The sequence below is a fragment of the Taudactylus pleione genome, unplaced genomic scaffold, assembly GCF_031769625.1.
Source record: "Taudactylus pleione unplaced genomic scaffold, aTauple2 ptg000041l, whole genome shotgun sequence".
In the NCBI taxonomy this organism is placed as follows: domain Eukaryota; kingdom Metazoa; phylum Chordata; class Amphibia; order Anura; family Myobatrachidae; genus Taudactylus; species Taudactylus pleione.
The window spans coordinates 31,678,696-32,255,411 of record NW_028284443.1 but is presented as its reverse complement, the minus strand read 5'-3'; the positions used below and the strand labels follow the sequence as shown (position 1 = coordinate 32,255,411).

The following is a 576,716-nucleotide window of genomic DNA, read 5'->3' as shown; positions in this document are numbered from 1 at the left end:
GAATGACGCTCAAGAAAGAATTCCCAAGAAAGACACAACGTAATACTTAAACCTCAAGTCTGAAATGTTGCATTTGCTGCTCTGTTTCGCTTGTTCACAATATATCTCATATGGTTAAGTGGATAGTGGGCACAACGGCAGTTTGAAGGCCACTAACTAACTTTGTTTTTTTTTATGTCCCTGTACAGATCGGGAAATGCCTTTATAGAAGATTTGCAAAGCATCATTTAAGTCAATTGTTTATTTATTTTTGGACAGCATGCTTCCTGGTCCCCTTGTGAGCTGTGAGGTGGTCAAAATTGACTGGAAACGAGTGGAAATAAATGTTATTTAGGTTATTAGTACTGTAGGAACAAAAAAGGCCCATTTTATGTGATTTTAGCAGTTTTTTGATTTTTTAAGAAAAAAATCCAGATCCAAAACCAATACCAAAACACGAAAACAAAACACGTAGGTGAGGTTTTGGCAAAACCAATCTAGATCCAAAACCAGGGGAGATCCAGATCTAAAACCAAAACCAAAACACGGGGGGCGGCGCACATCTCTACTCTTTATACACCAGAGCCACCACATGCCCCTTTAAATACATTACTCCTCCCCCTCATGCCTCTTATATGCATTACTCCTCCCCGCCATACCTCTTTATACACCAGACCCCCCTCATGCCTCTTATATGCATTACCTCTGCCCGCAATGCCTCTTTATACAACAGAGCCACCACAGGCCCCTTTATATGCATTACTCCTCCCCCTCATGCCTCTTAAATGCATTTCTCCTCCCCACCATACCTCTTTATACACCAGAGCCCCCACAAGCCTCTTATATGCATTACTCCTCCCCACAATGCCTCTTTAAACACCAGAGCCCCCTCATGCTCCTTGTAATGCATTACCTCTCCTCATAGGCATGCGAAGTCTAAGGGCAAGGGGCGAACCCTCCCTCCCCCAGATATAGACTACCCTGCTACCGCCCAGGACATGTTAGCATGCACACTATATAAATCAATAACCAACTGGGAAAATACTCAATGATAGCATTAATGATTTTAAGGTAACACAATTGTTTTCTGTCTCTATAAAGCTGGAGAAACTAAATAATGGCCCAGATATTTTTGGTTTTACTTTCTGTTTTTTTTTAGGTTTTAACAATTCAAATAACTTTTATGGAATTATTATTATTATTATCATCATCTGCTTACCTGCCGTTAACAATCAAGAGTGAGTATTCACTATCCAGACTGTCTGCAACCTCAACTCGGCTCGACAGGTCCCCAATGGGCAGGATATATTAAAAGGGATAATGCAGAAAAACCCCTGAAAATTTATTTTCAGGGGTTTTACCGCATTCCCCATATGTACAAAGCCGTGCTTCATCCCAATAGGTAACGGGCTTTACCCAATAGAAGCCTATGGGCTTCTTATCTGGATGCTCCCCCTTGGGAGGAATCCGATCGGATCCCTCCCATCACCCCCGCGTCCTTAGTCCCTCTGTCCAGAGTCATCGCAAAGGACAACTCTTGTCAGGAGAGCTGTCCTTTGCGATATTCTATGTACATGAATACCTAATAATCTATATACCTGAATCTCGCTATTTAGCGTTGTAAGTCGCACAAGAAATAATTGCTTTCCAGACTTTGAGTGTGGTCCCAAAGCACAGAAAGTTATTATTCACATAAAAGCATTTAGTTACATGCATTGATCTAAAATACAATTAGCGCAAAAGATTATACAAGGTACAGTCAATACATACGCAGGCGCTCTGGATCCAGATTTCCCGGCATCAAAGGTGAAGCCTCCGTCAAAAGAAAGAATATGATGACTAACTACTGGACATGGAGCGCCTGAATATATACCGCATAGAGAGTGGGCAACACAATACAAAGGGTTGACATAATCCCATTGGTTCTTCTTCTAGGTTCTTCTGTAACGATGCAGTTCATAGGTCAGTTTGTACAATGGTAGTTCAGCCCTCCAACGGCTCTTTGTGTATCTTTTCCCGCCGAAGAACAAGTCTAAACTGACTAATAAACATCACATTGCAGAGTACATTTCAATACCTAACTCTCTATGATTCATAACTTGCAGACGCATGTTGCGATCTCCTTGCCGATGGAACCGGAGATCTGCAAATAAACAGTGGTTTAGAATGGCACCAAACATGGTCTGCTTATCATGTACTAAACCCTAGATATCAAATACCTACATTTCACAACATAATTGATAACGAGTAAAACCTCTACTATTAACCTTAATGCTAGGGAACCTTACAGTGTAAGTGGGCACTGTGTAAGTGTGGGGATATTGAGTAAAGACGCTAGTATGCATTGTGCGTCTACGTGTTTGTGGAGTACATTATGAAACATGCTTTGTGGGGTTGCTCATATTATATGTATTAATAAATGTATGTATTTGTATAATGAGGACTTTTTATGTAGGGCAGTGGCAGATGCACAACGCTAATAATCATAATATAGCGCCGTACACGAAGGTATCGTGTAGGCGATGCAAAATGGCATCGTGCGGACAACGCAAAATGGCGTTGTGAAGATATTATTGCTACAATTTAGGTCTTAGCCAAGCATCCGGCTTTGACAGTCCACCCTTTGATAGCAAACAATATGCTATCACACTCTGATCTTAAAGTTTATTCAGGCTTACACTATGAAATATTATTTAATTTTATGTTATGGGATAGCACAATGTGGTCATTAAACCATCAATAATGTGTCTCTGAGAGGGACATAAAACTATCCTTAGATGCACACCGCAGATCTTAGAAGATCATGGGAAAGATGTGGGGATGCACCTAACCTATAAATGAAGTCTTGAAGGGGATAGGGACTTACATTATTTAGGATGTTTAAAATAACATTTAATAGTACATTTCATGCATGGCTAAATCTATACATCATCTGATGGTACATTCTAGTTCAGGATTGTAATGCAGTTCTTCATTTACCTTAGTATTCATACTATCATTACTAACCACCATCATAATTTCATTCTCTCGGTTTACCTTAGCATTATATTTTCCACATTTCAACACAGCAGGAACACATCTGACACATAAGCCAATTACTAAGATGACAACCAATATGAGGATCAGGAGTTTACCTACACTAGCAACCATTTCTTGGACCCACTCTCCAAGACCGGAGAGCCATTTTACAGGGTTCAACCAAGAGAACCACTTTTCTACCTTTTCCTCTACTTCAGCCATTGAAGCATTATGGCTCTTTCGAAATTCCCATTTTAGCTGCAGAATTTCGTCCATCTTCCGGTCTATCACCTCCTTGGGGTCACTAGTATTATTTGTTATGTACGTGCAACACTTTACACCAAATTGGGTGGCTAAGGTCACACAGCAACCTCCAGTGGCAGCTGTTAAATAATTTAACACTAGTCTATGTTGCACAAGTTCTTTCTTATAGGCCTGTAACTCTTTACCTGTATATCTGAATGTGTCATCATACATCTCAGTGATATTATCTATTAATCTAGCAAGATCTTGGATGTATCTAAAATTGAAAGTACCCCGAGCGATCCTGGTGGGATCCAATGCTACTAGAACTTGAAAGCCAGTTGTTTCACTAATCAACTGTGTGGCTGTATGTACATCACCAGGTATCATATTTATTTTGTCTCTGTGTTCATACTGTGTGTGAAGATATGGTGATAGTGTGTTTTTATGAATACCAAGCATTTCACCATGTGTAAGGGTCATAACCTCTGGGAGTACCCTTCCCAGGTAACATAAACCTTCTGAACTCGGAGAGAGCCACTTATACGCTTTCCTTCCACATATAAAATACACATCATCGAGGAGAATGTAAGGGATAGAATGCATCATAATCATTAAACACATTTCCCTAGCAAATGTTTCTCTCTCAGGTTCTCCCATCTGACTAACACACGTTTCTGGTTGTATAACCCTGGCACAGTACCATTTCTTTGGTGTCACTACGTGTATACCGATACCGGAAGTGTCTCCCACCTAGTCTAATTGTGCGTAAAAGTTCAAAATTTATAGGTTCATTATCAGCTCTTAGTGAGAAGGTCATCCTCTGGTTATTCAGTCACCTCCCAACTTCCTGGTTTGTTTAAGTTGGTGATGTTTAAACACAAAAGTGATATATCTACGTGGTACTGGTGGAGTTTGAATTGAGGTGGTTTGGACATAAGAAATTTTCCATCCAGCGATATTTAATGGAAATGGCACTAACCCTACATTATGTTGTCCCTGAGGCACATGAGAGCACACCCAAAAGTCAGTCTGGTTTAAAATTTTGCCCACCATGGTATGATAATCCTCTAAAGGATACCCACCCCAATACTGGTTATACTTAGTTGTTAACTAGGGACCCACAAAACTCACAAATACAATATTCCTCAGACGATAAACATTCACACTGTCTCCGAGTTTCCAGGCTAACAGATCTCTTAGCAATTACTGTACTGAGTTTGGTCAGATACTCCCCCGATTGGTTTAGCACCTTCTCCCAACTCCACTCCATCGATATCACTATCAGCTCCCCTCTCCGTCATCTGTCCTTCATCACAGAAACCAGAAATCCCGAAACAAACTAGGATGATGAAAACTCTGGAAGAAGACAAAAACATAACCCCAGCACACCACTCCATTGCTGATACAGTGATCTACAAATGTCTTTAGCTCAGGTGTCTCACTGCAACTTTTAACTCTCCCAGAACAAGCTCGCAATTGACAGGTCTACGTTATCTGCCTCTGCCTTGTATCTCCACTGGTTGGTTGACCTTTTTGCAGTGAGTGGAATGGACCCAGGTATCTCTCTCTGCCACTTTCAAGGAAGTTGTACTTGTCAGCAACACTTGATATGGACCTTCCCACCAATCTGTCAGACAACCTGAACGTAAGAAATTTCTGATCATAACAAATTCTCCAGGTTCAACATTATGACAGCTTGTTTCTGGCATGTCAGGTGACAACAATTTCAGTTTCTGCTGCTGCTGCTTCAACTGTTTACTCATTGTTATAAGATACTTTACAGTAACCTCGTTGTTACTTTTCAAATCTTCCTGTGGACTTACAATCAAATGAGGTTGTCTACCAAACAGTACTGCAAAGGGGGGCAGATCGAGAGGGGGTCTGGGAGTTGTCCTGATGCTATGAAGGACTAGCGGTAAGGCTTCTGGCCATCCTAGTCCAGTTTCTGCCATGATCTTACTCAGTTTATTTTTAATAGTACCGTTCATCCTCTCCAACTTGGAGCTGGCTTGCCGTCGGTAAGGGGTGTGAAGTCTACTATTAATACCCATCAACTTACACATGTTCTGGAAGACATCTCCTGTGAAATGAGTACCCCTATCACTTTCAATAATTATAGGGATACTGTACCTGCATTCAAATTCCTGAACAATCTTTTTAGCAGTAAATGCAACAGTATTAGTGGCAGCTGGATATGCCTCAACCCAATTAGAAAACACATCTGTGCAAACTAATACATTTTTGATATTCCTGCAGGGTGGTAATTGGATGAAATCAATTTGTATTACCTGAAAAGGTCCATCTGTCGGAGGGATGTGAGATGGCTCGGTTGGTATTGTTTTTCCAAATGTTCTTCCTGAAGCATGTTAAGCAGGACATTGCCCTCTTTTCGGCTTGGAAAGAGAAACCTGGTGCACACCAATATGCCCTGACCAACTTGCACATACCTTGCTTTCCCAGGTGAGTCAGACCATGCACTGCCTCAGCCAAGCTTGGGTAGTATGCCTTGGGTGCCACCGGATTACCATGTCCATCTCTCCAGAGTCCAGAGGACTCTTGCCCACATCCCTTAGGTCTCCAGACTGCCTTTTCCTGAATGGAACACAAATTTTGCATCTCAATTAACTTTTGAGTATCAATAGTTTGAAAAACCATAATTTGATTAATTGGTATGTTCACTCTTAAACCTGCTGCCCATTTGGTGGCTTCATCTGCCCTGTTATTGCCCAGTGACACCAGATCGTCCTCACATGTATGGGCTTTACACTTAATGACGGCCACTGCCATTTGGATCACTGTCAATAGTCCTTTTACATGTTTTGAATGTGCGACTGGTGTGCCTGCTGCTGTCATAAAATTTCTTAGATGCAATAGAGCACCAAAATCATGTACAAACTCCAAAGGCATACCTGGAGTCAGTGTAGATATTAGCAGATTTGCCTTTTGCTAATTCACACGCTCTTCTTAGTGCCACTAGCTCCGCCACTTGGGCTGAGTGAGGTGGACCAAGTGGTTTGGCTTCTATAATGTCTTTGTCATTTACAACAGCATAACCTGTACATAAATCTCCAGTGTCAGTCTGTCTATGACAACTCCCATCCATGTAGAATGTCACATCTACATTTTCTAAAGGTGTATCACGTATGTCAGGCCTAGCTGTAAAGGTTTTATTCAAATACTCCATACAATCATGTGCATCAGTATACCTGCAGAACTCACCTTCCACCAGCGACTCACCTCTCTCTACCCTTTGTGCATTCTGAGACACATATGGTAAATACATTGCTGGGTTTAACGTATTGCACCGCTTGATAGTGAGGTTTGCAGGTGCTATCAGGGCTAGTTCCCATTTTGTGAACCTAGCTGATGAAACATGTCTGGTTTGGGCAGAATTCAGCAACGCAGATACAGCATGGGGTGTATAAACAATCATATCATGGCCTAATACTACATCCTCTCTCTTACTGACTAATAGAGCAGTTGCTGCTATACTTCTTAAACACGTTGGGAGTGATCTTGCCACAGAGTCCAATTTTGCACTGTAGTATGCTAAGGGTCTGTTGGCATCACCATGTCTTTGTGTGAGGACACCTGCTGCGCAACCGTCAGCTTCCATACAATACAAATCAAAAGGTTTTTCATAATCAGGTATTCCCAATGCAGGTGCTCTTGTCAAACTGTCCTTAAGGTTAATGAAAGTCTGCTCTGTTTCCTCTGTGTGTACGACACGATCGGGTTTTGAGGAAGAGACTAGGGCCCTCATTCAGAGCCGTACGCTCTGAGCAGAGCGCACGCTCTGAATGAGGGCCGCTCTCCATAACTATGGAGCGTCCTCATGGACGCTCATATAGCTGTGGGTCACCACCCACAGCCTATACGAGCGTGCAGTTTGATGGCCACGATGGTCATGACCATCGCCACTGCGAGCCGGAGCCTGCAGTTGAGGTTTTCAACCGCAAGGCCCGGAGTGATTTTGGCTCTATCAGAGCCAAAATCACTCCCACTGACATCACTAGTGATGTCAGTGGGCCGGCTTCTGACGGTAGGCATTCCCTTGGGAACGCCCCCATCAGGGAGGCACGCCCAACAAAGGGGGCGTGCTGTCAATCAACATCGACAGCATGCCCCCTTTGTTCAGACACAACGAGCGAAGGAAAGTCCTTCGCTCATCGCGTCTGGTGCATGTGCACGACGGAGCTCCCGCCGTCGTGCGCATGCGCAGTGCACAACATCGACCCACTTGCGAGCGGACAGCCGCTCGCGAGTGGGTCTGAATCAGGCCCTAAGTCCTGTAATGGTAAAGCCAAAATAGATCCACATTCTGCAGTATCCACCATTCCCAAGAAGGTACGGATTTGCTGTTAGTTTTGCGGCAGTGTCATGGTCTGTATGGCCTGGATTCTGTCAGTAGTCAGATTCCATAATCCCTGGGTTAGGCAGTGTCCCAAGTATTTAACCCTGGTCTGGCATGGCTGTAATTTGTCCTTAGCAACCTTGTGTCCTGTCTGTGAGAGATGAAGCAACAGTAGTTTAGTATAATTTAAACATGACATAAACAAATCAGAACACAACAATAAATCATCTACATATTGTATTAGAACAGATCCATTGGCAGGTTGAAAAGATTGTAAACAGTCGTGTAAGGCCTGGGAGAAGATACTGCGGCTGTCTATGAAACCCTGGGGCATTCGTGTCCATGTGTATTGTACTTCCCTGTATGTAAATGCAAATAGGTACTGACAGTCAGGATGAAGAGGGAAAGAGAAGAAAGCAGAACAGTAGTCAATTACAGTAAAATGGGTTGCGGATGGTGGGATTTTCATGAGGAAGACAGCTGGGTTTGGCACTACGGGGAATTGGCTCTCAACTACCTTATTAACCCCTCTAAGGTCCTGTAGCTTTAAACAATCATTAAACTTTATACTTTTCTTTAGAGATTTCACTAAACATATACTATCTCTAACATTATTCAGTACCTCTGAATCAAAGCTACCAATCTTAGGAAAAGGTTTTCTATATTCCTTGGTCATGTTGACCCATATGCTACAGTAGGCCATAGCGTAGCGTACGCACCATACTTTTTAAACATGATATACCTGGCCGATCCAGCCGGTCCTTCCACCAGCAGCACATCATCGACCATTACCAGAGATTGCTTCGCACCCATGAGAAAACACTTAGGAATTTCTAGAGATTTTCGATTGGTGAACAACTTTCAGTGAGCTATGTTCACGCACTCCCTTACGTTATACACAACCGGCCCGCAGGGCGTTACAGTCAGCTTGCACAACGAGGAGCAGAATAATCACCTATTGTAAATTATTCTACCTGCGGCGAATTCAAACCAAGCTTCAGCCGCTCACTTCATCCTGTTATGCACCACTCTCCCGATAAGCAATATGGTCCGTGTGCATAAACGAGGAGTAAAATAACCGCCTAGCTGATTATTTTACTTGTTGGGAATTCATCTCAAGCTTCACCACTTGCTTCCTGCTTTGAGTTTACTCCCAGCTGGTAGCATCTAGGAGTTCCAATAACTCCTAACCTTGCCAGTAGTTTCATTCCCACACCAACCCACTTCACAATCACAGTTTATATAACCATGTGGTTTGATCGCATTGCCCAAAGAACCTAACTGATCAATGGACTTTGCAATTAATGGGTGTCGGACCAAGAAACCCCTTAGTTTCTCGATAACCACAATGTACCTGCTTTGTACACTGGCCCAGTAGCTTGTACGGCCCCGTCAGGAACCTACTGAGCTTCAACCTAGGCTTAACAGACAGTAGCCTCCACTTTACAATTAGGCTTAATAGACAGTAGCCTCCACTTTACAATCACACGTTTCAATTACATACATCTTTTCTGCACAGAAAAAAAATTAAACCTTTTCCCCAAATATAGTAGAGTAAATCATAACTTTACCAAGCAATCACGCTATGAATACAATGACCGTTTGAACATGTGGCAGCAATACAGGAAATGTGTGTACGCTCTTGTGCGACTTACACTTTTAACACAAAACTTTATCAACGAAAGAAAACAAACTTTTCTTTCCTTGTCCCTGGATTCAAATCAGCGCTCCTTGAACTCACACAATAACGAATATCGGTCTCTCAACATCAAGTGGCACCAGGTTTTCGGACACAGTGTGTGCATATGGCGCCGTCCACCCTTTGGTGAGAGATCGATAACCGTGTGTTACCGTGTAAATTGTGGTAGCGTGACCTCACTTCTACGAGCCCCCAACTATGAATACCTAATGATCTATAAACCTGAATCTCGCTATTTAGCGTTGTAAGTCGCACAAGAAATAATTGCTTTCCAGACTTTGAGTGTGGTTCCAAAGCACAAAAATATATTATTCACATAAAAGCATTTAGCTACACGCCTTGATCTAAAATACAATTAGCGCAAAAGATTATACAATCACAAGGTACAGTCGATACATACGCAGGCGCTCTAAATCCAGATTTCCCGGCATCAAAGGTGAAGCCTCCGTCAAAAGAAAGAATATGATGACTAACTACTGGACATAGAGCGCCTGAATATATACCGCATAGAGAGTGGGCAACACAATAGAAAGGGTTGGCATAATCCCATTGGTTCTTCTTCTAGGTTCTTCTGTTACGATGTAGTTTATAGGTCAGTTTGTATGGCGGTAGTTCAGCCCTCCAACGGCTCTTTGTGTATCTTTTCCCGCCGAAGAACAAGTCTAAACTGGCTAATAAACATCACATTGCAGAGTACATTTCAATACCTAACTCTCTATGATTCATAACTTGCAGACGCATGTTGCGATCTCCTTGCCGATGGAACCGGAGATCTGCAAATAAACAGTGGTTTAGAATGGCACCAAACATGGTCTGCTTATCATGTACTAAACCCTAGATATCAAATACCTACATTTCACAACATAATTGATAACGAGTAAAACCTCTAATATTAACCTTAATGCTAGGGAACCTTACAGTGTAAGTGGGCACTGTGTAAGTGTGGGGATATTGAGTAAAGACGCTAGTATGCGTTGTGCATCTACGTGTTTGTGGAGTACATTATGAAACGTGCTTTGTGGGGTTGCTCATATTGTGTGTATTAATGAATGTACGTATTTGTATAATAAGGACTTTTTATGTAGGGCAGTGGTAGATGCACAACGCTAATAATCATAATAATAGCTCCATACACGGAGGGATCGTGTAGGCGACGCAAAATGGCATCATGAGGACAACGCAAAATGGTGTTGTGAAGATATTATTGTTACAATTTAGGTCTTAGCCAACCATCCGGCTTCGACAGTACATACCGCGGTAATCAACTGTGGTATGTACCCGAAGACAGGCAGGATGCAGGGCCGGTGCAAGGCTTCTACACACCCTAGACAAAACCTGCCTGCGCCCCCCCCCTCCCTTTCCAGTAGTCATTTAGCCCCTCAGGTGAACATGACTTTGCACAGGTGGAGTTCCGGATAAGTTGTGCATACATGCACATTACATACATACAGTATATATATATATATATATATATATGCAGTGTTGCAGCGGCACTCTGGGTGACTTATAAGTAATACACGGAAATGTACAGCTTGATATTAATGTTTCAGAAAATCTCTCTCTCTCTATATATACTGTATATATATATGGAAACGAAATAAATTAAACATCCACTTACCACAAAACTGTCTTTCAGAAGAGGATGCCTGCTGCAGTCTGCGGAGCGGACCTTTTCTTACCATCTACTGATGGTGCTGCTAATTGCAGCCACTTCCTTTGCCTCCTTGTGCTCCTCTTAGGTGGCTGCGGCTGCAGGGAAGGAAGCAGGATCGGCGCAGCGTTGTATGTAATGGCGCTGCAGCTTCATCAGGCTCAGTCATTAGTATGATAAGAGTAGCCAGGAGAGGGGTCACTCACTGGGGTAGAGGAGTTATCCAGGCTGGCGGCGGCACACTGTGGGCCTGATTCAGAGCCGAAAGCTCTGACCAGAGCGCTCGCTCTGAATCAGGGCCCTCCTACCTGTTCTTGGAGTGGCCTCATGGACGCTCGCATAGCTGTGGGTTACCACCCACAGCTATAGCAAGCGTCCATGATGATGGTCGCGATGGTCAAGACCATCGGGCTTGCGACGAGACCCTGCGATAGGGTCTCGCTGCCGCAAGCCCTGGAGTGATTTTGGCTCTATCAGAGCCAAAATCACTCCCACTGACATCACTACTGATGTCAGTGGGGCCGGACTCAGACTGTAGGCGTTCCCATGGGAACGCCTCCGTCTGGCAGCCACGCCCCCGGCACGTCCACCAAAGGGGGCGTGCTGTCACTCACCATCGACAGCACGCCCCCTTTGGTGCGAGACCCCGAGCGACGGCTTCCTCGTGGCACGCCGGGTCTCGCGATGCGCACGACGGAGCTCCCTCCGTCGTGCGCATGCGCACTTCGGCACCATCGACCCGCTTGTGAGCGGGTCAGAATCAGGCCCTGTAGTCCAGCTTTAAGCCCTCTATACCTTGGGGCCCAGGAGGGGGGTACACTTTGCACTCCTCTGTCACCGGGCCTGGTCCTCGGGTAGACTGGAGGTGGAGCGGCAGAGTGGGCCAGCCAGTGACACAGTGACATCACTGGCGCTGGACCCAGCTGATGCAGTTTATCTGTATGTGTGGGTTTTTTTCCCCTTCTCCAGGGGGGGGAGCGGATGTAGTAGGGCACCCGCCACTGGAGTAGGCAGGTGTCATCGGGTCTCTCTGCTTGCAAGAGTGGCTTTCAGGAGAGGGAAGACCATGCCCCCTCTCCAAGACAGCCTCAACGGGCTGCCCCTCTGGTCCTGACACCCTTAGGCAGCTGCCCAATGGAAGCGCCGGCCCTGGCGGGCTGTACCGCATCACGAATGTGATGCTTAGTACATCCTGCCCCATATCTTTTCTCGACTTTCGGGGCGGGGCTGCTGGGACTTGTAATTTTACATTATACTAGGGCCATAGCAGAACGCGCAGCTGTGTATGTACATCAAAGATGGTTATGTTGCTGTTTGCTGGGGGCAGACACAGGCCTCAGCACATCACTGAGCAACCATAGGGGCAACAGTAGCAGCAATGGTGAGCTACATTTACAATTCCGGACAATTAATATCCAGGATTAGGGTACCCCTGGTCTCCACTGATTACCGGACTGTCTGGAGCATTCCCGGATGGGTGTTAACCCTAATGCTGGACTGTTTTTGTGTGCCTTCGCCACTTCACCAAAAGAGCTGTGGGCCTGATTCAGAGGTGGGCGCAGTGCCAATGTTTGCGCTGTTGTCCAATGTTTTTTGTTCTGCACATGTGTCCGAGTTACACCGGCATCCGTCCCGATGGTTAGTGCCGGGTGACAGAACAAATTTTGTTGCAGATAGAGGCAATTACGGGGAGTTCCTGGGAGGTAACAGGGGGGTGGCTAGAGGCGGGCGTATCGCAGCCAGCGTATGCTTCTTTTTTCGCATTTATTCTGGCACTGGCGGCCATGCTTCAGCCAGGGCCGAAACTAGGATATCCGTCACCCGGTGCAAGGCAGCAATTTTGCGCCCCCTCCCTTCCTGTACCTGGCATTTGTCCTTGCTCCTCCATAAGGCAGTACACTACTCAGACGTCCCTGGTATAGTGACTTACATTATTCCACACACCATAATGCCCATTACACATTATGCCACCCACTGTAATGCCTATTACCAAAGTGCCACCTACATATTTGCCTGACACCATTTTATATCCCACAGTAAGGCTTCTAATTACTATAAAATTACCTGCTCATTGCCAGGGGATTTATGCTCGTTGCCAGAGGTTAAATGCTCGTTGCCATGGGGTTACATGCTTGTTGCCATGGGGTTACATGCTTGTTGCCATGGGGTTACATGCTCGTTGCCAGGGGGTTACATGCTCGTTGCCATGGGGTTACATGCTCATTGCCATGGGGTTACATGCTCAATGCCATGGGGTTTTATGCTCGTTGCCATGGGGTTTTATGCTCGTTGCCAGGAGTTTTCATGCTCGTTGCCAGGGGATTTATGCAATTTAACAGTTGGGTTATCTTATATTTCCAAATCCTTGGTCTATATATAGGGTATGCCTTTGTGTGATCTAGGTAAGGAAAAAGATAAATACTAGCTTAGGGTAGTAGTATTCATAGGTGGATTGGCCATAGACTTTACCGGGAACTTTCCCAGTAAACTGACGGCTCAGGGGGCTGCTGGCTGCAGACTTTGTTTTTTAATATATATATTAGTTTTCCTCAGCCTCAATGAATCAGCTCCAGGACTCATCTGGGCTGGCTCCAGCTTACTAAAACACTTCTGTGTACTGGCCCCTCCCCAGGGACCAGCCTCCTTACTATAAGGGCAGCTTGTTCCTCTTTCTCCTTCTACCCCATCATCCCTTGGAGAACCGCTCCTTCTGCAATGGAATCAAATGAAACGGAGTACTGAACAGACATTTCTCTGAGCATCATCAAAAGCCAGAATCCAGGCAAGGCCCCCTGGAGAAGGTCCAGAAGTTGTTCTCCATGAATCGTGCTCGAGGTAAGGGCTACCGACGGTTAGGGGTGTAGCGTGGACAAAGCATGTTGAGCTCCTATTCCCCGAGTCTGCTGCGGTGGAGCGCACTGAGTCTGGCTGCAGTTCTATTGTTATTTTTCTCCAAAGCATTAAAAAGAATGCTGGGATCACCCGTGACGAAAACAAATGGCACAAAATTGCCTCAAACCCCTCTGTTACCAAAGGGGAGCAGCTCTTACAGTACACAGGCTGCTCCCCATGACCTCTTCCCAGAGTCCTCCTCCTCCGCTGACCTGGAAGTTGACCTGGTGAGTACCTCTCTTGTCTTGCTTCTCCCTGCTGCATTCATTAATGTGCTGCTTGGAATGTTTTCTGTGATCTGTCCATCTTCATTTCCCTGTCTCTTTCTATCTTCCTCTGTCTCCTCTTGCTTTCCACTCTGTTGTATTACACTGTATTTGCTCCAGAATTGTTTCCATTGCTACCTTAACTCTGCTCCCTCTCCCAACACTGCCTAAGTACTGCTCCCTCTTCAAAAACTGCAGACACTGCTCAACCCATCGAAAACTGACTGACACTTCTCACCCATCCAAAAACTGCCCCAATAGTTATTATCTGTCCAAAAACTAACACAGGGCCTGATTCAGAGCTGGACGCTCTTTAAGAGCGCTCGCTCTGAATCAAGGCGTCTTTTTTTATTTTTGGACCCGGCCTCCTGGCCGCTCGCTAAGCTGTGGGTGACCACCCACAGCTTTTGCAAGCGGCCAGGTGATGGTCGCGACCATCGGGACTTGCAACGAACCCTTGTGGTAGGGTCTCGTTCCCGCAAGCCCCAGTGAGCTTCCTCTAAATAGAGCAGGAAGCTCATATCTGACATCACTAGTGATGTCAGTGGTGCCTCCCACAAACGGCAGGCGTTCCTTCGGGAACGGCTCCGTTTGTGTAGCCACCCCCCCTGCCCACCTCCAAAACATGGCGAGCTGTCAATCACAGTCGACAGCCATCCCGTTTTGGTGCAAAACCCGTAGCGACGGAGGCAGCGCATGCGCAGGGGGCAAACATCGACCCACTTACGAGCGCATAGCGCATGCGAGCAGGTCTGAATCAGCCCCACTGTTCACCCCTTCAAAAACTACCCCATGTCAGGAACTGTTCTTACCCTTGGGGTCATGCCACTCTGTCCTGGCAGTGTTCCCTGCCTGGAGGCTCTCAGAGTGCACTGTCGATGGTTTCCCAGCGTGGTGGTCTGAAGGGTCTCGTGGTGGCTTCAAGGGCATTCCCACTGGCTCCGGACACTCGTTGCCACCATGTTAGTCCCGGCTAGCTAAGTGCGTTGTTAACTGGCTTCCAGCGTGGTAGTGGTTTCTGGGTGCTGCCATGTTGGTTCCGGTCGGCTGACCGCTAATCTCCCATGGCTGCCAGGATGGTGTCCACCTGACCACATCAGCCAATCTCAATGAGAACCAGGGTATAAAGATCTCCACTTTGTGCTATAGTCCGGTCCCAGTCCAGCTCCAGTTTGTGCTACAGCTCAGTCCCAGTCCGGCTCCAGTTTGTGCTACAGTCCAGTCCCAGTCTGACTCCCTACCCTCGGGGACGTGCCCCTCTGTCCTGGCAGGGGTCCCAGCGTGGAGGCTCTCAGAGTGCACTGTTGATGGATTCCCAGCGTAGTGCTGGTCTCAGGAGCCTGGAACTTCAGCAAATCAGTCCTGGCCAGCTGAATGCATTTTTGATGGACTCCCAGTGTGGTAGTGGTCTCTGGGCACCACCATGTTGGTTCCGGTCAGCTGACTGGACACCATCCTGGCTGCCATGGGAGATTAGCACCTCTAGTTTGTGCTACAGTCTGGTCCCAATCCAGCTCCAGCTGGTGTTATACTCCAGTCCCAACCCGGCTCCAGTTTGTGCTACAGTCCGGTCCTAATCTGGCTCCAGTTTGTGCTAAATCTGGTCCCAATCCGGCCCCATCTTGTGCTCCAGTCCGGTCCAAATCCAGTTCCAGTTGTGTTCAACTCTGGTTCCCATAGCCAGCTGCACTGTTTTGCCAAGTCCTCAGTGCAGATTCTATAGGTTTGTACAGTCACCATTACCAATCTCTCCAAACAATTATCAGCTACACCACTCATGAGAAAGTGTTACATACGTCCTTCTCATCTTCAGGCCTCCCAAATTACTAGAGAGCGAGCGTCTGGGTCTCTCCCAGATAATCCTGAATTGCCAATCCTGACACCCCAATAGTGCTCACCCCCTCCAAATACTGCCCTGACACTGCAGGCCCTTTTGAAAACTTCCCTGACACTGCTCACCCCTCCAAAAAACTGTATCAGTAGTGTTCACCCAATCGAAAAATGCCCTGAAACTGCTCACCACTCCAAAAACTGCCCTGACACTGCTCACCCCTCCGAAAACTCCCCTGACACTACTCACCACTCCAGAAACTCTCCTGACATTGCTCACCCTTCTGAAAACTTCCCTGACACTGTTCATTCCTCCAAAAACTGCTTAACACCCCCTTCAAATAGTGCCCTGACACTGCTCACCCCCCCGTAAACTTCCCTGACACTGCACATCCCTCCAAAAACTGCATCAGTAGTATTCACCCCTCTGAAAACTGATCTGACACTGCTCACCACTCCAAAAACTGCCCTGACACTGCTCACCAACTAAAAAGTGCCTGTCATGACCAGGGTTTCACGGTATGGAGGTTGCGGTCCTTGCCGGTGGGGGCGTTGTGACACGTTCCTTCCAGTGAGGGAGCTGGCACGTGGAGACTGGCATTGTGTGTGTGGGGGGGTCTGCCAGCATTGGGCCATCACAATGATGAGCTAAATTGCATTATCTAGCGCCGTCTCAGCATCACAGGTACATGGGAGCGGCCATCTTGCCTCAGGTCATGTGACATAGTGGGCCTATCCTGATGCGTCAGGTGATCTCTCCAACCACTCACGCTCTGCTGCTGGGTACTTAAGGGGGTTTGGAGCTCCCTGTAGTTGCCAGTGCAACCGTGTGTTTCAGCATCAGCTATGGGAGAGTTCCTGTGCTCCTAACCTTAGTCTTGTGCTCCACTGCTTGCCCTTGCTCCTTGTTGGTCCCTGGCTCCCTGCAGACTTGCACCATGCTACCCTGCCTTGCTTCCTGCTGTGGATCAAGTCCTTCTCCTTCTACCTACCCACTCCTCCCTGAACCTGAAGTTCCCAAACCTACCCATGCCTTCCTGAACCTGTAGTTCCCTATTACCTACTCCAGCCTGCACCTGAGTTTTCAGCAACTTTTACAGCATTTCCGGATTACCCTGTTTAGCCATCGTCTCAGCATTATCTGATTTCCCTTTCAGCTATTATCTCAGTATTCCCGTATTCACCTATCTGCTAATACCACTGAGTTACTGGAGTTTTCCTTCAGCTCCACAGTTACCTCAGTTAATCAAGACTTTATTTTAGTTCTGTCACTGATCTGGACATTCATTCATTGCATCACTATTGTTCCATCGGTCACAGATGTTAATCTGTATTATTATTGTTCATGTCTACCAACATGAACAATAATAAACAACCCACCTTTCAGTTTAAAACTGTTCCGGTGTCTGCTCCTAATTCCACACCAGGTCCACAACAAACACAGATCCTAACACTGCCCTGACACAGCAAACTTTCTGCAAGTGCCAGAGCTGCTCCTGCTCCTATGTGCAGTAAAGGGGCTGCAGGGTGACGCTGCCAGGGCACAGCCTCCTCCTGCTGTGGTACCATGCCACCTCAAGCACCGGCTCTCCGCTGCACACACCTACACCGAGTGACTGACTGATTTATTTATTTTTTAAATAAGACAAACCCTTATATTATTAAGCAGTGGAGATATTTACAATTTATTACAAGTTTATGGTATGGGGGGGTGTAAAAGATTGCAGATTTGTGGATGTATTATTTGTTATATTTTATTTTTTGTGCTTGTCTTTTTTGATTAATACTACTGTATTTTATGTATGTGAGAGCTGTTGGGAAAACAAAATCAGTGTGCCTGTGAGCCTGACTCAGTGGTGGACTCTATGTATGCACGGCTGCGATTTCTTACGGATTTACATCTGCAAAAATATGCAGTCACCGTCTCTAATGCCAGCGATCCTATAAGCAACTGCGATCACAGTTAGGAGATTTCACAGTAACAAATATAAATTGCTCAACAGCACAAGCATCGACATAGCGTCCACATTTGAATCAGGCCCATTGATGCTGGTAGATCACCGCTAAGTAAGTGAGCAAAAAGTAGATCCCAGGTCACAAAAGTTCTGCCACCCCTGTCCTAGAGGGAGGGGGCAGAAATAAAAAGTGTTGCACTATGTTGAGAGTAGAAATGGCAGCAAGGGATAAAAGTTAGGAGAGCTGCTAAGCTTGAATGAGATGTGTTTTGACATTAGCATACCAACTACCTGACCATGCAGTGACACAGATTACTCACTTACACTCCGTGGGCTCCTTAACCTTACAGCTTGATTACAGCTGCCAGGTAATCTGATTGCACCACTGCTCGGGCTGCCCAACAGCCCTGGGGAAGTCCCCTTATCTAGGCTGAATTGCCACTAAGCTGACAGAGACACGCTATTTTCTAGCCCTTTTTGGTGAACCAGTCTCTCTATCACTGACTCCTCTAATCCACTCATGCAAACCCTAACTCCACTAGAAAGTACAGATTATGACATGTCTGCAGTCAATCCAGTGATCCACAGTTACTGGCAACTTGCTACATATGTACCAATAACCTTGAGAGGCGTCCATCAGCCACAAGCCCCATCCTGGTGAGTGGGCAACTTGTTTGCAAGTTTGTAACTAGTGGTGACCCGGCACTCTAGAAATAACATTCTCTCCTCTCTTTTCCCGCACTTAAGATAGATCCACCACATTTTGGCATGCTCTATATCCCACCAGTCAGCTAATGAGTGCAGCAGGCATGCTCAACCCATCCACACAGTCAACATTTGCCACTCTGGTTAAAATTAGAAATGTATTATATCTCTCCTAATGTTGGGCCTCTTTATTGATAACTTAGTTAGCCATACATATTGGAATTTACCGGTCCTCGATCTATATAAGTTTTTCTTGTCTCCACATTCCCAACTGGAGGAGGCTCTTAATAACCACTGTACCACTTAGGCACCTTCCATAAGAAACAAATACTAGGCCAAATAGAAGCCCTTTTGCAGAACATCTAGATCACTGAGTCCTCCTGTAAAGAACTGATATCCCATAACACTCTAGCAGAATATAATAAATGTATGTTTGATAAGATTTAATTATCATATAGAAAATGCTGTTGCTGACACTTTTGTTGGGACAGCAAAAATATTATCTTAGAGCTCTTACAACTTATTCAACATCAGTGGTCTCTCCCCTATCATCCATCCTCTGAAATGATCAATTCCCTACAGGTGTAGATCTTGGAGTTTATAAACATTGCCTGAATACAGAAGTGTTTCAGGTTGGTCAGCTGGAGTGTGCCAAGGAAGTGCGTCCTATTTGTGACATCTGTGAAATCTTCTGAATGTGGAGATATCTACAGGCCCATCACTTCTTAAAACAAACAATATGCATAGTGAGCTCTCTGTTGGTAGATTACTTCGTTTGAATAATTGTGGTTGAGCACTGGCACCCCAACACACTCTGGGCCTCATTCAGACCCGGTCGCAAGCACCGATGTGCTCGCAACCGGGTCGATGAGTAGCCCTGCGCATGCGCAGCGGCCGCACTGCGCATGCGCAAGCCCCGGAGCGAGAGAGAAACTCTCTCGCTCTGGAGCTCGCTACAAAAGGGGCGGCTGCCGATGTTGATCGACAGCTCGCCCCGTTTTGTAGGCGGGCCGGGGGGGTGGTTTCCAAAACAAAGGCGATCCTTAATGAACGCCTACCATTTTGTGGGCGGCCGCACTGACATCACCATCGCAACCAACAACCTGGTCGGTCGCTAAGCTGTGGGTGGTAACCTACAGCTTACCTAACGACCCGGAGGCCGCACTTCAAAAATTAAGCGGCCGCCCTCATTCAGAACGAGCGCTCGCTTCGTGTGAGTGCCTCTGAATGAGGGCCTCTGTCTCACAGCTATACAAAGTTATCCTTACAGATCCATGGTCCACTTTGATCACCATACATGAAAACTTGGAAAACAAATATTGGCCACAAATTGGGGGTGAGGCAATGGAAGAAAATCTTCCATCTGGTTCATGCCATCTCACCAAGCAAGGTTAGTGGAGATTGATTTTAAGCTACTCTCATAGTGGTACAGATACCCAGACATTCTGTACAAAATGTGTTTCTGTGTGTACCTAGCATATGTTGGAAATGCTCCACAGGCCCTGGAACTTGCATATTCCATACTCTGCCAGTTACTTAGACCCTTCTGGGCTGCACCCAACTGATGAGATTTTCAGCAAGTAGGTTCTAACTGACCCAAAAGTTTGAGTTTTCCATCTATTGAATGTACCTATTTCACAATGCAAGACATCCCTATTGAAGCATTTGACTAATACCACAAAGATGGTTAACAACACTATCCTTTTTGCTCATTCTCTCCTGCAGCCATGTAAGATTTGATTTCTAAAGTCAATTATTATATGGATATGAAAGACATTGTCTTACCTGCTGGGGCATCTACGAGTTTGCCCGAGACACGTGGTTCCATTAGATTGACTTTAAAGTTTATGATTGCTTCAATGCTCATCTTGCTTCACATTCTCTGTATACATTTGACTCTCTCCTAAGTAATGAACAACTGGACCCAAGTCCTATGGCCTGTGTCTTTGCAACCTCAATATCATACTATATATTCCATTTAACTATATAGTCATTCATTCATTAATATTTTTAGACTCTCTGCTTCCTCCACTAGCCAATCTTTCCTTCTATTTGTTTTTCTTGTATTCTACATAATTCTTATAAGCTCACTTAATCAATATGTTTCTAAAATATACTAGTTTTAGGTATCCATATTATTGACCTAGTCATTCACTCTATTATCCATTGTGATCATTTTTATTTGCAAGTGGCCAGTTACGCTATATATACTCATTTGCTGACCTGCATACTGGGGATTTGCACTTTGTTTAAAAACTGATTATACCGCATGATGTATATTTTGATACTCTGTTAAAACAGAGCTGGAAGTAGTCTCACAATTTAACCACCAGTGATTGATTACCTGCCGTATAGTGTTCATATATGTTAAAATATTTTTTGGAGGTTACCGTACTTCCCTGTCTTGCACCACCCCTGATGAAGTCAACAATGACGAAACACATTGGGTGTTTAAAATCTGTGTCCACAATACCTTAAAGCCACATTTGGTGCAAGCTTGCAACTAGTCTAGGACAGTACAAATAGCAGCAACATTCCATAAAGCACAAAAATTGGTATCAGATCTACAGCTATTTGGTGCATATATAATAATTATGATTTGTTTTGAGAAAAGTTTTTATATGGAAACATTGTTTAAATACATTTTATTATATTTTTATTATATGTCAAAATGTGTCACTATAGGATACATTTGAATTAATGATATATCAATATTCATGAGACTAAACATCATAGTAAGTTAGACCACATATGTGACAAACTAAGAGGCAGCCATCACACCGTGTCTACCAAAGTGCCCTATTGCTCCAAATTAGAATTTTACATTGTCAGCTAGAACTCTTGCTGGTGGGTACATATATATATATATATATATACTAGCTGATGTAACCGGTTTCACCTGGGTAGACCTTAGATATTTACTCTTTTCATTTCCATCTCACTACTCCAATAACACCATAATCCTTCACCTCTATAGTAATGCATCACTGCTATAGTAAGACATTACCCTACTTCGCCTGTGTACTAACACGTCCACTTCCTCACTTTTGTAGTAACAAATTATCCTTGCTCACCTCTGTAGTAACACACTCCCCTCCCTTGCCCATGTTGTAACACATTCTCCTTTTTTTCCTTCACCCCGTAGTAACACATATGACATTCCCCTCCCTTACTTGTGTAGTAACACATTCCCTTCCCTCACCTTTATAGTAACACATTTCCCTCACTGCTGCTGTAACCAGTGGCGGTTCCAGAAGTGGAGCTGCAGCGCAGTCCAAAATTCAAATAGGAGAGCCACACCAACTGCCAGTGAGTACTGGCTGGCGATGTTTGGCAGCGTTTGGAAGGACAGTTGGTGTGGCTCCCCTATTTGAATTTTTGACTGCACTGCAGTCCCACCTCTGGAGCCGCCACTGGTTATAACACATTTTCCTCTCTCATCTCTGTAGTAACACATTTCCTTCCCTCACTATTCATATAGGGGAGCCACACCAACTGCCATTCATGTCTGGCAGCACTTGGGATGACAGTGGGTGTTTGAATATTCAACTGTGCTACAGCCATGATGAGACAGTCAGGCAGGACATTGCACAGGGGGAGGAAATATTTTATCCCTTTTCACCCCCTTATTAGTCGAATTTAGAAAAATCCCTTCTTAGTGGGCACCTACGACACAGAAGGAATATACTCCCCGATTTTAATGTTTCTAGGTACAGGGGTATGGGCTGGCCATTCGTGAGTCAGTCAGTGAAGGACATTTGATTATATATATATATATATATATATATATATATATATAGTATTAGATGCTTACATAATGCCTATTGCCATAAAGTTTAATGCTGTCCCACATGCTCTTGGACACTGTTTACCAGTATGCCTGTTTCTGTCATGTGAATTTTCTTTTCTCTGCACAGTTACAAATAAATATGGGTAAATATGGGCAGCACAGTTGGTGTAGTGGTTGGCATTATTACGTCACACACTGAGGTCTTGTCTGATTGCCACCAAGACCCCATCTGTCTGGAGTTTGTATTTGCTTGAGCTTCCCTCAGGTACTCCAGTTTTCTCCCACAAACTAAAAAAATTCAGTGCTGACAAAACTTAATCCAGGTGTGTGTGTGTGTGTGTGTGTGTGTGTGTGTGTGTGTGTGTGTGTGTGTGTGTGTGTGTGATTCCAATTTACAGAGATCAAAAGGGACATAGCCCTCAGTAAAAAGAGAATTGTCTGATATGGACTTGGCTTAAGCAAATATTAGAAAATTATATTTATCTTTGACATTATCCCAACCTTAAATAAAAGTATTACATTTATTTGTGTTTATTGCTAAAATAAATTTGACTATTGTGAACATTAAAGCCCAGCTCATAGAGCTAAATCAGTGGTCCTCAAACTGGGTGCCGTGACATCCTGGGGTGCCTAGGGACACTTGCAGGGGTGCCACAGGTTGGTGGTCCAGAACCAAATCAAATTATGGTCAATGTGATAGGCAACACCCAATGCTGGATGGCTGCCAATCATAAAATATGTGGACAAACAGAGCACAACCCTGTCCGCCATAAGATAACTGACCTTAAGGGTGACAGGTAAGCACAATTAATTAAAACGTTTTTGCTAAATTTCTCAATAAAATATTTTGTCCTAGGGGTGCCGTGAACAAAATGCTGATACTTTTGGGTGCCGTGATTCAAGAAAGTTTGGGAACCACTGGGCTAATCATTGGTCCTGCATCCTGACTGGGAAGGGGAATTACATTAATTGTTTCTACATTCATGGCAAGATGAAGAGAAATATAATTTTAATCTATTTGTTAAGGGAAAGTATGTTGCTTAAGACTACATTAAAGTGAGGGATAGTGTAATGCATAACTGATAAGTGAAACAGAATTTTGTGGTAGACTATAATGTTATTTACGAAACTCATTGACCTATAAATGTGAGTTTGATATATATAACTTCTGAATTTACATTCCTGATTTCTGCAACTCCACCACAGTCTGCTGTTTGTCAAAAAATTTTTAGCAATAGGTTTGTCAAGCCTGGCCTCATTATTAGTCAACGATAGCCTGAGGCTATACCTCAGGGATTTTTCAGTTCCAAACGTAAGAGCCCTCGTGCCTGAAAATTGGGTTGCTATGCTTTGGTTCACTGGCCCTCATGTTTATTTAAGCAATAAATGTGTGTGTCATACTCGTGGTAAGCAGTATTTTTTGTATTTTTACTTCTCAGCCACAAGCTATTGTTTACTTATTTATGCATCTGCAAATCTTTCTTTCATTAGTAACTTAAAAACAATTATACTTCATCAATGTAATTTTATTGTATGCACATTTGTTTAAACCAATGAATCAATGTTTATCTTCAACTAAACAAATAAGAGTTGTGTCACAAGCACTTCAATTTCTATATAAGTAGAGCATTTTTTAATTTGTTGCAAAATAAAAAGAAATTGGTGCACCAAACATGTTTACCAAGCGATTGCTTACAGGGTCAGACATGTTGTGCAGATGGAGTGTGTGATCTACCACAACAGCAACGACCAGAAACACATCCTGTAGGGAATCTGTATGATTTACCACCGGCCGCATGGTTCAAATCCCGACAGCAGAAGCCCGGCAAGGGTGAAGATCCTGAAGTTACAATGGTATTAACTAGCCTTTTTTTACCCCCTAATCCTAACCCTTATTTAGGGGTGCCTAACCCTAATCTCCCCCCAAGTGTCTAACCCTAACCCCCTTCTAAGTGCCTAAACCTAACCCCCCCTTCCCCGCAGCCTAAACCCAAGTCTCCTGTGGTGGTGCCTAACCCTAACCTCCCCCTGGGGGTGCCTAACCCTAACCAAACCTGGGGGTGCCTAAGCCTAACACCCCCTTCCCCTAGCCTAACCCTAACCTCCCGGGGGCTGTCTAACCCTAAGTCCCCCCCAGGAGCCCCTAACCTAACCCTCTCCCCCCGCGGCTGTCCGCGCCCGGCTTACCTTTGATCGGTAAGATGGGTGTCAGGCTCCTGGCATAGGGCTAATGACAGGCGTCGGGATATCGACGCCTGTCATTTGTACCTTGCCAGGAGTAGACAGTCTGGAAGCTTCCTGACTGCATCCCTCCTGTAGTATGTTTGTAGTGTGCAAATAACAAATTTCTGGAAGTGAAAAAATAATCACTAAGTTTAAAAGGCTAATTAAATACATCCTTACTAATTGTCTTGTTTTAGATTAGATTTCCAACACTACTTCATTCATCATATGCTTTTGATTTGAATAATTCTATCCTTATTTAATACTTCTACAATTCATATGTATGGCCGGATTAAGGCTTGTGGGGGCCCCAGGACAACTAAGATGTGGGGGGCCCTTCCAAGCCACATGGAGCCTACGCCCCCCCTCCACCCAATATCTCCACATGGAGCCTTCTCCCCAAAGCCACATGAAGCCTACTCCCTTCCCCTATAAAGCCTGATTTCCGCTCCCTCACACGGAGCCTACCCCACCCCCACCAAGAAAGGCGGAGCATACTGCTCCATCACCGCAGCTGATGGCTCACCTGATGTCCCGGCCGGCACAGCTGCTCCTGAGTCCCCTCCTCAGCGTCTAAGACATGTGACACATGATGCTGATGAGGGAAGTCGGAAGCCACTCTGTGCTGCATGCAACAGCACAGCAACAGGCCCGTGGCTGCTGAGCCTCCACCCGGGAACAAGTGCTGCTAAACACCTATTCTCGGCAGGGTCACATCAACCTTGTGTGGAGGCCCTTTGTGTGCGGTGGCCCGGGCGACTGCCCCGGTCGCCCCCCCTTAATCCAGCCCATATGAATCGTATGTCTTTAGTGTGCTAGACATTAACACTTACACAATTCTATAGTTGTCTAAAAAAAATTCACAGACTCATCCTATTGGTTTCTGTATTATAAGCCAGTCACACCAAGAAACTGGAAAAGGACCAGCAACCTGCATTTCTCTTGCAGTAAAGCCCGCACTCTGGGGCTCAGTATCATGTCAGACACTGCCTCTGTCTCAGATAGCGCCAATCCTAGCCAACAGTATAAGATCCCCAGTTTTCCAGCTTAGAAGTGACAGTTTTTTACCCCAAAAAAGCTTTTCTGCATCATCAGAGCGCTCCACGCTCACCTTACTGGCCAGCGCCATTCCTCAATGCTTCCTTGGCTTTATTTCTACAGTCATGTCATCACTGTTGTCGCAGAGGTGGACTTCCCTATATAAACACCACTCTGGCTGCAGATAGTTACCAGTACCAGAGTATTAGGCTCACTAGCTAGCTCCTGTTTCTTGATGCTATTATTGCATATGCTCCTGTGCATGTCCCGGCTAGTACTCATGTCAGCATTATACCCCTGTGTTATATGAGACCGTTATAGGAAAATTCTCCAAAGATGTCTCCTGTCTTGAAACTTCACCCTTCTATCTCTCCCCCCTCCTTTGTCTGCTCTGTTAACTGCTGAACCAGTAAATACCAGTTCTCTCTCACACACACACACACACACACACACACACACACACTTGATCAAAGAAAAGAGATTGCTCCCCCGTTTCCTGGGTCAAGTTACAGCCAGAATCTTATATGTGATGAACAAAGGCTCTGAGGACACATGTGCTAAGACTGCAAGCTGAACAACATCTAAGCCAGACCTGTGATCTTAAAGGACCAATAAGTATATATATACACATATATATATATATATATATATATATATATATATATAGTGGCAGTATCACCAGAGGTGGCACTGGTGAGCAGCAGATTCTGTATGGGGCAGGGGAGATCCACCCACACAGACTAGAAAAGCCTTGTGAATAGAGCTCAGGTGTGGGCTGATGTGAAGGCAGGTCAGTCAGGCTGCTGTGGGATTGTGGTGGCAGAGAGCCCAGTGAAGCTGAGCGAGCCATTGGGGGCCAGGAGGCCTGTGTCTGGACCTTGCAGGAGGCAAGGGGGGACCACAAACTCTCAGACTGAGTGACATTGAGGCAGCTAAGCTGCAGGCTGAGGAAGCCAGGGCCTCTGTATACCTGGAAGATACAGGGAAGGCACAGAGACTGTGTTTGTAAGCTGAGGAAGCTATTCCAGGCCAGGAGACCAGGTCCAGTCCTGCATGTGGCAGGAAGGACCACAATCTCAGAGACTATGTTGGCAGACTAGCTGCTCCCTTATAGAGAGGGTTGAAGAAGTCAGCTAGTGCCCTAAACAAGGGCTAGGTTTGTTTGTTATTTTCTGTTTCCTGATTTCATATGCTGGAAGTAAAGCATCACTTCGTTTATTTCACCTGAAAGCTGTGTGTGGACCCTCATTAAGCACCTAAACATTGCACCCATTCACCCTCTGCCGAGCTAATTAACCTCAAGACATCACAATATGGTGGAGAACGCGGGTAAAAAGATTCTATGCACACAGGTCTACACAACAAGAGCTGCGCAAAAAGTGGATTACAGCAGCTAAGGAGGCTCACTGCACCTGCATGGTGGAAGGCTCGTCAAGGTGGTGAGTGAAGAGAAAAGTTAAAGTCTGTTAAACAGAAAAGTTGTCTGCAAGTGTGCACTCTTCCTTTGGAGAGGAAGAAGAATTGTTCGCAAATGTGCAAGAGGTCATGACATTTGTTACAGCAGTGTTAACAGACAAAACTGTTTATTTTTCTGAAAGCACACAAAAGTGTTTCTCTGTCTCGTTAAGACAAGGTGTGTTTAATTATCTGGTCTAGACATTTCTTTTGCAAAGAACAGAGCAAGTGCTGTGTTGATTGTTGGACATTGTAGTTCCACAGAAAAGAAAACAGGTGCTGTGTTATATTATGCTGTACAAGTGAAAAGTGCAAGTATATACTGTGTCTGTGAAGAGAGCAGAGGTTCCTATTGAAAGGGTAATTGAGACTGCTTGATACATGCTGGTAATTGTAGTGCCACATGAAGAAAAAATGTTTTGCTGAGTTAAAAATACTTGGAAAGACAAAGTGTGATACAGTGAAAACAAAAACAAGTTGTTTCTGTGTAGTTTTGGGGCCAAGAATCATGGGAAACAAAAATAAATATTCTAAAAAGTTTCATTCTCAATCTAGAGAGATGGAAAACCTGGGCTGGAGTTTACAGTCTGAATGTGAAGAAAGTCGGTTACATGAAAGGGATTTAAAGCTGTTAGAAATTCTCTGTGGTGAATCCTTTCAAGTTGATGGGGTAAACAGTGTTATTCTGTTGAAAGAGATATTTACAAAGCAGAATAAAGATGTCAGTGTGTGTGGTCAGTGTATATTGCAAGGTCCATCCAGAAAGGACTATATCAGCCTGGAGGAATTTGAGAGTATGCGTAAAGCTTTGAATGAAGGTAATTTGTATTATGCTGGGAAGGTTGATGACTTAATGGAACAATTGGTTGATGAAAGAAATGTTCATGAACATGCTGAAAAGAAATTACTGAGTGAATTGTCCACTTTGAAAATGGCATTTGAGCATCAAGAAATAAAAAAATGTGAAGTTCTTAAAGAGACCGACCTCAAATGGGCAGCTATGTCTGAACGCCTTGAGGAAGCTCAACTTTTCAAAAGTGTTACAAAGTATGAGAATGATGTGCTCCTAGCAAAGAATGACCTATTAGAGCGAGATGTTGTGGAATTGCAGCAAAAGTGTGTGGTACTTCAGCAGGAAGTAGAAGAATTGGAAGAAGGTATCCAGAAATATCGAAGTGATACGGAGCGCACGCAAGTGAAAGTGGCAGGTCTGGCTCTGCTGTTGAGGGAGAATGACTCTTTGATTGTGTCCACACAAGTAAAGCTTAAGACTTGTGAATTGGAGAAGAGTTCTTTGGCTTTAGAGTTTTGTGAAGTGAAAGAGAAGCATCTCCAGATGCTGCAGACTCGCGCTCAGTGGGAAACTGACCGTGAAGGAAAAAAGATGGAGATGGTCCGTCTTAAAGTCAGCTGTAAGGAGCAAGTACAAACTCTCCAATCCAATTTAGCTGCAGCTAGAGCAGTTTCAGAATGTCTGACGGAAAGAAATGTGTTCCTGGAGGAAAGTCTGCATAAAGCCGCCAAGCAAAGTGAATATTTAGAGAGAGAGCTTAACCTTGCCCATGGCAGGGTTTGGAAAAGCAAGAACAGAGTGAGAACCTGGAGAAGTGTTTACTAAGTACACAGAACCAGTTGCAAAGATTCCAAGTGGAGAGGAGTACCAAAGAACTAGAGTTGCAGAGTGAATTGGACATGGCAGAGTCTGAAATAATTGTTCAAAAGTTGAGACTTGCTGAACATGAAGTTGTGGAGCGCAGTCTGCGGCAATCTGAGAACAAGTTGGAAAGCGCCATGGCGAAAATTGCCCAGCTGGAAAAGCAGCTGTCTACGGCTCAAATAAAGTTCCACACGGTAGTGGGAAAATCAGAAGAGGAAAAGAAGTTAAATAACATTCTGAAGTTGGCTTCTGGACCTAAAATGGCGTCCGATGTCTTTGCTGAACCCAGTGTGGCAGAAGTACATAACCACAAGCAGCAATTGGTTCAAGTTGATCCTGAAAAGGCTGGCATGCAGAGTGATATGCTACCGGTGCTGAGTGTCTTGTGTGATGAGCAACGGACAAACAATGAATTGCGGGAACTAAGTAAGATGTTCCAGAATGATGTCTTTCAGCAGCAATGGGACCATAGAGATGTCCTCATTAAAGATATCAGTGTACAAGAAGGGACAGAAGTATCGGAGTTGGGAAATTCCCTAAAGGTCCGTCTTGAAAAGTGGATGAGATTCCTTGCAGTGACTTTCAGCTTGCAGTGATAGCTGAGGGTATGAAGTCCTCCAAAAGGGACACAGGTCCAGATTGCAAAACTGTGTCCAAAGTTGATAATAAAGAATTGACATATACAGATGGTGATCGCATGACCTGTGAAGCAAAGGTACAGGATGTACAGAAGTCTATGGAGATAGTGATGGCTTCAAAGGATGAGACTCTCTTGTTGCCGAGTGTTCAGTGTGGTGAGAAGGTGACTCAATCACACAGTTTTGCAGGGCAAAGCAGAACCTTGGAGAAAGTTAATTCTGGGAGTCTCGTAAAGAATCATACTCATGTATGTGAAACAATGCCTTCATACAAGCAGGATGTAATTTGCAGTGCTGCTGGATTTGTCTATGAGGAAGTGGAGTGGTCTCACATGATAAAGCTTGAAGCAAGTAGACCAGCTAAAATGAATTGGAAAATAAAGACCTCTGTGGAGAGTGAACTTCAACCTGTGCTGGTGGAACATGTTGAAATTGTTCATTAAATTTTCAAGGCTCAAAAATTGGGAGCACAAGAAAATCCAAGAGATCTATGCCTTAATGAAGTGGCAGATAACCATCAAAGTCGTGAGGTAAATTATGTGGATCAATGGAGTAAATATTCAAGTATCCTACGTGGACACGGGAGTCCGGAATCTGAGGGTGACTGTGCCAGTACATTGTCGGTTGACATAAAGCCAAGGTCCAGAAGTTGTGATGCTGGTGACTCTCAGGATAATGTTAGCTCCTCTTCTTCCAAGGGGCCATCGGTGAAATTTGCCAGTAGCAAATACAGGGCTTTAAGGCTGAAGGTTAAAGATGCGCCTTTAATAGGTTTAAGTGGCAAGAGTAAAAATGAAGTATGTAGCTTTGGAAAAAATTACTTCAAGTTCTTAATGTCTATTGCAGTACCCAAGGGTGAGCCTCAAGTACTGCATAAAGAAAGCAAGTACCACCATTGGTACCATAAAGTTAGGAAAAAAGTAAGGAGAAAAATTACCTTTGGAACTTGGAGGATGCAACCCCCAGAGATCGCAAGAGTCTGTAGGACCATGGATTCAGTGGATTTCCCTCATGAGGAGAGTGAAGAGGGACTTCGCAATGAGAATACCTCATCCCATGTAGCTGAACCCAGGGGTTTCAAGCTTTGGAGGGGGATATATGGCAGTATCACCAGAGGTGGCACTTGTGAGCAGCAGATTATGTGTGGGGCAGGGGAGATCCACCCACACAGACTAGAAAAGCATTGTGGGAAGATGCCTAATGACTGCCCTGTGGATAGAGCTCAGGTGTGGGCTGATGTGAAGGCAGACCAGTCAGGCTGCTGTGGGATTGTGGCAGCAGAGAGCCCAGTGAAGCTGAGCGAGCCATTGGGGGCCAGTTACATTGAGGCAGCTAAGCTGCAGGCTGAGGAAGCCAGGGCCTCTGTATACCTGGAGGATACAGGGAAGGCACAGAGACTGTGTTTGTAAGCTGAGGAAGTTATACCAGGCCAGGAGACCAGGTCCAGTCCTGCATGTGGCAGGAAGGACCACAATCTTAGAGATTATGTTTCAGACTAGCTGCTCCCTTATAGAGAGGGTTGAAGAAGTGAGCTAGTGCCCTAAACAAGGGCTAGGATTGTTTGTTATTTTCTGTTTCCTGATTTCATATGCTGGAAGTAAAGCATCACCTCATTTATTTCACCTATGAGCTGTGTGTGGACCCTCATTAAGCACCTAAATACTGCACCCATTCACCCTCTGCAGAGCTAATTAACCCCAAGACATCACTATATATATATATATGTGTGTGTGTGTGTGTGTGTGTGTGTGTGTGTGTGTGTGTGTGTGTGTGTGTGTGTGTGTGTAAACTGTATTTTGTGTGTAATTTAATATATATTGCTTAGTTGTTAATTGTAGCAGGGTTATGTATGTACTGTGTAATCCTACTTTGATAAACTAATATTATACAGAGAACTCTATGGTTGTTTTATGTTATTTATTGTGATGATAGGACTTATATAGTGGGGACTAAGATTTATAAGACAAAGAACAGAATAAGGAATTAAAGGGAATAAAAGTATCCCTTAATATTGGCAAGCCAGTCCTATTGTTTTAATTGTAATTTTATACTAGGACACAGCGGTGAATGTGTTAATCTGTAGGCCAAATATTTGGTAGAAAAACCAGGGATAGGTAACAAGTACACAGAAGGAAGTGTTAGTAGTGTGTTATTATTGCAAGTCTTTTCTAGAAATTTGGACAGATAACAAACTTTCGTCTGAATACTAAACAAAAAAATACAATTAATTACAGCGAACCTAGAAATATTTAAAAATTCCTGGATACTTGGTTATTTCTTTGTCTTCACAAATTTAAAGAGGTTTCTGCACGCAGCATGTTAAGTCTTGGTGACTTAAGGGGATCAGCTTTACTACGGTGAGAAATAACACAGATCACAGACAGACAATGAGCTCTGCAAATTAACAGGTAAGTATGGATTTTATTACTTTTGGCAAATTGAGCTAAAACAGTACATTTAACCCTGTAATTACCAACAAATACACCTCAGCTGAGATGCTATGGAACACACTGCTAGAGCAGGTTTTTACACAAGATACTTTATGTATAAATAAGCGCAGTGTGTTCAATAAAGAAAACAAACGTTTGCAGATGTTAGCCAAACTGGTACATGCATTTGAGGATACAATTTGGAGACCAGAACATGCTGAGATGTTGGCGAATAACAAAAATATAGATGCAAATTCTCATTGCCGATGCTATGTTGAAAAAGTGAAAAAGGTGTGTACCCTAGAATCACAATTACAAGAGAAAGATTTGAGCAATATTGATAGAGGAAGGGAAATTTGTATGCTCGAATCTCAATTGTTGCAAAAAGAGAGATATTATGTGTATGTTGATAAAGAATTAGCAATACTATATACAGATATGAATGAATTCAAAGATAAAGCAGCATCCAATGAAGCTTTTTTATTTCAGAGTTAAAGAATAATTTAAGCAACAAAACTAAAAGGATAACAAATATGCACATAACTATAAATTATTTATCTAATATGGTGTCTAGAAAACAAGTCTGTGTAACTGAAAATGGAGGCGGTGAGATGGGAAACATGGAATATACTATGCCCATACTTACCCCTGAGGGTGTAACACCCCCAGTGGGTGACCCCAGGTACCCTGTAACATACATTAAATAATTCTCCATCACCCATTGGGAGTGGATCTAATGTTCATGCACATGTTGATGACCCTGTTTTTGGACTCAGCAATTGATGGCAAATGGTACAGTCTGCTCCTATTCTCCAATCAGGTCAGAGTAACGGAACTGGATTGCACACTCCCTATAGAAATTATAGCATGGAGAAGCCACAATTCCTGTTAAAAATTTGTAAGGAATTCCCAAAGTACGACCTCAGCATAGACCCCTTTACCACTTGTGATATTTTTGAGGGACACTGTGAAAAATTTAACGTTGCCCCAGAATATCGCATGGAGTTGTTTAAATTATGGTTACCCAACCAGAGGTATGCCGTAACTGGGAAGATTACTCCCAAAAATTGTATATTTCATGATAAAGAGAGACTTTCTGCTCTCATGAAATTGGCAACAGGTCATTGGGAAGTAATCCCAGATATTCTATCTAACTTTAAACCCACCATACATGATGAGCCTTTGTCTCTATGTGGTAGGTTTGAAGCCATGTATTGAAGGGTGACAAAAGATCACAGTACGGAAGCCCCACAAGGCATGATACACATGTTTGTGGAAAGATTTACGTACATTGGCACAGCAATTCGCTTAAGTGCGGAAAAAGAATCAACGCTTGCAGATGCAGCGATGGTTATAGAAGAAAACATCAAGATTTATTGAAAAACAAAAGATCACTGAAAATCAGGGACCATGTTGTGGTAAACGGCAAATCACAAGATGGCCGATACGCAACTTATGGTAACACATACAGGCAAACACATCTTACTCCTACAGCTCCACCTCAGGAGAAATGGGGTAAGGTTTGTTGCCATGCATGTTTAAAGTGTGGACATATACAACATAATTGTCCACAAGGAGCACACAGAGAGTATGTAAACAACCTGGGCAATAACAATGGATTCAAAAAGAAGCCTTATTATAACAGACAGGTAGTAGACCCAACTTATGTTAACCCACATACTCAAACACAGATGCAGCCCATAGACCAGATGGCAAACATGCATTGCACTGGTGGGTACGCACACAGGACAAGTAGAAGAACTGACCCATGTGCAACCACATACATCGGGACCTTTACAAAAACAAACCCAGAAATGCCTAGAGCATGTGAATAACTGCACAATACAAAAGACAATATTAGCAGTTCGCATATCAGATGTCCCTACTGGAAGTCTGGTGCAACTAGATTAATGGTTAAGGGTCCCTAAGGATCTGACTCCAATATGTGGTCTCATATTGGATTCCTCAGGGAGACCCCTTATAATGGCCAGAATAAAAAACAAATTATTGAAATTCATGCTTAACACTGGAGCAGAAATTTCAATCACCAATCTCGAACATGATTTACATCCAGGCAGCCCTCAGTGTGTGGTGATTAGATTTGATCACCAACAAAGGGGGATGAGAGCCCATAGAATTGACGAAGTCACTTTAGAAATCAGCAATGACCTCACATTAAAAATCTCAATGTGGTATTACTCTGGTTCTGATAACATCATTGGAACTGATGTAATGACACAGCATGGGTGGATCTTAGATTTAGTGAATTGCATGTTATGGAGAGACCCGAGAAACTCAAAGGTCTGTGCGATAAAGCAACATTACCTAGGACCACCCATAAATGCAATTGATGACACTGCTAATATGGTAGCACACAAATGGCCAGAGATCTCTCACAATAGAGACCTTGAACCAATTGTGTACCAATACCCAGAACTATGAGCCCAAGGGAAAAATGACTGTGGAAAGATGGTTGGTGTCCAAGTGGACATACAAGCTCCAGATCCACCACTGCAACGTCAATATCGTTTTCCCCCTGAAGCTATGGAATCAGTCATAGAAGCTGTGACTGATTTAGAGTCAAGGGGGGTGGTCATAAAGGGGAATTCCAAGTGCAATAATCCTTTATGGCCTGTTAAAAGCAAAGAGACAAATACCTGGAGACTTACCATTGATCTCAGAGTTTTGAATAAGTATACCCCAATGTCTGCACAAGTTATTGCAGAAACACCAGACATAATGACAAGACTAAATGGCAAAAGCCAAATATTTTCTACCATTGATGTAGCCAATGGTTTCTTATCAATATCATTGACAGAAGACTGCCGTTACAAATTTGTATTCACGGTGCAAGACACACAATACATATTTTGTGCAATCACCAGGGATTACACAGTAGCCCCACATATTTTCTTCAGGCACTAGCAAAAGCGTTGAGTGTGTTTTCACGACCAGATTGCCTGTTGCAATATGTGGATGATTTACTCCTCCATACAGAAACTATGGAGGAACACTTAACTTTTCTACAGGAATTGTTAGGCCTCCTTTTCCATGCAGGGCTCAAATTGAGTCCTCATAAGGCAAACCTGGCTAGGTCAAAGGTCATATTCCTAGGAGTTCAGATTTCTCATTGGACAAAAGGTATAATGGCTGCCCGTATTGAAGCAATGGTCAAGTGTCCCAGGCCTGGCACTCTACGAGACTTACGCAAGTTCTTGGGGGTTGCAAATTTCATGAGGGAGTTCATAGAGGATTTTTGCAACAAAAGCAAAGCCCCTTTATGAACTGCTAAAAGGTGAGGAACCTTTATTAAAAGGCTGGGCAGAAACACAAGAAATGGCATTTTCTATCCTGAAAATAGATCTTTCCTCTGCTGCAGTGCTAGACACTACACACCCAGAAGGTGAAATGGCCATTCACCCCCATGCTGGCCCAGAGTCTATATCAGTGGTCCTGCTACAACAAGTAGGATCTGTGAGTAGACCACTAGGGTATTTCTCAAGACTCCTTTCACCAGGTGAAAGAGGTTTTGATGAGTGTGCAAAGCAATTTGCAGCCATTGATTATGCTGTCAAAGTGACTGAGCATATTGTAGGGTTCAGGCAGCTCAATGTGCAACCACCACACTCTCCATTAACCCTCCTACTCCGGGACATGCTTCCTAGTGTCTCTCAACAGAGGTTTGGGAGGTGGATAACGGACCTCAGTGGACGTAAGGGTACTTTGATCTAATTACAGCGCAGCCTCTTTCTCTACAATAACCCTGGGTTATGGACTAGACTATTTATATTACTGGCATATATACCTTTTTTATTATTATATATAGCTCTGTATTATATTGATTTTATTTATTGAATTTTTTATGCATCACATTGATATATTATGAATAAAAACAATTTTTATCTGAAACCTAGTCCACACACATATTCTTAACCTTGAAGGGAACTGAAAGCCCATATCTTGTAAGCTGGTTTACACATGCGTCAAAGTTACTATTACTGCTGGAGGCGAGTATTGCCAGGGCAGCTGAATAATGCTTAGCTTTCTCAGCAATATGTTTTTGATAAATGTGGATGATTGATAACACATTTTTAACACTGCAGTAAATGGCAATTAAAAATTACAGATATCTCTGCGATTAATGAAACATTCATACTGTAAATAGGCCTCACAGTTGTTAATACAATTGTGTAACAATTTCCTGTATGGTATCCTCATTTCTCAAAACTTGTGCAGAAATTGCTGTAGTAAGTCCAAACTTTATGCTCGTTGTATCTTTTCGGATGTGATGAGAATTACACATAACATTGATTATTTGGGAGCTGCATTAGAGGATTATGTGGGGTTTGAGCTGAACAAGCAGCAATCTCTCCATCTGGCTGGGTGACTCAGCAAGGAAACATCAAGCTGACAGAAGAACTGAAGAATACAAAACAGGCTACAGAAAACCAGGTTCCCACAGAACTCACAAAACAGCACTTAAAGCTTAATTCACTAACCTGTTTTCATATTGTGTGGTATGGAAGTTGGCAGGTCAGTACATTTTATGTGCTGGTGGCTCTAATAAGGTTAGTTTTTATGTACAATCAATAATATTCAGACAGGGAAGGGAAGTTTAAAGTACTGTAAACTGAAGAGTATCTTTAACCTGCAACTTCATAGTGACAATATACTCTTAAAAATCACAGTTTCAATACCCCCTTGCTGGTCAATTTTAGATATAGTCCACATTATATTTTTGATATTCCTAGCCTTTGTAAAAGCATCTATGTAAAGACAATGACAAGTATAAAAAGATAAACAAACCTTTATGCAAAAAGTCTATAGGTGTTAGTAAGATTTAAATCTCAATCATGGATGGAAATCCCTAGGGCTCATCCTATGAGATGGGGAAATAATGCAGCACATAAATCAGTACATCTATGCTGACCGCTAGGGTTAGTAACCATCCTGGCCAGACACTGTCCCGATTTTGTCTGAGTTCCGTGTCACGTGCAAAGTATCTCCAGGATGCCTAAAGTCCCAGTTTTCCACAGTGTGTGAAAGGAAATGTAACATCCAAATTGTGGCATTATAAATAGAAAAACAGAAGCTGAAAGCAACGTTGTTTTTGGTGTCATTTGGATACACAGTTTGAAAGTGTAAATAGTGTAACCCCTTTTGACGGTGATTATCTTTGTTATATGTAATAAACATGGATTTTAGTGTTGTAAATCATGTATAGATGTATTTTATTGTTAATGCAGTATTAATAACTAACAGGGACCATATAAAATACTTTTTTATTTAGGTAGGAGGAGAGAGGACTGAACTTTAATATTTAACACTGAAGCAGTGCCCAGAGAACCTGAGGGGCACTACACATGTAACTGACAGCAGCTATCGAGTTCTACAGCTTCCCAGAAGCCCCACATGGCAGGATTTAGGTGAAAGTAAGAGGGTTAATGAAAGAGTGTGCGTTATGCGGTTAACTGTGGGGTGATTGGCAGGTTTCCATGGCTACCCAAGAGGTGCTATAAATAGCACTGAGGCAAGGAGAGTGACTAGTGGACTGAGGTAACTGACTGGACAGGTAGAGTCCTGCTGGCACCCCTATATCTGGTGAGGGGAAAGCGAGAGCAGTTCCTAAAGTGACATGAGTAAAGGGACAGCCTCCAGCGATGGTGACACCCACATCTAAAACAGAGTTATGTGAGGGAAAGGATCCAATGTCACAGAGTAGGAGACTTTTTAATACTTTTTAGGAGGAGACAGAGTTGATGGGCAGAGTTGATAGTGCATTGTACTGAGGAAGGCTCACTTGCTGCCAAGATCTTTACAGTATTTTTTCCATAGGGGCAGCAAACAACTACAGCTGCCCCTATCTACTGACACAGCCTATAGTAGAGGGTGAGGAGAGGGCTAGGCATCTTAAGCCTGTCACTCATAGAACCAACAGCCAGATACCTGTGAGCACTATACTAAGCTTATACTTAAGGCTACCTGACTCTATCACCTAACAGAGACAACATTCACCACTCGTCAACTAGCCTACACAGTAGGCAGGTTTATTGCTGTTATCCAAAACTAGTATAAGACAGTGTAATAGCCACCAGGACCCTAACTACTTATTTATCAGGGGATTATTAGTTTATTATCAACACCCAGGTTAGTTAAGGAGTATGTGCACCAACGAAAGCATGGCCATGGGTAGACGGTAGTAAGAACTATTTACATTGTAATACCAGATATAACTAAGTATTGTGGATAGGTAGCCTAGCCTAGTTTGAGTGCTGTGAGTGAATGTGTGCATCTGTGGGACATATAACAAACCTCATCTCAAGCATATGCTAAGTTTAAATACTGCAAGCAATTGAATGTTTTGGATTTCTGCAGAGCCATACCTAAATTAGAGAAGCTCCCGTATGGGCACTAATTAGTAAAAGATGATCTCACTCTGAGCTCAGAGGTATACAGTGTAACCAGACAGAAATCCTGACTATAGTTTAAACTTACATATATTTTTCTAAAGGGAAAGTGTTCCTAAAGTGCTGCTAATTAGGTAGGAATTTATTATTTGTGTATCTGTAAAGTGTACTTTGTTAATATTTTTGCTAAATTAATAATTGTTACTAACTGGATGTGATAGTTCCTTTTTTTGATATTTTCTGACTAAGGAAACACAGAAAGAGAGATCCAGTCAAATAAAATAATCTGTACTACTAAGTGTGTTTTTCTCAGTAGCAGTGTGCCCAACTACTGCTACTGAGAAAGCCAGAAGACAGAGAGAACCCCAAACGATTTACTATTTACTTACCTGTTGGAGTGTTCCCAAGTCCACTTAAACGATAGGGTTACAGTGGGAAGAATGAGGGGTGAATCACAAGACTTGGGTGGAAGCACCATTGCTAGAACGGCTGAGAAAGAAGAAAGCATCAAGAGAGTTCATAGCCCACACAATACTGGTGAGCACTCAGGGGCTACAATAATATACATCACAAACAAGATTGAGCCAAAGTCATGCTCGGTAGTTGGTAAAATACCCATAGCACCATTGTTACAGTGTAGTTGGTGTATATTTCAAAAGGGAGCCTAGTTGTTACTAAAAACCGCTGTACGTCAGTTATTATCATATTGTATCTTATTGTTATCCATAGTCTGATAAAGCAACAATATCTCATAGGGATGTGGTCAATATCCCAACTGCTGGGATTCCAGTGGGCAGAATGCTGACGCCGGAATCCCAACACTAGTCAGAATTCCGGCGCTGGCATCCCGACCGCCGGGATCCTGAAGGTAAGTAGCGGGGTTGGGGGGAGGGTTAGCGTTCGGGTTAATGGTTAAAGTTAGACACTAGGGGGAGCGGTAGGTTTTGGCACTAAGGGGGGAGGGTTAGGTTTAGGGTGTGGGGAGGGGGAGGTTAGGTTTAGGTACTAAGGGGGAAGGTTTGGGTCAGGCACCGGTGAGGGAGGGTTAGGGTAGGGACAGGAGGAGGGTTAGGAAACTAACCAACAAAGTGTCGGTATTCTAACCCTGTCGGGATGCCGGCATTGAGATTCTGACTGCCAGATCCCGAACGCCGGCATCCTGTATATATTCCATCTCATATACCACCAATATTATAATACTTGTAAAACAGTGGGGAGTTGCATTTGTGAGAGTGTGCTCAGGTTGGGATACAATAATGTTAGCAGGGTGGGTACCATAGGCAGCACTGAATACAGGTGCAAATGCAGGATTTCTACAGGGGGTTTTTTTACGAATACTTGATTTAGGAATAAAGCAATAAAAAGCTTCTGTAGCAAGTCTAATAAAACCCTTTTTTCTGCGTAAATTATATATATGTACAGTACATAACAAGTACAGCTGAAGCTCTAAAAGTTGCTATTTCACCCAGCATTATCTAATATGATTGAGAGTAAAAGTATATTTAAATAGGTTTCAGGTACAAAGTAGAAAAGGGAGGGGGATTTAACCCCCTATTGTTTCTCAGCACACTGAATTATACTTGCAACAATAGATGAACACTATATGGTAATAGAATTTCAGAGATATTGGTTGCATGCATTTGCAAATACATGGGAAGCTGCTAGGCCTCGTCACGGCTTCTCTGTTACTAGCAGTCCCTAACACTAAAAGGCTCACGTCTGGGGCCCAGAGCACCCAAAAATAACGTCCAGCCCAAATTGGAAAATGAGTGACAGTGCAGTGTAAAGTATAGATGTGTGCAAGTAATTATTAAGTGTTGAAAAAGAGGGTTAAAATATATGTGAAAAATTACATGAATAATAAACAAACATAAAAGGTGATGTGAAAAGTAACTATGTGTATTAAGTGGTGATGCCCTGAGGAGGCCCAGCCAGAACAGCCTCGGGGGCCCTACGCCCAAACGCTCACCCCAAATGTAATGTATGCTAATTAAAGCCTCATAATAAAGGCACATATATATTTTGGCAAATGTAAGGCCTTATGATAAAGGCACATACATAAATGCATCCAAATTGAAAGCCAGCTTACCTGGGAGTCACCCCTAGGAACTCCAACTAGCACTACTAGAACCAGCATGCCCTGCTAATGCTGGCTCATTCATGCATCTCCTGACCACAAACAAATGTCAGCTGCTCAATCAATCTGGTAGTACTTTTTTCAGGTTTCAGGTACATTTGATACTGCAGTAAATTTGCAGCAAGATATATTTACCATAGAGACAGGAGTTCATGCTACGTCCACTACTATAGGAGCGATTCAATTCAGCGCAATGTTGAATAGCTCCGGTAATGAGCACCCGGAGCTATTCAATTTACCATGCTATAAAATTCTGATTAGAGGATTTCTACTTGCACCCTCCTGAGGTGAGAGCAGAAATCTGACTAAACTAGAACTGTGATGCTGTTTTCTTGCTTAGTGCATGCACTAACAGCTTCATGGCCGGCATGAGTCAGAGAAAGATGGTTACCACAACTAAACACTAAACACCCGGCTTAAGGCGCTGTTACTGGCATCTCCTGGCTAAGTACAGGGCATAATGGACACAATTGAATAGCTCTGGAAACTCCTGCCCGATGCTATTTATGTTGCGCTGAATTGACTCTCTCCCCATGTAGTCTATGCCGTTTAGTGGACTGAAGGTGACATGCAATTGTTTTACGTTTTCATGCTCACTCTTTTTCTTTAATCTGTTTGATACCATTAACTTATAAATTTACAAGCACAATCAATATTAGTACTTACTAAATTAAATTTGCAAATAATTTTCTTTAAAAAAATACTCACATGCCCATGTTTGGTGGTGGACTGCTACCCTGCACCATAAAAACAAAATAGCATTTCTGACAGGAAGAACAGACTGACAGGCATGACAGACTCACAGATAAGATTGGGTAACAGACTGACAGGACAGAAGACACTCTGAGGCTGGACTGGTTAGCAGTCTGACAGGACAGATATACAGACACACAGGACACACATACAGACTGCCAGAATAGAAAGACTCAGAGGTAGGACTGGGAAATAGACTGAAAAGACAAACAGACAGGCAAGTCAGAGAGATATACTCATAGATAGTGCTCACCATTGGCGTAACTACCATAGGTACAGGGGGTGCGGCAGCTATGGGGCATGGGTCACCACGGTGCCAGGCCAGTGCGTCCTTCAGCAGCAGTGCCAGTGTGCTGCGCAAGGCAGGCATATCTGCCCTTCCGGTCGGCTCCATCTCCGTCTCTCCTCACTGACTGATACTGTAAGGAGGCTTGGTTGTGATCCAGGAATGTCCCAGCAGGCTCAGCACATGTCCTCTCCCGGTCGGCTCTATCTCTTCTCACTGACTGATACTGTAAGGAGGCTTGGCTGTGATCCAGGAATGTCCCAGCAGGCTCAGCAAGGCTCCTCCCAGCATCAGTCAAGTGAGAAGAGATAGAGCCGACCGGGAGAGGACATGTGTCTACCCTGCGCAGCACACTGCTGAAAGAGGACACAACCACGATGCAGAGGTAAGTCACGCGGAGCAAGTGGGGGGGGGGAACCTAGGGGGTCTGAGAACATTTTGCTATGGGGCTCCCCAGGTCTAGTTATGCCCCTGTTGCTCACCTACTTTCCCTTGCTTATCAGGCAGCTAGAGACTCCCCTCCTCCCTGAACAGTGTGCTGGACACCTTTTAATGATATAGAGGAGACACTCAGCACATGATTGGTCTGTTCTGCTCCACCACTCCCCTTCGCTCACAGCCTAATGCACCTGTAGCTTCAGTATGACAAATAAACTGTACATTCATTTTCAATACCCAGGTGGCGAAGAGCTTCTGAGCACCAGAAAACCTCCTAAGAGTGCTCCTAGAATTATTTCTATAAGGCGCACTATATCTGCAGTTTTCTTAAAATTCCACTACTTTTTTTTTCCATTCTTTAACCTATTTACAGTCTATTTAGTAAATATATATGGTTTCTAAAGGCTCTGCTGTTCAGGACCAATGATTGCTGAGGAAACTTTAACACAAGCGACAGAAGAGTGTTCCCTCAAAAGTATGAGCAGAATTTTGAAAAACTTTTGATTATGATTAATCGTGAGTGAAGTAACATATTTGTAGGTGGCCATAAAATAGTATACATGGCTTTGTTTGGAATATACATGTGTGTCTTTATAAAATATACTTTGAAAGGATATGTACATGTATGGGACAAAATAATAGAACATATAATTCCTAGTTATGACCGCGTTACTGAACAGCAAATAACCACCAAGTCAAACAGCCTTGTTCCCAAGAGTATTTTTATTGCGAACTAGTAGGTTTTTAAAGTAAACTTTTAAACTTATAATTCATTAGTTGTTTGCATTTTTTTATTTTAAATAAAAATTTAAAAATGTTGTTTGCATATGTAATCAGCCAATCAGCCACTGTGCTGTGGAATCTCCACGTTTGCAAAGATTAAATATATTGCCTTAAAAATTGGCTTTCAATGACCCTCTACATGTGAACCACTAAAAAGGTTATGTATAAAATAACATTCAAATAACATTGTTTATACTGTAAGTCTGAAGGGAAGCTGTGAAAAAGAAGACCAAGGAGCAATCTAGGAAATTTAAAGATAAAGTTATAGACATGTACAAGATTGAAAAAAGGTACAAAATAATATCCAAGTACTTGGATATCCTAGTAAGCAGTGCTGGATCAATTGTGAGGAAATGCAAGCTACACCATTGCATAACGGTGGGTTTTGTTCTGATCGAAATGAAATAGTACACACATGTGACCAATATGAGTGAGTACAAATGAACATGCTTTATTTACAAGTAACAAACAATTAACAAACAACATACAAAGTATACTGTATACTCAACTTATGTCTATGTATTCCGATGACACTGGTAAATCATCATCTTCAGCATAAGATGTACTTCATCTTATCTTCTCTCTGGGAGCCCATCGTTTCCAACGCCCAGATAATCAATATACATTGCAGGCACCTCTACTGCAGACTTAGAGATCTGTGCATGAGCTAAAGGGTCCTTTGTGTACCTCTGGTTTATATACTTTAGTCTGGGGTGTTGGCTTTCCGGATATTAAGCCCATATTAATTAGATACAGTGCTAGGTATCAAGCACTCATTGGTCCAGCATAGCATTGACCAAACTTATCTCTCTTGCACATGCTCTGTAAGCACTAAGATATATACTACCAGACAAAGACATACAGTAGTGACGGATCCTAGTATGGCTGGAGATGAATTGTTTCAAAGCTCCTTTGTGTGTAGAGTCTGGACATCACTGCTAATTACCCATAATGCTTAGCATCTCTACACATCTTACAATGGTCATTCCAATGGAATATAGCTAACTGATAAGAACATAGAAGCTATGAATGGCTCATTATACTTCTAGTTACAATAGAAATGACAGGTAGAGCTAGGCCTCAATTTATATCTTCTTTGACCCCAAAAGGTTATATCTAACAATTCTATGCAAAGACTGCAATTGTATTAAGACAATCACATTTCAAACCTCAAAGAGGCCTAGCAAGGGTATATGTGTGTTACAACTTACAACTTATATGCCTATGTAGAAATTAACTATTTAACCCACTGATTACATTCCACCCTAATTTGTACATATCAAATATAAGGAACATGATCCCCATTGCATAATCTAAACCTCCATTGTACTTTCACTACTTATCCTAACACACTATGTAACAACATATAATATAACAAAGTTAGTACTATGATTACATATAACAAATAATATAAAATCACTAAAGCAACATTTCCATTCCGGACTTGACCACTTTGGCTGTATTGCAGAATCTGTCAATAAGCATCACTGAACTCTTGTTTCATTTCTAACTCTCTACATTATATTCCTTTATATCATGTGAATATTCTAATAACACAGTGAATAATACATATGATTATATCAAATATATCAGTTACTTATAAGATAATTAATATCAGTAAAGTAAAATAAAATTCAGTTCAGTTCAATGGAATCTTGAAAAAGTCTTGAGAATATTGGTGAGTGTGTGGATCCAACCAATATAAGGCACAAGTTCAGTCTTGCACAATACACATAGATGTATGTAATGGTTGTGCTGTCAGATCTTATAACTCTGTTGTCTTCCTGGACTCTCTCTCCTGTATAAGAAATCACTCTCAGGCCATCATCATATCAGACACGCCTCCAGCAATGTTCTCTCACCTTCTGCTCCAACCAGCAACTTGTTGGCTTAGACAAAGAAACAGTGTGAGATAAACCATAACAACAACACAAAATAAGCATTTACTTATCCTGCTGCAATTATCTCTTAACCTGTCTCTATTCTCTTCCTACTAAACATTTCTTCACAACAACCTTATCATAAATGTTTGTGTCTGTGCACCAGATATCGTACTTAAAAAGTTCAACCTTTTACCACCCTCCGGTTATCATAATATATATGCTGTATACAGCCTGCTCTAAAAACCCAACATTGTATATATATGAACATTCCTGTTTCCTAAACAACACATTCACTCATTCAATCATACTGATGTCAGTTTTGTGAATGGTATGAAGCATAGAAAACCCAATATACTACATGTTGTTTCTGTAAAATGGGTGTCTTTGTCTGCTTGAATCTTCTCAGACATCCCATAATATCAAGAAATCAGTCTGTGTCACATGTTCAGGAAAGTCTCTTATCTTATATCACTCTGCTTGAGACAACTTCACTCCTGAATGACAGTGTTCTGTAGCTGTTCAGTACAACACTTGTCCTCCATCTTCTTGGTGGCAAACGATGAATTCAAATTGCCAGACTTGTGCAGTCATTTCACAGTACATGAGGCCTTTATCAGTAGCAAGCAAGGTAGGCCACATTTCCAGCTGTTGGCAAACATAACAGGTTTTTGCAGTGTCTCTGAGCATGGTTTGGATATAAGGCTTTGATTTGAGCTTGCTCGGATGCAGCTTCAGCTCCATCATGGCTTAACAATTCTAGCACCATCAGTGCTGTCTTTGCGGTGAATTGCACACCATATTCTGTGCTCAGATCAGTTGTGCACACACCATTGAAGCTGTAGGTGTATGTATCAGCATGTCCCACTTCGATCTTCAAGCTTTGGACAGCAGCAGTCCATATAGACTTTGTGTCAAATGTCCATTTCTCAGTGTGAAGACTTACAGGGCATCCAGTCTTGTCAGTGACTTGGAAAACAGTCATAGATGCAACAAGTTCTCTAGCCCCTTCTTCTGTCTGTCTGCTGTCAGCTTGTAAAGATAGCTGCTTTGCTTCAGCAATGGGCAACAAAAGTCCTGTGTGTGTGCAGGTAGCACCATAGTCCATGAACCAATAATGCTCTCTGTCTTGGAAATCTTCCCACCACTGTGGAGCTGTGATCATAAAGAAATCCAGTATGGACAGTTCAAACATTGGTTTAAATTTCACTCGGCCAGCCAGTAATGCTTTGATCTCCTCAATTAGCATCAGAGTTTCTGCCGTTGTCGTTAACAACTGTGTGTCTGTCAGCTGCTTCAAAACATTTGGCTGGTAAGGCTTTGTATGAAAATACACTGGGATGCGAATTTCATTACCAAACACAAAGTCTGCAACTTTGTCACTAAACAAACCCACAGTCAGTGTGTCTGTACTGCATGTATGCCCCTTGTGGTTAGTCAGTGTGTACCCACCAACCCCTCCTTCACAATGAGCAAGTAAACCATGAACATCATTTGCAATGGATGTTTCAACGGAAAACACATCTTGCTCACTTTTTGCATTTTTAAATTCAACAATGACACATTGATCATGCCATGTAAATTTAATGTTGTCATGGGGGAAGTCTTCAGTCTCAGGGGCATGGTCTATAACTGAAATTCTACCTAACTCCCACCCTCTGGCTTTGGACAATGTCCATGTCTCATTGGGCAAGGCAAAAGGCATCATCACCACCCCTTCACTTAGCAACACCCCTCTGAATGGCCACGCAAACACATCCTTTTCTGCATTCATATCACAATGGATGGCAAGCTGGACAGTCCTGGACAATTCAGACATACCATCATTCACCTCAACAGTATCACTAACCAAAGGCATGTTATCAGAAACCTCATCTGCATTCAATTTTGACTCTGATTTCTGGACATATTCTTTGCATTCCTGGATTTCAACATTTTGTTTGCATTTTATGAAATCAGAAATTTTCCTCACACAATCACTGCTCTGATCAAATACATTTACTGTAGTGTGAATACATTGTTTAATTTCTGTTTCAAGTTCTTTCTGCGTAACTTCACACACTTCTCTTTGTATCTCAAACACACAAATTTCTACGCAAGATGTGTGTAATAAATCACCAGTTGACATTTTAACTCTTGTGTGTGGTGATTCTCCCCCCCCCCTATGGAATTTGTCAAAGGCATACTGGCAGAATCCTCAGAAATGGCATTTCATCTGATTCAAAATCAGTTGCTTTTAAAAATCTCACATCACTACATTGTAAAGGCGTCCCTAAACATGTTGGATTAATCCGAGATTTTTTAACACATTTTTGAAATTTCTTCAACTTATTCTGTAATCTACCTTTGGCATTTTTCACATGTTTTAAAAGTTTGCAAAACATTTTTTCTCAATTTCCTTGTTTTTTAAAAAGAAAAAGACAAAACAACATACAATGTGATTTAAGCTAAATCACAATCTTCTTTCTCATAGGAATGAGACAGAGGACATACACAATGCAATATACAAGTCAGCAGAGAAAAAGCAAAACATCATTTTGCACTTTTTTTTTTACAGAATCAGTCAATTGGTCACAAATTATTTAACCCTTCCGATCCCACTTCTTGACACCAAGGCCCTCATTCAGAGCCACTCGCTAGCGGCAGTACGCTCGTTCCCAGCGATTTTCGCACATCTGCGCATGCGTACGGTTTTTAGTACGCATGCGCGAACCGGTCAGTGCGGCCGAAAATCATTTGTACGCAATATAGCGAGTGCCTGCTATTTTGAGTGACAGAATGAGGCGTATGTGGGTGGTAACAGGGGAAGGTGCTTGAAAATGGGGAGTGGAGATCCGTTCGCAGGCGTGCTTAAAGGTCAAAACGGGCGTTTTATGGGTGTGCATAATTAATACAGCAGCGTCAATGACCACGTCACTTGTTTTTTTTTAACTCAGAACTGCTCGCAAAATAGCGGTTGAAAAAACCAACCACAAGAATAGCGAGCAGTTCTTATCCTGTTCAATGTACCCGATTAATCTAATAAATAGCGGACATGACGTATGGTGCGAGCGGCCAGGGGGCGTTTTTATCAAATAAACGAGCGTATATTTTGCTCGCTCGTTCAGACTTAGAGGTGTGAACAGACTGCAATGTGAGAACGGATCATTTGCATAGCCACCCCTTGTTTTTGAACGAACGCAAATAGCGAACGGCTCTGAATGAGGGCCCAAGTGCATAACGGTGGGTTTCGTTCTGATCGAAATGAAATAGTACACACATGTGACCAATATACTGTATACTCAACTTTTGTCTATGTATTCCGATGACACCGGTAAATCATCATTTTCATCATAAGATGTACTTCATCTTATCTTCTCTCTGGGGAGCCCATCGTTTCCAACGCCCAGATAATCAATATACATTGCAGGCACCTCTACTGCAGACTTAGAGATCTGTGCATGAGCTAAAGGGTCCTTTGTGTACCTCTGGTTTATATACCTTAGTCTGGGGTGTTCGCTTTCCGGATATTAAGCCCATATTAATTACATACAGTGTTAGGTATCAAGCACTCATTGGTCCAGCATAGTATTGACCAAACTTATCTCTCTTGCACATGCTCTGTAAGCACTAAGATATATACTACCAGACAAAGACATACAGTAGTGACGGATCCTAGTATGGCTGGAGATGAACTGTTTCAAAACTCCTTTGTGTGTAGAGTCTGGACATCACTGCTAATTACCCATAATGCTTACCATCTCTACACATCTTACGATGGTCATTCCAATGGAATGTAGCTAACTGATAAGAACATAGAAGCTATGAATGGCTCATTATACTTCTAGTTGCAATAGAAATGACAGGTAGAGCTAGGCCTCAATTTATATCTTCTTTGACCACAAAAGGTTATATCTAACAATTCTATGCAAAGACTGCAATTGTATTAAGACAATCTCATTTCAAACCTCAAAGAGGCCTAGCAAGGGTATATGTGTGTTACAACTTATTTGCCTATGTAGAAATTAACTATTTAACCCACTGATTACAACCATATAGGTGCTATCTAAACAAGGCTGTCCCTGGTAGCCACAGAGAGGCCAACTATCACTTTGAAGGAGCTACAGATTTCGGTTGAGACTGGAGTGAAGGTGTACTAGTCAACCATATCAAGAGCTCTGCATACAACTGGACAGAGGGTGGCTAGAAAGAAACCATTACTGAAGGAAATCCACATCAAAGCATGTTTGGAAAATGTGGGATAAGGTTTTGTGGTGAGATGAGACAAATATAGAGTTTTTTGGCGCTAATTCAAAACGCTATGTGTGGTGCATACCTAACACTCCCCCTATCTGAAACACCATCCCAACAGTGAAGTATTGGGGTGGCAGCATTATGTTGTGGGGATGCTTTTCCTCAGCTGGGACTGGGTGTGGTGCATTATACAATGAGATATTGCAAGGCAACCTGCTTCAGTCTGCTAGATAACTAAAGCTTGGGATAAAGTTTATCTGTCAGCAGGAAAATGATCCCTAGCACAAGACAAAAGCAAAACACAAGCACAGTTGAACATCAAAAAGGTGTGTTTAAAATGACCAAATCAAATTCCTGATCTCACTCCAATTGAGAACGTGAGGCACTATTTGAAAATTGCAGTCCACTGGATTCATTGCATATTACAGTACTTGGGTTTTGTTGTAGGTTTCTCTATGGCAGAGACCACGCATGTGCATAACACCGGTGTTTTGAGATTGCATTGGCTGTAGCCCCTAGAAGCCAGGTACGGTTGCCTGGAAGGCAGACGAGTGGCTTCTCACTGGAAGCACATCTATGCTAATCACTGCCTGGACTGGCAGTCACAGGGGGAGAAAACACTAATTAAATAAATTGAATAACACCAATTATTCAATTAAAATATTGTCTAACTCATGATCCTGGCTGTCATGGATCATGTAAAATGACAGATGATTCATAATGATGTAAGAGAAGGTTTAGGAAGGGCTACTTTATCAAGAAAAGAATAAAAGTTGTAACTTTCATTAGAAAGAGCTTATCATAATCATGTAATGACTGGAAAATAGCAGAAACATTTTTTCTACTCTGTGTAAAAATCCAAATGACATTAGAGGCTTCTCACAACCCCCTACCGCACCCCACTGGAGTAGAAATGTTTCTGGAAAATCCCACTCTTCTAAAGCTGGAGAAACCTGTCCTGTTCAATGTCTTAATACGTCATCCTCCACATGAGTATGTTGTTGTCCTTAAAAATACATAGCTTACAATATCAATACCTGAACATAATTATTGCATTTTTCTACAGTAGAGCTCCCAATGCAGTCAAAAATGCTGGTCCAATTACTACACAGCAGATAATACTGAAAGAGCCATGGGAGACATATTTGATCTTAATTCTTCTGAGGTCAGCTCTTGTGTTGTTTTTAATTAATTGTCCTGTTCAATGCTATTAGCATGTGTGGAAGCAATCACCTAAGGCTGAATGAGTAGGGCTCGTTTGCTTTCTGTATTATACTTGAATAAAGATGGCATATTACTGCCTTTGATTTCATAGTTTTACCCTAGTAATACACGTTTCTACACTCTAAATGAAAGTTAAGAATTAATAAAGCAAAGTTTCTATTGGGTTCTGTATTGATTCTTTAGCACCATTGAGTAACATCTTCTGTTTGCATTATTTTCCTGAGTAATCATATATAACTAACAATGGAATGGATGTTGTACAGTAGTTGTACAGTAGTTATTTCTAAATGTTGGATGAATCTTGGATAAAGCCCCCAATATGTAATCCACACAGGGTTATAGCGATGACTGGCTCTTATCCGTTTTTCTAATCAAGATTTACAGGAATAACATAAGAAAAATATCCTTTTATTAGAATTTGCATTACAAAATGTCATCAATATTCAAATATTTAGAAATACCATTAATAATAAAAATAATTAGCCAAATATTACGAGCAACATTAATGACTAGAGTGTGGTAATTTCTGTGTATAATCCTTTTAAATATTTCATATAATTGTCATATGGAATTCAATACATACAAACAATGTCAATGTGAAGGCATGTTAGTCATACAAAATATAATAGACAGTGGGTGCATTCAGATCCATTAGATAGGATTGTCAGCCGAGAGAAATGGATATTGAAAAGAATACAGTAAGGGGTATATTTACTAAAGTGCGGGTTTATAGAAGTGGAGTTGTTGCCCATAGCAACCAATCAATTTCTAGCTATTATCTTCTAAAAGGTGCTAAATAAATGTTAAATAGAATCTGATTGGTTGCTATGGGCAACATCTCCACTTCTAAAAACCAGCACAGTACAAAACCCTTAAGTTTGGTAACAGTGATGGCACTAAATTCTATTACACCCATGAAGAATCCACATCCATTTTCCATAGACTCCTTTCCAGATTGTTGAGCTCCTGGTCATTCATCACATCCCATCTGGACGTTCCAAATTATTATTATTAATTATTATTATTATTATTATTATTATTATGACATTTTATATATAGGGCACCACAAGTGGTCTGCAGTGCCGTACATACGTCAATAGTAGGACAGTACAGGGTACACAGAAGAGTACAATACAGTAATCAAAACATAAACAGAGCACAAGTAACAATTAGCACCATAATTCTACATACACAATACAGCTGGGAAGGTGAAGGCTGTCATTGAAGTGCTAGAGAAGAGGGCTGTGAGACAGTAGGGAGGTGGACCCTGCTCCTAGGAGCTTACAATCTAGGGGAGAGGGAAGACAGACAGATGACATGAGGCATGAGTGTGCATGAGTGTGTAGATGGTGACCTGAGGGCAGGAAGTAGACAAGGTTGAGATGACTGAGGCAGGATGATGGGGAGAGCGACCTGGTGACGTGGTTATCTTCATTTATCAAAAAGGCTTTGTAATTAAGAGGCCTGATAACTATTAGCACTATACATTGGCTGGAATATGGACTCAGTATACTAATCAACTACCCAATCAACTACAATATAGCTACATTTAATTTAGTAAAGATTTACACTTTCACTGGAAGGTATCTCTTAAGTACAAGATATGGCAGATTTGAAAAATATTTGGTGTTCACTGTATTATGCATGTATTTGTATTTATTCTATTTTGTTACATGTCCTAGATGGGGTAACAAAAATGGGCAGTATTCCAGTATTTATGAGGCTATCTAACCATTTAAAGTGGAGGCATCCTAAGGGAAGTATTGCTGGTATGTAATTAGAATATAGCATACAAATTGGAAATACGGTCTATAAAGACAAGTATTTATTTATTTATCTGTTTATAAGGCACTTAGGTGTAGTACCTTTATTTGTAATTTATATCATATGTTTTAGGGAAGAAGGATACCTTCCCTTTAAGATATTTGACTAAAGCAGCCTTTTGGGTGCAGGTGATTAAGCACCCCATAGCTATATAACAGCTCTACTTCTAACTGCTCTGTACCTTTTTATTACTTTTGTTTCTTAACTGTAAAATCCTCAGTCTTACAGCATCAAATAAGATCTTCTAAGTCTTAGAAATATTTTCTCTTCCTGAACTATTTTCAGCTTCTAGCAGCAGACAATATACCACTAAATCCAGGTCACCCCACATCTCCCATGCACTTTACTCTGATTTATCACACTGTAGAAAACCATAAAAGCTTAAACATACCACCTATTTCACATCATTTTCAAAATCATTTAAATGTGTCCTATAAAATGCATGCTCTGTTGGTAACAAACTAAACTACATCTGTGACCTCTTTCTTTCAAATGACCTCTTCCCTTTGGCAACAATAGAAATTTGATTTGCCTGAGGAAGCAGACAGAGCTCTGTGAAACGCGTAACAGTTAAAGTGAAGAGAGATTTTGAACTTTGGATCTCACTTTTCAATTCATATTTCTAATTGGTATAATTTTTACTTATTTTTATAACTAAAGTATTTTTAAAAACCTAACTAGCTAATATTTTTTCCAAAAATGTCCCCCAAAAAATGTTGCTTTTTTTAAATCAAATCATTTAAATATTAGTTATATAAACCTGATTCTGTATTGGTTTTTTTTTTAACAAATACGCAGATTAGTTAATAATATTATACTGAATCAATCTTATATAGTTATTGTTTACGTATTTTGATAATTCAAAAACATTGACAATTTTGGGGTGATTTTTGGTAAAACAATGTTTTATACATTAAAAACACTTTACTGTATTGATATATACAGTATATGTGTTAATACAAATGACAGTTTCAACCACTGCACTGTGGGGGTTTTTTTGCCCCTGAGGAAAATCATGCAGCAATGTTTGAAACATTTGTTGGGAATAGTGATTGGACAAATTTCACTTTGTATTGAATAAAGTACTTCACCTACCTTTCATACAGTAACTGCCGATACCTTATTTATTTATTCCAAAAGAGGTGAATGTGTATTATTTAATTTTCTATGGACTGTTCTCCACTACAATTGACTTGTTAATAGTGCTGCTTTCTCATACCCTTATTTTCACACACACACACACGCATATATATGTGTGTGTGTGTGTATATATATATATATATAGATGTATATACAGTGCTTAAAGTGGTCCTAAAGACACGGTGGAATTCACCCCCCTTCCTATCCTCGGCTCTTTTTTTAATAAATATCAGCACGTAACACACAAACACGATGTGGGGCTGTGTCAAATTTCACTAAATTACGTCAATTACTTCAAAAGTTATAAGAAAAACATTGGGGCCAATAGCGAGTTAAACACTCTGTACTAGGGAATCCTGATGGTAACCACCTTAGTTATGGAGGATATTATGGAAATTAGTTACTGAGGATATTATGGAGATAATGAGTCCATAATTTGAGGGTATTTGTCATAAAGAGTTCTGCTAAATATGGTGGAACAACCACACTGTGACAGGAGTCTGAAACATGGGCATAAATCTCCTCTACCAAGAAGTATAGAGCACCACAGATCACACATTGCATGTCCATAGGAATCAAAGAGTATTGTGGCGATTATGTCATGTCCAATGCAAGCGGCGTATCAATTGATCTTGTTATATGTTGGTTGTGACGATAATATTCTTGACTGTAATATTTTTGAACTTCGCACTCTGGGCAACCTGTAAGGGTCCCACCATGTCAACGTCCTTAAGGACGGCCACTAGGCATGTTTGGTGTAAACAAAGCTTGGAGAAGTGAATAATTAAATAACACAGCAGTCGGTGACTGAGGTCCCCGTAAGGAACGCTGATATACTGTTTGTGGTTGCAAATAACTGACAGTTTGCAGATAACCCAGCAGTAAAATGTTCCAGGTCACCCAGCAGATGCACATGGATAGTTCACCAAATGTCACATTTTCCAAAGCACAATGGTGATGCTTAGTAAATGGTGGGCAGACGTTTTGCCACATAACTCCGAAACGAAGCAACCAATTTCAACTCCAATATTTTTCTGAAAATCTACGGACCAAGACCTGTAATTTGGTATATGATGCCCTGCTCAGACAACAACATCATAGAAATATGTCACTCATAAAAGTCATCTTTCTGCTATTAATATATAGATTAACCAGTTGAGTGTACTGTGGATAGTAAGTAGGTATCTAAGTGAGTGGTAGACTTGCAGTGAATGTAGTTAAATATAAGGATTCCAAAATATGATTCCCCCCAGCCACTGTATACAGACAAAAATAGGTATGGGGTCATTAGAACCAAAAGTCTCCATCCCCATTGTCATGCTATTACTTGCATTAAAGCATGTTAGTAAAAACATGCTGTTTAATGATAGTTAATGCAGCAATTGTACATTTTACATTAGATGTGTTTTTTAAGCTATTAGAAATGTCATAATATTTACAAATGTCATTGTATCATCATATCTGTGTAATTATGATGGTAACAAATGTGTTCAGCTGTAACTATCACCTAAAGTTTCTAAATTTAGGCTGAAAAAAACAAGGGATATTATTATGTTTATTCATGATAATATGACTACAGGTTTGAATACTGAATTCCGTTAACAAGGGTTTAATAAGCTTCCTTTATCCAGGCAATGATGCCTCAGGATTTTATTATGGGAACACTCATTATTATATACAGTATCTATTTATATAGTTTCACTGAATGCATTGGGTTCAGTCTAGAAAACATAACACATCCAAAGAAATCCTTTATTTTGGTCTGCCAAACACTGAGAGAACAGATAAATAATAATATATAGGTAAGGCAAAATTATACCTTACATGACTGGTTAAGGTGAGTGTATATTCATAGTAGGGGTGTGCACCGGCCACTTTTCGTGTTTTGTGTTTTGGTTTTGGATCTGGATCTTTCTTCGTGTTTTGGATCTGGATTGGTTTTGCCAAAACCACCCTTCCGTGTTTTGGGTTCTGGGTTTTGTGTTTTGGATCTGTATTTTTTTGAAAAAAAGCATAAAAACAGCTAAAATCACAGAATTTGTAGGTTTTTCTGCTCCTATGCTATTATTAACCTCAATAACCTTAATTTCCACTCATTTCCAGTCTATTCTGAACACCTCACACCTCACAATAGTGTTTTTATGTCCAAAAGGTTGCACCGAGGTAGCTGGATGACTATGCTAAGCGACACGAGTGGGCGGCACAAACACGTGACCCATCTAGGCGTGAAACTGCAGTGGCAGACAGGATGGCAGTTTGAAAAACTAGGCCCCAAACTGTACATAATGCAAAGAAAAAAAAGAGGTGCAAGATGGAATTGTCCTTGGGCCCTCCCACCCACCCTTATGTTGTATAAACAGGACATGCACACTTTAACAAACCAATCATTTCAGCGCCAGGGTCTGCCACACAACTGTGGCTGAAATGATTGGTTCGTTTGGGCCCCCACAAAACAAGCTGGCAATTAATCTGTCCCTGCACAAACTGGCGCTACGGAGGCAAGATGTCATCCTCATCCTCCTCATCCTCACAGAGTACTAATACGTCCCCGCTGGAACCACAGGTCCCTCTGTACGTTCTGGAGGCTGGTCTCCCTGGAAGAGTTGATAATTCATTTTATGAACATCATCTTCTCCACATTTTGTGGAAGCAACCTCCTACGCCTTTCGCTGACAAGGTTCCCGGCTGCACTAAACACTCTTTCGGAGTACACACTGGAGGGGGGGCAACTCAGGTAAAATAGAGCCAGTTTGTACAGGGACCTCCAAATTGTTTCTTTTTCCTGCCAGTACAGGTACGGACTGTCTGACATGCCTACTTGGATGTTGTCACCTATGTAATCCTTTAAAAGACAGACGCACGCTTGTCGCTGCTGCTTTGAGGATGCAAGTGCGGCTACAGCCCACACAATTCACAAAGACAGAAAAAAAAAAAGAATATTTTTATTGTTTGTGGAGCGCACTTTGAGGGTTACACCACCCTTTAACAGACAGACGCATGCTTGTCGCTGCTGCTTTAAGGATGCAGGTGCGGCTACAGCCCACACAATTCACAAAGACAGAAAAAAGAAGAAGAATATTTTTATTGTTTGTGTAGCACACTTTGAGGGTGTCACCACCATTTAACAGACAGACGCACGCTTGTCGCTGCTGCTTTGAGGATGCAAGTGCGGCTACATCGCACACAAGTCACAAACACATTAAAAAAATAGTTTTTTATTTTTTGGAGCACTTTGAGAGTTACACCACCCTTTAACAGACAGTCGCACGCTTGTCGCTGCTGCTTTGAGGATGCAAGTGCGGCTACAGCCCACACAATTCACAAAGACAGAAAAAAAAAGAACAATATTTTTATTGTTTGTGAAGCACACTTTGAGGGTGTCACCACCCTTTAACAGACAGATGCACACTTGTCGCTGCTGCTTTAAGGATGCAGGTGCGGTTACAGCCCACACATTTCACAAAGACCGAAAAAAAAAGAACAATATTTTTATTGTTTGTGTAGCACACTTTGAGGGTGTCACCACCCTTTAACAGACAGACGCACGCTTGTCGCTGCTGCTTTGAGGATGCAGGTGGAATCTAGACAGGATTTGGAACCGGGGACACACTACCTCCATCAATTGTCTAAATCCCACTGCACTAATGGCGGATACCGGACACACGTCTAACACCAACATAGCAGTCAAGGCCTCAGTTATACGTTTTGCTTCAGGATGACTGCTGTCGTACTTCATCCTCATCGCTAGGGACTGTTGGAGGGTCAATTGTTTAGTAAAAGTAGTGATGTTCCTACTTCCTCTCTGGGATGATGAACAACTCCCAGCAGCAGCAATAGCACTAGGAGGAAGTGGTTCTTGATCTTTCCCTATTTTATTTTTATCGGAGAAAGTTTGGTCCTCCATTTATGTTATATTGATATATACGTGCGGCTAAAGCGCACACAAACACAGAAAATATTTTTTTATTTTTGCTGGAGAGTAGTGCACTTTGTGGGTTACACCACCCTTTAAGAAATGAGCCAGCCGGCTTTTTACTTATGGGACACAGGCGCACGCTTGGCGCTGCTCCTTTGTTGATGCACGCGCAGCCACAGTGCACACAAGTCACAAACACAGAAAATATATATTTTTTTGGTTTGGAGTGTACTTTTGGGGTTACAGCACCCTTTAACGGTCAAGCCAGCCGGCCCTTTACTTATGACACAGGCGCACGCTTGGCACTACTTTGTTGATGCACATGCGGCTACTGCGCACACAATTCACAAACACAGAAAATATTTTTTTTTTTAGTTTGGAGTGTACTTTGGGGGTTACAGCACCCTTTAACAGTCAAGCCAGCCGGCCCTTTACTTATGACACAGGCGCACGCTTGGCACTACTTTGTTGATGCACGTGCGGCTACTGCGCACACAATTCACAAACACAGAAAATAATTTTTTTTTTTGGTTTGGACTGGAGTGTACTTTGGGGGTTACAGCACCCTTTAACGGTCAAGCCAGCAGGCCCTTTACTTATGACACAGGCGCACGCTTGGCACTACTTTGTTGATGCACGTGCGGCTACTGCGCACACAATTCACAAACACAGAAAATCATTTTTTTTTTGTTTTGGACTGGAGTGTACTTTGGGGGTTACAGCACCCTTTAATGGTCAAGCCAGCCGGCCCTTTACTTATGACACAGGCGCACGCTTGGCACTACTTTGTTGATGCACGTGCGGCTACTGCGCACACAATTCACAAACACAGAAAATATATATTTTTTGGTTTGGACTGGAGTGTACTTTGGGGGTTACAGCACCCTTTAATGGTCAAGCCAGCCGGCCCTTTACTTATGACACAGGCGCACGCTTGGCACTACTTTGTTGATGCACGTGCGGCTACTGCGCACACAATTCACAAACACAGAAAATATATATTTTTTGGTTTGGACTGGAGTGTACTTTGGGGGTTACAGCACCCTTTAACGGTCAAGCCAGCCGGCCCTTTACTTATGACACAGGCGCACGCTTGGCACTACTTTGTTGATGCACGTGCGGCTACTGCGCACACAATTCACAAACACAGAAAATATTTTTTTTTTTGGTTTGGACTGGAGTGTACTTTGGGGGTTACAGCACCCTTTAACGGTCAAGCCAGCCGGCCCTTTACTTATGACACAGGCGCACGCTTGGCACTACTTTGTTGATGCACGTGCGGCTACTGCGCACACAATTCACAAACACAGAAAATAATTTTTATTTTGGTTTGGACTGGAGTGTACTTTGGGGGTTACAGCACCCTTTAACGGTCAAGCCAGCCGGCCCTTTACTTATGACACAGGCACACGCTTGGCACTACTTTGTTGATGCACGTGCGGCTACTGCGCACACAATTCACAAACACACAAAAAATATTATTTTTTAGCACTTGGGGGGAGCACCCCTGATGGACAGAGCACCCCCTGGACAACACTACAGCACCCCTTTAGGACTGGGACACTGCACAGGACTTTGGAGTGGACACAGCCCCTATGGAGAACTGACTGCACAACACAGTCCAGCCAGCCCCTATGGACTTTGAAGTAGTGGACACAGCCCCTATTAACAACAGCAGCACAGCACAACACAGCCAGGCCCTATGGACTTTGAAGTAGTGGACAACAGCAGCACAGTGCAGCACAGCACAGCACAACACTACTCTGCACTACACTACACAGCCCAGCCAGCCCTAACTCCCACCCTCCCTCTTCACTGTCCACAGCCAAGTGAGAAAATGGCGCCGACGCGGGTACCTTATATAGGTTCCAAAACCCGCGAGACTCGGAAGGCGGGATGATGACGTTTTGCCTCGATTTCAGATCCCAGTCAGGCGGGAGAAGTTGAGCCTGACTCGGATCTGCCTCGGATCGGGGGGGCTCGGGGGGGGTTCGGATTTCAGAAATCCGAACCCGCTCACCCCTAATTCACAGTCATTATCAGTAATATTAACATAATTAGTAATTGTTTGGTTTTAAAATATAAAGTGGTATAAAAAGGAAAATCAGAGTATATAAAGAAGTATAAACTTACAGGGATATATGATTTACAAGTGAAAATAAAGTAAGATGGGTAAGGCAATGCTTGAATGGTGAAAAGGGGATAGCTAAAACATAGTATATGTATCACAATTTAAAAAAAAACATACATACAAAACTAAACTTCCCAGGGGTATGCAGTTGGGATGCCGACGGTCTAAATGCCGGCAGTCGGCATCCTTACTGTCTAATCCCGGCAAGGGTCTAATGATAGTCGTCGAAATCCCGACTCCTGTCATTTTACCTACGCCGGGAGCCCGACGCCCAGGATCAAGATCGAAGGTAAGCCGGGTGCCGGGTGCGGTGGGGGAGGGTTAGGTTAGGGGCTCCCGGGGGGGACTTAGGGTTAGGCACCCCTCCCCGGGAGAGTTAGGGTTAGGCTAGGGGAAGGGGGGGTTAGGTTTAGGCACTTAGTTGGGGGTTAGGGTTAGGCACTTGTGGGGGAGGTTAGGGTTAGGCAGCCCTAAGGGAGGGTTAGTGTTAGGGGGGGTTAGGTTAGTACTTACCTTAGCCAGAGCCGGATTTAGACCTCATTGGCCCCTCTCAGCACAGACCCTTTTCTCCTCTCAGCGCAGACCTCCTTCACCTCCCAGCACAGATCCCCCTCACCTCCCAGCACAGACCCTTCCTCACCTCTCAGCACAGACCCTTCCTCACCTCTCAGCACAGACCCCCCCTCACCTCTCAGCACAGACCCCCGTCATCTCTCAGCACAGACACCCTCACCTCTCAGCACAGACCCCCCTCACCTCTCAGTACAGACCCCCCTCATCTCTCAGCACAGACACCCTCTCCTCTCAGTACAGACCCCCCCTCACCTCTCAGAACAGACCCCCCCTTCACACAGATATCACCTCCACTGACAACACAGACTCCTCTGCCCTCAAAGCACAGACCACTTTAACAAAGACCCCCCCTTCCTTTCTCAGCACTGATCCCCTCCCCTCACAGCTAGACTGCTTTCCATTCCCTCACAGCACCTTTCACCCCCGCAAACTTACCTGCCGGGGACATTTGTATTAGCGCCGCTGACCTCCATGGCTCCTCGAGTGGCTCTTCCTCTGCATCGGTCAGTGTAAATTGCGGTGTGACGTGATGACGTCACATCGCATTACAGAGCAGTGCCTCCTGATAGCGCAGGGAGAGGGGATAGACAGCAGTAACGTGACTCACCGGCGCTCTATACCCTGCCTAATGATAGAGCCGGCCTGGCCTGCAACCAGGGCCGGCAACAGAAATTTTGGGCCCCATTACACTGATATTTCTGGGGCCCCCCTCAACCCACAAATCCCTCCTGCATCTATATCAACGTAGTGTACATATATATATATTAGGGGTGAGCGGGTTCGGATTTCTGAAATCCGAACCCCCCCGAGCCCCCCCGATCCGAGTCCGATCCGAGTCAGGCTCGACTTTTCCCGCCTGACTCGGATCTGAAATCGAGGCAAAACGTCATCATCCCGCCTTCCGAGTCTCGCGGGTTTTGGATCCTATATAAGGTACCCGCGTCGGCGCCATTTTCTCACTCGGCTGTGGACAGTGAAGAGGGAGGGTGGGAGTTAGGGCTGTGTAGTGTAGTGTAGTGTAGTGCTGCTGTTGTCCACTACTTCAAAGTCCATAGGGGCTGGCTGTGTTGTGCTGCTGTTGTTAATAGGGGCTGTGTCCACTACTTCAAAGTCCATAGGGGCTGGCTGGACTGTGTTGTGCAGTCAGTTCTCCATAGGGGCTGTGTCCACTCCAAAGTCCTGTGCAGTGTCCCAGTCCTAAAGGAGTGCTGTAGTGTTGTCCAGGGGGTGCTCTGTCCATCAGGGGTGCTCCCCCCAAGTGCTAAAAAAATAATATATTTTCTGTGTTTGTGAATTGTGTGCGCAGTAGCCGCACGTGCATCAACAAAGTAGTGCCAAGCGTGCGCCTGTGTCATAAGTAAAGGGCCGGCTGGCTTGACCGTTAAAGGGTGCTGTAACCCCCGAAAGTACACTCCAGTCCAAACCAAAAAAAAATTATTTTCTGTGTTTGTGAATTGTGTGCGCAGTAGCCGCACGTGCATCAACAAAGTAGTGCCAAGCGTGCGCCTGTGTCATAAGTAAAGGGCCGGCTGGCTTGACTGTTAAGGGTGCTGTAACCCCCGAAAGTACACTCCAGTCCAAACCAAAAAAAAAATTATTTTCTGTGTTTGTGAATTGTGTGCGCAGTAGCCGCACGTGCATCAACAAAGTAGTGCCAAGCGTGCGCCTGTGTCATAAGTAAAGGGCCGGCTGGCTTGACCGTTAAGGGTGCTGTAACCCCCGAAAGTACACTCCAGTCCAAACCAAAAAAAAAATTATTTTCTGTGTTTGTGAATTGTGTGCGCAGTAGCCGCACGTGCATCAACAAAGTAGTGCCAAGCGTGCACCTGTGTCATAAGTAAAGGGCCGGCTGGCTTGACCGTTAAGGGTGCTGTAACCCCCGAAAGTACACTCCAGTCCAAACCAAAAAAAAAATTATTTTCTGTGTTTGTGAATTGTGTGCGCAGTAGCCGCACGTGCATCAACAAAGTAGTGCCAAGCGTGCGCCTGTGTCATAAATAAAGGGCCGGCTGGCTGGACCGTTAAAGGGTGCTGTAACCCCCGAAAGTACACTCCAGTCCAAACCAAAAAAAAATTATTTTCTGTGTTTGTGAATTGTGTGCGCAGTAGCCGCACGTGCATCAACAAAGTAGTGCCAAGAGTGCGCCTGTGTCATAAGTAAAGGGCCGGCTGGCTTGACCGTTAAAGGGTGCTGTAACCCCCGAAAGTACACTCCAGTCCAAACCAAAAAAAAATTATTTTCTGTGTTTGTGAATTGTGTGCGCAGTAGCCGCACGTGCATCAACAAAGTAGTGCCAAGCGTGCGCCTGTGTCATAAGTAAAGGGCCGGCTGGCTTGACCGTTAAAGGGTGCTGTAACCCCTGAAAGTACACTCCAGTCCAAACCAAAAAAAAATTATTTTCTGTGTTTGTGAATTGTGTGCGCAGTAGCCGCACGTGCATCAACAAAGTAGTGCCAAGCGTGCACCTGTGTCATAAGTAAAGGGCCGGCTGGCTTGACCGTTAAGGGTGCTGTAACTCCCGAAAGTACACTCCAGTCCAAACCAAAAAAAAAATTATTTTCTGTGTTTGTGAATTGTGTGCGCAGTAGCCGCACGTGCATCAACAAAGTAGTACCAAGCGTGCGCCTGTGTCATAAGTAAAGGGCCGGCTGGCTTGACCGTTAAGGGTGCTGTAACCCCCGAAAGTACACTCCAGTCCAAACCAAAAAAAAAATTATTTTCTGTGTTTGTGAATTGTGTGCGCAGTAGCCGCACGTGCATCAACAAAGTAGTGCCAAGCGTGCGCCTGTGTCATAAGTAAAGGGCCGGCTGGCTTGACCGTTAAGGGTGCTGTAACCCCCGAAAGTACACTCCAGTCCAAACCTAAAAAAAAATTATTTTCTGTGTTTGTGAATTGTGTGCGCAGTAGCCGCACGTGCATCAACAAAGTAGTGCCAAGCGTGCGCCTGTGTCATAAGTAAAGGGCCGGCTGGCTTGACCGTTAAAGGGTGCTGTAACCCCCGAAAGTACACTCCAGTCCAAACCAAAAAAAAATTATTTTCTGTGTTTGTGAATTGTGTGCGCAGTAGCCGCACGTGCATCAACAAAGTAGTGCCAAGCGTGCGCCTGTGTCATAAGTAAAGGGCCGGCTGGCTTGACCGTTAAAGGGTGCTGTAACCCACAAAGTACACTCCAGTCCGAACCAAAAAAAAATTTATTTTCTGTGTTTAGCCGCACGTATATATCAAATCGATATAACATAAATGGAGGACCAAACTTTCTCCGATAAAAATAAAATAGAGAAAGATCAAGAACCACTTCCTCCTAGTGCTGAAGCTGCTGCCACTAGTCATGACATAGACGATAACATGCCATCAACGTCGTCTGCCAAGGCCGATGCCCAATGTCATAGTAGAGGGCACATACAATCCCAAATGGCAAAGTTCAGGAAAATGACCTTGAAAAAGACATTTAAATCAGCTGAAGAGAAACGTAAACTTGCCAATATGCCATTTACGACACGGAGTGGCAAGGAACGGCTAAGGTCGATCCCTAGTATGTTCATGACTAGTGGTTCAGCTTCACATGACGATGGAAGCACTCCTCCCACTAAAAAAATCAAAAGAGTTAAGCTGGCAAAAGCACAGCGAAGAACTGTGCTTTCTAAGAAGATATCACAAATCCCCAAAGAGAGTCCAAGTGTGGTGGTGGTTGCGATGCCTGACCTTCCCAGCACTGGACGGGAAGAGGTGGCTCTTTCCACCATTTGCACGCCCCCTGCAAGTGCTGAAAGGAGCACCCACAGTCCACTTGCTGATATGCAAATTGAAGATGTCACTGTTGAAGTACAACAGGATGAGGATACTGGTGTAGCTGGCGCTGAGGAGGAAGTTGGCGAGGAGGATTCTGATGGTGATGTGGTTTGTTTAAATCAGGCTCCGGGGGAGACAGTTGTTGTCCGTGGGATGAAAAAGCCCATCACGGTCATGCCTGGGCAGAAGACCAAACATTCCACCTCTTTGGTCTGGCAATATTTCTATCCAAATCCGGACAACAACTGTCTTGCCATATGTACCATATGTAAAGGTGAAATAAGTAGGGGTAGGGACGTCAACCACCTAGGAACATCCTCCCTTATACGGCACCTGCAGCGCGTTCATAAAAAGTTACTGTCAAGTTCAGAAACTTTGGCTCAGACCGTAAGCAGTCCAGGGACACCTAAATCCCGTTGTCCTGTTGTATCCAAGCGCCTGCAAACCACACCGTCAACTCCCTCCTCGTCAATTTCCTCCTTAGTCAGGATCGGAAGTAGTCCTGCAGGCCATATCACTGGCATGACTGACTCTCCTATCCGGGATTCCTCCGGAGGATCCTGCATTGCTACGCCTACTGCTGCCGCTGCTGCTGTTGCTGCTGCTGCTGGGAGTCGTTCATCATCCCAGAGAGGAAGTAGGAACACCACTACTTTTACTAAACAATTGACCCTCCAACAGTCCTTAGCGAGGAGGATGAAGTACGACAGCAGTCATCCTGAAGCAAAACGTATAACTGAGGCCTTGACTGCTATGTTGGTGTTAGACGTGCGTCCGGTATCCGCCATTAGTGCAGTGGGATTTAGACAATTGATGGAGGTAGTGTGTCCCCGGTTCCAAATCCCGTCTAGATTCCACTTCACTAGGCAGGCGATACCGAGACTGTACAGAAACGTCAGAAAAAGTGTCCTCAGTGTCCTGAAAAATGCCGTTGTACACAATGTCCACTTAACCACGGACATGTGGACAAGTGGAACAGGGCAGACTAAGGACTATATGACTGTGACAGCCCACTGGGTAGATGTATCACCTTACGCAGCAACAGCAGCAGCGTCACCAGTAGCAGCATCTCAGAAACGCCAGCTCGTTACAAGGCAGGCTACGCTGTGTATCACCGGTTTCAGTAAGAGGCACACCGCCGACAACCTCTTAGAGAAACTGAGGGAAATCATCGCCCAGTGGCTTACCCCACTTAGACTCTCCTGGGGATTTGTGATATCTGACAACGCCACCAATATTGTGCGGGCATTACATCTGGGCAAATTCCAGCACGTCCCATGTTTTGCTCACACAATAAACTTGGTGGTGCAGAATTTTCTGAAAAGCGACAGGGGCGTGCAGGAGACGCTTTGGGTGGCCCGAAAAATTTCTGGCCACTTTCGCCATTCAGCGACTGCGTGCCGAAGACTGGAGCGCCAGCAAACACTCTTGAACCTGCCCCGCCATCACCTGAAGCAAGAGGTTGTGACGCGGTGGAACTCAACCCTCTATATGCTTCAGAGGATGGAGGAGCAGCAAAAGGCCATACAAGCCTATACATCCACCTATGACATAGGCAAAGGAGGGGGTATGCACCTGACTCAAGCGCAGTGGAGAATGATTTCCGTGTTGTGCAAGGTTCTTCAGCCCTTCGAACTTGCCACACGTGAAGTCAGTTCAGACACTGCCAGCTTGAGTCAGGTCATTCCCCTCATCAGGCTTTTGCAGAAGCAGCTGGAGAAAGTGAAGGAGGAGCTAAGACGGAGCGATTCCGCTCGGCATGTGGGACTTGTGGATGAAGCCCTTCATTCGCTTTGCCAGGATTCCAGGGTGGTCAATCTGTTGAAATCAGACCACTACATTTTGGCCACCGTGCTCGATCCTAGGTTTAAAGCCTATGTGGTGTCTCTCTTTCCGGCCGACACAAGCCTGCAGAGGTGCAAAGACCTGCTGGTGAACACACTGTCAGCTGAAGCGGAACGTGACACGTCAACGGCTCCTTCTTCATTTTCTCCCGCAACTGGGGCTGCCAGGAAAAAACTTAGGTATCCTAAGCAACCCGCTGGCGGTGATGCAGGGCAGGCAGGACCAAGTTTGGACATCTGGTCCGGACTGAAGGACCTGGCAACAATTTCTGACATGTCTACTGTCACTGCATATGATACTGTCACCATTGACAGAATGGTGGAGGATTACATCGGTGACAGCATCCAAGTAGGCATGTCAGACAGTCCATACCTGTACTGGCAGGAAAAAGAGGCAATTTGGAGGCCCCTGTACAAACTGGCTCTATTTTACCTGAGTTGCCCCCCCTCCAGTGTGTACTCCGAAAGAGTGTTTAGTGCAGCCGGGAACCTTGTCAGCGAAAGGCGTAGGAGGTTGCTTCCACAGAATGTGGAGAAGATGATGTTCATCAAAATGAATTATCAGCTCTTCCAGGGAGACCAGCCTCCAGAAGGTACAGAGGGACCTGTGGTGGTGGATTCAAGTGGGGACGAGTTAATACTTTGTGAGGATGAGGATGTACACACTGAAGAGGGTGAGGAATCGGTGGATGAGGAGGATGAGGATGACATCTTGCCTCCGTAGAGCCAGTTTGTGCAGGGACACATTAATTGCCAGCTTGTTTTGTGGGGGCCCAAACGAACCAATCATTTCAGCCACAGTTGTGTGGCAGACCCTGGCGCTGAAATGATTGATTTGTTAAAGTGTGCATGTCCTGTTTATACAACATAAGGGTGGGTGGGAGGGCCCAAGGACAATTCCATCTTGCACCTCTTTTTTTCTTTGCATTATGTACAGTTTGGGGCCTAGTTTTTCTAACTGCCATCCTGCCTGCCACTGCAGTGTCACTCCTAGATGGGTCACGTGTTTGTGCCGCCCACTCGTGTCGCTTAGCATAGTCATCCAGCTACCTCGGTGCAACCTTTTGGACATAAAAACACTATTGTGAGGTGTGAGGTGTTCAGAATAGACTGGAAATGAGTGGAAATTAAGGTTATTGAGGTTAATAATAGCATAGGAGCAGAAAAACCTACAAATTCTGTGATTTTAGCTGTTTTTATGCTTTTTTTCAAAAAAATACAGATCCAAAACACAAAACCCAGAACCCAAAACACGGAAGGGTGGTTTTGGCAAAACCAATCCAGATCCAAAACACGAAGAAAGATCCAGATCCAAAACCAAAACACAAAACACGAAAAGTGGCCGGTGCACACCCCTAATATATATATATATATATATACACACACACATATATATATATATATATATACACACACACACATATATATATATATATATATATATATACATCCTGTCATTTATGTCACACTCACCCCCACAAACAGCTGCTGGAACAGTGGAGGTGCAGAGCTGTGCCTGTGTGCTGTGCGTGTGCCCGGCGTAGGTCGGCTCCATCTCCTCCCTCCTTCCCTGCTGCAGCTGCTCCTCGGAGGATCACGTGTCACGTCACGCAGCATCACACCAGGGACAGAGGCAAGAGGGTCAAAGGGAAAGGGCCGCGCAGCGTCATGCACATTGACGTCATGAAGCGAGCGGCACTGGCGGCGCTGTCAATGCGCTGAGCACTACGGACATGGTAACGGGGCCACCTTAATTTAATTTTTGGGGGGGAGGTGGTGGGAGGGAGCGGTCACTCTATACATTTACTATTAACCGCGGACCCACGCAGATGCCATTAGTTCCCCTGAGCCGACCAAACCTCGGGGGCCCCTCGAAACCTTGGGGCCCAGCACAGGTGTACCCCTTGTACCCTCCTGTCGCCGGGCCTGCCTGCAACTCCGCCTCCTCCCCCTCGCCCTTTCCCTTCTTCCTCCCCCGTGCTGCTGTGTACAGATTGCCCATGTGTGCGTCCTCTTCCCGGATGGTGCGCTCAAAACCAACAGCGCAGCCAAAAGGTACTTCTCCAGGGCCAGATTTCAGGGGAGCCCAGCCACGGGCCCCTTGGGTCCCGCCGGGCCCTAGGCGGCCGCCTCGGATGGGCAGCAGTAAATCCGGCCCTGACCTTAGCTGCTGTCGGGGTCTTCACTGGTGTCTGTCTTCCGGCGTCGGGATTTGAACCACATCATACCGATCCCTTCCCAGGTGAATAACATTTTAGAGGACAAAAGGGACACGTGAGACATTCCAGAAATGCTGAAGTATAAAAATGTATTTTAAAAAACAGTAGAGTAAACAGCACATTCCGAGAATATATCGAACAAGAAATAAATGAGTTAGTGTTGAAGATATACTGTACTTTTTACAGAAAGAGTGATAGAGCATTAGAACAGTTTAGCAGTGGATTCATTAAAAATACATGGAATCATAAAGCTTTTGTAAGAATTTATATCAAAGAAAGCTCTCCCCCTTCCTAATTAAAACCCCCAATTAGTTCAAGATTTTCAACTGTGACCATCTCTTTGGTGTGTAGTCCTGAATCATTTATTGATTTTTTTTATGCCTGTAGTGAATTGGCCAAGCAATTAATTTAACTGACTGGGCTAGTGTGACCTTTACCCAAAACAGCTCATATTTCCACAAATAAAGTAGGTACAGGTACTGCTGATGCAGTCACTTCACTCTGCGCAAATCGCAGGGATGGGCTCCTTCCAGAACCCCTGTTCCTGCATGTGATATTTAATACAATCAGGCGGCATTATCGCATAATGCATTGGTGCTAATTTCACGCCCAGGTCGCACTGAGTATGTGATTCTTGATAAATGAGTCCCTAAAGGTGGGTACACACCTGAGAGATATATCTGCAGATGATGGTCGTTCATACACACTGAACGGCCATCATCTGCTTGTGCCCCAGGGTCCCGGCGGCCGGGACCCAGCGGTTGGTGGGCTGGTCAGGGACGTGTCCCGTCCCCCCCCCTCACGCCTGCCGCTGTGTGTCTGCAGACATATCTGTCCATCGGCCGTGCAGCACTGCCAATGCGAAATGTCGGTGAACGCCGACGTTCACCGACATATTGTGGGTACATACTGGCCGACGGGCAGCAGATACATCGGCCGATCAATTGATCGCCCAATATATCTGTCAATGTGTACCCAGCTTAAGTCTTTAAGCAGAAAATCTAATAGCTACTTTTGCTTTGTTTATTTATGTGATCGTTTCACCAACACATCAGAGTTTACATATTTCAAAAATAGTAATTCCACTTAAACTGTAGATAGTAAGAAAATGCTCACAGAGGTCTCACATATGTTATCACTGTCCTTGTAAAATATAGCCTAAAAGCCAAGTATTTTAGAGTATGACTATAGCATTTTAAATTAGTATAATCCTTTTGGCATTTGTGACATTTATACAATGGAATAATACTTTGAGTTATAATTTTCTTGACATCAGGTTAATGCAGAATTTCTGATCTGGCCTGCTGATGAAGAGATCATATTGTCCTAATCTAGTATAGGCTTCTTATTTATTATTTCAGGATATTGAGAGTGCCTTCCAATAAATCACAGGACCTGTTCTTGTTAATTAGATTGTGTAAAATGGATATTGATGTGCCTGTGTTCCAAGAATTGCTTATGTATACATTCATGCTATTAGTATTCCACATATATACTGTATGCTGGTGCCACAGCTAGTTCTCATCCTGCACAACAAAACCATGCATAAAATGTTGTTAGTTGTATATGATTTCCTGCTCTTGGAGGTTTTGCCTTTTGACATAATGTCCTTTTTTTACTTAATATAATGATGACTGAGAAAACATATGCAAATTTGAACTTTTACAGGAAACGGCCACTTAGCCTGCTCATTTTTAAAATACCAGTGAGTGCTGAAATCATTAGCGATATAGGACAATTATTTTACAGCAGTGATTTATGATGCTTGAAAAAAACAAATACAATTTCATTTTAAATAGACATTTTGTCTTTGGGCTTCAGCATTAACTGTAAGTATTTGTGCTAGTCATCCAAAACTTTAAGAACAACTAGTTTGTAATACTGGCCATAATAGATCAATATGATTACATTTCATTATAATTTTTTTTAAAACAATGATAATTCATGCTTTTAGATGATAAAATTAATATTAAATGTTTAGACTAAATTAAACTTTTTATAAAATGCCTAAGATCCAGAAAAGCACACACTAGTAAACTGTCAAGCAGCGATGGTGCCAAGACTGTATTGGGCGATGGTGCCAGTTACATTGTATCACTTTTATTGTGATACAAGAAATGAAGTATTGGAGGGCAGGTATATTTCTCAAAGATGAGAAAAAAAAATGAATATTAATAACTTATCTCAACCACATAAAGACTCTGCCATTAGGCGACCTGAAAAACTGAACAACTAGCATTCAGTCCTTCAGGTCGCCTAGGTGCGGTGCCCTGGTTTTGGTCGCATCGTTCAGAAAGTCACCTAATGGATAATCCCCTTTAGGCTAGGCAATTCCCAAGTATCACCCTTGTTGTTGGAAATGAAGTTGATGCAATAGGTTGAAAGGAAAAAATGGCATTCATACGATAGTGAATTGTTATACACAGAGTAATTTATTAATCAAGGTACTGTAGGAACAGTATCATACATACAAAACAATAAAAAAAAAATTCTAATCTGAATTACAATAGTAGCACAGACATCCATCTTAATACAATGTGTGGAAAATTAAGTTTATTTATTTTCGATAGTGTTCAGATTCCTGGATAAGTAAATAGATAAATAGCCACACCCAATGCATTTTGTCCTTGGCAGAGTAGTACATGCCTTCTTCAGTACTGAGCACATAAGTGTTGTTTTCATAATCATTCTGAAAGGCTTTATCAAAAGTAGACAAGCACTGTATGATTGGAAATAGTGCTACTGAATCTATAGGTAGCATAGATTGCACTAGGGAATGGTGGAGGGAGGGGGTGGGTTTGCCGGCAGGGCAGACTTGTAGGCAGCATGGTAGGCCCTGGGCAAAGCAATTCACCTACCCGCCAGTTTACGGAAATAATAATGTAAGCGGTCAATAAAATAAACATTTAGATTTATTGGTACTTTCAACAAAAGGAATGTTTAAACATAAAAAACATGATGTAAAGCAAGGATTACGGACCTCCCTCTTCTCTTATCAAGCATGCAGTGCAGTTCCTGTTCTGCACTGCAGCTGTGATTAAAGTATGGGGGGCCTCCGGTGCCCCTCTTAATCTGACTCTGTGGCTGCAGTCTGGGAGGCAGGTAGAGTATGCTGCCTGCCCTGATTGTAATTCACAATCTGCGTGGCCGGGGGATCATCTTTTTGTGCCTGCCCCTTAGTTGCCCTATGTACAGAGCGAGCGTCCTCAAGCTCCATGTATATGCCTCTGGCCCAGCCTGCCCTTGCTCGAAGGCATCTAGAATCATGTAGCCCTAGGCCCTGGGAAACTGACTCCACGTGAGTCTGTTTCACGTAATTATCTGTAGCAGAGAGGGGACACAGTGCATATATATTTGTGTATGATGTCAGAGCAATGATACAACAGATACCACCCAATTAACATTTTATATTTTGTCTCATGCACTTCAACTGGAGGAGGAAGTGTTGACAACATGAAAGATCTTATCCCAAACCACTTTTGACCCTCTCACAGCTAGATCTCTATCCCACAATGCCATATAGGAAGGGCTGTCAGTAAAAAGGGCTATATGGGGATTTGTAATTGCCAGAAAACGTGTGATTAGGACTCAGGAGCCATCTTATGTATACATGTAGAATAATGCCTCCTATGTAACTCAGAAAATTACAGATTTGGAGGGATCCCCAATAGTCCATATCCCTCAGGGAATGTTCAACATGTAGTTTTGCAAAGGACTTAAAGGTTTTAGTTTTAGCAACCAGGTGTTCCACTCTGTTCTAACCCACAGTTGTCCAAGTATATATCACAAGACTCAAGGTACCAGGCACAAATAGGGGGTTGTAAAGAAAGGGAGTAAGCTGCTTCCTCTCTGGAGTTTACATCTAAATAGCACAGAATGTCAAAATCTAGGTTTCCTACCTCCCTCACACAAAATGACGAATAACATTATAGAGGTCGGCTTGGAAACAAGAGGAGACCCTTACAGACAGCACCTGCAAGAGATAGAGTATGCGAGGGTGAACATTTCTTTTTATAACGTTTATTCTACCCATCCATGAGAATTTCTGTAGGGACCAGACCACAAGCTCCATACAGATATTACTCAACAGCAGGACATGGTTAAGAGGAAAAGTTGGTTAATGTGATGGGTCAACAGAATTCCCAAATATTTAATGTGGGAAGAGTGCCATTTGAAGGGAAAAGACAACTGTGAGGAGACAACTACTCTATATGAGACAGCAATATTTAAGGTCGTAGACATGGTGTAGTTAATCTTAAAAAGGAATAAAAGGCTAAAACAGTCAAATTCTTACATCAAATTGAGAAAGAAAGTGGTGGGGTTAGTGAATAAAGCCAATAAGCTATCCGCAAAAGAGTGCATGGTGGTACTCCTTCTATCCAACTTGGACCCCAGAGATATTCAGGTTCAGTCTAATCACTCTCGCCAAGGCCACCATGCATAGGACAAAGATCAAAGGTAAAAGCATATAGCCTTGGTGAGTTCAATTTAATATATTTATGCAGTCTGAATGAATGCCATTTACTTTCGCATGGGCTGATGAGGTCCAATAGCGAGCTAAAATTCTATAGAGACAGCAATTACCTAGGCCCATTGGCTCCAGAACCCCTTTCATGAAACAGCAGTCTTTGCAATCGGAAGCTTTCTCAGCATCAGTAAAGGGGAGTATCATGGGAACTGAGGTCAGGACACATGATAAATTAAATCAATGACCTTCCTGGAGTTATCCCTTTGCCTCTCATCCAGGCACAAAGTCCACCTGGTCAGAGTGAACCAATGCCAGGAGATAGACTTAAGGCAGTTAGCCATGGGCTTAGCGAATAATTTTTATATCCAAATTAAGCAGGGAAATGGGGAATCTTTTTAAGTTTAATGATGGCAACTCTATTTAAACAAGGTTTAGGAGCCCCATTCTTATGTTCCAAGGTGCTGATCGAGTGTAAGGTGCAAATTCAGTTTATGTGACACCTAAAAAAAGCAAGTGAAATATCAGTGTATTTTCGCCCATGTGTCCAGTTTTAACAAGATGAGTACCTATCTGTGATTGCTGCAAAGGTAGCCTCTTTATGAGAGGAACACTTTATGTTTAGCAAATGCCTTTCCTATGTGGCATCATTGTAAAAGCTAAAACATCTCTAATACAATAGAAACACCCCCACCCCTATCATGCATCAGGCAATAATTTAATTCCCTAAACACGCTCACAAAACTCACAGAGTTATAATCTGTGTTCAGACAAAAAAAGGAAGCACCTATCAGTGTCAGTATGGCATTTGCAAGCAGCCAATCAGTTGGGTAGATATGGCAACCTTCATCATTGTCATCTGGTATTTGTCCCTTCTCTTGTCCACCTGCAAATGATCCAGCTTTTCATGGCATTTTCCATCTCTTTGCAGGTCCATCTGTGTTCACAATTGCTTGAACATGTCCTTACTGTACTTGGCCTCCTACAGAATGCCCTTGTACTGCCATGATCGATCTATCCAAGTGCAAGCTGCTGGAGACTGGTGTAAGTGGCAAACATTCAGAAATTGTTATGGGCACTTATGTATTCACACACTGTTCTGGGCATGTGCAGGGCAAATTTAGCAATTTGTGCTTAGACATCTTTTATAGTACTCACCATGCATCAGCCCCCAAGTCTTCAGCCAGACACAAATATTATTATACTGGTTAGCAAGCAGACAGCTTAGGAATTTGATCATTTACTTTGATGGCCAGTCAATAACTAAATTGGGTTTTAACTACAGTTATTTTCTCTATTAGAAAATTGTGCAACCAAAAGAAGAAACAGTCCATAATAAATATTGCGCAATTCTATATGTATTAATGAATGTAACGACAGCTACATTACCACTAAAGGGCATGCAAAGCTGTCATTTTTGTCTTGACCTTTCTTGGAAGAAACTGATAAATGTGCGTATGAATCGCAGCAAATAATAGTCTTCATTAGGTAAAAAAAATCAATGATCCTCACCCTTGTATTGTATTAACAGTGACATTAGTTTTAGAATAACTCACTCTATCTACAAGGCTATTGGAACAGTAATTGGCCTATGGATAGAAAGCAAATATTTGATTAAACTCTTCTTTGTTAATGCTTGTGAACATTTCCAGTAATGTGTTACGTTATAAACAATACAATAAGTGGCACATGCCAATCTGTGTGTGCCCTTTTACTTTACGTTAATTGAACACATAATGCATAGACAGCTGTATTAACATGATTATATACCAGAAAAAAAACAGTGTTCACCATGAAGATACTGCAACAGTGCCTAGAGCCAGCCCAAGGCATAGACAATCTAGGCAAATGCCTAGGGAATTTGGATAGCATAGGGGCATGCATTCCAAGCTTAGGGCCAGCTTATCTTGACAGAGGCGGGACTGGCGGTTGGCATCAGCGGTTCTGCTCTTGCTGCCCGACTGCATTTGGAGCTCTTAGCTTAGCTCCGATTGGACAGCAGCTCATACAGCCGGCAGCAGCTGGAGCGGGAAACAGAGACGGTGTGGGCAATGGACAATAATAAAAATGGCTGCTGGAGAAGGGCTGCTGCGCATGCTTAGACGCAGTAGCTCCTCCTCCCACGGGCCGTTGCGGAGTCCAGATGGCTGAGCCTATCTGCAGGGTAGACAGACAGAGCCGAGCTGAGCATAGAGTGAGGAGCGCAAGCATGGCAGCTTCAATATCAGTAGAGTCCAGGCAGGCTGAAGTGACGATGAGTTTTATTGGCCAGGTGAGTGCTGTGCAGGAGGTAACAGGAGGCTGGGGAGTAATAATGTGTGACATAATGTGTAAGGGGCATTACTGTGTGGCATTATGTGTATGAAGACATTACTAATGTGTGGCATAATATGTAAGGGCCATTACTGTGTGGCATTGAGTATAAGTGCGCTACCACTGTGCACCATTATGTGTACAAGGTGCACTACTGTGTGGTGTAAAGTGTATAAAGGGCACTACTGTGTGGTATCCTCCTTCGGCGCGAGCTGTCTCTATTTAAAATATCAGGAGTGGGGGCATTAAAGCTTTTCCTGAAACAGGGCACCAAAATGTCTAGTTTCAGCTCTGTGGATGAGGATTGCTAAGGGTGAGGAGTGATAGGTGTTGCTGGCTGCTGCTGTGATCTGTGCTGTTGGGTGATGGGTCAGAGGTAGAACTAGCGGCGGTGCTAGGGGTCACCAGCGAAAAGCTTGCCTAGGGCATCAAATTGGTTAGGGTCATCTCTGACAGTGCCCCAGTGATCAGTACTTATCAACGTTCTCATTTCTCTTGTAGTACTCTGCTCTATGTAACCCAACCATTGAAGCTGGTAAGTGGACATTCTGGCTCACATCAGTGCTATGCTTTGCATGCATTTTTCTAGCCCAGTGTTAGTCCCAAGAATGAAAGGGAACAGGGTAATCAAACAACAAACAACGTGCACAGTGCAATGTTTAACCATATCCTTTGTACTGCATGCATTTGGGACAAAGAGTTAGGCAGGGTAGACACTTTTACCTGGAATCATGTTCACATATTCATACCTGCCTATTTAAGTATTACATACCTTCAGCCCGCCCTTCCAAATCTGGTGGAAACAGAACCTCATAGGAGAAGAAAGTGAGAAAGAGGTTCAGCCTCCTTCATCAGTCAGCTCTGCCAGATGGACCATGACTCCTTGTTTTGCTCATGCTCTATTTATTTCCTATATTGATTATATTTCGATCATCATGGTTCTGATGCAGAGTTGAAAGTAAGCCTGTATGTGTGCATACTGTACCGTGTTCCAAAACTGAGTGTAGGCAAGCATGGACGATACAGAGTTGTATGCATTTTGAGTGCATCTACACTTATGACTAAAAAGGGGTAACTGGGCTGTAAAAGGGCATATGCAAAGCTCAGTGAGGGCGCATCGATGGAACTGCGGGCTATGCAGAGATGGACGTAAGCAAAAATACGTCTGTTTGTAGGCATATGTTTTGCACCTAGTATATTTTGCACCTAGTATAGGGTAAGTAAAAGTGTGAAGGCACTAAAGATGAAGACTGGTAACAACTCTGCATCAGGCCCCACATACTGTATACCAGTGGCGTTCCTACCTTATATTGCACCTAACGCGGGCAGGGATGGGGAGCCTGTATTCAGTGCGGCGCAGCTGCGCCAGCAAATAAGGGGGCGTGGCTTTGCAGGTGGGTGTGGCCTTGGGGGTGGGGGCATGGCCTCGTGGCCTGAACCCCCCGTTTTTTGTAAAACTGAGGGTGCCGGAGGTGCAGACTGCCCCCGGGGACCAGTCTGTGTGAAGTGCCGGCTCCCTCACTGTGCTAGAAGCCGAGTGCTGCACGTAATGCAGCACCCGGCTCCTGTCACTGAGGGGGAGACAGCACTTTGGTGCCACCCCTCAGCTGGTGACACAACCGGGTGCGGACCGCACCCCCCGCACCTCCTTGTGATGCCAGTGCTGTATACACCTGCCTCTAGTTGTAGGGAAAACATTAATGTATTTCTAAATGTGCAGAGAAATACAGTAATATTTGCATTTTTAATTTAATGAACTCTATCCATGTTATATTCTCTATAAGGGTTAACAAAAATGTATTTTAAAGCATTAATATTTCTTAGCAAATGCATGATACAGCATCACCCCAGTACTGAACATGCCAGGAGTGTGGCCATCATGTAAGAGCAGGGCCGGTGCTAGGTTTATTGACACCCAGGAGTGCTTTTGGCTCTATCAGAGCCAAAAGCACTCCCACTGACATCACTAGTGATGTCAGTGGAGCCGGCTCCAGACGGAAGGCGTTCCCATGGGAACGCCTCAGTCTGGGCAGCAACGCCCCCGCTACGCCCACCAAAGGGGGTGTGCTGTCAGTCACCATCGACAGCACGCCCCCTTTGGTGCGAGACCCATAGTGACAGCTTGGCTGTCGCTCTGCGGGTCTCACGCATGCGCATGACGGAGCTCCCTCCATCATGCGCATGCGCATTAGGGCACCATCGACCCGCTTGCGAGCGCTCAGCGCTCGCGAGCGGGTCTGAATTAGGTCCTCTGACCGTGTGTATGCACCATTAGGGTGCCCCCGAGGTTGGATCAGCCACCTGTGCTTGGTGCAACAGCGATGTAGTATATGGTATATCAGGGGCTGTCTGGCAACTGTCAGCCTGGAAGAACAAACAAGTGGGTCCGGCTTTTCAGTATCCAGTATAAATGTTATATAATATGAGATATGGTAAGAACTTACCTTTGTTATCTCTATTTCTACGAAGTCCATAGGGTTCCACAGGTGACCAGAGCAAAGCCCATCTGCAGCACAGGTGCGAGAGGACGGGAGTCCTGTGGAACCCTATGGACTTCGTAGAAATAGAGATAACAAAGGTAAGTTCTTACCATATCTCATATTTTCTACTTCAGGGTCCATAGGGTATCCACAGGATACCTTGGGGATGTCCCAAAGCAGTATCCTTTAAGGGTGGGGACGCTCCTGTGCTGAAAGGAGAATCCGCCGCCTGAAGGAAGCATCCTGAGAGGCGAAGGTGTCAAACCTGTAATACTTCACGAAGGTATGGACAGAGGACCACGCTGCAGCCTTGCAGATCTGGACTGCAGAGGCACCACGTCGAGCTGCCCACGAAGGACCCACAGACCTAGTGGATTGAGCCTTCACAGAAGGAGGAACCGGCAGGCCTTCATGAAGATAAACTTCAGAAATAGCCATACGGATCCAGGCTGCCAAAGTTTGCTTTGAAGCAGGCCAACCCTTTTTACGGAAGCCATAGAGGACAAACAAGGCATCCGACTTCCTAAACGAAGAAGTGCGGTCAACATAAGTCCTCAAGGCCCGCACAACATCCAAAGTGGCCTCCCTCACTGAAAGGCCAGGTGAGTTAAAAGCCGGAACAACTATTTCCTCGTTAACATGAAACTGGGAAACAACTTGGGAAGAAATTCAGGACGAGTGCGTAACACTGCCCTGTTCCCATGAAAAATCAAGAAAGGGGGTCTAGAAGAAAGAGCCCCTAAATCAGAAACACGTCTGGCCGAAGCTATGGCCAGAAGGAAAACAGTCTTAGCTGTTAGCCATTTAAGATCCACTGAGCCCAGTTGTCCAAATGGCGGTCCTTGGAGAGCCCTCAGGACCACAGTCAAGTCCCAAGGCGCAACAGGTGGAACAAAAGGCAGCTGAATTCGCAGAACGCCCTGCATAAAGGTGCACACATCAGGGATTGTAGCAATCCTACGGTGAAACCAGACAGACAGGGCCGAAACCTGTACCTTCAAAGAAGCAAGGCGAAGCCCATGGTCTAGTCCCGCTTGTAGGAAGGCGAGTATCCGAGACAGACGAAACTCCCGTGGTGCATAACCTCTCGGTCGACACCACTGGAAGAACGTATGCCACACGCGATGGTATATCCTAGCGGAAGACGGTTTCCGAGCTCTTAACATGGTACGCACTACAGAGCTGGAAAAAACCCCTGGACCTTAACATGGCTGTCTCAACAGCCACGCCGTCAAAGACAGCCGAGTCAGGTCCGGGTGAAGACAAGGACCCTGCAACAGAAGGTCCGGTCGTAGCGGCAACCGCAGAGGACTGTCCACGGACAGACCCTGAAGGTCTGAGAACCAGTGCCGTCTGGGCCACGCGGGAGCTATCAACAGGAGTGTCCCTCCTTCCTGTTTGAATTTCCGGATTACCCGTGGAAGAAGGGAAACCGGAGGAAACAGGTAAGCGAACCGGAACGTCCACCGGACGGACAGAGCATCCACCAGAGACGCCTTTTCGTCTCTTGTGCGAGACCCGTACACCGGCAACTTGTTGTTGTGCCGGGACGCCATGAGGTCGATCTCTGGAAGACCCCACTTGTCCACCAGAAGTTGAAAAACGTCCGGGTGCAGGGACCATTCCCGCGGATAAACGTCCTGGCGACTGAGAAAGTCCGCCTCCCAATTTAGCACTCCCGGGATGAAGACAGCTGATATAGCCGGAAGATTGCGCTCCGCCCATACCAGGATCCGAGACACCTCTACAAGAGCCGCCCGACTTCGGGTTCCTCCTTGCCGGTTTATGTAGGCCACGGTGGTAGCGTTGTCCGACTGGACCTGCACTGGGCGACCCTGGAGAACCCGATGTGCCTGCTGGAGAGCATTGAAAACCGCTCGGAGTTCCAAGATGTTTATTGGAAGCTCTGCTTCTGTCGGAGTCCACCTGCCCTGGAACAAGTGTGGACCCGAAACTGCTCCCCAGCCCCGAAGACTGGCGTCCGTTGTCAACAGGACCCAATTCGGTACCCAGAACCGACGTCCCTTGTTGAGATGGGTCGTCTGCAACCACCAGGCAAGGGACAGGCAAACCTCCGGGGTGAGCACTATCGTCTGGGATTTAAGAGACTGAGGCAGCCCGTTCCACTTGGACAGGATCAGGTGCTGCAGAGGTCTGGAGTGAAACTGGGCATATTCCACAATGTCGAACACCGACACCATGGAGCCCAGTAACCTCATCGCCGAGTGTAGAGACACTCGGCGGCTGTGCAGACAACTTCGCACCCTCGACTGTAAGGCAGAGATCTTTTCCCCGTCACAAAGATCCTTTGCTGTCCCGAGTCCAATAAGGCTCCGAGGTGCAGAATCCGCTGAGACGGGATTAGAGTGGACTTCTGCCAGTTTATTAACCAGCCGTGCCGTTGCAGTAGCGCAATGGTCAGGTCCAAGTGGCGCAGAAGGATCCTGCCACTAATAGAAGGTCGTCCAAGTACGGCAACATGCGGACCCCCTGCAGCCACAGGGAAGCCGCCATGACCGCCATCACCTTGGTGAAAACCCGTGGTGCTGTCGCCAGGCCAAAAGGTAACGCCCAGAACTGAAAGTGGTCGCTGCGGATTGCAAACCTGAGGAACCGCTGATGGCGCAAGAGAATATGGACATGCTGGTAAGCGTCCTGTATGTCCAATGACACCATGTAATCCCCAGGTTCCAGCGCCAGAATGATGGACCGTAGGGTCTCCATCCGAAACTTCAGCACCCGCAAAGACTTGTTGAGAGCCCTGAGGTTGAGAATCGGACGATACGACCCATTGGGTTTCTGCACCAAAAAGAGATTGGAATAGAAACCCTGGCCCCTCTGGGAGAATGGAACAGGCACTATAACTCCAGCCTGGAGCATAGTGTGCAAGACCTTCCGCAGCTCCGTGGCCTTGTTCCGGTCTGATGGTAGACCCATGGTGAAAAATCGAGCCGGGGGTCTGTGCCGGAAGGAGAGGGCATACCCGTGGGTGACCACCTTGAGAACCCAAGTGTCTGTCGTGGTGACCGACCAACACCGGGCAAACTGCAGCAGGCGGCCTCCCACTTTGGGTTCCCCCAAAGGGAGGCCCGGACCGTCAGGCTGCAGGCTTGTCATCTGGCTTAGGGGCCGGACGTCTGGTACTCCAGGTCTGCTTCCGGAGCTTGGCCGATTTCTTGGGGCCAGCCTGTTGGGGAAAAGACTGTGGTTTGGGCCTGACCTGGGCCCTATAAGACCGAAAGGACGATGGTCCTGAACCAGAAGGGACAGCGGCCGACGGGAGACATGCCGATTTGGCTGCCGCCAGCGTGGCCACAATCTTGTCCAGATCTGGACCGAAGAGAACTTCTCCGTTAAAGGGCAACGCCTCCAAACCCTTTTTGGAATCAAAGGTGCGACGAGCAGCCACCACTGCTGAAGAAATTCGAGACGCCAGGGTACTAATGTCTAAGGCCGCCTCGTTGATATAAGTGGCCGAATCACGGAGATTACCAATCAACTCCGCCTGCTCAGCCGGACAGTCGGAATCGAAGGATGCCTCCAATGAATCTGCCCAGCGCTCCATAGCTCTGGCAACCCAGCAAATGGCCATAGCCGGCCGCGCTGCCCCCCCCGCAAGGGAATAAGCGGACTTCAGGCAGATCTCCACCTTGCGGTCCGTAGCATCCTTAAGGGAGGACATGGATGGCATTGCTAATGTGGCACTACGGACAAGACGTGTCACATGAGAATCCACCTGTGGAGGGGATTCCCACTTAGCAAAATAATTATCCGCGAACGGATAAGCCACCGCCAGACGCCTCTGCGGCTGGTATCGCTTGCCAGGCTGTTTCCACGCCTCCTCTAAATGGTCCACCAACTGACCCGAAAGAGGAAAGACTGTGGCGTCACCCTTCACATCCTTAAAAAAGGCATACTTGGATTTAGCCGCTGGGGGAACTTCATCCTCAATCACCAAGGCTGTGTGGACTGCCCGAATAAGTCCAGGAATATACACCTTGGACCTAGCGTCCGCTTCCTTAGTACGGAGAGGTTCCTGATCTTAAGGATCCAGAATCTCCCCATCATCAGACGTCCCTTCGTCATCCTCATAAGGAGCCGACAGAGACGCCACCGGCCGTTTATGTGGCCGCATCACAGTGCTGTACATAACTCGTCAGGGAGTTAACCCACGCCGGCTCCTGAGAAACCGGGAGAGGGGAAATAGGGAGACTGCGGGGTACCACCAATTGTCTTGGGAAACCCTGCATGGGTGACGACACCACTGATTGCTGGGACAAACCCATCTGCGTAAACGCGGGCTGCGGAGCTAACTGGCCCACTAAGGTTGTAAGCGCCTGAGCGAAACGGCTCCTGTACCGGTGCTGTAACCGTAATAGGCCGCGCCAACGACAAACACTGCCAGCAGAGGCCCTCCGCGCTACCCTCCCCCTCCGCTAAAGGTACTTTACACGTAGTACACTGCAGCCAAAGAGGAAAGTCACTTTCAGACATGATGGTAGAAAGTATGTGACCCCTCTCACCAATTTTTTTAAAAAGGCGAGAGACCACCCTGCAGCACCGCACCGCAAGGGCTTTAGCAGAAAGAACAGGGACAGTAATAAGGCTGACAGTCAGAAATGGAAAGTACAGGCAGCAGCGCTAGCACAGTCACATACAATGCAAAGAAACTCAATTCCTGCACTAACAGCGCTGATAAATCAACTACACAGACACAGAGTCTGGTAGGACACAGCGCTGCATACACAGACCTGACCACAGCGGAGTCGAGGTATGCACCGGGACCCAGACCACGATGCCTCCGTCCAGACTTCCAGCAGTGTTCACCATGCGTTCTTGAAGATGGCCGCCGAGGAGCAGAGAGGAGGCTGGCCTGGGGGAGGAGCGCTGCCACAGGGCCAGTCGGCGTGTTGCCTAGAGGGCTGTGTGCAGCGGGGGAGGCACCGGCTGTGAGACAGGGAAGGCGCGCTCCCCTGGCATGCATTTAACCCCCAGGACGCCGCAGCGCTACCGCTCTGCTGCGGTCCGCTGTCCCAGGGGGGTAGTGGAAGCACAGGTTATATACCTGGCTCCACGCTGCAGCCAGTCCCCAGGGAGCCCCCTGCCTGGGGTCTCTGGACCATGTAACAGCGGGGACCCACCGCGGGACCCCGCTGCTTACCTTGCTGTCCCCCTTGATTCCGACCATGGTCCTGAACATCTGGGGTCACCACTAGCTGTGACCCCAGATGCCTACCAGCATCTCCGGATCGGTACTGGCATTCTGGTACCGGCGGGGGTGTAGGGAAGACAGCATGGACGTCAGGACTGACTGTCCATGCTGTACATCCAGATGTGCAGCCACAGCTGCATGAAGAAAACTTCAGGGGCTCTTCTTAGCCCCCACTCCAACAGGTGCACCCGACTCCGGCCGGGCACCAAACTAAACTGAGATGCCTTGGCTCGGGGGCGGGGTATAGGAGGGGGACCCTAGTGCATCCTGGGAGGCTGAAAGCTTAACTCTATGGTGCCCGATGACTGACGTCACACCTATACCCCAAGGTATCCTGTGGATACCCTATGGACCCTGAAGTAGAAAAATTTGTTTTATTATTTATTATTCATATGTGCTCTCCATCCACATCCCAGACTGTGCCCCCAGTTTCCCATCTCACACTGTGCTCCCCTTCCTCATCCCACACTGACTGTAATCTCTTCACTGTGCTCCCCATCTACATTGTGCTTTCAGCTCCAGTCCAATTCTTCCATACACATTACTTCACTACTGCGCTGCTCTACCTCTCCTCCTAATCCCACAGGTGAAAGTAACCCCACCACCATCGGCGGCTACGTCCCCCCTGACCTTGAACTTACCTTACTTCCATTGAACGTCGCCGGCTGGAAATGGAAAGGTGCCCCTGGCTGGGGCGGTACTGAAGACTAAGCACTGGGATGAGGGGCGGGGCTGAGTACTGAAGATGAAAGTGGGGCTGCCGCCTGATGACTCCTCAGATCTCTCGGCCAGTGAACCGAGCAGTCTGAAGCAGACAGTTCAATTCATTTCAGACTCCTGAAATCACTGGCTGAGAGATCCGTGGAGTCATCACTGAGCAGCTCCACCACCACCCCAGTGCTCAGCCTTCCAAGTCACGGGTCGGCGGCAGTCAGATAAATGCAGGGACGGCCAATTCGGGGTATCCAGCATGTGGCTGCAGGAAATGAGCGCCCCCTCAGGGCTTAAATTGTATTGGTCCAAGGGGCAAATAGCAGCCTTCCCCCAGCCAAACCCACCATGTATATCTGATAATAATAATCTTCCTCCTCTCCTCTGTATGCTCCGTGCAATGGTGCAATGTATCTGAGTGCTCAGTCTCAGTAGCACCGAGGCCCCCTGTGACCTCTGGGCCCGGTACAACTGTGCCCCTAGTCCCCCCCGTCGCCGGGCCTGGTCATACCTAAAGGAGATATGGTTTTAAAATGGTAAATCCAATGCGTTTCTTTTTGTTTAGTCTATCGCCTCCTCTGATGTCTTTAAAGAATCTCTTCAGGATTGCCAAGAGCTATTCACTTGGAGACCCACATTCAACCCACGAGCAGCCGAAAGGCAGCAGTTAATGTTCATTTAATAACCCCCTCCGAGGGTGACACCAAGTTGCAGCCCGCACCCCCATAGCGGCGCCAATGTATATTTATATATTTATTAGGAATTTCGGGAAAAAATGTTTATTCTATTTTTTTCTTGATTTTTTTATCCGTTATTATTTGTGTAGGATTTTCTTAAACTATGGGGAGTTTTGCACATTCCACAGCAATAACATTGTTCAGAGCCTAAACATTGGATTAGTTGCTCATTTCAGTGCTACGTGCAAGCAGCATAATATTTCTTCTCTGCAACAATCTATATTTACTTGATTATTTACTGTAGTTTTGGAAGCTGCACTGCTGTTGATTTATAAAAAAAATATATATCAATACCACGAAATTCAATTTATGTGACATGAACTATTACTGCTAGAGAACGTCTTCAGTGCCAAAGCCTTTAAACAAAATATTAGGATGCATTGGCTGCCATGCCAAATTGCATGCTGCTGCAACTAAAGTACTTTTTATGTTAAGGTTTAATTTGAATAGTGTGTTGTAAAGACCTATGTAATTAACTAGACAACCAAATTAATCATAATGTTTAATTAAGGAACACAGCAGCACCGTATTATTTTCTCTAATTGTTATTAAACATTACTGAAAGTCATTATGTCAGATATGTAAAGTGTACCTTTCATGCAGTTTTGAAAAATATAACATTAACAGTTTAGACAGAAGAAAAGCCTAATTGCAAGGTACATTTATTAACACATAACGGGGTAGATGTATGAAAGCGGCACGTTAAGTGCCGCTATAACGCTTCCTGCTTCGCCTCTTTACCGAGGCGCAGCAGGAAGCACTACCGATGAGATGTAAGAACATCTCAACGGCCGGAGAGGGGGAGCGTTAACTCCCCCCTCCGGTGCTACCCGCTAGAGACCACAGCGCATCAGTCTAGTGCTGATGCACTGTGTCTCTGTCCCGGCCGGCTCCACTGAGCATGCGCGGGATCTCGCAAGCATCGCAAGATCCCCGCGTGCAGCCCTGGAGCCGGCAGCAGCCCCAACAAGGACAGCGCTGTCCCTGCTGTGGGGATAGGCTAGCGCCAGGCTGTAGCTGTCGATAACGACAGCTACAGCCGACCGAACGGTCATGCGGTATGACCGTTCGTACATGGCCCTGCCGCTCGGCGCTGCTATTTTGTAGATAGCAGCACCGATAATGACAGGGGCGCATAGCCCAGACCCCCGATCATACATCGGGTTGAAGCGGTATCAGCGCACATAACGTGCGCTGATACCGCTTCTAGGCTTCGTACATCTACCCCATGGTTTTTAAATAAAATGAGCTCATGTCTTGTGCTTCTATTGATTTTGCCTTAGGTATTCAAATTATCCATTGGTGTGTGCTGTCTTTGGGCTGGATATCCTGTGACACTAATTATATGAAAGCTGCTAGTTTTTCTGCAATTAGATGAGGTTACAGAAACATTATCAGGAACACTGTGACAATGCTTCAGCCAGTATTATTATTTTTACATGTTACTTATAGGGCGCCACAAGTGTTCCGCAGCGCTGCACAGAGAGCAAAACAATAAGACAATACAGGGTAAAACAGTACAAATAGCACTACAAATCTCGACACAACCATTGATGCAATGTGTGCATTTGAAAAGTACAGCGGCAGCCAAAACCTGAAGTTATCAGCTTGGCCGCAAATGACAGCTCTAGTTCTCCTGAAAAAACAGCCCAAGGAGGATGTGTAGCAGGTGTGCAAGAGATCTTGGAGATGAGAACAGGAGGAAGAAGACACTGCTCATGGAGCTTATAGTCTAAAGCAGGGGTAGCCAACCCGGTCCTTGAGAGCTGCTAACAGATCATATTTTCCAGATCACCCAGCAGGTGCACAGGTGTAGTCATTACTCACACATTTTGAAAGATCCATGTCACGATTGGTGCTTGAGAGTTAAGCTGGCCACACACTAGACCAACTTACATCCAACCAGCCAACTTGTTGATTGGTTGGAATGAAAATCTGGTAATGTATGGGAGTAACTGATGATCAGCAATTTGCACCTAAATGCAAGAAAACAGATGAAAATGGTCATTCAGACAAGTTTGTTAAATGTTTGATCTAAACTATTTTTCAAACAACATGTTTCGTCCATTTTACGGCGTTTGGGAGTAAATTGCTGATTGTCATTTGCTTTCATTCCTTACCAGATTTTCATTCCAACCAATCAACTAGTTGGCTGGTTGGACAGATAATCTTTAGATGTGTGGCCAGCTTTACCTGACTCAGGTGTTGAACTGGATTCAGGGGAGACCGGCTTGACTGGAAACATGGATGATGTAAATAGCTCTATTTGGATATGAATGGTATGGCAGTGAGAACTGCCTTGATGATAAATGACAGGAACAGGAAACTTGTAACGTTGGAGTGGAACCAGTAGAAAACTTGGAGGAACCGGACTGGGACCGGCAGGAAGGCTTGCTGAGCTGGACAGGTATCAGTAGGTAGTCTTGCAGAATTGGACTGAGAACCAGTAGATAGACTTGCTGAATTGGACTGTGAACCAGTAGGATTTCCAGATGCACCAATAATCCTATTAGCAGGATTGCTGGTTGAACTGGTCTGGGAACCAGCAGGATTTCCGGATGCACCAGGTATAGCTATTAGCAGGATTGCTGAATGAACTGGTCTGGGAACCAGCACGATTTCTGGATACACCAGGTATAGCTGTTAGCAGGATTACTAGATGAACTGGTCTGGGAACCAGCAGGATTTCTAGATATGCCAGGTACTGCTGCCAGCAGGATTACTAGATAAACTGGTCTGGGAACCAGCAGGATTTCCGGATGCACCAGGGGTTGCTGCCAGCAGGAGTCTGGAATACACTTGTACACAGAGAGACAGATATAGCACAATCTGTACACCATGGGAAGTAACAAGATGTTCAGGCCCAGAATGCTATCAGAGGAGGATGTTTATACCCTGGGTCTCGCAGGAATTGGTGGATACAGTCAGGTGGTCTGGCAGTAGCATTCTGAATGGTGGAGGGCACAACATGCAGAGGGAGCAAACATATCTGCAGTACTGAGAGTCAGAACTACACCTGCGATTCCAATCAAGACTATCAATGTTCACAGACAGGAAAGGACCCAGGTGTATAATCAATGTGGAAAGGAGAGCACAGTCCAAATGCGTACTCAGAAGTGTTGCAACCAGCATGATTAGAGCAGATCTCCCAGGCAAATCACATACACGGGACAGTTAGCAGGGGTAAGTCACAAGGGAAAAAGGTGATGAACTAGCCAGGATCATGACAATCCACAGGTGGAGCTAATTATTTCACTTGTGATTCTGTGAGGAGACCTGGAAAAGATGCACTATTGGTAGTTCTCAAGAACCAGGGTTGGCTTCCCCTGGTCTAAAGGGAAGGGGGAGACAAACAGAAGACATAAGGAGTGAGTCGGTGTAAGGGGAGTTAAGCGGTAGACCACATGGTGACATGATTAAGTGCTAGTAAGTGGGATGCTCACATAGGGAATAGAGGTTGTGTCCTCAACTCAACATTACACCAAACCATAAACTTAATTAAATTAAAAAGAGAGTCTTAAAATCGAGAAAGGTTTGATCACATTTGTATTAATATTGAAGGCAAGTCTAATTACTTTTAAAAGTTTTCTTTATTTTAACTACATTTACATCTACATCAGCCTCACCATCAACAGTGTTCCTTTATTCCTGTACAGAAAGCTAAATATGCTCCTTTATATATTTTATCTGACTGGATTGTTTGCTCAGCTGGAAGGTATGCCCTAGATAATGGGTGCCCATAGCCCTACCCTGCTTTTTACCTTGTGTGGAGAGTGGCATCTTTACCACTTGAGAGTGCGGCACTGGGCTGTGACATCATACCCCAGCTCCATCCTCCCAGCTCATTTACCAACATTGAGAAGCAGCTGCAGCAACAACAGTTGTTGGATGCTCCTTGTAAGTAAAAATGAAGACACTGAGGGCCTGATTCAGAGCCGCTCGCTCTGACAGAGCGCTCGCTCTGAATCAGGGCCGGAGTTTGTTTGTTTTTGGATCGGCCTCTTGGCCGCTCGCATAGCTGTGGGTGACCATCCACAGCTATTGCATGCGGCCATGATGATGGTCGCGATGGTCAGGACCATCGCGACTATCGGGCTTGCGATGAGACCCTTGTGGTAGGGTCTCGTGGCCGCAAGCCCCAGAGAGATTTCGGCTCTAACAGAGCCGGAATCTCTCCACTGACATCACTTGTGATGTCAGTGGGGCCGCCCCCAAACGGCAGGCGTTCTCATGGGAACGCCTCTGTTTGGTCAGCCACCCCCCCGGCCCGCCCACCAAAGGGGGCGAGCTGTCACTCAACTTCGACAGCTCGCCCCCTTTGGTGCGAGACCTGGAGTGACGGATTGCCCGTAACTAGCCGGGTCTCGCACATGCGCACGCCGGAGCCGGCTCCGTCATGCGCATGCGCTGTGGGCCACCATCGACCCGGTTGCGAGCGCTCAGCGCTTGCGACCGGGTCTGAATCAGGCCCTGAATTCAATCAGTGTTTTCAGGTGCCTCCTAAACCCTGGCAACCTAAGTTCGCCTAGTGATAGCTCCTGTTCTAACTGTGAGAATGACATGCAAGAAACTTGACAAGCAAAAATGTCTAAGCTTACAGAGATTAACCCCTGCTGCATCTGTAACTAAAAAGTCCAATAGCTCATTGCCAACAGTTATTTATACTCCCTTAAGAGAGACTAAATACCCTTAGCCACCTTGCTTACATCCTTGGTTTCATGCGCAGTGTTGTTCTGTCTCTACTCTCAATGGAGTCCTAATTTCATGCAGACATGTAAAAAGTAGAATTTAAAATAAACTATATTTTATATAAATCTACAAATCAATTCCCATTACGATGATACCTTAACACGGCTAAACTCAGCAAATCTCCAAGAAATCCACATTCTTATTCTGCACAGAGCATACATACAGGGGCGCCGAGAGGGGGGGGAGCGGGTACAAATTCCCTGGGCCCATGCTTGCTGGAGGGGCCTGGGGTCTCCTATTCAGCGTGACCCGTTAGGCTGAGTTTGCCCTAATTTTAAAAATGGGACTTTAGGACCTAATAAAAGGATATTTTACCCCTTCTCACAATTTTAGTCACTCTTGTAAAAAAATAATGAAGTCAAACAAAAGATCTTGCAACTTCTTTTATTTTGACAGACGTCAGCAAAGGTGTAGAAAAAAAATCTATAGAAAGTGGGAATATTATATTCTAAAGATAGATTTGGCTACTCAAAATCATATCTCCAAATTTTTGAGACTACCGATTGTTTTTTACATAGGAAATTGTCAATCGAAGCTTAATTAAATTTATTCTTCACTCCATAGTCACCTTCACCCTTGCATTTTTTTTTTCTGTTGTATCTTCCTGACTATGGGCCTGATTCAGAGCCGAACGCTCTGACCAGAGCGCACGCTCTGAATCAGGGCCCTCCTCCATGAAAATGGAGCGGCCTCCTGGCCGCTCGCATAGCTGTGGGTGACCACCCACAGCATATGCGAACGTCCATGATGATGGTCGCAATGGCCTTGACCATCGCGACCATCGGGCTTGCGACGGAGACCCTGCGGTAGGGTCTCGCTGCCGCAAGCCCTGGAGTGATTTTGGCTCTATCAGAGCCAAAATCACTCCCACTGACTCCCACTCAATCAACATCGACAGCACACCCCCTTTGGAGCGAGACCCGGAGCGATGGAGAGCCCGTCGCTCCCCGGGTCTCGCGCATGCGCACGACGGAGCTCCCTCCATCGTGCGCATGTGCAGTGGGGGAACATCGACCTGCTTGCGAGCGTCCTGCACTCGTGAGCGGGTCTGAATGACCCCCAATGGCAGGTAGAATCCCTGATTGTTGCTGGTTCAATTAATCGCAAACTTGATATTCCATTCACTGCATCCTATTATGGTGCTTTACCCGACATGTTTTGATATCTTCCAACCTTCTCTCTCCTTTTGTGTTTTCCATTGTCTCCCCCCTCCCAAGTTTTCATCCTTTGTTCATATTTAAAATATAGTACAGTTTGAGTCTCCCATACCCAAATTCCTTGGGACCAGGGGTAATTTGGATATCGGAATATTCTGTATTTTGGAATATTTGCATACTATAATGAAATATCTTGGGAATGGGACCCAAATCTAAACACAGAATGCATTTATGTTTCATATACACCTTTTACAGTACATACAGCCTGTAGGTCAATTTATACAATATTTTCAATAATTTTGCGACTCAAAGTTTGTGTACATACATGTAATTAATTTTGTTTCATATACACCTTATACACACAGGCTGAAGGTGGTTTTATACAATATTTTTAATAATTTTGTGCTTAAAACAAAGTTTGTGTACATTGAACCATCAAAAAACAAAGGTTTTACTATCTCCAGTCATGCTAAAAAAATTCTGTATTTCGGAATATTTGGATATGGGAGACTCAACCTGTAATGAGTATGCCACTGCTCTTGTTTCTCATAATATTCATATGTTTACACCCAGGGATTTATGTAATTCATTTGCTGTTCACAGAACCCCGCATTGGTTTGCTATGGTGGCTTGTACTTATTGAAAGTCTACATCCCTATATATCTTTCTCCTTGTGTCAACCAGACTCACGGACAGAGCCTTAACTAGACTTTTTAGTGCCCTGTGCCAGAGAGAGCATTGGCGCCCCTTCCCCCATTTTTTAAATTGGGACAAAAGATAGTGCACCTGAAAAAGGGTCATGGCTTCATGTGGAAGGGCCAAGGAAGAGATAGGGGAGGCCAGGAGATGCTGGGGATAAAAGAAGAGGAAGCTACAAGTGAGAATGATCATAAACAGGAAAATTGACAGGCCCAAACAGCTCCCCCTGCGGTGCCCTGTGCCATGGCACAGGTGGTACTACCCTAGTTATGGCCCTGCTCATGGATGCCATATTCTTACAATGTATCTCATGGTTTGTTGAACTTGGTATCTCCATTTATTGTACTATGATGAAAATTCAATAAAAAATATATTTAAAATAAAAAAAGACTACAAATCAAAATCATTCTGTAATAAATTCAGACCTTTGTTGTTACCAAAATACACCGTACCAAAATGTTATTTTTCAGATAATCAACCTTAATTTATTTAAGTGCAGTGACATGCGGTGCGGTCAATGGCTTTGGAGACACACATGGAGATGGGTCTGAGTGCTGGGTGCCTGTTTCACCCCTACTCACTGTAACTCTCCCCTCACTACACTGAGCTTCAGTGAATCTCCTTCCTGCATTACGGTCTTCTCTTGCTGTTGCTGACTGAGTTCCGATTTCTAAGCACTGCAGTGCACTTCCTTGTCAAATGACACATCCAAGGTGTCCATTAGTGCTCAAGGACACCCCATACTCAGAGGCATGCCTCTATTAGCTCTCTTTCTGTGCAGCTTAATGCCTGTGGTGTGGCCCCACCTCCAGCTCTGCAAGCAGTGTCTGACTATACAAAAGCGAAGCTGAGCTGTTAATGACTCATCTCTTGTCTCCATGCAGTCCCAGGCAGCTCCACAAAGCTGATGAATGTTAACTATAAAAATGATTACAATAAACAAATAAGTTGTTTATAAGTTATAAATATCTTCTTTGTATTATTGTAATCATTTTTATATCAAATCTCAGGAGTATGCCAGGGGAGGCTCCGTCTCCTCACCTACCCTGACTGCACATCCCTGTTTAAGTGAAAGGTTATCAAAGTTTATCAGTCAACACTGGAGATCATTTACACAGCACAAAGTGGTTGCTACATAGCACAAATGCACATTTGAGCTGACATAGTTTTTTATGTTAGTTTCTCCTAGATATCTACCCAGGGGCATAAGTTTACTGAACAAGATGAGTACATTTGCCAGAGAGCAGCAAATTGCAAAAAAACTCTCAAAGACGCAGAGTGAGTAAGGAAACAATATTTCAGTTTGTTGAGTGAAACTAATGTAAATAGATTAATCGTTGGAAAATCCTTTGCAAAATGACTTGACTATTACACTAGTCCATAGCCAGCAGAGTTAATTTCCATCCAATAGTTCAACTTGAACCTGCATTTGTATCCACTCTCCAGTAATTAATATAAGCCACATGAGTTTAAACCAATCATTTTGTTATGAGAAAAACTTACTAAATCCATTTTAATTGAAAGTTGACATACTAAAGATGTATTAGGTTGGATTTTGACGTTGAATGTCTTCTTCACACTTCTAATTTGGGTGGCATCAACCATGGAGTAGGCATGCACCTTGGATTTTGCTGCATGGTAGGTGCATAAGTGTAATTTCTAGGGGGTAGATTTATTGTGCTGTGGTTTGTCAAAGCCACTGATCTTCGTCGGCTTTGAGTGATGGTTTTAAAACGTCATTAGAAATACATGCTAAACCAGGCTTGTTTAGCATTTATTTCTACTGCCTCTTTAAATCCATCAGTCACAGCCTCCGGTGATCAGCGGCTTTGACAAACTACAGCATAGTAAATTTTCCCCTATGTGTCTTGTGATGCCCTATGGGTACAGTTTTAAATTACCTCTACCATCGGAACATAACTACTGACATTTAGGGGTAAATTTACAAAGATTTGAGTTTGGTCGCGATTGCAATTTCGCAAATTTACTAAAGGAAAACTCTGGTGAGTTTGGGAGAGATTTCTCATGTTTCACTGTAAAACTCGGTTGAGATTGCAAACTCGAATAAACTCACCATTGGCCAAACTCGGAAGTACTTTTCATGAAAAAGATGCAACTCGTGAATTTACCAAGAATCGAGAGTACAATCTCGGTTGAGATTGTATCAAACTCGCTGATAAATTGAAGTTTCAAACACTCCTCCACCTGAGCTGTGAGTTTGGCAGAAACATACACAGTGTGATTTGTGTATGTTTATGCCTTGAATCACTATTGTAATTGTTAATGTAAAAAAAAAATGACGTAGGGTCCCCCACAAAAAGACGTAACCATCCCCAGACTGCTCAGCCAGTCCTGGTTCCTAAAATTATGGGGAAAAAAACATGTAGGGTTCCTCCGTAATTTAGGAACCAGCACCTGGCTGCAGGGCCAGTCCTGGTTTAAAATATAGGGAGAAAAAAAATGCATAGGCGTCTCTCTATATTTAAAACCAGCACCGGACCCAAACCAACCGTGGTGTAATGCCACAGCCTTGTGATCCTACCACCATCCTACTTACCTGTTGCCAGCTGTTCACTGTTACGGTTCTCGCACAGTTGTGTAAGACCTCTAGAGCCAGGGAGAGGATCTTCTACCAATAACAGCCACCCACTGTTCCCTTGATTTATTTACAAACCGGTACTTAGGTGGCCACCTGGATTTACGCCTCCAGCAGTGGAGGCTTACATAACCGGCAAGAGACCGCAGGACTGCTGACTAGGACAAGACAGGACAGTGATGTGGCAGTCCTTCCACAACTGGCTAACTGGAATGATGCTGCAGGCAATGGTATTGAAAAAGGCGTAATGGACAGGATACACCAGCAGCGACAGATAATGGGTCTCAGGAATGTCCAGGGACAATGGTGCAGTTGGGTAGCCATATGAAGAATGGTGGTAGCACGGGAGCTACTTGGTGCAGCTGGGAAGCAGTATGGAGAATGGTGGTAGTACGGGAGCTACTTGGTGCCGTTGGGAAGCCGTATGGAGAATGCTGGTAGCACGGGACCTACTTTGTGCAGCTGGGAAGCCGTATGGAGAATGGTGGTAGCACGGGAGCTACTTGGTGCGGTTGGGAAGCCGTATGGAGAATGGTGGTAGCACGGGAGCTACTTGGTGTGGCTGGGAAGCCGAGATGAGATGCAGGCTATGATGCGGCCTTGCGGGCCGTGGTGCAGCTATGACAGCCGAGATGAGATGCAGGCTATGATGTGTCTGGAGCAATATGGCAGACAGGTGAACTCTGGCATGACAGGAACACAGGCAGGAAGCAGACTGAAACGGCTTGGCTGGACTCTGGAATGAAAGTGCCACAGGCAGCAGCAGTGTAAATTTCACAGGCTAATAGCAAACAGACGGATAGGTGCTGGAAACTGGAACTGTGGAACTTGGGGAGACCGGCAAAAGTTCAGACTTCAGAGAGACATGCATACACTGGTTGTCAGACAGTATAAACGGCATGGAGTGAAAGGCTGGCTGAAACTTAAAGGAAGCAGGGTCCAATCAGAACCAATTCCTGGAGAGAGCACTTCCTAATCAAAGGCATGTGTCCACCTGAGCTCTGCACACAGACAACTAGTAATTAGTGAGCACATGATACAAAACACACAGACAGACATGAATGACAGGTTATGATTTAAACACAGACAAGACAGGATTTCCAGCTACCTGCAAAAAAGCCAGAAAAAGGACAGGACATGATGCAGTATCCCAGTAACAACTATGACTAGGAACTGCCACCAAGATGATTTGCTAATCGCAAATCCTAACATTCATGTCCACTTCTCTTATAGAGCTGCTGCTGATTGGCTGTGGCACCTGACTGACTGACCAGCCCAAGTGGAAACTGTCAGGAGCCGGAGCCAATCAGCGGCCGCTCTACAGTTAGCGCCCGCTGATTGGCAGCCGGCTCCTGACAGTTCACACTGAGCAGTCATGAGCCAGTTAGCGGTGTATGTGGTCAAGTGTCTGGTCCGGGTCACTTGGTTTGATTTTTTGTTAAGACCCGGGGATGCTATGGAGACCGGCGCCAGGTAGTAGGTGAGCATGGGATCTTTATTCCAGGTACTCCGATTGGATTCTACATGGAGAAGTGGACGTGAACAGCTGGCAGCAGGTAAGTATGTGTGAGTGGGATAGGTTTATGTATTAAGGTGTAGGTGTATGTATTAAAGTGTGTGTACTGTGGTTATTTAACTATTTATTTTACAGTGGGGGCATGGGTGCTGGCCGCCTGCTGGAACATGTAGTTCCAAAAGTGCCAAAGGGCCGGCATGCTGGCACCTGTAGTTCCACTGTAAAATACAATAGTTTTAAACTATTTCCTCCATTATTACCCACCATACCCACAGCCCAGGGGTGGAGGGAAGAACCCCGGGCTTCAGACTAAGCCTGGGGTTTCAGCAGAGGGGGAACCCTGGTTTGGCCTGCCCGGCTTGGGGTGTGAATGCTTTGACTGGGGAGACCCGGTGATAGGGTCTCCTGGCTGTGGCATTACACCCCGGGCTGTTTGGGTCTGGTGCTGGTTTTAAATATAGGCAGACACTTACACATTTTGTCCCCCTATATTTAAAACCAGGCCTGGCCCTGCAGCCAGGTGCTAGCTCCTAAATGACGGGGGAACCCTACACGTTTTTTTCCTCGTAATTTTAGGAATGAGGACTGGCTGAGCAGCCAGGGGCTGGTTATGCTTTTAGGGAGGGGGGACCCTACATCATTTTTTTTTAAGTTTTAACCCTTGTTTTACAGGTACAACACACAAACAACCCTCACATATCTCACTGATATGTGCAGGCTGCTTGTTCGGGAGAGTAAAGGCCCCCATACATCAGCAATTGATTGCAGCAATTGTGCAATTTGCAATCGATTGTGTATAAAAAAAATTCCCTTTTTCAATCGATTGTGGCAATTCTGCAATCTGCAATCGATTGAAAAAGGGAAAGATTTTTAAACACAATCGATTGCAAATTGCACAATTGCTGCAATCAATTGCTGATGTATGGGGGCCTTTAGGCAGAGAGAAGACACTGCAATCTTGAGTGAGTACTCTCCTTCAAAATTTGCTACTCGGGGGGAGATATCTCAATCTGCTTCACCAATGGCCAACTCACTTCTTAGTAAATTTGTGAGTTTCAGCGATGCTAATTAAGTTTTAAAAAAAGACAACTCGATCAGACTCGAATCTTAGTAAATTTACCCCTTAGAATAAACAGTGATCTGTACTATTTTATGCTCACAAGACTTGGGGCATATTTAACAATCCTGTGAATTGTTCATTGTTAATTATCATTTCTTATCACCACGCATCGCAGCTATAAGAAATTATGGCCCTGATTCAGACCCGGACGCAAGTGGCCAGACGCACGTACGGCGTACGAGCCGAAAAATGCAAATACAAGCGCTCGCTCGTAATTTCGTACGCAGCTATTCTTCCGCCCCATAGTCTACCAATCCCTCCTCTAGCTAACGAGCGAGCCAAATTGCGACCGTACATCTACAATTGTGCATGCAGGGAACGCTTGCACCAGTCCAAACCGGAAGTGGGCCTGTCAGTTTTTGATTACCTGCTCGTTCATTCTGCATACATCCTTTAATCGTATCATGCCAATCAACAGATCAATTAGCTTAATTGCTCTTCACCTTTTTTTTTCTTTTCATTTTCAATAAACTTTACTCTTGTCCTTGTTTGTTTTTTCATGCAGAATACGTACGGTTTAAACAATGGTTTCCTTTATCCAAAATACCTGTTTTGGTCTTTTTTCATATTGTTTTCTGTGTTTTGTCTTATGCATATTTTACTTGTTTAATTTTTTGGTTTAAATTAGCTAACGCATGTCACTGCATTAAGCCAATCATAACTCTCATTATATTTTTTAGCCTGTCGAACACATGACTCATACATTAACCAATAGAATGTTTCCTGTTAATTTTCCAAATACATTAGCCAATCAAAATTATTATCTTGTCTTTATTAAAACTGTTTTTTCATAAATCCACCATTGCCATCATGAGAGCCTCTGCGTTCACCAGGCGGGAGCTTCTCGTCCTGACGGAGGTAATGGACCGGCGGATAACCAGCCAGCCTCCCCCCATCAGCAACAGAGAAAAGCGATCCGCCTATGCGGAGGTTCGCCGCCGCCTGCGCTCCTTCGGCTCACGCCGACAGATTGGCCAGCTGGAGCGCAGGTGGCCTGATCTCCAACGGACGCCACGCTTGCTGGCATGTTTTCGCCAGCGTATAGCAGAAAGTAAGTTTTTTTTATTTCGCTTTCCATTTTTATTTTGCGGTCCTATCTGCGTGTGCATGTTTTAATTCTTGCCCTGTTTGTTTATTTACTACATATCTGCGTGTGCATGTTTTAATTCTTGCCCTGTTCGTTTATTTTCGGCCCTATCTGCGTGTGCATGTTTTCATTCTTGCCCTGTTTGTTTATTTACTACATATCTGCGTGTGCATGTTTTCATTCTTGCCCTGTTTGTTTATTTGCGGCCCTATCTGCGTGTGCATGTTTTCATTCTTGCCCTGTTTGTTTATTTACTACATATCTGCATGTGCATGTTTTCATTCTTGCCCTGTTTGTTTATTTACTACATATCTGCGTGTGCATGTTTTCAATCTTGCCCTGTTTGTTTATTTACTACATATCTGCGTGTGCATGTTTTCATTCTTGCCCTGTTTGTTTATTTACTACATATCTGCGTGTGCATGTTTCCATTCTTGCCCTGTTTGTTTATTTAATACATATCGGCGAGTGCCAGTTGTTGTTTTTTTCTTTTTTTTTTTTCAATAAATTAATTTTTGTGGATGTTTTCAAGGTAAAAAATTAATCATAACTTAAATTGTTATCCATCATTAAGGGGCAGAGCGCAGTCTAAGCCGGCATCGGCAGCGACGCCGTCGGCCTCGTCCACTATCCCCAACTCCCAGCCAATCCTCCTCTCCCCACCCTACCCCTAATTCACCCTCAAACCCAGCCGGGCCAGACCCGGACGCCCATCCCTCTCCGATACTTCCCATCCCTCAAAATTCCCCCTCCCCTCAAACCCCCTCTCTCTTTTCATCACCCTCTCCTCCAACCACCCCTCTCTTTTACACCCCCTCCCCCCCTTCAGAAATCACCCCTCCTCCAACCAACCTGCATTTGCCGACCTCCGAGGAGGACGATGGTGGTGCTACAGGTCCAGGCTTCATTGGCAACAGTATGTTTCCCTTTTTTTTTTTTTTTTTGGAGGGGGGATGTTATCCTTTGCCTGTGCATTTTTCAAATTTGACTTATTTATAATGTTTGTTCTATATATCTTGATTTTAAAATGTCTATGATGTTTGGCCCTTACACATATCACACATGTCCAAACACTCGTACTTGTATCTCTTGTTTACGGTACCCACAAAAGTAGTTTTTCAGCGTACTTCTCATTTATTCCTTTTTTTTTTTTTTCTGAGTCATTATTTGGAATTTACTTTGGCCAAGAATGTTGGCTTTGAATTGTAATGTTTTGCAAAATTGACACTTTTTCTAAAGTTGTATTTCCTTTGGAAGTTGTTGGTCAAACAAATTTCGGGTTTTTTGTATTAAGCACCTCAATTTTTTAACCCACAGAGGACCAGAGGCGGCTAACGGAGGCAGCAGCATGTGTGCAGAGGCTGAGGGGCCATGTTATAGGCATGCTGGTGGTCCTCGATCACATGGCGGAGATCCTACGACCTTAATGTTTTTGTTTTTGCCAAATTTGGCCATGTTTTATAAAAAATAAAAAAAAGTTTTCGTTTAAAGGCTCATTCCTTCTCTGTAAATATTATATTGTTTAACCTTACATAAGTCGACTAGTGCAGAAAGTATTTTAAAGTAATGTAACTTAGATTCTAGAAAGCTGAATTATGTAAGCTGGCACATTCAACACCTAACCATACTAATAGGTTTGTCGTTTTTTTGGAATTTTTTTTTTGGGGGGTAAGGTAAATATTAAATGAAACCTGTTTAGGCCGAGATTAGAAAACATACTGATTCCACATAATACCTTTGGGTGTTTGTTTTGAGCCACTAAGCATGGTAAAATACTGCAAAATTAAAAACTTTACAGGATTAGCCCTTAAGCAAGCTTGCCTTTTTTGAACACGGTTACACTTGCATGTAATTTAGAAAGGAAATCTTTTTTTTAACGTAACCAACATTTATTTACTCAAAATTAAGAAACACAAAGTGATTAAGGACAATAAATACACACAGTGAAAACACTCATCAAAAATTAGCCTACACACAAAATATATAAAAACCAAACAATCAAGAACTGTTTGACGAAGTAGCATGCCAACATGATTCCACAAATGAGTGGAGGACAATTTTGGTCCAGAAGTTAAATCCAATGTGTCCACATGAAGTCATTTTTGACGATCAGGTAGTAGTCATGGTTTTCCCGAAAAATATTATGGAATAAAACACACAAACAAAACAAAATTTTTAATTTGTTAATTACATTATTACATGTCTACATTGTGTCATCTCACTTCATTTTGGTCAATAATTACCTGAAAAAACGTGCAACAACATCACGTATGGCCCCCCCCACATACAGACCTCCGACCAACCTCGGGGGGGCCATCATCAGGCAAGGCATCCTCTGGCTGCATTTGGACACCACTCCTTATGGCGATGTTGTGAAATATCACACACAGGACCACAATTTTCGAAACCATATCCGGCAAATACATGAGCTCGCCACCAGAGCGGTGGAGGCATCTGAATCGGCCTTTTAAAAGGCCGATACAGCGCTCCACCACTTGCCTGGTGGCTGTAAGTGCGGAATTATACTCACTTTCTGGCCCTGGTGTGGGAGCCACATAAGGAGTGAGCAGCCAGGGCATGCAAGGGTAACCACTGTCTCCTGTGAACAAGAAATTACAACATCAGGATCACTGTGTATCAAGCTTTGCATTGCTTTCTAAAAAAGGTCTACACTTACCCAGAAGCCACGCATCACCAGCTTGTAGGTTGTTTAATTTATGCCAAATCCCTGATTGACGGATGACGAATGAGTCATGTGCACTCCCGGGTAATTTTGCATTCAGGGCCAGGATCTGGAGGGAGGCATCACATACCACCATTACATTCAGTGAGTGATAGTGTTTCCTGTTTCGAAAAATGGCCTCCAGCCGTCCTGGAGGCTGAAGTGGTATGTGAGTACCATCCACAACCCCTATGATGTGTGGGAAGCCAGCTATTTGGTAAAAATTTGCCTTCGCCACACTAAGGGAACCCATATCCAAAGGCATTTGAATAAAATGATGGAGGTGCTTGAAAAGGGCCCCCATCACTGCCCTCAGGATCCTTGAAAAGGAGGATTGGGAGATTCCCGCAACTATTCCCACCGTGGTTTGAAAGGATCCTGAGGCACAGAAATGTAACACCGCCATAAATTGCGAAAGTGGTGGTATTGCTGTAGGACTGTCAATTTGCAGCTCAAGATCACTCTCTATTAATGAGAGAGTGTCTATGATGATTTTGGGCGGAAGACGGTAGCGCCTTAACACCTCATCATCGGGCATTCCAAAAAGGGTGACACGTGTTCTATATATCTGGGGCCGAGCATGCCTACGATGCCTACGCCTGGGACGAGATTGAGGTTGGTCGGCTTCCGGCAGCATGGCCACAATAATACGACCAACATCAACCTGAAATGGTAAGAATTGTAGTTAAGGTATGTTGCCCTCCCAAAAAAACAAAAAATACTTATCTTTACGATACAATCCAAAGATGCTTACATGCCGGGGTATTGTCATGATTTCAAAAACCTACATTTCAAAAGACCATAGTAAGTTTATATTTTGTGGTGGCCATTTTGTATTCTTTTTTTAGGCAAATGCACAAAAATAAAGGGGGTAAACACACATTTCGAAAAATAGGAAACCGAGATTGAGAGAACTTCCACAATTTGCCCAAAACAAAAAAAACCAGAAGTTTAATGCAAAATGGTTCGCATTTTTACAAGGGGAATCAAGCCTACAAAAGTGCGCTAAATGGTTCGCATTTTTACAAGGGGAATCAAGCCTACAAAAGTGCGCTAAATGGTTCGCATTTTTACAAGGGGAATCAAGCCTACAAAAGTGCGCTAAATGGTTCGCATTTTTACAAGGGGAATCAAGCCTACAAAAGTGCGCTAAATGGTTCGCATTTTTACAAGGGGAATCAAGCCTACAAAAGTGCGCTAAATGGTTCGCATTTTTACAAGGGGAATCAAGCCTACAAAAGTGCGCTAAATGGTTCGCATTTTTACCAACCCCCAAAACCCCCCCAAAAACCGTAAAGACCACAAAATATGCGAAGAACAATACATGAACATTTAACAAACAAGTTAAAATCTAAACTTACCAACACACGATAAAGAAGTCACAGAACAAAAAGGTCGTTGGGGCACAGCCAAAAGAAACCAACAAAAATCAAAAACACAAAATAGTAATTTTTAGGCAAAGCCAAAAGAAAAGGAGAACCATATTTTACCAAAGGATGAGGGGAAAAAACTTACACAGAAAAAACACCACAAATAAAAAAAACCACACCAAAAAATGCGAACGGAAAGTAAACCAAAAAAAGCCTCTAACACAATCCAAAAATCCGCCAAACACAACTCCCTCCAACAAACCACTCCGAACAACGTAACCTCCAACAAACAACAACCGCCACCTCGACTCGAGGCGCCAAAAGCCATAAATAGTGTTTCTTTTCCCGCTTAAATTAAGGACGGATCATAGGAACGCACAATCAATGATGCGGTTGAATAATAAGGACGCATGTATAAATACGTCACGGAAAAAAACAAACGGTCTGGTGTAGTTCTTGGTTTGGCATGAAAAATGGCTACAGACCAGCCAAACAATGAGCAAGAGGCGGCCGGTAAGTATTTCTCACATTTCTAATCAAGGCTGATTTGGAAACAGAATATAGTGAAAGATTGACATCTCCATTCAAATTAATTTAATGTAAATAGGTGTTGAGGATGACATGGAAGAGGCTGCTGGGCCCAGTATTCCGGACAAAGCTGGCAAAAAGAAAAGGCAGCCACAATTCACAAGAAAGGAGATGGAGGTTTTGGTTCAGAAGTGTGTGGACATCCTGCCACAGGCAGACAGGAATATGGGTGTAAGCCAGAAGTGGAGAATGTGGGAGGAGATAGCCAGTGCTGTCAATAGGGTGGGTGATTATGTCCGTCTAGCCCGGGATGTCAAACGCCGGTAAGTAAAAACTTAAATTAGAAAATAAAAACAGGGAAAAATAATGGAGGAATAATGCCTACTTTTTCACCCACAGATGGCAAGACTTTAAATATCGCCTGAAGCAAAAACTGGCTGACAGGGCTAGGCATGCAAGGGGGACAGGTGGGGGTCCCACCCCTGTGTCATTGGAGCTGAATGATTTGGAAGAGTTGGCACAGGGGTGTGTGCAGGATGTGGAGGTGTTTGGCGTGTCCAACGTGGATACGGACATGCCAGACTTTGCGGCTCCTCATGTTGTCCCAGGTAAATGTTGTGATGTAACCAACTCTGAAATGTTATTGTGACAATATGTAGTTTCTAATGTGACTCTTTTTTCACACAGAGACACAGGCGGATGAGTCTGCTCCAGAGGGGAGCCTTGGCCGCAGAATTTCGGCTGGCTCTGCAGGGGAGGAACCAGTACATCCGGCTGAGGACCCTGCCGAAGCCAGTCCAGGGCAATCACCCTCGCAGGCAGTGGCACTCCTCACAGAACTCATTTTTAAATCGGATAACCATACGGAGATTCTGCAGAGGATGGACGCCAGTCTGCTACGGGTGGCTGAGGCCCTGGAGAAAAATGCTGCGGCCAACGTGACCATTGGTCAGGCCCTGGCTGAAAATACCAGGGCCAACATCCGAATTGCCAATGCCCTGGAGCAGTTCGTTCGCCAGCACATGGTGGAGCCGACCTCCCTTCCTGCCGGAACATCAGGATCCTCCACCTCTGGCACAACAACAGCCATTCCTCCAAATATGCCTAGCCCTGTGCCTAGTCCAGAGGCCACAACATCTGCCTCTGGACAGGCCAGCCAGAGGACATCCCGGACCCGGTCTGGCGCCCACCCTACCCCAGCCAAACGGGGAAAAAACAATGACAGCACTGGCTAATTTGCCCACACTCCTTCTGTGCTTGCCCCATATTCCTTTCTGGCCAAAACTTCCCTCTCCTTTCTTGTGAATTGTTTTTAATTTGTTTGTTTAAGTTGCCCAAACCTTTTAATATGTTTGTCCTAATTATTTGTTATTTGCGTCTAACACTGGCCAAAAAGTGTTTTGGCAAAATGGCCCCGAAAACGTTTAAAATGTGTGTGTAAAATTAAAAATATGAAAAATGAGCTACATTGTATTGTGACATTATTTTATAAATGGTTTACAGTTAATCCTGGCCCACAAGCCAAAAACGACCTCCAAAAAAAGAAAAAAAGGGTTTAAAAAAAAAGGGCTCTTTAAGGAACACTTTAAAATTAAAAAAAGGATGCAAATTCTCCTGGCCAAAGCAAAATGGTAAAATACACACAAACATGATGACATTATTGTTACAATAGCACAAAACCAAAATTACAATACAAAAAACATTCCTACAAATGTACGCTAATTGATTGTGTAATCCTGAAATTAGCAGCTGTGATTTCCACCTGCGTACAGTTTTGTGCTAACCAAAAAAACTCTTTTCAAAACACATTACAAGCTGGTTTGCAATTCAAAGTTGATTGTTTTTCTGACAAGCCGCGATTAATCGATGAAACATCGTGGAGGCCCGGACCGGAGGACAAGGCCATCGCCATTGTGGTCGAGTAATCCACACCCCAAGCTGTGCGAGCAGTTTGAACGGAAAGAGGATCAGCCAGTGACGTATGACTTGGTACGAACACATTTGACGTTCGCATATGAAAATTTATGTACGCCCAAAAAACGCCTCGCCACGCCTGCGTTTTTCCATCTCCATCCCCGTCAACGCCCAAAAACGGCCTGTTCTGTCAATCACATTTGACATGTCACTTCCTGTTCGCAATTTGACAAACGAGACAAAAAAAGCTCGCAATCTGCCTTACGCACATGCGCAGTGGAACACCGGAGCAAGCGTGGTTTCCTAACATCGGAACGCAACGAGCGTACTGATGCTAACGAACGGCTCTGAATGAGGGTCTATATTTACAATGTCTGTTGCTGGGACACAGGCTCCTATAGTATATGAGCCCGTCCCAGTGATGAGGAAGTAAAGTGGTCAATTACACAATCAGTTTAGGTCTGTGTCAGGCTGCCCATGGCCGAGTAAAGGCTAATGGGGAGGAAACTGAAGGATCCCTCTCCAAAGCATTAAGCAATACAGTAGCCAAAAGAATTGAAATGCAAAACATTTTGGGTCCTAATAAATTGGCCACTATCTCAGTCCGAACTGTGACAGTGTCCACCTATTTCTGGGATCAGGATTGTTCAGTTGGGGGGAAAGTATCCAACTTTCCCCCTACATTGGAACAATTCATTCCAACTAGATATCAAAAACACAACTACAGTAGTTGGACTGTCCATTCCAGTCCATTTGACAGCATGTGGGAGCAGTCACCCGATTATTGTATCCCTAGTCAGCTGTACATGCAGCCCTATCTGGGGATAGCGTGAGCGATACCATGCTGCTGAATGCAACTTGGCCCCGCTCCCTTCCCCCCGCCGTCCTTGGCCAGGCCTGCCACAACCGATGTCACTGCCTACACACAACGTCTACTGTGTATGCGGCATTACTCTTAACAGTTGATAATAGATCAATAAAATTAGTTAAGCGCCTTACCCACTGGCATTATATTTGTGCAAGCATCCATGTGACCAAAATGTGCAAGTACAGGATACAAGCAGTATGGAGGTTTATTTAAAAAAATAAATAAAAATCTGGTAATGTGCCTCCCCATATTCTGGGTGTGTGCATCTCCAAATTCTGGGTGTGTACCTCTCCATATTCTGGGAGTGTGCCTCTCCAAATTCTGAGAGAGTGCTTCTCCACTTTCTGGGAGCATCTTTCCACATTCTGGGAGTAAGCCTTTCCACATTCTAGGTGTGTGCCTCTCCACATTCTTGGAGTGTGCCTTTCCAAATTACGGGTTTGTGCCTCTCCGTGTTCTGGGAGTGATCCTCTTCACATTCTGGTAGTGTGCCTCTCCACATTCTGGGTTTGTGCCTCTTCACATTCTGGGAGTGTGCTTCTTCACATTCTGGGAGTGTGCCTCTTCACATTCTGGGAGTGTGCCTCTCCACATTTTGGGTTTGTGCCTCTCCACATTTTGGGTGTGTGCCTCTCCACATTCTAGGAGTGTGCTTCTTCATATTCTGGGAGTGTGCCTCTTCACATCCTGGGAGTGAGCCTCTCCACGTTCTGGGTGTGTACCTCTCCACATTCTGGGAGTGAGTCTCTTTACATTCTGGGAGTGTGCCTCTCCACATTCTGGAAGTGAGCCTCTTCACATTCTGGGAGTGAGCCTTTCCAAATTCTGGGTGTGTACCTCTCCATGTTCTGGGAGTTTGCCTTTCCAAATTACGGGTTTGTGCCTCTCCGCGTATACTGGGAGTGATCTTCTCCACATTCTGGGTTTGTGCCTCTCCACATTCTGGGTTTGTGCCTCTCCATGTTCTGGGAGTGTGCCTCTTCATATTCTGGGAGTGTGCCTCTTCACATTCTGGGAGTGTGCTTCTTCACATTCTGGGAGTGATCCTATTCACATTCTGGGTTTGTGCCTCTTCACATTCTGGGAGTGATCCTATTCACATTCTGGGTTTGTGCCTCCCCATATTCTGGGTGTGTGCATCTCCAAATTCTGGGTGTGTAACTCTCCATATTCTGGGAGTGTGCCTCTCCAAATTCTGAGAGAGTGCTTCTCCACTTTCTGGGAGCGTCTTTCCACATTCTAGGTGTGTGCCTCTCCACATTCTTGGAGTGTGCCTTTCCAAATTACGGGTTTGTGCCTCTCCGTGTTCTGGGAGTGATCCTCTCCACATTCTGGGAGTGTGCCTCTCCACATTCTGGGTTTATGCCTCTTCACATTCTGGGAGTGTGCTTTTCCAAATTCTGGGTTTGTGCCTCTCTACGTTCTGGGAGTGTGCCTCTTCACATTCTGGGAGTGTGCCTCTTCACATTCTGGGAGTGTGCCTCTTCACATTCTGGGAGTGTGCCTCTCCACATTTTGGGTTTGTGCCTCTCCACATTTTGGGTTTGTGTCTCTCCACATTCTGGGAGTGTGCCTCTTCACATTCTGGGAGTGTGCCTCTTCACATTTTGGGAGTGAGCCTCTGCACGTCCTGGGAGTGTGTCTCTCCACATTTTGGGTGTGTGCCTCTCCACGTTCTGGGAGTGTGCCTCTCCACGTTCTGGGAGTGAGTCTCTCCACATTCTGGAAGTGAGCCTCTTTACATTCTGGGAGTGTGCCTTTCCAAATTCTTGGTGTGTACCTCTCTGTGTTCTGGGAGTGAGCCTCTTCACATACCAGGAGTGTGCCTCTTCACATTTTGGATTTGTGTCTCTCCACATTTTGGGTGTGTGCCTCTCCACATTCTGGGAGTGTGCCTCTTCACATTCTGGGACTGTGCCTCTTCACATTCTGGGAGTGTGCATCTCCACATTCTGGGAGTTTGTCTCTCCACATTTTGGGTTTGTGCCTCTCCACATTTTGGGTTTGTGCCTCTCCACATTTTGGGTTTGTGCATCTCCACATTTTGGGTGTGTGCCTCTTCACATTCTGGGAGTGAGACTTTCCAAATTCTGGATGTGTACCTCTCCATGTTCTGGTAGTGTGCCTTTCCAAATTACGGGTTTGTGCCTCTCCGCATTCTGGGAGTGATCCTATTCACATTCTGGGTTTGTGCCTCTTCACATTCTGGGTTTGTGCCTCTCTACATTCTGGGTTTGTGCCTCTCCACATTCTGGGAGTGTGCTTCTCCACATTATGGAAGTGAGCCTCTTCACATTCTGGGAGTGATCCTATTCACATTCTGGGTTTGTGCCTCTTCACATTCTGGGAGTGATCCTATTCACATTCTGGGAGTGTGCCTCTCCACATTCTGGGTTTGTGCCTCTTCACATTCTGGGTTTGTGCCTCTCCACATTTTGGGTGTGTGCCTCTCCACATTCTGAGAGTGTGCCTCTTCACATTCTGGGAGTGTACCTCTTCACATTCTGGGAGTGTGCCTCTCCACATTCTCGGAGTGTGCCTCTTCACATTCTAGGAGTGTGCCTCTCCACATTTTGGGTTTGTGCCTCTCCACGTTCTAGGTGTGAACCTCTGAACATTCTGGGAGTGAGTCTCTCCACATTCTGGGAGTGTGCCTTTCCAAATTCTGGGTGTGTACCTATCCGTGTTCTGGGAGTGAGCCTCTTCACATACCAGGAGTGTTCCATTCCACATTCTGGGAGTGTGCCTCTCCATATTCTGGGAGTGTGCCTCTCCACATTGTGGGAGTGAGCCTCTTCACATTCTGGGAGTGTGCCTCTCCACATTTTGGGTTTGTGCCTCTCCACATTTTGCGTTTGTCCCTCTTCACATTCTGGGTGTGTACCTCTCCACGTTCTAGGAGTGTCTCTTCACATTCTGGGAGTGTGCCTCTCCACATTCTGGAAGTGAGACTTTCCAAATTCTGGGTGTGTAACTCTCCATGTCCTGGGAGTTTGCCTTTCCAAATTACGGGTTTGTGCCTCTCCGCATGTTCTGGGAGTGATCTTCTCCACATTCTGGGTTTGTGCCACTCCACATTCTGGGTTTGTGCCACTCCACATTCTGGGTTTGTGCCTCTCCGTGTTCTGGGAGTGATCCTCTCCACATTCTGGGAGTGTGCCTCTCCACATTCTGGGTTTGTGCCTCTTCACATTCTGGGAGTGTGCTTTTCCAAATTCTGGGTTTGTGCCTCTCTACGTTCTGGGAGTGTGCCTCTTCACATTCTGGGAGTGTGCCTCTTCACATTCTGGGAGTGTGCCTCTTCACATTCTGGGAGTGTGCCTCTCCACATTTTGGGTTTGTGTCTCTCCACATTTTGGGTTTGTGTCTCTCCACATTCTGGGAGTGTGCCTCTTCACATTCTGGGAGTGTGCCTCTTCACATTTTGGGAGTGAGCCTCTGCACGTCCTGGGAGTGTGTCTCTCCACATTTTGGGTGTGTGCCTCTCCACGTTCTGGGAGTGTGCCTCTCCACATTCTGGGAGTGAGTCTCTCCACATTCTGGAAGTGAGCCTCTTTACATTCTGGGAGTGTGCCTTTCCAAATTCTTGGTGTGTACCTCTCTGTGTTCTGGGAGTGAGCCTCTTCACATACCAGGAGTGTGCCTCTTCACATTTTGGATTTGTGCCTCTCCACATTTTGGGTGTGTGCCTCTCCACATTCTGGGAGTGTGCCTCTTCACATTCTGGGACTGTGCCTCTTCACATTCTGGGAGTGTGCATCTCCACATTCTGGGAGTTTGTCTCTCCACATTTTGGGTTTGTGCCTCTCCACATTTTGGGTTTGTGCCTCTCCACATTTTGGGTTTGTGCATCTCCACATTTTGGGTGTGTGCCTCTTCACATTCTGGGAGTGAGACTTTCCAAATTCTGGATGTGTACCTCTCCATGTTCTGGTAGTGTGCCTTTCCAAATTACGGGTTTGTGCCTCTCCGCATTCTGGGAGTGATCCTATTCACATTCTGGGTTTGTGCCTCTTCACATTCTGGGTTTGTGCCTCTCTACATTCTGGGTTTGTGCCTCTCCACATTCTGGGAGTGTGCTTCTCCACATTATGGAAGTGAGCCTCTTCACATTCTGGGAGTGATCCTATTCACATTCTGGGTTTGTGCCTCTTCACATTCTGGGAGTGATCCTATTCACATTCTGGGAGTGTGCCTCTCCACATTCTGGGTTTGTGCCTCTTCACATTCTGGGTTTGTGCCTCTCCACATTCTGGGTTTGTGCCTCTTCACATTCTGGGTTTGTGCCTCTCCACATTTTGGGTGTGTGCCTCTCCACATTCTGAGTGTGCCTCTTCACATTCTGGGAGTGTACCTCTTCACATTCTGGGAGTGTGCCTCTCCACATTTTGGGTTTGTGCCTCTCCACGTTCTAGGTGTGAACCTCTGAACATTCTGGGAGTGAGTCTCTCCACATTCTGGGAGTGTGCCTTTCCAAATTCTGGGTGTGTACCTATCCGTGTTCTGGGAGTGAGCCTCTTCACATACCAGGAGTGTTCCATTCCACATTCTGGGAGTGTGCCTCTCCATATTCTGGGAGTGTGCCTCTCCACATTGTGGGAGTGAGCCTCTTCACATTCTGGGAGTGTGCCTCTCCACATTTTGGGTTTGTGCCTCTCCACATTTTGCGTTTGTCCCTCTTCACATTCTGGGTGTGTACCTCTCCACGTTCTAGGAGTGTCTCTTCACATTCTGGGAGTGTGCCTCTCCACATTCTGGAAGTGAGACTTTCCAAATTCTGGGTGTGTAACTCTCCATGTCCTGGGAGTTTGCCTTTCCAAATTACGGGTTTGTGCCTCTCCGCATGTTCTGGGAGTGATCTTCTCCACATTCTGGGTTTGTGCCACTCCACATTCTGGGTTTGTGCCACTCCACATTCTGGGTTTGTGCCTCTCCATGTTCTGGGAGTGTGTCTCTTCACATTCTGGGAGTGTGCCTCTCCATGTTCTGGGAGTGTGCCTCTTCACATTCTGGGAGTGTGAATCTTCACATTCTGGGAGTGTGCCTCTTCACACTCTGGAAGTGATCCTATTCACATGCTGGGTTTGTGCCTCTTCACATTCTGGGAATGATCCTATTCACATTCTTGGTTTGTGCCTCTCCAAATTCTGGGTGTGTACCTCTCCGTGTTCTGGGAGTGAGCTTCTTCACATACCAGGAGTGTGCTTCTCCACATTCTGGGAGTGTGCCTCTCCACATTCTGGGAGTGAGCCTCTTCACATTCAGGGAGTGTGCCTCTCTACATTTTGGGTTTGTGCCTCTCCACATTTTGGGTGTGTGCCTCTCCACATTCTGGGAGTGTGCCTCTTCACATTCTGGGAGTGAGACTTTCCAAATTCTGGGTGTGTACCTCTCCATGTTCTGGTAGTGTGCCTTTCCAAATTACGGGTTTGTGCCTCTCCGCATTCTGGGAGTGATCCTATTCACATTCTGGGTTTGTGTCTCTTCACATTCTGGGTTTGTGCCTCTCTACATTCTGGGTTTGTGCCTCTCCACATTCTGGGAGTGAGACTTTCCAAATTCTGGGTGTGTAACTCTCCATGTCCTGGGAGTTTGCCTTTCCAAATTACGGGTTTGTGCCTCTCCGCATGTTCTGGGAGTGATCTTCTCCACATTCTGGGTTTGTGCCACTCCACATTCTGGGTTTGTGCCACTCCACATTCTGGGTTTGTGCCTCTCCATGTTCTGGGAGTGTGTCTCTTCACATTCTGGGAGTGTGCCTCTCCATGTTCTGGGAGTGTGCCTCTTCACATTCTGGGAGTGTGAATCTTCACATTCTGGGAGTGTGCCTCTTCACACTCTGGAAGTGATCCTATTCACATGCTGGGTTTGTGCCTCTTCACATTCTGGGAATGATCCTATTCACATTCTTGGTTTGTGCCTCTCCAAATTCTGGGTGTGTACCTCTCCGTGTTCTGGGAGTGAGCTTCTTCACATACCAGGAGTGTGCTTCTCCACATTCTGGGAGTGTGCCTCTCCACATTCTGGGAGTGAGCCTCTTCACATTCAGGGAGTGTGCCTCTCTACATTTTGGGTTTGTGCCTCTCCACATTTTGGGTGTGTGCCTCTCCACATTCTGGGAGTGTGCCTCTTCACATTCTGGGAGTGAGACTTTCCAAATTCTGGGTGTGTACCTCTCCATGTTCTGGTAGTGTGCCTTTCCAAATTACGGGTTTGTGCCTCTCCGCATTCTGGGAGTGATCCTATTCACATTCTGGGTTTGTGTCTCTTCACATTCTGGGTTTGTGCCTCTCTACATTCTGGGTTTGTGCCTCTCCACATTCTGGGAGTGTGCCTCTCCACATTATGGAAGTGAGCCTCTTCACATTCTTGGAGTGATCCTATTCACATTCTGGGTTTGTGCCTCTTCACATTCTGGGAGTGATCCTATTCACATTCTGGGAGTGTGCCTCTCCACATTCTGGGTTTGTGCCTCTTCACATTCTGGGTTTGTGCCTCTCCACATTTTGGGTTTGTGCCTCTTCACATTCTGGGAATGATCCTATTCACATTCTTGGTTTGTGCCTCTCCAAATTCTGGGTGTGTACCTCTCCGTGTTCTGGGAGTGAGCCTCTTCACATACCAGGAGTGTGCTTCTCCACATCCTGGGAGTGTGCCTCTCCACATTCTGGGAGTGAGCCTCTTCACATTCTGGGAGTGTGCCTCTCTACATTTTGGGTTTGTGCCTCTCCACATTTTGGGTGTGCGCCTCTCCACATTCTGGGAGTGTGCCTCTCCACATTATGGGAGTGAGACTTTCCAAATTCTGGGTGTGTACCTCTCCATGTTCTGGCAGTGTGCCTTTCCAAATTACGGGTTTGTGCCTCTCCGCATTCTGGGAGTGATCCTATTCACATTCTGGGTTTGTGCCTCTTCACATTCTGGGTTTGTGCCTCTCTACATTCTGGGTTTGTGCCTCTCCACATTCTGGGAGTGTGCTTCTCCACATTATGGAAGTGAGCCTCTTCACATTCTGGGAGTGATCCTATTCACATTCTGGGTTTGTGCCTCTTCACATTCTGGGAGTGATCCTATTCACATTCTGGGAGTGTGCCTCTCCACATTCTGGGTTTGTGCCTCTTCACATTCTGGGTTTGTGCCTCTCCACATTTTGGGTGTGTGCCTCTCCACATTCTGAGAGTGTGCCTCTTCACATTCTGGGAGTGTACCTCTTCACATTCTGGGAGTGTGCCTCTCCACATTCTCGGAGTGTGCCTCTTCACATTCTAGGAGTGTGCCTCTCCACATTTTGGGTTTGTGCCTCTCCACGTTCTAGGTGTGAACCTCTGAACATTCTGGGAGTGAGTTTCTCCACATTCTGGGAGTGTGCCTTTCCAAATTCTGGGTGTGTACCTATCCGTGTTCTGGGAGTGAGCCTCTTCACATACCAGGAGTGTTCCATTCCACATTCTGGGAGTGTGCCTCTCCATATTCTGGGAGTGTGCCTCTCCACATTGTGGGAGTGAGCCTCTTCACATTCTGGGAGTGTGCCTCTCCACATTTTGGGTTTGTGCCTCTCCACATTTTGCGTTTGTCCCTCTTCACATTCTGGGTGTGTACCTCTCCACGTTCTAGGAGTGTCTCTTCACATTCTGGGAGTGTGCCTCTCCACATTCTGGAAGTGAGACTTTCCAAATTCTGGGTGTGTAACTCTCCATGTCCTGGGAGTTTGCCTTTCCAAATTACGGGTTTGTGCCTCTCCGCATGTTCTGGGAGTGATCTTCTCCACATTCTGGGTTTGTGCCACTCCACATTCTGGGTTTGTGCCACTCCACATTCTGGGTTTGTGCCTCTCCATGTTCTGGGAGTGTGTCTCTTCACATTCTGGGAGTGTGCCTCTCCATGTTCTGGGTGTGTGCCTCTTCACATTCTGGGAGTGTGAATCTTCACATTCTGGGAGTGTGCCTCTTCACACTCTGGGAGTGATCCTATTCACATGCTGGGTTTGTGCCTCTTCACATTCTGGGAGTGAGCTTCTTCACATACCAGGAGTGTGCTTCTCCACATTCTGGGAGTGTGCCTCTCCACATTCTGGGAGTGAGCCTCTTCACATTCTGGGAGTGTGCCTCTCTACATTTTGGGTTTGTGCCTCTCCACATTTTGGGTGTGTGCCTCTCCACATTCTGGGAGTGTGCCTCTTCACATTCTGGGAGTGAGACTTTCCAAATTCTGGGTGTGTACCTTTCCATGTTCTGGTAGTGTGCCTTTCCAAATTACGGGTTTGTGCCTCTCCGCATTCTGGGAGTGATCCTATTCACATTCTGGGTTTGTGTCTCTTCACATTCTGGGTTTGTGCCTCTCTACATTCTGGGTTTGTGCCTCTCCACATTCTGGGAGTGTGCCTCTCCACATTTGGAAGTGAGCCTCTTCACATTCTTGGAGTGATCCTATTCACATTCTGGGTTTGTGCCTCTTCACATTCTGGGAGTGATCCTATTCACATTCTGGGAGTGTGCCTCTCCACATTCTGGGTTTGTGCCTCTTCACATTCTGGGTTTGTGCCTCTCCACATTTTGGGTTTGTGCCTCTTCACATTCTGGGAATGATCCTATTCACATTCTTGGTTTGTGCCTCTCCAAATTCTGGGTGTGTACCTCTCCGTGTTCTGGGAGTGAGCCTCTTCACATACCAGGAGTGTGCTTCTCCACATTCTGGGAGTGTGCCTCTCCACATTCTGGGAGTGAGCCTCTTCACATTCTGGGAGTGTGCCTCTCTACATTTTGGGTTTGTGCCTCTCCACATTTTGGGTGTGTGCCTCTCCACATTCTGGGAGTGTGCCTCTCCACATTATGGGAGTGAGACTTTCCAAATTCTGGGTGTGTACCTCTCCATGTTCTGGCAGTGTGCCTTTCCAAATTACGGGTTTGTGCCTCTCCGCATTCTGGGAGGGATCCTATTCACATTCTGGGTTTGTGCCTCTTCACATTCTGGGTTTGTGCCTCTCTACATTCTGGGTTTGTGCCTCTCCACATTCTGGGAGTGTGCTTCTCCACATTATGGAAGTGAGCCTCTTCACATTCTGGGAGTGATCCTATTCACATTCTGGGTTTGTGCCTCTTCACATTCTGGGAGTGATCCTATTCACATTCTGGGAGTGTGCCTCTCCACATTCTGGGTTTGTGCCTCTTCACATTCTGGGTTTGTGCCTCCACATTTTGGGTGTGTGCCTCTCCACATTCTGGGAGTGTGCCTCTTCACATTCTGGGAGTGTACCTCTTCACATTCTGGGAGTGTGCCTCTCCACATTCTCTGAGTGTGCCTCTTCACATTCTAGGAGTGTGCCTCTCCACATTTTGGGTTTGTACCTCTCCACATTTTGGGTGTGTGCCTCTCCACATTCTGGGAGTGTGCCTCTCCACATTCTGGGAGTGTGCCTCTTGACATTCTGGGAGTGTGCCTCTTGACATTCTGGGAGTGTGCCTCTCCACATTCTGGAAGTGTGCCTCTTTACATTCTGGGAGTGTGCCTCTCCACATTTTGGGTTTGTGCCTCTCCACCTTTTGGGTGTGTGCCTCTCCAAACTCTGGGAGTGAGCCTCTCCACGTTCTAGGTGTGTACCTCTCCACATTCTGGGAGTGAGTCTCTCCACATTCTGGGAGTGTGCCTTTCCAAATTCTGTGTGTGTACCTATCCGTGTTCTGGGAGTGAGCCTCTTCACATACCAGGAGTGTTCCATTCCACATTCTGGGAGTGTGCCTCTCCATATTCTGGGAGTGTGCCTCTCCACATTGTGGGAGTGAGCCTCTTCACATTCTGGGAGTGTGCCTCTCCACATTTTGGGTTTGTGCCTCTCCACATTTTGCGTTTGTCCCTCTTCACATTCTGGGTGTGTACCTCTCCACGTTCTAGGAGAGTCTCTTCACATTCTGGGAGTGTGCCTCTCCACATTCTGGAAGTGAGACTTTCCAAATTCTGGGTGTGTAACTCTCCATGTCCTGGGAGTTTGCCTTTCCAAATTACGGGTTTGTGCCTCTCCGCATGTTCTGGGAGTGATCTTCTCCACATTCTGGGTTTGTGCCACTCCATATTCTGGGTTTGTGCCTCTCCACATTCTGGGTTTGTGCCTCTCCATGTTCTGGGAGTGTGTCTCTTCACATTCTGGGAGTGTGCCTCTTCCCACTCTGGGAGTGATCCTATTCACATTCTGGGTTTGTGCCTCTTCACATTCTGGGAATGATCCTATTCACATTCTTGGTTTGTGCCTCTCCAAATTCTGGGTGTGTACCTCTCCGTGTTCTGGGAGTGAGCCTCTTCACATACCAGGAGTGTGCCTCTCCACATTCTGGGAGTGAGCCTCTTCACATTCTGGGAGTGTGCCTCTCTACATTTTGGGTTTGTGCCTCTCCACATTTTGGGTATGTCCCTCTCCACATTCTGGGTGTGTACCTCTCAACGTTCTGGGAGTGAGTCTCTTCACATTCTGGGAGTGTGCCTCTTCACATTCTGGGAGTGTGCCTTTCCACATTTTGGGTTTGTGCCTCTCCACATTTTGGGTTTGTGCCTCTCCACATTCTGGGAGTGTGCCTCTTCACATTCTGGGAGTGTGCCTCTTCACATTCTGGGAGTGAGCCTCTTCACATTCTGGGAGTGAGCCTCTTCACATTCTGGGAGTGTGCCTCTTCACATTCTGGGAGTGAGCCTCTTCACATTCTGGGAGTGAGCCTCTTCACATTCTGGGAGTGAGCCTCTTGACATTCTGGGAGTGAGCCTCTTCACATTCTCGGAGTGAGCCTCTCCACGTTCTGGGAGTGTGTCTCTCCACGTTTGGGTTTGTCCCTCTCCACATTTTGGGTGTGCCTCTCCACATTCTGGGAGTGAGCCTCTCCACGTTCTGGGAGTGTGTCTCTCCACATTTTGGGTTTGTGCCTCTCCACATTTTGGGTGTGTGCCTCTCCACATTCTGGGAGTGAGCCTCTCCACGTTCTAGGTGTGTACCTCTCCACGTTGTGTTAGTGAGTCTCTCCACATTCTGGAAGTGAGCCTCTTTACATTCTGGGAGTGTGCCTTTCCAAATTCTGGGTGTGTACCTCTCCGTTTTCTGGGAGTGAGCCTCTTCACATACCAGGAGTGTGCCTCTTCACATTTTGGGTTTGTGCCTTTCCAAATTACGGGTTTGTGCCTCTCCGTGTTCTGGGAGTGATCCTCTCCACATTCTGGGAGTGTGCCTCTCCACATTCTGGGTTTGTGCCTCTCCACATTCTTGGAGTGTGCCTTTCCAAATTACGGGTTTGTGCCTCTCCGTGTTCTGGGAGTGATCCTCTCCACATTCTGGGAGTGTGCCTCTCCACATTCTGGGTTTGTGCCTCTTCACATTCTGGGAGTATGCTTTTCCAAATTCTGGGTTTGTGCCTCTCTACGTTCTGGGAGTGTGCCTCTTCACATTCTGGCAGTGTGCCTCTTCACATTCTGGGAGTGTGCCTCTTCACATTCTGGGAGTGTGCCTCTCCACATTTTGGGTGTGTCCCTCTCCACAGTCTGGGTGTGTGCCTCTCTACGTTCTGGGAGTGTGCCTCTTCACATTCTGGCAGTGTGCCTCTTCACATTCTGGGAGTGTGCCTCTTCACATTCTGGGAGTGTGCCTCTCCACATTTTGGGTTTGTGCCTCTCCACATTTTGGGTTTGTGTCTCTCCACATTCTGGGAGTGTGCCTCTTCACATTCTGGGAGTGTGCCTCTTCACATTTTGGGAGTGAGCCTCTGCACGTCCTGGGAGTGTGTCTCTCCACATTTTGGGTGTGTGCCTCTCCACGTTCTGGGAGTGTGCCTCTCCACGTTCTGGGAGTGAGTCTCTCCACATTCTGGAAGTGAGCCTCTTTACATTCTGGGAGTGTGCCTTTCCAAATTCTTGGTGTGTACCTCTCTGTGTTCTGGGAGTGAGCCTCTTCACATTTTGGATTTGTGCCTCTCCACATTTTGGGTGTGTGCCTCTCCACATTCTGGGAGTGTGCCTCTTCACATTCTGGGACTGTGCCTCTTCACATTCTGGGAGTGTGCCTCTTCACATTCTGGGAGTTTGTCTCTCCACATTTTGGGTTTGTGCCTCTCCACATTTTGGGTTTGTGCCTCTCCACATTTTGGGTTTGTGCATCTCCACATTTTGGGTGTGTGCCTCTCCACATTCTGGGAGTGTGCCTCTTCACATTCTGGGAGTGAGACTTTCCAAATTCTGGATGTGTACCTCTCCATGTTCTGGTAGTGTGCCTTTCCAAATTACGGGTTTGTGCCTCTCCGCATTCTGGGAGTGATCCTATTCACATTCTGGGTTTGTGCCTCTTCACATTCTGGGTTTGTGCCTCTCTACATTCTGGGTTTGTGCCTCTCCACATTCTGGGAGTGTGCTTCTCCACATTATGGAAGTGAGCCTCTTCACATTCTGGGAGTGATCCTATTCACATTCTGGGTTTGTGCCTCTTCACATTCTGGGAGTGATCCTATTCACATTCTGGGAGTGTGCCTCTCCACATTCTGGGTTTGTGCCTCTTCACATTCTGGGTTTGTGCCTCTCCACATTTTGGGTGTGTGCCTCTCAACATTCTGAGAGTGTGCCTCTCCACATTTTGGGTTTGTGCCTCTCCACGTTTTGGGTGTGTGCCTCTCCAAACTCTGGGAGTGAGCCTCTCCACGTTCTAGGTGTGAACCTCTGAACATTCTGGGAGTGAGTCTCTCCACATTCTGGGAGTGTGCCTTTCCAAATTCTGGGTGTGTACCTATCCGTGTTCTGGGAGTGAGCCTCTTCACATACCAGGAGTGTTCCATTCCACATTCTGGGAGTGTGCCTCTCCATATTCTGGGAGTGTGCCTCTCCACATTGTGGGAGTGAGCCTCTTCACATTCTGGGAGTGTGCCTGTCCACATTTTGGGTTTGTGCCTCTCCACATTTTGCGTTTGTCCCTCTTCACATTCTGGGTGTGTACCTCTCCATGTTCTAGGAGTGTCTCTTCACATTCTGGGAGTGTGCCTCTCCACATTCTGCAAGTGAGACTTTCCAAATTCTGGGTGTGTAACTCTCCATGTCCTGGGAGTTTGCCTTTCCAAATTACGGGTTTGTGCCTCTCCGCATGTTCTGGGAGTGATCTTCTCCACATTCTGGGTTTGTGCCACTCGACATTCTGGGTTTGTGCCTCTCCACATTATGGGTTTGTGCCTCTCCATTTTCTGGGAGTGTGTCTCTTCACATTCTGGGAGTGTGCCTCTTCACATTCTGGGAGTGTGCCTCTTCACATTCTGGGAGTGTGAATCTTCACATTCTGGGAGTGTGCCTCTTCACACTCTGGGAGTGATCCTATTCACATGCTGGGTTTGTGCCTCTTCACATTCTGGGAATGATCCTATTCACATTCTTGGTTTGTGCCTCTCCAAATTCTGGGTGAGTACCTCTCCGTGTTCTGGGAGTGAGCTTCTTCACATACCAGGCGTGTGCTTCTCCACATTCTGGGAGTGTGCCTCTCCACATTCTGGGAGTGAGCCTCTTCACATTCTGGGAGTGTGCCTCTCTACATTTTGGGTTTGTGCCTCTCCACATTTTGGGTGTGTGCCTCTCCACATTCTGGGAGTGTGCCTCTTCACATTCTGGGAGTGAGACTTTCCAAATTCTGGGTGTGTACCTCTCCATGTTCTGGTAGTGTGCCTTTCCAAATTACGGGTTTGTGCCTCTCCGCATTCTGGGAGTGATACTATTCACATTCTGGGTTTGTGTCTCTTCACATTCTGGGTTTGTGCCTCTCCACATTCTGGGAGTGTGCCTCTCCACATTATGGAAGTGAGCCTCTTCACATTCTTGGAGTGATCCTATTCACATTCTGGGTTTGTGCCTCTTCACATTCTGGGAGTGATCCTATTCACATTCTGGGAGTGTGCCTCTCCACATTCTGGGTTTGTGCCTCTTCACATTCTGGGTTTGTGCCTCTCCACATTTTGGGTTTGTGCCTCTTCACATTCTGGGAATGATCCTATTCACATTCTTGGTTTGTGCCTCTCCAAATTCTGGGTGTGTACCTCTCCGTGTTCTGGGAGTGAGCCTCTTCACATACCAGGAGTGTGCTTCTCCACATTCTGGGAGTGTGCCTCTCCACATTCTGGGAGTGAGCCTCTTCACATTCTGGGAGTGTGCCTCTCTACATTTTGGGTTTGTGCCTCTCCACATTTTGGGTGTGTGCCTCTCCACATTCTGGGAGTGTGCCTCTCCACATTCTGGGAGTGAGACTTTCCAAATTCTGGGTGTGTACCTCTCCATGTTCTGGCAGTGTGCCTTTCCAAATTACGGGTTTGTGCCTCTCCGCATTCTGGGAGTGATCCTATTCACATTCTGGGTTTGTGCCTCTTCACATTCTGGGTTTGTGCCTCTCTACATTCTGGGTTTGTGCCTCTCCACATTCTGGGAGTGTGCTTCTCCACATTATGGAAGTGAGCCTCTTCACATTCTGGGAGTGATCCTATTCACATTCTGGGTTTGTGCCTCTTCACATTCTGGGAGTGATCCTATTCACATTCTGGGAGTGTGCCTCTCCACATTCTGGGTTTGTGCCTCTTCACATTCTGGGTTTGTGCCTCCACATTTTGGGTGTGTGCCTCACCACATTCTGGGAGTGTGCCTCTTCACATTCTGGGAGTGTACCTCTTCACATTCTGGGAGTGTGCCTCTCCACATTCTCGGAGTGTGCCTCTTCACATTCTAGGAGTGTGCCTCTCCACATTTTGGGTTTGTACCTCTCCACATTTTGGGTGTGTGCCTCTCCACATTCTGGGAGTGTGCCTCTCCACATTCTGGGAGTGTGCCTCTTGACATTCTGGGAGTGTGCCTCTCCACGTTCTGGAAGTGTGCCTCTTTACATTCTGGGAGTGTGCTTCTCCACATTTTGGGTTTGTGCCTCTCCACCTTTTGGGTGTGTGCCTCTCCAAACTCTGGGAGTGAGCCTCTCCACGTTCTAGGTGTGTACCTCTCCACATTCTGGGAGTGAGTCTCTCCTCATTCTGGGAGTGTGCCTTTCCAAATTCTGTGTGTGTACCTATCCGTGTTCTGGGAGTGAGCCTCTTCACATACCAGGAGTGTTCCATTCCACATTCTGGGAGTGTGCCTCTCCATATTCTGGGAGTGTGCCTCTCCACATTGTGGGAGTGAGCCTCTTCACATTCTGGGAGTGTGCCTCTCCACATTTTGGGTTTGTGCCTCTCCACATTTTGCGTTTGTCCCTCTTCACATTCTGGGTGTGTACCTCTCCACGTTCTAGGAGTGTCTCTTCACATTCTGGGAGTGTGCCTCTCCACATTCTGGAAGTGAGACTTTCCAAATTCTGGGTGTGTAACTCTCCATGTCCTGGGAGTTTGCCTTTCCAAATTACGGGTTTGTGCCTCTCCGCATGTTCTGGGAGTGATCTTCTCCACATTCTGGGTTTGTGCCACTCCACATTCTGGGTTTGTGCCTCTCCACATTCTGGGTTTGTGCCTCTCCATGTTCTGGGAGTGTGTCTCTTCACATTCTGGGAGTGTGAATCTTCACATTCTGGGAGTGCGCCTCTTCACACTCTGGGAGTGATCCTATTCACATTCTGGGTTTGTGCCTCTTCACATTCTGGGAATGATCCTATTCACATTCTTGGTTTGTGCCTCTCCAAATTCTGGGTGTGTACCTCTCCGTGTTCTGGGAGTGAGCCTCTTCACATACCAGGAGTGTGCCTCTCCACATTCTGGGAGTGAGCCTCTTCACATTCTGGGAGTGTGCCTCTCTACATTTTGGGTTTGTGCCTCTCCACATTTTGGGTATGTCCCTCTCCACATTCTGGGTGTGTACCTCTCAACGTTCTGGGAGTGAGTCTCTTCACATTCTGGGAGTGTGCCTCTTCACATTCTGGGAGTGTGCCTTTCCACATTTTGGGTTTGTGCCTCTCCACATTTTGGGTTTGTGCCTCTCCACATTCTGGGAGTGTGCCTCTTCACATTCTGGGAGTGTGCCTCTTCACATTCTGGGAGTGAGCCTCTTCACATTCTGGGAGTGAGCCTCTTCACATTCTGGGAGTGTGCCTCTTCACATTCTGGGAGTGAGCCTCTTCACATTCTGGGAGTGAGCCTCTTCACATTCTGGGAGTGAGCCTCTTGACATTCTGGGAGTGAGCCTCTTCACATTCTCGGAGTGAGCCTCTCCACGTTCTGGGAGTGTGTCTCTCCACATTTTGGGTTTGTCCCTCTCCACATTTTGGGTGTGCCTCTCCACATTCTGGGAGTGAGCCTCTCCACGTTCTGGGAGTGTGTCTCTCCACATTTTGGGTTTGTGCCTCTCCACATTTTGGGTGTGTGCCTCTCCACATTCTGGGAGTGAGCCTCTCCACGTTCTAGGTGTGTACCTCTCCACGTTGTGTTAGTGAGTCTCTCCACATTCTGGAAGTGAGCCTCTTTACATTCTGGGAGTGTGCCTTTCCAAATTCTGGGTGTGTACCTCTCCGTTTTCTGGGAGTGAGCCTCTTCACATACCAGGAGTGTGCCTCTTCACATTTTGGGTTTGTGCCTCTCCACATTTTGGGTTTGTGCCTCTCCACATTCTGGGAGTGTGCCTCTTCACATTCTGGGAGTGAGCCTCTTCACATTCTGGGAGTGAGCCTCTTCACATTCTTGGAGTGTGCCTCTCCACATTTTGGGTTTGTGCCTCTCCACATTCTGGGAGTGAGCCTCCCCATGTTCTAAGTGTGTGCCTCTCCACATTCTGGGTTTGTGCCTCTCCACATTTTGGGTGTGTGCCTCTCCACGTTCTGGAAGTGTGCCTCTCCACATTTTGGGTTTGTGCCTCTCCACATTTTGGGTGTGTGCCTCTCCACATTCTGGGAGTGTGCCTCTCCATGTTCTAGGTGTGTACCTCTCCACGTTCTGGGAGTGAGTATCTCCACATTCTGGAAGTGAGCCTCTTCACATTCTGGGAGTGTGCCTTTCCAAATTCTGGGTGTGTACCTCTCCGTGTTCTGGGAGTGAGCCTCTTCACATACCAGGAGTGTGCCTCTCCACATTGTTGGAGTGTGCCTCTCCACATTCTGGGAGTGAGCCTCTTCACATTCTGGGAGTGTGCCTCTCTACATTTTGGGTTTGTGCCTCTCCACATTTTGGGTATGTCCCTCTCCACATTCTGGGTGTGTACCTCTCAACGTTCTGGGAGTGAGTCTCTTCACATTCTGGGAGTGTGCCTCTTCACATTCTGGGAGTGTGCCTTTCCACATTTTGGGTTTGTGCCTCTCCACATTTTGGGTTTGTGCCTCTCCACATTCTGGGAGTGTGCCTCTTCACATTCTGGGAGTGAGCCTCTTCACATTCTGGGAGTGAGCCTCTTCACATTCTGGGAGTGTGCCTCTTCACATTCTGGGAGTGAGCCTCTTCACATTCTGGGAGTGAGCCTCTTCACATTCTGGGAGTGAGCCTCTTGACATTCTGGGAGTGAGCCTCTTCACATTCTCGGAGTGAGCCTCTCCACGTTCTGGGAGTGTGTCTCTCCACGTTTTGGGTTTGTCCCTCTCCACATTTTGGGTGTGCCTCTCCACATTCTGGGAGTGAGCCTCTCCACGTTCTGGGAGTGTGTCTCTCCACATTTTGGGTTTGTGCCTCTCCACATTTTGGGTGTGTGCCTCTCCACATTCTGGGAGTGAGCCTCTCCACGTTCTAGGTGTGTACCTCTCCACGTTGTGTTAGTGAGTCTCTCCACATTCTGGAAGTGAGCCTCTTTACATTCTGGGAGTGTGCCTTTCCAAATTCTGGGTGTGTACCTCTCCGTTTTCTGGGAGTGAGCCTCTTCACATACCAGGAGTGTGCCTCTTCACATTTTGGGTTTGTGCCTTTCCAAATTACGGGTTTGTGCCTCTCCGTGTTCTGGGAGTGATCCTCTCCACATTCTGGGAGTGTGCCTCTCCACATTCTGGGTTTGTGCCTCTCCACATTCTTGGAGTGTGCCTTTCCAAATTACGGGTTTGTGCCTCTCCGTGTTCTGGGAGTGATCCTCTCCACATTCTGGGAGTGTGCCTCTCCACATTCTGGGTTTGTGCCTCTTCACATTCTGGGAGTATGCTTTTCCAAATTCTGGGTTTGTGCCTCTCTACGTTCTGGGAGTGTGCCTCTTCACATTCTGGCAGTGTGCCTCTTCACATTCTGGGAGTGTGCCTCTTCACATTCTGGGAGTGTGCCTCTCCACATTTTGGGTTTGTGCCTCTCCACATTTTGGGTTTGTGTCTCTCCACATTCTGGGAGTGTGCCTCTTCACATTCTGGGAGTGTGCCTCTTCACATTTTGGGAGTGAGCCTCTGCACGTCCTGGGAGTGTGTCTCTCCACATTTTGGGTGTGTGCCTCTCCACGTTCTGGGAGTGTGCCTCTCCACGTTCTGGGAGTGAGTCTCTCCACATTCTGGAAGTGAGCCTCTTTACATTCTGGGAGTGTGCCTTTCCAAATTCTTGGTGTGTACCTCTCTGTGTTCTGGGAGTGAGCCTCTTCACATTTTGGATTTGTGCCTCTCCACATTTTGGGTGTGTGCCTCTCCACATTCTGGGAGTGTGCCTCTTCACATTCTGGGACTGTGCCTCTTCACATTCTGGGAGTGTGCCTCTTCACATTCTGGGAGTTTGTCTCTCCACATTTTGGGTTTGTGCCTCTCCACATTTTGGGTTTGTGCCTCTCCACATTTTGGGTTTGTGCATCTCCACATTTTGGGTGTGTGCCTCTCCACATTCTGGGAGTGTGCCTCTTCACATTCTGGGAGTGAGACTTTCCAAATTCTGGATGTGTACCTCTCCATGTTCTGGTAGTGTGCCTTTCCAAATTACGGGTTTGTGCCTCTCCGCATTCTGGGAGTGATCCTATCCACATTCTGGGTTTGTGCCTCTTCACATTCTGGGTTTGTGCCTCTCTACATTCTGGGTTTGTGCCTCTCCACATTCTGGGAGTGTGCTTCTCCACATTATGGAAGTGAGCCTCTTCACATTCTGGGAGTGATCCTATTCACATTCTGGGTTTGTGCCTCTTCACATTCTGGGAGTGATCCTATTCACATTCTGGGAGTGTGCCTCTCCACATTCTGGGTTTGTGCCTCTTCACATTCTGGGTTTGTGCCTCTCCACATTTTGGGTGTGTGCCTCTCAACATTCTGAGAGTGTGCCTCTCCACATTTTGGGTTTGTGCCTCTCCATGTTTTGGGTGTGTGCCTCTCCAAACTCTGGGAGTGAGCCTCTCCACGTTCTAGGTGTGAACCTCTGAACATTCTGGGAGTGAGTCTCTCCACATTCTGGGAGTGTGCCTTTCCAAATTCTGGGTGTGTACCTATCCGTGTTCTGGGAGTGAGCCTCTTCACATACCAGGAGTGTTCCATTCCACATTCTGGGAGTGTGCCTCTCCATATTCTGGGAGTGTGCCTCTCCACATTGTGGGAGTGAGCCTCTTCACATTCTGGGAGTGTGCCTGTCCACATTTTGGGTTTGTGCCTCTCCACATTTTGCGTTTGTCCCTCTTCACATTCTGGGTGTGTACCTCTCCACGTTCTAGGAGTGTCTCTTCACATTCTGGGAGTGTGCCTCTCCACATTCTGCAAGTGAGACTTTCCAAATTCTGGGTGTGTAACTCTCCATGTCCTGGGAGTTTGCCTTTCCAAATTACGGGTTTGTGCCTCTCCGCATGTTCTGGGAGTGATCTTCTCCACATTCTGGGTTTGTGCCACTCCACATTCTGGGTTTGTGCCTCTCCACATTCTGGGTTTGTGCCTCTCCATTTTCTGGGAGTGTGTCTCTTCACATTCTGGGAGTGTGCCTCTTCACATTCTGGGAGTGTGCCTCTTCACATTCTGGGAGTGTGAATCTTCACATTCTGGGAGTGTGCCTCTTCACACTCTGGGAGTGATCCTATTCACATGCTGGGTTTGTGCCTCTTCACATTCTGGGAATGATCCTATTCACATTCTTGGTTTGTGCCTCTCCAAATTCTGGGTGTGTACCTCTCCGTGTTCTGGGAGTGAGCTTCTTCACATACCAGGAGTGTGCTTCTCCACATTCTGGGAGTGTGCCTCTCCACATTCTGGGAGTGAGCCTCTTCACATTCTGGGAGTGTGCCTCTCTACATTTTGGGTTTGTGCCTCTCCACATTTTGGGTGTGTGCCTCTCCACATTCTGGGAGTGTGCCTCTTCACATTCTGGGAGTGAGACTTTCCAAATTCTGGGTGTGTACCTCTCCATGTTCTGGTAGTGTGCCTTTCCAAATTACGGGTTTGTGCAGCTCCGCATTCTGGGAGTGATCCTATTCACATTCTGGGTTTGTGTCTCTTCACATTCTGGGTTTGTGCCTCTCCACATTCTGGGAGTGTGCCTCTCCACATTATGGAAGTGAGCCTCTTCACATTCTTGGAGTGATCCTATTCACATTCTGGGTTTGTGCCTCTTCACATTCTGGGAGTGATCCTATTCACATTCTGGGAGTGTGCCTCTCCACATTCTGGGTTTGTGCCTCTTCACATTCTGGGTTTGTGCCTCTCCACATTTTGGGTTTGTGCCTCTTCACATTCTGGGAATGATCCTATTCACATTCTTGGTTTGTGCCTCTCCAAATTCTGGGTGTGTACCTCTCCGTGTTCTGGGAGTGAGCCTCTTCACATACCAGGAGTGTGCTTCTCCACATTCTGGGAGTGTGCCTCTCCACATTCTGGGAGTGAGCCTCTTCACATTCTGGGAGTGTGCCTCTCTACATTTTGGGTTTGTGCCTCTCCACATTTTGGGTGTGTGCCTCTCCACATTCTGGGAGTGTGCCTCTCCACATTCTGGGAGTGAGACTTTCCAAATTCTGGGTGTGTACCTCTCCATGTTCTGGCAGTGTGCCTTTCCAAATTACGGGTTTGTGCCTCTCCGCATTCTGGGAGTGATCCTATTCACATTCTGGGTTTGTGCCTCTTCACATTCTGGGTTTGTGCCTCTCTACATTCTGGGTTTGTGCCTCTCCACATTCTGGGAGTGTGCTTCTCCACATTATGGAAGTGAGCCTCTTCACATTCTGGGAGTGATCCTATTCACATTCTGGGTTTGTGCCTCTTCACATTCTGGGAGTGATCCTATTCACATTCTGGGAGTGTGCCTCTCCACATTCTGGGTTTGTGCCTCTTCACATTCTGGGTTTGTGCCTCCACATTTTGGGTGTGTGACTCTCCACATTCTGGGAGTGTGCCTCTTCACATTCTGGGAGTGTACCTCTTCACATTCTGGGAGTGTGCCTCTCCACATTCTCGGAGTGTGCCTCTTCACATTCTAGGAGTGTGCCTCTCCACATTTTGGGTTTGTACCTCTCCACATTTTGGGTGTGTGCCTCTCCACATTCTGGGAGTGTGCCTCTCTACATTCTTGGAGTGTGCCTCTTGACATTCTGGGAGTGTGCCTCTCCACGTTCTGGAAGTGTGCCTCTTTACATTCTGGGAGTGTGCTTCTCCACATTTTGGGTTTGTGCCTCTCCACCTTTTGGGTGTGTGCCTCTCCAAACTCTGGGAGTGAGCCTCTCCACGTTCTAGGTGTGTACCTCTCCACATTCTGGGAGTGAGTCTCTCCACATTCTGGGAGTGTGCCTTTCCAAATTCTGTGTGTGTACCTATCCGTGTTCTGGGAGTGAGCCTCTTCACATACCAGGAGTGTTCCATTCCACATTCTGGGAGTGTGCCTCTCCATATTCTGGGAGTGTGCCTCTCCACATTGTGGGAGTGAGCCTCTTCACATTCTGGGAGTGTGCCTCTCCACATTTTGGGTTTGTGCCTCTCCACATTTTGCGTTTGTCCCTCTTCACATTCTGGGTGTGTACCTCTCCACGTTCTAGGAGTGTCTCTTCACATTCTGGGAGTGTGCCTCTCCACATTCTGGAAGTGAGACTTTCCAAATTCTGGGTGTGTAACTCTCCATGTCCTGGGAGTTTGCCTTTCCAAATTACGGGTTTGTGCCTCTCCGCATGTTCTGGGAGTGATCTTCTCCACATTCTGGGTTTGTGCCACTCCACATTCTGGGTTTGTGCCTCTCCACATTCTGGGTTTGTGCCTCTCCATGTTCTGGGAGTGTGTCTCTTCACATTCTGGGAGTGTGAATCTTCACATTCTGGGAGTGCGCCTCTTCACACTCTGGGAGTGATCCTATTCACATTCTGGGTTTGTGCCTCTTCACATTCTGGGAATGATCCTATTCACATTCTTGGTTTGTGCCTCTCCAAATTCTGGGTGTGTACCTCTCCGTGTTCTGGGAGTGAGCCTCTTCACATACCAGGAGTGTGCCTCTCCACATTCTGGGAGTGAGCCTCTTCACATTCTGGGAGTGTGCCTCTCTACATTTTGGGTTTGTGCCTCTCCACATTTTGGGTATGTCCCTCTCCACATTCTGGGTGTGTACCTCTCAACGTTCTGGGAGTGAGTCTCTTCACATTCTGGGAGTGTGCCTCTTCACATTCTGGGAGTGTGCCTTTCCACATTTTGGGTTTGTGCCTCTCCACATTTTGGGTTTGTGCCTCTCCACATTCTGGGAGTGTGCCTCTTCACATTCTGGGAGTATGCCTCTTCACATTCTGGGAGTGAGCCTCTTCACATTCTGGGAGTGAGCCTCTTCACATTCTGGGAGTGTGCCTCTTCACATTCTGGGAGTGAGCCTCTTCACATTCTGGGAGTGAGCCTCTTCACATTCTGGGAGTGAGCCTCTTCACATTCTGGGAGTGAGCCTCTTCACATTCTCGGAGTGAGCCTCTCCACGTTCTGGGAGTGTGTCTCTCCACATTTTGGGTTTGTCCCTCTCCACATTTTGGGTGTGCCTCTCCACATTCTGGGAGTGAGCCTCTCCACGTTCTGGGAGTGTGTCTCTCCACATTTTGGGTTTGTGCCTCTCCACATTTTGGGTGTGTGCCTCTCCACATTCTGGGAGTGAGCCTCTCCACGTTCTAGGTGTGTACCTCTCCACGTTGTGTTAGTGAGTCTCTCCACATTCTGGAAGTGAGCCTCTTTACATTCTGGGAGTGTGCCTTTCCAAATTCTGGGTGTGTACCTCTCCGTTTTCTGGGAGTGAGCCTCTTCACATACCAGGAGTGTGCCTCTTCACATTTTGGGTTTGTGCCTCTCCACATTTTGGGTTTGTGCCTCTCCACATTCTGGGAGTGTGCCTCTTCACATTCTGGGAGTGAGCCTCTTCACATTCTGGGAGTGAGCCTCTTCACATTCTTGGAGTGTGCCTCTCCACATTTTGGGTTTGTGCCTCTCCACATTCTGGGAGTGAGCCTCCCCATGTTCTAAGTGTGTGCCTCTCCACATTCTGGGTTTGTGCCTCTCCACATTTTGGGTGTGTGCCTCTCCACGTTCTGGAAGTGTGCCTCTCCACATTTTGGGTTTGTGCCTCTCCACATTTTGGGTGTGTGCCTCTCCACATTCTGGGAGTGAGCCTCTCCACGTTCTAGGTGTGTACCTCTCCACGTTCTGGGAGTGAGTATCTCCACATTCTGGAAGTGAGCCTCTTCACATTCTGGGAGTGTGCCTTTCCAAATTCTGGGTGTGTACCTCTCCGTTTTCTGGGAGTGAGCCTCTTCACATACCAGGAGTGTGCCTCTTCACATTTTGGGTTTGTGCCTCTCCACATTTTGGGTTTGTGCCTCTCCACATTCTGGGAGTGTGCCTCTTCACATTCTGGGAGTGAGCCTCTTCACATTCTGGGAGTGAGCCTCTTCACATTCTTGGAGTGTGCCTCTCCACATTTTGGGTTTGTGCCTCTCCACATTCTGGGAGTGAGCCTCCCCATGTTCTAAGTGTGTGCCTCTCCACATTCTGGGTTTGTGCCTCTCCACATTTTGGGTGTGTGCCTCTCCACGTTCTGGAAGTGTGCCTCTCCACATTTTGGGTTTGTGCCTCTCCACATTTTGGGTGTGTGCCTCTCCACATTCTGGGAGTGAGCCTCTCCATGTTCTAGGTGTGTACCTCTCCACGTTCTGGGAGTGAGTATCTCCACATTCTGGAAGTGAGCCTCTTCACATTCTGGGAGTGTGCCTTTCCAAATTCTGGGTGTGTACCTCTCCGTGTTCTGGGAGTGAGCCTCTTCACATACCAGGAGTGTGCCTCTCCACATTGTTGGAGTGTGCCTCTCCACATTCTGGGAGTGAGCCTCTTCACATTCTGGGAGTGTGCCTCTCTACATTTTGGGTTTGTCCCTCTCCACATTTTGGGTATGTCCCTCTCCACATTCTGGGTGTGTACCTCTCCACGTTCTGGGAGTGTGCCTCTTCACATTCTGGGAGTGTGCCTCTTCACATTCTGGGAGTGAGCCTCTTCACATTCTGGGAGTGTGCCTCTCCACATTTTTTGTTTGTGCCTCTCCACATTCTGGGAGTGATCCTCCGCATGTTCTGGGTGTGTGCCTCACCACATTCTGGGTTTGTGCCTCTCCACATTTTGGGTGTGTGCCTCTCCACGTTCTGGAAGTGTGCCTCTTTACATTCAGGGAGTGTGCCTCTCCACATTTTGGGTTTGTGCCTCTCCACATTCTGGAAGTGAGCCTCTTCACATTCTGGGAGTGTGCCTTTCCAAATTCTGGGTGTGTACCTCTCCGTGTTCTGGGATTGAGCCTCTTCACATACCAGGAGTGTGCCTCTCCACATTGTTGGAGTGTGCCTCTCCACATTCTGGGAGTGAGCCTCTTCACATTCTGGGAGTGTGCCTCTCTACATTTTGGGTTTGTGCCTCTCCACATTTTGGGTATGTCCCTCTCCACATTCTGGGTGTGTACCTCTCATCGTTCTGGGAGTGAGTCTCTTCACATTCTGGGAGTGATCCTCTTCACATTCTGGGAGTGAGACTTTCCAAATTCTGGGTGTGTACCTCTCCATGTTCTGGTAGTGTGCCTTTCCAAATTACGGGTTTGTGCCTCTCCGCATTCTGGGAGTGATCCTATTCACATTCTGGGTTTGTGCCTCTTCGCATTCTGGGTTTGTGCCTCTCTACATTCTGGGTTTGTGCCTCTCCACATTCTGGGAGTGTGCTTCTCCACATTATGGAAGTGAGCCTCTTCACATTCTGGGAGTGATCCTATTCACATTCTGGGTTTGTGCCTCCTCACATTCTGGGAGTGATCCTATTCACATTCTGGGAGTGTGCCTCTCCACATTCTGGGTTTGTGCCTCTTCACATTCTTGGAGTGTGCCTCTTCACATTCTGGGAGTGTGCCTCTTCAAATTCTGGGAGTGTGCATCTCCACATTTTGGGTGTGTCCCTCTCCACAGTCTGGGTGTGTGCCTTTCCAAAAAACATTACATTTTAATACAAACTTTAATTGAATACAAGACTCCAGAGTACTCTTACTGACTAAAGAAAATAACGCTATGTTCTTCTTCCTTTATACATTGACTCATTGCAGTACTAATGAAAAATAAAAATATTTTCTTCTTTGCTGTTCTATTAAAAATAAAAGATCTTATTTTCTTTTTTGGTTCATTCAGGTCTAAAACAAAAACTAAAAAGCTCCAAATGGGGCTACAGTATACAGTGTATGCTCCAGCCACTGCCAATGTTTAGCAGAGGCTACTGGAGTGTTGGACCATTGCAGAGCCCCAAGCAAAATTTCCTTTTGCCTCCCCTGATAACAACGCAATGAGAACATAGTATTACGAAAAACGCAGTTTGGGATCTATTAGATAATTAAAAGGAACACTGAACCCTACAACTGAGCTACAGTATTCAGATGTGAATAATGAAGGTAAAATACAATAACCATTGTTTATGTGACATTTGACTGCAGCTCTGATAAAAAGTAAAGAATAACTTTCCCACTCTAATACAGACAGTAGCAAATGCTCCACCATCTTTAGGATAATGTCCTGATGGGATCTGATACAAGTCAAAGTTGATATTGCCACAAATGTATTCAAATATGGTGTCTCTGGTATTGCTTCATAGCTCCTCCCTCTGGACACGGGCTGTCCAACCTTCTGCTCTAATATTGTTGCATTTCAGTATTGTACTGACTCACTCAGGTGCTATTGCTGTCCTTTTTCTCTATACTGACCTCCTTCTGGACATGCATAAGTGTGATTTGCTGTTCCATCAGGTGCCTTATCCCTCTGCCCTTTCATCACTATTTTGCTTACTTGTTCAGCTTTCCTAAATTGTTTGAGGAGAAAAAATAATTGAGAGCAGAATCTGCTACAGCAAAATATTGAATTACAGTGACACATTCTGACCGATGTGTTTTATGACCTTTGACACCATTTTAAGAGTGTTGAAGCTTTGGGATAAATTTCAAATTACTGAGAGATTGTTGTAATCTCCATTTCTTCCAACTGCCTGCTTTCTATTGTCCTGGTTTTCCCCAGACACTTTAATACAAATGTCAACACAAGAATATACACAGAACAGAATTGCTTAGAATTTCTACAGTGTAACCTTTTTATGTTGAGAGCATATCACCTATTTACTGTTTAATAGTAATCGATACAAGTACCCATATAGAATATATTTGTTTCTAGATATTCTGATAATTGTGAATTATCTGACTTCTTTCCCTATTTAATAGTTTTTAACATTGATGGTAAGCTAAGTTACAGTGGGTCTATTCTGAGCTGCAAGCAAAAGTGAACACAGCGGCGTCTATTGGCGGTCGTCCATCTGTAAGTTTATCCAAATGGCTTACAATCAAACCCCTTCCCTTGTGTACATTCATGCGTCAGAATGTGCAAGAACTGAGACGCCGTCTTTTAGTGCCTGTGCATACAGATTGGTGTATCCTAATACGCCACCATCGGTCACTCCATCAAAAATTGCACCATCTCCATAGCAGGTACAGTTTCTCTATCTGACCATTGCTTCCTATGCTTGCAGTTGTGCGGCTGTACGGCTGTGAATGCAGCCTCTTGCACTGACACGCCAATGACACTCCCATAGCCCACCCAGTGAATGGACCAATTTTGCATGCACTAGTTGCCACCTCCCATTCACCACCCATGAAGGGTTGGGTACGGGATGCTGGCATTCAGGATTCCAGTGGTCCATGGGTTAAGGATCCCGCAAGAAGTAATGGTCTTCACTGCAAGACACCCATATGCAGGGCCGGATTTACCACAAGGCAGTATAGGCGCATGCCTAGGGCCATTTTGGTCTCTATTCACCACCACAATGGTATTGAAATGAAACAAACAAGGTGTGCTTTAACTGCAGACTTTCAGTTTTAATTTGAGGGTAATTACATCCAAATCGGGTGAACGGTGTAGGAATTACAATGGTTTCAATATGTGCCTCCCACTTTTTAAAGGGCCAAAAGTAATGGGACAAACTAAACAATCCTAAATCTAACTTTCACTCTTTTTAATACTTTGTTGCAAATCCTTTGCAGGCAATTACAGCCTGAAGCCTGGAACTCATAGACTGCTTTCAGGCAGGGGGCGGGTGTGAGCAGAGACGCCAGTGCTGATGGAGAGTTGGGACGGGCACAGTGATGCATTATGGCTGTGTCCATCACCTTTAGCCCCACCCCCAGCATGGAGGGACAGTGGAAAATGACGGCACCTCTCCATTGAAGACCCACAACTGGCCACACACACTAAAGTAAGTGTAATTGCACAGTACTGTGCTACTTCTTCCCTTTGTCCTTTCTGTCTCAGCACTTCTTCCGCTGCCTGGCTCTCTTTCCTTCACATTATATGCCTGTCCTCCTCCCCCAGTCATATGTGTGTATGTCTCCATGTCCCCCCCCCACAGCAGAGTGTGTGTCTCCATGTCCCCCTGCCCCCACAGCAGTGTGTGTGTCTCCATGTCCCCCTGTCCCCACAGCAGTGTGTGTCTCCATGTCCCCCTGCCCCCACAGCAGTGTGTGTGTCTCCATGACCCCTCCCCCCACAGCAGAGTGTGTGTCTCCATGTCCCCCTCCCCCCACAGCAGTGTGTGTGTCTCCGTGACCCCTCCCCCCACAGCAGTGTGTGTGTCTACATGTCCCCCTCTCCCGCATCAGCAGTGTATTGCTGGCCATACACGGGACGATTGATCACACGATTTGGGCAGTTTCTACAGGATGGACAGACCAATCATTTCAAAATAGTTGTATTTTGAGTCTTCTGCGACCCCGATGCGCGTCCCCGCCGTAGTCTAGTTGGATCGCAGATCAGATGGTTTTGCAGAGAGATCTCAACTGATCGTGTAGGAATTGACACACATTGGGGGAGATGTATGAAGCCCAGAAGCGGTATCAGCGCATCTTATGTGCGCTGATACCGCTTCTCCCCGATGTATGATCGGGGGTCTGGGCGGTAAATGACAGGGGCACTACACGCCCCTGTCATTATCGGCGCTGCTATCTACAACATAGCAGCGCCGAACGGCAGGGCTATGTACGAACGGTCATAACGCATGACCGTTCGGCCGTCTGTAGCTGTTGTTATCGACAGCTACAGCCTGGCGCTAGCCTATCCCCACAGCAGGGACAGCGCTGTCCCTGCTGCGGCGGCTGCCGGCTCCAGGGCTCCACGCATGGATCTCGCGATACTTGCGAGATCCCGCGCATGCTCAGTGGAGCCGGCCGGGACAGAGACACAGCGTATCAGCACTAGGCTGATGCGTTGCTGTCTCTAGCGGTTAGCGCCGGAGGGGGGAGTTAACGCTCCCCCTCTCCGGCTGATGAGATGTTCATACATCTCATCGGTAGTGCTTCCTGCTTCGCCTCAGTAAAGAAGCGAAGCGGGAAGCGTTATAGCGGCACGGTAAGTGCCGCTATAATACATCTACCCCATTATGTGATGTGATTGATCAAATCGTATGGTCTTATGTGAAATAGTTGCATTTTAAATACAAATCATCCTGTATCTGAAGTGCCAAAGTCAAATAATTGGTTATGGTCGTTTGTAATTATTATCTGACGATCTAGTCGTCTGTGGGCTGATAAAGAGTAGATTGGATGCTACTCTGCATCGGCGAAATCCGATTCGCATAAATGCGTATATGTATATCTATATTTATGCAAGGTTTAGTCAGTAATGAGAAACAGGTTCTGTACACAAGTCTGTGACTAGTAATTAAAAATACACAGAGATACTGTGAGTGTTTGCATATATATTGAGAAGCTCCGCATACAGATACAATATGTTTGTGGCAATTGAAGTGTAACACAGAGAGCCTGATTCAGACCCGCTCGCGAGCACTGAGCGCTCGCAAGCGGGTCGATGTTGGCCAAGTGCGCATGAGGGAGCCGGCTCCGTCGTGCGCATGCGCGAGACCCGCCCAGCGACGGGCAAGCCGTCGCTATGGGTCTCGCTACAAAGGGGGCGTGCTGTCGATGTTGAGTGACAGTACGCCCCCTTTGGTGGGCGTGCCGGGGGCGTTGCTGCCCAGATGGAGGCGTTCCCATGGGAACGCCTACCGTCTGGGGCAGGCCCGACTGACATCACAAATGATGTCAGTGGGAGTGCTTTTGGCTCTGATAGAGCCAAAAGCACTCCAGGGCTTGCGGAAGACGAGACCCTACCACAAGGGTCTCGTCGCAAGCCAGATGGTCGCGATGGTCTTGGCCATCTCGACCTTCTTTTTGGCCGCTCGCTATAGCTGTGGGTGGTCACCCACAGCTATGCGAGCGGCCAGGAGGCCGCTCTAAAAAAAGAGAGGGAGGGCACTGATTCAGGGTCATTCGATGGTGAGTGACAGCACGCCCCCTTTGGTGGGTGTGGCTGCCAGACGGCGGCGTTCCCATGGGAATGCCTACCATCTGGGTTCGGCCCCACTGACATCACTAGATGTCAGTGGGAGTGATTTTGGCTCTGATAGAGCCAAAAGCACTCCAGGGCTTGCGGCAACGAGACCCTACCACAGCGTCTCGTCGCAAGCCCGATGGTCGCGATGATCTTGACCATCGCGACCATCATCATGGACGCTCGCATAAGCTGTGGGTGGTAACCCACAGCTATGCGAGCGTCCAAGAGGCCGCTCCAATTTTAGGTAGGAGGGCCCTGAATCAGGCCCTCAGAGTGAGCGCTCAGAAAGAGCGTCCGGCTCTGAATCAGGCCCAGAGACTGATATGCTCAGAGGAAGTGTTCTGAATGTAGAGTTAGAAACAATTGTTAAAAGTTTGACTATCATTAGCAATTGCATGTCTGTTCAAAGCTAATATGGTTAAGAAGAACTGACAATTATATTCTAAATAAGCATAGGAAAGCCTTTGTTGAGTTATCAGACTTCTTGACTCCGGGCCAAGGCTTGCAATGCCACCTGTGAGCAGAACAAACTTCATTCTATATGACCTTTTGGAATTAGATCCAGACGGATATAATATCAAAAATACCAGTTACTGGATAAAGATATATATATATATATATATATATATATATATATATACACATATATTAATCCATGACACTTATACAGATGCAAATTAGCGAATAAAATATACTCACATACAGCACATATTTGCATGATACACGACACATACACGCAGCGCACATTTGCGCTGCGTTCAGACGCACAACGCACACTGATGAATTCCTGTAAATATCTCGCATTCATTTATGCAGGCGCACATATAAAATGTTCCCTAGCATTGAGCGTAATATTAGAGGTTTTGTTAGCTAATCATTATGGTGTAAAGTGTGCATATATGATATGTAAGGTATAGCACTTAGTAGACATGTCATGTTTGGTATCATACTGACACCCTGTTTAATTCCAGATATCTGAATCTATCGGCGAAGGAGTCGCATCTTGCGTTCGGTGGTTATGGATTATAGGGAATTATTGGTTAGAATATGTACTTTGTATGTAATGTTATCTCGTCTGGAGAGATGGACCATATCCCTATTGTCACCATATGAACTGTCCTATGACCTGCATCGTACCAGAATGATAAGAATCAAGAACCAATGAAATCACGTATGCTTGTCTCTATTGTTGGCGTAACACTCTGGAAGGTATATAGGCTTGTGCTTTTGGGTCTAGATCTCAGTCATACCCATTTGATGACCGCAGACGTCAGGATTGATGACTGGGACCTGGATCCGGGGCGCATGCGTATGTATTGGCTGTACCTTTTGTATTTAATTGTCTTTGCGCTAATTGTGATAGATCAAAGTGTAACTTACTTTTTGTTGCAATAAGAACTTTTTGTGCTTTGGAACCACAATGAAAGTCTGGAAAGGAATTATTTCTCTCTAGCGATTTAGGGATATTCATAGAAGGGAAGAATTTTCAAGGGAAATTGTACAACTGATCTGACCAACTTTTGAATCTCACCGTGTATGGCCACCTTTAGTCTCCATGTCCCCCTTCCCCCCACCAGCAGTGTGTGTGTCTCCATGTGCTCCCCCCAGTCAGCAGTGTGTATGACTCCATGTGCTCCCCCTCCCTCCTGCAGTGTCTATGTCTCCATGTTCCCCTCTCCCCCACCCACCAGCAGTGTTTGTCTCCATGTCCCCCTAACCCCCCACCAGCAGTGTATATGTCCTCTTTGTGCTCCCCCTAGTCAGCAGTGTGTATGTCTCCATTTTCCCCACCCCAGTCACCAGTGTGTACATTTCGATGCCCCCCCAGACACCAGTGTCTAATTTTTCATGTCTCCTTTTCCCCCCAGTCACAACTGTGTATGTCTCCATGGGTGGGATGCATAACGCAGTGCATTCGGGATACGATGCATCCCGCCACTCTTCGTATGCAAGCCGGCATTGGTTACGCATGTACGCATGAAGGAAAACGCAAAAGACCACTCTCTCGGACAGGGGCAGATCTAGACTCTTGCCTTAGGGGGGGCGGTGTGTGTGTGTATAATTTATATATATATATATACACATATATACACGGGATTTACTCAGCAAAGTATAGCGCAGCATACATTAGCGTACAGTGTGCCCCCTTACACTGTCACTTTGCCAGCACAGCCTCTTGTGCGTCCCTGTACACAGCCAGTGAGTATCATTATCAGCAGAGCAGTGCGCAGCGTACGGAGCGTGGGAGTGAAATGGCGCCGATTCCCGGTCTCGGCGCCTTATGTAGAGGCGAACTCTCACAAGAATCCGGCTCGGGTGGACTCGTATCCCCGCTGTTCGGAGCGGTTCAGATTCCACAGAATCCAAACCGCTCATCCCTAGTTATAACATCGTTATAGGGGCCTACAGAATTAATGCAGTGCGGCGGCATACGCAATCATACCGTAAGCTGTACACAGGAAGCGGCCAAATTCCTGCGGCAGGTCAGGTCAACCACTATTATGCTAGTGGGTCTGATGGTTCTCGAATGTTACCGATGTTTACGCTACTTTGTGTGCTGATCAGGCTGTGAGTAAAGGTAGATGGGTGGCATAGTATGGGGCTTGGCGTCTGCATCCTGTCTTGCGGTCTCCATGCGTATGCATTGATTAGCATATTCTCGCAGTGGACGGATGTGTCCGTATGCATCCATGCGTTCCTTGCTGAATCAGGCCCTCAGTCACCCTCAGTAAACCTATAATGGTGGTGTCTATATCGAAAACCCTGCCGGGAATAAAATATACCAGTTTTCTCCAGTGAAGCTTCCCCTTATTAACAGCGCAAGTATTATGGTGGTACTTGTATTGCCACAATACCTGTTCTTTCAGCAAATTAAAATAAACTAAAAAAAAATGCTTTATTTTGCAGAATATCTTTAGTTTATGTACATTTTTTATTTATTTATTTTTTAATGTAGGGACGGGTGGGGCTGTCCCAGACAAGTAACTTGCCTAGGGCCCTATGAAGTGTAAATACGGCACTACCCGTATGTCGATATGCCCAGACAAACCCTGCTAAGCAGCAGCTGACAGTACATGAACTAGATGACATTGATCAACATACTGTATGCAGCAATAGTCCCAAGTTAGAATACAAACTGGTCAGTAATAGACCATATTAGTAAGAGTGATTAGAGCTGCAAACAGACAGCGGATACAAAGATGGTCCAGAATAAGACAGGTGTCACTGCGCTGACTGCTCCCAGGAGAGAACCACTTGGAGGGTAAAGATATCAGAGATACACAACATCTGGTCAAGCCGCTCAGTCTTTAGAAGACAAACCGTGAAGGACAAAGCTAGAGTTGATGGATTAGAGAATGTAGAATTGTGATGGACAGAACTGTAGTTGATAAACATGCAATCACACATGACATTTTGAAGCACCAACAAAGAAGTGCAGATACAAACTTTGCTCTTGCACAGCTTGATAGTGTTAGAGGAGTGCTCTGCGCTGCCTCTGTTTACTGCCGAAGCCCCCGGGCACAAGAACCCGGAGTGGCAGATGCTCCAACCAGTGTCTTCTACACAAGTGTCGCTATAATGTGCATCTTTCTCTCCTGTCCCTGAGTATCTCCACACTGTGAAGACCCTATTAATCCACTGTGCCACCACTGCAGTATATATTAGCATATATCCCACTGCCACCACTGCAATACAGTGAAAGTGTATTACCTCCTTGTCTGCAACACATCTTTATCCAGCTACTGGGAATCCCAGTCTGGGATTCATTTCCAAACCCCAGGTACCATTACCTTACTTTTGTGACAGAACCTGTTTGTGATATTTCAGTGTGTTGGTTGATTAGGAATGACGGGTGGCAGCATTGTTAGGGCAATTTGAAAACAAAGCATAGGGTTGTTGTGTGATCACATTATATAGGCGCATACTCCACTTGGTTATTAAGGCCATGTACAAGTGGTAATGTGTGTCGAGGAGAGATCATGTTATAGGAGAGTGGTATATTTGGCTTACACCAACACTTGGGCTCACTGCATTGTGCCGGATAATGATTTGTGCTTGTGCTTATTTAGTTCGGCATTATGGATGAATGAGTTAATTATTTATAATTTCTGTGACAATGACATTTCCCAAGCTGAAAACCATGTGGTTGTTTCCAGTCATCTCATTATTATTTACAACTAACATTCCACTCCATATTTGTTTATTTTACATCGGTTCCTAGAAATCTTTGGAAAGTAATTGTGTGATTTATAGTTGTTATACTTAAACCAAGATATAAACGATACCTAGGGTGAATCAGTCTGTGAATGAACACTGGTAATGTCTACATCTATCCTGATTTGTTGTAAAGGCGGGTATCCAGTAATAGATATACAAACAAGAGCACGATTACGACATTCCAGTCGTGCTCTCATTTGTATATCTAGTGATGTGCCTAGACTGAACGTTCACTCGTTCAGTCCCGGCACATCCCTCATCTCTGCACATGCTGAACCTGACGAGATCATCAGGTTGACCAGCATGTACGGGCGATGTCGGGTGTTGGAAGCGACCAGTGGGCACACGCATCGCTGGTCGCTTCCGACCAAAACATGCCCGATGCATGCGCGATATACAAGCGATTGCAAGATAACAACGTCGTTATCGTTAATATCTCCTAACGGATACCCCCCTTAACATTCTAACTGTTCCTTCAGTCTTAAAAAAAAAAAAAATATTTAAAAGTAATAATAATAATTAATAATGATATAATTCCATACACTCACTTAAAAATACACATTAGGCTAACACACAATATAACTCTCTAAATAACTCATATGGAGGCCAAACAAACATATTTCCGATTTCTAATCTCTGCTCAAGCCTCTAACCCCAAGCAACTTTTTAATACATTTAAACTGCTTCTTTCCCCTCCCTCACCCAAGCCTCCTGCACAAGATCTTGCCTCCTATTTCAAGGACAAGATTGATAAGATCCGAAATGAAATGGTATGCTCTTCCTCAGCTAATGACCTGCTCAATTCCCTACCTGAACCCTCTGGCACATTCTCTTTGTTTGACCCCACAAATGAAGATGAAGTATCTACACTCTTCTCATCCTCCTACTCACAAATCAGTAAAGCTCTGTCTCCAGTGCTCATCCCAACCCTAACTAAAATCTGTAATCTCTCTCTCTCTACTGGCAACTTTCCATCACTGTTCAAACATGCAATGATTACTCCCATTCGGAAAAAACAAAATTCTGACCCTAACACTCTCTCAAATTACCATCCTATCTCCCAGCTCCCATGCCTCTCCAAGCTACTTGAGAGACTTATCTACACCCGCCTCACACACTTTCTTAACTCACACAACTTATTGGACCCACTTCAGTCTGGCTTTCATTCCCAACACTCCACAGAGACAGCACTGACTAAGGTAGTAAATGATCTGGTCACTGCCAAGGCTAAAGGTCATTACTCACTCCTAATTCTTCTAGATCTCTCTGCTGCTTTTGACACTGTTGACCACTCTCTCCTCAAACAAACACTACAATCCCTAGGTCTTAAGGACAAAGCTCTTTCTTGATTCTCTTCCTACATATCTGATCACTCTTTTACTGTACGTTTTTCTGATTCTGCCTCCTCTTCGCTATCTCTATCAGTTGGAGTACCGCAAGGCTCTGTCTTAGGTCCTCTGCTATTCTCAATCTATACCACCTCTCTTGGCAAACTAATCCGCTCTTTTGGATTTCAGTACCATCTGTATGCGGATGATACTCAAATCTACCTATCCTCCCCAGATTTATCACCATCTGTATTGGTCCGTGTCACTGAATGTCTTTCTGCCATTTCATCTTGGATGTCATCTCACCACCTGAAACTTAATATTTCTAAAACAGAATTAACTATATTTCCACCAGCCAATAACCGTTACCAACCTGATCTCTCAATCTCTGTTGATAACTCGACAATCCACCCTGCCCCACAAGCTCGCTGCTTAGGCATCATACTTGACTCTGAACTGTCCTTTGTTTCCCACATTCAATCTGTCTCAGAATCATGTTACATACATCTAAAAACCATATCCAAAATTTGACCATATCTCACATAACACACTGCTAAAACTCTAATCCATGCACTCATTATTTCCCGCATTGACTATTGCAATAGTCTCCTTACTGGCCTTCCCAAAAACAGTCTATCGCCATTACAATCCATTATGAATGCAGCTGCAAGGCTTATCTTCCTTGCCAAATGTTCATCGTCTGCTGCACCACTCTGTCAGTCCCTCCATTGGCTGCCGATTTTCTACCGTATTCAATATAAAATACTTTTACTTACACATAAGGCTATTAACCAAACCACACCAACATACATCTCTTCACTCATTTAAAAATATCTCCCAACCCGACCTATCCGCTCAGCACAAGATCTCTGTCTCTCATCCCCACGCATTACTTGCTCCCACTCACGGTTAAAGGACTTTCTTCGGGCTGCACCCACTCTATGGAATGCCTTACCACGCACAATAAGACTTTCCTCTAGTCTCCAATCCTTCAAGCGTTCCCTGAAAACTCACCTCTTCAGGCAAGCTTATCAGATTCCAGAACCGCCCACATGACCCTCATAGCTTCCATATCTAATTACATGCCCTTTCGCAGTCCACACATAACCTCACACATTGTCTTTCTTTCACATCCTCTTGATATTTGGCCAACATTCCTGTGTGACTGGATCATGCAGCCAACCAAGAAACTTTCCATTCTGGCTGGACCAAAATTGCAATATATAGCACCTACAGTCAGGTGCATAAATATTGGGACATTGACAGAGTTTTCATATTTTGGCCTCTATTCACCACCACAATGGCTTTGAAATGAAACAAACAATATGTGCTTTAACTGCAGAATTTCAGATTTAATTTGAGGGTAATTACATCCAAATCAGGTGAACGGTGTAGGAATTACAACGGTTTCTATATGTGCCTCCCACTTTTTACAAAGAAGAACACAAACTGGTACCTGCTTATATAAATTCACAGAAATATTAAATGTGTAGAAGTTCAAATTGTGCCAAAACACTAAAACGGTATATAGGTATTTAATACACTGTGTGATAACTTGGGGTAATTAGCTTGGTAGATTGGTGTCAGTGGTGCAGTGATTAGGCGCAGAATTAGAGTCCACACATGGCATTCCAGTAAAATAAACGAAAATGGTGCTTTACTTCCAGCATTGAAATCAGGAAATAGAAAATAACAAACAACCTAGCCCTTGTTTAGGGCACTAGCTCACTTCTTGAACCCTATCAAGGTGCAGCTAGTCTGCCAATAAAGTCTCTGCCTGCTTCTCTGCAGGTCTAGCTTGGCTGCCACAGCTATACAAACACAGACAGTCTTGGTGGCCTTCCCTGTGTCCTCCAGGTATAGGCCCTGGCTTCCTCAGCCTGCAGCCCAGCTGCTTCAATGTCACACAGTCTGAGAGGTTTATGGTCCCCCCCTGCCTCTTGCAAGGTTCAGACACAGGCCTCCTGGCCCCCAATGGCTTGCTCAGCTTCACTGGGCTCTCTGGCTGCCACAGTCCCACATAGACTGTCTCCAACAGCAGCCTGATTGGTCTGCCTTCTCATCAGCCCACACCTGAGCTCTCTCCACAAGGCAGCACTTACACATCTTCCCACAATGCTTTTGTACTCAGTGTGGACGGATCTCTCCTGCCACACACAGAGCCTGCTGCTCACCAGCCCCATCTCTGGTGATACTGCCACAACTGTTATAAAAAAGTATTGCAAACCCAGTGTTTCATTAAGGTTTTCATTGACAATAGTGCCTCATTTATAGATCCACCTACAATGTTAAAACTCTGTTTGTTATGTTTCCCTGCCACCAGGGGTCGCCAGTGCGCCTGCTATGTGATCAGCAGTACTGGTCCTCACCAGGGGGTGCTGCTCTCTGGACTCTTTTTTGCACTCAGGTGTTCAGGTAAATTATGATTTATCAGTATGGATCACACCTGAGACCTGACTATTTAGATTGCCTCAGCCCAGCACTCTTTGCTGGGTCATTAATGTTACACAGACTGCATTTACGGATCATGTTTGCTCTGATCTGCCATGTTTGGAACCTGCCTTTGATTTTCATTTATGTTTATGCAAATATTTCTGTGCACTCCCAAGCTCTGGACTTTGTTTTAACTACTCTGAGCTTCTGTGCCTGTGCTCTTAGTTTATGTATTTATCCAGGACATAATTTGTGTCTACCGTTATTAGCACTCTAGATCTGAGAACCTGCCTGCTTTATTATTTATTAATCTGGGACTTTATTTGTGTCTGCATTTCCAAGTTTTACCGTGTCCAGTGTATTCATACTAGTGCTTACTTAGGACTCACCTTATTTACCTTGTGCCTGCATTTCCCAGTTTGGCGTTGTCCAGTATATTTGTATTCTCAAACTTATCTGCACTCCCTTGCCATCTGTTATTACCCTCAATAAACATCATTCTGTATTCACTATTACATTCAGTGGCTTGTGGTTCAACTGCACTCCAGAGGGTTCATAACACTCCAATTACAATGGTTTTTTAGCTTCATTACCTCCCTTAGGGGTCTATTCATCATCACTTAATTAAGATAGGCGTTGAAATACTGACGCCTATTTTAATCCCTAGGGGGGAGGTTAGGGTTAAGCACCACTGGGGGGGTTAGTGTTAGGCAGTAAGGGGGGAGGGTTAGGTCCAAAGGAGGGAGACTTAGGTTTAGGCGCTAAAGAGGAGGGTTAGGTGTGGGGTGGGGAGGGTTAGACTATAAGAATGGAGGGTTAGGGGGAGAAGGGGGGAGGGTAAGTATACTTACTCGACCCCTGTCAGGATACTGACCATCGGGATGCTGCTGTCAGTATATTGACAGGAGGCATCCCGACAGCCGGCATTACATACCGATTTCCCTACAGATCGCGGAACATCAATGGTCACTGGTCGGCATTTCCGACCGGCAGATCGTTGTTTCTGATCCGATCTAAGGATCGGACAAACGTCGCCTATTGTATTGGGGCATTAGGACACATGGGCAAGACAAGAGATAGAGAACAAGCCTGGTACTACATGTAAATGGATAGCGATTAGTGAATTTTTCTTTGTGCAGTGGGACGAAAGGTATCCCCCACTGTTAAGTACCTACAAGTGAGGCACCCCAAACATCTAAAGCAGCCTGCTTTTTCAGATAAAAAAACTGGGTGGATTATTTTTTCTTTTATCCAATTTTTAACAGCTGATCTTTAATGTTTTTATCCCTTGTGTAACTGGGCATACGCTTGGTGTCAAGTAAGGATCAATCCCCTTGTACCACTGTTATCCTGGTGTCACTGCCAAATACAGTGTGAATCCAATGCTGCAGTGATGATACATAATAATTATGCAGTGTAATGGTGCATACACACGATCAGATTTTTCCTTCAGATATGAACGATAACGATTTAAAAATCGTTCAGTCGTTCATATCTAAAGGAAAATCGTTCATATCTGACATGCCTGAACGATGGACGATCAACGATGCGCGTTCCCGTTTGTCAGATAACGATTTCTGATATCTGATGGGTTTGCAGTCAGACTTGGACGATTCCATTCATTTTAATGCAGTCAAAAATCGTTCAATCGTTCAAAACTTTGGTAAAATCGTTCAAATCGTTTAATCGTTCATCTGACAAATCTGACAAGTCTGACCGTGTGTACGCTCCATTACTCTGCAGCTCTAGATGTAGGAGAGCACAGGTGAATCTGCATCTGCAGCAGGATTTGTCATTAGAACAGCCGTGCACAAGCCTGGAGTTGGCACTGTAGATCAACGACTTTTTTTTTTCTCTTTCTTTCATTAAACCCCTTTTTCTGTATTACTATACAGTATATCTGCAAAATCAATAAAAAATTATTTTAAAAAAAGAGAGTGCTACAGTACTTGTAGTGTATATGTGGCAAATCTCAGCGGCAGGGAGATCCATGTATGTACCCTGTGCCAGCAGCTAAACTCGCCAGCAGAATTTGTGGGGCAGATAGCTACATGTGTAAGGTGTCTGATTGCCATGTGAGAGGTGATAGGTTTGAGTCCTGGATATGAATATGAAAGAACCAAGATGGCCCAAGACATGGTTATGCAGTAGGGGAATTGTCCTACACATGCAAAGGGAATATCCTAACACAATTGATACAGGTATGTGCATTTATGGGGGGAATTCAATTCAACTCGATGTTGAATAGCTGCGGGAGCTCCCGCAGCTATTCAATACACCGCGCTTTTTGGACGCGCTAAGGATTTCTTCTCGCACCCCCCTGGGGATGCGAGGAGAAATCCAACCACAGTTGCCAGGCGGCAGCTATTTTTCGCGCGCCCGAAACTTTGGTCAGAGAATGCCGGTTAACGTGCCTTAACACCCTTGGTAAGGCGCGATAACCAGCAATTCTCCGACCACACAGTGCACTGAATTGAATAGCTCCAGGAGCTCGTTCCCGGCGCAATTCAATTCGCGTTGAATTGAATCGCCACCTATATTAGTGAAAATATCAATGTATATAAAAATGTTTAAAAAAAGATAAATAATACTAAACAAATAATAACTTATAATAATATGAGATATGGTAAGAACTTACCCTTGTTATCTCTATTTCTACGAAGTCCATAGGGTTCCACAGGATACCTTGGGTATAGGTGTGACATCAGTCGCAGGGCACCAAAGAGTTAAGCTTTCAGCCTCCCAGGATGCACTAGGTCCCCCTCCTATACCCCGCCCCCGGGCCAAGGCACCTCAGTTAGTTACCAAGCCATAGGCCGGAGGAGGAGAAGGAAGAGAGAGAACAAAGATCTGGACACATACAAGAATCACATTCTCACCAGAGGGAGACGGAAAACCGGTGACCAGAGCAAAGCCCATCTGCAGCACAGGTGCGACAGGGCGGGAGTCCTGTGGAACCCTATGGACTTCGTAGAAATAGAGATAACAAGGGTAAGTTCTTACCATATCTCATATTTTCTACTTCAGGGTCCATAGGGTATCCACAGGATACCTTGGGGATGTCCCAAAGCAGTATCCTTTAAGGGTGGGGACGCTCCTGTGCAGAAAGGAGAATCCGCCGCCCGAAGGAAGCATCCTGAGAGGCGAAGGTGTCAAACCTGTAGTACCTCACGAAGGTATGGACAGAAGACCACGTAGCAGCCTTGCAGATCTGAACTGCCGAGGCACCACGTCGAGCTGCCCACGAAGGACCCACAGACCTAGTGGAATGAGCCTTCAGAGAAGGAGGGACCGGTAGGCCTTCATGAAGATAAGCTTCAGAAATAGCCATACGGATCCAGGCTGCCAAAGTTTGCTTTGAAGCAGGCCAACCCTTTTTACGGAAGCCATAGAGGACAAACAAAGCGTCCGACTTCCTAAACGAAGAAGTGCGGTCAACATAAGTCCTTAAGGCCCGCACAACATCCAAAGAGGCCTCACCCACGGAAAGACCCGGTGAGTTAAAGGCCGGAACAACTATTTCCTCGTTAACATGAAACTGGGAAACAACCTTGGGAAGAAACTCGGGCCGAGTGCGGAGTACTGCCCTGTTCCCATAAAAAACCAAGAAAGGGGGTCTACAAGAAAGAGCCCCTAACTCAGAAACACGTCTGGCCGAAGCAATGGCCAGAAGGAAAACAGTCTTAGCTGTTAGCCATTTAAGATCCACTGAGCCCAGTGGTTCAAACGGCAGTCCTTGGAGAGCCCTCAGGACCACAGCCAAATCCCAAGGCGCCACAGGTGGAACAAAGGGCGGCTGAATGCGGAGAACACCCTGCATAAAGGTGCGCACATCAGGGATTGTAGCAATCCTACGGTGAAACCAGACAGATAGGGCCGAAACCTGTACCTTCAAAGAAGCAAGGCGAAGCCCATGATCTAGTCCCGCTTGCAGGAAGGCGAGAATCCGAGACAGACGAAACTCCCGCGGTGCATAACCTCTCGGTCGACACCACTGGAAGAACGTATGCGACACACGATGGTATATCCTAGCGGAAGACGGTTTCCGAGCTCGTAACATGGTACGCACCACAGAGCTGGAAAGCCCCCGGGACCTCAGCATGGCCGTCTCAACAGCCACGCCGTCAAAGACAGCCGAGTCAGGTCCGGGTGAAGGCAAGGACCCTGAGACAGAAGGTCCGGTCGTAGCGGCAACCGCAGAGGACTGTCCACGGACAGACCCTGAAGGTCTGAGAACCAGTGCCGTCTGGGCCACGCGGGAGCTATCAACAGGAGCGTCCCTCCTTCCTGTTTGAATTTCTGGATTACCCGTGGAAGAAGGGAGACCGGAGGGAACAGGTAAGCGAACCGGAACGTCCACCGGACGGACAGAGCATCCACCAGGGACGCCCCTTCATCTCTTGTGCGAGACCCGTACACCGGCAACTTGTTGTTGTGCCGGGACGCCATGAGGTCGATTTCTGGAAGACCCCACCTGTCCACCAGTAGTTGAAAAACGTCCGGGTGCAGGGACCATTCCCCCGGATGAACGTCCTGGCGACTTAGAAAGTCCGCCTCCCAATTTAGCACTCCCGGGATGAAGACCGCTGATATGGCCGGAAGATTGCGCTCCGCCCAAACCAGGATCCGAGAGACCTCTACGAGAGCCGCCCGACTGCGAGTTCCTCCTTGCCTGTTTATGTAGGCCACGGTGGTAGCGTTGTCCGACTGGACCTGCACCGGGCGACTCTGGAGAAACCGCTGTGCCTGCTGGAGAGCATTGAAGACCGCACAGAGTTCCAAGATATTTATTGGAAGCTCCGCTTCTGTCGGCGTCCACCTGCCCTGGAACAAGTGTGGACCCGAAACTGCTCCCCAGCCCCGAAGACTGGCGTCCGTTGTCAACAGGACCCAATTTGGAACCCAGAACGGACGTCCCTTGTTGAGGTGGGTCGTCTGTAACCACCACGCAAGGGACAGGCGAACCTCCTGGGTGAGCACAATCGTCTGGGACTTCAGAGACTGAGTCAGCCCGTTCCACTTGGACAGGATCAGGTGCTGCAGAGGTCTGGAGTGAAACTGGGCGTATTCCACCATGTCGAACACCGACACCATAGAGCCCAGTAACCTCATCGCCGAGTGTAAGGACACCCGGCGGCTGTGCAGGCAACTGCGCACCCTTGACTGTAAAGCAGAGATCTTGTCCTCCGTCACGAAGATCCTTTGCTGTCCCGAGTCCAATAAGGCTCCAAGATGCAGAATCCTCCGAGACGGGATTAGAGTGGACTTCTGCCAATTGATTAGCCAGCCGTGCCGTTGCAGCAGTGCAATGGTCAGGTCCAAGTGGCGTAACAGGAGCTCTGGAGATCCTGCCACCAATAACAGGTCGTCCAAATACGGTAACATGCGGACTCCCTGCAGCCGCAGAGAAGCCGCCATGACCGCCATCACCTTGGTGAAAACACGTGGTGCTGTTGCCAGGCCAAAAGGTAACGCCCGAAACTGGAAGTGGTCGCTGCGGATTGCAAACCTGAGGAACTGTTGATGGCGCAAAAGAATAGGGACATGCAGGTAAGCGTCCTGTATGTCCAATGACACCAAGTAGTCCCCAGGTTCCAGCGCCAGAATGATGGACCGTAGGGCTCCATCGGAAACTTCGGGACCCGCAAAGACTTGTTGAGTGCTTTGAGGTTGAGAATCGGACGATATGACCCATTGGGTTTCTGTACCAAAAATAGATTTGAATAGAAACCCTGGCCCCTCTGGGAGAATGGAACAGGCACTATAACTCCAGCCTGGAGCATAGTGTGCAATACCTTCCGCAGCTCCGTAGCCTTGTTCCGGTCTGATGGGAGACCCGTGGTGAAGAAGCGAGCCGGGGGTCTGTGCCGGAAGGAGAGGGCGTATCCGTGGGAAACCACCTCCAGAACCCAAGTGTCTGTCGTAGTGGTCGACCAACACTGGGTGAACTGTAGCAGGCGGCCTCCCACCCTGGGATCCCCCAAAGGGAGGCCCGGACCGTCAGGCCGCAGGCTTGTCATCTGGCTTGGGGGCCGGACGTCTGGTACTCCATGCCTGCTTCCGGGGCTTGACCGATTTCTTAGGGCCAGCCTGTCGAGGAAACGACTGTGGTTTGGGCCTGCCCTGGGCCCTAGATGACCGAAAGGACGATGGTCCCGAACCAGAAGGAGCAGCGGCCGACGGGAGACAAGCAGATTTGGCTGCCGCCAGCGTGGCCACAATCTTATCCAGATCCGGACCGAAGAGAACTTCTCCGGTAAACGGCAACGCTTCCAGACCTTTCTTGGAATCTGCGTCCGCCTTCCAGGATCGCAGCCACAAGGTGCGACGAGCAGCTACCGCTGCTGAAGAAATTCTAGACACCAGAGTACTAATGTCTAGAGCCGCCTCGTTGATGTAGGTGGCCGAATCACGGAGATTGCCAATCAACTCCGCCTGTTCGGCCGGACAGTCGGATTCAAAAGAAGCCTCTAATGAATCCGCCCAGCGCTCCATCGCTCTGGCAACCCAGCAAATGGCCATAGCCGGCCGTGCTGCCCCCCCTGCAAGGGAATAAGCGGACTTCAGGCAGATTTCTACCTTGCGGTACGTAGCATCCTTAAGGGAGGACATGGATGGCATCGGCAATGTGGCACTACGGACAAGACGGGTCACGTGAGAATCCACCTGTGGAGGGGATTCCCACTTAGCAAAATAATTATCCGCGAACAGATAAGCCACCGCCAGGCGTCTCTGCGGCTGGTATCTTTTGCCAGGTTGTTTCCACGCCTCCTCTAAATGGTCCACCAACTGACTCGAAAGAGGAAAGACTGTGGCATCGCCCTTCACATCTTTGAAAAAGGCATACTTAGATTTAGCCGCTGGGGGAACTTCGTCCTCAATCACCAAGGCTGTGCGGACCGCCCGAATAAGTCCAGGAATATATACTTTGGACTTAGCATCAGCGTCCTTAGTATGGAGAGGTTCCTGATCGTAAGGATCCAGAATCTCCCCATCATCAGACGTCCCTTCGTCATCCTCATAAGGAGCGGACAGAGACGCCACCGGCCTTTTATGAGGCCGCATCACAGACTCCCCTTGCAACACATCCGACAAGTGCTGTACAGAACTCGTCAGGGAGTTAACCCACGCTGGCTCCTGAGAACCCGGGAGCGGGGAAATAGGGAGACTGTGGGGTACCACCAATTGTCGTGGGAACCCCTGCATGGGTGACGACACCACAGACTGCTGGGACAAACCCATCGGAGTAAACGCGGGCTGCGGAGCTAACTGGCCCACTAAAGCTGTTAACGCCTGAGCGAAACAAGCCCAGGGCGGCTCCTGTACCGGTGCTGTAACCGTAATAGGCCGCGCCATGGACAAACACTGCCGGCAAAGGCCCTCCGCGCTACCCTCCCCCTCCGCTAACGGTACTTTGCACGTGGTACACTGTAGCCGGAGGGGAAAATCACTTTCAGACATGATGGCACCACGTATGTGACCTCTCTCACCAATTAAGTATTAAATAGGCGAGAGACCACCCTGCAGCACCGCACCGCAAGGGCTTTAGCAGAAGAACAGGGACAGTAATAAAGCTGACAGTTTAGAGAAGAAAAGTTACAGGCAGCGCTAGCACAGTCACATACAATGCAGAGAAATAACAATTCCTGCACTAACAGCGCTGATTACTCAACTACACAGACACAGGGCCTGGTAGGACACAGCGCTGCATACACAGACCTGAGCCACAGCGGAGGAGAGGTATGCGGGGGGACCCAGACCACGATGCTTCCGTCCAGCGCTTCCAGCAGCGTTCACCATGCGTTCTGGAGAAGATGGCCGCCGAGGAGCAGAGAGGAGGCTGGCCTGGGGGAGGAGCGCTGCCACAGGACCAGTCGGCAGCATGCAGAGAGGGCTGTGTGCAGCGGGGGAGGCGCCGGCTGTGAGACAGGGAAGGCGCGCTCCCCTGGCATGCATTTAACCCCTGGGACGCCGCAGCGCTACCGCTCTGCTGCGGTCCGCTGTCCCAGGGGGTAGTGGAAGCGCAGGTTGGTCGCCTGGCTCCACGCTGCAGCCAGTCCCCAGGGAGCCCCCTGCCTGGGGACTTAGGACCATGTGATCAGCGGGGACCCACCGCGGGACCCCGCTGCTTACCTCTGTCCCCCTTGAATCCGGCCATGGTCCGGAGCATCTGGGGTCACCGCTAGCTGTGACCCCAGACGCCCACCAGCATCCCCGGATCAGTACCGGCGTTCTGGTACCGGCGGGGTGTAGGGAAGACAGCATGGACGTCAGGACTGACTGTCCATGCTGTTCATCCAGATGTGCAGCCACAGCTGCATGAAGAAAAAGCTTCAGGGGCTCTTCTAGCCCCCACTCCAACAGGTGCACCCGACTCCGGCCGGGCACCAAACTAAACTGAGGTGCCTTGGCCCGGGGGCGGGGTATAGGAGGGGGACCTAGTGCATCCTGGGAGGCTGAAAGCTTAACTCTTTGGTGCCCTGCGACTGACGTCACACCTATACCCAAGGTATCCTGTGGATACCCTATGGACCCTGAAGTAGAAAAATCCATATACTATGTTCCCTTACGCTCTCAGTGTAGAAAAACATAACAATGATGACATCATATTATGCTTTGCAATACATAAGTGTTTTTGTCTACTCTCTAGTCTTTATGAATGAAATAATTTATCTGTACATCTGTTGCCTTTTTCCCCATCCTGCCATTGTAGGCTTCATAGTTCCCATTTCACCTCTATTTTGAATTCTGCATTTGAAGACGTGTTTTGATATGCAGCAGATTGCTTTGGACATTAAAGGGATTGTTCATTCCTGATCTGGCATGCAGTTCACATGTCAGCTGCACCACCATTTCAGTCTCATTGATTTGACGGATTACTGTGTATTATTTCTAGACGTGTGTATTATTCTGATCAGAATGTTTTATGAGCAGGGCAAAAGGACCTTATTTCCCATAATTTATTGTATTTTCTTCCACGATGCTACTTTGAGACTTTTTGGTCAATTGTGTGTATTTGATCCACTATTGCAAATGTTTATGTTCATTAATAATTTATTAGATTGTTTTTGGAGATTTCTCATCAATAACTGATTTTAAATTAAACGAGTAATAGAATTTGACAATGTGCAAAGTAAGCAGATAAAATAAAGGATGATAAATCAAACATCAACACATAAAATCCACCAAAACACACAGGGCATTTTAGAACACAATAAGAACTTACATAAAACAAGAGTTCTAATCCAGTACAGAACGAACAGTAATGAAAGAAACATATCATTACCATTTATGTAAAATAAAGGAGTGAGGGGTTAGAAAAGAGGAGCAGGGGAGCAATTTGGCCAAGACAAAGCAACCATTACACCTAAATGGTAGAGCCATACTGTGAAACATGAGAGGTGTTCAACAGAAGCCAGCTGCAGACATGGAGTTTTCCTCATCAAAAGTCAACTGTGGAGAGGGAGGCGGAACAATGACCATAGAAAATACTGTCCATTCACCGCAACCATACCACAACAAAGTTATAACATCTATCTGCTGCATTCACATTTTCAACATGTATGGAGAAGGCCCACAGAGAGAGAGAACTGTTTGAAAATATTTGGGGTTAGTGGGCATTTGTACCATTGTGTTAAAAGCTTGGGATGAGTCTCCACCACTGAGGTGTTCACGTAGCATCCATGTGCTGCTTTGTACACGGCGGTTGTTAAGTGTGCCGCAGCGTGACAGCCCGCCGCCGGTCACATTATAGGACGGACCGGGCAGCGCTGCCGCTGAGCTCCTCAGGAAGGCTTAGACGTGCCCGGACTATGCGTAGCCGCGGCGGCGTGACATCACAGGTCACGCACGCCGCGTTTCCTGTCTGCGAGGCCAGTCACCCATCCCTTAGAGGACCTGCGGAGAGTGGAGGAGGAGCCGAGAAGACGGGGACGTGAAGAAGCAGGTAAGGTTAGTGAATGGGGTGGGGGACAAACAGTAATGGACACTAATGGGTATGAGAGGAGAATAACGGACACCGATGAGGAGGAGGGGGGGATACATCAGAGCAGACACCGATGAGGAAGAGGGGGGGGAGACATCAGAGCAGACACCGTTGGGGAGGAGGAGCATAACAACACAGATGTAGAGAAGGGGATGGGCACAACAACACCGATGAGGAGAGGGGAGCACAAACACACAGATGGGGAGGAGGGGGACACAATAGCACAGAAGAGGAAGGGGGATACCACAACAGATGGAAAGAAGGGGGGGGGGCAATAACAATGATGATGGGGCAGCACAATCACACAGATGGGGAGAAAGGGGGACAATAACAGATGGGGAGGAGGTGGGGAGCAAAATAACACAGACAGGGAAGTGAAATCAGTGACCCCTTCCCCTTCACAGAGTGTAATTCTGAAAATAGGGGTGCTCGGACCCTAGATACACCCCTGGGGCCAATGTACGTGCGTTTTATTTCTCTCGGGCCAATGTATGTGTGTTTTATTCCTGTGGAGGCCAATGTAGAGAGTTTTATTCCTGAGGAGGCCAATGTAGTGTGTATTATTCCTGTGGAGGCCAATGTAGAGAGTTTTATTCCTGTGGAGGCCAATGTAGAGAGTTTTATTTCTGTGGAGGCCAATGTAATGTGTTTTATTCCTGTGGAGGCCAATGTAGACCGTTTTATTCCTGTGGAGGCCAATGTAGAGAGTTTTATTCCTGTGGAGGCCAATGTAGAGAGTTTTATTCCTGTGGAGGCCAATGTATGTGTTTTTTTATGTTGGAGCCAATATGTATATTTGTATAGGTTGCACACACTGTATTGCTGGATAGTGTGCCTTGGCAATTTTAAAATCTTCGTAGTGTGCCTCAAGTTGAAAAAGGTTGAAAATCACTGCTTTAGTCCATGGGATGTGGCCTATCTCAGTACCAAGGTTTTCATTACACTGTACTGAAAAGCAGGGTTGGGATCCATATAACCCTTCAAAGAGGATTTTATATATGCCTGAAATTGTATGTATCAGGGGGCTTGTTGTATAAACATTGTTTAGGCTAGCTCATTCACTAATTCTCCAGGACCAATTTACAGACTGAAAAGGTAAATTTCTCCTTCCCCCTACTGAAAGCAAAGCATTCTACCATTAACCACCAGCTGAACTCCCACTCAGGTCCACAGGCTAAAGATCGCTGGCTGGAGCCAAGGAGGGAATTCCAATTTGAGAAAAATTGGGGTGAGTTTATTGCAGAGACACCTTTCCCCTGCTTAAGTTTCTTCCAACAGCTGAGTGTTAGACCAATTGTAGGGTAAAAGTTCCTTTGCATTTATTGGAACCAAGCAAAAAGTAAAGTGGTCACCCACTTGCTCCCTTTTTACATCTATGAATTTAGAAAAACAAAAAATAATGGCATTCTATTTAAGCCATTTGAAAACATGTGGCAGCAGATACCTTTAAAAGTTATTTCAAGGAAACTACTGTTCTATCAGCAAATCTTTGCAGAAGATATTACATAATGTATTCCAAAAACAACTGTGTATTCAGAAGAAACTGGCAAAAGATGGTTAATAAGGAAAAAACAAATACCAATTCTTAAAGTAAAGAAGAGACCACCAGAAGCCCCAACCTCAGCTGGAACGTGCGTTTCAAATGCACAATCAATATGGCATATTTAAGGCAAAAAGTCCTATTGCCAGGGAAATAAGGGCGATACACCTTATTCAAATTGCTCTTTATATCACAGACCATATTGCTGGCTGCCAAGCTGTGATGTAATGAATTGGGAGAATGTGATAAATTGTATTCATTCATGTCAGATGAAATTTCCACCAGCTAATTAGAACTGTTATAAGCAACATTAATATATATGCTTATTTGCCTGGAAGCCATCTGTCAAAATGCCGGCGTCTAAATCCCGAATTAAAGACAGGCGTTGAAAAGCCGACGTCCGTCTAGATCCCGAATCTCAAAGATGGCTTCCCGAATGAAGGTAAGCCGGACACTGTTAGCTCGTAGCCGTGAGGGGGAGGGTTAGGTTTAGGCACCCCCAGGGGGACTTAGGGTTAGGCACCCCCTGGGGAGGGTTAGGCTTGGGGGAGGGGGGGGTTAGGGTTGGGCACCCCCATGGGGAGGTCAGGTTTAGGCACCCCCTGGGGAGGGTTAGGATTAGGGTGCAGGGAGGGGGGTTAGGCACCATCGGGGGGGAGGGATAGGCACCCCCCAGGGAGGTTAGGGTTAGGCACCACCAAGGGAGGGTTAGGGGGGGAGAAGCGTAGGGTTACATACGTACATGCCCCTGTCGGGATCTCTAACGATCGGGCTTCCGGCGTCGGTATTTCATACCCATTACGATCTTTTGAACCATTAGTAAATTTTCGTAGCTGCGTTCTGTACAAAATCTCAGCTGTGAACACATTAGCGTCCATCTCTGAATCAGACCCAGAGTTCCTTTGTAAATAATAGTCCTATTGGATATATACATTTGGGATCCATGCTCTATTTACATTTGCTAGACCACAGAAGTATAATTGCATTCTGATGTGTACTGACCTCATGTACTCACCTTGCCATCATGCTAAATAGTAATAGCTAAAGTAGCATACTCTGCGTAACTTACATCGTTTCCTGCTACATATTCCCCTACAGTAACACAGTAGTTGTTCGGCATACGATAAGATCAATTTCAACAAATGAACCATAAATCTGCTGGAATTCCCTCGGTTCTACTTAGTTTGCTAAATGGATTTTATGCACCAAATCATACATTTTGCTCTATATTCCCAAATATTCTTAACTGAAAGTGGAAGATTTATACTGTATCCCTTTCATCAAAATATATAGGAAATAACACTTAAAAAATCTTACCCATAGAAGTGCAAAAGTGTCAACAAAGGCATTCTAGAGTTGAGAAAAGATTGTGACACTCTTAGAAATATTGCTTACTGTGCAGACAGAATAGCTCTAGTAATAGATTCACTAGATGACTAATTGCTGGCCGGGGCAACTATACCCAATATTTTGGAAGACATATAATACACTTTTATTTTTCAGCTATGAAACAAATTGGGGACATGTCAAGGACATTCACCAAAGTACAACAGCACAAATCTAAAAGTTCCTTTCATTATATATATTTGTTTGGGCAGAAATACTAGAAAATGACCTAGTTTTTATTTCCCTTACGTAAAATATGCTACAGAACCTCTTTTAAAAATATAGTAGTCTAGTGTTTGCCATAATAATAAATGATGATTACTAGTCTTTGTAGTAAAGCTTGATACAGTATGTTTACACAAATTGGACCTTCTCTGTAGTGAGGCGGTCCTGTCACCAGTGGATATTCATCACCTCCATGTCCTCTTTACCTAACTACATTTGGCCTAGTTACCTTATTTTCTTTATTGCAATTGGTTGAAGCAGCAATTCATGATATAACAAGGAATGGCAATGACTGACAACAAAGTGGCTCCCATGTGTCCCAGTTTTCCTAGGGCTGTTCTAAATTTTGACACAGGAAATAGTTAATCTGGAATACTTATTTTCCTGGAAATCAAATCTGTGATACACCAAGTTTAAAAATGTAAAAAGTGAAGGGGTTCTCTATCCATTTTTGTAAATGTAATATGTGTGATGAAGAGGCTCAAAAAAAGATATGCTTATAATACTGGGTGACTATCATTGCATTTCGGTCTTGTAGCCCCCTCAATTTGTACGGAGACACCCCTTTATTTGCACAAATACACCATTTCCTGAAAGACAACCCTCATATTAGCAAAGAGACACTCCTACTTTTACTAAGATATGCGCACATTTGCACAGAAATGACCCGGCTTTACACAAATAGCCTATGTATGCCCCCCTTTGAAGACAGTGTCGATGTTGGACGCAAGCGGCCAATGTTTTCAGTCTCCGCATGTGTCTTGAGTTGCACTGCACATGCGTCCCAATGGTTACCGTCGGGGGTTGCAGAACAAATTTAGATGCAGAGAGAGGGGCAATTTCAGTGGGCGTTCCTGAGTGGTAACGGGGGGAGGGGTGGGGGGGCTAGCTAAACACAGGTATGTCGCGGTCACCGACTGCCTATTTTTCCCACAGGCAGCCATGTTCAGATGCATGGTCTGTGCCTTCATAGAGCTCGTGCTATGTTTGATGGTGTGACCAATGTGCAACCAATGGTGCGTCTTAATACGCTAAGCGGCAGACTAGCGCCGTAGCCGTGGACATTTCTATTTGAATTCTCCCAGCTGCGGTTTTATCATATCATAATTATACACATAAACCAAAACACTGCTCCAAGTGTATAAATCCACCAAGAGCAGCAATATATTACCAAAAAAAACTTTACACTCACAAAAAACACAACCAGCACTGACTGGGCTAGGCCAGGATGAGTTGATTACACTATAACTGGTAAAGCTATTGTGGTATATTTACTAAAGTGCAGGTTTTTAGAAGTGGAGATGTTGCCCATAGCAACCAATCAGATTCTACATATCATTTATCTAGCACCTTCTAGAAGAGAATAGCTATGGGCAACAACTCCACTTCTAAAAACCTGTACTTTAGCAAATATACCCCATAGTGTTGGGTCCCTCTGTCATAGTGCTAACCAGCACCAGCCTGTTCAGCACAGAGTTGAATTGGACTAGGGGATTAGCATTGGAGCTTTTCACAATCCCCCATGCCAAGGGCAATGCATTAAGTAAGTAATGCATACATTTACTATAAACAATACAAGTTCCAGCAAGCTCTGGCAGGCATTAACTAATACCCCTTTTACATCGGGTCGAGGTGCAGTGTGAACGCTACTCCAAACAAATTCCATGGTCAAACAACCTGCCACTTCAAGCCTGCAATCGAGCAGGGTTGAACACGGAAACAAGCCGGGTTTATGTGCAGTGTGAACAGGCCCTACCCAGGTTATCCAACCTGGGACTCAGCAAACACCACTGATTGGTTGTTCCTGGGTCTCACTTGATGATGTCAGCAGACAGACACATAGGCAGCACACTGCAGACAATAGCAGAGGCAGCATTCTGGTAGTCTGAAAGGGATTAATACTAGAGATGTACGCCGACCCCCGTGTTTTGGTTGTGGATCTGGATCTCCCCTGGTTTTGGATCTGAATCTGGTTTTGGATTTTTTTCCTTGGTGTTTTGTTTTTAGGTTTTGGATTTGTAGTTTTTCCAAAAAATGATATAAACAGCTAAAACCACATAATTTGGGCCTGTTTTTGTTCCTACAGTATTATTAACCTTAATAACAATAATTTTCAGGCATTTCTAGGCATTTTTAACCACCTCACAGCTCACAATATTGATTTCACTATTTTTCACCAATATAGGCCAAAGGCTGCAGCGAGCTGGCTGGCTATAGTAAGCAACAGAGCAGCAGTACAAACGCACGGCAGTTTAAAAAAAATATAGGACATCTATGATACATTACCACACAGCAGTGGCAGACAGGATGGCAGTTTAATAAACTATAATAATGTCAGTCGGCAATGCCCCAAAATGTAAAGGAAAGAGGTGCAAGATGGAATTGTCCCTCCCACCCACTCGTATGTGGGATATTAAAAAGGACATGCACAGTTTAACAAACCAAGCACTTTAGCCACTAGGACTGACACTTTCGTGGCTGAACTCCTTGGTTTGTTTGGGCCCCCACGAAACATTTTTTGGAAGGACTACCTTCAATTATTAAGTAGGAGGTTGATGATGAGGGTGTTGGTGGTGGAGATTGCATGTTCTGGTCCAAACTGCTGGTAGCTGATACTGGACTGCTTGTTATTAATTTACAAAAGATAAATTTATTAAACAAATTGTATGAACTCGCTGCAAATGACGTAACAGGGAGGAGGTGCGTATATGGTTAACGTCCCTTCCTCTGCTAACTTTGGCTTTACAAATGGAACAGATATCTTCACAACTGTCAGAATTTAGATTAAAATAATTCCACACCCAAGATGTTGCTTTTCTGGCTTTTTATCATTAGCAAGAACTGCTGCCACTGGTGGCTGATTTACGCAAACCACATCCTTATCATCAAAATCCACATTAGCGTCAGATAGGACACAAATGTCCCCCCCATCCTCCTTTTGCACTTCCTCCACACTATCATCCTCATTTTTTATTATTTCACCATCTAATACTAGCACCGCCGTCATGGCGTCAGTGATCCGCTGTGAAACTGGGTGACAGCTGTTATACTTACTTCCTCTATCAAAGGACTATTTTATAGTCAATTGTTTTTTTCAAATTACTTCCGATCACGAATGAGGATGTTGATGATGATGCAGATGTTTGGGTTTGGAGATCGAAGGCGCTTGGATCCCACAGAGAGGGAGCAGGTAGGTGACACTGGACTTGTTACATTTTGAGTTTTGGAACTTGGCGATATACACTTTGATATTTGATGAATGCGCTCCAAGTGACGTAACAAGGAGGAGGCTCCTAGGTGGTTTAGGTTCCTCCCTCTACTCACTCTTGCTTGCAATAGTTACATATAACTTTACAACTGTTGTCCGGATTGGGGTGGAAATAATTCCACACGTGAGAAGTGGATTTTTTTGTCTTTTGCACCGGCATGACAACAATGGGCTTTGGCTTTTTCAATCCATGGGCAACAGCTGTTGCCTTACTTACACAAAGGACATCCTCATCACCAACATCCTCATCACCAACATCCTCATCACCAACATGTTCATCATCAACATCCTCATCATCCTTAGCACCTTCAACTACCAAAATATCCTCCTCCTCCATGTGCAATTCCACAGAAGCATCCTCACTGACTACGTCTGCAAGATGTTGACTGCCCTTCCCCACATTTACAGAGGGCACACAAATGTTGGAACTTGGAGGATCCTCCAGTACACTAGTATTTAGGTCTGCTCACACATGGCAACAGCGGACACACTTGCACTCTCCTCGGGGATTTGTGATTTCGATTTCTCAGGGCACACAGTTGTTTTATCTGAAGGGCTATCAGAACCAGAACCAGCAGTCTTCATAAAGAAAGGCCAAGGCCTTATCCTTTCCTTGCCACTATGTGTAGTGAATGGCATATTGCCAATTTTTTGTTTATCTAAAGTCAAATTTCCTTTCAATTTTTTTTTCTTAACTTCAGTAAAAGTAGCTTTACCATCTCGATGGCGTGTCTTAAGCCCTGGGGCATGGACCTTCATAGAGGATGAGGAAGTTGATGGCCTTGCACTACTGGCGGCAGCTACAACATGTGGTTCTTGGCCTTGCTCTCCTGTCATGTGACAGCCCTCCACATTTTCTGCGTTCTTGAAGCAGTGTCACAAGCACCAAGAGTGTAGCCAAGGTGCAGTCGTGCGCGCACAGTAAAAAAAATTTACAAAAAAATACACTGGGTTTTTTTTTTTTTCCAGCTCCAGAACTTGGGCTCAGAGCACAGATTGATGACGACTGGAGTCGGGCAGCACTAGGTTGCATTGCCAACTTGCTAGATCTTGTGCTGCTAAGCCTAACATGCACAGACACACAGACATTTGAAAAAAAATACAATATGTTTTTCTTTTTTTCCAGCTCCAGAACTTGGGCCCAGAGCACAGATTGATGACGACTGGAGTCGGGCAGCACTAGGTTGCGTTGCCGACTTGCTAGACCTTGTGAGGTTAAGCCTAACACGCACACAGACAAATATATATTACACAAAAAAATATATATTTTTATTTTTTGGGGGGTCCAGAACTTGGGCCCAGATGGACACAGCAGACAGCACAGCAGACAGCACCAGCCCAGATGGACTCAGCAGTAACACCAGCCCTGATGGATCAGCAACAGCCCAGATGGATACAGCATACAGCACAACAACACCAGCCCAGGACACAGGAGACAGAACAGCACATCGCCTCTCCCTAGCCCTGCACTACCCACCCTCCCTGTTCAGTCTCCACAGCCAGAGTGAAATGACGCCCGCCGCGTCTCTTATATATAGAGACGAAAGCTTGCGAGCTGCGAGATTTCATCTCTATGGTTTTGCCTCGATTTGAGAGATCCAAGTAAGGCGAGAACATCCGAGCCGGCTTGGATCCGATTCGTATCTACAAAATTCGGGAGAGTTCGGATCTCTGAAAACCGAACTGGCTCATCTCTAATTAATACCACTACTGTCATTACAGTGATGGCTAATTGGAGTGATGAAGAAGTGAACTGTACACTATGCTGCTAGAAGCTGCATCATGCTCTCACTGGCTGAATCAAATATCAGTAAAGCACAAGCACTCATGAACTCAGGGCTACACAGTAGTAATCCATCAGCTATGATTCCTGCAATGCTGTGAGCAGTCTCACCCCTCCCTTGTGTTCCCTTTTGTGATGTTATCTTTGTGAGCCTGATAAAGTACATTTTTAATTACATCCATAGGGTTTTACAGGGCTGACCCAGGTTAAGTGTGAACAGGGCCATCCCTGGAATAACCCTGGTCGAAGGTGCAGTGTGAAAGAAGTCTGACCCGGGTCGCAGCTGGGTTGGACCCATGTTCAAAATCGCGGGTCACAGCCAGGTTTGCGATGTGAAAGGGGTATTAGTGAAGGGTCATTTCAATGTAGAAGGAGAAAACCAACTACTGTCTATAGAGCAACAATACCTAAACTAACAGGAGTCAAGTTGGATGAGAGGTGCCCATGCCACTAGTTACTGTGTGGTCTGTGACCATTGCAAACCTGAATCTATGTCACTATTACAGAAACCTCCTTCTGGGATCATCCTGCTATGAAGCAAACATGCTGGGGTTGCTGTGTATGAACTTCCCCAACATTTTCATTGTATCCCTATCTGTTCAGTCTTATAGTGGCTTCAGACTGTTACTGAGCTGGTCATTGTTGCGTATTATATCTTTGCTGTTTAGTACGTGCATTTTGAATAACTATTCATGTATGATAGATACAGGCCAAAGAAATACACAGACATTAGCTTACATAACCCAACCAATATTTTAATTTGAACTTAAATTGCACACATGTGTGATACCCCACCATCAAGAGGTAGCAAGCAGTGGTGCCTCAGCTTTCCCCCAACCCTCCACTGCAGTCTAAGAGGATCCGTGTGCACCTGAGGATGGGGCTCATCTCTATGGTCACTGGGCCCGACACGAGGTATTATATCTGATACTGTGCATCTGCATCACACTACAGTGCATGTGCTTACACAGGAAGATAATTCACAGCAGCCTCGGCTGCTGCTCAGGAGGACAGGAGCAGGTCACATGATCAGTGTCAGGTGGCAGGGAAGTGACAGTTGTAAGCGAGTAGCAGTTGGTCGGGGAGTTTCTGAGGCAGCGGTCATGGAGAATGAACCAGCGCCACAGATGGAATTTATCTGGGCAGAGCTGATGACTTGCAGTTGGAGTGAGGTCTGCTGCCAGGTACAAGGTGCCTGGTAGCTGATGCTGAATAGCTGGGTGGCGTTCATGGGGATAGAGGAGCGCATAGAGGACTCACAGAGGTGACAGACTAGGGGGTAAATTTACTAAAGTGAGAGTTTTTAGAAGTGAGTTTTAAAAGTAATGTTGCCCATAGCAACCAATTAGATTCTAGCTATTATCTTCTAGAAGGTGCTTGTTAAATGTTAAGTAGAATCTGATTGGTTGCTATGGGCAACTTCTCTTAAAACGCTCTTCTAGAAACTCTCACTTTAGTAAATTTACCCCCAGGACTCCACAGTGGGGCAGCGGATCTCTGCAGCCTATGACAGCCGGAGGCAGAGCTGCACTGCTGCCAATAGCCAGAGACCAGGAATTCCCTATCAGTATGTATATTATCACTCTATGAGCAAGGGACCAGTTACCTGTTGAATATAAAAACAAACTCAGCTGTCCGGCTATTCACTTACTACACAACTACATCAGAGTTTCATACGAGTGCAGGAAAAGGAACATACTGCTATATTGTCACTGTAGATTGATTCTTGTGACTTCTCTGCTATCCCCTTTGAGCTGAGAAAAGGCCTTTAATTAAACTGGTTGTTCATATCAAGCATCAGTTAAATCCAAAATAGCTGTAAATCCCTCAAATCCCTTAAAATACAAATACTGTAGCAGCATGTATTGACAGACAGAGGCACCAACTGATATAAGGAGACAATTTTATTCCTCTTGACTCAGTTGCTCAATTAATTTGCCTGCATCTGTAGACCACTGGCTACTAACCTAACAAGTAGACTAATGCTGGCCATACACTAGTACAACCAGCATAAGATGAGATTCATCTTACGATTTCCCTTGAAGTCCCTGGCAGTGACACACAATGTACATACAATCTCACTATACGATCGATCGTGTGCCTCACTGATCATCAGGAAAATGTCACTGAAATGACGGCGGTCGGACGCACGATGCATCGCATGCGCAAATAAACGGCATGATCTGCATACGATTACGATAAATAATATGGGCTGCACATCTGGTCATACGATACGTTTTAAGAGCGGCGGGAGCGCGCATCAGATCATATCCTACCTAAAAACGACACGATTTCCACACGATTCATCGTGCGACGCGTCGATAATTGGGCAATCGGCTCGAAATCGCACTAGTGTATGGCCAGCATAAGCTATAGCTAATATTCCCATTAAGGGGATCCAGTGAGGTGAACCCAGGTTCCAATTCCATAATTATAAGTGCAGTATATTTTGCATGGCTATGCTAATTTATTAACAGTGATAATATATTTGTTTGTTTATATTTAATGTATTCATAGAGTATTACTAATGTAAACCTTCCAGGGTATAGTGAGCTTAGGGCTTTAGGCCATGTGTAAGAGCAAGTGTGGGCCAAGGTTTAGTCTGATAGGTGGAGGTTTTAGAGGTAATCAGAGTAATTACTGTATATGGTGCCAATTCAACAAAAGGGAAAGAACATTTAAATTCCCTGGTCTTTTGTACTAGATTAATAGAGAGTGGCACCCATTAATAAATAGTGTAGTTAAGGGAAGGAAATCTAAAACTTATCTAAGGTCCTACTAAGGGCTCTATTTATCAACATTATTTTTACTAAAATAATGTGAAAAAGGGTGTTTTCACACCCTTTTCACATTATTTTAGTATCACCTATAGTTATTACAGGGCAATTGGAGTAGAATTCGTAAAATTCTACTCCAACCCCTAAGTATCACTTATTTTTAGTAAAGCAGATCGCATTTCCCATAATTGTAATGGGAAATGTGATCTGACCAGTTACTAAAAATAAAATGTGAAAAAATACCGGGGAAAGCCCTGTGACGCCCTCCAGGTGGCGTTATCCAGGGTCTCCCCCGGTTACCGGCCTCCTGCCCTGCTCTAATGGGGAGAGCAGAGCCGGGAGTCGGTCCCAGTAATCAGCTGTGTGGTCTAAACAGACCGCAAGCTGATTACTGTAATAAAAAGAAAAAAAAAAATAGTAAACATTTTTTTTTACTTACCTGACTCCTGGGACTGGTGATCGGGCCTCCGGTGATGACTCCCCTCTAGTCAGCTGGTCTCCCAGAGTGCACTGCTGCCCGGTCATCAGGTGATCAGGCCCCAGTGCAGTATGGGAGATCACCTGACCGAAGGAATGGAGAACATCACCGGAGGCCTGGAGCATGCAGGTAAGTGCTATTAAGGGGGAGGGTGGGTCGCTGGGGGGTCCGTGATCGCGGGGGCGGGGCTTAGCACCGGGGGGGGCTTAGCGCGGGGGGGTAGCAGCGACAACCGGTCAGCGCATGCGCGGGCACTTAATCACGGTATTTTTTGCGAAAATACCGTGAATAAGGCTCTGAAGGGGATTTGCAGGGACAGAGCTTTATCGCAAGCTCGGATTTGTAGTAAATCCCTGTGATATTGCCTGAATTCGCAATGCGAATTCACTCGGTAATATCGCACTACAATACGCATTCAATATGCGGATTGTAGTAAATAGAACCCAATGAGAAAAATAGAAAGTAGGGAAAGGATTTTAACCCACAAAACCAGCAAGGGATTACTTACTCATTCACTTAAAAACTAATTGGTTAGTACAGCTACTGTTAAAATACCTTGTTGTGAAATGTAGATGAAATATAGTACAGATTTACTTACCTGTATTATATGTGTTTAAAAACTGTGCATTGGAGTAACCTCTGTGATCATCTCTGTCATGAGACATAGAGACATATACAGAAGAGGAGTTCCCTAAAAAAGAAACTGTTATACCTTTTATTGGTGTGTATTATATATGTGAATGTTTAATGTTTTAGGCCCTCATTCAGAGCCGTACGCTCTGAGCAGAGCGCACTCTCTGAATGAGGGCCGCCCTCCATAAAAATGGAGCGTCCTCCTGGACGCTCGTATAGCTGTGGGTCACCACCCACAGCCTATACGAGCGTGCAGTTTGATGGCCGCGATGGTCGTGACCATCGAAACTGCGAGCCGGAGCCTGCGGTTGAGGTTTTCAACCGCAAGCTCCGGAGTGATTTTGGCTCTATCAGAGCCAAAATCACTCCCACTGACATCACTAGTGATGTCAGTGGGCCGGCTTCTGACGGGAGGCGTTCCCGTGGGAACGCCCCCGTCAGGGAGGCACGCCCCCGGCACGCCCACCAAAGGGGGCATGCTGTCAATCAACATCGACAGCACGCCCCCTTTGATCAGACACAACGAGCGAAGGACTTTCCTTCGCTCGTCGCGTCTGGCGCATGCGCACGACGGAGCTCCCTCCGTCGTGCGCATGCTCAGTGCAGAACATCGACCCACTTGCGAGCGGACAGCCGCTCGCGAGTGGGTCTGAATCAGGGCCTTCGTTAATATATTCTGGAAAGCCATTTATGTGACTTTTTCGACCCAAAAGTATCTACACAGTAATTTTCTTGAATAAAAGAAGTTACATAAAGGAAAGGTTGATTATTAGCTTCCTGAACGTATACCGATTATTAGTGTCTGGACTAATACTCCTTACCTTTCGGGTGCAATAGAAGATAAAGAGATCTGAAATAGCGTGGAGGAATTCTGTCCAACTCGCTAAAGTACGTGAACAATTCATATCACACCACCTGTTGGGGTATTGCACATGTAACCCCATGTCACTGTACACGTAGTGCAAGGTGCATGCGTATATGTATGTAGTGCACCTACTCTCCGTTACATTACGCTGCCCAGGCTATCCGATGAGTGTGGACGCTAAGAGTTAAAGGGCTCCTGCTCATGTAGGTTTTTTGCAGCCAAGTCCCATGGGAACGCCTACCGTCTGAAGCCGGCCCCACTGACATCACTAGTGATATCAGTGGGAGTGATTTTGGCTCTGATAGAGCCAAAATCACTCCAGGGCTTGTGGCAGGGAGACCCTACCGCAGGGTCTCCGTCGCAAGTCCGATGCTCGCGATGGTCAAGACCATCGCGACCATCTTTTTTTGGACGCTCGTATATGCTGTGGGTGGTCACCCACAGCTATACGAGCGTCCAGGAGGACGCTCCATTTTAATGGAGGAGGGCCCTGATTCAGAGCGAGCGCTCTGGTCAGAGCGTCCGGCTCTGAATCAAGCCCTGTGTCTTCATGAAGATAAAAGTGATAGGTAAATGGCTATGATGAAATGTAATAATGCATTTAATAAAGTGATTGTCAACTTTGTTAAGATTTACTTGATAAATACCACATTAAACACTTCTAAAAGTACAGGGTCTAGAGCCATGTGAAATATTATTTATGAATAAATTGGGTCCATATTTACTTTGTACATTGGAATTGTCTTCATACAAAGAAGGACAGCAAAAACAATGCCCTCTAGGTAATGACATTTGTATTGTTCCCTAAATTGTGTGTACTTCAAAAAGGATATTATAAAAATACTCCAAAACTGGAAATGACAAAAAAAACATTGCATAATGTTAGTCTCTGAATCTACTGTGTAGTTTGTAGACAAAATGACTAATGTTTAGCTCCTATGTAGATAATTACAATTATTTATATTTATTGTGGCCCTAAAAGAAGACACCACAAGCACTAGGGCAGGAAACGCTATGTGCTGGAGCCAGCTCTCCATTACATTTATGCAATAACTTGGTCCAAAATATCTATTACACAAATTGCCATTTGAAAGGTGCAGACTGTACTTTATCACCATTAGCATAACATGGAAACAATGACAAATATAGAGGACTATGATAAAGTGGAGTCAACTGAAAAGTGACCTGTTCTACAAATTACGTGGAAGAGAAATTCATTGTGAGCAAGGCTTTCATAAATGCTTAGTACTTTTCAGTAGTCTAACAAACTAATTTATTACAATTGCATGCCTACTAGAGAAGTATTGTATTAAACTCGACAATATGTTTGTCCCTAACTATTTCATTTATCAGAATGGTTCAATCTTTAACTTGCAGTGATCTAATAAATTCTTATATTGAATTGCTATATAATTTATCTGATAAGAAACATTTAATTGTATATTTGGACTAAACTGCCTATTTAAAGAATATGGACAGGTGTTCTAGTCAGCAAAGCTCTTATGAGTGACACATGGCATTTCTAGCTATTAGATCTGCAAGCAGATACCAGTGAGTTTAGAAAGTACTAAAATTAGGCTGCCAAGTACTGTATATGCCAATTATACAGAGCATTATGTGCCAAGAACGGAAGTAAGGACCAACTTGTTCTAATTACTTTTATGATTACAATATTTTATTCATTTTCCGATAGTCTCAGCTCTTTAAAGTGAAGTTCATTTGTACTTGTTTAGTCATTGGGAAAAGTTACTGTAAATGGAGCAACAAGCAGTTGTTTGTTAACAAATATGTTTTAGTGATTTTTAATGATAATACAATCATTGATAAAATATACAAGTAATATACAAGCAATACAACACACACATCCTGTATCACATAAAAGATACAATTTAAAATAGAAAGCAAAGATTAGCAGAGTAGAACTAAAACAAGTCATATATTAAAGGTAGGGGAAACATATTGAGACAAGAGACAAAGGCACCTGACCCTATGATATTGGGGGTAATACATAGAACCATGTGAATTGGAGCAGCGTATATATACGATCCTCACATTACGTGCTCTCTCCATTTTCAGGTCCTTCAGACTAAGAAATGGATTCCAACAAAAGTGAAAGATAGACAGGAACAGACGACTATTAAGGGACGACACTTTTGGGGGCATAACCAATTAAACAATGCGGCTAATTGGCAGCCCAGACCTATTCAGTTAGGTCCTGCATCCCTGCGAGTAACGCTAATTTTTCCTTGTAGTCTATGGAGCTACACGGAATAAAAATCTGACTTAGGTACAACTGATGCAGCAGTTTATAAAGTTGTTCAGGTTGTTAATAGAAGTTGTTTGAATCTCATCTTGAAAAAAATCAGACTTACCATGAAAGGGAAATAAGCGCTTCCCTGAACTGATGCCGGGTACACAGTACACGATATGTCGGGCACATTGTCTAGTGTGTACCCTCAATGTCACTGAAGATGCATGCTCCCATGCTTTGTCAGCGACATCGCCTGTCGGACCTGCATGCAGGTCTGACAGACGACATAGCTAGCAGGTCCATGCTGCCAAATGCTGCATGGCCTCCGCTCTCGCTCCGTCGCTCCTGGCATCAGCAAGTGTGTACGCACAAGCCGATGCCGGAACCCTGCCAGGACGCATCACTAACGAGGTCGGTACACACTAGACATCGTCTAGTGTGTGCCGGCCTTTACAGATTCTAGCTAAGATGGATAAGACATCAAGAAATGTGCTGCCAATCTGAATTCATAGTTTTAAATGATGAAGTGAGAGGCTGATTTAAGTTAGGCTAGAGAAAGACCAGGCTCTGTAAACCCATATGGTATGATTGAGTTACATGGTAGTCTTGGACCAAATCTGATACAGTTTTCATGTGTCTGTCGGTTTTTGGAGGGGGGCGGGAGTTGTGTCAACATTGATGTGCAGAATATTTCCTACGATAAAACATACAGTCAGGTCCATAAATATTGGGACATTGACAGAATTTTCATATTTTGGCCTCTATTCACCACCACAATGGCTTTGAAATGAAACAAACAAGATGTGATTTAACTGCAGACTTTCAGATTTTATTTGAGGGTAATTACATCCAAATCAGGTGAACGGTGTAGAAATTACAACGGTTTCTATATGTGCCTCCCACTTTTTAAGGGGCCAAAAGTAATGGGACAAACTAAACAATCCTAAATCTAACTTTCACTTTTTAATACTTTGTTGCAAATTCTTTGCAGGCAATTGCAGCCTGAAATCTGGAACGCATAGACATCACCAGATGCTGGGTTTCATCCTTGGTGATGCTCTGCCAGGCCTCTACTGCAAATGTTTTCAGTTCCTGCTTGTTCGTGGGGCATTTTCCCTTCAGTTTTGTCTTCATCAAGTGAAATGCATGCTCAATTGGATTCAGGTCAGGGGATTGACTTGGCCATTGCATAACATTCCACTTTTTAGCCTTAACAAACTCTTTGGTTGCTTTTGCAGTATGCTTCGGGTCATTGTCCATCTGCACTGTGAAGCACCGTCCAATGAGTTCTGAAGCATTTGACTGAATATGAGCATATAATATTGCCCGAAACACTTCAGAATTCATTCTGCTGCTTTTGTCAGCAGTCACATCATCAATAAATACAAGGAAACCAGTTCCATTGGCAGCCATACATGCCCACGCCATGACACTACCACCACCATGCTTCAATGATGAGGTGGAATGTTTTGGATCATGAGCAGTTCCTTTCCTTCTCCATACTCTTCTCTTCCCATCACTCTGGTACAAGTTGATCTTTGTCTCATCTGTCCATAGGATGTTGTTCCAGAACTGTAATGGCTTTTTTAGATGTTGTTTGGCACGCTCTAATCTGGTCTTCCTGTTTTTGTGGCTCTCCAATGGTTTGCATCTTGTGGTGAACCCTCTATATTCACTCTTGTGAAGTCTTCTCTTGATTGTTGACTTTGACACATATACATCTACCTCCTGGAGAGTGTTCTTGATTTGGCCAACTGTTGTGAAGGGGTTTTTCTTCAACAGGGAAATAATTCTTCTGTCATCCACCACAGTTGTTTTCCGTGGTCTTCCGGGTCTTTTGGTGTTGCTGAGCTCTCCGGTGCATTCTTTCTTTTTAAGAATGTTCCAAACAGTTGATTTGGCCACACCTAATGTTTTTGCTATCTCTCTGATGGGTTTGTTTTGATTTTTCAGCCTAATGATGGCTTGCTTCACTGATAGTGACAGCTCTTTGGATCTCATATTGAGAGTTGACAGCAACTGATTCCAAATGCAAATGTCACACCTAGAATCAACTCCAGACCTTTTACCTGCTTAATTGATAATGAAATAACGAGGGAATAGCCCACACCTGTCCATGAAATAGCTTTTGAGTTGATAGTCCCATTACTTTTGGCTCCTTAAAAAGTGGGAGGCACATATTGAAACTGTTGTAATTCCTACACCGTTCACCTGATTTGGATGTAATTACCCTCAAATTAAATCTGAAAGTCTGCAGTTAAAGCACATCTTGTTTGTTTCATTTCAAAACCATTGTGGTGGTGAATAGAGGCCAAAATCTGAAAATTCTGTCAATGTCCCAATATTTATGGACCTGACTGTATGTATTCCCATTGTTAGACGGTGTTTCACTTAAAAAGTATTACAATGACATTTAATGCTCAGTTAATTTCATGATACTGCCTTGCTTTCTACAGACTGCAATGCTTGTCCAGTAATGGTCAATTTGGTTCGTTTGTAATGTAGTGCGTATAGGTGTTAAATTAGCTACTAAAATAGTGAGGTAAACTTAATGGTGGCGTTTATGGATCAACATCAAGACTACTATAAAATTAAATAGATAGTTTAATGACAAAAGTATTAAAACCACATATGTATGTTATCACATATAGTATAAAAAATGTGCTATAGCAGTAATAGAATATTCAGCATAATATCATAAAGATGTAATCAGCTGTAATTGCCTATTCATGATTATATCATCAAAGAAAGAAATATAAAAGAATAGAAATGCCTTAATGTTGGTCTGAAAACGCTTATAATTTAACCGTCTAAAGAGAAATTTTACACTACAGTATACATTAGTTCTGCAAGCCATGTGAGATGATCAAAGTATCTTAAGAATACTAAGACCTCCCTAAAGTAATGCAGGATGCTTCTAATCATTTAAAGGATGTGGATTAGTTTCTTACCATAAAAAAGTATGATTCCAAAATGATTACAGAAAAAATATCTTGTCTGAGCAAAAATTAGCGATTTAATCCCTATTTTCAGGCATGATGCTCATCGCTGATTATAAGACAATGTACAAGGCAACTTACACCTAATCGAATCCCCCCCTCCCACACACCTGCCAAGTGTGTCCAGTATCTGCAGGCTGTGTGTATAACATAATATGTACTTTCCCATGCCTTGGGGATAATGGGAACATAGAAATAATCTACACAAACACAAAACACACATATTATCACAATCTAATAACTAATAATGACAGTAACATAATGTATTAATATAGAACACCACTAGCACAAACCTCATAATCTTCCGATACTTATCCATTGCTTGTCCTGGGGGAGATAGAGATTTTCCATGGCTACAAATTCCAAGAAACAGATGCATTTACTAGAACTTTGTAGACCCCATAGTCTACAATAGGCCAAGAATGCATCTAGAGAAACACCTCTCTCCACAGTGCTCCACTGGAGTGGACATGCCTAGTGCTGCTCAGGAGGTGTGCTTACATGCGGCCTATCATTTTATTAAATGTTATCATAACATACATCATATTAGGTAAAGGTGGACTTACAAAACGTATAATTAAAGATGTATAATTAAAAACTGAGAGTGATATTTTACTAAATCAAATGCCTATACATATGTCTTCTTGCATAAACAGATGGATGAAGGGAGGCATGGGAGATTCAGCGAAGAGTTAGGAAATAGAGGGGAGGAAAGAGATGAAGAAAAAGGAATTCAACTGATAAAAACTAGAGATGTGCGCCGACCCCCGTGTTTTGGTTTTGGATCTGGATCTCCCCTGGTTTTGGATCTGAATCTGGTTTTGGATATTTTTCCTTGGTGTTTTGTTTTTCGGTTTTGGATCTGGATTTTTTCTTAAAATATCATAAAAACAGCTAAAATCACATAAAATGGGCCTGTTTTTGTTCCTACAGTATTATTAACCGCAATAACATTTATTTCCAGTCATTTCCAATCAATTTTGACCACCTCACAATATTATTTTTTTCATCTAGTTAAGGCCAAAAGGTTGAATCCAGCTAGCTGGCTGCCTAAGCTAAGCGACACAATGGGCGGCACTAACATGTGACAGTTCAGCTTCCAAGTTCCAAAACGGATACAGTGTGTTATACAGTGTGGGTTGGATACACCAATAGTGCACTTACTGTGACAGCAGTGTCGGCAGAGCGGAGTTGCTGACTGTGTCCTCAATGCAGAAGTGCCGGCAGTGTTGGCAGAGTGGGGGCCCTGGCAGTGTCCTCAGTGCAGGAGTGCTGACAGTGTCGGCTGTGGAGGGATGCCCTCGGTGTGGGAGTAGCAGCAGTGCGGGGTCGCTGATGGAGTCCTCAATACGTGGGCAGTAGTGCAGGGGTGCTGGCAGAGTCCTTAGTACAAGGTGCCGGTGGTTTCAGCAAAGCAGGTGTGCCAGCGCTGTCCTCAGTGCATGTGTGCTGACAGTGTCCTTAGTGCAGGAGTCCCGGTGGTGTCCTCAATGTGGGACTGCCGGCAGTGTGGGGTCGCTGACGGTGTCCATAGTGCGGGGGTGCTGACAGTGTACAGGGTGCCGGTGGTGTCGGCAAAGCAGGGGTGCCAGCGGTGTCCTCAGTGCATGTGTGCTGACAGTGTCGGCAGTGCAGGGGTGCCAGTCGTGTCCTCAGTGTGGGAGTGTGGGGTCGCTGACGGTGTCCTCAGTACGCGGGGCAGCAGTGCAAGGGTGCCAGCAGTGTCCTCAGTGCAGGGTGCCAGCAGTGTCCTCAGTGCAGGGTGCCAGCGGTGTCGGCAGAGCGAGGGTGCCAGCGATGTCCTCAGTGTGGGGGTCCTGATGGTGTCTGCAGTGCATGGCTGCTAGTGGTGTCCAGCAGTGTCGGTAGCAGGGTTGTTGGCAGCGGGGAATGCTGTCAGTGGGAGTCGGAGTCGGAAGCAGGGGGTGCCAGCGGTGTTGGTAGCGGGGGGTGCCAGCAGTGTCAGGCAGTGGGGGATGGGCAGCATCTTTCGCTTCCTGTGCCCACATTCAATGGGCTTCATGCTGATTGGCTGAGAACCATGACAGACGGCTTTCTCAGCCAATCAGCGTTAAGCCTGCTCAAAACAAAACCTTGCGATTCGACAGCTGATCGCGAGGTTTTGCCTCGGGAGAAGGACCTGGGGCAGGCAGGGAGATCATAGCTTGGCTCGGATCGCCCCGGATCCCCGAAATTCGGGTAGGTTCGGTTCTCTGAGAACTGAACCCGCTCATTCCTAATAAAAACAGCACAGTATTGGAAACACTCTCTAGTAAGATGGTTATCAGTTGTTCCTTCTATTAGTAATGATGTGTGCAAACACACCAATAAAAATCCTTTTAATAGCATAGTTAATTTTCTTTTACAACTTAATAATAAAAAAGTTGCAAAAAAATAGTGAGTGTTTTGATCAAAGTAAACAGGATTGCTCACTGTTCTGAAGGTGCAGGAATTAGTTGAAAGAATATGTCAGGATCCTGGGTTATGATGCAAGTCCCTTGCGCCCTGTCTGATGTAAAATGAATTGCATCCTGATGCTGCTGTGTTGAGGCAGGATCTGCCAGCAAGGCAATGTTCAATGTGGCCATATTATGCTTTGTCCTTCACCTGACAGACTGGTAAGCTGTGCAAGTCCCGTGTGCTATGTCCGTATGAATTACTATATATTGCATCTAGATTCTCTTGCATGAAGTCAAGGTCTTTCGGCAAGTCAATATTAATGTGACAGGATATTTTCAATCTATCGTGTTTGGTTGCTCTAACAGGCGACTTCCTCAGTGACTGTATACCTGATCACCCCCCTGTTTCTGCCTCTACTGTGAGCTGGGTTCAGTTGAGTCTCCGGGCCCATAGCAACAGGACCTCCTGCATCCACTATAGTTAGTCTGTATGGTCTCCCCTATCTCTTTACTTCCTGTGGCTGTTCTGAGCCAGAAGCAGTCTCATTTATAGATATATATGTATGCAGACTCTCCTGTTTTGGTTCTAAATCATTGTCGTGTTTTGTTTTTTGGCAAAACCACACTCAAGTGTTTTGCTTTAGGATTACTTTAAAATTTGCTAATACCATTTAACTATGAACTTTTTTGTTCCTATAGTATTATTAACATCAAAAACATTAATTTCCAGTTATTTCCAGTCAATTTTGACCTCCTCACAACATCTGAAATCATGAGGGATGGATTTAAATGCAATCCAAAACACAAGAGATCCGACTTTTAGATACAAATTCTGATTTGCAAGAAGACCCGAGTCGGGACTGTCATACTTGTAACCACTAAGGGGCCTATTCATCATCACTATTTTTACAAAAGCAGGTGAAAATTAACATTTTCACCTGCAATTGTAAAAATTAAGTATTTAGGCCATTCATCACGAAGGTAAAGCAGGATATCACAGATATCTCCTGCTTACCTTCGTCTGGCGGAATGGCCCACTGTCCCCATACACTAGTATGGAGACAGAATTCATCAAGCTCCGAAAATATAATATTTTCGGAGCTTGAGTGCAGGAGCATTCGCGATCTTCAGACACCTGCTTCACTATGTGAAGGAGTCCGGCTCCTTCCATCAGACATCGGGGCTCTTGTGCACATGCGTGGGCTGTAGGTCGTGCAGGTGCACTCCCCTCACTGTCTATGGGACAGCTTTCACTGCGGCGGATCAATGATGAATTGCTCCGGAATCCGCAGCAAGTTAGGATGTTAATTATCGGGAACCCGATAATTAACCTCATGAATAGGCCCCTAGGTGATCCAAACCGGGATTCAGCACAACTTGGAACTCCAAAGTTTGTGTGTGTACGGTTTTCACCAAAACTGAACTGCTCATCTTTATTTATTGTAAGAGTATTTACCCATTAACTAGCTGTGATGCAAGTATTACCTAGCTTTATTTTATATTTTATGTCTCCCTCCATCACTCCACCCCCTTTCTTACTTTCCTCCCCCCATCTCTCTTTGCCCTCCTTATACTTTCCTTCACCCTTCTCTCTCTCAAGGGTGGTGGAAAAATTATATGGAACCTTTAACACCAAAATTAACACATATCTATTAGTTTATATTTCCCCCTTTGGTAATATTGTCATTACATTCCAAAGTGATATAATTTCTAGCAGCAGTGTGTGTGTATGTATATATATATATATCTGCGGGATGGGAGGGTTATGGTAAGACTGTGGGACGAGTGGGGTGGGAGGGTGGGTTAGGATAAGGGTTATAATACTTGCAGAAATGTATCAGTACTTTTTTATGTAAAAATGGCAGTCAGAAGAATGTAAAATATGGCAAAAACTTACAAAAAGTTTCCTATAGGATTTCACACTTTTTTACTAAATACACCCCATAATCATGAATAGCCAATTACTGCTAATTGCATCATGACATTATTCTGAATATTATAATGCTCTTGTACTACATTTTTCTATGTGATAATAGGTATGTAGTCAGGAAGCCGACGGTCGAAATGCCGACCGCTGGCTTCCCGACTGTCATATCCCGACAAGGGACTAATGATAGGTGTCAAAATCCTGACACCTATCATTATCCCTATGTCGGGATCCTGACACTCAGCATACCGAATGAAGGTAAGCCAGGCAGCGGGTGTGGACAGCAGCGGGCGGGGGAGGGTTCGGTTAGGGGCTCTTGGGGTGGACTTAGGGTTATGCACCCCCCCTGGGAGGGTCAGGCTAGGGCAAGGGGGGGGTTAGGCACCCTCGGGGGGAGGTTACGGTTAGGCACACCCCTGGGAGGGTTAGGTTTAGGGAGCCGGGAGGGGGGGTTAGGTTTAGGCACTTACGGGGGGAGGTTAGGGTTAGGCATTGGGGGGGAGGTTAAGGTTAGGCACCCCTAAAGGAGAGTTAGGGTTAGGGGGAGGAGAGGGTTAGACATAGTACAAATACTTACCCTGTAGAGATCTTCTAGTGCTGGTCTTCCGGCATCGGGGTGAACTATTCCATGATAATAGTATTTACAATTTATATATATGTCTAATTATATATATTTTAACTAATAATAATAATAAATGCATCAAGAAGTTTCCGTTTTTAATCTTTTGTATAATTTCTACTAAAATTGTGAACACTTAAAACTACATTATATTTTCTTTACTTTTCTTTATATGCTACTGGCCAAATCATGTGATTGTTTCATGCGGTATTAATCATATAATGGATTGTTTGTCTTTCTTACTCACTGCTTAAGTGGTTCATGCTGAGAAATCTTGGCTATTGCTATAACAATAACTGTTTGAAATTCTGCAAGTGTCATTTTTCTAAATAATACTGTTTTTTTACATTTTAGATTGTAATACAGAAAATAATTGTTTCAACTAGTTTGAAATCATGATAAAAAGTGGAACATGTGTTCTATTTTTTTGCAATATAATGAATGCAGTCCACACACAGACCCTCATTCAGAGGCGCTCCCAAAATGCGAATGTGGGCGGCCGCTTGTGTTTTCAAGTGCGGCCTCCTGGTCGCTAGCTAAACTGTGGGTTACCACCCACAGCTTTAGCGACCGACCAGGTTGATGGTCGCGATGGTCAAGACCATCGCGACCATTGGGGTTTGCGACGAGACCCTAAAGTTGGGTCTCGGCAACCGCAAGCCCCAGGGAACTTCCTGCTCTGATCGCGCAGGAAACTCCCCACTGACAGCACTGCTGATGTCAGTGCGGCCGCCCACAAAACGGCATGCGTTCCAAGGAACGCCTCAGTTTGTGAAACCACCCCCCCCTCCCCGCCTACTGAACAGGGCGAGCTGTCGATCAACACCGACAGCCGCCCCATTGGTAGCGAGCCCCGGAGCGAGAGAATTTCTCTCTCGCTCCAGGGCTTGCGCACGCGCAGTGCGGCCGCTGCGCGTGCGCAGGGCCTAAACATCGACCCGCTTGCGAGCGGGGGTGAATGAGGTCCACAATGCCATATTATTATTGTCCTTTATTTATAAAGTAACATTTTACGCAGCAATTTACAGAGAATGTTTAGTAATTTACTGTACATCAGTCCTTGTCCCAGTGGAGATTACAGTATAAATTCTATTAGGAATATGGGTGGCTGGCGCTATCGGCCTGATTCAGACCCACTCGCGAGCGCTGAGCGCTCGCAAGCGGGTCGATGGTGGCCCACTGTGCATGCGCGAGACCCGGATAGCGACGGGCAAACCGTCGCTCCGGGTCTTGTACCAAAGGGAGCGTGCTGTCGAAGTTGAGTGACAGCACCCCCCCTTTGGTGGGCGGGCCGGGGGCGTGGCTGCCCAGACGGAGGCATCACAAGTGATGTCAGTGGGAGTGCTTTCGGCTCTGGTAGAGCCGAAAGCACTCTAGGGCTTGCGGCAACGAGACCCTACCACAAGGGTCTCGTCGCAAGCCAGATGGTTGCGATGGTCTTGACCATCGCGACCATCTTCCTTGCTGCTCGCTATAGCTGTGGGTGGTCACCCACAGTTATACGAGCTGCCAGGAGGCCGGTCTAAAATCAAGAAGGACTTCCCTTATTCAGTGCGAGCGCTCTGTCAGAGCGTCCGGCTCTGACTCAGGGCCTATGTTCCTTGTAACGTCTTAGTTGTGGACTGCGGATGCAGCCAGGGAACAGGAGCTATCAACAAGGTTCCAAATGGAAAGATTGTGAAATGGAGTAGTTCCGGCGCTTATGAGGCCACAGATGTGTATTTCTTTGCCAATATTTTAATTCCAAGATATGCGAAAAAATAAAAAATTATAGAATATAGTGTAATACTGTGATGGTATTTTCTTATCTTAAAATTTTGATGTATACTCACCCTTTAAAGGTGATTCTTTAAAGGTGTCATTGGACACAATTGACACCGTGGTCCTACAACGTTGGACCTTCTGTCAAGATCCTCAGTAGCTCACAGTCGTTATATGCAGAGAAAAACATAACAAGCTACCATAGTGTGGATCGGTATGCCCAAATCAAGTTTGTATTATAAATGCTCACCTTGAGTATTATATGCCTTGGACATTCATTTTAACATCCCGATGTCCGTCTGTATTACGCTCCCCGTTTTTTGGATTATGGCCCTGCTCCAGCTGCTGCAACCTCTGTGACTCACAGAGGCTGCAGCAGCTGGAGCAGGGCCATAATCCAATTATTTATAATACAAACTTGATTTGGGTATACCGATCCACACTATGGAAGCTTGTTACATTTATCTCTCCATATTACGACTGTGAGCTATTGAGGATCACGACAGAAGGTCCAACATTGCATAGTGCAACCACAGAAGAACCACGGTGTCAATTGTGTCCAATGCACAAGAATCACCTTTGAAAGGGTGAGTATACATCGAAGATATAAGAAAATACCATCACAGTATCTGATTCAGAGCCGCTCACTGGATGCGATCGCTCGCCCCCAGCGTATGCAAATTCGACAAAGTGACGGCATGGCAAGATCACTTTGTGTATGCTGACGCCCATTAGCATTTGTAGAGATACCCTCTAGCGCACGTCATCTCCAGGAAGTGTATTAAAACATTGGTACATCGAGGACCATCGGAAGGGCTCGCAGCGCTTGTGATTGCCTTACCTTACCACAAGCACTGCGAGGATTTCTGTGTAAAACAAAGGCTGGTGAAGTGTACTATGACGCTGGCTGTTAATTATGCACGCCTTAGAAACGGCGTTGCAACACTCAGGCACACCTGCGTTCGCACCTCCATTCCCACGTTATTAGTGTCCTGCCCCTGTTACCACCCACAAACGGCCTCTCCTGTCACTCATTACACTGGGCTGTCTTTGCTTGGCGAGCGATCGGATTCTGATCGCTCTGAGTAGTTTGCGCACACGCAGTACGAAGCGTGCGCATGCGCGGTCGCTTAACATAGGGCGCGTATGAGCGAGCGGCTGCTTGCGGCCGGGTCTGAATGAGCTCCTATATTCTATAATTTTTTCACATATCTTGGAGTTAAAATATCGGCAAGGAAATACACATCTGTGGCCCCAGAAGCGCCGGAACTACTCCATATCACAGTATAAATTCTATACCACACAAACACACACTAAGGGGTATATTTACTAAAGTGAGAGTTTTTAGGAGTGGAGATGTTGCCTATAGCAACCAATCAGATTCAAGTATGGGCAACATCTCCACTTCTAAAAACTCTCAGTTTAGTAAATATATCCCTAACATTAAGCTACCAGTATATTTTTGGACTGTGGGAGGAAACTGTAGCACATGGATTATATTTGTTATTATGGGTTGTTATTATGGGTTGGGTACGAGATCCCAACGGTCAGGATGCCAACGGTCATAATACTTACACATTTCTGTGAGTATTATAACTCTTATCCTAACCCTCTCTCTAACCATAACCCACTCGTCTAGCAGCCTAACCCTAAACCTCCCATCTTGCAGCCTAAATATAAACTACCGTTCAAAAGTTTGGGGTCACCCAGACAATTTAGTGTTTTACATGAAAAACGACTTTTATTTATCAAATGAGTTGCAAAATGAATAGAACATATAGTCAAGACATTGGCAAGGTTAGAAATAATGATTTTTATTTGAAATAATAATTTTGTCCTTCAAACTTTGCTTCCGTCAAAGAATGCTCTTTTTGCAGCAATTACAGCATTGCAGACCTTTGGCATTCTAGCTGTTAATTTGATGACGTAATCTTAAGAAATTTCACCCCACGCTTCCTGAAGCACCTCCCACAAGTTTTATTGGCTTGATGGGCACTTCTTGCGTACCATATGGTCAAGCTGCTCCCTCAACAGCTCAATGGGGATGAAATCTGGTGACTGCGCTGGCAACTCCATTAGAGACAGAATACCAGCTGCCTGCTTCTTCCCTAAATAGTTTTTGCATAATTTGGAGGTGTGCTTTGGGTCATTGTCCTGTTGGAGGAGGAAATTGGCTCCAATCAAGCGCTGGCCACAGGGTATGGCATGGCGTGGAGTGATAGCCTTCCTTATTCAAAATCCCTTTTACCTTGTACAAATCTCCCACTTTACCAGCACCAAAGCAGCCCCAGACCATCACATTACCTCCACCATGCTTGACAGATGGCGTTAGGTACTCTTTGTCAGGGCTCAGCTGGGGATCGGCTCTCGCTTACCGTTCCGCCGGCTTCCCCTGACATCCCAGGTGGTCGGGCAGCTGGTGCGGTGGCGGGGGAGAAGCTGAGCATTCTCCCCGCATGCAGTGGCTTCCGGGTGGGCTGGTGTCTGGCATCGCAATTCCGGACATGGGCGCCGCCATGACAGTCGGCCCATGTGACAGTATCTCCTTCCCAGGATAGGTGAGTGATCAGCTGACGCGGTGCATCTATCAAAGGGTTCCCCTGGGTATATAACTGTTCCACAGGTTACAGGAAGTTGCCTGAACAACGGTTGTCTCCTAGCGTGCCTTAATTGAGTTCCTGGTCCAGGTTCCTAACCTTCGTTACAGCATCAGTGTATACCATCTCTACCTGTGTGCCTCCCGTCTCTGGTGAATATCCGTGAAGCAGTGTATACCATCTCTACCTGTGTGCCTCCCGTCTCTGGTGAATATCCGTGCAGCAGTGTATACCATCTCTACCTGTGTGCCTTCCGTCTCTGGTGATTTCTCGAGTAACCGTGAATCCTTCTCCAATTGAATATCTTCTTGCTAGTGGTCTACGTGTCAAGGGGTTGTTACTATACTGTTAGGATATTGTTTTGTGCCTACCCAGGCATATCCCCTCTGGGCCACGGGTGTTGTGTCTCTATTCCCTCGGGGCTTGGGTACCTGGTCAATGGACCGTGACCTGCTCACGGGGTGCAGTGAAGCCCAAATCCCGCTTGGAGGGGTCACTGGCGAACACCATCCTGTGGGTTAGATTCCGCACCTTTGCCCAGGTCTCGCCAACACTCAAGACCTGTGGATGAGGAGAACATATATCCAGGCCCCTCGTCTCCACTTCCTCCCGCAACCTAGGCCCACCACGTCTCATATTCCAGTCTCAGACGTGACAGTTTGTTCAGGCCCAATGGAGGCTGCAGGGTCCCAAGGTACTGGGTCACTACAAGAGTTGACCTCTCGGATGGACAACCAAGAGGCGGCCCAACAAGAAGTGGCTCAGTATTTACAGGAGCTCTCGAGGCAACTGGTTTCTATTCAAACCACGTTGGCTTCTATTCTTCTGGCTCCTCCGGCTGCAGCTCCTGCACCTTCTCCATCGGCTCCTCCTCTGGTGGCTCCTATTCCCAAACCCCGACTTCAGTTGGCAACTCCTCGGTGCAGAGTATTCATCAATCAATGTGAGATCCAATTTGAATGCCTTCCCCAGAATTTTCCCATGTCTCGGGCGAAAGTGGCATACGTGATATCACTGTTAACAGGGGCAGCTTTAGACTGGGTCTCCCCTCTATGGGAACTGGCCGACCCCATTGTATCTACTTATGAAGAATTTGTCTTAGCATTTAAGAGAATTTTTGATGAGCCAGGCCGCTCTGCGTCAGCATCTTCTGATCTACTCCGTGTGCATCAGGGTACGCGATCCGTTGGACAGTATGTTGTTCAGTTTCAGACCCTGGCATCTGAATTAAAATGGAATGAGGAGGCCCTTAAGGCGTCCTTCCTTCATGGACTCTCTGAGAGGATGAAGGATGAACTTGCCTCCAGGGATTTGCCAGAATCCTTCGCTGACGTTATCTCTCTCTGCATCAAAATTGACCTTCGTCACCGAGAGCAATGGGCTAGTAGGGGAAGAGGTGAACGTTTACCAGCTCGTTCTTCTGCTGCAAATCCGCCTATGCCCACCTCAGCTAGTGAGGAGGAACCGATGCAGGTCAACAGGACCAAACTCACCCCGGCAGAACGCAATAGATGCTTCCAGAAAATATTGTGTATTTATTGCGCTGCACCTAACCACATTCTGAAGAATTGTCCTCTGCTTGCGGGAAATGCGAGACCCTGACTGAAGTAGGGAGCATTCTCAAGCAATCCCAATTATCAGATAGTCTTCTAGTAGTGTCGCTTTCCCATAAGTCCAGGACAAGAAGGATCCAAGCCTTAATTGATTCGGGAGCCGCTGGTAATTTTATCTCAGAAAAGTTGATTCACACTTTAGGTGTCCCAGTCGTCCCCCTACGTAATAAGTTGTTACTTTCTGGTTTAGATGGTAAAACTCTGGTGGGGCTCCCCATTTCTTCGCTCTCTTATCCTGTGGCTGTCCGAGTTGGTTGCTTGCACCAGGAAATGCTGGAATTTTTTGTATTACCTGAATCCTCCTATGAGCTAGTATTAGGATTGCCCTGGTTGAAAAAGCACAATCCTGTCTTCGACTGGGATAAAATGCAAATCCTATCCTGGGGTTCACATTGTTTTCAAATTGTTTGACCAAGGTCATTCCAGTATGTAACCAAGCAACAGTTTCTAATACTGCGGAGAAGTTCCTCTGCCCTGAGTCTCCAAGATACCCCTCCCAGCCTGGTTTGCCTGAGGCCTATTAAGAGTTTGCTGACATATTCTGTGAACAAGCAGCAGATGAACTTCCTCCGCATCGACCATGGGATTGCACTATTGATTTACTTCTGGGAAAAGTCCTCCATGTGGTTTACCCCTTGTCCGTTCCAGAGACCGCTGCCATGGAAGAATACATTAAGGAAAACTTCGCTAAAGGGTTTATTCGGCCATCTTCTTCTCCTGCAGGGGGAGGTTTCTTTTTTGTAGGGAAGAAAGATGGAGGACTCCGTCCTTGCATAGATTACCGAGGATTAAACCAAATCACCATAAAAAAAATCGGTACCCCTTACCTCTAATTTTCGAACTTTTTGACAAAGTCCAAGGGGCTCAAGTCTTCACCAAGCTGGATCTACGAGGCGCATATAACTTGATTCGAATTAAGGCTGGGGACGAGTGGAAGACCGCGTTCAATCCCAGAGACGGGCACTTCTAGCACCTTGTAATGCCCTTCGGTCTTTGCAATGCACCAGCTATATTTCAAGGTTATGTCAATGAGGTCTTCCGGGATATTCTTCATAAATTTGTTGTGATTTATCTCGATGATATCTTAATTTTTACCAGAGATTTACAGATCCATCGTCTTCATGTACGGGAGGTATTGTCCCGCCTTCGTGTTCATCACCTCTTTGGAAAACTGTCCAAATGTATATTTGATCAAACTTCGGTACCTTTTTTGGGTCATATAATCTCCGGGAAGTGTCTTCAGATGGACCCTGAAAAGCAATTTCTGAGTGGCCCCTGCCTACTTCTTTAAAAGCCACTCAGCGGTTCTTAGGATTCGCAAACTATTATAGGAGATTTATCCCACACTTTTCTACGCTGGTGGCACCCATTACCTCCCTCACGAGAAAAGGAGCCAATCCATCTAATTGGTCTGTTCCAGCAGTACAAGCCTTTCAAAAATTAAAAACTGCCTTTTCTAGAGCCCCAATCCTTTGCCAGCCTCATATAGACAAACCATTCATTGTAGAGGTGGACGCATCCTCTTCTGGAGTAGGGGCGGTATTATCTCAGATTGCTGAAGACGGGAAGACCCATCCCTGTGGATTCTTCTCCCGTAAATTTTCTCCTGCAGAAAGGAATTATATTATAGGCGCCTAAGAACTTTTAGCTATGCGTTTATCCTTGGAGGGATGGCGGTATCTTCTTGAAGGGGCTATCTTCAAACTGCACATCGGTTAAACGCCAGGCAGGCACAATGGTCACTTTTTTTTTCTAGGTTTAATTTAAAGCTTCAGTTTCGTCCAGGTGTGTTGAACAAAAAAGCTGATGCATTATCACGTTCTTTTATGACCAAGTTGGAGGAGGAGGAGTGCTCTCAAGTTCGCTCCATTTTGGACCCAATTGTGTTTGCTCCTACTCAAGTAGTGTCTCTACCACCTGGAAAAAATGTTGTACCCCCTAATTTACTCCAAAAAACTATTGGTTTGGGCTCATGCATCCTTGTTCGCAGGTCACACCGGAATCACCAAGACCTATCAGTTCCTACTTCGATCCTACTGGTGGCCTAACATGAAGAAGGATGTCAGGGAAATTTTTCTTACTTGTATTAAATGCGCCCAACATAAGACACCTCATAGGAAGATGGTTGGTCCTCTACGTCCTTTATCAATTACAGCTGCTCCATGGACCCACATCTCAATGGATTTTATTTCTGAATTACCTCGGTGCAAGGGGCATAACACGGTATGGGTGGTCGTGGATCGCTTTTCTAAAATGGCACACTTTATTCCACTGGTTGGTCTTCCTTCAGCCCCTCAATTAGCAAGAATTTTTATTCGAGATATCTTCAGATTGCACGGTCTTCCAAAGGAAATAGTCTCTGATCGAGGTGTTCAATTTATAGCCAAATATTGTTTTGTGCCTACGAAGGCATATCCCCTCTGGGCCACGGGTGTTGTGTCTCTATTCCCTCGGGGCTTGGGTACCTGGTAAAAGGACCATGACCTGCTCACGGGGTGCAGCGCAGCCCAAATCCCGCTTGGAGGGGTCACTGGCGAACAACATCCTGTGGGTTAGATTCCGCACCTTTGCCCAGGTCTCGCCAACACTCAAGACCTGTGGATGAGGAGAACATATAACCAGGCCCCTCGTCTCTCAGCTTCCTCCCGCAACCTAGGCCCACCATGTCTCATATTCCAGTCTCAGACGTGACACTCTTCCAGCATCTTTTCATTTGTCTACGTCTCACAAATGTTCTTCTGTGTGATCCAAACACCTCAAACTTCGATTCGTCTGTGCATAACACTTTTTTCCAATCTTCCTCTGTCCAATGTTTGTGTTCTTTTGCCAATATTAATCTTTTCCTTTTATTGGCCAGTCTCAGATATGGCTTTTTCTTGGCCACTCTGCCTAGAAGGCCAGCATCGCGGAGTCTCCTCTTCACTGTAGACGTTGACACTGACGTTTTGCGGGTACCATTTAATGAAGCTGCCAGTTGAGGACTTGTGAGGCGTCTATTTCTCAAACTAGAGACTCTAATGTACTTGTCTTCTTGCACAGTTGTGCATCGGGGCCTCCCACTTCTCTTTCTACTCTGGTTAGAGCCTGTTTATACTGTTCTCTGAAGGGAGTAGTACACACCGTTGTAGAAAATATTCAGTTTCTTGGCAATTTCTCATGGAATAGCCTTCATTTCTAAGAACAAGAATAGACTGTCAAGTTTCACATGAAAGTTCTCTTTTTCTGGCCATTTGGAGAGTATAATTGAACCCACAAATGTGATGCTCCCAGATACTCAACTAGCTCAAAGGAAGGCCAGTTTTATAGCTTCTCTAATGAGCAAACCCGTTTTCAGCTGTGCTAACATAATTGCACAAGGGTTTTCAAGGGTTTTCTAATCATCCATTAATCTTCTAAAGCACTTAGCAAACACAATGTACCATTAGAACACTGGAGTGAAGGTTGCTGGAAATGGGCCTCTATACACCTATGTAGATATTCCTTTAAAAACCAGACGTTTGCAGCTAGTATAGTCATTTACCACATTAACAATGTATAGAGTGTATTTCTGATTAATTTAATGTTATCTTCATTGAAAAAAACTGTGCTTTTCTTTTAAAGATAAGGACATTTCTAAGTTACCCCAAACTGTTGAACGGTAGTGTATACACAATACTGTGCAAAAGTTTTAGGTAGGTTGGAAAAATGCTGCAAAGTAAGAATGCTTTAAAGAATAGAAGTGTTAATAGTTTATTTGTATTAATTAACAAAATGCAAAGTGAATGAATAGAAGAGAAATCTAAATCAAATCAATATTTGGTGTGACCGCCCTTTGCCTTCAAAACAGCTTCAGTTCTTCTAGGTACACTAGGATTGTCGGATTATAGTCAGGTGAATAAATAGTCAGGTGTATAGTCACATTATAACCGTGGTATAAACACTGGCCCTGATTCAGAGCCGGACGCTCTGACCAGAGCGCTCGCTCTGAATCAGGGCCCACCTCCATTAAAATGGAGCGTCCTCCTGGACGCTCGTATAGCTGTGGGTCACCACCCACAGCATATACGAGCGTCCAACAAGATGGTCGCGATGGTCTTGACCATCGCGGCCATCGGACTTGCGAGTGAAACCCTGTGGTCTGGTTTCTCAACCGCAAGGCCAGGAGTGATTTTGGCTCTATCAGAGCCAAAATCACTCCCACTGACATCACTGGCGTTCCCATAGGAACGCCTCCCGTCTGGCAGGCACGCCCCCGGAACGCCCACCAAAGGGGGCGTGCTGTCAATCAACATCGACAGCACGCCCCCTTTGGAGCGAGACCCGGAGCGATGGAAAGTCCTTCACTCGCCGGGTCTCGCGCATGCGCAGTGGGGACCATCGACCCACTTGCGAGCGTACTGCCACTCGCGAGTGGGTCTGAATGACCCCCACTGTCTCTCCTGCACCAGATTCTGTTAGAATATGTGCCTCAATTAGGTTCCTCTGTAGAGCAGTGACTTTAAGTCAGGTTCCGTTACATAATGTGAGTGGAGTCAAGTTCCACAGAAGCATAATCGGAACATCAAGTTTCAGTGCAATGCTTTGTGCTGGAAGTCCAGCTGCACTTGTAGATCCCAAATCTGTTGCTACTTAACCTACAGTAACGCTGAAAGGTTTCAAGTAACATGAGCAGTGACTCTATGATATGTAGTATTTGTCTTGGTGCGCCATATACTGGATTTACATGTATACTGCAACTGCACAAGTCAAGATAAGATGCCTGATTAGTGCTTAATATATAGTTGGATTTTCCGGCAAAATAGATCTTGAGATATATATAGTACATACACATATAGTAATTTTGTACTGGAGGAGCCTGTGCAAAATTCTGATAACAATTTTTTTGTCTCCATAGTTCACAAACAGTCCTTAAAAGTATATTTGTCCCAAATAAATTATATTTATATACATCTAGTCATTTTTGGTTTGAGGAGCCTGCACACCGCACTCGCCATGAGTCAAGCACCTGTTTTTCGTTTATTGCTCCTCTCCCTGATGTCACATTGAGATAATATACATACCTCAGTTTCTTTCTAGGTGACTTTCCAGGTGACTAAGCTATACAATATTGAAAATGCAATCCAAATTCATCCCGTTGTTTTTGCGGTGAGAATGCATGGATTGATGTGTAGTGTACCGACTCGATATAGCAGCCCGGCTCCAATGGCAGTCAATTTGTCGGCAAGTGACATAAAGAGTATAAATCAATTGTCCAAAGGCCTTTGGACAATTGATTGTTTAGGGACACTAAACATCACGCTGGTGCACTCTCACGCTACGGCTGACAGAGAGCATTGCAGTTGCAAGTGCTCGGCAGCACTGTCAGTTCCGTGAATACCCTGTAGAAGTAATCCTGCATATTTTTCTGTTCTTAAGTCTACGGTGGTGAAAGAAGTACACATTCAAAAACTCTGCAATATAGAAGCTTTGAACTTTAAGCCCTAATTTTACTGGTAAAACAAACTCCTCTTGCTAAATAGGAATCCCACCCAGGCTTGGACTGGGCTGCCGGGGGATCGGGTAATTCCCCGGTGGGCCCCACTGCTTTATGTCTCCACCCCCCGTCACAGCCGCTGACACTGTAATGTAGCAATTTGCATGCAGGCAGGCTATAGATAGACGAAGGTGGCAGCTGATGGTCTGACATGGAGCTCTCCACTAGTGTATGGTGGCTTCTCATGTGGCGGGCGGCCATGTATTGGGCGGCCGGAAAAGTACACTCGGGGTACATAGTTACAGCCTTAAGTGGGGTGAATATGTTGTGGACAATGGAGGAGGTACCCCTTTAGAGCTGAGGCCTGGCGGCAGACGTCTCCATTGTCTCCCATAGTTCTGCCCCTGACTGCAAGGCACTACGAATGTGAGATAGCAGTAGTGGGCGGCAGTGGGTGTCTCTATGCTGGCTGTGCAACGGCATTGCAATAGCATTCATTGGCATATTTTCACAGTGGTCTGTGTACGTAATCGCAGCTGCTATTGCAATAGCGATCCGTAGTTCATCAGGCCCACAGTCTCATTGGATACACAGATTAGATGATTTAGCACTTTGTGGACTCAGTGAGTCCTTAGGTTTACATTGTTTTCTGTAATTATTTATTTACATTGATTTTTTGCATTTATTTTGTACCTGTATGTACAGTTTTGCGCTTCATCTTCAATTTGTTTCTCTACTATTTGGCAGCGGCAATCTGAGTGCTCTAATAACATATTTTATATGAGATTTAGATAATAGATGTGCAATGAATATAGCGGATTGTTTTTACCCTAATCTCTATAATCCTGTTCAGTGTTATATACAGTTATGGTCACTTTAAGTTATACTTCCGGGACATTGCCATGGTACTAATGATAGAAAATGATAACTATGACCCCTATTTTTTCTTTGTTTTAGTTTGCTTTGTAATGATTTATTTTTTAATTCTGTAAATTAAGAGGGGGTGATTTTTAAACTTAAACTTTAGTTTCTCTAGAAAAGGTAGACTTTGCCTGAACGGATCAAGGTGGGGGCCCCAAGCCAGTATCTTGCCTTGGGCCCCGTGAGGTCTTAGGGGCCTGATTCAGTTTAGGACGGAATTTTGAAGCTACACGCAAACAACTTTGCAATTCCGTCCTTGCAATTATGGTAATGCAGCAGGAGGCATCACGCCTACTGCTGCATTACTTGTCAGAGCTGTGTTGTACAACACAGCATCGAATAATCTGTGAGAACTACGGCCGGCTAAGTGACCCATGGGGTCATGCAAGCCAGCTGCCGGAGATAAGATAGAGAGGCCAGGAATCTCGGTCAGATGACAGAGATCCTGGCCTCTCCCCTCCCCCCCAACAACGGCGACATGCCTCTGTTATAGGAAACAGACGTTGCCGCCACCCCCTCCCCGCCCACAAACAGCAGCAGACTGTCAATCACTGACTGCCTGCTGTCAGACTGCGTGCGATCACTCAGGACCTTTACTGCACATGCACAGTACGGGTCGGGCACCTGCACAGATTCTGCGTTCAGCAGTGCACTAGCATGCCCTTGATCCAGCATTGGGGGAGCATATTAGTGAACCATCTCCTACTTTTTTTTTTTTATATTGCTGCCTGGCAAAAACAGTCTGGCCAAAAGGGGGAAGCTCCGACAGTCACCATTCAGTGGCAGGCTGTCTGTCATTCCACATGCAGAGTGTGTCTGGTCTCGTGAGATGTGCTAATCCTAATCTGGCAAGGCTAGTAGTGATAACCTCATTTAAGGGGTGTGAAGTCCTGGGTCCCCGCAGTCAGATCACCAGTTATGCGACTGATGCCTGGGTCTCCTGGTGTGTGATCCCCATCAGCCACACACAGCTGTATCAGCTCCACACTGTCATGACCAGAGTTTGTCGGCATGAAGATCGACGGGTATTACCTGTGAGGTCACTATGGCGGGGGGCGTCTGGCGGTGGCGCTGGTGTTTTTAGAGGGGCGTTGGCTGTGCGTGGTTCTTTGCGGGCATGTTGTCACTTTGGGCTGGTGAGGCCTGGTGGTGCTTCCGTTCCGCTCCGGCATGGGCACTGCCATCTTGTCTCCGGTCACGTGACCTAATCGCCCAATCCTGGTTTGTCACATGCTCTCTTTGGCCAGTCACGGCACAGCACTTGGTATTTAGGGAGGTTCAGAGCCTCACTTCATTGCCAGTGCAACGTGTTCCTCAGCATAGCTGAGAGAGAGTTCACTGTGCTCATCACCTGTTCCTGTGAAACGCTACCTGCCTGCCTGCTTGTCTGCTCCCCGCTGGACTACCCTGCATCCTCCATTACCTTCCCCTTGCCTGAGTACCTGAGTCTGCTGTTCACCCTGCACCTTGCCTCCACTGACACTCTGCTGGATGATTCTTCCTCAGCCTGCATTCTTCATTTCAACCACTACACCTGATTTTCCCTGCCTGTCATTACCTGGACATTTTCTCTATTAGCCAGTCATCACCTGGACAGTTCCCATTGTCTGCCACTACCTGGTCATTTTCTATTAAACAGCCACTACCTGGACATTTTCTATTAACCAGTCACTACCAGGACATTTTCCATTGCCGGTCACTAACTAGACTTTCTCCCATTACTTCACCTCTGCTCCCAAGTGCACTTAGTGCTATATCTGGACTTTAGTTTTTGTCATAGTCATGTCTACCAAACCACTCATTAAAAGTTCCACATTTTCATTTAAACCTGCTTCAGTGTCTGCTCCTATCACCACCCCGGGCCCACAACAAAACCAGAACCTCGCAGTTTGCACTGGCCCCATGGACCCGGCCACCGAACAGGAGTCTGGAGTAGATTTATTCCGGTGCATTGCTGGCCGTTTGGAAAACCTGGAAACCATGCAGCACCAAATGGCTCAGTTTTTACAGGAAATGTCTAAAAGACAGGATAATCTGGAAACCTCCTTATCCTCCACTGGGGTAACAGTCCCTATGCTCTCTCCTGCACCTGGGAATACTGGTAACAGGACATCTCCTCGCTTACACCTTCCTATGCCCAGCAAATTTGACGGCAACCTTAAACTCTGCCGGGGGTTTCTGAATCAGTGCGATATACATTTCACCTTACAACCTGATAACTTTACCACTGCAAAAACTAAAGTGGCCTACATAGTGTCTCTCTTGTCCGGCTCAGCCTTGGATTGGGCTTCCCCACTCTGGGAGCATTCAGATTCTCTGCTGGATAACTATACAGCCTTTGTGTCATCATTCAGGAGGATCTTTGATGAGCCCAGACGTACTGTATCAGCTTCATCTGGTATTATGACTCTGAGACAAGGAAATCGTCCCATTAGCCAGTATGACGTACAATTTCAGATTTTAGCTTCAGAGCTCAAATGGAATGAGGAAGCCCTTACTGCAGCCTTCTGGCATTGACTGTCTGACCAACTAAAGGATGATTTAGTCACCTGTGAGCTTCCTACCCATCTTATCGATATGATTTCACTCTGTATCAAGATCGACCTACACTTCAGAGAATGTCAGGCTGAAAGCACAGAACCGGCTGACAAAGGTCATCTACCCCTACCTAACCCACCCGTCCATCCCCTCCTATGGAAGAAGAGCCTATGCAGGTGAACCATACCCATCTCTCCAAAGAGGAACGTCAGAGAAGGATATCGAAAAACCTCTGCCTATACTTTGGAGATTCGGGTCACCTGGTGGCCTCCTGTTCCCGTAAATTGGGAAATGCCCGATCCTAACTGCTACTGAGGACTGCAAGTTAGGAGTAATGAGCCCGTCCTCAAACTCTAAAGATTTTCTATTAATCTTAGCCCTAGATCTCAAGCCTAAACCTTTCCTCGCTTCTGCTCTATTGGATTTGGGAGCAACCGCAAATTACATGACTTCCAGTTTAATTAACAAATTTCAGATCCCATGTAAATCCCTCAATCATGCGATTTCCTGACAGGTATAGATGGTCGTCCTCTGGCTAACGGAATCGTCACCCACGAAACTCAACCAATACTAGTCCGTATTGGAGCACTCCATTCCGAGTCTCTGAAATTCCTGTTGATACCCGAGGCCTCCCTTAAAATTATTTTAGGACTGCCTTGGTTACACCAGCACAATCCCAAAATAGACTGGTGTTCTATGCAAATCTTCTCAAGGGGGGTTGATTGCCAGAAATCCTGTCTTCCCAAGATTCGACCTGTAAGGAAAACAGTTTCATTAGTTTCTCCAGCTATCCCTAGAGAGTACCAGGAGTACACTGATGTATTTTCTGAGCAACAGGCTAATATCTTACCTCCTCACAGAGAATGGGATTGTCCAATTGATTTATTGCCCGAAAAGATGCCACCCCGGGGCTGCACCTATCCTCTTTCCTTGCCTGAGACCAAAGCAATGTCTGAATACATCCAGGAGAATTTACAGAAAGGATTTATTCGCCCCTCCACCTCTCCTGCCGGAGTGGGGTTCTTTTTTGTGGCCAAAAAGGATGGTTGTCTAAGACCTTGTATTGATTATCGGGGCCTCAACAACACAACGGTCAAAAATCGATATCCGCTTCCGCTAATCACTGAGCTATTCAATAGAGTCAAGGGATCCACCATATTCTCTAAATTAGATCTGAGAGGGGCCTATAACCTCAGTCGTATTCGCACAGGTGATGAGTGGAAGACCACTTTTAATACCAGAGATGGACATTTTGAATATCTCGTGATGCCTTTCGGATTGTGCAATGCCCCTGCTGTCTTTCAGGGTTTTGTTAATGAAATTTTCCGGGACTTACTTTACGTATCAGTTGTTATCTATTTGGACGATATATATTAATTTTTTCATCTTCGGTAGAAGAACATCACAAGCATTTGAAGGAAGTACTGTTCAGTCTGAGGAGGAATCGCCTCTATTTTAAATTGGAGAAATGCGTTTTTGATGTACCCAGTGTGCCATTCCTTGGCTACGTCATTTCTGGCTCACATCTAGAAATGGACCCTAAAAAGGTGCAGGCAATCTTGGACTGGTCTCGACCTCAATCCCTGAAAGCCAACCAGAAACTACTTGGATTCGCCAACTACTAGACGTTTTATCAAGGGATTTTCTTCTTTGATGGGTCTAATTACAGCCATGACCCATAAAGGTGCTAATTCGGCCCTATGGTCACCAGAAGCAGAGACTGCCTTCCAACTTCTGAAACAAGCGTTTATTTCAGCTCCAGTTCTAAGTCAACTAGATCTGGATAGGCCCTTCCTGTTGGAGGTAGATGCATCGTCTGAAGCTGTGGGAGCAGTTCTGTCCCAGTGGTATGAAGACAACCGAATCCATCCTTGTGGCTTTTTCTCCAAGAAGTTTACTCCCGCCAAAACAAACTATGCTATAGGGGAACAAGAACTCCTGGCAGTAAAGCTGGCGTTAAAAGAGTGGAGATACCTGCTGGAAGGGGCCAAATTTCCCTTTACCGTCTTCACAGACCATAGGAATCTCCTCTTCCTTAAGAATATCCAGTGTGTGAGCCCCCATCTAGTCAGATGGGCAATCATCTTTGCTCGATTCCAGTTTACCCTGACTTTCCGAGCTGGAGCTCTAAACCAGAAAGCAGATGCTCTGTCCAGGTCCCTCATCTGTAGCGACAATTCGGAGTTCATATGTAGTGCCCCGGTACTGGAATCAAGAGTGTTTGCCAGCATACAATTACAACCTCCTACTGAGAAAACCTTCGTGGCCCCGGAGTTAAGGAAGCAGCTCCTCACTTGGGCTCATTCCTCTCGTTTTGCAGGTCACTCAGGTACTCGGAAGACTCTGGAACTTCTAAGAAGGGTCTACTGGTGGCCATCTATGAAGTCTGATGTGATGGAGTTCATTTCTTCATGTACCTCTTGTGCTCAGCATAAATCTTCACGTCAGGCCCCAGCTGGTGAGTTGTTACCCCTGCCTATTCTATCACGTCCTTGGACACATCTCTCCATGGATTTCGTTAGAGATTTACCAAATTCTCAGGGTTACACCACCATCTGGGTTGTGTGTAGACCGATTCTCGAAAATGGTCCATTACGTACCTTTAAAGAAGCTGACAACTGCTCCTGATTTGGCTCACTTGTTCGTCCAACATATATTTTGTCTCCATGGACTTCCTGCCAGAATAGTCTCAGATCGTGATGCTCAATTTGTGGCAAAATTCTGGAGAGCGCTATGTTCTGTTCTGCAAATTAAACTAAACGTCTCCACAGCCTATCATCCACAAAACAACGGATCTACAGAGAGGGTTAATAAGGACCATGAGACCTTCGTAAGGATCTTCATGACATCTTCTCAAGACAACTGGTCAGATTTACTGCCCTGGGCTGAATTTGTGCATAACGCCTCTTACCACTCATCTACAAATCAAACTCCATTCCAAGTAGTCTATGGTCTTCATCCTCGGGTTCCCCAGTTTCAAAGCCTGCCTGTTTTTGATGTGCCTGCCGTGGAAGACACTATACGGAGATTTGTATCTATATGGACTCAAGTACGTACTGACTTGGAGAAGGCATCCTCTCGTTACAAATTTCAGGTAGACAGGAAACGTAGGAAGGTACCACACATGCAAATTGGAGACCAAGTCTGGCTATCCACTCGGAATCTACGTCTCAGAGTGCCTTCGATGAAATTCGCCCCACGTTTCATCGGGCCCTTCTCAATTTTTGAAGTGATCGATCCTGTGGCTTATCGCTTTCAGTTACCTCCTTACCTAAAAGTCCCCAATTCTTTTCATATTTCCCTGGTCAAACCCTTGATCCTGAACAAATTTCGTAAAGTTCTTCCTGTTCCTCCTCGGATTCAGACTGAAAGAGGTGTGGAATTTGAAGTCTCTCATGGCTCTGGACTCTCGTATCCGCAGGTGGCGACTTCAATATCTTCCGGATTGGAAGGGTTACGGCCCGGAAGAACGCTGTTGGACCGATGCCCGAGATATCCGCCCTGGTCAGGAGATTCCATACTGCTCATCCGGAAAAGCCTGGTGAGTGTCCTGGGGCCACCCATAAGGGGGGGGTACTGTCACGACCACAGTTTCTCGGCATGTTGGTCGACGGGTATTACCTGTGAGGTCACTATGGCGGGGGCGTCTGGCGGTGGCGCTGGTGTTTGGCGAGGGGCGTTGGCTGTGCGTGGTTTTGTGCGGACATGTTGTCACTTTGGGCTGGTGAGGCCTGGTGGTGCTTCCGTTCTGCTCCGGCATGGGCGCCGCCATCTTGCCTCCGGTCACGTGACCTAATCGCCCAATCCTGGTTTGTCACATGCTCTCTTTGGCCAGTCTCGGCACAGCACTTGATATTTAGGGAGGTTCAGAGCCTCACTTCATTGCCAGTGCAATGTGTTTCTCAGCATAGCTGAGAGAGAGTTCCCTGTGCTTACCACCTGTTTCCTGTGATATGCTACCTGCCTGCCTGCTTGTCTGCTCCAAGCCCGCTGGAATACCCTGCATCCTCCATTACCTTCCTCTTGCCTGAGTACCTGAGTCTGCTGTTCACCCTGCACCTTGCCTCCACTGACACTCTGCTGGATGATTCTTCCTCAGCCTGCATTCTTCATTTCAACAACTACACCTGATTTTCCCTGCCTGTCATTACCTGGACATTTTCTCTTTTAGCCAATCATCACCTGGACAGTTCCCATTGTCTCCCACTACCTGGACATGTTCTATTAACCAGCCACTACCTGGACATTTTCTATTAACCAGTCACTACCTGGACATTTTCCATTGCCGGACACTAACTGGACTTTCTCCCATTACTTCACCTCTGCTCCCAAGTGCACTCAGTGCTATATCTGGACTTCAGTTTTTCGTCATATTCATGTCTACCAAACCACTCATTAAAAGTTCCACATTTTCATGTAAACTTGCTTCAGTGTCTGCTCCTATCACCACCTCAGGCCACAACAAGACCAGAACCTCACACACACATTACACCCACTCCCCCAGCTCTGCTGCTGCCACTGTCAACGCACAGGAGCAGAACTGCATGAGAGGATCCTTCAAGACTGACAGAGCCTTTTTGAGGCCACTGGCCCATCTCAGATAGCAACACTTATGACATTATGGGGTGGTAAGCAATGAATAATTTATCACACACAATTAGCTGTGTGAGTGTGAACATGTGAATGGAGGGCATGTGCTGGACCCTCCCTCGCTGCTTTGGGCTGGCTCTAGTGGTGGATGAATTAAGTAATGCAACTATGCCGGGACACTTGCACGGTTGTGAACTTCGCTCCCATAACCTTTGGATACATCTGGCCAATTCACTGTCTAACACTTTATTAATGTCAGAGCCTGCCCACGAGAAAGGTCCTGTTAGTGAGAAGAGAAGTCATGTAAACACATACGATTTAAGGGCCCCATCCAATTAGCCGCAAAAAATCAGAAAGGTTTCACCTGTCCGACTTTCCGCCTCATTCGCCTGTTTTAGAGGAGAAATCTTTCTGTGAGTGTCCCCGCTATTCACCTAATCCAATTCCAAATCAGGCGAAAACGGAATGTGGTGAATGCGGAACAGGCAAAAAGTAATGAAATAATTGGGGAAATCAGTCTGTGCCCTAACATAAGAAATCAATATAGATGTGTACTACTAATAGCCCGAATATAACGATTTTGGGTACTTAAGTTGTGTAAATACTTGCTATTAGCGTCTTTGTAAAAGTGGTGAATGGCATAAAGCAGTATTTTTTGTGGAAAATAAGTAGTCCAGCCAAATTTGAGGTTCTTGAAAATGGGTGTCTCAAGTGAACTTTTTAAAAACATGAAAAATCTACCTGCTGCATGCACCTGCATTTCCAAAAACACCTGAGCCATCCTTGCAGCCCCTCAAGAAGCCTACTTCGCTAGTTTTTATGTTTTCCTCCCAGTTTTTACTTTTTCGCCCCCAAAATGGATTTTCTTAGGGTTTTTGGAGTGTTCTTAGGGTTTTTTTTGCTTGATTTGTCCTTTGGGGGCTGTCCCAAGGATTCAGAGTCATTTCCTCACGTTTGCACTTCTTTTCACTTGCTATTCATTCTAGATACTTTTTCGCCTATTACATTGCATTGAGTTTCCGCTTAGGCAAAACTGTCCTGGAATTGGATATGGAGACACTTTGAAAGCAGACGAAAAGTCCATATCTCCAAACGGCACTTTTCGTGGCTAAGATACAGGGCACATCTGCATATTCTCCGTGAACGTTCCCAAAAACGGCCTAGCGGGAGCACCTCACTAATCTACTAAAGGTGGTACATATTATTATTGGTAGACTAAATAGGGCACAGATTATTATAAAACTATGCCGTTTCCTTTGTGGGATTGCCACGCCCCTCTAGTTGATGACCACACCTGCCCAATGGCTGGTCACGCCCCTGCGGGCCACTTCAATTGCATTCCCCTGGTGGGCCCTTCATGCCCCAGTACGACACTGATCCCACCCATAGACTCTCTGATCAATACAGAAACTTGACCCCAAACCCACCTTTCTATTGGTTAATATCAGCAGTTCTTTGTATGGTTGTATGGTTATACATGTGTATGTATGTATGTGTGTATATATATATATATATATATATATATATATATATATTTCTCCTAGGTACGGCACTCCAGGCAATCAGTTCGACTCCATACAGCGTCTGATAGGTCAACGTTTCAATAACATTTTCATCAGGACATAAAATAAAAACATGATCAGGACATAAAATAAAAAAATTATTAACCCAAGGCAGTGCTGCAGGTTTCACCTTATTATTTTGTCTTTTTAACAAGTCATCTCTATTCATACCCATAACTTGCTGTTTAGTTAGGTCTAGGTCAGTTGGAGAGTAGCCCCTCTCAATGAACTTCACTATCATAGAGTCCATTTGGCTCTCTGCAAGGATACGATCAGATGTAATGCATCTAATGCGTAATAATTGAGAATATGGGAGACCTCGTACCAATGGACCTGATTCAGACCTGCTCACTAAGGCGCGATCGCTCGCTCTGAGCGATTTTTACCCATCTGCGCATGCGTATAATTCGCAGTGCCAGTCTTTGCGATCTGATTTTGGTTGCTCGTAAGCCACTATCAGGTCGCTACTTTGAGTGACAGTGCAGTTTGTGGGTGGTAACAGGGGAAGGTGCTTGTGAACGGGGGCAGGCCAGCAAAATGCTGTTTAAAGGGCGTGCATAATTAGCAAAGTAGCGTCATTGTACACGACACCTGCATGTATTTTAGCCCACACTGATCGCTGTGCTTGCAGCGGGTTAAGGCAACCTCAAGGGCTGCGCTCAGCTACGGTGGCTCACGATGGTCCTGATTTATCCTACATTTCCTGGAGATGACGTGTGTTGCGAGGGCAAGGGGGCGTCTTTAGACACTTGCGAGCGCACTTTGCCGTAGCTCACTAAAACATAGTGGGCGTCCTTACGCGATGCAGTGCAAGCGCTTCATTTAAATAACCGGATCCTTTTTGCCAGCTAGCGACCGCAACTTGCGAGCGGGTCTGAATGAGCTCCAATGTGCGGGGATGACAACTAGAATTATGCAACAAGTTATTCCTATCTGTATCCTTAGTAAATAGGCTGGTCGCTAACTTCTCCTCATTGATGGAAATGGATACATCAAGATAACTGATTTGGGTATTACTCATACAATACTTCAATTTCATAGGACTAGTACTGGCATTATGTTTAGAATTAATATCTATCATATCTTCTTTAGAACCTCTCCAAAAAATTGAGAGATCGTCTGTATACCAAGTATAGAATGCCACTCGTCCCGCTATTTCTGCATTAGAGAATATTTTTGTTTTTCGTTGAGGAGGAAATTTTTTTCTCTGATGCAGAAATAGCGTCAATTTCATAGGACTAGTAATGACATTAAGCTTAGCAATAATATATATCAGATCTTTATTAGGACCTCTCCTAGTTAGTTATTTGTTATGTTTTCTTTATTTTGTTTGAAAGGGGCTTATACCGTGGAACGAAAGACGGTGGTTGCCTGGATACAACCAGTCATGATGGCATGGGTGGGACTGCACACTTCTTAGAGGGGTAAGTTGTACATCATTCTTTTGTATATTACTTTTGGTGTGGGCTTGAGAAAGGGGGGTCACAAGTCTCCATGTGCTGTTCCTGCCATGGATGTATGGAATCGGCATGATTTACCGCCGGACGCAAGTCCGGCGATTGGAATCCCGACAGCGGCTGCCCAACATGGGTGAAAATCCCAATCGTCCCTAAGGTAAGTATAGACTAACTATATTCCCTCCCCTAACCCTCCCTTAGGAGTGCCTAACCCTAACCTTCCCCCCAGTGCCTAACCCTAATCCCCCCTCTAAGTGCCTAAACCTAATCCCCCCTTCCCCGCCGCCTAACCCTAAGTCCCCCCTGGGGTTGCCTAACCCTTCCTCCCCCTAGCCTAACCCTAACCTCCCGGGGGGGTGCCTAACCCTAAGTCCCCCGGGGAGACCTAAACCTAACCCTCCCCCCCCCCCGCTGCTGTCTGCGCCCGGCATCCCTTCGATCAGGATGCCGGGAGCCAATCTCCCGGGGCGGTAAAATGACAGGCGTCTAGCTAAAGACGCCTGTCATTTTTACCCCCGCCAGGATAAAGCAGTCGGGAAGCCGGCTGTCGGAATTAGGTCCGCCGGCTTCCCGACTGCATACCGGATGTATGTTTACTATGACATGAGCACCGGAGCACATTGTCTATATTGTGGAGTGCCGACAGAACAGCAACTTATATATATATATATATATATATATATATACTGTAAATATATAAACATCCATCATGTGTCCTAATGATGGGGAGTGTCCCCGAAACGTTGTATTAAAGCGCCAGCTTTTTCCTTGCTGTCCTGGAGTGCTGCTTGTTTACTTGGAGTTTAAATACAGTCTACCACTAATTCCAGAGGGTAGTTTTCTATGTAGTATAGACATCACCAGCCTGTACACAGTGGGCCTATTGGCCGTGAAGAAACTAATTATGGAGAGCACTGTGTACACAGGCCCTGATGTGGGTCTGATACTGGATCTATTAGAGATGATCCTTACTAGGAACTTCTTCCTGCATAACAATAAATTGTTTCTCCAGCTCATTGGCATAGCAATGGGGTCCAATGTGGCCCCATCCTACGCTAATGCCAAAATGTTTTTGGCTGAGGAGGAAATATTTTTTCAAGAAGACTATGTATCTGGTAGGATTTTCTTCTATGCCAGGTACATAGACGATATTTTCCTTATATGGACAGCATCTGAGCAGGAGTTTATGTGTTTCATTGAGAAACACAATCAGTCCAGGAGTCCTATCAAATTCACATTCAACATTGACCAATTGAATGTGAATTATTTGGATGTACATTTGAGATTAGAGAAAGGTAGCATCTGATTACTCAACTGTTTAGCAAAAGTACCGACAGAAACACGATTCTACATCATGGCAGCTTTCATCCAGGTTCATTGAAGTATGGGTTACCATTCTCACAGTTTCTGCGGGCCCGGAGAATCTGTGAGGAGGAAACTGCCATAAAGCACATTGATTTGATGTTCAAGAAAATTCGGGAACTTGGCTATCCCGCTACTTTAATTCAAGCTAAAAATAAGGCTCTAGCATTATCACAGGGTGAACTATTGAAATCTAAAGTCACTACTGTAAATAATGAGTGCAAATTTCCCTGGGTTAATCTCTACCATTCCTTTAGCAAAGAGGTTAGCAGTACGGCAAGGAGATTATGGCCGATTGTGGGTTCGGCCCCTGATTAAATTTACATGATGCACGTATCATGCCTTGCTATACTAGAGGTCGCAATTTGTGTAACTGGGTAGTCAAGTCAGATGTCAGTAAGTTAGAATTGGACAGTCGTGAAGGTTTTTTACATCCTAAATTAGGATGTTTTAAATGTCTAAATTGCTTGACATGTCGCTCCTTGACGACGGGTCAGAGTTTTCGTCACCCTTACAGTGGTGGGAGGTTAGAACTTTACGCGAACGTATGGCATTACATCGTTCAGCCATACGGGCTGCCATCTCTACAGGCAGTAGTGAACAGCCGGTGGCACACCATTTTGCTACAAAAGGGCATAGCTTGTCCACATTACGATACATAATCATAGATCATATTCCTCCTCCACCCCGAGGTGGGGATAGATCACGTACATTATTACAACGAGAATCCAAATGGATTTTTAGATTAGATGCTTTGACGCCCAGGGGACTCAATGAGAGCCTGGGTTTGCACTGTTATTTATAATATGACATGTTTGTTCATTTTGTGTATTCCATAATGTTTATTTATTTGAATGTATACATTGTATATTACATGCTAAATCTTTATCAATTACTATTATTGGATATTGGTATAGAGTTTGTATGGTCTTATCTACAGAAGATATTTGTTTTTATTATGTAGGTGGATTCATCCATTTAGTGGTTGATTAATATGTTTGATCAAGATCATAAAGGTATTGTTCTATAGTTATGATTGCAATTTCTATGCTGCCCTGTATGATTATTTATGTGTGATGGCTTTTATGTGATTTTATAATAGTGTTATTAATTGAATTGTGTCATCTACCCTTCTCACTTATGGTGTTTTAGATATTAGCGTTCCCGCTAGACTGGTTTAGCGGGGCGCGGCGCCCTGCCCTCCTTCTGGAGGGCAAAAAGCACCCTGCCCTCCAGGAGGAGGGCAATTAGCGCCCTGCCCTCACAGCCTGCGGGTGCCGTTCTCACCCGCGGGACGCAGTGTCCTGCGGGTGGAGAAACAAGCGGTGACCTGGTCACCGCCGGAGAATAGACGCCGGGCGCATGCACCCGGCATCTATTCTCCCTTTCTGCAGCGCTTGGGGGCTGCCCGGCATGTACGTAAGCGCCGGGCACGCCCCCAAGTATGACGAAAAGGGGACGCGTCTTATAGACACGCCCCTTTTTCATGACCACGCCCCCTTTTCGGGCGCGCACAAGGTTGCCCTCTCTAGCTCCAGCGCCCTGCCTGCCGCCGGAGCTAGAGTGAGCACTAGATATGATGATGGATATAAGCAGCCACGCGATTATAGTGTCTGTTTGATGTAAATTTAATATGTTGTTTGTCGATTTGTGTCTAGTTTAGTGCCTGCGGTGTGCGTTGCCCGGGTTACCGGGACACGGTCTATGGACGTCCAAATGTGATTTCGCAATATTCAGACTTTTTTTTACAGCCATTGGTACAGAAACGGCTTACTTTTTTGAAGGACACTACAGCATTTCTATACAAGTTACAGGATATAACACCTTTACCTTCTCGTCAATTATTATGCACCATTGACGTTATTAGTCTATACACTAGTATTCCACACCATCTGGGAATTGCGGCTGTTAAGAGATTTATAACAGACAACGATGATTACGCGGGCCCCAATATAGAGTTCTTTATGCAACTTCTGCAATTGACATTGTTGCGCAATTATTTCTTATTTGATGGCAATTTCTTTATACAACAATCCGGCTGCACCATGGGATCTTGCGTAGCTCCCAGCTATGCGAACATTTTTATGTTTGAAGTAGAGACAATTCTTCTTTATTGATCCCAATATTTCTAAACAAATTACAGGTTATTGTAGGTACAATGATGACATCTTTCTTTGCTGGACGGGTACTCTGGATGACTTTGTTAGTTTAATGGACGACATTAATTTGATTGATTCACCTATCAAATTTACCTACACTTGTAGTTTTGATTCTGTACATTTCCTAGATGTGTTGGTGTCAGTCACGGATTTGTTACAGATATGTACTACCATCTTCTTCAAACCTACAGATAGAAACACGATCCTTCAATGTGGGAGTTATCATCCTCCCTCTCTCAAAAAGGGTCTCCCGTATTCACAACTGTTGCGCATATGGCGCATTTGAAGCGAGACAACTGATGCCCTTCAACAAATAGATCTGATGATTCTAAAATTCCTCAAACGTGGATATCATTACAAAATGTTACAGAAAGCTAAAGAAAAATTATTTGCTATCACCGGCAAACTGTGAAAGATTATCAACCCAATAGGGTAGTTTAGACACAGGAATATTCTTCAGTTAGTCATGTATTGATGAAGTCAGCTAAAACTGTATGGTCCATCATAGCCAAAGATACCACTTTGCCATCTCTACACAATTCCAATATTCTACCATCATATCGTCGAGGCAGAAATATCAAAGATATAGTGGTTCAGAATGACATATCTCATCATATAGAAGCCAGACCATCACATTTCCTTACCTGCAAGGCTGGCGATTATCGCTCCTAGGTCTGGTAAACAGTTTGATATAAAATATCCTGTTACCTGTTCCAGCAGGTATGTGGTCTATTTTATCAGATGCCCATGTGGTCTATTTTATCAGATGCCCATGTGGTCTATTATACGTGGGTAAGACCACCAGACACATCAAGGAGCGTATAGTGCTCCACAGATCGAGTATACGTGCGGCCTTGGATGGTAAGGGCACTGAATTACCTGTGGCCCTACACTTTCGGGAATACCATCATAATCTGTCCACTATCCGATATAAAATGATCGATTGGATCCCCCCCGAATGCCAGAGGAGGAGATCGGGGACGGGTCCTCCTTCAGAGAGAGGCAAAATGGATCCACACTTTACAAACTATATATCCATTGGGACTGAATGAAGGAACATCATTTACGTGCTTTTTGTAGTATTTGATCCATCTAGTGTGTATTTATTCTATTTAACAGTCACTAGTATTCATGACTTCTTTAGCGCAGCTAGCTCATCACTTTCCAGCCCTCCCCATTATTAGCAGGTGCTATAGCACTTTTTGTAGCATTTTTCGTGACAGTCTTACAGCTTTAGAGTTAACCTATTATAATGAGTTCTATTCCATAGTGATATTGATATATCTTTCAATATTTTATTTTACACTTATGCTGCTGTTCCCTGCATTGATGATATAGCTATTTTTTTGATGCAGACAGATTGTTGTGTACATCGTTGTTTATATGTTGTACAAATGTCCTATGAGTCACTAAGTGTCCCTTTGTATCTCCATGTGCTTTGCAGTCTCTGTTGTTTATGTATCACCATGGTGATGGTGCAAGGAGGTAAGCCACGCCCCCTGGAGACGTCTGGAACATGGGTGCATGGTCGCACCAGTGACATCATCAGGTCTCCTCTCGGGTGTTGCGGCTGGTTTGCAGTCACGAGGGTATTTTCCACAGGTATTTATTCTTTCTTTTTTCATATATTGCTAAGTCTTGATAAAAGGGTTACATCCCTGAAAAGTCGATTATCATTTTGACTAGTGTCATGGTCTTTTTTTGAACTGTTTCAAGCCTCTCGAGTGCCGTCCATTTCTCTGCTGCATATATATATGTATATATATATGTGTATGTGTGTATGTGTATATATATATATATATATATATATGCGTATGTATATATATATATATGTGTGTGTTATTTATATATATATATATATATATATATATATACTTGCAATAGTCAGGCACTCCTTTGTAAATGTCCAAACAACCACCTGGGTGCTCCTGCTTTATAATACAAAGTATCCTTGTGGTAGTGCTCCATAAAAAGTGCAACACCATGCACCTGGAGTGACCTGCATGGTGTTGCACTTTTTACGTATGAATACATATATATACCAAAAAATATGGGATGGCACTCAGTGAGACTCCAATAGCATACAAATAAATACAGCACTACAGTGCTTCCTTGTCAACGTTTCAGTGCTACAGCACTTTTATCATGACATGTGTGTGTGTGTGTATGTGTATATATATATATATATATATATATATATATAGATGCCTATTTGTGCAGTTTTATAATAAGATATTTATGTTTAGGTTATATGTATTCATTTGTTTTATCTATTGTTATATAAAATTTAGATAAATTATGAAAGTGGCGTCTTGAAGTTTACTTTTTCTGCCATTCCAAGACTATATATACATGTTTTATAATATGAGCACAACACCATTTTTGTTTTCATTAAAACATAGCCCATATTCATATCTGTTACATTTTGTACATGTTTTAGGGGCTATTCATCAACACTAAAATAACGGTTTTAAGGACATTTTCCTTAATTACTGGTTTTTTAGTATTCATTAACACACTTAACACAGGAGATATCACTGATCTCTCCTGGTTAAGGCCGCCTGCATTCATTTCCAGAAATTAGGCTATTCATCAAATTCAGAAAATTATGTATTTTCGGAATTTGATGGTGTTATTATACGCCACTCTCAGGTGGCATATAGCGGGTTACACTTACCTGATTTCAGCTGGGCAGGTCCTCCTCTGGCTCGCTCCGTCGCTCCCTGGTCCCTGCTCCGGCTCAAACTGCTGCTCTGACTGTGTTCTCCCAGTGGAACACAGTAAAGATAAAAAAACAAAAAAAACAATAAAAACTTTTCAGCAAGTCTGGCGGGAGGTAGGAATCCGCGGCTGCAGCCTTTCGGGGTCCAGGCGGTCCGGTAGGTGGAGGAGGGGAGCGGATGGGGGAGGCAGACGGACACAGAGTTACCGCAGCTGTAATCAGTGCTGCGCATGTGCCACTCTTGTAACGTAACGGCGCATGTGCAGCACTGATTACAGCTACGGTAAGTTAGAGTAGAGAGGGAAAAGTATCTATTTCCTGAAAAGCTGTCATCGCAAAAATGACAGCTTTTCGGGTTAGATACTGATGGAGAGGAGGAATGATGAATTCCTCCGGTAATTAGGTAGAACTCCATGCAAGTTCTAAACCTAATTACCTCCATCGATATTTTAATAATGATGAATAGGCCCCTTAGTATTTTTATCTTCCGACATTCCTATTACTAACAACACGCCCATAAGTAGCTATCCAGAGTTGCTTTATTATACATTTACTATGTAAAAAATAATTATACTCACGCTGATATCTATTTCACTAGTGATTATTTTCCTTATTCACTAGTAATAAAGATTGCAAAACAGGTTTTGTTACTTGTAACCTCTTGAAACTCAGGTTACAAATTCATATTGTATGTGTACATACTTTACATTATTTTGTACTGCAGGATATAAAACCTACCTACCATTTACTTTCAGTACACACTGGGCCTGATTCAGACCCGCTCGCAAGCGGGTCGATGGTGGCCCAGTGCGCACGCGCAGCGTGTGGACTGCGCGGGACCCGGAGCGAGCGCAAAAAGCACTTGCTCCGGGACTCACTACAAAAGGGGCGGCTGTCGATGTTGATCGACAGCTCTCCCCATTTTGTAGGCGGGGCGGGGGGGTGGCTTCACAAATGGAGGCTCTCTGGGGCTTGCAGACACAAGACCCTACCACAAGGGTCTCGTCGCAAGCCCGATGGTCATGACCATCGCGACCATCATCATGGCCGCTCGCTATAGCTGTTGGTGGTGACCCATAGCTATGCGAGCGGCCAGGAGGCCGCTCCTAAAAAACCAGCGCCCGCCCTGATTCAGAGCGAGCGCTCACTTTTTGCGAGCACCTCTGAATCATGCCCACTGTTCACATATGCATTTACTCTGACTACACATGCACAGGTGACAATAAATCACTGATGACCACCTACCACCTTCCCAGTAAACACATTACATGCTCTCTCTAGTGCACCTTATTTCTGCCGAGGGCCATTTTAATATATATAACATTATTTGCGGGCACGGTGCAGGCCACGCGCTCTCCGTGTGATGTCACACTGGTCAGGGTCACAATCGCCAGTGATTAAAGCAATGCCCGGAGCATCCGGAGGATGCTCCGGGGAGCTGTAAGGGCAGCGGCGTGACCATCTGAAGCATCCTAAGGACGCTCCAGGCAGCACTGCTGCACATATTCTGGCTGCAATGTGCCATTCTAGGCATCCTGCTAGCTAGATGAGGCTAGCAGAAACAAGCTCCGAGGCCCAGACAAAATGATCACGCGGGCCTTATATGGCCCCCAGGCCTGAGGTTCCCCATCCCTGCTCTAGTGGGACTGCATTGTAAATGGTTGGATACCTGTTATCAATGTAAATGCAATGAAAAGTATAAACCCTCAAATCTATAGTACTAAGACCAGAGGTGGCTCCTACCTCTTTCCGTCATGGGTGCTGTCCCTGCAGCCAGGGGCGTAGGGAGGACGGTTCCAGTGGAGCACAAGCTCCAGGCACCGAAGGTGTCCAGAGGCGCTGCGCGCTACTGTGTTCCCAGCAGCTGTCTAAGCTGACAGCCTGCTGGGTGCCAGCATTGAACTGTGAGTGCCGGCCTCTGAAGTGATCGGAGGCTAAGGAAACCTCTGATCGCCTCAGAGGCCAGTGTACCCAGTGATGCAGTGCGCGGGTGATGTCATGACATCACCCGCGCGCTGAGGAGCCTGCACGGCTGCCCCTGCTGTAACTAGTTAGATCCAGTCAGGGCGGCAACAACAGCATGGACGACGGCTGCGATGGATCAGGTAAGTACTGGTGGGGGGGCAGAACTACAGGGGCACTACTGGGGGCACCGCATATGGGCACCTATACCGGGGGCACTGCATAAGGGCACCACTACATGGGGCAATGCATATGGGCACCACTACAGAGGGGAACTGCATATGGGCACTACTACATGGGGCACTACTTTAAGGGGCACTGCATGTGGGCACCACAACAGGGGGCATTGCATATGGGCACCAGTACAGGGGGGAACTGCATATGGGCACTACTACAGGGGGCTTGCTAGTAGCACTACAGGGGGCTTACTAGTGGCACTACAGGGGGCTTACAACTGGGGGCTTAACGGGGCTTACTACTGGGAGCATTGCAGGGGGGGCACTACAGGGGGCATACTATTGGCACTACAGGGGGCTTACGACTGGGGGCACTACAGGGGGCATAGTACTGGGGGCATCATGTGGGGGAACTACAGCGGAATTACTACTGGGGCATCATGGGAGTACTGGGAGCATCATATGGGGGCACTACAGGGGCCTTGCTATTGGGGGCACAACAGGGGCCTTACTATTGGGAGCACTACAATTGGGGGCACTACAGGGGCCCTTACTACTGGGGCACTACAGGAGAACTTACTACTGGGGGCACTGCATAGGGGGACCACTACTGGAGGTACTGCATAGGGGGACTATTACTGGGGGGCACTACATATTTGGCCTTTACTGAGGGCCAGGGCCGATGGCCAAATGGGCCGGTCCGGTCAGTGACGCCGAGCAGCCTTCCCCTCCAGCTCAATCACTGTTCCTCGTTCACTAGCGGCCCGCCCCTCCTCTCACTCACAGTGGTGCGGCCTGCGTGACGTCCCGGCGGCTCCTTTTGCGGAATGACATTTGAAACGTCATGCTGTTGCCGCCGCTGAGGAGCCACGAACGGCGCTAAGAAAAGCTGGGGCCAGGAGTGGACAGGATGCGATAAGACATAGAAGGTGAGTGGGGCTGGCAGAGACTGGGCGATCAGGCACCAGTGGGAGTTGCTACCATACATACAGGGGAGGGGGGGGGAACGAGTGAGGTTGACACAGGACTGGGAGCTGGTGCTATAGGGATGGGGGAGGGGGATAATCTGCTGGGAAGGAGACACAGGACAGGGAGCTGCTGCTATAGGGAAGGGGGGGATCATCTGCTGGGAAGGAGACACAGGACAGGGAGCTGCTGCTATAGGGAAGGGGGGATCATCTGCTGGGAGAGGAGACAGGACAGGGAGCTGCTGCTATAGGGGGGGAATCATCTGCTGGGAGAGGAGACAGGACAGGGAGCTGCTATGGGGGGAGAATCATCTGCTGGGAGAGGAGACAGGACAGGGAGCTGCTATGGGGGGGGGATCATCTGCTGGGCGAGGAGACAGGACGGGGAGCTGCTGCTATAGGGGGGGATCATCTGCTGGGAGAGGAGACAGGACGGGGACCTGCTGCTATAGGAGGGGAATCATCTGCTGGGAGAGGAGACACAGAACAGAGAGCTGCTGCTATATGGGGGGGGGGATCATCTGCTGGGAGAGGAGACACAGGACAGGGAGCTGCTGCTATAGGGGTGGGGGATCATCTGCTGGGAGAGGAGACACAGGACAGGGAGCTGCTGCTATAGGGGGGGGAATCATCTGCTGGGAGAGGAGACACAGGACAGGGAGCTGCTGATATATGGGGGGGATCATCTGCTGGGAGAGGAGACACAGGACAGGGAGCTGCTGCTATAGGTGGGGGGGGGTCATCTGCTGGGAGAGGAGACAGGACAGGGAGCTGCTGCTATAGGTGGGGGGGGGTCATCTGCTGGGAGAGGAGACACAGGACAGAGAGCTGCTGCTATAGGAGGGGAATCAACTGCTGGGAGAGGAGACACAGGACAGAGAGCTGCTGCTATATGGGGGGGGATCATCTGCTGGGAGAGGAGACAAAGGACAGGGAGCTGCTGCTATAGGGGGGGGCATCATCTGCTGGGAGAGGAGACAGGGAGCTGCTGCTATATGGGGGGGATCATCTGCTGGGAGAGGAGACAGGACAGGGAGCTGCTGCTATAGGGGGGGGGAATCATCTGCTGGGAGAGGAGACAGGGCAGGGTGCTGCTGCTATAGGGGGGGGATCATCTGCTGGGAGAGGAGACAGGACAGGGAGCTGCTGCTCTAGGGATGGGAGGGGTATCTTGTGGGAGAGGAGACACAGGACAGGGAGCTGGTGTTATTGGATGGGGGGAGGATCATCTTGTGGGAGAGGAGCCACAGGACAGGGAGCTGGTGCTATAGGATGGGGGTCATCTGGTCGGAGAGGAGACACAGGACGGAGCTGCTGTTATAAGGATGGGGTTAGGTCTAGAACGAGATACTTCACAGGACCTTTGACATCACAACAATGTGACCGGTGACCAAAGGGGGAGAGGCAAGATTTAGAACAGGGGCCTAAAGTGTTTGCTCGTCACACTTTGGGCACGGTTTATATTTCCTCTCTATGCACATGTGTCTAGTAACACTGGTAGCGGTCCGGCCCTGTCATAACGGTCACGTGGTTGTGACATCAGAGGTCCTTTCTTCAAGTTGGATCTAGCAACAACCGACGAGGGAGGGGGTATAATATGGTGGGAGAGGAGACACAGGGCAGGGAGCTGCTGCTATAGGGATGGGGTGGTTGGATTCTGGTGGGAGAGGAGACATAGGGACAGGGAGCTGCTGCTAGATGGATGGGGGGGTTTACTCTGGTGGGAATGGAGAGACACAGGGAGATGCTGCTAGAAGGACACATTGGGGGGGTCGAAGATGCTGGTCAGCGTCTGTGTCCTTGTCTGGAGTCCCTGCTTCTCGACCCCCCCGGTCAACCTCGTATTCCACCTTGATCACCCCGGGCAATGGACGCTTCACTGTGGCATCACAAGGACTAACAGCATCTAGAGGGGTGAGTAGCGGGACACCGCTCCGGCTCCACACCGAAGTTCTCCAAGTACTGACTCATACTATTCTGCCCATCACCGTTCTATTTACATTAAACATACTGGGGTGGACTATAATCTACAGCGACTCCAGTGCTATATTTAAATTTTAATTTGCTTTTGTTTCCTACTCTGAACATGTATCCTACAGTTTATTGTTTTTAGTCACGACCATTGAACACTCCCTATTTACCCCTGACCTGATCTGATATGTAGTTTCAGTTTATCAGGTCAGGTTTGTAAATGTGTCTTGAGATTTGATTGCATAAAAGTTTCATCATTATACAATTTTGTAATAACCCTTTTTTTTTGGTCAATTACGGAGCTGACACAACAGGCCATCTAGCTGCGTAGCATACTTCTTGTACATATAGAGTAGGGAGGGCACCCTTCTTTGTAGATGCAGCACACCCCACCTATTACATCAATCCCATGTGCGCAGTGTTATTACTCATTGTTTTCCAAAATGTGTTTTAAGGGGCATTCCTGTGTCTGGCATAATGTGTTTTAAGGGGCATTCCTGTGTGTGGCATAAGGTGTTTTAAGGGGTATTCCTGTGTCTGGCATAATGTGTTTTAAGGAGTACTACTGTGTGGCATAACGTGAAAGGGCTCTGTGTGGCATAATGTGAATAAGGGACACTACTGTGTGGTGTAATTTCAATTGGAGGTACTATTGTGTGGTCATGCCCTTTCCCAGCGAGACTAAACCTGTATTTTTCGGAGCGCGTCTACGGCGCGCACTCTCCCTGCTCCAATTGTGGATAGCAGCACCAATGTTCTTTATGTACACAGGGCACCAAAATGTGTAGTTACGGCTTTGGTGGCACACGTGTCATCCTCTGTATTCAGCACCCCTGCACTAAAAATTCCTACCGTGATACTATCTAATCTTATACAATTGCTAAGCTAGGGCTTGGTCAACTGGGAAAATGCCTTACCTGATCCTTGTGTGTAACCTACACCAAATGAAGTGCCAGCTTTACCTAACAGAACAAACCAAATACCAAATGTCTGACTATGGCACATGTTTGAATCCCGTGCAGAATGTCTCCTGTTGTGTGTATTTTATACAGAGAATAATGTATACTTATATGGTGTTCTAATATTAATTATATTTGTAACAGCATAGAATAAGAAGTGGGAGGAGTCAGGAATAGTAAGGGGAGGAGTCTGTCAGGAGCCATGTGTTCATGCGAGGTGGGCCTGTGTGCTTTAAATGCCAGGGCCTATTTTTAGTCCCAGTCCGGCCCTGCTGAGGGCACTGCATAGGTGGACCACTGCTGGGGGAACGGTATAAAAGGAACTGCACAGGGGGGTGGCAGCATATGGGGGTGGTAAATTTTAATTTGGGGGGGCACCAACATTTATCTTGCCTCCGGGCACCTGGGATAAAGTTACGCCACTGGGCACTGTATATGGGAACCACAACAGGGGGCTTTGCATATGGGCACCACTACAAGGGGCATTGCATATGGGCACCACTACAAGGGGCATTGCATATGGGCACTACTACAGAGGGCAATGCATATGGGCACCACTACAGAGGCCACTGCATATGGGCACCATAACAGAGTTATTGAATATGGGCACTACTACAGGGGGCACTGCATATGGGCACCACTACAGGGGGCTGCCCATAATCTTTATTTTAATTTCTCTTTACTTTAATCCCATATGGACCCGCCTCTTCCCTGGAACACTTCAGGGCGGCGCCATAGCATGCACGTGCTCCGGGCGCTCTGGCTACACGCTACTCCTCTGTCTGCAGCAGTCTGGTCAGCAGCCCGAGAGGCTTCTGCTTTAGTCAAGCCTGTCCGGTATATTGTATAGGGCCCACGACTGGAGTATGTGCAGAAGCACTGGCTTCTAGGGTTTGCATCTGCTGCTGTTGCCCATAGAAACCAGGTAGGGCTGACGGAAAGGCAGGGAGTGACTTCACAGTGGAAGTGCTTTCCCTGCAAATCACTGTCCAGACTGGCAGTCCCAGGGGGGAAACACCTCCCACTGGGACAGATGTATGAAGCTCTGGAAAGTGATAAAGTGGAGAGTGATAATTGGCCACTCAGCTCCCAACTGTCATGTTAAAGGCTGTGTTTGAAAAATGACAGTTGGGAGCCGATTGGTTGGTAATTTATTACTCTCCACTTTATCACTTCCCAGAGCTTCATACATCTGCCCCATTGTCACTGCCTGTCTGGCTGTGCTTAGTAGATAGCGCATCTAACAGGAAGCCAGTGCCAGGGAACACACACTGAGGTGAGGGTTGTAGTGGCCCGCAGGTGTAGTGCGGAAATAACCAGTGGGCCACACTGCTGGAGGGCCCCATCCCTATCTCTTGGGGTCAGTAACTTGGTGGAGTAGGATCATGGATAAACTTGGGTGCTTGGTTTGTTTCTATGGAAACTACACCAAGATTAGCCCTCCTGCCAATTAAAGTTGGTGGTCCTGGCGCAATTCTGTCCCCTCCATTCTAAAGGGGCCCTGTTTATTGCATGTACTGATTAATAGATGGCCAAGTCCCTTTGCGGTGGCTGGCCTTACGCCTTATGCTTGGTCCCCTACCACTGCATTCCTTGGTGGGCCCTTCATGCCCCAGTCTGACACTGACTAGGGAGGTGGATCTTACGGGGTGGACGGTGGTTATAAATAGGTCTGTTTATACAGGTATGTGAACTCTTCTGTAAATGTCTAAATTCTGTGCTACTGTTCCCTATGTTATATTGATAATAATAATAATGTCAGATATTGGGCTCATCTACATCTATATCTTTAGCGGCCCCTTTCCTTACATATTCTAGACTCTACTAAAATAGTTGTTTTACCTTTCATACCCTATGTTAATATTCATAGGCTGACCATACACCATCAGTTGCACATCGCCCTAGCAGCAAATACTCAATGGTGAAGGAGCCCTGGCAGGTAATTACTAATAAATAGGTCCAAACTTTTGCCCACAAGGCACAAGCTATGTCGAGAATGAAAATGAAAACATAAACTTGTACAAATGGAAATAACTGCACTGTGTACTTGTTACATGTTACAGCATGAAAGAGATCAGATTAAAATAGAAAGTCTCCAAGCATTTGGTTTCCATAGGAACATTAGAATGATAAAAAAATAAGTATTTATAAATAATATGCGTTCAATTTCCTGAAATCAGGCGACTATTAAATGTTATCATGTATTATCTATCTATAAAATCGCTAGTTTGTATATATGTTCGCGATAAACTCGAACTACTGAACCGATTTGGTCAGCTTTTCACTGAAATGTTCCTTGAGACCCTCCGAGCAACGATTTTACATATATTACTGTGCAAAATTTTTTAGGTAGGTGTGAAAAAAATGCTGCAAAGTAAGAATGCTTTAAAAAATAGAAGTTTTAATAGTTTATTTTTATCAATTAACAAAATGCAAAGTGAATGAACAGAGGAGAAATTTAAATCAAATCAATATTTGGTGTGACCGCCCTTTACCTTTAAAACAGCATAAATTCTTCTACGTACACTTGCACAAAGTCAAGGATTTTGTAGGATTATAGTCAGGTGTATGATTACACCCCTGACTAAAACTTTTGCACACTATTGTGTGTGTGTATATATATAATTTTTAGAGATGAGCGGTAGACACTTTGATAAAGACTCCAGCAGGGAGTTGAAACGCGTTGGTGATTCTGAAGGTCCAGGCTGTATATTGGTGTTGGGGACAAGGGGAATACTTACCTAATCATCTTCTGATCCTGGTACACAAGGTTCAGACTTTGGAGAGCGTGGATCTTGATCATGCGAGTATAGGTGTATTTCTGATGCACCCATTTTTTTGGGGATACCTTGCTTTACTTACATGTGGTGGATTTATATGATGGATGTCAGACATCTATGATATACTTTTTAATATTAATTTTTATGTATTGTTTTCATTAAAAATTAGCGATATTTCACTATTGGGGACCCCTGTCTCTCCTTTTTTGTCCACATGTGAATATTGGAAAATTGGAGAAGAGAGGGCCTGATATCGGTTGAAATATAAGAAGGACTAACAGAGCCTCATTCATTTCAGAATATATAGAAGATTGGAAGAACATTTTTTGAACCCAGTGGGGTGGACTTCTTCATTGTATATCCTATTGTGAAGTAATTTATTGTTCTATACAGTATTGTGTTTTTTTTTTACTCAGATATTTGCGCTACGTGAATTTTTTTCTGTATTTCCTGTATTTTGGGGTGTCTCTAGGGACCCCCCTGTCACTATTTAGCTGCATTTAAGTGAAGCGCAGGCTCCTAAAACATTTTTTTAGACTCTGTGTATACAAGCACTGTGACTCCTTGGGCAATAGCCCTCTGTGTATACAAGCACTGTAACTCCTTGGGGAGTAGCCCTCTGTGTATACAAGCACTGTGACTCCTTGGGTAATAGCCATCTGTGTATACGAGCACTGTGACTCCTTGGGCAATAGCCCTCTGTGTATACAAGCACTGTAACACCTATCCGCAATAGCCCTCTGTGTGTATTAGCACCGTGATTCCTTGGGCAGTAGCCTTCTGTGTATTCAAACACTGTGACTCCTTGGGCAATAGCCCTCTGTGTATATAAGCACCGTGATTCCTTGGGCAATAGCCCTCTGTGTATTCAAACACTGTGACTCCTTGGGCAATAGCCCGCTGTGTGTATAAGTGACACAGCGCTGCCGAATCCAGGTCCCTCTTACCTGGTTCAACGGCGCTTGGGTCCGGGCTGGCGTGGGACAGTGGGCGGGAGATCCCCGGAGGCCGCTGTCAGCAGTTCTCCTTTCCCGGCGGCTGTGTGCAGGCGGCCGCGGCTTCAATAGGTGCGCACGCGCTGCTCTGCTAAAAGATTTAAGGAGACAGGAAGTGCTGATTGGGGTTTAAATTGAACTCTGACCTATATAAGGAAGTTCCTGGGAGCACTCCAGATCCATGTTGATATCTGGTTCTGACCTTGGCTTCTCCCTGTGACCCGTTTACGCCGCCTCCTGGTACCGTCTCGTCCATTTATTTCTGATCCGGCTCGTCAACTACACTAAAGTCTTCTGCATTCCAACCAAGTTCGCCAGCACCTGTATAGGGAAACCTAACCTGAGGGCTGAGACCTGTAAGTCGGATGAAGCCAAGTCCATACCTTCTTGCGAGGGTCCTTGGTGAAAACCGCCGGCACATTAGACTCCGCACCTCAGGAATAGGTCTAGCCAATTCCCTGAATGTGAGTAGCATCCACAATCCGTCCGAGAGTTTGTGACAATAAGCACCATGACTCCTTGGGCAATAGCCCGCTGTGTGTATAAGCACCGTGAGCCCGCTGCGTGTGTAAGCACCATGACTCCTTGGGCAATAGCCCTCTGTGTGTATAAGCACTGTGACTCCTTGGGCCTTAGTCCTCTGTGTGTATACAAGTACTGTGACTCCTTGGGCCTTAGTCCTCTGTGTGTATACAAGCACTATGACTCCTTGGGCCTTAGCCCTCTGTGTGTATAAGCACTGTGACTCCTTGGGCCTTAGTCCTCTGTGTGTATACAAGTACTGTGACTCCTTGGGCCTTAGTCCTCTGTGTGTATACAAGCACTATGACTCCTTGGGCCGTACCCCACTGTGTAAACAAACACTGTGACTCCTTGGGCTATAGCCCACTGCATGTTCATAGTGTTCACAAAAGTGGTAGTCCCTGTTGCTGAAGTGCTTGGTTTGTTAAAAAGTGCATGTCCTTTTTAATAAGCAACATAAGAGTGGGTGCGAGGGCCCAAGGACATTCCATCTTGCACTACCTTTCATTTCTGCCACTGTGTGCTTTAAACTGTGGTGTCTGTGCCATTGCTCTGTTGCTTAGTAAGCAGTCAGCTCACTGCAACCTTTGGCCAATAATGGTGAAAACAATATTGTAAGCAGTGAGGTGGTCTAAATTGACTGTAAATTACTGGAAATTAATGTTATTGAAGTTAATAATACTCTAGGAACAAAAAAAAGCCCAAATTATGTGATTTTAGCTTTTTTTTACAATTTTTGTAAAAAATCGAAATCCAAAACCATACACGGCAGGTTTGGCAAATCCAAATCCAAAGCCGAACGACCAATCAGAGCCAAATCCAAATATATATTTATATATATATATATATATATATATATATATATATATATATATAAGAAGGACACAAAAACTGTGAATTGTCGGTAATAAATTTGCTAGCAAAGAGTTTGTCATTTGTGCTGCCGGTACATTTTGATGACTTTAAATGGTCTATTTCAAGTACAAGATGTCACGTAAATTGAGATTTAAAGAAAAATGTAAGGACAGTCTTGATACCTCCATTCAGGCCTTTAAAACAAGAAGTGGTTATGATTTACCCTCTCAAAACCGAAGCATTAAGACATTTTCACGTTTAATTGATCAAAGTTTACATGAATCCATAAAGATGCAGAAGAGGATAAAATATAATCTGACTCCACTTAAAAGGGTTACATTAAATAATCTGAGAAGGAACACCCTAGTGACAATTAGACCTGCAGATAAGGGCATCGCGGTAGTGCTTCTCAATACCTGTGACTATGACAGGGAGGTGCATAGACAGTTATCAGAGTCAACATACCTCAGATTATGAATAAATTGGCTATTTAAGAATTGGATACGCTCTTTGATCTAGCTCTTGGGAATAATTGGATTGACCAATCAAGTAATGATTTATTGAGGAATGACTTTCTGATTTGTCCTATACTGTATCTGCTGCCCAAGATACAGTACATTAAACTCTTATTAACCCCCCAGACAGGATGATTATTTTGTCCCAAAATTCACTCTGTGCTCCAGTGGCACAATACTTAGCTAGCTTTTTGCAGCCATATGTTAGAGGGATAGGCAGTTATGTGAAGGACAGTGAGACTGAGTGTGTCTTGCTCGATACTGGTCTATTAATTGGCACTGAGTGGCCGTGAAATAGATCAGCCGGCAGCCCGGCACTTTTAAGGAGAAGAAACATTCATTGGCTACATTAAGCAATAAAAATGTTGATCACATCTCTGAACTACCTAGAGGTGGTAGCAGCAAGAAAATGTTACTACAACAAGAAGCAAAATGGATCCACCAGATGAACTGTGTGGCTCCGCTGGGGTTAAATGAAAACTTGTCTCTATCATGCTTTTTATAATGATGCACTTTCGAGACAGCGATAGGCACTTGTGATATGTTATGTTAAGTTATGTGCAGTTACTTTAAATGCAAATTTTTTTTAGTCCTGTGTCAGGCATATTATTGGTCATTACTAATTATCATTACTGATTTAGCTAGAGAGATTGTACTTGTTCATGCTACATTATTTAGATGTCTACAGCTAGATTACAGTACATCAGTATGTCTATTTTAGTCTAATTATATGTCTGAGAATCAGCTGGAGCAGACGGCATCTTATGATACCTTGTTTTAGCTTGTTTATATATTTATTATATTTTTCTTATGATATGATCGTTAGGTCTATTTTCTCATTGAGCTGTGAATAGATGACGTTTGCTCCGATATCTACTTCATGGATAGGCTTATTGCTGCTGCTTTTATCGGCAGGTCGGTGATGGGTTTGTCACTATGGTTACCGGACGCCAGTTGGGTTTGTGAGAGACGTCAGCGGCTGTGTCACGGTAATGTGACATCTCCCCCGGCGTGCAGCGTATGGATGGGGTAGTGTCTAAATCCCCTTCAATTAGAGGACCCTGACGTCATCAGCCAGTGTCCAGCATCATTCCCTACCATCCAAGTGGGCATAGAGGGGGAATATAACCATGTAGCGAGTCACCGAGCCCGAAGCGTGGCGAGCACACAAGGTTTTTTTTAAGTGGGGACAACTTGTTTAGCTGGCCTTCATGGGCATGAACTGCACTTCCGCCCTCACTCACGTCACTTCCAGGTCCCTAGCAAGAAGGGGAAATATGGATGGCGTGCACATGGGTGAGTACTTATACATGCTTTTCTCACTTGTATGTTTTAATCCCTGTGGAAAATATCCAATTTAGGAGATTTACATGTTGGAATAAATGTTTCATTAAATGCTTTGTGGAGCCCTGTGAGTGCCGCCCACAGCCTGGATATATTGTGGTGAGATTGGTTTACCGGGGGAGGGCACCCAGGCAAGTAATACTTTTTCTACACGGTAGAGTGCTGGTCTTACATTTGGATATATATATATATATATATATATACTGTATATAACTGGCATTTCTGTCACTTTGATTAGTAACATAAATATGTGGATTACATGGCAGGTGGAACTTCAGTACTAGGAGTACAGTGACAGTTGTCATGATCAGAACTAGAGAATCTGGTCTATAAAATGCTCACTTCATTATGCATTTGGCTTCAAAATTCTGCATGTTCTGCTGGGTGACTTTGTTTGCAATTGTTCCCAGTCCTTCCCAAATATACTACAAAGCAGAATAAATTGATAGTTCTTGACATAAATTCTACATATTGCAAATGTACAAATTTCTCTGAATGATGAAGCTCAAGAGTATCACTGCAACCTGCACAATGGCCTGTTTTAATGTAGAACTTGATTTAATTTGAATTAACCAAAATTTAGCTTATTTCAAATTAATATCCATAAGGTTTGTATTATCTAATAAATGCTAATATCGTATCACATACTGTATGTGGGCAGTTTGCTATCCCTTCTTACTGCTCTTTAACACTATACATACACATTAAAGGGGACAATGCCAGATATCAGAAACTGTATGTCTGATAGTTGTCACCTACAGTATGCTACTTCAAGGCTGCCACGCTGGGAACCCTGCCCTGGTTTTTTTGCACACTGGCATCAATAAAACCTTGCTCAGACTCTGTAGTATGTCATTTTTAAAGTAAATAAGGTGTGTGCACTAAGTTTCCAGATGCCCAAACGTATTATATTTACAAACATAGTGCACATTACATTTAGTATTCGCCAGAGGAGTCTATGCAAAGTTATATGCGCTCAAACCACTTGGTGGAGCAGCTGGACCAGTCCATAGCAGATATGTCTTCTACATGCTGGCTGAAGGTCTCCTCTGCAGCTTCCGGTGACTCAAAACGACCCCCAAGCATCTTACACTTGATTTGTGGGAACACGAATAAGTCGCAGGAAGCCAGGTCTGGACTGTACAGCGGATGACCAAGCTCCTGGGTGCCTTCATAGGTCAGAAAATCAACCACTTACCTGGACTTGTGGGCAGGTGCGTTGTTGTGGTGGAGAAGGGTACCACAATTGTGAGTTCTTGGACGGTGCCTGGAAATGGCTTCCAGCACTTGCGGCAGGCATTGGTTGACATACCAGTCCCCACTGATTATGCGCTACTGCACGATTGTTACAGTATCTACATGACCAGTCTTGGCCACAAAAACAGCTAACATATGCTTGGCCATGCTGCACTCACGTTGGAAGTTCTGTGGTGGTGCACCTCAATTGGGGTCCACTGGGCCGACTGTTTTCTTTACCACTAATGATCTCCTAGACAGAGTTTGAGCGACCGCCATCAAACCTGGCCAGCATTTTGCTGCTCCAAGTCATCCAAGCTTCGTCTGCTCTCGAGTCAGCTGATTGGGCACCCAGCGTGCAGAAACCTTGCTCATGCAAAGCTTTTCGTGGAGTATCAAGCTAATGGATCCCAATGTGATGCCTATCTCCTTCTCTCACCGTTCCATAGTCACACTGGCGTCCGCCTCAACTATGATCCACACATCAGCAACGTTGTCCTTGGTTGGCTGCAGCGCTCCTCATCTTCCAGGGACCATCTCCTGTGCTGAAATACTGCAGACAACTCAAACACAGTGGTCTGGGGCAGTGCTTCCTCTCCAAAAGCAGATCTCAGTCGGTCAAAAATATCCTGCTGTCGCAGACCACTCTTGTAGTCGTTGAAGATCATGGCTCTCCAGTGGCCTCTGTTGAGGTCCATAACGAGTTTCTTGAAGGAAGTGAACAAGCTGACATCGGTGTGCAGTGCTGCTTATGTACGATTCTTGAGTCACAGATTACAGTTCACAACCAGACAGTCAGATTGTGTCTTCTCTACCTATGCACTGCACATCCAGAAACTTATTGCACACCCCTTGTAGTCACTAATACTGGGATGTAAGATGCTTCATGTAAAAGAACAAGAAAACACAATCACAATTATATCTGCAAAAAATGAGGATCTCCTAAGTATTTATAATGATGGGAGAGAAATGTCTCCTTTGCTCACAGAACTTGCCGTCAGTGAGATACTGCAGAAAGCCTACCAATAGCTGATAAGTGTGCCAGGAAACCAGGTACCTATGGGAACAAGATACCTCAGATTGCCTTTATGATTTAATAGATGAAAGTTTACACTATCAAATGTAAAGATATGAATTAAAACAATGTTAAAGTGTTAAAAGGTAGATGAAAATGGGAATAATGGGTCAATATGGGAGATGTGATATACTGTACCTAGTAAAATAAAACTGGGTTAGGAAAGAAAATATGTATTAGAAAAAGGAAAACATTAGTATCAGTCCCTACCATAGAGTTAATGAATGGAGCGTGTAAACAATGACTAGTGAGAAGTCATATGTGAATGGGGGTTGAGAAGGACATTCCCAATAAAATCATTGTAGGTTATAAATAGTATGTATATTTAGAAATAGTTCTAAAGGCAAATGTAATATTCCATATTGTAAAAGCTGTGCACTCCCCATATACACATCACAGCGATGACAGTTCTTTTCTTACCTTTGCAATTCCGCAAATAGTACTAAAGCATAAAGTGCAGGTTCAAATACAGCATTAATAGCAATGTTTTCCCCCTGCAGGCAAACACAACTCATCTTAGGGATGCCCAGCTCTACCCATCAATCCAAGTAAATGCCCACCTCCTGTCAATCATTAGAGGACACAACCTGTAAGCACCCTGCTAGGCAGAGAAATGCTGTGCGCAGTGTGCTCTGATCAGCTGCTGCAAGGACCAATTGTTCATACCCTGATAGGAAAGGGACATGTCAGCCTGTCCCTGCTCCCCTCCTCCAAATCCCTGGAGTAGCAATTAGAGTGCCCTGTTTCAGCATCTCTCCTACATCCATTGTCTGTGAGAGACCCGAGCTGAGGCTTGCCACAACTGCCCAGCTCTTCGCTATTGAATATTTTGTGCTGGTCCTGCTCCGGATTAAAGTCGTGGTGAGGGTGCACTGCACTTATTGGGTTAAACCAGTGTTCCTCCTCTCTGCTGGGTCTGCCTGTTTAGGAATGATGCGAGCTTTAGGGAATCCAAGTTGCTGGCTCATCTGCTGGCTCTCTGTCTTATGTTAGGAGGAAGCATCTTCATTGGGATCACAGGAGCATTCTGAAAGCAGAAAGGGAGATGGACTGATTGTATTCCCACCAACATGGAGTTAATAGTGGGCATAATCTGCGTTATTGTCTGCCTCAAGCCAGGTAAGAGAACCATCTATTTAATGTTGGATAAACAGTGAACACATTATATAGATAGATATAGATAGATGTGTGTATGACTGGTAAAATTGTATACAATTAAATTGAATTGTTTGAGTAATAACAAAACTTAAGTTTTAAACATCCCTGTGAAAGTAGGTTACATGACTGGTCTGTGCTTGTGGGTTTTTTTTTTTCTATAAAAAGCTACAGCTGCTCCTAGCAGGTACTGAGAGCTGAGGTAGCACAGGAGACAGTACGAGATGTACAAGCAATGTATCTCCATCAGTGTATGTGTGTAATTGGTGCCTTTTGCTTTCTCATGTCAGTTTCAGGGTTTGGTGTTGACCCCTCCCTGCAGATTGACATCCTAGATGAGCTCCAGCTGGGGGAGGCCACTCCTGGAGTGCAGCAGGTTCCAGGACTTCACAACAGAAGCAAAGCCTTCCTCTTCCAAGGTATTCCCCCTGATCAGGACCGCTGTGCACACGTAACCATCCACCTAATGTAGATCAGCTTGCCTGTGTGCACGCCTTTGGTTGCCCTTTGTCTGTCCGGACAATGTACAGTATGTTAATGCCTTATTAATGACCATTAGCAGGAGACGGGGACCTCCCTTTTCTCCCTGCTATCTTTCCATCCGTGCATTAGCCTTAGTGCGTGGAAACTTGTATTTTTTAGTATACAGTGCGGTGCTTGTAGAGGCAATAATCATTCACGTTATTATAAATAAATAGACATTAGCAATACTATACATCTGACTTCAGCCTTATCTAACCTGTGCCAGGGCATGCTGCGTAAAGGTAATAGGTAAATATAGCTTTGGGATTTAAGAAACCTTATTAATGAAGGAAAATGATCTCCTCTTGGATATGGCTCGGTGGGTAATAGCTGTGTTGCTCTGCAGGTTGGCTCAAATTATTAACCCTTAGCATACTGGATAGTCTCAGCAATGCTATTACTGCATTAGGTATTACACTGCCCTGCAAGGACAGCTTTATATTCAACAACTGATTTCTGCTAAGTTTCCAATTAGACGATATGTGATTCTCTGCTGAGCACATCATCCACCCTAACTACTAGCTTTCCCCACTCATGTGTCAGGGCTCTTCTGCAACCGCTGGCTTTTTTACTGATTGATGGCCCCTTAATTAATGTACAGCAGGACCGAGGCTGGCAGATGGCTGATTTGAGTCTTGGGAAGCAATGAATAATAAGGCACAGTACCCTGATCAGGGAGATTAATGCTGCTGGGAACCTGCCGTCTTATGGTAAAAGGAATTGGTTTGTGAAAGTTGCCTGCTTCTATTTCATGTGCAGCTATGGTGATTTATTATTTAAGAGAATGTAGTTAACACAAACATTTCTTTTGTTAATGTTTTGTAATATGTTTCATTTTACCAGGCACCAGAACAAATACCACCCACCCCAGATTAAATAATAATAATATTAATAATAATAATAATAATGTGATTTTGGCAACCCCCCAATCGCCAGCACAGGTGTGTTTCATTTAGCTGTGGCTGTGGCTCCGGTGCGACTCAAACCTATTTGCAAAGATGGAGAATAGATGTGTACAGTATTAATGAGGCTCTACTGTCTCCCTGAGTTCTGCATGTAAGCTACTGTACAGTGTTCTATGTTAAGGTTTGTAGTTGTACATACCTAATGCTCAAATCATTACAGCCCTCTAGTACTGTATGTATTGTAGCAATTTAAATAGGTTACAAGGATTTTCCTATAATAGACATTACTCATGTCTATTTAATTAAATATGTGGCCTCCAAATGGAAAAAGTGTGATCTACTCGTATTATCTGTTGGCTAAGGCATATAAATAAGTGATGTTGGTATTTCCAATTTGGTATTGAAGGAAATACAGTTGTGAAACATTTGTATCTTTGAAAACAGGCCTATTATATGGAAAAAATGCATCCAGCTAAGCATAAAATATATTTAGGGGTATATTTACTAATGTGTGGATTTTTAGAAGTGGAGATGTTGCCCATAGCAACCAATCAAATTCTACTCGACATTTATCTAGCACCTTCTAGAATAGGGGTGGTCAATAAGTGCCCCCCTCCCCTTCTGTTGTAGAACTACACATCCCAGCATGCCCTGACGCAGTTTTGCTATTTGGCCTTGCTAAAACTGTTGTACAGCATGCTGGGGTGTGTAGTTCAACAACAGCTGGAGAGTCACTTATTGCTCACCCATGTTCTAAGATAACAGCTAGAATCTGGTTGCAAAACATTTACTTTAGTAAATACTTCCTCGATGAGACTAAGGGGTATAAGAGACCATTTGCAAATACAACTGACCTAAACTTCCTTTCAGGCAGTGACCTTCACCTTAACAACCTAATCTTAATAAACAAAAACAAAAAGTGGGGGAAAGGGCAGGAGTCCATCTTGTTGTTTCCTATGACAGCAGGATTTGTGCCCACTAGGTAAGATTTACAGTTTGGGGTAAAAAGTACAGTCTACTGATTTATTGTTTTTATTTCCCCAGTTAAAAATCGGGATGACTGCACCTTTCTAAAAGGAAAGTCAATATCTTGTATTGCTGGTTTAGTTCATTAAAAGCTTGGGAAGCAGCCAGTATAGCAGGCTGATTTCTTAGAGCAGGACTATACGTACACTGATCAGCAATAAAATTAAAACACCTACCTAATATTATGTATGTCGCCCTCGTGTCACCAAAACAGCTCTGACCTGTTGATGCATGGACTCCACAAGACCCCTGAAGGTGTCCTGTGGTATCTGGCACAAAGACATTAGCAGCAGATCCTTTAAATTCTATTAGTAGCGAGGTGGGGCCTCCTTGCTGTGGACTTAATTTTCCAGGACATCCCGCAGATGCTCGATCGGATTGAGATGTTGGGCATCTGGAGGCCAATTAAACACCAACTGTCATGTTCCTCAAACCGTTCCTGAAATTTTTTTACAGTGTGGCAGGACGCATTATCCTGTTGAAAGAGGCCACTGCCATCAGGACATTCCTTTGCTATTAAGGGGTGTACTTGGTCTGCAACTATGTTTCTGAAGGTTGTATGTGTCAACAAATGTGTAACATCCACATAAATGTCAGGTACTAAGTTTTTCCAGCAGAACATTGCCCAGAGCATCACAATGCCTCCACCAGCTTGCCTTCTTTCCATAGTGTACCTTGGTGCCATCTGTTCCCATGGGCGTAACTACCATAGGTGCAGCTGCTATGGGGCCCAGAGCTCAGGGGGGCCCATCTTCCTTGTCAAAGTTACATCTGTTATATACATTTCTGCCAGTGGGTGGTGCATTACAAATTTTTGCTATGGGACCTTCAAATTCCTTGTTATGCCCCTGTCTGTTCCCCAGGTATACAACACACACGCACCCAGCCGTCCACATGATTAAAATTAAAACCTGATTCATCAAACAAGGTCAACTTCTCCCATTGCTCAATGGTCCAGTTCTGACACTCACATGCCCATTGTGGCACTATCGTCTGTAGACAGGTCAGCATGGGCACTGTGACTGGTCTGTGATTACGCAGCCCCATATGCAGCAGCATGCAATGCACTGTGTGTTCTGACACCTTTCTATAATAGCCAGCATTAACTGTTTCTGCAATTTGTAGCTCTTTTGTGGGATAGGACCAGTTGGACTAGCCTTTGCTCCCCAAGCGCATCATTGAGCCTTTGGCACCCATGACCTTGTTGCTGGTTCACTGGTTGTCTTTTCTTGTACCACTATTGGTAGGTACTAACCACTGCATACCAGGAACACCCTATTAGACCTTTTGGAGATGCTCTGACACAGTTGTCTAGCCATCACAATTTGGCCCTTGTTAGAGTCGCTCAGATCCTTATTCTTGCCCATTTTTAATGAATCCAACACATCAACTTCAAAAAGTGAGTGTTCATTTGCTGCCAAATATATCCACCTCTTGACAGGTGCCATTGTAACAAGGTAAACAATGTTATTAACTTCAGCTGTCAGTGGTACAGTATTAATGTTTATGGTTGATCCGTGTGTGTGTGCATATTCATGTTCTGGCAATACTGTGAAACAGTGTATAATAGAAATATACAATGAATTAGTCATACAGACCAAGGGTATACTGAAATACTGCTGTGCAGGGTTTGTTGATTGACTACTGTTTTCTCTTTGTATAAGTGATATAAAGTGTTCCTTTGACAACTCATTCATTTGTTCTCAGCATAGAATGCTAACCAGTGTGATTTCCTATCCTGTAGGAAGACATTTGTTTACCGTGCTATGATGTTTGTCATTAATATCGTGGTCACATTATTGATTTCCTAGCCAAGTTGCCTCAGGACATTTTTCTATATTAACACCAGGCTGTGTTATAGTAATAATCCTGAATAGGGTAAATCATAGTCATGTTTTATGTGTGCACCATAAAAATGATCAGGCATAAGGAGGTGCCAACATGGTCATATTTCCTGCTATCTAAGGTACAATTGGAATAAGTAATACAGATCTTTCCCCAAAGTGGCTATACTGCCCCAAATCCACCTTCCCACACCAATGTTTTTATGTTCATATACAACAACAGATCAATTAAAACGTTTTATTGAATTAAATTGATTCTAACAGTGCACAATATTAGAAGGGTTGTGGCTTGATGAAACCTGGCAGATCCTAATACATTTTTCCTTACCATAATCATTTTTTATTGAATAAATGTATATGGGGGACGGGTACAGAGATAACAAATAAGGAAAGGGGGGGGGGATACAGAAACAAATCCATGTATCAAAGGATGCATAAAAAGAAAGACAATTACAAGAATAAAGGTGGAGACATTAAAACTTAAAACAACAGGAAGAGCTGATGGTGCATACATGGAAAAGGGTGAACCTTAATAACTAATGAAATATACTAATCACAGTAATAGTGTAGATAACCAAAGGGATTTAGGGAGATTCCATGTTCATATACAACAGATCAATGAAAACTTTTTATGAATTAAATTGATTCTAACTGTTCACAATATTATAAGGGTTGTGGCTTGATGAAACCTGGGAGATACTAATACATTAAAGTCATAAACTATTGGGGTCATAAGCCAGGGCCTTATCAGTAGATGAGCAGTTCGGTTTTGCTGAAAACCGAACACAACCAAACTTTGGGAATTTGAGTCGAACCAAGTCCCGGCTCAGATCACTTTGGGCTCTGAACTCTGTTCTACAAGATCTAAAACTCGGATCTTGCATATTTCAAATTGCATTTTAGTCCCCTCCCTCGTGATTTCATGTGCTGTGTAGTGGTCTAAAATTACTGGAAATAAATGGTATTGATGTTATCAATACAATAACAACAAAATAGGTCCAAATTACATGATTTTACCTATTTTTATTTTTAAAGAAAATCAATACCGAACCAAAACACTTGAGGGTGGTTTTGCCAAAACAATGATTTAAAACCGAAACACAGGTGTGTGCGCATATTTCTACTTATCAGTGTTGAGTTTATATGTTCTTCCCTGTATTTGCATGGGTTTAATTCGGGTATTCTGGATTCCTCTTACATTCCAAAAACATAATAGTAGGTTTACTGGTTACTGACTTAAATTTACCCTTGCATGTGTATTGTGTGTCAAGGAATTTAGAATGTGAATTCTAATGGGGCAGTGACTGATCTGAATGGCAAATATTACCTGTACTGTGCTGCATAACTGATGGTGCTATAAAAATAAAACTTAACAATATTTTCATATCCTACGCCCAATGGTAATTCCCTTTCCAGTATTCGGCGACCGCCATTCAACTCATCCTCATTCCTTTAACCCATCATTTTCTTCCCCTTCCTCTGTGCTCATGAGAATGCATAATAAAGAAATAATGACCTATTGCATGTTTTTTTTTTTTTAATTGACCAATTTTGCTTTATTGTGTTTATAATACATTGAAATATTGTTGGCTATTTGTCATAGCTTTAGTATATTATTTTTTGGTTTTGACCCTTCTTGGCTAGTATATGAAATATCGGTACTTCCACGCGGCCCCCTGCTGGAGGCGCTGGTTACACGCCTCCAGCAGGGAAGATACGTAAGTAGCGTAAACATGAGGAAATACCATTCGCCCCCTTGCGGGCTCACTTTGCTCGCCACGCTGCGGGTACTGTGGCTCGCTTCGCTCACCACATGGATATATTCCCCCTCCATGCCCACTTGGATGGTAGGGAATGACATTGGACACTGGCTGCTCCGTACGCTACTTACGTATCTTCCATGACTAGTGAAGATACGTAAGTATCGTAACCAGCGCCTCCAGCAGGGGGCCGCAAAGATGAGGAAGTACCGAAATATCTTATGTAATGTAATCCTGATTAAAATGCACCTTTTTTATGAATTGTATTCTAATGTATTCAGTGCAGCCCATAAAGTGGTAATACTCCTTTCACAAGATTAGCATCTGTGATGCAGCCTCTCTGCTAATCTACACTGGTAGCGTCTGGACTTCATGATGTCGTCCCTGCTTAAAGGAGCAGGGAGTTAGCACAGGGTAATGGGCGGGGCCGTCAGACAGTGGGGCTAATTGGTGATTTTATCAGCATCCCAATAAGATTTAACCAGTAGCACTTGGTGCTTCAAGAGCCGTACGTCCTATGTTGCAGCCGATCAGCCTATTGGTTGATCAGGCATTGTTTGTGTACACTCCCAAGCATTTTATTGGGTGGGTTAACTTCCAATATTTCCACTGTTTTGGCTTTCTCATTCTCTATGATAGAGAGTGCAGACTGCATCTAATCAGAATAGAGAACAAATTTCTTTTAGCAATTTATATGGCTGCTATTTGAAGGTAGAAAGTGACAAGTTGAAGGTGAAGCACTAAAAGAGCAACACTTCTTATAATACAGATGAATATGTATATTCTTTTCACCAAATAGCTGCTTTGTCAAACTCTATATTCTATAGCAGGGATGGGGAACCTCCTGCCCAGGGGCCGTATCAGGCACTCGGAATCATTTGGTCTGGTCCTCTGAGCTTTTTTCTGCTAGCCTCATCTAGCTAGCCTAGAATGGCACACTGCAACTAGAATCTATGCAGCAGTGCCGCCTGACGCGTCGGACTTCTGGCACCCTCTGCCCTTAAAGCTACTGAGGATGCTTTGGGCATTGCTGTAATCATCAGCGATTGTGGCCACGCCCCCATGTGACATTACGTGGATGGGGCATGGCCTGCACAGGGCCCTCGAATAAATGTTATGTATATCAAAATGGCCCTCGGCAGAAAAGAGGTTCCCCACTCCTGTTCTAGAGTGAGTAGGAGTTTGTGTCCAATCAGTCTAAGATAAGAACAATACATTTTCACACTTATGACAGCAGTATTTAAATAGGCATACTAAATGATTGTCATTTTTTTAAAATGGTAGCATCAGAGGTTGACAAAATAAGTAAATTAAATAGGTATTTACTTACTCTAAGAAAAAATACACAGAAATATCATCAGTTCAGTGTCATAAATATGTAACTCTGATTAGTTTTGCGGGGTACTCCCTGTACTTATTCCTGACGATGCTAATATAGCTGTGCAGTGCCTTTATCTTGGCATGACATCGTAATTGAAAACTTGTTAGATCCAAAACAAGCTGATTGGACAGAACTGTGGACTATATTTATTTAGCGTCACCAAACCATGATGCAAATAGCTTAATTCTTTATTTGAAATATAAAAATGTTGTATTTTTGCTGGCGAGTCCACTTTTAAATGCTCATGGATGGTATAATGGGTCGCATTACTGCCTCATAGCAAGGCCCTAACTGTGTGGAGTTTGTATTTTCTCCCCATGCTTTCCTCCGGCTGCACGAGTTTCTTCCCACAATCCAAAAATATAATGGTAGGTTAAATGTCTAGTGACAAAAACTATGCCTAGTGTATAATACCTACAACTCACCATCCCCTGTGTCTCACAGCCTCACTCTCCTACCCATGTCTTACTGCCTTAGCCCCACCCGCACCCCCCCCTCTCCCCCACCATGCTCTATGAGTCTCTTTCTGTCTGTGCCCAGCTGAATGTTGCAGAGGCACGGGCAAGGGAGACACATTAACTGGACTACTGAGATTCCTGAAGGGCCGGGGCCCCCTCGGAATCTCAGGGCCTGATACAAATGATGCCATCTAACAAGTATTTTCGTATCGATTAGCGATTTCATAATGGGAAAGGTGACACAAAGTAAGGAAAAATAATACTGACAACTGAAGCTTATGTTATCAACTACCCTTATTTGGGAACTGGAGTACTCGCTACAATTGTTTTTATACTTTTTTTTTTTTTATCTTCTTAAATTTATTTCTTTTTTTCTCTTTTAACTCATCATATCCTCATCACAACTTAGAGGTAATTATCTCCTTTTTGAGAAGAAACTCCATTAATCTTCAGTGTATGATCGATCAAACAGAATTAACCTTTTCTTTAGTCAGTGCTAAACTACAGTAGGTTTTTGGAAAGATACTTTTTAACAAGTTTGTTATACTTTTGTTCAAGAACATTTTCTGCACAAATAATACTTGGGAGCCAGATCCTCATTATTTTCTTTATCGTTTATTGTTTAGATTTTAGTGATTTATATATGGATTTTTGGTGTTTGTTTTTTTTTTTATTTTTTTTATTAAATATTCACTTGGGCTTTATTGAATCTGGACATGATTTATACCTAATATACTAAAATACATAGCTCATTTTTATTATGACTCAGCGCCTCAGTTTAATCTTGTTTTTAATATACAAAATTGTGTTTGAACATGGAAATCCTAACATGGACACTAAATTGCTATGTTTTTTTTTTTTTTCATAAGCATGTCATATATTTGGCTGGATTAAATGCTGCAAAACTAAACATACAGTATACTAGCTTTCATAAGAGAAGGAGTTGGGTCTGCCTATTAGATTGACGATGGTACAGTTATTCCATCTACTGGTTACTTATACAATGCAATAGTAGGTGAAACAGCTGCATTTTGACTTCATTACAGCACTGTTAGTTATCGTAACCATATCATAACAGTGACCTCCTGTTGCTGTACTACCAGATGTCAGTCATTCTGTCACCAGATTGTGTATCTGACATTTATTAATAATGCAGAGATTGCACATAGTGTACCTATGCAACCTTATGATAGAAAGCCACTAAAAAAGCACAGTAACAGTCTAGTAAGTGAATATATGAATAAAAAACCAACACAAGGGTAAAACAAAAACAAAAAAAAGGAGAGGAAGCAAACATGACTGACTTCAAGACCCAAATTCAGTTGCCAGCAAAAAGCCGCGATCGGCTGAAAAGTTTCGCCAACGACGTCATTTCGCCAGGCGGATAATTTCCTTCCAATTCAATTGCAAAGACTGCACCTTGTAACCAGCGGAAAAGATTTGCAAATGAAAGCAGGCAAGAGACAGTGCAGAATTGGGGTTTGGGGTGCAAAGTTGCGGCAACACCCCTGCAGCCTTGGATAGTCCGCCAAAGGTGAACTGTGTCAAAAAAAGTAATTTTGTTTTGGGGGCAAAACAACAAAGTTGGGGGACAAACTTAAAAACTAGCGAAATAGACTCCAGGGGGTCCCCCAAGTATGCCCAAGCTGTTTTTTCGATTGCAGGTGTTTGCTGAAGGTATGTTTTTTAAAAATGCACTTTAGCAATTTTTAACCATGCTTGCACCCATTTTCATGTACCCCAAATTTGCTGGGACTACTTATTTTTGCAAAAAAAAATGCTAAATGCTGTTCTTCACCACTTGTGCAAAGACGCTAAATAGAAGCTATTGAGACCATTCAAGTACCCCATATACCTTCAGCAGGGCTATTCGGGGGGTATCCATAGTGATACCCCATGTCAGTGCATCTTTTGGGGGGTGTCAGGCTGTTTTCCCCAAATCTGACAGCACTTTCCACCTGTTTGAGTTTCGCCAGGATGCGTTCTCGCGTCCTTTGCAATTGAATAGGGCGAATAGCGGAGACGCATGCGATACTTTTCCGGAGCCCAAACCAGCGATGTAGGCGGCAAGTACACCAGCCGAAAAGTCCGGGACTTTTCGCCGGCAATTGAATAAAGGCCCAAGAGTGATCAGAATTATATTCTATGGAAACAATAGATGAAATACTGTTCAACTCAATCTACATATACATCAAGGCTCAGAAGTGGGAATAATTTAGTAATTCTAAACACGATTATGTAAGTGAACAAGGAAATTAAACATTATTCACAGGCATGGACAGAACAGTGTTACCCTAATAAACTGTTTCATTATTATGAGATATTAATATAAGCAGAATAAAAATTCCCTTGTTTGTAGTTTCACTTACAGATGTTATAAAAGTCTGGCTATCTTTACAGAGCTGTAAACAAGTACAATGCCTGCTCAGTCTACTGTAACAGTTTCACAGTGGGTGCATACATTGTACCTCACATGCTCAGAAGTGACCCCCACTCGTTAGTGCAACATTGCCAGGCTCTACACAAATCTCACTAAGGGGCCCATTTATCAAAATGTATTTTTGAGGTAAAATCCCCGAAAACACACGTTTTTGGGGATTTACCTCAAATACTAAGTATCCCCCGGATGTATTAAGGAGGGACCACAGCAGGTATCTCTGATACCTGCTGTGATCCCTCCATTACCGCCTCCCCCATAGGTTTCTATGGAAGAAGTGATTCTGCCAAATTTACCAATATCCGGAATGTGATGCATTCCCGTTATTGGCCCCCTCAGCTATCGCCATCTGAAGAGGGCGTTAGCTGCTCTAGCTTATGGGCTACACTGCGCACTATTAGGCGGCTGAGGGATTCACCGGGAACCCCCCCACGGCTATGGCGGATGTTAATGTGCAGTCCACGGGACTGCGCATGCGCACCACCCCCTGTAGTGACCGGCAGCTCTCCGGAGACAACGCAGGGACGGGGCTCCTTTTTGCAATGCGATCATGAGCGTTACTGACATGCCCTGATCGCGTTGCAAAAGTGATCCTTCATAAATGGGCCTATAAGGGTCCTGGCAGTGCACTGATACGTCCCTCTGTAAATGAGAAAAACATTCCCCTTTAAGAAACCAGAACTCTGAGATACAGCACCACTTCAGTTTTTAGCATTTTATAGTAAAGGCTGGTGCAGCAATTCAATAATTTTGTTTCTCCAGCACTAGGCATGCTGAGTGTAAATCCCAATGAGCCGGCATCAATCACTCTGCTGCTGGATTGCATCTTTTAACTAGAGCAACCTATGCACTGAAAGCAGAATCAATGTCAAGAAAAACATTAAGAATTCCCTTTTCTATACAGTGGGAATCATTGGTGTCCATTAAACAGTGCGGTGCTAATGACTGATCTATATTATAAATGCAAATATTGATGGGATCATGATATAAATAACAATGACATAGAAGGTAAGGAAAATAAGGTCCTACCCAAATGAGCTTAGTGTCGAGGATACTTGATTCATAATGCAACAATATAGCTGTTGTGGCTGGTGGTGAGGAACTGTATGTGTGTATGTAGCTACTGTGAGGCAGAAGTATTATCTGCCACCAATATTAAAGCCACATTCGGCATCTGCCAATTCTGGCCTTGATTCAGAGCCGGACGCTCTGACAGAGCGCTCGCTCTGAATCAGGGCCATCCCTCCTACTTTTTGGAGCGGCCGCTCGCATAGCTGTGGGTGACCACCCACAGCTTTAGCGAGCGGCCAAAATGATGGTTGTTATGGTCAATACCATCGCGACCATCGGGCTTGCGACGAGACCCTTGCGGTAGGGTCTCGCTGCCGCAAGCCCTGGAGTGCTTTTGGCTCTATTAGAGCCAAAAGCACTCCCACTGACATCAGTAGTGATGTCAGTGGGGCCGGCCCCAGACGGTAGGCATTCCCATGGGAACGCCTCCGTCTGGGCAGCCACGCCCACCAAAGGGGGCGTGCTGTCAATCACCTTCGACAACACGCCCCTTTTGGTGCGAGACCCTTAACGACGGCTTGACCGTCGTTATTCGGGTCTCGGCATGCGCATGACGGAGCCTCCTCCGTCGTGCGCATGCGCACTTGGGCAACATCGACACGCTTGCGAGCGGGTCTGAATCAGGCCCTCTGTGTAGCTAGTGGTGATGTGGTTGGACACTGAAGGGCTGATTTATCATTGGCCACATTTTAGACCCAATAAACATAATTTCTTGTATCATTTCCCGGCAGTAAGAAATTATATACCAGGGAAATGTATCTATTACATGCAGGGTACTGGGCTGTGATTGTCACTAGCTCTGGCAGAGTTGCCGCATATGTGTGGCCTTCTGACCACTCGTGAAAGCAACCATTACCAGAGAGGGGTCTGAAGGATCCATCTGCAAAAGAAAGTGTGGTGATGTAGGTTACAATGGCTAATACCATCAAAAGATGGCATGAATTTGTCTATATCACAATCCACAAAGACTTCTCTGGTGGCTGCTGTGCCAATCAACAATAGAGGGATGTCACGACCTGGGTTTCGCGGCGTAGAGGTTTGCGTTCCTTACCTGTGAGGGCACTGTGGCACGGTCCTTCTAGCAGGGGAGCTGGCATGTGGAGACTGGCATTGGGTGTACGCAATGCCAGCGTTGGGCAGTCCTGGCAAGGGTATGTCTAGTGGCGTTTCCGCGTCACGGCTGTCTGGGTGCCACCATGTTGTCTTTGGCCATGTGACATAGCAGGCTAATTGTCTGTGGGTCACCTGCTCTCTCTGGCCTATCACGTTCTGTTACTGGGTACTTAAGGGTGTTCAGGGCGCCCTGCCAGTGCAACGTGTTCACAGGGTCAGCTGTGAGAGAGTTCTCTGTGCTCCTGAACCTTAGTCTTGTGCTGCGGTGCTTGCCCTAGCTCCTTGTCCTGCATAGCCTGCACTGCTCTGCCTTGCCTTGCACTCCACTAGTGATCAGCCCTGCACCTTCCACAAGACCCACTCCTGGATGAACCTTTTCTCCTCAGTTAACCCATTACTGCGCAGCTATTTTCACAGCATTGCCGGATTTCCCTTTCAGCCATCATCACAGCATTACCGGATATCCCCAGCCACTATTCTGCATACCAGAATTTTCATTTCACTCTGACAGTCTATCTGGATTCACCTCATTCATCTCTGTCACTGATCTGGACATTCATTTATTCCCACTCACTACAGTTCCCTCCTGCCACATATATTAGTTTGTTTATTACTGGACTTTAGTTAATCTTATTGTTCATGTCTACCAACATTCACATTAAACAAGCTATCTTTCAGTTTAAACCTGTTACGGTGTTTTCTCCTGGTACCACCCTGGATCCACAACAAACACAGACTTTAACAAGGGATATCTAATGCAGATATCTATTATCATTTCAGGGTGATACTTAAAACAATTTGGAAATCCTCCAAAAACTGCAGTTTTTCTGAGAATTTTCTGCAAAATGTGTTCTTCATTTAGCGGATCTCTTCCTAAATCCTAATATGTTGGCTGGAAATGAGGATAGTAATGGCTGACGTAGGTGGCAATGTTATAATGTGCTGTTTCCTGTCAGGGGAAGGGAGGGTGATTAATAACAGGCTGTTATTTCTAATTACTGAAACCTCCACTCTAAACAGAATATCTTAAACTATTGAATATTGAAGACAAAATATCAATTAAAGCTTAATTAACCAACATAGCCTAAGTCTCCTTAATCTCATTATATGAATTGGCTCATATGAATACATTGTTAAGCATGTTATATGGATTCTTCATAGACCTGGTTTTGTGAAGAAAGCTGTGAAATGAGATTGTAGGGAGGTCTGATAGTTTGCATAGCTAGAGCTTTCAAAATGTATAGAGGTTCTGCAATATAAGTTCACAGCTCCAAACAATATAAAGTAGAGACGTGCCATTTATTAATGATCGCATTTGTAATGTGATCTGGGCATGATATTACCGCCCATGATTGCATTGCAAGAGTCGATCATAGCACCAGAATATACTGTATCATCCGGCACCCGCAGGGACAGGGGTTCTGAAAGGGAGGTGCGCGTGTGCAAATGCGCGGCCACCCTCTCCCGGCTAATTATGCAATCTGTAACCCATAGGCTACAGCAGTTAATGCCATCTTCAGATGGCATTAGCTGCGGATGCCAATTTCCGAAATGCATCGCATTTCGGAAGTTGGTAAATTTGGCAGCATCGCATCCCCCATAGAAACCTATGGGGAATGCGGCTGGCGGCAGCAATGGAGGGATCACAGGAGGTATCTGAGATATCTGGGGGAAACTTTGGGGATTAAACCACAAATATACAATGATAAATGGGCCTCCAAGAACTGATAACATAGGATAATGGAATTTGTAAACCAATAAGCCATTGAATAATAAATGTCATCTGCAACTGTTTGTAACAAGTTTTCTCCAAGGAAGAAAGTTTTCCTTCAGAAAAGTTGGTAGGGCCTCAGGCAGGCTACATTGCTCTTCCCAAGCAAGACGCTGCAATGAAATGTAGTTAAACAAACACCTATGATAAAATTTAGAGCCCATCCAGATCTGCTCTTTCTAGGACATTGTTATCATTGATACTTCATCAAGCCATGTTTCATATGTCACTTTCATTTGTAGGGGTCTCCTTGTGACTACTTATAGGCAAAACAAGGACCATTATGTAATTAAACTTCACATAACAGAGAGCAAATCAGGTTTAAATCCAGGTGTAAAATCTACCCTAAAATATAAAAACCAAGCCCATTAAAATATTGAGTGGTAAACAGTAGACCACTCATGCGCAGTAGCACTGTGGGGGGGGGTCCAATAGAGGAGTGAAGTGACAGCTGATAATCGAACGTACATGTCAGTTGATACTTGATGTTCATCTTACGACCATTATGTGGATGTGAGAAAAAACTCCCTGTGTTCTTGCTCCTACAGGTCGTACAATTTAAACACCGGAAGCAGCCTGTCTTTGTGGTGCATAACCAACAGTCATTGTCTTCATTAAATGACATGTTAGGACGCATCAACATGTTTCTTAAATTTGGTCCTCTCCGATATGCAATTATAGTTTTTTTAGGGAGGAATTTACCCTAAATGGGGTCAGTTGTTACTAGATCCCAATTCTACGGCCTCTCCTGATTGGCTGCTGTTTAGTGATGTCAGGCTGGCTTGCAGCCGCCTGCTTGTATCTTTCTCCCTACCATGTACCTGGATGCTGGTGCAGCACCGCTGCTACCCGGGCCCCCCTCTCTCTCCCTTCCTTTCGGGCCTGAGACTCGAGGCCCGGCAGTCCCCCCCTGATGGTGGCCCTGAGTCTATGTACTAATAATCGCGATACTGCTGCTATGTATTCAACTCGCAGGGGATATTTTAATTTTTAATGAAAATATCCCCGCTATGTACAAAGCAGTAACCGCTGTCCCTGTGAGTTATCTCCCCGACATTTAAGAAAGACTTCTCTGGGGGAGGCTGACACTGCGCAAGCGCACAGTGTCAGCTTCCGGACCCGGCCGGGGGCTGCGGGGGAGAGATCGAAAAATCTCTCTTGTCCCTGGAGCCTCCATAGGCTTATACTAGTGTACACCATCTTCACTTTTTGGAATTTAGTACATAGGGGGTTAGATTGTAGTACCCATTGATGATAATGGGCGCTGCGATCTGCAGCGCTAATTAGCACTTTGCTGGAGATTTCTGTGAAATCTTCTGCATTGTGCTTTTTAATACATAGGAGCAATACATAAAATTATGTAGGAACTGCAGTTTTTGCTTAATTTTATGTAAAAAATAACTTGATACATAGGCCCCTAAATCCTTATAAAAATTACCAATAAATCATTGGAATTTTAAACCAGCTAAATATATGCAGAATATGTCAGAAGTATAGACAACCTGAAGACAGAACGTGTATGTCATTCACAGTACAAAATGGAATAATATTTGCATACATGCATGTCATTACTAAGGCAATCTAAGGTCTCAATGTACTGGTATTTTGAAATGTGTCACATCACCTAATGCCAGGATGATTTTTTTTTTTTTTTCTTTTTAGTAACTACTTTGCTCCTGCGTTTTATTCTTGTTGATATTTATTTAGTGTTAATTGAAAACATATGTTTTATATAAATGTATGTATTATTTTAAAAAATTAGGAGAAGGTTGAATAAAAGTAGTCTTGGTAAGATATCCCCCAGCACCTGTTTGCCAAGAGTACAGAAAAGTAGAACACAATACTGCTGTACCAGCACTTGTATATGACGGAGTTGGATGCATTGTTGGCCACCGATTCTATCCATGGTGTGAAGGTGTAGTAAAAAATACTACTTATTAAAGGAGCCCCATTTTTATAGCATTTCCACTTCTAAGGCATCCATGGATTTTAGCTTTTTGCTTCAAACAACTGTCTCAGGATTCATCTGCTGTTAGTGTCCCAAGCAAGCATGGATGCTAATGCTCCAATGTCTGTGGCAGCTGCTATTTCACACTGCCAAGAGGATGCTTAATGGTGACTTGCACACAGGGCCACTATCACGGGAGGACTGCAGGGTCTGGAGTCCCAAGCCTGGACAGAGAGGGGGTTTTGCCCAGGGATGGACTTACCGGCGGTGCAGCAAGGGCCTATTGAGAGTAATGGACCCGCTGGGATCCCAGCGCATACCAGGTCACTGAAGATCTGCACTGGTGTGCAGCTGTCACTGACTGCTTTCAGAGCTATACTTCCTGGTGGCTGGCCTTTCCCCCGGACCAACCACCTTACCATGAGCTCAGAACAGCCCAAATCAGCATATGCCTGAGTTGTGATCTGCACACACTTTCCTTATCAGCGTGCACTGAGACAGAGGAATATGTGTGTGTATTCAGAGACAGACAGAGGGTGGTGTGTGTGTGTGTGGGGGTGGGGGGTGGTTGCTGACAGGCAGAGGGGAATGTGTGTGTGTGGGACGGGAGCCACTGATTGGCAGAGGGGAATGTGTGTGGGGGGGCACTGACACACAGAATGGAATGTGTGGGTGTCACTGAGAAGGGAATATGGAGGTTATCGCTGAGAGAGGGGGGGAATATGGAGGGTATCGCTGAGAGAGAGAGATGGGAATGTGGGGGGGGATTGTTGAGAGAGAGGGGAATGTATGGGGTTGTCACTGAGATGGGGGAATGTGGGGTGGATTGCGGCTCCCCCCGGTACAATAAAGTTATTTTTCTTACTGAGACAAGACACACGTGACTTGGTGACATCACGTGCGCCGCACCACTGACAGAGGAATCAGCAACAGTGCGAAGAGGAGTAGACACAGGAGAAGGTAAGTCTGTGGGCTATAATGGGCTGGTTGCAGGGGCAGTCTGGGCAGACAGAAGGGTTGCTGGTTGGGGAGACACTGTGGGGTTGTAGTTGCAGAAACACGAGAAGGGTAGCCTTGCCTATTTTGTAAGTCCCAGGCCCCATGATTTGTGATGGCAGCCCTGCGTGTGCAGCATCATTGTTACGATCCTCTAGCAATTGCTAGGACCGAGATGGAGGAGTTGGAGATACGTGGCACATCGAAGAACAAACACAAGAAGTATAGTTAAATCATGGCAGTTTACTAAATAAATGATATGATTGACAAGTGAAAACACAACATGTCAATGGTGCAATAAGGGGCTGAAACCATAGGACAGTCAATAGAATATACTGTAGGTTTACAGTCCAAACTAAAGTTGTTAAATTGCCAGGAGGCCTAGTAGACAGCAATGCTTGAAATGTGGTGAAGAAGCAGGATTGCTGAATGGCCTGGAGGACCTAGCAGACAGCGATGCTTGAAACCTGGTATAGAAGCAGGATTGCAGTATGGCCTGGATGGCCTAAGAGACAGCGATCCTTGAATCCTGGTGTAGAAGCAGGATTGCTGTATGGCCAGGGCCTAGTAGACAGTGGTGCTTGAAACGTGGTGTTGAAGCAGGATTGCTGTATGGCCTGGAGGGCCTAGTAGACAGCGGTGGTTGAAACGTGGTGTTGAAGCAGGATTGCTCTTTGGCCTGAAAGGCCTAGTAGACAGCGGTGCTTGAAACGTGATGTTGAAGCAGGATTGCTGTATGGCCTGAATGGCCTAGTAGACAGCCTAGCTAGAAACGTGGTTTAGAAGCAGGATAGCTGTATGGCCTGGAGGGCTCAGCAGACAGCGATGCTTGAACCGTGGTATAGAAGCAGGATAGCTGTATGGCCTGGAGGCTCTGTACACAGCGATGCTTGAACCGTGGTATAGAAGCAGGATAGCTGTATGGCCTGGAGGGCCCTGGAGACAGCGTTGCTTGGACCCAGGGTACTTGGGTCACTTAAAAGCCGGTGAGCAGAATACACGCAGCATGTAGAAAATATAGCTGGAAGTCTGGATGCACAGAGAGCAGCTTGCATAACCAAAAGTTCCACATGAAAACTCTATAGCCGACAGGGCGGCGACAGTCCAGGAAGTTCAAATAGGATCAGCTGCCAATCAGGCAACACTAGGAGGAAACATGTGAAATCCTCTGACGTCTGGGTCTCCTAGCAACCGGCAACCTAGAAGCATGGTCAGGAGCAGGAGGAATACTGGCAGGAGACAAGTCCTAGACTGGACTTGTAACAATCATATTGTGAAGAAACTAGACAATGGGGAGTATGGCTTAACCATCCCAGAGTATCTCTGGAGGATGCACATAATTGATAGAAGCAAGGTTGACATGGGCTTAGTGGCAAATGAAGAGGTCCATGTCTTTACTTGGATGAATACTGCTCCATGTGGCATTTGTGCCAGTAGCAGAAGATAAATCGTCAGGGCCAAATGCAGGTACATGCAACTTTCTTCTAATACCTCTGCCATCTCTTAGGGATCATGCTCCATCTTTGCAGCCCAACCAGCACAGCAGGAACTTGATCATTTATTACAGAAAGAATATTTAAAATAGTATCACAGTCATAGAGTTTAAAAAATAACAAACTGGAATAAAATCAGGATTAAAAAAATGAACAAAAGATGTGGCGGATTGTTCAGGTTTTAGAAATAAGGCTCTAGATCCAGGGAAGGGCGTGCCCATGCAGAACAGCCTATAAGTGCGTATATGTCCTTTAGCAGACATCTTTTGCACCTACTATTGCGCAAATGATGATAATGATGATAATGACTGGTAGTATGCCCAGTGTTTATGGTACCACTGCATATGCATCTCAAAATGCATACAGCTCTGAATTTTTTCAGTGCACTTTTCTTTTGAGTAATGTGTGCACATTTTGCTACTACAGTATTTCTACATTAGCACCGTAGTGTGAGCCTGCTTAATTTTGGTAAAAATATCAACTTTTAATTAAAGCTGCTACATTTTCACATGAAGCATAGTAGTAACTATCTACTTTCTTTGATGTTATTGCGTTAGATAAATGCTTAAAATTTGTAAATATGCCCTTACATAATGTCAAAGCCTAAATTATCAGTGGCTGTACCTAGGACCATGGGGAATGCTGGTAAGTGGGTGTAGTCCAGAGTGCAGAAGGTGTATAGTAGGGATGGCCATCAGTAGGTTGAAACCATCGTCTGTGAACCATTGATTGTTTCATCCACCAATGATCATTCCTGTTTTAATACTGGCCAGGCGTAGCGAGCCAATCAGGGAGTGGGGACGGGGTTCGCTGGTCGTGTTTGTGGGCGAAGCTAAGCTCCATGTCCCGGCACATGGAGGGGGGGAAAAAAAACATTGGCTTTGTGCCATCGATGGTGGTGAACCATTGGATCACCAGCATCAATGGCAAAGCAATCGGTGGTTAACCATCGATGTTAACCATTTATGGTCAATGGCCAACCCTAATGTATAGTTTTGTAATGGCTGAATAAAGAAGTACTACAGTTATTACTGGCGTTCCAGGGTTCTCTATATAGAAACACCAGCAAAACATGGTGTCAGAAGCGCTTAACATGGACTGTTAGTGCACAGAGGGCCTGATTCAGAGTTGGGAATAGAATGAGATATATCTCTCAACTGTGAACATGAACAAACCATATTGCAATGCCAGGGGTGTAAATACATAATTTTTTTGACATGTGGGGTAAATACTGACTGATTTTGCATGTAGCCCACAAATACTGCACAGCTTTATTATTACTCTACAATTTAGATGTCAGTTTGGAAGCACTCCTTCCAAATCTAAATCTCTCTGCACATTTTAAATCTACCCCACCTGCAGTGCAGCATGGTTTCACCAAGATGATCAGTTGAGAGAGATATATCTCTCTATTCCCAAGTCTGAATCAGGCCCAGAGTGTGCAGGGATCCTGCAGACGTATGCAAAGCTGTGATACCCAGTAAGTGTTCTATTGTCACATTAAACTGTGAGTAAAAATAGATAAGCTGTCTCCTCCAACATGCATGCAAATGTCTGGTAACTTGCCTAAAAACTTAATAGATGTAAACAAAGGTTTAATCTATACCTCACTGCAAGTGGTGTAGATAATGAGGGAGATAAAACATTTTCCTTCTTGTTATAGGAGAGGAAGTGCTGGTCATTTATAATACTTTTCAATTTGCTGAAGGGCAGAATATGGTTATCCAAAAGTTTGAATAGTACTTTATACCAAGAAACAATATGACATATGAAAAAAATTTTTTTACTGTGACCAGAGGAACGTTGATGGGTTTGATCAGTATGTCACAGAAGCTACTGCAGCCACTCAGCAAAACCGTCACTGATTACAGATAGTATTGTATGTGGAATACCTGACAATTGACTCAGAGGGAGATTGCTGAGAGAGCAAGATTTAACACTAGATGATAAAATTCATCCAACCAATGTGAAAGTTTCAGGCTATACTGGTGAGAATATTTCAGTAAAGGGTACCTGCCTTGTGATAGTTAAATATAGAGGGAAACCATTTAAAACATCTCTACTGATTGTGGACAAAGATGTGCAACCAATTTTAGGATTCAGTTCCTGTGAGAAGCTTAACTTGATAAAGAAAGTTTTAATGGTGACATCACAAATAGAAGATGAGTGCAGATCAATGGTTGCAGAATACAGTGATATGTTTAAAGGATTAAGGGCCTGATTCAGACCCACTCGCGAGCGGCTGTCCACTCGCAAGTGGGTCGATGTTCTGCACTGAGCATGCGCACGACGGAGGGAGCTCTGTCGTGCGCATGCGCCAGACGCGACGAGCGAAGGAAAGTCCTTCGCTCGTTGTGTCTGATCAAAGGGGGCGTGCTGTCAATGTTGATTGACAGCACGCCCCCTTTGATGGGCGTGCCGGGGGCGTTCCCACGGGAACGCCTCCCGTCAGAAGCCGGCCCACTGACATCACTAGTGATGTCAGTGGGAGTGATTTTGGCTCTGATAGAGCCAAAATCACTCCGGAGCTAGCGGTTGAAAACCTCAACCGCAGGCTCCGGCTCGCAGTTTCGATGGTCGCGATGGTCACGACCATCGCGGCCATCAAACTGCACGCTTGTATAGGCTGTGGGGGTGACCCACAGCTATACGAGCGTCCAGGAGGACGCTCCATTTTTATGGAGGGCGGCCCTCATTCAGAGCGTGCGCTCTGCTCAGAGCGTACGGCTCTGAATGAGGGCCTAAGTTGTCTACCTAGTGAGCATATAAAAACATAAATACACAAGTTCCATCAATGTTACACCCTTATAGAAAAGACACACTATACATATATCTGCAGATCGAGTGATCTGCAGATATATCTACAGATGATGGTTGTTCGTACACCCTGAACAACCATCTGAGCCTGCCTGCAGGTCCCGGCGACCAGGGGGTGTGTCCCGGTGGGCGGGGGGCGCGTCCTGCCCCCCCCCCCCTCACGACTGCCGCTGTGTGTGTACGGGTGGTCTGCCGACCGCCCTTACGCTCCTGCCGATGGACAGATATGTCTGCAGACATATCTGTCCATCGGCTGCGCAGCACAGCCAATGCGATATATCGATGAAAGCCAACGTTCACCGACATATCGCGGGTGGACACTACCCGACGGGCAGCAGATACATTGGCCGATCAATTGATCGGCCAATATATCTGTCAGTGTTTACCCAGCTTAAGAAACTGCATGGAAGCCTTGGGTGTGATAGAGATGGTAGATGAATCTAAAGAATGAGTGAGATCATTAGTAATTGTGGAAAAGAAAAATGGACAACGCAGAATATATCTAGATCCAAGAGATTTAAACAAAGCCATTAAATGGGAACAGTTTAAACTACCAACCAGAGGTGAGATCATTTTGCAATATGCGGGACCAAAATGATTTCGTAAATTGGACTCCTCTTCAGGATTCTGGCAAATGAAGCCAGCTAAAAGCTGTGTACATTTAATACATCAGAATGTTAATACAGATTCCTTTAAACACTATATGGGATTTTGTCTGCTCCAGAAGTATACGACAAAAAAATACACATGATTTTTCTACGTATTCAAGATATGAAACAATATTGGATGACCTTTTATTATCTGGGGTTCTACAAAGGAAGAACATGATTCCAGATTGAGACTGAGATTCAGTTCAAGGTGTGAAGTATGATACTAGGAAATAGCAGTCAAAGTGAATATTACTTCCTAACAAAAAAGATTATGGGACCTATTCATCAACACTTAATTTTCACAAAAGCAAGTGAAAATGCCGCTAGGAACCCGATAATAATCATCATCAATAGGCCCCAATGTCAGAAGATTCCTGGAGATTATTACTTAGGAAAGTTTATTTGTCAGAACAATCAGATCCTTTTAGGTGGTTATTTGACAAAGAAAATTAGTGGTCAAAAGAACAAGTTGGCAGACATTGAAACGTACCATTACACAGCAACCAGTACAAAGATGTTTTGATCCTGCAAAAAGAAGGGTTTTAGCAGATTCTATGTCATTTGGCTAGCATTGTATTGTTGCAAGAATACTAGGAAACATGGCAACCTGTATCTAAGTACTGTATCTTGAGCACTGTAAGTGCTGAAATAAGAGCTCCTAGCAATTACTTATGCATGTGAGAGATTTAATCAATTTGTGTATGGTCAAGCATTTAACTTTGGTACCATCATTACATTGTTCCATGCCTGTCGCATGAGAATTCAACAAATGCTTTATGTATCAGAGGCCCTGGACTGGTGTACAACTATTTGGGTTCTGCATGACAAATGCAACTGTTAACCCCAGGAGACAGCATCCTTCCCTCATCTTTCCACACATGTTACATTTTATGGGAATTATTTTCTCTCTTTTTAGGTATATATTTAATTGATCATCCAGTTGGTATTTAATGACCATTGATATGAACTCTGATCCCTCCCACTGTGTCAGTGTTCTCACTTCCATGGCAGTACACACATCTACAGGCTCCAAATGCTTTCTTTTATTTACCAAACTTATATGTCACAAACCTCACATACCACCTCATCTTGAAAAAAATGACACTCCTGAAAATCAACCCATAACAACATCACAATATTATGCATAACCAAATATGTTTAACAGTATAGAATATAGGAAAATTGCACAGAGAGATGCACATGTGACAATATAGAGGAGAAATAGTGAGAACATCTGTCAGTACCAAAAGTCATAGATACCACCAATACTCAGCAGGCCACTGATTGCTGGCCTTCCTGATTAGAATCCTTCACAGAACCTAGCTGGGCTCAGGCTAAATATGATATAACACCTCTCTCAGGTGTTACCACTAACCTCCAACAGTGATGACTTATACAGGGAATCACACATCAGCCAGCCACTATAGGATCGTGCTCAGTGCACTTCTCCAGTGCCTTTAGAATCAATTGTGTTCTACATAGGTGCTCTCGCTCCATAACTATACTTTGTAGTCAGGATCGAATAAAAGCTTGTGGGGGGCCCGGAGCAAGTAAGTTATACCCCCTTCCCCCACAGTGCCCCCCCTGCCAGATCCCACAGAGTACCCAACCAATATGTGTTGGTGTCCCCCTGTATGGTATACAGTGCCCCCCACCCAGTTCCCATGATTACTCACCTCCCGTGGCCAGCTACTCTTAAATGCTTCCGGCACTGACAGCTCTGTGCTCTGCAAAAAAAAACTTCAACACACTCTGAGCACCCGTAACCATGACCTGCTCCTCAAAACAAATGCAAGATAATTACACAAACCCTCCATAAAGTTTAAAAACAAAGCATGTGCCGCAGCCAGGGTCAGGCTGGCACCGCAACAATTCCAAAAATTGAAGATGTACCCCAAAGAATAGGAGCTGAAATTTAAAACAGTGGGAGAAAAGAGCAAGAATAGAGCGCCCAGAGACATACATGCAAACACGGAGGGGCAGAAGAGCGAAAGGGGGGGAAAAAGGAGTAAGACTGAGGGCAGTGTACAGAGAGAGGAGGCAAGAGAGAGTGTGTAGCAGCAGAGAAAGAAAAGGGAATAGAAAGATGGGGGGGGAGAGACAGAAGGGGAATGAAGTGGGGAGAGCGCTGAAAAGAGGGAAGAGAGCAAAAACAAAGCAGGGTCAGGTACAATACCTAGTTCTCTTTCAAGTAATTGACATCAATACAATAAACTTGACATTGTAGCTTTCCAATGCAAATTAGGCTTCAAATACTGTAGAGGGTATGGAAAGATTAATGATGGCTATAATTGAAGAAGATGATAAACCTTTTCATGCCAGTCAGTTTGCTCAAAAAAAAAGTACACAAAAACAAACCATATACTTAAATAGCAGGTTTGGATATACAGATGTATCGTCATACACCTAGCCTCAATACGCCATATGCGTGACTTAGCCGCTCCTGGAGGTGTAGCGTACCATCTTGTTCTTTAAATTTAGCATCTTATTTGCATCACAGATGCAGCAAAAGCCACTTAAAGTGTTCTGGAGACACTATGCTGTGACTTTAACCTCACAGGAATTAGCTTTAGACATGTACCAAGTTGCAGATGATTCACAACGGAACTTGGGGAAAAAGCTGCGTAGTAGCACATCATGCACAGATTCAGACTCTTTCGCACACTGATGTACAAATTTTGCAGATTTTGAGTGAAAAAGATTCTTGGCTGAGTTGCCTGAAACCTGATGTGCCAAAGGCGGCTGTTTGGCATAAATGAAGCCACTGTGAATGAGGACACATCTGAATTTACAGTACTGGAAGAAATAAGAATGCATTGAGCAATAAGTGAAGATTAGAATAGTAATAGAGAACACCAGGAGTTATAATATCGCACAGTGGGATTTGTTTCGGATGTTTCCTCCAGTACAATCACGGGAGAATAGCCATCATATTGTCTGTAAGTCCTTTTTGAAATAAATCTACAGTATAGAGATGAAACATTTATTGATGATTGGTTATTTTACATCCTAGCACTGTGATTGGCTATTATTTTTTTATGTTCTATGCACAGTGATTGGCTTAAATCTCCAAGGGGGCATAAATTATTCAGCAAATTGTGATTGAAATGGGAACTATTTGCACATCTCAACACAAGCTCCCTTGTAATATCTAAACTATATTATTTTAAAATGGAAAAAAGTCAACCTGATTGTAATGATTTTTTTCACAGCATATGTCACTCATCATTATGCTTTTAGAAAAGAAGCAAAAAACATATGAGATGTAAGGTTATGAATTAAATTAATAGAAAAATGATCATTGAATCTAATGTAAGGAAATTTCAGGCTTACAAATAGATTCCTTCCTTCCTCATGAGTGAATTTAGTCTACATTCATTTTGTAATCCCCCTTGGTTTCTCTTTACAGCAAAAGTCTGTACCTATAACCTCTGCTTGCGAGAACAGACATAGCTAAGAGCCAACAACATGAGTTGAGGCAATGCATAATGTCCTGAAACTAAATGTCTAGCTACAGTACTCCATTTGTTTTTGAATGGAAAGTTTAACATTATTTACACATGGGATTTAGTTTTACTCACATGGAACCACTGTCAAGGATATGGGTATAATGCATTTACTTTAAGAAAGCAATTCTGACCTTCAGAGTTCTCCCTGTAGTTCAAAGTAGAAACTGTTAGAACATAACTTCTACACACTTGGATTTGAGAATCTGAATGTAATCTAAAGAAGTTAGACCACAGTTCTTATGAGTGAGTCTGACTAAAGCCTCACCTCACTATCCACTTCCTCTGCTTGTGGGCTATTGCTTATCCCAGTGGTTCCCAAACTTTTTAAAATCACGGCGCCCTAGAGTATCAGCAATGTTTTCACGGCACCCTTAAGCCAAACGTTTTTATTGAGAAATTCAGAAAAAAATGGAGTGAAGTAAATTGTGCTTACCTGTCATCCTTAGGTTCAGTTATGTGGTGATGGACAGGTTTGTGCATCTGTTTGTCCACATATTTACATTACATTGACCATAAATAATTTGATTTAGTGCTGGACCACCAACCTGAGGCACCCTTGGAAGTGTTCCGAGGCACCCCAGGGTGCCACAGCATACAGTTTGGGAAATAGGTTACTGCCTCTCACAAGATTAGCACACTTCTCCATCTCTCACATCTATAAGGTATCTAGTAAAAGATGTTTTCTTTTTTTTTTTCAACAATAGATTTTATTGAATTTTTCAAAACCATAAAAGGGATACAGAAAAAAAAATCAAGGAGCATATTTCTAATTCTTGGTCTCCAGGTACTTTTTGCGATATGTAGCCCATATGCTACAAAGGCTAATGCCATCTTCATCGCATTCATGCATTGCATTCCGGAGTTTGGTAAATTTTGCTAAAAAGTAGCCATCATAGAAACCTTAAGAAGTGGAGTAAGGGCAGTTCACTGTCTCCTTCTGGTAACTTTGTTTAATTTAGGAATAAAGCAAACTGAGGAGGCAGTGTGTTTCCAAAACTGGGCAATGGCAGGTTTTGTAGATATAAGTCTATGGCCCTTATGATGCCAAGGTATAAAATCTGGAAATAAATGTAGGGAGGCTATAGCAGGAGAAAGAGACATCCATAGACCGTCAACTGTAAAATGAGTCTCTCTACTTCCAACCAAAGGGGCAAAATAATCAGACAGCTCTAAAACACATGAAAGATATCTACAACTAGGTCACGCTAATGCCAACACAACCAAGGCTGTGAGGGCCAAACTTTGTGCAGTCTATCAGAAGTCAAATACAAATGATGGAATAATTGAATGTACATTTTAATATGATATATTTTGAAGTTTGAAAATTGAATTAAACAAATGGGCTCAGTCACCTGGGTCTAAGCATCTATCCAAGTCCCGTTCCCATTTCAAATGAGCTGGTATCTTATCGGGTTGACATTCCAATATTAAGGAATTCTAATGAGAGATACCACCTCCTATGATCTGCAGAGGTGATACTGGACATAAGTGGAGGGATAGCTTGTGGGGTAGTAGATAAATGGGAGAAGGTATGGATCCAATGCCTAAAATGAAGGAATTTATAAAACACACCCAAAGGTAAAGAATAGTGTGATTGTAATTGGGCAAAGGACATAAGTACATTATAAAAATATAAATGGATTAAAGTGTAAAGGGTGTTTTACACAAATCATCATATTTTTTAGTGATTTCCTTAGAAATTTGCAATTCACCAAATCACGTTATTTACTGTTTTATAAATCCTTCAAAATCACTATACTTGTCAAATTACAGTAATCATTGATTTCTAAGTATACAGCTGGGATAATCCAGTAATGGGTGGTTTAGTAAATCAAAGTCGAAATCTGTGTTTAGACGCTCAAGATTATCTGAAAACCTGCAAAGTATGGAGATACAGTAAGCATGGATAAATAAATACATTTGTCTAAGATGTTTTTAAAAAAGTGCCCCAACTTAAATTATTATTGTTGGTGTTAATTATTAATGATTGTTGTTAATGCTATTAATCATAATACTCTGTCAAGGAAATAAATATCTATCTGTGGGATAGTAAGGATCACCAGACACTGAAAAATTCCTTCACACACAATGTTCAATTTAATATAATGAATTGATTATACTTATCAAACCTATCATAATACTGTACTGTAGTTTGGTGGAAGTGGGAATAATTCCCCTTATAAAATGTGTATGTGCCAGTATTACATATTGATGCCAAAATCGCAATGTGAACTTTTTGTGTGTCCAATTGCAGATTTATCACTTGTTGGCATCTACAATTGGAAATATTGCTCTCTGGTCAGTCGACATATATTTATATTAATTTCATAATGGTTTTGATATGCAAATAGAGTTATCAGATCAGTCATGTGAATCTGCATACATGCAAATTAAATATTCTGTCTGCTTTCATTTTGGCCTATGCAGAATTCATGTGAATTAGTTGCAATGCCGCATATGTATAATTCATGTGCTGTCCATATTTACATGGCCAATTTGCTAACCCTGAATGCAAGGTCTAATGAAAAGTCACTTGGCCAACATGAATAGTTTAATACACACACAATATTTTTATAATTGTATTCAAACTACTGCTTATGGTACAGTAAGAAACCTCGGCAGAACAGTGATTCCTAAATGTCAGTAATCCCAGAAACAAAATTGTGGCAGGTGCATCAATTACTAAAGCAAAATGATGGATTATATGTCCGTGGAGCACAGATCGCAATGTGCTTTCAGCAGACTGCTGCAGTCAGAGACATGATTGGTGGTCGGCTGATGCTCTTTTATTTGTATCCTTAGTTTTCTTTCTTTTTTTTTATTTAAATAAACTGCTAATTAGAACACCTGTGCACTGCAGTCAACAAGAGTTTCGTGCGGTTCATCCATAAGCAAGGGATATATATTTCAATATGCATGTGTAGATGCCAATGGCTAGTAAGCAAAATCGATAGGTTGGTACCAGTGTAACGCTCACTTCAGACAGCTGGATAGATGCACATGTAGGGAAAATGATCAAATTGTTACAGCTCATTATAATGTCCCCTGCAGGGAAGTGAAGTTATTAGGCAGCACACCCACAATATAAGTGTTATTACTTGCTGTATTCTCTTCACATTAGATAAAATTGCACATGCTAATCTCTCTCTCTGAGCTGGTTCAAAGACATTTTTCTTTTCACCCTAATTTTAGAGGGTCAATTATCTTTAGCATGGAGAGCAGCTGAGTCATTTATCTGTCAGGGTAGCAGGATATTTTTCTAACCTGGTACTTGTGATATTTATGAATGAATGATGATGTGGCGATGGTAGTGCTATGAAGCGTGATTACCATTCATTCTAGAAATGACTTGGTGAATGTAACAGAAAATGTAAGTTAATGTAGGTTGTAGCGAGAGTAGGGAATTACAATCTCTTAAACCAGAGAATGTGGGGAAAAATCTCTTCTCCTTCTGCAATGTAAATCTGCTGTCATCCAGGCTATGAGTGAGGGTATGTATGTACTGCCAGCATTTCTGTCTACTATACCTACCTCATTAAGAAGATTAGATCACAGACATATAGGCAAATGCCTAGTGCGCCATAGCTATAGGGGTACCATCAGGCACAAGTTCTGGTAAATGTTTATATACATGTCTATAGCCAGAAATGGAATGTTAAATGACGACACTTTCCCCTTGTAGCTTATAACCTTATCTATCTATGTTTAAAGCAGTAAACTAATGTTTTTAACGATTAAGCTTGTGAGTCTTTCCATGTATTCTTGCTTTTTAGTTAGTACTTTGCTTATGTGGGTGGTAGCATTGCCATTCCTCAGGTGATAGCATGCCTATTTAGCAGTACTGTCAAAATACTTCTGATATTGTCCTATTAGGATGGTCAAACAGCTTTATTTGCATTTTTAATGGGGAATAGTTTTTTCTTACCAAGTGGGATTGAAATGCTCACTTAGTATTGCTGGGTTTTTATTGATAAATTGCGCCAATCAGAATTATCTTTTAATTCTAATTGATAATAAATTGGCTCCAAAAGCTAACCTCATTGACTATTCTTGTGATTCTGTGCCCAAAATAAGCATAATGCCAGATCATGAACCATTTGAAATTAATCATTATTTGACAAATATTTCTAAATGCACGCAGTAGATGACAGCTATAGGGCTGTGTGTGTGGTTTACTTACAACCACAATAATAAGACCCCATGTAGTGTGGAGGTGATTTAGTTGGCTGGACTTATAACTTGTGTGTGGCCAAATTGAAAAGTAATTGTGTTCCTCTGATTAGGCAGAGACCACAATCCAATTTTTGCTCATTTGATACTGTACAGCCTCTTGATGGATTATGTAAGTAGAGGCATCCTATTGATCTCTAGATACCATAGCTTCTCTTTATTTTCTTTTATTCTAATCATTCTATTTCCATATTATTATTATTATTATTATTATATTTTTTTAATTATTATTTATTTATTTTTTCTTTTTTTCTTTCATTCATTCTCTTCGCTACCCAGGTAACTTCTTTAAAGGGAACATGGTAATTTATTTTTTTTATATTAAAACAGAACTGTAATTTATTTAATTTTATTCTGACCAAATTTAGGGTCCTATTCATCATCACCTAAATGGTTCCTTACACATGAGGAAATGCTAGTTTCCGCATATTTTATGTAATGGTCAGATAGGGCCACCTAATATTCAGCAAACACTGGAAACAAAGTTTTCTGAGTTTTCTTGCAAGAACAGTTCGCCAATTTCAGATAGTGCTGGTTCTCGGGGCCCTGCTCCTTCTTATGGGAAGGTGGTCCGGGGTTGCGATGAGAGATCCGAGCAGATTCTTCCGCCTCCTTCTCACTGCATACCCAGCAGCTTTGCGCATGTGTGACGTAAGAAATGCTTACTAATCGCAGGGATAGCTGCTTTTCGGAGCAGTTGTTCCCGCACTGGATTAATGCTGAGTTGCTCTGGTGATAACCACCACGGCGAGTCTGATACTTAATCATTGGGGACCATCCGGCCCCCGATGATGCATAGGCCCCTAAATAATAATGAATACAAACCTAGATCCTCACCTTTTTTAATGTATGTTATTAGTCTTTTTGCACTATTCATCAGAGAGTACCATGTTTTGAGTTGAGCGGGGAGAGAATCAGAATGGTCAGAGTATGTCAGGAGATGAGTGTGCTGATCTTGTAGATGGCAGTGATTTCTCCGCTCCTGTGACTCTGTAACAGAAGACAGAGATGGCTGTGACATAGGGTCGGACTGACCCACAAGGGTACACGGGAAACCCCAGGTGGGCCCCACTGCCTGGGGGCCCAACCCTTCCTCTAGTGATCAGGTTCCAGACTGTGCACTTGAGTTATACATATGTTACATTATACTGCACAGGACTAAGGTGTGTTTTCTACAATGCATTGCTGTTACTAATCTGGTACATTTTCTTGCATGTACTAGCAGTATTTACTAAAGGGGTCCAAACCATGCACACTCTCTAATGGTTAGCCAAGCCTCTGTGGAGGCTGGCCACACCCCATCTGGAGGCTGGCCACACCCCTAAATATGGGCCCCTATCACTGCATTCCCACGGTGGGCCCTTCATTTCTCAGTCCGACACTGCTGTGACCGAATGTGAAGTCCCTGAATGAGTATTGGCTATTGAGGATCCTATATAGTGGAAAGAGCTCTGTTCACTAGCCAATCCATAGCAGCACAGTACCAGTTAGAGGCCAGCTCATATTGCCATCAGACAATGGATCGACTCTGCGCACTCGATCTTTGTGGGTGGTTCAGGTAGTGCTGCAGTAAGCTACAGGTCGCCCTGACCTGGGGGCATAGTATAGGTAAAAAGTAACCATAAGGTTTACTGACTGCGCTCTTCCTTTGGTGGATTGTTTTTTATCGTTATACAGGAAACTAATGTGTGAGATGCTGGATGTCTTTATACCTGCGTTAATCAGACATTGATATGAGACTTATTATTAGCTGGAAAGCCTTTAATGTTGTATGGATTTGCATCAACAACATAAATGTAGTATTTATAGAACATCAGTGGGACCTATGCGATAAGCTTAATTCTTATACAGTGTAAGCAAATGGTCAATGTTACAGTCACTGAAATGCTGATTGTGCTGTGACACGTAGCCTAGTGTCTTAGCGTATAATCAGTGTCGTGGGTAGGGGGGGTTTGCTTAAACACCTGTGAGGTGCCAATGTCTCTTCCTGCATGCAGTAATTTAAAAATAGTACCTTAAGTTCTCGTTGGAGAGCGGCGATCGACCCAAAGGTCCCCAGCACCAGGACGAAAAAGTGCAAATACAACTCCAAGAGAGACAGGACGCCACTCTCCAACGAGAACTTAAGCTCATCGCATAGGACCCACTGGTGTTCTATAAATACTACATTTATGTTGTTAATGCACATCGATATTACATTAAAGGCTTTCCAGCCAATAAGATTTTGTGGTGTGTTGGTGAAACCGGGCGCTCCTGTTGAGGGTAAGCGGGCCGTGAATGGTAATGGGTTTTCCCTAGTGAAAACCAAAGTCTGAATTGTGTGTCTAAAGGTAGGTATTACCATGTATTTAGGCGCTCCTCAACATAAATGCTGTGATGGAGTTGACCGTATAGATGACATAGGTCAGTGTAGACATAAAATAAAATTTATTCATGAATACAAGGTGATGCATGGAATATAAATGCATACAGTAAAAACATGCTGTAGATTCAAAAGGGATGAGAATTCACAGAATCAGTTGTTAAATACTGGGTGAGGCAGAAAAACGGTATCTGCCATGGACATTAGACATATGCAATAGATGAATTATATATATTGTGGATGAATAAAGGCATGAAACATAAAACAAATGACAGATCTGGTGAGTTCTGATTGCAGCAGGAAATGTGATTCCTTTGTTTTAAAATAAGCACTATCATGCAATGTACAAATAAATGGTAATAATTGTATACTTGGTAGTAGGCAAAAAAGTACAGGATATCATACCCGGTGGGTGATGGGGAGCCAGCGGGTGTTGAATTGCAGGGTGCCCGTGTTGCCCTGCAAGGCTCCTTATGCTTTACCCAAACGGAAATCTTATCCTGTGGAAAAAGTCCAGAGTCCTTGGAAGTGATTACAGGTGTAGCTATCCGACGCGTTTCGAGATACTGGGTCTCTTCTTCATCCACACTATATATAATTCACCTATTGCATATGTCTAATGTCCATGGCAGATACCGTTTTTCTGCCTCACCCAGTATTTAACAACTGATTCTGTGAATTCTCATCCCTTTTGAATCTACAGCACGTTTTTACTGTATGCATTTATATTCCATGCATCACCTTGTATTCATGAATAAATTATATTTTATGTCTACACTGACCTATGTCATCTATACGGTCAACTCCGTCACAGCATTTATGTTGAGGAGCGCCTAAATACATGGTAATACCTACCTTTAGACACACTTTCCAGCCAATAAGTCTCATATCAATGTCTGATTAACGCAGGTATAAAGACATCCAGCATCTCACACATTAGTTTCCTGTATAAGGACAAAAACCAATCCACCAAGGGAAGAGCGCAGTCAGTAAACCTTATGGTTACTTTTTACCTATCATATTGCCATCAGTCTCTCCCAGTGGCGCCTCCAGAGGTGGGGCTACAGCACAGTCCAAAATTCAAATAGGGGAACCACACCAACTGCCAGTGAGTCCTGGCCAGCAATGTTTAGCAGCATTTGGAAGGGCAGTTGGTGTGGCTCCCTATAGGAATTTTGGACAGTGCTGCAGCCCCACCTCTAGAACCGCCACTGGCCTCTCCGCTGACGTGAATACTTTGACGCCAGTGAGAATATTGGAGGAGCTTCCAGCTTTAGACGCACAAATCCATAAGGTACAGATGTATCCTCATTCTTCTAGTCTCAGTGAGCCAGGTGGCACGAGACGCCTGGCATGAGTGAGTTGCCAGGTCCCGTGCTCTGCACAAGCAGAGTCACATGGGACCTGGTGTGCTGAGAGGGGCTGTTTGCTGTGACTGCAGCAACAGTGTATGAGGACACATCTATCATTTAAAAACAGTGAACAGACTTATACTGCACAGGTTTTGAGATCTCATGAGGGTAAGGGGGTGCATAATATAAAGTGGGGTACTATTGTGCATTCTATACACTGGGGCTTTGCTATGTATCAGGCGTAAAATGAACAAGGCACTTCTATAGATCATAAAATGTTCTAGAGCATTACAATGAGGCATAATATTATAATGTATAATGTTTTGTTTTTCATAGTAACATTTTTTGGTTATTATGTGAATGCCATTGAAAGTGGATATTATACTACGAGGTAATGACTATTACGGAAGAAACAGATGGATGTGAATAAGATGAAGAGACTCGAGGATATTATTGTATTAAAATGATAGAGGGCAGTAAGCACACCCACTGGGCAGCACTAGGCATGCACACTCCGGTAGAGTACTGCCGAGAGAGGTGTCTCTGTAGGGCAGGCCTGGCCAACCTGTGGGTTTCCAGCTGTTGTGAAACTACAAGTCCCAGCATGCTTTACAGGCAGATTGGTGGGAGGGTATGCTAGGACTTGTAGTTTTGCAACAGCTGGAGAGCCACAGGTTAGCTAAGCCTACTGTAGAGCATTAGGGGCCCCTTCAAAATTTTGCAATGGTCTACCGAGTTCTAGTTACATTGCTGATACAGCATAATGATATGAGACTCCTATTAAACTGGTGCAAGAAGATTATCCTGTTCAAACGATTTTCTATATAACATGAATACATACATCTAATTTGTTTTTATTTAATTTCTTACTCCTTTGCACATACTGATATTTCATCATATTGGATTTAAGTTCCTAATAATTAGATTCTTCTAAATGCAGATACATTTTCATGACTATGCAGTTTAACTTGCAAGGAAAAGAAAATAACAATGTTTATTTAAATCAAGATTAATTGAACACTGGAGAAAGGAGAATAAAACAACCAAGGAAAACAAATAAGACTGTAATAGCCTCATGGCCTGATATTTCTGTAAAATGTGTAATTTGTGTTGCAAGTTGTCAGATAGTCGGAGTAAAATTAAAAGCCAAATTAGAACTTGATTTGCATTTTTTTTCGTATTAAATGCTTTATAAATAGTAGGGATGTGCACTGACCCCCGTGTTTTGGTTTTGAATCTGTATCTCCTTCGTGTTTTGGATAGTACATTATCCAATTTTGCTTGTATTTTGCGAGAAGAGTTCCAGAGTGATTATATGAGAAAACGCAACATTTTAAAAATGTGAAAATGTTTTTTTCACGGGGTTGTTAAAAATAAATAACTAAAACAACAGTGCTAATGTTATAGCTGTTACAATAACTGAATCTTGCATAAAATTCATACTCTAACGAAATGAAAAATAATACATTTATTGAACTAATATATTACATTTCATATTCAATTTGAACAATTAATATGGTCTTTCCTCTTGGAAACAAGTTAAACAACATACTAGAAACCTGTCAAATAATTGAATAATACTAATTGAATAACCACTATAAATAACTAATATATTGGGCTAAAAATAGGGTGAAAATGACAACAATGAGCTGCACTTATAACTCACTATATAGATATTAAGAATATCTCTGAGTAAATTAATTATAATACATTATTAAAGAAATGTTATTGTACATATAATATACACCAGCAATAATACAATATTAAGCATCAAACTGTTCAAAGCGTACAATAATACTTATAATAGGCTTTACTCTGAGTATTATTATATCAAATGCAGGAGAAAGGGGACCATTATAGCCAATGTTAAAAGCAGAGGTTCCCAGTTGCAGTCCTCAAGGCTCCCCAACAGTTCAGGTTTTAGAGATATCCATGGTGGTGCACAGGTGGTGAAACCAAATTGACTAAGGTACTAATTAAATCACCTGTGCTCAACCATGGATATCTCTAAAACCTGAACTGTTGGGGAACCTTGAGGGCCGCGTTTGGGAACCTCTGGTTTTTAAAGTATATCAATCCAATTGGAACAGGTGTCACACTTGCGGGACCAAGTAGGAAATAGAAAATTAAAAACCCCACAAAGTATAATTGCAGTTCCTCCAGCTGTCCAGGATCAGGAGGTAACATCCACCTCTTTCCTCCAAATGAATCTCACCTCCACGCTACAGTAACCCTTATCTCATCTACATCTCTCCCACAAACTCTGTCCCCCTCTCCTGTGCCCTCTAGAATGCCAGATCTGTCTGTAACAAGCTGTTCCCCACCTATAACCTTTTCATCTCCAACTCCCTCCATCTCCTAGCAATCACCAAAACCTGGATTTCCTCCTGTGACACCACTTCTCCTGCAGCTCTCTCCTCTGGTTTCTTCATGTTCTCTTGCACACCCCAGCCAGGAGGTCGCCATGGTGGTGGTGTTGGGGTCCTTCTATCATCTCGTTACTCCTTCCAGCTCATACCCTCTGAACCATCCCTCTAATTCTCTACATTTGAGGTTCATGATATTTTAATTTCCAACTAGTTCACCTTCAAGTAACTGTCATTTATCTTTCCCCCATCCCTACCTCCAAATTCCTTGACAACTTTGATGAGTGGAAGTGGTGGAGACAGAAAACAGACTTTTCCACCCTCATCTTAGGTGACTTCAATATCCCTATCAATGTTCCCACAGACTCCTCTGCATCTAAACTTCCTACCCTTACATCATCATTTGGTCTCTTCTAATGGACCTCCTCACCCTCCCCCTCCCCCTGTGAGTGGACACTCACTTGATCTGATCTTCACTCACCTTTGTGATACATATTTCTGATTACACTAATTACCGATTCCTCCTCTCTGGCCATTGCCTTCTCTCTTTTAACTTATACCTTTCTCCTTCTCAACCTCTGCCTCCCAAGTCTACTGTAACTAAATGTAACATTGAGGCTATCTGACTCACTTCTCTCCGCTATTCTCTCTCCTGCCCTGAACAAGCTACTTCCTTATACAATCCCTTCTGCTCTTGACTCTGTTGCTTCGGCAATAACTACTCACCCAGATCCACACCTCAACCTTGGCATTCCAAATGCATCAGATACCTGAAATGTTCATGAACTGCCGAGCGACAGTGGAGGAAATCACGCTCTAAGACAGACTTCCTCCATTTTAAATTCATACTCTCTTCTTACAGTGCTGCCCTTTCTCTCTCTAAACAATCATATTTCAAGAACCTCATCTCCTCTACTCCCAATCCTCAAACCACTGGTGTCTCTTTACCACTTTCAACTCCCCCCTTTGCCCGGCTCCTCCTTGTTTCCCCTCCTCACGCTCTGCTTTTGACTTTGCCACCTACTTTACATCTAAAATTTACTCCATAATGTATGTCAGGACATAGCATCCCATCAGACCATCAGCACCACCCTCTCCCCATTCATCTTACCAACTCTGGAGAGGAAATCATGGCCCTCATCTGGTCTCCCCCTTTCACCTCCCCATTGACCCTATACCCTCAAGCCTCCTCTGCTACCTCTCTCCTTCTGCCTGTTCCCATCTTGTTCACAGCCTCATTCTCTCCATTTTCATCAGGCACTGTCCCTTCTGCGTTCAAGCTTGCACATGTCTCCCTCACTCTTAAAAACCTACCCTTGATTCTAACACACTGTCCAACTTTCGACCCATCTCTCTCTTCCATTTTGCCTCCAAACTCCTTGAGCATATTGTTTACAACCTTCTTACTGCCTTTGTTTCCTCCTACTCCGTTTGACCAATTTCAGTCTTGCTTCCGTCCTCTCTACTCCTCTGAAATTGCTCTCAAGAAATTCAGCAATGACCTCCTTGCTGCCAAATCCAAGGACCACTACTCTATGCTCATTCTGCTCAACATATCTGCTGCTTTTATGTGTACTCATCAGCTCTTTTGGAACACAACATCTCTATGATGAGGATACTCAGATCTACCTTTCCTCCCCAGACCTCTCCCCCTTTCTTCTCACCCGTATCTCCAACTGAGATGAAGCTGATCATCTTTTCACCTTCCCGCATAACCTCACTGCCCACAATTTCATTATCTATTCACAGCACAGCCATCTCCTCTAGTCCCAAACCACACATTCAGTACCTTTCACAGTCCTATCATTTTCTTCTAAAAAATATTTCAAGAATCAGACCCTTTCTCACCCTGGATGCTACTAAGACCCTCATCCACTTACTAGTCATCTCCATATTGGACAACTGTAACCCCCTCCTATCTGGCCTCACTGACTCCCACCTTCCTCCAATCCTGAATGCTGCTGGTTGGCACATCTTCCTCTTCAAACATTCTACATCTGCCTCCCCTCTCCTACAAGTTCTACACTAGCTCCCCCTCACCTTTAGGTCCCAATTCAAGCTTCTCACAAAGCCTTCACTCAATCCTCTCTCATTTACATCTCTAACCTCATCTCCCTTCACACAACTGCCTGCCCACTTTGCTCCACAAATGCATGCCGTCTCTTCTGCCAACTGATTACTTCATCCAACTCCCGTCTCCCAAGATTTTGCCTATGCTGCTCCCCATACCTCTGGAATTTTCTGCCTGTATTAGATTCTACACCTCTCTACTAATCTTCAAACGGCTCGACCCACTGCTTCATCAAAGCCTTCCAGCTCTTCTAACCTACTACTCCATGCTCCTTGCTCACGGTCCACCCCATCTGTGTCACCCTTGACTGTCTGCCCCTCCCCTATAGAATAAACAAAAGGAAAAGAGAAAAGGACTCTTTGTGGGGGCACACTATAGGTACCGAGATGAGGCTAATATAGCCGGATAAAAATTAACTTTTAATGAAAATGTGTTAAAAAGGAGCAATTATAACAAATTAGTGACATACAACAGAAAACATGTAGTAAACTGGAGACTGTAGTCTCTCAGTATAAACATACAACTACACAACACAAAACCTATAATATATTGGAGACTGTCGTCTCTTAAACATTAATTAGTGGAGATATATTCCTCCTGGAATTAACAAAAAGCCAGGCGAGATAACTGAGAATTCAATAGAAATAAATGTAATGCTGATTCAGCAATATGATACAACGCCAGTAAAACACAGACCAGGCATTTAGAAATGATACATGTGGTACATCTGTTTCATATTCATTAATCGGTACTAATGCCTACATGCACTTGATCAATTAGCAGAAAGACCTGGGTCCCTGACATTTATCAATTAGCAGAAAGACTGTATATTAGACAACCCAGTGCTGATGTCAGAATTACCAATAAAGTGATTGGCCAGAGAATCAAGAGGTAACTGATGTAACACATATAATACAGTACCATCTAATGACATAGTGGCCATTTAACATATCGCCAGCATCACATTGGAAAACACATGTATGACAATTATTGGTCTAAGATATGTACACACTGCTGCAGTCAAAATGTCAAAAAGGTAAACTGATAGGGTTCGTGGCCGTCTGCCCTGATGCGCCTGGCAGTGCAGGGGGTGTACGCCACTTACCTGATCAGTCTGCAGTCCATTGATGCAGTCTGTGCTAGTGTCAGTTGCATGTACTCGATTAATGAATATGAAACAGATGTACCACATGTATCATTTCTAAATGCCTGGTCTGTGTTTTACTGGCGTTGTATCATATTGCTGAATCAGCATTACATTTATTTCTATTGAATTCTCAGTTATCTCGCCTGGCTTTTTGTTAATTCCAGGAGGAATATATCTCCACTAATTAATGTTTAAGAGACGACAGTCTCCAATATATTATAGGTTTTGTGTTGTGTAGTTGTATGTTTATACTGAGAGACTACAGTCTCCAGTTTACTACATGTTTTCTGTTGTATGTCACTAATTTGTTATAATTGCTCCTTTTTAACACATTTTCATTAAAAGTTAATTTTTATCCGGCTATATTAGCCTCATCTCGGTACCTATAGTGTGCCCCCACAAAGAGTCCTTTTCTCTTTTCCTTTTGTTTATATATCATATACTGACTCTGGGGAGCACCAGGGACTAACCTATATTGATCTTTTAGACTGAGGTCTTATGATCATCTGTTAGGGAATATATTAAATGAGAATAAAATATATATTTGTTCCTTAATAGGTAAATATCGAGAACAAAATCATAAATTACTAACCACTCCTTCCAGTGCGGTTTTCCTTTCCTTGTTCTAGCCTCCCCTATAGAATGTAAGCTTTCACAGGCAGGGCCCTCTTCCCTCATGTGCTTCTCCTACCCTTACTTATACTATAATTTACTCCTAACTCCCCACACGGCACCTGACACTTGGTTGCTGATGCCCTGCTACTTATTTAAGTATCATGATCATTGTTACAGCAATGTTTATAAACCATGTCCTTGTGCTCATATGCTTATGTATTTATGATGCGCTGCAGAACCCTTGAGACACCATATAAATAAAAGATGATGATATACTCAATATATTTTATACATTTTTTTTTTTTTTTGCACCAGAGACATTTTTGTTCTGTAAAACTAGGGAACCTAACATATTTGTCTATTACACATATCACAAAATAATATGTATAACACTTCCAACCAAATATCTCTTCATTGCTTGGTCATTTTCCATTACTTGCCTGTCAATTGTTACAATTGCTTGTTTATCTTGTACGATTAGAAACAAATCTATTTCTATGAGACATACTGGTTTCTGCTCTCATTACAAAGTAACACATTAACATTTGCTTATATATCACTACAACAGTAATTACTAAATAAAATGCCAGTCACGCTCATGAGTTTTCTTGAAAAGTTGGGATAAACATTAAAAATTTTATTGAAGTCTATAATCTCAGACTAGCCTGATGGAGAAAATTTGTTTACTGACATTAATTACATTTAATTTTTAATATCTTTATAAAGAGATGCATGAGAATGACTGTTCTTACACATGTGATTACTGAATGCATGTATGTGAAAGTTATCATCACTGAGTATTTTCTCCTACAGGGGTATACTCATCATCACTTAATACAAAAGCAGGTAAAGATGTAAATTTTCACCTACTTTTGTATAAATTAAGGATCGGGGCTATTCATTATAATGATAGAAAGTGATTTTGTTTGAAGTAATTAAGCCTGCAGCATGAATATATGTAATTATTTCCTATTCTTTCTAATACCTCTGGTCACCTCTAATACCTCTGATCACACTGCTTATCTCTCCAATCCTGCAAGAAGGTGTTCAGACAGCAGGAACACCTGAAGTACAAAAGGAGTTTTGATGTTTTTTGTAATGTTTTGTCTTCAGATCCTTAGCAGACTTTCCCCAGCAGTTTCTCCCTTTAATCCCCCAAAGCCTGCCCCTCTGTACTGTTCTCCCAACTTCCTGTTGACCCTATTTCTAACCCCTCACCAATAACAACTATCCCATTGTTAAAACAAGGGTGGGGAGACCACCCTCTATATTTATTGTCATATATAGTTTACATTTCATCTACAGTATTACTGCTGACAAAGATAGAGGTCTACTGGAAAGTCTTGTGATTATATGAAGTTTGAACCATTAAAAAAACCTTACCTATATTACTGTCTGAAATATTCCTATGTTTGCCTATATGTTCCCATATATTTTTCCTATATTTTACAATTAAAAGTGTGTATTCCAATATATTTCCACAATAGATACTTGACTGTCCTGGTAAGAAAAAAAAACAAAAAACCAAGAGCTGCTGAGCAAAAAGAGATAAAGGGTGGTGCCAAATTGTGCCCTGTCTCTGAAGCCTGAGGAGAAAAGGTGGGTTTAAATTCCATCCCCAAATAAATGGAATTAAAAAAGAAAGTATCTATGGTGCTGAGAAAGGGTATAAAGTAGCAGTTGAAGCATAATGATGAATGGCCTGTGTCACACATGTAGAATCTCTGCTTTTTGTCTTTTCACCCATATCACATGCTTTTTGATGCATTGTGTCTTCTTAGTATGTACTAAGGGGCTAATTCAGCATTGCACTGCTCAACGCAGATATCACAATTACTGACAATCTGCGAATGTGCAGAACAAGTCCTGCGTGATTGTATGCCTCTGCCTGATTGATAGGCAGAGACGTTTAAGGGGCAGGGATAGCCACCATTCCCGGAAACTGAGGCGTGTCAGCCCAGTTTTACAGGAGTGGCAACGGATGCAGTTTGCTGGCCTGGCAAGCCGGCCAGCCTGAGTAAGCTGAGGCTTACTCAGCTGGTCGGCGGCCCGGCTGATAGTCGCGATGGTGCACTTGCGTGCAGCTTTGCCATTCCATCCTAAATTGAATCACCCCTAATAATTGCGATATAGTAGCAGATTAAGAAGCACATTTGGCATGATTTGAGGATAAGTGTATTTGGACTCATCTGTTGTCATCGTACTGGTACAAACTCGCTGCTTTCCTTATCTCCAGTCTCCACACTTATTCATCTTGTCTCAGGTCTGCTTTCTTCCCACAATATTGTAAGCTTCCCACTCTTTATTATCATTTTTGCAAATATTTAGTGTTTCTTGTATGTCTACAGATGGACCCATTACATTGTGGTAGATCGCGCAACAAATGTGCACAAGCATCGCGCCATGCGATGCCCTGTGCCTGCATACGCTATGGTATGCTCTGGCATGCACTGTGATCGCACCATGCATTTCTATGGAAGCGCGGGCACAAACGTAGTGCACGTATCTGCTCGTGGGTACGCTATGTATGGTGCCAGCGGCAAGCATGTAGCTGGGTATATCTGTATGTGTATATTTTACCCACTGATACTGTGGTATCTAAACAATGACTGACCGTAGCAATAATATGGTAATGCTAATATATAGTACCAAGAACACCATTCTGCAGGGAATTTTTGAGACCCATTAATAAACACAGTTCTAACTCTCTATTTACCCAACAACTCTGTATACAAACTCTTTTAAATGAAATGTCCAAACAAGGTTTGAGTAAGTGGAATCTTAAATTGTGTGTCATCTTTAATTTTGCCATATCTGTTTTCCTATAAAGCATTCCTGTGAGGCATGTCAAGGCTTATTGATTAATTTAATACTGCTTATTGCAGGACATTCTGTCCTTCATAATTATATCTGTACCATATGTTGTGTTAAGAATTCTGTTAGAAGGCAAACTTTTTGTTTTATTTTCTCATAAAATGTTCTCAGTGTGAATGAACATTTTTAAAATATATTGTCAGTTTTGTTTCTTCAGTTGACAGTATATGAATACTTCATATGAAAGTATTAGGCCATAAAACTACCAGGACACATTTTATCTCTAGATAAAGGAAAGAATGGGAGTGTGTTATATTAACAATATATCAATAATTTAGCTTTGTCATGTTCAAAACAAGGTAAGATAGTTGTATCTAGTATTTCGAATAGATCATTTATATGTTCATATTAATAAGAGTTCGTATCTTGCTGTGTGCTTGAAATGGTGCAACTGTAAAGACTGCAACTATTTATTTATTTAGTTCTCCTCCTCTCACTGCTGGTGACCAGGTGCCATTTGTTAGGCTTATAAGGGCGTTTGGAATAACAGTTTGTGATTACAAATGGGTCATGAACATCAGATGGTCTTACCCAAGACCACCAATCTTTTGGGCAATAGCCTTTCCAGTCAACTAAGTATAACTGTTTAATATAAGAAATGTTGGGGTCCAGGTTGCGACTGACTTACAATTTTTTTTTTGGCCAATATTGATTTGGAAGAGTTGCTAGATAAAATGAAACTATTAACGTCAAAAGGTTTTAGTTCAAAGTCATGGTAGACAAGGGTAGTTCAAGTCTAAGAAAAAAAATTACTCCTAATTTTATAAGGGTCAATGAACTGTGTAGAGAATTTCATAGAGGGCATCATTGATGCCTATTTTCCATCTTTTCTTGATGAGTGGTTTGGCCTTTGCTCTCATAGACTTTAGAGCAGCATTGCAAAAATCTTTGACAGTGGATCCGCATTGGGAACTCTGGTAGAAAATGGAAACATTGATCTTTTAATGTTAGATGAGTTCAACAAACAATGAAGAGGAGATTTGTCAGTGGATTCATGAATATGTTTGTGAGCAAACACCATTTAAGAAGGCAAATAACTTCAGTCACCCTCATTGACAGAAATAATTAAACCACAAATAGAATTCCGAAATATATATTGCATGTTTTAGTCTACCCACTGGATTGAGGCTGGTAGGCCAAAGAGAAATGTCATATGCCTATCTTCTGATTGCGTCTCTGGAATATGCTTTTGATAGTGCAGAAACACGTCATAGGATCTGGTCCCTGTGTATATAAAATAGCTATCACTTGACGTTTCCAAGAGTTTTTCTGTGTGCTCTGCAAACTCTGCAGGTAACTGTCTATGGCAATTATTGTGAATGCACCCAATACCACTGGAGCCACTGATGCCTTTGTGGGACTGGCGAGACTTATGCCGGGTTCTCCATTGTTCTGATTTACTCCTCACAATTACTTGCTATTCAGTTTATTCTGTCAGATTTCATTTTTGGGGTAGTCTTTCAAAACACTGCCATATGGATTGAACCATATTAGTGACTGAGATCTGATATCCATGGTCTTGTGCTTATTATTTTCTGTTATATGAATCTGCATATACTTATTTTTGGTCTTGTGTATTCATTTTCTGTAACTATATATTTCTTAGCTGTGCATTTATAATAATTTTAATTGATTACATTTATATACCTTATACACTTGAGAGTAGAGAATAAGTGCAAACTGATTTTCTATTAATTATCTTAACTTCATGCAGAATGTTCCCATGACCAAAAACTGATCTTCGCAGAGCAAAAGTTTTCAACAAGGAGAGACGCAGTTGAAGTCCTTCTTAAAGGAACTAAATTAGCTATTTTCTAAATCCTGTCAACTTCTGTATGAATCTGAAATGAATAGACTGCTAGCCTTGTATAAACAATCCCCCTTTTTTACATGCTCACTCAGATTGACGCTTTTAGAGAGCAACTAAACACTATACTATCACGTAGATCTGCAAATATATTGAAACAATTACGTCAACAGCAGCCCTGATGGTCTTACTCTGCAGTATTATACAGAATTTTCAGAATCCTTTGTGCCTTTTTTGAAAGATTTCTGTAACAAAATCCTTGATGGTGCTTCCTTCAACCTGGTGACCACATTGGCTGACATTGTATTCATACCGAAGCCAGGGCGCAACCCAGAGCTATTCACAAATTGTAGACCCATGTAGATATCATAATATATGCTAAGATCTTGGTGAATTAGCCGGGTCCTCTTCTTCTGAACTTAATTAATTTGGATCCAGTTGACTTCATGCCTGGTCATCAAGCTCTAGACAACATCCAGAGGACTACTGACCTCATGCACTTTATGCATAATAAAAAAACTACCAGCCATGGTTTGGGGTTTAGATACTGAAAAAGAGCTTGACCAAATACAGTGGCCTTTTCATATAAAAAAAATATATATAAACATATAGAATACATATATAAAAACACACACAAAAATAAGGTAAATTATTCTCCACAATGAGAAACATTAATTATAATCCAAAATAAAAAATGCATATAAAAAGTGTTCAAATAGAAAAAACTGACTGTAGGTACTAATAGGGCACCTGGAGGATATATGTACATCTATAGACTCCAAGGTGGAGTGAGTCTCTCCAAAATAATTATATTACTAGGACTGGTGTGTACTCTCCTTCCTGGCCAGCTAGTAGTGGCATAATGGTCATATCTGGATGTGTACAAATCTCTTTACCATAACCTGTGCAGACTCGTCTGGGAAGTGGGTGTCACGACAGTAACTGGAGTGCTGTTTTTTCTTATGTGCAAATATGGCGATAGGTAGTAAGTAGCCACTGTGAAGTACTCTGGCTGGAAAGGGCACAACGGCAGAGTTGCATGTTTCTTACAGCAGTTTACAACAGACAAGTTGTTGGTATCGTCATATACACCGCTACTACAGGTCCTGTTGTTCACCCTGCTTGGCAGGGCTCCCTAATGCTAGCTTTCACAAACTATCGCCTGGCCGCTTGCTGGCGTCAGGAACCTTGGTAACAATACCTACTCCAGCTAAATAAGGAAGCTGGAACAGCTGAAGCAAAGCCCATCCCGGCTCCCAAGAAAACCCAGACTACGGACTAAACCCAGGTTGTACTCCTGAAACAACAATGAGTTCTCCCAGGCCCCGGGGCACATTTTAGCTGTTTGAACTGTGACACCTGAGTCTCTCTGCCACACCACATATTATAATGCCATCAGTAAATAGGGTTAAGAAAATTCCAGGACCCTTGATGATGGATTGTCACTTAAGCCAAATGGCTAGAAAATGTCTTTTTGTATAAATATATTGAATTGGATAGGATACCAAAAAGTTTACAGATAAATAAACACCTATCTATTAATGATGACCCTGAGTTAATTAAGGACTGGGAAGTAGCTTTGAAATGCTGTTCTGTTTCTCTATTAAAAGCTTTAGTTGGCTACAGAGAAAGGAAAATGGATAAGTTAAATCGAGAACTAGAACAGGCTCAGAAGAATCTCTTGGTTTTTAAAGATGACCCAGAATTTAAAAGACGCGAGTCTGAATTGGGTCAAAAAGTTTCTAGTTTTGAAAGGGAACTAGTAATAAAGAAAAAAAGAAAATTGCTAAGAGATGATAAGGATTGTTATATACAGGACAATAGAAACCCCAAGAGGCCTCTTTCCCAATCACGATCTACTTATTCTCAGAGGGTAAAATCACCACATATATCAGTGGAACAAATTAGGGAAAATGAGATAGAGGATGTCCCCGAATCACCTTCTGATTCACATAAATTAGTCAGAAACGAAAGAAATTACAATTTATCTCCTAAGAACAATCTTGGGGGCTAGGCCTAAGAATAGAAATATTCAGCCACAACGAAAACGGGATTTTCTCAATCGAGAAAAGGACTGGAGGATATCGTCATATCACAATCTGTACCTACCCCTCCAGGTGAAAACACCAAAAAGAACAAGAGATATAGGGGAAAGAGAGGATTGGGTAGAAGGAGATCTCAGACGCCCAAGGTTCCACTAAATAGGTCAGGTATTTTTAACTTGTCAAACAGATCCCTAAATGAATCTGAAACACAGCTTCTCTCTAAGGGTTTAAACTTTGCCCCTAGTGCAAATCCCAACCTTTTTAATCTTTTTTCAGAGCTTAATCGCTATGTAAGGTCACTATGCAGACAACGATACTTCTACTCTAAAACTAAAGAGGATAGATTGGAGGAGTGTGTTGATTCAATAATCCTAGATGTAGATGACCTGGAATGCCTCTCCATGTTGGAAGCATTACAAGTAGAAGGTGAAACTAATGAACAGGAGATTAAAATTTATGATACTCAAGGCCTACATATGGATTTGCATAAAAAAATCTAATTTTTTTCCTCTTAATCATAAAAGTCCAAACATTCAGTTGTGTTACAAAAATACATTAAAGGAATTTCAGATGTTGTGCAATTCAAACCCTAAAAAAGATTTGGGGAAGAGAAATGTGTCCTATGGAGAGAGGATGGCCCTCAGGAATCTTCAGGATGACTACTCAATCGTGATTAAATCTGCCGATAAGGGCGGTGGAGTCGTCATCCTGAATAAGCAGGATTATGTTAAGGAGGCTTTGAGACTGCTCCGGGATGTATCCTTCTATCAAACCTTGGATAGTGATCCAACATTGCTGTATCAGAAGGAGCTTAAGATACTACTAGAAAGTGCACGAGATAGAAATATCATCAACAAGGAGGAATTTCACTTTTTATTTGTATATCACCATATCACACCAGTTTTTTATTATTTACCTAAAATCCACAAATCTTTAGTTACACCACCAGGGTGTCCTATTATTTCTGGTATTGATTCACTCACTTCTAATTTGTCTTGTTTTGTTGATCACTTTCTGCAGGGTCACGTTGCCGCTCAGAGGTCACACATCCGGGATACTATCACCTGGCATCAGGGTTATGGTTTTTTCACCCTGGATGTCCAGGCACTTTATACTAATATTCCTCATGAGGCAGGAATTTCTGCAGTTGAAAAGATACTGAATAATGATGTTAATACCTCTGAGGGGCAACGTGACTTTCTGTTGAATTGTATACGATGTATTTTGACATGTAATAATTTTATTTTGACTCCACCCATTACTTACAAATTCACGGAACGGGCATGGGCACCAGATTCGCTCCCGGCTTCGCCAATATATACATGGGCGCCTTTGAAGATCTATATATATGGGTAGGACCAGCGGGAGCGAGTCTGGTGTTCTGTGGCCGGTACATAGATAACCTTTTCTTTATTTGGGATGGGGATTTTGATTCAGCTATTCACTGATTCCTTGAATAATAACACGATGAATTTAAAATTTACTTCACGTTTTAGACACTTATCGATTCATTTTTTGGACGTCACATTATCAGTTGTTGATGATAGGATTATCTCGACTCTTTATACAAAAAATGTAGACTGCAGCTCTTATTTGCATTATACTAGTGGACATCATCGCCCGTGGGTCCAAAATATCCCAAAAAGTCAAATGGGTAGGATCAGGCGCAATTGTACCAGAGATATCGATTTTGAAGTACATGCAAATAAATTAAAGGAAAATTTCCTGGATAGGGGTTATCCCCTGGGATTGGTAGAGGGTGCAAAAATTCATGCCGAAACAATTCATAAAAACAAATTTATACAGAACACTGATCTTCATATAAATAATATGACTAATTCTGACTAGAACAAAACGGAAAAAAGAACTGAATTCACTAATGGATCAAGAGAAGTTAAAGTCACTTCTTTATTATTTATCTCCCAATTCAATAACGAATCCAGTCGTATTAGTTCTATAATTAATAGAAATGATAAAATTCTACATTTTGATCCAATATTGTCTAACATCATTGCACCTAAGCCGAGTATAGTTTTTAAAAAAAAAACATAAACCTGAAAAGCTTCCTAGGTCCAAGTAGTTTTAACAGCAATATGATTACATATGGGAAAGCGGATTCTTGGATACCCAAGAAACCACAGGGTTGTTATACTTGCAATCACATGAGATGTCTAACTTGTAGACATATTGTCAATAAAAGTAAACAAGTATTATCCATTAAGACAGGTGCTATATTTGATATCAATTCCTTTATTAGTTGCGAGTCGGTTTATGTTATATATGTTTTAAATTGTAGTTGTCATCTTCAATATGTGGGTCATACTACACGGACTCTGAAAGAACGGTTCCGTGAACATAGATTGAATATTCTAAAAGGCAAAGAGACACATAGGGCCAAATGTAATAGGGTGTCAGTTTTAGTAACAGTACAAACTCGCACTTTCTCGCACTTTTAAAAAGTGCGAGTTTGTACTGAAACTCGCAAATTCAATAGCCTGCAAACTTTTCAGCTAGAGGGTACTGCATTTGCGAGTTTAGGACTATGTAAACTGACACCTTTTAATGCGAGTAACATTAAAAGGTGCGAGTTTTAGAGAAGCCATCACAGATCAGTGAGATCCGTGATGGCTACTGTGTGTGTTTTAAAAAAAAAACGTGCACCCCCTCCCCAAAAGCATAACCAGCCCCGGGCTTTATAAAGCCTGTTCTGGTTCTAAAAATACATTGTATCATTGGTGTAACCACAAGATTAACCTCTATTAATCTTGCGGCTACGATGTAGTGGTTCCCACCATAGACTTCAATGGGGATTTCACACCATAGAAGTCTATGGGAGACACAGGCTGGCCGCATTCAGCTAATCAGGGAGCTGTTCCGACGAAGATGCTCCTTGATTGGCTGGCGGCCTCTTCAATGACGGGGCACACGTGTGCCCCGGTCATTTACGCGGAGCAAAGGTATGTGTACACACATACCTTTGCTCAGTCCGCATGGATCGTTTTTTTTGCGTTTTTTTATTTTAACCCCTGGATTGCCTACTTGGACAAGTGGACGTGATCGACGCATAGGAGAGGTGAGTATGGATTTTTTTTTTTCAGGTACCCCTATGGATTACTTCGGATACTAGGTGAGTATGTGTGAGTGTGCATGTATGTTTAATTAAAATTTTACTTTCACTGTGTATGTTTGTTTATTTACGTATTTCTTTAGTTGTGGAACTACAAGTGCCAGCGGGCCCGTAATGCCCCGCATGCTGGTATTTGTGGTTCTCCAAATACAAGCATGCAGGGGAGGCTTGCTGGTACTTGTGGTTCTACAACTAAAGACAATATGGAAACTTCATTTTTACACTAACACTATCAACCCGGCACCCATGGCCATAGGGTGCCGGGGATAGCCCCGGGCTATCAGTCTAGGCCTGGGGTGCCCTGGAGAGGGGTACCCTTTTATTGGGGGGGTACCCAACTCCCCAGGGACTGACTAGCGGTCAGGGATAATGCTTTGGCCGGGGAAACCGGTCAAAGGTTTTCCCTGGCTGTGGCATTATCCCCCCGCTAGAAAGAGTTCGGTGCTGGTTCTGGAATTTTCAGGGGACCCCTACTCGTTTTGTCCCCTGATTTTCCAGAACCAGGACCAGCTCAACAAAGCCCTGTGCTGGTTCTTAATATACAGGAGCCCCCTACGCATTTTGGTCCCTGTATTTTTAGAACCAGAACAGGCTTTATAAAGGCCGGGGCTAGTTATGCTTTTGGGGAGGGGGTGCACATAATTTTTTTTTTATTTAAAAACATTTTACATAAGTACACACAGAAACATGTACATATCTCATGGATATGTGCATGTTTCTGTGTTAATCTGACCTGCTCAGGATGTACTCGCTAGCCTGAAGCAGGTCTATTATTTGGGGACTTTTGGTAATCTTTTTTTTGCGAGTCTGAAACAGACACTCTATTACATTGGGCGAGTTGATTGTTTTCAATGTGAAAACATTTGGATGCGAGTTTGAGAATGGGGAGTTTTAGTAACTCTGAAAAATGCGAGTTTTAGTGAACAGACACCCTATTACATTGGAGAGTTGTGAAAAATAGCGGGTTTAGCACCAAACTCGCAATTTACCAAAACAGACACCCTATTACATTTGGCCCATAGTGTCTCTAGACATTTTACCGAGGTGCACCAAAATAATCCTGATTGTCTCAGAGTCATGGGGGTTGAGTTAATTAAGAAAACTGCAAGGAGGATGACAGATACAAATTTTATGTGAAGCTGAATCCAAATGGATCTTCAGACTCCAAACCTTGGGCCTGATTCAGACCCACTCGCGAACGGCTGTCCGCTCGCAAGTGGGTCGATGTTCTGCACTGAGCATGCGCACGACGGAGGGAGCTCCGTCGTGCATATGCGCCAGACGCGACGAGCGAAGGATTTTCCTTCGCTCGTAGTGTCTCTTCAAAGGGGGCGTGCTGTCGATGTTGACTGACAGCACGCCCCCTTTGGTGGGCGTGCCGGGGGCGTGCCTCCCTGACGGGGGCGTTCCCACGGGAACGCCTCCCGTCAGAAGCCGGCCCACTGACATCACTAGTGATGTCAGTGGGAGTGATTTTGCCTCTGATAGAGCCAAAATCACTCCAAGCCTTGTGGTTGAAAAACTCAACCACAGGCTATTGTACGCAGTTTCGATGGTCGCGATGGTCACGACCATCGCGGCCATCAAACTGCACGCTCGTATAGGCTGTGGGTGGTGACCCACAGCTATACGAGCGTCCAGGAGGACGCTCCATAGTTATGGAGGACGGCCCTCATTCAGAGCGTGCGCTCTGCTCAGAGCGTACGGCTCTGAATGAGGGCCTTTATCCCCAGATGGTCTTAATGAAGCACTGGAGTTCTATGATTAAGACATTGATTGGGATGTGGCGTTGCCGGTCCATATGGACTGTGCGGTCAGTGGACGGGTCGCCACACTCCCTATTTCATTAGCCTATTGGAATCTCCACTTCTGACCCGTTGCTCCCTTATTTCTATTCTTGGTCTCTCCGCCTTCTTTCTCTTCTACGTAGTTTGATATGCTCTTTTACATTAATTCATGATGGTAATGGGTTATTACAATTGTCGCAAATATACGTGATTATCACATCACTTAGTGATGCGTGTTTATGTATGACCTTTAAGACTTTCATATCTCCCAGTCATGTAGTTTATGGGGTCCTACATTCCTTTGGCGGGATATTGATGTGTATGTATACGTGTGGGTGCGCATTCAGAATAACACTTTTTTGTATGTGTTTGTATGTATGTACATGTATGTATGTGTGTATGTATAATATGTACATGTGCATATATATGTGTTTATGTGTATGAATGTTTGTAATATCTTTATTTGATCTAATTTTATTATCATTATATATTAGTAGATTATCCTTATATTATTTTTTATTTCTGTCATCTGTTCTAGTTTTATTTTAATATTTATGCTAATTAATTGTGTTGGTGAGAGAGAAAGTAGTGTGTATGTGTGTAATAAATATATATATATAATATAAATATATATATATATAAAGTCATTTATTAATTCATTTCTCTCTCTATAGTTTTTAATTTAATTAATTTATTTAATAAATAAATTGGTCTGATAAGTATTACCCTTATCATCTTGTGTTTATTCTTTAAATTAAACTATATTTGTTGATTGTATATTTGTTTTACGGTGATCCATATTGCTCTGTCATGTTTTCTTTTGGGACATTAGGTTTACAACCTTTGATTAGGTGTTCATGTATATGTGTATACATACGTGTGTTTATGTATACATATGTTTATCATGTGTGTATGTATGTATATGTGTTCTCTTTTATTATTGATATTTCATTGGTAATGGAATATATTTGGAATTCATATGGATATGAACTATGTAGTATATACTGAATTAGTTTGTGTTATACTGTTAAAGATATACTTTTCCTTTGTGTATATGTGTGTATATATATGTGAGTTGAATACCAATATATATAGTTTTGCTGAAATAAACTGTTAAGGGTTAAAAACAATTACCCTATTATCCAATGATTGCCATCTAGATACTATATATATGATTAATGGAACATACGAGAGCATTTCAGCTTGAAAAAGGATACAGGAGTATCCGAAACGCGTTGTTGTCTCTATACCAATCACTGGAACTTCTCCCTATCTTTCGCTGCCGATTACCGCTATTGGGTCTAACAGACGGGAGGTATTATCTTTTACCGCTGGCCTGCGGCTTCATTATCAGCTCCCAATGCTGGCTTCAATAGACGGGAGGTTACACCTGCTCACCGTCAGCCGACGTCTCTGTTAACAGCTTCTGCTGCTCATTCCAACCGAAGAGATGGAAGGTCTTATCCCTTACTACGAACCGGCGGCTCCGCTGTCAGTTTCACTGCTGGCTTCAACAGACGGGAGGCTACCTCCGTCAGCCGGCGTCTCTGCTAACAGCTTCCACTTCCCGCTCCATAAGAAAAGAGACACCAGTTTAACTGTTGGTCAGCGTCTCCAGTACACGTGGTCTTCAGACGGAGAATAACACCGACCAGAGAGGAACATTGCCCCGTTACATTATTGCTGGTTGTCAGCTGCTGGCTCCCCATATTGAGCCGTATAAGGATCATTAGTCTCACCATTAGAGACTGTGTTGCCTCATCCACAGGTATACTATCGACTTTGCTATATTTTACCTACATTATTACAACTGCTGTTGTGAAATAAACTAAAAAGATTCAGCACCTCCAATGAAATATATGGTATCAACTTTATTATCAGCTTCACAGTAAAGCTGATTACACTATACGTGACTTTGATACAATCGTTTTGGAATTATCACTGTGGTGGGCTCACATTATTGAAGTCCATTTATCAATAGGGAGAGCTGCCTAACACATACTAGGCTTTTCAGTGTCACATTTGGATTTCCAGTTACTTATTGATTGTCAGAGCCCTGTCTATAGGCTCTCCAGTCATTCAATTGTTATTGTTTTTTCACAGGTGCTATAGGGGACTCATTATTGGAGCCTGATCAACTCCTTCATTTGTTTCCTCTCCCTGTGCATTTTACAATTGGTTTTTATTTACTTATTTATATGTAACATGTATTAGTAGAGTCCAATGTTGTGTCCTTTCACATTATTTGTTCATGCATGGTACTTTTCATTGTACTGTGTTTGTTTTAGGTAATTAAATGCTTTATTGATAGATCACGCAGTTTGTGTTGTTCCTTTGTCCCTGCAGTAATATTAGAGCGCAGTATCCATTTTTCTTAAATGTTGAGAAGAGCAATAATATAAAAAAATCTCCAGGTATACCCGAAAGTAAGTCCGCCTAATGCATTTCACTGAGTCTGTCAGCTTCTTCAGGCACAGAACGAAAAGAAAGAAAAAAGTATTCCTATAGTGGGGCACTCACAGAGCAATTTACTAGTAAAATTATAAAGATCTATTCTCAGACAGTGTTTTAATGACCTATCTTAATGACAACAAGTTCTGTAAAATATAACTTTTAATTAACTCTTATAAAATAATCTTCAACAAAATATTAATACACATAACATAAATACAACTAATATGAATTAAAATGTTGCTATCAACCACCTATATCGAATAATTAGTTACAATCTTCAATAATCTAGTAAAGCAGTTTATAAGGTGTATGTCATATGGGCGTCTATAGACCAGGGACAGTGTAATATTGATACCCAGAAAAATAATCGTAATATATCAAAGGTTATATCAATATGATCCTTATCAACACTGGTGTGGATATAAAGGGGGAGACGCACTACTTCACTGTGAAATCTCTAGGTTAGTCTACCCTCAAATTTAATTTGACCTATTTATCACCTTTTAGATTGAAAACTAACCCAGTGCAAATCTATTGATCTTCTTTATAAAATTAATATTTCATCACTGTTTGGGAATCACCACGGATCCCAAATGGTCTCACAGTGATTGAGAGGTGTGTAGGTGATACAGCTTATGTTATTGATAGACAATGTTATAACACCAATAAGGGTTTCTAAGGCCCTTAGATCAGATATTACTGGAGTATATACAGTCTAATAATTAATATGTATATAGTGTACTCATATGATTTTCAGGCGAGCCTAAGAGGTCAGCATGATAATCACGGGTATGATTAAATAACCCGAGTGCCGTAGCACTCCTTCAGGCACAGCAGGTTATTCTCTTGATGGCCCCGTGTTGTCTATAACTGTTGTATTATATATGTTACAACTAGTGACAGCTTCTACCATTCTAGGTTGAGGGTTGCATATATTGAAGTCCAGTCTGCAGCCTGGACAGTCGTGGCACTACATGCGCAATGTAACAGGCAGGCACATGCGCACAAACACCTGCTTCTAGGGACTGCATCATCTGCAGCCTCTAGAAGCCGGGTAAGGCTAAAAGAGGCAGGGGAGTGCTTTCCTATTGGAAGCTCTCTCTGCTAATTGCAGTCTAGACTGCTAGGCCTCGTGGGAGAAACACTTCCCCCTGGGATTGCCTGTCTAGTGATTAGCAGGGAGTGCTTCCAATGGGAAGCCACTGTTAATGCAGTCAGTGCACGGACTCTGACTGGCTCACTGGGGCTGCTGGATTTTATTGGTGGTGGCTTTTACTAGGTAAACTCTGCTACTGATTACAACACATTTTAACACCTCTAAGTCTTGCATTTATTTCAAAATATGTGCATTATTATAAATCATGTAGTAATGAATTTATGGAAATCAAATCTTAATGGGGCCTATTCATCAACCGATAAATGGTCCAGCAACCAAGCGGAAATGCTAGTTTCCGCATTCTTAAGTTACTGGGCCATTCATCATCCGATAGGACCCCCCCGGTATTCAACAAACTCCAAAAACAAAGTTTTCGGAGTTTCCTGTCGAGAACAAGAGCCATCTTCGAGAATAACGCTTGTTCTCGGATCCCCGCTCCTTCCAAAGCCGCCACCTCCCTCTCGGCGGCTTTGCGCATGCGTGCCCCGAGGTCACGCATGTGTTGCCGGGACAACGGGGAGCAGGTAAGTAACATTTGTAGCTGCGATACTTTCCACGTGGGACAAATGCTTTTTCGTTGCAGTTGTCCCCTCACCGGAGCAATGATGAATTGCTATAGTGGGATGTTTCCCCCACTGCGAGTTGGATACTAAAGTATCCCTCGCAGCGAGTTCTAAACTTCATCATTGGAGGCCATACGGCCTTCGATGATGAATAGGCCCCAATGACTTTTGAGAGAACAGAGTTCCTGAGTGCAACTAGGGTCATGAACAATATTTACTTTCACTTAATCAAGATAAATGTGTACTTAATGTTATGCATGTGACATCCTTTTGCTATAATACTTTTAGATGATCTCTTCTTTGCCAAACATATAATTTGCTTACTATACAATATTTGTCACTTTAGCAAAAGATTGGACTACAAAAAGAGATTTGCAAAGTGTGCACATCCCCAATAAACAATTCAGTGAGCTACAGTATTTGAAACATTTTTTTATATTTGCATTATGTAACTATAGTTTTTTTGTCTTTGTGTTGTACATAGGCACATGTCACACACTTATGTCCCATTTGTTTCCAGATTGCGAAACATTTATTTTATGGGTTTGTGGTTGGGGCTATAGGGGCTGTTGCAGTTGTGTAATTTACTTTCAGTATTGTGTACCCTAGTTGTGCACAGAACAGTTTAATTATTTGATTGGCTGCAGCATATTTGTCGGAGAGGAGTGTGCTTCTGCTTTGTCTACTAACTCCTTGTATCGAAGCAGTTGCTATAGTTTTTAAACTGGTATACAATATACGTATTGAGCTGCACAGATGCCTGTGATGCCTAAAATAATTAATGGTATACATCATTTTCATCCTCTGAGGCAAATGTAACACCTTGTGTTTTCTACTGACCTGCTGAAAATTATTGTCCTAAACTACAACATACATGCCAACAAGTCAGAGGGGGGGGCTGTGACACAACGCCGGGAGACGGCATTTTATCGGCCGCTCGGACTGCCCGCTTTACACTGGAAGTAGGCGGCACCGGGTGGATGCAGGTCAGGCGCTGGGAGACTTTAATGCTCTTCCGGGTGGCCGTGAACCGCCCAGCCATTGCGGGAGATTAGACAAGTATGAAATACAATTCTGAAGAGCATCGTTTCTAACCTGTAGTCACATTTGATGAAATATAAGCTAAAATTTCAATTATTTTATCATTCTGAGGTTCTTTATATGTTTTGTATTGGTTTTTCTGTAGTCATATTCAAAAGGAGACATACAATAATATATCGATAAAATATGCAGGTCGGGAATAAGCACTAAGATTACAAGTCTCCTTTTTGTATTTTAAATACAAAGGCACCTTTCTATTCACTGACATTTAATTTTTGATTTGTAAAATGAAGTCATTACATCAATTTTTATGTAATCACATTTTAAGGTTCATTTGCCTAGATCTGACAATGTTATTGTATTTAATCTTCTTATGTTCATCTGTATTGCCCCCTGTTCATAATCTATGTATATCATCATAATGCTTACAACAGATGGTCTTGTGGGAAGCCGTAACCTGTTCACTTGTGTTATTATTATTTTTTTTATTGATAAAATGTTTCGCCAGTTAGAAATACATTGAGAGCAACTTTTTTTTTTTTTTTTTTAAGTATTTTTGTTCACAGGAAAATGCAGTTATGAGTTACAATTACATATAAAATAACAGATGTTTTTAAATATTTTAGGCTGGATGCAGATTAACAGATTCTGTTAATTTGACCAGACTTGTGATGTCTGGTATTCAATGGTACACAGGGGCACCACAATGTTTTTAGGTGGCGTCCTTACCTGACATCGCACCTGGTGCGGGTAGGGAGGACAGGTACCCTTCACTGCGCGTGGCGCACCGGATATTTAGGGGTCATGGCCTCGCGGGTGGGGGCATGGCCCTGCTGGCTGAACCCCTGTTTTTTGTTACACTGGAGGTGCAGGCTGTCACCTGGGGACCAGCCTGTTTTAGTGTCGGCTCCCACACGTAATGCAGCACCCGGCTCCTGTCACTGAGGAGGAGCCAGCAGTTTGGTGTCACCCCTCAGCTGGTGACACCCGGTGCGGCCCGCACCCCCTTGTGACACCAGTGGGTGGGGGCTAGATATAATTTAGTTTTAGCGCCCCTAAACTGCTCAATGTCACCCCCTCAGGACAGCTGAAGTAACCCACCACACCACCTATCTGATGACAGAGATCAGTAAGCCTAATGGATCTTTGTTTTTGCTGATTTGTCCTCTATTTGAAGACAACACTGCTCTCTCCCAGTTTCCTCACTTACGGGACGGAATGTACTAAACACAAAAATGCAGCAAAACCCCCGAAAATGCAGTTTTCATGGGGTTTTACTGCATTCCCCATATGTACTAAGCACCGAAATGCATTGGTGGGCAAGGCCGACAACAGAAATGTTATATATATATATATATATATATATATATATATATATATTTAAAATAAGTGACAATTAAGTGCATATGTCACCAATGTGAACTGAATACAAGTAATAAGTGGACCTGTACCAAATAAATAAGTAAATAGGCTTATCTCAATGTTTTTTTCCAACAGGTTTACATGAATTCATCCACCGTATGGTTTATCACAGATTTTAATGGTACTCCAAAAACATACACAAGATAAAAACAAACACACATAGTGCAAGAAGAATATATATATATATATATATATATATATATATATATATATAGCAAAAAAAAGAGGGGCACTCATCAGGCTTTAAAGACATTAGTCCATATTTATTCTAATGATAGCAAAACTCGACGTTTCGGTCACATTGCATGGCCACCTTCAAGAGACACAGCATGTACATATATAACCTAATAACAACCACCAAGCATGTGCCCGTACATCTAATAATTAAAAAAATGGCTTATCTGAATATGATCAAATAGAAATACCCAACGTGTTTCGTCTGGATGGGGTTGTGGGCTCGATTCAGGCCTGCTCGCCAGATGTGTTCACACGCACCCAGCATATGCAAATCAAGCACACTCCCAGCAAGGCAGGCGATCGCACGGCAAGGCATTAGCACTCCCACTATGTCTTGGCGTGCGATCAATGGCTGCCTATAAGATGCCAAATCTATTTCATGATTGACTGACTTTAAAAGTCCTACATATCCAGGATTCATGGTACCTGAAGCACCTCCTGATTCCTTGCACGCCTACACACTTCAATATGCAGATGAAGGACTATAAGTAGTACCTAGATCTCTCTCTATTAATTTGGGGGTCCAGCTTTTAGCTTTGTGGCCCAGACTCTGTGGAACTGTCTTCTCTACACAGTTCTAGAGGCCTCCACTTCTTTCAAAACATACTAAAAACTTACTTGTTTACTCCCGCATTTCATTATTGCCCCTTTAGTTTCTAAAGAAAAGAAAATACAACCCAAATGCTGAGTTTTCTTACCTGTAATCTATTAATACTTGTATATTTGACTCTTGTGTTTTATTTGTAAATACAAATGTAAAGCTCTTTGAGTGATATTGGGAGAAGTGTTATATAAAGATCATTATTATTATTAATAATAAAAATAATAATTTTGAATAGTATGAAACATTTACCTCTTTAGGAACACTATATTATAAAAATAATTTTCACATTTCTGTTTATTTTTAGACATTAAGTAATCTCAAACCTACTAGATTATAAAATATATTATGACCAAGGACTTTCCTACATTTTTTTTTTTTTAATGTCTGAATATATTTTGTCTTCTTGTATGGCCCTGTTTTATGTATGGTTAGTTTTGCTCATGGTGCCAAATAGTGTGGCACATAATAACGGTAGCCATTTTGTGTCATGTTTGTGTAAATGTATGCTTCTATATAGAATTATTACCTTTCCACTGCTTGACGTCACAGTAGTTTAGGTTTCATTCAAGTACTGTACCATTGAGTACACCTACCTGGTCGGTGTTATGAATGCTTGATCACCACTCTGCCTCAGCTTTCGTTTAGGTACACACTGAGGGGGTTTTTATACTAGGAAATGGCTGGTTTTCTTTTGCACTTATCACAGGGATAGGAAACCGCCTATTTCCATGATTTACCATTAAAACCTTGCTGGAGCAGCTGATTCAGCAATACCGGCAAGAGCTAATTTTCTGCTTTTCTGGGCCAGTCTGTGGGCCAAATGCTTAAAATACAAAAAAGTTTAAAAACCGAAAATAAAAAAATGTAGCTGTGCATTCCCATGGTTAAAAGTCTTTATTTCATTAATAGAGCATTATTTTTGTAATATCTTTTGCTAGAACTGTCCTGTGATTGTAATAACAGATGATTGTAGTTCTGCTTGTACCACCATGATAATTGCTTCCCCATGCAGTCACACTTTGAGAGCCAGGTCCCCATTACCAGGTCCAGTGGTGTCACCTTACTGCCAACTGTAACTGCCTACAGCATCCCTGAGACACATGGTTACTCTTCTGTATATGTGGTTTTCGGCATATCTTTCTCAAGTTCCTGCAGCCTGTTTCTATTGTGCTAAAGCATCCATTTCCAATATCTGCATCATCCTGTTCCAGTTGTGCTACCGGTACCTGGCCCCAGTGTATTATTAGTCTGTTCCAGATTTACCAGAAAACCTGCACTTAGTCCACGTGTCTGTCTCATATCATCCTGCAACAGCAGTCTCTACTACCTTCTGTGGAATGCACGAGGTTTAGTATAGTGAGGCCATACATCTTCGTTTACAATTCAGCACATACAGCTAGCCCTAGGGGTTCCTACCCGAATAAACAATTCCCTAGTAAATCGACACATCCTTTGTAGTGTTATTGCTGGTGGTAAGCCTTTGATAGATTTTTCTGGACATGTGACTTTTTATGGTTTATTAAACTGTGATACACTTAACCTTAACTGTGATACATTTTTCCTTCCTATAGATCATCTAGGTATTATTTTGTATACCAAGTGATTTATTAATTGACAATGTCCACTAATCAATATTGATTACCTTGACCATTTAGCAGACAATGAATGAGCCAAAGTAACCCCATCAACATCCAGATGCTACTGTCCAAAATAGGATCTAAAATTTCCAATGTTATAATTAGATCACTACAGTATATAAAAAGTAGAGCTGTGCGGGCTCGCTTTTCTGAAAACCGAGCCCTAGGGCTGCCATCAGAAATTGTGGGGCCTGGGACTGACAAAATAGGAAGGCTCCCCTCTGGGGGTGGAGCTGTGGATAAAGTGGGTGGAGCTACAGATGGGGTGGGGCATCAATTGGTCCGTAAACCAGTTTAAAAAAAACAGATAAAGTTTGGGCAATGGGATTGGGTGTTATTATGACATGTCAATCTATCATATAAATTATATGATACCCTAGCCCTGCCTCAGCTACCTCCAGTATGATCCATAAATACCCTCATGGTAACACACACACACACACTCCTATACTCCAACCACCTACCTCTCACACACATATTCCCCAACTCTGACCCATCAAAATCGCTCTCACAGACCTATATACCTGCCTCACCTGTCAGCCAGAGTTCCCCAGTGTACTTGCTAGCTGCCGATCCTGCAGACATAATGTTGCCATCTTTTAAGACATCTGTTACATTTGTTTTTCCTTGTGTTCCTATGTATTTGTTACAATATATTGTTGGTTATTTTGTCTCCTTCCTGGCGGTGGCCATTCTTTTGAGGACATTTCTCTATAGTTATAGGCATACCCTGATCCGCGGCTGCAAAGGTGGGCCCCTCTCTGTCTGGGCCTGGGACAGGAGTACCGGCAATACCCCCCTGATGGTGGTCCTGCCGAGCCCACCTAAACTTCATTGATTCAAGTGAATCCAAGTGGCAACTCAGGTTTTCACTCCTTGCTCAGATTCCAAATCAAGGCAAAATGGCGTCATATTCTCAGGGTTTTGGATTCTATATAAGTTCCTCCCGTGGTGATTCAGACGCCATTTCACACTGACTCCAGTCTGTACTGTGCTGTGTGCTAACGTGTCCAGTGGCTGATGTGCTGTGTCCATCCTCTCCACCTCCAGTGACTGCTGCTGTGTCCATTCCAGTCCCTGTGTCTAGTGGCTGCAGTGCTGTGTTCAACCTCTTCACCTCCAGTGGCTGCTGTGCTGTGTCCATCCAGTCCCTGTGTCCAGTGGCTACTGCTGTGTCCATCCATCCACTCCGTGTCCAGTGGCTGCTTTGCTGTGTCCAACCTCTTCATTTCCAGTGGCTGCTGATGTGCTGTGTCAATCCAGTTCCCTTGTCCAGTGGCTGCTGCTGTGCTGTGTCCACTCCAGTCTCTGTGTCCAGTGTCTGCTGCTGTGTCTATCCACTACCTGTGTTCAGTGGCTGCTGTGCTGTGTCCACTCCAGTGTCCAGTGGCTGCTACTGTGTCTATCCACTTCCTGTGTCCAGTGGCTGCTGTGCTATGTCCAACCTCTTCACCTCCAAGGCTGCTGGGCTGAATCCATCCACTCCATGTCTAGTGGTTGCTCCTGTGTCCATCCACTCCCTTACTAGCCTAACTGTCACACAGTGGTGCTGCACTGTGACTCTGCAGGCCACACCTCACTGCAATCATATAAGCAGTGTGACTCCGCAGTTGTCATTTGAGGAAAATATAAAACTTAAAAGTTAAATTTTTATTCTTACAATCTGTGTGTGTGCTGTCCCCCAGTGTGTTTCTTCATGTGCATATAAGCGCTGTGACTGCACGCAGTGTGAGCTGAGCTGCGAATTTAAAAAAAGTAGAAACAAATATTTTCTTCTATTGTTTGTACTACATCTGTCCACTGTCCCCAGAGCGTTTGTTCACGTACATATAATAGTGCTGTGGTGGCAAGTTTTTTGTTTTACTGTTATCAAAATTATTTTTTTTTGTGTGTTCTAATAAATTCAGGCCATGATATAGAAGTATTTAAGAACACTAATTGTCAGTAGGTCAAGGGCCACCGCCACCGTGTTGCAGTTGGTGGGCAGTTTTTTTTATTTGTTTTACTTTTATCAAAATTAAAACTTTTTGTGTGCATTATCCCTCATACTCTGACTCTCTGGTGCACCTCATAAATTTACCACAGGGGTGTGTAACCCAATTAGGGGGGGGGGTAGCATGGCCAGCAGGTCAGCCTCCTAATATTGTTTAGTATCCGGGTGATTTGGAGTTAGCTGCTCTGCAGTGCAACTATTAAGTTTCTTGGCTTCTCTTTCAACCCTTGTGAGGAGTCCTTGGCTATTAACAATGTAATTTCCTTAAATTAAATTTTCTTAATCATTCAATTATAATTAATGAGTCAATTAATTAATGCACCACTCTCATCCATTTTGGGTGTTTGTTTTTTAATAGCATTTTCCACTACTCTGCTTTGTTTTTTTTATAGCAGTAAAAAAATAAAATATAATAATCAATTTCTCTTCCACTACATACTCCATCTCTATTTCCCTGTACTGCCCTCGGGCCTCTGATCTAGTTCTTGATTAATGAAAATATTTTATAGCATTGTGCAGTTTATATTAAACTACAATCCTGTCTGCCACTGCAGTGCCACTCTGTTTCCTAGATGTGCCATGTTTGACGTTGGACTGCCATGTGTTTGTGACACCCACTGCTGTCACTTAGCTTAGTTAGCCAGGTAGCTCAGTGCAACCTTTTGGCCTAAACTGAATAAAAACAATATTGTGAGGTGGTCAACTGGAAATGACTGGGAATGATTGTTTTGGGGATTAATAACATTGTAGGAGCAAAAGCAGGACCAAATTATGTGATTTTAGTTGTTTTTATCAATTTAAAACAAATACATATCCAAAACCAAAACATGTGAGGGCGTTTTTGGCAAACCAAAACCCGATGACGAATTAAAACCAATACACTGGAGTCGGTGCACATCTCTAATAAAAAGTATCCACAGTGAACAGTTATAAGTCTCTGTGATAAGTAACACTCTTGTTATTATTAAGATACATGCAGTAATAAAGTTTTGGCTTCTTGGTGGCAAATACTGATCAGTATATCTGCACTTTATTATTTGAATTGCTGTATGTTGATTATACTTGCCCGAAGCACATTGCATACTGCTTTGCCTTATTGCCTCTGTGATTTAAGATTAAAATGAAGCATTCTTTCTTTATTTGATATTCATGAGGTACTAAATATGGTGTAATCTCTGGTTGAATTATTTCATAAACAGATGTGCTTTCATACCTATTGAAGTGTTTTTCCCCTTTCACCTTTGAGCAGGTGGTAAAATAAGTAACCATGTACAACAACACTAAAACAAATTAGTAGAATAACCACGTTGTTCAGGCAGGGAAACGTTTAGAATGAATTCTTTTATTTATATGTAATGTTTGATGTTAATATATGTTGTCCTATGTGAGATAATTATTAAAAATGTTTCTATATTTTTCACTGTTTTGTATTGTTGTTTTAATATTTTGTTATCACTAATAATTTGGTTAGTTTTAATATCTTCTACAAAAAAAAGTTTATTATGCTGGTTAGGTGATTTTTGAGTGCGTCTTTAAAATTGGTACCCCTTATCTTTCTACCCCCATTTTTTTGACATTCTGTTCAATCAGTCCAGTCAGACAAGCACCACAACCTTGTCCATAATTTTTTTTTTTTTCCATTCAGTCAAGTGATTAATTAGCAAATATATACATCACTTTATAATACCAAAGCGCTAGTGTGGGCTAACCTCTCAATGGCCGCGATTCAATTCAACGCAACGCAATGCATCACGCTGTTAAGTCAGAGAATGCCGGTTCTCGTGACTTATCCTGGGTGTTTAGTCACGAGAACCGGCATTCTCCAACTAAAGTGCCGTCCACAAGGCTGTTAGCGCTGCGCTAAACTGGCAAACAGCCATGCGGCTGGCACTTTTCTCAGATTTCTCTTCGCACCCTCAGGATGGCGTAAGAAGAAATCCTTTAGTTGGACCAAACATTGCGCTGAACTGAATAGCTTCGGGAGCTCTCTCCTGGGTCTATTCAGCATTGCGTTGAATTGAATCGCAGCCTCTGTTTTCACAATACATTTTATAAACAAATTCCCAGAAGATTAATAAAGTCACAATTAATCAAATTCTGACTCTATTTTGTTTATAATACATTTTATGCAGCTTTGAATACTTTTCAGAATAAATGAATAAGTACATGATGTACATTTGTGCCATACTGTAGAGATTCACTGCCAGCATTCATGGATGGCAGTATTAAATATAGGGAAGTATATGCACCATACTGTGATTATATAGGTTTCTTCTTTGTACTAGAAAATAACATAAATTAAGTTTAAAATACTTTCTCTATAGTTTTATAGTCTTTTTGATATCCAAATTGAATGTTTTGTATTGTCTGTGAAGTAATGCCATTAACTTCAGACATTAACGTATTAATGCAGCATGTTTTTGCTAAATATATATTTTTAAATCTTTTCTTGGAAATATTATGTATGTATATTTACATTCTACTTTTGAAAATCCTAACTATTAGCCTGAAGCCCATTAAATGGTTCTTTACAATTTTAATTAATTTGGAGATCTTTTTTTTTATAACAATTGTACATGACTACTTTAAAAGAATGGTGCCTAGTATCATTTAAGGATACAAATTACTGGAAGATAGCTGCATTAATAATGTATATTTTTTAAACCACTTTAATCTGGACACTGTATTTTGAAGAAGACAGTCATCTTGGACACAGTGGCTGAATATAAAATATGAAATTCATTCCATTACAATGGTTTGCTACAATTGTTATATTGATCTTCAATTTATGATTGTTCTTATTTTTTGTTCTTATAATTACTTATGCAGTACATGTTTAACCTGATTCCTCTACCATATCTTGTGATGTACATGTTTGTATTATACTTGTAACTTATGTAATAAAAACTGTTTAGACTGGAAAAAAATAGGTTATTCAAATACAAGATGGCCACAGAATCATCAGTTCTATGGATTATTTATCCCGCACACAAAAGTACCAGACGAGGCAGCCATCTTGTATGCATTAAGTAGGTTACAATGATCAGGGTAACCAATACGTGTAGATAGATACAAAAGTGCGAAATACAATAAACAGGCAACAAGATATTCATAGAATCATCAGTTGCGTTGATTGTTCATCCTAACCATGAAAGTACCTGGCGAGGTAGTTGTTTTGGGCACTCTACATACAGTGAGATACTAAATAACAGATACCCACAGAATCTTCAGTTTCACGGTTTGTTCATCACACCTGAGATCCAATAGAGGTGGAATAAATGAATTGTATTTTCCTAGTCTATTTATTTGTAGAAATGTTTTGGGACACTATCTAGTTCATTCAATTTCACTTTATATATTTTTCCTTGATGGTGATGGAGTAAGCTAAGTATCTGGGACTGAATACTCATCACCATTTCAGTTTGTTGTTCACCCCTGTCACATAGCACCTGGGAGGGTGACATTCCTATTAGCATGCCGTCATTGGCAGTTCTGTTTCTGATCATTTCTGTGTTGTTTGACATTTATTAGGCTTAAATTGTATTGCTAGACATGGGGAGAGAACAGTTATTTACATGTGTAAATGGATATATGAATAATTTATTAAATGTACAGAAAATGCTAGATATCAATATTTTAGGTATTTCTTTCACGTCCAACATTGAAGACAATTTAACAAATTGTAGAACTTTGGTTGTGTGTCATTGCCACTAGAATGTCATAAGATACTGTAAGTCAGAATGGGTTTATGGACTAACATTATACAACTGTTTATTGAATTGTTTTAGCATGCACACAGAGGAGGTCACAGCTCAGAATTAAAACTGCACTCATTTTTCTTTCTAGATGGTACCAGAAGTTTAAAGGCATCAACAGCCACATCAGAAAGGCTTCTTCAGAAACTGAAGAATAAACATGAATTTACTATTTTGTTGACTTTGAAGCAGACGGCTTTAAATTCAGGTGTTATCCTTTCTATTCATCAGTCGGATCACAGGTAATCCTTTTACACATTTTGCTGTTCTCCTAAAATTGAATTACTGCAACTATGAGTGTATTTATAGAGGTGTGTATGTACAGTATGTATGTGGGTATATATGTGTGTGTATGTATATAAATGTGTTTATGTGTGTGTGTGAGAAGTTGTGAACTGGTCTATAACTGTCCTGTTTGATTACCTTTGTATTATGTAATTATGCTCTATGTTCCTTCCAGTAAGTACAGCACTATGGTGTCATTTAATAAAAATAGATAATATAACTTGATACCTTATACTTTCATTTTGTTAGATACAGATTAGCAAAAGTGAGGACAACTGTAATATTGTCAATCCTCAAAGGGACTTTTTTATTGACATGCAGCTGGTACAATGCGTATGCAACGAGCGCATGCTAATATATTTATATGAATAATGTTGCATGAGGCTACAAATTATACAATTATATATGTTGGTGGTTTAGCACTTCTTTTTAACTACACAAATCTTGAGTCAGTGATGTACATTTTAAGTAAAATATATATACCATAGACTAAAAACCTTACGGTTTCACATGTCACATTAAGGATTCTTAGGACGTCTTCCTTGCGTAATACAGATATGGTATGTCATGACACTGTGTGGTTAACTGCAGATTCAGCACTCTCACAGAGTGAGATAGCGGCTCCACCATTTTGTGAGTGACAGCAAATTCACAGAATTGTGGGCTCATTGGAATACACACATGCAGTCTGTGCAACTGAGGTCTGAGCAGAACATAGAGCTGCGCAGATGGGATAAGAGTATTGTGGATGGGGGGAGAAAGAGCTGTGTGGATGACGAATACAGACTAGCACAATGTGAGAACACACAACAGTAGGGATTGGGGAAGACAGAGTGGCACAGTTGGGGGCAAAGACGGATTTAGATCTAATGGGGCCCTGGGCAAGATACCGGTTTGGGGCCCCCTCCCTAAAACAATCCTGTGCATATATTGCAGTAGGTGTCGCTGGGTCAAGATAAACAAATCATATATAGAGGCGTCATAATAATATATATAAAATAATATGTATATACAGTATGTGTATGTATATGTGTGTGTATGTATATATATATATATATAATATATAATATTCCATAGACAAAAAACCTCACGGTTTCATATGTCCCATTGAGGCTGCTTAGACATGATCTGAAAATTCACAAAACATATGGATTTTCTGCCACTCAAACTCCAGAAAGCAATGAAATTACGATAATTGAGGCTGACTCCTTAATGGACGTGTTCCTTGCGCAATACAGGTATGGTATGCCATCACACCCTGTAGTTAACAGGAGATTCAGCACTCTCACAGAATGAGATTGCTGTCACTCACAAAATGCTGGAGCTCCTAATTCACAGAATTGTGTGCTCATTGGAATACACACATGCAGTCTATGCAACTGAGGTCAAAGCAGTTATGTGGCTCCCACATCCCACTCAGTGCCCACAATCTTCCCATTTGATCACCAAAACAATCTCACTGGCTTCCCACATCCTTCTCACTGCATACATTTATCTCATTTAGAATACACCTTCAGCTGCCTTATTTTTAAAAATATCATACTCTGTCTATGCATGTACACTTTCTTCCCCTATATGCCTCCATGCTGCTATATATTCCCCAATCCCTACTGCTGTGTGGTCTCCCAACTGTGATAGTCTGTGTTCCCTCATCCACACCTATCTGTTTTTCCACAGCCGCACTGCCCTGCATCCGTGCCTTCTCCACAGCCACATTGCTGTCTTTCTCTTATCTGTGGCACTCTTTCTTCCTCCATCTGCACTACTCTGGTCCCCCAACCGTGCAACTCTGTCTCCCCCCACCACCCGCACCACTCTGTCTTCCTCCCCATCCACACCAATCTGTCTTCCCCAATCCCTACTGCTGTGTGGTCTCCGAACTATGGTAGTCTGTGTTCTCTCATCCGTACCAATCTGTCTTTCTCCCTCTGCACCGCCTTGCATCCGTGCCACTCTGTTTCCTTCTGCACCACTGCCTTCCACTAAGCCATGCCGCTGTCTTCCTTTCCTCTGTGGCACTCTTTCTTCCTCCATGTGCACCACTCTGTCCCCCCCAACTGTGCAACTCTGTCTCCTCCCCCCACCTGCACTACTCTGTCTTTCTACCCATCCACACTAATCTGTCTTCCCCAATCCCTACTGTTGTGTGTTCTCCTATTTGTGCTAGTCTGTATTCCCTTATCCGCACCAATCCTTCTTTGCCTGTCTTCCCATGTCCATGCCACTTGCTTCCCCCATCCACGTCGCTGTCCCCCCAAACCATGCCACTCTGTTTCCCCCTATCCGCACCACTGTTTTTCACCCATCTGCATTACTTTGGCAACCCCCCCCCCTCTGTACTGCTTAACCTTCTCTCCTCTACACGCCTTTGTGTCTCACCTATCCACGCTGCTGTGTCTCCTCCCCCAATTCACACCACTTTTATCCCATCTGCACAGCTCTATTCTTTGCTTTGACCTCAGTTGCATAGACTGCATGTGTGTATTCCAATGAGCACACAATTCTGTGAATTAGCAGCTCCACCATTTTGTGAGTGACAGCAATCTCATTCTGTGAGAGTGCTGAATCTGCCGTTAACCACAGGGTGTGATGGCATACTATACCTATATTGCGCAAGGAACACGTCCATTAAGGCGTCAGCCTTAATGATCGTAATTTCATTGCTTTTTGGAGTTTGAGTGGCAGAAAATCCATAGGTTTTGTAAATTTTCAGATCATGTCTAAGCAGCCTCAATGGGACATATGAAACCGTAAGGTTTTTTCTCTATGGAATTTCATAGCTTTTTAAAAATGTATTAACTATCAGGGTTTGGATGAGCAAACCGGGCCACCTGCAGGGGAGAATGGCAACAAAATGGTACTCTAATGCAGGTGGAAGAGGGGACAGCACACAGGAGGTTGGTTTGGGAGGTGCAGAGTGTGAGACGGCTATAGGCGTGTGGGGTAGCGGCAGCAGCTGTGGTGCAGAGCAGTGGCAGCGGTGCAGTGCAAAGGGGGCATCAGTGGGCGACAAAAAGAGGGGACTGCACACAGGGGGTTGGTTTGCATACCTCACAACTGTCTTGCTTCCAGCGGGACAGTCCTGTTTTTCTGTGACTGTCCCGCATGCGTGCCGCAGTGTCCCGCGGTGGGGAGGGGGGGAAGTTTGGGGGGGCTGTTCTCTTGTGTAGGGATAGCCTGGGGGCTGCCCAGCATCTCGGAGAGTGCTGGGCATGCCCCCAAAGGGACAAAAACGAGGGAAGCCGCGAGGCTCTGCTCCTTTTACAGCAAGCGGGTGTACAGGAGGAGAACAGATGCCGTGCGCATGCGCACGACATCTGTTCTCTTGTGTAGGGAGAGCCTGGGGGCTGGCCAGCGTCTCGGAGAGTGCTGGGCACACTCCCATAGTGATGAAACCGGGGGAAGCCGCAAGGATCCTCCTCTTTTACAGCAAGCCGCGGCCACTTTTTGGGCGAGCGACCGGGACCTCCTCAACATCTTTAAATGTTGGGATACATGGGTTTGTGAGGTGCAGAGTACGAGACGGCTGTAGGCATGTGGGGTAACGGCAGCAGCAGTGGTGCAGAGCAGTGGTAGCGGTGCAGTGCAAAGGGGGCATCAGTGGGTGACAGAGGGCTCACTGGTAGTGAGTATACACCTGAGAAACTCAATTCAATAAGTCACAGATGGACGAATGCAGCAGTGAGATCTACGCATCTATGTTACAAATTGAATGTGTAAAAAAAAAAAAAAAATTTGTAGCCACCCCCCACAGAAAAAAAACAGCCCCGGGCTTTGGTGCCCCAGTACTGGTTGTGCTAAATACAGGGGACAAACGACGTAGGGGTCCCCTGTATTAAGCACAACCAGCACCAGGCTTTTGAGATCCTGTCCTGGTTGCCAAAATACGGGGGACAAATGACATAGGGGTCCCCCGTATTTGGCGCAATCAGCACAGGGCTCTGAGCCGGTCCAGGTTCTGGAAATACAGGGGGGGGAAAAATGCATAGGGCCCCCCCTGTATTTCCCAAAACCAGCATCGGACTCCGTCTACCAGGAGGGTGATGCCACAGCCAGGGGAGCCCTTTCATCGGTCACCCCTGACCTCTAGTCAGTCCCAGGGAACCCCCCAATAAAGGGGTCCCCCTGCTCAGGGCACCCCAGGCTGATAGCCCGGTGGGTGCCGGGTTAATTATGTATAGAGTGGTGCATAAGAAAATCTAAATATTGTCTTTTGTAATAGTACTACAGTTCCCAGTAGGTATACCCCGCATGCTGGTACTTGGAGAACCACAAGTACCAGCTATAGCGCGTATTTGCCATCACTGATATATAAATATATATATTATAAACAAATCTATATGCACCCAGACACTATAGAAAGGGAAAGCGGCACTCCAATAGTTGAAAGAATAGATTTGTATTAGATGATAAATATCAACATCATGAATGTAAGTGTCACTTACATTCATGATGTTGAGGTTTATCATCTAATACAAATCTATTTTTTCAACTGTTGTGGTGCCGCTTTCCTTTTCTATAGTGCCTGGGTGCATACCCAGGCCAGGAAGATTTGTTTCTATGCCACTTCATTAAGAAGGCACCCGTCATTTGTGTTTGCTTATCCTGAGTGCCGTACCCAGCGTATCGTGTGTGTGTGTGTGTGTGTGTATATATATATATATATATATATATATATATATATATATATATATATATATAGATAGATAGATAGATAATACACACATATACTGTATATACATATATAAAGAAAAAACCAATGCCTTTATCTTGCGCTAAAACAAACAGTTGTAAAAAACTGCACATCTCCATAAATCCCGTTAGTTAGGATCAAACAATAATACACAAATGCTAAAGCCAGAGGGTGCTAAACAGAAGAAATATTAAAATATTCGAGTGATGAAATCAGATAATAAGATCAGTAGGTCATCTTTACTGTGTTTACAAGTCCTTTCCACTAGGATGCCTCAAGGTGTGGAATTGTGGAGGCTGATATGTCCTGGGTGTTCCAAAAAATACCCTCTTACCAAAGTTCACACGACAAGAAAAAAAGGCCAAATAGCCGAATTTTGTGATAGAATACAATGCATGATTTATAAAAATGGCTTACAGCTTAAAAAAGGTGGCAAAGAATCCACAATCACTATACAGTTGAGGCGATGATAATTTCTTGCCACCACCCTTACGGGTGTGAGCTTGATTGGCAGGATCAACCAGCTTAGTATATGGACAGGGCATCAGAAACCCTACGCATTTCGTCTATAAATGGACTTCTTCGTTGTCATGATTGATGTGCTGGAAATCGTTCCTAATTTATTCATATTCAGGTGGAGGAATGCCGGCACACAGGAGGTGTTTTGGGGATGCACAGGGAGAGACGGTTGTGGAAGCGGGCTGCAGGAGTGCGGGTCAGCGGCATGTATACTAGTGGCAGCGGTGCACAGGGGCTTCAGCGGGCAACAGAGGTGCTCACTGGCGCTGGGCATGCATCTGAGAAAATAAAACACAGATGCATGGATGAATCAGTGAGATCCATCTATGCATCTGTGTTAAAATTTTCATTTGTGTCAAATACAAATAAGAAAAAGACATTCCCCCCCCCCCCCTCCAAACGCAGCCAGCCCTGGGCTTTTCATCGCTGGTTTCGGAGGACAAACAACGTAGCGGTCCCCGTATTAAGCACAACCAGCACCAGGCTTTTCAGAACCAGTCCTGGTTGCCAGAATTTGGGGGATAAACAACGTAGGAGTCCCCCGTATTCAGGGCAACCAGCACTGGGCCCTGAGCCAGTCCTGGTTCTGGAAATACAGGGGAAAAAATTTGTATGGTTCCCCTGTATCTTCCAGAACTAGCACCAGACTTTTTCTAGCGGGGGGATAATGCCACAGCCAGGGGAGCCCTTTCACCGTGCCCCCCAGCCGAAGCATTAACCCTGGCCGCTAGTCAGCCCAAGCCGGGTTGATTATGTAGTGTGGTGCATTTGTAATTGTACCAGCAAGCCTACCCCGCATGCTGGTACTTGGAGAGCCACAAGTACCAGCATGCGGGGCATTACAGGCCCGCTGGTACCTGTAGCTCTACAGCAAAATAAAAATATTTCAATAAACACAGGACAGCCAGGACTGGTTCTGATTAGCCTGGTGCTGGTTTTGCTTAATACGGGGGACCCCTACATTGTTTGTCCTTCGTATTTTTCACAACCAGCACTGGGTCACTAAAAGCTTGGTTCTGGTTGCTCTATTGGGGGGGCACGTTTTTTGTACACATTACATTTATTTTACACACAGAGGCAGGCTTCATGGGCCTGCATTTGCCGCTGACGCTGGCTACCTCCGCCGGGTCATACTGCCTGCCGCACGCCCCGCCTAGGCCGCTTACGGCCACACACCGCCACCTGCTTTCTCCCCTGGGTCTCAGCCGATGCTAACGCCCATTACATCCCCCTGGATCCCAGCCACTGCAAAAGCCGGCTTCCGTCCCCCAGGGCCCCGTCCCCCGCTACCGCACGCAGAGGACAGCCATCTTGGTGCACCCAAGTAAAACCACAGTGAGTACACCTGCTGGAGGCTCCTACTGAGGCTACACAAATAATTGAATCTTCCTATCTCTATAATGACGCAATGAGGTAACAGTTTAAAAACTGTAACTTTCTCAATTACCTGAATTCCAAAAGGCCCTACTCTGGAACAATAGCTAGTTAGCTACCTAATATGGACCTCAAGTCTAAATTCTTCCCAAAAATCCCCCATAGAGAACAGCAGAAAAGTGTTCCTAACTGAGAGGGTCAGAAAAAACTGACAGTTGGAACTTTAGATTAGTCCCAAATCCTCATATTTTAAGTTTTTGCCCTGATATTTGGCAAGCAGCACCAAGCGACAGTTCTACCCACCCACGTCAAATTTCAGCTCTGTACCTTTTATAGCTTTTGAGGTGTAGCCCTTTAAACACCATGCCCCCTCCTCCGGAATTCTGTATGGAGATTTCCGTTTTTTTATTCAGCCTTAATATAAGGGCACGACTGCGCCCTTATAATATGCAATAAGGTATCATGACCACATGTTAATGCATCATCATAAGATTTATTCTAATTGGGCATTACATGTTACCATGTCATGGATGCTAGTATAAATATTCTTGGTCAATAAAATCTTGCTTGATTAGAAGTTGCGTGCACACAGTCATTGCATGTTATAGATACAGTATGTTAGGAAAAAAGGTTATGTGCAACTAAAGAAAATAAAACCAAACACACTGCCCCCCACCCCCACTACGGCTCATGTGCTGACTGCATGTGTGAGCAGAAAGTGTAATGAGGGATCCTACGATTCCATTTGCTGTTAACTTTTGTGGAAGTTAGCCCATAGGCTACAATGGCATTGGCTACCAGGCCAAATTTCACATTCTGGAGTTTGGTAAATTAAGTATTTTCAGCTGCTCCCATAGAAACCTATGGGGGCTGATTTTGCGATCGTAAATTGGGGATTGCAGCAAATATATTTACATCCACGGTATCATTGGTGTTTGCGGGTGGCCTGTGAAAATGGGTGTCTTCAGGGAGGGATGTAGTCTGCATCCCGACAGTCAGGATGCCGACGGTCACAATATCGACAGCGGTATCCCGACTGTCATAATAGCAACCCATTACAGAGGTTTGGGCATACTTGCCTACCCTCCCGATTTGGTCGGGTGCCACTCCCGACCTCCCGGGAAGGCAGGCAATCCTCCCGGCTGCCACCCACCCCTCTTAAACCCCCCCCCGCACTTACCTTAGAACGCCTGCGTTTGTCCAGCCACCCCCCCTACCCGCCCACAAAACGGGGCGAGCTGTCACTCACCATCGACAGCCGCCCCATCTTGTTGCGAGCCACGTAGCGACTGAACTTCAGTCGCTCAGCGGCGCACGCTGGATGCGGCGCATGCTCAGTCAATAAACATCGGGCTGCTCGCGAGCAGCTCTGAATCAGGGCCTTTGTACCTAATGAAGTATACCATTATTTGAACTTTTTTTTTCAAATATCATGACTTGGAATTTTTTTGCTTGAAAATAATTTAGCAATAAACACCTTTTTTGATATTTACTACTTGGTGCTGTGTCTTTCTGGCATTTGAGTCAGTGTTTATCTGGATTTTTTTTTTTTTGACTAAGTGTCCTCTATGAATTGAAGCTGTTTGTGTGTGCGAATCTCCTTATGTTACTATGTATATTAGCTATGCCTTCCATGGTGCTAGCCACTCTCACTGGGCAGACAACACCCCCACAGCACTGGCCTAGCACCCCACATTACTGTAGTCACACCCCCGCGATGCTGGTCACACCCCCTGTGGCTGCACATATTAGGCCCTTCATAAATTTCAGCTCCAAGCCCATGTGGACCGTAATCTGGCACTGACCTACACAATACACTGTCTCGTTCCTTTTGGCATGCAAACCTTTGGGTTCTGCTCTACTGGAAATAACAAGCTATCAGCCAAATCCTCTCAAACTTAATTAGGTTTTGCATAAATGTGAACACTTTCTATAGCTGAACATACTTAATTGGTTAAGCCAATACAATTTAAATGTATATACAGTGGATCATAAATCTACAGATCATAACACATACTATTCCCAATATCAATGTTAAAATGCCCAGTCCAATATGAAATGGGCTTTATCCTTACTGACAGTATTACAGAGTTGATATAACCAGAGCCATTGTCAGATCTTAATAAATAGGCCTGCTAGTCTGACACAGCTTTTTGCACATCTTATAATAATTGATCCTGAATTCCTAAGTAGCTTTCACATAACTGGTTTGACAAAATTCAAGCGTCCATATAAATATTTTAAAGATTTATGGTCCACGCATTAGTTATTTATTTTGCATATGGTTGATAATGTTGTCATTGACGCAATGACAATATAATTTTCCAAAATATAAAAGAACAGAAAATAAAATGTTGTCCGGTCTCTCTCTACGTGCTTTTCAGCCCCCAAAGTTATAGCACCCACTCTTATTCAGAAGTGGACACAAATTTGGTCACCGCTGCGTCTTTGTATGCAGTGGTATTGAGAGCTAAGCTAATGCTCAGGGCTATAACTAGGGTGGTGCGGCCGGTGCGCCCGCACAGAGCGCACACGCCCTGTGGGCGGAACCGGCCCCCTCCACCCGCGATCACAGCCACTACCTCTTCTACCACCCGCTACAATGTATAATAGTAGCATTGTGCCCAGCTCTTTATCTGCCGGGCGCACCGCTACTAATACACATTACAGCAGGCTGGTCAGCGCTGCAGCTGCCTACCCATGTGGTCTGCCCCCTCCATGTTTCCTGTAGTGTCACTGGCTTCAGGGAGGGACTGGGAGAGACGTCATGACTTCTCTCCCAGTCCATTCCTACAGTGTCCTGTACCGAGGAGCTGCGGCACTGCCATTGCTCGGCGTTGGGCTGCAAGCCAGAAACTGCCGGATACAGAGACTAACGCTTCCCCCCCACCCTCCCCTGCTCCCACAGTGACCTGCTGAGAAACTGTTATAAAGGTAAGTGCTGCTTTTTTGGAGAGAGACCCAGGGAGAGGGGGTTTTTTACCGTGAGGCATAATGTGTAAGTAGGGAGGGGATTTGCACTATGTGACATAATGTGTATGGCGCATCACTACTGTGGGCATAATGTGTAAGGAGCATTACTACTTTGTGGTCATAATGTGTAATTGGCATTACTACTGTGTGGCATAATCTGTAAGGGGCACTACTACTCTGTGGTCATAATGTGTAATTGGCATTACTACTGTGTGGCATAATCTGTAAGGGGCACTACTACTGTGTGGTCATAATGTGTAATTGGCATTACTACTGTGTGGCATAATTTGTAAGGGGCACTACTATTGTGTGGTCATAATGTGTAATTGGCATTACTACTGTGTGGCATAATCTGTAAGGGGCACTACTACTGTGTGGTCATAATGTGTAATTGGCATTACTACTGTGTGGCATAATTTGTAAGGGGCACTACTACTGTGTGATCATAATGTGTAATTGGCATTACTACTGTGTGGCATAATCTGTAAGGGGCACTACTACTGTGTGATCATAATGTGTAAGGAGCATTACTACTGTGTAGCGTAACGTGTATAAGGGACACTACTATGTAGTGTAATGTGAATAAGGAGCACTACTGTGTCTCGTAATGTGAATTGGGGGTACTATAGTAGGGCCACTCCATTTCCCTGCGAGTACACACCCTTTTTTTGCCCGTGCGCCTGGGACATGCACTGTCCTGGTTTACATTATTGGAGGGGGGCACCAATGCACTTTCTGGCACAGGGCACCAAAATGTTTAGTTTTAGCTCTGCTAATGCTGTAGCTACTGTCTTTTGTACAGAGATGCCCCCCTCTGAGATCTGATGCTTGTGTACAAGGACGCAGCAATGGGCACTTTGGTCGCAGCATCGAAGTTTAGAGCAACCCTATGGTTGTTCACGATGTATGTTAGAATTAAGATGCTGGGGCCAGTACTACTGCATACAAGGACACAGTCGCTGGCTCCGATATGCCTCCAAAATGGTTGCATCATTTTCCTCACAACCCCCATTTACTCTCACAAATGCTCACTACCTGTCAATCCTTCTGCGTCCAAATTCACACTGTGACTGCTGTCTTAAATCCATCGCGACACTTGCACAGTGTAACAACGAGGGACTGCAGCAGATATCGCCAATATGGACCCTCCATTTCCCAATGTAAAATAGCCCCCATGGGTATTCATAATAGCTGTTAGACGGTCAGATCTACCAAGCTCTCCTTGGCCCTGGCAGATAACGCCGTATAACGTGTTCTATATCTGCTCATGCGCAGTATGCTCGCCGGGTCCGAACCCAGAATCTGAGTAATAGTGGTCGCTATAACATTTATTCCAACCCTTTGCCGGTACAGAGCTCTCTCAGAAACCCAACCATAATTACCACATTGCAAGTTGGGGTGTAATTATCACGTTACAACTACAGTAAAGATGCAGTTATGGATAACTATGCCCCTTAGAATCAATACAATCAGAAACCTACAAAAGTATGGCACCTTCACCACCTTTTCTCCTGCCCTGTTTATCTCCTTTTATTATTTCTTTCCTTTGACCATTTTTCCATTTATCCAGCACATATAAAAATCAACATATTGCCAAAAAACCGCACAAGCTGTCCTGGAAAAAAAATATATTATAAAACGTACATAGAAATAAATTTATTTTTAGAAGTTGTTATTCCTAGTGAAATGAATATCTCCAAATAAAATGGTTGATCATTTGTGGTTAACCATAGTGTATGTTTCTCACCTAGTGTAAAGGTTAAAATTTTTGCTTTCCTTCCTGTGTTTTTAAAGTGGACAACACTCTTTCAAAAGAACATGGTCTCTCTGTTACCTGACCATATGTAATGCTGATAAAGAGTGCATTGCATGGCATCCATAGCTCTACAATCAGTTGTATCTATAGATGGATTTAGGGGAAGATTTATCAAAGATGTATCAAAGCTTAGAGAAAGATGAAGTGGAGAGAGGTAAAGTACCAACCGGACAGGGGGCGCGGCCTAATTGGAAGGGGACGTGACCTCATGGGAAGGCCATGTTTCCTTCAATCCAGAGGCATGGCTTTGTGGAGAGGGTTGGCTGTATTTCCCCTTTGCGCTAGGGACCTAGAAGTGACGTGAGTGAGGGTGGAAGTGCAGTTCCTGCTCATGACAGCCAGCTATAGAAGTACTTTGTCCCCACTTACACAAGTTTGTTGTCCCCTCGCGGACTCGCTGCGCTCATCACGCTTCGGGCACGGTGGCTCGTTACGCTCGCCACATGGTTATATTCCCTCTCTATGCCCACTTGGATGGCAGGGAATGACGCTGGACACTGGACGCTGATGACGTCAGGGTCCTGTCGGTGAAGGGGATTTAGACATTACCTTGTGGAAAGCCCCAGTTCACATCACTCTAGGGGCTGGGCTGTCCCCGAAGACTGTGCCTGCACTGCCGGCTCCTCCCCAGTGACAGGAGCTGGGGGCTGCACAATAATGTCACAGTGCAGCACCCGGCTCCCTGTCATTGTGGAGGAGATGGCATTTTGTGTCACCCCCTGGAAGTGTAACTCCTGGGTGTGATCCGCAACCCCCTTGTGACGCCTCTGCAGATTGTGCCACTAAATTTCAACAGCAAACTTAAAAATAAAAAAGCCTGTATAAAATCTGCTTTGTGAACGCCCCATTCCATGACAGAACTCTAAAGGTGCCCACACACATAGTGACATTTTACACGATTTAGCCGATTTCGACGAATCGTGATGACGAATCGGGTAAAAAAAGTACAAATTGTGAGTTTATACTCACGAGCACGATGCCGATGCGCATCCCCGCTCGTCGTACATCGCATCTTCTGATCTGCCGTGCTGCAGGGCAGATTAGCCAATCTGGGATACAATGCATTGACTGCAAGATAGATCTTTAGTCAGATTGGACATTTTTAACTCCAAATCGTGATCACGATGGCAAGGGAGCTTCTGTGAAAGTTCATGAGGAAATTGGCCATAAAATCGTATCGTGAGGACATCGGTATATGTGTGGGCACCTTTCACTGTTTGTCGCTGTCCAGCAGAGTAGAAATTGTTATTCTCTGAAAACAAACATTGTGGCTATCTGTGGTACCCTCTATTTTCCCTAAACATAATTTTACATTAAATACTAAGCCATATAATCTACTTTATGTGTCCTTATAAACTGTGGCTTCAGTCGCACCAAATAGACCCAGTGAGCCAGGTCCAGGGCGACTCTTTGTCGTACCAAAATGTGTGTTGTATTTGCATGAATAAACCAACTAGGAGCAATAAAACTACATTGCTAGATTACGATGATCAATTTGATGTGCAACATTTGTACAGCTGTGTGCGAATAAGGGGTCTATTTGTTAAGGGGAGATAAGGGGTTACAAATGCTAAAGACAGAGAAAATCCCTGTACATACTCAGTGTGTACTAAAGGGATTTTCTCTGCCTGCAGCCTGCCAGTGCTAAGTGCAGGCTACAACATCGCACTGCACCTAGCGCTGCTATAAACACCTATGGCAGCGCTAAGTGTCCCAGGTATTACTTACTGTCTGCTGACTTCTCCAGCGCTGATACCACCTCCTGTAGCTGCTTCTCCTCATTGGAGAAGCAGGAAGTGCTTGTTGTAATTGTACAGTGTGTTAATAAAGATTTTACAAAAGAAAAAAGTCGCTGCTGCTGCCGGCCAGAGATGGTGAGTCACAGAGAGCTGTCAGGGGAAAGGGGTCTCAGCTGTTACCGCCGAGGGGGTGACTTGACGATCACCCTCCTCGGCGGGTCTATTTTTAGTAACAGCTGCGGTAGCCAGCTCCTGCTTCGCAGCGGTAGCAGGCGAAGCAGGAGTGGAATTAACTCCACGATATGTGGAATCTTAGTAAATAGACCCCTAAGTCTGAGTCTGTGTAACATGGGCTCTGATGCAGTGGGCGTGGCTTTTTCTTATGCTAAGTTCCATTGTACTTCATTTCCTGCGTGGTTAATGTCACAGCTTAGCGTCTCTAGTACACTGAGTTACTCTTCCACTGATTTTCTGATTTTGGGATGCATATTGGGCACAAAATGTAAATAAAAGTATGGTACGTTATTCCTCTCGGAGAGCCTTGGTGGTGCCGTACGGTGTATAGACACATCTGTACATAGACATGTGAATTTTGCAAATGGTTCTAAATGTATCCAAATAGTCTGATTCTAATTATGGCGTCACTCTGTGGGTGCGGGGAGCGCAGACGCACCAGGTGTCACCCTCAGATGGAGTGACACCAAAATGCTGGCTCCTCAGTGACAGGAGCCGGGTGCTGCAGCGTGACATTCTCCTGCATCACTCTGGTCACAGGGGAGGAGCCCAAAGGGTTCTGAACCAAGCCCCACATTTTTATCCCAAAATAGGGGTTTTGTAAATTTTTAACCTGCTCTGAGATGATGAAAACTATTTTCCACTTTTAGCTGCGCAAAATTTGCAAATTCGAAAAGCCGCGGCTAATAGGATTACACGATACACATTTTTTGGTGAAAAATTTGCACAAGTGTAAACTTTTCGACAAACCACAGCTTTTCACAGCTAATTGGATATGGCCCTTAATATGATTTCCAGATTTTTTCAATACACTTTACATGGTTTCCAACTTTTTCAATGCATTTAATATTTCCGGCTTTTTCAATACATTTACTATGGTTTCCAGCTTTTTCAATGCATTTAATAAGATTTCCGGCTTTTTCAATACATTTAATATGGTTTCCGGCTTTTTCAATGCATTTAATAAGATTTACGGCTTTTTCAATACACTTCTAATGGTTTCTGGCTTTTTCAATGCATTTAATAAGATTTCCGGCTTTTTCAATACATTTAATATGGTTTCCGGCTTTTTCAATGCATTTAATAAGATTTACGGCTTTTTCAATACACTTCTAATGGTTTCTGGCTTTTTCAATGCATTTACTATGTTTCCGTCTTTTACCCACACCCCAGGCACTAGCTTCCCAGGGCAGCCCAGTATTACCGAGGATGCTGAGCACGCCCCTGGAGGGATTGCCCATGAGGCCACGCCTTCTTTGTTAGGCCATTCCCTTTTTTCGAACACGTGCAACAGAGGCACGCAAGGGGAGACGGAATGTGCACCGGGTGTCTGTTTCTTTAATTTTGACAAAATTGGCTTGTTTGAAGGTCTAAAAAGAATCTTGTTCGTTGAGAAATCCTGTTATCCAATGACTGCATTAGCTTTTGTACAGAGGCTGACTAACCGCAAACACTCTTTCCCTAGTGATTCATTTGTTTGGCCGTCCTGTGGATTGACTAGTTGAAAATGGATCAACTTGGTTACAGGTCTTGAGTATAAACTGGTCTACTAAATTGTGCAATCCCTTTACAGTTGAAGCCTTATGTAATTTAATGGCTGTAATATATTTTTAAATCAACAACACACTGTGGGGAAGATGTAAGAAGCCCAGAAGCGGTATAAGCGCACGTTAGGTGCGCTGATACCGCTTCTCCCCGATGTATGATCTGGGGTCTAGGCGGTAAATAACAGAGTCGCTATGCGCCCCTGTCATTACCGGCGCTGCTATCTACAAGATAGCAGCGCCGATAGTCTGGGCCATGTATGAACGGTCAGATCGTCTGACCGTTCGGCCCACTGTAGCTTACGTTATCGACAGCTACAGGCTGGCGCTGCCCTATCCCCACAGCAGGGACAGCGCTGTCCCTGCTGCCGGCTCCAAGCTGCACGCGGGGATCTCGCGATACTTGTGAGATCCCGCGCATGCTCAGTGGAGCCGGCCGGGAAAGAGACACAAGGCATCAGCACTAGGCTGATTGCTTTGTGGACTCTAGCGGGTAGTGCCGGAGGGGGAAGTTAACGCTCCCCCTCTTTGGCCGATGAGATGTTCTTACATCTCATCGGTAGTGCTTCCTGCTTCACCTCGGAAAATACCTAGGGAGGCCCTGTGATAATAATGCCACCTGGAGGTGGCGTTATCCAGGGTCTCCCCCGGTTACCGGACTCCGGCTCCGCTCTAACAGGGAGAGCAGAGCCGGGAGTCGGTCCCAGTAATCAGCTGTGTGGTCTAAACAGACCGCAAGCTGATTACTGTAAAAAAAAATATATATATATTAACTTACCTGATTCCATGAACCGGTGATCAGGGCACCGGGTGATGTCCTCCCTCCGGTCAGCTGGTCTCCCATACTGCACTGCGGCCCGGTCATCAGGTGATCGGGTCCAAGTGCAGTATGGGATATCACCTGACCGGAGGCATGGGGGACATGCAGGTAAGTGTAATTAAGGGAAGTGGGGGGGGTCGCGGGGGTTCCGTGATCGCGGGGGGGCGGTGCTTAGCGCCGGGGGGTGGGCTTAGCACCGGAGGGGTAGCAGCGATGGCAGGTCAGCGCATGCGCAGGCACTTTGTCACGGTATTTTTTCCGAAAATACCGTGACTAGTGTGCGGATGGGATTCGCAGGGACAGAGCTTTATCGCAAGCTCTGTCCCTGCAAGGGATTTGTAGTAAATCCCTGTTATATTGCCTGAATTCGCAATGCGAATTCAATCGTTAATATCACACTACAATCTGCATTCAATAGAGCCCTAGGGGTGGTCGGAAGCTGGAAACAAAGTCACCGTACAGTGTAACACTACTCTAATTACTAATAAATTATGCTTGTATATTTAAAGCTATCCATTCTCTGCAGTTTAATTCAGTTATCTAAATTATTATTCTTATAACATTTTGCTGGCATTACCTTTATTTAACTTTAGGTAATAAGTACTGTGTATCTTAACATTTTACATCTGAATAATAACCACAGCACTTCATATGTCATCTGTTTAATATATACAAAAGATTAATGCATGCAGTCTGAGAAATATGTTTTTACTACTGTTTTTAGACTTGTATTTATCCTACAAACATAATTACATGTTTTATTCTTTACGAAAATTGAGTATATTTCATCCAGTTGAGTTTAACAACAGCAGGTCTGTAGGATTGTGATGTGTTTGTTAGTATACTTCTTCACTTTAGCACAGTAATTATTCCTGTTGGTTGTAAATTACTTTATATTACAGTTATATTTACTTTGTAAATTAAATATGCTGTTCGCATTCAAGTGAAACTGCAAATCATTAGCATGCCTATTTCATTGAAATTGAGTATACACACCAATAAACATTCATACACACAATAATACAGATTACAGAATGTAATACTTGTATTCCCTAAAAACAGTCATATGGATTAAAAGGAACTTATAGTTCAGCATTAAGCACAAAAATTGTGTTATTATTATCGTTGGTACCTCAGTGCTCTGCACAATTGGCCAATGAGAAAAACAGATTATGAGTGAATCAAGTGCAATCAAGGGAGATAAATTAAACACAGAAACATCCCTACCCTTTGTTTTCATATCTGTTTATCAGAGCTTACAATATGCTGGAGGAAGGGCAGAGCTGCAGTAATAGGAGCGAATATGATTTAGAATAGAGATAGGGACTGCAGCAAGATCTAACGGTGAAGTTAATACAGGTAGGAATTAGAGATGTGCGGTTCGGTTCTACAGAAATCCGAATCCACCCGAATTGCGTGAATCCTGACCGACCCGAGTCACGGTACTGATCTCCTGAGGCGATCCAGATAAATCAGAGCAGCAGTTCTGATCTTTCCGTGTTTTGGAATTGGGATTTAAACTGCAAAAATTACATGATTTTAGGTGTTTTTAAAAACTTTTTATTATTTAAAAAAAATAAATTAAAAAAACCACAGTTCCATAATCAAAACACTCGAGGGTGGTTTTGCAAAACCAAAAACGGAAAACCAAGATAAATTCAGATCGAAAACTAAAACACGGGTCAGCGCACATCTCTAGTAGGAATAGGTTAGTTTCTTGTGTATGAGAGCATTACGTACATATTTCAGTTGTAGGGCAGAGTCTAATCAGGTGTGGTAGGGAATTGCATAGGTGGATTTAAGCACGGGAGAAGTATTGTAGGCTAGTCTGACTGGTGGTCATAATAAAGGAAGTAATGGAGAGTATGAATAGGAGTTTTTGCTGCATCTTAGATAAGAAAATGTTATGTTCTAGTGCAGGGGCGTATCTATAATGGGTGCAGGGCACATGGGTTCCAGGGGGGCACCACACTGCACACCCTGCACCCATAATATTACTTACCTCTCCAGATTCCCACGTCGGCTGGGGTCCAGCGCTGTAAAAACGACTGGAAAATGGCCACCACTGCCATTTTCCCGTCGTTTGGCAATGCGCAGTACAGGGAAAATGGACGCCGCGGCCATTATCCCGGTGACCAGTGCATACTCTATAGACTCTGGGCACACTCTAGTGCCCAGAGTCTATAACTCCGGCGCTGACTGCGCACAGCTCAGTACGCTGCCGGCCACCGGAGGGAGAGGAGGGGGCCCGTGTTGGAGACTGCACACGGGCCCCCTCCTCTCTAGAAACGCCCCTGTTCTAGTGATAGTTTGAAGGTAAAAACACTGTGAGGATGAAATGTACAGTAAGGTCAATTTTCAGTATGTTGAGCTTTAGATAATTGGGGCATCCAGTAGCGGTAGCAGATAGTTCCCCTTTAGTAGATGTACCCTGACGTCATCAGTTACTATCCAACGTGGAATAGCAACCTATGGCGAGCAAAGCGAAGGTACAAATTTCTTTTTTGTGGCCTTTATGGGCATGGAACTGCACTTCCGCCCTCACTCCACGTACACTTCCAGGTACATCTACTGCAGAGGATCTATACACAACCATGGGGAATTACAGGAGAGACATTTGGTCACACAAGAAAGGAGAAGGGGAAGAGTCCAGGGTTGATTTTGGTGTTTGGAGTCCAAACCCTACAGCACAAAATTGATCTAAAAGAAGACAACTTAAATCTACTGCTCTTGTTATATATTCCACCTAATATTGTGTATTCTGGGGAGTTGGTAAACAATCCAAACATACAGTAGTGGAAAAAAGTAACACTTATCAGCTTGAAAATTGATTTCTAGATAAACATAATATCCCTGGTTTGATTTCACCTTTGTGCATAGATGAAGAATACAACTTTTTTAGCTCAATAATATATTAAATTTACTTTTATTTTTTAGTTTTTTAATACATTCGGTCTTGCCCTTAGAGGTTTGATTTCTTATTAAATAGATAGTGAGTCTTTTAAGTTGGAAAAAAAAGGTTTAGAAAAATTAGATTTTTCCTTTTATTACAGTAGCCCACAGCAGTAACGTACAGCATGTTTTCCAATTACTGCATGTTTTTCATCTCTCTTACTGTGGGAGGATAACTAGCTTACGTGCAGGATGTTAGGAGGAGGCGTAGGATAGAAACTGAGGCAACATCTATGATGAAGCTACAAACAGAGGAAATAGGGTAGGGGATGTATAGCATGTTGTTTTCAACTAGGAAAATATTTTCATAAAACTGATGCAGGGCTCTTGTGCCAATTTTGTACATAATTTTTCTAAAAGCCATTAACTGCCACAATTTCTATGTCCTATAGGTGCTAACCTTTTTTTGTTTTGTTATGATGTCTAGAAGCATTTTGGAAATTACTTTAATTTGCTGTTGTAATATAAAATCTTTGATTTTCTTATGTCAAGATTTTCACCAAGGCTTTATATAAGCACTTTTTAGGATTTCGACAAGCAGCAATTGATTAGTAATTATAGAACATAATTTCACTCTTGTTAATGTAGTAGTCCAAAACAAAATTAGACATTATTTTATAAACGTAAATAACTGTGGCAGGCTATGAGAATAATCTTTTTGCTAAACATATTTCTTTGGTCTATTTGTCCAGTTTGCTATTACTGATGTTGAGTTTTCCCATTTCCACAATACTGTATATTTGACTAAAATGGCGACCACAGTCATTTTGGAATGCCACTTTAAACTCTGTTTTCGTTGTGACATCCTCCCCTTTCTTCTCCCCTCATATTTCCCCCTCTGCAATCACTATGACATGCTGAGACAGCTTCTGTGTCTGGCAGCCATTCTTGTTTGCACTCTAGAGAGGTTTTGTAAAAAAAAAAAAATTCCAAAGATATAGGACAGGATGTACTAAGCCTGAAATGCGTTCAAAACTTCGAAGTTGAACACATTCCCATATCTATCACTGACCTCTCGGGTGTCGGCTGCAGCTGTGTCGGCGCGTCGGTCCTTGTGGCTGAGGTCTTGGAGAGCTGACGCTGACTCCAAAAAGGGGCTGGAGGCCTTACCTTTTAATGGGGAGTTGCTTTTTGGTCCAGACTAGGACAAAATTGTGGACACTCTGGCTAAATCTAAATCAGCCTTCCTCCCTTCAGCTTCTGCACCTACCAAGGTTCGGAGCTCTGCTTTTCGGTCCTTTCGGGTTCAGGGCAAGGCCAAAGGTCAGTCCTTCCCGAGGCAGTCGACGACCAAGGCCGCTTCTAAGCCCAAGAAACAGGCCTGGAGTGCCAGGCGCCCTTCTTCCAAGCAGGAAGATAAACCTTCTGCCTGATGGGACGGGCCTCCCTCTGGGGGACCCCAGAGTGGGAGGCCGACTTCTTCTATTTGCCCAGTGCTGGCACAATACCACCACGGATGCCTGGGTTCGAGAAGTGGTCTCCCAGGGGTACACCCTGTCTTTTCGGCACAGACCGCCCCACCAGTTTTTCTGCACGAGTCCTTCTCAGGATACGACCAAGTCCTTACAGATTCAGGAAGCTATAGAGTCCTTGCTGACAGCAGGGGTCATTGTTCCCGTTCCTCAATTACAACGAGGGACGGGGTACTATTCTTCTCTGTTTCTGGTGCGGAAACCCAATGGTTCTCATCGTCCTATCCTCAACTTGAAGTCTCTGAACAAATTCCTCAGAGTTCCCAAGTTCAGGATGGAAACGTTACGTTCCATCATTATGGCGATGGAACCGGGGGATTACATGGTGTCCCTGGATATCCAGGACGCCTACCTCCATGTTCCGATAGCACCTTCGCACCACTGTATCTGAGTTTCGCTATCCTTCAACACCATTATCAGTTCCGGGCGCTACCCTTTGGTCTCTACACGGCACCGAGGGTGTTCACGAAGATTATGGCGGTCATGGCCGCACATCTTCGGAACCAGAATGTATGGCTGCTGCCGTATCTGGACGACCTCCTGTTGCTGGCGAGCTCCCCGGAGGTACTGCTTCACCATCTCCACCTGACGATCGCTTGCCTCCAAGCGCACGGGTGGCTGATAAATTGGAAGAAGTCCTCCCTGATTCCATCTCAGCGGATGGTTCATTTGGGAGCCCTGCTGGATTCTCGTCAGCAAAGGATCTTCCTGACCCCGGAGAAGGTCTCCTCCCTGCAGCTGAGGATACACAGTTGCCTGAGCAGTTGCCGCCTGTCGGTCCATTTGGCTATGAGAGTTCTGGGCTCCATGGTGTCAACATTCGACATGGTGGAATTTGCCCAGTTCCATTCCCGGCCCCTGCAGGGGCTGATTCTATCAGAGCGGATCCGGTGAGGTAACCCGTTCCATTCCCAGTTGCTGGTGTTGTCCCCGGAGGTTCGGCAGTCTTTGGCTTGGTGGCTTCAGACAGCTCATCTGGTCGAGGGGCGCCCCTTTTGGATCCCGGACTGGATCCTGCTCATGACGGATGCCAGTCTTCGGGGTTGGGGGGCAGTGACCGGCTCGTTGTCACTTCAGGGTCGTTGGTTTGCAGAAGAATCTCTTCTTCCCATCAACATTCTGGAACTGCGGGCAGTATACCGGGCCCTGCAGTCGTCCGGTCCCGCTCTTCACGGAAGGGCGGTTCAGGTGCAGTCCGACAACGCCACCATGGTGGCGTATATCAACCACCAAGGAGGAACTCGCAGTCGGGCAGCGATGTCGGAGGTGTCTCGCATCCTTGCTTGGGCAGAGTGTCACATTCCAGCGATCTCGGCAGTCTTCATTCCCGGAGTCCTCAATTGGGAGGCGGACTTCCTCAGCCGTCACGACGTGCATCCCGGGGAATGGTCGCTTCACCCAGAGGTGTTTCAGCTACTCGTGGACAGGTGGGGGCTGCCGGAGCTGGACTTGATGGCCTCCCGTCACAATCACAAGTTGCCCGTTTACGGGTCAAGGACAAGAGACGCAGGCGACAGTCTGGTAGACGCGCTGTCGGTGAAATGGACGTTTCACCTGGCTATCTGTTTCCTCCGATATCCTTACTTCCTCGGGTTCTGCGAAAATTCAAGCAGGACGGCAGCACGCTCGTGCTGGTGGCTTCGGCGTGGCCCAGACGTCCATGGTACTCCGATCTGAGGTGTCTCTCAATCGACGCTCCGTACCTTCTTCCTCAGCGTCAGGACCTGTTGTCTCAAGGGCCCTGCCTTTACCCGGATCTGGGTCGGCTGTCTTTGACGGCGTGGCTCTTGAGACAACAGTCTTGAGGTCTTGGGGTTTCTCCAGTTCGGTCATTGGTACCATGCTTAGGGCACGCAAGCCTGCCTCCGCACGGATTTACCACAGGGTGTGGCGCACTTACTTTCAGTGGTGTGAATCCAGAAACTATAATCCTCAGGTGTTCCGGGTTTCCAGAGTCTTGGAGTTCCTTCAATCAGGTTTGGACCTCGGCTTACGCCTGGCCTCTCTGAAGGTTCATGTGTCTGCTTTGTCCGTGTGGTTTCAGCGACGGATTGCTACACTACCGGATGTTCACACCTTTTTCCAGGGTGTTCTCAGGATCCAGCCTCCCTTCGTGCCTCCTGTGGCTCCTTGGGACTTGGCGGTGGTGCTACGGGTCTTGCAGGGTCCTCCTTTTGAGCCTCTTGAGTTGGTGGACCTCAAGTGGCTGACGTTCAAGACCGTTTTTCTCCTGGCAATTTCTTCTGCCAGGAGGGTGTCAGAGTTGGGGGCACTTTCCTGTCGCCCCCCTTTTCTGATTTTTCACCAGGACAGAGCGGTGCTCCGCACTCGTCCTGAGTTTTTGCCCAAAGTGGTTTCCAAGTTCCACATTAATCAGGAGCTTGTCGTGCCAGCTTTTCAGTCACCTGATCTTTCTGCTGGTGAGGCTTCCTTAGATGTAGTCCGGGCACTTAGAATCTACGTGGACCGGACTGCTTCGGTTAGGAAGTCGGATTCTTTGTCCTCTTCGGTTTTCACAAGAGGGGTTGGCCTGCCAACAAGCAGACGTTAGCCCGTTGGCTTCGTTCAGTTATTTGTGAGGCTTATGCACAGGAGGGTTTACCTGTGCCAGCCTCTGTTAAGGCTCATTCCACTCGTTCTGTGGGTCCCTCTTGGGCTGCTAGACGTGGCGCCTCCGCTGTTCAGCTGTGTAAGGCGGCCACTTGGTCTTCCATTCAAACGTTTTTGAGGTTCTATGCGTTTGACACCTTCGCCTCTCAGGATGCATCCTTCGGGCGCCGGGTACTCCTTTCAGCACAGGAGCGTCCCCACCCTTAGTTGAACTGCTTTGGGACATCCCCAAGGTCAACCCTGTGGACCCCCTATGGACCCTGAAGTAGAAAACAAGAGATATAGTAAGAACTTACCTTTGTTATCTCTGTTTCTACGAAGTCCATAGGGTCCACAGGGCGCCCGCCCTGACGCACCTGGCTTCATATGGGCTGTGTGGCTGGTCACCGGTTTTCCGTCTCCCATTTCTGTGAGTATGATTTCTTGTGTGTGCCAGTCTTCCTTCTCTCTGTTTAGTCTCCTCCTCCGGCCTTGGCTGCTTACCAACTGAGGTGCTGTGGCTTGGGGGCGGGGTATAGAGGAGGACGGACCCAAGTGCATCCTGGGAGCAGCAAAGCTTTAACTGCGTGGTGCCCGTGGATCCAGATCCAGCTATACCCCAAGGTCAACCCTGTGGACCCTATGGACTTCGTAGAAACAGGGATAACAAAGGTAAGTTCTTACCATATCTCTTGTTTTTCCTAGTGATTTCCCCATTGAGCAAGCGTTAAATGCCTGGAAAATGGCTGCGGCGGCCATATTCCAGGCATTTTGTGCAGGGCTGCTAAAGCAGGACTTTGGAGAGGTAAGTATTAGAAAATATGGGTGCAGTATGGGCCCCCCCCTGGACCCAGGGGCCCATGTGCACCGCACACCCCACACCTATTATAAATACGCCTCTGTTTCCTGATGTGGTCCGCTGTCCCTATACACTAGTATGGGGACCCAAATTTATCAAGCTTCGAAAATAAATAATCAAATCATCAAGCTCCGACAATATTTTCAGAGCTTGACTGCGGGAGCATTTGCCATCTTCAGATGGCATTTGCTCCCGCACACGACACACACCCTGCTCCTTCCCTACGGAAAGGAGTCCTGGGTTGCGAAGAGGGATCCTTTCGGATCCCTCCGTCCTGTCCTTCCACTTCCGCCGAACGACGAGGCTTTGTGTGCCTGTGTGAACTCTAGTTCATGCAGGTGCACTAGCTTTACCGAGTCAGACTCGCAAAGTGCTAAGTTTCACTGCTCCTTTTGGAGCAGTGAGTACGTTCGGGGAGACAGCTCATATTTGGATCAGCTATCTTCGTGCCGGAGCAATGATGAATTGCTCTGGCGCTCCCCTCGAGAAAGAATATTAATTAACTGGGTCAGTTCGGAACCCGTTAATTAGCATAATGAATGTGCTAAACGTCTTCAATTCTTATTTGTACTGTTTACAAGGTTGTTTGGCTTATGTCTTAAAGTACATATAACTAATCCTGAATGCGAGAGTGTAGATTGTGATTGAAGTGTGTTATTAGTGGTAGAGACAGAAGCATTTATTTGGAGGGGACCCAGAATGGTGCAGCACAAGACTCTGGCACAGGGATCTGCAAGCAGTGTAAGCAGAAGGAAAGATAATGGAAGATCTGAGAGGTGAGACATTAAATCTTTCGCGGCTGTGCCAATTGTTTTTTTTTTCTAGGCAGGTAACATTCCAATGTCAATATCCATAATAATTTATTCAGTGCACAAATTATACCTCACTACATGCTGAGCCGACTTTAATCAAAACATTTTTATAAAACATACTGGCTGGCTGCCTGTGCGTCCGCCCCTGCAGTTGTTTTGCAGCTCCTGCTGAATCCTCCTGACTGTGCTTTTTGGGGGGTGGCGCTGGCAGGCTGCAGAAAGTCAGTGCAGGGTCAGCCTGCTAGACTCCGCAAAGGCCCATGAGAAGAGAAACTGCTACGGCTGGGCATGCACAGCAACCCTTCTTCAGCTGTCATTTTTGTTGATGCCCACTGTCCCAATTGTGAGTCTGCTCCCGGTCTTGAGAGCTCTGATCGCGGACGCTAGCCCCTAGAGCAGAGCTGCCATCCAGGGGTTTTCTTTTTTGGCAAATAGATTAGAAAAACATTTTTGTTGCAGCTATACAAAATAGATATTTTTAGGCTTATTTGATAAATAAACCCCTAAATGCACTTCTGACCAGCTTTATTTGTAAGGCTATAAAAAAATACAAATTGCGAAACATCTAAAGTGCAGGAGGCTGCACATATTTGTTCTAAATTGAGCTATGCACCCAGAAAAGAACAATTATGTGTGTACTATGTTTAGTAGATTACACATCATTGTAATCCAGACTTCTTCATACTGGTTTATCTTTTTATTCTATAAAACAGAGTGGTTGAATGAGGTTTTTAGCCCCGTGGCTACTGATCCTGGTAGTTTATCCCCCCTTTAATTCCAATGGTTTCCTTGCTGTAGACTGTATTGTTATATTGTTTTCTGTTTTATTAATTATTGAGGATCAATGCTTTCCTCCTCTAATGTTGTTAATAACAGAAGTGTACCACTTGTTATAGGATATAGCTCATATATTTATGAAGTAGCTTAAACTGCAGCAGCCAGAATGAACAGCAGTTTGTCAAATATTACAATATTAGGGAAACCCATATGACCTGCAATATTTTGTCATTGCATTTAAAATGCTCTATATGCAGTAGTTTATATATCTATATACAGTGGGGTTAGTTGCTAAACTTCAGTGGATAAGACCCAGAAGTAGGGGTAAATTTACTAAGATTCCTGTTTGGCCATATTTGCACGTACGGGAGTATTTTGTCATTTTTCCAAACACGAGAAAAACTGTACTTGTCCAGGGTTGAAACTAGGATTTCTGTCACCCGGGGCAAGACCGTAATTTGACGCTTCCCCCACCCCAACAAAAACAAAACAAAAACAACATAGAGCACAATAAGGATGTGTGGTTTAGTGACACAGTAATGCCCCTTACAACACATTGTCACAGCAATGCCCCTTAAGGGTACACATTGTCACAGTAATGCCCCTTACTACACATTATGCCACAGTAATGCCCCGCAGAACTGACAGATGAAACACTATTAGAATCGGACTTTTACATTAAAATGGGATCTCCCAGTAAGCCAGCTCCCTCCTTTTACCTGCCGGGGCTGCGTGGTGGGTGAGCTTGGGCGGGACGGGACAGAGATGCCAAATGCCAGGGATCGGTCAGCACCACTGTCATTCTAATGTGGCGCCGGTCGCAAACCGATTGGAGCTCGCAGACCGGCAGCTACTGCTGATTGGCTGCCGGTCCGCAAGCTCTGATTGGCTTGCGACCGGCGTCACATTAGACTGACGGCTGCGCTATGTCTCTCAAGGCCGGGCTGCAGGCGTCTGCCTGCAGGTCCTGGCGTACGGCCCACACCCTAAAGTGCAACTACCTGGGGCCGCCCCACCTTGGCAGCCTCCCCTCACCCCCTCAAGTTCAGTCCCCGGGGCACGTACCCCCTTAGCCCCCCCCCCCCCCCTTCCTAGTTGTGGCCCTGACATGGCAGTACTTTCAAAAGACAGGAATTCAACACTGGAATTTATGAAAACTTGTGATTAGAATCACGGGTGTAATAAAACCAAACACGGAGTGAAAATAGAACTTACAAATTGACCCTCTCCTGAGCAGTGTGTCTAGTAGAAACATACACAGATCAGTGTGATCCATGTATGTTTCTGCCGTTTGTTGTTAAATAAATGGTTAATTTTTTTTATTTTTTTTTAAATGTATGTCCCGCCCCCCCCCATCCCCAAAGCATAACCAGCCACAGGCTCCTGACCCAGTCCTGTTTTTTTTGTGAAAAAATAGTGTAGTGTTCCCTCATACTTTTGAACCAGCACTGGGCTCCCAGAGCCAGTCCTGGTTTTAGAGACCGGGGGAAAAAATGGCGTGGGGTTACCCTTATTTTAAAACCAGCACCGGACTCAAATCTAACCGGGGTGTAATTTCACAGAAAGAGGACCCTTTCACGGGGTCCCCCTGGCCAAAGCATTAACACATACACTATCGGGAAATACGATCCTGACAAACACGGGAGCTTGGTAAATTCCCGATTTTCTTATTAGAACAACCACCCAATTCAGATCGTTACTACCCGGACAGATACAGGCAGGACACGAATCTTAGTAAATTTACCCAGTAATATCTAAAAACTGTATCTGGATCTTACTTAACATGAATGTTACAGAGACTTACTGAATTGTGGGTGATATCCCTGACTCACTGAAAAAAAATTGCAATCTCTCTGATGCTAGCCAGGGATGCAGAGAGAATACTCTTATACCAGGCCCAAGCTTGTTGAATGGGCCCGGTGGAGGCCCGGGTCAGTTGCACAGACATCTGGCAGGGAGAGAGAGGAGACCTCGTGGCAACGGCCTCACCCCACTCCAGCACACGCTGCGGAGGGTCCAAGAAGTGCAAATTAATCAACATATTTTGAAAACCAATATTAAAATAATTGTCACTTTACATAAAGACAGCTTCTATGTAGCGACACTTTGGGGAATTCTATGGATGCTCCGAGAAGCACTGGCGCAGCAATACTGGATACAGGGTGTCAATATAGGCACCCTACTAGCCAAAAGCAAGGGTTGGGGGGCAGTGACGTGGCTGTCCAGAGACCTGTGCTCGATGTGCCCGCATTGCTTGCACACCCCTAGCTATGGCCAGGGAGGTTGAGAGGAGGCAGGGGAATCTATACCTGTGTGTACAGCCGCAGCAGTCTCCTATGCCTGTGGGTGGGAGCAATCACACTGATCGCGCCTCCCCCCTGGCTTTGCATCAGGCTGAGAGGCTCACAGCGCCCCCCTCCCCTGCGCTGCCAAAGCTATTTTTTTTATCCTAAGGGGGCATGGTCACGCCTCCCCCAATTAGGCTACGTGCCCTTCACCCGGTCCACGTGCGGCTCTATACGCTCCTGGCTACAGCCCTGTGTATATATAGATCTATATATATATATATATATATATATATATATATATATATATATATAGAGAGAGAGAGATTAATAATAGATTTTTTTTTCTTTTAAAGGAAACATTCCAAATTGAAAGAAAGTTTGATACATATGTGTTAGTAGATAATGAGGTGCCAATATTACTTTTGCAGACAAAATAAATGTTGAGCAAATTATTTGCTCATGTTAGCCATAAAAATGTGAATGGAACTTTTTTTTTGTTAATTCAAAATAAACATGGGATTTCTGAGCATCACAAATACCATAAAGAGAACAAGTATATTACGAATGTGTAAAAAAAGAAAGAGACTAAACCGGAAAACTCAAATAATACATTAGGAAGTTATAAACTCTATACCATGAGGAATCCATTTATTTTTAAGTTTGTAAGAAGATAGCTAAAATAATGATATAACCACTTTTTTGCTATGAAAATTTGAAACGGCTTAAACCATGGATGGGGAACCTCCTGCCCGGCGGCCGTATAAGGCCCTCGGAATCATTTGGTCTGGCCCTCTGAGCTTTTGTCTGCTAGCCTCATCTGGCTAGCTGGGTGCCTAGAATGGCACCCTGCAGCCAGAATCTATGCAGCAATGCCACCTGGAGCATCCTTAGAACACTTCATACGGTCACACCGCTGCCTTACAGCTCCTGAGGATGCTCAGGGGACTGCTGTAATAACCGCCGATTGTGGCCGCGCCCCTGTGTGATGTCACACGGAGGGGGTGTGGCCTGCATGTTATATATATCAAAATGGCCCTCACCAGAAAAAAAGGTTCCCCACCCATGGCTTAAACGTTAATAACCACTTATACCAGAACTACCAGGAATAAACCAAAATAAATAGAAATACTTATTTGTGGCAAAAATTTAAATTTTTAAAATGGTGGCCAAGAATAGCCATGCAATACACCAGCCTCAGCCTTATCCATAAATATTGGGAGTGTTCTTCCAAATCCAGCTATAGTTATTACCCTTCTAGTGTCCGTTCCCACTAAATAGCCCTTATTGTGTGGCAGATTAATCCTGGTCTGCCTCTCTTCCCTGTCCATTTTCCTGGAGCATTCCATATATGTAGTGTTCCTAGATTGACTGCTTCTCCCCTTTAACCTCTCCCAAACTTTCACCACCTTTTCCATTATTTTTTCTTACATTATAGGAGTGGAAAACTGGGGGAAGTAGTTATTCATCTGTCCCTGTAGCTAGGCAAACCCTCTGCCTCCCATTACTGACTCAAGGGTAGAGGGCCCACCTTCAGCATGTATCTTTGTTCTGGCCTATGTGAACCTCAGCCCTCTTTAAAGTATGGTAAAGAGCTCATATTATTGCTGGGTATTTGGTTATTAGAATACAGAAAGTAGGTTTATGGATCTAGTTTTTTATATTTTTCAGAACAGAAATTGAGTCCTGCACAAACAGAAAGCACAATGAAAAAGACTGTGATAGTTAAATTACTGTTTAAAATGTGCAGTCATTGTTCAAACCATCTGCACAGGTGAACCAGAATGCTGATCTTATTTTGCTGCAGTGTGTTAAAACAGGAGCAATTGCACATAAAATTATATTATGGATACCAGTTTGTAAAGTATCTTGGCTGGTCTTATCGCTCATGTTATGAGTATTGCTTTAGTGCAGTAGAATAGCAGCCATCAACTGAAATATAGGCTTATGTCATTTTTTAAATGACACTCAACAAGTCTAAAATGCAGAGAATATCTTTGCTGAGTGTAACTGGTTCCTTCATAAAACTGATGTCTCAAATTATACTTTTCACTGGTTAAATTTGTGCTGTCATAACAGCTTAATATATTAGTGTTCATTTATAATTTCTTGTTTTCGCTGAAATGTTATTGGCTAATATGCTAGCACAATTTCTCATTTGATTCATATGCTCCCGGAAATTGCAGGAGGTTTGCGATTTTTTGGGGGGTACACCCCTGCACCCCCCAATTCTGGGTACACCCCTGCACCCCCGGAAGAGTAGATGGATCTCCCACATCCTGTGACTTCCTAGTGAAGTGGGCAGGTTGGGGAGTTAATACAGAGAATCTCAGTTCCGTAGGTAGTGGGTGGGGCTAAAATTACGCAAATCGTGTCCTTTGGTCCAACCCACTGCCTATGGACCTGCAAATTGTAACATTTAACCGTGATAGGGGTGGGGCCTAATGACATGGAGAGACCGCCTCTCAAGCTGTCAGCTGCATCTCCTCTCCGGGCTTCTTCCAGAGAGGAGATATTTAAAGTCGGCAAGTAAGGGTTGATCCAGGCCGAGGGTCTGATTCACTACCGTACGCCACTGCGAATATGTTCGCTATTGGCTGATTGTTGCGTTCTGTGCATGCATGTGCATCGCAGTGCGCAAACTCGCTATTGCGATCGGGACTGCGATTGCAGAGGCTACGCAGAAACATGGCAGAGTAATTGACAGGAAGTTTCGTTTGTGGGTGGTAACGGGGGGGTTGTCGGGGAAATGCAGGCAGTTGGGGCGCGCATAAATTATCCACTGCAATAGTCTATGCAGTGTGAGGTCTCATAGCGTGTGTGGTTGTTAACAATTTCTGAGTAAGGTCAGGGTTTCTGCAACTGTATGTGAGGCTGCAATGGTTCTCGATTGTACTGATGATTTCGCTATTCTAAGTATTACGGATTTGTGCAATGTAAAGTGGACGTCCTTATGTAGTGCTGAATTTGCATTGCGATCGCAATGGATTCGCTTGTTATCGCAGTTGAACTGCGTGTGTACGCAATATTGCGAGCCGTAATGAATCAGCAAAATAGACAAAGCAGTCATTTTGGACCTGGACAAACCATACTGCAATAAAAGGGGAGTCAATGCATTTATGTTTTTGCATGCAGGGTAAGTACTGGCTGCTTTTGCATGTAGCCCACAAATGCTGGACAGCTTTATTTTTACACTGCAATTTAGAATTGAGTTTGGACAAATCTAAATCTCTCTGCGCATTTTACATCTGCCCCTCCTCCAGTGCAACATGGTTTTACTAATATGTTATCAGTAATCAGTTAATAATAGCTTTTTTTTTTTTCTTTACTCTCAACTCATAATCAGCCCGTATAGGTTTTCCATCATCATGCACCAGTCTACAACAACATATTAGAAAACCTATCATTGAATGGACATAACCATGATAATTGTCCAGAATTTTATTATCATTGAACATATTCTTCAGAGTATAGTTGACATTGATAATGTAGGAACACTGAGCTGTTTTTGTGTACTATCGCTTCTGCTACCTGAACCACATACCTATAAACTATGGGCCTGATTCAAAGATGGACGGCTGAAGCGGCTGTGCATATCCGTCCATATCCAATGCAAATGCAGAAGTAGGTGTCCGACGCCTCCTTGCTGCATTTGCGATCCTAGCACTGCGACCGAAGTTGCAGGCTAGGATCACCATCGCAACCGATAGTTGCTCCTTTGGTCAGACTGCGGGAGCTGAAGCTTCCTGCAGCCTGAAAGGATGCTGGTCACACAGGAGACCAGGAATGTGCGTCTGTCAACACAGACCCTGGCCTCGTCCCTCCTGGAAAATGGGAGTGACACCCCCCCATTTCCAGGGGTTGACCATCCACAACCCCGCTCTGCCCCCCAAATGCCACAGCATGTCAAACATGTGCAGAACGGGTACTGCGCTTGTGCAGACCAAAAAACATCAGAGATTTACGTTCATCATTGGATGAACGTACATCTCTGAATCAGGGCCTTTGATCAGCAATACTCACTCAATAAAAGAGACAGTCCACCAAAAATATAGTGGGTACAGGACCATAGGCAAAACTAAGGGGTGGTCCGGGGGTGAACCGGACCACCTATTAGCCTTCACTGCCAATTCACAGTTTTTTAAATGTAATTATAATTAATGGGTGCCCACCCATGTGAGGGAAGCGAATGTGTGTGTGGGGGGGGGGATGGATCCATCCACAATTCTGAGAGCCAGCCAATATGCATGCAGTGACAGGCAGCCTGCGCAGGCTCAGTGTACAAACACTGGCCATGCAGGCTGCAGTAAGAAAGGGGGAAGGCATTGATTGCAGCCTGCGAGGTGAGGAGGAGGAGCAAGTGACACCAGGGAGCCTCCACAGTGAAAAAGTAAGTTACCACTTGTGCCCTGCCCAGTACCCACAGCATTTTTTTCTTTTACCATTGGGGAGTTATGACAGTGAACATATTTTTAAGGCAGTTAAAATTGAAGGGGACACGGTAGGCACAGGGGCATAACAATAGAGCCTGCAGTGTCTTGGGGGGTGCGGTGGCTTGGGGGCTGCAGATTCCATGTGGACTAGCCATCCATATGGAATCTGCTGAAAACGTTCCTCCAAAAATGGCCACTGCTTAGGAGGAGACAGATGCTGAAGGTCATACTGGACTTCTAGCGTCTGTCAGGGCAGCACATAGCGCATATCATTACCCGGAAGTTCAGGGAACGCTGGCGCTGTCAGTAGAAGATGCAGAAAGCTGCATCTTCTCCCAGTGAGACCCCTGACAATGAGCATGGAACCCCTGACAATGAGCAGGGCACCCCTAGCAATGAGCATGGAACCCCTGGCAATGAGCACGGATCCCAGAGCATAAAACCCCTGACAATGAGCATGAGACCCCTGACAACAGGCAGGTAATTTAAAAGTAATTAGAAGCCTTACTGTGGGGCATAAAATGGTGTCAGGGGCAAAAATGTATGTGGCATAATGTGTAATGGGCATTACGGTGTGTGGCATGTGTAATGGGCATTATGGTGTGTGGCATAATGTGTAATGGGCATTACGGTGTGTGGCATGTGTAATGGGCATTATGGTGTGTGGCATAATGTATAATGGGCATTATGGTTTGTGGAATAATGTGCAATTGGCATTATGGTGTGGATTAATGTGCAATGGGCTTTACTGTGTGGCATAATGTGTCAGGGGCATTGCGGTGTGTGGCATAATGTGTAAGGGGTATTACTATAATGAGGAAAAATGACAAATAATGTAAACTGTCTATGAGGGTGGTGGCGCATTTTTAACTGTTTGCACTGAGAGACAAATTGCCTAGAAACGGTCCTGGGGGGGGAGCACCAGAAACTTTTTGGCAGGGGGGAGCAAAATGTATAGTTACACCACTGGGTAGGCATGTTCTGTATAGAATAGGGGAGGGGGAGAAAGTGGGCATACACAGTGTAGAATAGGGGAGGGGGAGAAAGTGGGCATACATATTGTAGAATATGGGAGTTGAAGGTGGGCATACATCAATATTTCATGAAGGTAGGATTTTTGGCATATGAATACATTTACCTTGTGTTTATGTACTTGATGTAGAAAAATTAGAATGTATGTAGCACTGCAGACTTCCCAGTGAGAGGGGGCACCAATGCTCTTTATGTACTCATATTACATGTAGGATTCCCCTCAGTGTACCTACCCACAACCAGCCCTGTAATTTCACCTTAGTGTCTCTGCCTACACCATTCCTGTAAGTACCTTGCCCTCACCTCCCTGTAACTCCCCCTCAGTGTCCCTATCCTCACCCTCCTCGTAACTTCACCTCAGTGTCTCTGCCTTCACCCTCCCTGTAAGTACCCCTCAGTGTTCCTGCCCTCACCCTCCCTGTAACTCCCCCATAGTGTCCCTATCCACCCCCTCCTTGTAACTCCCACTCACCATCCCTGTAACTTCACCTCAGTGTCCCTACCCTCACCCTCCTCGTAACTTCACCTCAGTGCTCTACCTTCACCCTCCTTGTAACTCACGAGGACACTCCCAATCCGGTCAGCCTTCCTGGGAGTGCGTATACCTTCAGCGCGCACATGAAAACTCTGCCTGCACCTCATTTCCCTGCCCTACCCCCGGTCTGGCATGAACACTAATAGAAATAACATTAGAAATCTTTCCTGCCTAAATAATGATCACAAAACACAGTGCCAAACTTCCAAGGTAACATTAGTTCTGGTAATGGGTTGAAGCTGGGACCACCCATTACATAGGCAAAACTAGACATTTGATAAAGAACAAGGAGAGTGGTACCAACTGGCTAGTTAATATATTTTAATACCTAGGAACATTGGCAAAAACCTTCACAGACATGTTTTTTAATCTGTGTGAATACAATCTAATCAGCATATAACATTTGGGATAATTGTCTATTTAAACTCAATTGTTATTATTTTAAAATTTTCATTAACAAATTTAGTTTTTCTGTTTCTTATTTGTATCTATTCGCCTGCAGGTATCTTGAGCTAGAAAGTAGTGGTCATCGAAATGAGGTCCGATTGCACTACCGCTCAGGAAATCATCGGTCGCAAACAGAGGTTTTCCCATACATCCTGGCAGATGACAAGTGGCATAGATTTTCCTTGGCAATCAGTGCATCTCACCTGGTTTTACATGTGGATTGTAACAAGTAAGGGAGCTCTCTGATTTGTAAAGTGCAACTATATCCTGCAGACAGTGGAGGCAGACATTTTATATGTTTAATCAATAGGATTTTGTTGGGCAAATGCTACAGTACATCAAGGGTCAGTGTGTAATGAATGATGGGATGAAAGTCTATGAATATGGGTTTAGTGCAGGAAATGGTTCCCTTTCATTAACAATTTAACAAGTATTTTGTTCAACAGGATTTATGAGAGAATTGTGGAGAAGCCATACATGGATATTCCATCTGGTACATCATTATGGGTTGGTCAAAGAAATAATGCACATGGTTATTTTAAGGTAGGTTATGTCGTCTATGGACCTTTCTGTTTGAGAAATGTAAGGTTAAATAATTCACTGTGTTTCCAGCAGTTTTAATAAGCATTAGCCTAGGTTTTGTTTTTACATACCTGTATCCTGTATAAACTGAGCAATTTAAATGTACCTTGATCTGTGGGCAAGAAAGATATGATATCAGTCCTTTGCAATTAAGCATACAAATACTAATCTATGTAAAGTAAGTGGTTTAAGGATAGTATATTTTTCTTATACAAATAAAGTCAATCCTGACTTGCAACATGATTTCGTAAGAATATTCACTGTTGGTACCGTTATTGTTAATATAAACTGGTTTGACTCATGTCTATTTCACCCATGCAATGTTGAATTTCATTATCTGTTATTTCATTATTCAGTATGTGCCTTCTGTGCTTCCTGTCCTATTACTCTATAGAAAGGCAAACAGACATAAGTGATTCATCTAGTAGGTGTTTTACAGTGAGGAAAATAAGATCTTCCACATCATCTATTAATACCATTTCTATCTCTGTCCCAATCAAGATGCTACATTCATACTGACATCTTGCCTTCCTGGTTACAGAAAATCCACTGGGTTTGGTCAGTAGGGTTTTATGTTGTAGTCATTGGTTATAATGCATCCAATAGAATTTGTATTACTTGTTTTTAATGTTACATATATTGTAGCGTATGTAACCACTTGCTTAATTATGTACATTTTGTAACAACTATCAATAAATGCCTTCACAGACTATCACATTCTAAGAAATTGTCCTGTGACTTTCTTTATTACTGTATGTGGTTCTTTAGATTGATGGGAGTTTTATTCAACTAGTTACTAATACAAATATAATTCAATGCATTTCTGATGTACTTTATCTATGCTTCTATGTTTAGTATGTCTATGTCACCAAACTGTAGATTATTTTTCCAATTGTTATGTTTTATATTGAAAATGTTGTTGAATTGTTAAATATAGATTGTAAGCATGCAAGCAGGACGCTCTTATCACTCTCTCTGTCAATAAAAATATTTTAAATAAATGAGCTTTAGTAAATAGAAAAAATCCAAATTAACCTTGCATTAACAAGCAAACCATAGCAATATTAGCACTGTTACGGAGAGTGTATAAATGGGTAACAATGAGTAAAAACTAAAATGGACAGTTTGTCAGAGCCATCCTATCCTTCATATATCCAGTCAGGATAGACAGAACAAAAAAAGTCCAGTAAATATAACTGCAAAAAACCTATAATGTTTTTGTGACTCAATTTCTTTAATCATTCTTTAAACTTAATTCCTGGTATGGTTTAGACCAGAGATTGGCAACAGGCTGCATAGTGGCAACATTCGGCCCTCCAAGCCATCATTTACAGCCCAAGGTTGTCATATTTGTTTTTTTTTATAACTTTTAATGCTTATCTAACATTAAGCAGATGTTTAACTGCTGATATGCTATTACAGATAAATGTCTCTTTCATTGATTAAATGTATTTGTTACTTTTAAGATTAATGTGAGTCACTTTTGAAGAATAGAGGGCCACCCATTGCGACCCCTAAAGTGTATCAGGTTGCCTATTACTATTTTAGACCATACTTACACTTCTAATGCTGTGTAATTAAAGTATACCCAACCCCTTCTCATTATTTGTGCTGTTAGGTAGTATTTAAGTGGCAATGACTGTATTCCTTTTGTATTTTCCAGTGGCATAAAGGCATTTATTTATGATATGGTTGTTTTTATGGAGTACATGGCACGGACTGGATGTTGAGTGTCAGTACAGTGGTGCTTATCGCTGTATATGTATACATTTTAAAATAAAGCCAATAAGACCAATAGCCACGCACTTGTCTGATTCTTTTGGTGAATAACTTCTGCCTCTCCTGCCGTCAGACAATATATACAACTACTGAGCGAGATCTTTCACTTTATTGTATGCAAATCACAACTCTCTCCAGTCTTGTTCAGCTGTGTACATAATCATTCTTTTCAGATATGTGTATTTGTTATGTTTGTGCTAATTGCTTTACTGCATTTCTTCTGGCTTGTAGGCATCACCAGGGTGTAAATCAATATAGTTCTATACTTCAGGGAAAGATAAAGTGTGTTATTTAAGCAGCTTTCAGTTATACACTGTAGATATCCTAATTGGGCTCGATAACATAGTTAGAAATTGATTTAATAAAAACAATATCCATGACACATTCTATTCTGCAAAGTAGCTATGTGTCAAAATGTTTACACTCCGTGTCCTAATCCACAGGGAATCATGCAAGATCTGCAGATTGTTATCATGCCACAAGGATTCATCTCTCAGTGTCCGGATTTAAATCGCAGTATGTATGCTTTTTTTCTCTAATGTGTAAAAAAAAAAAAGAAGATAGTGACTTTCCCTCTATGTTCAGTAATCTTACATATATACATTTGTTATTTCAGCATGTCCAACGTGTAATGACTTCCATGGGTTAGTACAGAAAATTATGGAGCTGCAAGATATCTTGGCAAAAACATCTGCAAAGGTAGATTGTGCATGTTTATCTATAGGAATAGGGGGTTACAATTTGCTTTGTACAAGAAACATAAAACCACATTCTCTGTTATACTGTTCCTTGGTGGGAACATCTCAGTAGTAAAGTTAGAAAAAAAATTAATTGAAAATTAGAGGATGCTGAAACAAAATTATTATTACATGTGTAATATAATTGAAAGACAACTGGTATAGGAAGAGAAAGAAGCTTCAGTTTAACAAAGTCCTGCACTGAGAATAAACTATTAATAGGCAAACTCAAACTACAGTGTAGCAGGCTTCATAGATAGCAGATTATCAGACTTCAATGGCCTTTTACATTTTAATCGTTTTACACAGATCTGTAGAGCAGTATGTGAGTCCATTTTCCGAAATGAATGATCAGTGTCGGACTGGGACTGGAAAGACCATTATAAATTATAGTTCTAGAAACCCACACTGTTGTAATTGCAAGATTACAAATTATGAAGAGTAACTTTCTACATACTAGTAAAAATGTATTATTCTTTAAGGAATTATTTAGTGAATCAGATTTAGAGACATGCTTCAAAATATGACTTTAATCACACACATGGGCATACATATTTAATGGTCATTCCAGAGTTAAGTTAATCTGTTGCTTTTTCTGACTGCGCAATTCTCCCAGTGATTTCTGCTACTTTGCAGCGCCAGCCAACGCAGTACTCTGGAGAGGTAAGTATAATTATATGGGGGTGTAGGGTGTGCGGTGTTAACCCCCCTGGACTCATGTACACTATCAACACTGCACCTATTATTGATGCTCCACAGCTTATCCACCATTACACTGTGTACCCACAAAAAAAACACTGCATTAGTATGTTGCAACATGAAAAATAAAAAATAAACTAACACCAGCCAGTTCCTCCAGAAAAAAAGTACAGACCAGTTTGTGCCCCCGACCCCCCAAAAAATAGAAGTATTACAGTACACCATCAGAGCTAAGTACAAGGTGTTGACATATCCTCCAAATTCACCAGATTTAAATCCAATCAGACATCTGTGGTATGTTTTGGAACAACAACTCTCAGTAATTAACGAATCTGCTGATGACGTCTTACCAGACACAGGACACCTTCAGGGGTCTTGTAGAGTCCATTCTTCAGCAGGTCAGAGCTATTTTGGTGGAACACCATTTATCAAAAGCATATTAGGTAGGTGATCATGATGTTTTGGTTCATCAGTGTATTTTGAAGTCTTCATTTCCCTTATATAGTGAAAGTCGAAAATTTAAATATGAAAGACTGTGTAAAGTTGGAGTTTTGGATATACAGCAATGTTACAGGATATTGGATCTATTATTACAGCTGTAATTATGGTTACTGGCCAAATTACTTCCTGACATAGCCTGATAAAGACCTTGTGGGGCTCACTTGTTTGGCCAAACCACTCACACCAACCCCCTACTCTCCATTTGAAAATATACAGTAATTTAGACAGAGTTAAAGTTGCCTAATGGACTATCCCGCTCTAAAACCTGCATATTGCTACATATTCATACACTAATAAAAAGAACCAGCATATAAATGCCAGGTCACCTTATTCTGCCTCCGGCTCCAGCCCGCCCTGATCTGGCTCTGCTCCGCTTTCTGCTGCTCTGTCCCATCCCCCGCTGACATACTTATCCTTTTCCTGATGGCTGGCCATCTCCTCCTCCTTGGCTAGTTCTCCTTTCTCCCTAGCAGTGGGAGCCATTGGCGCAAACCCCTGCTATTATTGCACATACATGTTAGAGATGGGACAGACCATAGAATAAATTGACGCCAAAATAATTAAATCTCCTTCCTATGTGAAAGTAAATTTCACAACAAAATGTTGTTGTTTTTTTTCCCCCAAACAATCTTAACATTCACAGTTAAAAATAGCCTTTGTGCAGAAGCAAGAACGTTCAAAAATATTCTTTCACTGAAACAACTTAATAAATAATTATATAAAAATGTACCAAGGTAGAACTCTAGATTAGCATTGCCAACCTCAGCAGAAAAATGTTGCTTAGTTAGGAAGAGGTATTTTTTACTGCAAATTCTACTGGTTATCAAATAGAATATTCACTTCCAGCAGCTATTGTAATTAAAATTTAGTAAAATTTTGAGATGCATCTTTTTTTACAATTGATTTTTTTTCACATTAAGCCACCATGTACAGTGTATCTGATCGTAAGTTATATATACTGCTATGAAACCATTAGATATTCATTTTGATCTATAAGTGGAAAGAGTGTTTTCGAAAATGGAATACTTGCAACCATTTAAATAAAGATTAGACAATGGTGAATAATATTATAGCTGATTAAGCCAGTATTAGAAAAGCTCTAACAATGTTAAGTTAATACATTTTTCAGATTTATATAACTTATATAGCTACAGCAGGTTAAACATATTAAAATTAAGGTTACATCCTGTAAGTTCTTCTAAGGTTACTGTAGCATTTTTTATGGAAGACAGATTGCTTTTATTTTGGTCATAAAACTTTTCTTTATAATTTACATTAGATGGTACATTATAGCATATTGTAGCTTGAAACTTGGTGTATATTTTATAAATAATAGCTCTTTAATTTGGGTGTATGTGTTTTCCCAGATCTATGTTTGACAGCACCCACTTTTAGCTTCTTCACAATATCTGTTATGTGATTAATGCTGGGTACACTCTAGACAATTTTTTTTAATGATTTGCCAGTTTCTAACGGATCGGAACGTCAAATCGTCAAAATAGTCTAGTGTGTACCCACTATGTCAGCCGTTTCACGCTCCCGCGGGGTCGGCAGTTGCATCGTCAGGTTGGCCCTACCTGCAGCTCAATCTGACAATGCGATTGACGACCCCATGCAACGGGATGTGGCAGGGGCCAGCATATCGGGCAGCCAGGCACCAGATCGTCTAATATGTAGCGACTGCCCGATATGTTGGCCATTGGCAAGGGGGTCGTCAATTGCATCGCTTGGTACACACAACATTTAGTATTAGTCCCCAAATCCATTATAGGGAATTACCACCCATGAAAGCTCATAAACAGTCACATGATTGATTATTTGTACAACAAAGTGTGCCCATAAGCTACAAAAAATTGCCAAATTGAAACTAAAGCTGGGTACACACTATATGATGTAACAAATGATGAAACTGTCGTCTCAATTTCACTAAATCCCAACGAAGTCACAAAAAATCATGTTGGGGGATTGTATCCAATTAATCATTTATCGTGTACATACCATGCAGTCATCGTGTAGACTAATGGCAGATCAGATGACGGAGCTTATGTAACAAGTTACGAGCTGCAGGAACTCCTGTGAGTCTTCCCATATTTTTACAGCTGCAATTATTTTAAAGGCGAAACCAACTTGGTTTTGTCTTTAAAATGATTGCCGCTTTAAAAATACTGGAAGACTCGCAGGAGTTCCCGCAGCGGCTGCAGCTCACAACCTATTACATAAACCCTGACTTCTTCAGAGGAACGATTGGCCCAATATATTGTGTAGTTGTGCCATTGTGCGCAGACACTACATGATGTGCACCACGTCATTCATTGCATAATCCCATCTGATGTGCAGCACAACAGAATGAACAACCGCAGTGAAAGACAGATCAGGCGTACACACTATATGACGTGTACAGTATATCGTTCCGATCCACATTTGAGTGCTATATTGGACGGTAGTTTAAGTTTGCGGCTAGTTCTGGCATATTATGAAGGTAGCTTTACTTATGGTGGACATATTGTGGCAAATACAATTTGTCTCATTTTTAATTCCTTATGATGCAGGGTCAGCAACATATAAAAAATACCCATTCTGTAAAATTAATGTTTAATTTGGAAGTGTTCTAATATGTTCTCTTCAAGCCTCTATCTTAAATAGCTTAATTATCTAATTCTTACTGTATATACATGCTACACATTTCATTTAACGAAAATGTAAATATAAAATGTATTTTACTATGCCATGAAACAGAAATTAGCTGTGACCTCTGTATTACTTTAAAAATGATTTACTTTCAAATTTCAATGACTTTAGCTATCAGCGTGCTGTCATTATCTCTTCACGGTTTTTATTGCATTTTCCAGTGACTTCCTAGTTCCTACTGTATGTAGTGTATTGCTATTCATTTGGAAGGTATTAGCAATTGGAATATTAAATAGCATTTGTAGTTAGGACAGGTAAGATGGTGTTGCTGATTTCATCATTGTTACATAAAACCTGCCATTTGCTGTTACATGTTAGAGGAATTTCACCCTCTGAGTATTGTTATGGAATTATGGAAAACATTGTTTGTGTCATAAGTCTTTTTTCCCCCATTCTAACAGCTGTCAAGAGCCGAGCAGAGAATGAATAGGTTAGATCAATGCTATTGTGAGAGATCTTGTACCGTAAAGGGCAGCGTTTACAGAGAGCTGGAGACCTGGACAGATGGCTGTAAGAAGTGTACATGCATGGTAAGACTGACTATTTAACATGTGTTCATAAAAGTTTGACATTTTGTTCCTGAATAATGTTTAATCTGTCATTCATTTTTACAAAGTCCTTTCTTATCAGGGGCGTAAATACAGGAGACAATGGAAGGAGGTCACCTCCGAGTGCCAGCCCTGAAGGGGGCACACTGACCTTCTCCATTGTTCCAGGTTCTGCTTTATGCACCCCAGAGCAGGAATAAGCAGGGAGCCCAGGGGGCATGTGCCATGGCCCTCCCTCTCCCAGGGATAAAACCAATGTACATAAAAGGGGCAGGGCAGAGCCTTGAGTGCATGACTCCTCCCTCCTTTGTTGATTTCCCCCCCCCCTCACACATTTGAAACACCTGTTTCCTCTGCTGTTGCTGTGGAAGCAGCAAATAGCAAGAATGGAATTGCCTGATCAGCAACAGGTAGTGTTTGTGCATGCTGGGGTGTTGCTGCTGGCAGGGACGGTTCTAGGGGCAGGCTAACAGGGCCGTCACCCAGAGCGCTGGCCCCTGGAGGGTGCCGCTGAGTCCTCATGGAATATTTATTTTTATCACAGTCTTTGTGGCAGCGGCAGCAGGTTCTAGCCGCCGCCCGCGAGTACCCTCAGGGCCCCCTACCTCTGACCCAGCTCTAGCTGCTGCTCCCTCCCCTCCTCCCTGACGAGCAGTGTGCTCACTGCCCTGATTATTAGGACTGTGCTCCTTTTTGCGTGCGCTGCTGAATTGCAGTAATCAGACACGGAGGGCCGGGGCTAGGATCACATGACCTGGCACAATACATTTTTTTTTTTCCTTATTTTACCCCCTACCCTGTACTGCGCGCGTGACGAAGAAGAAAGACTGTCCATGAGGAGCCTCCAGCCATGAGGAAGTGAGTCACTAGTTGTAGCCAGGAGGGGAGAATACTTAATATGGAAGTTAAGTGCACTGGAGTGAGGGGAGCTGTGGCCGCCGGAGTAGGTGGCATTAGGTCATTTTATGCTATGGTATTGGGAGGAGGAGGGGAATGGGAACACAAGGGGGAAAAGGAGTCCTGTGTGAGATGTGGATATGGGAAGGGGAGTCCTGTGTGGGATGTGGCTATGGGAAGGGGAGCGCAGTGTGTGGGATGTGGCTATGGGAAGGGGAGCGCAGTGTGTGGGATGTGGCTATGGGAAGGGGAGTCCTGTTTGAGATGTGGTTATGGGAAGGGGAGTCCTGTGTGGGATGTGGATATGGGAAGGGGAGTCCTGTGTGGGATGTGGATATGGGAAGGGGAGTCCTGTGTGGGATGTGGATATGGGAAGGGAAGCGCTGTGTGTGGGATGTGCATATGGGAAGGGGAGTCCTGTGTGGGATGTGGATATGGGAAAGGGAGCGCAGTGTGTGGGATCTGGCTATGGGAAGGGGAGCGCACTGTGTGGGATGTGGCTATGGGAAGGGGAGCGCAGTGTGTGGGATGTGGCTATGGGAAGGGGAGCGCAGTGTGTGGGATGTGGCTTTGGGAAGGGGAGCGCAGTGTGTGGGATGTGGCTATGGGCAGGGGATTCCTGTGTGGGATGTGGCTATGGGAAGGGGAGCGCAGTGTGTGGGATGTGGCTATGGGAAGGGGAGTCCTGTTTGGGATGTGGTTATGGGAAGGGGAGTCCTGTGTGGGATGTGGATATGGGAAGGGGAGTCCTGTGTGGGATGTGGATATGGGAAGGGAAGCGCTGTGTGTGGGATGTGCATATGGGAAGGGGAGTCCTGTGTGGGATGTGGATATGGGAAAGGGAGCGCAGTGTGTGGGATCTGGCTATGGGAAGGGGAGCGCACTGTGTGGGATGTGGCTATGGGAAGGGGAGCGCAGTGTGTGGGATGTGGCTATGGGAAGGGGAGCGCAGTGTGTGGGATGTGGCTTTGGGAAGGGGAGCGCAGTGTGTGGGATGTGGCTATGGGCAGGGGATTCCTGTGTGGAATGTGGATATGGGAAGGGGAGTCCTGTGTGGGATGTGGATATGGGAAGGGGAGCCCTGTGTGGGATGTGGATATGGGAAGGGGAGCCCTGTGTGGGATGTGGATATGGGAAGGGGAGTCCTGTGTGGGATGTGGATATGGGAAGGGAAGCGCAGTGTGTGGGATGTGGCTATGGGAAGGGGAGCGCAGTGTGTGTAATGTGGATATGGGAAGGGGAGTCCTGTGTGGGATGTGGATATGGGAAGGGAAGCGCAGTGTGTGGGATGTGGCTATGGGAAGGGGAGTCCTGTGTGGGATGTGGATATGGGAAGGGGAGCGCAGTGTGTGTAATGTGGATATGGGAAGGGGAGTCCTGTGTGGGATGTGGATATGGGAAGGGAAGCGCAGTGTGTGGGATGTGGCTATGGGAAGGGGAGTCCTGTGTGGGATGTGGATATGGGAAGGGGAGCGCAGTGTGTGTAATGTGGATATGGGAAGGGGAGCGCAGTGTGTGGGATGTGGATATGGGAAGGGGAGCGCATTGTGTGGGATGTGGATATGGGAAGGGGACCGCAGTGTGTGGGATGTGGATATGGGAAGGGGAGCGCAGTGTGTGGGATGTGGATATGGGGAGGGGAGTCCGGTGTGGGATGTGGATATGGGAAGGGGAGTCCTGTGTGGGATGTGGATATGGGAAGGGGAGCCCTGTGTGGGATGTGGATATGGGAAGGGGAGCGCAGTGTGTGGGATGTGGATATGGGAAGGGGAGCGCAGTGTGTGGGATGTGGCTATGGGAAGGGGAGTCCTGTGTGGGATGTGGATATGGGAAAGGGAGTGCACTGTGTGGGATGTGGATATGGGAAGGGGAGTCCTGTGTGGGATGTGGATATGGGAAGTGGAGTCCTGTGTGGGATGTGGATATGGGAAGTGGAGTCCTGTGTGGGATGTGGATATGGGAAGGGGAGCGCAGTGTGTGGGATGTGGCTATGGGAAGGGGAGCGCAGTGTGTGGGATGTGGCTATGGGAAGGGGAGTCCTGTGTGGGGTGTGGATATGGGAAGGGGAGTCCGGTGTGGGATGTGTGGGATGTGGATATGGGAAAGGGAGTGCACTGTGTGGGATGTGGATATGGGAAGGGGAGTGCACTGTGTGGTATGTGGATATGGGAAGTGGAGTCCTGTGTGGGATGTGGATATGGGAAGCGGAGTCCTGTGTGGGATGTGGATATGGGAAGGGGAGCGCAGTGTGTGGGATGTGGCTATGGGAAGGGGAGCGCAGTGTGTGGGATGTGGCTATGGGAAGGGGAGTCCTGTGTGGGGTGTGGATATGGGAAGGGGAGTCCGGTGTGGGATGTGGATATGGGAAGGGGAGTCCTGTGTGGGATGCGGATATGGGAAGGGGAGCGCAGTGTGTGGGATGTGGATATGGGAAGGGGAGTCCGGTGTGGGATGTGGATATGGGAAGGGGAGTCCTGTGTGGGATGTGGATTTGGGAAGGGGAGCGCAGTGTGTGGGATGTGGATATGGGAAGGGGAGCGCAGTGGGTGGGATGTGGATATGGGAAGCGGAGTCCTGTGTGGGATGTGGATATGGGAAGTGGAGTCCTGTGTGGGATGTGGATATGGGAAGTGGAGTCCTGTGTGGGATGTGGATATGGGAAGGGGGAGTCCTGTGTGGGATGTGGATATGGGAAGGGGAGTCCTGTGTGGGGGATGTGGATATGGGAAGGGGAGTCCTGTGTGGGATGTGGATATGGGAAGGGGAGCGCAGTGTGTGTAATGTGGATATGGGAAGGGGAGCGCAGTGTGTGGGATATGGGAAGGGGAGTCCTGTGTCGGATGTGGATATGGGAAGGGGAGCACAGTTTGTAGGATGTGGATATGGGAAGGGGAGCGCAGTGTGTGGGATGTGGATATGGGAAGGGGAGCGCTATGTGTGGGATGTGGATATGGGAAGGGGAGCGCAGTGTGTGGGGTGTGGATATGGGAAGGGGAGTCCTGTGTGGGATGCGGATATGGGAAGGGGAGCGCAGTGTGTGGGATGTGGATATGGGAAGGGGAGTCCTGTGTGGGATGTGGATATGGGAAGGGAAGCGCTGTGTGTGGGATGTGCATATGGGAAGGGGAGTCCTGTGTGGGATGTGGATATGGGAAAGGGAGCGCAGTGTGTGGGATCTGGCTATGGGAAGGGGAGCGCACTGTGTGGGATGTGGCTATGGGAAGGGGAGCGCAGTGTGTGGGATGTGGATATGGGAAGGGGAGCGCAGTGGGTGGGATGTGGATATGGGAAGGGGAGTGCTGTGTGGGATGTGGATATGGGAAGCGGAGTCCTGTGTGGGATGTGGATATGGGAAAGGGAGTGCACTGTGTGGGATGTGGATATGGGAAGGGGAGCGCAGTGTGTGGGATGTGGCTATGGGAAGGGGAGTCCTGTGTGGGATGTGGATATGGGAAGTGGAGTCCTGTGTGGGATGTGGATATGGGAAGGGGGAGTCCTGTGTGGGATGTGGATATGGGAAGGGGAGTCCTATGTGGGGGATGTGGATATGGGAAGGGGAGCGCATTGTGTGGGATGTGGATATGGGAAGGGGACCGCAGTGTGTGGGATGTGGATATGGGAAGGGGAGCGCAGTGTGTGGGATGTGGATATGGGGAGGGGAGTCCGGTGTGGGATGTGGATATGGGAAGGGGAGTCCTGTGTGGGATGTGGATATGGGAAGGGGAGCCCTGTGTGGGATGTGGATATGGGAAGGGGAGCGCAGTGTGTGGGATGTGGATATGGGAAGGGGAGCGCAGTGTGTGGGATGTGGCTATGGGAAGGGAAGTCCTGTGTGGGATGTGGATATGGGAAGGGGAGTCCTGTGTGGGATGTGGATATGGGAAGGGGAGCGCAGTGTGTGGGATGTCGCTATGGGAAGGGGAGTCCTGTGTGGGATGTGGATATGGGAAGGGGAGCGCAGTGTGTGGGATGTCGCTATGGGAAGCGGAGTCCTGTGTGGGATGTGGCTATGGGAAGGGGAGCGCAGTGTGTGGGATGTGGCTATGGGAAGGGGAGTGCAGTGTGTGGGATGTGGCTATGGGAAGGGGAGTCCTGTGTGGGGTGTGGATATGGGAAGGGGAGTCCGGTGTGGGATGTGGATATGGGAAGGGGAGTCCTGTGTGGGATGTGGATATGGGAAAGGGAGTGCACTGTGTGGGATGTGGATATGGGAAGGGGAGTCCTGTGTGGGATGTGGATATGGGAAGTGGAGTCCTGTGTGGGATGTGGATATGGGAAGTGGAGTCCTGTGTGGGATGTGGATATGGGAAGGGGGAGTCCTGTGTGGGATGTGGATATGGGAAGGGGAGTCCTATGTGGGGGATGTGGATATGGGAAGGGGAGTCCTGTGTGGGGGATGTGGATATGGGAAGGGGAGTCCTGTGTGGGATGTGGATATGGGAAGGGGAGCGCAGTGTGTGTAATGTGGATATGGGAAGGGGAGCGCAGTGTGTGTAATGTGGATATGGGAAGGGGAGCGCAGTGTGTGGGATATGGGAAGGGGAGTCCTGTGTCGGATGTGGATATGGGAAGGGGAGCGCAGTTTGTAGGATGTGGATATGGGAAGGGGAGCGCAGTGTGTGGGATGTGGATATGGGAAGGGGAGCGCTATGTGTGGGATGTGGATATGGGAAGGGGAGCGCAGTGTGTGGGGTGTGGATATGGGAAGGGGAGTCCTGTGTGGGATGCGGATATGGGAAGGGGAGCGCAGTGTGTGGGATGTGGATATGGGAAGGGGAGTCCTGTGTGGGATGTGGATATGGGAAGGGAAGCGCTGTGTGTGGGATGTGCATATGGGAAGGGGAGTCCTGTGTGGGATGTGGATATGGGAAAGGGAGCGCAGTGTGTGGGATCTGGCTATGGGAAGGGGAGCGCACTGTGTGGGATGTGGCTATGGGAAGGGGAGCGCAGTGTGTGGGATGTGGATATGGGAAGGGGAGCGCAGTGGGTGGGATGTGGATATGGGAAGGGGAGTGCTGTGTGGGATGTGGATATGGGAAGCGGAGTCCTGTGTGGGATGTGGATATGGGAAAGGGAGTGCACTGTGTGGGATGTGGATATGGGAAGGGGAGCGCAGTGTGTGGGATGTGGCTATGGGAAGGGGAGTCCTGTGTGGGATGTGGATATGGGAAGTGGAGTCCTGTGTGGGATGTGGATATGGGAAGGGGGAGTCCTGTGTGGGATGTGGATATGGGAAGGGGAGTCCTATGTGGGGGATGTGGATATGGGAAGGGGAGTCCTGTGTGGGATGTGGATATGGGATGCACTGTCCCTCTTTCAGATATGGGGTCACCAAAGGAGACTTTCGCCCTGAGCTCCACAAGGTCTAGGACCGGCCCTGGCTTCTGGAGTGTTGGCATGGCAGTGAATGCAGGGAGGGAAAGTGTGTGGTCTATGCTAGAGTGTTGGTAGTGAAAGCAGAGTGTGTGTCTGGGTGCTGCTATGGTGTTAGTGAATACAGCATACTTACCTTCCCTCCCCTTGCACCATAGAAGAGTATCCACATCTCCCGCATCCCGCCCACTTCCTAGTGAAGTGGGCAGGATGGGGAGATAAATGCTGGGAGGGGGTGCAGCTAAATGATGCAAAAACACAATTTATCCCCGCCACCTCATCACGCTCCCTTGATTCGTGGCTATTTGACGTGGCGGGAACTTCTGAGATAGTAAGCTGGCCCCGCCCCCCTAAGCAGTCTCCAGTGTCTAAGTATGGAATACAGAGGGGTGCCTGGGTGCTGTTGGGGTGTTGGCTGTGAATGCAGGGGGAGGAGAGTGTGTGTCTAGGTTCTGCTGGGGTGTCTGAAGTAAATGTGGAGGGCGGTAAGGAGTGAGAGTGTGTGTCTAGGTGTTGCTGGGGTGTTGGCAGTGAATACAGGGGGAGGAAAGTGTGTGACTGGGTGCTGCTGCGGTGTTGGAAGTGTATGTGGTTTAGGTGGAGTGTGAGTGCGGCTGAGACTGGGGTGTTGGTAGTGAATGCGAGTGGAGGAGGAGGGGGTGTAACAACAACTATCTCGCCTCTGGTATGAACTTACGCCCCTGATTCTTATGACTGCACATAACATTAAACAAAGCATACTGTAAGTCTGAAATCTGTAAAATCTATTATATAGTTATATAATATTCTATTATAATACGTAGAAGGATATTTTTCACCCAAATGTCCCCTTCCTCCAATTTGTAAAACACAATCCTGGTATCCCCATGGTTCTGAAGTTGTTTACCCCATATGATCCCTTCCATTCTCCTCCAGGCTGGAGAAGTTTAAATGTAAGCAGTTCAATGCTAATTTTCAATTTGGGAGTTCATTGAATCAGTCAAATTTTAGGTATGATTAGTATAGAGGAGACATATGGTTTTTTTACATAGTTCTCCTTTAATAAGCGTTATGTCTAAAGCAGGGGTGACCTCGCACAGCTCTCTCGGGCAGCACGCTGTGTGAGGCAGCAAAAATCGCTTTTAAAAACTTACACTTTTCCCTTTTTTCTCTCCTTCCAAGTTGTTTCTTTTTCTGCTATTTAATGCTTTGTCTAATACTGTATTTGCTGTTTTACTACCATCCAGTTAATATATGATGGTATTCATATAAACCATGAGTGCAAACATTATTTTTTGGTATCACACAAGAAATGAAGGTTGTTTTTGCATGTAATTTGAATGCATTTCAGACACATCATCCAGAATGTTGAAAACACAGGGGAACTGGATAAAATTTACTGTTTGAAAATTCCAGCTGCTTTATTAACACTGTAGTTAGATGTAAAATTTTACCTAAACTACATGATGAATTGACTTGCGGGTCAATTCAATTAGATTCAAGTTGGGTTCTGCGAGCCGTTCTCACGGCAAACTCACACCGCAAATTCCATTTGCAATTCAATTCCAAACTTGTATTGATTTTTCAGCAGAAAAATATTCATTTTAAGGTAAAAATGTCAGGACAGTGCAGATACCTCAGGTGCACCCATTCCAATAAATAATTTTGCACTTGGAGGGGTTTAAATAGCATAATATGGCCAATAAATAGATTGTTTTTAAGTGAATTTCTCTCGAAACATCAATAGTGGGTTAATTGTTGTAGGACAGGTATGTGGAGGTATTGTATTGATGGGAAAGGGATTTTAGAACTTGCAGATGAGAGCTAAAAGTGTTACAAACTTAAAAATACTGAAAAATTAATATACAGATATTTTTTCTGTACCCAAAATGCTGGAAAGACTTTAATTTGATAAAAAAACACTTGCTTGCTATAATTTTTCAACCTCTAATAAACAGTGCAAAAATCAGCCATTTGACAGACTTTAAGAACCTCCGGTACTTTTCTTATGGTCACTAACGGCCTTCTTTATGGTCCTGCTATCTCAATTGTCACTCTTTGAGGGTCCAGGGTGGTTTCCCCTCTTTTTCATGCACTTCTTCCAGGGGATGTAGTTAGTATGCTGGCGGATGGGATGCCGGCCATCAGAAGCCCTACACGGGACTAAAGATAGGCATCAAAATCCCGGTGCCAGTCTATATCCCGAGACCGGAATCTCAACTACCGCCATCCCGAACGAAAGCACACCCGGGGCATCTTAGCTGTAAGCTGTGTGGGGGGGGATGTAGGATAGGTTTAGGCACCATGGGGGGGTTAGGTTTTAGGGGGGAGGTTAGGGTTAGGCACCACCGGGGGGGTTAGGGTTAGGCACTTATGTAATACCCCTACAGGTCTCAGGTGATATAATACGATGACCCGGCCCTTTACCTATCGAAGAGGCTTCTTTCAGTTCACCTCTCCCACACGATACGGTAAATCCTGGGCTGAACTTGCAGAGAGGTAAGGAGGATAACCCAATAGGAAGGGAGTGACACCATTAATTTCAAAACACTTCTCGTTTATTCAAGTGGATTCCTGAGATTAATCGGAAAGTTTCCAAAAGGTTATAACCATACACCAACAGTATGCAATATGGATAAACAATGAACATACAGCCTGAGTATAAACTTGTGATACGAACTCAAAAATTATGCTACAGAAATACTATTCCAACAGGTTACCTGCACACATAAAATGGAACTACACTTTTAACTGATATGCATCACAATTGTTTGTTTTCTCTGCACAATCTATTCACACAAACTCAGCAAGTTGCAATATAAATCAATATACAAATAACTGCACAGTAAACATCAAATCACGTTGCCCAGCCCATTGTTCTACTCAATGCTGTAGAGGTGGTGCACATGAAAGGAAAAGCTGTAAATGTTTGGTCTCTTTGTCACTGTGGCCGGATGGTTGTAAGCACTAGATGGTAGAACAATTTAGGAGTACTCCACTACACTTCGGGTTAGAGTCCACTCATGAGATTAACAATCTTCTAATTTTAGAAGCAATGCTACTGTTGTATATTTATTAGCATATCCAAGGTACAGTATGGTGACTTGAGGAGTCCCTCACACGATGCAGACTGTGGCAGGGCATACACCTGTCATCTGGCTTGTGAAATACTGGTTGGTAAAGACAGGTTATATACAGGGAACAGCCACTTGGTACTGCCCTTTACTTTGCAAACAAATGTCTCTCACAGTATATGCAGCAGTTATTAGTACTTAACTGTGGCACTGGCTGATGACTCACTAGTCACAGATATATCTAGTTGTTCAGGGTGAAATACACTGTAAGGAGGTCCATGTGGTTTCAGATAGTTCAACAAGTACTAATGTCTGTGCATAGTGTGCAGTACTAAAAGTTCAGAACTCACCACACACAGCTTCCAAGGCAGTGACAGCTCAGCTCCCTCTTCTAGGGCTGCTGCTGACTGAGTGTAGCTGGTATCAGCACTGCCAACAGGTCTATGGCTCTAGGATTCTGATTGCTGTTGCTGAGTAGAGATTTGCAGCTCCTAACACTGATGTCCATGGGATACTCTCCCAGCTGCTCTCTCTCTCTCTGCAGCCTGTGTCTCTAGGGTCTGGCACTCTGCAGTCCAGCTGGCTCTCATTCCCAGCTCCCAGTCACAGCCTGAACAGGGGTCCTAGTTGCAGTTCTTTTCCCTTCTCTGGGTACTAGCTGCTTCTCTCTGCTATCTGCCGATCCCTCTTACTTTCACTTCTAGGACACATGGGATCTCAACCCCTCCTTCTTCTTCTGGCTTTACACAAACAGTTCAATCAGCATCCACTACTATGAGTTTAGGCAGAGCCTCTCTTTCATTTCCTGAATGCATTAACTCCTTCAAGTCCTGAAGCACAGTCCTGTGCAGTGGTCAGAGTGTCATAGTATAGCAGAACAATGCAATGTATTACACAACTAAGCATTTTCTCTAATACATAAATCACACTTATACATATATCTATTAACAAATCCCCTTCTCTGGTCTGAGATACGTACTCCATGGCTAACTATAGGTGGGGTACCAAACTAAGGGGGGACGGTTAGGTTTAGGCACTAACAGGGGAGGGATAGGGTGCGGGGTGGGCTTGTTAGGGTGCAAGAAGGGAGAAGGGGGGAGAGTTAGTATACTTACCCGACCCCTGTCGGGATTCCGAGCATCGGGATGCCTCTGTTGGCATTTTGACAGCAGGCATCCCGACTGCTGGTATTTCATACCCAACCCTCTCCCAGGTTGCATTTTGTAGAAATGTCACACACCCTCGCCATGAGTATTGTGAATTGCCATTTCTAATTGAATCCCGCATTTCTCAGAGGCACGCATTCATGTTATGTACGCGAGTTTCATGAAACAAACTCTCTTTCGGAAACTGTCTTCTAAATTGATCCCTTGAGATCTGATTCAGAGTTAGGAGTAAATTGTTTAAAAAAACAATAGCAATTGCATCTTGTGGAAAGCATGTTATAGTGCAAATTGGGCAGATTTATCATGTGCAGGGAGATTTATAGTTGGGAAGGACGTGCCTTAACTTAATTGTAAATTGCAGTGTAAAAATAAAGCTGCTACATGAAAGAGCAGCCATTTGTTTGCCTGCATGCAAAATAAATAAATAGATACATTTGCACCCCTTGTATTGCAACATTAGTTTGTTTTTCAAATTGCTCCTAACTTTAAATCAGGCCCTTGCACTATACGGGTTGAGTGCGGGATGCTGGTGCTCAGTATCCCAGCGGTCAGAATTCCGATGACAGCATCCCGACATGGTTAGGATGCAGACATCGGTCGGTAAGTACCCTATTCCTATCCCTAAACCTGACCCTCCCTCTCCATTCCTAAACCTAGCCCTTCTCCCCGACAGCCTAAACTTAATCTCCCCCTGCAGGCTAAACCTAAACCTCCCCCCCCCCCCCCAGTGCCTAACCCTAACCCCTAACCCTCCCCTTAACCCCACAACCGACCATCGGGATGTCGGCGGTCGGGATGCTTGGCACCAGGATTCCAACTGGTTTTGGGTTTCCGGCACTGGCATTCTGAGTGTCGGCATCCCGACAGCCAGGATTTAAAATACATCTCCACTATACAATAAAAGATAATGTGATAGAATATAGATTTATTCATCTAGAGCAATGTTTGTAATTAATGTTGCAATATTTTAGTGTGACTGAAGATAAGACTAATAAAGTGGTCTTGTATTTTTGATTAACGATGCACAGGAATTCAGTTCAATATTTGTTATTGTATGAGGGTGGTTCATTAAGTAAGGTAACAAGACTTCTCACGTGTGTAATGTTCCCTGTTTCATTCTACTGTAATTTCCCGCCAGGCCAGAGCATGTAGACCACTGCTTCCCCTCATGGCCATTAGCCTGCGCCTCATATCAGTCATATTGTTCTAACATCAGATGGCAGGACTGGCAGAAATTGAGGTGTGTAATGCAATCAGATATCTGCATCTAAAGGGCACATCAGCAGCTGAAATTCATCGCTAACTTGTTGAGGTAATAATGTCATGTCACAGAAACAGGTTTGGATTTGGTACACTGCCTTTGATAACAGCAGGACAGATGTTCAAGATGAGGATCAATCTGACCGACCAAGTACGTCCACCACAGATGACAATATGACATTGAAGGTCTGATTCAGGAGGACAGACGCATTTGAGTTGGTGATAGTGCTGATTAACTGAACATCTCGGTGGGTACTGTGCACAACATCATTCATGAGCAACTGGGGTACAGGAAAAAGTGTTCACGCTGGGTACCGAAGCAACTCACAGAAGCTAACAAAACCAATAGGATTGGATTGTCTCTTGTGCACTTGACCCTGTACCATGAGGAGGGAGTGCAGTTCCTGCAGCGTATTGTCACAGGCGATGAAACGTGGGTGCATCATGTAACACCGGAGACTAAGCAAGCATCATGACATGGAAACGCGCATCGTCCCCACCTTCAAAGAAGTTCAAAACAACTCCATCAGCAGAAAAGGTCATGGCGACCGTGTTTTGGGACCACAACGGCATGTTTCTTGTTGATTTTCTCACCAAGGCTGATATGTACTAAGTAGGAAAATGCAGTACAACCCCTCGAAAATAGCATTTTCGGGGGTTTTACTGAATTCCTAATATGTATAAATCACCGGAATGCTGCTTCGTCCTGATGGGTAACGCCACCTTCAGGTGGCGTTACCCAATAGAAGCCTATGGACTTCTTTACGGGATGCTCCACCTTGAGAGGGATCTGGTAAGATCCCTCCCATGAGCCCCCGCGGCTTTCTGTGCACGTGCAGAAGGATGCCAGAGGGACTTCTGGGTGTTAAACCCGGAAGTCCCTCTGCCTGGCAGCAATGCAAAGGACAGCTCTTATCGGAAGAGCTGTCCTTTGCGATATTCTTGGCACATACCGCAGTATGTACCTGAAGACAGGCCGGATGTACTGCATCACTATTGCAATGCTTAGTACATCCACCCCCAGTGAAGATACTGTGAATGCTGTCCGCTATTGCAACACATTGAGCTGGTTGTGGAGGGCAGTTCTTCAAAAATGACCTGGTTTGCTGCACAATAACGCCAGTCCACACTCAGCCAACCGCATGCGAGTTGTTCCGGCTCTACCATTTGGAGGGACTGGACCATCCTCCTTACAGCCCTGACCTGGCACTGAGTGACTTCCATCTCTTTAGAACAATGAAGAAGCACCTGGATGGTAGGTGCTTCGCAAATGATATTGAAGTTCAGGAAACAGTCATGTCCTGGCTTCAGGCGATTTACACTGATTTCCTCTATGCCAGGATAGATGCTTTGGTGTACCATTGGAACAAATGCTTAGACAAGTATGTGGAAAAATCTGATTATAAGTATATGTACGGGTTGAATAAATTTATGAAATAAGTCTGGTTAATTTATATATTGAATCACCCTTGTATATAATGTTGCATGGCCAGATAGACAGGAAAAAAGATGTGAATTGAATAAACATGTCCCATTGATTAGGACCTATTATTATTTTGCAGGAAATCCCCTTAAAACATCTGTTTTCAGGGGGTAACACAAATAATAAGTGTCCCCCAAATGTGTCTACGGGGGACAACACCGATATCTGCTGTGATCCCCCATTTTTGTCTGCAAAAGCAGCCCCATAGAAATCTGTGGGCCTGCTTTCTTGACGAATTTGCCAAACTCCAATATCCAAAGCTTTCTGGGCCCCAGTAGCTAATGCCATATGAGGATGTCATCAGCCCTTGTAGCTTCTAGACATAGTAGCTGAAATCACGGTTTTAAAACTGAGACGAATTAGCAGAAATTCTGTAATTGTTTGGGGCTGCAGTTCTTTTTTTGGGGGGGGTTTGAAGGTTTCTATGGATTTTGGCCGATTTCAAATTCAGTATGAAAATCGATACTTATTACATCTTGCCATAAATTTATATAAATGCTATTTGTCAATTTGAATCATTGGGCCTAATTCATATTTACTTTCATCGCCGTTGTTTGCAGATCTGCGCATTCACAGGAGCCGCAGTGCACATGTGCAGATCTGTTTCTGCGATGTCACTCGCTGTGCTTTAAAAGCCGCATCATGATTGACATGCTACTGGTGTTTGGGGGTGTTGATGGTGAGAGTTAGAGAAAATGGGGCTGTGTCGTCCCAGTTTTCCTGGGTGTACCGAAACCAGTGGCTGTGTCCTTGGAGATATCCTGAGTGACCTGAGGGTTGCACAGATGTCCAATGGTCACGCAGTTTATCCGATGTTGCATTTTTGGACACCGCAACAGATCAGACAAGCCGTCAGGCAGCGTGTTTTTACACAAGATGCCTCCTGCAACAGTTACATATTGTCGAACAGTCGCTGCATACAAAGATACAATACCTTTGAATCAACCCCATTGTACCTTAAGCCACCCACCATCCCATATACAATATTGTTGCCATAACAGTGAACAGTAGTTCCAATGGGGTCAAATATTCATTATAGCTGTAAAAACAATCAAATGTCAACATGTTCTATAAAGCATGGACTTAATACAACAGTTATTCAATGCTTTGGATAAATGTTTTGTTTTTCGCAATTGCTTTTACTCCTAATAGTGCAGTGTGAAAAAAATACTCCCATTATACACACCTATTTCAATAACGTATATCTGTATATTTAACAGATATTTTTTATGGTATGTGTAAGTTAAATGGCTCCACTGTACCACTGTTTCAGCTAATGTATTACAAAGAGGAAGCTGCTGTTTTCAAACCTCATTTCCTGCTGACTTTCTGACATGATCATTTATTCACTGGCAGGAGATTTTTAATGTGGGTTACCATGGGTTTAATGTGGGTTACCATGGTGCCCATGTAATTGACAAGTACCAATGGCTTACCTAAACAATAATTGTTGTGACTAGATATATTTGTATAATGCCAAATGGAACTGTTATCTGAGTGTGAAGCTATATCTTCATTTGCAAAGCGTTTGCTATGTTACATTTTATAAGTTTAGTGCTGACATCAGTTATTTACCACCAGAGTTATGTTACAGACCATTGTTGGCACACTTATAAACGTCATAGGAACCAACAAGATTAATTGGGAAAAGAAAATTAAGGTCACCCATGTGCAGGAACAACATTCTTGAGTAATAACCATAATACACCACCATTATAGATGCTCCAAATGTAGTTTGTAGTATAAAATACTCTTGTGGGTTAATGGATGCTTGTGAGACGGCCAACTGCATTGTTAGGGTCCAGCTTGTGAATTATAAAATGCAAAAAATAAGCTTTTACGTGTACCTCTATTTGGCTTCTCATAAACAAACCATAAATGAAAATGTCAAGTTATCAAACAGGTGTTAAAATGCTTTTCATTTTGGATTACTAATTTGCAAACTCCTTATCATAAAGATTACAATTTAACAGGATTAAAAAAAAAAAAAAAAAAATGTAATTATTAATTGTATTTTTTAAGCTCATTATCTATTTTTCATCAACTTTGCCCCAATTTTATTCAGATTGTTTGTTTTCTCAAAGCTTAAAAAAAAAACCTTTGACAGAAACAGCATTTTTGTGGGATGAATAGGAAATAATAATTATAATAAAGCTGCAACAAACTAAAAAAAATTAAGGAGTGGTGATTGCTTGCAAGTTCTATAAAGTAAGTAGAGAAGGAAGAAGATGACTGCACACAAAATACTCTCTTTCAAGCTAATAGATGAGTCTTTTGAAGTCTCCATTTCAGATAGGATAGAAACCGCTTTAATATATGAATAGGAAGTTTAATAATGATCATTTTAACATCATGTTGTTTTCAGTTTAGGTATATTGTTTTATTTAATTTATGAGCTGATAATGTAACTCATTATTATTTTTATTTTAATGTGTTGCCTATTGTGATTTCTGGATCCTGTGCATTGTTACCCTAACAATGCGGTAATTGATTAATAATAATTTATTAAAGGCTTAAGTGTAATTCAAAACATTTTTTCAGATACAGCAGATAAGATAAATAGATTGATTGATACCAAACCATTAAAAAGACATTTGCTACATATATGAAGCATTATCTTCTACCTATTGATATTGGTCCTTAGTATATTTCGAATATCATTATGAGCCGCTTGACGTACTATGTGACACAACTTTTAAATGTTGATACTATTATTCTGTATGTCTATATAGTGCAATGGTAATTTACTTAACTTTATTTTCATTCCACAGAATGGGACTGTTCAGTGTGAAACATTAATATGCACAGAACCGACTTGTCCAGCTTATTCTGCACCTGCTTTTGTTCCTGGCAAATGTTGTAAAGAATGCCAATGTAAGTGAATTTCTGTGACTAATGTTACAACTCACTGAGCTGTATTTTACATATTGTACATTATTTACTGTAAGTATAGTGGCAGGTTGCTTTTTCAGTTCAGAAATAGGTGAAACAGCCGTCATTGTAATATGAGTTTGGAATACTATATTGGCTAACTGTCTTATGTGTTATCAAATTCTTTTTTACTGCATAATACTGAATCAACTCTTTGATATTAATTACAATGGATTTCCATGGTATTATATGTCTGCAACATTACTATTTTAATATAATATATTATTAGTGATATTGCTGCATTGAAACGTTGAGCCCACTGTGTCAGATGTTTTAGTATTGTATTGTTTTTATGTTTTGTATTGAAGCTAGGAGTGCAGCACTTTGGAGAATGTGTGTGTGTGTGTGTGTGTGTGTGTGTGTGTGTGTGTGTGTGTGTATATATATATATATATATATATATATATATGTGATACAGTGTTAACGTACATTTTTTTATTTTCATGTTAAGTATTGTAGTATATATACTTTTTGTTGTTGCTGACTGCGCAAGGTATATACAGGTCATTTTTACAGTGCGGGTACCCTGCTTTTTTCTATAAATCAGTAAATATCCCCTGCCTATCTTTCTCTGTGTCCAACATTTGCGCCCCCTGTGTTATGCAATGCTAGCTAACGCAGGCTTTGTGAATACAATGCCTTTTATCCAGATTTTATGTTGTGATAATATGTTTCTCTTAAGCTTCATAGTATCATATATAAGTTTGAGAAAAAAATACGTTTGTCATTTCAACTTTTTAGACGTTTTAGCGAAGTTGATCTCAATTAACTATGGAATGAGCCTGTATGTGTCATACTAGCCAGCTTATATGTAATATGCTGCATTCTAGAGTAATGCATGTTTTGGCTGCCACTGCAGGTTAGGGATGGCCATCGGTGTGGTTACCACCGATGGAGATATAAAAAGGGGCCATTGATGGTTTCACCAACGACTGACTGGCCCGTGGGCCAATCAGAACCTGAGAGTGGGGCTATGCTCTATGTTCCCGGCACCTCGTAAAAAAAAAAAACATTCGGTTATGCTGTGCCATCGATGGAGGAAAACCATCTGGTTCTCCCCCATCGATGTTAAAAGCATTCAGCATCGGCCATAAACCAACTGATGATTATGAATCGTCGATGGCCATCCCTACTGCGGGGTTGTATAGCTAGTACTCCTGTACCAGGCACAGACAGCCGAGGGGGCCCGCCGGCAGAGTTAAGGTGCCTACACACTTGGCAATTTTTTTACACGATTTGCCCGATTCCGATGAATCGTGACGACAAATCGTGTAAAATATGCCCAAATCCTGAGTTTCCACTCACAATGCTGATGCACGTACCCGCAGGTCGTACATCGCATCTTCAGTTCTGCCATGCTGTAGGGCAGATCTGACAATCTCAGTCACGATGCACTGGAATAGTTAGGAGGCACGATAGATCATTTGTCACATCGGACAGTTTTTAACACCAAATCGTGCCCACGACTGCCGGGGAGCTGCTGGGGAGAGTTCAAGGGGAAATCTGACACATCGTCGGATCCTGAGCACATCGCCATAGAGTTATATGAATGACTCATCACACAGCTAAACTCTGTGGGGCCTATTCATCATAACTTAAATTTCCCTGGAGGTAATTAGGTTTAGAACTCACATGGAGTTCTACCTAATTACCGGAGGAATTCATCATTCCTCCTCTCCATAACTATCTATTTTGAAAAGCTGTCATTTTTGCGATGACAGCTTTTCAGGAAATAGTTTTCTCTATCTACTCTAACTTACCGCAGCTGTAATCAGTGCTGCGCATGCGCTGTTACCTCCGTAAAACCAGCGCATGTGCAGCACTGCCTACCGCTGCGGTAATTTTGTGTGCCCCCCCAACCCCCCTCCGCTCACCTACCCCCCCGTCCCCGACTTACCTGCCTGCTGCAGCCGCCTCCGGTTCCATCTGCTGTGCTGACACTGTATTCTCCCGTCAGAACACTTTTTTTTTTCTTCTAAACGTTACGGTGTTCTGCCTGGAGAACGAACAGCCACCAAAGCCTGAGGAGAGACCAGGGAGCGCCGGAGGGAGCCGAGGAGGACCTGCTGACGCTGGTAAGTGTCACCTACTATACGCCACCTTACAGTGGCGGATAGTAACTCAATCAAATTCCGAAAATGTTCGGAATTTGATGATTAGCATCATTTCCATATCCCCATACTAATGTATAGGGAGTGTGGAAATTAATGCAGGCGAACTTAACCAGGAGATATCAGAGATATGAACCTGTGTTAAGTGTCTTCATGATTACTAAAATAATGGTAATTAAGGAAAATGTCCTTAAAAACGTTATATTAGTGTTGATGAATAGGCCCCCAAGTGATGAGTCATTCGTTCATTAACTTTCCAGCCAGTGTTGGCAGCACATGAGCTAGCACTGTCAGACCTGTGATCGACGCTGGAGCCTGGAGGTCAGATGTTTTGTCAGGCACACAGCACAGGAAGACTGCCACAGCACAGTAAGTACAGTAGTACAGGGATCTCACACCCTGTGTCTGCAGCTCTATGTTACCTCACTACCTTTTTGTCTGTCATTGTCTCTACAATATGTAGATTAATATGTGTGCTTCTGCCTCCCCTCTCCCTCCCCCTCCACATAGGTTATTCTGCCTCACACCTCCATGAGTGCCTCTATCCCCTCCACTCCCCATAAGTGCCTCTTCCCCCTCCTCTCCAAATGAGTGCCACTGCCGCCCTATACTGACACTGGTGCACTACTGCTACTGTCCCTATGATCCACTATAAGTCACTCTCACTCCTCTTGTGCCAGTTCTGCCAGTTTCCCAATAGATTGTAGTTTTCTCCTTCCACTGCAAGACACACCCCTGAGTGGCAATATATATGCCCATAGGTGGAGCTAGACACACCCTTTGACCGGATCTGGTCACGCCCAGTCGACGGCGTGCCACGCTGCGCACAGCGCAATCTACTTCTGTCTAGAATCTCCCTGTAACTTGTTTTCAAAAGTAGGCAAGTATGCTTTGACATAGATTTGATCCATTTTAAAACAAGGCTGGGAAGTACAGAAAAGACTAGTTTGTCTGTGTGAGCATTTTGTACATCTAGCTCCTTGCAGTGCTCTGTTAGCTATGCAAGCATTTTATTCTGCTACTTACAGAATGCTCCTTTGATTTCTAGGATGTCAATCTCATAGTGACTTAACATGTTATCAATTGTGCCTGTGATAAATGAGAACATGAACATACAATATAATTGTGTGCTATGAATGTTGTATATTTTGCATCTTTGCTTATCCTACTGCTGGTGCTCTAGTTCTTGTGGAATGCAGGTTATATTGCATTGCAGTAGTGTTTTTTAAGATATCTATCACAGGAGCATGTACATTAAACCATGCTGGCAATAAAACAAAAAGGCTTCTCTTCGAAGCAAAGGAAATAAATTATTGACACTGCTGGTAGATTCTATTTTTAGTCTTTTTCAAAAATGAATGACGTACAACCCACTGCTTGGAGAATGCTTCTAGAATAAAGGAGAGCAGCTTACAGCTCATTCGTGATATAGACCGTGAAAGTATGCGGATGGAAAATTGTGTTAACAAGTGCTAATTTAAACTATTTTCTTTTAATGTAACAGGCAATCATATGGGGCTACAGGTTAAAAAGTTTTGACTGTATTTTGCTGAAGGCAAATGATTGCTTATGTGTATGCTACAATACATGTTTTTATGCTGTGCAGTTGCAGCATTAAACCACCTCCACACAGCTATAACTCTGAGGACTCCTGCTTCTATACAGCCCAAACAGCAGCACATCATCCCAAGGGGCATGGTGAATGCCCCAGAAATAACTTTCCACCTCAATAACTAAAGACATTAAAAGTGCTAGTCTTAGATGACCAAAGAATAGAGACTTCTGCAAAAAGTATGAGAACTGCGAAATATCCACAGCACTATAAGCAACCTTTTGCAAATTTCAGAATGCATGGCATGTTTCTTTTTTAATTGAGATGGCATAGGCGGGTACAAAGTCTACATAGGCAAAATATCAGATTTACTCCACCAAGTATTAACTTGTGTTGCATTCGAAGTGATATTAAAGACTGAAATGTTTTCTATTATAGTCTCCATCCACTAAGTATGAACACCAGGGAGAAAGACATGCAGAAATGCACACGTGCAGTAGCGCATGTCAGAGGTCAGGCTTGCTGTATGTGCTCCTGGCAGTTCCTTGAGATCACTAGATCATCCTGTCTGCTTGCCTATGGATAGAGGCAGCACCAGAGCGCACATCATACAACACTCTGCCTCCTATTACAATACACAACATTAGCATCACAAATTTTTGATGTTTCCCCTGCAATGAGAAGTCAAGGAGAGTTATGCAACATATTCATCAAAAACATCAACAACTAGAAAAATTCAAATGACATTTAGTCTTAACATTAGATAAGGCAACTGCAAGTTTCTTCTTTCCCACTTCCTTTGCAGCTGGGTACACAACACTTGATGCTCTCATGCCTCTTAGACACTTGTTCTGGACGTCAGAACCTATAGTAGACTTCTGCTCTTCCAAATACACATAGGTGACTATAGTTGGCTTTATTACTAGTCCATGCCTTTAATGGTGTCTTATATTGGATAGTCAATATTGGTGATCGATTCTTGAGGTAAACACCCATTTCTCCTTCTTTGGTCCAAAATCGTATGACAAGAATTGAATCATCCAGCACAGCTTCAGTTTTCTCAACTATTGTTATATTGGCTCTTTCACTTACGTAAATTTGTTCCAGTGTATTGGTGATAGTTAGCTGATGCTTTATCCCGCATTCTTTAAGGTAGTTGGCTAGATCTTTATTCTCATACTCTCCACCATTATCAGAACTTAGACCCTTCAGTTTCAGACCTGTCTGGTTTTCAACAAGATTCTTGTACACTTTGATCTTACTTTTTACTTCACTTTTATTCTTCAAAAAAAAAAAAACATGTCATCCTTGTAGCATCATCGATGAGTGTCATAAAGTAACATTTCCCTCTCATGGATTCAACTTCCTTTGGTTCACACATGTCACTTGTGCTCTGGATAAGAACTTAGGAAAGGTGCAATGTGTTTGCTTGTCCTTCACGTATCTCTCATATGCTAGTCTTACAGGATTGTCCATTGACATCCCAGTCACCATACCACCTTAAAACTTCTGTACACTGTCATAGCCTAGGTGACCTAGCCACCTGTGCCACAGTTCCAATGACTGCTTAGATTACTCAGCAACCATTGTACAGCACTCCACAGTGTCTAGAGTATATAATCGTTGGTACCGGGTTGCTGCAGCAATAACTGTCCCTCTTTGGTTGAACACATCACAACAACCCCTTGCAAATTTGCCTCTGTTTCCTCTCCTTTCAAGAACACTTATGACAATTAGATTAGTTCCTAGGGTAAGCATAAATATTGTGTCTACCAAACCTGTGACAATTTCCTTGCCATTCACTTTTAAACATTGTGTAATTGTCCCGACTTTAGAAGCATTTTGGGACCTTGCCCCTTATACTTCTGCCTTTGATTAACTCACATGGCTTTAATAACTTGAACCAACTTTAATTACAGCTGAAAGGTCTTATGGCTCCTGAGTCCATGTACCAGCAGTCCTTATGGTGGCTATCTGCTACATTTAAGGCTAACTCATTCCCACTTAAGTGATGAGGTGATACTTGATACATTTGATCTGAATTCTCAGGCCTTGTGTCCCAACTTGTGACATTTGAAACATCTGTATTTATGCTTTCTGTGCTTTGAACTTTTAGACAGTAGGACAGAATTCTCAGTATTTTTCTGTAGGTATGCACTCTTAAAACTGCAGTAATTTAGCACATACAGTCTCTGTGGTTAGTTTCGTGGTACTCGACTCTAATGCTACTACCAAGAAGTCGTACTCATGTGTAAGATTTTCCAGCACTGCCTTAGCAACTTTTTTGTCATTTATTATGACCCCAACTGAAGTCTATTGCTGAGAATGGATAACATCCTATGTATTCATTCATGTTCTTACACTAAACTTTGTTGCATACAATGCGCAGCTCAAATTAATTGTACTCATTAATCCTTAATCTTCATAAGCCATCTGCAGAGTAACCCACATACCATGTGCTGTCGCTTTGCCGAGAATAAAAGAGTGAACATGTGACTCCACTGCTAGACAAATTGTCCCCATGGCTCTATCTTCTTCTTCAGAGCTAGGATTTTCACCAGGATTGCTAGTGACCTTCCATAACTTTCCCATTATAATTTCATCTCATTGGCAAACTTTCATTTAGCATAATTTTGCACCTGCCAGCTTCTCAAAACTCATGCTGTACATTTTTATCATACAGGTGAATGTATGGGGTATGTCCGTATCACACCAATTGTATTTGTACTTTTGGCATCTGGATTTTGTGCATGGTGATGGCCTTGGTAAAGATCCCACTTGCACTTTATCTAAGAATTATAACTTGAATAAAGTTGTTTTTTTTTTTTTTTACCGCACTGGGCCACTATCACCAAGGCAGCAGAGTATTACTTCTACTGTGAATTTTAATTGATAAATTGCAGTAAGAAAATATTTTTTATTGCTGTGATAAGGGACGATACACATAGGTTACAGGCACGTACAGAATTCTCACACATGTGGCACGCACAGAATTAACACACAGTACCAAAACCTACCTTGTACTCCATGGTGCCGTCAGGGCCGTTTCTAGAGAGGAGGGGGCAGTCTCCGACACGGGCCCCCTCCTCTTCGCCCCGGCGGCAGGCAGAGCACTAAGCTGTGCGCGGCCAGCGCCGGAGTTATAGACTCTGGGCACTAGAGTGTGCCCAGAGTCTATAGTGTCTGCACAGTTCACCGGGAAAATGGCCGCAGCAGCCATTTTCCCTGTACTGCGCATGCGCAAACGACGGGAAAATGGCCGCCGTGGCCAATTTCCAGTCGTTTTTACAGCGCTGGACACCCGCACCGACGTGGGACTCCGGAGAGGTAACTAATATTATGGGTGCAGGGTGTGCGGTGCGGGGCCCCCATGGACCCAGGGGCCCGTGTTCTCCGCACACCCTGCACCCATTATAGATACGCCCCTGGGTGCCGTACCTCACCTGATCCAATGAAGGAGGAGCAGCATTGGAGTCAGTAGGTGGTGCATATGAACAACGGGAGTCTGTATTTCCTGTTAGAGGGGAGTGCACTCCTGTGCTGTGTACTCCTCTCTGAGCAGTGACCCCGGCAGGATGACATCACTGCGCATGCACGACCTGGTGCACACCACTGTTGTAGTACTGCATTGTTATCTTTTGCTCCAAATTTTTATTGAATTTTATAACCAGATTAGTTGACCAACCACATTGATGCAAATCAATGTGGTTGGAGAGGAGAAGCATGGTGGAGAGCTGCTATGCCATCATCCACTAGCAGGGTTAGATTACTCCCGGAAATTCCTAGCTGTTTTTAGAAACTCTCCTTTAATACTTACTTAATCATAGGATTTAGGGGTCTTGTCTGGGGTTCGAAACCTAATTATGGAGGCTGAACAACGTCTCCCTCCACGCTTTGCGGCAGAGCGCACAATGTTGACATTGATTTTCTGAGCAGACATGGCCACGCTACAATGATTGGCCACACCCCCTCCTTCATACCAGGGCTCACACAATGTCTCAGTCAGTGACCCTGAACTGAATCACACACAACAAAACATAATATTCAAAAAGTCCCCTGATCTTCTCTAAGTTTTCCTCACAAGTCATAGAGATATGCAGGAAAATTAGCAAAGATTGGCTTCTGTAATAAATGATAATGTGCACAGTCACAAATCGTGGTGATGTCAGCACATTGCAAGAATTGAATTCCCCTCTTAGGACACGTTGTACTGTACATATAACAACATTTTATTTATTTTTTGCATTTGCAGCAATGCTGCTTTGACGAAAACAGTTGTCAACCCCACAGCATGTAAATAAGATTTCCCATATTGTATTACCTTGAAAGCAACATTTGTATTATGATAAATATTGCTTCACCAGTATGTATAATTAATTGTTTTTTAATAAGTCATTAATCTTTTCTTAGTAAAGGTTGTAGCTGTAGTTACACGTGTTCATAAGTTCTACACTAGTTCAAATTAATTCAATCATTTATCTTATTTGATTTGGGATCAAGCATACTTAAATGTTTCAGAAGGGATTCATGTATTTAAAATTAATAACTACGCATTTAATGATTTTAAATTGAAAAATTAATGTGTCCAAGGTCACAGTATCATCTTAACTGTGTGTAATAGTAAGTTATTTAATATGCAGTGGCTAAACACATTAAATGCTGTATTTTGTTTCTAATCTTGATAAAGGAAGATAGAAGGTGGGACCCAACAGTGTATAAACATTTTATTATCAAAAGTAGAAGGGGTTTAAAAGTGTGCATTAAAAGAATGATAGCACAGCTTATCTGATGAGACTGCTGGATGCTGGTTTCTGCTTTGGTAGTCCCAGCTAGCAGGTAGGGGTTGGGTATGAAATCTCAGGCGGATAGCCGCTGGGTGAAATACCGACGCCGGAAGCCCGAACAACAAGAGTCCCAACGGGGCAGGTAAGTCAGCTAACCCTACACTTCTCCCCCCCCTAACCCTAACCCTCCCTTGGTGGTGCCTAACCCTAAGTCCCTCGGGGGTGCCTAAATCTACCCCTCTGCGACCTGAGAACTGGACCCACCCGAAAATTGCAGATATGACGCGGATCCGAGCCAGGCTCGGGTCTTCCCACCTTACTCAGATCCGAAAACGAGGCAAAACGTCTTCAATCCTGTGTAGGATTCCCGTGGTTTTTGGATTGCATACAAGTCCCTCCCCTCGGTGGTCGGCGTCATTTGCTTCACTGTGGCTGTGCTGTACTCTGCTGTGTGGCTGAGTTGTGGGCTGTGTGCTGACCGCCCAGAGGCTGTGCTGAGTCCGTCCATACACTCCAGTGGCTGCTCCTGTGCTGAGTGCTGTGCCCATCCGTTCCAGTGCTGCCGACGCACCTGTCCGGTGTCCATCCGTTCCAGTGCTGCAGATGCTCCTGTTTGGTGTCCATCCGTTCCAGTGCTGCAGATGCTCCTGTTTGGTGTCCATCCGTTCCAGTGTTGCAGACGCTCCTGTCCGGTGCTCATCCGCTCCAGTGTTGCCGTCGTACCTGTTCGGTGTGCATTTGCTCCAATGCTGCCGATGCACCTGTCCGGTGTCCATCTTTTTTTTTTTTAAATATATAGTTTAAAATACAATATTTAAAAGTTAGAAGAAAGTAAAAAAAATAAATAAAGAAATAAACTTTTATAAAAAGTCAAGAAAAGTTTTAAAATGTAAAAAAATAAATACATTTTTTGCACTGTACCCCAGTGTATCCGTACAAGTATTGTGATGCTGCAGGCCGTACCCCAGTGTATCCATACAAGTACTGTGATTCTGCAGGCTGTATCCCAGTGTATCCATACAAGTACTGTGATGCTGCAGACCGTACCCCAGTGTATCCATATAAGTACTGTGGTTCTACAGGACGTACGCTAGTGTATCTATAGAAGTGCTGTGCGCTGTTTGGGGAATTTCTGACTGTCATTTTGCATAGACAAACATTTTTAAAGTTTATTAAACTGACATCCTGTCTGCCACTGCAGTGCCACTCTTGTTTCCTAGATGTGCCATGTTGGAAGTTGCACTGCCACAGCTGCTGAAATCTTCGACATGCGGTTGATGAATCCCAAAATGTCCAGAAATTATGGCCACAGGCAGCACCTCCTCCATGCCCCTTTCATTCTTAAAAATTATGGCCCCCTCCCCCCCTAACTGTTTGACCCAGGACTCTGGTGAATTGATAGGCTGGTATAAATAACGGTTCAGCTCAATAAACGCCTGCCTCCTTTGTATGTAGGTGGTTCTAAGCGGAATAACTGGATATTGTAAATGGTAGGGGCAGTGGCGTAACTAGGGTATTTGGAGCCCAGGGCAAATTTTAAAATGGAGCCCCACCCCCATATGCACACGCCTAAGGCGCGCGCTGCAAAAAAAATGGGCGGGGTCACTTAACAGTGGGCGTGTCAACAGGACACATATACCCCTTTCTCGTCATTTAACATTCCTTTCCATATGCACCTTAACCCCTGTAGTGCTCCTTATATAGTCCGCCCTATGCAGTGCCCCCAGTAGTGGTCCCTCTTATGCAGGCCCACAGTAGTGCCCTTTGTACAGTACCCCCAGTATCCAATGTCCCCAGTAGTGGTGGCTCTAATGCAGGCCCCCAGTAGTGCCCCTTGTACAGTACCCCCAGTAGTGGTCCCCCTTGTGCAGCTCCCCATTAGTTCCCCGTTATCCAGGCCCCCAGTAGTGCCCCTTATACAGTGCCCCCAGTAGTAATCCCCTTTATGCAGCCCCCTAGTAGTGGTCCCCACTATCCAGTTCCCTTTGTAGTGGTCCTCCCTATTTAGTGCCCCCAGTGCAGTATCCCTTGTGCCTCCAGTAGTAAGCCTCTTATATAGTGCCCCCAGTAGTAGACCACCCTTATGCAGTGCCTCAAGTAGCAGTCCCCCCGTAGTAGTCCCCTCCTATGCAGTGCCCTTTATATAGTGCCCCCAGTAGTAGTCCCCCCCCCTATGCAGTGCCCTTTATATAGTGCCCCTAGTAGTAGTCATACTCCATGCAGTGCCCTTTATATAGTGCCCCCATGAGTAGTCCCTCCCATGCAGTGCCCTTTATATATTGCCCCCAGTAGTAGTCCCCCCCCATGCAGTGCCCTTTATATAGTGCTCCCAGTAGTAGTCTCCCCAGTAGTGGTACCTGATGGAGTGCCCCAGTAGTAGCCCCCCCCCGATTAGTGCCCCCAGTAGAGGTCCCCCCAGTGGTGCCTCCAGTAGTAGTCCCCCCCAATTAGTGCCCCCAGTAGAGGTTCCCCCCTGTGGTACCCCCAATTACTGCCCACAGTAGTAGTCCCCCCGATTACTGCAGCCGGTAGTAGTCCCGCCGATTACTGCCTCCAGTAGAGGTGCCCCCCCAAATACATAGCAAAACAATAAAATGAAAATAAAAGTTACCTGCATCCAGGCTTCGGCCGCCGCGACGTCCGCATGTCAACCCTCCCGGCTGGCGCGCTCTGCATTATGGGAGAGACGTCAAGACATCATGATGTCTCTCTCATTACCCACTGCAGGAGCCGGAAGGGAGCCGGCTCTTGCAGTGGGCGCTGCAGCAGCCAATGAGAGTCTATCTGACTCTCATTGGCTGCTGTTTAACACACACATCTCCCCCAGCACTGGCGGAGATCTGTGTGCAGCAGCCAATGAGAGTCTGTCTGACTCTCATTGGCTGCTGATTAACACACACATCGCTTCCGCAAGGCTGTGATGTGTGTGTTAGCACAGCCTGAGCCCGCCCACCTGCCACCCTCCTCCTGGCACTATTGGGCAAGTGCTCAGGGGGAGGGAAGGGGCTCAGCTGTGCAGCACAGGACCGGTGCTGAGAAGCCTAGCGCCGGTCCTGTGTAAATGTGTAGTGCTGACCGCACTCACTGCGGTCGGCACTACACTGGGTAACTAGGATGGGCTAGTACCATGGCCGGCGGCGCCCCACCGCGCCGCTGGTCCCACGGCGCCCAGGGCACGTGCCCCGCTTGACCTGCCCTAGTTACACCACTGGGTGGGAGTAATGCAGGAGACCAGAAATATGAACAGCAGCACAGGGCATTTTCCTGACAGGATATGTGCAATAAAGTGCAAATACATTTAATACAAAAATTAGCTGTGTATATTGGCACATACATGATACATTTACATAGTACCTACCGGACGTAAAGCAGGCTGAGGTACCCTACGGCACTCCACCCCTTGTTAACAAACAACCTCCAGCAGGTGCGGCAAACAGCATGAATGCTGGGACTTGTAGTTTAGCCGGGGAGCTACAGGCTGCTTTCCTCTGATGTAAACAGCAAGTCTTGGTCCCATTATCCCCAACCACCTCCCTGAGCACAAAGTAAATGTCTGTTTACGGAGTGCACTATTTAGCACCTCCACAAGCAAGGCCACTGCATTTCTATTAGATGTATAGAAAATATACAGCATATATGGATGGATTCAATATTCAATCAGGATGTGGCACAAAATGGCTGCCCTCACTGTGTGTTAGCGACAGGTGCTCTGCAGATGTCACTCAGGTGATCAGGTTTTAGGTGTTTGGTTCACATAGCATTGGACACAAGTGGGCTTCAGTGAGCCTGCTCCCATATATACCCCAAGCATCTCTGTGCAATGGTGCAGACACTGCATAATATCTTCTGAGAAACTCTCCACGCTCGAATAGCGAACTTTCTCCAGATCAATTACGTCTTTCAGGAACTTGATCCTCTCTCAAAATTTTCATTCATTATCAAACATTTTTAATAAATTTACAAACTAATCAATCTTTCCTTTCCTTGCCTTTAACTACTCCATAAGCATACTCCATCTCCTTCGGGCCTCTGACCTAGTTCTTGAGTAATAAAAACTAAGGATGTGTGCTGACCTCCCGTGTTTTGGTTTTGGATCTGTATTTTTTTTTTTTTTAAATTGATAAAGACTGCTAAAATCACGTAATTTGGACTTTTTTTTTCCCCTACAGTATTATTAACCTCAATAACATTAATTTCCACTCATTTCCAGTAAATTTTGACCACCTCACACAATATTGTTCACTAACATAGGCCAAACCAACTCAAAAGTACGTTCAATAGAAAACAATACAACACAGAAATTTGCTAAAAATCTTACGTGGAATATCCTTGCTCAATTAATCGTAGTTAACAAGAAGCAAACAAAAACCCATACTTGCCTACCCTCCCGATTTGGTCGGGAGCCTCCCAAAAATCGGGTGCCGCTCCCAGCCTCCCAGGAAGGCAAGCAAGCCTCCCTGCAGCTGACGACCCCTCCTGCCCCCCCACGATTACATGAGAATCCCCGGCAGCAAGGGGGCCTGTGACACGATTCACGCCGAATTGTGTAATTTTGGCCCTGCCCCCTGCTTCACAATGCCGGAATTATCAGCATTGTGTGGCGGGGCCAAAATTATGCATTTCCGTGGCCACGTCCCTGCTCCGCCCCCAGCCACCGGCCACGCCCCCGATTTTGCCGATCTGGCTGCCCCCTCCTGGAAGGGGCAGCCAGAATGTTGGTATCTCTGCCTAAAGCATGTGTAAATAGCAACAGCAGACATGAATGCCCCTACACAAGTGCCCATGCCTCCAGCACATGCCTGTTCTCAGTGCCCAATCTGTATTTTCATCCAGGGGGCGCTGGGCCACCGATGACTGGCACATGTTAAGCCCCGGTCAATCAGCCTTTTTGTTGAGCAGTTCCCCAAAATCTCCCCAATCATTAAAAACAGTGCTTCGGGGGGGCATGGCTTGGTGGCCCAAGATAGTGGACGCTTATTTTTGAGCTCCACAGCAAGACCCAAATAAGCGGCTAATACCCACTCCCTTCCCATCGGGATCCCTCAACTTAATTCCCAGCTGCCTCACTGAAACACCCGGCTATTAACAGGACCGGGTTGGTAGAATCTCCGCCTCGTATCTGATCTGACCTGGACAGCTGGATCCTGAGGCCTTCCAGCAACTGTTATCCTTGCCCGGGACTCCCCCTGCCGCGGTGCTGCCGACGGGACCTTCCACTGTTGGTTCACTTCCGGGAGGGGTGAAGCGGCCGACCTTTCTGCCCGCGACATGTCTCGGAGGGGCCAAGGAGCCGCGGGAGTGCCTTCCTCTACCTATGGCGGCGCAGCACGTGACCGGCGGCTGGCTGTTGTACTCCAGACAGAAGACAGCGACTGCTGCGCTATCGGTGACGGCTGTTGCGCTGACTGGAGTCTGGGCCGCTGCTGGTGGACCGGTGGCCATACATAGTCTGCCCAGGTCCCCCATTGCAAATACCGGAGAATACCTGACCAGCTGAGCTCAGCACCTGGTCTCCTCAGAGGGAGGCGGCCATCGCAGTACAGAGGTCACACACAGGAGATTTTAACCTCCTGCAAACAGGTACTTCCCCACTATAACCCCAATTCTATCAGGGGCAGCTTTTCAATTTTTTTCATCTACATCATTTGCCTTTGTAGGAATTGGACTTCCTTTACAGTGTTACAGTACAAGGGCAGTTACTGAAATAATGTGTTGGTTCACCTACAGTGGCTACCTTGACCAAATACAAAGTGCTGTGCAGGGCGAGGTCGCATTTATCAGCGTCAACAAGCCCTCCATATTAGTACTATTACTACTATCTTCCCGCAGCTAGTTATCTGGAAAATGTTCTTGCGTTAAACACGCCGATAACCTCCATCGTTCTTGTTATGATATGATATTTTATTGAAGTACAAACTGCATCACAATCTGCATTGATTCTGATATATGTCTTGCTGATCACCACTAGCTCTCATTACTCCATTGGATTACTGCCTGTATCATTATGGGTCCTAAACGTCAGAAACCTCCCCCAGTGGTCCCTCCAGTAAGCTTCTTTAAGCCATCACCTCTGTCTCAACCACCTAAAACAGGCCCAAGATAGAAGTTCTAAACAACTGTCTGCTCTCAGGGCACCTTTTGACTTTTCCCCCCCTCTGCCGTCGCAACAGAGCAATATGGCGGATGATGCTCCCCTTACAATGGGATCCATGTAGCAACTATTAGCATCTTTCAAAGCAGATATCTCTGCCGACTTTAAAGTTGCTCTACAAACGTGACAAAGATCTGTTGATGATTTGGGAACCCGCAGGGATGAGCTCGAAAATAAATGTGGAGGAAGTGGTTAAATCCCACAATGAATTGATTAACCAACACGAGGAACTCCAGTCAGAAGTAATCTCACTGAAGAGCAAAGTGGGGGACCTCGAAGACTGGTCCAGACGCAATAATATAAAAATCCGTGGTATTCCAGGATCAGTATCCAATACAGACCTGAAGCAATATGCAACTGATTTATTTATGAGGCTGCTTCCGACCACCTCGATTACCGACTTCCTCCTGGATCGCATACACCGCCTACCCAAGGCGCGTGCCGCTCCACCTGGAGCCTCTAGAGACACCTTAATGCGTCTCCATTATTTCCTTATTAAAGAATCTATATTACGTGCAGCTAGGCCATCAGATTTCTCTACTCCGATTTTAGGTGACCTCCAAATATTTGGGAACCTTTCTGCGGCTACTTTGGCCCTCCGAAGATCCTTCCTACCAGTCACCAGAGCCCTTCAGAAAGCGGATATTCCTTATCGTTGGGGATTTCCAACCAAGTTGCTAATAAGACGAAATGGCTCCATCACCATTATCTCTTCCTCCGAAGATGGCATACAGCAGCTAGTATCTTGGAATATACAGGACATATCATTGAGGTTACCGGGCAGTCCGCGGATCCAAAGGGAATGGTCGCAAGCGGCCTCATCGACATGATATCCTTTCATATTCGCCTCTGTTCACCTTTCTATAGCTATGTTGCCCTAAATATGTTGTGCTTTCAGGGGGAGGGGTCTCTATGTAATTTAATATATTCACATGAGCGAACATGCTTTATAGTCTGTTGCGATCATTGTTAAGGATACTAACTCCATACGTAAGGTTTCCAATGCTTTCAACCACTGTAATCTGAATTTAACTCTTTTTTTTTTTTCCTCCACAATACCTGTGGAAATGTTAATTATAATTTTTCCTAAACTTGATCCTCTGGGGTTTAAAAATGTTTTTTTTGGTCCTTCTCTACCACAGAGGATAGTTAATTATATTATGGTTTCTCTTTATGGTTTAATGTGTTATCTAGTACTCCACTAGAATCAAAGTGGATCCTTTTATTTTGGTTGTATGGAGACCCACATTCTATATCCCCCTATTAATATTAATCTGTAAATTGATAACAGATAACAGCTTCCTTTTTAGTTTTCCTGGGACCAGGAAATATAGGGACAACTTCTGTTTACCTTTTATTATTTTATTGCATTGTAGTTTGTACTACTCCTTTATCTATATGTATAGCTGATTTTTGAATGATGGAGGTTCTTATCCTCCGCCACATACCCCCCAAAGTGCCGCCACTGGTGGCGGTCTATTGTAGTTCCTGTTGGTACTATTTTTTCCTGTATTTATGTATGTATTCTCTATCCATTATGTTCAAAAATCTCTATGTTTATATGTGCAATGGTTCTCAGCAAGTCAATGTTCAAAAATCTCCCCCCTTTTTTTTTTCTCCCGGTACACTGATAGATATGTTCTTGCAATATGTTTACATGTGCAATGGTTCTCAGCAAGTCACTGCTCTTGCCCAATGGTTAAGGTTCTCTCACTGAACACTAATGGTCTCAGGGCCTAATTCTGACCCGCTCGCGAGCGAAGGACGCTCGCAAGCGGGTCAATGGTGCCCGAATGCGCATGCGCACGACGGAGGGAGCTCCGTCGTGCGCATGCGCGAGCCCCGGCGGGCGACGAGGAATCCGTCGCTCGGGGTCTCGCACCAAAGGGGGCGTGCTGTCGATGGTGAGTGACAGCACGCCCCCTTTGGTGGGCGTGCCGGGGGCGTGGCTGCCAGACGGAGGCGTTCCCATGGGAACGCCTACCGTCTGGGGCCGGCCCCACTGACATCAGTAGTGACATCACTGGGAGTGATTTTGGCTCTGATAGAGCCAAAATCACTCCAGGGCTTGCGGAAGCGAGACCCTACCGCAGGGTCTCCGCAAGCCCGATGGTCTTGACCATCGCGACCATCATCATGGACGCTCGCTATAGCTGTGGGTGGTAACCCACAGCTATGCGAGCGTCCAAGAGGCCGCTCCATTTTTAGGGAGGAGGGCCCTGATTCAGAGCGAGCGCTCTGGTCAGAGCGTCCGGCTCTGAATCAGGCCCTCAGTTCTCCTAATAAAAGGAGACTGGCCCTCAAATATTTTGCCAAAGCTAAGGCTCACATCGTTGCACTACAGGAGACCCATTTCCCCTTCTCTTCCCCTCCCCAGTGTTCTGATTCCAAATTTCCTAAATGTTACATGTCTAATGGACCCTCTAAGAAAGCGGGGGTCGCAGAACTTTTCTCTAACTCTTGTAATTTTGTAATGCAAGAACAAATAACAGACAAAGAAGGTAGATATTTAATACTCATAGGTCTTTTAGATGATAAACAAGTGACAATAGCCTCAATATATGCCCCAAATGCCAAACAACCCGCTTTTTGGGGGGAAATTTTGTGCGTCTCTCCAATCTTGTAGTAAAGGGTCAATTCTGATTCTGGGAGATTTTAATATGATTCTTGATCCCTCATGATAAATCATCTGCTAGAACCACAGTCCACTCCTGACCCACTCAAGACAATTCCCACCTATTTAAGCGTGTTTTATGTGAATATGATTTGTATGATGTATGGAGGGCCAAACACCCTGGTGAAAAAGATTTCACCTTCTATTCCCACGTCCATAAATCTTATTCGTGTATTGATCTGGCCCTTTCGGATAAATGGACACTTAAATGTATCACTCGAATCTCTATATTTCCAGTCACCTGGTCCGATCATGCAGCATTATCCCTATGTTGGGATATTACCCTTTCCAGAACCCCTCCTGGTCCCTTGCGGTTAGGTGAACATCTTCTCCTAAATTTAGAAGCTAAACATACCATAGCTAACTCCCTTTCATTATTTTTGGAGACTAATGTACCAGAAGATACATCCCAATTTACATTCTGGTGTGCTTTAAAAGCAGTGGTAAGGGGATCGGCCATTCAAGCCGCAGCACGTATGCGTAAGAAAGCGTCACTTCAGACTGATATCGCATCTCGACTCTCTGATCTACAATTTAAACATAAGACAGAACTGTCCAATGATAAAATTTATCGTGAACTCCTTAAAGTCTGAGAGGAATGGAACGCATTGGCATTGAAAGAGGTTCACAAATCCCTATTCAAATTAAAGCAACAATTTTATGTTCAGGGAGACAGGGCAGGACGTATGCTTGCAAGGAAATTAAGGGGCAAACGAGCAAGGGACCGCATTAGATTGATATCTACTTCAGGAGGCAAGAAAATATCAGATCCTTTCTCTATAGCAGATGCCTTTGCTGAGTACTATACCACCCTGTACAATTTACTGGCAGATTCTGAGGTCTACCAACCAAAGAAGGTTGATATAGCAAACTTTTTGAGAAAACTTAACCTTTTTACACTTCATCCCGACTCGCTTAGCCTACTTGAGCGACCTTGGTCCAGTGAGGAAGTTGAGTCCGTAATTAAGTCCCTTCCAATGGAGAAGGCCCCTGGTCCAGATGGATACACCAACTCATTTTACAAAAAAATCACAAATACCTTATCCCCACTCCTAGCTCAGCTGTTTAATGAGGCTTCCAGGGTCGGATCTTTCCCAAAAGAAATGCTTGAGGCGAGGATCGTAGCATTTCCTAAACCTGGGAAAAATCAGACTTTACTACCAAATTATTGCCCAATTGCACTCCTTAATACAGATGTCAAAATTTATGCTAAATTAACTGCAAATCGGATAAATCCTTTACTTCCTACTCTTATCCATCGGGACCAGGTTGGATTTTTTCAAGGACGTCAGTCTTCTGACAATACGAGACGAGTGATTGATATAGTGGATGCCTTCTCTGAAATAGACCAGCCCCTTTTGTTGTTTTCATTAGACGCCGAGAAGGCATTTGACAGATTACACTGGGGGTACCTTCATGCTGTCCTCCGCAAATTTGGTTTCAAGGGTTTTGCACTTTCGTCGATAGCAGCATTATACTCCAACCCTTCAGCTAGAATTTTTGTTAATGGTATTTTATCATCAGTATTTCCAATTACTAATGGTACGCGACATGGATGCCCTTTATCCCCACTAATGTTCGCATTAGCGATTGAACCCTTAGCAGAAACCATACGATCTCACCAATTTATTCAGGGACCAGTTTTATTTAATCAGACATATAAAGTCAGTCTGTTCGCAGATGATGTCCTTTTGACCCTCACGAACCCCATTACCTCCCTACCTTACTTACATTCAATACTAGAATCCTACTCTAGAGTATCCTATTATAAATTAAACGGATCCAAAACTGAAGCCTTGCCTATTAATCTCTCTTCGACAATGATACAATCCCTAAAATCAGAATATTCTTATTCCTGGCAAGAGAATAGTATCAAGTATCTTGGTATTCATCTAACTCCCACTACTAATAATTTGATATCGGCTAATTATTTATCTCTGTTGCAAAGTGTAACATCATTAACAATTGACTGGATGATGCAAAATATATCCTGGTTAGGTCGCATATCGGCCATAAAAATGGTGATTCTACCAAAAATACTATATTTATTTCGGACAATTCCTATTCTAGTCCCAAAAACAATTCTTAATAAATTTCACGCAGTATTTATTAAGTATATATGTAGTGGCAAGAAACCTAGATTAGCTAGGAAGACTATGTCTTATCCAAAATCGGAGGGGGGATTATCTTACCCAGATTTACGATGTTATCAACTAGCCACAATGATCTCCCAACTTAATGCTTGGTTTACTCAGGGTAATCCAAAATCGTGGGCTCTGTTGGAGCGCGGTATGGTTTCCCCATTCCCTCTTGCAGACTGTCTATGGCTTCCTTTATCGGTATCGGTGAGGGCGCTGGGAAATGTCAGTGTCAGTGTCAGTTTCCAACTCCCGTAAAGCATGGCTTGAACTAGCCACGATAACATCGGACATTGTCCTTCCCGCTGCTAATTTTTCCCTTGCGGGATTAGCTACTTTAATTCCAAATCTATCTTTTGACACTTGGAGGGCCTGAGGAATTTTAACCTTAGATGACGTAACCACTCCGGATTCTTTGTTATCATATACTTAGCTTCAATCATTATTTTCTCTCCCCTCCAGAGACTTTTTCAAGTACCTACAATTGAGACACTGGCTCGGTAGTATTACTCCCTCTCCATATATAGTGCACAGATTACCCAGATTTCTTATCGATCGATTGTGTAGGATTGGAGGCAGAGGAGACATTACCTGGTGGTATCTATATTTAACTAATCTTCACGAATTTACTAAATTTAAATCCCTATTGAAATGGGAAGTAGATCTCTCATGTATAATATCCGAGGAAGATTGGCATATCATATTTCGAACATGTTTTAATCTCTCTAAGTGTATTACTCAAACCAAACAGTTCTATAAATTGCTTCATCGTACATATCTCACCGTGGTGCTAATGCATACCTTTTGGCCCTCACAATCCAACTTGTGTTGGCGTGATTGTGGAAATGTGGGCTCTCTGATCCATATATTTTGGTCATGCCCTCGTATCAAAGTGTTATGGGCATCAGTGTTTGACCTAATCTTTAAAATACTTAATGTCTCTATCCCACCTAATCCATTAATAGCTTTATTCCATCTATATCATGGTGACTTGACCACCAATAATCGCTATATAATGGGTCATGTCTTCCTGGCCACTAAACTGTTGTTGGCGCGACAGTGGCATACACCTTATACTCCCAGTTTAGATGCTATCGAGAAAGAGGTGCAATCACATAGCGAGTTTGAGACAGCGGGAGTATTTTACTCCTCCTCTGCCTCCATTCCTCCTATTAGATTGCTTAGATGGTCTGAATATTGGGAATCAAAATTGAGGGTTTAACTATGCTTTTCCCTGTAATCTTGTGATTCCTCAGTGTAATGTTATGTATATTTTAGATACTTTATTGTACAATATGTTGCTATGTGAACATTTTGTAATGATAAAAAGAAAATACCCAAATAGGTATATACAGGCGCTGGAATGAGCTGTTAATCTAGCAGCTACTATAATATGGGATCGTCACTCCCTATACAATAGAAAACACCAACACAGATAGCAGCGCTATTAATAAAATATTATAAATAGATAATAAAATTCAATTCGGTGCCAATAAAAATAAACACTAATTTATTAATTAAAATTGCATGGTATTTACCATATTGAACTGGGATATAAAGTAAACATGTACAACAGTAACAAACAATCTCACCCACACCTACAGGTTTAGAATGTCCTGATGGTAACGGACTAGTTGATAAGTTCTTATAAAGTTAGCCAATTGAAGAATAAAGTTGTTTATGGCAGCATAATCCTCCTGGTATCCGCTAGAGGGATGTCCCTTGATCAACTCACTGGGTCCTCAATGTTGCTTTATTACTTTATTGTTTTTCAAATAATTCAATAAAAATTTATTGTTGAAAAAAAAAAAAACAGTGCTCCGTATCTGCAAGTCAGATACAGTGCAGGTCGGATACAGTGTGGAACGTATACAGTGCAGGTCAGATACAGTGCGGGATACGGTGTGGGCTGGATACAATGCTGAGTACAGTACGGGTCAGATACAATGCAGTTTATAGTACAGGTCGAATAGAGTGCGGGTCGGATACATAGTGGGTTGGATGCAGTGCGGTTCAGATATAGTGTTGGATACAGTGTGGGTTGGATATAATGTGAGTCGGTTACAGTGCAGGTCGAATACAGTTCGGGTCTGATATAGTGCGGGATACAGTATGGGTTGAATACAGTGCATGGTATATTGTGAGCTCTGTTACAGTGCGGGTCGCATATTGTGCAGGTCGGATACAGTGCGGGTCTGATATAGTGCAGTTCGGATACAGTGTGAGTTGCTGACTGTGTACTCAGTATGTGGGCAGCGGTGCAGGCAGTGTCCTCAGTGCAGGGTGCTGGCTGTATCCTCAGTGTGGGGGTTCTGACGGTGTCGGCAATGCATGTGTGCCTGTGGTGTCCTCAATGCAGGGTGCCAGCAGTGTCGGCAGCGGGAGTGTCGGCAGCATGATGTGCCGCCAGTGGGGGGTGTCGCTAGCGTGTAGTGCCGGCAGTGGTGGGGGCCAGCATTGTCAGCAGTGGGAGGAGCAGTGTTGTCAGGCAAGGGGGATGGGCGGCATTTCCTACCTTCCTGTGCCCATTGAATTCAGTGGCTTAATGCTGATTGGCTGAGAGCCCGTGAAATACGGCTCTCTCAGCCAATAAGAGTTAAGCCCATTGAATTTAATGGAAATTGTAAAACTTTGTGCTCGAGATCTGACAGCGGGATCGTGAGGTTTTGCCTTCGATTAGGTATCCAGGGCAGGCAGCGAGATCCGAGCTGTGTCTCTGATCCCCCCGGATCCCCGTAATTTGGGTGGGGTTGGTTCCTGGAGAACCGCTTATCTCTCTTGGTTTCTGTATGAGGTCGTATAGTTTATTAAACTGCCATCCTGCTACTGCAGTGCCACTCTGTTTCCTAGACGTGCCATGTTGGAAGCTGAACAGCCACATGTTTGTGCCACCCACTGCTGTCGCTTAGCTTATGCAACCTTTTGGCCTAAACTGTATAAAAACAATGAAAATGAGTGGAAAGCAATGTTATTGAGGTTAATAATACTGTAGGTACAAAAAAAAATCCCAAATTATGTGATTTTATCAGTTTTTATCAAATTTTCAAAAAATACAGATTTAAACCCAAAACACATGAAGGTGGATTTGCAAGACCAAAAACACAAAAGTTAATCCAGATCCAAAACCAAAACATGGGGGTCGCACATCTCTAATTAAGAGAGATACTTTTGTTTATAAACTTTGCATAATTATAAAACACAAAACCAGAGGCGTATAGTGGAGTCAAAGCACCTAGAGCTAGTGTATGCTATGGTCTCTTCTCCTGAGTAACTAACTCTCAATCCATGTGGTTTGTATGCGGTGATTAAAATAATTTGTAGAATCTACTTTCTTTAATTTCATTTATGTATTTCCCCATGGGCCATAAGAACAAATATAGAAATGCATGTATAGCCCATATGTTCATATAATAATAAAATAATCTATGTGAACGATATAAATTAAGTAATGTACCTGTGGTGGCTTCCTACGACTACCTGTATAATTTCAGTATGTGTTGATGATAATAATAATAATTATTGTATTTATATAGCGCTTTTCTCCTAAAGGACAAAGTGCTTTACATTTACAGTACAAAATACAAAATAAGCTTAACAAGGGACATTAGTGAAAAGCTTGGGTGAATAGGTGAGTCTTGAGTCTATTTTTGAAGGATTCTAGAGTGGAGGCCTCTCGAACTGTGCGGGGAAGTGAGTTCCAAAAGGTTGCAGCCACAAAACTGAAAGCTCGACCCCCAGACGAATTCCGTGAGATTCTAGGTACTGTTAATAGTCCTTCGTCAACGGATCACAGTAATCGAGTTGGACAGTAAGGAATCAGAAGCTGCTTCAGGTACCCTGCGCCATGGTCATGAAGGGCTTTGTAAGTTATTAATCCAATCTTGAAAGCAATTCGCCATCTGACAGGCAGCCAGTGAAGGGAGTAGAGAATGGGTGTTATGTGGCTGGAACGGGGTTGGTTGGTTAATAGCCTGGCAGCTGCATTTTGTACCATCTGCAAGCGGTGTAATTCTTTTGCTGGGAGACCGAGGTAGAGGGCGTTGCAGTAGTCTAGGCGTGATGATATAAATGCATGTATGACTTTAGGCAGATCTTCTGAGGGAATTAAGTGCTTGATTCTGGCTATGTTCCTCAGATGAAAGAAGGAGGATTTGATTGTGGCTGATACCTGATGTTTAAGCGTCAAGCCACTATCCAGGACAACACCAAGATTCCGCACATGTTTAGTGTTTTGTAATTCTGAACCCCCAAGCGTAAGTCCTGTTGGTTGGCTATGCTGTAGCCCTGTCCTGTGACCTATCATAAGAACCTCTGTTTTATCAGGGTTCAGCAGCAGCAATTTATATCTTTACTAGTGAACAAAAAAAAGACAAAACACACATATATATATATATATATATATATATATATATAAAATAAAAAAGTACCCTCCTCAAATAAATAACCAGTACTATTGATTAGTCTTCCTACCACTCAAGCAGGGGGTGAAACTGGAATGGTGGCTGCTTTTGAAGGGGTAGAAGTGGGTGGGACATACCCTTCATCCCCTTATAACTCTGCTTTCTTGGTAACCAACCAGGGCTTTGGCAGTGTAAAAGGAGACTGCAGCATATTGCTCCCTGTCATAATGTGATACTAGGCCCAGCATTAGTTCTGCTTGTCACACGCTGGCTCATAGGGTCCCGTTATTGGGTCTGATGTTGTATTGTGCTGTCCAACTTACCAGTGCAGAATCCATCACTAACAGCAGGCCTAGCATCTTCCCTTGCAGTTCCTGCGGCTCTAGTCCATGGGTGCTTCCTTTTTGGAATAACATCACCCAGACATTGCTGCCATTTTGGAGTAACATCACCCAGACATCCAGCCAATCCCAGTAAGGCAAGTCCCTGTCACATGATCGACTGGGCCAGTTACCAGCAAGGGCACCTTATTTCATCTCTCAGATGCTGGCAATGAGTTGCCAGTACAACTTTTCTCTTATAGGCCTCGGTAATATGTCTCCAGATTCCAGTGTGATTCATTGTGTATCCTGCTAAATCTGTACTGTGCAATCCTACTAAACCTGCACTGTGCAATCCTAATATCCTGCTGTGCAATCCTGCTTACTTACACTGTGCAGTCCTTATGCTTATCTTCAGTCTCTTGCTGTTTATACCTGTGCTGAAATACGCTGCTACTGCCTTTTCCAATCAGTTGCGATACCCTAGCTTCTGATTCTGTTCTGCATGAAGAGTAGTGTTGAGTGCCAGATTAATGTCCACATGGGCCTGGAGCTGAATTTTATGATGGGCCTATTGTGTACTCCTGCAGGGGGTGTGATAAGTGCCGCAGTAGTGTGACAGGTGATGTGGGGTTGTGACCAGTGCAATGTAGGTGTGGTTTAGAGGGGTGTGGCCTGTGCTGTGGGTGTGTTTAGTTCAATGGAGGGTATAGCTGGCACCTACTTTCAACCTTGTGAATGGCTGTAAGCTGTATTGTCTGCCTTTCATTGTGTGCTAGAATAGTGTAGATTTATAAAACAAGAAAATAAATCCAAAATTATTGTCATATTTCTATAAGTGTTATCAACGTTTCAGAACTTCTATTCATTCTTTCATCAGGATTACCAAAAGGATGAATATAAGGGGGTCATTCAGAGTCGGTCGCAAGCGCCGAGTGCTCGCAACTGACTCGATGTTGCCCCACTGGGCATGCGCACGACGGAGCCGGCTCCGTAGTGCGCATGCGCGAGACCCGGCTGGCGACGGGCGCTCCGTCGCTAGGGGTCCCGAATCAGACGTGGTGAGCTGTCGATGGTGAGTGACAGCTCGCCCCGTTTGGGAGGCGGGCAGGGGGCGTGCCTGCCCAAACGAAGTAGTTCTCACCGGAACGCTTGCCGTATGGGGGCGGCTCCACTGACATCATTGCTGATGTCAGTGGGTAGCTTCCTGCTCGATCAGAGCAGGAAGCTCCCTGGGGCTTACGAGTGCCCAGACCCAACCTTAGGGTCTGGTCGTAAGCCCCGATGTTAACCCACAGCTTAGCGGTCGACAAGGAGGCGGTCATTCACGATGCAAGCGGCCGCCCTGATTCAGAGCGACCGCTTGCAACTAACGACCGCCTCTGAATGAGGTCCTAAGTTCTGAAACATTGATGATAAAACGGACTTTAGTGTGTTTTATACAAGCCGCCCATTCGACTGCTATAATATATACATATACATACATATATATATATATATATATATATATATATACATACAGTTAGGTGCATAAATATTGGGACATTGACAGAATTTTCATATTTTGGCCTCTATTCACCACAACAATGGCTTTGAAATGAAACAAACAGGATGTGCTTTAACTGCAGACTTTCAGATTTAATTTGAGGGTAATTACATCCAAATCAGGTGTACGGTGTAGGAATTACAACTGTTTCTATATGTGCCACCCACTTTTTAAGGGGCCAAAACTAATGGGACTATCAACTCAAGAAATATTTCATGGACAGGTGTGGGCTATTGAGGGTGCACCTGACTGTGTGTGTGTGTATGTATGTGTGTATATATAATGAACGATAAATTGAGAGGGTACAGGAGCTTGAGGCATACTTAACGGGACCCAAGCGGTTGTAGTGTGGTATGTTGACAATCATCATCATGTTGACATGAAAATGTCAACATTAGGATTAGGCTACGCAGGGGGTTTAGGCACTAGGGAAGGTTATGGTTAGGCTGTGAGGGCAGGAGGAGAGGGTTAGACTACGCAGGGGGGGTGAGGCACTACGGAAGGTTAGGGTTAGGCTGTGGGGGAGGAGGATAGGCTACTGCTCCATTTTTCCGGTGACATGCCCATGCGCAGCAGACTCTGAGCACTAGTCTGTGCTCGGAGTCTGCTGCGCATGTGCATGTCTCCGGGAAAATAGAGCAGTAGCAATTTTCCTGGTGATTTTACAACTCCACATACGCTGCTGCAACCGACGTGGGACTTCGAAGAGGTAAGTAATAAAATTATTGGTGCAGTGTGGGCCCCCCTATACCCAGGAAAATAAACAGAGTGGTGCTTATCAATAAGCAGCTGTAAAAAAGGAGGGTGTTAATCTCCTCAATAGGTTACAGAGTAAAATAAATGGATAACAGGGCAAATAAGGAGCATATAGGTCTATAAAGTGGGGTTTAAGAAATGGACCCTATATCTAATAAAAATTAAATATAAATACACATGGCTTAGTTAAGAAACATTTAATAGACACATTAATATCCTACCACCCCCTAAGTGAGGAGTGATGGCATAATCATACAAATGAGTAAAACAGCATATAAAAGAAGTTACTGGGGTTCAGCGTTCTGCTGACTATGGTATCCCACTCTTGTAGAAATCACTAGTTGGAAGCATATATAAAGGGTGGATATGTCCCGGCATAATGTCCAGCAAATCTATACAGTGCCTTGCAAAAGTATTCACCCCTTTCATTTTTCATGTTTTGTTGCCGCACAACCTGGCATTAAAATGGGATTGTTTGAAGGTGTGCATCATTTCATTCACAGAACATGCCTACAACTGTGAAGTTGTGTTTTTTTTTATATTGTGAATCAAACAACATTTAGGACAACATAACAGAAAGCTCCAGCGTGCGTAACTATTCAACCACCTAAAGTCAGTACTTTGTCAAGCCACCTTTTGCGGCAATTACAGCTGCAAGTCGCTTTGGGTAAGTCCCTATGAGCTTGCCACATCTTGCCCCTGGGATTTTGGCTGTAAGAAGAGGGGTACACGTGCGCTCCTATGCGTGTATGTGTGTTTGGAGTGGGGGAGGGTTGGGGGGGGGAGAACAGGGGGGTGGTAGGGACTATGGAGACCGGATAGGGGGATTGTGTTGTATCAAGGAATGGCGTGTGTTTGTGTGTGCCTACAGTGTAGGTGGTGTGTGGTGTGCAATGAAAAGTCAGACAATGGAAATAGAATCCAACCTGTTTATTGGTGAGACACAATGCTCCCTAGGTGGTTCCGTGAATGGGAAAGGGGATGGGTGGCGGGCTTCCGTAGTTCCTGGTCAGGGAGTTGGTGGGCCCCTTTAGGGGGCTCCTTGCCGTGTGGCCCTTACTTCTGCACATCCCCTTTGCTGGACCTATGGTCACAGTCTTATTGGACCAGGATATGTGATGTTGAAGGAACAGTCCCGTACAGTGACAGTTGCGGCGTCCCGCACTGATGGTAGGTACCTACCGGTAGGTGTGTTGTCCCTGGTTGGTGCACAGTTGTTGCGTGGTCTGTGGGGGTCCGGTGGTTGTTGGCACCCTGCGAGCACGCAGGGTGTGACTGGGCAGTCGTCTGTCACTGCTTCAAGGGTGAGGGTGATGCGGAGGTCCGCGCGTGTAGTTCCACCTTGCCGTGAGGTTGATGATGAGCACCAAGGTGGGGTAGTTGCAGTATTCTGTGCGAGGGTTTGTGGTCTCCAACGCGTTTCGGCCCCTGGGATTTTGGCCCATTCCTCAAGGCAAAATTGCTCCAGCTCCTTCATGTTGGATGGTTTCCGCTTGTGAACAGCAATCTTCAAATCTGACCACAGATTCTCAATTGGATTGGGATCTGGGCTTTGACTAGGCCATTCCAACACATTTATATGTTTCCCATTAAACCACTCGAGTGTTGCTTTAGCAGTATGCTTCGTGTCATTGTCCTGCTGGAAGGTGAACCTCCGTCCCAGTGTCAAATCACAGGCAGACTGAAACAGGTTTTGCTCAAGAATATCCCTGTATTTAGCACCATCCATCTTTCCCTCGACTCAAATCAGTTTCCCAGTCCCTGCTGCTGAAAAACATCCCCACAGCATGATGCTGCCACCACCATGTTTCACTGTGGGGATGGTGTTCTTGGGGTGATGGGATGTGTTGGGTTTGCGCCAGACATAGCGTTTTCCTTGGTGGCCTAAAAGTGCAATTTTAGTCTCATCTGACCAGAGCACCTTCCTCCATACATTTGGGGAGTCGCCGACATGCCTTTTGGCAAACTCAAATCGTGTCTTCTTATTTTTATCACTAAGTAATGGCTTTTATCTGGCCAGTCTTCCATAAAGCCCAGCTCTATGGAGTGTACAGCTTATTGTAGTCACATGCACAGATACATCAGTCTTTGCTGTGGAACTCTGCAGCTCCTTCAGGGTTACTTTTGGTCTCTGTGCTGCCTCTCTGATTAATGCCCTTCTTGCCCGGTCTGTGAGTTTTGGTGGGCAGCCCTCTTTTGGCAGGTTTGTTGTGGTACCATGTTCTTTCCATTTGATGATGATGGATTTGATGGTGCTCCAGGGGATCGTCAAAGATTTGGATATTTTTTTAGGACCCAACCCAGAATTGTACTTCTCAACAACTTTGTCCCTGACTTGTTTGGAGAGCTTCTTGGTTTTCATGGTGTGATGCCTCTTACTTAGTGGTGTTGCAGCCTCTGGGGCCTTTCAGAAAAGGTGTGTTTATACTGACAGATCATGTGACACTTAGATTTCACACACGTGGACTTCATTTCACTAATTATGTGACTTCTGAAGGTAATTGGTTGCACCAGAACTTTTGAGGGGCTTCATAGCAAAGGGGGTGATTACATATGCACATGCTAATTTTTCAGAATTTTATTTATAAAGATTCTTTTTCATATATATTTTTCTCATTTCACATCATCAAATTAGACTATTTTGTGCAGATCCATAAAAAAAATAAAAAAATACAGGTTGTAATGTAACAAAAAAGTTAAAAAGCCAGGGGGGGGGTGAATACTTTTGCAAGGCACTGCATATGTAGAGACATTACCATTCCTGGTTGCTTTAGCAAAATGTCCTCGCAATAATTGTTGTGTCCTCATACAAGGAGATAGTCCAGTTTTGTCTCTAATTAGAGTAGCGGCTGGTCCGGATCTGTTGGCAGTAATTCCAAATAGTCCCTTTTTCTCAAGTGAATCCAATATGCAGAGAAACCAGTAACCACAGGCTCAACACGTTTCCATGTGGAAATAACCCACACCTTCATCAGGAGCAAGTGTATAAGTTTCTGTGAATGTCCCAGATACCTATACTGCTTTAATGGGTAAATTATAACCAGGTGTTTGTAGAATTATAAATAATTAACCAAGCCATGTGACAAAAGGTAACTTTAGACCTAGGATGTGTGAAGGCAATCATAATATAAAACTACATCTCATTTATATATAAAAACGAGTCATCGTATACTTAAAAAGTTAGGTAAATACCTGTTTCCATTCATCCACCGTTGCGGTCACGTGAGCGAAGTCCGATCACATGTCCCGCAGCGTAGGGGGAATTCCATTGGTTTATACCCAGTCACATGTCTGCAGCTCAGAGTGGCTCATAGACAGACGGCATACTGTAGCAAGAGCCAAAGGAGCCTGAGTACATAGCTGGGTCACGTGATGTAAACAAACCATCGCGTGTCTCCGCAAAAGTGTAGAAAAAATAATTATTTACTCGTTGGAATTTGATTAGTAAACAGACTCCGATGGCACACTAATATTATAATATAGGGCAACGAAAGCTCCTGGACATGCTGGGGCCTAGGCTGCTTTCCTTTCTTAGTATGGACACAGTTTAGTAGTAGGACAACACAGGGGGCGGAGCTTCAGAAGAGTTATGGGCAGGGCTTCGGGACGGCCAGGGGCCAGTCAACCAGACGAGGGAGGAGTGGGGGTAGAACTGAGAATGGGCTAAACTTCGGGCAGCCGGGAGGTGAGTGAGCTGGGCTGTTGGTGGTGGCAGGAAAAAAACAAAAGATTTTTTTTTCCTGTCTGCACTGCTGTCAGTGTATCCTGTGGGGCTATTTTCAGTGGGAGGCCTGGAGCTTCAGCTCCACCCGCCCCATTGTTAATCCGGCCCTGGTAGTGTTATACAGTCAGCTAGCTTCACTATCGTTCCAGTCACCACAGTTAGTCCTAGGGTCCGTGACCCGAATCCCTATCCTCCTAGTGCTGTGATACTGCTTAATCCCCCCCCAGCCAAAAAAATATTGTATTTTACTTTTAACACAGCAAGTAGCAACTACCTTATTAACTTAATAATTAATACTAACGTATCTATACTCTAGCCGCATCCAGATACACTTATTATAAGATACAGCCATCTGAAAATACATTTTAGGTGTTGTATCAATTTGATGGTTATGTTTGGCTACAAGATTGCAGCCTACTGCAGTTGCGTCCCTTTGTGTTAGATTACATGTGTACTACAGATCATTTTTACAGTGTTGGGTCTCCTACTGTTGCTGTCTAGGCACAGCCTAAGGTGCACAGAGCAGTGCTCTTGGGAGTGTATTTGAAGAGGCGAATGGATGAAGGTGTTATGTAGCAATTTTCTGAGAAATTACTTTTTGTAATGGATGAAGGTGTTATCACCTAGGTTTCATAGTAACAATGTCATTTTAAATGTTAGTGGTCTGTTTACTATTTGTGGCTAAAAGTGTTATGTCCAATTCAAATCAAATGTCAAACTTATCTAGAACTGTAAATATACATTTTTACTAAACATAAGAGAACACCTTCATCCACTCACCTATTCAATTATGTTGTTAAAACAGACCAAACAGACATAAGATGAATACTGCACTCGTACTCACCTGAGGTGATTATACACAATATGAGATAAATAGGAGCAGTTAGGGGCGTTGATAGGTTACCCTTTTATATCTCTCTGATCTATGTGCCGCCTTAACCACTAAAAGTGCTGTTATTCAGACTCTTTCCCATGGGGGTCAGAGGGACACCTTACTTTTAAACTTTAACTATACGCTTTAAAGTTTATTACCTTTGGGAGGCAGCACAGGGCAACACATGGCTGATCTTCAATGTAGGAAATGAAAGGCAAGGGTGAATTTGTATTAAAAGATAAAAGATTTGAATTTTAAGAACACAATTTTTTTTTTTAAATTAATAAGTTTACAAGAAGAATGGATACAACACCAAATTAGCAGTATGCAACAAAGGTTAGAGTAATGGATATAGAAAAATAAAAAGATAAGGTGTTATACAATATGATACCACATATGCCACCAGTATATGAAAGATCAGAGCCTAATTAACACTAATAAATCCGTAGCTAACCCCTCCACCGAAAATGTTACAGCCGGACTGCAGTAGGAAAATTTCTTAGTGGGACGATATTGTCCAAATGTTCTGAGTCAATAGGTTAAGATGGTTTGGGAATTTAAAAAAACTTTCCCAAAGAGGTGCATTTCAAGGGGTTAAAACCTAAAACCTAGACGTAAGGGCAGGACATGCTCAGGACTGCTTTGATGCATATTATAAATGGACTATGTGTTGGGTAGTAAGAGTTTAAGGGCCTGATGCAGAGTTGAATCATACTTACATGCTTTTTTTTTTCCAGCCCAAGAGAATCTTCTTATAGAATCACGTCATTAAGCTCCGCCCCCTACTTGTGGAACGCCGATCCCCGGGAAAATTCTCCCCGATCTGCCCACTTCACTAGGAAGTGGGCAGGATGCGGGAGAAGTGAACCCTGCACCCTCTTTCGGGGGTGCAGGGTTTTTCCTGAAAAATCGGTAGCCTCCCACAGGTCCTGGGAGAGTAGGCATGTATAAGTTGAAAGAAAGTTTTTGCATTCAACTAGCAAGTACCGTAGTTGCTCCCACGTTTCCACATATACTAATATACTAATACACTAACCCATATGCAGTTTTGTGTGCATATTAACAATGCACCCACCCCATCCGTACAGTTAGCTTTATAGTATTCATCATCATCAATGCACACTTGCACCAGTATATATTTAGTGCAAATGATACACCTAGAAACAGGCATATTTCCCACCCTGGCTCCTGTCCTGGAATCTGTATGATTCCCGGCAGCGCCTGGCTGACAGATGAGCAGAGCCCGGCAGCCGAAGCCCGACAGCGCTGGAAATCCCGATCATTACTAAGGTAAGTATAAACTAACTTAACCTAACCCCCTAACCCTCCTTAGGGGTGCCTAACCCTAACCTCCCCGCCAAGTGCCTAACCCTAATCCCCCCTTTAAGTGCCTAACACTAACCCCCCCCTTCCCCGCTGCCTAAGGCTAAGTCCCCCAGGGGGGTGCCTAACCCTCCCTAGCCTAACCCTCCCGGGGGGGTACCTAATTCTAAGTCACCCCCGGGTGCCCTAAACCTAACCCTAATATCCCCCCCCCCCCGCGGCTGTCCGGTATCCCTTCGATCGGGGTGCCGGTCTCCCAGCATCGGGGAAATGTCAGACGTCTACATCTAGGCGATCACCTTGCCGGGACATGACAGTCGGGAAGCCGGCTCTCGGTATTAAGGCAGCCGGTTTCCCGATTATATACCCCTGTCCTACCCTGCATAGACCACAATGCCATCATCTAAACCTCAGTGAACATTGCCTGTGTGAGAATGCCATGTTACAGGCAAGTTATGTCCCTGCAGTCGCAATTGGAGATGACACTGAAATGCACTCGATTATGTATTGCAGCTACTTCCATACACATGTTTCTGGAGCATAAGTAATGCAAAAACATGTGAGATACACTCCATACTGCATCTGCCCATAAATGTTTAAACTTCAATTGAAGTTTTTTTCTTCCTTTTGTACAGATAACCTTTTTTCACAAACCTATATATTTACTATTCTATAAATATTCCTTCAGTGTAGTGAAATTAAATTTTTTGTTTCACATTATCAGTAGCTTGTTTTTGTTTTGTTTTTTTAAACATCTTATATAGTTTAAGTGCTAAATAAATTTTAGTGCCTTATTCAATTAGGTGTGAAAAGCCGTTTTCGGCAAAAAAGTTTAGCCGGTGACATCATTTTGCCTGGTGAAAACTTATCCCTGTATTCAATTCCAAAGACTTTTCGCCGGTGCGGAAAGACAATGCATTTTAATAGGCGAAAAAGATTTGCCTATGAAAGCTGTCGAAAAAAAGTTGCAGAATTGGGGTTTTGGGGTGCAATATGTTAGTGCAGCTTTTCGGGGGGTACAGAGTGTTTTCCCCATTTTTGACAGTATTTTTTGCCAGGTCCGAATTCGCTGGGTGCTGTTTTCGCTGATTTCTAATTGAATACGGGGATAAGCGGGGACGCGTGCGATACTTTTCCGGATTGAAAACCAGCGATGACGGCGAAAAGTCCGGCATGCGAAAAGTACAGGACTCTAGTGCAGTGGTTTCCAAACTCTGACATTACAGTCCAGGTTTTAAGGATATCCATGCTTGAGCACGATAGTCTTAATTCGTACCGCAGTCAATTTGATTTAACCATCTGGACTCAAGCATGGATATCCTTAAAACATGGACTGCAATGGCAGAGTTTGGTAAACTCTGCTCTGGTGCTTTATATCTTGATTCAAAACTGGCTTATTGACTGAAAAATTGAATCAAGCAAAGTTGGCTACACACGATTGTCGTTCCAGCAGGCCAACTAGCTAGAGCTGAAAAATAATGGGTGGGTCACCTTCACACGTTTCATTTCAGGTGGTGTTACAAAAGCAGCAACATATCTATGATTGTACAGTATGTGAAAAAGTAGCAAATAGACCTTCTCAGGTGTCAAAAAAAGTTGAGTGCAGCCTTTGCAAGCTAGCCTCTACCCAGGGGCGTAGGGAGGGCGGTTTTGGAAGGAGCGCGAGCTCCAGACGCCGAAAAGGTGAAAGGGCGCTGCCACTCAACTGTCACTATAACGAAAATGTGACTCCAGTCCTGCGGAACCACCGACAGAACGCGATTGCGCCCCTCGCGAAACCACGCCCCCTTGCAGTGGCTGCCTCTCCACTTACCCAGCCCTCTCCCTGCCTTCCCAGAGACTGACGTCGCTGTCTGTGTATATGTATGTATGTGTGTATGTATATATATATATATATATATATATATATATATATATAGTATATCAGACAAATATATAGGATTGACAATGAGCGCCTTCCGTGCTTAAAGGATATTATTAGTTGTAAGTAATATAAATAAAAAAGTATGCATATGTTTGGTCAAATGTAAAATCGTTTCGAATTTGTGCAACACTTTCAATAAGAGTGAGATCTATATAATGGAAAAAAGTGTATAATGCCTATGTAAACTTGATACCTATTGAGGCCAAAGTGCTACGTGTGCTTATTATAGAATTCCAACAAAGTGCAAAAAGTACACAAAAGTGGCAATACCTACATAATGTTTAGAAAATGAATCAATTAATGAATAACATATACAGGTGTATCCAAACAAAAATATATATTTAATTAGATAAAAGACAATACATAAGAACAATTCATTTGATAAAAAAGCAAAACTACAATATATAGAAAAAATATAAGCAAATGGATAAAATATTGGGGACATAGGATGAGGATCAAAGTTCTTATCTGAAAAGGATGTTCAATAGTTTATGAAGGTAAGTGGATAGAGCCTCTATCCACTTACCTTCATGAACTTTTGAACATCTTTTTTTTTTTTTTAGCACCCCACCCCTTTTGGTTTTAAGCAGGGAGTTTGGCATTATGGCTGCACATTAGTAAACAGGCACAATTTAGGTAAAACCTACAAATTTATATACTGCAGTGCAGCTTTGGGTTGATTTTTGGGGGCGTGGGTCCCCTGGATTGCTTTGGTTGGGCTGTTTCAGGGCATCGCATTAACTCTTTAACTTTTTTGCACTTTTTAACACTTCAATTGTTTGTTTATTATATATGTATTTTCACATCTCTATTCTTATATATGCAGCAGCTGCTCTTATCTATCCAATTTTACACTTCACTTTTCTTGTTAGAGTAATGCCCTGGGGTGGCTCAGCTGAGCTGGTTTGGGAGTGTCCTGCACTCTGGATTTAAACCTCAGTATGTTAGGGACTTACCCTAAGAGGTTACTGCGAAGTGGTGGGTAGGCCTATAACCTTGGCCATGATTATGCTAAAACCTCTATTTATTGCAAAATGTATCGTATATAATTAGTAATTTGGAGTTGTGCACTTGTAATTTGTCTTTTTTTGTCTACAATAATAGTTTCAACAACTAGCACCTCCCATTATATATATATTCAGGGTATGCAGTCTAGGGTCCTTTTCCATAAAGTCTGACCTTGTGCAAGTGTACGTGAGGCTCCAATGTTTTTGCAGACTTGGAAGTGAGCGTCCTTATGTTGGGCTGCGATGGCATAACGATTGTAGACATTAGCATATTTTCGCAGTGAGACTGCATGCATAATTGCAGCGGCGATCGCACTTGCCATCCATAATGAATCAGGCCCTTTATGTATTGTGTTTATGAATAATACAACAGAACAGGCTCTGTTGTAAATTTAGAATTTTTTTTCCTTTCTTATGCTCACGTGCGCCCACATTTTGGCTACGCCCCCAATTAAGTACAGATGAGAGGGGCGCCAAAACATACCCTTGCTCCGGGCATCATGGCTCCTAGCTACACCTCTGCCTCCACCCAATCCATGTGAACAGCATGAAAAAATGTCTTTAAACAATGCAGGAGGTAGTGGATTGCTTTGAACCGATATCTTAAGCACCCTTTTTCTTGCTGCTGCCTACACCACTAATACCCGGGTCGAGGTTTGGTGTGAAAGAGTCTGAGAAAAGTTGCCCGGGAATCCAACCCTGGTTGCTACCAGGGTCGAACCAAATACTACGGTCCCAGGTAACTGTGCGGTGTGAACGGTGTGACCATGATTATTGCTACAAGTCGCTGATTGTAGCTAGAAGATGTGCTCAGAGATGTCATCTCCATAAAATGTCAATTTCTAATGACATACACAATGTCACACCTAAGGATTGGTTTGAATAGGAACAGGCGTGGGAGGCTAAGGAGAGATTGAAGGAGCGTGGGTAAACTAGGGTGGCTTTAATCAGGACCTCCTCATATAGGGATATGAGGATATGGTAGTGAATGAGGTGCCCGAAGGCGATGACAGAATAAAAAAGTCTATTTTATCAATGAGTTGAGTTGAGCGATTAATAGTTTGATTTGACAGAAGTCTGATGTTAAATAATATAAGTTGCTTTGATAAGAGTTTGATGATAAAGAACAATAACTTGATTTGATAAGTGTCCGATGATGAGAACTATAACTTGAGTTAATGAGGATTCGATGTTGAAGGATAATGGGCCAAATGTAATAGGGTGTCTGTTTTAGTAACAGTACAAACTCGCACTTTCTCGCACTTTTAAAAAGTGCGAGTTTGTACTGAAACTCGCAAATTCAATAGCCTGCGAACTTTTCAGCTCGAGGCTACTGCATTTGCGAGTTTAGGACTATGTAAACTGACACCTTTTAATGCGAGTAGCATTAAAAGGTGCCAGTTTTAGAGAAGCCATCACAGATCCGTGATGGCTTGTGTGTGTGTTAAAAAAAAAAAAAAAATGCACCCCCTCCCCAAAAGCATAACCAGCCCCGGGCTTTATAAAGCCTGTTCCGGTTCTAAAAATACAGGGGGCAAAATGCGTAGGGGGCCCCTGTATATTAAGAACCAGCACAGGGCTTTGTTGAGCTGGTCCTGGTTCTGGAAAATCAGGGGACAAAACGAGTAGGGGTCCCCTAAAAATTCCAGAACCAGCACCAAACTCTTTCTAGCGGGGGGATAATGCCACTGCCAGGGAAAACCTTTCACCGGTTTCCCCGGCCAAAGCATTATCCCTGAACGCTAGTCAGTCCAGGCCGGGAATCCCTGGGGAGTTGGGTGCCCCCCCAATAAAGCTATAGCGAGCGGCCAAAATGATGGGCGTGATGGTCAAGACCATCGCGACCATCGGGCTTGCGACGAGACCCTTGTGGTCAGGTCTCGTCTGCCGCAAGCCCTGGATTGCTTTTGGCAGCCACCCCCCCGGCAGGCCCACCAAAGGGGGCATGCTGTCAATCACCATCGACAGCACGCCCCCTTTGGTGTGAGGCCCATAGCGACGGCTTGGCCGTCGTTATTCGGGTCTCGCGCATGCGCACTTGGCCAACATCGACCCGCTTGTGAGCGCTCAACGCTCGCGAGCGGGTCTGAATCAGGCCCTGTGTTCAAAAACGTAGGTCGGACTCTGCATTTTGATGAAAAAGGGGTTTAAGACGAACTTCATGAATTTAGCATGAAGAGTCTGACAAGGAGCATAGTACAAATCAACAGATAAGGTCAGAAAATGTTCTATACAATGGCCCAGTCTAGTGCAGAGATTGGTATTGTCAAAAAAGTATATTGTATACAAATGGCATCTCTTGGGGGGGAGCAACAATGAAGTAAAGAGTGTAAGGAGTTTTCCCAGTCGCATTGTAAGAAAACACGCAGCCTGATGAAAAACACTAGGTTAAATGTGGGCAACTTCTGGGAAAGCCTAAATTTCTTGTTGGAATGTATGTGATTTTTTGCCCATTTTTGTTAAAAAAAACTTTCCAATCATTTGAATACCTGCACCCCAAAAAATTTTTAATGGATAGGCTGCCTTATCGTTTAAAAGTTCGAGCTAGCCAACCAAGGTAGATGGACAAAAAGGTTTAGCTTAAGTTTAAGTCTATGGTATAATATAAATTAAAGTTTTGCAGCAGATATGAAAAGAGTGTTTCTAGGGAGACATGATGGGATTTCTTGATCATGGATATAAAGAAATGCTGGTAAACTCAATCCAGAGAGATTATGATGTTCAAAAGGTGTATGGGACTATGGGCCCGATTCAGACCCACTCGCTAAGCCGCGTTCGCACGCTATGGGCGATTGACGCCCGTCTGTGCATGCGCAAGCCACTCACTGCGATCGGGAATCGTGCGCTCGTAGAACACAGACTGGACTCTACTTTGAGTGACAGTACCGTTTCTGGGTGGTAACAGAATGGTACTTGTGAACGGGGGAGTGGATGAGTGAACGCAGGCGTGTCTGAGCGTCAAAACCCGTTCTTTGGGCGTGCATAATTAGCATGGAAGCGTCATTGTACACGTCATCTGGTTGTATTTCAGTCTGCAGTGATCGCAGTTATGCGGCGGGGTAGGGTCTACCTCAAGGGCTGCGAGCAGCTCCGATGGCTTTCGATGTTAGTGATAGGATACACTTCCTGGATATGACATGTGCTAAGTAAGAAAAGTGGGCGTCATTACACCGGCGTGCGATCGCTCAGCCGTCGCTCTCTAAGACATATAGGGAGTCCTTAAGCTATGCTGTGCGATCGCAGCATTTGCATATCTGCCCCCTGATGGCTGCGAGAGAGCGCAGCTTAGCGTCCGGGTATGAATGAGCTCCTATGTATCGAATCCTTGGATATGGTCTCTGAGGTAGCACAAGTAAGCTGCCTGACTGTAAAGCTCTTCATTGGGTAGATTAATGGCCTCCTTTTAGCCTAGTCTCTTGGTGTTTAAAAAGATCTATGCCTGATTTGTAGTTTTTATTTAGCCCAAATAAGGAGCTGGAAAAGTCCATTTATTTCTGAGACTTTCCTAAAAGTCAACAAAACTGGAAAGGATTAGACAGGATATAAGAGATATTGGAAAGAGAGAATTTTTATAAAATTGTCCCTTCCTAGAAAGGAGAGATGTACCGTAGGCCAACAAAGGTCTTGCATACTCAGAGCACCATTCCCTTCATAATTTAGTAGTATAGCAATTGTTTTATTGTGTAGCCACTTCATTAAAATTATTGAGACACTTTTAAAATAATCCAGCAATTTTAAACCTGCTGATGTTAAGCTGGGTTCACACCTTTGCGATCCTTGGTTTATCGGGTTAAACGCTCCCAACCAGCCGAGCAGTGTGCACCCAATTTGATCCTGTGTGCGCCATACACACTGAGCTAGAAATGGCTGTGTGTGTACAAGCTTCTATGGGATCAGGAGGTTGGGCTCATTTCATATACAACTTTAACACACACATATCCATATACTTTTTATATTTAGTAGTTTACAAACCAAATAAAAATAAAGCAGCACAAAACATACAAACTGTCAGCGATAAGCCATAATTTGTATATTTCAAAGACACCAACTGCAGGAATGTGCTAATTAATGATTAATTAGTAAAATGTATTTGACAGTCTTAAATAATAGACATTTATTTTAATGCATGCTTAATCTTCTTTGAGTTGTTCCATTATGTAAGTTATCACAAAATTAATAGCTGTATTAGTACAAGCAATTATTCAATTGCTAAGTTAGAGAGGCAATCTATTAATGCTGTCAAATAAAAAATAACTACATGCAATTCCATAGAACAGTGAACCACAATCATTTAATGCATATTAGTTCCTAATTGTGCAAATATATTATGTAAATGACCTATCAATAGAAAAAATTTTTGTAGATATTTGTCATGAAGTCTTGAGATTTGCTATTGTCTGTACAGTATGTGACTATATTAACAGAGACTAGAAAATTGCTGAAGGACTTTACCAAAAATAATTTGCATTATACACTGAAACGTAGTACAGTAATTGAAACCCTATAAACACTAACTCATTTATAGTATAAACCAGAGTAAGTAATCAAATAACATTACATTTATAAAATGTGCATATAGCTAGCAAACTGACATTAATTGTATCAGCTTAAGCATTCACACTTATTGAATCCCTGCATCATGTTACTGTACTTGTGTCAATTATTGAATATTGCCATTTTTTAAGAATAGAATGACCAGTGATCAGAAGCTTATATGCCCGCTTAGTGCTTGTTTTTCTTAGAAAGAGCAATGACAAACATTTAGATGTTGGACATAACAGGTACTACTTAGTAACTGGCTATAAGCTTTGGCATGTCTGTTGTTTCTGATAAAAAGAATGTGTAATATTTTTTTTTACCAATATTCATTCAAAATAATATCTTCAAGGAAAAACATTTTTCAATGAAACATGGCATTTTACCATTGCGATTTGTGTATGGCGAGTTTACTTTCAAGGTTAGTTGTTTTTCATCAAAAATATTTAAGGTGCTGACTAATGTGCATTGTGGCAACACAAGACTTCCCAATGACAGGACACAGAATAAACAGCAAACCTACAGTATTATGCAGGTACTGTTTTATTGAATTATTTCAAACTTTCAACTTTTTGTTCAGTCCAAAGAGACAACATTATACCTTTCCATAAAGAAGAAATTTAACTTCAAGAAATGGGTAATTCCCATAATGATTTTGTTTCAGGGAACTACTGAATTTTTAAAAAAGCAGCTCCTGATTGTAATTGTACTAACATAAAATTAATAATATGTGCTTCATCTGATTCAGCACCTAACTGGCAGTTCTATTGGTAAGAGAGCATACTCTGAGCTGTTCCATTCCGGAAAGTGTAAAAAAGGAGAAATTAATTTTGTCTCATCACTTATACTGAGATATTTAAAGACTACACAGATTCCTAGTAATATATATATATATTTTTTGCACATTTTATTGTTGATTTTGAATCAGTTTTTGCACTCTGTGTTTGCAGATACCTATAGTGCTACCACTGTCTGTTCTCTACATATATTTTTTTTCATCCTTTTTGGGATATTGATGATAGTGCTGATGGACTGCCTCTATTTTTGCAGTGTTTGAGAGGTCTTTTTGTTATTTTGCACTTTAAGGCGATATTGAGTAGTCCCAGAGCGCATAGGACAAGTTCCTTCACTGGTTACTGAAATTGCATCTCTGACTATATACAGTGGTAGCTAAAAGTCCTGCGTAACTTAACGAGAACAAAAGTCATACCTACAGTTGGCATGCGATACCACGTTGTCTTTGTAAATTATCTATCTGTAAGATTCTGATAGTTGCGCTCTGTGCAAAGGCTCCGCTCGCACATCCCAGTACAGTATAAAATAAGTGTTAAAAAAAAACCCGAAATTGATTGTGTAAAGTTGCTATATTCTATATAGAATATATATAAATAAATATATATATATTAGACTTGGACTTTTGCAGCAAACTGAAACACTTGTCAGCAGTATTTTGCAGGAGTGGAACAGGATTATTGCTTCTGAGCAATCCTTACCTGGGGGTATAAATTCATCCACTATATAATGTGCGTCTACTCCAGTTTATTCTCCGCAAACAGATCTTAGGATCGTTTGATCAGTGTTCACATTTTCCTGACTATTAATAGGACTGATTATACAGTCATTTGATGATGTACCCCTGATGAAGTCCCATGTGGGGACGAAACGCGTTGGGTCTCCATCGTATTTTGACTAGGGTTTGATGGTATTTTTCAGCAACATTACAAGGAATCATTGCTAACCCTGAAAACAGGATTTATGACCTCTACAAAATCATTTAAAGACCAACAAAGGACTCAATAAATCTACTCTCTGGGAAACGAAAGGAAGATTCATCCTTTGTGTCGACATCTAGGACTGATCATTGAAGTAGCTTCATTGCTGCATTAATTGTTGATTTTTTAATTATTCAGTTTGTGTTATTTACACATTTTGTATTTTAATATATTTTATATTTTGTACATTAGAGCGCCCTTTCTCTTCTTTCTTAATATATATATTAGAGCCCACTTGCAGCAATGTGGTATAAAGCTGTAAGATGATGCTTTAGATGAGACTGTCTCGATCGTATAGGCTCAGTATGGTCACTAGCTGAGAAGCTCGGTAGTGGAAACCCCTGTGAGTCAGCCTGTAATTTCTGAGTACAGTCCGAGCTGGGGGAGTCTCTGCCCATCCGCACTCCAGACAATTAACTCTCCAAACAACCTCCTATTTAATATGCCATCTGTGTGACCGGTAGCCACGGTCTACTGTGTTGCAAATGCCAGTTCCACGGGTTGGTAAAGTGGCATGCCAGCTTTCAGAATGGCTGCACTCCGTGACAATTTAAAATAAGCAGGGGGGTTGCTTGTATACAGTGTACAATATGAGCCGTGAAGATTTGTGTATAGTAAACAGAGTATGAGCCAGTCACAAGTACAAGCTAAAATAATATACTGTATCAAGTTAGATGAACATATATTTTATCTATAGAATAGCAGTATTGTGGAATATTTGTACAAACCAAAGAAAAATATTTCTTGAAATGAAATACAATACTTGCAAATACATATTACAGTTATTGATATTTCATTGGCCTCCCTTTAGCCTTGATAATTGCAGCACAGTGTTTTGGCATAGAGTGTACAATGCATTCCAGCAGATTAATGGTGACAATCTGATTCTATGAAGCCATAAGAGTTTCGATCAGCTTTCTCTTGGTAGCACGTTCGATCTTAAAGTTCTCAGTACTTCTTTTTTGATATGATGGTTCTCACACCATTTCTGCACAATCATTGCACAAAGACATGGTCAATTGTTGTCTTGAAAAATGAGTAAACCTTCCAGAAACATCTCTTTAGCTGAAGGAAGCTTTCTGCTTCAAGAACTTCACAATATTTTTGCCTATTCTTCTTTCCTTAAAAAATATGAAGACAGCCAACACTAGCTGCTAACATGCAACCTCAAAAAATAATCTTCACAGGATGCTTCTCCAGACTGGGGCACTCTGGGGGCGGTTCAGGCCCGGACGCAACGCAGCGCACTTTCGCAGCTGTCAGGGGCAGGGTATGCAAATTCCATGTTCACGTGGCAAGGCTTAAGGATGCCCTCTATGTCTTAGAGAGCGACGGCAGAACGAACGCATGCCAGTCTAAAGACGCCCCCTTTTCCTTCGCAGCACACGTCATCCCCAGGAAGTGTATGCAATGTTAGTAACATCGAAAGCCATCGTAGCTGCTCGTAGCCCTTGAGGTAGACCCTGCCGCAAGTACTGCAGGCTGAAATACAACCAGGTGACGTGTACAATGACACCTCCATGCTAATTATGCACGCCCATGAAACGCCATTAGAACACACAGTTCACACATCCACACCCCCGTTTTCATAGACCTTCCCCTGACACCACCCACAAATGACATTATCTGTCACTCAAAGTAGCGCTCAGTCTGTGTACTTCGAGTGCCCGATTTCTGATCGCTAAGAATGGCTTGTGCACGCGCACTGCACAGAATGCTAAAATCGGCCAACTACGAGCGAACGCCGCTTTGCGTCCGGGTCCGAATCCGGCCCTCTGTGCAATATTATTTATGTGCAAAACGTCTCACGTAGGTGCTTGGTTTCCAAATAAGCAAAAATTACTTTCAACAGGGAGATTAACTTTTTGTCACCGTTGAAGGGTGTACGGTATGAATGATGATTTTTAGCCCAGGTGCGTCAGTGCATTCTATGGCATTTTGTCAGAAGCATGTTGTTTTGTTTTGTTTTTGGGGGGGTGGGGGGGTTTAAAGTGCTTGCAAATGCCTATGGACAATACATGTGCACACATTTGCTTTCCATTGTGACAAAAATATAAGGTATGTGATGTGCCTTATCTGAAAGACAGATGCACAGAAGAACTGGATCTTGGCGTCCATTGGGCTCTCTGATTGTGGTAGAAAATGTTTCTTTGTGTTTTTAATAATTCTTCAAAAGTTATTTGAATACAGTTAATTTTATTTGCAAAATTTCTTAAAAAAAAAAAAAGATTTGAAGGCGATTTTCCTTGTCAATCATGGAGGCGCATATGATAAAGTTACTTCCAAATTCCAAAGAAAAGCATGCTCAACTATTTATATCAAATGCTGAATGCTAAATGGTCAACAAACTGCATCATCTCATTGGTCAGCTACTGTCTGTATCCATTATAACTGCTTGTGATTTTTTACAGAGTGACACATTTAAAAACTAGACTAAAATCTGAACAAAATGGTACATAACACCTTTATAGTAGCACAATAACAATATTAACAAAATTGCAAGCACAATAAAAAACATGTTGACATGAAGTCATGCAGGACTTTTTGCAACTATTGTAGCTCAGCTTTTTATTAATTAATATTATTGTACAAGGTTATTTAACCTCATCAAAATGAAGTGGTTAAACCAGCTGCAGTAAATGGGATAAGAACAGTACAGCAGGCAGAAAAATAAATAAGGGTGCATACACACCAGAACGATATCGGCACGATTAAGGTAATTGGAACGATGAATCGTGTAAATCGCATAGTGTGTACGCACAATTGCGCGCTCCCGCTGGTCGTATGTGACATCTTTTCATAAGATAACGCATACGATAAGGTGCCAATCGCACAGTGTGTACGGACAACCGGACGATCAGCCCACTGTACACTGTACAGCGCATTCGATTTGACAATTCAACAAATCGTCAAATCTTATGCGAAATTGGACAGTGTATACGCTCAATTTAGGAAGTTCTGCCTTCAAGGGAAATTGGATAGGAAATCGGAACGATTACAAATCGTTCAGGTGTGTACCCTGCCTAAGTCTTAGTACAGACGTGGAAAAAGTTTACATAACTATCCTAACATAAGAGGTGGAGCTGAATGCAAAAAAAAACTTTAATGTAAATGATGTTAACAAAGCTATCAGTGATACAGATGATCAGAGTGTTGCAAGCCTTGAACTGTATTTATAACAATTATAGAATTAGATCAACAGTTTGGCTGACACCCATGGTATGTGGAAAACCTTTCCACGTGGAGTTAGACACTGGGGGCCTGATTCTGAATTGCATGCAAGTCCGAATGTAGCTGCATCTCAGGATTCTTAGCAAACTGCAATTCCCCAGAGCCAATATACGCAACTTAGAACCGCTACAAGTGATTCTAAACCATACACTTCTCAAAGACAGCTGAATAGGCATTACTCGATGGCAACTGGGCGATAGCGGGGTGTTTGCACATAAGAGCAGTGTACCGTGTGTGTAGCCAGAGTTGTAACATATTATTTTTGTTGTGCATATGGTGTGCTTGCCATTTTTAGTTGCAATCTTCTGAACCAAGCATAGGGTAGGCGTAAGTGTCATTACTTGTGATGACTGCTTCTCTCCTGGCTGGAGGGCTGGTGGTGGTGTGATCACATACATACATACATACATACATACATACATACACATGTATGAATACTGACTGTTGGTTGTCTGGAATTGCCACTACATTACGTGTGACTCAGAATCAGGCCCTGGTCTATAGTGTCCATTACAGCTTGCTCTGAATATTGTACAGAAAGTTTCGGTACATTTCCCACTACAGAAAACATTATTACCACTTTAATCATATATTGGGCAAAAACATGCACCTTGGTATGTTTAAGTTGATGTAGAATATCAATATGTAAAACATATATTGAACTAATATTGTATATTGTTAAGAACGGAGGACCAGCATTTTACCATGGTGTTGACTGGAAAACCATTAAATGTTCTATTCTGTAGCAGTGGGTATCCCAAAATAAGTGAATCCGCAACTAATTGGCTTTATTAAATTGGTTACCAGAAGTTTTCAGAGTAGGAACACATACCACAGAGCCTTGAAAGAAAACATATCGGTTGATGAAATAATAGCGTATCAAAAATGACACATCCTGTACCAGAAAATATAAATCCAAAAGTGGAAGCGAACAGAAAGTTGAGGAAAGGGTGTTATAATTTCACATAATACAAAGTGGCTGACAAACTCCTATTTTTAAGCAAAATGGGAACTAAGGGTTAGTTGAGTATTTTTCAGCACTGGGTTTACAGCAACCCTCAAAACTCATCAATGCCCATGAATAAAATATAGCATGCATAGCATTCTGTTGGACAACAGTTTAGGGCCCGGATGTACTAAAGGAAAAATGTGGTAAAAACCCCGTTATCTGGGTTTTTACCGCATTTCCATATGTACTAAGGCCCGGCCGCACTTTTATCGGTGCAGAGGGTAACGCCAGAAAAACCTGGCATTATCCTATAAAAGCCTATGGGCTTCTTACCGCACCCGACGCTTTGCCGACGCCTCCCAGCCATCGCCCAGCCACTCACCTGCTCTCCATAGTCGCCGGCCCGCGCTCCTCCTGGGTCCTCCGCCTCCTCCTAATCTTCTGGGTGCAGGGAGGAGGAGGAGGAGCCCGGGGCTTCCTGCACAGGTGACCAGTAGGAAGCTCCCGGGGCTCGGAGGGGGCGGGGTCCCACGGGGACCCAGTCACCCAGCGCCGGCTGCTTCGCAAAGGGCAGCTCTTATCGCAAGAGCTGCCCTTTGCGATACTAATCGCATATGTTAGTACATATGCGATTAGTAAGGTTGCGGTGGCTGGCGGAATGGTCACCGCAACCTTAGTACTTCCCGGCCTAGGAGCGTTGACGTCTCCTATACATATCTACAAATGGAAATTCTCCCTCACAGTGAGACTGCTATACTAGCACAACAGAATGGTGTGTGACATTTTCCAGCACCTGCTATCTGGCAAATAATAATGAACCAAGGTTTGCAAGCAATGCTATGCCCAGGGCGTTGTCTCTACCATAGGTTGTGTTGTGTGACTGCATCTATTAAAGTCATATCTATCTACAGCTCATCAGTTTTCCAACCTCTGTTAAAAAATGTATTATTCACTAGACAGTCAGGGCCTGATTCAGACCCGCTCACTAGCAAGCGGCCGCTCGTTGCAGACGATGCTCGCTATTGTGTGCATGCGTGTAGTTCGCAGTGCGTCTGCGCAAACTACTATGAGCGATCGGAATGTGCTCGCTCGCCCTGCAAAGACAGCCCAGTGGAGTGAGTGACAGGAGAGGCCGTTTGTGGGTGGTAACAAGGGCAGGCCAGTAGTAACGGGGGAGTGGAGTTGCGGACGCAGGCGTGCCTGAGTGTTTTCACGCCGTTTCTGGGGCATGCATAATTAACAGGCAGTACCATAGTACACGTCACTTGGTAGATTTTTACACTGAGCTGCTCGCAGTGCTTGCAGTAAGATACAGTCAACCGCAAGCGCTGCGGTCTGATCCGATGGTTCCTGATGTACCAATGGTTGTATATACTTCCTGGAGATGGCGTACACTAGTGGACGGCTAAAGACAGGCTGGTGGGCGTCTGTAAACACAAAGTGATCGCTCGCCAAGACATAGTGGGCGTGCTTATGCCTTGCCGTGCAAGCGGCTGCCTTGAAGTCACTTAGCTGAATTACCATACGCTGGGAGCGAGCGGCCGCATCTAACGAGTGGGTCTGAATCAGGCACTCAATTTTTACATTTGTCTTTAATTGCAGTCTTGCTTGCACTCAAGAAATCATTTGAGCTCACCAGAGCTTCCCAAAAGTCTTCAATTTCTGTAAACTCAATAAAATGAGCTGACCTTTGGGATTAAGCCTTCACAAGGGAAATACGCGCCAAAGCAGTGTCTGCGGATCCCACTGTACACACAATGGGACCCCACCTCACAACAGTGCTCTTGACGGTATACTCTTTATCAACAGGTACCCTTTTCTGAGCCACAAAGTAAACAGATACATATGTTTTCCACAGTTACAGTATACTGTAAGTAGCAGGAGGCAAAGAGGGTAAGTGTCCCTTCTTCTACCAGTACAATGAACCCTATAGCTCCGTGACCCATGTATCCCCCCATTCCCATCTACTCAAAACACCAGGGGGTATATTTACTAAAGTGAGAGTTTTTAGAAGTGGAGATGTTGCCCATAGCAGCCATTCAGATTCTACTTAACATTTAACTAGCACCTTCTAGAAGATAATAGCTAGAATCTAATTGGTTGCTATGGGCAACATCTCCACTTCTTAAAACTCTTACTTTAGTAATTGTATCCCCAACTTGGATTCCACTAATGCCCCACACACCAATACAGACTTGTCTACTCTCCCAAAACAGCCGTAAAGCTCCAGAACCTCAGGTGGCAATCCCAACCTCCTGGAAGAGCATTAAAGTCCCAAGTGAAGTGGGCGATCCGGGCAGCCCATGCCGCAATTTGCGCAGATCCCATCATCATAGCCCCATCCACTGCTTTAAAATAATGTAATGTCAAAATTGTAATGGGCGGGTTGGGTCTACAATGACGCTATGGTGCCATCAACCACCCCGCACCGCCCACCTAAATTTGTATTGTATTTTTTAAAAAATTTACGTTGGGCACCCAGCAATGCCCCACACCCTAAGGCATAACTCCCAACATTGGTAAGTATGGCATCATGGCACCATGGGTGGGCGAAAAAAAAAATTGTATAAAAGGTTATATGTACGAGAACAAAATTCCCTGGGGGAAAGTGCACAGACGTAATATAAACAATAGGATAAATTGTTTTTTCCTATTTTTTTAATTCGCAGCTCAGCTGACACTGCGTGCAGTCACAGTGCCTATATGTACATAAACAAAATGCACTGAGGGACAGCACACACAGGTTGTAGAAACAATTTTTTTTTTTTTTTCCACAAATGACAACTGCGGAGTCAAGAGAAATAAACCTAAAAACAATTTTCTAGAAAATACAGCGCATAAATGCAATGTAAATTAACAAAAAAACAAAACAAAAACCAACATATATAAATGTATCAATTAATAAAAATAAATAAATACTGTGTGGGCGACCTATGCAAATAGATAAAAAACTAGTTCAATGAACATAATATGCAATCCAAATGTTAGAACAAGCACAAACATATGGTTTTATACATAGTATTAAGAAGAAGTGATGTAAAATGGGTATTTTAAACAATCAGAGATATGGACCAATCCCTCTTTTGCAAAAGCATTGAAAATAGTCAATGGAGGCTCAAAATATAATTATCGGGAGCCTGCTCAGTTCTATTGGGTGCAGTGGTAAAGATCCAGCAGGGTTGGAATAGCCTGCAGCTTGTGCAGTCCCTTGGCTTTAAGATGCTCCCAAATAGTAAGGTTCCAGCGAGGCTTGGCTTGTAATCATCCGGTTTTAGATAGAACAAAGGCTCAGTCCCAAGATGGTAGGCAATAGGGGTCCAGTAAAGTGCAAATCTCTGGTAATTGGTCTGACGCGTTTCCCTGTCAGACAGCTCTTTCAAAGGCAGTATATGTTTTGTCGGCATGTATAAATACTCCTTTTCATTAGAGAACAAACTGCGGAGTCACACTGCTTATATCGCAGTGGGGTATGGACTGCGGAGTCACAGTGCAGCACCACTGTGTGACAGTTAGACTGGTAATGATAAATAATACTATAATAATTCCTGCACTATAAAAAAAAACAATGATTTGCCATCTGCCTGTACTGTAAATCTAATTCAGCCAATATTATCAGTGTTTAACATTAAGGGGACTGGAGTGGACACAGCACAGCAGCAGCAACTGGAGGTGGAGAGGATGGACAAAGCAGCACTGCAGACTGTAGACACAGTGAGTGGATGGACACAGCAGCAGCCACTAGACACAAGGACTAAAGAGGGCTGCCAAGAGACGGGTCGTGCCTGGGTGAAGGGGCCTGGGTGTTGCAGTGCCACGAATCGGTGCTGCGAGCTTGGGAGGGGGGCACTGTGAGCCCCTCAGCTCAGCACATATCCAGGGGGCGCTATCAGGATGATCGCTCCCTCCCACAGGCAGAGGAGACTGATGCTGCAGCCAGGGGTGCAGTGAAAGGGGGGGAGCTGGTACAAATTACCCGGACCTGCTGGAGGGACCCGGCGCCGCCCGCCCCCCAGCACACATGCTGCTGTGTGCTGGGCTGCACTGGGAGACTGCTTGCGGCTGCTAAACAGCAGCCACAGCAGTCTCCTATTCCTGTGGGGGGAGCGATCACACTGATGGCGCCCCACACTGGCTATGCACCGGGCAGAGGGGGCTCACACCGCCCCCCTCCCCAGCGCGCGGCACTGCAAAAATGTTGCCTTTATTGTTATTTTTCTTAAGGGGGCATGGACACGGCTCCCACGATTAGGTCACGGCCCCTTTTTACGGGCCCGGAGCAGCAAGCAGTCTCCCTGTGCAGCCCAGCACACAGCAGCGTGTGTGCCCTCCTACCTCTCAGTGCCCCTGGGGCATCATTGAAACTTTCACCAGAACATGGACTGAATTTAAGGAGTAATTTAGAACAATGTGAAAGGGCCCTTCAAACATATGTCTGTTCTCCAAATGCAATGAAAACTTTAACTGCACTTGGAGGACAGACAAATGTCCAGGCCAGTTTTTGGGATCCACTTATCCACTGGATTTGAATTGACATTTTTGTGTGATAATGCAAAAAATTTTTCCTATTGTTATGAATGATCTAGGAATGATTTCCAGTACATCAACTACAACAATACATTATAATTCTTGATTTCTTACCCCTGAGTAAGTCCATTTATGGACAAAACGCATAGGGTTTCTGGTGCCGTGTCCATACACTAAGCTGGAGGATCCTGCCAATTGAGCTCACACCCGTAAGGGTGGTGGCAGGAATATGTCATCACCTTTGTGCTCTAAGCATTTTTATAAATCATGTATTGCATTCTATCAAAAATAATAAAATTGGCAACTGTTTACTGATCGCCCATTTTGGCCTTTTTTCTTGTCGTGTGAACTTTGGTGAGAGGGTATTTTTAGGAACATCGTGGACACATCAGCTTCCACAATTCCACACCTTGAGGTATCCTAGTGGAAATAACTTGTAGACACAGTAAAGATGACCTACTGATCTTATATGATTTCATCACTCGTATATTTTAATATTTATTCTGTTTAGCATCCTCTGGTTTTTGCATTTGAGTATTATTGTTTGATCCTTACTAACAGGGGATTTACTGAGAGATGCAGCTTTTTACAACAGTTTGTTTTAGCGCAAGATAAAGGCATTGGTTTCTTCTTTATATATATAATATATATATATATATAACACAATGACTACAATGCGCTAAAAATATAGTAAAATAATTCAATAAATTCTATATATTAGTATAGGCTGCTACCCCAAGTTAAGTCCTTTGCCAGGTCAGGAATAAACAATTCTATGGATTGGGGGTCTTAATGTGCGCCAACACAATTTGTTTTTAATTGTTCAATAACGCCTTAGTTGTCCTGTTAAGTCTTTCAATGTTCTTTGAGTTGTTGAAGTTGGAGGATAAGGTTTTACTTATTGTTTCTACAATGAGACGCTCACACCAGAGTTCACCCAAATATGCAATAATCAGCTTCTGTATACTTGATTCATAGTTATTTATTATAAAAATTTAAAAGGTTAAAAATCTTACATAGCACATGCAGAGTGGCCTATATGGGCTAGATGTTAATAACTTGATGTCCCTCCTCTTCAGGAGTAAGAGCTCTTTAACAGCAAGTTAGCCCACTTTTGGTCACTTTGCATTATCACCCAAAGCGTTTCGTCAAATATCGACTTCTTCAGGGGTGTTTACTATCCGAACAGATATGCCCAATAGATACTTCTTTATCTGGCCACCGCTGGTTTAAATAAATCACTCCTTTTTTATATGCTTAATTTCCAATGAGTGTTTCAAGCTTTTTTGAGGCAATGGTTTTGCATTAATAGTCCTCAGATGTAATCGATTCAGTGAGGATGACTGTTCTCTGCATGTGTGCTCAGTTCCCTTGTCAGGCACTGAAAAAATTTATATATACAGCCAGCAATGCCCTGGCACTCAATGGAAATCCAAATAGCCTGCTCCGGTGCCTATCCTAGAGGGACAGCACCCTCAATATTCACCAGAACATACAGATGCGGCACTCGGAGTATATGGTGAAATACCCCCAACTGGGGTGTTTTATTTATCAACGTTTCGGGGATCGAATCCCCTTCCTCAGAACAATAAACATGTTTGTTGTCCCTAGGAAAGGGATTCGATCCCCGAAAAATTGATTAATAAAACACCCCAGTTGGGGGTATTTAACCATATACTCAGTCTACGAGTGCCGCCTTCTGTATGTTCTGGTGTGAGATAGATAGATATATATATATATATCTCTCTAATAGTAGTTTCAGGCTCGTACTGGGCTGCCGGGGAATCGGGTAAACCCCCTGTGGTTCCCATTGCATAGTGGCCATGCCCCTTTCTGTGAGAGGGTGGGGCTTAGCAGGCTGTGAACATTGCAATCAGGGCCTGATTAATAATGGGAAAGTGAAGGTCCAGACCCCTGCCCATTCAGCCCCTGTCAGTCCAAAGCCCCACCCAAGGCCAACGAAGCTCCGCCCACCTGCAGACAGCCAAAGTTCTGCCCACTTCCTGGGTAAACTAGGTTCCAAACATATTCCCCTGTGATGTCACGTGCAGCCAGTGAGGGGAGGAGCCCAGACTGCTGGAAGCACTCACTGCAGTGCACAAACACAGAATAGAGGAGCCAGATCCATCCATCACTGAGAGACATATCCTCCCTCTGGGCAGGTAAGTTTAACTGGTGGTCGGAATCTAAGGGTTTGGTATATGGTGGGAGAGAGGGGTGGATTTGTTTTTTCCTGGGGGATGCCGTGTTTTAATATTGTTTATTCTGGTGTAATAATGTTGTATGTGTGTGTCGAGGTGGGGTGTATTAATATTGCGTGTGTGTGTAAAGGGTTTATTCATATTTGTGTTATATGTGGGTCACTGATGTTCACTATATTAGATCACATCCACTGCAACATTCTGTATTATATTGTGAGCACTGGGACAATCTCTGCATTGTATGGTAGGTACTGCGACACTCTCTACTATATGGCGGTAACTGCGGCACTTTCTATATTATTTGGCGGCACTGCGACACTCTCTGCATTATATAATGAATACTGCGACAACTCTCTGCATTATATGGTGGGCACTGCGGCACAAAGTGTAGCAGGCGCTTGCACCTTAATGTTCTGGGACTATGTATTAGTTTTTCCCTCACCCTACATACATTTCAGACTTTACAATGCTGAATTCAAGGTAGCCCAAGGTGACTAGAGCTACAGCTTCTAAACCATATGCCTTCTGGAGACTGGACGTAAAAATTATTACTTACCTAGTTTTACACTATAACTAGATTACCAGATTTACCGTTGTTATTCTTTTTATTTTTAATTTTGGCTCTGTACTGGTGCGTTTTTTCTTTAAATATTACTTATGTTCCTCTGCTAGCTAGCCACACTCCTGGCTGGCCACACCCCTTTAGCTTTGCACCGTCCCCTATCAGTCGGTCCCTTCCATTGCAGTCCCCCTGTGGGCCCTGTCACGAAATTTGGCCTCCTGTGACGAATCAGATTCTGCGGGCTGAGACCGTGGTAGCAAGAACTGGGGAGGTTTCAGATAGCTTTTCCTCATAAGAGAATTACGACTCCAATCTTAGTAGATTTTGAAAGAATACGAGGCTTTATTAGAACAAGCAGAGGGATGTTGGGAATGATGGGTAGAATTAGCACTAAAAGTCCAGAATGATAAGAACATAAATTTGTGACGGGAATGTAGCAGTGCAGTAGGAGTGAGATCACTGGTATTGAGTGCATGAACTCCACAACAAACAGGACACTGGTCAGAAGATGCTGAGTTATCCTCAATAGACGGAAGCGGGAATCCTGAGTCCGAAACACTGGGGTTCACCCAGTAAAAAGAGACTGGGATCCTAGGTCAAAGATATAGAGGTATACAATGGTGCGTTGAACTCCAGATGTAGTACACTGAGATGTGTCACGGAGATATGGACAAGATGCGCAGGAGTGCGTCTACAGGTCCTCCGGGTTTGTACCCAGAGTAGCGTCTTTAGGTGCTTCGGGCTTTGTACCTAGAGTAGCGTCTTTTAGGTGCTTCGGGTTTTGTACATAGAGTAGCGTCTTTAGGTGCTTCGGGTTTTGTACCCAAAGTAGTGTCTTAAGACAAAGGTTCAGGACACGAAGATATACTGGAAGTCAGAGACTAGACAATATCAGGAGCCAAATACTAAGACTTGAGAAGATATTGTACAGGCACTGAATGAACGTCCATGAAGGATTTATATAGGCAGTGCCTGTCACTGATTGGCGGCAGATTCCCAGTAGACCTGAGGGTTAGATCTGATTGGTTGCTTCGAAATCCCATAGCAGAAGCAAGATGGCCGCGCCCATGAACCAGCGTCCTCGCTTTTGGTATTGGAACTGCGGGAGAAGTATCAATCAGTCCTGGAGTGAGAGTTAGAGAGCGACAGGATCTACGCTCTGCGCCAGTGAACCAGAGGCCGGAGGTATGTAATGCTGCTGAGTGGGCCTTGCGTCGGGGCCTGGCGATCACATTCCTGACAGGCCCTTGATGTCCCAGTCCGACAATGAGTAGTTTAACAGATTCAGCATATACTAGGTCACCTCAGTCTCCACCCCCATGCTTGGGTCCATCCTCTCTTTGGAAACCCCCCTACAAATCCTGCATTTCCCCCTGCCAACCCTTTCCATGATATAGGTCTCCTTTTGCAGCCATAATATAGGCTGTTGATCAGAGCTCTCTGTGCTGTCTCCTCATAGCTGTTCCATAGTAATGGAGTTTCACTACAAACTCCAACCAAAATGCGCTTCCGCACATGCACACCATTAATGCATATTTTCCTCTACTGTCATCCGGATTTTAAGACTGTGCCCCTGAGTGTTTTCCAAGAGGAGATAGTGTCATAGACACTGCTGGGTACGGTATACAATCGGAAAGCCGGCTGCCTTAATACCGGCAGCCGGCCTCCCGACTATCATATCCCGGCGAGGGTTGAAATGCCGGGCGTCTAGATGTAGACGCCCGGCATTTGCCCAGCGACCGGCATCCCGATCGAAGGGATGCCGGGCGTCGCGAGCGGACAGCCGTGGGGGGGGGGAGGTTAGGTTTAGGCCACCAGGGGGGGACTTGGGGTTAGGCACCCCCCCAGGAGGGTTAGGGTTAGGCTAGGGGGAGGGAGGGTTAGGGTTAGGCACCCCCGGGGGGGACTTAGGGTTAGGCACCCCCCCCAGGGGACTTAGGTTTAGGCACTTGGGGGGGGGAGGTTAGGGTTAGGCACCCCTAAGGAGGGTTAGGGGGTTAGGTTAGAGAATACTTACCTATCCATGATCGGGTTTTCCAGCGCTGTCTGGATTCCGCTGCCGGGAACTCTGCTGATTTCGGCCAGGTGCTGCTGGGAATCGAACCGATTCCCTGGATACAACTAAAGCCACTCTGTTACCACACTTACCGCCCCGTATATATTTCACTGTCTCCACTGCCTGTATCTGTAGGTGTGTGCTCCATCCCAACGCACACCACCTGCATTAACCCACATCCATCTGTATCTGTTTTATATTGTATGTTTCTGCATTGTGCTGCATTAACTCTGTGTTCTATCACATTCTACTTCTCTAACTGGTTAATAAACCAATCCCTGGTTACACTATTCATTATGTGGACTAGCCTCCATTACACATGGCTGACCCCTTATAACATACTGAAGGTTCTGGCAATCGGTTATTGGCCCAGGTTAGCAGCGTTTGAAGAATAACAAATTAAAGAATGCATCTTTAACAACATCGACTAAAAAGAAAATACATTTATTCATACTGTGGATGAAAATGTACAGTGTAAATGGTACTCTCCAAGATAACAGATTATTATCTGGAACTGGGTGGAGGCCATGCAGCAGTCTCTGGAGTGGGCTGAAGGCTGGCCAGTGGTTACAGAACTGGGTGGAGGCCAGGTAGCAGACTCTGAAGTTGACTGAAGGCTAGCCGGTGGTCTTTGGAGTGCGATGTAGGAAGACCCAAAGTATTTGGGGAGAGCTGTAGGCTGACCAGCAGTATCTGGAGTGAGATGGAGCCTGTTCAACAATTTGTGCAGTAAACTGGAGGCCAGAGAGTGGTCTCTGCAGCAGGCTGGATGCAGGACAACAGTCTCTGAAGCTAGCTGGAGACCAGTCTGCAGTCTCTGGCATGAGCTGGATGCTGACCAGCAGTCTCTAAAGCAGACAGGAGGCCAACTAGCATCCTTTGGAGCAGTCTCTGGAGGGGGCTGGAGGCAGGCCAGAGCTCTCTGGAGCAGGCTGGAGTCCATCTATCAGTCTCTAGAAATGACTGGTGGTTGACCAGTGGTCTCTGAAATGGGCTTAAGGCCAAACAGCAGTCTCTTAAAACACTAGGAGGCAGGCCCATGGTCAGTGGGGCAAGATGTAGGCTGGCAAGTAGTCTCTTAAGTGGGCTGTAAGGTAGCCAGGGATATCTGGACTGGGGGCCAACTAGTAGGCTGGAGGCAGGCCAACAGTCTCTGGAGTGGGTGGAGGTCAGCCAGCTGTCTCTGGAGTGGGCTAGAGGCTGGATAGTGGTCTCTGGCACTGGAAAAAGGCCAGACAGCAGTCTCTCCAGTGGGTTGGAGGCCATCAAGCAGTCTCTGGAGTGGTCTGGAGGCTGACCAATGGTACCTGGGGTGGTCTGGAGGCCAACCAATGGTCTCTGGAGTGAGTTGAGGCCAATTATAGTTCTCTGAAGTTGTCTCTTAAGCCTCCAGATGGCAGGCCTATGGTCACCGGACTAGCTGGAGACAAGTCACTGGTCTCTTGTGCAGGCTGGAAGCCAGCCACTTGTCTCTGGTGTTGGCTAAAGGCTGGCCTGTGGTCTCTGGAGATGGGTTGGAGGCCATAAAGCAGTCTGTGGAATGGGCTGGAGTTTGGCCAGTGGTCTTTGGAATGGGATGGAGGTCAATGAGGAGCCTTTGAAGCAGTCTCTGGAGAAGTCTGGTGGCCAGACAGCTGTCTTTGGAGTGGGCTGGAGACATTTTAGAAGTCTCTGGAGTGGGCTGGAGGCCAGCAAGTGGTCTTTGGAGTAGGCTGGAGGCCATTCACCAGTCTTTGGAGTGGGCTTGAGGCTAACCAGTGTTCTCTGGAGTGGTCACTTGTAAGGCCTAGAGGCAGGCCCATGGTCTTTGGGGTGACCTGAGGAAGACCACCACTCTTTGTTGCTTCTGAAGGTTGGCCAGTAGTCTCTGGAGCAAGCTGGTGGCTAGCTAGCAGTCTCTGGAAAAGGCTAGAGGCTGGCCAGCAATTATCTGAGGGATGGACGCTAGACAGCAGTCTCTGGTGCATTCTCTGGAACAACTAGAGGTTGGTTAGTGGTCTCTGGCACTGGATGGAGGCCAAGTAGTGGTTTCTAGAGTGGGCTGAAAGCCAGCTATCATTCTTTGGTGTGGAATGGGTGCAGGCCTGCAGGCCCTGGGGAGAGCTGGCGGCTATCCAGCAGTCTCTGAAGTTGGCTGGTTTCCGGACAGTTTTCTCTAGAATGTGGTGGAACCAGCATTGTGGTCTTTGGGACAAGCGGGAGGCTGGCCAGCAATCTATGGTGCAGTCTCTGGAATGAGCTTAATGCTGGCTTGTGGTCTCTGGAGCTGGGTGAAGGCCTGGCAGTGATTTCTGGGTGGAGGCCATGCAGCAGTCTCTAGATTGAGTCCAAGGAATATGTCCAGCTAGTGGGGTTTATGCAACTAATCTTCATTGTGTGCCAGGAACATTTTGCTACAGTCATGTCTAGTGGGCTCCTGTTATTAGGAAGATTCAAAATCACCTTCCTCGATATCCCTCTTTTTGCTTCTAGATGCATACCAACGTATCCATCCATAAACGAAGCCTGCCAGTAACCCAGCACTGATGCCACCCACCAGTATGATGTATAATCTTATTTGTATTATGGTAAGTTTAGCCTCTATAACTGGTCGTCTTCTTTGTGATATCTGAGTCATCACCTTCTGGCTCCTAGCAAATAACTTGTCAGTGCTGAGACTGGCAATTTTAGGATTCCGCACCTTAATCCCAAAATATTGCCTTTTCACTAACCTGCGGTCTTGTTTATTATGTACATCACATCGGTACGTCCCAGCATGTTCCTCCTGTATGTTTGGAAACACCACCATGTAACTCTTGGGCTTTATCGTTTTGAAGGCCTCCTCTTGTGTTGTGAGAACCCCACTGGCTACTTTCCAGTAAATATCCACTGTCTCCAGGTCTGCTTCAGTGTCTGGGTTTAAACATGTAATATTAAAATATTCCCCAACAGCCAGGGTGTATGTGTGCATACCGCACATCCAGCTGGTCACACATCGCACTGCCACCTTTTCACAGTCATCCACCAGGCCATCTTTGTCCACTGTGCAGCGGGTCTCTATCCTTGTGCCTACTCCGCAGGATGTACTACATGTTGTGCTCTCTTTCAGCACCTTAGCAGAAATACCTTTCAGTATGTCCGGTATTGTCACCATATCCAGATCTTCCAGAGATATGTCCTGGGATCTGCACATCCCAAATATGAAGAATAAAACAAAAATATTCGCCAACATTTTCTTTCTCTGATAAACACAGATATTTACAGATATAAAACCTGTAATGAGCCAAGTAACTTGTGTCTGGGTATTATATAGTGAGTCACCAGCATTGTTGTACAGAAATCCATCTATTACATCACAATGGCAGATAGAATTTTCAGCCCAGCTTACAAGGATATCTCATGCGCATGGGATGGAGTCAGGTGAATGTACTTGATCAGAATAACCAGTACACTACTATATACAGGCGTGCCAAGAGAAGGGGGAGATACCAAGTACCCAGGCTGGGAAGGCATATAAATATCCACCAAAGTGGCCCCCCTCAGCCTATATGATAAATGCACCAGATGGGAAGTTGCAAACCCCCATCAGTATTGGGGCCTGCCACAACCCTGATTACATAATAACAATGGAATATATAAATAACACATTCACTAGTCTGTTTGGTGTAAAGGCCACAGTCCCTCTTCTTGTACAAGTTCTATAGTAAGATGTCACATCAAAGCCGCAGCTCAGCCATCCTGATCCAAGTTCTATAGTAACCTGTCACATCAAAGCCGCAGCTCAGCCATACTGACCCAAGTTCTATAGTAACCTGTCACATCAAAGCCGCAGCTCGGCCATCCTGACCCAAGTTCTATAGTAACCTGTCACATCAAAGCCTCAGCTCAGCCATACTGACCCAAGTTGCCCATTTCCCCTTAACAGCTCAGCTACCTAACTTGAAATTCTATGTGTATATCTGTAATTCATCATCATTTATTTACTAAGCCTCAGGTTCTAAATCCCGTGCTACCGATCGTGTTTATGCCCAAAATGTAAAAGGGCAATACTATTACTAGCAAAGCACAGTTAGTAAAAGCATCGCCCTTTTGAAATTTTGGACATAAACACGATTGGAAGCATCGGTTTTAGAATCCGATGCTTAGTAAATAAACCCCCTAGCATGAGAAGAGAGCTTCAGCTTTACAAGGATATTTCACAATAATAACAAATTACATTCATAAGCAGAATTTTTATTTATGTTTATGTAAAATTGACACATTAAATAGTAAAATATATATAAAAAGAAAAATATGGTGGAAGCAAGCAGCAGTTTTCCAAGCGGGTTTGTAATAGCTGCATATCGCTGGCCATCCAAACATCCGGGGTTATTATCTGCCTAGGGTCAAGATAAGAAGAAGGAAGGTAAGTAGTAACCACTAAAAAGAGGCATATACTGTATATGCATTATTAATTGAAAGGGACAAATATTTATTTGTCAGGGGCTTCATATAATATTTTTTAATTGACGGAGACCACATATATTACTTATTATTTGATTGTGATCCCATATATCATTTATACATTGAAAGGAACACAGATTTTAAATGTACTTTCAACAAGATAGCAAGTTTTTTTTTTTTTTTTTTTACTCTAGATTTGCAAATGCTGCAACTAACAATTAATATTGCATTTCTTGTACTAAATGATCACATACTTACCTACTCTCCTGGAAGTTGCGGGAGACAATTTTTTGTGTAGTCTCCCGGACCCCGGCAGATTGGATGGATCTCCAGTGACCTGCCCACTTCCCAGTGAGGCTCAGCTGTGCTTGTTTAATTAATTTTACCATTTTAAGATAACATTTTATTGTGGCTTCTAATGTGGTCCTTAGGCCAAAAAAAGGTTGTGTACCACTGGTACAGTATTTGATTGTTTTGTTCTTGCTCCTAGCTAGCATTAGCATAATATGTACACTTGATTGGGCAGTGATATATGTAATCTCATGTTGTACACACAAGCTAAATATTTGATATTTATCTGTTTAGCTTTCATTTTTTTATGTAGCTGTATGTATAATCAAGTTTAATACATTGATACTAATACTAATGTACACTCATAATTCATTTTAGATGTAGCCTAATTAGACAGTTGACAACTGGTACTTCACATTTGTAGAGCTCTAATTACCTGCCTAAATCCTGATAACATTTGGTGTGTGTATATCACACAATACTGTGCAAAAGTTTTGGGCAGGTGTGGAAAAAATTCTGCAAAGTAAAAATGCTTTAGAAAATAGAAGTGTTCATAGTCTATTTTTATCAAGTAACAAAATGCAAAGTGTATGAACAGAAGATAAATCTAAATCAAATCATTAATATTTGGTGTGACCACCCTTTGCCTTCAAAACGGCATCAATTCTTCTAGGTACACTTGCATAAAGTCAGGGATTTTGTAGGATTATAGTTAGGTGTATGATTAACCTATCATACCAAACAACAAGTGATAATGATCATCATTTTCATATGTAGGTTAAAACGCAGTCATTAACTGAAACAGAAACAGTTGTAAAGGAGGCTTAAAATGGGTTGGAAACAGCCAGACTCTGCTACAGAGGTGAGGTTGTGGAAGACCGTTTCATGTCACAGGTCATACACCATGGCAAGACTGAGCACAGCAACAAGACACAAGTTAGTTATACTGCATCAGCAAGGTCTCTCCCTGGCAAAGATTTCAAAGCAGACTGGGGTGTCAAGGTGTGCTGTGCAAGCTTTTGAAGAAGCGCAAAGAAACTGGCATTGTTGAGGACCATAGATGCAGTGGTCGGCCAAGGAAACTTAGTGCATCAGATGAAAGACACATCATGCTTCCCTTCGAAATCAGAAGATATCCAACAGCTCCTTCATAGCCACAGCATCATCTTTGGTTACAGCCCCTCTGCGGGATTTAGTGGCCAGACCGGAACCACCACCACTTAGGGGAACACCTCCGTGTATGGAGAGGTATTTCCCCCCTGTAATGCCCGGAAAGTCCCAGCGCCCTGAAAAAGATGGGCGCCGATCTAAGATGGTGGCTGTTGCTCCCACGACCGCACCCTCAGCTGCTTCCCCGCAGTATCAACTCTCCCCTGTGGTCTGTCTGCTCCCTCCTCTGAAGACCCTCCTGATGATGATCAGCCAGGATTACTGGTTACCTATGCGAACATTGTGAAAGACTATGGCTCCCATGATACAAGAGCAGGCAGACTCTTTTAAGCAAGCTTTAAAAGAGGCGAATACTAACATTATTCAGCTCACAAGTATAGGCTACTAAGAACAGGCTGGGCTAGACATTTAATGATTTCTCTAATTTAAAGCAACAGTATGAGATGCTTTATAAGTAACAAAAGCATGTTTTAAACAAGGTGAATAACTTAAGAATCGTGGGCCTCCCGGAATCCGTGAAAGGAGACTCATTGATCTGTTTCATCACCAGAATTGGATTGCTGCGATGGTATGATAGTGGAAAGAGTGCATCGGATTGATCCCTCCCGCACTAATGCTGATTCACGCCCCAGAGTGGCCATTTTCTGCTGTCTTAATTTCCTTTATCGCGAAGCTCTTTGGCAAGCATCCAGACATAATCGTTCCATCACTTGGGATGGGCACAAACTGTTTATTTTTCAGGATTACTCTGCAGAGGTGACCAGAGCCAGGCGTGCTTTCTCCGTGGTGTGTGCGGGATTGGTTAAAGACAGTCATCATTTTGCCTTACTGTTTCCTGTCCGTCTCTGCATATTCATGTAGGAATCCTTTGTGGACTTTTCTACCCGCAAGATGCTGACGCATATCTCCGAGAAGAGGCCCTAGCCAAATTGATTCCTGTTTCTCCTTCTCATATTAACTCTCGGGACTGATTGCCATTTAGGCATATGTTGAAGCTTCTCCTGAGTCCCTTGGGGGCATAATACTCCATTTCCTTAGGAGCTGGTATTGTATATTTAAATACTATGTTATTGCATTATGTATACTGTTTTATTTGCATTGTTCTGTAATTGCAAGTATTACTGTTACATCATTGGTGGTGGTGTAGGTTCGGTTACTTTACATATCATACTCCTCTCACTCTGTTTACATTTTTATGCCATATATTCTGTTGTATTGTTTTATTGTGTGAGATGACCATTGTATGCTGTGGCTCCTTGGAGCCCGTCTCTCCGTTGTATTTTGGGTCTGGTTATGTATGCCTGGAGATTTACTTTTTGGCCAGAGGGCATGCGGGTGACATATGTCCTTGCTTTACTTTTATTGGTTACTGGATACAGTTTTTGATTTCTACTGTTTCCGTTCTGCATATGTTTCTGTTATTTTTTTTGTAATTGTGTTTTTTACTCTATTTGATGCTAGAATGCACTGGGTTATTACATGTGTTGGGATTCATACTTGCTCTAGGGTTCATATGCTGTTGTTCTATGTTTTTAAGAAAAAATGTGTTCTCAGTATATGAATAATTTGCCCTAACATGGCTCCATTAAAAATTTGCTCATGGAATGTGGGTGGGATTAATTCCCCTATAGAAAAAAAAAAGATTTTTACCTACATACGTAAACTTGGGATAGATGTGGTGATGCTACAGGAGATTCATTTATTGCAAGCTGAAGTTTTAAAACTAAATGTTATGGGTTACTCGGTGTTGTCTTATACAAACTATTTGTCTAAGAAATGTGGGGTGGTCACGTTGGTCAGAAAACAATTAGTCCCACAACTACACACATCACTGGTTGATCCATTTGGAAGATAAGTTATTTCTGAAGTCACTATTTTGGGTGATAGATTTACATTTTGCAAGTTATCAGCACCTAACGTGTACTCCAGATGTTTTTTCCAGTTGATATTGGATAAAGCTTAGCCCTTTCATAGATTCATCTTTAATTGTGGGAGGCGACGTTAATATTTTAGCTTTTATTTTTATGGACCGATAGCACCACCCTACTCATCCCAAAAATCTTCCTCCTATTGCTATTCCTCAACTGAACTCTGACTTCCATTTGGTGGATGTGTGGAGAACTTTCCACCGGACTGGTAAAGAGTTTACCTGTTTGTCTGCAGCTCACGCTACTTTGTCCCACATTGATTATTTTTTGATGTCGGGGAGACTGCTATCGAGGACTGATGATTCTAACATTGAACCCATTGGTTTATCCGACCATGTCCTGATTTGGATTTCACTTATCCCAGTGACTGACAGTGTTTCTTACAGGTCCTGGAGGTTCCCATCTTATTTGGAGAACTTTATTAAATTTGGAAATATGCTGGAGGCAAAGTGGCATGAGTATATCCATAACAATGAAGCACATGTGACCTCTCCCTGATTATACTAGCAGATGGCTAAATCTGTCCTTAGAGGAGAAATCGTTGCATATGTCGCCAAACATAAGAAGGAATGTGCTCAATTACAGTATATGCACAAGCTCAAACAGATCTCACAACTTCCTTCCAAGACTTTAAATCCTGCCCTTCCCCTTGTCCTAGTGAGAGATATCAGAAAGCCAAAGCTCACTTCGATGGTATATTAGAACAGCTTGCTTCCCGTCACACTTTTCGTAAACAATGTCAATTCTATAAACATGGTAATAAGGCTGGCAGGCTCTTTTCTAACTTATTACAGAGTCATACTGCTCCCTCTTCTATTTCAGCCGTCCACTCCACTTACTGTTGTAAGGTCAACAAGGGTCGCCAACTTACGAAGAACATTTTATGCAGACTTGTACTCTCGCCCCTCTATAGATATACTGTATGTCAGAGAGACGCTTTTTGGGATACATTTACTGTGCCCTTGCTGTCCTCGGATAATGTTGCCTCTTTGATGACACCTATAATGCCTGAGGAGGTTGCTTACGCTATTAAAAAATTTAAGCCTTTGAAAGCTCCGGGCCCAGATGGTTTTTCTGGGGAATTTTTTAAAGCTCTCAGCAAAGATATCTGCCCCATTAACATATTTCTTTAATTCTATTTTATCTGATTATATTGTTCTCCAATAATTTAACTCTGCTCTGATTATGGTGTTACCAAAACCTGGTCGTGACCCAGAATTTCCTGCCCCATATCGTCCTATCTCACTTTTAGATGTAGACTACAAACTATTTATGAAAATTATCTCAGAACATCTAAAGCTGATATTACCTTCCATTATAGCACCAGACCAAAGTGGTTTTATCTGGTGGTAGACACTCCACTGGTAATATGAGAAAGGTGATCTCAGTGATACAGTTGTCTGCCTTGTCCCCTGTCCCTTCTCCACAGGTTATTAATTCCAGGGATGCTGAGAAGGCTTTCGACCTGGGATCACTTATATACGACCCTACTCAAATTTGGTTTCCCTCCCTGCTTTGTCTCTTTCCTTCAGGCTTTGTATTCCTCTCCGTCCACCCAGGTTTCCAGCAATGGTTATTTGTCCTCTCCATTTGAGGTTTGCAGAGGTACACGTCAGGGGTGTCCTATGTCTCCTCTATTGTGTACCATAATGCTGGAACCGCCAACTGTGACCCTACGCTTATCGGTTGAATATACAGGCGTTTTTATTGGACATTCAGAGCTTTCTCCAGTGTTGACACAGGTGGCTAAATTGCTGGAGGGCTGGAAACTATTACCCCTGTCCATTCTGGGTCATTTTAGCCTTTAGTGGTTCCTATTTCTCTGTCACTCTTGGATATAAAATTTTGTACTAACATTTTTACTGCCTTCCTATGGAAAGGTAACCACCCAAGGATAGAGGTCACCAAATTATGGTTGGCAAGAGAAAAGAGAGGGCTGGGTTTGCCGAATATTAGTTTGTTTAATAAGCTGTGTTTTTTTAGATATATTAGTGATTGGTTATTGGTTAGGGAAGCTTATACTCACTTTTCCCCTGAATCAGCCTTATTTGCCCCTATTCAGCGGCTACCCTACTCCATATGCCCAAAAGGCTCACCCTCCTCATACTTATAATAATGTTTTTTTATGACTTGTATTTGGCTTGGAAAAGTGTTTTTTCCAAATTGTTTGGGCCTCCAAATTGATATCTTTTTGAGGTAACCCCCTTTTCCCACCAGGCATTTCGAAAATTAAAGAAGGGTTTGACCCTGGTGGTGGTCTCTCATTTACTGCACTACATGATAGTTATCATATTCCACATAGACAGTTTTTTATGTATAACAATAAATGCCGGAACCGGCTTCTCCGGATCCTGTTCACTCGCTGTTATCTTTTATTGTGTTGCATTTATATAAGACAAGATATTGTCTTATCGGAATTGGTGAAACATACACCTTCTAGGCAACGTGGAAACGTGATATACTCTCCATTGACTCTTCTGAGTCCCTCTTGCTTCATTATGATACTGTGTTGAGATATCTTCGCTGCTCTTGGCTACAAGAGGTTCATATTCAAACGATACACTGTGTTTACATCTCCCAGGCCCATAGACGCCACATAGTTTTAGAGGAGTCAGGTGATTGCTTAAAATGTAAATGCCCTAATGCACCACCTCTCCAGTTGGCCTTGACCATTTTATACCTATTATTTTCAATGATCTTGGGTTGTTCTTACAGTATGTGTATTTTTATAATGATTCGAGAGACTATGGGGTATTTTCAATTGGGCGCAAGGTTTAGCGAGGCTAAAACCTTGCAGCCAATTTCGGAATCCCACGGGTATGCGCACTCCCTATACCCGCGGGATTCAATAAAAAAAAACAGTGGACGCGGGGTTTCATCAATGAAAACCCCACGCTGCGTAAATTACAAAAAAAAAAAAAAAATCACTTACCTGCCCGGGTTTTTGTGGCTCCCAGTAGCTTACCCTCTCTCTTCTTAATGGAGAGGGGGCTGCTGGGAGTCCCGGGGGCTGATGGGAGGAGCAAGATGTAGTTCTCCCAGCGCCCATTCCGGGGGGCCACACACACCGCACCCGGGGTCACACACACTCATGCACACACACACACTCACTCACTCATACACACATACACCACACACACTGACATACTTACCCTGCTGCAGCAGAGCTGGCTCCCGATGCTGGATGCAGAAGATGCATAAGACAGCGCTTCGGAAGGTGAGTAATTAAGCTAATTGGATACTTCCAATTGCTTGATTAGTCCCCAGGGGTTGTGCCGCGGGGGTGTAAGAGCAAGTCTCTGTGACTTTTCCTTAAATCATCGATTTTAGGAAAAATCACGCTTGCTCAGGAGGTGCGTGAAAAAAAACCTCCCGGTGCATGTTTTTTTAAAAAATCACGCACCTAATAGAATAGCAAAAACCCGCACCTGCAGGAAAAACCTCGCAGGTACGGGTTTTTTGCATTCTCGCACACAATTGAATATGCCCCTATGGGTCTCAAGCCCTTTATAGATGTTCCTGACATGCTCTGCCATTCTAACGTTCAATTGTCTAGATGTTCTGCCCACGTATGGGTAGCTGTGTGGGCATTCTGCCAGATAAATTACTTCTGCGCCTGCACAAGTTATGTGTTCCCTAATTTAATATTCTTTGTTTTATTAGACATAAATGTTTTAATGCATTTTGTAGTTATTTTCATCGTCTTGCAGCTTGCAAAGGTCCCGCAGTGATAAAATCCATTTTGCAGTTTGTCCATTGATAATGTAGTTTGGTCTGATGCGGTTTTTGAGATATGGTTTGTGACCAGTTTTTTCTTTAGGTCCGGAGCTTTTTTGTATGTGACCAAAGGTTTTGGTGTTAAGATGTCGGCTAATGTCTCATCTTTGAGCAATATATGCCAGTGTTTTTTGTAGCACATTTTGAAGTTAGGAGCATTTTGGCTGTATTCTGTTATAAATCTCATTTGATTATTTGTTTCTTTCTATTTGTGTTTACTGGTTGGGTTCAGAAGTGTCGGTCGGGATATTTGAATAGGCTTCTTTGAAGGCCTGTTCTATTTCTATCTTATTGTAATTCTTTGTGATAAATTGTTCTTTCAGATTAGCCCCCTAATCTGGAGCAATTCCTCCTCATTCTTCGGAATTGGTTCATGGGTATATTCCCTAGCCAACTTGGTTAGTGCCCACTATCTGGTGAGATATAACTGTTTGCATCAACATGTTTCTGGTATGTCCTTGTATTAATTTTGTTGTTCTCTATGAATACGGTGATGTCTAAAAAAATTAACATGAGTTTTACTGAAGTTCGTGTAGAATATTCAGTGCCGGTTGTTGTTAATGTATTTGAGAAATTCTTGCAGTGTTGACTCGTCTCCCTTCCATATAAAGAAGACATCTTCAATTAAATGTTTCCAGAGGACCAAATTTGCCCCAAACTTATGCTGGGTCCTGATGGTGTCATTCTCCCATTTACTCATTAAGAGATTCGCATAGCTTGGGGAAAATTTAGTCCCCATCGAAGTCCCAGTAGTTTGCCTGTAAAATGTGTTGCCAAGCTACACATAGTTGTGTTCTAGTATGCGTTGAACTTCTTGTTCTATAAAAGTTGCTTGTTCTTCCTTCATAGTTATGTCTATTCTAAGGAAGTAACTGATTGCTTCCAATCCTTGACAGTGATCTATCACTGAATGCAGTGACGTCACTTCACTTGTGCAGAGCTAATATGTGTCTTACCATTCTATGTCTTGCAGAATTAGTAGTATGTCCATGGCATCTTTAAGATACGATTCTTGTTCTTTTACATATGGTTGTAAGTAGTAGTCAATGTAGGCTAATAGGTTTGTTGTCAGGGAATAGATCCCAAAGATTATGGGCCTTCCAGGTGGATTTTGGGGGTGTTTGTGAAACTTTGGAAGGTAATAAAATGCCGGTGTTATCAAGTGTTCTTTGTCTAAATATTCATGTTCTTGTTTTGTCAATATTCCTTTGTTACGTCCTTCTTTAAGTAATTTCCTTGTGTTGGTGTCACCTAGAATCCTAAGGGATTCTGTTTCATAGTCTATTTTGTTCAGCAGCACAATCCCCCCTCCCTTGTCAGTGTTAAAGTCTGTTTTTGTTGTGGACCCGGGGTGGAAACAGGAGTAAACACCTGAACAGGTTTAAACTGAAAAGTAAGTAGTTTAATGTGGTTTTTGGTAGAAATGAACAAAAGATAACTAAAGTCCAGTAATAAACTAATAACTGTAGCAGGAGGAAACTGTAGTGAGTGGGAATAAATAAATGTCCAGCACGGTGACAGAGATGAATAAGGTGAATCCAGATAGGCTGTAAAGGTGAAATGGAAATCCGGGTATGCAGAGTAATGGCTTGAGAGGGATATCCGGAAATTCTATGATGACCAAAGACATAATGGTGGCACCCAGAGAGCCGTGACGCGGAGACGCCACTAGTCTTACCCCTGTCAGGATGGCCCAACGCTGGTAGACCTCTGCATACACGCAATGCCTATCTCCACATGCCAGCTCCCCTGCCAGAAGGACTGCACTACAGCACCCTCACCAGTAAGGACCGCAAACCTCCACGCCACGAAACCTGGGTTACATCAGTGTAGGTCAAGGTAAGTTTCAAATTTGTTGTCAGGTGCAAATTTCAATCCTTTGTGTAGTTGTTCATGTTGGGTTCGCAGGTCTGAGGACCCGCATGTAGTCAGTAACTTGCTCACGGTGCCCTTTATTTCTATTTATATATATATATATATATATTGTGATAGAAGCACTGGCGTAGCGTGGTATGGCTTATATGTATGTCCTAGGTACCTGTCATATGTGTTCTGAAACCCCCAGGAGAAGTCTGTTTGGGAAAAACAGACTAACAGACTAGAATATGTTGGCTTTAGAGAAAACCCAGTTTGGATCCTCTGGGTGTGGATGTGAGGAGAGGGAGGGCTCCATCCACAGGCCACTCCAGGTGTTGGGCCTTTCAGCCTGGTAACAGGCTCATTAGGGCTTGCAGCTGGTTATGGCTAATATAAGCGGCGTTTGTTTGTGGCTGAGTGTCTCACACCTGGGAGAGCAGGCAGACTAGCCTGTTCAGAGACACTTGGTTACTTTCCTTGTAAGTACTGTGCACGTGTTTTGTTGATGGTGAGGGCAATAGGCCCTACCATTATTATAGAGAGGGAATCTGCTGTGTAGCTAGTGCCCAGCCAGGCTAGGACTTATGTTTATGTTTTGTTTATGTTTATATTCATTTGGGACAATAATGACTGGCGCCGACCAGTTTGTACGAGAACCCCTGACTTGTATCCTGTTTCTACGGCTGCTGTGTGTGTAAAGAGGGAGTCCATCTACCCCAGGAGAGGGACCCATATCCTGACTGTGTCACAATATATATATATAATATGCAATCCCCAATCTGGGATTCTCCATTATTGCTAACAGAGGGAGACATACACATCTTCAAACTGGATTAAGATTCACCTGGTTCTTCTACCTGCTTGGAAAATAGGACACGTCCTTGTACATAAAATTGTTTTAAAAGAACCCGGCTTAACCAATTGGTTGGGAATATTTGATATACCGTCGCATGGTTAAGAGTTAAAAGAGTTGCCTGGCCTTTAAGAGTCGATTTAAGAATCCCGTCAGATTAAGGGATGGAAAACAGGCCCACATCACTAAGTGTGTATTCAGACCAATTCTATTTTAAGTTTTGTACCCCTGAAGAAGTCCCTTAAGCGGACAAAATGCATAGGGTCATCGATTTGATAGCCCACACACATTACATAAGAGGTCCACCTAAGAGCTCACATCCGTAAGGGTGCAGGTGGTGAATAACATCATCTCTTCAGTATTGGGACAGGTTATAAAGTAATGTTATGCTACTTGTGTATTTATCTATATTTTATTTTATGTAAACAATTTACCTCTGTTGATATACCAAGAATAAAATATTCAGGTATAAGATTCATTCTTGCCATAAGGGGATGTTTTTAACAAAAAAAGGGTGTATAAATTAGTTTTCAGCTGACATTTTTAAAACCTTGATCTAATAACTCCCCTGTAGTGGAGATTCTTCCTAGAGACGAAAAATGTAATTCAAAATTATATATATATATATATATATATATATATATATATACACATATACACAGTCAGGTGCATAAATATTGGGACATTGACAGAATTTTCATATTTTGGCCTCTATTCACCACCACAATAGCTTTGAAATGAAACAAACAAGATGTGCTTTAACTGCAGACTTTCAGATTTAATTTGAGGGTAATTACATCCAAATCAGGTGAACGGTGTAGGAATTACAACGGTTTCTATATGTGCCTCCCACTTTTTAAGGGGCCAAAAGTAATGGGACAAACTAAACAATCCTAAATCTAACTTTCACTTTTTAATACTTTGTTGCAAATCCTTTGCAGGCAATTACAGCCTGAAGTCTGGAATGCATAGACATCACCAGACGCTGCGTTTCATCCCTGGTGATGCTCTGCCAGGCCTCTACTGCAAATGTCTTCAGTTCCTGCTTGTTCTTGGGGCATTTTCCCTTCAGTTTTGTCTTCATCAAGTGAAATGCATGCTCAATCAGATTCAGGTCAGGGGATTGACTTGGCCATTGCATAACATTCCATTTTTTAGCCTTAAAAAACTCTTTCGTTGCTTTTGCAGTATGCTTCGGGTCATTGTCCATCTGCACTGTGAAGCGCCGTCCAATGAGTTCTGAAGCATTTGACTGAATATGAGCATATAATATTGCCCAAAACACTTCAGAATTCATTCTGCTGTTTTTGTCAGCAGTCACATCATCAATAAATACAAGGGAACCAGTTCCATTGGCAGCCATACATGCCCACGCCATGACACTACCACCTCCATGCTTCAATGATGAGGTGGTATGTTTTGGATCATGAGCAGTTCCTTTCCTTCTCCATACTCTTAACTTCCCATCACTCTGGTACAAGTTGATCTTTGTCTCATCTGTCCATAGGATGTTGTTGCAGAACTGTAATGGCTTTTTTAGATGTTGTTTGGCAAACTCTAATCTGGTCTTCCTGTTTTTGAGGATCACCAATGGTTTACATCTTGTGGTGAACCCTCTATATTCACTCTTGTGAAGTCTTCTCTTGATTGTTGACTTTGACACATATACACCTACCTCCTAGAGAGTGTTCTTGATGTGACCAACTGTTGTGAAGGGTCTTTTTTCACCAGGGAAATAATTCTTCTGTCATCCACCACAGTTGTTTTCCGTGGTCTTCCGGGTCTTTTGGTGTTGCTGAGCTTTCCGGTGCATTCTTTCTTTTTAAGAATGTTCCAAACAGTTGATTTGGCCACACCTAATGTTTTTGCTATCTCTCTGATGGGTTTGTTTTGATTTTTCAGCCTAATGATGGCTTGCTTCACTGATAGTGACAGCTCTTTGGATCTCATATTGAGAGTCGACAGCAACTGATTCCAAATGCAATTGTCACACCTAGAATCAACACCAGACCTTTTACCTGCTTAATTGATAATGAAATAACGAGGGAATAGCCCACACCTGTCCAAGAAATAGCTTTTGAGTTGATAGTCCCATTACTTTTGGCCCCTTAAAAAGTGGGAGGCACATATAGAAACCGTTGTAATTCCTACACCGTTCACCTGATTTGGATGTAATTACCCTCAAATTAAATCTGAAAGTCTGCAGTTAAAGCACATCTTGTTTGTTTCATTTCAAAGCCATTGTGGTGGTGAATAGAGGCCAAGATATGAAAATTATGTCAATGTCCCAATATTTATGCACTTGACTGTGTATATATATATATATATAAATATATATATATATATATATATATATATATATATATATATATAAAATGTTTATATATAGTATTTAGTTTGGACTGTGGTGCGCCATTTTATTAAAATATATTCATTATTGTAAACTTACGTGCACCTTGTTTGTTATTTTTCACCTAAACATTGCTCCACTTGAAAGAGCCCCGCCCACCCCCTGCTATTTGGGGTACTTACATTTGTGAAACAATTCAATCTTTTCACCATTACGTTTTGTTGTCTGTTATCTACATGTTGATTAAGCAATTTTCATATGGCATCTTTTGCTGTTTTAACATAAATTCAACTAAAGTTATATTTTAATTACTTTATTGTACATTTTTCAAGAGTGCCTCCAAACAGCGAGTACTTCTCTATCTCCTTATTAGTCTGCGTACGTTTTTTTACTCAGGGGAACACCAGTAGAACATTCTATTCCATACCTAATTTGTACATTACTTTGTTATTCTGGTTTTACATTATCTTTGCACACATTATATTATCCAGTCTGGGAATCTTCTTTTCCATATTATGCAAGTAACTTTGCAAGTTGTTATAGGGTCATTAAAAACAATTGTGAGACCCTTTTTCATGCATTGTACAATGTATATAATTGATGTCATAGGATTTGAGGGTTTAGAATTGTAGAATGGGATGCATGGCATAATGCAGCACTTTCCAAGGTGGCAATCAGCTCCAGCCAATATACTGTACAGCAACTTCATAGTTCGATCTTGGAGACACTTAATAATGTTGCCTTACTTATGGGTTTTGTAATTCCTTTGTGTTCTTTAAACTCATTATTTAAAAACATTTTTAATGTATTAGGGTTACAGTTATTACTGTTATGCTGTCAATAGCAAGATTTAGTTTTTGATTATGAGCTAGATGCTTAATCTTCAAAAAAAAAAGTTCTCTAAATAGCTGCACATATAAATAGCATATGTACGTCCATATGCTGAGTCGGGGGCGTTTAAAAATGCATGCAGCTCTGCACCTTGAGCATAAGCACCTGGATCACTTATACCCAACTATGTCATAAGTAAAAGAAGAAACTTTTTAAACCTTCTGTGTTAGATTTCATTTGAATAAAAATATTCCTCCTTGTGTAGGAATAAAAGTAGACCTGTGCAAAGAATAAAGTTTCAAAGGTTAATTCACAATCAGCCAATCAAAAGCCAGTGCTGGTGACCATCATCATCATCATCAGTTTGCATCTGCACCAGCCCTCAAGCACCTGCAAGTGATATGTCTGCTGCAGAGCGGTAACCAGACTTTTTGGTGCCCTGAGCCAAAAAGAGCATTGGTGCCCCTCCCCTCCCCCATTCTTCAAATAGAGACATAAGATGCGCACCCAAAAAAGGGGCGAGGTCTCATCATAGGTAAGAGCCATGACAAATCTGATTTGTCCCGTATGATGATAAAGAGGTACCGATCCCGTTGTACCAATGTTATCTAGGTGTCACTGCCAAATAGTGTGAAGCCAATGGCTGCAGTGATGATACACAATAGGTATGCACTCACCAGCTCTAGATGTGGTATTTTTTTATTACCAGTTATTTGTATAGCGTACACATATTTCCCAGCGCTTTACAGAGAGAATATTTGGCCATTCACATCAGTCCCTGCCCCAGTGGAGCTTACAATCTATGTTCCCTATCACATGCTCACACGTCACATACACACTTGGGTTCATTTTGAACCCATGACCTTATTGCTGTGAGGCAGTAATGCTAACCATTACACCATCTGTGCTGCCCATGTGGTAGAGCACTGGTAAAGCTGCACCTGTAGCAGGATTTGTCCATCAGAATAGCCATGCACAAGCTTGAAGCCGGCAGTGTAGATCACCAACTGAAGGTATAGAAAGAGTGCTACTTGTAGTGTATATGTAGCAAATATCAATGGCAGGGAGATCAGTGTATGGTAACGTCACTGGCAGCTGAACTCACCAACAAGGGTACGTAAGGTGTGCTGGTAACCAGGCCCAGCGACATGGGGTGACAGATGTACCGGGCCCCAACTTCCCGAGGGGCCTGGTGCACCTTGCCTCCCTGGCAGTCAATGTCCAATCAGCATAGGCTGATTAGGTAGGGGATTCATATTCAGTGCCGCTGCAGTATGGCAGTAGAGGCTGCATCTCCCAGTAGCACTCGCTACGGGAAGTCCGGTACCCACCAGGCAAGAATTACAGGAAGGAGGGGGCCGATGGAGAGGGGAGGTGGAGTCTATGCCCGGTGGCGAGGAGCGGTCAGCGCACCAACAAGTAAGGCAAAAGAAAGGTGGCAGTCAGGAGGCTACAGAGCAGTGGCTGTTTGTGTGTTTTCCTCCACATCAAGGGTAGTGCGGAAAACAAGAGCTCTGTGACAATGTATGATACTGTAGGTCACAGAGCAACCACTGGGGGGATGACCCTCTGTAAACAGCTGTCTGGCTGTATAATGGGAGAGCAGGCTGCAAAGCATACATTTAAATTTAGGTAAGGGATGCTATTATGTGAATAAATGTAGAGCTATATGCAAGGCACTCTTTAAAGTAAGAAGTATGTTCATTTTGGAAATATCCCTTTTGTAGTATATGTCTGTAAGTGCATTAGACTAATATTGTGAATTGGGACACAGTGTTGTATATATTGAGAGTGGGGGCACAGTGTTGAAAACACTGTGAATTGGGGGCTTTGTGTAGCATATAATGAGTTTTGGGGCACAGTGTGGCATATATTGTGAATTGGGGGAACAATATGGCATATAATGTGAATTTTCATTGTGTTGTTGACACTCTGATTTTATGAGTTCCTGTATGAACAATTACAGTGTTGCAGTATCTTATCTTCAGTGATATGGTATTCGCATTAACGTATCTACTAGGAAGGGATGGAGTCCCCAAAAAGATGTGTGTACAGGGCCCCAAGATTTCTGTTGCCGACCCTACTGGTAACACCTGGATTGGAAATTGGTGGTTGTGTTCAGGACTGCCATCAGAATTGTGGGGCAGATAGCTGTGTGTGTTAAATAAAGGATGATGTGACTGCAGGTGCATGGGGAGGTGGCAAGATGGAGGGGGAGTTGGCTAGGGAGGAGATGGGGGCGGCCAGGAGGTAAAAGAAAAGGAAGGTACAAGTGAGAGTGATTCTAAACAAAACATTTACAGACCCGAACAGCACCCCCTGCCCCGCGGTGTCCTGTGCCGTGGAACATGTTGCGCCACCCTAGTTACAACCCTGGGCTTCTGATAGGCAGGTCTGCATAAGTTTCCCATTATGTGAACACATGTTTACAGTTCTTGGACTGCATGTGCATGTCCAGGGCCAGATTAACAATGGGACAGATAGGACTACAGCCCCAGGTATCCAAGTAAGATTCCTATTGGCTGATGTCAGCCTACATATTTACATCAAGTGAATAGAGGAAAATACATATCTACAATAATGACACAGAGACATACTGGTGGAGGTAAGGTCAGCTTTATTTAATTATTGAAAGGAGGAAATAAATATGGTCCTACTCACAGTATTGACATAATGCCAAATAATCCAATTAAAGGTGTTGAAGAGGGCCAACTGCCAGCCTATCACCAACAACACAAGGGATCCAAACTTCCCTTCCAATGATACACAAAAAGGCCCACAAGGACAAGTGGTGTCTCTGACCCCAGTAAGATAGACCATCAAAATAACCAGGGCTGAGCTTCCAAAGAGACAAGAGACCTCACAAGCAGGAAATCACTACTATAAACAAGCAACTCAGCCCCACAACTTCACCCCTTAACTGAAATAGGAATACACTTATCTGACCATAAAAAGGAGACACCCCTTAAATTGTTAACCCTTTCTCCTACATGTATTCTGACACATCCCAGTAGTTTAAATTCCTGCAGACATATGAAATGCCTCTGTGTTCCTAAAAATAGACCCACCATTATGGCAATATGATGTTGACCAGCTGGCCACACTGTTTGCCGTAAATCATAAAAATTTAAATTGTATATGTAGCAAATATCAATGTAATCCTTACAATATGATTTTTCTACTTTTATAATTCATATTTATGGAGACATTGGGGCTGAAAATGTAGGGGGTTTACATGCCCACATCCACACAGAACTGGTCACAGCTCCTCTGCTTCTCACAATAGGCCCTTGTAACCCTTAATCTGGCCCTGTGCCTGTTTTATCTTCCCAATGTAAAGAGGTGTAAGTGTTAGATATGCTTATATGCAGTCACGGCTCCAGAGGTGGGGTTGCAGCGCAGTCCAAAATTCAAATAGGGGAGCCACACCAACTACACTTCCAACCGCTGGCCAGGACTCACTGGCAGTTGGTGTGGTTCCCCTATTTGACTTTTGGATCGTCCTGCAGCCTCACCTCTGCAGCCACCACTGGTCATACGTCTTATTTCTGTGGTATGTGCAGTACAATACAAATTTGTGTATTTTCCGCTATGCAACCAGGCATATGCCAATCTCATCTTGAGTCCGTTAATGTCTAACTATACTATTTATCTTTAGTTTATTAATGGAAGAATAAAATATTGTCTTCATATGAATTTGGATTCTATTTTGTCATTTTTAATAAAAATACAATTGTGGTATGCAGACAAATTAATAACGTTCAACATTAACTGTACATATTTTTTCTTTTTCTGCTAGCTGTATGTGTTTATCAAGGCCAACTCTATTTTGATGGGGAGAATCAAGCAGTTTATTCTAGTTCTGGAGCTTGTGCACTGTTCCAATGCAAGGTACTGTAAGATGTTTTAATTTTGTTTTATTTAGACCAAGTTTTCATGGCAGATGTGTGTTCATATCTTGTATTGTCTGCGCTGCATGGAAATGTTTCTTCTGCTCCCTGGGAATTGCATTTTTTGTAAGAATTGGAAAAAGGCAGTTTGTTCATGCTGCAAGAAGGGTAAATAGTAATCGCAGGAGCAAGTATAAAAGTCTCCCACTGTAACCTTTTTGCCAAACATAACCTGCCCCATTTCAAAATTTGGGATTTAGTACTGAGACCGACAGCTCTCAATGCTGACAGCGGAATCCCGGCAAGGGATGTAACATAGGTGTCGAAATACAGACGCCTGTTAATCCCGTCGCCGGAACACAGAGAACACAAGCCCGAACGAAGGAAGTCCTGGGCACCCTTAGCCGCAGGGGGGGGGTTAGTATTAGGTAGTCTAGCGGGATTAGTGTTTGGTTTGGGGGGGGATTAGGGTTAGGCACCCCCAGGAGGGAGGGTTAGGCTTAGGCACACCCTGGGGAGGGTTAGGTTTAGGGTGCAGGAAGCGGGTGTTAGGTTTAGGCACCCCTGTGTGGGAGGTTAGGGTTAGGCTTTAAGTGGGGAGGTTAGGCACCACTAAGGGAGGGTTAGGGTGCCTACAGTTGAACAGCTATCAGTATTTCAATCCCATTCCTCACAATTCATATATCTATATGATAATCTGCTAAGGCCTGTCCTGTCTCCAATATTCGCAGTGGGAGCCGTTGAAGGGGCGGTGCAGGGAGGGAAAGACCTTAGCCGAAGGAACACTCTGTGCCGGGAAGGGGTAAATATATACAGTGGGGATAGAGCATTGAGGTGGCAGGATGGGACGGACCAGGGTGACCCGGAAGGTGTCCTTTAAGTAGTGTAATAATAGCACATCTAACATTCTTAGCAGCCTATTCATGCCTAACTTTTATAGCAAATGACCAGTATATAAAGAGCACTATAGTATACTTGCCTACCCTTCTGGAATGTGTGGGAGGCCCCCAATCATTGTTAAGTTCTTACAAGAAAGTAGACCTTCATTCCAGCCCCCACCCCCCCTCTGTCCTCTCTGGGGTTTTATGACAATAATAGTGCCATTAAGGCACTCCCCATCACCTAATGCTGCAAATTGCATCATTGCACAGTGGGGGGCAGAACTTGCGACCACAAATCTTGTCACTATTTCCCAGGCATGCCCTATTTGGCCCCCATCCCGAGCGATCTCCCAGTGGGGAGGCATACAATATCAGCAAATATACACTGCATCAGTCTGTTCTTTTGTTTAGAACACTAAAACTAAAAAAAGTATTACTTGAATAAGGAGAATTTTAAATGTAACGTAATCAGTTTGTCAACTTGCAGTATAGATGTGTCCTTAAATATCTAGCCTGAATACACCATGTGTTGCAAGTGAGCCACCAGGCCCCTTTGCGACTCTTCCAGTGGCGGGAGAATTTTTTGCATCCTTTTCGCTCAAAAATGCAGTTTGGTTGTAATGTCATGTACTAGGATTCACCAGGAGAGACTGTGCTGATTAATTTGATATGCGACACTTGTATATATGACTGGCGCAACTGCAGCAAGAATGTATGTGGACACATCTGTATGTCGACGGGACAATGCTGATGTCAGTATGCCGATATAATAGTTATGGTAACACCACTTAAACTAGAGATGTGTGGGTTCGGTGTCATTCTGTTCTTATAGCCAAATTATCACAAGTTCGGATTAGCTCTGTTCTCTCTTACTGGCTATCCAAAACACATGACAGCCGGATAGCCAATATGATGCTGTTTTTGAGATCCAAACATATCCGAGTAAATCCAAACTGCACATCTTTAACTTAAACAAGAGTCGGCAGTATAACATTAAGGTTTATGATTAGGTTTAAAGTTATTGCTGGCACGGTTAAATTGCTGTAATATTACAACTGTGTCAGCATAATGATGTCTACAGTCTCCCATTCACATATAGTTTGTCAACATATTGACTATTGACAAACCATATGTACAGCATTCCATTATAAATGGTTCAATACAAAGTATTGAACCTTCTTTTCTAAAAATGCCTTTAAAATGGCTAGTAAGATGAGTCATATACTAAACCGTTTGCTTGACATAAAATAGTATTACTGTATGGGAGATATTTAAGATTCGTGTTAGTCGATTTGGTATCTTTTTTGTGATTTTGCAAATCGGAGATTTACTAACAGCCAATTTGATTGCAACTTGCAGGTTAAACACGACTTCATACACCAATTCAGCACAATACATATTGTACACTCTAGGTCTGGCGCCGGACCTAGAAAGGGACACTTCTGCGCACACAAAAAGGGAGCATGGCCACTAGAAAAGGGTGTGTGTCTTTAAGACATGCCCCCTTTTCATCACTCTTGGGGGCGTGGCCGGCACATACGGACATGCCGGGCTGCCCCCAAGTTCTTTTGTCTCTGTGAATAGATGGCGGGTGCATGCGCCCGGCATTTATTCACCGGCGGTGACCGCTGCACCCCTATTTTTCCCACCAGTGGGACACTGCGGCCCACGAGTGAGGACTGCACCCGGGAGTTTGTTTTAGAGGGGTGCCGCCAGAAGGGCAGGGCGCAGCACCCCGCTCGAACAGCCACTGTCGGACGAAACATCACATCATTTACGTGGACTCAAATAGCAAATCATGAATTTACTAAGAATTGTGTTTGTCAAATCGTTCAAAATCACAGCAAAATGCACTAAACAAATAGACCTGTCTGTGATAAGCGAGTTTGACTGAAGCACTGGTGTTTTAAATGATTTATTAAAATGTTACTTTAAAGAAAAAAAAAAAAAAGGTTTCTGTTGCATGCGAAATCAGTCGAATTGTCCTGTTTACAATAGACTCTGCTGATAAATCAAAGAATGAATCCGCTGACAATCTGCAGTGATCAGTATGACCTGTGCAGGATTTTGTGTTTAAAAGTGTAATTAAATGGTTAATTTGAAAAAAAAAAAAAAAGAAGTGTGTGGGTCTGGTCTGGTACTGGAAAAGTGTGGGGGGGGGAATACCTGCGTCTGGTCCCCCTATATTTCAGTAACCAGCACTGGGCTGAACCAGCCAGCTTACACTTTATCAGAGATACACACAGCATGAGGTCCCACTGCCATAATGTAAACCAGCCCCAAACTGGTCAGCCCAGGGCTGGAAATTCTAATTTATTAATATTTTTTCCTGTAAGATTATTTGATCTATATTTGTATCAGACAGGGTTGTCTTAACAGCAGTATGGGCCATGGGCAAAGCAATGCACTGGGGCCCCTACCCACCCATTCATGGAAAAAAAAATTTAAATGGTCAATAAAAGTAAACACTCCTGCATGCCCATCAGACCTCCCACACATGCAGAGAGACTCTGGGGCCTATTCATCAACACTAAAATAAAGTTTTTAAGGACATTTTCCTTAAATAACGTTATTTTAGTATTCCTGATGACACTTAGCACAGGAGATATCAGTGTTATCTCCTGTTCTAAGTCCCTCTGCGTTCATTTCCACACTCCCCATACATTAGTATGGGGATATGGAAATTATGGTATTCATCAAATTCCGAAAATTATGTATTTTAGGAATTTGATGGAGGTACTATCCGCCACTGTGAGGTGGCGAATAGCAGGTAACACTTACCTGCGGTCAGCTAGACCAGTCCCCCGCAGCTCCCTCCGGCGCTGTGGTCCCTCCTCTGGCTCCGGTGGTTGCTCGCACACTGTGTTCTCCCAGCAGAACACAATAAAGTTTAAGAAAAAAAACAACGTTTTTTTATTTGTTTCTAAACTGTACTGTGGTGTGCTGGGAGACCACGTGTCAGACCAGCAGGACGGAGCCAGATACTGATGCGCGGCAGCTAAGTGCAGGACGGGGGGAAATGAGCGGAGGGGGGAGAGGGGGTTGGGGGGAGGGCACACAAACTTTCCGCCGCTGTAGGTAGTGCTGCGAATGCGCTGGGTTTACGAATGTAACAGCGCATGCGCAGCACTGTTTCCAGCTGCGGTAACTTAGAGTAGAGAGGGAAAAGTATCTATTTCCCAAAAAGCTGTCATCGCAAAAATGACAGCTTTTCGGAATAGATACTGAAGGAGAGGAGGAATGATGGATTCCTCCGGTAATTAGGTAGAACTCCATGCGAGTTCTAAGCCTAATTACCTTCATCGATTTTTAAGGTATGATGAATAGGCCCCTCTGTCTGACTGGTCTGAAGCCAGCGGATGAAGTGAAACTGAGACTGAGGTGAGTACTCGTCACCGGGGGGGGGGGATGGGGGAGAGGTTAGGTCGGAATATAGTGCACCGGCGGCCGGCTTATAAAAATATCACAATTTACCAACTGGCAGCAGCTGCAGGGGGGCGGGATGGCGGGCCCCTACAAGCTTCGGGCCCTCGGGCAACTGCCCAACAAGCCCAATGGAAGCGATGGCCCTGGTATCAGGGGCGGTTTAAGCTATCAGGGAGCCCATGTACAGCCTCCGCGTGGGCCGCCTCCTTTTCGGCAGTGCAGTAGACTCTGGCTTTGTGCACACCCTGCACCCATTATAAATACGCCAATATTTTGCATTATTATGTTAATAAATCCACAATACATATATAAGAAGACACACAGCTGGTATTTAATTTCATTTTTCTCTTTTTGTGTTTACATACACTCTATTAAATCTTCTTATCCATTATTTCACGGCATGTTTTTAAAATTATTATTGAATGATCTTTTTACTTTAGTGAAAATGATAAAAATGACATTTTACTATACAATAGTACTGTTTAACAGACTTTTCTTTCTCCTGGTATTGTCTCCAATTAGTCTGTGGTAGCACCCCCTGATTTCAGAGGTGAACTTTGACCATACATTGTAAAATCTAGGGGTAAATAGTCAACCTTAACGCAAGGAAATTCCTAGTGCAAGGATGCAACTCTTCCACAATCCACCAGCCATCACCACTACTTAGGTGGGACCAGGGACATGATGACACAATTCTCTATGAATCTCGTCATCTCAGCCCAGCTTCTAGCAATGCAAAACCCATTATCACAACAAAACATCAAGATAGCAGAGCCACGATTACTCAATTGGCGGCGCCTGCCCACACATACCTCCTGGAGAGGGACAAAGTCGGCAAGTGTGCTCTATTGTCGCCTGATAAATCATGAACGCAACCTAAACAAGTACTGTATACGTCTTGAAGCTCATATAAATATATTGTCCTGCAACAATAGATCATGGTTTTGCATGTGGGACAATGTGCCATGTGCATTTCTGCGCCTATCTGACATTCGTTCAGCTTAGAACCATGTGAAGAAAAAATTACTACCACATGACCAGCTACAGTAAGCCATACTGTACATAAATCTGTGTAACCTATATAAATACACCAAAATAAACATACATAGTAACCCTCTAGAAAGGTAAAAAAAAAAAAAAATGTTGCATTGTGGGCCGGCATGTTTTGTATACATGACCTTTCATCTATAATGATTGTGAAGAATGTTTAATTCAAAGGAGTAAATCAGCTTTGGTTATCATTTAAAATGCTTGTATAGATGTGTATCGCTGCATTCTCTACTTTCCCACACAGCATATGGTGAAGTAATTGCCATAGTAATACCTGTGTGAATAAATTCTGTGCCTTTTGTTTCATGCTGAACTCCTATTTTAAAAAAGAAAAAAGTGACGCACATCAGGAACAATCGGAATAAATTTCTATGCTTTAAACAAAGGTTTTTCACATGAACACAAAATATAAAACCATTCAATCATCATCTAATGCTCATGTTGAAACCACTGAGACAGGAAAGCAGCATGCTAAAAGACTATAATACGATCCCTGATTCTAGGTTTAAATCCACTAATGCAGGAAAATACAGATGGAGGAGTAATTTATTTGAAAGTACATTCATTTCACAAGCAGATGAAGTGTTTTTATAGTTTATCTACAAGCAATGGAAATCCCAGTTGGTAGACCCATATGCTCATATGACAGCATGCAAATGCTTTTTCATACACTATTACAAAAATGATAAATACCTTTATATAACTGCAAATTTCTTTCAAAAATAATTTTTAATTATGCATCCCAACAACTGTGATTGGGTAATGCCTCATTTTTCATTCCTTGCAAAACGTATGCATTTCAGTGTTACTACAGCACTGCTCCGTTGTACTTTAGTTTATTATTAACTAAGAAAGGAATTTTTGTGCCATCTGCATCAAATGAAGTCAATCTGCATACATTAACTTTACAATGTAAATAATTCTTTGTAAACCCCAGTTATACTGGTTTCTCTTACCTAAACCACCACGCTGTCCACATTTTCATAAACAGATCCTGTCCGCTTGCCAGAAATCTGAATGTAGCTATCGCATATGAACCATTTATCTTCATTTATGTCATACGGCACATGACGGATGTATTTATAATGTCTATCCACTTAGTATGTTTATTACATTGGTCATATTGTGCCTACAAATGTATAATATACTGTAAAGTTCTCCTGAAAGGTACAAAATTCATTTGAGAGAAAGTGTAGACCAATGCCTGGGTTCTATTAATGGACAAAACTGATGCAAGTGAATCTTTTCTTTCCCAAATGTTTATTCGTGTAAGTAATTTATTTAGAGCTGAATGTATCTACTGAACAACAACATTTCTAACCAGGTATATTGTTGCTGCTTTATAAAAGATTTCTGACGAGTTGAACTTTGTCTTGTGTATTACTTCACAGAGCAGTAAAATGCAACGCACTGAGTATCCAGAATGCTTGCCCTTGTCCTGTCCACAATCACAGCAAATTACTTTGAAGCACAGCTGCTGCAAAGTTTGCAAAGGTACGTTCATACCAAATAAACATTATGGGGTTTATGTAATAGCCTGCAAGATTTTGGCAAGTCTGTCCATATTTTTAAAACTGCAATTACTGAAAATGCAAACCTACGGTGGTTTTGCTTTTACAATGATTGCTGCTTTAAAATTATTGGCAGATTTACCAGAATCTCGCCCTTCCCTGAATCTTGCAGAATATTACATAAATACCTATATGTCAGAAAAATGTATTGTGTATGTATAATGCAATTAAAAATGATCAATTATAATTAAATGTTATTTTTTTAACATTGTTATTATCTGTTTCATTATATTTGAGACACTGGACTATGTGGTATTTATTATTATTATTATCTTTATTTATATAGCGCCACAAGGGTTCCGCAGCGCCTTACATAAACAAATTTGTTTATTAACAGTAAACAACAATGCAGGACAAGGACACGGTTTATAGTCATTGCTGCATCAGTGATAACACCTTATTTAGGTGCTTGCACCTAAATAACAAGCACATTGTGCTTGTTATTTAGGTGCTGTTATGGGGAGTTTGGAGTAAATGATAGTATAAGTAAGGGAAGGAGAAGCACGTAAGGGAAGAGGGACCTGCTTGTGAGAGCTTACATTTTAAAGGGGAGGGGCAGACAGACAGGGGTGGCACATGGGATAGATAGTGAGGAAGGAGCATGGAGCAGTGGGTTAGGATGGGCCTTGGGAGCACATTTGAAGATTAGTAGAGTGGTGGTTGCATCTTCTAGAACGGGGGACAGAATTCCAAAGGTGGGGAGCAGCAAAAACTTGGAAACAGGAGTGGGGGGAAGTAATCAATTGGCAGGAGAGGCAACATGCATTAGTGGAGGAAAGTAGGTGGGCAGGTGTGTGGTGGGAGATTAGGTCAGAGATGTAAATGGGAGAGGATTGAGTGAAGGCTTTGTGAGTGAGTGTGAGAGGCTTGAATTGGGTTCTGAAAGGGAGGAGGAGCCAGTGTATGCCCAATCCATCTTTCCTGGCAGTCATTCGTTGAATCGTTCCATCTTCTGTGCTGGGACAATTCCACGGACAATACAGTGGTATTACATGCGACATGTAACAATACATCACGCCTGCATACACTGGATCGTGTAATGTGTTCGGTAACATGATGTACCGTTACATTGCATCGCCTGGTCACAACATCATAAGGGGTGTACCCAGTTGAACACTTTCAAAATATTCAACATGTCTTTGCTCTTCCTTCCTTTACACCCCTATCTAGCAAGGAACTCATTTAGGAGGATATGATACTTTTTTGTTAAGCTATATATTAATTTTTTCACTTTTGCTTTTTTTATTATTTGAATTTACCAATGCAGAGGTCATTCTGAGCCAATTAAATGACCAGGTGGTTTTCTTTGACTGACTGCAGCTTTTGATATTTTATTTTATATTATAGTGTGTTTATATTATAAAATGATCAAGTATTTGTAGTTTTAAAAAGCAAACTTATCCCCGTAAAGCCATTATAAATGAGAGGCTTGTTCATTATTTTTTCTCACATTTCTGTATTGTGTGTAAAAGTTAAGACGCAAAGAAAACAAAGTTTAATGTATAAATATAAACCTATATGATTCCTTTAGTTATTCTGATTCCCAAATACAGTGGTTTCAAATGTAACTCTGGTTGCTTCCCCTTAACTAAAATAGTAGCTTATTCATTGTTTACATAATGTACCTTACCGTCAATGTGATGGTCCAACATACCACTCAGGTAAGTGCAGTATTGGCCACATTAGATAGTTGTTGTATTATTGTAGAGGATTATTTTGCATAGCGCTTAGAGCACCAATATCTGCAATAATGTATATGGTATCTGGAAAATAAACTTGTGTTATCATTTAGGTTATGACTTCTGTTCAGAAGGACATTCTTGCATGGAATATTCTGTCTGCAAAAACCTAGATGACAAAGCTGTTTGCATCTGTCGTGATGGTTTCCGGGCTCTTAGAGAAGACAATGCATACTGTGAAGGTCAGTTACAGCATATACATATAATGAAAACATGTATTTTCTACAGTTAACGTTCACCTTGAGATGACTTTATTGTGTAAATTAATTAATTTAATATTAACCCCCTAGCACAATTTAACACAAGCATATGCACATGCAGTATATCTAAAGCCATGGCAAGGCGTGTATTGAAGTTGGTTACTTGGTTTACCATACTAAGCCAGGATGTGACAGCCATGTTTGACAGCCTCTGCTTAGATGGTCATATATCAAAACTGTATATTCCTTGTTTCTGGTGTGAGGAGAGCTATTCTACACATGTGCATCAGACGCCTTCAGGTTATGCCTTTTGTGATGACCTAATTTATACAAATGTATAAATCCTATCCTATACCATAGACTACTACTATGAGTTCTTCTCTTCTCTGTGTCCTTCTATTTGCATATTACTAATAGTTAGGGGTGTGCACCGGCCACTTTTCGTGTTTTGTGTTTTGGATCTGGATCTTTCTTCGTGTTTTGGATCTCGATTGGTTTTGCCAAAACCACCCTTCCGTGTTTTGGGTTCTGGGTTTTGTGTTTTGGATCTGTATTTTTTTTTAAAAAAGCATAAAAACAGCTAAAATCACAGAATTTGTAGGTTTTTCTGCTCCTATGCTATTATTAACCTCAATAACCTTAATTTCCACTCATTTCCAGTCTATTCTGAACACCTCACACCTCACAATAGTGTTTTTATGTCCAAAAGTTTGCACCGAGGTAGCTGGATGACTATGCTAAGCGACACGAGTGGGCGGCACAAACACGTGACCCATCTAGGAGTGACACTGCAGTGGCAGACAGGATGGCAGTTAGAAAAACTAGGCCCCAAACTGTACATAATGCAAAGAAAAAAAAGAGGTGCAAGATGGAATTGTCCTTGGGCCCTCCCACCCACCCTTATATTGTATAAACAGGACATGCACACTTTAACAAATCAATCATTTCAGCGCCAGGGTCTGCCACACAACTGTGGCTGAAATGATTGGTTCGTTTGGGCCCCCACAAAACAAGCTGGCAATTAATGTGTCCCTGCACAAACTGGCTCTACGGAGGCAAGATGTCATCCTCATCCTCCTCATCCACCGATTCCTCACCCTCTTCAGTGCGTACATCCTCATCCTCACAAAGTATTAACTCGTCCCCACTTGAATCCACCACCACAGGTCCCTCTGTACCTTCTGGAGGCTGGTCTCCCTGGAAGAGCTGATAATTCATTTTGATGAACATCATCTTCTCCACATTCTGTGGAAGCAACCTCCTACGCCTTTCGCTGACAAGGTTCCCGGCTGCACTAAACACTCTTTCGGAGTACACACTGGAGGGGGGGCAACTCAGGTAAAATAGAGCCAGTTTGTACAGGAGCCTCCAAATTGCCTCTTTTTCCTGCCAGTACAGGTATGGACTGTCTGACATGCCTACTTGGATGCTGTCACCGATGTAATCCTCCACCATTCTGTCAATGGTGACAGTATCATATGCAGTGACAGTAGACATGTCAGAAATTGTTGCCAGGTCCTTCAGTCCGGACCAGATGTCCAAACTTGGTCCTGCCTGCCCTGCATCACCGCCAGCGGGTTGCTTAGGATACCTAAGTTTTTTCCTGGCAGCCCCAGTTGCGGGAGAAAATGAAGAAGGAGCCGTTGACGTGTCACGTTCTGCTTCAGCAGACAGTGTGTTCACCAGCAGGTCTTTGCACCTCTGCAGGCTTGTGTCGTCCGGAAAGAGAGACACCACATAGGCTTTAAACCTAGGATCGAGCACGGTGGCCAAAATGTAGTGGTCTGATTTCAACAGATTGACCACCCTGGAATCCTGGCAAAGTGAATGAAGGGCTTCATCCACAAGTCCCACATGCCGAGCGGAATCGCTCCGTCTTAGCTCCTCCTTCACTTTCTCCAGCTGCTTCTGCAAAAGCCTGATGAGGGGAATGACCTGACTCAAGCTGGCAGTGTCTGAACTGACTTCACGTGTGGCAAGTTCGAAGGGCTGGAGAACCTTGCACAACACGGAAATCATTCTCCACTGCGCTTGAGTCAGGTGCATACCCCCTCCTTTGCCTATGTCATAGGTGGATGTATAGGCTTGTATGGCCTTTTGCTGCTCCTCCATCCTCTGAAGCATATAGAGGGTTGAGTTCCACCGCGTCACAACCTCTTGCTTCAGGTGATGGCGGGGCAGGTTCAAGAGTGTTTGCTGGCGCTCCAGTCTTCGACACGCAGTCGCTGAATGGCGAAAGTGGCCTGAAATTTTTCGGGCCACCCAAAGCGTCTCCTGCATGCCCCTGTCGCTTTTCAGAAAATTCTGCACCACCAAGTTTATTGTGTGAGCAAAACATGGGACGTGCTGGAATTTGCCCAGATGTAATGCCCGCACAATATTGGTGGCGTTGTCAGATATCACAAATCCCCAGGAGAGTCTAAGTGGGGTAAGCCACTGGTCGATGATTTCCCTCAGTTTCTCTAAGAGGTTGTCGGCGGTGTGCCTCTTACTGAAACCGGTGATACACAGCGTAGCCTGCCTTGTAACGAGCTGGCGTTTCTGAGATGCTGCTACTGGTGACGCTGCTGCTGTTGCTGCGTAAGGTGATACATCTACCCAGTGGGCTGTCACAGTCATATAGTCCTTAGTCTGCCCTGTTCCACTTGTCCACATGTCCGTGGTTAAGTGGACATTGTGTAGAACGGCATTTTTCAGGACACTGAGGACACTTTTTCTGACGTTTCTGTACAGTCTCGGTATCGCCTGCCTAGTGAAGTGGAATCTAGACGGGATTTGGAACCGGGGACACACTACCTCCATCAATTGTCTAAATCCCACTGCACTAATGGCGGATACCGGACGCACGTCTAACACCAACATAGCAGTCAAGGCCTCAGTTATACGTTTTGCTTCAGGATGACTACTGTCGTACTTCATCCTCCTCGCTAAGGACTGTTGGAGGGTCAATTGTTTAGTAAAAGTAGTGGTGTTCCTACTTCCTCTCTGGGATGATGAACGACTCCCAGCAGCAGCAACAGCAGCAGCGGCAGCAGTAGGCGTAGCAATGCAGGATCCTCCGGAGGAATCCCGGATAGGAGAGTCAGTCATGCCAGTGACATGGCCTGCAGGACTACTTCCGATCCTGACTAAGGAGGAAATTGACGAGGAGGGAGTTGACGGTGTGGTCTGCAGGCGCTTGGATACAACAGGACAACGGGATTTAGGTGTCCCTGGACTGCTTACGGTCTTAGCCAAAGTTTCTGAACTTGACAGTAACTTTTTATGAACGCGCTGCAGGTGCCGTATAAGGGAGGATGTTCCTAGGTGGTTGACGTCCCTACCCCTACTTATTTCACCTTTACATATGGTACATATGGCAAGACAGTTGTCCGGATTTGGATAGAAATATTGCCAGACCAAAGAGGTGGAATGTTTGGTCTTCTGCCCAGGCATGACCGTGATGGGCTTTTTCATCCCACGGACAACAACTGTCTCCCCCGGAGCCTGATTTAAACAAACCACATCACCATCAGAATCCTCCTCGCCAACTTCCTCCTCAGCGCCAGCTACACTAGTATCCTCATCCTGTTGTACTTCAACAGTGACATCTTCAATTTGCATATCAGCAAGTGGACTGTGGGTGCTCCTTTCAGCACTTGCAGGGGGCGTGCAAATGGTGGAAAGAGCCACCTCTTCCCGTCCAGTGCTGGGAAGGTCAGGCATCGCAACCACCACCACACTTGGACTCTCCATGGGGATTTGTGATATCTTCTTAGAAAGCACAGTTCTTCGCTGTGCTTTTGCCAGCTTAACTCTTTTGATTTTTTTAGTGGGAGGAGGGCTTCCATCGTCATGTGAAGCTGAACCACTAGTCATGAACATACTAGGGATCGACCTTAGCCGTTCCTTGCCACTCCGTGTCGTAAATGGCATATTGGCAAGTTTACGTTTCTCTTCAGCTGATTTAAATTTCTTTTTCAAGGTCATTTTCCTGAACTTTGCCATTTGGGATTGTATGTGCCCTCTACTATGACATTGGGCATCGGCCTTGGCAGACTACATTGATGGCATGTTATCGTCTATGTCATGACTAGTGGCAGCAGCTTCAGCACTAGGAGGAAGTGGTTCTTGATCTTTCTCTATTTTATTTTTATCTGAGAAAGTTTGGTCCTCCATTTATGTTATATCTATTTGATATATACGTGCGGCTAAACACAGAAAATAATTTTTTTTTTGGTTTGGACTGGAGTGTACTTTCGGGGGTTACAGCACCCTTTAACGGTCAAGCCAGCCGGCCCTTTACTTATGACACAGGCACACGCTTGGCACTACTTTGTTGATGCACGTGCGGCTACTGCGCACACAATTTACAAACACAGAAAATATATTATTATTTTTTTTGTTTGGACTGGAGTGTACTTTGGGGGTTACAGCACCCTTTAACGGTCAAGCCAGCCGGCCCTTTACTTATGACACAGGCGCACGCTTGGCACTACTTTGCTGATGCACGTGCGGCTACTGCGCACACAATTCACAAACACAAAAAATAATTTTTTTTTTGGTTTGGACTGGAGTGTACTTTCGGGGGTTATAGCACCCGTAACGGTCAAGCCAGCCGGCCCTTTACTTATGACACAGGCGCACGCTTGGCACTACTTTGTTGATGCACGTGCGGCTACTGCGCACACAATTCACAAACACAGAAAATAATTTTTTTTTGGTTTGGACTGGAGTGTACTTTCGGGGGTTACAGCACCCTTTAACGGTCAAGCCAGCCGGCCCTTTACTTATGACACAGGCGCACGCTTGGCACTACTTTGTTGATGCACGTGCGGCTACTGCGCACACAATTCACAAACACAGAAAATAATTTTTTTTTTGGTTTGGACTGGAGTGTACTTTGGGGGTTACAGCACCCTTTAACGGTCAAGCCAGCCCGCCCTTTACTTATGACACAGGCGCACGCTTGGCACTACTTTGTTGATGCACGTGCGGCTACTGCGCACACAATTCACAAACACAGAAAATATATTATTTTTTTAGCACTTGGGGGGAGCACCCCTGATGGACAGAGCACCCCCTGGACAACACTACAGCACCCCTTTAGGACTGGGACACTGCACAGGACTTTGGAGTGGACACAGCCCCTATGGAGAACTGACTGCACAACACAGTCCAGCCAGCCCCTATGGACTTTGAAGTAGTGGACACAGCCCCTATTAACAACAGCAGCACAGCACAACACAGCCAGCCCCTATGGACTTTGAAGTAGTGGACAACAGCAGCACTACACTACACTACACAGCCGTAACTCCCACCCTCCCTCTTCACTGTCCACAGCCGAGTGAGAAAATGGCGCCGACGCGGGTACCTTATATAGGATCCAAAACCCGCGAGACTCGGAAGGCGGGATGATGACGTTTTGCCTCGATTTCAGATCCGAGTCAGGCGGGAAAAGTCGAGCCTGACTCGGATCGGACTCGGATCGGGGGGGTTCGGATTTCAGAAATCCGAACCCGCTCACCCCTACTAATAGTGTAGGCTATTTAAATGCATGAGTCCTGGAGAATACAAAAGATGTCAATAAGAACACTTTATACAATATACATGTAGATCCATTTAAGTGATTTAACATGGGGGTGCATGAGGACCAGATTTGGGAAACGCTGATATATTGTATATTGAGGAGCAGGAGGATTTTATATTCTAATAGGTGTTCCCTAGTCTTCTGGTAGAGCTCATCATTTGCTGGAATGTAATTTTTCCAAGGGCTTTAATTTAGGATGAAACAGATAATTTTAATTCAGATTCAAGTGATCATGCATAATTGTTTTATATATCATAAATATTAAATAGGTAGATGAGGTTCTTAATTGAAATATGGAGAAATGAATGTCCAAGGTACCGTTAATATGTGGTATAAAAGTGTCAGCAGCAGTAGGTCCTCATTTTAAATACCATAGACCACTATGTAATAGGTTAAGAGGTCCCTAAACATATGCTAGATTATATTTTCTTCCGACCGTGATGTTTCAGTAATACTCATTGTTCTACTTCAGGGTCCATAGGGTATCCACAGGATACCTTGGGGTATAGGTGATGACGTCAGGCATCGGACACCATAGAGTTAAGTTTTCAGCCTCCCAGGATGCACTAGGGTCCCCCTCCTATACCCCGCCCCCGAGCCAAGGCATCTCAGTTTCGTGTGGTGCCCGGCCGGAGTCGGATGCACCTGCTAGAGGGGGGCTTAGAAGAGCCCCTGAAGTTTTCTTCTTTGCAGCTGTGGCTTCACATCTGGAAGTACAGCATGGACTGTCAGTACTGATGTCCATGCTGTCTTCCCTACACCCCCGCCGGTACCAGAACGCCGGTACCGATCCGGGGATGCTGGTAAGCATCTGGGGTCACAGCTAGCGGTGACCCCAGATGTTCTGGGCCATGGCCGGATTTAAGGGGGATTACAGGTAAGCAGCAGGGGTCCTGCGGTGGGACCCTGCTGAACATGGCCCTAAGTTTCCAGGCAGGGGGCTCCCTGGAAACTGGCTGCAGCGTGGAGCCAGGTATTAACCTGCGCTTCCACTACCCCCCTGGGACAGCGGACCGCGGCAGAGTGGTAGCGCTACGGCGTCCCAGGGGTTAAATGCATGCCAGGGGAGCGCGCCTTCCCTGTCTCACAGCCGGCGCCTCCCCCGCTGCACACAGTCCTCTCTGCACACGCCGACTGGCCCTGTGGCAGCGCTCCTCCCCCAGGCCAGCCTCCTCTATGCTCCTCGGTGGCCATCTTCAGAACGCATGGTGAACGCTGCTGGAAGCCTATGATCGGAGGCATCGTGGTCTGGGTCCCCCCACATACCTCTCCTCCGGTGTCTAAATCTAAATATGCCTTTTTTAAGGATGTTAAGGGTGATGCCACAGTGTTTCCTCTTTCGGGTCAGTTGGTGGACCATTTAGAGGAGGCATGGAAACAGCCTTGCAAACGATACCAGCCGCAGAGGCGTTTGACGGTGGCTTATCCGTTCGCGGATAATTATTTTGCAAAGTGGGAATCCCCTCCACAGGTGGATTCTCATGTGAAATGCCTAGTCCGTAGTGCCACATTACCCATGCCATCCATGTCCTCCCTTAAGGATGCTACGGACCGCAAGGTGGAGATCTGCCTACAGTCCGTTTACTCCCTTGCGGGGGGGGGCAGCTAGGCCATTTGCTGGGCTGCCAGAGTTATGGAGCGCTGGGCTGATACGTTGGAGGCGTCCTTCGATTCCGACTGTTCGGCTGAACAGACGGAGTTGATCGGCAATCTCCGGGATTCGGCCACTTATATCAACGAGGCGGCCTTAGATATTAGTACCCTGGCGTCTCGAATTTCTTCGGCAGCTGTGGCAGCTCGTCGCACCTTGTGGCTGCAATCTTGGAAGGCGGACGCTGATTCCAAAAAGGGCTTGGAAGCGTTGCCTTTTAATGGAGAAGTGCTTTTCGGTCCGGACCTGAAGAAAATTGTAGCCACGCTGGCGGCAGCCAAATCGGCATGTCTCCCGTCTGCTGCAGTTCCTTCCGGTTCAGGTACTTCGGCCTTTCGGCCTTATAGGGCCCAGGGTAGGCCTAAAGCACAGTCCTTTCCCCGACAGGCTGGCCCCAAAAAATCGGCCAAGCCCCGGAAGCAGGCCTGGAGTACCAGACATTCGGCCCCTAAGCCAGATGACAAGCCTGCGGCCTGACGGTCCGGGCCTCCCTTTGGGGGATCCCAAAGTGGGAGGCCGCCTGCTGCAGTTCGCCCGGTGTTGGTTGTTCACCACGACAGACACTTGGGTTCTCGAGGTGGTCTCTCCTTCCGGCACAGACCCCCATCTCGATTCTTCACCACGGGTCTGCCATCAGACCGGAACAAGGCCACGGAGCTGCGGAAGGTCTTGCACACTATGCTCCAGGCTGGAGTTATAGTGCCTGTTCCATTCTCCCAGAAGCGCCAGGGTTTCTATTCCAATCTCTTTTTGGTGCAGAAACCCATTGGGTCGTTTCGTCCGACTCTCAACCTCAAAGTTCTCAACAAGTCTTTGCGGGTACCGAAGTTTCGGATGGAGACCCTACGGTCCATCATTCTGGCGCTGGAACCTGGGGACTACATGGTGTCATTGGACATACAGGACGCTTACCTGCATGTCCCTATTCTTTTACGCCATCAGCAGTTCCTCAGGTTTGCAATCCGCAGCAACCACTTTCAGTTCCGGGCGTTACCTTTTGGCCTGGCGACAGCACCACGTGTTTTCACCAAGGTGATGGCGGTCATGGCGGCTTCCCTGCGGCTGCAGGGAGTCCGCATGTTGCCGTACTTGGACGACCTTCTCTTAGTGGCAGGATCTCCAGAGTTCCTTCTACGCCACTTGGACCTGACCATTGCGGTACTGCAACGGCACGGCTGGATAATAAACTGGCAGAAGTCCACCCTGATCCCGTCTCAGCGGATTCTGCACCTCGGAGCCTTATTGGACTCCGGACAGCAAAGGATCTTTGTGACGGGGGAAAAGATCTCTGCCTTGCAGTTGAGGGTGCGCAGTTGTCTACAGAGCCGCCGGGTGTCTCTGCACTCGGCGATGAGGTTACTGGGCTCCATGGTGTCGGTATTCGACATGGTGGAATATGCCCAGTTTCACTCCAGACCTCTGCAGCACCTGATCCTGTCCAAATGGAATGGACTGCCTCAGAGTCTACGGTCCCAGAAGATGGTGCTCACTCCGGAGGTTCGCCTGTCCCTAGCCTGGTGGTTGCAGACTACCCATCTCAACAAGGGTCGTCCGTTCTGGGTGGCGAATTGGGTACTGTTAACAACGGACACCAGTCTTCGGGGCTGGGGAGCAGTCTCGGGTCCACACTTGTTCCAGGGCAGGTGGACTCAGGCAGAAACAGAGCTTCCAATAAACATCTTGGAACTCCGAGCGGTTTTCAGTGCTCTCCAGCAGGCACATCGGGTTCTCCAAGGTCACCCAGTGCAGGTCCAGTCGGACAACGCTACCACCGTGGCCTACATAAATCGGCAAGGGGAACCCGAAGTCGGGCGGCTCTCGTGGAGGTGTCCCGGATCCTGGTATGGGCGGAGCGCAATCTTCCGGCCATATCAGCAGTCTTCATCCCGGGAGTGCTAACCTGGGAGGCTGACTTTCTCAGTCGCCAGGACGTTCATCCGGGGGAATGGTCCCTGCACCCGGACGTTTTTCAACTGCTGGTAGACAGGTGGGGTCTTCCAGAGATCGACCTCATGGCGTCCCGGCACAACAACAAGTTGCCGGTGTACGGGTCTCGCACAAGAGACGAAGAGGCGTCTCTGGTGGATGCTCTGTCCGTCCGGTGGACGTTCCGGTTAGCTTATCTGTTTCCTCTGTTTGCCCTTCTTCCGCGGGTAATCCGGAAATTCAAACAGGAAGGAGGGACGCTCCTGTTGATAGCTCCCGCATGGCCCAGACGGCACTGGTTCTCAGACCTTCAGGGTCTGTCCGTAGACAGTCCCCTGCGGTTGCCGCTACGACCGGACCTTCTGTCACAGGGTCCTTGTCTTCACCCGGACCTGACTCTGCTGTCTTTGACGGCGTGGCTGTTGAGACGGCCATGTTGAGGTCCAGGGAATTTTCCAGCTCTGTAGTGCGAACCATGCTAAGAGCTCAGAAACCGTCTTCCGCGTGAATATACCATCGCGTGTGGCATACGTTCTTCCAGTGGTGTCGACCGAGAGGTTATGCACCGCGGGAGTTTCGTCTGTTCAGAGTGCTAGCCTTCCTACAAGCGGGACTACACCATGGGCTTCGCCTTACTTCTTTGAAGGTGCAGGTTTCTGCCCTGTCTGTCTGGTTTCATCGTAGGATTGCTACAATCCCTGATGTGCGCACCTTTATGCAAGGCGTTCTGAGAATTCAGCCGCCATTTGTTCCACCTGTGACGCCTTGGGACTTGGCTGTGGTCCTGAGGGCTCTCCAAGGACCGCCGTTTGAACCACTGGGCTCAGTGGATCTTAAATGGCTAACAGCTAAGACTGTTTTCCTTCTGGCCATAACTTCGGCCAGACGGGTTTCTGATTTAGGGGCTCTCTCGTGTAGACCCCCTTTCTTGATTTTTCATGGGAACAGGGCAGTGCTACGCACTCGTCCTGAATTTCTTCCCAAAGTTGTTTCCCAGTTTCATGTTAACGAGGAAATAGTTGTACCGGCTTTTAACTCACCTGGCCTTTCAGTGGGTGAGGCCACTTTGGATGTTGTGCGGGCCTTAAGGACTTATGTTGACCACACTTCTTCGTTTAGGAAGTCGGACGCCTTGTTTGTCCTCTATGGCTTCCGTAAAAAGGGTTGGCCTGCTTCAAAGCAAACTTTGGCAGCCTGGATCCGTATGGCGATTTCAGAAGCTTATCTTCATGAAGGCCTGCCGGTTCCTCCTTCTGTGAAGGCTCATTCCACTAGGTCTGTGGGTCCTTCGTGGGCAGCTCGACGTGGTGCCTCTGCAGTCCAGATCTGCAAGGCGGCCACGTGGTCCTCTGTCCATACCTTTGTGAGGTATTACGCGTTTGACACCTTTGCCTCTCAGGATGCTTCCTTCGGGCGGCGGATTCTCCTTTCAGCACAGGAGCGTCCCCACCCTTAAAGGATACTGCTTTGGGACATCCCCAAGGTATCCTGTGGATACCCTATGGACCCTGAAGTAGAAAATATGAGATATGGTAAGAACTTACCCTTGTTATCTCTATTTCTACGAAGTCCATAGGGTTCCACAGGACTCCCGCCCTGTCGCACCTGTGCTGCAGATGGGCTTTGCTCTGGTCACCGGTTTTTCCGTCTCCCTCTTGTGAGAATGTGATTCTTGTGTGTGTCCAGATCTTTATTCTCTCTCTTCCTTCTCCTCCTCCGGCCTATGGCTTGGTACGTAACTGAGATACCTTGGCTCGGGGGCGGGGTATAGGAGGGGGACCCTAGTGCATCCTGGGAGGCTGAAAACTTAACTCTATGGTGCCCGATGCCTGACGTCATCACCTATACCCCAAGGTATCCTGTGGAACCCTATGGACTTCGTAGAAATAGAGATAACAAGGGTAAGTTCTTACCATATCTCATATTTTTTTCATACTGGGAATAACAAGGGATATCAAGTGATATATGTAAATAAAGATCACATTTTTATGAGACAAGCAATGGGACCCAGAAGAGGCATGGACAAAATATGCTGCATTATGGCTCTGGGCACTAGCGTAGTTTGAGTTGTTCTGTCCTTAAATGTACTTGGCACACAATACCGCTGCAGTCTGGTTGCACTAGTCATTTTTCAATAACACCTAAATGCTTTTGATTTAATCTAGGAATGGATGTATGCTACAGTTTCAGTTCCTTACCCTTCATATCCTAATAATGCCACCATGGTGTCTACTGTCCTATGATAACATTGTATCAAAATGTCTAGTCCATTGCCATAATGAAACAAGATTGTCTGATACTTCCATTCACTTTGCTTAGGTGAAACCAATACTTAAACATTGTAATTTACGATTGTACTGAAAAACAGAGTAGAGTAATATGTGTGTGTTGTATTAAACAGAGGAGCAAATAAATAGGTTAAGAAGTAATCCTATGGGTGGAATTCAATTAGCCCCGTTAACTGAGGCTAATTGATCGTCGGCAGCTATTCAATTAGCCCGATTTTACAGGGATTTCTTTTCAGGTCTCATGAGACCCGGACAGAAATCCTCGATAAGTAACACCCAGTTAATGCATACGTCTTTAAACTTTTCACAGATTATGAGTTAACCCCCATTAACTGAAGTTAACACCCCTTTTATACACTCATTTAAAAGGGGCTCTGGAGAAAATGGGAGTCTAATTGAATAGCCTCAAGTGATAAAGATCAAGGCTACCTTCCTTTTTCAACTGTGCAAACTTAACAGGCTGAATTGAATTCCCCCTATGTGTGTAATTATACATTTTTAGTTGTGACACATAGGTTAAAAATAATGAAAAAGAAAAAAATATAAAATAAGTTGTTTGCCTATTTTGGGTGGTAAACACAGGCCTGTCCTGCAGGTAGTGGTATTAGCAGGTCATATATGTGTTGATTATAGGTTTCAGCAGTTTGTAATGGAGGTAAGTGTACACGATGTATAACCAGGATTGGTTTATTAACCTGGCAGAATATAGCAGGGTAACACAGGGCTAATGCAGTAGGTACACAATGTAGCAGGTTTTACAGATCCAGCAAAGAATATGTGAGTGATGTGGTGAGGGAAGCACACATCTACACATATACACAATGATGACAGTGGAATGGGATGCGTTCGGCATCCCGGCGGTCGGCGTGCTGAAGCTTACATTACCGACGCCGGGCTGAATCCCAGCGCCAGCTTCCCAACCGCAGGGATGCCGAAGGTAAGTAGCGGGGAGGATGGGGGGTTAGGTTTAGGGGTTAGGGTTAGGCACTAGGGGGAGGGTTAGGGTTAGGCACTAAGGTGGGAGGATTAGGTTTAGGGTGCGGGGAGGGGGAAGTTGGGTTCAGGCACTAGGGGGGGAGGTTAGGGTTAGGCACCAAAGAGGGAGGGTTAGGGTAGGGAGAGGGAGATCGTTAGCATACCGACCAGTAAGTGTCGGTATGTTAACCCTGTCGGGATCTCGGCGTCGAGATTCTGACCACCAGCATCCCAACTGTCAGTATTTCATACTAATTCCCAGTGGAATATGTAATGTACTCAGCGATGGTAATATTACTGTACTTGCAGTCTCTTTCATAGTTTCTGTTCAGGGGACACTCAGGGGCATGTCCTTCCTCAATAGAGGACGTAGCTAGAAGATGCATAGAAACGACATGCATATACAGTAGCACACTCAGGGGCCTATTCATCAGCACTTAAATAACGTTTTTAAGGACATTTTCCTTAATAACCGTTATTTTAGTATTCATGAAGACACTTAACACAGGAGATATTACCGCAGCTGTAGGCAGTGCTGCACATGTGCTGCTTTTACGGAAGTAACGACGCATGCGCAGCACTGATTACAGCTGCGGTAAGTTAGTGTAGACAGGGAAAAGTATCTATTTCCCGAAAAGCTGTCATCGCAAAAATTACAGCTTTTCGGAATAGATAGTTATGGAGAGGAGGAATGATGAATTCCTCTGGTAATTAGGTAGAACTCCATGCGAGTTCTTACCTCCAGAGAATTTTTAGTAATGATGAATAGGCCCCTCGGGCTGGCCAGTTCGGAAGTAATGCTGTAATGTGATTCCGGCAGTACAGCGTCCTGATGGCTTAGAGGTAGAGGAGACAGGTTAATGTAAAGCAGCTGTGCAAGACCACATTTGTATATGGTAACTTCTTGGAAGAGTTAAGTCAGGAAAATAGGTCAGTATTCTATATAAATAGGATGCAGAAGCCAATAAATTGAGCAAATTGTATTTTGCATATCACTGTTTTTGGGATCTGTAGGTGGCAAGGAGTGCTGGTCTTCGTAGTGTCATATTATATTATAGAGTTTTGGGGTGCCTCCAGGAAAGTTAGCTTGAATGTATGACCCAATTTGGGGGCTCTCATCGTCTAGAGTTAGGACTACTCATAGCAGAACCGCATTGATGTTGCAAGTTGAAATTGGCAACTTCTCCACCTGTTTTCTTTAGACATTTTGATACATCTCACCATAAACTGGTGGAACTATCCTTGTAATACCAAGCCTATAGCTTAGGGTACCAGAGGTCACTGCTCAGACATACAGCTGACTTTATTAATAAGCATTTAGGGGTCTATTCATCATCACTTAATATCTACAAAAGCAGGTGAAAATGAACGCAAATGTAGAAATAAATTTATCGGGCCATTCATCAAGGAGGTAAAGCAGGAGATATCACAGATATCTTCTGTTTACTTTTCTCTCATGGAATGGCCCACTAGTATGGGGACAGAATTCATCAAGCTCCGAAAAACAATATTTTTGGAGCATGATTGCGGGAGCATTCGCCATCTTCAGATGGCATGTACATCGGCTACCCGCTCCTTCCCCATGGGAAGAAGTCCTGGGACAAGAAAAAAAAATCCTTTTGAATCCCTCCGCCCCTGTTTGGCTGCTTCAACCGAATGTTGGGGCTCTTGTGATCTGTAGGTCATGCATGCGCACTTGTCTCACTTCTACAAGAGGAGCAGTGAAGCCACTCGCAGAGACAGCTGATTTCTGGATCAGCTGTCTCCGCACCAGAGCAATGATGAATTGATCTGCCGCTCGCGGCGAGTTAGTATGTTAATTATTTGGGTCCGGACCCCGATAAGTAACATAATGAATAGACCCCTTAGTGTTTTTAAAATATGCTTTTATTCTTATCTTGTATTAGCTCTATCTCTGATGAAAGTTTTTGACAGTCATCCATTATTTTACGAATGTAATATCCCATTACGTGGCTTGTACAGCGGAATTATAGGACAGGTGGCGGAAGCCATAGGCTGACAGGTGGAAATTGAAGGGGACTTACAGCTTAATTAATGATCATTGCACTGCTCTACTAGCTGGCGAGAGGTTTTGGTGACTAAATATGTTTGTTGGCTGAAAATGTCTCATAAGCAATAAATATACAACAAAAACAAACCACTGTTCTTGTGCACATAAACCCCATACATTATGGTATTTGCTGGAGATTGTACTGATTATATTGTACTGAATGTGAGCTCCCTGTTTAGTTTGATTGATAGGTCTCTCACAGCTGAATGATGAGACTGACATTTATAATATCATCTGTGCTTGTACTTCAAAATGTATTCCAATATTATTTGAAAACAAGTATATGAGATTAAATGTAATGAAACATGACTTGACAGCCACTCTATAAGATGATTCACATCTTATTCATTTGCTGTACAATTTAACAGAGATGACTAAAGAAATGTTACCATTAAAGTGAAAAAATAAAAATATGACAGTATTATACTTTGCCCATTGTGTGACCTGCACAGCTATTAGATCCAGGAGTAGAAAATGTCTTAGTCTGCATCTCCCACTGTGTTCTCTGCTCTTTCTCAGCTAACGCACATCTTAGTTCCGCAGACTATAATTTCTGTTTCATTACTTTAGGCATAGTTATTACTGAGGGACACATTATAAGCTGTATGGTTATTGTACAGAGATTGCCTAGGGGGCGGAGGTTGCCCGCAGGAGGAGGAGTCACAGTTATTTGAGACCTAAATCATGACCATAGAATTCATTACCATGTAGGGGAGAAGAGCTCCCTCATTTGCATTCTATATTAAAATTACACAGATTTGTGTAATGATGGAAACGTTCTGCTCTATTTCAAAGTGTACCACTCACTATGGGGCATATTCAATTGTGTGCGAGAATAGCAAAAAACCCGCACCTGCGTTGTTTTTCCTGCAGGTGCGGGTTTTTTGCTATTCTATTAGGTGCGTGTTTTTTTTAAAAATACGCATAGGGAGGGTTTTTTTTAACGCACCTCCTGAGCAAGCGTGATTTTTCCTAAAATTGATGATTTTAGGAAAAATCACCGGGACTTGCTCTGACACCCCCGCGGCACCCCCCTCCCTGAGGACTAATTAAGAAATTGGAAGTATCCAATTAGCTTAATTAGTCATTAATTACTCACCTTCCTCAGCGCTGTCTTCTGCATCTTCTTCTGCATCCAGTGTCGGGAGCCGGCTCTTCTGTAGCAGGGTGAGTATGTGAGTGTGTGTGCTGTATGTAAGTGTGTATGAGTGAGTCAGTGTGTGTGTGTGCGACCCCCAGTGTGGTGTGTGTGGCCCCCCCGGAATGGGTGCTTGGAGAACTACATCTCCCAGCAGCCCTTGCTCCTCCCAGCAGCCCCCTCTCCAGTAAGAAGAGGGGAAGCCATTGGGAGCTGCGGAGACCCCCTGCCAGGTAGGTGTTTTTGTTTTTTTTTTTTCATTTTACGCGGCGCGGAATTGGGCGCGAGGTTTTGAACTCGCTAAACCTCGCGCTCAATTGTATATGCCACTATCTACACAATGCTGCTTACATGTGCCTTTTACAAGCTCAGCTAAATTATTATGGGATAGATGTACTAAGCCTTGGAGAGAGACTAAGTGGATGGAGATAAGGGGGTCTATGTACTAAGGGGTGAAAAGGGGTAAAAACGCTAAAGGCAGAGAAAATCCTTGTACTGCTTCTCAATATGTACTAGAGAGATTTTCTCTGCCTGCAGCCTGCCAGCGCTAAGTGCAGGCTACAACATCGCACTGCACCTGGGACACATACAGTAGCTCTGCCATAGACACGTATGGTAGCGCTAAGTGTCCCAGGTGTTACTTATACTCCTTTTACACTAAAGTCCCGGGTCTGACTCAGGATTTCGTACACGTTTCCAACCCAAATCAGACCCGGGACAGACCCATTTTCCACTGCGGCGCCAACCTGGGTTATGTCGGCACCATTCACCCCGGAGCTGGGTCTGCAGTGGACACTTGTAGGTGATAAAAAGAAAAAGCAAGGACTGCGCTATTAGTCCCGTGAAGAAATGTCACAGAAATGTAAATAAGATGCTGCTAACAGAGATCAGAGGTCATCTGATTGGATATAACAAATAGATAAATATAAAAATTAGCGCAATCTAAAAAACCAACAATTGAATAAGTAAATGCCATGAATTATAAATAATATATAAAAAAGGTAATAAATAAGTGCAGTGGCAGATAAATTAAATATATATTTTTTTTTAATATCTAAACAAATACATAAAAAACACATACACATGTGACTTTCATGGAAATTATTGGCAATAGATTGGTTATAAAAAACCCAAATGATGAAGGTTCAATAATAAAGGTTCAAAAGAAACCATATAGTATATGGTATGCACATGCCTCGGAAGGCTGATAAATAGCATGCTGGAATGCTTGGAATAGTCTTAACCTAACCTGCGGGTAGGCGGAAGCCGTAGAAATGTCCAATTGATGGCTGTATTCCTTAGCACAGGTGGTATCCCTTGGTGTCTTGGAAAATATAAGCAACTTCGTGCAATCCTGTTCAGGGGTTCCAATTAGTCCTGTGATCTTACAGCTCAGTGATTTAGAACAAGCGGGTTGCTTGATGTTAGAGATAAAGCTCCAAAGCGTGCTGTGGTTAGTCCTCCGGGTTCTATGTGCAGAGAAGGATGTGGCTAACGCGTTTCCCTGTATCAAACAGCTTCGTCAGAGGCAAAGTGAGGAGAAAGGTCTGTTTCCATCTGACAAGTACCCTTCTTAATGATTACCAATAGATTGCACATGTTAACACTTCCATGTGAATGGGCATTTAATTAAGCCCAAATAAAATATATCTGCCACATGCACATAAATAAACAAGCAATTCAAACAATGATAGCAAGAAAACAACTTTAAATAATTGTCATAATGTAAAACAAAAATATATTAATACTTGCAATTATACTGAACTTGTATCAGATGGTTATTTAAAAATTATATTATATATTCCCAGTTGTCATGGTAACCCATGACGTATAGTCACGTGAATAAATCCTGAGCAATATGGACTCATTCATTAATGGTGACGTAGATGATGTAATCTCCAAGCTCCACTGAACGGCCAATCTGGTAGCATGCGGCACAATCCGGGTCATCGTGACCGAGATCGCTCAGTTTACACTGCAGGGTGACACGTGAATGGTCCGTGGCCAACCCTACAAGCTACCCGAGTTGGATCCCTGGGTCACTGGACCTGGGTGGATCCATTTACACTGACAAAAATCCTGGGTTGTTGCTTGTTCACAAGCAACATCCCGGGATTTTCTTGTCGGTGTAAAAGGGGTATAAGGGTAGAGGTCACTTACCGTCTACTCCAGCACTGGCTTCACCTCCTGTAGCTGCCGGTATCTGCTTCTCCTCATTGGAGAAGCAGGAAGCGCTTGTTGTCATTCTCAAGTTTGACTGACTCACCCACGTGGAACTGTCAGTTGCCGGAGCCTATCAGTGGCCGCGCTACAGTGAGCGCTGCCGCTGATTGGCTGATGGGACTGCAATGCCCCGTGAAGTCCCGGCAGCGGCCATTCGGGAGCTATGTGTATGTGTGACAACACACATACACATAGCTTGTAGCGTGGATCGGGTAACACGTTTTTTTGTTTTAAAACACCCATGGATTACAGCGGAGACCAGCGCTGGATGTAGGTGAGTATGAAATCTTTCTTGCAGGGCCAGCTACCATGGATCTCTACTGGACAAGGGGACAGAAACTTCTGGTATAGGTAAGTATGTGTGAATGGGTAGGTGTATGTAATAAACTTATACTGGGCACGGTGTGTGTGTTTTGTCTTTTAACTATTTATTTTACAGTGAAATTACAGGTGTCGCATGTCTGCTGGCACTTGTAGTTCCACAAGTGCAAAATGGCAGGCATGCTGGCACTTGTAGTTCCACTGTAAAGTACAATAGTGTTACATTATTTGGCCCCCCTATTACCCCCATACCCACCAAGCAAGGGGTATGGGGAAGAGCCCCAGGCTTCAGCGTAAGCCTGTGGTGCTCGGGAGAGGGGGGACCCTTTTTTGGGGGGTCCCCGACTCCCCCGAGATCACCGGGCTTGCGCTGTCCGACTTGGGGTGTAGTGCTTTGGACCTGGAGCCCCGGTGATTGGGTCTCCGGGCTGTGGCATTACACCCCGGTCGGTTGGGTCTGGTGCTGGTCTTAACTATAGGGGGTACCCCACGTCGTTTTTGCCCCCTATATTTAAAACCAGCACTAGTCCCTGCAGCCTGGTGTTGGTTTCTAAAATACGGTGGAACCCTACACATTTTGTTCCCCGTATTTTTAGAAACCACCACTGGCTGGCAAGCGTGGGGCTGGTTTGGCTTTTGGGGGGGTACCTTATGTAATTTTTTTTCAAAATTTTTACACATTTTTTTAACAGGTTAACAAAAACGGGAATTTTCGGGAAATATTCTAGGGACCCCCCTAATGATGTCTAGACATGGGGGATCACTATGGGTACCCCCATTTTTAACTCCTGAAGGAAGTCGGGCTTTCTAATAGCCGCGGCAAGTGCATAAATGCGACTTTGAAGAAAGTGGTGCAGAAGAGCATTTAGAATTTTTTTGGGGGAAAAATAACTATGCCCAGCAAATTTGGGGTACTTGAAAATGGGGGTCAGCATATTTTAAAGTTGCTAAACAGACTTGAAAAAATCATGAAAAACCTACTTGCGCAAGGAGCTGCAATGAAAAAAACACCTGGGGCATACTTGGGGACCCCCCCAGAGTCAAGTTTGCTATTTTTTAACTTTGTTCCCCAACATTTTTTTTTTGGCCCCCAAATTCAAAGTGCTTTTTTTGGGGTGTCCCGATTTTTATTTATTTATTTTTTTGACACAGATCGTTTCAAGGGGTCATTCTGAAGGGTGCAGGCTATTTTTTTTAAGCCTGCACCCCTAAACCCCAATTCTGCACTTTTTTTCGACACCTATTCAATGGTGAAAACTTATCCCCGTTTTTTAAGTTCGACTTTTCAAAAATGCGATAAGTCTTTGATATTGAATATAGTGTAAAAGTAAAACCTGCGATAATGACGTCATAATTGCGATATTAACGCAAAAACAATGTTATCGCACTCATATTGAATACCCCTGATTGTCCGCAATATCGTCCAGTGGGTATGCCATCAACGACCAGCGATGCGTGCTCCAGCTGGTCATTGACGATTTCTTTCATTGCCCATACTTGCAGGGCAACCTGATATAATGTGCAGAGAGATTTATATTTGGGAGTGGTGTGTCCAAATCTTAATTCCAGTTTAAAAATAAAGCTGTCCAGCATTTGTAGGCTACATGCAGACGCAGCCAGTATTTACTCCACATACAAACAAATGTATGTATTTGTACCCCTTGCATTGCAACATGGTTTGTCCAGGTACAGAGTTACTTGCTATATCTTACTCTATTCCCAAAGCTGAATCAGGCCCAGAGTTGACATTCAGCAAGAAGTACACCCAAAGAGCAAAACTAATTCCAACAGAAGCAATATTTTGCATCTCCACATATGCCCAATCTTAGGGCCTGATTCATCATGGATTGCAACTGCAACAGTGTATGCAGACAGGTTCAATGGTGCGTACTGCTTTGCCGTACGCGTGCCGTACGCGGGACGTCAGCATTTGGGGAAGGTGACGGGGGAGTGGTCAGAGAAAGGCGTGCCTGCTCGTTTGAACGCTGTTGCATGTCCTTGCATAAATTAGCCACTGTGACACCATACTCAGCTTGTGTGCTTACTGCGTGCAACGAGGTTAGCAATGTCTGAGTAAGGTCAGACCTGCTGTAATTCTGCATGAGGGGCCATTGTTACTCGATGTTACCGATGTATACGCAGGATTGCAAGGTATTATGGATGTGAGATAGCGGTAGTGGGTGTATTTATGCTAGCTGTGCAATGGCTTTGCGATTGCATTCATTAGCATATTTTCACAGCAGACCTCCATGCGTAAGCGCAATAGCGATCCGTAGTGAATCATGCCCTTAGTACACAAATGAATATATTTATTCTGTAGGGGCAAATGGTGTCTGACCTATACGTGCTACACATATGGGGCCTGATTCAGAGGTGATGTCGGATGCAAGCGGCCAATGTTTTCAGTCTGCACATGCATCCCGATGGTAACCCCACAAAGCCGCAGACCGAAATATGCAAATTCAGTGGGCGTTTATTGGTGGCAACGGGGGTGGCTAGCCAGACGCAGGCATGTCTCAGTCAGCAACTGCATCCAGCACTGCACTGACACCGGCAACCATGTTCAGATGTAGAAATTGCACCTCTGTAGGACTGGTGCAATCTTCGATGGTGTGACCGATGGTGTGTCTTAATATGCACAGCTATGAATTATTGATACAACCCATGGTTGTGTAAGTAGGACGTCAATCAGCCACAGCATTAGCATAAAGATAGTCACGGCTGCAAATGTGTCCACCTCTGAATCATGCCTTTGGTCTCCTGAATCTTTGGGGCTATTGTGCTGTGCATTCAACCTACTACACCAGGCATGTCCTGCAATGCCGTGTAGTGGGGCTCAAGCATCCGTTCTGGATTCCTATTATTGCACCTTGCTAATCTCATGACGCTGTTGCGCATGCTCTGCCACTACAGCCTGCCTCATGAACCAGCTCCTCTAAATGTTCCTTACAGCCACAGATGCCGGTAGTGGAGACAACTGTGATTTAATTTAAGCCTAGTTCCCCCCTCGGATAGCTGAAGTTGAAGGTAACAGGGGGCTCTGGGCAGACACCAGGGCATGAGGGACCGCCTTTAGTGCTCTCAACAAACTTTATGAGCTCTGGGAAGAAATAAGGGCATGAGGGGACTATCAGCAGATATAGGGATATGAGTGGGTTCTGGGAAGAAATAAGGGCATAAGTGGGTTCTAGGCAGACATAAGGGCATGAGGTATTCCGAGGCATATAAAGGGGCATGAGGCAGTTGTGGGTTAGAATATAGGCGCATGAGAAAGCTCTCGGGCATATATACTGTTGGTGCATGAGGATGCTCTTTATTAAAATGGAAAGAAAATGGCTTGAAATCTGACAAACAAAATGAATGTAACCATATTGCAGTTTTGGCCTCTCCCCTGGCCATGCCTCTTGGTCACACCACCTGTCCATGAACCCAGGGATGTCGCGAGTTTGACATGACTGAAACACACTGTTTACTGGTGCTACTAAACTGGTCATTTTAGCTCCTCTTATGGGTACTGAGATTACTGTGATGGACTCTGAGGCTGCTGACCTTGGCATTTGGGCACCTCTACTAAAAGTTGGGGATACTGTTCTGCTTACAGCTTTCCACATACACACGATAAGCTTACTTTTTAATGTGTCTCTACTTTTGAACTCCTAGTGGGCACAGTGGTTCTCAAATGGTCAGCATTCAAGAACCAACAGCACAAAGTACTGGGGAGGGTGTGTACCAGACATTTGGCCTGCTGACCACCTCAGTAACAAACTGAATGAAAGTGCTTATTTTGAACTTCTGGTGTGTTTTCTCTTCTTTTTTTTTTTAATACGGTTTTTTTTTTTTGGTACAGGAAAATCATTCTGTTTTTATATTTTTATTTATTTCATAGATTCTTAATCTTTCAAATGACTACAAAATCTCTCTCTCATTCATACATTTATATATATATATATATATATATATGTGTATATATATATTTGTGTGTGTGTGTATATATATATATATATATATATACACACACATACATACACACAATATATATATATACTCAATAGCATTTACACACATATGGAAGATCTCTTAATAGTTGACAGAATTTGAGATTTTGTCACATTTTTGATACAGCAGAGACCAACTACGTCATGCTGACACCTCACCTAGAATGTATAGTTAAGATTTTAGCAATAATTCATAAGCAAGATGTCTTGGAACTGGAGAGAAGGTAGTCAAGCGGAACTAATTAATGTGTGGTATGGAAAATCTCCATTATCAGAATCAAGTGCAGAAATCTAGCAAGGAGGATTTCAACGTCTTCTTTCCAGAAAATATTTGTGTTCTATGTATACACTCTATCTAGTTCTCATACATTATATATAAAAGTACAGTGTGTGTATATATTCATCTACAGTGTGCAATATGATTGTCTTTTTTTAATATACTACATTGTAAATCTTGTCGAGAGAGCACTTTTATTCCTCTCTCTATTTTTGTTCACAACTCCAAAGCATCATGTTATTGGTGAGACAGTCTCAATTTGGGGAATGTCCCACTGTAGATAACGGGGTGGGGGAGGGGAGTTTGGAAGTTTCACCCTGAAAATTAATGTTTTATGGTCAACATGCCATAGCTAATCCCCCATCTCGATTACAAGCTCCCTATTGTTGGGAGGTATGGTTTGCTTATGGTTCTAGATTTATTTGGATCAGTCTTTGGTTAGTATGATTGCATTGCTGCTAAATTGGAGAGAAGCAGAATTCACACTCTTCTAAAACCAAAGAAATCAAACAGAATCTTTTACCTTTACATGGTTGAGTGGAAATCACTAGTTTAATATATAAAATTGGCAATATATATTCAGTTTTGTCCATATTTTCCTAGATAGCTGATGGAATTGACAAAGAGCATTAAAGTTCTAATAAAAATATACGTCACAAAAATGGTACAAATGATCATATATGTGTTAACTGATCACTTAATTGATGTAGAAAGTCTTAGGGGCCTATGTATTAATAATCGTGGCACTGCCGCGATTATTAACGTTCCATCTTGCCAGGAATATTTTCATTTTTAATGAAAATATCCCGCCTATGTACTACCGGGAACTCGCAGGGACATCAGTTGCAGTAACCGCTGTCCCAGCAAGTTATATACCCAGCATTTTGGAGAAGTCTTTCACTGAAGTGAAATACTTCTCCGAGGGAAGCTGAGACTGCGCATTCACACAGCATTAGCTTCCGAGACCGGCCAAGAGCTGAGAGAGAGAGAGATCGAAAGATCTCTCTCCTTCCCCGGGAGCCCCCATAGACAAACCGTAGTTTACACCATCCGAAGATGTGTAAACTACCAGGGCTAAACTCCAAAAAACTTAGCATTTTGGAGTTTAGTACATAAGGAGGCAGATCGTAGTCCCCATTGATAATAATGGGGACTGTGATCTGAAGTACTAATTAGCACTTTGCCAGAGATTTCTGTGAAATCTCCTGCAAAGTGCTATTCGTACATAGCAACAATACATAAAATTATGCAGAAACTGCAGTTTCTGTATAATTTTATGTAAAAAATGGTTTGATACATATGCCCCTTAGACATTTTATCTTTGTTTTTTTGAAGTCCAGAAGATATAAACGAGAGAATAAGCAATAGACCAACCATAGTCAATTTAAACACAGGAGGCTGAATCAAACCTTTGTTAAGCATTTTGATAAGTTGAAAGGGGCAATTCTATTCTCCAGAATTGATCTTTGTGGCGATTATAGCCTCATATGTATACTTGAAGGTGAGATGAATGGAAGACAGCCTTTAATGCTCAATCCGTGAACTTTGAGTTTTGCGTCATGCCTTTCATGCTGTTCAATGCCCACACTGTTTTTAAGGATATCCTGTCCAGATTTCTTGGCCATACTTGTTATTATCTACTTAAGTCAGTGGTTCCCAAACCTTTTTGAACCACTGCACCATAGAGTGTCAGCATTGTTTTCACGGCACCCCTAAGTTTAAGTTTGTTATTGAGAAATTCAGAAAACAATGAAGTAAATTGTGCTTACCTGTCATCCTTAGGCTCAGTTATATGGTGGTGGACAGGTTTGCACTTCTGTTTGCCCACATATTTACATTACATTGACCATAAATAATTTGATTTGGTGCTGAACCACCAACCTAAAGGCACCCCTGCAATTGTCCTGAGGCACTCCAGGGTACCACGGCGCACAGTTTGGGATCCACTGACTTAAGTTATATCTTTATTACTCTACTTCTCTTCCTTTTCATCACCATCAAGTTTTTTAGATGGAAAAATGTCAGCAGAACATATTTCCATGCATCCACCCAAAGATTTACGTTTCAGCATTGGTGGTTCTCATTGTAGCTTTGACTAAAAAGGAGCTGATCTTGCTTCGTGATCTCCTCCCACTCTACAAGCCAAAAACATTTGTATCTACACCTATTGTTTGTCATTTAGATTTTGGGGTTACTTTTATAATTCAAGTTGATGGATAAGAGGTTGGAGAAGGTGCCATTCTGTTACTAATTTTAAGCTTGCATCCTTGTGCTTTCTTCTATAATACATTTGTTTACTGAATATTAACTATGATGTGCATCATTATTTCCTGTAATATGGGAGAAGCCAAACATACCATTATAGTATACACTGACCACAAAACCTTCAATACATTGAGGCATCAAAAAGATTGAATCCTAGACACGCCCGCCAGGTTTTATTCTTCACTAGATTTGATTTGTTCATTACTTATCTTAGCTCTAAAAATATAAAGGCAGCTGTGTTGTCAGGAGATTTTGCAGCTCCACTTTTCAATACTTCAAATGTTCCTCCCACAGCTATTTTATTTGGGCTCACTCAGGATCTTTCTGCTGAATTACTTGCTGCAAAGTACTAACCACCTGCTGCTGCTCTGCCTCATTCATTGTTTGTAAGTAAATAACTGCTCCTGTTGCTGAGATTCATGTTAATAAATTGCCTGGTAGCCGTCATTATTTCTAATGTCAAAGGTTGTATCCTTGTCTCTGGGTCCTGTTCTAGAATTAAAATACCACAAGAGACCTGCAGGACTGTTTAAAGACCGAAAAGACTCTTATTATGGTTATGTCCTTTATGTTTTCTCTGCTAATCTGGGTGCTGGTCTAATTCCGGTGTCCGATTGGCGCTAGCAAGTAGTAGATTAGTGCTAGCAAGGGGTGGAAAAGGCACTTGGAAATGCACGTGGGATGTGCTGCAGAGAAAAACAGAGTACTTGTAATGCTGGTTTAAAATATAGTCTTTAGAACAAATAGCAGATGCAGGTTAGAGACAGGAGCCTTTGAAGCAATAACAGACTGTACAGACAATGTGGGTTAGGTTTAGTCTTTAAAGCAATAACAGACTATCAGGTTGAAGACACAGTAAGCAAACATAGAAGCACATTGTAAATGCAGCATGAAAACGCTGAGCAGGGTCAGAGGCACTATTGACGAATACAATGACACAGGGCCTGATTCAGCACGGATTGCAACTGCAACAGCGTGCGCAGACGAACGATTGTTTCGTACTGCACTTGCGTATGCATCGCAGTGCGCGAATGCTTCACTGTGATTGGGACTGCTATCGCAGTGACTACGCAGATCCATCGCAGAGTGATTGCCAGGAAGAACCGTTTAAGGGAAGGGTCGGGGGTGGTCGGCAAAACGCAGGCATGCCAGTGCGTTACAGGGGCGTGCATAAATTAGCCACTACGATGGCATACGCAGCTTGAGTGCTCACTGCGTACAGGAAAGTTAGCAATTTATAAGTGAGGTCTGTCCTGCTGTAAATGTGTGAGTGGCTCCGATGTACTTCCGATGTTTTGGCTGGATTGCAAGGTGTTATGGATGTGCGAGAGGGGACGTGGGCATCTGCATGTTATCCGTGTGAGTGCTTTGCGATTGCACATATTAGCATACTTTTGCAGCAGAACTGCGTGCGCGATTGCAGCTGCGATCGCATCCGGCGATCCTTGCTGAATCAGGCCCACAGTTCAAACAGTGGAACAGATCTTGAATAGATAATACAACAAAGTCCAGAAATAGCAGAAGCACTGAGAACAGAAATGCTGTCCCGAAATGACTGAGATAATGCCAGTATTATTGGGATAACATACTGTGGTGGTCCAGGACATTGCATCCAAGCATGTGCCGTTCACAGGGCATCCTGCTTTTGCTCAGCCCGATCTCCTTGGGGCCCAATCTCCTCATGTCTGGTCACAACCATAGGTTCCGAGTGCGAGCCCAAGTTCTGAGTGTCCGGGGCTCCAAGTGTCCAGTCCCAGGAGAGGATTCAGAGTATTCAGCCTCAGTGTATGTAACTGAGCAGGATTTAACTTGCAAGTTGAATACAGGAACAAGGGCCTTATTCAGCATGGATCACTATTGTTATCGCAGCTACGTTTAAACATGCAGTTCTGCTGCGAAAATATGCTATTGTTTGTAACCGCTCAGCCAGCACAGAGACGCCCACTACCACTTCCTCACATCGTAAAACCTCGCAGTCCTGCATATATATCAGTAACATCGAGTGACATCGGACCCTCAAGCAGAATTACAGCAGATCTGTCCTGTCTCAGAAACTGCAAGTCTTGTCACACGCAGTGAGTACTCAAGCTGCATATGCCATCGCAATGGCTAATTTATGCACACCCATGCAACAGCATTCAAACAGACAGGCACGTCTGCCTTTCTCTGACTACTCCCCCGTCATCACCCCCAAATGCTGAAGTCCCGTCACTCAATCTGCAATGGCTTTCTATATCCGGCGTGATCGCAGTAGGATCGCAATGCTAACCTGCACACTGCAGTACATGCACAGTATGCACCATCAGCCGAATTGCGTATGCTGTAGCAATTGCAATCCATGCTGAATCAGGACCAATTACAGTAACAAATCAGGAACAAGATAACAGACTTGAGCTGACATGGAATTCCAGACACTAAGAGCTAGCCCAGAAGTTCTGACATGGTGAACAAAGACAGGGGTTCTAACATGATGATTCAGCAAGGAAAACACTGAGGAGCTGGTAAAAATCAGTGAGTCACAGGTGCAGCCCACAGATGCTTAACTAGGCAATTATCCCAGGCTGCAGAATCACAAAAGACCATGGGACTAAACAAGATGGAATATGCTAGACAGACACCACTGGTAGGAGAGTGGAACTGCAATGGATCATGACACCCTCATAATAGATTTTTACCATATACCGTTGTTGCAGCAAAAATAAAAAGCTACTAAGAAATTATATACACTAAAGTTGAGAATGGTATACTGCAATATAAATCTAACCCTGCTCCATCTGTTTTTCTTGTTTCTCAAACATTTTCCCCTCCTCTTGTCTTCTGCTGTATGTTATGTTCCTCTTTTTGATCCACCCAGGCGGGTATACATAGGCATAGCTCAAGAATGATAAAAGCAGGGGAAGAGTATGGGTAGTGTCAAGGGGTGCACACTCTAATTTAATCAGATTCCTGATAAAACCACAATTATGGGGGTAATCCGGCTGGTACAAAATCCACTTTCAGCAAGAAAGGTTCTAGGAGTGATGTCATGATGCTGGGCCTTTTTTTCTGTGGAGGCCAGAGGTTGTAGTGGTATTGTTAATCCTGATGAAGACTTCCACTGGCCACAGCTATCACAGTGAAGGGGAGCTTTGGTAAATATCCAGAGTGCCTGAATACTAAATGTTAGAGCTTACTGTCTATGATAAATAGAACCCTAAACCTAATGAACATAAGTGTATTATGCTACCTAAGCAACTATATAACTACAGTATAACACTGTGTTATAAGCCATTTTATGCTGAGAGAGGATTACTGTCTATATCATTCATTGGGCTTGTATGCACGAAGTCTGCTATGGACTGTCAAACAAATTCTCCAGCTAAAATTACAGCTTTATTTTAAATACTGTATATTCAACACTGATAAGCTTTTGAAACATTTACATGTATATACTGTATGAGTGAATACTGTTGTATATACCTAAATATCATGGTTTATTGCATATATTTGTTAAAATTATTGTATTCTCTGTTTTCAATTACTCCAGCATTTCTTCATAAATTTAATTTGTAATGTGAATGTCCACATTACTTCAATACTCCTTTTTGCAACACTTCTAATCATAAACCTGACTATGAATCTAATTACCAAAGAACTGTTTTCATATGTACTGAAATGCAGCTTAATAGAAGACTGAATAGGAAATATTTTATTCTTCATGAATATTATTATAAACTATGACAGAAACTAACTAAGGTGGATAAATACTAATTGTAAGATAAATGCTGCTCTCACTTTTTTCCATCTTGCTTTATTTAGAGATATCTTCGCTTCTAAACGATGTGAATACTAGAAACCAGGAACAGTGGCATTGATAGCGTGAAGCCTATATATTATAACAATGGAGAACTAGGACTCTGTTGATCATACATTTTAAATTGTTCTGGAAAAAGACTTCCATGGCAACTGCCTAGAAGTTGGATAATGATGGGAAAAGGGAACATTCAGAATGAAGCATGACACATTTTCTTTCTGGTTATAGTAGAATACGAGCCGGTATTGCATTGTCTGTCAACTTATTATTTTGTCGTTCCAGAGCCTACAGTATAGTGAAATGAACACACTGATAGTGGAGACATGCTGTGGCAGTCATAATTTGTAGTCTTGGCTGTAAATATTACAAAAAAATTGTTAAAAAGAGAATGTGCAAACTAATTTTATATATATATATATATATATATATATATATATATATATATATATATATATATATACTTCCCATGGAAGCCTGGCACTCTGGATGAATAGACCAGCGGAGGGGTGCCTTCCTAAGCACATGCAGTCATCTCACGTCCCACTCCAAGAACGAGGCGGCACTCCCAAATAATCATGATGCAAAAAAAACGTGTATTTAAATCGATTCAGGATGGGTCACATTATGTGAGAAAACGAAGATCTTTTGATCTCACATAATGTGACCCATCCTGATGAAAAGGTCTAAGGACCTTGAAACGTCGATAACATGTGTCACTGAATCGATTTAAATACACGTTTTTTTTGCATCATGATTATTTGGGAGTGCCGCCTCGTTCTTGGAGTGGGACGTGAGATGACTATATATATATATATATATATATATATATATATATATAAACCAAGAAACAAAACTGCGGCACTCCAGGGTAATTTTAGTAAAAAGGTATATATTTGGCAATAATCTTGCCGACGTTTCAGAGCTGCGCTCTTTTATCAAGGCAGCCAAATATACAATGCTGACATCAAAAATGACAAACAAGACATGTAAGTAACACTCACCTTAAATAGGAGGTGAAAGACACTGGTCTGGAGCAGACCGGGCAGAACGCGCCCACGCTGCGGCCGGGTCCCGTCGCGATGACGTCAGTCCGCCGCGACAAGGTTGCCAAGCAACCGCAGCTGGACTTGGCAGCGTCTCCCCGGTCTGCAAAACAGATCGCGGTGATGACTATAAGGAAAAGACATGTTGCTATCAAAAAGGGGTATAATAGGCTCATCTATATCTGTTGTCAAGCAGCCCACTACTGTCCACGTAAATGGTACAAAGATCACATATATAATCACCACAATGCTCACATGTATATGGACACTAAATTAAATACATAAATGTTAGTAAGCCATGTGAATAGACAAAAAATGACATCAAATAAATGTAGATGCAAAATCTCCAGCAAGTCACAAAGACACTATGCCCTGCATGTGATGTATAGACTAAAGAAACGGTCGATATCATCAGATGCAGAGAAGCACTAAATGCGGACCTTAAACTATGTTATGCAGGAGAAGAAAAGTGCATTGCTATAGGTATCAATGGATAAACTAATGAACTAGTGAATGAATCCTGGACCTAGAGAATATTGTGAATGGCATAAATAATTGACTATAGAATGTTCCAATTAATTTTCTCTTTAAGACCACGGGGTGCAATGGTTCCTAGTTGATAGATCCAGCGTGCCTCCATGCGCAATAACTTATTTTCACGGTCTCCTCCCCTGATGGAACCGGGTACCTGGTCAATGACCATATGTTTAAGTGAAGACAATGAGTGTCCTGATTCCAAAAAGTGTCGGGCTACTGGTTGGTCTGAAGAGCCCCTGTTCAGAGCTTGTTTAATTGCTGACCTGTGTAACGCCATTCTTTCTCTGATGGTCCGGATTGTTTTGCCAATGTAATAAAAGTCCACATGGACACATAATCACTTAAATGGCAAATGTAGACAAACAGTTCAACACAAAACGAATGAGATACTTTTTATCCTTATGTGGATATGGTTCAAGGAATTGCCAATTAACATGTGTTGGCATGTAGTACAGTGTAAGCACTTATAACATCCTGGTGGTCTCTGTAAAAACGAGGTTGGTGGTCTATCTGGATGAGTAAATCCTGTGATGTCAGAGTGCACCACTATATCTCTTATGTTACGGCCCCTAGTGTAACAGGCCATGGTTTTTTTATTACAAAGGCTTGGTAAGTCTTTATCAGTAGCAATATTAGGCCAGAGAGCTCGACAGGCACGTTGAACCACTGGGCTGGAAGTTTGGAATCGCTGTTTCCAAGGGAAATGGGGACATTCCAGAGAACACACTTCTGTGTGTTATGGACGTTAATAGTTTATATACGTCCATCCCCCATCAGGAAGGCCTTGCAGCAATACACAATTTTTTACTCAAGGAACAAGTCTCCAACATTGATATTGATCTTTTTATGACCCTACTACAACTCACGCTTACCCGCAATTATTTTCTATATGATGGATCTTTTTAACAAGAACTTCGCGGCTGTGCCATGGGCAGTAACGTCGCCCCCTCATATGCAAACATCTACATGTTTGAAGAAGAACACATGTTTTTTGATGATAATGCCACTTGTTCCTATTATGGACGGGAGGTGAAGAGCAATTTAAGGGATTGATGGCCCGGATTAACAATCTGGACTCTCCTATAAAGTTAACTTATCACTACAGTGGACACACCATTAGTTATCTTGATGTACAAGTTACAGTTGATAATGGTCAAATACATACAGGTGTATTCAGTAAACCCACTGATAGAAACACATTACTCTTGGCCAGTAGTCACCATCCCAAACCACTCAAACAAGGCCTTCCTAAATCACAGATGCTGAGGGTTTCTAGGATTTCAAGTGACCCTTTGAACAATCGTCTTGAACTTGATAAAATCATAGACAAATTTGTAACCAGAGGATATGATCTGGGGATGTTGAAGCGCCAGAAAGAAGAAGTTTTTCAAATTACTAGAGAGGAATTATTACACCCATCGATTAAGCCCCATAGGGACATTGGGCCTGATTCAGACCCACTCGCGAGCGGCTGTCCGCTCGCAAGTGGGTCGATGGTGTGCACTGAGCATGCGCACGACGGAGGGAGCTCCGTCGTGCGCATGCGAGAGACGCGACGAGTGAAGGAAAGTCTGATCAAAGGGGGCGTGCTGTCGATGTTGATTGACAGCACGCCCCCTTTGGTGGGCGTGCCGGGGGCGTGTCTCCCAGACGGGGGCGTTCCCGAGGGAACGCCTACCGTCAGAAGCCGGCCCACTGACATCACTAGTGATGCAGTGGGAGTGATTTTGGCTCTAATAGAGCCAAAATCACTCCAGGGCTTGTGGTCGAAAAACCCAACCACAGGCTTCTGGTCGCACTGGCGATGTTCAAGACCATCGTGACCATCATCCTGCACGCTCGTATGTGCTGTGGGTGGTGACCCACAGCTATACGAGCGTCCAGGAGCACGCTCCATTTTTAGGGAGGACGGCCCTCATTCAGAGCGAGCGCTCTGCTCAGAGTGTCCGGCTCTGAATGAGGGCCATTATCCCTTGGAAACAGCGATTCCAAACTTCCAGCCCAGTGGTTCAACGTGCCTGTCGAGCTCTCTGGCCTATTATTGCTACTGATAAAGACTTACCAAGCCTTTGTAATAAAAAACCGATGGCCTGTTACACTAGGGGCCGTAATATAAGAGATATAGTGGTGCACACTGACATCACAGGATTTACTCATCCAGATAGACCACCAACCTCGTTTTTACAGAGACCACCAGGATGTTATAAGTGCTTACACTGCACTACATGCCAACACATGTTAATTGTCAATTCCTTGAAACATCTACGTAAGGATAAAAAGTATCTCATTCGTTTTGTGTTGAACTGTTTGTCTACATTTGCCATTTACGTGATTATGTGTCCATGTGGACTTTATTACATTGGCAAAACAATCCGGACCATCAGAGAAAGAATGGCGTTACACAGGTAAGCAATTAAACAAGCTCTGAACAGGGGCTCTTCAGACCAACCAGTAGCCCGACACTTTTTGGAATCAGGACACTCATTGTCTTCACATATGGTCATTGACCAGGTACCCGGTTCCATCAGGGGAGGAGACCGTGAAAATAAGTTATTGCGCCTGGAGGCACGCTGGATCTATCAACTATGAACCATTGCACCCCGTGGACTTAATGAGAAAATCAATTGGAACATTCTATAGTCAATTATTTATGCCATTCACAATATTCTCTAGGTCCAGGATTCATTCACTAGTTCATTAGTTTATCCATTGATACCTATAGCAATGCCCTTTTCTTCTCCTGCATAACATAGTTTAAGGTCCGCATTTAGTGCTTCTCTGCATCTGATGATATTGACCGTTTCTTTAGTCTATACATCACATGCAGGGCATAGTGTCTTTGTGACTTGCTGGAGATTTTGCATCTACATTTATTTGATGTCATTTTTTGTCTGTTCACATGGCTTACTAACATTTATGTATTTTAATGCATTTAATTTAGTGTCCATATACATGTGAACATTGTGGTGATTATATATGTGTTCTTTGTACCATTTACGTGGACAGTAGTGGTCTGCTTGACAACAGATATAGATGAGCCTATTATACCCCTTTTTGATAGCAACATGTCTTTTCCTTATAGTCATCACCGCGGTCTGTTTTGCAGACCGGGGAGACGCTGCCAAGTCCAGCTGCGGTTGCTTGGCAACCTTGTCGCGGCGGACTGACGTTATCGCGACGGGACCCGGCCGCAGCGTGGGCGCGTTCTGCCCGGTCTGCTCCAGACCAGTGTCTTTCATCTCCTATTTAAGGTGAGTGTTACTTACATGTCTTGTTTGTCATTTTTGATATCAGCATTGTATATTTGGCTGCCTTGATAAAAGAGCGCAGCTCTGAAACGTCGGCAAGATTATTGCCAAATATATACCTTTTTACAGCAATTACCCTGGAGTGCCGCAGTTTTGTTTCTTGGTGCCAGTCCTCCCGTGCATCCTATACATTATATTATATATATATATATATATATATATATTATATATATATATATATATATAGCCTTATAGAAAAGGTAAGCAGAATATCTGTACTGTCACTTTTATCTATGGAAGTTGTGAGGTATCTGATCGGAAAACATTGGTTTAACACTTGTCTGTCAGGCTATTTTTTAAGGACGGGAGTGAAAAGAAGCCTGTCACAGTGCAATCAGAGTTCAGAGATATGTTCCAAGCCTCTCTGCTCACTACATCATGTGCCTTGTGACAGTTTGCTCCATGATAGTCCAAAATCATAAATCATTATAAGCAAGCCCAAAGGAATAAAAAACAAAGGCAAATTTTAAATACAGCACTCTTATAGACTGCCATAGTGATTTTATGTTACAAAATACACTTACTTTTTTCATGAGGTGGGTGCTGTAATATAATTACCGTATATACTCGAGTATAAGTCAACCCGAATATAAGCCGAGGTACCTAATTTTACCACAAAAAACTGGGAAAACTTATTGACTCGAGTATAAGCCTAGGGTGGGAAATGCAACAGCTACTGGTAGTAATCCCCCCCCTGGTACTGCCCCCAGTAGTAATTCCCCCCCCCCCTGGTACTGCCCCCAGTAGTAATATCCCTCCCCTGGTACTGTCCCCAGTAGTAATATCCCTCCCCTGGTACTGTCCCCAGTAGTAATATCCCCCCTGGTAGTGCCCCCATTAATAATACCCCCTGGTAGTGCCCCCAGTAGTAATCCCTCCCCTGGTACTGCCCCAGTAGTAATCCCTCCCCTGGTACTGCCCCCAGTAGTAATATTCCCCCTCTGGTAGTACCCCCAGTAGTAACATCCCCCCCAGTAGTGCCCCCAGTAGTAATACCCCCCTGGTAGTGCCCCCAGTAGCAATATCCCCCCCTGGTACTGCCCCCAGTATTAATCCCCCCCTGGTACTGCCCCAGAAGTAATCCCCCCCTGGTACTGCCCCCAGTAGTAATATTCCCCCTCTGGTAGTGCCCCCAGTAGTAATCCCACCCCTGGTAGTGCCCCCAGTAGTAATACCCCCCCCCCGGTATTGCCCCCAGTAACAATATCCCCCCTGGTAGTGCCCCCAGTATTAATCCCCCCCTGGTAGTGCCCCCAGTAGTAATCCCCCCTGGTACTGCCCCCAATAGTAGCCCCCCCAGTAGAGAGAAATTTAATAAAAATAAAAAAAAAACACTTACCTGAAACCCCCACTCCTGGTCCCGACGCTGCTAGTGGCTCCTCCGGCTGCTTTGCATTATGGGAGAGACGTCGTCATGACAACGTCTCTCCCATTACCCACTGTGGGAGCCGGAAGATGGCTCCCGCTGTGGGAGCAGCAGCAGCCGATGAGAGTCTGACAGACTCTCATCTGCTGCTGATTACAACAAACACACAGCTGCGACACAGTCTGCACCGCGGCCCGCATGGTACGCTACTCATCTGCGTACCATGCGGGCATGACTCGAGTATAAGCCGAGGGGGTGCTTTTTCAGTACAAAAATTGTGCTGAAAAACTCTGCTTATACTCAAGTATATACGGTAATAACAATTGTTGTACTTATAAAATACAGTCTGGTTTTCATTATAATAAAAGATGTAGGTACTAAATATGTCCTGTGACTTATAGTTGGAGAAATAATAGACATTCTGTTAAAAAAAAATCTTCAGTGAATACTCTCTTCTTTTACGAAATTACTATAACATTAAGGGGGGTATTCAATTTGGAGCGAAAAGTCTGTGCTGGACTTTTCGCTCCACATTGGAGGTTTTCCGGGGATAAAGTATCGGACGCGTGCCCGCTTTATCCCCGTATTCAATTAGGAATCAGCGAAAACGGGAGCCCGCGGGAAGGTAAGTATCGCCAAACAACGGGAGTTTTCAGGAATTGTTCCTGGGACCCCCCTAAAGATGTCTAGACATGGAGGATCACTATGGGTACCCCCATTTTTTGCCTGCTTTAGGAAGTCGGGGTTTGTAATAGCTGCGGCAGGTGCATAAATGCAGCATCGAAGAAGTGGTGAAGAATAGCACTTGGAAATAGTTTTTAAAAAAAAATAAAAATCTATCAAATTTGGGGTACATGAAAATGGGCGTAAGCATAATTTTAAGCCCCTAAAGTTATTTTTAAAAATTCTTCAAAAATGCACCTGCCGCTATTACCCACATTCTGTAAAACACCTGCCGCATACTTGGGAACCCCTCTGGAATTAATTTTGTGACTTTAGAAGTTTGTCCCCCATTTTTTTTTTTCACCCAAAAATGAAACTTTTTGGGGTGTCCCAATTTTTTTTTTCTTTACTTTTTTTGACACAGATCTTTTTTAGGGGACATTCCCAGGGGTGCTGGCTATTTTTTTTAAGCCTGCACCCCTAAACCCCAATTCTGCACTTTTTTTCGCCATGTAAAACATGGTGAAAAGTTATCCCCGTTTTTTTACAAAGACTTTTCGCATCGGCAAAAAGTCTTTGTAATTGAATACGGGGATAATTGATACATGCGAAAATGACGTCATTGGCGATAATTTATCGCCGATTTCGACTTTTCGCAGCCAGATTGAATACTACCCTAAATTGCAAGAAAATAGGCCTAACTAAAAGCATTTAGTCTAAAAATGTCAAATCTGGGGTTTATAATCAACCTGATCAATTGCTGAGAGTTTATTAAGAATGCATTAGTCATTGAGCCCTTTGAAAATATATAGGCAAGGGACTAAAGAGTGAGTATAACTTCCAAACATTTTAATCGGGTGTCTATTATGATGACTGAGAAAAACATGCCAGCCACCACTGACTCCCATCTACTTTTCAAAGATTCTGCACTGATCTGTAACTGGTACCATTACCCTGAGTGTTGATTTCACAGACACTTGTCAGTTTGCTACATGAATGTATTTTGATGGGATGCAGTTGAAATACCAGCTGTTGCGATGCCGGCATCCCGACTGTAAATAGTGGGGTTAGGCGGAGGGTTAGGGTTAGGCACTAGAGGGAGGGTTATGGTTAGGCATTAGGGAAGGAGGTATAGATTTAGGGTGGGTTATGGGTAGGGTTAGGATACTTGCCAAAAGGTGTCGGTATCCTAACTCTACTGGGATGCTGGCATCTGGATTCCCGGCATCCCGTACCCAACCCATTTTGTCAGTGTCCAAACTGCTCTTAATTATAATGGCTCAAACAACTAGGGGCAGAATTATTAGCCATAAGGTTCCATCAGAATCACACTTAGTACAGTCGGTCTAGCCCAATTGATGATTACTAACAAATAACTGGAGGTCTGTTACCAGGAAGCAGGTCCCATGCTCCGCTTCATACTTTGCACATGTTTATTTACTTTACCCCAAGTAAAGCTTTATATGCTACATCCAGCTCACCAGAAAAGAATTTGAAAATTATATCATCTATTATTAATAATCAGAATTATCATTGTAAAACTAGTTAAAAACCAACATGCATGGATTAAGGTGTCGTGAAATACGTTTTAAAACCTTGCAGGTCAAACATAAGCAGCAAGTTTAATTGTAATTGTAAGTCTGCATACCATTACTTGATGTTTAGATGACGAGGAAATAAGTATAGACATCTAGCTGCCTTGTATGCATACTAATAGCTATGTTCTAGAGTGTCTTTAGGGGTATGAACACATTCAAGCCTTGACAGCAAGGAAATAATTTTATCCCTTACTTAGGAAAGACTACAAGGCGCCTATTTATTAATCTTTCTTTTATTAAAATAATGTGAAAATGGGTGTTTTCATGCCATTTGACATTATTTTAGTATCACTTAAATGTATCAGAGGGCTATTGTAGAAGCCCAAGACGTTAAATTTGCATTCTTTTAGTAAGCGGATTGCATTTCCCTTACGTGTAATTGAAAATGCAATTTACTAAAAGAAATTGTAAAAAAAATCACGGGAGGGAGCCTTGCAACACTGTCTGCAGATGGCATTATGCAGGCTTCTCCCATTTCACCTACACCAGCTCAGTCTTTCCTGCCTGCTGACAGGGAGAGCAGAGCCTCTAGAGTAGGCTTCTGTGATCAGCCTGTGTGTCTGATAGACCACAGGCTGATCACAAAGAAAAAAAAAATATTTACACTAGAAAATAAAACAATTACACTTTCCTGCACCCATGGACCGGTAATAGGTGAGCTCCTCTATAACTACGGTCATCTGATCTGTCCTGTGAACTAAGACGCAGTGAAAGTACCTGCTGGCATTTAATTTACTGCACAGAGCAGATGACTTTGGTCACAGATCAGGAGCCCAGAGATCAGATGACCAGAGTCACAGAGGAGCTCAACAGATCACCGAGGTTAGTGTTAATAGAGAGGTTGCTGGCGGCGCATGTGCAGGCACAGTTTCACTGTATTTTTTGCAAAACTATACCCGGAGTGCTGGGAGGGAATTTGCAGGGACAGAGCTTTCTTGAAAGCTCTGTCCCTGCGTGCAAATTTTAATAAATTCTGGTGATATCTGCAATGCGAATTTAGGCAAACATATCACACTATAGCATTTCATCACAACATATCACACCACAACTGCAAATTATGGTAAATAGGTCCTTAAAAAAGATATGAAGCAGTGATGCTGAAGGAAATGGTGACTACTACAAATAGTATCATATAATGTTATTCCTGTGGTGCGTACGTCATCACTGTATATATTCTCCACCACAATAATGTAAAAGTAGATACAGTACAACAAGGTACTTTAGAAATTACACATTTCATAACTGTATCTTGACTAAATGCAATATGTTTGATAAATAAGCATTTTGCTGCTTTCATCGACATATGAAGCAGACTTTAGTTCACATTCTCTCTCACTACACTTTGCACATATTATTTTTCAATACTTAATTTAAATGGAAGAAAAGATGTGTGTCTTTATAAAGTAACATTTATATGCACAGTTCTACCCCCTTCAGACAGAGAAAAAGACCCGGTAATTCGTTGGGGCAAGCCAGGTCTTTTTTCTGTGTGAAAGGGTCAACCCGGGATGAAATTCCCGGGACTTCGACCCTTGTCGCAACCAGAGTTATTCGACCCAGGTAGCCTCCTATTTCAAAGGCATGACCCCGGATCATGCCTAAAGCAGCTGATTGGAGGGCGCAGGGGGCACTTGGAGATGACATCATCTCCAAGAGCCCACTGAGAGACCCGGGTCCGCTGTGAACAGCGACAACCCTGGTCCATCCGATGGTGTGAAAGGGGGCAAGTACTGAAACCCCGACATCAACCCGAGTTCAGTGTCCCAAGTTCAAGCCAGGGTGAAGCTGGGGTTTCTGTCTGAATGTGGTATAATTAACATTTTTGACCCTTTCTTAATTTAATTGATTGGTGAGTTTTCTATTTTGGAAGAAAAAAAGAGGGGTCACTTTAATATAAAATAGAGGCTAATAGCATACAAATATATTTTTAGTGTTTGCAAATATTGTCTTATACTGTACATGTAAAAGTTCCATTATCATAACAAACCTCTTAAGTTAGTTTAACTTGCATGCGAATTTGCAAGCTATTTTTTTGTTATTAGTTGTTTTAGGTGCTGAAAGTTTCCCTCTGTTGTCTGTTAATAGACATAAAGACATTTTCATGTGTACAGTATGTACAATGTTTATTGCATTGTGCATTGCTTACACATGCCTTTTCCTACATCTCATGGAACTGAACAACTAGCTTGTAACTTTTGTCCTCATTTTGTCTTATATTTTATATTATATATTTGGATTGTTGCATATTTCACTAAATTAGTATTTATCTATTTAAGGGGTCTATTTACTAAGCAGTGCTAGGAGACAGAGTGAATAGTGATAAGGTGCCAGCCAATCAACTTCCAATTGTCTCCTAACACTGCTTAGTAAATAGACCCCTAAGTTTGTTAATATCTTTATGACTTAGCTTTAATAAGAAGTTACATGCAGAGAGGATCAGAGTACCAGGTGTACAGTAAGCTTACTGCTGTTTTTCTGTCTATCAAATGACCAGATATTGATGAGTGCGCCGAAGGTCGACATTACTGCCGGGAGAACACACTGTGTGTAAATACACCAGGATCTTTCATGTGCATTTGCCAAACAGGCTACATTAAAATTGATGACTATTCCTGCACAGGTAAGGACAGATCTAATTTCACAGTTTAAAACTACTTGTCAGTCTATGTTATTTTCTTAATGACATGCTAAAAATCATTTTAAAATGTTACATTATACATTGATGATTAATCATATTATAAATTAAATTTGTTACCACTGTACAATTCCCTCAAATGAAGAAATACATTAAAAGCATCTGATCTTCTAACGTTGTGTGTGTATATGTAAAAGTATTATAAAGCCGCTTTACCTATATTTTTGCTGTGCATACACTGTATACAGTGTGTATGTATGTGTGTATATATATATATATATATATATATATAATATGCACTTTATTGTTGTATAGATATAATTTATATGTTGAAATGAATTTACCAAATAGCAGAGGAAATAAGGGTCACATGGCTTTAGCAAGAATTAACCACATTATAAGCAGTCAATTACATCACTCATATCCAGAAATAACATGCATGAAATAGTACCTGAGTGACAACTATTAGCTATAACCATTGAACTAATATTTTTGTGTTGTGAGCCCCTTATTCATAAATCCGGAGTGCTGCCTATCCTTCCTTTACATATTATATATACATTTTGAGAAAGGAGTTGGTTTTTCCACAATGTCACTGCAGATCCCTGCATTTACACAATACTGAATAAGTCCCTTGAGAGCTATCTATTTTGTTCTTTTATAGATCATCATTACATGCTTTTGATGTATTTGTGCTTCAAAGCATTAGGTATATATAGAAGTATGACAGATAGTGTACGACCTGCAGAGAAATGGGGTCCCGTGATGTGGGCTGCAGGCTTAAATGCATTGATCAATCCATGAACCAAAACCCCATTATTTTTGTATTATGGTGAGTGATTTAACAATGGTGAGTGCTGAGGTTTCTGTTTTTTATTTATTTAAGCAATGTGGTCACAAGCCACTTGCACCCCAGTCCTGGGAATGGCGAGTGCAAGTTTGCACCCCAAAACTGGTAGTGGCGAGTGTAGTGGACTTCTGACTGTGTATGTGTATATATACTGTACATATATATATATGTGTATATATATACACACACACACGTCTTTAGGTAGTACTACTAACGTACAAACAAAACTTGGCACTTCAGGATTTTTATAAGGAAAACTTTATCTTAGTAAATATGCATCAACGTTTCTGGGCTGCGCAGAGCCCTGTCCTCAGGATGAATACATGTCAATTCATCCTGAGGACAGGGCTCTGCAAAGCCCAGAAACGTTGATGCATATTTACTAAGATAACGTTTTTCTTATGAAAATCCTGGAGTGCCAAGTTTGGTTTGTACTTTTGTAGTACTACCTAAAGACTTGCATATTATATTGACTGTGGCACCCAGGTACAGAGCTTAACACAGCAGGAGTGCCAAATTTAAAGAACTAAGGGACAGCACTCCAGGTTTCTGCTTTCAAGTACTATAAATAATGTATAAAAAGTACATCAAGATTCTAGTGCAATTTCCAACGTTTCGGTGCATCATGATTTATGTGCAACTTCCAACATTTCAGTGCGGCATGTTCACCGTTTTCAAGGCAATGCACCCACAAACGTCACTCGGTCTGTTTAATCTCACATCTGGACAGCCACCACAGTCTCGGATCTTATGTACAGAGATCTAAAGTTACTTTATGTATTTGATCTAGTCAGCTTTACTAATTACAGAAAGGCAATTAACAATATACTAACAGATCACTTGTACGATTAATCCTTTGATCACTAAAGGCACTTGGTGCTTTTGTGTTGTTATGATTCCACAGAAATTGTAACACATGGCTGGTTTTGTTGGCAGCAAATGTGAAAGTTATTTCTCTTTTATGAGATATCTATTTATATGTATGCATGGTACATACAAAAGAGAATGAACTCTGTAATTCAAATTGTAATATCAATAACACTAGAAGTCTAAAATCAATGTGAAAACTTGCAAGCTGGTTATATAATGTATTTCCAGACAGACCACAAAATATACTTGGTCCACTCACCTATGCTTGATTTCTTTTATGTAAAATTTGTCTGTCTGTCTGTCTGTCTATCTATCTATCTGTCTCTCATATATATCTATCTCATATCGATATATCTAATCTATTCTCTTGATCACATTATTCATTACTGTATCTCAAATGCCCTGTATACAGTCAGGTCCATAAATATTGGGACATTGACAGAATTTTCAGATTTTGGCCTCTATTCACCACCACAATGGTTTTGAAATGAAACAAACAAGATGTGCTTTAACTGCAGACTTTCAGATTTAATTTGAGGGTAATTACATCCAAATCGGGTGAACGGTGTAGAAATTACAACAGTTTCAATATGTGCCTCCCACTTTTTAAGGGGCCAAAAGTAATGGGACTATCAACTCAAAAGCTATTTCATGGACAGGTGTGGGCTATTCCCTCGTTATTTCATTATCAATTAAGCAGGTAAAAGGTCTGGAGTTGATTCTAGGTGTGACATTTGCATTTGGAATCAGTTGCTGTCGACTCTCAATATGAGATCCAAAGAGCTGTCACTATCAGTGAAGCAAGCCATCATTAGGCTGAAAAAATCAAAACAAACCCATCAGAGAGATAGCAAAAACATTAGGTGTGGCCAAATCAACTGTTTGGAACATTCTTAAAAAGAAAGAAAGCACCGGAGAGCTGAGCAACACCAAAAGACCACGGAAAACAACTGTGGTGGATGACAAAATAATTATTTGCCTGGTGAAGAAAAACCCCTTCACATCAGTTGGCCAAATCAAGAACACTCTCCAGGAGGTAGATGTATATGTGTCAAAGTCAACAGTCAAGAGAAGACTTCACAAGAGTGAATATAGAGGGTTCACCACAAGATGCAAACCATTGGTGAGCCACAAAAATAGGAAGACCAGATTAGAGTTTGCCAAACAACATCTAAAAAAGCCATTACAGTTCTGGAACAACATCCTATGGACAGAGGAGACAAAGATCAACTTGTACCAGAGTGATGGGAAGAGAAGAGAAGGAAAGGAACTGCTCATGATCCAAAACATACCACCTCATCAGTGAAGCATGGTGGTGGTAGTGTCATGGCGTGGGCATGTATGGCTGCCAATGGAACTGGTTCCCTTGTATTTATTGATGATGTGACTGCTGACAAAAGCAGCAGAATGAATTCTGAAGTGTTTCGGGCAATATTATATGCTCATATTCAGTCAAATGCTTCAGAACTCATTGAACGGCGCTTCACAGTGCAGATGGACAATGACCCGAAGCATACTGCAAAAGCAACCAAAGAGTGTTTTAAGGCTAAAAAGTGGAATGTTATGCAATGGCCAAGTCAATCCCCTGACCTGAATCCGATTGAGCATGCATTTCACTTGATGAAGACAAAACTGAAGGGAAAATGCCCCAAGAACAAGCAGGAACTGAAGACATTTGCAGTAGAGGCCTGGCAGAGCATCACCAGGGATGAAACCCAGCGTCTGGTGATGTCTATGCGTTCCAGACTTCAGGCTGTAATTGCCTGCAAAGGATTTGCAACAAAGTATTAAAAAGTGAAAGTTAGATTTAGGATTGTTTAGTTTGTCCCATTACTTTTGGCCCCTTAAAAAGTGGGAGGCACATATAGAAACCGTTGTAATTCCTACACCATTCACCTGATTTGGATGTAATTACCCTCAAATTAAATCTGAAAGTCTGCAGTTAAAGCACATCTTGTTTGTTTCATTGCAAAGCAATTGTGGTGGTGAATAGTGGCCAAAATATGAAAATTCTGTCAATGTCCCAATATTTATGGACCTGACTGTATATTACAAATTTGTTCATGTGAGTGGGTTTATTTTCACATCATCTCAATTTGTGTCTACAGTACAACAAATATTCGGTTTGAGTGCATGTTGCCAAAGAGAAATGAGGTGCTGTCTGGTCATAATACATACACATATCACACACTTTGTAATGTCAGATACACAGTAGCATACAATATTTAGGAAATACTTTGTAGTTTAAGGTAAAATAAAGTCAGACATGTAACTAATCGATGCCTTGGTAGCGACTGTAGCCAGTATGATGCTGTACATTAGTGGACGGATTTTTATTTCTGCACAGTAAGCAATCCTAGAAGTCAAAAGAGGAAAATGAAAGGGAAGTACAGATAAATCAACGTAAAAGATACAGATCATATTACTACTTGTGTGGGTGGCCTAACTGACATAACTCTCATATTACTAAACACTAAAGTTTCAACCAGTAATAAAATATTGAGCCACTACAAATACAAATATGAAATAGCTCAAAGTCTATTTTGAATGAGAAAAGAGGACATATAGGTAGATAAAAAATCCCAAACTATTAAAAGCCCTGGTTTGCATCAATATACGATACACTATAATAATCTACTGTATCAGAATGTCCTGTATCAATAATCAGAACACACCTGAGGTACAGATAAAGTACACTATGGTAATCGGTTACAAAGGACTTCTCCCTTTCTCTTTCCCCTCAGCCTATCTCTTTGAACCCAACTCCTCCTCTCCTTCCTCCAGATGGTTGGTCTGCACCTAGCTCACCTCTTGAGCCTGCCCCTCTAAAGTGGCATTTTTCCTTTCATCTTCTAACTTGCACTCAACTCTCTTATCCGCAAGAAACCATCTCTTTCTAGCATCTGCCAGGCCCTACAGTGGCTCCCCTTCCCCTACTGAATCAAATAAACTCTCACCTATAAAGCCATCTCTAATCTTCTCCTACCTATGGGGCGAATTCATTTAGGTGCTAGTTTGGTGCCGTGAGGCGAATTCAGGGCAAATTCACATTGCAAATTACATTTGCAATTCAATTCCAAACTCACTCTTCTTTTTCATATTAAAAATGCCTGTTTTTGTTTGCACCCCCCTGAGCAGGTGAAAAGATAGGGACTATTTTAAGGTAAAAACGTCAGGACTTGCTTCAGAACCCCTTGGACACCCTTGTAATGAAAAATTAGGTATTTGGAGGTTTTCAGTTAGCTTAATCGGGCCAATAATTACATGTCATTTTTGGGGTTAAAAAATAAATGACCTTAAAGTACCCCAAAATAAGCTTTCTAGCTAAATTATGCACCCCAACTTTAATGAAAATATTAATTTTCAGCAAAAAATAATTTTTTACATTTTTAAAGTCATCTCAAATTACCCCAAAAACATTTTTTTTTCTACTTTTTTTGGGGGGCATTTTCCTTTTTTTTTTTTTTTAAATGCACATTTCCTTATGTCCACTAATAGTCATGTACTATATCATTCTGCTAATGAAGTTGTCACTTTTTTGGGGTCGAGGAAGGTCTCCCCAGTTTATCATGCTATTTTCCCTGTTTGCTTTTTGTCAACCTTTTTAGAATTATAAAAAGGGGTGAATATGTAGGCGCCTTCCTTGCCTTGTTGGAGGGCGTGCAACCATTTTCACAACTGAAAAGTAGACATACTTATCATGAGATACACTTTCTGCGCCCATTTAGCTGATATCTAGATATACTGCCAGCAATATCAGTATTACATCTTCAAACATTCAAATGTATCATATGTACTGAACAGAAATTGGGTGACAATCAGAATGTCACCATTTAACATGTCAACAGTCACAATGTCAACAGTTAGACTGTCAGAAAACTCTAATGTAACCCTAACCATAATTGCAGCCTAACCATGATCTAACCATAACCCTAAAATCATGTGTCAACATTTACAATGCCAGCATTGTCAGTATTCTGAACATGTTGACATTCAGACCATGTTGACATATCGACATTGTGAATGTCAACATGATGACTGCATACCATTGGAAGTTTTATATTGTGAAAGGGTGTTACTAAGGTGGGAGGAAGTAGGACTGTGATGTGATAATTACACTTTTGTATAGTGTATGTGTCTTTATTCTTCCTCCCCCTGTCTACAAACTTTCAAATAACACAAGTACTTGTTAAACATCTCTTTCCAAAACCATAGACATTAATATGGTGTCCCCTTTTTGTTGCTAGGATAGATTTTGAAACATGACTGAAGGGATTTGAATCCATTGCTTCATCAAGAGCATTAGTGAGGTCTGGCACACTAATTAGAAGGGGTGTATCTCGTTTGCGGACAGTCTTCGAAGACAACAAATGCCATTTGTGGTGTGCAGATTTTTGTGGTCCACTGTTGTCCTAGCGTCCAACTCTAATCTGGGCTGTATATCTGCAAGTAGCAGTTCAGAAAAGAACTGTCACTTGTACATTTTATAAATGCTGTTTATATTATATACTTCTCATTTAAATTTTGATTTTAGTATTAAGATAATATAAAAGTTAGGCGGCTGTATTATTATCTGTGATGCAGTGAATTTTTAAAGTGAATCCCTTGCACTGCAATCTCCACACAAAGTATGCCACACCTTTGTCATAGAAATCTAGCATACTAAAGGTGCCTACACACTTAGCAATATTTTACACGATTTGCCCAATTCCGACGCATCGTGACGACAAATCGTGTAAAATATGCCCAAATCGTGAGTGTCCACTCATGATCACAATGCCGATGTTCGTCCCCGCAGGTCGTACATCGCATTTTCAGATCTGCCGTGCTGTAGGGCAGATCTGACAATCTCATACACGATGCACCGGAATAGTTAGGAGGCACGATAGATCGTTTGTCATATTGGACAGTTTTTAACATCAAATCATGCCCACGACTGCCGGGGAGCTGCTGGGGAGAGTTCAAGGGGAAATCGGACACAATGTCGGATCGTGAGCACATCGCCAAGTGTGTAGGCACCTTTAGAGACATCAATCCTTACATAAATGTATATGTTTTCTAATGAGAAATGAATGATAATCAGGCAGGAATGAATTTATGAGGCCAAATCAAACAATTTAAGTCATAGGGGGACCTATGCTATTAAGGCAAGTCCTAGTATTTCTGATCTAACCTTCAGCTTAGACTGCATTTCCTGTTCTAAATATTTATTCACTGTAGGACATTTCTAATAGGGGATTGGACTTTACTGCACAATATCTATAGGACCTCAAAGAAATCACAAATGCAAATCTACTATAAAAATGGATTGCAACAAATCTATACATATCTATACATATTGCAACAAATATATATATGAACTCGCAAAGTGTTAACCAGAATTTATATACCTTTTAAATCATTTGGATCATTAGAATAATAACATTGCACACAAGATGTAGTAAAGCAAAAATGTATTTATATAATCACAGCATTTAAACTTCACAATACTAGTTAAAATACAATCAGTGATGAGAGAGAGGAGAGAGAATTTCAAGATGGTTGAAAGCATGGTGAGAGATATATATGTTGTGCTTTGATTATGTGTGTTTATAGGGGATAAGAATTATTCTTGCAATATGCAGATACTACACCTATTGGTGAGATGTAGAGCTCATTGCACCTAAAATGAAACTTAAGGGTGTGTGTACAGATATGCAGAGAAATGTAAGGGCGATGGTAAGGCCGCATGGATCCTATTGTTTACTGACCTCATGGTGGCAGCCATCTTGACTGCAGACTCCATTTTTTTGACACAGTTGTCCTTTGGGGGCTGTCCTAAGGGTTTTGAGTGGTTTCCCCACCTTTGTACCCCAAAACAAAAATGTTGCACTTCTTTTTTTCCTGCTATTCAGAGGCCTATTCCTATTACGTATGCGAAAAGCGGATGGAATTGAATACGGAGATAAGTTGCCGACAGGCGAAAAGTCGCAATCGGTGATACATTTTCGCGGATCTCGGCTTTTCGCCTTCTAATTGAATACGGCCCTAATTACAAATGCCAAAAATGTTTTACAACTAATCAGTATCTAAATTGGGAATGCATAGGTTTATCTTTTCCCATGTGTATTACGTATCCCTTGTGTTTGTAGATTCACCTATTGGTGGTTCCTGATTGGCAGATTGGCATACACCAATCTTCTAAGGGGATAAAATGTAAATAACAGAAAAGAATAGAAGTGTAACATAAGTTACAATAGTTTGTTTATGTTTTATTATATCAAAATGTACTGAAATGGTTTTCATGACACTGGTGCTAGACTGCTCAGAGGACTCTACAGACCTGTTACCCCATGATTACCAGAGAAAATTTATTGTCAGCAACAGTAATTACAGATGGTAATTTGTGTCATTTACCTTGTTATAGACCAATGAATGTGACGAACTTGGGACAAACCATCTGTCACACACTGTCAATTTTCAAGATATGGGATTTGTGCACTGCACAGGGTGGCTGTTGATGAAGAAATGAACAATATCACCAATGACATCAGGCTTTATGAGCCTTGATTCTTTGTAAAGTAGGCAGCTGTCAGAGTTTCTTTTTTCTAATCTCAGGAGCATAATATTTGGATACCAGTTATAGAAATTCCCTATAAACGTTATACATTTTATATATATATATATATATATGTTATTCTAAAGTTAACAGAAAATTAACTATTGTAAATATCATGCAATACTTTTTAACTATTGCCCCTTTCCTAACTGGCCTGGAACTTGAGATCATAGAGAGATAGACTCAGTCCCTCTTTCTGGTGGTACTCAGGGGGTACGCAGTACCAGCACTTGTTTTTAGAGTCTAATAATTGTTTAACTAGTTCCAGAAACACAAAGAAATAATGAAATAAATCCAGAACTGAATAAAATGAGCAGTTGCACACTTATCCACCGAGCTGAAGCTACTATAACGCTTAGGTCAATTTATAGGTGAATACTGTCACTTTTTTCCTGGATGTGAGCATTTCACAATGAAAACAGAAGAAAGCATAATTGCATCTCCATGCAGCTCTCTGTGATATTTCACATTGGGAAAGCTCCTTATCTACGTAACGACGAATGAATATTTGCACTGATTTGCCAATGTATTCAGACTTGTGCATGACCTTAGATCTGGATAGCTGCCCATGTCAGCCAGGGTGTTTTAACAACAGGGTCAGGAGCCTTTTGCAAACATCTGCTGTGTAGGTTCCTATGAGCTCAATCACAGTAACAAGTTCTGCGACTTCAGTACATATTAACTAGGGGTGAGCGGGTTCGGATTTCTGAAATCCGAACCCCCCCGAGCCCCCCCGATCCGAGGCAGATCCGAGTCAGGCTCGACTTTTCCCGCCTGACTCGGATCTGAAATCGAGGCAAAACGTCATCATCCCGCCTTCCGAGTCTCGCGGGTTTTGGAACCTATATAAGGTACCCGCGTCGGCGCCATTTTCTCACTCGGCTGTGGACAGTGAAGAGGGAGGGTGGGAGTTAGGGCTGGCTGGGCTGTGTAGTGTAGTGTAGTGTAGTGCAGAGTAGTGTTGTGCTGCGCTGTGCTGCTGTTGTCCACTACTTCAAAGTCCATAGGGGCTGGCTGTGTTGTGCTGTGCTGCTGTTGTTAATAGGGGCTGTGTCCACTACTTCAAAGTCCATAGGGGCTGGCTGGACTGTGTTGTGCAGTCAGTTCTCCATAGGGGCTGTGTCCACTCCAAAGTCCTGAGCAGTGTCCCAGTCCTAAAGGGGTGCTGTAGTGTTGTCCAGGGGGTGCTCTGTCCATCAGGGGTGCTCCCCCCTAGTGCTAAAAAAATAATATTTTTTGTGTATTTGTGAATTGTGTGCGCAGTAGCCGCACGTGCATCAACAAAGTAGTGCCAAGCGTGCACCTGTGTCATAAGTAAAGGGCCGGCTGGCTTGAGCGTTAAAGAGTGCTGTAACCCCCAAAGTACACTCCAGTCCAAACCAAAAAAAAAATTATTTTCTGTGTTTGTGAATTGTGTGCGCAGTAGCCGCACGTGCATCAACAAAGGAGCAGCGCCAAGCGTGCGCCTGTGTCCCTTAAGTAAAGAGCCGGCTGGCTCATTTCTTAAAGGCTGGTGTAACCTACAAAGTGCACTACTCTCCAGCAAAAATAAAAAAATATTTTCTGTGTTTAGCCGCACGTATATATCAAATCGATATAACATAAATGGAGGACCAAACTTTCTCCGATAAAAATAAAATAGAGAAAGATCAAGAACCACTTCCTCCTAGTGCTGAAGCTGCTGCCACTAGTCATGACATAGACGATAACATGCCATCAACGTCGTCTGCCAAGGCCGATGCCCAATGTCATAATAGAGGGCACATACAATCCCAAATGACAAAGTTCAGGAAAATGACCTTGAAAAAAAACATTTAAATCAGCTGAAGAGAAACGTAAACTTGCCAATATGCCATTTACGACACGGAGTGGCAAGGAACGGCTAAGGTCAATCCCTAGTATGTTCATGACTAGTGGTTCAGCTTCACATGACGATGGAAGCCCTCCTCCCACTAAAAAAATCAAGAGTTAAGCTGGCAAAAGCACAGCAAAGAACTGTGCTTTCTAAGAAGATATCACAAATCCCCAAGGAGAGTCCAAGTGTGGTGGTGGTTGCGATGTCTGACCTTCCCAGCACTGGACGGGAAGAGGTGGCTCTTTCCACCATTTGCACACCTCCTGCAAGTGCTGAAAGGAGCACCCACAGTCCACTTGCTGATATGCAAATTGAAGATGTCACTGTGGAAGTACAACAGGATGAGGATACTGGTGTAACTGGCGCTGAGGAGGAAGTTGGCGAGGAGGATTCTGATGGTGATGTGGTTTGTTTAAATCAGGCTCCGGGGGAGACAGTTGTTGTCCGTGGGATGAAAAAGCCCATCACGGTCATGCCTGGGCAGAAGACCAAACATTCCACATCTTTGGTCTGGCAATATTTCTATCCAAATCCGGACAACAACTGTCTTGCCATATGTACCTTATGTAAAGGTGGAATAAGTAGGGGTAGGGACGTTAACCACCTAGGAACATCCTCCCTTATACGGCACCTGCAGTGCGTTCATAATAAGTTACTGTCAAGTTCAGAAACTTTGGCTAAGACTGTAAGCAGTCCAGGGACACCTAAATCCCGTTGTCCTGTTGTATCCAAGCGCCTGCAAACCACACCGTCAACTCCCTCCTCGTCAATTTCCTCCTTAGTCAGGATCGGAAGTAGTCCTGCAGGCCATGTCACTGGCATGACTGACTCTCCTATCCCGGATTCCTCCGGAGGATCCTGCATTGCTACGCCTCCTGCTGCTGCTGTTGCTGCTGCTGGGAGTCGTTCATCATCCCAGAGAGGAAGTAGGAACACCACTACTTTTACTAAACAATTGACCCTCCAACAGTCCTTAGCGAGGAGGATGAAGTACGACAGCAGTCATCCTGAAGCAAAACGTATAACTGAGGCCTTGACTGCTATGTTGGTGTTAGACGTGCGTCCGGTATCCGCCATTAGTGCAGTGGGATTTAGACAATTGATGGAGGTAGTGTGTCCCCGGTTCCAAATCCCGTCTAGATTCCACTTCACTAGGCAGGCGATACCGAGACTGTACAGAAACGTCAGAAAAAGTGTCCTCAGTGTCCTGAAAAATGCCGTTGTACCCAATGTCCACTTAACCACGGACATGTGGACAAGTGGAACAGGGCAGACTAAGGACTATATGACTGTGACAGCCCACTGGGTAGATGTATCACCTTACGCAGCAACAGCAGCAGCGTCACCAGTCGCAGCATCTCAGAAACGCCAGCTCGTTCCAAGGCAGGCTACGCTGTGTATCACCGGTTTCAGTAAGAGGCACACCGCCGACAACCTCTTAGAGAAACTGAGGGAAATCATCACCCAGTGGCTTACCCCACTTAGACTCTCCTGGGGATTTGTGATATCTGACAACGCCACCAATATTGTGCGGGCATTACATCTGGGCAAATTCCAGCACGTCCCATGTTTTGCTCACACAATAAACTTGGTGGTGCAGAATTTTCAGAAAAGCGACAGGGGCGTGCAGGAGACGCTTTGGGTGGCCCGAAAAATTTCTGGCCACTTTCGCCATTCAGCGACTGCGTGCCGAAGACTGGAGCGCCAGGAAACACTCTTGAACCTGCCCCGCCATCACCTGAAGCAAGAGGTTGTGACGCGGTGGAACTCAACCCTCTATATGCTTCAGAGGATGGAGGAGCAGCAAAAGGCCATTCAAGCCTATACATCCACCTATGACATAGGCAAAGGAGGGGGTATGCACCTGACTCAAGCGCAGTGGAGAATGATTTCCGTGTTGTGCAAGGTTCTCCAGCCCTTCGAACTTGCCACACGTGAAGTCAGTTCAGACACTGCCAGCTTGAGTCAGGTCATTCCCCTCATCAGGCTTTTGCAGAAGCAGCTGGAGAAAGTGAAGGAGGAGCTAAGACGGAGCGATTCCGCTCGGCATGTGGGACTTGTGGATGAAGCCCTTCATTCGCTTTGCCAGGATTCCAGGGTGGTCAATCTGTTGAAATCAGACCACTACATTTTGGCCACCGTGCTCGATCCTAGGTTTAAAGCCTATGTGGTGTCTCTCTTTCCGGACGACACAAGCCTGCAGAGGTGCAAAGACCTGCTGGTGAACACACTGTCAGCTGAAGCGGAACGTGACACGTCAACAGCTCCTTCTTCATTTTCTCCCGCAACTGGGTCTGCCAGGAAAAAAGTTAGGTATCCTAAGCAACCCGCTGGCGGTGATGCAAGGCAGGCAGGACCAAGTTTGGACATCTGGTCTGGACTGAAGGACCTGGCAACAATTTCTGACATGTCTACTGTCACTGCATATGATACTGTCACCATTGACAGAATGGTGGAGGATTACATCGGTGACAGCATCCAAGTAGGCATGTCAGACAGTCCATACCTGTACTGGCAGGAAAAAGAGGCAATTTGGAGGCCCCTGTACAAACTGGCTCTATTTTACCTGAGTTGCCCCCCCTCCAGTGTGTACTCCGAAAGAGTGTTTAGTGCAGCCGGGAACCTTGTCAGCGAAAGGCGTAGGAGGTTGCTTCCACAGAATGTGGAGAAGATGATGGTCATCAAAATGAATTATCAGCTCTTCCAGGGAGACCAGCCTCCAGAACGTACAGAGGGACCTGTGGTGGTGGATTCAAGTGGGGACGAGTTAATACTTTGTGAGGATGAGGATGTACGCACTGAAGAGGGTGAGGAATCGGTGGATGAGGATGACATCTTGCCTCCGTAGAGCCAGTTTGTGCAGGGACAGATTAATTGCCAGCTTGTTTTGTGGGGGCCCAAACGAACCAATCATTTCAGCCACAGTGGTGTGGCAGACCCTGGCACTGAAATGATTGGTTTGTTAAAGTGTGCATGTCCTGTTTATACAACATAAGGGTGGGTGGGAGGGCCCAAGGACAATTCCATCTTGCACCTCTTTTTTTTCTTTGCATTATGTACAGTTTGGGGCCTAGTTTTTCAAACTGCCATCCTGTCTGCCACTGCAGTATCACGCCTAGATGGGTCACGTGTTTGTGCCGCCCACTCGTGTTGCTTAGCATAGTCATCCAGCTACCTCAGTGCAACCTTTTGGACATAAAAACACTATTGTGAGGTGTGAGGTGTTCAGAATAGACTGGAAATGAGTGGAAATTAAGGTTATTGAGGTTAATAATAGCATAGGGGCAGAAAAACCTACAAATTCTGTGATTTTAGCTGTTTTTATGCTTTTTTAAAAAAAAATACAGATCCAAAACACAAAACCCAGAACCCAAAACACGGAAGGGTGGTTTTGGCAAAACCAATCCAGATCCAAAACATGAAGAAAGATCCAGATCCAAAACCAAAACACGAAAAGTGGCCGGTGCACACCCCTAATATTAACCGCACCTCCTACCTGGTTTCGTCAGGTGGTATGGTCTGAAAATATGCATGCATAGGATCATGATCCAGCACATATCCACATATCACCAAGCTGCCTTCCAGGGACTGCATCGGCTGCAGTCCCTAGAAGCCAGGTAGGGCTGCCATGATAGCAGAGAGGCTTTTCAATGGAAGCGTTTTCTGCTATCATAGTCCAGACTGGCAGTTCCAGGGGGAGAAAACACATACTGCTCAGCATGTGATTAGCAGAAAGCGCTTCCAATAGGATGCCACTGCCACAATGTCACTGGGGTGGCACACTTTACTGGGGGGCTGCAGCCCGTAGGTAAAATCCACCGATGTTAAATATACAGTTCCACATGTGCCAAGAGGTCATTAGTGCAAATCATTTGCTACTGTAGTTTCTTGTAGAGTCACCTCTGTCTTCACAAAAATAAGGTATTTGCATGGATATGCACATTTATCTTGCATAAAGTATATACAATATGCTTCCAAAAATGTGCCTAGCTGTTATTTAATATTTGAAATCACTAAATCACACATCAGCAATGAACACTGAAATCCATTAGACTAAGTTGTAAAGGTACTTTTGAATTAGTTAAGTGCTTTGAATCATTTTCTGCTCCAGAGGAAATGCTGTGGTTCAGGGCAGATAATAGTTCAACTTCAATAACCTGAGTTCAATTATTTAAGCACAAAGTTGTTTTACTGCTTTTCATCAATATAAAACAAAAGATACAGCAAACACGCACACACATGCACATACATACACAAAATGTTGCATCTTAGCTTCCATGTCATTTTTAAACACTGTAGTTAAAATCACATTTATATTGTTGACCCCTTTCCATCTTACTGCAGTAGATAAAAGAATCACTGCAGGTAAAAGACTTCCATACTCCCAATGTAAGACTTCTGGAGGAAACCATCATGGTCACTGAAAGCAACCTGCAAGAAAGCTGCTCTAAAATGTACAAATTATTTAAGTACATGTTACAAATACTACTGCAGATTAAAGATCAAAAGGGATAGACATCAATGTTATTACGAATTTCAGCTTTAAGAAAATGCTGCACAATATATAATGAAGGGAATTTGTCACCAAGTAAATAAACATGTTTTCCATTTACTGTTTGGAACAGCTACAGGGGTTGATTCTGAGTTGGGACCAAAGACAAAAGCAAGCTTTGCACCTCGCAAACCATATTGCAATGCAAAAGGTGCAAATACATTCATTATTTTGTGCATGCAGGGTAAATACTGGCTGCTTTTACATGTAGCCCACAAATGCTGCACAGCTTTATTTGTTCACCGCAATTTAGATTTGCATTTAGACACACCCCTCTTAAATCTAAATCTCTCTACGTGTTTTACAGCTGCCTCACTTGCAGTGCAACATGGGTTTACCAAGGTACAAATTTATTTACTTTTTTTTTCTTTGCCCCAACTCAGATTCCACCCTTTGGCGCATTTATAATGGGTGCAGTGGGAGCAGTGCACAGGGGCCCCTGGGTCCAGTGGAGTCCACACCACACACCCTGCACCCATATAATTATACTTACCTCCTTGCAGTCTCACGTCGGGCGTCGCAGCAGAGCAGCACATTTGCTCATGCGTGATGAGGGGTACGTTGTTTTTCCCTCCTTGTGCTTATTCTGCTCTATTTGTGCTTGCCGGCAATTGCCAGCTTAAACCTCAAATTTCTGAAGCAAATATTCTATTATTCATTAAATAACTAACATCAGGTTCTAAGTAATATATATGCCTGGAATGCTATTTTCCCAGCATTCCCCTCACCTGTGAGGTGTGGTCAGAAAGGGAATATCATATTGGTCAATTGAAACTCAGTTGAAACTTGTGGGCTATTGTTCTAAGCCTTCCTGTATTTAGACTGTGTGAGGCTAGCTATAGCTATATGTATTCAAATGCTAATTAGATTGTAGTTTGAGTTGGCTACATCTACTGATCTGGAAAAAAACAGCTCTGGGACAAGCAATTCATTTAAATATTATTGCTGTAATAAGAATGTAATATTCATTGTATACATATTGGTTGATTAATAATTATATTCTACATTATAGTGATATTAATACATACATTGTTACATTACGCATGAAATAAGCCACCGGGAGCATGGTGTAGAGGCCATGTTCCCAGAGACCTGCACATACACAGTAGTCTCTGGCACAAATCTAGAGTCTCCTGGCCTGCCAGAGAGAAGGGGGCCTACATGGAGCACATGACCCTACTCTTTCTTAAACCTTCCCTGAATCCATCCTATAGTCTTCCCTATTTTCTTTTATTCTTTCATACATATCAGCATGTACAACACATCTATTATTAACCATGCTCAGTGTGATCATGATAATCTATTTGAGAACCCAGCTGTGCAATGCCTTAGAGTATAATGTGCCATTTTACAGTACTTATTACAATTATTTTTATTCTGTCATTTTGGGGGAGTAAAGACCTCTGGACCTGATTCAGAGCCGGACGCTATTTGCGCTCGCTCGTTCAGAAAAAAGGGGTGGCTATTCAAAGGAACCGTTCGCTCTTTGCGGTCTGTTCACGCCTCTATGTCCGAACGAGCGAACAAAACTTGCGTTCGTTTTTTGGGAAACTACGCCCCCTGGCCGCTCACATCCTACGTCATGTCCGCTATTTATTAGATTAATCGAGTACATCGACCAGCGTATGAACTGCTCGCTATTCTTGTGGTTGGTTTTTCCTACCGCAATCTTGCGAGCAGTTCTGACTATAAAATAACCCAGTGACGTGGTCAATGACACTGCTGTATTAAGTATGCACACCCATAAAACGCCCGTTTTGACCTTTAAGCACGCCTGCATTCGGATCTCCACTCCCCGTTTTCAAGCACCTTCCCCTGTTACCACCCACATACGCCTCCTCCTGTCACTCAAAATAGCAGGCATTCGCTATTTAGCGAACAAACGATTTTCGGCCGCACTGACTGGTTCGCGCATGCGTATTACGATCCGTACGCATGTGCAGTTGGGCAAACATCGCTCGGAACGAACGAGCGGCTCTGAATCAGGCCCTCTGTCAATAACGTATGTAACGGTCTTGTGCTAGGGCCTCTCATAAATTCCAAGCCCTTAAAATGGCAAATGGGTGAAACATGAAATGTACATATAGTCTCATTGTAAATGTGTTCCTTCTCTGAAGTGCAACAGATCTCATTGAAAGGACATGACCTTATCATATCCAGAAATAACATGCCAGCTTTGAACTAGGTCGTAATGTATTTCAAGTAACTCTCACTGAACACATAGGTAAAGGACTAGAAAAGCAGATAACCTATGCTGGTGACTAGCCTAGTGTTTCATGTATTCACCTCTGCACATTCCAAAAAACTACAATCTAAGAAAACATGCGCAAACTATCAACCAATACGACACTAAACCTCCAATCTGTCAGGTTGTGAAGAACTTACCACCCTACTTATGACTAAGCACTAGATCCCCCCCCCCCCTACAAGGGAGGGACAGAAGACATTCCAGAAGGCTAGTATCACAAACATGGTGGCTGTATGATGGAGATTGTTCTCCAACCACCCCTTGCACAATCTGTGACTGCTGACTGTCTGCAAAGAAAGTGTTTGCAATAAATGACAAAAACATACCAAAAAAAACATAGATGAGGGTGGGAAAGTCATGAAGCCAAATACTATTGTTTGTAAGCCCACCCTGCTTCATTCCCACTGGTCCCCTGAAACTAAACAACCGTGTCCGTAATAAATATCCAGTATTAAACTGTCATTTAATTACACAGGTCTGCGATGAAAAAGCTTTTTTAACAAATTTATGTGATACTTACAGGTTTTTGGCTTCTGAATACTAAAATGACTCCCGATTTTGCATATCACATCACGTTTTTCTGCAAAACATATTTTTATGAATGTATATTTTTTCATATTCTTTAAAGTAATAAATGTATTCTGCCTACATTTATTATAAAACATTGTCTTAAATGAATTCAGTCGGTAGTACAGAACGTTGCAATTCAGTTCTCGTCATAAAACTTCCCCCCGCCCAGTGCCAGATTAAGGTCCACATGGTCCTAGAGCTGAAATTTACAAAGGGCCTAAACCTCATACTGTCTAAAGCAGGGGTGGCCAGACTTTTTGACTCGATCTACGTTTAAAACTTTAAAACCTTTCGTGATCTACCGAGCCAAAAATGGGGGCGTGGTATGCAAAAAAGGGGGCATGGCCTCACAGCAAGGGACATGGTGGTCTGTCCTGGCGAAATCACACATAGTATCCCTAATTCAAATTACTCCATACAACAGCACAATCTTATTTACATTACACCACATAGTAGTGTTCCTTATTCACGTTACGACACACAGTAGTGCCCCTTATACAATGACCACTGTAGTAGTGCCCCTTATTCAATGCCCCCAGTAGTAGTGCCCCTTATGCAATGCCCCCAATAGTAGTGCCCTTTATGCAGTGCCCCAGTAGTTGTGCCCATTATGCAATGCCCCCTGTATTTGAGCTGCTTATGCAATGCCCCTCTAGTTGTACCCATTACGAAATGCCCTCTGTGTTAGAGCCCCTTAAGCAATGCCCCTGCAGTTGTGAACATTATGCAATGCCCCCTGTATTAGAGCCCTTTATGCAGTGCCCCCAGTAGTGCCCTTTATGCAGTGCCCTCAGTAGTTCCCTTTATGCAAAGCCCCCTGTAGTGCCCTTTATGCAGTGCCCCAGTAATGCCCCTTATGCTGTTTCCCCACTAATGCCCCTAGTAGTAGTATGCTGTGCTCCCAGTACTGGTGCCCCCTCCCTTGTTCATTACTTACCTGGCCAGCGCTCCCGTGTAGTCATCTACTGCCTGCCGCTGGCTGGATCTAATTAGATCCACCAGGCGCGCAGGCTCTAAACATCGTGGGAGACGTGGGTGACGTCATGATGCCACCCACACTCCCGTGCACTGCATCACTGGGAACGCTGGCCTCTGAAGCAATCAGAGGCTTCTTTAGTGTCTGATCACTTCAGAGACCAGCATTCACAGGAACTGCAGATCTATTGGTGGGAGCTCCGCAATCTACCGGTGGATCGCATTCGACTTTTTGGCCAGCACTGGTCTAAAGGAACATTTTACACACACACCACAACTACAAGGTGAGCTGGCGAAGGTGGCACCAAATACACCAGATGCAACACAGTTTTGCCCTGTGCCGGCTCATTTTAACCCCTGCCTACCACTACATACACACACACACATTACATATACAGTACACACCACTCATACAGTACAAGTGATTTCACAATTTTTAGGCAATGTCAAGGAGCCAAACTTCAAAGAAATTGTAAGGGAAATGCTTAATAGTTACAGAAACCTTGGCTGCAATATGAGTTTAAAGGTACATTTTTATAATTCCCATATTGAGCATTTCCCGAATAATGTGAAAAACAGTGTGAACGGTTCCACCAAGACGTTAAAGATGTAGAAAGAAGATACCAGGGTCGTTGGGACGTCAGCATGATGGCTGACTACTGCTGGATGATACACAGAGACGACACAGAGAAAGTTTATAAGCAAAAAGCAACAAAATGAAGTTTGAAGACAAAAAAATCAAGATATTAATGTTTTTTTCAATAATCATGGTTTTGTTTCTATTATTGTTTGATTTTATTGTTATTTTATTATGTAGTTAAGACAAAAATACAGTGATATCATCTACACTTCTTCGTATTTCACAATAAATATGTCAAAAACAATTAAACTTCTTATGTTTTTAATATACTATTTTTTGATGTACACAGGAGTGTAATTAAGAATATAAAAGTATTATTAAAAAAGTTTTCAATACTTTACATTTCGCAGATCTGTGTTATCTTTCTCCAGTATTACATATCCCCTCATACAAGAGATAAAATAACTAGAAAGATGGACTGATCAGATATTCATCATCTTAGGGTAATTAACCAATCACACATTGCCAGAAGGTTGAGGTTGATTGAGATAAAGAGGTCATGGATGGATGTTAATTTGATACTAACAGAGCATGCATTTCATAAGGCACATTTTAGTGATTTGGAGGGTGATGGGAGGCACGTGATGCATATGAGGTTAGCTGAATTTATATACTATTGTGAATCAGCTGCATGTGGGAGGGGCCAGGATTTGGCATTATGTCAACAGCTAATAGAGGCTGAAGGAGAGATAAATATAATTGTAGGATGTGTTAAAGTTTTTTATGACGATAAAGATAAAATAAAAGCTCATGAGTGTTAATAAGTGATGAGTGGATTATTGTTCATAAATGTTAATAAGATGGAGCAATTTGCAAAGAGAGGTGAAATGCAGGGAGAGTGAAGGATGTTATAGCCTTAGAGATGATACCATAGATCACAGGTTCTCAAACTCGGTCCTCAGGTCCTCAAACAGTGCATGGTTTGTCACGGACCACAGGCCGATCTCTCCAGATACGACAACCTGGGAATCACCACCCATGACTTTTACAAGTTATCTCGGCACGCGTGGTTAAATAAACCGAGTCACTGTCACCAGCAAAAGAAATTTGTAATGCCAATGCATAAGGTGAGCTTTTGCTCTCACCTGCGTACACCCTTATCAATACTTAGACAAATAGGTAACATGAGCCATATGAGGACTTGAGTCATAAAAACACAGTTCCAGAACTAGAATTAATGTTTTAATTCAAGAAAATCTTCAAAGCTTAGTTACAAAAAGTTACAAGATATTATAATGTTACAATAAAAGAGCCCCTGACCTTTAGAATGTAAGCTCTCACGAGCAGAGCCCTCATTCCTCACGTGCTTCTCCTTCCCCTACTCATAGTATCTTTTACTCCTAACTCCCCAATTGGCACCTAACATTTGGTTGCTGAGGTCCTGCTGCTTGTGTTATGCAGCTGTTTTTATAAACCATATCCTTGTCCTGTATTGTTTTGTATTACTATTAACTGTTTTTCATGTGTGCTCATTTATGTACTGTGTAAGACGCTGCGGAACCTTGTGGCGCCAAATAAATAAAGGATAATAATAATAATGGTTTCCAGGTCTCACAGAATCCCAAGTGAAACAATTATTTCCACCTGTGGACCTTTTAAAATGTGTCAGTGAATAATGAATACACCTGTGCACCTGCGGGGTGACCTAGAAAAATGTGAACTGTGTGGGGTCCTGAGGACCGAGTTTAAGAACCACTGCCATAGATTATATTATGTTGATTTATGAATAAAAGGCGAGATATTTAGGCACAGAGCATAAGGAAATGGCATTTTTTAAGTTAAAATTACCTTCTCTCAGATGTTGTTAAATGTTTGTTCAACTGTTTATTTAACTGTTCAGTTATACACTTAGATGTTTTGGAAGCAATGCTGTTCATTGGTGGCTGGTCCCAATTCACAGTGCAAAATAAAGTTATATAAGAGAAAAAATTAAAACAATGCAAAAAAATAAAATCGCTTCAACCCCTTTCTTTAAAAATGTGGCACTGTGGAGTATATTTACTAAAGTGAGAGGTTTTAGAAATGGAGATGTTGCCCATAGCAACTAATCAGATTCTACTTAAAATGTAACTAGCACCTCCTAGAATATAATAGCTAGAATCTAATTGGTTGCTATGGGTAACATCTCCACTTCTAATAAAAACTCTCACCTTCGTAAATATACCCCTGTAACTTATTTTGTTTCATCATTTCTGTTGAAAATACTTAAAGGCATACTTTCTAAATGGCAACATTTCAAAGCCGTTGCTTGTCAACGGTTTTGCTTGTAGGATTTAAAATAGTAATATCATTAAATACAAAATCAGGTGTGTTTTGCATTGAATAATATTGCCATTTTAAAATCTCCAAGCAAAACTGCTTAGAATTAGGGATGAGCGGTTCGGATTCTGTGGAATTCGAACCGCTCCGAACATCGGGGATCCGAGTCCACCCGAACACTGTTCGGGTGTTCCCCGCCTGACTTGGATCCCCCTTTGAGGCTGAACGGCAGCCTCCTGACGTCGAATCATTGCGAGAGGATCTGACGTCCCTACAGTAACAAACACACAGCCGCCAGCCATGAGAGTCACACAAACTCTCATTGGCTGCTGGGTGCACTGAGGGAGCTGACTGGAGCTCACTCATGAGCTCCGCCTTCCGACTCTCCCCGCTGTGGGTGATGGGAGAGACGTCCATGACATCTCTCCCATAGTGCAGAGAAGAGCGGACGGCAGCGGTCACGGCAGGAGCGGGGATTCAGGTAAGTTGTTTTTTTTTCTTTTTTCTTGTGTAAGGGGGAGCTACTGGGGGCACAGCTAATGGGGGCATACTACTAGGGACACATTACTGGGGGCATACTACTGGGTGTACAACTACTCGGGGCACTTCTAATGGGGGTACAACTACTCGGGGGGCACTTCTAATGGGGGTACAACTACTCGGGGCACAACTACTCAGGGCACTTCTAATGGGGGCATACTACTGGGGCACTACTAATGGGGGCACTACTAGTCGGGGCACTTCTAATGGGGGCATACTACTAGGGACACTACTATAGAGGGCATTACCACTGGGGACACTACCAATGGAGGCATTACTACTGGGGCATTACTACTGGGGGCACTACTAATGGAGGCATACTGCCGGGGGCACTATCAATGGAGGCACTGCTAATGGAGCATACTACTAGGGGCACTACCACTGGGGGGCATTACTACTGGGGGCATTACTACTGGGGGCATTGCATAGGGGGCACTACTACTGAGGGCACTGCATAGGGTGCACAACTACTGGGGGCATTGTGTAAGGGACAATATTGCTATGGGCATTGCATAGGAAGCACTACTACTGTGGGCTTTGTGTATAAGGGTCACTAATGTGGACATTGTGTAAAAGGGGCACTACTGTGGGCATTGTGTAAAAGGGGCACTACTGTGTGTCGTAACATAAATAAGAGACACTACTTTATGGTGTAATGTGAATCGGGCACTACGTGCGGTGTAATGTGAGTAAGATTGTGCACTGTGACTCCTTGGGCCGTAGACCACTGTCTAAACAATTACTGTGACTCTGCTGGCCATACCCCATTGGGTGGGTGGGAGGGCCCAAGGACCATTCCATCTTGCACTACCTTTCACTTCTGCCACTGCTGTGTGGCAATGTTTCATAGATATGCTTTAAACAGCGGTGTCTGCGCCACTGCTGTCGCTTAGTAACCAGTCAGCTCACTGCAACCTTTTGCCAACAATGGTGAAAACAATATTATAAGCTGTGAGGTGGTCTAAATTGACTGTAAATGACTGGAAATTAATGTTATTGAGGTTAATAATACTCTAGGAAGAAAAAAAGCCCAATTTATGTGATTTTAGCTTTTTTTGTAAATTTTTGTAAAAAATCCAAATCCAAAGCCAGTCACCGCAGTTTGGCAAATCCAAATCCAAAGCTGGACGATGAATTAGAACCAAATCCGGCAAAAATAGTCCGGCACGCATCCCTACTTAGAATCCGCATCTTTGAACAGCTGACGTTTTAGTAAATATACGCTTAAGAAATTTTTCATCAATTGACAGCAGCTATTAAAGACAGAGGTGCGACAAGTACATACAATACTGATATGTAATTATTCCATCTTATTTCTTAATTATTACCTATTGCCATAGTATTACTGTGTTACCTAATAAAATGAGTGTAATTTTTTGCTAAAAGAACTTTAACTGTTTTAAAACCGTAAGATAATGAGTTTTGTGTTTACAAAGCTTCAACAAAATAATTTTGTTTAAAACATTTATAAATGCAAAAATAAATTAGTCTTGCTTTTTCTATCTCTCCCCCACTAAACCACCTCTCTCTCTCTCTCTCTCTCTATTACTACGTTGTCAAGCCTACAGGTTTTTAGTTTATCCTAAACACAAAGTTATAAAGAATCATTTCTAATGAATGCATACAGGATGTGCATGTTACTGAACTGTTTGTGTGGGTAATTTTATGGTCACTCAGCTTATTTACAAATATTCTCAATGTAAAAGGATGGTTAGTAGAAAGGAATGCATGTCATGAGAATTTACAGAGTCTAATTGTCTCAGCCACGTATTGCTGGGATCCAGTCTGTTGTATGCCAAGTCACTGTATAGATTTATTTATTATTTATTAACAGTTATTTATATAGCGCACACATATTACGCAGTGCTTTACAGAGAATATTTAGGCATTCACATCAGTCCCTGCCCCAGTGGAGCTTACACTCTATATTCCCTATCACATGCGCACACACATAAACACTAGGGTTAATTTGTATTGGGAGCTAATTAACCTACAAGTATATTTTTGGAATGTGGAAGGAAATCGGAGTACCCGGAGAAAACCCACGCAAGCACAGGGAGAATATACAAACTCTGCACAGGTAGGGCCGTAGTGGGAATTGAGCCCATGACCTCAGTGCTGTGAGGCAGTAATGCTGACCTTTACACCGTCTGTGCTGCTGCACCCGACTCTATGCACTTGCACAATCGGCGTTGCTGATTGATAGTTATTAAATGCTCAGAGTCAGACTGGCAGTCAGCATTGCCAGTCATAAAGCAGTTTTCCGTTTACACAGTTCATTCTCTGAATTAACTCTTTGCACAAGGCATCACACTCTGGGCCTAGAAGTGGGGAAGAAGGGAGTAACAGTAGGGGAAATTAAGGAAAGGTAAAAGCTAATTACTGCTTTAGAAGACTAAGGCCCTCATTCAGAGCCGTATGCTCTGAGCAGAGCGCACGCTCTGAATGAGGGCCGCCCTCCATAATTCTGGAGTGTCCTCCTGGACGCTCGTATAGCTGTGGGTCACCACCCACAGCCTATACGAGCGTGCAGTTTGATGGCCGCGATGGTCTTGACCATCGCGACCATCGCCACTGCGAGCCGGAGCCTGCGGTTGAGTTTTTCAACCGCAAGGCCCGGAGTGATTTTGGCTCTATCAGAGCCAAAATCACTCCCACTGACATCACTAGTGTCAGTGACATCGACAGCACGCCCCCTTTGATCAGACACAACGAGCGAAGGAAAGTCCTTCGCTCGTCGCGTCTGGCGCATGCGCACGACGGAGCTCCCGCCGTCATGCGCATGCGCAGTGCACAACATCGACCCACTTGCGAGCGGATAGCCGCTTGTGAGTGGGTCTGAATCAGGCCCTAAGTCTTCTAACACCTATTTGTCCTCCTACTCCCCAAGGGGTAAATTCACTAACTATCCTTTTTGAGTCTATTTCAAACCAACAATCAACCGGTATCAACGTCAGATTGCAGTCTAAAAGAACAGCATTTACTATGCATCAGTTTTGACTGCCAATTGAAATCCGACAGCGTCTGATTCAAAACCCCATTACCGCAGCGAATCCGATGGCACACCCACCATCAATCTGCTGTGGAGGTGAAGCACTGCACAAACCACTATGATCTGTGCAAGCGTTATCATGTTAAAATGTAGAAAAAAGGTTAAAATTTTAAAATTGTGGGTTCCCCCCAAATCAATAGCCAAGCCTGGACCTCTCAGACCTGGCTGGTGTTGGAAACTTGGGTAAAACAACGATGTGGGGTTCTATACATTAAATAATTGATTGCTGGTCCGATGTTCTAAAGTGTTCTAAAATTAGGTTTTTGGACAGTTTTCCGTTGGTTTCGATTTTAGTAAATGGTCGGTTTGAAAAACCGATGATAAATCACCCACAACCAACCTTTAGCAAATATGCCCCCAAGTGTGTACAATGACATCATCACACATGTAGGCATCAATAATGGTTAATAACTGTTACTTATAATGCTTGCTTAGTTATCTACTGACTAAAATCTAGTGAAGTTACACTTCCGTAACAAATTAATAACCCATTGTAACGCATTAATAGCATACTTAAACATTAATAAATGGGGTCAAATATTGTACCAAAAATTGTAAAGTAAATACAGTAAAATATTACAATATGTAAAAATATGTTCTGCTTGGAAGACTAGTGAACATATACATAAAATAACAGTAATTACATTGTTCATTGTGTTATATACAGTATGTTGCATATAAATGTGTCCTGGCATGACTGACAACCTGTGTAGTGTAGTGTCTTTTTTTTCTCTTAAGGGGGTGTGGTCATGCCTCCCGCGATTAGGCCATGCCCCCTTACATCGGGACCGGATCAGTGTCATCTAGCAAAGTAGTTCTGTCACTCTCAGTTGTTTTATTTATGTGAATAAGACGATCTGTTCGGTCGAGTTGCCTGGGACCTGGCAACTCGAATAACTCTTGTGACACTTAATAATTGTTCTGTTTTCCACTTGTTTGCAAGAATGTGGCAACAAATAATCTATGCTGTTTCAAGTGAATACGTTTGTTTTATAAAGTGTTTTCTAAGTTGCATTTATTTTTCAATGTTTAGTTTATCTCCATGTATAGTTTTATAGAAGTGATACATTTCAATAGCCATATTCTTTCTGACTTACAATAAATAGTATTAATACTTTATAATACTGAATATTTTAGAATCGAACACTTAGCGAAATATTCTGAAGTAGTTGATATCCATTTTCCATTTCAGAACACAATGAGTGTACAACAAAGCAGCATAGCTGTGATGAAAATGCATTGTGCTTTAATACTGTGGGAGGACACCACTGCGTCTGTCAGCCAGGATACACAGGAAATGGCACCATATGCAAAGGTAACGTTACAATATATATTATACAATAATAATATTATCCAGAATTTACAAGGCTCCACAATTTTATTTATCAACGAGCTTTTCAAATGGCCTAACTATATGGCATGCAAATCATGCCTGTTATACTTTTTAATTTTCTTCACTAGGACGGGACATTCAGGTGGAAGTAGAGGTGATTTGTGGCATTGGGCATGGGGGGCATTTCAATGCAATTGTCATCATCATGTCCCTAGGCTGCCCACTTCACTGGAGAAGTGAGCAGGATCCGGGAGGCGGTCTATTGTCCTGGGAGTCTGGTAGAGCTCCACAAAATTTTAAATAGAAATGGAAGCAAAAAAAGCAAGAAGAGTTCTGCATGGGAGAGGTTAGGATCTAGAAGAAGGGAGGGAACAACAGCCTCCTATTGTGATGAGACCTGATCACCAGCAGCATTGAGGTGGATAACAATTCCAGGACTTTTGTAAAGAGAGAATACTGTACGTTGTGCACCCTCCCTCAAAGCAAGGAATGTCTCTGTAAATATAACCTCTCTACCCCTTTATCTCACTGTACATTCCTGACCTGCAAAAATTTGTATAATTCTTTGTACATCAATGCAGAAGTAGTCATGCATGCAATAAACCCCCTTAATCTTCCCAACTCCACCCATCAGCTAGAGCAGTGTGTCTGGTTTTGTAGCATTATCCCATGTTACAGAAGATCTTTTACTCTGAGATTTTCTGGTTTTGTTGTTTGTACATTTACCTTTGCTGTGAATATGTGAGTGCTATTTAATAAATGATAGAACTTGACAGCTGAGCATGGAGATAGCAGGTATAGTTTGGCTGGGGTAAATTTCATTGTAAAAGACATGAATGAAGCAGATAAGCTTTTTATATTGTTCAAACACAGCTGCGAATTATGTCATCTTTACCACGGTCTGCTTGGGAGAGATTTGTTCTAAACTGGACACCATAATGAAATCTATTATCTTTAGGCCTTATTCATAGTTGTACACTCTTAGCATCGCTGCTGCATATTTGGACGTAGCAGCGATGCTAAGATATGCTAATGCCACAGGAGACGTCTTGTAAATAGGCACCTCTTGCCAGCTTCTGTGATCCGCTGCTATGGCCGAGGACGCAGCCGTCGGATCATTTGCGTAAACATCGCCTATCTGAGTAACCCTCAGGTTGCTCAGCATGGCTGGTGTTTTTCGCGCATCCGGGGCCATCGAAGCTGCGTCAGAAGATGTAGACACTGGTCTCGGCATGCCCATGAAATGAGGCTGACATGCCCCCATTTTCTGGGACGCTGGTCGTCACCATCCCTTCTCCGGTCCCAAATGGATGCATCATGATTGAAATGGCGGCACTTCAGAGGGAACTCGTAAACACTAATTGGCACATGCGCAGTACAGATCTTGCACATTCGCCAATTCGGCCACCATCGGAGTTCTATGCAAACCATTGTGTTTGCATACAAATCTGAATCAGGGCCTTTGGCTGGAGATGACAAACATTTACCAAATTAAGGAAATCTTTCACAGCTGTAATTTAGGGGATAATGCACTTCCCACTGTAAATTATATGGATTTTAGAAGTCACCAAGGAATTCTGTGATTATGTAAAAGTATCTAGGCTTATATACTTCAATGACCTAACTCACGACCAAGGTTTCCCCATCTTATCAAACATTCATTTAAAATTGACATTAAATTATTTCCAATTCTTAAAAATCAGGCACTTTTTTAAAGTCTGACATATATTGCTTAAACAAAAGATCCCTCAACCACATTATAGACGATCCTGGTAAGACAAATGTCTATTACAGGCCTTATTTCCATAGTATATGATGAGTTTAATTCCAATGATCTTGGAATGATCTTGCATTACAGAGAGATCTGGACAAGCTCATGGGAAGAAATAAAGGAACCCACGGCTGCAAGTTCCATTGTGTTATAATAATAGTTCTATTCTATTTATAAATTATTATACTGTTGGTAGTTGGTATAATGTTCCAATGAGACGAAGCAAAAACTGTCTAGATGTTTCAAGCACCTGTTGGAGATGATATCACGGGGAATGAATATCTGGTGGCAATGCCTTAAACTATTAACCCTCTGGCAGAACATAAGGAGCTTGGTACTTGCGGTATTGAATAATGATATCCTCTTCTCTCAAGGATGTTTGTTCCTCCCTTTAATGCACCACAGCTTATAGGTATAACGGAACTTTATACACTCTATTTAATACTATGTGCATACCTATATTCTAATTTATGCTAGATTTTTATAGGCACTTATTATTTATATATCTTTTATTTGAGACATTAACTGATTGTGTCAGAGATCTTGACTGATTGTGTCAGAGACATTTGTATTAGAATATTACGCCATTCAAATAGGGTGAGCGCTGGGAATCCTTTCCTTTTTTCCACCTCCCTTTAATGCACCCTCAGGAATGTGACATCAAACAAATCAAATAAATCTAACAAATGATCCTTTCAGTCACCAGTTGCGAAATTGTAGCTTCCTGGAAGAAAACATTCTTTCCCCCACTATCCACACAATTAAATCTAGTTTGTGCTAGATCTATCAAATGTAATGTATGGTGAGCAGGATCATGTAATGTATGGTTTGAAATTCTTCCAAATATTTTAGGAAAATATGGGATCCCTTTATCTTAGCATGATACATTACTGTGAGACATGACTGTGCACTGGAGTCCTACACTCCAACAACTTGTGCTACCTAAGTTAAGTCCTTTGGGACCCTTCTTCTCTCTCCAAACTCCCACCCTTACCCCTCATTTGACTGCACATTGATTTTACGCCAGACGCGACAATTGTTATCATTAGTTGCGCCACTTGCACCAGCCCTGTGTCCTGTGCAAGAGATCCGCCAGGAACAGGCTTCCCCTCCCCATACCCATGGCTCAGAATCATGTAGAGCTTTAGATAAATGCCCATGGCACTCCCATGACACTCCTACAAGTCAGGGTAGATCCTTGAGCTTGATTGTTGCTGCCCTAAAACACCCAATTTCATGGGAAGACAGATGCGACCGAGTTCCATATGACTCAGAATAGGACGGACATATGCAAAAATGTGTAAATTCGCATCTGTACATGCGATGTGTGCAATAACCTTCCATGCACAGAGATCTGTCCGATGTGCGCAATGGTTGGTAATACTGGATTTTTATACATTTGTTTTTTGATTTTAGAAAAGATTGTAGGCTGTTATTTTATAGGACACACAAAAATCTGAGGTGACTTCTAATATGTGTAATACCTAACTCTATGGGGTACATAATTCCTTAAAATACATAAAGTGATGACATCAGAACTCACCAACGTGATGACCTCAGTACTTACTGTTCATACAGATATTATATACATAATTTGTGTATTGTACCACTATTTACATTACATATTGTAATGTTTACAATTGTGAAAAATAAATTGTGACTTTGTCCCTGCCAGATTATGTAGTTTATACCCGTATTTTGTTTTTTAAGCTTTTTGCAAGAATGCCTGTAGGAATGGAGGGACTTGTATTGCTCCTAATATGTGCGCGTGTCCACAAGGATTCACTGGACCAAGCTGTGAAACAGGTAAGATCTGTCCCAGTAGAAACATGAGATATTGAGGTAACTTGTATTAATATTTGTATGAAGCACAATAGCCGAAAGAAAAAGTTGGTTCCTGAAAGACAAATGGTCACATCACTGGGTTTGAGGACTAGAAAACAGGTTTTCCAGCAATGCCTTGTCATGCATCTGAATTGTTCTCACTCTTCATACAGAAGTGCTATAATATTTTCTCTCAAACCCGGCCAACACTTTCTGTTTTATACTTTGTACACTGCTATTGTTTTCTTGCATCCTAAATTATCCAAAACCCTTGTGCAGGTCTGTTTTAGTATCGCAGCAAGTCTGGTTTCCCCGCCTAACACATGTTATAGCTAAACGTGCTAGAAATACAATCAGCATCTGCAACAAAATCAGTATCAGGGATTTGAAGTAGGGGACTACACAATCTCTTAATCAGAGGTCAGATTTTTACTGACCACTATTTTTTCCTACTGACCGTTTGCCTTTTTTTACAGTACGCAATTTAGTGTTAGTTGCTTATCCTGCTAGATGGAAAGTGTAAGCATCTGCGTGCTGCAGAATGTATTTTGCCATAAACAGCAGATTTCTAAGTGAGATCAAGGGGCCTTAATATAAAATGACATAATTTGTATACTATAGTAGAAAAAATATCCACACAGACCACTCTTATATTAGTTGTCCTTCTCAAATCATAAATCAATAAATTGACTATATTTCTTATATAGGGAGGTGCTCCCAGGAATAAAAAATCGTCATAAAAAACAAAAGAAAGCAAAGTATTCCTATAATGGGGCACACACGGACTAATCTCAATAATATAATATTTATTATTGACCCATCGAAAAGTATTAAAATATAACTTTTATTATGTCCTTATAAAATAAGTAGGTGAAATAAGATCACTATTAAAATAAATATATATATTTTAAACTATAGGTCTCCACTATAGCTAACTCTTATTCAATTGTATTCAGGGTTATAGATCTTATAATGTCACTATTAATCGTACAGTGTGCGTCAGTCTGTACTCATACACTGAGATATAGATACTATACTAATATTACAGCAGTTGCACAAATCCCAATGTATTAATTATTTATGAGCCACCTCTAAAGGTATGGTCTCATTCAAATTAATTTCAATGTATGAATCATTTCCTCACTTATACTAAGTGTAGATAATACAATATACCTCTGAGCACTGAGGATCACTGAACCATATCAGGATTATATTGTATAGTATTATACTAACAGTGTCTAAATGTGAGAGAATTACTTATAAGCAAAACTTCCTTTCAGGGCTCATTGATTCTACTCTGACGCCAGACAGCGCTCAGTGTTTATCATTGGCCACATAATTATGTAATTTCCTTATATCAACTATGTTATCAGGAGGTATTTATTCTCATGATATACCTCTTATTCTAATCACATTTGTAACTACGACACATACTCTCCTACGCAGTGTTGTTCTAACCAAAACAGATGGTAATTATTATAGAGATATTCACTCTTTCATTACTGCCCTCCTGATTAGGTGTGACACACTACTATTCAGCTGCCACTACCATTAATGATATCAATCTACCTAGATATTTCAAGTTAGTGTATTAGGCAGAACAGCTGGGACACCTTTATTGTATAATTCTCATACCCTTTCTCATATTGTATCCACATAACGATTGTATCAATTATGTTGCCTGTATTCTGGCTGTTAATAAATAACAAATCTTACTGCCACACACATTTATTCAAAGGCAGTGTAACTCTGCACAAATGAATAGCAAATATTATAGATAATTCTCTGCTAACACTGTCCTCATGGTGCGGCTGTACATTTGATCTATAGCCGCTGATATTGACAAGACTTATCTGCCTATATTGGCACTCCTCCGTTTAATGATCTCGAGTATCTAACTCTGCACCCTGCAACATTTGCAGCATATCAGCGGCTGACAGAACATACGGCAAACTCGTTACTGGTTCAACTAAAAGAGTTAGCGTGGAGACATGTAGTTTACAGATCACAGAGCACGCTATGCATCGCGTGTCTGTGCATACATTTCTTTCCTTTTTCCTAACGCGCATTTCGCCCATCGGCTTAATCATAGGAGCACCTATGATTAAGCCGACGGGCGAAACGCGCGTTAGGAAACTCTCTTTTAGTTGAACCAGTAACAAGTTTGCCGTATGTTCTGTCAGCCGCTGATATGCCGCATATGTTGCAGGGTGCAGAGTTAGATACTCGAGATCATTAAACGGAGGAGTGCCAATATAGGCAGATAAATCTTGTCAATATCAGCGGCTATAGATGAAATGTACAGCCGCACCATGAGGGCAGTGTTAGCAGAGAATTATCTATAATATTTGCTATTCATTTGTGCAGAGTTACACTGCCTTTGAGTAAATGTGTGTGGCAGTAAGATTTGTTATTTATTAACAGCCAGAATACAGGCAACATAATTGATACAATCGTTATGTGGATACAATATGAGAAAGGGTATGAGAATTATACAATAAAGGTGTCCCAGCTGTTCTGCCTAATACACTAACTTGAAATATCTAGGTAGATTGATATCATTAATGGTAGTGGCAGCTGAATAGTAGTGTGTCACACCTAATCAGGAGGGCAGTAATGAAAGAGTGAATATCTCTATAATAATTACCATCTGTTTTGGTTAGAACAACACTGCGTAGGAGAGTATGCGTCGTAGTTACAAATGTGATTAGAATAAGAGGTATATCATGAGAATAAATACCTCCTGATAACATAGTTGATATAAGGAAATTACATAATTATGTGGCCAATGATAAACACTGAGCGCTGTCTGGCGTCAGAGTAGAATCAATGAGCCCTGAAAGGAAGTTTTGCTTATAAGTAATTCTCTCACATTTAGACACTGTTAGTATAATACTATACAATATAATCCTGATATGGTTCAGTGATCCTCAGTGCTCAGAGGTATATTGTATTATCTACACTTAGTATAAGTGAGGAAATGATTCATACATTGAAATTAATTTGAATGAGACCATACCTTTAGAGGTGGCTCATAAATAATTAATACATTGGGATTTGTGCAACTGCTGTAATATTAGTATAGTATCTATATCTCAGTGTATGAGTACAGACTGACGCACACTGTACGATTAATAGTGACATTATAAGATCTATAACCCTGAATACAATTGAATAAGAGTTAGCTATAGTGGAGACCTATAGTTTAAAATATATATATTTATTTTAATAGTGATCTTATTTCACCTACTTATTTTATAAGGACATAATAAAAGTTATATTTTAATACTTTTCGATGGGTCAATAATAAATATTATATTATTGAGATTAGTCCATGTGTGCCCCATTATAGGAATACTTTGCTTTCTTTTGTTTTTTATGAAAATTTGTATACTGTACGCTAGTGGTATTTTGTTTTTCTTTCGTCAAACCTCCACTTGCTACAGTATTTCAGGTCTCACATGTCAACACCAAGAAGCTGTTGCATATGTGTAGTATTATCATCATCATGTGTATACAGCACCACATCTCTGCATCTCCAGCCTGCCATTATAACTATTGACCACAAATCCTACATGGACACAGAACCAGGACAGACAGGGTTGATGGAAGCCATGCAGCCATAGCGAGGGCCGTGGGCCTGATTCAGTTACGGACCCAATTTTGATGTTGGATGCAGTGGAGTGAATATTTGCGTAGCAATGTATTAGTGGTGGAGGAAAATGCAGGCGTGTCTTGACCGCTTTCTGGACGTGCTGAAGTGAGTCACTGTACATTAGTTGTCAGCTGGAGATGCTCGGCGTCTCAGTAGAGCCGCTATATCTGAGACAGCATGGGCTTGCTTAGATGTTCAGTGTTAGCCGCTATGTTTCCGCTTTGTAAGGAAGCAGTGGATGTGAGACACTGGAGGTGGGCCTCTCAGTGTACTGTTGCAAGTCCGCTGAGGATCGAAGCGCAGTCATTATGGGACTTGTGTTGCGCCCATCTCTGAATCGGGCACCATGAAGTTTATCAGTTTCTTAACTAATTTTTATTATTTTTGAGTAAAATTGTCATGTAGCTCGGAAATGATGCTTCTCAAGGATTAATTTATTGTTATGTGCATGTTCCGCTATATGCATACTTTTATCATGTTTTCAAATGATCAAATGTAAGTTTGGCCTAGTGTGTATAACGGTGCATTTAGACTTTTTAAATGCTTTGCAGATGAATACAAATGCAGTATGTGAAATGACTAGTCTGGTGTAAAGGAAATTATAATCATTACATTAATATTGGTGATTAAAAACTCTGTGGAAGAGGCTGTCTATGCTACATTACCAAGTTTTATTGCCCTTTGGAAACCTATTGAGAGAATAATTTATAATAATATTAAGAGCATCATTAATGTCCAAATCTATAGTTAGAAGCAGGTGAGAAGCGCCTTATCTATACTACATCTTTACACTATAAGTTGCTGTTGTGTATGTACAGTAGCGCAGTATAGTGTCCCACTCTGGACACCATATGAAGAGTTAGGTTGCAATTAGCAGCATCTGTTCCAGTACTGTAATGCTGGGAACACTAGACGATGTGTGTACGCGGCTGACACACGTTGCGATGAACGACATATTGTGCAGTCATTTGACACCACGCGATCTGGTGAATGAACGCACAATATTTCGTTCAACCAGTCGACTTCACAAGCATGGGGTTGTTCATCAAATTGACAGAGCAGCATGTAGGCTCAATCTGTCGATGTGATGAACGACCCCGTGGGAGCGCACATGGTCCCTCATAGTTGGTACACATTGGCCGATGTGCACGATGTATCGGCCCAATCCGCTGGATTGGGCGACATATCGTCTAGTGTGTACCCAGCTGAACTCAGAACTGTCATGTTTAGTGCTACAATTGGAATATTCTATATTCAGTTTTAATTTCAAGTTTTATTCCAGTAATACTATTTTTACTGATGTACCTAGCATCATTCTTGAAAGCTTACCATTTTTGTTAAAAATAGATGGATTGTAGTATAGTGAAAAAAATACCAACAAAAGGCCGCAATAATAATTTCATAAACAGATCTTCTCGATGGTCTAAATATTAATTTTCTCTTGGTGCAGACTGAAATACTTACCCATCTGTCCTACACTTGTGCTAGAAGTACTGATGTCACTGGGGCTTGCTTAGTTTTACACACACACACACACACACACACACACACACACACATATATATATATTATATATATATATATATATATATATATATACACTGGTATATATAATATATAGGTGAGTGCAGACCCCAAGTCTGATTTTTATATAAATGGTATGGTCACATACCACAGACATTGCAGGTGGTTGAGTGCTGTGGATTGAAGCCTGTTGTTTTTATATATATATATATATATATATATATATATATATATATATATATATACAGTCAGGTCCATAAATATTGGGACATTGACAGAATTTTTAGATTTTGGCCTCTATTCACCACCACAATGGTTTTGAAATGAAACAAGCAAGATGTGCTTTAACTGCAGACTTTCAGATTTAATTTGAGGGTAATTACATCCAAATCGGGTGAACGGTGTAGGAATTACAACAGTTTCCATATGTGCCTCCCACTTTTTAAGGGACCAAAAGTAATGGGGCTATCAACTCAAAAGCTATTTCATGGACAGGTGTGAGCTATTCCCTCGTTATTTCATTATCAATTAAGCAGGTAAAAGATCTGGAGTTGATCCTAGGTGTGACATTTGCATTTGGAATCAGTTGCTATCGACTCTCAATATGAGATCCAAAGAGCTGTCACTATCAGTGATGCAAGCCATCATTAGGCTGAAAAATCAAAACAAACCCATCAGAGAGATAGCAAAAACATTAGGTTTGGCCAAATCAACTGTTTGGAATATTCTTAAAAAGAAAGAACGCACCGAAGAGCTCAGCAACACCAAAAGACCCGGAAGACCACGGAAAACAACTGTGGTGGATGACAGAAGAATTATTTCCCTGGTGAAGAAAAACCCCTTCATAACAGTTGGCCAAATCAAGAACACTCTCCAGGAGGTAGATGTTTATGTGTCAAAGTCAACAATCAAGAGAAGACTTCACAAGAGTGAATATAGAGGGTTCACCACAAGATGTAAACCATTGGTGAGCCACAAAAACAGGAAGACCAGATTAGAGTTTGCCAAACAACATCTAAAAAAGCCATTACAGTTCTGGAACAACATCCTATGGACAGATGAGACAAAGATCAACCTGTACCAGAGTGATGGGAAGAGAAGAGAAGGAAAGGAACTGCTCATGACCCAAAACATACCACTTCATCAGTGAAGCATGGTGGTGGTAGTGTCATGGCATGGGCATGTATGGCTGTCAATGGAACTGGTTCCCTTGTATTTATTGATGATGTGACTGCTGACAAAAGCAGCAGAATGAATTCTGAAGTGTTTTGGGCAATATTATATGCTCATATTCAGTCAAATACTTCAGAACTCATTGGACGGCGATTCACAGTGCAGATGGACAATGACCCGAAGCATACTGCAAAAGCAAACAAAGAGTTTTTTAAGGCTAAAAAGTGGGATGTTATGCAATGGCCAAGTCAATCCCCTGACCTGAATCCGATTGAGCATGCATTTCACTTGATGAAGACAAAACTGAAGGGAAAATGGCCCAAGAACAAGCAGGAACTGAAGACATTTGCAGTAGAGGCCTGGCAGAGCATCACCAGGGATGAACCCAGCGTCTGGTGATGTCTATGCGTTCCAGACTTCAGGCTGTAATTGCCTGCAAAGGATTTGCAATAAAGTATTAAAAAGTGAAAGTTAGATTTAGGATTGTTTAGTTTGTCCCATTACTTTTGGCCCATTAAAAAGTGGGAGGCACATATAGAAACCGTTGTAATTCCTACACCGTTCACCTGATTTGGATGTAATTACCCTCAAATTAAATCTGAAAGTCTGCAGTTAAATCACATCTTGTTTGTTTCATTTCAAAGCCATTGTGGTGGTGAATAGAGGCCAAAATATGAAAATTCTGTCAATGTCCCAATATTTATGGACCTGACTGTGTGTATATATATATATATATATATATATATACACACATTTATATATATATATATATATATATATACATACATATATATACACAAACACATAAACATTAAAAATAATTCCACAAAATATATACTTGTATGAACTTCAGATATTTTATTTAATGTCTCCAACTTGTTCATACTTGCACACAGTGAAAATAACCATTTGTGATATGCGCTAATGTCCATGAGAACATAGTCTATTCATTTACTTAGAACCATTGACATCACTGATGCAAAAATGTATATTTTGCCACAGTCAGCTATACATTCCGGTTTCTACTACTTAATGCTATCTTCTCAGATGCATTACCTCTAGCACTGACCAGGTAATTTTATTTAGTGTTTCTAACTTGACTTTGTATATCATAACTCAGATATATTTCACAGTTTGAAACATTCATGACAACATTACAGACCTTTTCCAATATCTACATAAACATCACTGTGAGTACGCAAATAAAAATGGATGAATATGTGCAAGCCATTTGTGCTTCTATAGAGGATAGGAAATCAATATTTCTCCTCACCATTTCTTCCATTTGTTATGAGGCAAGGTTAATTTATGCCTTCTGGCACAGCAATGAATTTTATCACAAAGAGTAATTTGCAATGGACGTGACAGATGCCATAAACAACATCTAAATATTTATGTTAGAAAAATAGCTGTGCGCAAAGTAAACATACATCACATTTCCTACCCCCTTCAAATGGCTAATTATTAATATGCATGGAAAGCCGTGTGCCATGGCTACGTTTTAAGATAAATTTGAAGAACATTGAAAGATTATTTGTGTATATATATTCTGTACTCACCATAATAAAGCATGGGGATTTAGTACATATTTTGATAAAAACATTTAAGCTTGCAGCCTGCAATCTTTTTGTGATCACATCTTCTCATGCACTCCAGTGTTACTGTAGCTAAATGAAACCAACTGGTGTCAGGTGCTTTCATAGGTGTTTAATGGCTGATAAGAAATAGAGGATATGAAAAGGATTCCTTATCAGAGCACTGTTGGGATCTTAGTGAATACAAATATCTTAACGCAAACGGACATTACACATGCCAGTAATCCTGGGAAGCAACACTGGACTGCAGTTAAGAATCCTGAAGCATCAAATTCCTTGAAATTAGAGTTTTCATTGAAATTCTAAGCTGAATTCTTTCTGTGATGCTGACTGGGAAGCAGATGAGGGTGACCGTAGTTCCTACACGGGATATCCAGTTGTACTGGCAGGCACAGATGTCAGCTGGGAAAGCAGGAAGCAAGCCACTCTTGTCGTGTCTACCACTGATCTATCCAACGATGCAAAGTGTATACACACTTACCAATTTGTCTGCCCAATGTGCCGGGCTTCACAGCTGAAATGGGTGGGCATTTTAATCGCCCGCCCAGCTGAGCTGTCAATCACTGCCGGGTGCCGCAGCACTGCCGGGTGCCGCAGCATGGTCGCTGTACACACTAGCAGATGACTGATATATCTTTCAGATATGTTGGCGATCTGCTGTGCTGCACAGCAGATCAGATATATCTGTGATCGACGTCAATCACAGACATATCGGCTGTACACACCCGACGATGAACTATAGATATTTAGCCCGTTCAAAAGAGCGGGCGATCTATCTATCATTGTGTACCCAGCTTAAGTGGAAAAGAAGTCTTTCAGCATTACCTTTGTGGTGACTGCAGGTAGTGTTAGTGATATGATGAGAAAGGGACTGGCATCACAAGTTCTGTGTGTGTTCCTAAAAGCGTGTAGACTGTAATACATTTGATATGTGTTCAGGGCAGGGCCGGACTGGGACTAAAAATAGGCCCTGGCATTTAAAGAACACACAGGCCCATACTGGCGTCAGCATCTGGCTCCAGGCGTAGACTCCTCCCCTTACTATTTCTGGCTCCTCCTACTTCTTATTCTGTGCTTTTATAAATAAATATAATTAATAACATTTATAATTAACAACATACAAGTATATTGCATTCTCTGTATTAAAATACATACAACAGAGCTCATTCTGCAGGGGATTCATACATGTGCCATAGTCAGGTATTTGGTTGGTTCTGTTAGATAAAGCTGGCACTTCATTGGTGTAGATCACACACAAGGACAAGGAAAGGCATTTTCCCAATTGACCAAGCCCTAGCTTAGCAGTTCTAGAGGATTAGGTAGTGATCACTGTAGGAATTTTTTAGGGAAGGGGTGCTGAACACGGAGGAGGACACATCTGAACAACCAAAGCAGAGCCGAAAGTACATATTTTGATGCTCTGTGTACATAAAGAGCATCGTTTCCCACCTCCACACCTCAAGGAGGGGAAGAACGCGCCGTAGGCGCATTTTGAAAAAAAAAAAACAGGGTGTAGTCTCGCTGGAAGAGGGCTTGACCACACGATAGTACCCTCAATTCAAATTATTCCACACAGTAATGCCCCTCAGTTACTTTATACCGCACAGTAATGTCCCTTACACATTATTATGCCATACACCATAATGGTCATTACATAGGGTGGTCCCAGCAGGGCTGCCAAGACCCTCAGCAGGCCCAGGTATGGTGGGAGTGCATGACTACATGGGAGGGCATGGCCACTCCCTCTCATTTACAGCATGATTAACGTGTGAGCTGCTGTGAAGCAGAGGTGTGAGTTGAATTGTGTGTGGTTGCTGCATATTGGAGACATTGGTTACACCTCTCCTGTACTCCCATGCCCCTAAAGACACTTGGGTAGTTTGTACCCATCCTCCTAAGTCCCGGTTCCAACCCATCACCAGAACTTGTATTACCTTGACAGTTTGCCACCCTGTCTCATGACCATTATGTAGGTAGGAGGACCGAGGATAAAATATTGACTGGTCGGGCATGCCGAATCGTCCAGCCTGCCCGTCTGATGCAATATTTACTTATTGTATTATATCACATAGATAATAATCAGAGACTTCACATCAACATTTCAGTCCGGTATGTTGACCTTTGTCAAGATAACGACATAAGTGGACCAAACACACTATATATCCCCCATATCTTGATAAAGGTCCATGTACCGGATCGAAACGTTGATGTGAAGTCTCTGATTATTCTCTGTGTGATATAATCAGTGCTCGAAGTGGGATTTTTGAAGTGAGGGTATGGAAATTTTAATTCCACCCAGCCCCCCCCACCAGCATCTAGCATGGCTCCACCCATCCCCGCATGGAGGGTTAGCATACGATGCCATGGAAAGTAACATCAATATCAATTACACCATAATACCAAACTAAAAACAATCAAACTGACAATCCCACCGGAATCCTCTAGCATAGAAAAACAATGATATATAGCACATAAAACATGAATAATAGAACAACAGACGGCTACAGACACAATATAAGAATCCATCTAAATGACCAATCCAGAGCATGGTGCACAATATAACAATAAGCATAATGTAAAGGTGCGTACACACGGTCAGACACAGCGATGATCAGATAACAGTAACAATCGTTATCTGATCATCCGCGAGTCCCAATAGTAAACAGGCTAACGTGGTCGATATCGACCAGGTTGGCCTGCATGCACGGACTGCGGACTATGGGCCTGATTCAGACCCGCTCGCGAGCGCTGAGTGCTCGCAAGTGGGTCGATGGTGCCCTAGTGCGCATGCGCGAGACCCGGCTAGCGACGGCGAAGCCGTCGCTCCGGGTCTCGCACCAAAGGGGGCGTGCTGTCAATGACGAGTGACAGCACGCCCCCTTTGGTGGGCGTGCTGGGGGCGTGGCTACCCAAATGGAGGCGTTCCCATGGGAACGCCTACCGTCTGGGTCCGGCCCCACTGACATCACTAGTGATGTCAGTGGGAGTGATTTTGGCTCAGATAGAGCCAAAATCACTCCAGGTCTTGCGGCAGCTAGACCCTACCGCAGGGTCTCGTCGCAAGCCCGATGGTCGCGATGGTCTTGACCATCGCAACCATCTTTTTGACCGCTCACATATGCCACTCCAAGTTTAGGTAGGAGGGCCCTGATTCAGAGCGAGCGCTCAGAATCAGGCCTATGGTCGATAACGACCATTCGTGTCCGTGCAGCGACCATCGTTTGCAGGGGGTAGAAAATTTCATATTATAACGATAGGATCGTTAGTGTTAAAATTTGACAGGTTATCTGACCGCGTGTACGCTGCATTAGAGTACTGCACTAAAGTTCAAACTCCAATAGACAGCTCTATAATGGTGGTTCAATTCCCTAAGCGCAATGTGTGTATGTGTATATATATGTATATAAAATATATATATATACACATAAATATGTATATATACACCTATATGCGCATATATATATATATATATACATACACACACATTTATATACACGCATATATATATATATATATATATACACATAAATATGTATATATACACTTATATGCATATATATATACAGTACATATACAGTCAGGTCCATAAATATTGGGACATTGACAGAATTTTCATATTTTGGCCTCTATTCACCACCACAATGACTTTGAAATGAAACAGACAAGATGTGCTTTAACTGCAGACTTTCAGATTTAATTTGAGGGTAATTACATCCAAATCAGGTGAACGGTGTAGAAATTACAACGGTTGCTATATGTGCCTCCCACTTTTTAAGGGGTCAAAAGTAATGGGACAAACTAAACAATCCTAAATCTAACTTTCACTTTTTAATACTTTGTTGCAAATCCTTTGCAGGCAATTACAGCCTGAAGTCTGGAACGCATAGACATCACCAGACGCTGGGTTTCATCCCTGGTGATGCTCTGCCAGGCCTCTACTGCAAATGTCTTCAGTTCCTGCTTGTTCTTGGGCCATTTTCCCTTCAGTTTTGTCTTCATCAAGTGAAATGCATGCTCAATCGGATTCAGGTCAGGGGATTGACTTGGCCATTGCATAACATTCCACTTTTTAGCCTTAAAAGACTCCTTGGTTGCTTATGCAGTATGCTTCGGGTCATTGTCCATCTGCACTGTGAAGCGCCGTCCAATGAGTTCTGAAGTATTTGACTGAATATAAGCATATAATATTGCCCAAAACACTTCAGAATTCATTCTGCTGCTTTTGTCAGCAGTCACATCATCAATAAATACAAGGGAACCAGTTCCATTGGCAGCCGTACATGCCCACGCCATGACACTACCACCACCATGCTTCACTGATGAGGTGGTATGTTTTGGATCATGAGCAGTTCCTTTCCTTCTCTTCTCTTCCCATCACTCTGGTACAAGTTGATCTTTGTCTCATCTGTCCATAGGATGTTGTTCCAGAACTGTAATGGCTTTTTTAGATGTTGTTTGGTCTTCCTGTTTTGTGGCTCACCAATGGTTTGCATCTTGTGGTGAACCATCTATATTCACTCTTGTGAAGTCTTCTCTTGATTGTTGACTTTGACACATATACATCTACCTCCTGGAGAGTGTTCTTGATTTGATTTGGCCAACTGTTGTGAAGGGGTTTTTCTTCACCAGGGAATTAATTCTTTTGTCATCCACCACAGTTTTTTTCCGTGGTCTTCCGGGTCTTTTGGTGTTGCTGAGCTCTCCGGTGCATTCTTTCTTTTTAAGAATGTTCCAAACAGTTGATTTGGCCACACCTAATGTTTTTGCTATCTCTCTGATGAGTTTGTTTTGATTTTTCAGCTTAATGATGGCTTACTTCACTGATAGTGACAGCTCTTTGGATCTCATATTGAGAGTCGATAGCAACTGATTCCAAATGCAAATGTCACACCTAGAATCAACTCCAGATCTTTTACCTGCTTAATTGATAATGAAATAACGAGGGAATAGCTCACACCTGTCCATGAAATAGCTTTTGAGTTGATAGTCCCATTAAGGTGCCCACACACATAGCGATATTTTACACGATCTGGCCGATTCCGACGAATCGTGACGACAGATCGTGTAAAATATGGCGAAATCGTGAGTCCTAACTCACGATGCGATGCGCGTCCCCGCTGGTCGCACATCGCATCGTCAGATCTGCCGTGCAGTAGGGCAGATCTGACAATCTGGGACAAAATGCACTGGGGAAAAAAAAAAAGTTAAGAAGCACGATAGATCTTATGCTTTTTACTCCAAATCGTGTGTAGGAGCTGCCGGGGAGCTGCCGGGGGAGAGTTCAGGGGAAATCGCACACATCGTGGGATCGTGTGCAGATCGGTATGTGTGTGGGCACCTTTACTTTTGGTCCCTTAAAAAGTGGGAGGCACATATTGAAACTGTTGTAATTCCTACACCGTTCACCCGATTTGGATGTAATTACCCTCAAATGAAATCTGAAAGTCTGCAGTTAAAGCACATCTTGTTTGTTTTATTTCAAAACCATTGTGGTGGTGAATAGAGGCCAAAATCTGAAAATTCTGTCAATGTCCCAATATTTATGGACCTGACTGTGTAATATATATATATATATATACACACACATACGCACATATATATTTACATATATATACGTACACACACACATATATATATATATATATATATATATATATATATACATACATGCACACACATTTATACACACACACATATACAGTCAGGTCCATAAATATTGGGACATTGACAGAATTTTCATATTTTGTCCTCTATTCACCACCACAATGGCTTTGAAATGAAACAAAGAATATGTGATTTAACTGCAGACTTTCAGATTTAATTTGAGGGTAATTACATCCAAATCAGGTGAACGGTGTAGGAATTACAAGGGTTTCTATATGTGCCTCCCACTTTTTAAGGGGCCAAAAGTAATGGGACAAACTAAACAATCCTAAATCTAACTTTCACTTTTTAATACTTTGTTGCAAATCCTTTGCAGGCAATTACAGCCTGAAGTCTGGAACACATAGACATCACCAGACGCTGGGTTTCATCACTGGTGATGCTCTGCCAGGCCTCTACTGCAAATGTCTTCAGTTCCTGCTTGTTCTTGGGTGATTTTCCCTTCAGTTTTGTCTTCATCAAGTGAAATGCATGCTCAATTGGATTCAGGTCAGGGGATTGACTTGGCCATTGCATAACATTCCACTTTTTAGCCTTAAAAAACTATTTGGTTGCTTTTGCAGTATGCTTCGGGTCATTGTCCATTTGCACTGTGAAGCGCTGTCCAATGAGTTCTGAAGCATTTGACTGAATATGAGCATATAATATTGCCCGAAACACTTCAGAATTCATTCTGCTGCTCTTGTCAGCAGTCACATCATCAATAAATACAAGGGAACCAGTTCCATTGGCAGCCATACATGCCCATGCCATGACACTACCACCACCATGCTTCACTGATGAGGTGGTATGTTTTGGATCATGAGCAGTTCCTTTCCTTCTCTTCTCTTCCCATCACTCTGGTACAAGTTGATCTTTGTCTCATCTGTCAATACGATGTTGTTCCACAACTGTAATGGCTTTTTTAGATGTTGTTTGGCAAACTCTAATCTGGTCTTCCTGTTTTTGTGGCTCACCAATGGTTTGCATCTTGTGGTAAACCCTCTATATTCACTCTTATGAAGTCTTCTCTTGTTTTGTTGACTTTGACACAAATACGTCTACCTCCTGGAGAATGTTCTTGATTTGGCCAACTGTTGTGAAGGGGTTTTTCTTCACCAGGAAAATAATTATTTTGTCATCCACCACAGTTGTTTTCTGTGGTCTTCCGGGTCTTTTGGTGTTTCTGAGCTCTCCGGTGCATTCTTTCTTTTTAAGAATTTTCCAAACAGTTGATTTGGCCACACCTAATGTTTTTGCTATCTCTCTGACGGGTTTGTTTTGATTTTTCAGCCTAATGATGGCTTGCTTCACTGATAGTGACAGCTCTTTGGATCTCATATTGAGAGTTGACAGCAACTGATTCCAAATGCAAATGTCACACCTAGAATCAACTCCAGACCTTTTTCCTGCTTAATTGATAATTAAATAACGAGGGAATAGCCCACACCTGTCCATGAAATAGCTTTTGAGTTGATAGTCCCATTACTTTTGGCCTCTTAAAAAGTGGGAGGCACATATAGAAACTGTTGTAATTCCTACACCGTTCACCCGATTTGGATGTAATTACCCTCAAATTAAATCTGAAAGTCTGCAGTTAAAGCACAGCTTGTTTGTTTCATTGCAAAACCATTGTGGTGGTGAATAAAGGCCAAAATCTAAAAATTCTGTCAATGTCCCAATATTTATGGACCTGACTGTATATATATATATATATATATATATATATATATATATACGCACACACACACAGGACTGCAAGGGGGTTCCAACATCAGCACCTACCTAATGGTTGGTGCCGCTGTTATTGGGGTCAGTGGTGCTCCTGTGATCTCGCTATTATGATCGCGGGGGGAGGAGGGGTGGCAGCACCCGGGGGGGGGCTGTTTTTATCGCGGGGTGGGAGGGCACCCACGGGGGGAGGGGCGCTGTTGTAATCGCGGTGGGGGGTATCTGCGGTGGGGGGGCACTGTTGTGATCGCGGGGGGGGATTTGGCGCTCTTGTGATTGGGGGTGTGTGCACCTATGATGTGCAAAACCCAAGAAAGCAGTAGTTCCGCCTCCAGCCGAGCATGTGCTGCCATACGGTCACTAGAGCCCACCTCTCCCTCTGGGCTCTGGCTATTACATGGCAGCCATTTTGGGAGGGATTCTTCTTATATAATTTCTAATTTATTTTCACAAGTGGTGCGCGCCGGGCCTCTCAGGAGCCGGACCAGCCCATTTGCCAGAATTGCCAGATGTCCAATCCTGCCCTGGTTCAGGGGCGTATCTATAATGGGTCCAGGGGGCCCCGCACCGCACACCCTGCACCCATATTATTTTAAACTCATCTGTCCGTGGTATCGCGTCGGGTGTCAGCGCTGCTCAGAACACCGGAAAATGGCCGCCACGGGCATTTTTCCGGCGTTCTGCGCACGCGCAGTAGACTCTGGGCAAACTCTAGTGCCTGGAGTCTACTAATGCTTCAGTGGCTGGCCAGCCGCGTTAGTCGGCTGCCGGCCACCGGGGAGAGAGGGGGCCTCGCACAGGGTGTGCACACGGGCCCCCTCCTCTCTTAAGACATCCCTGAATGTGTTAATATGTTTCATTGTTTTTTGATGCATAACCCAAATGTTTCTGATTACAGGAAAGACCTTGACAAATGCTTATTGAGTGTGATCAACTTATGATTCTCTACTGTGATACATATTTTTATGTAACCAGAGACAGACCAGAGCGAAGGGGGTGTTACAGAGCAGTGTACTCAAGCACGGTCTCCTCTCTCTACTAAACATGAGTCAGAGGGAGGCTTGACCTCCGACCTTATGATGTCCACTGCTCATGTGCAGCTGGTGCCATCTTTACTGTATAGAGTGTCACAGTACTGTGCGGATGCACAGTACTTAGCTCCTGAGGTGCTACTGCTGTTAACTTCTGCAATACCGGTATTCTGCTTACCACTGATGTCATTACCACTGTTACCTGTTATCTTGCTGTTATCAATAAATAGCATCTTTGTTAAGGACTCTCTGTGTGGCCTAACAGTCACTTTTACATCCTGCCTGACATCTCTTGTGGATATATCAATAGTGTGAGTGTAGAACTAGAACATATGTAAGTATTGGGTGAACTGTGTACAGGGGAGGTAATTTGGTACACACTAGCAACAGTTATTAATAATAATAATAATAATATCCTTTATTTATATGGCGCCACAAGTGTTTGCTGCGCCTTACAGAGTACATAAACAATTAAGTGGACAAGAAACCAGTGAGTTACAGTACAATAAAGTACAATACATGACAAAGACATGGTTTATACACATTGCTGCATTAGCGATCAAAACACTCAAAATAGGCAGCAGGGAGTCAGTAATCAAATGTTAGATGCTCTTTTGGGGAATAATGAGTAGAAGAAAGAACTAGGAGAAGCACATGAGAGAAGAGGGCCCTGCTCGTGAGAGCTTACATCCTAAAGGGGAGGGGTAGACAAACAGGCGTGACACAGATGGGGTAGAATGGGAGGAAAGGGCATGTAGTACAAGTAGTAGCAAGATATAATGAGAGCTGGAAGTCCTAGATGAAGTAGTGGATCTTGAGAGACAGTTTGAAGATTTGTGGAGAGTCCGATAGGGAGAGGGAGAGAGTTCTAAAGGTAGGGAGCAGCAAGGGCAAAGTCTTGTAAGTGGTAGGAAGTAATCAGTTGGCAGGAGAGATGGCAAGCATTTATTGAGCGAAGTAGACAGGCGGGAGTGTGAAGGGAGATGAGGTCAGAGATGTAAATGGGAAAGGATTAGGTGAGGGCTTTGTAGGTGAATGTAAGAACTTTGAATTGGGTTCTAAAGGGGTAGGGCTTGTAGGAGAGGGGAAGCAGATGTAGAATGTTTGGAGAGAAAGATGAGCCGAGCAGCAGCATTGATGACAGATTGGAGTGGAGAGAGCATAGTATACAGTATAATGTGATACTAAATAACTTTGCCATATTATACTGTAAGATAAAACATTTTTGATTATAGGGCCCACCCACTGGCTCAGTAATACTACAATATGATCTTTTGTATCTGGCATTTAATGTTATTTGGAAAATGCATAAAGCGTCGTGCAACCCTTAAGACTGATCTTGTATAAAATTCCAAAAGTTTGTCAACAAAAGTATTTCATGTTGTACTCCAGCTGCAGGTAAATAGAAATGCCAATCAAGACTTCAGTAAGTTGCAAAACAATTATTAAAGCTTTCACTCAAACAACTGGCATACAGTATGTTATGGATGAATACAGGAAAAAGTGAAAAACAAATAAAAATAATAATAAATCTTGCGCGCAGAATTTACAGAATGGTTAGACATAAATTACTGCACATTTTGAGGCACAAATGTAACCTATGAATATTGGAGAATAAAAGTTAAGTAAATAAAATGAATAATTCACAGGAGCAACGTTATACTCTATGTAGGTCATGATGTATAATAGTCTTGGCTGACTTGCAGTGTGATGTTTTTAGTGCTCTGTTGGCAAAAAACGAGTAAGGTTCACGTGACATGAAGTTTTAATTTTTCATGAAGGAAGAAACATTAAAGTCACTCACCCAGACTTTGTCCAGTAATGTCTTAATAAATCATGAAATTCAGTCTGAGAATTGTGTGGATGAAGTCAGGTCACCACTGATTCATGAACATGGTGACAGGATGACAGTTTCAGTACAGAAAACAAATGTACTGTAATTACATTTAATTTTATCTAAAACATTTTGATCTGCTGTGACCTTGGACCAGATCTCTAGATGTGACTGTGGACACAGGATCAGCATGTGAATGTCTATCATGTATAACAAGTTTGCAGCACAAAAGGTCATTTTTTTAATATATGTTTTAAAATGTGTGAATTCACTCAAGAGCGGGACGAAGTTATTGAAAAAAAAACACACGATGGTTTTGACTTCTAAACACAGACAATAGTCAAGTAATAAATTATATATTTATTAATTATATTACATTACATAGTCCCTAGTCACGACTAACATTTTGCCTGGCAGTAATGAAAATGCATTTAATAATGTAATTCATGCAAATAAAATATCCACTTTTAGTTGTCTAGTGGAAACGATCTGATTGGTTGTTATAGTTTATAGCACATCATTGTTCTGCCTATGCCATAATACATAGGAGAAGATAAATATACTTAAAAATATCAATACATTTCTGTGCAGTATATCTTTAATTATCAGTTGTAATGTGGGAACTTTCAATTATAAATGTATTCTGCATGATATCCCCTTCTCTAAACAGCTGCTTAGATGCCATTTATATTTAGGTATCCTAGATTTAGTCTTGATGGTGTACATTCTGTTGTATCCTACTTATACACTAAAAAGAACAGAGCAGAGTATGTACAGTATAGATGAATTTTGTACAGAATGAAACATCTTCTGCTTATAGCCCCCATACCCTACCTTGTGTCCAAATCTTTTATTTCCATGGTACTTTCTGTTCTTAAAGCAACCCCAATTTAATACAACATACTGTATCATTGCAACATCAATACCAATAGCAGATCCTAACTGATTCCCTCATAGAATACTTCCAAAATGAGTCCTATGGCATTTTATATTTATACTGTATGGACATTGAACTTATATGTGAAATACAGCACTGTTTAAACAATCTACTTTATTATAAATTACTCCAGTGGGGGAAACCCTCAATAGCCAAGAGTGGACTGTACAGTTCATGACTGCAGCTGGCAACTCTGAGGCATGCAAAGGATTCCCCAACTATTCTGGTTGTGTATAAATACAACCCGAATGACCTGGGAGTATACTCTCTGCCTAGCACACTGCTGTCAGCTGCAGCCATGAACAGTGCAGCTACATAGATACTGTATATGCTGCTAAACTAGTAGACAGTGGCTAGCGAGCTGATTGGTAGATGGCACAGAACACTTTCCAATCACAATTTTGGGAGTTTCCCACCCAAGATCTATGGCTGGAACGATACACGAGTATTGTTGTAGGAAACTGTCTACTTGTTATGACGGCATCACAGCATAGCCAGAATTGTTTACAAACATGTCAGGAGACCATATAGGACCTCAGGAGGGATAATTTCGAAATTGTTGAAAAGAAAAGGTGTCTGCATAATAAAGTCACCAGGGATCTGGAGTTTATATAGTCAAATCACTAGAGTTTAGAGGAGGGTTGATATATAAAGTGACTAGAGATCTAGGTTCTGCATTATAAGACCACCATAAGTATGTGGCCACCACAGATTTGTAGTAATTTGCATGGGTGTTTTATGAAGAGTTGACATTCAGAATGTTGACATGGACTTTATGTCGACATTCAAAAGGGTTGACATGGTTAATATGTCAACATGTGCAAAATGTCAATGTTTAACATGTCAACATATGGTTTTTGTTTATTGTAGGCTAAACCTAACCCTAAAATTCAACAAAAAACATATGTTGACATTCTGGTATCAACATGTAAAATGTCAACATTATGAACATGTTCATGTCTTGGCTTGACTATGATTTATGGTTTGTAATGTACATGTTCTGCTGCAGACATGCTTCATAGATTGGTTTGAATTGATCACATACAGTATAAGTATTTGTCTTGGAATGTATACTGTGCATATGAGTAATGTCCTGTTTCATGTCTGGTGTGAAGGACATCCTAATTGTCAGGGCCAGATTAAGGGGGGGGTGACAGGGGCGGTCGTCCCGGGGGCCCCCACACTTGAGCACACAGGGGGGGTTTCTGAGTACCTAGAAACCCCCCCTGATGGACCAATTCCCATCTTCACCGGCCGTAATGGGGGCTAAGCCAATACGACAAGCCCCACCCCCATATCACCCGCGAATTGTGGCATTACGATGCAAAGGGGCGGGGCATAATGATGTGAGGTGCACTCCCCCATTAGCAACCTGCAGCTGCTGGATATAAGTAAGTGTCTGTGTACTGTTTGTATATATGTGTATCTGCTATTGTTTATACAGTAACACATGCATGCACATACAGTATGTACACACATAATGTGTATATGTGTTAGTGTGTGTATGTATATGTGTGTGTTAGTATGTTTTATATATATATATATGTTTGCTACATATATATTATACATATATATATACATATATATGTGTGTGTATGTATGTTTAACACACACACACACACACGTGGGGAGGGAGTAGGATTAGGCTCCGTGTGGTGGGTGGGGTGGGGGGAGTAGGCTTCGTGTGGCTTGGTGGTGGCCCCCCCAATTTAATTGCCCCAGGGCCCCCACAAGCTTTAAACCGGCACTGCTAATTGTTATATTCATATCTGAATATTTTTAGGATTTTACACACTATGAAATATGTTGGCAGTGATACATTACCAAGTTTTATTGCCCTATCTTACATGTTTGGTTACTTATTGTGGGAAGAATAATAATATTAAGAACATCATTATTGGCCATATTTAGTTAGACGCAGTAGGGCACCACCACCTTATTTATACTAATTTGTCACTTTATATCTAAATACGCACAAACTTACTATAACACTTTCCCCCAGATGGGTGACGCAGCCATCCTGATGAAGGTGGGGCTGGGCACTTTGTGCCATTAGTCACTGCCCCCTCGCAATGTAATGCTGTGAATCATGAAACTATGAAGAGGGTGTGGCCAAAATTATGCAATTCTCACAGATTTATGTCATATTGGTTGCGACTCTCCCCATAGATTCTCAAATTACAACATTATGCTTCAAAGGGGGTGGGAAAAGACTGTCCATCAAGGGGATTTCTGGGAACTCAGAAATCTCCCATACAGTACATGCACCGCTGGGTAGTACAGTGCAGTGTCCACTCTGGAAACCATATGAATATTTAGGCATTGAATAGTAGCCACTAAAATGCATTGTGTTTGACTATTGGGCATGAGAATACTGGCTATATAGATCACTAGAATGTTCTCTGTATATAAATTCTATCTTATATCAGTCATTAAGATGATCTTTGTATTGTATATTATTGACTAGAATGTTTTTGCATTACATTACATTGCAGTCACTAGAATGATGTATGTGTTGTAAAGAGCTCCCTATAATGCTGTCTTTATTAAAGTAGATTTCAGTATGATATTGTCTGTATTTTAATGTGGTCAGTAGGATGCTTTCTGTATTGTACAGTTCAGTAGAATGCTCTGTATTTACATATGTCACTACTCTCTGTAATGTACTGAAATAACTAAAATGTTCACTGTAATGTCAATAGAATGTGCTCTGCTTTTGTACAGATGTCTAGAATGTTCTCTGCATACATAGATCAATAAATATATTGTTTAATATAATGTGCTCTGTATTGTATATTTCTAATTAGGATTATCTCCATATAGTATGTTGGTCACTTGTGTGTCCCTGTATAATATAATGATCTCAGGACTGAATTCTAGGCAGAAGGGGCTGGTAGGTCCTGTATTTGATTATAGTTCTTTGGTATAACAATTTTTCATATATTTTTATTGGCTATATAAAACTAAAGTTACATTAATCATTTCCATTTTTCCGTGCTAGTAGAAGAGTCTGGACCCCTTGCTAGTGCTGGCCCCTCTTAGCCCGCATGGTTTACTTGTTAGCATTATTGAATTTTCCACAATAACAGTTGATGTGTAGTTTCTGATTACTATGTTTAGCTGTTAAACAAATTGATGGGAAGGCTTTGCAGTAGACTCATCCTGCACATCTTCACTGCTGTCTGATCTGACCAGACATCCCAGCCTCTCAGTTATAGCCATCTGTTTTGAAGAGAATAAAATTATTTTGTTAATCTCACCATAGCATTACAAACCTGATATAAAAGCTGTGCTTCAAAAACTAACTGGTTTATACTTTATACGTGTTTTTGTGCCTTCTCATTTAAGACTTGTAATATTGTCAGATATAATTTTGTTACAATTTAAAACATTTGTTACCTTTTAAAAAAAAAAAAATCTGAACACTTGTTTTAGCACAGTTACACACGCAATACAATTGTTATCAATGCTTAACAATAGTATGTGCAAAAAGCTGTAACAAAATACAGTATACATATATAAAAATCTATTTCAGAAAAAAGTTTTTAACAACAAATAAGCTTATAGAATGAGTGAAGGATAAGCTTTCAGAGTGAATAGGTAAGGACGAGGGCAGTAGTTACATTCTGAGTTGATTTAAATTGTGACAGTACAGTAGTTATAATTAGGATCCCAGGTTATAACAAGGTTTTTATTTGCAAAGATTGTTACTCATGCCAATTTCTTCCAAGCGTACTATAATCCAATTATAAGATTTAAGACAAGAAAAGTTGGGTGGCTCCGGCTGCTGCTTCCATGATTTGGTGATGAGGTATTTAGTATCAGCTACAGTACTGTATAATGGGTAGCAAACCATATGGTTTAAAATGAACTCAAAGCAAAATACCTGCATTGCTTTATTTCTGACAGTACTTGGGGGCACGCTGTACTGGTACTTTTTCCTGTTATATACATTAAAAATAACCACAGAGACATTATGAAAGTATTTTGATAATACAACTTGGTATCTCTAGAGACAACTGTATAATGACGCTTCTACAGCGCCTTATTACCACTATGGTTCTATCAAAATTGGTCTGTTGATGTGTATAAATCAGGGTCTTTATTGTTTCCATCCTACGTTATTAGTTGGTCAGTAGGAGCTTTTCAGGTTAAACCTATATCTGGATCATTGCTCCAATCAGCACCAACCGGGCAGGATCCCCCACCCCATCCACACCCCCCCCCCTTCTTTCTTCTCCCTCCCCATCCATATTTACTGTAATTGTTAAGCTTTTTTCTCACCTTGATTGCTAATTTTTATTATGCAGTTACCAAGCAACTGTCCTTCAAAGCCTTGATAAGTCAATATGTAGTATTTACTTTTCTTTGTTTCTATATGCTCTCAAGGTGACCTACATATTATGTGAGGGTCACACACTACTTTGGTTTGGGGACTGAGTACTGTTGCATTGCATTTTGGTGTGTTGTCTCTTTCTCATGTAATTGCCTTACTTTACAAACTTTAATAAAAAGATATATGATAAAAAAAAATACTGTAGCAATGTTAAACAATTATTGAGTAACAGCTTAAAAAGAAATTTCAGAAATTATATGCTTATTGTTATATTGCAATAGAAATAGCTTTTCAAACCAAATAAATAATCATCTGCTATATACCCATCAGCAATAAAATGAAAACCACCAGGTCCCACTTCTTCCGCCAAAACAGCCATGACCTATTGTGGACTCCACAAGACCTCTGAAGGTGTCCTGTGGTATCTGGCACCAAAATGTCAGCAGTAGGTCCTTTAAGTCCTGTAAGTTGCAAGTTGGTGCCGCTATGACTTGCACTTGCTTTTCCAGCACATCCCACAAATAGTCGATCAGATTGAGGTCTGAGGGATTTGGAGGCAAAGTCAAAACCTTGATCTCTTTGTCATGTCCTCAAACCATTCCTGTACAAATTTTGGCAGGGCACATTATCCTGCTGAATGAGGCCTAATATCGTAGCCATAGAGGGGTGAACTTGGTCTACAACAATGTTTAGGCAGGTGGTATGTGTCAAAACTCTACCTCTGACAGCTTTTCTCCCTTCACTTCACTTGTTTCAGTAACAGTGCCATCCAGATATGGCTTACTTATGTGTCCTCATTATGCAGATAATGGAACTTTCCTCATCATTATGAATTGCATGCATGTCTCTGACCCACTTGTTGTAATTGGGCATGCAAAATTGGTATAATGAGTCTTGACCGCAAGAGAAATCATACATTTCTCTGCTGAATCGGTCTTCTTGAATAACATGAAGTGGTGAAAACCCCTTACATCATGGCACACAAATAATAAAGGGGTTTTCATTACTCTATAAATAGATTCCAGAGTATACAAATTCTCAATAATACATACTATTGGTACCTTTATTCCTACGCCAATTATATTTTTAACCTCCGTATGCTTAGTGAAGTGACCCTTTTCTCCTGTCCTGAATTGAATGCCAGCAGCTAGTTAGAATTCAGTCTAGGACAGGAACCCCAACAGATGTCACCTAGTCACAGAAACAAACAGATCACAGGTGCACAACTCCAAATGACTAATTATATATAAATACATTTGCAATCAATAGAGGTTTTGTCACCTAGTGATCGCCATTTTGTAGAGGTCACATATAGGAGTTTAACACAGGATTGATTACCCTGTTGCTTGCAGCATTGGGCAATTATCCTGTTTGCCCCTCAGATTGTTAGCCCTTTCTAAACATCATGAATAGTTATAAATGGAGACATGCAGGATGTTGGAAAGACTATCTTACTGAGCTGAGCACCATAACAAAACCATATTTAGATTAAAACAGATATACATTTGCAAAACCACCTTAGTATTGGATTTCTTTTCTAAAATTATAAAAACAGCTAAACTCATGTAATTTTAACTTGTATAGTATTATTAACATCAATTTTCAGCTCCTCAAAGCTCATATTATTGTTTTCACCAATATTGGCCAAAGGCTGCAGTGAACTAGCTGGCTAATGTGACACAAGGTAGTTAAAACAATATAGCACATCTATGAAACTTAGTGGCACAGCAATGCAACCCTATAGAATGTTTTCATTATTCAAGAACTAATAGCCTAAAAATAAAAGTCTAGTAGAAAAGATAATATATTGGTCACTTAAAAATAGAAGAAATGGTATATTAAAAAAAAAAGTGTGCCCCACCCCCAATCACAAATTAGGCCCATCCTCTCTAAGGCTCTTTCCCACACCTCCAGGCTATGGGTGCAGAGGTAATAGTGAGTAAATATTAAATAATAATGTTTTTTTACAGCCACACTACAGGTCCCAGTAAGCCTGCCCCAGAATGATGGCACTTGTAGAACAACAAGAGCCAGCATGCCCAGACATTAAGGGCCCTTAGCACCTGGAAAAGAATAAACAAAAGACGTGACACACCAACCAAATAATGTATACATTAAGAAAACGCTTTCCCACGCATCCCTCTTTCACCAGTTAATTACTTACAAAATACCGGGATCACATCCCCGACACTTTGCAAAACAAAAAAATTCAGATGGACTGGCTCTGTGTGCTGTGTGCAGCAGAGTCGCAACAAATGTGACAGGTTACTGGCAGTCACTCCATAGAAATGAATGGGAAAGTGCTGACTGGCTGAGAGCCACAGCATGGGGTCCCCCTACCATAACATAAACCAGTCCCAAACTGTCAGATTATGTCAGGTAGCCTCAACGCTGTGTGCCTCTCTACTATAGCGTCTGACCCCTGGCTGGTTCAGCCTGGTTCTGACTATTGGGAAACAGGGGGAACTTCACACTGTTTATTCCCCTATTTTACAATACCAGACCGGGCTCAGTGGTCCAGGGCTGGTTACTGAGTTTTCTTTCTTTTTTGTGTGTTTGACATTTCTTCTACTTTTAACACATAACCAGACCCACAAAGTTTGCTTCAGGGAGGAATGAAAAGTAGCAGAAAAACCCGCAAGAACCGACATTTTCAGTAAAATTACATTTCTGCCTTGTTTTGGGTACTGAATATGCCGGGAGGAATTGAGGCATGCCTCGGCTTGACTCGGTACCCAAAATTCAGTGCTGTCGCATTTCTCCGCTCATCTCTAATTGAAATATTAAATTTCTTAAAGAATACAAGCTAAGGAACATTATTTAAAAGGCAGATACACATACAATTGTACAAATAAATATAGGGTGATATAGTTAGATGAAGAGCTATGTGTACTTGTTGTTAAAATTGCATGTAGGAAAAATGTTTTCATTATTAGATGCTTCCATCAAACATCATCTTATGGAAAATAGTGAAATAATCCAGAACCATAACATTATTCCTGTGGCATGTGGCTTACAAATCTAGTTGATAAGGGGTAGTTTATGTGCAACAAGAGAGGTCAGACATAATAGAAAATACATGAATATACCATATGAAAAAAAGAACATTTGCTATAAATAACTATGCATAGTCATGACCAAGATTTTTATTTGGGCGAATAACAAAAAGGAGAAATATTATAGGCCACATTTACTTAAAGATAATTACAGAGTAGAGTCTACTGCAGGCTACTGACATATATAATCAGTTAGGAGAGGATCTACAAAAAGCCTCGGAGAGGACAGCCAGTTGTTAATCTTCTCTGAAGATTAACATTCATAAATTCCTTGTATGGGGTGATCATACTCATATCCAAGTCTGGGATACATTGCCTCATTCCATCATTTATTTATCATTTATTTATTAAGCAATTTGCATAAATTATGAAATTGGTGTATAAACAAAATCTGAATGTTCTATCAGAATGCAAGCTTTGCTTCCTAAAGGGGACAAGTGAGAGTGCATTGCTGTTCAGCAAACATTTACAAATAAAAGTATTTGTGATGACGCACTACAGTTTGTGCTTGAAGCGCAGCCAACAACCATAGCCTTGCATTTCAGTCTGTCAGCAGACAATCAATTCCAGCTTGATCTCTACATTTATCATACTCGATTACCTGCCATTCATAGATTTGGATTAAAACATCTCTGAGCTCCTTGCTTTCTTGGAACAAACTAAATTCTATATGGTGCTAAAAAAATTGGTGGCTAATCGCAGTGATAAGAAAAGTTAATCAAATACTGTACATTGCTCATTTTCCTTCATTGCAAAAAAAAATAAAAATACAGATATATGTAAAAATCAATTTGCTTGGAAACTTTAGATCTACAAGTACTGCTGCAATACTTGGTAAAAAGTTTTTTTTTACAGCCAACAGTAACCCTTTGTTGTATAGCCCGATTGCTTTTCACTCTTTGATAATCTAGCCCCATAGAAAGAGAGAGTCGCAGGAAAAGAGAAAAAGAGCTGCAAAACCTTAAGCAGCAGATAGAGAGAGGGATGAGGAGTGCAGACACATGACTAATGTTTGCCATTTTTAGCTGCAGGGATCTGTGTGACACTCATTGAGGTCAAGCTTATGCCATTCAGTATCTTATTCACTGTAGCAGAATGTTGCATCTCCCCCACCCCCACCCCATCTGTCTCCTCTCCCGTTATGTCGTTTTCTCACTGTCTCCTTACCAGTTTGCCTGGTTCTCTTTCTTGCCTTAACTTAAGGGGCCAATACATCTGCAACCTAGTGCCACAATTGTCCGTTCTGCTGATACCGAGGCTGGGGAATTGGGGATAAGGTACCCATACATCTGCAACTGATTGCGCAATTGCCTGTTCTGCCAACGTTGGGGTCGGGCAATCAGGGATATTCAACATGTTAAATAATCTTGATTCCTAGTTCCGGACCCAAAAATGTTTGGAATTGGCAAGTTGGGGATTTGTTATAGTTTAATTTCCCCAATCTATCGACGGATCGTTGATGGCCATCGATCCGTGAATTGGCAGAACAGGTATTTGGTGCCCACATTAGGCCAAGAAACAGTTCCTTCCCTGCAGAAAGAGGAAGATGCTGCATATTTGTATTTGTTTCTATTACTGTGTATTTATGTTTGTATTACTGAGTATTTATGTTTGTATTACGTCTTGTCCTTGATGAAGGTGAATTTACCCACCAAAACGGCCATCGGACCACAAGTATTTATGACTTGGATACTACTTGCTTTTTCTATCTTACATTATCTAATGATTGATCATATGGGATAGTAGAGAAAGGGGAAGTCAATGAAGGAGTGTTAAGCTGGGTACACACCTGACAGATATATCTGCTGTTTATACACACTAAATAACTATCATATTTTCTCCTGTCCGCGGGTCACGTCAGAAAAAACACAGCAGGATGGACAGATATACAGTATCTGCAGATATATCTGCCATCGGTTGTGCAGCAGAGACGACACGATATATGTCTGTGAACGACGTCGTTCACAGACATATCCTTTGTACACACTGGCCAATGGGCAGCTGATCAATTAATCGGTCAATATATCTGCCAGTGTGTACCCAGCATTAGATTTCATTGTCACCAGGATAAAGGCTGATTAAGCATGCTTGGAGTGATTGGAAACAGTGGCGGATTTACCGCTAGGCAACACAAAGGGTTGCCTAGGGCCCGGAGGGTCCCAGGGGGCCCGCTGACATGGCTGAATAATGGACAGCATTTCCTCTTGCACTGGGCTTGTTAAATATTTCCAGCCCCGGCAGGCTGTCAGCGCATTGGTCGGCTGCCGGGTGCCGGCTCTCTAACTAATGCCGCTCTGTGGGAGGGAATCCACATCGCTGCCTTCAGCGGGGGGCGTCGTGTGGGCAGAGCTACCTGCGATGGTGGGGAGTTGGGGAAAGGTGCAGTCACAGTAATGTCCTCCCCCAGTACGGATGCCTAATCTCATCCTCATCTCTGCCCTAACCCGGGCCCTGACCCCGGCGCTGTGGCTGCTTAATACTGCTGGTTACTGACGCAGTGCTCGGCGGCAGGTGCTGTGCTGCTCTGCCATTATTCTGGAGTCAGCAGAGTACAGCTCAAGGTACGTGACCTGCTCCTCTGCGCCCCGGCGCTCCCCATCTCCCACCAGCACCAGTCCCCTCCCCTGTTCTTCATGTTCATTATCCTATCTGGCGCAGTGTGTGAAGTTGCTGGGATAGCACTGCTGCCAGATGTGTGCAGGAGTCTCTGCCAGTCCTTATTATCCTATGTGCCCTTCTCACTGTATCCAACTATCTCTGCTCATTACTTTTTTGCCTCCCTCCACACAACTATTGGCGTATCCCAAAACACACTCCACTAGTTGCCCAACACTCCACACATTAGTTTTCTCCTGTCTTCCCCCTGAGCTATTCCTTCCTTACTGTCTCTATGGGGAGAGGGGAGGCTTACTTCCTAGCTGTCTTACTAAAAGTTGTCTAACCCTGGGGGGGTCTATAGCTGTCTTAATATAGGGGCTCTCTTCCAAGCTGTCTGTCTCTGGGAGGCTCCCTTTCTTTCTCTCTCTCTGGGGGATGCCTTCTTCTGAGCTTTCTCTCTAGGGGCTTACCTCCTTGCTGTCTAACGGCCTGATTCAGCAGTGCACTGCTGATCGCAGATTCCCAATTATCTGGAATCTGTGCGTGCACAGGACCCATTCAGAATGGGTCCTACGTAGCCGAACACAGACCCCTTCAGTGCCTCTGCCTGATGGGAGTGGGGTCAGCCGCCCTTCCCGAAAACCCCATTTTCCGGGAGTGTCAAGCGAAGGATCTGCTCGCAAGCTGGACAGCTTGAGTAAGCTGAGGCTTACTCAGCTGGCCGGAGGCCTGACGCCGTCCACCATCGCAACTATCAACCACCGATTGGTTGTGATGGTGGTCCCAGCCTGCAACCTCCAAAGCCAGTGCTGGGATGGCAAATGCAGCAGGGGGTGTGTCGTACATCTCCTGCTGCATTTGCATTATTGCAAGGACGTAATTGCAAAGCTGCCTGCATGCATATATCATAAACTATCTATAGCCTGCGCGCAGCTTTGCAATTGCGATCCTTGCTGAATCAGGCCCTAAATTCACAAAACTCTCTGCTTAACTCTCCCTCGAAGATAGGGATGGACATCGAGTGGTTATCATCAGTGTGGACACTTAACCGTGGAGGGCTAATCAGAGAAAGAGAGTGGGGCTAAGAGATGGGGAAAGACAACTTTCCACGTTACCATCGGAACTTAACCATTAATGGTGGAGAAACATTGGAACTCTGCCATTGATGGCAAAACATTGACAATCAGCATCAAACCATCAGTGTTTACTAAACAAAAATGGTCAGTGTCGCTAGCTGCCTCTCTCTGGGGGGGGCTTACTCCCTTCCTTGCTACCTTTCTCTAGGGAGGCTTCCTTCCTAGCTGTCTCTTTGGGGGAAAAACCCTGTTGGCAGTAAAGTTAGCCAGTTTACACCAGTGAAGCTTACCCATATAAACAGCACAAGTATTATGACGGTACTTACATCGTCAAGGCACTTGTTCTTTCAGCAGGTTAAAATCCCTTAAAAAATACTTTATTCCATGCAGAATATTTTTAGTTTATGTAGAAATTTTTTTTTTCTTGTAGGGACGGGTGAGGGGGTCCCAGACCAGTTACTTGCCTAGGGCCCTATGAAGTGGAAATCTGGCTCTGATTGGAAAGGTAGGAAGTAAACTACGTAGGAAAGAACTTTTCTTTTTTTTTAGGGCAAATTAAATTAAGTGTGTGATCAACAGTGTCAAATAAGCAGGGAGGTCCAGTGTTGAGAAGGATTGAGAAGAAATGATCCTTCAACTTTCCTGAATGTAGGCCATTGATCACTTACGCAAGAGCAGTGTCAGTGAGAGTAGAGAAGATGGGAAGTTGTACACAAGTCGATAAGTAGTTTGTAGAGAAATAGGAGTGAAAAGTATTTTTAGGAGTTGCCATCCTAAAAGCTCGGTAGGTTGAGCCATGCATAAAGCATGAGATACTATTATTTATTACTTGTTATTTATATAGCGCACACATATTCTGCAGCGCTTTACAGAGAATATTTGTCCATTGACATCAGTCCCTGCCCCAGTGGAGCTTACAGTCTATATTCCCTACCACATGCTCACACACACATACTTACACACTGGGGTTAATTTTTGTTTGCAGCCAATTAGCCAGTATATTTTTGGAGTGTGGCAGTAAATTGGAGCACCCGGAGGAAACCCTCGCAAGCACAGGGAGAATATACAAACTCCACACAGTTATGACTGTCGTGGGAATCGAACTCACAACCTCAGTGCTGTGAGGCAGTAATGCTAACCATTCAACGGTCTGTGCTACTAGTGAGCAATGTCTAATTATTGTGAAGCACAATGGGCTGGCATATGATATAACAGCTTCTATACTGAGGCAAGAACTTGCTATTTTATTTTTCAAACTAGTTTACTTCCACTATATTAAAAAACATAGAAATGCATATGTGTGTGTTTTCCAGATGTATTCTGAGCTTGGGGTATTATATTAAAGCAGTAAGAGTATAGTATAATTTACAGTAGATTATACAGTATATGCACATTAGGAGAGTTTCTCAGTATGACTGGCATCATTCAGTAGCAGGGTCCATGTTTCTAGAGAGGACGCATGCAGTTAAATTTAGTTATATATTAATAATTTAGAAGAATTCCTGCGGCGCGAGAAGCTTAACTGTGCACTGTAATTCTGTGAGTGAAAATTTGTGGATAATGCAAAGTATTCCATAAAAATATGTTTTAGAAATGTTAATAGTTCTTTACTGACTAAGAACGCATCTGTGCCATTTTCCTGATGCAGTTACAAATATAACAAAGCTAATTGTGTTATGAGCCACTTAATTATGCAGCCTATTTGCAAGGGATTGTTAGGCAACAAAGATATTTCTTTACTTTGCATCAGTCTATACTTTTGTAAATACTGTATTTTACTCAGTGGCCCCCATAGGAAAAACACACACAGGCCCCCATAGGAAAAACACACACACACACACAGGTCCCCATAGGAAAAACACACACACACACAGGCCCCCATAGGAAAAACACACACACACACACACACACACACACACAGGCCCCCATAGGAAAAACACACACACACAGGTCCCCATAGGAAAAACACACAAACACAGGTCCCCATAGGAAAAACATGGGAACGCCTCCATCTCGGCAGCCACGCCCCCCCCACGCCTACCAAAGGGGGCGTGCTGTCACTCACCATCGACAGCACGCCTGCTTTGGTGCGAGACCCATAGCGATGGCTTGGCCGTCGTTATTCGGGTCTCTCGCATGTGCACGACGGAGCTCCCTCCGTCGCGCGCATGCGCACTTGGGCACCATCGACCTGCTTGCAAGCGCTCAGCGCTCGTGAGCGGGTCTGAATTAGGCCCTAAGAGCCAGCTTGAGTGCGGGCTGACAGTACAGTCGCCCAGTGTGATGTAGCCTTGGCTAGCACAGCTTGTCACCTCTGTCCACCCATGGCATGCCTCTGTTGTATCCAGCTGACGCCCCTGGCCCTTCTCTATTACTGACCTTGCTGCCTGCCACTGATCCGGTGCAGCAGCTGTCACCAATCAGGTGAGTAGGAAGGGGGTGCACAGAGGGAGTGGAGAATAGATGAGGAATGGAGTGAGGAGCAGGGACCGGAGTTCACCCCATCAGTAACCCGCAACCCTATGAGAGCGAGAAAGGAGCAGGCCCGGGTATCGGGGGCGTGGCCTATTCGCAGGAGGCGTGGTCACGCCCCCTTCCCGAAAAAAAAAAGTTTGTGCGCTGGGGAGGTAGGGGGTGGCTCTCTGAGCCCCCTCAAAGCCAGGGGGGCGTGATCAGGGTGATCGCTCTACCCCCCCACAGGCATAGGAGACTGCTGTGGCTGCTGCTCAGCAGCCACGAGCAGTCTCCCACTGCAGCCCAGCACACGCTGTGTGCTGGGCTGCTGTGAGGGAGGGAGGGGGCGTCGGACCCCTCAAGAAGCCCGGGTAATTTGTACCCGCTACCCCCCACCCCCTCTCGGCGCCCCTGGCCAGGAGCAGCATCACTCAGGTGAGGAGGACTGGAGGAGAGGCATAGAGGGAGTTGAGGGGGGAGGGGAGAGCAGGGACCGGAGCTCCATATAGCAGCAACGAAGGAGCAGTCAAGAGCCATCCAGCCTCTGACCCTGAGCAGCAGAACTTCAGATTGGACGCGGCATTATACTGCAGGCGGGTGGCACTGAAGAGCTTCAGAGTGTGTGGCTCTGCGAGTCACGCATGCAGCGTTCAAGCCACTCCCACGCTGTACAGCCGCCGACTGTACAAGACACAATTCAATCAGCAACTTCCGGACTGTGTGTACAAATCGAAGTGCCGGTATGTCATACCGCCACATAGCGGCACACTTCGACCACAGATTTTACTACAAAGTAAAAGTACATAACATCTTACCAGTTGTGGCATTGGAAGTGTCTAAGATATGAACATTTTGGTCCAAAGAATCTATCCAAGAATGTCATATTGTACAATATGCACAAAAACATATTTCTGTTAGGAAATTAAAATTAACGTGTATTACATGTATCCATTCCGTAGCACTTAATAAATTGATTATCATGATACTAATGCTTTTAGTCAATTTTTGTGTTCTATTATGACTTTTTTGCATTTCTTCTGTTATGTAATTGTAACTGTTACAGCCCATGTAGGTGGCAACATATACATATATATATATATGTTTTATGTATTGATTCATTCATACCATGTATAGCCATTTCTAAGTTACTGAATGAACAGTTTATTGGACAATCCTGTATTTAATGCTTTTGGTGCATATGATGGATGTGAATTATTTATTTATTTTCGGTAGCATTAGCCTTTTGGTTTGATGCGTTATTATATTTATTTGCAGATTGTTAATCAACATTGTTTTATCATTTGGTAGATCTATTTCCTATATAGTCACATAAATATTGTTTTATGCAATTGTGTTTATACATGTGGATGTGGGGGGTTTTGCATACATTTATATCAGTGATAAACCCTTGAACTATACTTTCCAGTATAGATTCCAAATGATACACTGCAAATCCTTTGGTAGCGAGCATTACTGAACTCCTATGCTGTATTGCTATATTTTAGGATACTTATTTTGCTGAAACAACTGCTAACTGTTGGTTTTAATAGTTTTAAATACATCACAGTGTGGTTACCTATTTATTTTAGTGGGACTGGAAGGGCCTTGTTAGAGTGGGAACCTGTCAATTTTGCTATGGGAACCACTGATTTCTATTTACACCCTAATCCACCATATATAGGAAATGTATGTACATTTACTGTATGTGGAACAGCTACATAACAACATATGGTGCACAGAATCCATATATTTATGGGAAAACACCTACAATAAGAATATTCTTTTTCATTTTCTTTCATTTTGTTTTTATTTTTTTTTAACTATGTGCAATTAAAAGCTGAAAGTTATTTATCAAACACTTATTACTCTAATGGAATATACTACCATATATGTTTCATTTAAAATTGTAATGAACAGCCATTATATTAGGCATCTAAAATATATCTGGCCTAAAGGGTTTGGGTTGGGTTGATCAGGGCATAAACACCTTGTCATGATCTTCCAATCGGGATTGTTGACAACTATGATTAAGGGATAAATATGTCAGTACTTAGGTTCAAGTGTGTCATCTATACCAGAATCTTGTATCTGTGTAATGTTCTTTATACCATATACAGGGATCTATTTACTAAACAGTGTTAGGAGACAGAGTGAAAAGTGATAAGGTGCCAGCCAGTCAGCTCCCAACTGTCATTTTTCAAACACAGCCTGTGAGATGGCAGTTAGGAGCTGATTGGCTGGCACCTTATCACTTTTCACTCTGTCTCCTAACACTACTTAGTAAATAGACCCCACAGTAACATATTGCTATGTGATACTCTATATTGCTGGCATTGGTGCTGGAACAGGAGGGGGGGCAAGGGGGCGGCCTTGCCCCTCCCCACATTTGAGAGAGCTACCAGGAGCACACGGAGTGCATTGCACAAGTACAGGCACTGCTTTGCTAGCAGCTGAGTAAGTCCCATGAGACTTGGCACAATAGGTCAGTGAGGCATGTGCTGAGCTCTGATTGGTGGAGCTCATCATATGCTTATCTGACCTATGGAGTATATCAGCAGCAGCCTCATGGGAGGGATTCATCAGAGCGAGGCAGCAATGCCTTCTGGGCCTGTGTAATGTTTGCTGAATGAACCGTAATGTACCAAAGCAGTGACTTATTTGGATACACATATACAGCTGTATGTAACATGTCTGACTTATTACAGGATAAAGTTTAGGAAAACTGAGATTGCATATTTTGTTTATTTTTGACCATATTTGCCAACTCACAAAACACACTATTGCCACTTCCTATAGTATTATGACTAAACAAAACCAACTTAAATTTGCAGCTATTTATATCCTACTTAAATCTGAGGTTGTTGTTTTTTGTTGTTGTTGATTTTTGGCCATTATAAAGTGAAGTCTGCATGTCTTCCTCCTCTGGGTGTAACCAGCCCAGCATAGTGTTTGTAGTAATTCCCATGTGTGGCATGATTACAATGTGTACTGCACCAATTGTGCTAAACTTAATGCATTATTACTTGTTGCATGAATTGCTGGATTGGAGTCCATACGTCTCTGAATTTGGGTGGAGTCTGACATTTTAGTCACTATAAAGCTGGGTACACACTAAACGATCTGTGTACCCAGCAACCTTGTCAGCAACGAACCCAGCAAGGGTGCCAGCATCGGCAAGTGCATACACACACTCACATCTTCCTGCTCTACTAGATTTTAACTAGTGTTCATTCTGGCACCCTGCATCCGTCAACCCATGCAGTTCCTCTTTCTTGCCTGAGGTGTTGCTCTCTGCTCTGGTGCTTCTAGCACACTCTGGTCTGTATTTTAGCAGTTTGTTGCATCAGCAGAGTGTGCTAGAAGCACCAGAGTAAAGAGCGACACCCCAGACAGAAAAGAGGAACTGCATGGGTTGTGAAACGTGCAGGGTGCTAGAATGAACACTATCATACACATAGCATATTTTGTCACGTCTCTAGTTACGTTAAACAGTCACTTTTATGAAGACTAATGAGTAAATAGAATGTTACATTCAGTTTGATTCTGAACTGTTTCTTTTGTTTAAGTTTTAAAAAAAAAATTGGAAAACTAAGAAATGCTATAACTTTGTTCCTAAATATGCATATACGCCTTTCATATAGCATCCTTACTCTGTAGTGTTTTTTAAAAGATTTTCATTTCATGTCCACTATAAGCATTTATTTCACAGTCTTTAGATTTCATTTGTCTAAGTTATTTTCATAATGATGCAATGAAACAGCTTGATATGCTCTTCAGGTTATTGTAATAATGCATTATCAAATTATTAATTTTATTCTGTGGACATGACAGTGCATTGTGACTGAGCACAAAATAAATGTACATATTGTATGAAATCAGTTAGTAACAAAATACCCCCAAATGGCTAACTGTCCATCTGCTGTCTCCTTGTGATCAGGATACTGGTAGGGAAATGTCTCTTGTTGTTAATACAATGGCATCTTGCAGAGTTTGGGTGATTGGTCTACAAAGTGAATCTGACTGAATCACCTGAGCATTGTGAAAATGACGGCTGACATGATTGTAAAAGGCAGGTGCCCACACACCTTTTATCTCAATTGTTTCATATTGGCTTACAAATGGTGTGTAGTGCAAGGGGTAACATTTCTGTCTTATGGTAAGTATATTTGTTAATCTATGGATCCAGTGGAGACAGGTTATAAATATATATATTTTTTATAAAGCCTGCATAACTATCCACACTTTTGTGGGGCCATACATATTATGCAGCCAGCACCCTCTAGACACACTGTCATACAATGTACTGTATATGACTCATGTATCCATATTATGATTAGAGGAAGCAGAACAGTGTGTTTCAGTTTGCCTATGTGTTCACATTATTTTGGGGGAGCATTATCAAATTTTCTAAAAAGGACAAGTGGAGAAGTTGCCTATAGCAACCAATCCACTTCTAGCTAACATTTATCATTCTAGTGTATGCTGATTGCTTTCAGTGGGCCACTTCTCCATTTGTCCTCTTTTGAACATACTTACCGACTTCCTACAAATGCTTTCCGGGAGCAGATCTCCTGCAGGCCGGTTTGGGGGCGGGGGCCAGACTGGTGATGTAATGAGGCCCCACCCCTTTCTAGGGAAAGACTGTGATTAGCAAGTCCGCGATGAGGGGGCGGGGCTAAATTATGCAAATTGTGTTTAGCCCTGCCCCCTCCTCACGGACCCGCAAATTCCCTATTAAATCTCCCCATCCTGCCCGCTTCACTAGGAAGTGGGCAGGATGCGGGAGATTTGCCTACACTTCCGGGGGGGGGGGGCTACCCCTGAAAAATCGAGAGCCTCTCGCGACTTCCGGGAGTGTAGGCAAGTATGTTTTAGAAGATTTTAAAATTTCCCATTTGTCCTTTGAAAAACATAAAGCCAGTGACAAAAGCTGACAATAAGAATGAATATCAACAGTTCCTACAAAAAAGATTGCTCACAATTTAATGAAAGCAATGTGTACAGTATATAAACTGTGGTTGTTATTTTCTGGGATAATCCCCCAATTGATCAGAATGTATTACATGCCTCTTAGTATAACGGTTCACATGGAGTCCTAGGAGAGCTGTTTTAGTCTATTAATCCTTGGCACTGAGGAAACATCTATGAGAAGGCACAGCAGTCTAACAATGGCACAGATGTGCCCGGCAAATCTCTAAAACTTTTGATTTGTTTGTGACGGAGACTCAGATGTACTGAGAGATTATATAACATGGAATATTTGTGCATCTACAAAGCTCATTCACTGTTTTCTTTATTAGACATTGATGAATGTGCTGAAGGATTTGTTCAGTGTGACAGCCGTGCTAACTGCATCAACCTACCAGGCTGGTACCACTGTGAATGCAGAGACGGCTACCATGACAATGGGATGTTCTCTCTGGGGGGAGAGTCATGTGAAGGTCAGTACCCAGCTTCCAAGTGATTCCAAATGTCTTCCTGGAATAATGTTAAATGTACAGAGTGAGAGTTTCTCCATGTTTGGAATGATGTTACATGTAACTAATGAAAGGAATGAGTGTAAACCTGATTCTGTGAGGTTACACATGCAATATGCAATTATGTTTAATCTGACTATTCCTATAACACTAAAATAAAATGCAGACAGGCTCCATAGTTTTAGCTGTACCTTAGATGAAAGGATTTGCGTCAGAAAAGAACAGAGAGAGAGAGGATTACAGGAAAATACACTGATTTCAGCTCTTTGAATCTCTGCTCTGTAAAACCACATAAATAAAAGGCTAAATAACACTATGTGGTGCCTCCATCTGAAGTACAAATTATATTCTATCTGGTGACTGAATAGGACTTCAGGGGAAATAAAATCAATTACTGTACATAGGCCATCCAGCTAAATGCAATACTATCTTTTAAAGTCAAAAGCCACAAGCTAGGATTAAACAAATAAAACATAGTATGTTGATGAAAAAAACATTCCCCGCTACAATGCCATTGACAATGCAGATGTATAACAATTTGCACAATACACAATGTAACTTAAAGCTATGGAGCTGAATATTAATTGGATCCTGGGAACTCTGTTAATGAGTTGCAAGTCTGCTAATGAGTCCACGTTTTCTGGAGACAAAGATGCATTTCTTCTGAGACTGTCATGTTTATGCATGGATACATATATTATGGAAAATATCAGGCCTTGCACTAGCACGCCAGCAAAAAGACTGACTCTTATTTACTAATTAGACTCTTACTGCTCCTTTTAATTGCACACTTAGGAAACAATACTTGACACATTTTAATCCTCAAAAAGACAAAGAGGGTTTTTCACTAATGAAGAAATCTGCACCAAAACTATAGCAAATAGCACTAGATATTATTTATCCAGTGCAACTTAAACAATGAAAGGGAATATCTGATTGTTTGGTAGATACCACCCAGTCCTAATAATATAACCATAAAGTACATTACTGTACACACTAGTAGCAGGTCTGCATCTATTCGGCGTCAGCTCTCCGGGCCGTACTAAAAGGGACAAACCTCCTGTCAGGTCAAATTATACACAGTAAAAAATATCAGGGCACCAAATTGCAGCTTTCTAAAGGGTATTGCTCCCTTTCAATTGATAAACTTTTTTTTTAAACTTCATAAAAAAAAGCGCTATTCAAACAGTAGGAATAAAAATATTCCATTTATTAAATATATAAATAAATAATACTTCACACATAAAAACAATAATTAATAATTAGCATTCATAAAATTAGTAACTGGATTAAATTCATATATTATCCATAAATCAAGAACTTTCAATGAACATATTTAAGATCTTTCCATAAATTGATAGATCAGTAAGCTTTGTTCCAAAAAATGGATTTTGCATGTAGGCAATTACTTTTTAATAGTCATTAAAGTGACCTGCCAGTTATTGATTCCTTTTCGCAACTTGTTAATTTCTGGATATTAGTATTTGTAGGAGGCAAACAGATGTTTTAAAAAGCATGCTTATTAAAAAAAACATTGGAATACTGAAAAGGCCTTTTTCCACTTGTACACAGTCACTTAGCAACCATGGGCTAATAGTATCCTTTTCCCAACTTGTTAGTTGAATATATTGTCATTTTGTAAACTCTGCACTCAATCATACAGATACCAAGCAATCTGTGGAAGGCTCCTTATGGTAGCTGCACATTAACTTGTTCACTTGGGATCTGGACTGTGTTTATCACTTATACCTCCTGCTGCTGGTTGTTATACCAATCATACAGCCAAGCTGGAGAAAGTTGTGAACAGTGTATACTTCTCTTCTGGGTCCGGTCATCTGTTGTCAGGCCAACTGTGCAGCCTCGGAGAACAAATGGGGATAAGTTATAATGCGTTTCTCCGTCTACTTAAAACATCAACGGCTTATTTAGATATAAAATGAATCCCCTCAGAACAAATACTTATAGCAGGGATCTGCCCACCATTGTTAGCTGGTCACGCATGCGCCATCCTGTGTCAAGCCTCACCATGTGTGCCAGCCGAAGTGTTGTATTCCTATCTCTTCTACTTCTAAATATAGTGTCCATCTTTATATACCCAGGATTTGCGACAGCCATCTTTGTTTACCTAAAGTGCTGTATTTCTATCTCTTATACTTCTGATGTCCATCTTTATACGCCCAGGGTTTACTGGCGGCGACCATCTTCATCCACCCATATTCACTTGTTAACAATCAAAAGATTTCCACTACTCAATATTTTAAATAGAGCATATCCATACAACTTTGGTATATTCAAAATATACATCTTAGCAGTTTATATGGACCAGTGAAAAAGGCACTCCTAGGGATGAGAATCACAAACTCTCTTGCAGCCTAGAGCCACTCAAATTCCTTTCACCAAAGAGGAAAAATCTAGTAATACATATAACATTGAGTGAATGGTTCACTGGCGCTTCCCCCTTATTTCAATTTATAGCCATACAACATCAGACAAGGGATAAAAATAAGTCCACTTTAATAAACACAACAACCCTCCAGTAGGGCAAACAATTTAAAAAATTTTAATTTTTCAAAATCCTGGGGTCAAATGGCCCGATAAACACATGGATAACATACAATAGTAAAAACGAGCACAGTGTCAGACATAAAATGTTACAGAAAGACAAATCGCTACTAATCTTTGAAGTGTTAGTCACGGATCCACTATATAATAAAGTGTCCGTGCATATGGAATAAATAAAATCCAGTTCTATATGGAAAAGAGAAAATATATTTTTTACCATACTGGTTATTAGTTTTTCTTTTTGACTCTGAGTCCACTTTATGAATAAAGTGTCCGTGCGTGTCAAATATATATCAATCAGCCAAATTCATACCATCAGAAGAGTGGGGCCCCCTTTAATCTCCCGGACCTAGGAACTCCGAGGGGCTGAAAAAGGGGATACATGTGATGGGCCTTTCTATATGCTTTATATATTTATTTCACAACATCAACTCCTGTTTTGTAAAATAATCTGCATTAAAACTTTTCTAAACATGAAAATGTCTTAACCTCAAGGTCATTACATTAATAATCTTTTACTGTGTTGATGTATATGATGCACTGTCCTGGGGAAAAAAATCTCAAATATTTGTATATTATTGGCCTTCTGCTCTCCATCTCTAATTGCGGTTACAGTGCATCTTTAAACTTTTCCCATGACCCTTGATACAAGACTATACTTACATTGTAACACAGAAAAAAAGATTCCCTCCAGCTCACTGCAGCAATGTCAACAAAAAATATTTAAATCCTACATGATGATAATAGAGATTCAGAGGTATTAGTTACATACATTTGCAAATATATGAATAAGCGCCAGGCCATCGTCAAGGCTCCTCTATACTGGCGTCCCTAACATTAAGGGGTTCACGTCCGAGAAGCAAGGTACCCCAAAAATTTCCAGCCAAGGACCATCCCCAGGGTATCACACGAAAAGGGGAAAGAGGTGATAGTGAAGTGTAAAGAATAGATGTGTAAAGATAAATCAATAAGTGTTAATGAAATGAGAAAGAATTAAAATGACATAAATAATAAACAAACAATTAGAAAAGTGAAAAAAAAAATATCTATGTGAATTAAGTGGTGATGCCCTGAAAAAGGTCCAGCCAGAACAACTCTGGGGGCCCCACTCCCAAACGCTCACCCCAAAACAATTATTGCTACATAATAGTAGCACCCGCTCTGGGTCATATAATTACAAATTAGTATACTGCATAATAACAGCACATGTATAAGCTGAGAGCTGACTCACCTTGGAGGTACCCCAGAAACCTCCACATGGCACTATAAGGACCAGCACCTCGGTCCAATGCTGGCTCCCTTCATGCCTCTCAAGACTGCAAACAAAAAGTAAAATTTCACAACATCAACTCCTGTTTTGTAAAATAATCTGCATTAAAACTTTTCTAAACGTGAAAATGTCTTAACCTCAAGGTCATTACATTAATAATCTTTTACTGTGTTGATGTATATGATGCACTGTTCTGGGGGAAAAAACTGAAATATTTGTATATTATTGGCCTTCTGCTCTCCATCTCTCTAATTGCGGTTACAGTGCATCTCTAAACCTTTCCCATGACTCACGATACAAGACTATACTTATCTTGTGTTTGTCATCTCATCAACATTTATACAGTTACAACTGGGTTATATATTCTGCATCTACCCGATTTAATGGATGGCAGACTGTTATTAGCCCAGACAGATTGTGGATGACACTAAGACATAAAAAAAAAAATTAAACAAATTGCACAAAAGTCCGTAACCTATAGCAACCAATCCGATATCATCTTGACCAGCTCATTTAAAGTTAGAACAAATGTGCTGCAGCCCATAACAACCAATCCAACATTTGCTATCACTGTCTGCTTTAAAAACACATTTGAAATGTTTATAAACCTCACAAATAAGCAGTAACCCATGGTATCTAATTTAAACTTTCCTTTCATTGTCTAGCTTGCATTAGACTGCAGACATTAGTGGCTTGGAGACCCAGAATTATATATTCTGCCCCTTTAAGTCACGGTTTCTTAGTACTCCCATATACCCAACGTTACAGTGGTTAGAAGTTTGTTTAAAATCCTTAATATTCCCTTTGCTGGCAAGCCCAAATCTCGATGTACAAATGAAGCCCTGCATTCTAATTGTGGGCATGACTTCCTGCCAGTGACATGCTGCTCTAAATTTGTATTTTTTGGATTAATTAAGAACCTGGTTAAATTATGGAGGGAGGGCTCTCTTCTCCTGTGGTCCTCTTCATTTGCTAAGGCTCTCCCCTTCTGCGCATGCTCCGGCTGCCTAGTCTTTTACCTTGAGGGCTGCAGCGGCCTACGGTGTGGGGCTGTGTGAGGGAGGAGCGGCAGCTCCGGGCAGTCAGAAGGAGGTGACCCGGCATATGCATGTGCCAGGTCACCTAACTAGTGGCTAGGGGTGCTGTGGGAAGGCACACTGAGGCAGCGGACAGTCAGTAAGAGGTAAATGAACAGATTACGCCGTCCACAGATGGCAAATCTGTTACAGCAAACGAAATGGAAAACAAAGCTTTTCGTTTCTTAGTGAATTGCACTCACGATACTAAAGTCTGGTGATGCGATGCTTAAACAAAGCAGAAACACCGTAGGAGAAAGAATAACTTTCTCCACGTTAAGCCTCTCTATAGATAGATGAAGGCAGTGAACAGCCCTGTTTTCAGCTGTTTTTCTAACACAGAACAAAGTTTATCAAGACTAATTTGATTGGTTGCTATGGTCACTTTTGTGCTATTTTCATTAGTGATATTAAATAAACATTTATGTTATGGTTCCTCCATACTAGTACTACAATAAAACCCCAAATAATTTTTTTACTACATGAAGCATTAGGGTAAAATATAACATCCAGTGTAATCCTTACAAGCAAACCTGGACTGACCACGTCCTTCCATTCTATTTAGACAATTTAAGCCAAATCTCATATTTTAATACTGTTCTAAGTGGATATGATGTAGTGCAAAAAGGCAACACTTTCAAGACAGGTTGGATATGATATCCCGACAGTCACAATATCGACAGCAGAATCCCGACGGTCCGTATTCTAACCCTAACCCACCTCTCCCGCAGCCTAACCCTAACCATCTCCCTACTGCGGTCTTCCCTAACCCTACCACTAGTGCCTAACCCTAATACTCACCTTCGGGATCCATTGGGATTGTGATCGTCGGCATTCTGCTGCCGATGTTGTGACCACAGGGATGGTCACTGCCAGGAACCCGACTTCATGTCTTTCAAGACATCACATGTGTGTTTGTCTTCATTAATATTATTGGCTCTGCCCTGTATATACATCTACCAATGTGCAATATGTACATAGTACTTCTGTTACTTTATAGCGTTTCTGGCACTGTTACAGAAATACTGTACGTAAGAGAAAGAAGCACCACTCGCCCAAGAAATGTCCACTAGCTTTTAAAGACAAAATTTACAGCATTCTGGACCAGTTTATTTAAGCATAAGCATATCCATTATTTAGCCTAGTAATACACAAAAGCTAATATCCATAGGAATCACATATTATCTCTTACCTCTATGTCTGTCTGTTATTACCCAGTTCTATTACTGCTTGTGCCCAGTTGTAAAGCGCAACTACTATGCTGGTGCTATATAACTGTTAATAATTAAATATTAGACGATTAGACCTAAAATTTATGGAGTGGTATCATTTGGACAGAGCACAGTATATGAATTATGGTGTTATTAGATGAGCCTTTATGATGTTGTTCTGCTATTAAAGTTCCTCTGAACTAAAATAAACACTAAAACTGAAATGTTCACATATGAAGCATGAAGGGTAAATGTATTGCATTCTGTTTAAAAGTCGGTGGAGCAGGTATCATTCACTTCACCTTAGATCTGTGATATAAGCCCTCCGTGAATGTACATAAATCCCAGGCACCATTACATTATGTGTGTTTTTGCTCTGTTGCCAAGCAACTGAAAATCACTACAATCTTTGCAATGCCTTTCTATTGCACCTGTACCGCACTGGCTAAATGCGTCTACTATCTCAGAGCCACTATGTAAAAGATATTTTTCAGAAACCTGATTCTGAGTCACCTAAATGTGCTAAATTTGACACTTACTTCCAAGAGAAACCATCAAAGTTTAATCCTTTGGGAAATATATGTGTATTGCTATACATATATAGAGAAACATTTCACAAGAAGGCATTGGCATTCAGATGTATTTAGTAATGTCTGTTTGCTAGGTATTTTCAGCTCCTATGGCCTGGGTGAGCCTCTAACTCAGGCACTCTCTCAGGCACCATATTTTGAGGACCAAGTAGGGAATTAATTAAAAATGCTAATAATCACACTGCCAAGTACTAATACAAAAGTGACCTGCTGGCAAAAATATTAAAGCAATGGAATTTTTGTTTTATACTGTACACTTCATTTGAATAAATACATTTCTGAAGGATAAAAGGGGCAACATTTTTGTTACCACCTCCAACAGTAGGAAGACTTAACCCACCAATTTGAGGGGCAAATCTCTTTTAACTGAAAGATTGTCATGAAATAATGATTACACGGAGGTTGAAGTGATCATTTATATATCACCTAGAAAAATATATTGTAACCCTAAGTGGCAGCGGTAGCATGCATTGAAGCTGTATATTCATCTATTAAGCCAATAGCGTGTTTTGAAAATCCAATTTTCTCAGTATGCTTGGTCAGAAATTTCCAATGAAATGTATTTTGTAGTTATAAAACAATTAATGCATCATTTTGCTGTTTATTTTTCAATTTTAGATCTCTAGTTTATTACATTTCATAGGTAGAATTCCACTGTCCCCTGACCTTAAATCCATTCTCTGACTGATATCTGCACTGATTTCTCTAATCAGGCTAAAACCCTCAGTGCCTCACATCATCTAAAATTTATTGTAGAATGTAAAAGTTCAATAAAATAGATTTATTGGCTTTCCATTATGTAAATGTTGAGACTTATATTGATTGATGAAACCTCATTTTGTGTTTTCATTCAACACACACCTGCAAGCCTTGCATGTTTTATCTGGGAGCAATTGCTAGCTTTAAGAATATTTGTGCCATTATTTTATTTTGCAGGTTTATTTAGCCAAATATGGTAACCCACTAATGGAACAGTCTTTCTTTTTTTTCTTTTAGCATTTAACTCGCCAACTCAGTAAATTATTATCACACATCTTCCATTACAAATCATTGGGTTATAACTAGAGATGTGCGCGGAACCCATGTTTTAGTTTTAATTCTTTGTCATGTTGTGGTTTTGCCAAAACCACCCTTAAGTGTTTTGGATCTGGATTTATTTTTTTTAATTATAAAAACAGCGAAAATAATGTTTTTGGGTCTGTTTTTGTTCCTATGGTATTATTAACCTCAATAAGATTCATTTTCAGTCAATTTTGACCACCTCACAATATAGTTTTCAGTTTCACCCAAATTGACCAAAGGCTGCAGCGAGCTGACTGACTAAACTGAGCAACAGAGCGGCGGCATAAACACATGGTAGTTTAAAAAAGAATTTAGCATATCTAGGAAACATAGTGGCACTGCAGAGGCAGACGGGATGGCAGTTTAATAAAAACTATACGATGCTATAGAATGTATCATTAATAAATTGAGGTGGAGTACTATTTAGTGCAAGTCAGGTAAAGCTTTGATTGATATATCAGCCAGTCAACTGGCAGAGGAAATTGGTTGTCAGACAAGAAGGATATCTGTACTATTCTCCAACAAATTGCATCCTGATAAAAACCTAATTTCAGAGCTCTGCCAAAACCTGCACTATAGGCTACACCACACTTGCCGACAATCTGGCTGCCTCTTCTGGGAGGAGGCAGCCAGCTCGGCACAGAGGTACGGGGGGAAAGGGGGTGTGACTCGCTTTTGGGGCGCAACAGGGGGCGTCATTGTATCATCACGCCCCCGCTACACAACGCATATATTATCGGCGTTGTGTAGCCAGGGGCGGAGCGTTTCGCGATTCAGCGCGAATCGCGTCATCAGCTTCCCCCACCCAGCCACATTGACCAGGTAAGTGATGACGCTGGCGGGTGGGGAGCGGACGCAAGCGGGTGGTGTGGGCGGGCTGCGCCGGCCGGGAGACTTAGCCCCTCTTCCGGGGGGTCGGGAGCAACGCCCGATTTTCGGGAGGCTCCCGACCATTTCGGGAGGGTAGGCAAGTATGGGCTACACAGGGTTGCCAGAGAGTCTGAAAAAGAAAAAGTATAGTTTTACATTAGTGAGACCAGTGCTGACCACACTCCAACTTTAAGTAGTCAAAATAATACTTAATGTATATAACAATTTAAATACTATATTTTTATCTTCTGGTATGCTTTGTAAATTAATATATGCACAACATTAAGCTATTACAAAATGAGATTCTGCTGCTGCTGAAGGCGACAAACCCACCCAGTGGGCTGCCAGAGTTACGTAATCTTTAGTTTGACCAGTACCAGTTATCCATATATCTGTGGTTAATTGGATAGTTTGTACAATGGAATTTTCTAGGCCAAGAATACTTTTTTTTATTTAACTTACCGGTACAGGCGAGGAATTGCTGTTCTGGTAAAATGGAATCAAAATGGGGACACAGGACCTCAATGAACTGTCTAAAACCAGATGCACTGATGGCGGATTTTGGACTCCGATCTAATGTTACAGTAGCTTAGCTGAGCTTGCGAGAAAGCTCTGTTCCTGAAAATCCTCTTCGCACACTTTTCAGAGTATTTTTAGCAAAAAATACCTGGACAGTGTGACTGTGCATGTGCCTCTGGATCTCACAATCTTTCCCCATGAGATCGCTTCCCCCTCGCTGTTTAGCTTACATTTATTTGCCAGGTGATCAATGCTCCGTTGAGGTCCTCTGGGATCATGCTCTGTGACCCTGGTCATCTGCTCTATTCTATAAGCTGAGATGCCAGCATCTCAGCTTATAGCGTAGTCTGGGTGCAGGTAAGTGTCCGGTATTTTTTTCACAATTTGTTTTGGTAGATTTGAAGCAGATCGCATCTCCCAATACACGTTTAGGATATGCAATCTGCTTGCTAAAAATATGTGATTTAATGGGCTTGGAGTAGTTTTTTTTTCTTTTCAAAAGCTGATCTAAAAGTCCTTTCATACATTTATGTGATACTAAAATAATGTGAAAACACAATTTTTTTTGTAAAAAAAAAAAAAAAAAAGTTGATAAATAGGGCCCTTAGACTTTTTTTTTTTTTCTTTTTTAGTGAACTGATTTGCTTGTTTTAAAGGTGACACATGTAGCGTGAGAAGCAGTTGCATGTGAGCTTATAGAAGATGCCTGACTGTGTTTGGCCCCAACATACGCAATCGGCATTCTAGTGCATGAAACAGCAGTAGCAGGACCACCACTTGCAAAAGGTGGTCATGGTCTGAGCCTTTCCTTGCCACTGCATATGGTGTATGGAATGTTGGCAATTTTACATTTTTCAGCAGTTTAACTTTATTAATAGAGGTGATGTTTTCTTTAACATTGTGAAATATTTTTTAGCAGATGCTGAAGTACTATTATGACTGGCAGCAGCCACAGCACTAGTACTGGGTTGCTGCTCCTGCTCTTCTATTGACTTATCCATATCGACTTACAGCGCTCCTAGTAATGGCACCCTAATGACGTTATTTTTCAACACAGTCCCTGATCACACAACACAGTGCACTACAGTATAGTATTTGGCTACCAAAGCCAAACCATGAGAGATCCGTGCGCATATATATATATAACAATTCAACTGGTCAAAGGCCTTTTCTGGGGGCGATTCAAATGTTCTGCTTGCGCCTTTTTTTTTAGACACCCAACAGAGCAATTCAATTGTTGCTCTGTCAGGGCGCGATAACTGCCGGCGCCGGCATTTCTGCATGCACTCAGGAGGCTGCAAGCAGAAATGTGTGAGAAACCCCCAGAATTTTAAACTGGTTTTACACGGCTAAACCTCGTCTCAGAGGCGGTGAAGAGGGCGATAATTAATGAGCGCCCAGAACAATTGAATAGCAAACTATGCGCTCATTAATTGTCACGACCTATAAAACATTTGAATCGCCCCCTCTGTGTCAAGAGATAGGAGAAGCCTGAATGTGGATACAGGGCCGGAATCAATTAAATAAATACCCTGCGAGTGCCATCAGAGGCCTGTATCCCGGACATTAACTTTATTCTGTACCTAAGGAGGAAGAAGAGGAGTAAGTCGAGTTGCAATAAGCTTAGCATAAAGTTTAACATCTCCATTAAGGAGTGCAATAGGGCGATAGTTTTGAGAATAAGACACATCCTTCCCTGGTTTAGGGAGAGTCACCACACACACTTCAAGCATCTTAGCTGGGAAAGTCCCTAATTCCGTCACCTCATTGAACATAGACGAATTACATTATTTTTTAACACAGTGAATGAACACACAACAGGGTTTTATTTTAATTTTTATTTTTTTTTTAACACAGTGCCTCAACATACAACAAAGTGCCTCACAGTACTCCTATGGCAGTAGTACCCTAATGGAGTTTGTTTTTAATAACTGTGCCCCATTAACACAGTGGTCCTAATGTTTTTTTTTAATACAGTGCCTGAACACACAACACAGTGCCTCACAGAGTTCCTATGGCGCTTTTTAACACAGTGGTCCTAATGTTTTTTTTTAATACAGTGCCTGAACACACAACACAGTGCCTCACAGAGTTCCTATGGCGCTTTTTTTTTCTTAATAACACAGTGCCTGAACAAACAACACGTTTTTCTTTGTTTTTGTTTTTTTAACACAATGCCTGAAGCCCTGAACACACAACATAGTGCCTCACAGTGCCCCTAATAGCATTTTTTTAGTGCCTAAAAATGACATTTATAACAGTGTGTGGCCCTGAACACACAACACAGTGCCTCACATTGCTGCAGCCCACAGTCCACACCATATTCCTCTGATCTCCTGAGTGAAATGATGCCCAATCACAAGGGAGGGACTTTTATATGCAATCCAGAAAAGCACGAGGAAGATGGCGGTCTGCCTCATTTTGGTATCCGAAATAGGCGGAAACTCGTAACCCCTAAGTTTGGGTGTGTTCGTATTCCATGATTCCGAACCTACAGAGCTCTAGTTATAACTAATAAATTATCTGATGCACGCTTGTACACGTATTAGCATATAGTCGCAGACATGACTATGGCAAAGGCACTAAAGCGGTCACAGCAGCATGTAGCTCTGAGTCAGACCCATAGTGGGTAATTGGCTTTACACACGTACGGAGTTGCAGATGTAGCACAACAGAACTTGGCATGAGAAAAAGCTGCAGCTTCTGCATCGGAGCCCTATTTACACAGATTCAGCCTCAGTTGCACACACATTGGCACATCAGTTTGATCAGTCTAATGGTGCATACACAGGGTCAGATTTTTCCTTGAGATCTGAACGATAATGATTTAAAAATCATTCAGTCGTTCATATCTGAAGGAAAATCTGACATGCCTGAACGATGCGCGTTCCCGTTTGTCAGATAACGATATCTGACATCTGATGTGTTTGCAGTCAGACTTGGGCGATTCCATTCATTTTAATGCAGTCAAAAATCGTTCAAAACTTTGGTCAAATCGTTCATCTGACAAATCTGACAGTGTGTATGCTCCATAAGATAGCAATGCAGTTGTTATTTATGAGAATAAGATGCACATTTTAGCGAGAAAGGAAACATCTGTATGCTATATTCTAAACATCTAGCTGTTTTCTTTACATACAAACATATAACACTGCTTTGCAGATGACACCTACTCCAATAATAACAGTGTCAGCTTTTTTATGATGAACTACTTCAGTATCGTTACATTGAGCCATTTCTAAAACATTTTATAATTTTCTTTTGTTTTCCATTTAATTAATGGGGAAATAAAAATAGTAACATACACAATGTTATATAAGTATATATTTACAGTACCACGTGTGAAAATAAATGATTCCCCCGTGGCTATTCAATCAGGCCACCGGCAGCACTTATCGATAACTAAGTGATTAACGGGTGCCGCGATCCTGCTAACTCATGAATCCATGAACTTTTCACGGATTCTGTGTTAACGCCCGTTAACCCGACAATTTATTACGCGTTAACCAAGGTAACTGGTGAAAATGAAGAGCCTCGTGTGATAAAGCCAGCGGCTACCTCCCTTTTCTAGCCCTGTTAAGTTATCGGGGCTAATTGAATTCCCCCCCAATATCTGCAAATAAAATTGTGGAAATATGTTTGGTGGGAAAACAACATTATTGACAATGAATTCAAGTGTAATATTCAAGTTTTGCATATATTGTTTATTTCTTCTACTATTATAAATCCTACTCTTGAGCCATTTGGAAGTTATTGTATTGTACTCTCTGCAGACATTGATGAATGTATTACGGGAAGACACAGCTGCAGTAATGATACAGTTTGCTTCAATTTGGATGGTGGGTTTGATTGTCGTTGTCCACATGGGAAGAACTGTTCTGGTGACTGTATACATGATGGTAAAATCAAGCATAACGGGCAGATCTGGGTGCTGGAGAACGATCGGTGCTCAGTGTGCTCATGTCAGGTAATTATTATCTATATTTCTGAAATGTATATACACACACACACAGTATTAGGAGTTTGGAAAGTCCCTCCGCAGTGACTGTCACAAACTTGCTACACAGTCACTTTCCGAACTCCCTTTACTTTCAATGTATAATCAATAGAATGAATGGTTCTTCTGCATTTATTAGGTTGGGCTAGTAATGTGTCGTCGTATGGTTTGTGACTGTGAAAACCCAACAGTTGACTTGTTTTGCTGTCCTGAATGTGATCCACGACTTAGCAGCCAATGCTTGCACCAAAGTGGGGACATTGCATATAAAAGTGGAGACACCTGGGTGCAGAACTGTCAGCAGTGCAGATGCTTGGTAAGTGCAATGGAAACCATACAACTGCTTTACTGTAATAAGTACTGAAGTAGTGGACTTACTTAAATGTGATTGGGTGGGTGTGTATACTCGTATAACATCAGTCACATTTAATTATATTTATTGTCTTGTTGCTAAACAAGTTTTATAATTTTCAACATTGATATGACTGAAGGTACAGTCCAAGTGATTCCTGTATCAATAATATGTATTCTAGGCTATAGCTTTTAAATTCATCATTTCTATTCTACAATATACTTTACTTGGCTTCTCATGAAGCAATAGAGGTCTGACTAAATGATTACTTTATAGCAGCTATGGTGCACCTTTCCTAGCAAAGAGATGGTCAGCAAATGTCATAGCTATATGTAATTGTCAGAACTCTGCTAAATAAAGAGGATGGTGAGTGCTAGGGCAGGCAAACATGTAGATATGCTAAAATATACTTAGAGCATGACTTTTAACAATCCCAGAATATTACCATTGACATCTTGACTAATGAAATAATTTTTGTCTGTATATTTTAGCAAGGAGAAGTTGATTGCTGGCCTTTGCCTTGTCCAGAAGTGGACTGTGAATTTAGTGTGGTTCCTGAGAGCGAATGCTGTCCCCGTTGCATCAATGACCCCTGCCAAGCGGACATAATCCGAAATGACATCACAAAGACTTGTGTTGATGAAACAAATGTGGTTCGCTTTACAGGCTCTTCTTGGATTAAACACGGCACCGAGTGCACCCTCTGTCAATGCAAGGTAGAATTATAAATTAAATCTGTATATATTCATATACTGTATTTACTAGTTTACAACTTTTTATTAAAACATGCAAGCGAGACATGCTGACTGCAAACGAAAGGGCCAGGAAACATTGTATAAAATGAAATCAGAAGGGGAGTTGAAATGTGCACAATATTTGGGGGTAAATTTACTAAAGTGAGAGTTTTTAGAAGAGATGTTGCCCATAGCAACCAATCAGATTCTAGCGATTATCTTCTAGAAGGTGCTAGTTAAATGTTAAGTAGAATCTGATTGGTTGCTATGGGCAACATCTCTTCTAAAACTCACTTTAGTAAATTTACCCCTTAGAGTCTATCTAAATAAGCCAAATCAATTCTCGATAATTGTCTTCCTCACACAGTTACAACTCCTGCAGCATGTCTGCTAAGTACACAGACTTGTCTCCTATTATGCCTTTATACCTATATTACAGAGGTGAAAAACATGTGGGTCGAGAACCCATTTGGGAGTTTGTTCCTGGGGGCCTCAGATTGACAGAAAGGCCAAACATTCTGTTAAAACCAATCTCTATTGGGTTCCTATAACACTGACATTTGGGGTCTATCATAGTTATTGATTGTCTCATCTTCAATTATATCGCTGATTGCTAAAAGTGAATCTTGGGTCTGGAACATTAATTACAGCCTGGAAAAATCAATATCCTATGCCACAGGTTCCCAAACTCGATCCTCAGGACCCCACACAGTGCATGTTTTCCAGGTCTTTTCACAGAATTGCAAGTGAAATAATTAGCTCCACCTTTGGATCTTTTAAAATGTGTCAGTGAGTAATGACTACACCTGTGCAGCTGCTGGGTGACCTGGAAAACGTGACCTGTGTGGGGCATGAGGACCGAGTTTGAGAACCACTGTCCTATGCAAAGCACCTGTGATGACAAACCTTTATACGTATTACGTATACTGTACCACAATAAATATACAGAAATTTGTTTCTTTTTTCTTTAAACTTACATTCTTTATAACTCTGGTTTTCCTTTGCTTGCATACAAGAGGTACTGGTATTATCATGTGTTCAAGTTAAAAGAAAAGGCAATTTCTCATTGTATACGATACATCCACAAATAAATAATACACGTACATTTGGTAATGTAGATACAGCACACATTTACAGGGTAGATACACATGTACAGTATAATTACACAAGCGCATATATAAACAATACGAAAGAGACTTGCATACAAATTCACAGGACCAAAACACTTTTAATAATCATTTCAAGCAGGAAAAGTATTTGGTGAGCAGCAGTATCACAATATAAATTCACTGTAAAATAGAACAATTCTTTTTAGTACTTGCACTTACAGCTATAAATCTGAATATATCTAACTCAAAAGAAATAAGAGGTATTGGTTGATACATCTATCCCCAACATTTAAGTTAACAATCCATCATCAAGGATGCTCAGTTTTTTACATCTATTCTTCAGACTATTAATGTATATTAATATAATGGGATGCGATCAATATCCTGGCGTGCGAGATGTCGGTGCTTAGAATCCCGGTGCCGGCATCTCAAAGGTAAGTAGCGGGGTTAGGGGAAGAGTTAGGCACTAAGGGGGGAGGTTAGGTTTAGCCACTAGGGGGGAGGTTAGGTTTAGGATGCAGGGAGGTGGAGGTTAGGTTTAGGCACTAGGGGGGAAGGTTAGGTTTAGGCACTGGGGGGGTTAGGTCTAGGCACTGGGGGGGAGGTTAGGTCTAAGCACTGGGGGGGAGGTTAGGGTTAGGCACTGGGGGGGAGGTTAGGTCTAGGCACTGGGGGGGAGGTTAGGTCTAGGCACTAGGGGGGGAGGTTAGGTCTAGGCACTAGGGGGGGAGGTTAGGTTTAGGCACTAGGGGGTTAGGTCTAGGCACTGGGGGGAGGTTAGGTTTAGGCACTGGGGGGTTAGGTCTAGGCACTGGGGGGAGGTTAGGTCTAGGCACTAGGGGGAGGTTAGGTCTAGGCACTAGGGGGGAGGTTAGGTTTAGGCACTAGAGGGGGTTAGGGTTAGGCATTGGGGGGGAGGTTAGGTTTAGGCACTGGGGGGGAGGTTAGGTTTAGGCACTAGGGAGGGAGGTTAGGGTTAGGCACTAGGGGGGGAGGTTAGGTTTAGGCACTAGGAGGGTGGTTAGGTTTAGGCATTAGGGGGGATTAGGCACTAGGGGGGGAGGTTAGGTTTAGGCACTAGGGGGGGAGGTTAGGGTTAGGCACTGGGGGGGTTAGGTCTAGGCACTGGGGGGGGAGGTTAGGTCTAGGCACTAGGGGGGAGGTTAGGTCTAGGCACTAGGAGGGTGGTTAGGTTTAGGCACTAGGGCGGGTTTGGTTTAGCCACTAGGGGGGAGGTTAGGTTTAGGATGCAGGGAGGTGGAGGTTAGGTTTAGGCACTAGGGGGGAGGTTAGGTTTAGGCACTAGGGGGGAGGTTAGGTTTAGGCACTAGGGGGGAGGTTAGGTCTAGGCACTAGGGGGGAGGTTAGGTTTAGGCACATGGGGGGGTTACGCATTGGGGGGGAGGTTAGGTTTAGGCACTAGGGGGGGAGGTTAGGTCTAGGCACTAGGGGGGGTAGGTTAGGTTTAGGCACTAGGGGGGGTACGTTAGGTTTAGGCACTAGGGCGGGTTTGGTTTAGCCACTAGGGGGGAGGTTAGGTTTAGGATGCAGGGAGGTGGAGGTTAGGTTTAGGCACTAGGGGGGAGGTTAGGTTTAGGCACTAGGGGGGAGGTTAGGTCTAGGCACTAGGGGGGGAGGTTAGGTTTAGGCACTAGGGGGATAAGGCATTGGGGGGGAGGTTAGGTTTAGGCACTAGGGGGGGAGGTTAGGTTTAGGCACTAGGGGAGGAGGTTAGGTCTAGGCACTAGGGGGGGTAGGTTAGGTTTAGGCACTAGGGGGTGTAGGTTAGGTTTAGGCACTGGGGGGAGGTTAGATTTAGGCACGGGGGGTTAGGTTTAGGCACTAGGAGAGTGGTTAGGTTTAGGCACTAGGAGGGGAGGTTACATTTAGGCACTGGGGGGGTTGGTTTAGGCACTAGGGGGGGAGGTTAGGTTTAGGCACTGGGGGGGAGGTTAGGTTTAGGCACTGGGGGGGAGGTTAGGTTTAGGCACTAGGGGGGGAGGTTAGGTTTAGGCACTAGGGGGGGAGGTTAGGTTTAGGCACTAGGGGGGGAGGTTAGGTTTAGGCACTAGGGGGGGAGGAGGTTAGGTTTAGGCACTGGGGGGAGGTTAGATTTAGGCACGGGGGGGTTAGGTTTAGGCACTAGGAGAGTGGTTAGGTTTAGGCACTAGGGGGGGAGGTTACGTTTAGGCACTGGGGGGGTTGGTTTAGGCACTAGGGGGGAGGTTAGGTTTAGGCACTGGGGGGGAGGTTAGGTTTAGGCACTAGGGGGGGTTAGGTTTAGGCACTAGGGGGGGAGGTTAGGTTTAGGCACGAGGGAGGGTTAGGGGTAGGGTTAGGATACTGACAGACAAGTGCCCGTATCCTAACCCTGTCACGATGCTGGCGTCAGGATTTTGACCTCCGGGATCCTGAGTTCTGGCATTCTGTACCCAACCCAATATAATAATGGAATTAGCAGCAAATGCTAGATTCTGAATGTATGCAGAGGTTATGTAGTGAAAGTGTAGGTTGAGGTATACAGAAATAAAAGCTTTAATTCAAATACCAAGAGAGGTATATATCCTGACACTTAGCAATAAAGCAATTAATAACTTTTATTTAATTGGTCTCCACCAACCTGTTCCTACTCCAGGCCAAAGTGAATGCTGCTGTATGATGTTCTACATAAGCAATCCTCTGTTATTTATGTACATATCATTCAGTAAGACACATACAATTCTGTCACTATTGTACAAAGCACATATTTGTACTGTATACAGAACATCTGAGATAATATGGAGACTATGTGGCAATGTATTTATCACACATCCTGGTAGTTGTTCCACTCTAAATAAGATGACTTCTTAGATCTCATTAGACTAAGACAGACTAAGAAAAATGGTCCTCATATTGTGTGACTTAATGTACAGGAGAAAACAGTTGTTTTCTTCAGGCAAACAAGTTGTCATTTTCAATACATCTTCCATGGGATGTGTCTTATGCTGAGTGGAAGAATTTAGAGCTGTCAGTCACTTGTGCCGCACTATAGCTTTAGGAAATGCACTCATCGATGCATAAGATGTTACAATAAACATGCAGGTTTTTACGAAAGATCTTCCTTTAAAAAAAAAAAATATATAAAATATATATATATATATATATATATATATATATATACACACACTGTATATTTTAAATATCAATCATTATTTCTACTATTATTATTACATATCTCCCTGCCCACTTCAGATTACATGAATAGCATTTTGCTCAATCGTTTCACCATTCTGCAGTACTATATGGTATTCTGATCATTTACAATGTATTATACATGGTACCTTAAGGCAACTTATTAAAATAAAAGGTTTTATATAGAAAGCTATTGAGTCTGCTGCTGATTTGACCACAAAGTGATGCTCGTATTCAATGATAAATTACACTCAGTTAGCCACAACCACAGTCCTCCTGCCTAAGGCCCAGGCTAATTTGAAACCATGAAGTCTAATTAAGATTTATTGTTGTGTTGGCAGTAAGTTTTCATTAGGTAGATTAGATTTTATCCACATAAACTATAGTATGTACAGAAGTTACAAGAAATATGGCACATACAGGGCTGGCTTTAGAGTAAGTGGTGCCCAAGACGAGAATTTACATTGGCACCCCCACCCCACACACTCACTGCCCCATAGCCACACACACACACTGCCCACATAGCTTCACACACACACAAGCTTCCCCCTTGGCCCCACACTCAGGTATCCCCCTTCTGCAGTTGCTCCGGCCTCCTAGTCATCACGCTTCTGTGTGGGGAGCCCACCTGCAACTGAGAGGGTCAGAGAGGGGGGCCGGTGATGCACTTATAGTGGCGTAACGTTAAAGCACTTTTGGATTCCCGGACACTACTTTCCGGAGTGTTCAGGGAAATCCTGGGCCGCGTCTGGTGTGAAGATTCGCCCAGGCCAGATGTTTAGCCGATGGCTGCACCCTTCCAGGTGACGACCCTATCAGCCCGTGCCTTGAGCCGCTCCTGGGCACATACCACAGCTCCAAGTGTTAAAGCAATGGTGAGGCGTCTCCTGTGACTTGTAAAGGTGGGATGAAATCACTGTAGTATAGAACAACATTAAGCATAAGTGTACATAATACATTTTGTTTATACATAGAACTACAGAAATTCACTAGTGAGAACCATATTCAAAAGAAGATTATTAATTGCATGAGGCAACTTTTGGATGATCATCAGTAGTCTTACTGTTGTGCTACAATCCAATATTGGTGGAACACAATGACTGCTTTCATTGGCTTGCACTAAGTCCTGTGCTCCAATGACATTATGGTGCACAATCTGCTGGAGAAACAGTACTGTAGTTGTACATGTACAGTAGATGTGACAAAAGGATGAGGAATATGGGTTAGCACTTTATAATAAACATGGAATAATATTCTAATACTAAAACAACAAGTATTACTATTACATTATCCTATACTAAATATAAAATGGGATTATGCTACATTTGAAATACTCTAGTAATGTGATATTTACTTGTTGTTACTGTATTGTGGTTTATTCTCATTGGATTTTTCGATGGGAAGCATCTCTACTGTATGTGTCCATGTTGGGAATCTGCCGTTACAGCCAGCAGCAAAGGTTGATGGCACACAGCAGTTTCATGTCAGCACGAAACATGAATTTTGCACGTGTCAAATGCAATATTCAACACGTCCTACTATAGTACAGAGCATCTCATCTAACTGTTCCCTTTAATATGCAACAAATAATTCAGTGATGCGAGCAGGGAAAAGAGCAATGCAAAGCAGAAATTGATTCAAGTAAAGGTATCAGCAGAGATATTTTATTCCTTCATGTTTTATACATTATCTGTGATAGCATTTTAATGAATACACCATCCTGGATATTAAAACATCAATATCATCTAATAAATGACCTGCTTTCATCTATATTAGTTTTGCTATGTGCATACTGAGCATTTTGAGAGGATCATTTTTAACGTTATTTGGACATCTCATTTTTCATGTTATCTGGACATCGGTCATGTATTCTCTGTACAGACCTGTGCTTGTAAACAAGGTAGAATCTGTTTGACAGACATGACATGAGTGCCCAAGTACACAGCATTTCATGTAATCCAGTGCTTTGATTGGTACTAGGCCAATAATTTGGTGTGTAGTGCTGTTGTTCCATCACTGCTATGGTTACAGATTTTAGCTATCCTCCAGGGGCATTAATATAACCCTAGAATAAAACTTCTACCAATTATGTGACCTGTACGCTTTAACCACCTGCATAATATAATTATTTTTCTGTTGAGGCCCTCACTCGTTTTGTGTGGGGCTCCAGGTTTTGAGCTGTATGGGGGAGCTGGGCAGTACCCAGGGTACTGGTCTGGTTGGTGCGGGGTTATTGAGGTGGGCTGGCCCTGTAAATGCTGAGCTTCCTGGTGGAAGGCCTCTCCCTAGGGCTCAGCCACCAATGAGCAGTATTGCTTCCAACGCTTGCTCATCTCCTGCTCCAGACCTCCTCCTACATTCTTACTAAAGAAACAAGCATTTAGCACTAATGGCACATAGAACTTACTGTGTGAACAAGGAAGATGCGCTATAACGTCCTTGGTAAATATGCAGTAACTATCATGAGAGGCCCATATATGGGTATTGCCGGCAAGACTCGGCAACGTGGGTTTCATCAAAGGGGGCCGAAATCGGGGCTTGATAAATAGGTCGAAGCTTCATAAGTGATGAAAACAGCCATTTGTGCCGCATTTAGGGCCTTATTCAGCTTCGGACGGACTTGCAAGTCTGTGCAGATGTGGTAATGCACAGGAGGCATCACACCTGCTGCATTACTTATCCGAGCTCGTTGTCCATCTCAGCATCGGATAATCTGTGGAACATCGGCCGGCTAAGGTGATCATGCAAGCCGGCCACCGCAGTCGATGGAGATCCTGGCCTCTCTCCCCCCCCCCAATGGCGGCTTCAAGCCTCCGTGTCAGGAAACTGAGGCCTTTGCCGCCCCCTCCCCGCCCACAAACGGCAGCAGACTGCCAGTCTAGGTCCGGGAGTGCAGAGCCGTTCTGCACCTGCGCAGATTCCCGATCATCGGGAATTTGCGTTCAGCAGTGCACTACTGAATGAGGGCCTTAGACCACTTCTCCCATTGAGAAAGAATCCCCTAAAAGTTTTCTACTTCATAAAAAGAAAAAACACAGAAAATGCTAAATCTTGAATGCAAATAAGTATGAAAATAAAACCAAATCAGGTCAGTTTTGAGTATGTAATGACAAGAAATGTTATATACAAAACATACTATTTTCAATTCCACAACAAACCCTTGAAACGAACATGTACCACAGTATTTCCTGTACAGGCACAAGCTATGAGTGATATACAGTGCCTATGACAAATAATATTATTGCAGTGTGTTCAAAAACATTATGCAAATATATCTTACGTTTCTGCTTCTTTTCACAGAACGGCCATATGTGTTGCTCAGTGGATCCACAATGCCTTCAGGAGCTGTGATGAACAAGCCCTATAGAAGGTTCATGGGTTAAGAATGTTTTTTTTCTCACAAACCAAGAAACATAATTAGAACTAAAGTAATATAATGTGCAAACCAATCTCCCTACTCATGGAGGCTCCAGGGAATTTCTAAAGCATCCCTTTGTTTTTGTTAAACTTGAGGCCATATATATGGCGGTTGCCACTGACCTTATTGCGCAGAAGCCTACAGAGAATCTGGAACATACCATTGTTTTGAATGAAGGGTATCAACAAAAAAATATCCCTGCTAAACAAATGGAACTGTACATGTTTAAGGATTAAACTAAGCAACTTTGCTTCCGATTTTAGGAACGCCATTGAAAACCACGGAATATCTTGACCATAGAATTATATACACCAAGAGTATTAACACGTGTACATATGAAAGCAGAACATACTATGTCCCACTGCTCTGAACTACAGTGGGCATATTTGTTTGCTCTTTGTTTTAATAAATAAAAATTAAACTACATATCACGCTCCATCACCTGCACATATTTTTCTCATTTATCTTCTTGAATATTTTATTACATATTGTAGAAAGTGTTTTTGCTAAAGGAGAAAAAAATTGTTTACAATATATACAAGTGTTCTGGGCACCTCCTATTCTTTGGTAAGCATTATTAATAAAATCAGATGTTTTATGTATTGGCATGGTAAACAAATGTGTTTTGAAGGCAAAAGCTACAAATCATGGTTTATTTTCTTGCACTTATTATTTATTGATTGGATTTGTTTAGTATAATCGTGTTCTTGTGCAGATTTAAATAAATGTTTCTCTTACATACAATTGTGGATTGTTATTGCTTTTTAACACACTTTTTTAATTCAAGTAGGTTTTTTCTATTCCAAAAAGATTTGTTAAACGTTCCGTGTATTTATGTAGTGATATATTATTATGGGACATTTGAATGACCTCTTTGACTTCTTCTGCTGCTTGAGGCCACTTAGTCTTAAAGGAAGCGCTTTAATCTACAAAAATAATTTGTCATCGCCACTTCCCTCAGTTATAGGTCAGTAATTACAATAACCGAAAAAGGCTTTGTTACTTTATATCAGACATTCGGGAAATGCATTTGAAATGCGACAGCGCAAACCATATTTGCAGCAGGCTAGACATTAATGCCTTTTATTTTAATTATTATTATTTGTCAACATGCTCTGCTCCTGACAATGAAAACCAAATTAGATGTGCAGACATAGCCTGCAAGCATTTAGAAAGAATAATGTCCCCTACTAGTGTGCATAACACTGCTTAGACAACAGCACTTTAATATTTACAAACTGGAGATTTTTATACCAGTCCGACAGGCAAAAAGAAAACATTTTAAATATACAGTGATAGTGTGGTTTCCTGTAACCCAGTCCCATGTCTATAGTATGTTCTGACTGTGTCAGGGAAGATGCACCTGGGCACTTGCTTTGTGCCCATGATATCCCGTGTACAAGCTGCAGTTACTGCATATTAAATGGTTTATAAAAGTAGAGATAATTTTTTTTCTATGGAAAACGATACTGTATGTACAGTAGGTATACACTGACCATTCCCACAAAAGTTCCCGCCAATTCTAGCCAATGTCTTAAAGGGGCAATCATTTATAAAGCAAAACCCTGGGTTAGCGCAGGCTATTACATTTACCCTTTCATATTATATGAACGTTACTTGATGCATTCATGGCCTGTAATGTGTGTGTGGCCTATCAGCAGACTACAAACCCCTTGTGTTACAACGTCTTTCTCTGCTTATTTATTCTGTATTCCACCCACTAACCATTAATGTCCAGTTTTTCTGTAAGCAGCTTTCATTTTTAGCCTGAAACAAGAACAAAGAATCCCAATTAGATGTAACATGAAATGTAATAATGTACTGACCAGCAGCTGTGTAGAGGAGTGTAAAGCCTCCAAAAGGAAATCTCAAAAGAGAGTTCTGTATACAAATAAGAAAAATAGCACAGTAGTTATATGTGATATTAAACACCAATATTAACTATATATAGAAAACGGACTCGTGTGTATTGTAAAATAGAATTAATAAGCAGTAATGGGTGGTCTATGAACCAGTTATTGAAAAGTCAATATGTGCAAAGTCCAGCACAAATATGAAATGCTCTGTATAGATCTGTACCTCCAAAGTAACGGAAAGTAAACAGAAATATTACCAGCAAATTGACAATTCCACATACAAGCTGGAGACCTGATGGGGAGGCAGGTCCTCCACTATGGAAAAGTCTCCCAGTTGTGCTTGCTACGTGTTATTGATACCCATAAGAAGCTGGAAGAAATGAGAGGGGTATATTTACGGAAGTAAGAGTTTTTAGAAGTGGAGATGTTGTCCATAGCAACCAATCAGATTCTGCTTAATATTTAACTAGCACCTTCTAGAAGATAATAGCTAGAATCTGGTTGTTATGGGCAACATTCCCACTTCTAAAAACTCACTTTAGTAAATATACTAGGGATGTGCAGGCTCGGATAGGTTCGAGTTTGCACGTGGAATTCGGATTTTTCCCTCCAAAAAAACGGAACTCAGAACGAGGCAAAACGTCATCTTACATGGACGAACATCATCATTCCTGGACAAAAGACCAGGAATGATGATGTTCGTCCATGTAAGATGACGTTTTGCCTCGTTCTGAGTTCCGTTTTTTTGGAGGGAAAAATCCGAACTCCACGTGCAAACTCGAACCTATCCGAGCCTGCACATCCCTAAAATATACCCCTGAGAGTTGGATGGGAGCAATGCTGTGACAGCGGTAACTGGAACTGCTCCGCGAGCTCTATGAGCTAGCATCACAAACTCCTGCAGCCGGACGATGGTAAGGCTGCTCGGTGTGCTGTCAGCAGTGTCTGCTGTAATGCAAAGCAGCCGGTGTTCCTATGAGCATGCTGGCTCTATTTAGACAGGTAATAAAGTGTAATTCTCCAATAAGATCAAGGTAAGCCTCCGACGAAGACTTCTCTAACAAAAATGGGACATTCTAGTAACTCATATAACACATAGATAATGACTTCTATACAGTACATAGACCATACTAGGAACATTTTTACAATGCAACTAACTAGATAGGAGATATATATATCTCCTATCGCCTTTCTAGTTAGTTGCATTGTATATATCTCCTAAGTGTTATGTTTGTCTATGCTCTGATGGGGTCCTGATGATGGGGCTGCGGCCTTGAAACGTTGATCCAATATACACTTTATTGTTCAATTGCCTCTGAGTGCCATTCTCTTCTTGGGGGGGATACATATATATATATATTCACCACTAGGAGTTCAAAGTCATTATAAAGATGATAAAAGCAATAGATAGATCGATATCTATCTATCACAACATGCATAGAAGGGCATAATCACAGCGCTGTACCTGGATAGACATTTTGGTGCCCTGTGCCAGATAGAGCATCAGTGCCCCCAATAGGTGCGTGTCCCGCAAATGAGCGTGGCCTCGTGGCGCACTCTGTTCATCAATCAGATTCCACCCAGCATCTCAATTTGGTAACAATTTGGTAACAGTGTGGTCGCATATAATGGGGGCGGCTGGTCTGTCGTGTCCCCGCTGGCTGTGGGTGGGTTGCAGTACCTAGGGCCTCCGCTCCCATACTAACATGCCCATACAAACATAGCGCGCCCACACTACGTTGCATCTGATAAGTCAATCCGCTGTAACTGCCCAGGAACACACAACACATTTTTAATACACTTCTTTGTTCGTGCATCGAAATCTGTACTGCAACTCTGTACAGACACCATTGGGATGTATGTGCAGTGCAACTCAGACGCATGCACAGGCAAAAAACATTGCACAAGAAAAAAATAAAACACAATGCCCCCACAGGAAAAAAAACAAATTAACCCCCACAGGAAAAAATAGAACACATTGGCCCCAACATTGTATGCCCCAGCCCCCACAGAAGTCTGACCTGTCAGGATGAGTCGGATTACGACCCTGTGGGGCCCTAGATAAGATTCTGGTTTGGGGCCCTCCTCCTCTGATTGTTCGATATCATTGAATTTACTTGCTCACCCACTGACATCACACAGATCTGGACCCTGTGCAGAGCGCACACAGGGTGTGCAGGCAGACATACAGTATGTAGGGGTGGCGGGCAGAGACAGATGGGGGTGGTGGGCAGAGACAGGTGGGGAGGAAGGGAGCGGGCAGAGACACTGGTGGGCAAGGGGTGCATATATAAAGAGCTAAATGGATGAGACAAATAGTAAAAATAACAAATAATGTAAGACTTCTATGTATTTCAAACACTACAGTCAGATAATGGGGAAACTGATCAAAAGTTATATAAACAAAACAAAAATAAAATGTCACATTCCTTTCCGAAGTGCTTCTGACTTTGAGACCATCTGCAATAGGAATCAGTTTCCAGGTGAGGATTGGGTTGCAGACACAGAGGGGGCTGAGATGTTCTGTACTCACCTGGCTTGCTGCTTTTTCTTTCTAGTGTCTGCAGAGGAGGAGCGTCAGGAAAGGAGCCGGGCGCACCGCTAGTAGCAACATCGCAGCGGGCGCCCGGCAAATGTAGTTTGCGGTGGCAGCCGGTTCCGCCTCCAGGTCCTTCTGCGCTTTGTGCAGCGGCATCGGTCGCACCACCCTAGTTACGGCCCTGCATGATAACATTTATTTACAAAAACTATTGATCAAAATACATTACAATTCATAATAAATTTGACCATATACAGCAGTGATTCCCAACCTCGATCCTCAAGGCACACTAACAGTCCTGGTATTAGTGATATCCATGGTTAAGCACAGATGGTTAAGTCAAAATAACCGAGGTACTAATTAAGTCAGCTGTGCTCAAGTATGGTTTTCCTTTAAACCTGGATTGTTAGTGTGCCTTGAGGACCGTGGTTTGGAACCCCTGATATACAGTATAAGCATATATTAATTAATGGCCCTTTTTAAGTACCAAATTGCAATCAATCTTTTAAGTGTCCCAGGGCCATGATCCAGGACAGTGATTTTAATTAATTGCAGTCCTGCACATATGCATATAGCTGGGTTAAGTTTTTTAATATATTGATCAAAATCTCTCACCACCTCAATAATATTGCTGTTATCCACTTGGTATCAAAAGCAATCTTTATAAGTGTTATGGGCCATACATGGGGCTAGGCTGCTGGAACCTGCTTGTCACACGGGGGAAAGAGACATTTTATGAATATTGAGATATATATATATCTATATCTCGGGACTGAGGCCCTCATTCAGAGCCGGACGCTCTGAGCAGAGCGCTCGCTCTGAATGAGGGCCGTCCTCCATAAAAATGGAGCGTCCTCCTGGACGCTCGTATAGCTGTGGGTCACCACCCACAGCTCATACGAGCGTGCAGAATGATGGTCGCGATGGTCTTGACCATCGCCAGTGCGACTAGAAGCCTGTGGTCGGGGTTTTCGACCACAAGCCCTGGAGTGATTTTGGCTCTATCAGAGCCAAAATCACTCCCACTGACATCACTAGTGATGTCAGTGGGGCCGGCTTCAGATGGTAGGCGTTCCCTTGGGAACGCCGCCGTCTGGGAGGCACGCCCCCGGCACGCCCACCAAAGGGGGCGTGCTGTCAAACATCGACAGCACGCCCCCTTTGATCAGACACAACAAGCGAAGGAAAGTCCTTCGCTCGTCGCGTCTGGCGCATGCACACGACGGAGCTCCCTCAGTCGTGCGCATGCGCAGTGCACACAATCGACCCACTTGCGAGCGGACAGCCGCTTGCGAGTGGGTCTGAATGAGGCCCTGAGTTCAAATAACTTTGTGCCTAGTAATTTTTTATTTCTTCAGGGTCCAAAAGGGATCCACGGCGATACCATGGGGACCTTTCAGGGAAGTCATCTGCCAATAAACATTCTAGAACTGCGAGCAGTATACAAAGCACTGCTTCAGGGCAAACCAGTCCAGATCCAGTCGGAAAATGCGACAACAGTGGTCTACCTCAATCATCAGGGAGGCACAAGAAGTTACGCAGCCATGAAAGAGGTGACAAGGGTTCTGATTTGGGCAGAACATCGTCTTCCGGCCATCTCAGCAATATTCATACCAGGTGAACTCAATTGGTAAGCAGGCTTCCTAAGTTGCTAGGACATGCATGTCGGAGAGTAGTCTCTCCATCCGGGAGTGTTTCAGCTTCTGGTAAACAAATGGGGTCTACCAGAAATAGATCTAATGGCATAATGTCACAATCACAAGGTCCCCAGGTACGGGTCCAGGTCCAGAGCCCCATCAGCAGCCTTTGTGAACGCACTGGCAGTAAGATGGGACTTCAAGCTGGCGTATATCTTTCTCCGATTTCCCTCCTCTCAAGAGTTCTCAGGAAAGCAGGAAGGTGGAACAGTAATACTGGTGGCTTCGGCTTGGCCTAGACATACCGTAATTGGTTCACCGACATCCAGAATCTGCAATAGGCAGTCCGTATCCTCTTCCTCCATGGCAGGATCTGATAACGCAGGGCCCTTGTCGGCATCCGGATCTACCTAGTCTGGCTTTGATGGCGTGGCCCTTGAATCTTCCTTCTTAAGAGCAAAAGTTTTTCCAGTTCTGTAATTCAGACAATGCTTAGGACACAAAAGCCTGCCTCTGCCCTCATCTATCCCAGGGTCTGGTATTCTTTCTGTGCCCACAAAAAGTATGATCCTAAGGTGTTCAAGATTTCCAGGATACCGGCCTTTCTCAAGGTGGGTTTAGAATGTGGTCTCTGCCTGGCCACTTTGAAAGTGGAGGTTCTGCACTGTCTGTCTGGTTCCAGAGGAAGATTGCTTCTTTACCAGATATTAGAATTTTTTTTCAGGGAGTTCTGCGATTTGTTGTTGGTTTTTAGGAAGCTCCCCCATTTGAACCCTTGGACTCTGTAGATTTGAAATGGTTGATAACAGACACTTTTTCTCCTTGCTATCTCTTCTGCACGCAGAGTCTCTGCTTTGTCAGCGCTTTCTTGACGCTCGCCATTTTTGATTTTCCACCAGGATTAAGCTGTTCTTTGTACAAGGGAGAGTTACCTTCCTAACAGGTGGTGTCCCGTTTTCATTTGAATGAAGAAATTCTCGTTCCAGCTTTTCAAGCTCCAGATCTTTCTGAAGGTGAAGCCTGCCTGGATGTAGTTCGTGCTCTCCATATCTATGTGGAGCGCACAAACCATGTTATAAAGTCAGATACTCTTTTTGTATTATATGGTTTTCACTAATGAGTTTGGCCAGCTAATAAGCAGACTCTGGTGAGATGGCTACGCATGACTATCTCTCAGGTGTATGCACAGGCTGATCTCCCTGTTCCCAGCATCGTGACAGCACATTCTACTGTCTGTAGGGCCATTGTCGGCATTTAGCCGTGGTGCCTCTGCTGAACAGTTGTGCACGGCAGCCACATGGTCTTCTGTTCACATTTTTCTTAGGTTTTATGCCTTTTAAACTTTTGGCTCTCAGGATGCTTCCTTTGGGCGACAAGTTCTCCTTTCTGTTCAGGAGAATCCCCCACCCTAGGGAAACTGCTTTAGGACATACCCATGGTATCCCTGTGGATCCCTATGGACACTGAAGAAGAAAATAAGAGTTATGGTAGACTTACCTAGATAACTCCTATTCTTTGAGGCCCATATGGTCCACAGGGCACCCACCCTGACACACCTGGCTGCATGGGTAATTTTTTTCTTTCAGGCACAGATTCCCTCATTTTGTGTAAGAGTGTTTCTGATGTACGATTTGCTCTTTCTTCTCCTCTTTCCTTGTCCTGCCTTGAGGCTTGTTAACTAAACTGAAGTCCTGTGGCTAGGGATGGGGTATATATGGAAGAGAACCCAAGGCATCCTGGAAGCTCAAGCTTTAACTGTTTGGTGCCTGGTCTCCAACCATAATATTTCCCGTGGTATCCCTGTAGACCCTATGGACCTCGAAGAAAAGGAATCTAGGTAAGTCTACCATAACTGTCATTTTTTTTACAAGGCAGAGAGCATTCCAGTGACCAATTTAAAATCCCCAAAACATTCTAGTGGCCCCTATACAATATATTAAGCATTATAGTGACCTCTATACTGGAATATTGTACTATTAGCTGTATGGATTACTCTGTATTCTAATGACCAATTCATAATACACGTGGCATTCTAGTATGATATAATATTAATCAGCCTATATTGCAGTGGTGTCCCTCCACTGGGTGACACCTGGGGAGGTCATCAGGTATTTTGATTTAACAATATACAGTATGTGTGTTATACTCTGGCGGCATATCATATGATAATCAAATTGTAGATCTGACCCCCTCCCTGCTGTAGTTACCACTGATCTGATTTCCCCCCAACCTCCACTCCCAGGTTAATGCTCAGACCCCATATCTGACATCCCTACCTCACATGTCAAAAATCAGATGTCTAGGACAACCAAATTAAGTTACTCACCCCTCCAGTCACTGTACATCTCTTTATGCACTTACAGCTTTCTGCATTCTGATTGATGGATAACTCCATTCAGCTACCAATAGTGTAGGGAGACCTATTGCCACTCTGATTGGTGGATTGCCTGAACCATCCACCAATCAACATGTGAACCAGTGGCGGGCTGGGCCGGGGGGCAGGGTGCCATGTGCCCCCCGGGCCGCAGCGTCATGCGGGTCGCCTGTGTCACCATGGCCGCCATCAGGGGGGGTCTGCGAGGATAGAAGTCCCGGGCCCGGATACTCGACAGAAAGGAGGGGGCCCGTCTGCTCCTTCCGCCCACTCCTACCTTCTTTGAATAAATAGTGAAAGGAGGGCCGCTCCAAATGGCGCGCTGCGCGCAACTACCTCCGTGGTCCGAGCAATAAAAGTGAATGGAGGTCACTATGGCTTGCTCCTACCGCCCACCCGCTCGGCTGTTCAATAAAGTTTTTTTTTTTTTTGACCCGGAGTGCGTGACGTCGTGCGTGGCACTGACTGAAAGAGAGAGACAGAGGAGCCGCGGCGCTGAGGACTCGGAGCAGTACCAGCAAGAACAAGAGAAGGACTGGTAAGTCACGTTTTGCAGGCTTGCAGCAGCATGTGATACGGATGTGAGGGGTGGGAATTCCGGGCTAGGGCTGGAGACGGAGAGTGGAGAGGCAGAGGGAGAGAGAGAAGAGAGTTGAGCTGGCTCTATTACTTATATAAGCAGGTGCACAGTGAGAGAAAGCTGGGTACAATAGAGAAAGGAGAAGAAAAAGAAGATAGCTGTGCATATTATAGGGACAGGGACAGGTACAGAAAAGGTACAAAGAGAGGAGCCAGGTGCAGAGAGGAATATAATGGGAGAGAGCCATGTATACTAGACAGGGGCAGAATTATAGAGAGCTGTGCATACTGCAGAAAGAGTGACCGAGAGATACCATCATGACAGTGACTTAAGTTTGGTGATCTATATCTTTCATTTGGATATTGGTAGTAATGCTTGTCATTCTACAGATGTGGTAGGATTGTTGATCTGTGTGTTTTTTATATGCCATGAATATAGACTTTATTATTTGCCTAGAGCCTACCTTGAGGTGGTGGCAGACTTGATAAAAAAAATTTGACAAGGGGGAAGCCCTATTTTGTCAGTCCCAGGGCCCACAATTTCTGATGGCAGCCCTGTGTGTCACTGTGACACAGACTGCACCGCGTGTGTAGCGCTGACCAGACGGAATTCGGTCAGCGCTACACAAGTGACAAATACACAGCCGCCGGCATCGGCAGCTGTGTGTTTGTTTTGATCAGCAGCCAATGAGAGTCTGTCAGACTCTCATTAGCTGCTGCTGCACCCAGTGCGGGAGCCGCTCCATTTTCCAGCTCCTGCAGTGGGCAATGGGAGAGGCGTCATGATGTCATGACGTCTCTCCCATAATGCAGAGCGGCCCAGCCCGGGAGGACAGACGGAGGAGCGTATGGCGGCGGCGGGAGCGGGGATTCAGGTAAGTGTTTTTTTTTTATATATATATTATGTGTGTCTACTGCGGGGAGTCTGGCACTACAAGGAGGAGACCACTACTGGGGGCACTACAAAGGGGGGACTACTACTACTGGGGGCACTACAAGGGGGGGGACTACTACTACTGGGGGCACTACAAAGGGGGGACTACTACTACTGGGGGCACTACAAGGGGGGGACTACTACTACTACTGGGGGCACTACAAGGGGGGGACTACTACTACTGGGGGCACTACAAAGGGGGGACTACTACTACTGGGGGCACTACAAGGGGGGGACTACTAATACTGGGGGCACTACAAGGGGGGGGACTACTAATACTGGGGGCACTACAAGGGGGGCTACTACTACTGGGGGCACTACAAGGGGGGGACTACTACTACTGGGGGCACTACAAAGGGGGGACTACTACTACTGGGGGCACTACAAGGGGGGGACTACTACTACTGGGGGCACTACAAGGGGGGGACTACTACTACTGGGGGCACTACAAGGGGGGGGACTACTACTACTGGGGGCACTACAAGGGGGGGGACTACTACTACTGGGGACACTACAAGGGGGGGACTACTACTACTACTACTGGGGGCACTACAAGGGGGGGACTACTACTACTGGGGACACTACAAGGGGGGGACTACTACTACTACTGGGGACACTACAAGGGGGGGACTACTACTACTACTGGGGACACTACAAGGGGGGGACTACTACTACTGGGGGCACTACAAGGGGGGGACTACTACTGGGGGCACTACAAGGGGGGTACTACTACTGGGGGGGACTACTACTAGGGGCACTACAAGGGGAGGGGACTACTACTAGGGGCATTGCATAGGGGGGAGGGGACTACTACTAGGGGCACTACATAGGGGGGAGGGGACAACCACTGGGGGCACTGCATCAAGGGACCACTGCTGGGGGCTCTGTATAAAGGGCAAAGTGGGGGTACTGCATAGGGGGAAGACTACAACTGGGGCCACTATTTAAGGGGCACTGCATAAGGGTTACCACTACTGGGGGCACTATATAAGGGGCTTACTACTGGGGGCACTGCATAGGGGGGATCACTACTGGGGGCACTACTGTAGGCACTGCATATGGGCACTACGACAGGGGGGCTGCTCCTAATCTTTATTTTTACCTTACATTAATCCCATATGAACCCGCCTCCTCCCTAGAACACTTGAGGGGGGGCGGCGCCGTAGCACACACGTTCTTTCGGGTACCCTGGCTACACGCTACTCCTCTGCCAGGGCCGCCTGCATGCATTTGCCCCCCAGGCTAAAAGTTGCCAGCCAGCCCCTGATGTGAACCACTACTTAGCTTGTATGTAACTCTGCAGCTGCACACTGAATGGACATGACTTGTGGCTGGACAACAGGCAGAGGTTGCTAAGAAGTAGTACACTGCATGTTTGAGGCTTTATCTACTAGCTTTCTGGAAACCAGGAAGTAACATCCTGTGGCCCAAAAATGCTGAAATTGTACTATCCTGCACTCAGTATGTTTGTTTTTTCCAGTCCTGCAGGGTACTCTGGCAATGGATTAGAGTTTACATTAGCACAAGAAACTCAGCAACTATCAACCAGTGCTAAGTGACTTATAGTATTTAGGTTTCTGTCCTACAATAAACTTCCCTTGGTTACAAGAGTTCATTGCAGAATAGGGGATGGCAATATCACCCTGTTTAAAGAAGTTGATGTAGAAGAAAGGGTAATATTAAACAAGGCACCAGAAACATGAAAGTATGAACTGCCATAATAGTTTATTTATTTTAGGCAGCAACACACCTTTCCCCCAGCTACATTGGAGAATGGTAAGTACAGTAATTAAACAAAAATATGCATAGTATGTGTTTTTTGTCCAGTATGAAACAAACAAAATTCCAATAAAAATCTATTTTAAATATGTTTTGCCACAGCTTTCTGTAAAAAGGAAGTACTGCCTATGTGAAGCATTATAGTACTTGATCAAGGCTCATTTCCTACTCTTTTGTGTTATTATAATACTGTATGTTCTGAGAGAGAATTGGGGCAAGAGTATATTTTAGAATGTACTAGCTGGAGTACCCGGCATTGCCCAGGATTTTAAGAATGTTTGTTTACACATCATCCTCCAATCAACCTCTCCTTAGGCAGGCCTCATGAAAAGTGTGACAAACTTCCCCATCAACAGTCCTAAGGTCTTCGAAGGAAGTAGGACCTGTAACGGTGTCAATCAAATTTCGGAGATAGAAGCATTCAAAATTTGTCGGATGTACAGTGTAAACACGGCCAAGAGCATCTGTTGCTCTGATACCAGGATGACCATCTACAGCGACTCCCTGTTTTCTGCGCAGAGAAACTGGGAGAAGCATTCCATGTGTAATATTTTGGCAGCTCACAGTACAGCAGAGTCCTTGCAAAGTCATCATTTTGACATAGTTGGAAGAAAGAAGTAAATGTTGTTGCGTAATTTGGTATAGTCAGAGAGCTGAGAAGGTTGGCAAAGCCTGCTAAAGCTCTCTTCGATAGTAAACATTAAGATCATGACAACACAAAATGCTTGCTCTGAGCCCCTACCCATATGCTGTGAGGCCCCACAATGAATGTCCAGCAACAATTGTGGTTTTAAATTAATTAAAAACGAACAGTAATTAATTTCGATTAAAAAAAAATTTTAGTTGCCTTCGCCATGTTTTAATAAGCTAGTATGTAAAATATCATGATCTTCGCTTGTAAACTGTGGATTTGTATAGAAAGACAGAAGGACAAATTTTCGCTTTGATATAGTAGAGAAGATAAGCTAAATCCTTTTGCAATTCCGTATCTGACCTGTAGAGGGCGAATGCTATGCAAAAATTGTGTTTTTTAATTAATTAAAAAGTAACTAATTAATTTCGATTTAATAGAGAAGATAGAAAAGAAAAAATAGTAGATAAGCGACATCCTTTTGTAATTCCGTACCTGACCTGTAGAGGGCGAATGCTATGCAAAAATTGTGCTTTTTCATTAATTAAAAATTAACACTAATTAATATCGATTTAAAAAATTTTTAGTTGCCTCTGCCGTGTTTTAATACGCTCGTATGTAAAATTTCACGATCGTGGCTTGTAAACTGTGGATTTGTATAGAAAGACAGAAGGACAAATTTTTGCTTTTATATAGTAGATACACACATCCAAAGACAATTCAGCAGCATTCAAGCAATCCTTGCTTTCTAACTAACTACAGTCCTCTCTTATCGCCCTCTTTTATCTATGCAATTAAATAGAAGCTATGGTAATGGGGTAAATTATTTTAGCAGAATCAATATATTAAACACATATACTGCACTGCAGTTTTTGGTAGTGGCAGAAAATATATTTATTGGTTTTGGATTAGACTCCAAAAATAGCATGTTGCAAGTTGAAATCTGTATGTTTTGGTACTTTTGTAACTAATGTTGTTCAAAAGATTTAGTGATAGGCCAAGATTGCTACAGATATGTAGATTTGATTCTGGTCTTTCAGTAGTGTCTGTGTTTAAAGTTCATTTGAAAGATTTATGAAATGGTACACGTGTCTGAGAATCCTTAATCACTAAACTCCACCCCACTGAATTAAAGATTTATATACCGGGTAAATTAGATTCTGAGTTGACAACTAACTACCCTACCAGTTCCTCCCCATAGGCCTTGTTACATTAATCCTATATGATCTAATTATTGCAATTATATTTTATACAATGCTACACATATATCATAATAGGACTTTACAGTTATGTGCTTATGCATGAAACATAATTCTATTGAAAAATTCATTTACCGTGGCTGCTTTTCTGATTTCAGAGCTATTACAGACAGATATTCCCTTCCATAACTTGTGCTGACAACACAAAGGACTGACAATATGCACAGTCAATAACATTTGAATCTGAATGTTCAAACAGACTTTCCCTGCAAGATCTATAAATAAACTGAGGAAAAAGACTCCACTGACTAGCAAAGGACTAATTAGTGCATTTGGATTTGGTAACATTTAAATGTTAGTTTTGATATTCTCCGTGAAATAAACTGTGTAATAGGCTGTCATGGGTGCGGTATGAAATTTCGACAATCAGAATCAGTGGTTTAAGAGAGGAGGGGGCTCGTGTGCAGCCCCCCTCCACTCCGGCAGCGCAGTAGACTCTGGCTTTGTGCCAGAATCTACTACGCATGTGCAGGTCTCCAGAAACATGGCGTCCGTGCTATGTTCCTGGAGACATCTATAGTGCGCATGCGCAAATGACCGGAGAAATGGCCGCTGCGCCATTTTCCCCGATGATTTCAGTCTTCAGCACCAGCCGAAGTGGGACTGCGGAGAGGTAAGTATAATAATTATGTGGGTGCAGGGTGTGCGGTGTGGGCCCTCCTGGTGCACCCATTATAGATACACCAATGTTCAGAATATCGACATGTCGACATTGTGCACATGAAGAGTTGGCATGCTGACATAAGGTAGCCATACACGGTGAGATTCAAAAGTTGGTCAGATCAGTTGTACGATTTCCCTTGAAAATTCTTCCCTTCAGATACAGGACGATTTGTATTTAAAATGCAACTATTTCACATAAGACCATACGATTTGATCAATCACATCACATAATGTGTGTCAATTCCTACACGATCAGTTGAGATCTCTCTGCAAAACCATCTGATCTGCGATCCAACTAGACGACGGCGGGGACGCGCATCGGGGTCGCAGAAGACTCAAAATACAACTATTTTCAAATGATTGGTCTGTCCAACCTGTAGAAACTGCCCAAATCGTGTGATCAATCGTCCCGTGTATGGCCAGCAATAGTGTTTTCACAATATTTAAACCCTAAACTAACCACAGTCTAACCCTAACAGTGACATGTACTACCGACATTCACAATGTTGGCGCAATGACCATGTCAACATTGTGAATGTCAACATTTCACGGTTAACATTCTGAATGTAGACATAATGAATATATACTGCTGTGTATATGTATATATACAATGCAGATGAGAACGTAAACACATGAGGATAAATATAATCACACTAGGGAAGTACACATCAGGGAGTTATTGGCGTATCTATACTATAATATATTTATACTCATTTCTTTTATGTCCCTCATCAGCGATGCAGCAGAATTCACTGGGAAAATGGTGCAGCACCCATTTCCTGGAGATTTCCGCATGTGCAGTAGAGAAGTCACTGGTAACATGGTGCGAGAACCATGTTCCCAAAGACCTGCGCATGCGAAGTAAACTCTGGCACAGATGAGCGATTACTAAGAAATTATTTAGTCACGCTGTAAAATAACAGCCCACTTAAGCGACTGAATAAACAACTCCAGTGGCAAATGCAGGATTCCTAGAGGGTAGTTTCCAAATGCTAGGAGTATAGAGTGCATATGGCCAGTCCATGAAATGAATAGGGCATAATTAGCACTTATCCAGCTTTAATATGCATCATACAAAGTGTATTGAGAGTCATAACTTCAGCATATACAGGTAGGGGCTGGCTGGCAACTTTTAGCCTGGGGGGCAAATGCATGCAGGCGGCCCTGTCAGTGGAGTAGCGTGTAGCCAGGGTGCCTGGAGCACGTGCGTGCTACGGCACCCCCCATCCCCCCTCCCCTCACGTGTTCCATGGAGGAGGCAGGTCCATATGGGATTAATGTAAAGTGTAAAGAAAAAAAGTTTAGGGGCAGCCCCCTGTAGTGGTGCCCATATGCAGTGTCCCTTGTGCCCCAGGAGAGGACCCCCTTATGCAGGCCTACAGTAGTGATTCCCTATATGCAGTGCCCATTATACAGTGCCCCCAGTAGTGGTCCCCCCTGTGCAATGCCCCTTGTGCCCCCAGTTGTAAGCCCCTTATATAGTACCCCCAGTAGTGGTACCCCATATGCAGTGCCCCCAGTAGTGGTACCCCCTATGCAGTGCCGCTTTTATAGTGCCCCCAGTAGCAGTTCACCCCCCATGCAGTGCCCCCAATACTGGTAACCCTTATGCAGTGCCCCTTAAATAGTGGCCCCAGTTGTAGTCTCCCTCTTTGCAGTACCCCCAGTATTGCCCTTTATATAGAGCCCCCAGCAGTGGTCCCCCGATGCAGTGCCCCCAGTGGTAGTCCCCTCCAACTTATGCAGTGCCCCTAGTAGTAGTCCCCTCCCCCTATGCAGTGCCCCTAGTAGTAGTCCCCTCCCCTTGTAGTGCCTAGTAGTAGTCCCCCCCTTGTAGTGCCCCCTGTAGTATTCCCACCCCTTGCAGTGCCCTCAGTAGTAGTAGTCCCCCCTTGTAGTGCCCCCAGTAGTAGTAGTCCACCCCCTTGTAATGCCCCCAGTAGTAGTCCCCCCAGGTGTAGTCCTCCCCTTGTGTTGCCCACAGTAGTAGTCCCCTCCCTTGCAGTGCGCCCAGTAGTAGTCCCCCCCTTGCAGTGCGCCCAGTAGTAGTCCCCCCCTTGCAGTGCGCCCAGTAGTAGTCCCCCCCCCTTGCAGTGCGCCCAGTAGTAGTCCCCCCCTTGCAGTGCGCCCAGTAGTGGACCCCCCCTTGTAGTGCCCCCAGTAGTGGACCCCCCTTGTAGTGCCCCCAGTAGTGGACCCCCCCTTGTAGTGCCCCCAGTAGTGGACCCCCCCTTGTAGTGCCCCCAGTAGTGGACCCCCCCTTGTAGTGCCCCCAGTAGTGGTTCCCCCCCTTGTAGTGCCCCCAGTAGTGGTCTCCCCATTATAGTGCCCCCAGTAGTGGTCTCCCCCCAGTAGACACATAATAAAAAAGAAAAAAACCCAACACCTGAATCCCCGCTCCGGCCGCCGCCATGCGCTCCTCCGTTCGTCCTCCCGGGCCGGGCTGCTCTGCATTATGGGAAAGACGTCATGACGTCTCTCCCATTACCCACTGCAGGAACCGGAAGATAGAGCGGCTCCCGCAGTGGGCGCAGCAGCAGCCGATGAGAGTCTGGCAGACTCTCATTGGCTGCTGATCAAAACAAAGACACCGCTGCCGAAGCCGGCGGCTGTGTGTTTGGCACTGTGTAGTGCTGACCGAACTCCGTCCGGTCAGCGCTACACTCGCGGTGCAGGCAGCTGTGTCACAGAGACACAGGCGGCCCGAGGGGCACATGGCACCCTGCCCCCCGGCCCAGCCCGCCACTGTATACAGGACCGACGATCACAGTAAGCCATTAAATCCAGCAGTAGCGCCATCCTGCCTGAGCTGAGTGTTTTTATTTCAGATGTGGGCGCCATTCCAGGGCATGGGGGCAAGTCCAGGAGTCTGGGGAGCAGCAGAAAAACCTAGCACTGTCCTGGACATATATATGTACATATTGGTCTCATCAGGCACTGGATAGTGTATTATTATATGGTATTAATAATTAAGCCTATTGATGGTCTATACCACAGTGCATGTTTTCCAGGTCTCCTCACAGAATCACAAGTGAAATAATTATCTCCACCTGTTGCTCTTTTAAAATGTGTCAGTGAGTCATGAATACACCTGTGCACCTACTAGGTGACCTGGAAAACGCGACCATATGGGGTCCTGAGGACCGAGTTTGAGAACCACTGGTCTATACATAGCAGTGCACCCCTAACTGCATGTTTTCCAGAACTAATTGGCGCACAGGTGTATTTATTACTGGCTGACATATGTTAAAAGATCCACAGGTGGTGCTAATTTGTGATAGCGAGAACAACATGCAGCACTAGTAAAATTCTATGTTACTATTTCTAATGTGGGCTGGGGAGGGGGGTCTTCCAGGCAAGCAAAACCCCCCCTGCGTTTGCCTATGAACTTACTGATATATCATAGCTCCCTATTGAATTTATAATCCTCGTTGAGAAAAAGGTGCAGCCTAACAGATGAGACATGTAAGGTGGCTGCAGTCTTAAGTGTACTGCAGAATTATATGATAGTACTTGCAATTTTTT

The 576,716-nt window shown here is 43.6% G+C and overlaps 1 protein-coding gene across 1 annotated transcript; it reads left to right on the top strand.

Annotated features, from left to right (window-relative positions):
* Positions 1-202,036: 202,036 nt before the first annotated feature.
* On the top strand, positions 202,037-559,672 carry NELL2 (neural EGFL like 2). Its single transcript, XM_088458020.1, has 21 exons — positions 202,037-202,083; positions 219,555-219,680; positions 220,007-220,135; positions 286,154-286,304; positions 320,308-320,481; positions 320,699-320,795; positions 323,057-323,129; positions 323,230-323,312; positions 327,640-327,768; positions 343,790-343,892; positions 420,343-420,434; positions 427,182-427,284; positions 429,154-429,282; positions 468,802-468,927; positions 495,144-495,266; positions 498,766-498,861; positions 536,823-536,963; positions 549,933-550,126; positions 550,296-550,472; positions 551,000-551,224; positions 558,823-559,672. Exons 2-21 carry the CDS (start codon positions 219,632-219,634, stop codon positions 558,871-558,873), a joined length of 2,445 nt encoding a protein of 814 aa, XP_088314146.1. The 5' UTR covers positions 202,037-202,083; positions 219,555-219,631; the 3' UTR covers positions 558,874-559,672.
* The last annotated feature ends 17,044 nt before the right edge of the window (positions 559,673-576,716 follow it).

Coding starts and splice junctions, on each gene's coding strand:
- NELL2 (XM_088458020.1), top strand. CDS start 219,632: ATGGAGTTAATAGTGGGCATAATCTGCGTTATTGTCTGCCTCAAGCCA. Junction 495,267..498,765: donor AAATGGCACCATATGCAAAG/GTAACGTTACAA, acceptor TTGTTTTTTAAG/CTTTTTGCAAGAATGCCTGT. Junction 536,964..549,932: donor GGGGGGAGAGTCATGTGAAG/GTCAGTACCCAG, acceptor TACTCTCTGCAG/ACATTGATGAATGTATTACG.